We start from the raw sequence: 480,172 nt of genomic DNA on the forward strand, positions 1-480,172 counted from the left end.
TACAATGGAACCAGCATCTTAAAGGCATGAAGATGAGTCTTACTCCAACATCACATGATCTTCTAATTCTACTAGTTAACAAGAAATGTCCAGCCACAAGAGACACCAATGAACTTGGTGATAATCAGATCCTGTGCACAGGAAATGTTTTTGACATCTACATTCCTAGGAGCTTAAAAGGCTTCCCTTTAGTAGACCCGCTGGGCTTCAGTGCATCAGCCATGGACTCCAGTGGCCCCCTGTGGCCCCTGGCTATGCTAATTCTTTTTTTTTTTTTTTCTTTTTAGCTATGCTAATTCTTGAGTAGACAAGGGAGAAGGACCCTTCTAGCATCCGGAACTGTCTTTATGAGAACTGCTTTCAATCCTGTGGTCAAATCACTACCACATTCTTCAATGATGAGAACTGGGTTTAGCTTTAAGGCTTCAGATAAGTAGTTCTCAACTTCAGGATGTATCAGAATCATCTAATGAATTTAATTACCACTGTGCCACCCCCTCCCACCTCCCCCCCCCCCACCCCCCCCACCCCCCCCCCCCCCTCCCGACCATCATGAGATACCAGTTCGGTTAGAGAGGTATAGGGCTGAAGCCTGGATATTTTTTCAAAGCGCCCTAAGTCTATGAATTGACAAAACTACTTTGGGAAGCAGTTGTGGCAGTGTATTTGTTTCCTGTTGCTGCTGTAACAAATTGTCCAAACTTTCTGGCTGGAACAATATTTATTATCCTACATTTCTGGAAGTCTCATCAGGTGTTGGCAGGGCTACATGTCACTTCTGGAGAGGAGAAAATCTATTTCCTTGCCTTCCCCAAGTTCTAGAAGATGCACATCCTCTTGGCTCATTGCTGCCACTTTTCACCTTCAAAACCAGGGACATCAGGCCCTCCCAGCCTTCCTCACACTACCATTTCTCTAGTTCTCTCCATCCTGTTTCCCTCCTCCCCTTTTAAGTACTCTTGTGATTACACTGGCCACACCTGGACAATCCAAAATAATTATTTTAAATTTTTTTTTTTTAACATTTATTTATTTTTGAGACAGAGAGAGACAGAGCATGAACGGGGGAGGGTCAGAGAGAGGGAGACACAGAATCTGAAACAGGCTCCAGGCTCTGAGCTGTCAGCACAGAGCCCAACGCGGGGCTTGAACTCACGGACCGTGAGATCATGACCTGAGCTGAAGTCGGCAGCTTAACCTACTGAGCCACCCAGGCGCCCCCAAAATAATTATTTTAAAGTCAGCTGATGAGCAACCTTAATTTCCTTTTGCCAGGTAGCCCAAAATACAGATTCCAGGGATCAGGACATAGACATTTTGGGGGAGCCATTATTCTGCCTACCATAGTTCACATGTACCCAAACTGAATACATGCATGGCTTTAAACAGGCAATTCTACTCCTACATATATACCTACCTAGTAGAAATGCGTAATAGATTCCACAAAAAGACATTTACAGATTATGGCAGCATTGTTGATAATCGCCCCAAACTAGAAACTGCCCAAATGACCAAAAGTAGAGTTAACGATGACAACCAGATCCACTAGCTAAGCAATCAGATCTCCTTCATTTGTGGGATGGGGGGGGGGTCAACTGGATTGATGAATTTTCTTAGGGGCCAAACTAGAAAGTGACTCTAGGTCTAAGACTGGGGATGTGGCAAATGGAAGACAGGATGAATTTGAGGAGAAATGGTAAATTTATGGGTCTCCACTTAGCATGCAGTAAAACTCTTAACAGTGGGGAAAGCAGCGGCCTGGAAGGAGAAAGTTCTTGTTGCCTATCTGTTATTAACCAGCCTTATAACCCTTGGTCAAGTGTTGGGTTGAACAAAACATTTTAAAATTGACCTCAAAATTAGGAAGTGTGGCCTGGATTTCTGACTTGTGACTCTGGGGTTTCAGGCAGCCCTAATTGTTGCAGGATTTTTTTTTTTTTTTAACCTCAAAACCCAGGATTCGTTGTCTCGCTGCTTTGAAGAATGAAGAGGTGGACACGAAGTGAGCAGCAGGCAAAAGTTTATTGGAGTATAAGATCAGAAAGGAAGAATAGTATGAAAGAAAGCTCTCCTTACAGAGAGGGAGCATTCCAAAGTGAGTGCCCCCGGAAAATAGGCAAGGACCTTTGTTATATAAGATTCTGGTCACCCTCTCTTTCTCTTCCCCCTTGTTCCTTCTCAGGTTCTACCCTAACTGGCTTGATAGCTCTATGAGCTGGGTTATCCATTGCTGATTGGCTCATTTCCATTGTATGTCTATGACCATACCATTCCTTGCTGGTCATATGTTTCATGGTACTGATTTTTAGTTAGGTCTTTGATCTAATTCCTGAGGGAATCCTGAGGGGGAGTAGCTGGTGTCTGTTACATTCCAAAGAGGAACCTTATGCCTGAGGGAGTTTGCTAAGGTCAGACACTCCCAGCAATGTTCCAAAATAGGTGTTTTTCCTCACCCAGAGACCTCAGGTCCTGACCTTTCCCTCTTTGCCTATTGTATCCCATCTTTTCCCAATCATACAACTAGCCTAGCAGCAACATTTTTCCGGTCAGAATAATGGAGCTTGTTAACCCAACACAGGAGCCAGCAGGCATAGCCAGGCACTTTCTATCTGGAGACCGTTCCCTCAAATGAAAGGGCCATATTCAGGCGTGAAAGGCTGGGAGATCAACAACCTCTCTCCGGGCCTATGTGCAGTGTCCCCTTCCGCAAAAGAGGGACCATGAGGACCACCCTACTCTGAACGCTCGCCCGCGGCCCAACACATGCTAGGGACAAGTGCAGCTGCTTCTACGGAAACCAGGTGCCTGGGCACGAGTCCCATTCAAGATTCTACAATGGATGCGGCCAAAACGCAGGTGGGATCCTTTCCCGGGCTGCGCGCAGCAGCCCCGCCCGTCATTAGCTATGGTGCAGACGACCCGCACTACTGCGCCTGCGCCGCGCCGCGCCGAACTGGGCTGCGCCGGGGATGCTGCGACTGGCGGGAACGGAAGACGCTCGTAATCGGGGCGGTAGACGAGCGACGCTGAAGGCGGAAGTGGGCGAAAAAGACGCAGAGGACCTTGCTGGTGACTCGCTGGCGGAAATGATTGGAGGGTGGAACAGCCGTTTCAGTTCTTGCCTTCGTGTGGGGCGGGGACCTCGCGATTCCAGCCCAGCCCAAAGGAGGGGCGGTCTCGCGGGAGAACAGTTTCGCGCGCGCGGGAGCGGGGCACTGGCGGCCAGGGCGTTCCCGGCTGCGCGCGCGGTGCTTACCCGGGGGGAATTCTGAGCGAGTTCCCGCGCGGGCAGGCTCTGGTGGCGCCCACGGCCCCAAGTCGGAGGGTCCGGGCGGCCCCCGTAACCGTTTTAAAAACTCAGGTGACTCCTTGGCCAAGGTCGAAGCCTATGCGCTGTGCGAGGCCATTCTGAGCTGGAGCGCCGCGTGGCTCCCAGTGCCCGGGGTAACCTCGGGGTCGGTCAGTGCGAGAAGGGTCGTCAGCTTCCCCGCGCAGATCTGGGGTTGGAGAGGACGGACGCTACTTGAATTAGACTTCAAGTGACCCACGTGTGTGTGTGTGTGTGGGGGGGGGGGTTGTTGGGGGAGAGAGACCACCTCCCCGCAGGCGTCCACTCTGCAGAAGTGAGATGGGGTTTTGCTTGCAGAACAGGACCGGAGGGAGGCATCTCGTGAGGACTGGTACCGCCAGTTTCCGAGTATGAAGCTTTCTTTGCTGGAGGAACCTGGCTAGGTTCTTAACAGCTTTCAGCCTAGTTATCCCAATGCAGTTCTGAAGACAGGTTGTTCAGGTCACTTTGGACTCTACCAAATACCGGGGTTTCTTTCCTAAACCGTGTCTAACCGATGGCAGAGCTTACTTATTGAACGTGATTCATTTTTTTATCTGAGGGGTTTTTATTAACGGTTTTATTGGGATGTAGTTTACATAGCATAAAATTCACCTGTTTTAAGTGTGCAGTTAATGATTGTTAGCATATATACATAGTTGTGTAGCCGTCACCATAGTGGTATTAGACTCTGGCGATTTTTTCCCTAGTAATTGCCTTTATTCTCAAAAGTTTGCACAAGTGGACCTTTAAAGGTACAGTGTACTGTATATAAGAGACTCTGAAGATGTACACTCAAATCGTGTTATACCTGAGTAGATGAAATTAAGAGGAGACTCGAAGCATATTTTCCTAGGTGTTGCCAGTGGTGAAACTTGTGTATTGCAATCCAAAGAAATACTGTATCAACTGCTTCATTTGCTGAGGAATATGGCATAAACCCCATTTTACATGTGAACAAATCAACATTGAAGGATAAATTGCCTAAACATAGCTGTGCCCAGGCTAAACCCCAACCCTCGATGCCTTATCTCTAAATGTATTGCCTTTGCCACTTCATCAGCCTGCTTTTCAATTATATCTATGTATGACCTGTACCGTTCACTCATTTATTGAGCAAATAACTATTGAGTCACTACTATGCCAACAGCAACATAAAACTGCTCTAGATGCCGGAGATACCATAACGAACCAGCTAAATTCCTACCCTCGTCTAATATTCTGGCAGAGGAGACCATGAGCAATTAAAGAAACACCCTAATTTTAGATATTGAGACGTGGCATTAAAAACAAAACAATGTTTATTTAATTTTTGAGAGAGAGACTACAGGAGTTGGGGAGGGGCCGAGAGAGAGAGGGAGACACAGAATCCAAAGCAGGCTCCGGGCTCAGCTATCAGCACAGAGCCCGACGTGAGGCTCAAACCCATGAACTGCAAGATCAAGACCTGAGCTGAAGTTGGACGCTTAGCCAACTGAGCCACCCAGGTGCCCCAAGACATGGCATTTAAAGAAAAGAGGCAAACCAGGAGTATAGGGAACAGTGGTAGGAGGCAGGATCTGTCTTGAGCAGAAATCTGACAGAAGAGAGGAGTTGGGATGTAAGAGAAAAAGGATTTGGTTTGAGCAACTGGAAAGATGGAGTCGCAGTTTACGAAGTTAAAATAAGGTAATGCTGTGAAAGGATGAGGTTTTTGAGTTAAGCTTATGAATGCAGCTTTAGATGCTTTTTAGATGTCTCTTAGACATCTAGTTGGAGATGTGGTATTTCATTCTGTGAAGTTACATGTCATTTGACCAAGGGAATGGTCAAATTCAAGGAGATGAGGGGGAACCAGGAGGAAAGATCGAAAAGGGGAGTGTAGTGTGTTAGGAGGATAACCAGGAGAGCATATAGCCTCAGAAGATAAGTGAAGAAAGTGATTTGTGGAAGAGGGGACAATGTTAAATGTTAACAGATTGATCAGATAAAATGAAGACTGAGAATGGCCCATCTGTAAGAGAATAGAAATACAGGTAAATAACATGGGTTTGAACTGCATGGGTCCACGTGGATTTTTTAAAAATAAATACTGTACAGCACTGTAAATGTATTTTCTCTTCCTTGTGATTTCCTTAACATTTTCTTTTCTCTAGTTTTGTTGTAAAGATACAGTGTATAATACATATACAAAATGTGTTTAATCAACTGTTTATATTATCAGTAAGGCTTCTGGCCAATAGTGGGAGTCAAAGTTATTTTAAGAAGTCATGTGGACTTTTCAACTATGTAAAGGATCATTTCCCCACCCCACCTCCTTCAGTGGTCATCTGTATATAAAGTCTTTTGATATAAAATCTTTTGATATATATGTTTATACTGACAGCTACTACAGAAACAGTGTTTACCCTTTTTTGAGGAGGTGTACGTTTTTACAACCTTTCTGAAGTGATGTTATCTAAAATTTAAATCGTGCTTTTTTTGACCAAGTAATTTCACTTGTAGGCACATATAATTATCCTATAGAAATATTTATACATGCACACAAAGGTGTGTGTGTGTGTGTGTGTGTGTGTGTATATACACACACACACACACACACACACATATGATACAATATGAGTGTTAATCACAGCATTGTTTACAATTGGGGAAGAAAACAAATTTTCATCAAGATGGATATAGTTTTAAAGGAAAGATATTAGTGTATAGAGGGGCACATGAGTGGCTCACTTGGTTTAAGCATCCAACTCTTGATTTCACCTCAGGTCATGACCTCACAGTTTCTGAGTTCAAGCCCCACATTGGTCTTTGCACTGACACTGTGGGGCCTGCTTGGGATTCTCTCTCTCCCCTTTCTCTCTACCCCTACCCCACTTGCTCTCTCTCTCAAAATAAATAAACAAAAAAAAATTTAAATAAATAAAGGAAAGCTATTAGTGTATAGATATGAAAGACACCTGCTACAGCTTGAAACTTGACCTTCTAGAATTCAAGTATTGAGGACCTAACCCTAAGTGTGATGGTATTTGAAGGTGGAACCTTTGAGAGGTGATTAGGTTTAGATGAGGTCTCAAGGGTGGGATCCCCATGATGGGATTAGTGTTCTTATAAGAAGAGGGGGACCTGAGCTCTCTTCTCTCTGCCATGTAAGGACACTAAAGCCGTGAAGTAAGTGCTCGCCAGAACTGAATTGACTGGCACCTTGACAGAGTTCCCAGCCTCCAGAACTATGAGAAATAAATGTTTGCTGTTTAAGCTACCCAAACTATGGTATTTTGTTATTGCAGCCCTAGCTGGTTAAGACAGAGCCTTATTGAATGATAAAGTTGGATTCTCTATCAGAATGTATATGATCTCATTTATGTTAATATACCTGTGGGAGGCCTGTCTAATCACACGGTCAAAAATTACTCTATTTACCTTCCCTGATACTATTACTTACCCTTTTCTATCTGTAGCACTTATCACTATCTAAAATTAATTTTTATACTCATTTATTGTTTTGTCATAGTGGCAGGTAAGTTCTGTAAGATTTTTGCCTTTCTTGTTTATCTTTCTATCCCCAGTGCTGGGGTATATAACTTTTAAAAACATTATTTTAGGAAAAAAACCTTAACAGAGAGTATTCCTGCAGCAAATTAAACCACAAATTCTTTCATACTGTTTCCTTCAAAGGGTGGTGGCACATTTCCCTGCTTTTGAGTGTAGGACTTCGTGACTAGCTTTTAGTAAGTGGAATATGGCAGAAGTGGAGGGATGTCAATAGGCCATAAAAGGCACCATGACTTCCTCCTTGCTCCTTCTCTTGCATCATTCATTTGGGTAGACCAGCTGCCCTGTCATGAGGACATAGCAAGCAATGCTCTGGAGAGTCCTCTGGGCAAGAAACTGAGGCCTGCTCCCAATAGCCAGTGGGGAACTTAGGCCTCTAACAATTTCGGTCAGCCCCAGTCAAGACTTAAGATGACTGCATCTCCAGGTGACAGCTTGACAGCAAGGTCACAGGAGGGAGAGAAGGACTGGAAGCAGGTTCTCTGGAGTGGACTCTGGAGAAGATTCTGTACCAAGATTCTTAGGCCATGTCAGATTTCCAGGTCTTTTACCTGGCCTCTCCTTGCAGCGAGGGCTAAATTGACTGAGATTTTTAGACTCAGTAAGTTACTGAGAAAGGTGTGTTAAAATTGGCACTTAATTATTATGGGTTTTTCCCTGTATAGTTCTGTCAACATTTACTTTTTAATTGTGAAACAATTTGCACACAAATTTAAGATTTTTACTTTTCTGTTGAATTGCCCCTTTTTAATTTTTTTTTTTCAATGTTTATTTATTTTTGGGACAGAGAGAGACAGAGCATGAACAGGGGAGGGGCAGAGAGAGAGGGAGACACAGAATCGGAAACAGGCTCCAGGCTCTGAGCCATCAGCCCAGAGCCCGACGCGGGGCTCGAACTCACGGAGCGCGAGATCGTGACCTGGCTGAAGTCGGACGCTTAACCGACTGCGCCACCCAGGCGCCCCTGCCCCTTTTTATCATGAAATCTCACCCTTTATTTCATGTGATACTTCTTGTCTCACAGTGTCTCACACTTTTGATATTAAAAAAACCTTTTTTTTTTAATGTTTTATTTACTTTTGAGAGAGAGACAGACAGAGCATGAGCAGGGGAGGGGCAGAGAGAGGGAGATACTTTGATATTAGCGAAACCACATTTCTTTCAGTTGGTGTTTGCATGGCAATTTTTTTTTCCATTTTTTCTTCATTCTGTGTTGTTACATTTAAAGCTTATCTATTATGTAAACAGCACATAGTTGAGCTTTGTGTCTTTTAATCCAATCGTATAATCTTTGCTTTTAAATTGGAATGTTTAGACTATTGATGCTTAAAGTAAATTCTGATGAAGTTGGATTTAAGTCTACCATGCTGATGTTTATTGTCTATTTTCCCCATCTATTCTTTGTTCATATGATGGTTAATTTATGGGTCAGCTTGGCTGGGCCACAATGCCCAGATATTTGGTCAAATAGTATTTTTGATGTTTCTGTGAGAGTGTTTTTGGGTGAGATTAACATTTAAAGTGGTGGATTTTAAATAAAGCAGAATGCCCTCCATTATGTGGGTGGCCTCATTCAATAGTTGAAGTCCTATTCAAAACAAAAATTGACCTCCCCCGAGTAAGAGGGAATTCTGCCAGCAGATTGTCTTCAGACTTGAGTTGCACAACATTGGCTTTTCTCTGGGTCTCCAGCCTGCTGGTCTACCCTATAGATTTTAGACTTGCCAGGCTTCATAATTGCATGAACCAATTTCTTAAAATAAAATCTCTTTCTACATACGTACACACAGTCTATTCATTCTGTTCTCTGAAGAACCCTAACACAGTTTCTTAATTTTTCCTTTATCACTTTCTTTGAATTAAATATTTTAATTTTATTATTGTGTCTTTCTTTTGTGTTTTAATTATATACTTCTGTTATCTTTAGTGATTACCCTTGACTTACAGATTAAAAAATGCATATGTATTTGACTTATGATAACTTAAAATTAAAACTTTTATAATTTCTGCCCCAAATTAAGAAATTTATATTTTAACTCCATTTTAAACTACCCTATAGCCACTGTACTATTATCATGTACTTTTCCAAATGTAATAAATCCTACAAGACATTGTTGTCATTATTAACTGCTAGTACTTATTTCTGTTTCTCTACACATTTACCAATTCTATTGTTCTTTATTCCTTTCTACTATTCTGTGTTTCTAAAATGGGCTAATTTTCCATCAACTTGAAGAATTTCATTTAGTATTTCTTATAGTATAGTTCTTATAGCAGTAGGTCCCTTCAGTTTGTTTTTTTTTTTCCCTGAAAACTTCTTTATTTAATCTTAATTTTTGAATGGTATTTTCATTGGGCATAAAACCCTAGGATAACAGGGTTTTTTTCCCCAGCACATTGAAGATGTCATTCTATTATTTTCTGACTGCTTTAGTTAAAAGTCAGCCCTCAGTCTTCTTGTATCTTTGAAGGTAGTGTGTCTTTTTCTCCCCTCTGTGGTTGCATCTAAGTTTTTCTGTCTTTAATTGTAAACACTTTGACTATGATGTGCCTTGGTATGAGTTTATTATCTTTATCATGCCTAAGATTTGCAGTTTATTGAATCTGTGGGTTGATGTCTGTCATCAGGTTTGGCAATTTTTTTAGTCACCATTTCTTCAACCCTTTTGTTTCTCTTTTCTTATTTTGAAACTCCAATTACAAACGTGCTAGATCTGTTGAGTGTGTACCACATGTCTTGAATGTAATTGAAAAAATTTTTTTCTGTCTGTGCTTCAGTTGGGTTATTTATTTTGACTTCAAGGTCATCAATCCTGGTGGCTGTGCTTCTAAGACACAAACGAGAAAATATGGAAACAGGACTGAAACTGTAAATTAGGTTTAGAATAGGGAGATGTTACCATTCCCTAGCAACTGGTATTCAAAGCAACATGTGAGCATAATTAGCTGTGTATCTAAGCTCTTTATGTGTATGATGACAAAGCAAGTTTTTACAAATGTCATTTTCTATTGCAGTATAGTTATTTTCAATTCCTTTCTCCTTCAAATACAATTAATGAATCCCCTTTTGGGAGTTGTTGTGGTAGAAGTACTTTAGTCCATGTGTAATGTCCGGACCATCACAGTATTATATTAGTACAGTAAGACCTTGGTTTGCAAGCATAATTCATTCTAAAAACATGCTTGTAATCCAAAGCACTTACATATCAAAGTGGATTTCCCCATAAGAAATGATGGAAACTCAGATGATTCATTCCACAACCCCAAAATATTCATATATAATTGATTACAATACTGTAAAATGATACACAATAAATACAAAATAAAGAAAATGCAAAATATAAAGAAAATTAACCAATTAACCTCTACTTACCTTTGAAAATCTTTGTGACTGGGGTGAGGGAGACAAGAGAGAGGAGGGTTATTGTGTAGGACCACTTTCACTATCTCTAACGGAATCACTGCTATGTATTGGCTCAATGAAATCTTTTTCTACATGGGGGCCGTTGTACATGTTCACACAAATGTTGACTGTGGTACAGTATTAATAAACTTGTCATATAATGTATTTAATGTAACTGGAAATAAGGCAGGAGAGGAAAGGGTCTGTATCTGCAGGCCGCCTCACCTAGAGTGAAGGAAAGCATTCCCAAGTTTACTCTTGTATGGAAAAGCAAAGGACTGTCCATAGGCGCTTTGAAGTGACAAAAAATACAGTAGTGTCAGTTGTGGACACCTTCCAACGTTCTGAAAAATCACTGGGGCCTGAGACCCACAGTGAGAGAGAGAAAACTGTTGGCTCAGTTGTGATTATGTGATGTACAGCAGCATCATGTACCACTCGTATTGCAAGACATCGCTCGTTTATCAAGTTAAAATTTATGAGAAATGTTTGCTCATCTTGTGGGACACTCACAAAACAAGTTATTCGCAATCCAAGGATTTATCGTATTTAAGCAGATGCTTCTCCCAAATGTTCCCTTGAGGGGATGTTTTCTGAAATGGCATTCCTCATGGGAATATTTGTATGACTGAACAGCTATTTTTTCATTAGAAATCCATTGTCTGTCTGTCTCTCTATATATTTCTTTTTGTTATTTTTTTATTATTATAAATCCATTTCCTGTCTCTATATTTCTTTTTGTTATTTTTGTATTATGTTTCTTTTTAAGTGACATTCGAAAGTTAATTGATCAATTGTCTGTTGATACAGGGCACATCTGAAAGAGAAAAGGCAGAAACCACTTTAGATCTGTTGGCAGATATGAACAGATTCACCCCCTATATGAATACGAAGAGAAGATCCCATTGCAGCCTGTAGAAGCTGGAAAAGGCAAGAAAATAAATTCTCCTCTAGAACCTCTAGAGGGAATGCATCTGTGTCGACACCTTGATTTTAGTTTCGTAGACTTGTATAGGACCTCTAACCTATATAACTGTAAGATAATAAATTTATGTCATTTTAAGCAACTGAGTTTGTGGTAATTTGTTACAGCAGTGACAGGAAACCAATACGCTAGTCCTCCTCCATTTATTCCTGCAAATACACATATCATTTTCAGATTATAAGGACATGTATTTGTATATAATTTCCTGCCAGAATTGTTACTCAGAACCTCCTGAATGGTGTTGCCTGATTGTTTGATTTACCTTTTTGATTAAAAACAAAGATAACAGGTATTTAAAAGAGAGAGAGAGAGAGAGAAGAGGGGCCCTTGGCTGACTCAGTTGGTAGAGCATACTACTTTTTTTAAAATTCTCTTAAAATGTTTATTTATTTTGAGAGAGAGAGAGAGACAGACAGAGTGCAAATGGGGGAGGGGCAGAGAGGAAGACACAGAATCTGAAGCAGGCTCCAGGCTCTCAGCTGTCAACACAGAGTCTGACATGGGGCTCGGACCCACAAACCACGAGATCATGACCTGAGCTGAAGTCAGATGCTCAACTGACTGAGCCACTCAGGTACCCCTAGCATGCTACTTTTGATCTCGAGGTCATGAGTTCAGGCCTCATGCTGGATGTGTATAGCTTACTTAAATAAAATAAAGAAGAGAAGATACCACGAACATTTCATGATGAAGGTAAAAACAAATTTTGATTGATTTTTGAAGAAATAGGATTGTTATTAACCTTGCATTACTCCAGGAGATAATTGATAAATGTTGAGTAGTTTGTTTGGTTTCTCAATGAAGGATCAAAGGAAGCAGTACCGCATGGTCAACTGGAAGCCTTTCTGCCTCTGTGATGTATAGACAATACACAAGTAGAGTCTGAAGGTCTAGTGTGACGTTGAAGAGAAGGTATAGGGGAATAGGGCTGTGGGAGCTGAGAGTTGAGGTGGTGGTTAAAGAATGAAATATTCTAGTTTTATATTTCTGGTGTGGGACAATTCCGGCTGATGACCAAGTCCCGGGTTGTTTCTGAATCTGCATGAGAGAAGTTGAAGTGAGATAGAGGCAGTCATTACTGTTAGGGTCAGGCGTAAGGAAGGGTAAAGATAGGAGTCAGAGGCTAAAAAATTTTAGCAGTCAAAGGCTTTATTTGGGAACTAAGGTCTCGGGCGAGGTTCCGTGACTGGGGGGGGGGGGGGGGGGGAGAGAGAGAGAGAGGTCAGGGAAGTCGCCCCCAGGTGTGGTGTGGTGGGGTTTTTAAGCTGCAGGGGTTCCAGATTTAGGTCTGGGTGGGCCTTTTTCGCGTCAGGTCGTGCTGTCGCTCAGTGATTGGTTGACCTCCAATTTCGTTCTGGCACACTACTAGGGGCTTTTCATTGGGTTGCGCTGGCAAGATGGCCGTCCCCTTTACTGTGGTTCCAAGGACATCCTAACAATTACTGGTAACCTGGTCCTCAAAAATTAAAAAAATCCCTGATTTGTAGCATTTGTTGATTTTAATCATGTAAATACTGCCACCAAGGTGATTTCAAGTTACCAACATGTTACTGAGTGCAGAACTAGAAAGAGATGTGAACAATCAGCTCTCAAGAGCTGGAATGAACTGGCTTCGACAACACATCACTGAATCTAGGTGAAGGTCACTGGAATTAAATAGATACCCTAATCACAAAGCTATCCTGTTGGATGAGCCATGTACTGTGGCTATTGAAATCCAGGATTATGGCATGAATTTGGTATAGAAGCGTTTGAACAAGGTTCCCAAATCTTCCTTGAATAAAGAATTGGAGAGTGGTCATTTGGAAAGAATTCGTAAGAGTAGGTTTTATCAAAGCCTGGGGTTGGAGGGGCAGGGAGGGATATTGTCAAGGAAATTAGTGGAAGTGTTATTCAAATACCTTCAATTAACTCTCCTAGCTGATTTATGTAAAGTAAAACTCTGGTTTATGTTTATGTGAAGTAAAGCTCTACATGATTCAATATGTGTGGGGTTCCAGTTATAAAGGAATAATTCAATAACCAAAAGTAGTTGATGTAGAGGCTGCTTTGAGACAAACAGGTGGTTAAAAGGTTTGAGCAATGGAATACAGACAGGCCCATAAGGTGACCCACCTCAGAATATCCATAGGCCCTAACTAACCAATGGGCTGTTTACAACTCAGCACAGTTACCAAAAAAAAATTCCATACATCACCATCCTCAGCTTCCCCCTTGAAAGCAGCCCCCACCCACTGCCCCATGGCCGACAGTCTCTCCTCTGCTGTCCTGCCTGCCACTCCCAAATTTCTATCTCTTTTGTTCTGCCTCACTAGAATTCTTTTACCTCCTGCAGCCTGTGCCCCACCAGCTTCCACGGGATTGGCTGATCTAGAGACACCCCATTTAGACACCACAGTTGATAGTAATTCCAATCAAGCAACAAAGAAATCCGATATCCATAATTCACAGTAATAACTTCCATTTTTTACTCACTATATTTCTCACATTCTAAAACCCCTTACCCTCCTGTTAAAAGAAAAATGTCCATAATTTACTGATCTTCTGGCTTTTATTCAGCAGTTCATGAATCGGGCAGCATCCAATCTAGCAGATAGAAAAGGTCTCCCAGAAGCTGTATAAAATGAGAGACTTTCACAGGCACAAGGAAGCAGACACAGGGAAGTCATACTAGGTAGAAACAGATTGGTTACTGCAAGGTTACTTTCCTTACATGGAGCAAAGGGAAGTCTCAGAGCCAGGTTGGGGAACTTGTGTTGAACAGGGAAACACAGATTACTTGCCGAGGCCTTCCTTTTCTGGGAGAACCAAGCATAGAAATGTAGTTAAATTTTGGGTTACTGACATGAGTCTTAGCTCTATGTTGGGCCTAATCTGGTTGCTTTGACACTTTTTCACCCTACTCTCAACTCTCTTGGAAAACTTCCCATTTTTAATGGGAAATTTCCCATTTTTACCTGACAGAAGTTCAGAAACTGAACTTGCTAACTCAGAGCCCAGAGTTTACAAATGGGACATGAGATCCTGGATGTTATGGGGTGCAAACAGAAGATACTATTTTGTTTGTAACTGAGGGTTTCACAGGTGGTTAAAAATAATTGGTCAAGGGTAGACAAAGAGCTAGGATTCTCCTACATTGCTGGTAAAAGGTTAAATTTGTACGAGTTTGAAAATATGTTTGGAAGTACTCCTAAAACCAAATATATGCATACCCTGTGACTGACTCAGTGGTTCTTCTCCATCAACAGTAGAATGGATAAATTGTGGCTTATTCATTCAACGGGATACTCTACAGCGATGAGAATGAATGAACTATTGTTTTACATCCAAATGGATGAGTCTTACAACTATAATAAATAATATATGATGTAATGGCAAATAAAATAATTGGCAAAAGAAGTCTCAAAACGTTATGATTCCATTTATAAAGCTAAAAAAAAATGGCAAACCTAAACTACAGAGTTAGAAGTCAAGAGACTTGTTCCCTTTGCAGGAGGTAATAAAGGTGGTGAAGAAAAGAACCCTTGAGCTACTGATAATTGTTTCAGATACTAGTTATAGGAGGATAGATTTCTTGTGAACCTCTATCCAGCTGTACAGTTATGATTTGTTTGTTTTTCTTTATCTGATATGCTTCAAAACAAAGTTTTTAAAAAGTAGACTTCCTGTTTATAATAATGGCAGTCTGGGTTATTCTACAGGCTCTTTTGTTAAAAAGATCTAAATAATGAAAGGTTGATGCTTTTAAGGAGAAATTTTTACTATTTTATCTAAGAGTTGACAAAGGATTAAGGAATAGATTCAAAAATGAAGGGAAAATCTGGTCAGGCATTCTAGCAGAAAGCCATTTTTAAGCTACTTTGCCCTGAGGGCATTTGTCTAGCCCAAACAAAAAGAGCTTTGATTGCCTTATAGAAGAAAGATGACAGAAAAGAGGGCAGAGACCTTGTAAAAGCTGGAGTTTTTGCCAAAAGATCCTCCCCAAATTCAGCTTGCTCGGCCCAAAGTAGAGCTGCTTTATCTAGGATGCAGCCCAGGTTCTAAATGAAGTGTTAGGGAAAGGGGCAGGGTCTGACAGTGGAAGCAAAAGGGGAGCAGGAGGGGAGTAGACTTTTTGAGATGTTTGCCTCGAGTGGGGTAGATCTGGTCAAATGCACTGTTCTTCTGGGAAGCTCTTTTTCCTGGTCCTGTGGCTACAGAATGTGGGCTTTTCTTGGAGCATTTTGGTCTGTGCCCATTGGTGTTTCTGGATTAGGGAGCTCTCCTGTGCCCAGGCCTGGATATACTGGAGACAGACAAAATCCCAGGGAACTCAACACCCAAGGTCGATAGCCAGTTTGTCTTCTTTTCTTCACCTTTATGCCTTCTGTCAGTTGCGCTATGGATTTTTGTCGAGGTTTATTTGTTTGTTTGTTTCATTATTAGCAGGAGGACTAATAGGGTGGCATGTGCTTATTTCATCTTGACAGGACCAGAAACGATTCAATAAATTCTATATTGACTCCATATTCTATATTCCAATTTTGTCAGTTGTCCCAGTAATGTGTTTTATGGCATTATTTTGTTTCTGGTACAAGATCCAGTCCAGCATCATGAATTGCATTTAGTTTCCATGTCTAGTTTCCATCTATAATAATTTCTCAGTCTCTCACTTGTCTTTAAAGATACAAAAACTTGTGAAAAACAAAGGCCAGTTGTTTTGTAGAATGTCTCTCATTCGGGTTTGTCTGATATTGTTTCCTCATGATGAGATTCAGGTTATGAATGAAAAAAAAAAGTCTTTTTTAGAGAGAGTGTGTGCAAGTGGGAGAGAAGGGCAGAGGGAGAAGGAGGGAGGGAGGGAGGGAGAGAGAGAGAGAGAGAGAGAGAGAGAATCTTAAGCAGGCTCCATGATCAGCACAGAGCCCAATACGGAGCTCCATCCCATGAACCTGGGATCAAGACCTGAGCTGAAATAAAGAGTTAGATGCTTATCTGACTGAGCCACCCAGTCACCCCCAGGTTATGAATTTTTTGAGAGAAATACAACGTGAATGATGTTTGGGCCTTCTCAACTTATCATATCCAGAGGCACATGATACCTATTTGCTCCCCACCTTTTTTTTTTAATCTTTTGTTTTTTTTTTTTTTTTAGGTAAACTCTAGACCCAACACGGGGCTTGAACTCACAACCTTGACTGAGATCAAGAGCCGCATGCTCTTCCAGCTGAGCCATCCACACACCCCTGTTTGCTCCTTATTTTGATCACTTGCTTAACATGTTCTTCTATTCCTCCAGGGTATAATTGTTTTTCCTTTTGCAACTAATGCATACATTATGAAGAGAAACTTTGATAGTGATTAAATATTCTGTTTCTTATCAAACTTGACCTCGACCCCATGTGTGTAGCATCCGTAGATGATTTTTGCCTGAAAGAAATTTTATTATGATGGTTATAAAATGGGGATTTCCTGACTCCATCAGTACCTCTATATGCTGGCACTCTACTGCAAGAAAGAGCTCTTCCCTCTTTGAAACCAACTTTAGGAATGATCCCTTCTAGCTATGGCGGGAGATCTAGATAACACACTAGTCCTTCCTCTCCTTTCCCCCATCTTCCCAGTACAGTTATATTATTTTTAGTTCCTCCATTAATTATCATTTGTGACTTCAATTAATATACACGTTTTTCTTGTTCTGTCAAGTATCTATGATGTCTCTTGATCTTCGGGTTAGTGAAATGAGGGTCTTATTTTCCTTGCCCTGCCCTTTAGCTCTCTTCCCCCATTCTACTTCCCAACTTCTGTCATGTACACTTGCACGTTATTGAGGTCGTTGTTTACACGATGTTTTATAATCACTGTTACGTTACTGTGAGCTTATCCAGTTTCCCATCAACTTTCCACTTTCTCATCATTGATGATCTTTGCCTGACTTATTTCATTAGGAGAGGCAAAATACTGGTATTTAAAGTTACAGTATTTGCTCTGCATTAACTAGCTGCCAGACTCTATTTTTCCGACCGTTCTAATTGTTGTAAAGTACAATTTCAGTGTTTTCATTCATGCATCTCATGGCTGCCCACTGCTTCATGAATTAAGTTCCAATGCTTTCGTGTTATGGCCAGGCCTTTCATATTATGTTTCCTACCCTTTTTTATCTCCCTTATTCCTTTAGATACTCTATGATCCTGGGAAGAGTTTCTGTGTTCCTCAAAAGTTCCACCTCACCCTTGCTTCTTCATCTTTGTTCTTGCCTTTCTTCTATCTAGATTGTTCTCAGTCCTGTGGAAATTTTATCCAAAGTCCTCACAACGGCCTCAGAGTGGCCTACAAGGTCTTACACACTAGAGTTTCTATTTCCTGGGACCTCATCTCCAGTGCTTTCTCTCTCTCATTCTAGTCAGACTGTTTTTCCAAGACACCATTCACAAGCCACAAGCTTTGTGATGTCACAGAGACATCAGGTCTTTGCATTTGCTGTTCCCCCTTCCTAGGGCACTCCCTCCAGATACCAGCACGGTTCACAGTCATCAGCTTTTTAAAGTATTTGCTCAAGTGTCACTTTCTCGGTGAGGCCTTTTCTGACCTGTCTCTTTGAAACTGCAGCACCTCCCTCCCTTTCCCTGTACTCATTCTCCCCCTTCCCTCGTCTATTTTTCTCCATAGTACTTGTTCTGTCAAATGTGTATTATGTGATTTATAGATTTCATTTATTTTCTGTCCCATCATTACCCTCTGCTAAATAGAAATTCTGTAAGGATAGACTTAATCTATTTTGCTCACTGCTGAATCCTTACAGCTAGAACAATATTTGGAATTTAGTAGATATTTAACAAATATATTCAAGATATTTAAATGAATTTGTGGAATGAATGAATGAATGAATGAATGACAAGACCTGCACTGTGGTCAATTTGTTGGTTGTTGAATAAATGAATCCTCCTTTCAAGAGCCGTCTCAAATATCTCTTTTTGGAAATTTTTTGGGCACAAAGTTTTATTTCTCCCTTTGCAATATGTATTCATTTTATTTCCTTTTTTTGACTTGTTGCACTGGCTAGGTTTTTCAGCACTGTGTTGAATAAGAATGATGAGCATAGACATCCTCTACCCAATCTTCGAGGAAGAGCAGCTTAGTTTTTAACCATTAAATATAATGTTAGATGTAGATATTTGATATTTTTTTAAACCAAATTGAAGACGTTTCCTTGTATTCCTATTTTTGGAAATTTTTATCGTGAGTGGGTGTTGAATTTTGTCAAAAGCATTTTCTTTACATATTGATGTAATCATATGATTTTTCTTTTCTAGTCTGTTAATACAGTAGGTAATGCTGATTTTTGAATGCTGAACCAGTCTTGTATTCCTGAAATTAAGCCCACTTGGTCATGTATGTAATTCTTTTATATACTGCTGAATTTGATTTGCTAATTTTGTCAAGAATTTTTGCGTATATTCATGAAGTACGTTCATTGATTTGTAGTTATTATTATTATTTTTCATATTGTCTTTGTCTGGTTTTGGTGTCCAGGTAATACTAGTGTCATAAAGTGAATTGAGTCAAATCATTGTGTTGTACACCAAAACAATGGTATATGTCAGGTACATATCAAACTTAGGAAGTTAAAATTGAAAAATACCAAAAAAATGAATTGGGAAGTATACCCTCCTTTTCTGTTTTTTGGAAGATATTGTATGTAGAATTGTTGTTAACTCTTCTTTAAGTGTTTGGTAGAATTCTCCAGTAAAGTCATCTGGACCTGTAGATTTGGGAGGGGTGTTAACCAAAAGTTTAATTTCTTTAACAGCTGTAGGGACACTAAGAATAATTAATGTTAGATGAGTTGTGGTAGTTTTTGTTTTTCAAGGAATTGGTCCATCTAATCCAAGTTGTCAAGTTCATATGTGTGGAGTTGTTTGTAATTGCTGTCATCTGAATGTTTGCATATCCCCCCAAATCATATGTTGAAACCCTAATGCCCAATGGAATGGCATTGAGAGGTGGTGTCTTTGGGAGGCGATTGGGTTGTGACAGAAAAGGTTTCATGAATGAGGATAGTACCCGGATAAGAAGCTCTAGAAGCATCCACTGCCCTCTTCCACCATGTGAGGACACTGCCAGGACCTCCCAGCCTCCACAACTGTAAGAAATAAATTTATGTTGTTACCCAGTCTGTGGTATTTTGTTATAGCAGTTCAAATGAACCAAGCTGGTAATATTCCCTTTTTATTTTTTTAGATGTTGCATCTCTGGCCAGCTGACTTCATTTGCTCCAAGTCTGGGACATCTGAAACGTCAAAGAAAATCCAGGCAACTGGGCCACCGTGTTGTTGCTCAGATCCCTGGCTGGTCTGCTTTCTTCTTTCCACCTTTCAGTCTTATGTTTGTTTTATATACAGTGTCAGGGTTTTTATGGTACTTAAGTAGCAGGAGGAATAAGGCAAAGTTGATCTACTCTATATTCCTAGAGTGTAAGCCCCCATCTTTAGTTTTTGATGTTAGTGTGTGGCTTATGTCTTGCTAAGGTATTGCGTCCAAATCACTTTTTTGACAAGATAAAATCATTTCATGCATATTACTGTAAGACCATTGTTGTCCATTTGGCAAGTCTTACTTATATTCAGTGGCCTGAGATGCTTGGTGAATACAACTTCTGAATATGTGGAAATATTTTAAGATTGATTTAGAGCAGACTACTTCTATTATAGCAACAGATTTGCCCTCATTTTTATTTGTGAGTATTTATAAATAAAAGTTTATTTGACAAATAAAATATGGTAGTTTAATTCTTCGAAGGCAGTTTACAGACAGATCTGCTATAGGATAATTATAGGTGTTTCAAACCTGGATTTGATTCCATGGACAAATGTATAAGTAGAAGAGAAACATTGCCAGGAAGGAGCATAAATGTGCATTCAAATAACTTTAATCGTTAAATTATACTTTCAGTTCTTTCTGACAAGAATGTCAAATCCGTCTCTCACAGTTAAATTGATTGGCCCAGTAATCTGAAATAAATGGTCTGAGATTGTGAGTTTACGTTTTAAAATCCTTTCCATTTAGCCAGAGGGAGAGACCATATTACACACACACTTCTTCTATGAAAAAATATGACTATTCTGCCTGTTTTAATTTTGTTAATCAGTTTCCCCCTGTTATTCACATTACTTTATAGCGGTTTTCATAAACAATGCATTGGCCTACACCAAGGATTATTAGGTGTTTCAAAGCACAGGTGTGAGACTTCTTGACATCTCCAGTGTTAGTCATCATTGACTCAGTGATCCTTGTGCAATGGTGAGTAAAGCGAAGGGGAGGAATGTAGGCTTTTAAATTGTGAAGCAAAATCATCGTTCTGGGATTTTACTGGGAATCACACATTGGGTTATGAAATGTCAAGAGGCCCAAATATGAATTTAAGTTAGAGCTTTACAAAGTAACATTAAGTTATCCTCTTAATGCATTTTAATATAATTTCCTTTAGTATCCTTCAACATCCTCTAAGCCCATAGTGCTTCACAGTTATTTTAAAATCAATCCCTAAGTCAATATCCTTTCTTTGTAATTTTAGTATCCTCCAATCTCCTAAGAACAGCTGCAAGTTGAAATGATGTTGGAGAACTGTGGCAAAAATCTAATAAAAAAAAATGGCTTCATTTTGCAGGGAAAGGTGTATTAGGTAATTGACAGAGAATGACCAGGAACATGGATGTAGGGGTAGGTCAGACAGATTGAATTGTTAAGTATTTTCAACCCACTGTAAATGAAATTTTGAAATCAATATGCCATTTTTGTTGCATAAGCCTGTTAAGGACAGAAGCAAGATGGAAAGATGTAATACTGATTTGTTTAGCTGCTAAAGCAAGTGGAAGTGCTGTGTGTAAAAGTTCCAGGATCTCTTGAAAAAAGCAAGTTGCACTCTTACATAATTTTGCTTTAGAAAAGGGTATTTATAATTGTGTATGAGATAATTGTGCATTATATACTATTGCAATGCACATGATGCTAATTTTTCTTTTTCTTTTTTTTTTTTTTTAATTTTTTTTTTTCAACATTTATTTATTTTTGGGACAGAGAGAGACAGAGCATGAACAGGGGAGGGGCAGAGAGAGAGGGAGACACAGAATCGGAAACAGGCTCCAGGCTCTGAGCCATCAGCCCAGAGCCTGACGCGGGGCTCGAACTCACGGACCGCGAGATCGTGACCTGGCTGAAGTCGGACGCTTAACCGACTGTGCCACCCAGGCGCCCCGTGATGCTAATTTTTCATCTTGGAACATCTTATTGACTTTTTTTTTGTTTGTTTCTTTAGGGTTGCAGTGGGTTTTCCGTAACAGCTTTTTTCTTTTTTTAAGTTTATTTTTTAGTAATCTCTACACCCAATGTGTGCTTCAAACCCACAACCCCAAGATCAAGTCGAATTCTTTTCCAACTGAGCCAGCCAGGTGTCCCCCATAACAGTTCTAGGCTAGACACAGACTTACTGAGGTTTCTCTATGCTTTATCATGCTGCATGCAAATACAGGAATTCTAGGCAGCCGTGATGTCTCAAGTACATTTGGTTCCTTACCCAACAGCCATTTCCCTCTTTTTTTTTTTTTTCACTAGGCCTCCATATTTTTTGGGTTCCACTCATTCTTTGCAGTCCTGTGCTTAGAGAAGAGATAAATCCTGGTAAGGCCCTTTCTCCTAGCCAGTGATCAGTTTAGAGATGTGACTATCAACCAGTTTGGCCAAGGAAACATGGGAAATATGCTGGAGGAACTTCTGGGAAGATTTTCCCTGCTTTCAAAAACGACACAGGAGGGAGGGAATCATCTGTTCTTCTGAACATTGTGACTGAATGTGACCCTTGAACTACTCATGGATAAGCAGAAGATGGAAAGGACAGACCTGATGACAATACTGAGCTGCTGAATTTGGAATGAAATTGGGGGCTGCCCTACACCCAGACTTGTTGGGGAGATGTTACATCTCCCTCTTTTGAGGCCTTTTGGGTCAAGATTCTTTATTACTTGCAACTGAAAAGGTCCTGTTAAAATAGTATTATATTACAGCAGCCTTGGCTTACGTACGTCTTCCACTTAGATGACATATATAAGATTTGTGCTCCTAACTTGGGTGATTCTCTCTTATTAAGCATGATGCACTAATCACGAAGGATTAAGGAAAAAAAGGATAAGATCGAAATTGCTTTGTAGCTTTGGAAAACTGTCAGGACTTTCCATCCTCTTGAAAGCAGGCTTCTAAGGATGAGTTGCTCTTGTTTCCAAATGATGTGTGGTGGTGAGAGGGAGAAATGACAGTGATGGTGTCACACAGGGTGTCACACAGGGTGATGGTGCTTCTACGAAGCCTGGACGATGAGGCTGGAGTACTGGGGTTCTGTGGAATCATGCTATTGCTGCAGGTGAGCTTTTTAAGGATAAAAAATGAGGGGCGCCTGGGTGGCTCAGTCAGTTAAGTGGCTGACTTCGGCTCAGGTCATGATTTCACGGTCCGTGAATTCGAGCCCCTCGTCGGGCTCTGTGCTGACAGCTCAGAGCCTGGAGCCTGTTTCAGATTCTGTGTCTCCCTCTCTCTGACCCTCCCCTGTTCATGCTCTGTCTCTCTCTGTCTCAAAAATAAAATAAACGTTAAAAAAAAAATTTAAGGATAAAAAATGAGAGTTAGGGGAGAATCATGGAGGGAGGCGTCTAAATTAAATTTTCTCCTCAAAATAAAGCAAAGGGGGTTACAGGTTGGAGGGATAAGGGAGAGGTCCATAATTATACATAATGTTCCGGTTTTATTTTATTAAACGGTTTGTTTAATGTTTATTTTTGAGAGAGAGAGAGAGAGACAGAGCATGAGTAGGGAGGGGCGGAGAGAGAGGGAGACACAGAATCAGAAGCAGGCTGTAGGCTCCAGGCTCCAGGCTCCGAGCTCTCAGCACAGAGCCCAACGTGGGGCTTGAACTCACGAACTGTGAGATCAGGGCTCAAACTCATGAACTGTGAGATCACAACCTGAGCAGAAGTCAGACACTTAACTGACTGAGCCACCTAGGCGCCCCTGTAATATTCTGGTTTTAGATGAGACTGAGCCCATGGCAGGCTTTATGGCAGCGTATGTCTAGGCCTCAGGGACGATCTAGTCCAGATTTCCATTCAGAATTCTTCCTAAGAGAGAAACAGACTCTCAGCTCATGAATTTCATGAAGTAAACTGATTCTCTCATCAGTGTCTTTCGGGATAGCAATGTCAAGCACGCTAGATCCATTCAAGTTTCTGTTCAGGGTTCTGAAACAAATACTGGATCACAATACACCAGAAGTAGCTGAACGGCGATGTTTGTTTGTTTGTTTGTTTGTTTGTTTGTTTCTTCCTTTCTTTCTTTTTTGATGTATGTTTCTCAGTGTTGCCCATTTCCATCTTTATCTCCACAAAATATCCTGGGAATGGAGGTAGACTTGCAGATTCTAGCAATAGTGAGAGAAAAGGCCAGAAGCATCTGAAACCTCAGAAAGAAACTGGAAGTGAATGAAGTAAACCGATCAGAGAGAGAAGTGGCCCACAGCTCCCATTGCCTTCCCGAGGTACAGGTCAGAAGTAGCATGTCCCCAGAAGATTAAATTCTTCCTGTAGACACCAGCTTGAGTGCCTGAGAGTTCCAGTGCCTTTCCTGACCCCCCGTGGATTTCAGGCTTGTCGAGCTAAGCCCCATGATCGCATAAGCCAATTCCTTGCAACAGATCTCTTTATATAGATCTCCTACTGGTTCTGATTCTCTGCTTGAACCTTGATTGCTACACAGTCATGAAGAGGAACTCTTAAAAGCAGCTAGAAAAGAAAAAAAACATTATGCCCAGAGAAATAAAGAATGACAGCAGATTTCTCATTAAAACACGCAATTGAGGAGACAGTTGTACATCTTTAAAGTAACAACAAGAAAAAATTGCCACTTACATACTAGAATTTATATATTCCAACTTTTTTCACTTTGCAATTATAATTTTTTATTTTTTATTATAGGACATAAATTGTATAAAAATTCAATTATAACAAAATAATTGGTGACTTTCTTGAAGCAAAGGCAAGAGATGTAACTGCTATGGTCTCATTAGTCGAGTGTCCTCAAAATCCATAGATTGAAACCTAATGCCCAAGGTGATGGTGTTAGGAGGTGGGGCCTGTGGGAGGCCGTTAGGTCATGAGGGTGGAACCTCATGGAATGAGTGTCTTATAATAAAGATATCCGAGGGATCCCTCCCACCTTCCATGCAGCAAGTAGGCAGTTTGCAATCCAGAAAAGGACTTTCACCAGAACCTAACCATGTTGGCACCCTGGATTTCCAGCCTCCAGAACTGTGAGCATAAATTTCTGTTGCTTCTAAACCACCCAGTCTGTAGTATTTTGTTACAGCAGCCTGAATGGACTAAAACAATAGCTTTTAGGGAGCAATTGTGAATTCCGTATTTTTTCATGTTAGCACTCACTCAAATATTATTCATCCAAACAGTGTTGTCCTATCCACAAAGCCAGACATGCATGATAATAATTAAATTCAGTCATCTTTGATATTTTGCCACCTTTCAGTCCCAGCCAACCATAGCTTTATATACACTTTTCAATTTTTATCATTTCAAAGGTATATTTGCAAAATACATTTGTACAATAAAACCTTGTGTTTACCAGTTGGTTGGCTTATTTATTATGTTTAAAAATTTAAGTGTGTAATGGGTAAGCATTCATTTGTACCCTTCTCTGAGGCCCCCAAAATGTTAGGGCCCACAGGAGGGACTCTCTCAGGTCTTGCTCTGGTACTGTGCTATGGAAAGTCACCTGAGTGTGAACCGTCCCTAGCTAATTTCCTCTCCTTCCCTTCCTCTCTCTTGTTCTTGTTGTGGAAAACTGGGCACAGGGTGAAAAGAATCTCCTGGAGATCAGTTTACACACTTTCCCTTCCCAATAGAGAAATAAAACAGTTGAGGAGCCCTCCGTGTGACAGAAGAGGCATCTGTGAAGACCGTACTGTACTCAACAACCAGCAAAAAGACTGGTTGCCTTCCTAGCCCCTACCCAGTCCCCAGTGCTGGAGGATGCCTAGAATTCCACCCTTAGAACTTTATTTAAGGGGCACCTGGATGGCTCAATCAGTTAAGCGTCCAACTCTTGATCTCAGCTCAGGTCATGAGCTCATGGTTCGGTTGGTGAGATAGAGCCCCACGTCCTGTCATCGGGCTCTGCACTGACAGCAAGGAGCCTGCTTGGGTCAGTCCCACTCTTTCTCTCTGTCCCTCCCCCATTCACACTGTATCTCTCAAAACAAATAAAAAAAAAAAAACACCTTTATTTTAAGGTTGGAACCATTCTCTATCTTTGTGTGTTGGTAATTCAAGAGATTTGATTTGGGGAAAGGAGCAGAGAAGACCTGTGTTTCCAATGCAACAGGGCAGATGAACCGCTGGGAGGCTGAGGTAGAGATGAGGGGAGGTGGGAGGGAGATGAGGGGAGGTCGGGAATCTTGGCAATTTTTTTTTTTTTATCTCAGTGTATAGCAAATTTTCTCATTCTTTTTTGCCATTGTGTCATTCATAGCTTTATACCTCAATATCTGGTGCATAGTTAAGCAAATGATAAATATTGAATAAGTGAAATATTGAATGAATGAAAATAAAGGGACATTTTTGTGCTGCTCTTGGAAATTAGCTGAGCAAGTTATCATATACATGTTTCAACACGTAATATAGATAAATTATACAAAGCCTTCTGATTCAACAATTGAAATATTACTTGTCTTATTCTTTACCATCCATTAGAGGGAGACATGACTCTGTTGTGTAAAGCCAACACTTTGATCCTCTAACTGGAAAATCTGAACCAACTCTATAGCAGGTGGTCCTTTGTAGAATTTGAGCTCTTTAATAACTCTGTCTAGGACTGGATGTTCTAGGGATGATAAAGGATGTTAATTTCAGGAGGAGAAAATGTCTGGACCAAAGCACTTGGACCAGGAGTAAGGACACAGGTGAACTTGGCTCAGTTACTAACAGCAAGACTGACTACTTTTGTTAGGTGGGGTGCTAGTAAACTAACTCTTTAAAAAAAAGTCTTGTTCTGAATGTAGTACTTATGGATTCCCTAAAGAAAAAGACAATACAGTATTCACAGTGAGCCATGAACCAAAAACCAGAGAACAGCTGAGAAGTGTTCACATCAATCAATGTCCTCTGTTCTGAAGGAAACAACACTCTCGGGCCAAGAGAAATCCTTAGTGTATCTACTTACTATGGTCAATTTCAAGCTATGATTGGTTTAACAATTGAATTGCAAGTTCCTTGAGTAACAATCCGCAATCCGGAGCCAGTGTGAACAGACTTCTGCACACTGCTGAACTTTGTTGGGTCTCAGTTGCCTTTCCTGGAAAATGGGGATGGTAAATAACCCATTACACAGATTCCATTATATAGTGGGCATCTAAGCCCTTTGAACATTTTAAAGCAATGTTTTCCAAACTTCCCTGATCATAAAATCATCCAGTGGGTTGTGGAAAATGCACATTTCCAGGACCCACCCCAGAGCTCCTGGTTCAGAGTCTGCTGGGGAGGAGGTGCCTGGGAATCTATATGTTAAACCAGTGACTCGGGTGACCTGCGATCTAGGAATATGGAAAAACACTGCTTTAAATTAGTCTCACAACCGGGTTCTAGGTCAGTGGGTCCTTCTCTGACTCACTTCACAAGTGGGACTGCCTGAGGAGATACAGGCAGAACTCATCTATGCCGGACAGGGCACTTAATTCTCTTCTACCCCCTCCATCCTAGGAACCCAAACCTCTTTAACCACTAAACCTGCTGTTTGCCTTCTCTGAGGCCAAGTCTTCCCTACACCTGTGAAGCCCTTTGTTCTAAGGGCTGCTGGATTTTTTTTTTAATTTTTAAAAAATGTTTTATTTATTTTTGAGAGACCGAGAGAGACAGCATGAGTGGGAGAGGGCAGAGAGAGAGAGAGAGAGAGAGAGAGAGAGAGAGGGAGGCGCAGAATCTGAAGCAGGCTCCAGGCTCTGAGCTGTCAGCACAGAGCCCCCGACTCGGGGCTCAAACTCATGAGCCGTGAGATCATGACCTGAGCCGGTCAGACGCTCAACCGACTGAGCCACCCAGGTGCCCCTGGGCTGCTGGATTTTTTAAAGCCATCGTGTATGGAGAAACAGCCAGGTGTCAGGCAGGTTACAGCTCATCCCCACAGCCATCTCATGCAGTATATTCTTGTGCTCTTATTTTACAGAAGGTCAAAGAGGCCAGAAAAATGTTCAAGGGCATAAATGCGATAAGAGCCTGGGCTCCATCCTGCTGTGGGCTCTTCTAGGCTGCCTGCTCCTTTGGTGCCTGTGTGTTCTCCATCTTCTCTGTGGAAGCCCCGTGCTCTGAAAGCAGCTTCCAGTAGCTGGAGTGGAAGAATGAAGGATGCCGAGGGCTGGGCCTGGCACCTGCAGAATTCAGAGGAGCCACCCAACCTGGGGAGATCGGCACCTTCCACGTCTGAATGAAGTTCGGTCAGCTCAGGAAACAAGCGCCGGGAGGTGGGGGGAGAGGCTAATTTCTAAGAGGAACCCAAACATGCAGGGGATCCTCTGAATGTCCACAAAAACTCCCCATCTGTGCCCGCTATGTGTCTCTGATCATTTGTGACAGGCACTGTGGGTCATTTCTTAGGCATTGGTCTTCTCCCCTCCACTAGAGTACAAAGCCTTCAGGAGATCAGCAGTTAAAGAACCCAGAGAATGTTTTTGTTCTGTGCAATAGATCTGATCGGAACCCTCCACCTACTAGCTGTGTGATATCGGGCAAATTACTTAAATTTTCTGAGCCTTAGTCTTCTCGTTTGCTAAATGGGAACATAAATCGTGCCTCCCTGGTGAGACTGTTTTCAGGATTAAATGAAATAGTGCAGATAAAGTGTTTACAAGCAGTTGCTGAATGAATGATCTCCTCCTCCGCATCTGAGAACAAACACCTTCATGTTCTCTTGTGTCTTAGGCAGGGACTTAGGGCATTTTTGTTTTTCAGCATTAAGAGGGCATTCTCACACAGAGAGAAATGCATGAAGGCGAGAAGCCTTCCCAAAGAAGAATGTTTTGTGGAAGAATAAATGTAATGTCGAGTGTCAGAATAACTTGAAAGTAAACATAATAAAGAAGTTGTCAATGATTTTTCTCCCTTGAATGGTATTTTAGCTGGAGATAAGGTGGGAAGGGATGGGGCCAGGGGACACAAGGCCAAGGATACTCACAGTAGCAGTATGGCGAACACTCCGAGACCTTCCCAAGTGTTGGGGACACAGGAAATGAATTTCTCTCAGGGAGGCCAGAATGGATCTATGCAGAGTCAGATAACTAGGGTTTCTAGAACCATAAGTCTGGTGAACTCACTTAAGTTTCCTTACGTGCAAACTGGGAATAAGATCACCTTGACACAGTCGGTGTGAAAATGAAGCGCGGCATGGCTACGTAAGCGCTTTGTCAACTGTAAAAGCCACCATCGCCCTAAGAAAGCAGTTCTCTTAGTAAGTTGTGGCGGCCGGGTGGAAGAATATGGTGGATGAGAGCAGGCTGAGGAAGTATCTGGCCAGATGTGGGCAGAACCAGGAAGAAAAGATCAGTGAACAAACTGCCTGGACAGACAGGAAAAAAAAAAGAGATATAAAAAAGAAGCAAAAAAAGGGGAGAATGCTGGGATCCTAGGACACTGGACAACACCGGCGACTCCTCAGAAGCTATATAAGCTACTTGGAGAAGTTCGTCTGCTGGTCGTAATTCCCAGCAAAAGGGGAGATGGAATCATGGAACAGATCATTCCTCTCTCTGCTTAGACTCATCAGATCAAGCAATGACTTCTGTGCAAGAAGCAGCATCTCTCTGCACACAAGGGATGGGGTCTGTATTTTTATAAAAGCCGCTGATGCAATTCGCATCACTAGAGTGTTATTTGACACTCTGAGACATTTCTGGTAACTTTCCATGATATGAACAAAGAACTTGAAAATGTCAAATACATTTATGAGAAGTAGAAAAACTTCAACTTCTTTGAATTCTAAACTCTATGGAAGCAGACCGTCTTATTAGAATCTGTGGCTTCTTGAGCCATTTCTGTCTACATATGCTATTTTTTTTTGACCTCATATCTGGGACTATTACACTGTCTGACCTGTTATTAATATTATTTTATTCTGTGCCAGAAGATGCAAGGAAGCTGCATTTCCAGAATCGCATTTGAGTCATTTGTGAAATTGCATATTACAATTTGCCACCATTTCTAACAGTTCGCTAACATTTTCTTTCTCGACTGGGTGTTCACATTCCTGCCAGTGACCTCCAGGGGCTAGCTGCTTTGCTAGCTCAAGAGAGAATTGCTTCAATCAGAGTTGGGGCTCAGGACAGGAACGTGTCTTCTTCATGCTGTTTGTTTTCAAGTGGATAGAAAATCAGAAACAAATTATGCAAGGAATTTTTGTGGAGTTTAAGTACCTTCAAGGAGCAGTAGATAGGACAAAAACTTATTTTATCTGTACATTTGCAAATGTCAAAGACCAAGACGGAGACAGATGGAGGGTGTGTTATAAGGAGTTGGCTACGTAAGCTAGCTGCCCAGGTGGTTCATTTCAACTGCAGGTCAGAGTAACCGTGTCCTGTGGTCTGGGTGCTTAGATATCAGGTTAGGTCTACCTTGCTGCTTATGACCTAGGCCACCTTACTAAGGGCTCCGGTCAAAGCCATGTCAGTGAAGAACAAAGTTATATAAATATGCACACAGATGGTCATGCCTAGGCAAGAACTTGACAAGATTTCACTCAGCAATATCCAGGCTCTACAGGACACACAGGCTTCAGTTGACACAGCAAATCAGAAAAACGTCACAGTCGTAACAGAGGAGAAAGCAAGGGATTAACACGTAGGTAGAAAACCTTGGGGTGCAGCTTTCACTCTGCCATAGGCACGTGGGTGACCTTACAAAAGATACACCGTCTCTCTAAGGCTCTGTTTCCCCATCTGTAAAGCAGGGACAGCCAAAGGGAACTTATGAGGACTAAATTCAATAAAAATGAGCCAACCTTGGGCAAGCCTGCCTACTGCAGTGCTTGGGTGGGAAAGGTGCATACACGTTAGGTTCCTTTTGATTTCCACAAAAGACGTGATCCTAGAGAGCTCTACCCAAATCCAGTTTTCAAATATCCAATTTTATCTGACAAACCCTGATTCATAAGCAGTTGCAATAACCTGACGGGCGCGTCGCATTAGTAATCCCACCTTTCCAATTCATCACCTCCAAGTGAGGGTGTCATTGTAGGTGCCACATTCTTTCCCTTCTCTCTTGATAATTCCATAAGTTTAGGGGTACATCCCTCAAGTCCTCTTACAACACGCCAATATATGCTCACACATCATGAAGAAAGAGGCTGACCCTATCATACTCCGGAGCAGTCAAGAGCATCTGGGGACCTAAGTCCTCCCACTTGACCTCAGGCTAAGAAGAGAAAGAGAGCGACAGTCCAAAGCTGTCCCGGAGCCCGCAACGCTTTGCAGGAACCCTCCCCTCCACATCTGTTTTTGCTTTCTTGCCTTCAACAAGGTTTTCGTTGTTTGTTTTGCATCTTAATAGTTTCTCTACTACAGGAAATCTCTCGCCTTTTCCTCTGATTTTTCCACGTTGAAGCCGTCAGCAGGTACTTGTTGAAGGCTGGGTTGATCTAGGCGTGTGTTGAATGCTGTGGGTGCTGTGCTGCGGTGGGGGTGGCTAGAGAGCCAAGACGCGCACTGCACAATCACGGCGGCGCAGACAGAGCGCACAGGCAGGAGGGGCCCTGGGGGGGCAGGCAGCCTGCATGTTCCGCTGGGCTGTCTCCACCTCCACTTTACTCAGCCTCTCGGTTTTGGGCTGGGTACGACTTCACTAGACGGAAAGGGGGCAGGATGAAAAGAAGAGGAAGGGGGCACCTGGGTGGCTCATCTGGTTAGGTATCGGACTCTTGATCTCGGCTCAGGTCACGATCTCATGGTTCGTGAGTTTGAGCCCTGCGTCGGGCTGTGCGCCGGCAGTGGGGAACCTGCTTGGGATTCTCACTCTCCCTCTCTCTCTGCCCCTCCCCCGCTTGCCCTCGCACCTCTCTCTCTCAAAATAAATAAATAAATAAATATTAAAAAAAAAAAAAAGATGAGGAAGGTGCACCCCGATGGAGAGGCTTTCTTTCCTCCTGTAGCAAAATGTCCCGGTCGAATGCCAACCTCCTTTGCTTTCCTAGGTGACACTTAGCTCATCTTGGAAGCTCATCTCCTTAGTGTAATCATAAATGCTAGTAAATTAATATCACCCATCATATATATAGCATGATTGAATTTCAACAATTCAAAGCTGTAACCCCAAAGGATGACTGAACGGTGATGACTTTAGTCCCTGTTATAGAATATTTTGGGAAGAGGAAATACATGTCATACCATGTAGGTGGTTCCTTGGGGAGGTCATGAGTGAGGTACAAATCAGATGAGGAATCTCCTTTCTTTTTTTTTTTAATTAAAAAATTTTTTTAATGTTTTTATTATTTATTTTTGAGACAGAGACAGAGCATGAGCAGGGGAGGGGCAGAGAGAGAGGGAGACACAGAATCTGAAGCAGGCTCCAGGCTCTGAGCCATCAGCCCAGAGCCCGACGCGGGCCTCGAACTCACAGACTGCGAGATCGTGACCTGAGCTGAAGTCAGATGCTTAACTGACTGAGCCACCCAGGTGCCCCATCTTTTTTTTTTTTTTTTAATTTTAAAAGTTTTATTTTAGAGAGAGAGAGAGAGAGCATGAGCAGGGGAAAGAGGCAGAGGGGGAGAGAGAGAGAGAGAGGGAGAGCGGGGCTCAATCTCATGACCCTGGGATTGTGACAGGAGCTGAAATCAATAGTCGACGGTCAACTGACTGAGCCACCCAGGCACCTGATGTGGGGGTCTTCTGAATGGAGGCATGGTCCTTAATACTAGATTTCAGGGTGCTTTTCAGTCTAACCATTGGTATTAACTGAATCCCTTCTTAGTTTTGGTCGTGTGTTAGGAATAGTCAGAATAATTATCTTCCCTCTCGTTGCGTTAAACTAGGCAAAGTTTCCATCCCTAAGGTACCATTATCTTTCTCAATCCACAGGATGAATCAGAAGGGAATGTACTCACTCCCATTCATTCTTTTTGCTTAATATTTCCTGCAGTGAGGATTCCTTGCGTAACAAAACGCTTCTGTGGGTGTTTGAGGGTCTTTAAAAAGAGAACATGCTGTTCCCATGAGTGGAATGCCTTCTGAAGGAAGCATCGCAGCAAACACAGAGCTCTAGTTCTGGGGTGAGCTGATGCTTAACTCTCCGGTGGCAGGAGGCTTTGAGGTAGGGCTTGTGTGTGGGAGCTGTTGTGCCCCGACATTCAAGCCATCTTCATTTCTGATTGATTGCAGTCATGGCATGCAAGAAAGCAGTCTTAGGCTCTTGCCTGGGTTCAACTCTTTCTCGGCCACGGACTGGCCATTTTCTCAACTGTCAAACGGAGATACTTAATGATAGAATTTCCCTCATAGCCCTGTTGTATATAACTTTTTGTTAATGTTTATTTATTTTTGAGAGAGAGAGAGCTGGGGAAGGGACAGAGAGAGGGAGACACAGAATCTGAAGCAGGCTCCAGGCTCTGAGCTGTCTGCATGGAGCCCAACGTGGGGCTCGAACCCATGAACCATGAGATCATGACCTGAGCTGAAGTTGGACGCTTAACCGACTGAACCACCCAGGCGCCCCGTTCATAGCCCTGTTGCGTATAAAATGAGCTAACATGTAGGCAAGCAGGGCATGGCTGAATGCCTAGTAAGTGATAGCTGTCAACGAAAGCATTAATGCCACTTGTTCCTTTCTTACCACGTGTGGCTTTAGGTAGCCGAGGTAAGCTCTGCAAGCCTCAGTTTCCACATCTGAGGAGGAACTAGTGGATAGAACTGCCATGCGGAGTAAATGGGATGCTATGCAAGCACTTAGCGCACTCTCTGGCACCGTGTAGTTACCCGACAGGCGTCAGTTTTCTTCACCCTCACATTATTTTTGTCTGCCTGTCGGCTCATCCCTGAAATTCCCTCATAGTAATCTCCCTTCCAGAGGAAGGTATCTTGTTCACAAGTAAGTACTTCCAAATGGGAGTGATTTTTTTTGAAACCATCACTTAAAATTCTCTCCTGAAGGCGGCAAGGAGGAAGGAGCCTATGGGTGCTGGGGACGTGCAGGGACACCCAGGAGAGGGGACGAGGAAAGCTGGGATTGGTCGAGATCAGCATCGCGTCCCCTACAGTCCTACACCATGAATCCGGTCAGTTCCGCGTCCTCCTGTTCAAAGGAACTTCTCTACCTCGGGGAGCGGGAAACCTGGCCTTCCAACTTGAGAGGATCCAGGAGTCTTCGCTTTCACGAAAACTGAAGGGGGTGGCAGAGTAAAGATTTTTCATCACCATTGTTATCAAGTAGGTGGCCTTCCCGTGTTTGGAGTCTGCCTTCGCCACCTGTGGCCCTCACTCTCATAAATGCAGAGCACAGTAAAGTCTGTCTAGGCTGTTTTTGGCTAAACCCCTCAGCGCTTGAGCCTGGCGTGGTAAGTCTCCCTCCCGATGCCCTTTCGGTCTTTTTCTGTCAGGGATCTGGAGTCACAGCCCGATCAAGAACCATGTCCCTCGTGTCACGCGTCCGGATAGTCTGATGATTAATTAGACACAAATGTGGCCCTGGGGTCTCAGCATGGCCTATGGGACACCCGTAACTTGCCGTTCGACTTTCGCCAGCAGTGGCTGCCCTAAAGCCAGGTGCTTCTTAATGACTATCCTGAGATCCCAGTCCTCGCACTGTGTGCCACCGGAGGGTAGGTGAGGAGACCTTGGGGACCCTGCGGACCGGGGACCTGGAGCTGCCACCAGGGGGCGCGCGCCTGCGGAGAACCCGACGGAGGTGCTGCAGAGGGAGGAGGGGCGCAGCCGCCGCGGAGGCACAGATTTCCCCCCAGGTGCTTCTTCGCAGTAGGTGAGTTTGAGGAAGCCTCCTGGGATCTTTGCTCCAAAGCGAAAGGTCTTCCCAGCGAGCCGCTGAGAACCCACTCCCACCCTTCCCCCCGCCCCCAGCCCGCGCCCGCGTGGCGTGGCCTCTCCAGCGGCGCGTGGGTGAGGGTCTAGGGACGTGAGCCGCAAAGTGTGGTCCCCAGCCGGGCAGCATCAGTTGCAGCCGCACCCTGAACCTAGTTAGAAGTGCACGTTCTCAGGCCCCACCCCCCAGACTCCCTAAATCCAAGACGGGGGGGAAGGGCTCCAGGGGTGCTTTGCTCCCCCTGAGGGTGACTGTGAAGCGCTCGAGGGTGGCAGGCCTTTCCCTGGGGCTTCTCCCTACGTCCAGGTGAGTGTGGATGGCCGGGCAGGGGAGTCCGCGTCCTCCCGAGATTTCCTGGCAGCCGGCTGGGTGGTCACGTGGGCTCTTGGTCTTTCTTCCCCACCTCCTCCCCCCGGGTCTTTAAAAGGAAGGAGAGGCGCCTCGTTAAGTCGTCTGTGATCTTTGCAGTGTCTCTGGCTACTGGACCTGTTGAAACCCACTTCGCGTCCCTGCTGCTAGGCAGCTGGACGCGCCGAGGCTGCGAGAACCGCCGCTGCAAACTTGCGGGGTGGAGAGGGACCACCCTGGGCTGCGACAGGCGCCCCGTCTGCGGCGATCGAGGGCTGGGCTGCGCGAGGTGGGCTCTCTCTCCGCAGCTGGTGGCCGAGCGCCAGGTGCGAGCCAGGTGCGGGAGCCGCTACTCTGGGAAAAACACGTGTCCGCATTTTAGGGACCGCTAGGCCGGTGTTTCCCTGTAAGGTAAGTGTCCCTTGGCTCATAGTGTGATTTGTCTGCTTTTCTGTTTGAAATCCCGGGATGGGAAACCAGTAATATTGAGAATAAAAGACCAACTCCCCCCGCCCCGCCCCCACCCCCAAACCACTTGTCTTGAAAATTATAGGAAACAAATTTCATGCTCTGATAAGTATTTTCATTCAAGACGCGGACAAGTTCATTTACTTCATTAGTTTGTGCTTGTAAACTCCGGCTTCATGCGTGCCTATTAAAAGGAAAAACTCTGGGAGAGTGGACGGTGGATCAAGCAGGTGACCAGTGTTTTAAATGTATTAACTGGCATTCCTCAGTGATAACAAAAACAGATTTACTTCTGTCCCGGGCAAACTGAGCAGGATTAAGATCTGGTCTGTTGTGTTTGCAGAAGACGAACACAGCTGCCGCTCTCACCCCTTTGTATTACGGTTTGTGTCTCATTCATACTGGAAGCATGAACTTTAGTGGAGGGAATGGTATTTGTGGGAAAAACAAAACTTCGGGTTTGAGTGGATTTCTATTTAGGAAAACCAGGTTGACTCAATTTTACTAGCTTTTTAAAAAGCAACTTTGTGCTTTGGTGTGGTACACGGCACTTTGGAGGAAAGGGTTTTGCCTTGGTTGTTAGATTTTTAGCCTTCACATGGACATTCCATTGGGAATTTTTACTTTTAAGTTTCTGAACTCACAGTGGCTGTTGTCCTTCGTGTGTGGGGGAAGATGTTCGTTACTTAAGTGAACATGTGAAATCAAAGGTTTGTGCTGTATTGTCACAAGTCTGTGTGCTGTGACTATGACACTTATTTTTTGACTTTTATTTTTTTTCTGCAGAAAAATCTATATTTCTGTATATATCCAGGAAGAGGGAAAATGTAAGGGCCTGTTCAACAATAGGTGTTAAGGCATAATCTCAGGATCCATATGACATCCAAGCATTTTTTTTTTCTGTTGAATTACTGAAACATTTTCATTTCAAAAGTAGCCAGTGTCCTGTAACACTTACGACTTATCTCTGAAATCAATTAAAAACACATTTCATAGTGGTTCCGAGGGACTCGAATGAATCTAATGACTAATATTCCTCAATTTATAATATGGAAAAGGTAAAATTTAGTAGTAAATTCAATGCTTAAAAATATAATTAGCACTTATAGATATTGTTATGCCCATTTTTAAGGCACTGCAGTTTTCTATACATCCAGCTAATGATGCAAAATACATCTTGTGATCATTTTAGTTCACGTTTGAGTCATTTTGTAGAATACCTATAAAACATAATTCTATAAAATACTGAAGGCTGAACTTCAATCATTTATGGGTAAGTTTTTTAGTAATTACATCTGGAACACTTGAGAACTGTATACTTCATAATTCATTGCCTAGCACATGGATTTAGACATAATAGCCTTTTAAAAAAAAGGCAGGCTCTTGGCCATGTAATTTACATACAGTAAAATCTAGCCTCTTTAGGTGTATCACTCTGGGAATTCTGACAGTTGAACATTTATATAATCGCTTCTATAGTCAGGACCTAGAACAGTGCCATCACTCCCCAAAAGGCCCCCTTTGTGACTTCATACTTCACCCTCTCCACCCATCCCCAATGCCTGGAAATCACTGAGCTGTTCTCTGATTTTACCATTCTGCTCTTTGGTATGTTCTTACCTAGAAATAATGATCTTCCTTTGCTTTTCAAAAAAGAACCTCAGCCCCCCCCTCCCCCTTTTTGTTGGGATGAGTCAGGTTGTGGGTTGTGTACTTTTGTTTTAGTCCTATATACTTTGGAATAAATTGAGGCAACAAGAAGCAATTTTGCAAATAGGGCTACATGTTAACTTCCCATTAGACTAGTAGATTCCATTCTTAGCACATTTGGATTCTGTTGCGGGATAAGCTTTGGTAATGTACATCATTAATTATCCCAGATGAATTACATGGTTATTTACAAAACATTGGTTATTTAGGTAATATTGATAGAATGTATTGCATTTTTATAATCTGGGCACTTAAAAACACTTTTATTGTACTTGTAATCTCAAGTTACAAGAAAGTTACCTGAAATTACATATTATTAAATGGTGAGGAACAAAACAGTGGTTGAAAATGGCAGTTTGGAGACATTTAAAATATAAGACAGAAAAAAAAATAAGACAGAGTGATTGTGACTTAAGTTAGAATACATTCCTTTCTTCTTTTTTTTTAAGTTTATTTATTTATTTATTTTGAGAGAGACCACAAGTGGGGGTCAGGCAGAGAGAGAGAATTCCAAGCAGGCTCCACACCACCAGTGCAGAGCCTGACCCAGGGCCAGACGCCACGAACCGAACTGTGAGGTCATGACCTGAGCCAAAGTCAGACGTTCACCTGAGTGAGCCACCCAGGCTCCCCCAGATACTCTCCTTAATAGGCTATGAGGTCGGTGCCCAATTTATGTGTAGATGTCAGAGTTTTTTCATTTCTGTGCCCCTGCTTTGAAATTTAGATTCTCTTGCAGGACGTAGATGCAAAATCTTTTGTAAGCTAGTATTCTTTACGGCTTAATATGTAAAGCTATTATTTTGTAAAGCTAGTATTCTTTACGGCTTAATATGCTATTCAGTGAACAGTCAGGAGCCATTTCCTAAGAGTGGTACGTCTTCCCTGACAGTTGGAATTGGAAGGGGCAGAGACTTGCCGAAGACCATGAAGACTGATGGGCTCCCCCTCCCTGCCCCGCCTTAGCGTGTGATGACTTTGCGGCTGAGGCTCAGTCCTCTTCCCCATTCAAGCCCTCAAACTTCTGTTTGCCAGCCAGCTCAGTAAGGACCAGTGGGCTACTAGGGGAGTTAGGTTTTTCTCATTTCAGAAGATCTGTGTACACATTCCTAAGAGTTGCGTGTGTGGGCGCTTGGTAGTTCAGTTGGTCGAACATCCGACTCTTGATCTCGGCTCAGGTCTTGATCTCAGGGTTGTGAGTTCAAGCCCTGCATCGTTAGGCTCCGTGCTAGGCATGGAACCTACTTAAAAAAAAAAACAAAACAAAACAGTTGCATGTGAATCGGTTATTAATGATCAGTTCCATGGTGATTTTGGAGTGTTTTTTCCTTTCCAGTGAATACTAAGTTGATTGAGAGCTGTGTTTTGCTGTGGAAAATTTAAGGCCAAAGACTGGTAGACAGCCACAGACACACATGAAGGATGCTTGACAGTTAAATATTTTGTACCTTTTCCCCCAAATTCCTTCTGGTGTCTGCTTTGTGAATGTGCATCTATGACACATAATGCATGCATTTGTGACGTATGTTGCATGGGGCACACACACGAGGGGTACTTGAACTGAATGCTTGGGGAAGTGTGGCGGACAGGCTCGAGAACACAGCATGAGGAGAATGTGGCATTGGGTGCTCCACACGGTGCTAGCAGCCTACCAGTGGCCCAGCTGTTTGGACTGGTGTGATGGATTGTTAAGCAGAAGTTACCAAAGTACAACGAGGAGGCAGAAGTCTTCAGGGCGGTCAGAAGAGCCTTTTACCTCGCCTAGAAGTTCTGCCACCCACTATTGGCATGTCCAGGGGCATGTAATAGACTGACGTCAGCTTCCTGGACTGTGATAATCCCTCACAGGACGCTGTCACACACACATCATTTCACTTCATCCAAGTGCTGTGAAAAAACGCAGCCCACAGCAGGTGCCCGTTTCTGCTGAAGAAGCCGCAGAGGCTCAGGGAGTTGACGTGATTTGAGTGTCATCACCTGGCTTTCAGCAGAGTCAGGACTTGGACCCTGTGTGCTTCTCTGTCCACCGGGCCGGAATATACGTAATAACAGGCCCGGTGGCACCTGCCTTCTTATTGTTGAGCTAGATTTGATAGGTGCTTTGATAAGATCATTCTCTTAGTGGAGTGCCTTTCTACCATTTTCTAGGGCTTTTTTTTTCTTTTTTAAATATCTCCCAAGGAATCACTGTTCATATTTGGAATTTTTTTTTTTAATGTTTATTTCTGAGACAGAGAGAGACAGAGCATGAGTGGGGGAGGGGCAGAGAGAGAGGGGGACACAGAATCTGAAGCAGGCTCCAGGCTCTGAGCTATCAGCACAGAGCCTGACGCGGGGCTTGAACTCACAGACTGTGAGATCGTGACCTGAGCCGAAGCCGGACGCTCAACCGACTGAGCCACCCAGGCGCCCCCATATTTGGAATTTTAAAAACTTTTTTTCTGTTTAAGTTCTATAATGTGTTCCTGAGCCAGTGTGTTAGAACGCTGTGTACCATCACATGTGTGCAAAACGCTCTCCTGCTGAACACGGATGTGACCCGGAAGGGCTCACCACCGGCGTGTGAGCTGGAGGAGTGGGGCTGAGAAGCCTCTGCACAGAAGACCGGGGCTGTTCATCATGAGGGCTATGGGCCAACTCTTTGCTGTGGCGACTAATGAAAGAAAATTGACACGCAAAGGAATGTTTAATTCTTAGAATCAGGATGTCCGGGAACATGTTCTTTGGTTGGCCAGGTGAAGTTCGGTGCCTGCCAGGCCCAGCAATTAAGCTGTTGAGAGACTGTTTCTCCCTGTGGTACCTGGCATTGTGCTTGCTGAGTCAAAGCGTGCTTGTTCAGAGGAAAGTGTTGGGAAACTCCCACCCTACAATGAGATTCTTTCCCTCACCCATTTTGTCTCCCCAGTTTCTTTTTTTAATTTTTTTTCAACGTTTTTATTTATTTTTGGGACAGAGAGAGACAGAGCATGAACGGGGGAAGGGCAGAGAGAGAGGGAGACACAGAATCGGAAACAGGCTCCAGGCTCTGAGCCATCAGCCCAGAGCCTGATGCGGGGCTCGAACTCACGGACCGTGAGATTGTGACCTGGCTGAAGTCGGACGCTTAACCAACTGCGCCACCCAGGTGCCCCTGTCTCCCCAGTTTCAATAGGACCTGCTCACATAACCGGTACAGGTCTGCTCATGCACTTTTCTAGACGTCCAGTGAAGACGTCTGCTACTTGTTTGCTGTCCATCAGGCCTCTTGCTATGATTTAGGTTCATCACCCCTTGTGTCTTTGCTTCAGAGGAGAAACCCTTTGCGTTGGCTACCAAGTTCCTAATGATCTGAGGTCCCATGTCACATGACTCTGGATGCATCCAAAGGATATCCAACCAAAAGGCAACATGGTCTTTCAATCACTGTCCAGCAACCAGCGCTCTCACGTGAATTACTGTGCGAGGCATGTGTGGAAACTCTGGAGAAATTGATTGGTATAAGTATGTGAAATCCGTTTTCCTAAGCAAAGTCACCATGGCACCTGATTGATCGCCTGGATGAATCCTGGCATTTGCCATTTGGCGGTGTGTCTGACAGGTCATTTCAGCATTTCTGGGCTGAGAATGAACATTTCAGCTGTAGGTGAAAATGAGTTAATGGGGTTGATTCTGTGCTCCCGAGAGCTGTCATATTCATTTTAAATTGTGTGTTCACTTTCCACCTGGATAACAGCAAGTGTTATTTCAAGTTTATGAATTTCCGTGCTGCTGTTCGTCACTTTGTGTCAGTAGGAGCTTTGTGTTTGTAAGAGGCCTAAGGAAAGTAAAAGATTGCAGTGGTTTTCTGATAGGTGGCTGTGTTGGCTTTGCTGAATTCCTTATGCTAAGACGCTGAGTACCTTTCTTTGGGGCAATATAAAGTTGAGACAACGTGAAATCCAGTAAAACCTTGATTGACCAAAACGTTGAGAATGTTTTTTTGTTTAAACCATTCAACTGATTTTAGTATTAATTGTGTATTAACTTGAAGTCTTGCTCAAATTGTTACTCTAACATTCACTGCTGCCCTGCTTCATAATTTCCTGCATGCAATGTGTATACTCACCACAGTGACCACACTAGTTTTTGGATATACTTTTATTTATTAAATTGGGTAGGTCATACACACACACACACACACACACACACACACACACACACACACACACACACACATATGTTCCCCATATGTGGAGTTCCCCAACCTACTCCTCCTCCAGCCCCTGGCAACCACCATTCTCCTTTCTGTCTCTTATGGATTTGACTACTCAGTTCATATTGTCTCGTGTGTCAGAATTTCCTTCCTTTTTAAGGTGGAATAATATTCCATTGTGTTTATGCACCACATTGTGTGTGCGTGTGTGTGTGTGTGTGTGTATGTATATAGTCAAGAAATGCAAAATGTATTACCTCCAGGTTACATTTTACTATACATAAATACAATTTGTTAAGCATGCTACCTTCAGTATTTTCCTCTCCATTGTTATAATGTGTACTGTTTAAGTTATGTTGTTAAAGTACTTTAAATGTTTTTTGATTAAACATCTGGATGCACAAGATGTGCTGAGATCACATAGCAAAAACAATGTGCTAAAATACAGTCACCAAGGTACAATATAAGAAACATAAAGTACAGAGAACGAGCACACGTGTAGGTGGATTGAAATAGGAGAGGTGTTTTCAGGACAGATTGAGGGATAGATGGCTCATCACAATACTGATGGTCATGGAATTGCCATCTAAACATTACCAGTGAGCTAATTACCAATGCCTGTGTTTCTTCTAGATTCAACCACTTGCTCTAACCTAGGTTATTTCCGTGGACCTGTAAATGTTTTCAAGCATCTCTGTTTAAAACCCTTTTTGATTGGGGCACCTGGGCGGCTCCGTCGGTTAAGCATCGACTTTGGCTCAGATCATGATCTCATGGCTGGCGAGTTCAAGCCCTGCATTGGGCTCTGTGCTGACAGCTCAGAGCCTGGAGCCTGCTTTGGATTCTGTCTCCCTCCCTCTGCCCCTCCCCGACTTGTGCGCACGCGCTCTCTCTCTCTCTCTCCACCCCCCAAATATAAATAAACATTAAAAAAAAAATTAAACCCTTTCTTGATTAACAAAATGTGGTGCATAAACACAATGGAATATTATTCCACCTTAAAAAGGAAGGAAATTCTGACACACGAGACAATATGAATGAACCTTGAGGACATTGTGCTAAGTGAAATAAACCAGACACAGGAGGACAGATACCGTATGATTCCACTTATATGCAGTACTGAGTAGTCAAATCCATAAGAGATGGAAAGTAGAATGGTGGTTGCCAGGGGCTGGGGGAGGAGTAGGTTGGGGAACTCTTGTTTAACAGGTGGGGAGTTTAGTTGTGCAAGATGGAAAGAGTTCTGGAGATGCACAGTGCTGTGAACATATTTAACACTACTGAACGCACAGTTTAAAAGAGGTTAACATTGGGGCACCTGGGTGGCTCAGTCGGTTAAGTGTCTGACTTCAGCTCAGGTCATGATCTCACAGCTCGTGGGTTCGAGCCCAGTGTCGGGCTCTGTGCTGACAGCTCAGAGCCTGAAGCTTGCTTCAGATTCTGTGTCTCCCTCTCTCTCTGCCCCTCCCCTGCTCATGCTCTCTCTCTCTCTCTCAAAAATAAACAAACATTAAAAAAATAAGGGTGGCTGGGGCACCTGGGTGGCTCAGTCGGTTAAGCGGCCAACTCCAGCTCAGGTCATGATCTCGCGGTCCGTGAGTTCGAGCCCCGCGTTGGGCTCTGTGCTGACAGCTCGGAGCCTGGAGCCTGTTTCAGATTCTGTGTCTCCCTCTCTCTGACCCTTCCCTGTTCATGCTCTGTCTCTCCCTGTCTCAAAAATAAATAAAATGTTAAAAAAAATAAAAAAAATAAGGCTGGTTAACATATCATAAGCTTGATGTGTGATTCACCACCACTTAAAAAAAAGTTTGGAAACTGCTAGTTTTGACAATAGTTACTATTATATGGTTTATCCTGCATATTTTCTGTTAGGAATCAGGGATTGTATGTGTTGATTAGGAATCTAAGTAATGGATGTATGAAATTCTGTCATTAACACATGCACATTGATTTTTTGTGTGAAATGTATATAAAACATATATATATGTATAGGTACATATATATATATGTATAGGTAAATAAACTTTTTGGACACTATATTCTTCTCCAGTTACCATTCCCTCTCCTGTCTTTCATGGTCAGTCAATGTCGATTTTAAGTTGTAGCACATTTGTGCTCATGCCTTAGCATCTCGCCTGGTCTTTCCTGCCTCCTTTCCCTGGCACGATAGCCCTCTGCAGGCAGAGTGCGTGTGTCGGGACTCCTCGAGCTCTCTCCTGTCTCAGCACGGTACCATGCCTACCGACGGAGCCCTCATCTCTGGCTGACACCCCTGAGTGCCTGAAATCTTACATTTCCTCGTAGTCTTTCATAATAACAAATATTTATTGAGTTGTAGTGGAAGGTGAATAAAAATAGCTTGTGCCTTCAAGGAGCTTGAGTTCTAATCCTACTTCTGCCATTTACAAGGATGATTCAGTGCTGTTCTAATAAGGAGGATTACATTTGCAAGTAATTATAGAGGAGCTAAGAGTGAAAAAAGTGCTAAGGTATGAAATGCCAGCCACTCCACGATGCATTTTGCGTATTTCTTACGGACACGGCAGGTCTCCTGTAGGAAAACAGCAGATTAGGGTGGGATGGTGGGTTGGGGAAGCGGCATGGATTGCCTTGGATGTTGGAAGACTGTGACTGATTACACAGGCTGGTGGGAAGCAGAGGGCTGATCAGAGCTGGGTTTCAAGAATGTTAATCTGGCAGCTGTATGGACCTGGAGAAGGAGCTCACTGGAGACCAGGAGTGGTAAGGAGTCTATTACAGATGCACAGATAAGAAGTAATGAGAGCTTGCTCAGATGGTGGCAAAGACAGACCACGAGGAAAAGGCACTGGGAGGAAAAAAAAAAAAAAAAGGTCTGCCTTGGTGATTAAAGATAATTGGATGCAGGGGAGAAGTCAAAGCTAACTGTACTGGGCTTTGTCATTAACACAAATAGGAAATTAGGAGTGGTTTGGGGGAGGAAAATGATTAATTTTACCTTGGATATTGTATTAATTAGGGCTCTAACTTAATTAGAATTTAGCAGCTTAACTGACAAACATAATATCACACACATTTTCTGAGAGTCAGGAGTCCAGGAGTAGCTTAGGTGGATGGTTCTTGCTTAGCTCCTCTTAGGAGGCTGGAGTCAAGATGCTGGCCAGGGCTACAGTTCCTCTGAAGGCTTGCCTGGGGCTGGCAGGTTAGTTTCCAAAATATCTCACTCACAGAGCCATTGGCTGGAGGCTGTGGTTCCTTGCTGGCCATTGGCAGGGGGCCTCCATGATACTGCTTGAGTGTCCTCACACTATGGCGGCTAATTTCCCCTGGAATGAGTGATCCAAGGGAGCCAGCCAGGAAGAGACCTCAGTGCTTTTTATGACCTAGTCATGGAAGCTACATATCATCCCTTCTGCCATAATTTATTCATTAAAAACGAGTCATTGGGGTGCCTGGGTGGCTTGGTCACTTAAGCCTCTGGCTCTTGGTTTCCTCTCGGGTCACGATCTCTCAGTTCATGGGTTCGAGCCCCACATCGAGCTCCGTGCCGGCAGTGCAGAGCCTGCTTGGGATTCTCTCTCTCCCCCCGCCCCTCTCTGCCCCTCTCCCACTCACACTGTCTCTGTCTCTCTCAAGTAAATAAACTTTAAAAAAAAGAGTACAAATCTAGCACATACTCAAGGGGAGGTTAGACTCCACCTTTTGAAGGGAGGAATGTTGAAGAATTTGTGGACATTTTTTTTTTTAATTTTTTTTTCAACGTTTATTTATTTTTGGGACAGAGAGAGACAGAGCATGAACGGGGGAGGGGCAGAGAGAGAGGGAGACACAGAATCGGAAACAGGCTCCAGGCTCTGAGCCATCAGCCCAGAGCCCGACGCGGGGCTCGAACTCACGGACCGCGAGATCGTGACCTGGCTGAAGTCGGATGCTTAACCGACTGCGCCACCCAGGCGCCCCATGTGGACATGTTTTAAAACCACCATACGTATATTGTTTTGAGGACAAATGAAATGGGCATTCAAGTGAAAAGGTCAGGAGAAAGTAGATGGAGATGGAGAGATGGAGATGGAGAGCTTCCCAGGCAAGCTTGTTTACGTCACGATCTCTCTCAACCAGTCTAGTTATTAGTGGCCGTTGTTCCCCTTCCCAGATTATATTATTCCAATTATCCTAGTATTTTTTTAAAGTTTATTTTTATTTATTTTGAGAGAGACAGAGGGCAAGCGGTGGGGACAGAATCCCAAGCAGGCTCTGTGCATCAGCACAGTGTCCATGCGGGGCTCAAACTCACAAACGTGAGATCATGACCTGAGCTGAAGTTAAGAGTCGGATGCTTAAATGACTGAGCCACCCAGCACCCCCCCATTCTAAGCTTTTATTATTAAAGGTTTCCATTTGTAATTGTAATTTTTTGTGTCTTTCCTCCAAAGCTTCTTGTGAAAACTTTTGAACTTCAAGAAGAGGTGAAAGGCTGGTATAATGAATGTCCACCATCTAGACTCAGTAACTGTTAACGTTTTTACTTGGTTTCTATATCCGATTTAGCCATCCAAATATTTTATTTCTAAACTATTTAGTGGGTGGCATTCTCTTGTAAAGAAGAGCTTGCCCTCAACTGTGGCATAAACTATGGATCCTCTCAAAAAGGCAGGGTACAGGCTTAATTTCTTTCCCTTAATTACTACTTTTCAGAGTGAGGGACTGATGTAACAATCACTTGCAATGGTAGCCGATGATTCTTTTTTCCCTTTTTCTGGATTCATAGTCCAAAGGTAAAGCATGAGTTCTCTCTGTATAATGCCCGATATCCATGGAGGTTGTGCCATTTTGCATTCCCACCGACAACGTCAGAGAAAGTCTCTGTTTTTTCACAGCCTCGCCAGGGAGGGGAGGTCAAACATTGGAATTTTTGCCAAATGTGATAAGTGAGAAATGGTGTCTTGGTGTAGTTTTAATCTTTATGAATGGAATTGAGCATCTTTCTTTGCATTTGAAGGGCCATTTGCCTTCCCTTTTCTGTGTTCAGTGTCTTTTGCCTGTTTAAAGAATTTTTTTTTAGTCTTTTTTTCACTTTAAATTTCTCTATATACTAGGGAAATTAGCTCCCTATTTCTTTTAATTTTTTTAATGTTTATTCATTTTTGAGAGACAGAGAAAGTGCAAGCAGGGGAGGGGCAGAAAGAGAGGGAGACACAGAATCTGAAGGCTCCAGGCTCTGAGCTGTCAGCCCAGAGCCCGATGCAGGGCCCGAACCCATGAACTGCAAGATCATGACCTGTGACGAAGTCAGACACCTAACGCACTGAGCCACCCAGGCGCGCTGAGCCCCTTATTTCTGATAGAAGTTGAGAGTTTCCCCCCCCCCCCATTTGTCATTAGGCTTTTGGCTTTGCTTATGGTGTTTTTATGATGTACAAAGATTTACTTTTCTCTCCTGAATTTATTGGTCATCTTTTTATTGCCTGTGGATTTTAAGCCATAGTGAAGGTTTTTCCCACACCCATCTTATAAAGCAATTTTTCTGCGCTTGCCTCTAGCACCTGTGTGGTCCGCTCTCCTTCCCCTCACTCCTGGTTGCCTTTCTCTTTTAACATTTGGATCTCTGAACCCTTTGGAGTTGATTCTGGCATGTGTTCTTTTTCCAATGGCAATTCTACTGTCCAATGTTTTCTTTGTGATGTAAACTATCAGAGACCTTTACCATATGCCAACTTTCCAAAAACTTTGGAGTTTTTGAATTTTCTATTTTGGGATTTTCTATTCTGTTATGTAGCAGCCTGCGGCCCATCAGGGGGTTGAAACTATAGGTTTCAACAGAGGAGAATTTTTCTTTTAAACATTTTCTAACATTTAAAAAATTAAAAAAAAATTTTTTTTTTCAACGTTTATTTATTTTTGGGACAGAGAGAGACAGAGCATGAACGGGGGAGGGGCAGAGAGAGAGGGAGACACAGAATCGGAAACAGGCTCCAGGCTCTGAGCCATCAGCCCAGAGCCCGACGCGGGGCTCGAACTCACGGACCGCGAGATCGTGACCTGGCTGAAGTCGGACGCTTAACCGACTGCGCCACCCAGGCGCCCCCATTTAAAAATTTTTTGAGACACAGAGACAGAGCATGAGCAGGGGAGGGGCAGAGAGAGAGGGTGACGCAGCATCTGAAGCAGGCGTCAGGCCCTGAGCTGTCACCGCAGAGCCAGGTGCAGGGCTGGAACTCATGAACTGCGAGATCATGACCTGAGCCTAACGCGGGCGCTTAACCGACTGCGCCCCCAAGGCGCCCCCAACAGAGGAGGACTGATATAAAGAATAACTATGATAAGAGATTAAATATAATAAGTAACTCTATGCGGTTCCGTAGGGGTAAGGGAGAGCACCCAAGGAAGGACCAATTTGGAGGGGTTCAGATCTCTTCAGGAAGGGTGGGTGGGCCGCTAACCAGGGTGCAGTGGGGGGGCGGGGGGGGGGCAATCAGCAGCCCGTTGCGTGGTTGTGCCCTGGGAGTCTGGGTGGCTGCACAGGACAGAAGGCCTTTACAGCATGCAGGTAGCAGGAGGTGAGGAGGTTTGTACAAGGAACGACTTCTTTGTGACTCCTCAGGCCACAGTCTGGACAGGTGAGTGTGGAAAGGACCCGCCACAGGGCCAGTCTCCCCTGATTGTTCTCACCCTCATACTGCCGCCCTCTGCCGGTGTCAGAAGTCACAGCAGCTTCTTGCTCCTGCGGTGTCCGTGCAGCGCCCTCTACTGAGAAAGGTTAGCATTGTGCTCACTTTAAACAGGTTAAGCCACTCCAGCGCTTCCCATGGGCCATATACTGAACCTGAGAAGCGATAAATTATTAACTGACACGAGTGCAGTGGCCTGTCTGTTCCTTGTGTTTATTACTGGTGACTGATTCATTGTGTGTTTGAATATCTGTTAATGCTATCCAGGCCCATTGACCTGCTCTTTTGAGGTTTTCTTGGCAATTCTCATTTATTTTTCGAAAAGAATTTTTAAATAAACTTACCTAGTTCCAGAAGGGGGAAAAAAAAACCCCTTGGCATTTTAATTTAATCCTGCATTTTTTAATTTTAAGAAGTATTTTATAATAAATTCTTGTGGTTAAAAAAATTCTTGGAGCTAACAACAACAAAAGTGATAAAAAAGTGAATAAAGTAGCAAATGAGAGTTCCTGCCCCCTGAGGTTAGTATTTTTTTTGTCTGTCTTTCAGGATGTGTTTCTAAGCTGTGTGTGTGTAAGTAAGAAGTATGTGTGGACAGGGGCCCCTGGGTGGCGCAGTCGGTTAAGCGTCCGACTTCAGCCAGGTCACGATCTCGCGGTCCGTGAGTTCGAGCCCCGCGTCGGGCTCTGGGCTGATGGCTCAGAGCCTGGAGCCTGTTTCCGATTCTGTGTCTCCCTCTCTCTCTGCCCCTCCCCCGTTCATGCTCTGTCTCTCTCTGTCCCAAAAAATAAATAAACGTTGGAAAAAAAAATTAAAAAAAAAAAAGAAGTATGTGTGGACATTTTTAATAGTTAGGCCTATAGCTCTAATTTAGAAATGTCTTCTGTTTTTCTCTACAGCCCCCGAGTCTTTGAGAACCTTATAATGTCCCTTTGTGCCTCTTCTCACAAAGAGTTTCCTCAGCTGTTACCTATTCAAGACATGGATATCAAAAACTCACCATCTAGCCTTAACTCTCCTGCCTCCTACAACTGCAGTCAACCCATCCTACCCCTGGAGCATGGCCCCATATATATACCGTCCTCGTACGTGGAGAGCCGCCATGAATATTCAGCCATGACATTCTATAGCCCTACTGTGATGAATTACAGTATTCCCAGCAGTGCCAGTAACTCCGAAGGTGGACCTGGTCGACAGACCACAAGCCCAAATGTGTTGTGGCCAACCCCTGGACACCTCTCTCCCTTAGCGATCCATTGCCAGTCGTCGCTTCTGTATGCAGAACCTCAAAAGAGTCCTTGGTGTGAAGCAAGGTCGCTAGAACCCACCTTACCGGTACACAGGTAAGTCCAGTCTTTATTCTGAATTGTACTTTAGGGGCATTATTCAAATCACTTTATGATTTAGTGAGAAGAAAGATATGCATTACTCCAGGTCTTTCTTCATCACATAGATTGCTTAGAGCACCTGACACATATATTCTGAATTCTAGAATATCTATTCTGCTCTTCTAATCCTCATTTAAAAAGTAAGCTTGTAGATCTGAGTTCTGGGGAAAATTCACTATCATGACTACGGTTTTTAGACATTAGAGTTTGAAATAAAAAATTGCTTTTCTCTTGATGAAGTGACTTGGGTTTGAAAAAGAAATTTTTAGGGGTGTCTGGGGGGCTGTCGGTTAAACCTCTGACTCTTGATTTCGGCTCAGGTCACGATCTCACAGTTCCCGGGATCGAACCCTGCACGGGGCTCTGCTCTGACAGATCCTGCTTGGGATTTTCTCTCTCCCTCTCTCTCCCTCTGCCCCTCCCCTGTTTGCACACTCTCAAAAAAATAAAAAGTAAAAAAAAGAAATTTTTACTTTCTTTTCAAGTTAGATGCTTCTTATCTTGTAGTGAAATCACAGTTGAGTGTTCATGGCACATTGTGTCCAAGAGAAAAGCAACTGGGGAAGTGTTACTGCTTCAATGAAATGGACTGGACACATGAAGCCTGAAAAGACAGGAGATGATTGGCACAAGTTTTTGACAGTGAACTAAAATAGCATTTCATAAAGATTGATGGGAAACTAAATGTAGACTTTAGTTGAAATTTCTTGAAGTTTAAAAGAGTATCTGTACTCTTAAATGCAAGGTAACGTGGGTTATTTCCATTTAATTTGTAATGTATTTAATGATAATTACAGCTATGGAGGGAAGAGGTCGGGTAGGGAGAAGGATGAGGGGGAGATAAATTTCTAAAACAACCAAAGTATTAAGTTCTTGCATGTTGGGTATTGAAATTTGTTACTTTCAAATGCTGTCCTAACACTTTGAGAAAGCTATGTTACACTGTAATTTTATTTTTCTCCTTTTTAAAATCTTTGTGGGTAAAAGAGAATATAAACATTGTAGATAACTTTTTTTTTAATGTTTTTTTATTTCTGAGACAGAGGGAAACAGAGTGCGAGTGGGGGAGGGGCAGAGAGCGAGGGAGACACAGAATCCAAAGCGGGCTCCAGGCTCTGAGCTGTCAGCACAGAGCCCGACACGGGACTCGAACCCATGAACTGTGAAATCATGACCTGAGCCGAAGTCAGGAACTCAACCGACTGAGCCACCCAGGCGCCCCATGTAGACAACTCTTTTAAAGTCCTGTTTTTCACTCAGCCTTTAAGGGAAGAAATATTTTGTTTCTGATCATGAGATCTAATCAGAGTTCTAATATAGGGTAAATTAACCCGTAGTATAATCATCTTCGTTTATAAATCAATTATATCTCTGACATTTCCTTTCCAAAAGAAACATGGCTTAGCACGATTAGGAACTAGCCAGGTATGCTTTTAGTGTCCACTAATACTGCCTTCATGGGCTGTCCCTTCCTCTGTGGAAGCCACTGCCCTTCTCCCCAGCACTGCACACCTGCTTCCTTCAGAAACTTCTCTGAGCACCAGCGTGTGTGCACTTTCTCCCTCTCTCTTCTCCTTTCTCTCTTTTTCTTCTCCCCGCCTTTTCCTGTCCTTCCCTGCCCTTCCCGGCCCTTCTCCACCCTTCTCTACTCTTCCCTACCCCTTCTCTCTCTAAACCAGAGTATAGCGTTCACTTCGATGTCACTTAAAGTCTATCGGCTACTCCTCTTACAGTTGTTTTCACTCTAGACCTTCCTCTTAAATTGCAGAATGAAAGTTTTTGTTGCCCATTTAAATGGGAACTCTGAAGGGCTAGTTAGCACCACTGAGGAATGACTGATACTTGAAAATGGTTAGGTGAGATTAGGTCCATCCTTACAGTGTTGATGAATTAGCAATTATGGAAGGCCACTGCACACCCTGCTTGTAGTTCAGACCTGTGGGTAAGACTTGTTCTGGTCACTTATTACACTCAGAGATGTGCAATCTGATGGCTACAACCAGCCGTCTATAGTTACTAGTGACCCTCAGCATTGCATGGATGGGCATAGACTCACCTAACTACCTTCAAACATCAGTCATTCCCAACAGTGTGACTCTTTCTGGATCTCATGATATCAGCAACAAAGGTCGTGCTTGATCAGATTTCCTGGAATTTATTTATTGTGAGCTCTGGAGGGCAGGGGTAAATTAGACAGTGTTCGTGCTATATTTTTTTTCTAGAAAGTCCATCTTTTCCCCTTAATGCTGTGTTACAATGAATATTTTCTTTACCCCCAGAGAGACACTGAAAAGGAAGGTTAGTGGGAGCAGTTGTGCCAGCCCTGTTACTAGTCCAAGTTCAAAGAGAGATGCCCACTTCTGTGCGGTCTGCAGCGATTACGCATCTGGATATCACTATGGAGTCTGGTCGTGTGAAGGATGTAAGGCCTTTTTTAAAAGAAGCATTCAAGGTACAAGAGTATTGTTAGCTGCTTCTGTAGTTTTCTGCTTTTGCTTTCAAAGAACTCTGCAGATGACCTGGCAGAAGTTTCACCGTTGGCCTGTTTGGTACACAAAGTACAGCAGTTGAGAGGCTCGTGTGTGTTGGGGGATGGGGCGAATGGTGGAGTAGGTTGTTTTAAGCATAGAGCCCCTTATCTTTAATTCTGGATCTCTACCCCAGAGCCCCAGAACTTGAACGGATCTCTTCCCACCATCACCCATCACCATTTTCTTGGGAAGAGAGGCCTAGTTACAACTCTTATGTATCTGTTACTGGTTTTTGATCTGTGGTTACCATTAGGTTTGTATGTAACATCTTATGCATATGGTAGTGTATGTTAAGTTGATGGTCTCTCTTTTTTTTAATGTTTTTTAAAATGTCTTATTTATTCTTGAGAGACAGAGAGACGGGGCATGAGTGGGGGAGGGGCAGAGAGAGAGGGAGACCCAGAATCGGAAGCAGGCTCCAGGCTCTGAGCTGTCAGCACAGAGCCCGATGCGGAGCTTGGTCTCTCAAACTGTGAGATCGTGACCTGAGCTGAAAGTCGGACTCAGCTTAACCGACTGAGCCACCCAGGTGCCCCTTAAGTTGATGGTCTCTTAAGTTTGAACCCATTCTTTACTCCTCCCTCCACTCCCCTCCCCTGCTGTGTTTTAAATCTACTGTGTCATACTTTACATCCTTTTATTTTGTGAATTCCTTGACTGGTTTTTATAGATATATTTAATTTTACTGCTTTTGTGCTTCCCACTTTTCTTACCTCTGCTTATGGTCTTTCTTTTCCACTCAAAGAGTCCCCTTCAACATTTCTCATAGGGCTCTTTAGTAGTCCTGAATTCCTTTAACTTTTGTGTCTGGGAATCTCTCTCTAAGTTTATTTATTTTATTTTATTTTATTTTATTTTATTTTTTTGAGAGAGAAAGAGAGAGAGACGTCGAGAGAGAGAGAGTAGGGGAGGGGCAGAGAGAGAGGGAGAGAGAGAGAGAGAGTCCCAGGCAGCCTCAGTACTGTCAGTGCAGAGCCTGATGCAGGACTTGAACTCACAAACCATGAGATCATGACCTGAGCCGAGATCAAAAGTCAGCTGCTTAACTGATTGGGCCACCCAGGTGCCTCACTTTTTCTCCCTTTCTATTCTGAATGACAGCCTTGCTGGATAGAGTCTTCTTGGTTGCAGGGTTGTTGTTGTTTTTTTTTTTTTTTTTTTTTTTTTTTCTTTCAGCACTTTGAGTATATCATGCAGAGTTTCTGCTGAAAAATCAGTTAACAGCCTTATGGGGGTTTCTCTTTTATGTAACTGTTTTCTCTTGCTACTTTTAAAATTCTCTCTTTATCACTACTTTTTGCCATTTTAATTATTATGTGTCTTGGTGTGGCCCTCCTTGGGTTGATTTTGTTGGGGTCTCTGCGGGCCTCCTAGATCTGGATTTCTATTTCCTTCTCCAGATGGAGGAAGTTTTCAGCTATTATTTCTTCAAACAAAATTTCTGTCTCCTTTTCTCTCTCTTCCTTCTGGGATCCCTATAATTCAAATGTTATTATGCTTGATGGTGTTGTTCAGTTCACTAAATCTAGTTCCATTCTTTATTTTTTCTCTCTCCTATTCAGCTTGATTCCTCCCCATTACTCTGTCCTTCAGGTTGCTGATCCATTCTTCTGCTTCCTCTAGTCTGCTATTTATTCCCTCTAGTATGTGTGTGTGTGTGTGTGTGTGTGTGTTTTAAGTTTTTAATGTTTATTTATTTTTGAGAAAGAGAGAGAGGCAGAGAGAGAGAGAGGGAGACAGAATCCAAAGCAGGCTTCAGGCTCTGAGCTGTCAGCACGGAGCCCACATGGGGCTTGAACTTATGAACTGCGAGATCATGACCTGAGCTGAAGTTGGATGCCTAACAGACTGAGTCACCCAGGTGTCCCAGCCTCTAGTGTATTTTTAATTTTAGCTTTTGAATTTTTCATCTCTGATTGGTTCTTTTTTATGTTTTCTATTTCTTTGATAAGAGTTTTACTGAGGTCCTCTACTCTTTTCTCCAGTCCAGTTAGTATCTTTATGACCATTACTTTAAATTCTCTATCAGGCATGTTACTTATCTCTGTTTTATTTAGGTCTCTTGCTATGATTTTGTCCTCTTCTTTCATTTGAGACCTTATTCCTCTGTCTCCTCATTTTGTCTAACTCTCTGTGTATATTTCTATGTGTCAGGAAAGTCTATGTCTCCTGCTCTTGAAAGTAGTGGCTTCATGAAGAAGAGGTCCTGTAGTGCCCTGTGGTGCAATGTCTTCTGTTCACCACACCTGGGTCTTCAAGGATGTCACCTCTGTGTGTTGTGTGCACCCACTATATAGTGGCCAAGGTGCTTTGGCAGTCCTGTTGTCTGCAATGGCTCTCTTTGCCTATTGTGGGCTGAGTTGGGTCCCTTTGTTGTTAGTGAGCCAATCTGGGGCCACCTTGGCTTGAATTGAGTCAGACCAGGCATTTGCCAGAGATGTGGTAGCACTGAACTACAGGGCACTTTTCATGAGTTGTCCTTTGAGAAACTTTTGTTGGTGGGTGGGGCCAGGAGTTAAGACCAGATGTCTGCCTCCAACCCACTGCTGGGGCCACAATTGGACTGGTGTGGTGATCTTTCCCTCTCTCCAGGTCAGGAGTCACTTTGGAATGGTGCTGGCCCCTCTCAGGGCTACTCGTACACTGTCAGGCTTGTGACACCTCTTTGGATGGGCTCTGGCCAAGGGCATATTAGAGAGGGCAAGTCTGCAGGAGAACATGGGCCGTGGCAGGCCTGCTGTTAGCAAGTTATATAGAGGGTATTGGGACTGTGCTGGTTTTTGCAGGTGTCTGTGTGTCTAGGCTGGGGTGTGGGGGAGGGGAATGGCACCCACCAGCTCCTTTGTTCCTGGAGCAATCTCCCAATGATTCCTGCCACTCTAGCACACACTCTGAGAATAGTAAACAGTCTCCCTTTCATATACCCCAGGCATTTTTCAAATAGCTGCTTCTATGCTGTACTTCCATGGAGCTGTTTGTTGTGCTGTCTCTTTAAGGGCAGGGTCTCCAGTTCCTGTTGCCTTCCCAGCTCTCTCAGAGTCAAGTGCGCTGATTTTTAAAGTTCCACCTGTTAAGCCCCCCTGATTGTAAGAACTCATGAAATTACCCCCCTCTGGTTTTCAAAGCCAGATGTTAATGGGGATTTGTCTTACCTGTGTGCATTCCCCGTACTTGGGGTGCCTGGTATGATAGTCTGTTCTTCTCCCCATTCCCAGCCAGTGGGTCCTTTTTCTGCTGTGGACAGTCCCACAGGTCTGTTTAGCTCCTGACTACCATTCCACCCTTCCTACCCTCTTCATTGTGGCCTTTTCTCTACATTTATCTGTGGAGAGTCTGTTCTGACAGTCTTTGGGTCATTTTCTGTATTATTAACACTGATGTGGGTGTTATCTAGTTGTATCCTTGGGACAAGGTGAGCTTAGGATCCTCCTATTCCACCATCTACCCCAGAAATCCCTAGTTATAACCCTTGTGAAGAAAAAGCTTGGAAAAAATGTGCTTATTAGGAATTGCAAAGATTGTTTCTTCCTTTGACTTATGTTTAACATTTGGCATGTGTAAAAGTCATGATGGTAGGATGGCTCCTGATCAAATCTAGAGAGGGTGAAGGGTAGAATTTAGTAGTAAAGAGTTGCCTTCCTGTAGATCCCCTGAAATTCATCCTGCTGTATAGATGGCCACCTATTTGTCCTGACTCCTCCATTTAGTAGCTCTATGACTTTACCTTCTAGTCTGTTTCCTCCTCTGTGAAATGGAGATACTTACAAAGTTATTCTAAAAATGAAATGGAGTTAGTTATGTGAAAATATTTGGTCATGTATAAACATCATGCAAATTTAGGATATTCTAGTTGTTTCCTATCTCTTCTACATTGAGATATCATCCTTTACCTTTTCTTTGTATTTTTCTTCTAATCCTAATCTCATTTAAATCTACTTCCTTTAAAATCTTCATAGTTGGGTGGGGCACCTGGGTGGCTCAGTCTGTTAAGCGGCCGACTTCGGCTCAGGTCATGATCTCGTGGTCCGTGAGTTCGAGCCCCGTGTCGGGCTCTGTGCTGACAGCTCAGAGCCTGGAGCCTGTTTCAGATTCTGTGTGTCCCTCTCTCTGACCCTCCCCCGTTCATGCTCTGTCTCTCTCTGTCTCAAAAATAAATAAACGTTAAAAAAAATTAAAAAAAAAATCTTCATAGCTGGGTGGATGAGGGCCCTCTGCCATTTCCAAACTTAATTTTCTCATTAAAAGAAGAAAGCATCACAGATAAAGAAAGCATATGTCATCGAATTATCAAAACATAAATTGTATTGTTTGCTTATTTATAATTGCTTTTATACACCAAGCTTTTCATTCTGTATTTAATATATTTAGTGCTTAGATATTTTTATTTATGATAATTGCAGTAGTAGATTATAAGGCCAGGTCCACTTCCCTATTATATAGTAAAAAAAATTCAGATATCTAAAATTCAGAACTGAATTCTTGATATGATGACAATTCTCTATCTTGTTGAGATTCCAGAATGTTATTCCTTAAGGAAATCTTGACCTGATACAACTAACTATATCCTTTGAAAAAGATCCTTTTTATTTGCTGTTGGGAAAAAAAATCTCTACCTGAAATATCTTTGAACCCTTAGACTATGGCTGATTACAATGATAAGGGAGTTTCCTCTGCTTTCCATATATCATTCCTTCCTACCACATGGGTCAAGGAACTATTGGGAAAGGTGAAAGAAATGTCACATTCTAAGTGTGCAGAAGGGAAAGAGGTAGTGCTCTGTGCCCTTACAATTGCTTAATGTATAAATGATCATTTTTTTTGGACTCCATATTTTTCACATCCCCCTAATATAAAATGTGTTGCAGCAACCAAGAATGGACACTCAATTCTTTTTGTATATGGAATAAGAATGAAATGTATTTATCATATTATCATTATTCATGATAAACACTCTTAACAAAGGAGGTTTAGAGCATATCTCATCGTGATAAAGACCATATTGGAAAAACCCACAGTTAACATCATGCTTGGTGGTGAAAAACTGAGAGCTTTTCTTCTAAGATCAGGAACAAGATAAGGATGTCCACTCTCCCCATTTTTATTCAATATAGTACTGGAAGTCCTTGCTAAAGCAATCACACAAGAAAATAATAAAAAGCATCCAAATTGGTAAGGAAAAAATAAAACTTTCACTACTTGCAGATGACATGATATTATACATAGAAAACCCAAAAGTCTCCACCAAAAACCATTAGAACTGATAAATAAAATAAATTCAGTAAAGTTGGGGATACAAAATTAATATACAGAAATGTGTTGTTTTTCTATACACTACTAAATAGCAGAAAGAGAAATTAAGAAAACCATTCCATTTACAACTGCACCCAAAATAGTAAAATACCTAGGAATAAACTTAACCAAGAAGGTGAAAGACCTATACTCTGAAAACTATAAAACACTGATGAAAGAAATTGAAGATGACATGAACAAATGGAAAGAGATTCCATGCCAATGGACTGGAAGAACAAATATTGTTAAAGTGTCCATACTAACCAAAGTAATCAATCGATTCCCTATCAAAATACCAACAGCATTTTTCACAGAACTAGAACAAATAACACTGAAATTTGTATGAAAAATCCTGAATAACAAAAGCAATCTTGAGAAAGGAGACCAAAGCTGGAGGTATCACAATGCCCGATTTCAAAATACATACTACTTACCTATAGTAATCAAAACAGTGTGGTAATGGCACAAAAACAGACACACAGATTAATGGAACAGAATAGAGAACCCAGAAATAAACCCATGATTATAAGATCAATGAATCCTTGACAAAAGAGACAACAATGTACAACAGGGAGAGAACATTCTCCTCAATAAATGGTGCTGGGACAGCTGGACAGCTGCATGCAACAGAATGAAACTGGATCACTTGCTTACACCACATACAAAAATAAACTCAAAATGGATTAAAGACCTAATGTGTGTGAGACAGAAAACCATAAAACTCCTCGAAGAAAACATAGGTAGTAATCTGACATCAGCCTTAGCAACGTTTTTCTAGATATGTCTCCTGAGGCAAGGGAAACAAAAGCAAAAATAAACTATTGGGGCTAGACCCAAATAATAAGCCTGTGCACGGTAAAGGAAACCATCAACAAAAGAAAAAGTCAGTCTGCTGAATGGGAGAAGGTATTTGCAATGATATATCCAATAAGTGGTTAATATCCAAAACATATATAGAACTTCTACAACTCAACACAAAAATAATAGTAATCCAATTGAAAAATGGGCAGAGAACTTAAATAGAAATTTTTCCAAAGAAGACATACAAATGGTCAATACACACATGAAAAGATATTCAGCAGCACTAATCATCAGGGAAATACAAATCAAAATCACAATCAGATATGGCTGAAATAAGTCAGAATGGCTAAAATTAAAACACACACACACACACACAAGAAATAACAAGTGTAGAGAAAAGGGAACCATCATGTACTGTTGGTGAGAATATAAACTGGTGCAGCCATTGTGGAAAACAATATGGAGGTTCCTCAATACATTAAAAATAGAATTACCAAAAGATCTAATAATTCCACTATTGGATATTTAACCAAAGAAAACTAAAACTAATTCAAAAAGGGATAATGCACCCTGTGTTTATTGCAGCATTACGTACAATAGCCAAGATATGGTAGCAATCTAGATGTCCATCAATAGATGAATGGATGAAGAAGTTACACACACACACACACACACACACACACACACACACACACACACACACACAGTGAGAGAAAGAGAGAGAGAGAGAGGGGGAGAGAAATATTACTCAGCCATTAAAAAGGATGAGATCTTGCTATTTGTGACAACATGGATGGATCTAGAAGGTATAATGCTAAATGAAATAAGTCAGACATAGAAAGGCAAATACCATGTGATTTCACTTACATGTAGAATCTAAAAATAAAACAAATGAGCAAAGAAACAAAAAAACCAGACTTTCAAATACAGAGAACAAACTGGTGGTTACCAGAAGAGGGTGTAGTGGGGGATGGGTGAAATAAAGGGAATTAAGAGGTACAAACTTCCAGTTATAAAATAGTCACAGATGGGGCGCCTGGGTGACTCAGTTAAGCATCTGACTCTTGATCTCATGGTTCATGAGTTTGAGCCCCATGTCAGGCTCTGTGCTGGCAGTGTGGACCTGCTTGGGATCCTCTCTCTCCCCTCTCTCTCTGCCCCTCCCCTGCTCATGCTCTCTCTTTCTCTCTCTCTCAAAATAAAGAAACTTAAAAAAAAAGATCATTTTAAAATAAAGTAGTCACAGATGAAAAATATAGCATAGGGAATATAATTAATAATACTGTAATAATGTTGTAAGGTGACAGATGGTGACCACACTTACATGGTGGGCACTGAGTAATGTATAGAATTGTTGAATCAAAATGTTATACACTTGAGCTTTTGTTTCCCACCCGTGCCTGTGGTCTTACCACAGCTTGTTTGTTCTGGATTCTAATTCTCTTTTATTCCCAAATAAACCAATCTTCTGGTTGGAAAAAAAAAAAAGTTATACACCTGAAACTAATATAGCATTGTATGTTAATTATACTTCAATAAAATAAAGCTAAAAAAAGGAAAAAAATTAAATGTATTTATCTTAGTCAATTTTCTTCACATTGTTTTATTAAATAACTTTATTTTCATTGATTTTTTTAAATATGGGAGGTTATTTTTTAGTTGAATTTGAGATACAATTTACATATAATAAAATTCCCCTATTTTATTTGGATAGTTTTATGAATTTTGAAAATGCATGTGGTCATTTAGCCACCACCATAATTAAGATATGGGATGTTGCCATCAGCCCAAAAAGTTCCTTTAGGCCCATTGCGGCCAATTGTCCCCCAACCTCCCAAGGCCCTGTAACCATCGATCTATTTTCTGTCCCTATAGTTTTGCCTTTTGCTAGAATGCCCTATAATTGAATCGTAAAGTATATAATCATCTGTGTATCATTTCTTTCATTTATCATGATGCTTTTAGGATTTATCTGTGTTTCATGTACAGTAGTTCATTCCTCTTTGTTACTGGGGATTATTCCAGTATTTAGGTGTACCACAGGTTATGTATTCATCTGGGTTGTTTCCAGTATTAGGCTATTTTGAATGAAACTTCAGTGAATATTCATGCATCTTCCATTCTGTAGACCTAAGTTTTTGTTTCTCTTGGGTAAATACCTAGGAGTAGAATTGCTGCTTGTATGATGAGTGTATGTTTAATTTTATAAGAACCTAACAAACTGCTTTCCAAAGTGGTTGAAACATTTTGTATTCTCAACAACAGACTATGAGACTTCCAGTTGGTCTACATCCCTGTAAAAACTTGATATTGTCAACTATTGGGTATACAGTTGTGTCTCATTGTGGTTTTAATTTGTGTTTCCCTGATTAGTAATGATTTTGAGCATCTTTTCATGTGTTCACTGATTTTTTTTCTCTCTATATATGACCTATTAAGGTCTTTTATATACTAATGTTTTATTCTGTTCTATTGTCTAGTGCTTCATTCTTATAGAAGTACCACCACATTATTTTAACTATTATAGTTTTCTTTTTTTTTAGTATAATTTTATAATGCATTTTAATACAAGCCAGTATAAATATCTCCTGTTTTAAAAGTATTCTGGCTATTTTCCTTGGTTCTTCATACATAGGAATATTAAAATAATTTTTTTTATTATTATTTTTTTTTTTAATTTTTTTTTCAACGTTTATTTATTTTTGGGACAGAGAGAGACAGAGCATGAACGGGGGAGGGGCAGAGAGAGAGGGAGACACAGAATCGGAAACAGGCTCCAGGCTCTGAGCCATCTGCCCAGAGCCCGACGCGGGGCTCGAACTCACGGACCGCGAGATCGTGACCTGGCTGAAGTCGGACGCTTAACCAACTGCGCCACCCAGGCGCCCCTAAAATAATTTTATTAAGTGTCCTCCCATCCATAATGTTAAGAAAAGTGGAGACTTTGTTAAACCTAAGAATTATTATGGAATAAATCTTTTTAATAGTCTTCACATCAAGAATATGTCTCCATTTATTTAGGTCTTTTATATCTCGTATACAGTTTTGTTACACACACATATATATAATACATTTCTCAGAGGTATTTCTGTAAATTTCATTCTTTTGGGCTATTTCTTTTATGTCCATATATAATAGTAATACTATTCTATTCACTTTCATTTTGGTATTCATATGAACCTTTTATCATTGTCTTTTGAAAGTTAAAATCCTGGGGCACCTGGGTGGCTCAGTTGGTTAAGCGTCCGACTTCAGCTCAGGTCACGATGTCGCGGTCCGTGAGTTCGAGCCCCGCGTCGGGCTCTGGGCTGATGGCTCAGAGCCTGGAGCCTGCTTCCGATTCTGTGTCTCCCTCTCTCTCTGCCCCTCCCCCGTTCATGCTCTGTCTCTCTCTGTCTCAAAAATAAATAAACGTTAAAAAAAAAATTAAAAAAAAAAAAAAAAAGAAAGTTAAAATCTTTTTGAGTGCTGCTCAAAGATCTTTAATTCTTTGTTTCTTACAACTTTGGAGTCTGAGCTTTCTTTTTTAATTTTTTTTTTTTTCAACGTTTATTTATTTTTGGGACAGAGAGAGACAGAGCATGAACGGGGGGGGGGCAGAGAGAGAGGGAGACATAGAATCGGAAACAGGCTCCAGGCTCTGAGCCATCAGCCCAGAGCCTGACGCGGGGCTCAAACTCACGGACCGCGAGATCGTGACCTGGCTGGAGTCGGATGCTTAACCGACTGCGCCACCCAGGCGCCCCTGGAATCTGAGCTTTCAATGGGAAGCTCTGACAGCTGGTAGGTTATACAGCAGATTCCTTATCTTGGAGGCACATATTCCATTACTTGGGATTCATTTGGCCTTGAAGCCACAAAGGATGTCCTGAGGGAACAAAACACAAGGTTGATTCCTGCTGTTGAGGGATAAGCATGCCAGGGAGGGTGCGGATGATAAACATTGCTCTATCGTTGAAGTGACAAAATCGGGAAGCTGAACTGAGCTTAAACTCAGATCTTCTGATCTCAGTCCAGTGCTGTCTCTCCCCTCTGTGCTATGGATATGAATGATGACAGGTATTCAGACTCAATAATTTTGTAGAGTATACAGATAACCTTTTATCTGTATACAGATTACAAAAAGTACATTTTCCTATAAAGCTTTATATCTTTAAGAATTAGCTACCTATTTTGCTTTGAACTTTTCTGTCAGTTCTGTTAGTATGGAATAGCATGCCTCTCAGGTTGTTGCATGAAACAAGAAAACCATTTTATTTAATTTTGTTGGAGAGGGAGAGAGAACGTGAGTGGGGGAGACGGTTAGAGGGAAAGGGAGAGAGAGAATCTTAAGCAGGCTCCACACTCAGCACGGAGTCTGATGCAGGGCTCAATGTCACAACCGTGAGATCATGACCTGAGCTGAAATCAAGAGTTGGACGCTCAACCAACTGAGCCATCCAGGCGCCCTGAGAAAACCATTTTAATACGTGAGGTAGTTCGTATAGTTTAAGGACTTTTTTTCCCCTTTTTTGCCAGAAGTGAATTCAATTACCCTGGCCTTCTTGTATAAGACATTTTCTAGGCTATTTTTTTTTTTGAACGTTTTATTTATTTTTGAGACAGAGAGAGACAGAGCATGAATGGGGGAGGGGCAGAGAGAGAGGGAGACACAGAATCGGAAGCAGGCTCCAGGCTCTGAGCCATCAGCCCAGAGCCCGACGTGGGGCTCGAACTCACGGACCGCAAGATCGTGACCTGAGCCGAAGTCGGACGTTTAACCGACTGAGCCACCCAGGCGCCCCAAGGCTATTTTTATTTAGTGTGTTCATATTACTATGCTTTCTCATTGTTTTTAAGTAAAATGGTCTTTTAAAATGAGGTAAAAAAAGTGAACCTTTCATTGTCCCTTAAATGCTTATTGTTGTAAACCTCTATAAAACCAAAAAGGATGACATCATGTATTATTCTTTGAGTTTTTAGAAGGTCCTTAAAAGATTGATACCTCTATGGAAAGTACTGTGGGGTTACATTTACCTTCTAGCCATAAAAGATTATGTTTTAGCAGACAATTGAAAATTTCTAATTGGGAATGTATCTTGACTTTTAGCATATAATTTATTTTTGAATGTTTTAAGTGATCATAAAAGCAATAACAAGTAATTATCTGTTCCTTTAAAAAAGATTTATACCATACCTCATATTGCCTCCTACTCTTGCGTGTGTGTGGAACCTGTAAATATGAGAGTTGCTTCCTTGGTTAGGTTACCTGATATGGCAAGTGGTGATGGGGGAGTCTCGTGATTATGCTATAATTATGTAAGACTCCATCATACTGGAGTGGAGAGGCACATGGGAAGTCAGAGATGTGCCCCCCCTGGCCTGGAAGAAAGCAGACATCGTGCTGTGAACTGCTTTTGGACAGGGAACTGGTTCCTCTATGAGTTGGCAACAGCATCCTGCTGACAGCCAGCAAAAAAATGAGAACTTCAGCCCCACAGCTGCAAATGGCTGATTCTGCAAACACCTTATATGAGCTTGGAAGGGGGTGCTGAGCTTCATATGAAACCACAGCCCAGCCAACACCTTGATTGCAGCCTTTTGAAACCCTGACTAGAGTAAGCTGTGCCTGGATTCTTGACTCGTGGAAACGAGATAAGTGGGTTTTTTTTTTTTTTTTTTTAATTTTTTTTTTTTTCAACCTTTATTTATTTTTGGGACAGAGAGAGACAGAGCATGAACGGGGGAGGGGCAGAGAGAGAGGGAGACATAGAATCGGAAACAGGCTCCAGGCTCTGAGCCATCAGCCCAGAGCCTGACGCGGGGCTCGAACTCACAGACCGCGAGATCGTGACCTGGCTGAAGTCGGACGCTTAACCGACTGCGCCACCCAGGCGCCCCTGGGTTTGGTTTTAAGTGTGTAAGTTTGTAGAAATTTATTACGCATCACAGAATACTAAAACCATAACCTTAAGATGATTCGACTGAAGTTACATGTTTTCTTTTATAGAATGGGGATGATAGCTCTTTATAGGGAAGTTATGGGATTCAATGAAATGTTGATAAAGTATCTGGGAATCAGTACGTTGTCAGAATGTTGGTGAGCCAGGCTTCCTGTGTGTGGCCGGGATGAAGGTCGCTTGAGAGGGCGTTTGCATCTCTTCGAGAGCTGTAGTCTCTGCCATTGCTGCTACCCCAGGCTGGCTCAGGAAATGGTGGTAAAGCCACAGGCAACTGAATTTCAATTTGTGTTTGGTTGAACAAGTGTTACTGGAATCTACCTAAAATGGGAGAGAATTATAAAATTCGATTTTGGTGCAATCGTGGAACAATGTCTTTTTGCTCTAGGGGTCGGGTAGGGTGCATCTGTTTCACAAGGCTCAGCTCTGAACTCTGGGTGGAGTTCAGTCTGCACATTTCCTTATTCTCCTTGGACCAGCAACTACCTGAGGCATTTCCTTTTTTTCAAAGGGCCTCTTCTTGGCTCCAGCGGCCAAGCCAGACTGTTGGAATATCCCATCTACTTACATACTATTGGCTAAAGCAAGTTTCATGGCCACACTCAACGTCAGTTGGTAGGCGACCACACTTTGGCTGCTCTAGTGCACTGCAGGGTCACAGGGCTGCGGGAGGCAGTGGCAACTGAGAACAATAACCACAGCCAGCCTCAAGTGGCAGTTCTTTTGGTTCTTCAGTTTGCTAATTTCATTATCCCCTTAGTGATTAGTTTCGCTCTCTTATTTGACTATGAATTCCCATAAGGGGCGCCTGGGTGGCTCAGTGGGTTGAGCGGCTGACTTTGGCTCAGGTCATGATCTCACAGCTTGTGGGTTTGAGCTCTGGGTCTGGCTCTGTGTGAACAACTCAGAACCTGGAGCCTGCTTTGGATTCTGTGTCTCCCCCTCTCTCTCTGCCCCTCCCCCTCTCACACGCTGTCTCAAAAATAAATAAACATTTTAAAAAGTAAAAAAAAAAAAAAAATCATGTTAAATCCTAAAGAGGGATATGTATAAAAGAATGTAAGCAATTGAATTTGGTGACCTGATATACAAGTACTATCCTTGAGGTGTTCTGTGATTTGCAGAACCAATTTCAGACGACTGTCTTACTTTCCCTGTCCAAAGGAGAATATTTCAGCTTTGCGCAGTGGCAGAATTGTAGCCAATGAGGTTTATCCGAGGCACGATTATTGCTAATTGAAACCAAAGGAGAATATTTCTAATGTATCTCTTGAGAATTCTAAGAACATGCAGAGAATAGCCTGTTGGTCAAAGAGTAGGATATGGAGATATTCCTGGATTTTCTATACTCACTAATAAGGTGCTCATGACGCTGAACTTTGGCCTTTGTACCTATACCTATCGTTAAGAAGATGCCCCCTACCTCTCAGCCGGGTAGCATTATCAGTGTTGTTGACCAGGAAGACATGTAATCAAAATATTGTAACAATAGCCTGCCTTTTTTGTTTTGTTTTGTTTTGTTTTTTTCCTCCGTTGTAGGACATAACGATTATATTTGCCCAGCGACAAATCAGTGCACGATAGATAAGAACAGGCGCAAAAGCTGCCAGGCCTGCCGACTTCGGAAGTGCTATGAGGTCGGGATGGTGAAGTGTGGTGAGTGTTCGCTTCCTGTTTCATTTCATCGTATGGGGGGGCGTGCCGATGGCTCTTTCAAACAGGACAGGTGGGGGAACTGGGGACGTGTAGCCTGGATGGGAGGAGAGTTAGGACTTGGTAATTATCATCAAGTATTTGTACGCTGCCACATTGGAGGGGGCATTGATGTATTCCCTGTAGCTGCAGAGGACAGAGCTGAGGTGAACAGGAACGAGTCACAGGAGGCACATTTTGGCCCAATATAGGGAAGAACTTTCTACAGCTCAGGAGGTCTGACAACACAGTAGACTGCTGCTGGGTTTAGGGAGCTCTAGAAACCAAAGTGCTCAAATGGGCTGGATGACCATCTGTCTGAGGCCTTGCAAAGTCTAAGGGTGAAGTTCAGATAAATGTCCACAGTCAAAGCTGTGACAGAAAAGTAGAATATCTTGTGGGTTACTTGGAGAGCTATGGGAAAGATTCATGCCTAGCCCTGTATTAGCTTTCTAGAAAAGGTACATATAGGTGTCAGAAACATGATAGAACCATGGAAAGCACACAGAACGTAGATTCTGTTGTATGATATCTATGTATGCATATATGCGTATAAACATACGTATGTGTGTGTATGCACACATACATGTATACGTACACGAAGAAGAAAGAAAAATGGACACATTAGTATAACATCTGACAGTAATGCGTACCTCCTGCTCTCTCCACCTGGCTAACTTTTGATTCCCTGTCTGTACACACTTGCACGTATATGTACTCACAGCAGCTCTGCCCGAGTTTTCCTGTTATTCTCTAGTCAGTATTTTGCCTGTGGTTAGTTGTAATTTCTCTATTTAAAAAATTTTTTTTTTTTTTTTTTTAATTTTTTTTTTTCAATGTTTATTTATTTTTGGGACAGAGAGAGACAGATCATGAACGGGGGAGGGGCAGAGAGAGAGGGAGACACAGAATCGGAAACAGGCTCCAGGCTCTGAGCCATCAGCCCAGAGCCCGACGCGGGGCTCGAACTCACGGACCACGAGATCGTGACCTGGCTGAAGTCGGACGCTTAACCGACTGCGCCACCCAGGCGCCCCTATTTAAAAAATTTAAAACAAAAGTCTCCTTTCACCCTGACAGTCTCTTAGGAGCTCTGGCTTTTGAATATTCTCTCTTTTTTTGTATTTGCTATGATATAGAACCTTTAATTTCAATATTTATAATTTCTCATCTTTTACATAGACTTTTATATATATATAAATGTGTATATGTATATATACACATATGTATATATACACATTTATATATATGTATAAATATATATATACATATTTATATATACATGTATAAATGTATATGTGTGTGTGTGTGTGTATAAATTTATTGTTTAATTCACTTCCAAGTTAGTTAGCATATAGTGTGCAATAATGATTTCAGGAGTAGATTCCTTAATGCCCCTTACCCACTTAGCCCATTCCCCCCTACCACAACCCCTCCGGTAACCCTCTGTTCTCTATGTTTAAGAGTCTCTTATGTTTTGTCCCCCTCCCTGTTTTTATATTCTTTTTGCTTCCCTTCCCTTATGTTCATCTGCTTAGTATCTTAAATTCCTCATATGAGTGAAGTCATATGATATTTGTCCTTCTCTGACTAATTTCACAGCATAATACCCTTCAGTTCTATCCACATAGTTGCAAATGGCAAGATTTCATTCTTTCTGATTGCCAAATAATACTCCATTACGTGTGTGTACACACACACACACACACACACACACATATGTGTATATACCACATCTTCTTTATCTGTTCATCTGTCGATGGACATTTGGGCTCTTTCCATACTTTGGCTATTGCCAACAGTACTGCTACAAACATGGGGGTGCATGTGTCCCTTCGAAACAGCACACCTGTATCCCTTGGATAAATGCCTAGTAGTGCAATTGCTGGGTCATAGGGTAGTGCTATTTTTAATTTTTTGAGGAACCTCCATACTGTTTTCCAGAGTGGCTGTACCAGTTTGCATTCCCACCAGCAGTGCAAAAGAGATCTTCTTTCTCTGCATCCTTGCCAACATCTGTTGTTGCTTGAGTTGTTAATGTTAGCTATTCTGACAGGTATGAGGTGGTATCTCATTGTGGTTTTGATTTCTATTTCCCTGATGATGAGTGGTGTTGAGCATTTTATGTGTCTGTTCGCCATCTGGATGTCTTCTTTGGAGAAGTGTCTATTCATGTCTTTTGCCCATTTCTTCACTGGATTATTTGTTTTTTGGGTGTTGAGTTTGATAAGTTCTTTATAGATTTTGGATACTAACCCTTTATCTGATATGTCCTTTGCAAATATCTTCTTCCATTCCATTGTTGCCTTTTAGTTTTGCTGATTGTTTCCTTTGCTGTGCAGAAGCTTTTTATTTTGATGAGGTCCCAATAGTTCATTTTTGCTTTTGTTTCCCTTGCCTCTGGAGATATGTTGAGTAAGAAGTTGCTGCAGCTGAGGTCAAAGAGGTTTTTGCCTGCTTTCTCCCCTAGGATTTTGATGGCTTCCTGTCTTACATTGAGGTCTTTCATCCATTTTGAGTTTATTTTTGGGTATGGTATAAGAGAGTGGTCCAGGTTCATTCTTCTGCACGTCGCTGTCCAGTTTTCCCAGCACCATTTGCTGAAGAGACTGTCTTTATTCCATTGGATATTCTTTCCTGCTTTGTCAAAGATTAGTTGGTCATACGTTTGTGGATCCATTTCTGGCTTCTCTGTTCTGTTCCATTGATCTGAGTGTCTGTTTTTGTGTCAGTACCACACTGTCTTGATGATTACAGCTTTGTAATACATCCTGAAGTCTGGGAGTGTGATGCCTCCAGCTTCAGTTTTCTTTTTCAAGATTGCTTTGGCTATTCGGGGTCTCTTCTGGTTCCATACAAATTGAAGGATTGTTTGTTTTAGCTCTGTGAGGAATGCTGATATTATTTTGATAGGGATTGCTTTTTCTTTTTCTTTATGTATGTAACAGGTAAGGCACCTCATCTGGCTATATTATAGTATAGCAGAAGTCCTCTTATTTGATCACACTTCTCTGGCTTTATAATCACTGATGTTTCCTGTTTTCTTTGTGAAACACCCTGCCAATGCCCATGACCTCCCCGTGTGTATTGGTTACTCTTTAAAACATTCAAGCATTTCTGTTCCCACCACTTTAGTTATAGACTTATCAGTAACCAGTAGACTTTTTCCAAAACCTATTTCTACTCATTGTAACTGTCAAATTATGTAATTTAACTAGAATTTATACAAACATGAAATATGAGTAGGAAAAGATATCATTTCTGTGAAAGCTTTGAGTACAACTGTAAAGGAGGGACAGAGGGACACCAGGCTGGCTCAGATGGTAGAGCATGTGACTCTTGATCTCAGGGTCGTAAGTTCAAGCCCCACATTGGGTGTAGCACTTACAGTAAAACAACAACAACAACAACAACAACAACAACAACAACAACTGTAAAAGACTAGTAGCTATTGAGTTAGGTATGAATGAGATTGTGGCGGGGGGGATCATAAACCTAGAAAAATTCTGAATTTGGATTGCTTTATGACTGCCTAAGTTCTTGCTCCGTTGTAAAGAAGTGGAAATTGAAAATTCAGAGGCTGTGCATCGTGGGTATGGTTTATGTAGGAAAGTTACTTGTGATTTAATTGGCAGATGTGCTTAAGGAGAAAGATTTGGTCCTCTGACAAAAGATTACAAATTAAGTGTTTCATATTTTAAGTTAACATTTTAAGGTGAGTGTGTATTTTTTAAAAAGCTATTTACAATTTAGTCAGGATAAGAACACTTTTATTCTACTGCGATCTGTTGGACAGGTGTAGCCCTGGTGGTTTGGGACCAGGGCAGGAGCACATGATAATCCGCCTGCAGGGGGCGGTGTATGCGGTGGGAGAACAAGAGGACAGGACTCCCGAAGGTTGAATTTCCTTTTTTGTCTTATTTCTTGCTATCTGTGACTATGCTCAAACCTAATGTTTCTGGCCCTTGGTTTTCTTATCTCTGAAAAGAAGATATCTGCTTCACTGAGTTTTGTGAGGAATACATATGAAAAAAAAATATAAAGACCTAGCACAGTGTTTGGCACTAAATTTTAGTTTTCCTTCCTTTCCCCTCCCTCTTTGAAAAGCTCATATAAGTTATGAGGAGTTTTGATACAATACGGTCTTGCAAGGCAGAGTACAGAGATGTACTTTAAAACATTTTTCTGGGGCGCTTGGGTGGCTCAGTTGGTTAAGCGTTCAACTTGGGCTCAGGTCATGATCTCAGTTTGTGAGTTCGAGCCCTGTGTCAGGCTCTGCACTATGAAGCCCGCTTGGAATTCTCTCTCTGTCTCTCTCTCTCCCTCTCTCTCTCTGTTCCTCCTCAACTTGCGCTTTCTCTCTCTCACAAAATAAATAAACTTAAAAAAAATCTTTCATGATACCAACTCAAAAGATATCTGCAACCCCATGTCACAGCAGCATTACTTATTTGTTTATTTATTTATAAAATTTATATCCAAGTTAGCATATAGCAGCATTATTTATAATAGCCAAAGCATGGAAATAACCTAAGTGTCCATTGCCAGATGAATGGATAAAGAAGTTGGTGTGTGCGTGTGTGTGTGTGTGTGTGTGTGTGTGTGTGTGTGCGTGTGTGTGTGTGTGTATAAAAATGGAATAGCATCCAGCCATTAAAAAAAAGCCCACAAAGAAATCCTGCCATTTGTGACAACTTGGATGAACCTTGAGGGCACATGCTAAGCGAAGTAAGTTAGAGAAAGACAAATACTGTTTGATCTCACTTACATTGGAATCTAAAACAAAAACAAAAACAAAAACAAAACCCAAACTCATAGGAAAAGAGATCGGATTTGTGGTTACCAGAGGCAGGGTGTTGGGGGAGAGGGAATTAGAGAAAAGTGACCAAGGGTACAAACTTCCATTTACAAGATAAGTTTTCTGACATAATGTACAGCATGCTGTCATTAACACTGCTGTATGATAGATATGAAAGTTACTAAGAGAGTAAGTCCTAAGAGTTCTGAAAGAAAAAAGAAATCTTTTTCCTTTTTTCCTTTTTTTTCTTTTAACTTTCCCTCTTTATTGCATCTATATGAAATGATGGATGCTGACTAAACTCACTGGGGTGGTCATTTCACAATATACATAAGCCAAACCATTATGCTGCATACCTTAAACTTACACAGTGTTGTATGTCAATTATATTGCAATAAAATTGGAAAGAAAAATCTTTCATGGAAAGGAAAACCAGAGAAAAGGTCATTAAATTTGGCCAAAAAGAAATTGGGCAGGGCTCTCTAAGAGAAAACATTTTATCATCTTTGGAGATTGCATGATGAGATGGGTTGATGTGCAAACATCTGGATATATCGCCCTTTACTAACCACAGAGAAGGACCATTAGGAGTGAACTTTCTTAACTATGCTTCCCTTCTTTTCCGGCACTCTTCTTGTCTGTCCTCTCAATAAACCCTCCACCCATATTCTTCCTTCCTTCCAGTCTTGGAGGAGTAGGGACTCCACCTGCACCATTTCCCTTTTATTCAGAAATTTTGTCTTTTCTGTTATCACCGTTTTCTTCACCAATCTTGGGTTTTCTATTGAGGTTTTAATATGGTTGTTTAAATGGTGGGAAGATGCTCACCCAGACTTACTTCAGGGATGAGGCTTTGTTGTAAGCATATGCTGAAATGTAAATAGCCCAGAAAACAATCCAAAAGGCCATGCATTTGATCTCTAGAGATTCCTGTGTTGGGAGAATAAATCTGTATCTTTAGATGCCATCTCTCTATTCATCTGCTGTATATACACATGGCAGGGATTGGATAGGGATGTGGGACAAAGTAGTAAAACTGCCAGCTCTGGATTCAGACAGCTGCTTTCACTATTTTCTAGTTTTCTACCCTGGGCAAGTTATTTGAGCCTTCTTGTGCCTGGCTCCTCCCCTGTATCTTGGAGATGCTAATAGCCCCTGCCCTCTAGGGCAGTTTTCAGAATGAAATAATCTATATACATTGTACAACATCTGACACATAGAAGCTTCCAGTAGCTGTGAGCTGTCATTTTGATCATTTACCGTTATTATCATTGTTGTCATCGTCATCACCATTGTCATCAACATCTTTTCACTGGGGCTATTTACCACTTTCTATTTTTTTTACGTTTATTTATTTTGAGAAAGAGCACGCATGCATAAGTGGGGGAGGGGCAGAGAGAGAGGGAATAGAGAGAAAATCCCAAGCAAGCTTCCCACTGTCAGCACAGAGCCTGATGCAGGGCTCGATCTCATGAACCATGAGATCATGACCTGAGCTGAAATCAAGAGTCGGGCGCTTAGCTGACTGAGCCACACAGGCACCCATATTACCACTTTCTAATATGGAGCACTCCTGTTTGGTAGAGTTCTTTATCACGCTTCCTCAGAGGCACACTGAGTGACTGCCTAGATTCCAGTGTAAAAGCCGTGACACTAGAAATATCCTTGATAGAAAACACTGAGTTCCTGGTTGAAGACTTTATTTTATTGATCTGGAATCCCCAGGACTCCGTACAGAGCTCAGTATATAGGGCTTTGTCAGTGAAAGTTGATCAAATAAATTTGAGTGTGTGATTCAAAACCTTTCACTTTGTATGTTAACCTGTTTCCTCATATACTCTACAAAAAGGAGATGTGTGATCAGACAGGTGCTTTCTTAAACCAAACATGTTGTTCCTTTTTACCCTGGGGGTATAATTGATCTTAAATAATACCTATTGCTTTATGTCTGATTACTAACACAATGAGTTATATTTTAGGCTTTTAATTCTTTTAGTAAACAGTTTGATTTGGTTATCTCTAGATAGATAGAGGCCTTCCTTCTAGTTTGATTAGCCAAGGATAAGAAGAAATTCAGATAACTTTTCTTGGGAGCAAGTAATTTAAATGTACTCATACCTCTTAACTAATATTTCTTTTTAAAATATGGACAACTGAATTTAGTAAACAAACATAATGGTAGGAATATAGAAACTAGGCATTTTTCAGATATTTTAGTTTTTTTGTGTGTGGGGGAAAGTTGTACCCATGCTCATGACATCCTGACTTATAATATGTCTTTCTTAATTTTCGCTTTGTATTTTTGTCTTTAACCAATGGATTTCAAAATTTTTTTTAATGTTTATTTATTTCCGAGAGAGAGAAAGAGAGACAGAGCATGAGCAGGGGAAAGGCAGAGAAAGAGAGACACAGAATCCAAAGCAGGCTCCAGGCTCCAACCTGTCAGCACAGAGCCCGATGCGGGGCTTGAACCTACAAACTGCGAGGTTATGACCTGAGTTGAAGTCGGACGCTTAACCCACTGAGCCACCCAAGTGCTCCTAACCAGTGGGTTTTTAGAAATTCTTTTGTGCTAAACTTTATAGGGGCCTGGATTGTATTTTTGTTATTTCTTGTGATCAGAGAATATGATCTATATGACACCAATTTTAGTTAAAATTTTATTCATGAACTAGTATGTGATAATTTTTGTTCAAGTGAATTGTACAATCCAAATGTTCTGTATTCTGCCTTTCCCCTTATTGTTTACGCTGTCAGTTGCTGAGAAAGATACATCAAAATACCCAAATAGGGGTGCCTGGCTGGCTCAGTTGGTGGAGCATGAGACTCTTGGGGTTGTAGGTTTGAGCCCCATGTTGGGTGTAAGGATTACCTAAAAAACCTTAAAAAATAAAGTAAAATATCCATTATAATAATGTATTTGTCAATTTCTCTTTTTCTTGCAGTCGCTTTTTCACGTTACATTTATAGGTTGTGTTTTCTTATCGTTTTGATGAGATAAGAATTATCTAAGTTTAGAATTATTTATCTTCCTTTTATAATCTACTGATGAGGCTTTAATAATGATTTGTGCCTTACAGTTTACATTGTCTGATATTGATAGAGTAACTGATTTATTTCATTAATTTTTGCCTGTTATCTTTTTTTATCCCTTTGTTTTCAGTTTTCTGTGTGTTAGATATATCTCTTACAACCAGTCTATGTCTAGATAAAAAAAATATAATCTCAGAGTTGCTCTCCATTGATGAATTTAGTCTATTTATGTTTATTGTGATCACGATATTTGAATTCATTTCTATCATTTTATGCTTTAAAAAAATTCATCATATATTTTCTTTCTTTCCTTTTTGGAATTGACACCATTTTAAATTTTTTTTTTTTTCCAATGTTTATTTATTTTTGGGACAGAGAGAGACAGAGCATGAACAGGGGAGGGTCAGAGAGAGAGGGAGACACAGAATTGGAAACAGGCTCCAGGCTCTGAGCCATCAGCCCAGAGCCTGACGCGGGGCTCGAACTCAGGGACCGCAAGATCGTGACCTGGCTGAAGTCGGACGCTTAACCGACTGCGCCACCCAGGCGCCCCGACACCATTTTAGTGTTTTATTTTTCCTCTTCTAGTTTGGAAGTCATACATTCTGTTTCAATTCTTTTAGTGACAGTTCTATTTTTAGCATGCATTCATGAGAATTCAAGCCACTCTCTCTAATTGATGTTTCTCTTCCCAAATAAACAATCTTAGAAAGGTGTAGCCAAAATTATTCCTCTCTCATCTTATTTGTTATTATCCAGTATTTGGTGCTACCTTATTTCTATACCTCCAAAAATTAATTGTTATTATTTTATACATTCTATGTTTATTAGGTTTCCTCTCATGTTTAACAATTTAGTTTCTTACCATTGCACCTTGAATTTCATTGCTTTTCTTGGGTTCATGTTTCTCCATCCCAAAGAAACAGTAATTATTTCAAAGGGGCTATGAGTGATATATCTTTTTAACCTTTGACTAACTGAAATGGCTTTAATTTTTTTTTTAATTTTTTTTAACGTTTATTCATTTTTGAGACAGAGACAGAGCATGAACAGGGGAGGGTCAGTGAGAGGGAGACACAGAATCTGAAACAGGCTCCAGGCTCTGAGCTGTCAGCACAGAGCCTGACGCGGGGATCGAACTCACAGACCACGAGATCATGACCTGAGCCGAAGTTGGCCGCTCAACCAACTGAGCCACCCAGGCGCCCCTGAAATGGCTTTAATTTATCCTCACTCTTGAATGATAGTTTATCTGAGAATATAATTCTAAATTGAAGGTTTCTCCCTTCCCCCACCATCTTAAACACATTATCCCATTGTGTTTCTGACCCATAAACCTACAGTAACTGAAATATATTGAGACCAGCAGAGGAGTAAAAACATATATATACATATGTGAAACATATATGAAATAGAGGAGACAATCCAGAAAAAGAGACCTTTATACATATTTCTTAAATGACAAGGCATTTTATAAAAATCTGTGGAAAAAATTTATCCAATAAATGCTACTGGGAAAATTATACATCTGTTTGAAGAACATAATATGACATGATACAAACATACATAAACTTCCAAATAGATTTGAACCACAAAAGTGCTTAAAGAAGATATAAGAAAATATTGGTATAATCTTGATGTGAAACAAAAGACCGATTTGGCTGTGTACTAAAGCTTCTTATGACGAGAGATACCATGAGTAAAGTGAAAAGCTATATAACAAGGCAAATATGGTATATAAGAAAAGTTGTCTATAGTTACTAAATAAACTTCATAGGTTACTGGGGGTGGGGGGAAGAACAAAAGAAATAAATAGGCAATATACAAGTAAAAGAAATATAAAATATGGCAAATGTATTAGTCAACCTTGCTAGCAGTTTAAAAAAATACAAAGTGAAATGAGATTGGTTAGTCATTTGTCAGATTAGCAAAGATTAGAAATTATTTGTAATGTCCAATGGTGTTATGAGGAGATAGGAAGCCCCTTAAAGTATCATTTGGATTATACATTTTAAAATAGTTTTGGAGGGGGCATCTGAATGGTTCAGTTGGTTAAGTGTCCAACTATGACTCAGGTCATGATCTCGCAGTTTGTGGGATCGAGCCCTGCGTCAGGCTCTGTACTGACAGCTCAGAGCCTGGAGCCTGCTTTGTATTCTGGGTCTCCCTCTCTCTCTGCCCCTCCCCCAATCACACTCTGTTTCTCTCTCTCAAAAATAAATAAACATTAAAAAAAAATTTTTTTAACGTTTATTTATTTTTGAGAGACAGAGAGAGACAAAGCAGGAGACGAGGAGGGGCAGAGAGAGAGGGAGACACAGAATCCGAAACAGGCTCTAGGCTCTGAGCTGTCAGCACAGAGCCTGATGTGGGGCTTGAACTCATGAAGCATGAGATCATGACCTGAGCCGAAGTCAGACGCTTAACCGACTGAGCTACCCAGGTGCCCCCAAATAAATAAACATTTAAAAAATAAAACAATAAAATAGTTTTGGAGGGGGCCCCTGGCTGACTCAGTCTGTAGAGCATGTGACTCTTGATCTCAGGGTTGTGAGTTTAAGCCCCACGTAGAGATTATTTAAAAATAAAATCTTAGAATAGTTTTAGAGGGTAATCTATCAATAATCTTAAATGTGTATATGCCTTGGTTCAGCAACTTGACTTCTTTGAATTTATTTTAAGGATAAAATTTATTGGATACAGGTACTCATTTTCATTGTAATATGAATACTAGCAAAGAAATTAGAACCAACCTAGATTTCCATCAAGGGACACTTCAGATAAATAATGCTATATTCATAAAACAGAATGCTATATAGGTTTTTAAATTGTAAAATGACGCCTTTCTAATAAAAAGAAAAAGTTTCAAATAGTATATGCACACTGTGATCTAAATTTTGTATATGAAATATGCAAAAGTAAATAGCATTAAAAGAAAACTGAAAGAATTTATGCCAAAATTTGTGCTTTTCTATATTTTTCAGGATTTAAAAAAATTTATTACTTGAAATATATTTATTTGTGTAAATATATAAAAATGCATGTGTATATGTGTAAGCACACACAAGTTCATGTGACTATTTTCAGAATGTATTATAAAAGTGTATTATTTGATAACTGTTTGGAAACATCAGTGTTCATTCAGTTCCCAAGTTTTGCCTATCTTTTGTCTGAAGAAAACTCCTAATTCTGTGGTTTGAAATCTGAGGTTATGTCAGCACCCTTTTTTTTTTTTTTTAAGTTCTATTTATTTTGAGAGAGAGACAGAGATGAGCGAGCGCACGAATGAGCGAGGGAGGGGCAGAGAGAGACGACAGAGAGAGAGAGAGAGAGAGAGGGAGAGAGAGTCAGTTCCAAGCAGGCTTGGTGCTGTCAGTGTGGAGCCTAATGCAGGGCTCGATCCCATGAAACAGGAAATTATAACCAGAGCTAAAATCAAGTCAGACGCCGAACCCACTGAACCGTCTAGGCGCCCCGTCAACACTGTTTAAAAGAGAAATCGTTTTCGTCTCCATAGGTAATCTTGAAATAGGAGACCTTACGTTCATTTGGGCTACTGTCCCTGAAACGTCCCGTTTTGCTCTTGCTAATATAGTCACAAATGTACCCATCTCTGGTACACGCCCCACAGGTTCCAGGAAGTAAGTCAGGCTTCTGTTCTAAGACACGCTGTGGGGACAGGCGCGGGTCTTAACCACGGCGTCACGGCCTCACTCTTGCCCCGGCGACTCGGGCGCCTCGAACGCCGGGTTGGCGAAGCCACGGGAAAGCACTGTGTGATCTTCTCTCCGGTTTAGGCTCCCGGAGGGAAAGGTGTGGCTACCGTGTCGTGCGAAGGCAGAAGAGCTCCGAGGAGCAGCTGCGCTGCGCCAGCAAAGCCAAGAAAGCGGGGGGCCACGTGACCCGCGTGAAGGAGCTGCTGCTGAGCGCCCTGAGCCCCGAGCAGCTGGTGCTCACGCTCCTGGAGGCGGAGCCGCCGCACGTGCTGGTGAGCCGCCCCAGCACCCCCTTCACCGAGGCCTCCATGATGATGTCCCTGACCAAGCTGGCCGACAAGGAGCTGGTGCACATGATCGGTTGGGCCAAGAAAATCCCAGGTAGGGCTTTCTGGATCTCAGCTCAGTGCAGAGGACTTTAAAAAATATATAACTAAAAACGATCTGTTCCAGCTTTCTGTTCTTCCCTGGCATCTGTCCGGGGGGGGGGGGGGGGGGGTGGAGCTGTGAGCCCAGGTAACTGTCCTTTATAATCTTCGATGACGTGTATTAAGTCTGTAGAAGGAGTCCGAGGCCGGACGTTGTGAGTTGCACACGCAGAGTTCAGAGTTTCCTTCCTTAGGTCAGCGTGTAGCCGCAGCTTTAAAACGTTGGTTGTTTTCTCTGTGTCGTGGGTGTTTTTGTAGCTTGTGAAAACCTGCTCTTTTGTTTTCACAGACACTGGGAGCCGAGGAGGAGGGTGGGTGTTTCTCACGGCCTCTTGCTTTCCCCAGGTTTTGTGGAGCTCAGCCTGTATGACCAAGTGCGCCTCCTGGAGAGCTGCTGGATGGAGGTGCTGATGGTGGGGCTCATGTGGCGCTCCATTGACCACCCCGGCAAGCTCATCTTTGCTCCAGACCTCATTCTGGACAGGTGAGAGAAAAATGCATCCCGTTTCTCCTCCCGACTTGTCTGAGTCCCGGGCGCTGCCTCACACCTCACACCTGAAAGGTCAGTCAAGAGGATGATAATGTCATGAGCTCCCTCACCAGGTCAAGAGCCCAAGAAGGAGAGCATGGGTACTAGGATTCAGTGTCCTGTGACTTATCCTTACCCGCAGTGGGGTGGCATTTACAGGTCAGTCTATAAGAGCCCGTATCTTGCAGAATATGTGGCTAGTAAGTGTGCAGGTCAACTTAGATTTTTCAGCATTAAAAATTCCATTTTCAGTTTATAATTTTAAGTTGCCCTGCTGTTCTTTCCACTTGTGGGGACCATGCCTATCTCTTCCTGGACAGGTGATAAAATTCTTACAGATCTGCAGTTTATTTTAATGTGCTTTGACTGTAACTGTATGCTCTATAGCATTTTTGACAGTAGCAGTGGAAGGAATGGTTATTAAAGCCAAACGAAAGGTAATGGAAATTGGGGAATGATAGCGCCAATGCCGTCACTCGATTGTGCCTTGTTTTCTTTTAAAGATGGCGCAGAAAAGGAACCAATTTTTAATTGACTCAGGTGAACTGTTCATGGAGGAAAAATCAGAATATACAACACTAAAAATGTTAGTAGGAAAAGTGGGACACTTTCTTGGAATACATTTGAGCACAGGTTGAAAATCTCTCCATGGAAATGGATTTCCACGTTCCTTATTTTGAGAAAGTTCTAATGTAGAATGTTCAGTCACATTTGACTTGGTGCACAGTGTGGAAGGAGCCATTATATGAATGGAAAATGTCTGCCCCCAACTCTTGGAACCGCCTGTTTAGATCATCAGGAGACCCCCGTGCACATGTTACACAGATGAAAAGTGATACCCCTAAGTTGTTAGCACACACTCTCCCTCTTGTTCTGCATGACACTGTTGACAAAGCACTGTTTTAGTGGAGAACAGAACCTTTGGAAAGAGCAGGAGCAAGCCCTGGTGTTAAACCATAGAAGAAGGTAGGTTCTGGAAACCATAGAAGAAGGTAGGTTCTGGAAGCCGAGACCCTTCAGTAACAATCAAAACAGTCAACTTATTGGCTTGTATATATCAGTCCCCATCTTAAGCATTTGATGTGTTAACTCATTTTATCTTCACGGCCCTTTATGGGTAAGTGCCGTTATTATCCTTATCCTTCAGATATGGAAATGGGGGGGGGGGGTCAGGTAATTTGCCTGCGGTGACAGGGTGACAGGGTAGTAAGTGGTAGAGCTGGATGTAGGGGCTGGCTGTGAAGTCCATGCTCTTAACTCTGACAGTAGTTACCTGTACAATGGGTCATGCCCCTCAGAGGGACAGAGAACTGAAAAGGGAAAGAGGAGGAGGCTGAGAGGCAAAGTGACTTTCTACTTGATTCTTTTATCTTGGGACAACTCCATTCTACTCTCTGCCCACTTCAGAAACCTCCTCCTCTTCCTGTCACGGAGGACACCATCTGGCAAGGCAGGCTGGAAAGCCAAGCCCCCTGCTGAGCCGTCACTATCGTTCATTTACTCATTATGTTCCTCTTGGCGTTTAGATGAAGCCACACACACATGCACACACACACACTTCTCCTAGAAGTTAGCGCTAGGAAGAAGTTTCACGCCTTGAATCAATACATTTGCAGACACCGGGATTGGGTTGTGGTTGCCTTTTGTCCTGATTTCTACATTGATGCCGCATTTAATGTTTATGTGCAGTGACTGTTTCGTTCCTGGTTTTTAGTATAACCACCTCTCCTCTTTGTGTGAGTTCTTTGATTCCTGTGGATGGAATTTACTGTAAACTGACACGAATCCTGGACAAATTTTAGGCCTACCTTTCGGTTAAGTAATAGAAGGAAAACAAGAAGTAATTTTTGTTACAAATGATTTTTAATAGACTCACATTACTTTTTATAAATATTTGAAAGTATTGTGTTGCCCAGCACACAAATCTAGTATATTTGAGTAGAGGAGAGGTGCCTTTGGAATCGTAAATGCGTTCACAGTGAGCAAGCATTTTTTGTTTGTTTGTTTTTGTAGTGCCTGTGGTGGTTATTTTTTGTTGCAACCTCTAATATTGTTAACACATAAACTTTGTGAGGTCTAGAATTTCAAGTCTAAGATAAGATAGTTCAATTCTTTTGTGCGTCTATTATTACAGATATTGTTTTATGTGATGGGTATGTTTCTGGAGGAGTTGTCGCTTCAAATATGCTTGAAACGTTTTTTATTCAGAGTCAGAGGTGACGCGTCACAAAGAAGTTCTATTATGAGGTTTTTCTGCAACATGAATAAATAATTTGCACACCGCTTAAAAATCGCTCTCTTTTGGCAGACTGTCCTATCAGAGTGCCTTCACGTGGTGGTGTGACCATGAAAGCTGTGAATATAACTAAATTAACCCACTTGTGGAGACTGAGGCAACAATTCCTGTTTCCCTTTATTCTTGTTGAGGCTTCTGCAGTGAGAAAACTTAGACCTATTGAGGATGAGAGGAAGAGCCGGTTATCTCAGCTTATTTCTAACAAGGTAGTTCTCTTGGTAACTATAGAGTCACAAATTCATGTGAGGATCTACCACAGAATCTGAGCTTTTATTTGCTGGAAAAATCGTATCTGCTAAGACATGTCATGTCCTTGGCATCAACAGGAAATGGTCTAATGTTAAGTATTATTTAAAAATCAGGGGCGCCTGGGTGGCTCAGTCGGTTAAGCATCCGACTTCAGCTTAGGTCATGATCTGACGGTTCGTGAGTTCGAGCCCTGCGTCAGGCTCTGTGCTGACAGCTCAGAGCCTGGAACCTGCTTTAGATTCTGTGTCTCCCTCTCTCTGTCTGCCCCTCCTCTGCTTGCACTCTGTCTCTCTCTCAAAAATAAATAAACATGAAAAAATTTTTTTTAAAAATGGGAGGGAGTTTGGATCTGGGCACGTCCCTCATTGTGGATGTGTATGGATTTCCGTGCACTCGTATCATTGTGCGTGTACTGAGTCTGCATTCACATTAGTTTTTTGTATGTCGACTTTCTTTAAGATACCCAAAGAATCTTCACTTTAAAAATTTCATCTCCCTTTGGTACACACGTAATTTTCATTTCTGTTCAATATTTAAGTCTTCTCCATGTGTTCAGCTTTAAGCCCCCAGCCTGTTGCCCTGACACAGAAGTCAACTATGGTCACCAGATACGAACGTGGGTACAAAATGGTGCACCCAAAGCCAGGTCCACTCATTCAACATTTTGTCCTTGGGATCAAATAGAATCTTTTTCTTTTATAAAGGAGTGGTTATCACACAATAAGACATTCCACATGTAGTTACTAATTTTACCTTTACTTAGCCCTAGTTTATGGGCAAATGGTGTGCAAAAGTAAGTCTTTATGAGTGGGTTGGTTTGACTGATAGATTGTTTCAGTATTTTAACATTCAAATCATATGTTCTTTCTCTCTCTCTCTTTTTTTTTTTTTGAGAGAGAAAAAGCATGTAAGTGAGCAAGGGGTAAAGAGAGGGGGGGAGAGAGAGAAAATCCCACGAGGGGTAGAAGGAGGGGAGAGAGAGAGAGAGAGAGAGAGAGAGAGAGAGAGAGAGAGAGAAAAGCAGGGCTCCCTTGAATTGGGGCTTGTGTTCACCCAAAGTGGGGTTCGTGCTTACCTGAAGTGGGGCTCAAGCTTATCTGGTTCGGGACTCAGACTCACAAACTGAGTCATGACATGAGCTGAAGTCAGATGCTTAACTGACTGAGCCACCCGGGTGTCCTGTTCTCTCTTTTTAATTCAAATCTTTTAATCCCATCCTAATTTCTTTTTTTTGTTGTTTTTTAGACTTTTTTTTAACATTTATTCATTTTTGAGAGATGGAGAAAAACAGAGCGTGTGCAGGGGAGGGGCAGAGAGAGAAGGAGACACAGAATGAGAAGCAGGCTCCGGGCTCTGAGCTGTCTGCACAGAGCTTGATGCAGGTCTTGATCCCACAAATCGTGAGATCATGACCTGAGCCGAAGTCAGATGCCCAGCAGACTGAGCCACCCAGGTGTTCCCCATCCTAATTCCTTACCCCTAGTTCAGTTCATTCCATAATTATAAAATAAGAGTAATAGATCTCATTAACTTATTATTTAAAAGTCCTTCCTCTGTAAGACTCATTTTAAGGCGGAGCTTTAGTAGGGTGTCATTTATGAGGTGTTGTCTCATATTTCCTGTATTTCTCATTTATTGTCTACAAAAATTATCTGGTTTCTCCAGCCTGTGAAGTGAATACAAATATTCTAACTGTGCCACCCCTTGAATGAAATGGCTGGCTGTCACATCTATTTAATAAAAGCAATCAAACCTGATTCTTTAAAATTCATTCAGAGATTCACTTTTTCCATGAGGTATACATGTTCTGATTACAGTGAGTTATAGCATTTCTCAGGGTTTAGGATGCTCTAGAATATAAACTCTCCCTCCATTTTTTAAAAAAGTTTATTTATTTATTTTGAGAGAGAGAAAAAGAACATGAGTGGGAGAGGAGCAGAGAGAGAGGGAGAGAGAGAGAGAATCACAAGCAGGCTTCAAGCTGTCAGCATGGAGCCTGATGTGGGACTCGATCCCACAAACCCTGAGATCATGACCCAAGCTGAAATCAAGAGTAAGATGCTTAACTGACTGAGCCACCTAAGTGCCCCTCCCTCCATTTTTGAAATATGAGTTTGTGTTTAAAATGGCAAGCATTTTGGGATGCCTGAGTGGTTCAGTCAGTTAACCATCTTGGTTTCAGCTCAGGTCAGGATCTCACAGTTCATGAATTTGAGCCCCGCATTGGGACTGCTTGGCATCCTCTCTCTCTCCCCTTCTCTGCCCCTCCCCTGCTCGCTCGCTCTCTCTCTCTCTCTCTCTCTCTCTCGCTTTCTCACTCAAAATAAACTTTAAAAAAATGGCATGCATTTTAATGAGGAAATTATACTAGTTTCAATACTTAGGGATGTGTTTTTAGGTACACGTGGCAACCTCTGCACAAAATGGTTTTGATTTCAGATGAATGCTCTTATCATACTGTTTGGGGAGTGGTGTGAGTATGCATGCCTCTACATGTGCATGACCCCACCACTGACTGGGTCTCAAAGAGAAGAGCCAAACTGTTAATCAATGAAGGACTTGGGGGGCTTTTTGTTTTTGTCCCCAGAGATATTTTGTTTTGTTTATTTAGTTTGTTAGTTTCATTTTATTTTATTTTTTAATGTTTATTCATTTTTTGAGACAGAGACAGAGTGCAAGTCGGGGAGGGGCAGAGAGCGAGGGAGACCCAGGATCCAAAGCAGGATCCAGGCTCTGAGCTGTCAGTACAGAGCCCGACATGGGGCTTGAACCCACGAACTGCGATATCATGACCTGAGCCACAGCTGGTCACTTAATCGAATGAGCCACCCAGGTGCCCCTATTTATTTAGTTTTGTAAAGATTAAAAAAAATTTTTTTTTAATTTTTGATAGAGACAGAGCACAGTGGGGAGGGGCAGAGAGAGAAGGAGACACAGAATCTGAAGCAGGCTCCAGGCTCCAGGCTCTGAGCTGTCAGCACAGAGCCCAATGCAGGGCTCGAACTCACCAACCACGAGATCATGACCTGAGCCGAAGTCGGACCCTTAACTGACTGAGCCACCTAGGTGCCCCTGCAAAGATTTTTTTTTAAAGTAATATCTACACCCAAAGTGGGGCATGAACTTACAACCCTGATAGCAAGAGTCAAGTGCTCTGGGGCACCTGGGTGGCTTAGTCGGTGAGTCATCTTGATTTTGGCTCGGGTCATGATCTCGAGATTTGTTGAGTTTGAACCCCTTGTTGGGCTCTGCGCTGATAGTGCAGAGCCTGCTTGGTATTCTTTCTCTTTCCTTCTCATCCTCTGCCCCTCTCCCGTCAAAATAAATAAACTTTAAAAAAAAAAGTCACATGCTCAGGGCACCTGGGGGGCCCAGTCGGTTAAGTGTCCAACTCGTGATACCAGCTCAGGTTGTGATCTCAAGTTTATGAGATTGAGCCCCGCTTTGGGCTCCGTGCTGAAGGGGAGCCTGCTTGGGATTCTCTTTTTCCCTTTCTCTCTGCCTCTCTCCCACTCATGCACGTGCACTCTCCTTGTTAAAAATAAAGAAATGATCATTAAAATAGTCATTACAAATGTGTAACATGCTGTAAAGACTGAGCCAGCCAGGTGCCCCTGACCCCCCAAGACATTTTAGAACCAGTTTTATTCAGCATCAGCTCACCTCAAGCCCAACAATTAGGATTTCCAGTAATTGTCCCCAAGCATAGTGATTTGATTATGTGGCATGAGGGGCCTTCAGGGAATAGGTATTTCACTACGTGCAAAGCATGCATTGTCCTTACTGGACACTTGCAGCTGGCTGCCTGGGAAAGCCCAGAGCAGGGGAGGTGGGAGGAGGGGAGATTTGGAGGTTTCCTACCGGTTTGGGCACCCTTTGCCCAGGGCTGATTCTCCAAGGTGGCCTTTCCCTATGAGTGACTTCTAGGAGGCACTGGCGTTTTATCACTTAACCTGTGCATGTTCGAAAAGCCTCAGGTGGTTGCAGAAGTTACCATATTTGTTTGCAACTTGCAGTTGGCTTGCTTGCTTGTGGCTTTGTGCAGGTGAGTCTGCGAGGGTTTGGATGCTGTGGAATGCAGGATCCTGGCCAGCTGCTGTCCTCTCACAGAACCCAGTGGGAAAGACTCACCGCCATCGGTGCTCCATTTCGATTCCGCAGAGGCCCTTTCTCCAGCCATCGCCATCACTGGAAACGTCCTGGCTTGGGGTTGGGGGGAGGAGGAGAGGGAACAGTCAGTTCTCTGAAGATCTCAGGTTCCCTTCAGGGGCTGCGTGGGAGACTAAGGATGAAACCCGCAGACACCCACCTCTGCCAGGCTCCCCTTCATCATGCTCTGCAGGTGTTAAGAAGCAAATGAAGTTTCATGGGAAAATCATCTAACTGCTTGTCAAGGGCTTCCAATGACTATGGCTGATGATAATAGAAGATTTTGGGGGGAGCAGTGAGGCAGAATAATGTGTGTCTGGCTGGAGTGAACTGAAGCTGGTATTTTCCAGATACAGTTCAAGTAACTTCCTTCAAAAGTATGCATATAAAAATTCATTTCTATGAATGTTCAAAAGAATTTTGATTATATGGCTTGAAGTTTGTCTAAAACCTTTGCTTAAAAATAATCTTGGCAAGTCAAAAATGTGCATATTTCCATTTCTGCCTTCCTTTCCTGATTCTAATCTGTCTTCTCGCATTGTGATTTCTTTGGCTTTTTTTCAAGTTACGTTAAATGTCTCTTAGTTGCCCCACCAGTTTCTTACATGACCTCCAGGAAGTGAGTTAAGCCCTCCCATGTGAAGGATTGTTTCACTATCATTCAGTCTTCCTCATTAGCCCTTCAAAGTCTTCTGATGGGATCACGGAAGGTCTCATTTTAGCAACGTGTGTTGTAACTAGGGCTGGTTGGCCGAAATGGTCTAGGAAGGAAAATGATCAACAGAAACGGCAATCCGTTAAGGAAACATTTGGTGCGCAGGTAGAAGGAAAATGTATTTCTAATGCACACTTTTGTCTCAGTAGCATTCATTCAAATGTTTGCTGTCAGAATTTATAGAAGTTCCCTTTCCTCTCTATGTGAAGATTATTCTAGTAATTTTATACCACTGGATGTGCTTTCATTACCGGTTTGTCAGAGTTAAAGGGTGTTCAAGATGAAATTTGAGGTTAACAAGAAAATACTCATTGCTTTTGCTGGTTGCCTAGTGCTGCATGTTTCTTAAATTTCCAAACAAACTTTTGTAGGGATGAGGGGAAATGTGTAGAAGGAATTCTGGAAATCTTCGACATGCTCTTGGCAACGACTTCAAGGTTCCGTGAGTTAAAACTCCAACACAAAGAGTATCTCTGTGTCAAGGCCATGGTCCTCCTCAACTCCAGTAAGTAGCCACACAGCTGGGCTGTGTTTTATGGGGGAGAGATGCTGTTTCTAGAACTAGCCTGGTGGGAAGAACAGTATCAAACTTCTTATTTTACTTAAAAAGGGAAAAATGGCTTCCTTTCTGACTTCTCTGTTTCATTTTCTAGGGATTGAAACAGTAGTTAACTTTTGGTAACTTGAATATGAATTATTCACTGGCTGAATTACTGGCAGTAATTTAAAAAGTGGCTCAAGCTAGAAAAGAAAAAAAAAAGAACTTTAAAATACTTACTTTACAGCTTTGTTCATTGTTTATACAGGCATTTTACATGGTTGACCCGCATTTATATTTACTCTTTTGCTTTTACAGATTCATTCATTCATTGATTTCATTTATTCATTTGGTAAAGACATTGAAGATGTAGTCCTGCCTTCCAACAGCTCACAGTCTAGGGAGGGAGAGAGAGAAAACAAATTATGAAAAGCAGTGATCGGTGGTCTAATAGAGTAGGTACAGAGTGCTGTGGGAAACCAGGAGAGACACAGGAGTGGCTGCAGAAGGAAACACGGTTTGAGTGCGTCTTCAGGGACGGGCATACATTGGCGGGACAAGGGAAGCACTAGGAGAAATGAAAGGAGGGCCAGGAGCTGCAGGCTGTGCAGAGGAGCAGAGGGAGGTGCGTATGGTTGTGCAGGGTGGTACCGGAGATTACACTGCACGCCTTGGCCGAGAACTGCCCCTGGGGTGCTGAGCAGCCCTAGAAGAGGTCCAGGCAGGGCAGTATCACGGACAGAGAAGCGTTCCGTAGAGATCACTGTGGCTTCCACGTGGAGGACTGGCTGGAGAGGGGAGAGACAGAGGCCGGGGCCTACGCAGAGTCATCAGGGACGCTGAGAGCCTGAACGGACTTGCTGTGGATGGGCCAGGGAGGAAGGGCCTGACTTGAAGGAAACATCGGGGTTCGAAGTGAGAAATGAGAGAGGCACTGAAGGTACATGGGTGTGGTAGTGTTGCTGCTCTTTTCTTATTATATAAGTAAAACCTGGTTCTTGTAAACATTCAAACAAAAGAAAAACATACAAGGAAGAAAAAAATCACCAGGAATCTCCCCCCGCCCCTGGGCAAGATAACCACCATAAGTTTGGAGACCAATCTTTAACAGCTCTCTGTAGATAGATAGATAGATAGATAGATAGATAGATAGATAGATAGATAGACAGACAGACAGACAGCTCTCGATAGATGTAGGTAGGTACATAGGTAGAGATGGGTAGATAGGTAGATAGGTAGATAGATATACGCACACACACATACGTACACAGAGAGGGAGATACCCATGCACACACAGGCTTATATGTATAATTTTACATAAACAGCAGAGCATCTTATGTTAAAAATTATAAAGACTTTGAAAGAGGCCTACTTTCATCTAATTATTGGCTTGACCCTTCCAGCCCAACACCAACTAGCTAGTCTTAACAACCAGAGGATAGATTTTATACCTTCTTCTATGCTCTAATAATCTTTTAAAATAATACGTCCCCTCCAATATCCACATAGATAAGCTTTTTCCCCCTATTTAATCAAAGTTAGGGGGAACCTGGGTGGCTCAGCTGGTTGAGGGCCCAACTTTTGGTTTCGGCTTGGGTCATGATCCCAGGGTCATGGGATCGAGCCCCACATGGGGCCCTGTGCTGAGTGTGGAGCCTGCTTGGGATTCTCTCTCTTTCTCCCTCTGCCCCTGCCCCTCTCCCCGGCTCACACTATCTCTCTCTCTCTCTCTTTCTCTCTCTCTCTCTCTCTCTCTCAAATTAAAAACAAAAACAAAAAACCTCACTTTAAAAAATTAGCATAATTTTAAAAGTTGGGATACCTATATATACAAATACTTCTCTGTGTCTTGTGTTTTTACTTTCCAAAATGCTGTGAAATACCTCCAGGTCAGCTAGGAGAGGTGTAACTCATTCTTTGAGTGAGGACATTGTCTGAATTGTTCAACCATTTGTTTGATGGGCCTTAATTACAGCTTTTTTTTTTTTTTTTTGCCATTATAAACATTGCTGCAGTAAATACAGTTGTGCTATTTTGTACACATTTCTAAGTTTTTATGTAGTGTTGACACTGTTTAGTTTACCACCTACCTGGTGTTTGGCCCAGCTCCTGTCCCTGGTATTGCTTGCTTTGCTTAGCTATTTACTCTCGTTGGCTTATTTCTTTCTGAAATAATATGGGTATGCAAGTTTTTGTTGTTGTTGTTTTGTATATGCAAGTTTTAATCCTCCAACTGATGATGTACGGATAACTTCATTTGGGCATCATATGGGGCTTTGCTACCTAGATTTTATCCAATCTTACAACTTCATGCTGGAAACAATGGGAATCTCTGGGATCGTTTGATGCCACTTTATTTTAAATCATCCAAAGCAGCAGTTCCTGAAGCCAAAACTCAATGCAGACCCTGTGGCCACCTTCTGGGCACCTGCCCACTCCTTCTGTAACCTACACTTTCCTGCGTGTCTAACACCCCCACATACTGTTGGCCACTGGCACTAGATCTGATGAGAGGGAAAGGGAGACATACAGAGCAGTGCTTCTTGAGCCTTGGCATGGAGCATGGAGATAGAGGGCTGGATCTGGGCAGGGAGAGTCAGTCCTGAGGGAGGGGAAGGGGGCAAATGAAGAAGGAGATATAGAGACCCCGAAGACAACCTTTATGTACTTCCCAGTTGGGTTTCAATCTGGCCCTACCTGCCTAGCAGGGCATTTCCCCTACACCCAGTGCACTCTCCACCCCAGTTCCAGAAAACTGTGTGAATAGAAATGGTCAACTGTTGGACGAATGAAAATTGTAGAGAAAGCCAAAGAAGACTCCTAAATGCTCTGGCGCTTCTGGCACCTTCTTGACATTTGTACCATTCACCTTTTACAACATAGTACGAGGCTTACATCAGCGATTAAGGTGATGTGTGTATAGAGTACGTCCCACTGAGATCTTTGAAATTGATCGTGGAAGAAAATGGACTTTTCCTGATCTCTTTGAATCCACCTACAGACCTTACCTCACACGTGTGCTGCGATTTCTGTCTTTGTTGCTTGAAAAGTTCATTCCCATCTTGGCACAGGAGGATCATCAAGTGCTAGATTTTGGGGCTTCTCTTACTTTTGGAAATAATTTAGAACTCATTTCTGTGAAGCAAAGTGCTCCTTGCAAAGCCATGTGCTTCTTGTTACACCACTTTGCAGTAGAAAGCCTTCTGTTTGGCAAGGCTTCTTACTGTCAGTTTAGCCTCCGAGACATCATATTGTGTTGTTGTGAAAACTAGAAGTATCATCTGTGCAAATGGGAAAGACCAAGGCTACAGCGTCCCTCCTGCAGCGTCTGACAGAACTGCCATCATAAAATTACAGAAGGTGAGTCAGGCATGTGACGTAATCACCATTTGTGGTGGTAAATTGAGTAGAATTTGTTTACACTCAATTCTATATTTAGGAAATCTTCTTTTAACAAAGTTCCTTTCTCACTTGGTAGTCAAAACAGTTGTCAGATGCATTTAGGAAAACGGGATTCTGTTTCTCCTGGGAAATTTCCATTGTCAGGAGAGAGGGGTCTTTTGTGTGCTAGATTTTAAGCATTTGAAGGTATAGGCTTTTGCTGTTGTTGTTTTGGATTATTTGTAGCGTTACATTAAAAATAGGGACAGAATCTACTTTCCCACCTTAAATTTAAAAAAAGAAAAAGAAAAACTGGAGAATATACAAAATAGACCTTGGACATTGGACAACAGACCACACAGGACAGTGATCCCCAAGAGAAGGGACACAAATGAAATGAACTCTTGGATCACCCAGTTTACTATCTAGAGCCAACTACCAGGTTCCATAGGGAGAGGTAACCCAAATAGACACCAGTGGTCTCCCTGCACAGGGAGGACAGAGTCATGAATTTGAGGAGGTCAAGGCAGCTGGGATTTGCAGGGGAGGAGACTACTGGAGAGAAAGAGCTGGGTGCATAGGCTTTGGAGATCTGTAGCGGGTGCCCTTCAAGTTTTCGTCTGAGCATTAACCTCATGCTTATGAGGATACTAACCAAGGACAGGGAAAGAGCCATCAGAAAGGAGCAGACAGAAAATCCCTAGCATTTACACAGGGGCTGGAATAGTTCATGTGCTCACCACCCAGCAGGAAAACACTGTAATATACTGGACATTGGGTGTAGTATCCAAAAAGGTATTGCATCGGTAGCGAGGTGAACTTAGCCCTAGACTTAAAGGCTGCTCTGATCCTATCAAACAAAACTTAAAAGCACGCCTGAAGGATGAAATTTATTGTCAAGTAATGTAACTGCATCACAGAACAAAGTTCAAGAATATTTAAAAGAATCCAAGAATATCCAATACCCAACCAGGTAAAGTTCACAATGTCTTATAACCAGTCAAAAGTTAGCAAGCATGCAAAGAAGCAGAAAACATGACCCATAATAAGGAGAAAAACCAATAAACTGGAAAAGACCCCAAAATGATACAGATGATAGAATTCGTAGGCAAGAACATTAAAACAATAGTTTAGTAACAATAATTACTATAACTATTTTCCAAATGTCTAAGAGGTAGAGGAAAGCATGAGCAGATTTAGAGGAGACATGGAAAATATGAAATACATGCAAATTGAATTTCTAAATGTGAAATTTATAGCTATATGGGATTTATATCTGTGTTGGGAAGTGGAAGAGGGACAGTAAAATATCCTGCAGACTGAGAAAGCACTTTGAGACCAAACAAACAATGCAAACCACTCCACACTGTTTATATGGTTTTATTTAAAGATTAAACAAGTTTCTTTCACAATGGTAAATGGGTATATTTGTCAAGAAGACATAAAAATGCTAAACATTTATGCATTAAAAAGAGGATGTCAAAATATCTGAGCAAAATCTGATAGAACTGCAGGGAGAAATGGACAAATCTCTTGTTATAGTTGGAAATTTTAATGTCCCTCTGTTAGTTCTATCAATACAGAACAAGTAGACAGAAAATCAGTAAATATAGAGACTTGAACAATATCGTTAACCAACTTGACCTATTTGACATGTATAGAACCCTCTACCCAACAACAGTAGAAAATATGTTCTTTTCAAGTATTCATGAAATATTTACAAGGATAGACCATATTCTGAGTTATAATACAAGTCTCAATATGTTAAAAAGGATTTAAGTCATACAAAGGATTTTCTTTGATAGAGTGAAACTAAATTAGAAACCGCTAATAAAAAGGTCTTGGAAAATTTCCAAACATTTGGAAACCAGATAACATACATCTAAATAACCCATGGATCACAGGCAAAAATCACAAGCAATACTAGAAAATATTATGAACTAACTTACAATGAAAATACATTGTAGCAGAATTTGTGGGTTGCAGCTAAAGCCATAGTTTGAGGGAGATTTATAGCACTCAAGACGCATAGTAAAATAAAAGCAAGGTCTCAGATTAATGACCTTAGCTTCCAACCTTAAGCAACTAGGAAAAGCAAAGCAAATGAAACTCCAAGTAAGCCAAAGAAAACAAATGATAAGGATTAGAGTGGAAATCAATGGGACAGAAAAAAGGAAAGCAATCGATATCAAGGAAACCAAAAGCTGATTTTTTTGAGAACAATAAAATTGTTAAGCCTCTAGGCAGACTGATTAGAATAAAGGAAAGAAGGCACAAATTACCAATATCAGGAGCAAGAGCGGTGACATTACTGGTGACATTATTATTCTGCAGATATTAAAAAGAATAATGAGGTCATATTATGAACAACTTTATGCCAATACATTTGAATACTTAGATGAAATGGAAAAATTCCTTAAAAGACAGAAATTACTCAAGAAGAAATTTTAAAATGCTGAGTAGCCATATATTTATTAAGGAAGTTGAATTTGTAGTTAAAAACTTTCCCATAATGAAAACTCCAGGCCCAGATGGCTTTTCTGGGAGAATGCTACCAAACATTTAAGGAATTAATAATCCCAAATTTGTACACACTTTGTTTTTTACTTTTTTCATGTTTAATTTTTTTTTAAATTCCAGTATAGTTAACATACAATATTCTGTTAGTTTCAGGTGTACAATATACTGACTCAGCAATTCTGTACATTACTCAGTGTTCATCACTGAGCACTGAATGAACAAGTGAACTGATGACAAGTGAACTCCTTAGTCCCCATCACCTATTCCTCCACTCGCCTCCCCCATGGTAACCATCAGTTTTCTATATTTAAGAGTTGCTTCTTAGTTTCTCTCTCTTTTTCCTTTGTTCATTTGTTTTGTTTCTTAAATTCCATATATAAGTGAAACATATGCTATTCATCTTTCCTGACTGACTTATTTCACTTAGCATTATATTCTCTAGCTCCATTTATGTTATTGCACATGGCAAGATTTCATTCTTTTTATGGCTGAGTAATATTCCTGTGTGTGTGTGCACGCGTGCGTGCTTGCGCTTTATCCATTCATCTTTTGATGGACACATGGGCTTCTTCCATAATTTAGCTATTGTAAATACTGCAATAAACATAGGGGTGCATGTATCCCTTTGAATTAGTATTTTTGTATTCTTTGGGTAAATATTCAGTAGTGCAATTACTGGATCATGGGGTGGTTCTGTTTTTAACTTTTTCAGGAACTTCCCTATTGTTTTCTACAGTGGCTGCAACAGTTTACATTCTCACCAACAATGCCTAAGGGTTCCTTTTTCTTTACATCCTTGCCAGCACCTCTTGTTTCTTGTGTTGTTGATTTTAGCCATTCTGGCAGATGTGAGGTAGTATCTCATTGTAGTTTTGATTTGCATTTGCCTGCTGATAAGTGATGATGAGCATCTTTTCACAGTGTCTGTTGGCCATCTATATGTCTTCTTTGGAAAAAATTCTGCTCATGTCTTCTGCCCATTTTTAAATTAGATTGTTTGGTTTTTGCTGTTGAGTTGTATAAGTTCTTTATAGATTTTGGATATTAACCCTTTGCTCGGTATGTCGTTTGCAAATATCTTCTCTCATTCAATAGGTTGCCTTTTTAGTTTTGTTGATTATTTCCTTTGCTGTCAGAGGTTTTTATTTTGGTGTAGTCCCAATAGTTTACTTTTACTTTTGTTTCCATTGCTTCAGGAGACATATCTAGAAGGATGTTGCTACAGCCAATGTTAGAAAAATTACTGCCTGTGCTCTCTTCTAGGATTTTTATGGTTTCGTGTCTCACATTTAGGCCTTTAATCCATTTTGAGTTTATTTTTGTGTATGGTATAAGAAAATGGTCCAGTTTCATTCTTTTCCATGTAGTTGTCCAGTTTTCCCAACACTATTTATTGAAGAGAGTATCTTTTTCCCATTGTACATTCATTCCTCCTTTGTCAAAGATTAATTGACCATTTAACTGTGGATTTATTTCCAGGTTTTCTATTCTGTTCCATTGATCTATGTGTCTGTTTTTGTGCCAGTACCATACTGTTTTTGATTATTACAAATTTGTAATATAATGTAAAGTCTGGGATTGTGATACCTCTAGTTTTGTTCTTCTTTTTCTCTTTTTTTAATTTAAAAAAATTTTAATGTTTATTCACTTTTGAGAGACAGAGCATGAGCAGGGGAGGGGCAGTGAGAGAGAGAGAGAGAGAGGGAGAGAGGGAGACACAGAATCTAAGGCAGGCTCTAGGCTCTGAGCTGTCAGCACAGAGCCTGATGCGGGGCTCGAACCCACAAACTGCGAGATCATGACCCAAGCTGAAGTCGGACACTCAACCGATTGAGCCACCCAGGCGTCCCTTGTTCTTCTTTTTCAAGATTGCTTTGGCAGGGCACCTGGGTGGCTCTGTTGGTAAGATCCGACTTTGGCTTAGGTTGGAAAGATAACATGCTAATTGATGTAGACAATCCCAAGGGGTCTACAAAAAAAATGGGTTTATTAAGGTTGTAGGATAAAAGGATAATATATATAAATCAATTGTATTTCTACATAGTAGCAATTAACAAATGATAATTGAAATTAAAATCAATATTATTTATATAGCATTACAAATTATTAAACTTAGGGATAAATTTGACAGAAGGTTTGAGACTGAAAACTCAAAACATTTCTGAGAGAAATTAAATAAATTGTAAATAAATGGAGAGATATGTTAATGGCCTAGCAGATTCAATATTGTTAAGATGTCAGTGCTCCCCTCAAAATCATCTATAGATTCAATTTGGTCCCAATAAAAATCTCAGCAGGCTTTTTTTGGTAGAAATTGACAAACAGATTCTTAAATTCGTAGGGAAATGTAATGAACCTAGAACAGACAAAAGAACTTTGAAAAAGAACTAAGTTGGAAGACTCATACTACTGGACTTCGAGATTTATTCTAAAGCCACAGGAATGAAAACAACATGTATTGACATCAAAATAGATCACTGAAACAGAATAGAGTCCAGAAATAGACCTATACAACAAGGAATTTTTAACAAAGGTGTCAAGGTAAATAGGGAAAGAATGATCTTCCCACTAGATGGTGCTTGAACTAAAATAGGCAAATTTTGAATGGATACCTCATCAAAGATGATATGCTGCTGGCAAATAATTACATGCAATGGTGCTAAAATTATTCATCAGAGGGGCGCCTGGGTGGCGCAGTCGGTTAAGCGTCCGACTTCAGCCAGGTCACGATCTCGCGGTCCGTGAGTTCGAGCCCCGCGTCAGGCTCTGGGCTGATGGCTCAGAGCCTGGAGCCTGCTTCCGATTCTGTGTCTCCCTCTCTCTCTGCCCCTCCCCCGTTCATGCTCTGTCTCTCTCTGTCCCAAAAAAAAAAAAAAAAAAAAAAATTATTCATCAGAGAAATCTAAATTAAAACACAATGAGAAACCACTCCATACCCAATAGATTGGCTAAAATTAAAGAGACTGACCATATCAAGGGTTTGTGAGAATGTGGAATAAGAACTCTCACTGCACTACTGGGGAGGATATAAATTGGTACAACTACTTTTATTTACTTATTTTGGTGCAGATACTCTTGAAACCTGATTGGCATTTTCTTAAATAGTTAAGCATACATGTACCAGGTTACCCATTCATCCCACTTCTTGGTATTACCGAAGAGAGATGAAAGCATATGTTCATACAAAAACTTGTATGCAAATGTTTATAGCAACTTTATTTGTAATAACGCTAAACAGGTAACAACCCAAATGACCACCAACAGATGAAAGGATAACCAAATGTAATATATCCATAGAGTAGAATACTGCTCAGCAGTAAAAAGCATTGAACTACTGATAGATATATGCAGCATTATGAACCTTAAAATAATGGTGCTGAATGAAAGAAGATAGACAAAAAAGCATACATACTAGAAGACCTCATTTACATAAATTTCAGAAAAAGCAAGCTAATCTATAGTAGCAACAGATCTGTAGTTGCCGGGGGATGGGATGGGGGTTGGGGAAGGTGGAGGGATAGATTACTTAGGAACACGAGGGAACTTTTGAGGGTGATGAATGTGTTCATTATCTTGATTGTGGATTATGCTTTTAATGGTGTGTGTATGTGTGTGTGTGTATGTATATATATATGTACATATGTCAAGACTAATCAAATTGTACACAGTAAGTATGTGCAGGTTATTGCATATCAGTTATACTTCAACAAATCTGTAAACAATGTAATTAAAACAGAAAAAGAAAGACGAAGAGGACAAAAATTGTAGCCTGAATGGAAAAGACATACTGCGCAGCAGCGACTGTATCCAGTACAGGAGGGAGACCCTGGGGATGAGGGTCAGGAAAAGAGAAATGGAGTAGGTTTCTTAAAGTCCAAAGGCTGTGGATGTTCTGTGTCCCGTATTGGAAGAGCAGAGTCTCTGAGGGCTGCTACTTGTTGCTGTCAGCTTCCCTTGTGTGCTAGGTAAGCATTGGGCTGTCTGGAGGTAGTCTCCTGCGTAAGTGACGAGCTCAAGTTGGGATGACATCATTCAGTCAGGTCTGAATTGGTATCAGCATGCTAGGTGGCCAGGTCAGGGTTTGTTAGTAGTCATATGTATGTATACGTACGTATGTGTTTAGATCTGACTTTTTTACAGCCAAGACCATGTTTTTAACGGAACTATGAGGTACAATTAATATACAATAAACTGTACCTGCTTAAAGCATACAATTTTATGCATTTGGGCAATCATATACGCCCCTGAAAGCGTCACCACAGTTAAGATAGTGAACATATCTATTACACTCAGAAGTTTCCTTGTGCCCCTTCCTAATTTCCCCCTTCTTCATTTCTTCCCCCTGTCCAATCCCATGCAACCCCCCAATACAATTTCTGTCACTATAAAACATAGTCAACATAAAATGGCACAGATTAGTTTGCATCTTATAAAATTTTATATAAAATGTATTTGGGGGTGACCAACTATTTAGATTTACCTGAGACTGAGGAGTTTCCTGGATGCAGGATCCTCAGTCATGCTAACAGGTGTGTAATGGCATATATTTGTGGTTGCTTTGGTTTTTTCCTATAACTAATGATGTGAATTTTTTCGTATGCTGCTTTGTGATATCTGTATCTTCTTTGGGGAAGTATTTGTTAAAATAGTCCATTTTTAATGGGATATTTGTTTTCCTTTTTTTTTTTTTTTTTTGAGGTACAGTTGACATACAATATTAGTCTCAAAATTTTTTTAACATTCAGCTTTGAGAGACAGAGCAGAACTGTGAGTGGGGGAGGGGCAGAGAGAGAGGGAGACACAGAATCTGTAGCAGGCTCCAGGCTCTGAGCCGTCAGCACAGAGCCCCACGCAGGGCTTGAACTCATGAACCGTCAAATCATGACCTGAAGTCGGACACTTAACCGACTGAGCCCCCCAAGTGCCCCTGTATTAGTTTTGGATGTAGGTAGCTATGTTTTAAATAGCTGCATACTTCTGTGTTATTTATCTCTATTTATTTATTTATTTATTTATTTATTTATTTATTTACTTACTTACTTACTTACTTACTTTCTGGGTTATTTATCTCTTCTGATAATGGACATAATATAGAATGAATATTAACTTTATTATCCAATTCAATTTCAGTTTAGTAAATGTTTATTTGGTTTCAGGTATGTGCCAATGACTTCTAAATAGTAAAAATGTCAAAGTGAACTAGATACATGTGTTTGGTCTAGAATAGCGATATACACTGAAACAGGTAATCGGGGGTCTGGTCCTTGCTAGGCTTTAGTAGCAGAAGAGTATCGTCCTTGCTACAGGGAGAGAGATAGAGAAAGGACATCACCATTTTGATTCCTCTCTCACCACGTCCTCTTACACACAACCTAGGATGTGAGGGGCACTTGGCATAACTTTATTATTCTCAGCCTTTGATGCGGCTTCTGAAACTTGGCTTCTAAAATTTGGAGATCACAGAAAACACTGCATTTAACAGCCTGTTACAATGTTTGCTAAAATGTTTTAGAACTCAAAAGTGTTATACAAGTGTTGTAGTTAACATAACAACATATCCAAATTAAGAGTGGTGGGACCAGCCATCTTGTCATCCAGAAACCTGAAGACTGAATACGTTTTCCCCTGGATAGAATCAAGGGTACTGAATGTAGGACATGTAGTCGGATCAGTCTGCAAATAGTCCTTAAAAATATTTAAAATTAGGAAGAGGTCTGTGTTTTTAGATTTTTTTTAATGTTTGTTTTTGAGAGAGAGTGACAGAGCATGAGCAGGGGAGGGGCAGAGAAGAGAGGGAGCCTCGGAAGCACGCTCCGGGCTCTGAGCCGTCAGCACAGAGCCCATTGTGGGGCTTGAACCCACAAACCATGAGATCATGACCTGAGCTGAAGTCGAATGCTCAACCGACTGAGCCACCCAGGAGCCCCTGGAAGAGGTCCATTTGTTCAAGCAGTTTTAAGACTTAAAAAGGATGAAACTTTTTGTTCAATGAAAGAAATAGAGGGTTAGAACCAGGCAATGCCCTTTGCCATTAACAAGATGATGGAGACAACAACTCAAGCCCTGGTTCACTCTGAGTTTTGGGGAGAGCTCCCGTGAGGCAGGTGGGTGGAAGGCAGAGGCACAAAAGGATACACAGAAGGATGCTGAAGAGGCCAGACGGGGCCTTTTCTATTGACGGACTGTGGGAGCAAAGCATTGTGAACATCAGCCTGCTGGTTTCCTATCACGGGCCTTTCTCAAACACTGGCCTGTTGTCATGGTGCTGGGGTAGGAGGTGGTGATAAAGGGATGGGTCATGGCTAGAGCTTCCTTACCTTAAAGCAAAGAGGCAAACACCACATATACCTCCCCAAAGTACATTTTTCCTTTGGCTAGTATTCTGGGATTTTTATTAAACACTTAAGATTTTCTGATTTATTTGCCTTCAGTCAAGGAGAGCTTATATCTTCATCCTTTGAACATAGGATGTGGCAGATCTTGGGGAGTCTCCCCCCCCCCCCCCGCCCCTCCTCGGTGTACTGCTCAGAATGTCATCAGGTAGGTCAGTGAGAGCAACATACAGCTGTACCCAGGTGATAAAGAGGAGAGGAGATTATGTCTTTGTTTTTATTTTACTTTCTTTGGTATGTGTGGGGCATGGTGCCAAGATCTTGTCTTCTTTAGTTTCATGTAAAGTAATTGAACTGTGTTCTAAAATGAATCCTGACGTTTTTTAAATACTTTTTTTAAACAATTTTTTTTACTGATTTGTTTCACTCCTTTTTTTAAAACTTTTTTTTTTTTAGTGTTTATTTATTTTTGAGAGAGAGAGACACACACACAGAGTGCGAGCGGGCGAGGGGCAGAGAGAGAGGGAGACCCAGAATCTGAAGCAGGTTCCAGGCTCTGAGCTGTCAGTACAGAGCCCGACGTGGGGCTCGAACTCACGCACTGTGAGATCATGACCTGAGTCAAAGATGCGCAACTGGCTGAGCCACCCAGGCACCCCAACTGATGTTTTTACTTTTGGCTGGTAGAAGAGCTTAAGTTTTGTTCCCTGTGTGTCTGGGTGGTGAGCATCCCAGAGGTGAGGGCTTTGTGTCCCGTCTCCTGCCTCTGCCACAGCCTGCCAGTTAGCAATGACTCTGTAAGTACACGCTTGGTGAGCCCCGGGGTGTGTGAATGCCCAAGTGCAGGCTTGGCACTGCTGACCAACGAGGCAGCAAAATGGGTATTTTTCGGCTAAATTCCTTCCCAGGATGATCTTATATAGGTTAATCTTTCTGCATATAAAAACTTTCCCCGTATCTAAAATTGATACAGTCCTCACAAAACCTAACTGACTCCCGTCCCCAAACTCCTTGCTGGTGAGGACAGTGATGGCCCGGTAGGAAGCTGCACTGCCCCCACAGCCTCTAGAAGACCCAGGGCTTGCCTCTGGCAACGACTACTCCTTTGTGAAGAGGGATTCACCTACTAGACAATTCACCCATTTAAAGTATACAATTCAGTGGATTTTAGTGTGTCCATAGACTTATGCACCACCCATCATCACAACCAATTTTAGAACATTTTCATCACCCCAAAAGAAGGCCTGTACTCATTAGTCATCCCTCCCTAATTTCTCTTCCACCTTCACTCCTAGGCAGCCACCCCTGTGTATAGATATGCCTGTTCTGGACACGTCCTATAAATGGAACCATACAAATTGTGGTCCTTTGTAACTGGCTTCTTTCACTTGGCATAAGGTTTTCAAGGTTCATCCATGTTGTAGCATGAATGAGTCTTTTGTCCTTTTTTATGGCTGAGTAATACTCCATTGTATGGACACACCCCATTTTGTTTATCCATTTATTAATGGGCACTAGATTTGCTTCCACTTTTAGGCTCTCATGAGTAATGGTGCTGTGAATACTAAATGGTGCTATGTATACTTAGCTGAGGAGTTATTTTTATTTTTTCACTTTGTCACTTTGGACCAACACACATCCTTTTAGAATCCAAAAACATATTTCTGACAGCAGAAATCCATGGAGCACACATCCTGTAGAAGAATGGACTGAAGGGTAGTTTAGAGAAAGCACTTGTTAATGCAGCTGGGGTCAATTTTCGGGGAAGTAAGTTTAATGAGATTAATAATTTTCTGTGCGTTTCCCTAAAATATGCATTAACCTGCATTTTTATCATTTCAGTTATGATGGTGTGATTGACTAACCTGATGTAAAAATCTGAACCTATGTACATTCAGCTTAATTCTTCCCTTTATGCCTATTCATTCCATGCCAGTCTTTGCACTAGGTGATGAGGATATAATGATAAGCAGACAGGGTCTGTGCTCTCGAAGTGCTTATGTCCAGTGTCTCTGAGGATGGAAGGGTGGCCATGGGTGTGTATAAGGAAATCCAGGATGTGGGACAACATGGTGCTGTCTGCACTGTCAGAACTTCAGAGGAGAACCAGAGTAGACTTAGGGTGGGATAGTAGGGAGGTCAGGAGAGCATCCAGAAGGAAGTTCACAGCCAGGCTGGGATCTAAAGGAGGAGTGGATGTGAATAAGCAAAAGAGGGAGGGTGGAGAGGAGGAGAGGGAGAGCGAGCGAGTTCCTAAGCAGAAAGTTGGGCGTGTTCTTTGCATCACCTGCTCTGGAGTTAAAAGGGTTCAAGATGAGGTGCGGTGGGAGATGAGGGTGAAAAGAGCAGAGAGTGGCCTGGTACCCTTGAAAGCTGCGTCAGATGGTTTGGACTCTGACCCAAGAGCAGGGAAGTCATGAAAGGGAGCCACATGAGCGGGTCTGCATTTTGGTGGCTTGGAAGGGGCACGTTGGGCCAAGGGTGGGACTTGTTTCCCTTGCGGTGTGAGGGCAGGTCACCTGCTGTGGGGTTCAGTCAGAGTTTTGAGGATATGGGGGGATTCAGGAAGCGTCACTGTGGAGAATGAGGTGAGCCTGTGAGTTAGAGAAGCAGTTCTGGGTTACTGTAAAAAGATGAATATTTTAAGCCTACATCGTCAGACATTGTGGAGGGACAGGCCCCAGGGGTGTGGTGAAGCATTACACTTGCATAATTGTGGTTCAAGATGTCCCTTGCCTCCACTGAACTGTGTGGAACTGAGCTACCTTAATTGAACTAAAAATACCAATAAAAAAAAGAGAACGGAAAGTGCCCAAATTCCGTGGATGATGGTGTGCTGGTCCTCATTATCCTTCTAGCACACAGCCGGCAGGTCCCTGGTTGGTTCCATAGAGTTGCCATTTATTCTTACTTTGAAACCGAAAGCCTGGAAGAGAAGCTAATTATTTCCCTGCTTCCAGGGATGCAGGAGGCAGGATTGGTGGTGGGGTGTGGGGGCAAGAGGATTTACCTGAGCCGTTATTTTGCAAATACTGGGAGGCCACAGTATCTTAGATCCTAGAGTCAGAGGGGGATTAAACACCTGGCAGGGTAGGATGAGGTGGGGGGTGGGGAACAGCCTACTTCGAGGATGGCTTTGGGGATCTCAGGAGTCATGTGCCTGCAGGCTTTGCTCAATGAGGTGCTCAGGCCGGAAGCACTAGGAAACTGGTCTGGGGTCCAAGAACTAGAGATGGTCTTCCTGCCCCAGTGAGGTGGTGCCACCAGAGGTGTGATGCCAAGGGCCTGGACAGCGGGCCTGCCATGGCTGTCTGCATGTGGTGGACAGGGGAGGCTACGTCGCCGTGGTCATTCGTTTATGTTTGTTCAACTCCCCTTAGATGAGGGGGCCTCCTAGGGGCTGAGAGTAGAATTAATCTCACTCTCTGACCCTCTCTGTATGTAGCTGTTACTACAGCTGAGAAACACCATGTAATGGTTCAGGCCACCAGATGGGTTTACTGCTAGGAAAAGCCACGGTTGTGGGCCACGTGGCATTTTGAGAGACCAGTTAGTCCGCCCGCATTCAGCCAGGCTGGCTCTCGGGGGAAGGACACCATGGGCAGGTGAAGATTTTTTAAGACTTCACTATATGTGTAGATGCCAGAACAGCCCGGATCAATTTGGCCCCCTTTCTGGAGAATGTAGGCATTCTTAGCTGCTGGATACACGACTTCCATTCCCTCTCCTCAGAGCAATGACTCGTGGCTGTTGTTCTCCGTCCAGGTATGCACCCGTTAGCCGCAGCAAGCCAGGAGGCTGACAGCAGCCGGAAGCTGACTCACTTACTGAACGCTGTGACCGATGCTCTGGTCTGGGTGATTGCCAAGAGCGGGATTCCCTCCCAGCAGCAGCCAGTCCGCCTGGCTAACCTCCTGATGCTCCTTTCTCACGTCAGACACGCCAGGTACGATCCTGGGGTGGGGGTGGGAGGGCAGCTCCACTGAATGTGTGTGGGGGGGGGGGGTTGCACGCATGTGCTCTGAGAAGGGTGAAGAGCTTTGAGAAAGCGTTTGCAAGTTTGAGAGTAATAAGGTAGAATTTTTACCTCTAAAGGAAAATAACCCCCTGAAAGGGAATGGTGGTGGTGGTGGGGTCCCTTCATCGGTGCATGAGCCTGTGGCCAAAGATTGGCATAGTGGGCACTGACTAGATGTCATGTGACCCCTTATAGGATATTTATGGCATCCTTCATCTGTTTTTTAGTTGCTGGGGCTTTGGGCTTGTTCACGGAATTCTAAAAAGGGCAGTGTCTCTCCTAACGTGACGTGCCTCCCCTCCCTGCACCACTACTCTGAGGTCATTTTCTTGGGGAGGTTAGATCAACTCCTGAGGCTAGTGATCTGGGGAAGTACTGAAGCAGCAAATGCATTGCTCCTGGGGGAAATACAGGGTTAGGTTCCTGAGAGGCTCTGGTCACAACATTTTCATCCTCCAATTCATACATAACCTTGGTGTACCTGTGTTTGTGTTTAAAGAGTGGTTCTGTTCTTGTGACAGCATCAGGATATTAAGAATGAGACCAAAGGGAACTGGCGAGGCCAGCAGGTTTAGGAAGGTAGGGCCGTGAGTGGAGTGTATTCAGGGAACACGAATCATGTGTTCTGACGACGAGGGACTCCCCTGGTGTAGGATGGTAGCTCTGTGCTGGGATAGTGATGCTCAGTGCTAGATGGCTCCCGGGACGAGGGTCACCCTGCCCTGGAGCAGGAAGAGGGGAGATGAGGTTGGAAAGTAGTTGCTTCCCAAGGAGGACGAAAGTCTGGGGGCTGTGGGGAAGGACAGTACTCACCTCGAGGATTATTACAAGGGGGCGGAAATGAAAACAACCTTTGCCTTGTTTCCTCTTGAATGATTATTTGCCACCAGGATCATTTTCAGAACAGGTACCATCCATTCTCATTATTCACAGATTCTGTATTTGCAAAGGTGACTACGTTTACAAATTTATTTGTAACCCCTGAATCCATACTCTATGGCATTTTTCGTGCTCACTCAAGGACGTGTGCAGAGTGGCAAAAAATTTGAGTTGCCCACACGTACATTCCCAACTGAGGTCAAACAAGGTGACACTTGCATTCTTGTTTCGGCCCTCATACTGTGAAGAAATGTCCTTTACGTGGTCTCTGAAGTGCCATGTTTTTGCACTTTTTTGTGCTTTTTGTTGGGAGATTTCAGTGTCTAAACGTGGCCCCCAAGCACAGTACTGAAGCACTGTCAGTGTTCCTAAGTGCAAGAAGGCTGTGATGTGCCTTATGGAGAGAATATGCGAGTTAGATCAGCTTTTATTCATGCATGAGCTATGGTACCATAGACTGTGAGGTAAATGCTAATGAAGCGACAAGTTGTGTTAAACAAGGTGTCTTTAAACACAAACACAGGTACACCTAGGTTATGTATGAATTGGAGGATGAAAATGTTGTGACCAGAGCCTCTGTATTTTCCCCAGGAGCAGTGTATTTGCCGATTCAGTGTTGGTGGCAACTATATAGAACATAACTGGTATGAAAAATGAGAATTGCACTCTGTGCCATGTTCTGTCGGGCCACTGCGGGTGGGTGGTGGGACACTGAGGTGCTTGCCCTTCAGTGTAGATGATTGATGGAGCCAGATGGAAGGACCCTACCTAGAGCAAATGGCAAAGGGATTTGGGGTGTGGGGTGGACCGACTTTGTTGGCGAGAGTTGGGGAAGATTTTGAAGTTCCCACGGCTGCCTCACCGGAAGGACTCTCAGCATCTCTTTGTTCCCATAGTAACAAGGGCATGGAACACCTGCTCAACATGAAGTGCAAAAACGTGGTCCCAGTCTACGACCTGCTGCTGGAGATGCTGAATGCCCACACGCTTCGCGGGCACAAGTCCTTGGTCACAGGGTCCGAGTGCAGCCCGGCAGAGGAGAGTAAGAGCAAAGAGGGCTTCCAGAACCTCCAGTCTCCTCAGTGATGCCCATCCTGGGGCGAACAGACCACAGAGGAGGTCAGAGGCTGAAGTGTGAACCCCAAATGCAAACCGCGAGCTCCATCTGGAAGTAGGCGGGCTTCATCGTCTTTCTCCTGCGTGGTCCTTCATTGGGTCATGGTAGGCTCAGCCATGTGCTGTCCTTCACCTGACCTCTCCACTTCCCAGGAGTCAGGCTGAGAAAACTAGGGAGCATGTTTGAATGCAGAGTTTACCTCTCGCTTGGCCTCATAGAATCTCAGTGCGGTTCCTTTCTTACTTTCCATCTCCCTTCTGTTCCTCTGGGAAACATCCTGAAGGTTTTGGAATGAATGGTGGAAATCTGACGTGGAAGGTTTATAAGGTAGAGAGGGAGAGAATGAGGCACTTTAAAGTGGACTAACCTTTAAAGAAAATTTTTTTTAAATGTTTATTATTTTTTTTTGAGAGAGAGAGACAGTGAGAGCAGGGGAGGGGCAGAGAGAGAGGGAGACACAGAATCTGAAGCAGGTTCCAGGCTCTGAGCTGTCAGCACAGAGCCCTACGTGGGGCTGGAACTCACAAACCATGAGATCATGACCTGAGCCGAAGTCGGATGCTTACCCGACTGAGCCACCCAGGTGCCCCAAGAAGTGGACTAACCTTTATTGTGCCACCTAACCTGCCCTTAGATAGGCCTTTGTTTGCCCTCTTCCGGGCTACTTGATTATAGGATTGAAAACCAAACAATGAATGAATGAACTAGCTCTACAAACCTGCTTCACAAATCTGTGAGGACTAAGGCCATGTATCACTATTACCATTGAAGGCCAGAGGGATTGCAACCTGGGGAGCCGGTGGTCAGGCTGGGAAGTGAGCCACGTTCTCCACCCCCACGCCCCCCCCCCCCACCGCCACACTTGACCTTGCCGCCATCTTCATAGAGGTTCATTCCTCTTGGTTTGCATTCATAGAGCCTGCTAATTATTTGGGGTGCATGTGTGTTTGTGATCACTTTCATGGAGGATTGTAGACATTTAAATCTAACTGCCCCTGGAATTTTCCTTCCTCAAAACTCTTTTGTCCCAGGTGCCCAGTGTGCGGGAGAAAGGCCCAGTGTTTGCAGGAATGGGTTTCTCTTGTGGGTTTGGGTCACAGCCACAGTGCTTCCCTGGGACATCCACAATTATCACATCAGCCATCCATAGACAGGGACACGTCAGGCTGTGTGTGCAAGGCATGCTGTTCGTGGAAAGATGAATGGCTACAGACACACCGGTATGTCGGGTTCATGGCCACAGTGTAGATTTGGTGAGCATTACCACCTGAACAACCCTGGTCTGCAAACTCTACTTAAAAAAAAAAAAAAAAAAATATATATATATATATATATATATTTAGGGATATTTATAGCAAGAATTCTTTTACATCCTACGGCTCTTTTGAACTGTTTTCTTATCAGAACATTTCTATGGTGAGTGTGGGGGGGGGGAACTTTGTAAACTATTAGTTCCTATTTCAAGTGGAACATAAATAGGACGAGGTGATAAAGCACCTCTGAAATTACAATTTTAACTCACTTTTTCATAACGGAAACCTTCAGGAACATGGTGAATGCGTAAAATGAGTTACATCTGTACCTTGAAAGTGAGCAGTTAAATAATCATGTATGATTTTTTTGATGATGTTTTAAAAAAATTACCTTGTGAGAGGAGATTAAACTCATTCTTTTTTCGAAAATAGGTTTACTTTGCTAGCACACTCTGTATTTACTAAGTCATTAGGAAAATTAAATTCAATGTTGTAAAGGTTGGTTTCTGCTAGGGAGTCCTTGGATAATTCTTAATTTTGGTGCAGTTTTACTGAAAGTTGAGCAGAGCCGTTTCAGAAACACGTGGACACAGACCTAGAGAACATGCCATTGTCTGTAGTCTAAGGTGGCCTGAAATTATTCCTAGTGGCTCAGTGTTGCAGCCTAGGTGAGATTTGGTATAGATCACATGGACTGCCTTTTACAGGAACTGGGGAACCAGTGTCATCCAGAAGGTCAATTTTCTTTCTTTCTGGGCAGCCTAGAACCCTGAACGTTGAACAGAAGATAGCAGGTTGGGGAAACCGAAGTGGGAGGCAAAGGAGGCAGTCTTGAACAAGTATTTACTGATGAAGTTCTCTCTGTCTCTCTCTTTTTTCACGTTTGTTTATTTTGTGCGTGCGCATGCGAGAGAGAAAGAGCGCACGCGCGCAAACTGCGGAGGGGCAGAGAGTGAGAGAGACAGAAGATCTGAAGCAGGCTCCGCGCTGTCGCACAGAGCCCGATGCAGGGCTTGACCTCACGACACTGTGAGATCATGACTTGAGCTGAAGTCAGACGCTTAACTGACTGAGCCACCCAGGTGCCCCTGCTGATGAAATGTTCTTAATTGTACTTACAAAAGAGACTACCAGGTTCAAAAACAAAAACAAAACAGAATGAGGTCCAAGCCACTGCCACAGAAGCATGTAGTGACATTTTTTAGGTTGGATTTTGCTGCCCAAGGTAGAAACCAGATTTGTCTCAGGTGTCTAAGCACCTTTCCGTGCCAAACCCTGTGCTTGCCCGGAGGGTGCATGTGCTTGAGTAAACCCTTCCAGCACCCACTACGCATCCCCTCATTATTCCCACATGCTTCTTGAGGCTGCTTGCTTCACTGCATTTAGATTCAGCCACGAGGGGGATGTAACACGTTGGTAATTTCTTCTTGGCTCAGGTTGCCATTGGGGGGGGGGGGGGGTTGTGCTGCTGGTACAGGTTAGTCTAGCCTGGGGGGGCCTCCTCCGTGCAAGGCTGTCTCTTAGAACTGGGATCTGGGCCAAGTAGGCAGTTGAGATGACATGGCGTATAGTTGAAAAGAGTTCTTCATTTTGTTTAGAATATTTTAGGGCCCTTTCCCCCACTGCAGATGGAGTGTTTCGAATCTCTGTGCCCATCTGCTCCAAACGTGTCCTCTAAAGACACCAGTGTGCAGTTTTTATGTTTTTGGTAAACTCTCAGTATCCATTTTAAAGATGAATCATTTCTCTTTAATAGTGCTTTCTTTTAAATGTCATCTTTTTTTGGGGGGTATCCATACCCCTCAAAGTGATCTATAGACAACTTTAAATTCTGCCATAGCTAAGCCAGGATTTTGTTGTTTCCAAGATCAGTTTTCAAAAGGAATTAACTCGGGGAAATAGGACCTGATAAATGTAAACAGGAATTAACTTTTGAGTATCAGAGGGGGAAAAAAACCCCACCCAGCTACACTTTATGTATTATGGAAGAATGATCTTAGCTTTGCCTCACACTCGTGTGGCAAGATTCTTTTCTTCCATTTTGATCTGCAAGTTATTGTTTAATGTAAGAAGCTTATTTGTGGGAGACGAATGAGATTTGGGCTTAATTCCAAAAGCACGAGTGTCTCATACAGAATCATACGGCAAATGTTAATGAAATAATTAACATGGAATATTCTTAACACAGGGAACGTTAGAAGAGAGCATTCACTCGGAATCCCGGGAGGGAACTGGCAATTCCTAGAGAGGACGGTGTGGGCGAGCCTGGGGCTGCACAGTGAGTGTGCACACGTTGTCCTGTGTCCCCCACCCCTCCCCCGTCCCCTCTGTGTGGCCTCAGGCCTGTCACATTCATACTGTCTACTGGGACCATTACAGAGGATTCGACCCTAACATCATTTTGAGGAGATTTTTCTTAAACACTTGAGGTGGGAACGGAAGATTGTCAGCCTAATAACAAATCTAGAGGGTCTCAACTGTATTAAAACCAAAACAAGGCAAATCAACAAAAGTTCTGCAGTGAGACAATCTTTATCTGGATTATTTCACCTGCCGACTCAGCTAGAAGGCAATTATTCTAGAGTTCAGTAAAAAGACATGAGTTACCAGTTCTTGGCAGAGTGACTTATATAATCATATAAGTAAGCTAGGTTGAAGCAAATCTAGAATATTCTAGCATGTGAAAAGTTTGGTTTTTATTTAAATCAGCTAAGGAGCTTGCATATAGGGACACTTTTTCAAATTCAAGGTGCACCTTCAGTATATAGGTCTGTTTTGAAACAAAATGTTTTTTATTAAGATTTGACCCATTTCTTTAAGCTGCTGAAAGCCTTTTAGAAAACATAATAAAGGTTACGTGAAGGAAATGATAAAAATACATCATTTAGTACCTAAAAGTAACATTTGTGGAACACTTACTGTGTGCCATAGTTCTCCATGCCTCATACTTTTGCATTTACTCCTCATAATAATTACCGTTATCCTAATTTTCTGGCTCTGGAAAACAGAGGGTACAAGCAAACTTGCTCAAGGTCACACAGGGCAGTTAGTGACAGAGCTAAACACAAGTAAAGTTCCAAAGCTTAAAGTAATCATGCAGTTTAGTTAAAAACAAAACAAAACACACACCAAAAAAAAATACCCCAAAACACTAAAGAAATATTTTTAGACTGCAGAATCTATTCATCAATTGCGATCTGACACGCGTGGCTGCTCTGGTTTAAGTGGGACCTTCCCAATTTCCGCAATACCCTGTAGGCACAGTGACATCTTGCAAACTTGACATAGAGGTTGAGTCTCAGCTTTTATCCACACGTAAAATTAAAGCCCAGAGGGGTAAGCTGACCTGCTCAAAGTCATAAAACTACTTATGGTAAAGTTGGACAGGAATGGAAGTCTTCTGCCTGCCTGGCCAGCATTGCTCCTGCTGCTTGATGTGAATCTCAGTGTGTAACACACATTAGAGTTAGGGTTGCCTCTGGGCACCTGGGTGGCTCAGTCGTGAGCATCTGACTTCAGCTCAGGTCATGATCTCACAGTTCAGGAGCTCGTGTCCCACTTCTCTCTCTCTCTCTCTCTCTGTCTTTATGGGATTCTCTCTCTCCTCTCTCTTTCTCCCTGCCCCTTGCTCTTGTGCCCTCTCTCTCAAAAAAAAAAAAAAAAAAAAAAGTTACAGTTGCCCTCTGTTGTATCTTTAGGTCCTCCTACCTTTTTGGCTTAGATGGGGCCTGCAGAAAACTTTATACAGGTGGAACAGAAAATGAAGAGTTCTAGTGTTCCCTCACCCTGGGCTCCTAAGCCAATGGGTGGTATTCCTGTCACCTCCTATCTGCTATTGCTTTCCCCAGATGCACTGGAGTGGAGTACGGGGTTCCTTGGAAATTTACCCCTGTAAAATTCTCACACCTTTTAGGTACTTACTGATGCTTCCCCGTGGAGTTTGGTATACAATCGTGTGAAACACATGCCGTGTATTCTTTGTAGCTCTCAAAGTTCCTGGAATTTCGGCTCCAGTGACAGCTCGAAGATGTGCACTGTCTCTGCGATATGCAATCTTCTTATAACCCTTTTTGTTGCTTTGGAGTCAAGGATCCTTCTTTCCCCCGCTTTCTTTTATTTTTGGAGTTCCAAGGATCCTATCCACTTGTGAGGCCAGTGGCTGGCTGTTAATGTGTGGGAGGATTTCCTTCATGGGAAGGGCGAAGGCTTGTGAACGCTGGTCCTGAGCAGCTCCTATTAGCACGGTCTCCGCACGTTTGTTCTTCTGCGCTGGGTGTCTAACTGCCCGGACTCTTGGTGCTGTGGCTTTGTCATCTGGTGGTCCTGTGTACCTCAGAGCCTGTTGGCTGGCTATAGCTTGTCATTTTTTCAGGTGAATGCTTTGTACCATTAAGTAGCCTTGTACATTTGGGCCTTTTCACAAATGAATGTTGTGTGACAGCAAGTTTTGAGGTCTGCTTTCCGTTCTTCCCACGACTGCTTTTCCCCTCTGCTGTGTCCCCTTAATGTTTATGGAAAGAAGTTTAATGTGACATAAGCTAAATAAAGTGTTTTTCATAATTTTGGCTTTAAAAATGTATTTGTTGGGAATATAAGAACTTTCAATAATTAGGCTTAATTAGTCCGTGTTCCCATATCTGAATTCTATTCTATTTTAGGTTTGCAGCACCCTTTAAGAACTTGATGAAAACCATGGACAGTCTTCCCAGAAAAAGGTACATAAGCAACAAATGCTTGCCTACAATTTCAGGAGGGTTAGAATCTGTCTTAAGCTGTCAAAGACTTAAAAAAAAATTTTTTTTTAAAGTTTGAGAGAGACGGGAGTGCTAGTGGGGGAGGGGCTGAGAGAGAGGGAGACACAGAATCTGAAGCAGGCTCCAGGTTCTGAGCTGTCAGCAGAGCCCAACGTGGGGTTCGAACCACGAGATTGGACACTTGACTATGCCGCCCAGGCGCCCCTGTCAAAGACTTTTTAAATGGCAGCAATTTAATCTTTGGTCAACTAATCTCACCCTGGTGATTTATGACCACAGGCACTGTGTGTTCAAATAAAATGCAGCTCCCCCACGTAAGAGTCCTGGTTTGCCTGACATACAGACTCAAGACTCAAAGACCGTTATTTTGAGAATATATGTGTACAATTAGGCTTTAAAATGCAGACGCTTTTCTTTCACTGGAACTTTGACTTGCTCCAGGGTCATAGGTTTCTGGAGCCATCACCTCTTTTGGACTGGAAGAGAAGGAGGTCAAGATTCTGCAAAACTGGAGCAAGGACCTCCTTCTAACCAACTCAGTGGCTTAGAAAAAAAGTTTGGGTATCATTTTTCCCTTAAATGTTCCTCTGGAATTTTTGTAATCCATGAAAAGAAATGAATTATTTTAAAGCATCAAAAGACTTGGCGGTTAAAAAAAAAAAAAAAGTACAGTGGGGCACGTGGGTGGCTCAGTTGGTTAGGTGCCTGACTTGATCTTAGCTCAGGTCTTGATCTCAGGGTCATGAGTTCAAGCCCTACACTGGGCTCTGCACTGAGCATGAAGCCTACTTAAAAAAAAAATTTTTTTTTGAAGTGCCCGTTTCTCCCTATCAAACACTTTCGTCAATTGTTAAAGTGGAGACTGGTTTTCTTCCAACTGGTCCCTTAAGCGGCTTGGGAACTGCACATGTCCTGGGGATGTCTCACCTGCAGAAGGGGCCACTGGCGCTGAGAGTCTGGGCTTCACCCACAGATAAGCATCCTTGGCTTCCCCTGAGGTCTGTGCTCGGCAGAGAAGGAGAGAGGGCACTGACCGAGGTGACCATTAGGTCAGTGGTGTCTCCCGTGGGTCAAGAGCTGCAGGTTAGGAACAGTTAACCCAGGAACTGGTTCAGCGACTTCTAATCCCTGTAACATTTGTTAAAATCTGTTCGCTTTGGAGAGAGCTGGGAATAGAAAAATCTGGGTGAAATGATCTTTTCCTTTGTACCCACCTTCCCCACCATGCTGCCTTCATCACTCCCTACAGCACTAGGGGGACACACACTGGGTAATTTCTACATATGCAGGTTGTGGGAGTTTAGATCTCACAAGTTATTCTGTACAAAGTTAAATAATATAAAGCTTGGCTTGGAATTAAAACCAATAAATCCCCCCAAATATATATTTTTTAAAAGTTTATTTATTGGGGCGCCTGGGTGGCTCAGTCGGTTAAGCGTCTGACTTTGCCTCAGGTCATGATCTCCCGGTTTGTGAGTTTGAGCCCCGCTTCCGGCTCTGTGCTGACAGTGTAGCAGGTTTCTTGTACAGAGAGCCCTAACACCGCGGCTTTTCTTTCCAGGAAGCAACTTTATTCGTGCCAGCACGGGCTCAGTTGGGTTCCTACCGAAAAGTGAGCCCGGACGCCCGGGTGGTGTAGCCTTTTATGCATTTTCTGCTTGTCTCCCATATATGGGTAACGTATAGACATACAGTCTGATTGGATGGTCTCATGTTACAGGGTCATGAGGGATGTCACGTATGCACGCAGCCAGGTTGCCTTCCCTTATCTTGAGGGTTTGTTTTTTTACCACATTCCTTAGGGAGGGGACTCCCCCACCACAGCTTAGAGCCTGGGGCCTGCTTTGGATTCTGTTTCCCCCTCTCTCTGCCCCTCCCCCTCCCGCTCTCTTTCTCAAAAATAAAAGTTTATTTACTTTGAGAGAACAAGGTGGGGAGAGGCAGAAGAGGGGGACAGAGGATCTAAAGCAGGCTCTAGGCTGGCAGCAGAGAGCCCTATGTGGGGCTTGAACCCACAAACCCTGAGCTCATGACCTGAGCTGAAGTCAGATGTTTAACCGACTGAGCCACCCAGGTGCACCCTCCCCCCAGCAAATATTTTAGAAATAATTTTTGTTCTATAGAAGGTTATGCATAACACTTAACTTGTAATATAATCCAGTGCAACAAAAGTATGGGTATTTGTATGGTTGTTTTAATGAGAAACATTTGAATTGTACATACCACAAATAGCTTCAAGTTTCTGTAACAACCTCCCTCCCCCCCCCCATGGCCAAACAGCTAAACAAAACCTGAAGCATCACTTTAAATGTGAAAGTCTTATAAAATTAACTTACAAAAACATCCCTATCAAGTAGTTTGGCATTTACTGTACATTAGTCAAAAGGTCAAGCTAAAATCTGATTCTTTTAAAAAAATCAAAGTTTACATTATTCATACAGATCCAGCATTGTTAAAAAATATGCACAAATAACCACATCCATGCAATATAATTTCTTTAAAAATTTAAAGCAATATAAAAGAGCAGACCTAAGTACAGAACAGAACATTTTGGTTTATAACCTGTAGCTCAAGATTGCTAGCTGATTGGAGTAAAATTAATTCTAAATCTCTTAAATATGATTGTTTCAGTCAACCAGCTAAGGGTGCACGTGAGTTTCCGAACCATTTCTAAGGTGGAATCCGCTAGCGTGTTTCGGTAACGTGGGGTGAACGCTACTGTCCGTTGAGCAGAGTAGGTACATTTTAATAATGTCGTTTTTCAAATCGGAATTCGCGGAGAGCTCGGCTCTTCAGGCAGCTGCAGTTTCCAGAGATCCCAGACCCATCAAAGAGCTATGTCAAACTGCCTGGGGCGCCCGCTGCCCGGCTCCCTGCCCCCAGGGCAGAATGTCATTCGGAAGCCCTCTCCGGCCAGCCTGGAGGGCGGTGTCTGCGGCAAGATCCCAGCCCGGCCGCGGGGCGCCGCTGATGGGGCAGGGGCCGGGTCAGGCACCCGCGAAGCCGGGCGGTGGTGAGGTGCCGCAGGCCAGGCGGGGCCTCTAGGTGGGGGGCGGCCCGTTGGTGTACCTCAGCATGGGGTAAAAGGACCTGGCGAAGTTGTTGGCCTGCGTGCAGCTGTAGTCCTCTTCCGAGGAGGGCAGCAGGCAGGCCAGGAGCAGCAGCAGCAGCAGGAGCAGCTGCAGGGGCAGCGCCGCCCTGATCACCCGTGCCAGGAAGGAGCGCTGTGGCCGCGAGCTGCCGGGGCTGGGCACCCTGCCAACAGACCAGGTGAAGAGGTGAGCAGGAGGTTCCGGACGCCGCACCCCCTCGAGCTACCTGACCCCTGCCTGCGTTAGGTGAGACATACGGGGCCTGACGTGAAAGTGGGTGCCCACGACTGAGGTTCAGTTCTGGAAGAGCAGCCCAGCCCCTTTCCAGACTGAAGAAAACAAGTCAACTGGGTTCTTACAAACACCTGGAGCGTGGCATTGGCAAGACTGGTGAGGTGCGTGTGTGTGTGCGTGTGTGGAACAGAGGACTCATTTCTGTGACTGCATCCCCCCTACCTGCTGTCCGCCTTGTTCTGGTCTTTCGTCATCCTCCCTGCTCCAAACTGCTGGATAAAAACAACCCAGTTAGTAAGTGAAGACTGGTTAGTCCTGTCCATGATAAAACCTCCTTCCTTCTTAAATTATACACCTTCCTTAGCTCATCTTTCTGCCAAGCTTTTGAAACCAGACAAATACATTTGAGATTATACTCCAGGAGGTAAGAAATCATTGGGTTTGTTAAAGTAACAAGAGCTTCGCGGTCCAGTTTGTTGATCTGTTGTTAATGGGGAGAGATCACGAAGCCCCTTCGACAACACTAGAAGGGCTCCCATCTTTCACAGCCTACTGGGGGGCGGAGTCTCCAGTTCCTGTCATCTCAGTAACTTCAAAAAATAACCAGCGTGCTTCTCGGGGCAGAAAGGGGCTCTCACCTTGGCTTGGGAAGCTGGTGTGGCTGCAGCTGGAGGCTCGTCTCCAGAGTCTACCTCGTCCAAGCTGGGCAGAGATGGGTCTGGGTTCTGAAATCCACACCCCAAGGGTTCAGTTCAGGGAAACAGAGGTTCTGAGTAATCTCAAGAGCGCAAAACGTGCTTCATGCAGTTTCACTGCTCTGCTCACCCCTCCCCCAGCTCAAATCTTTCTGGAAGAGAGAGCCCTTTAACACAGACTTCTCCAGTCAGAAAGGAATGTAAACAAGGCAAGGCCAAGCACAGCATTAAAAACCCATAGCGCACATGGGGGGAGACCGAGTTTAGCTGCATCAAGGGTTGACAGCTTGCCAGATGTGCTGAAGGATCATGTGGCCATCAACACACTATAGCCTTGGCTGTACAGGTAGAAATGTCACTCTAGAATGGAGGGGTGGGCCTCCCTCAAGTCTGGTGAAGCCATGGTATGGGTATCCATTCGTTCTGAGTTGGAGCACATTTTAAAGACAAGAAAGTAGAAAAATGAGAGAGTGGGCAGCAGAGAGCGCCCTGGACGGTGAAGGAGTACTCTCAAGTCTACTCCGCATGAAGGAAAGACAGAAATGATAGAGGGATTAGACTGGTTTTTCACACGCCAGCCATACGAACAGGTAGGTACCATATTGTCTCTCTCGTAAAGGACAGAACTGTGTCAAAGAGTTTGTGTAACTTTTTAAGGCCGCCCAGGTAGAAGGGGCGGGACTCGAGGCGCCACTCGGACCACGTGCTTATAGCCTTTGCCCCACAGCGAGGCCTGCCATTCTGCTTTCCTGTTGGCATCTGATACCACACGTATTTAAAAGCCACAAGTGGACTCACCTGGCTGCCCTGCAAGGACATTAAGTCTTGGGACACTTGCTCAAGTAACTGTTTGAGTTTCTTCTCAATAACATGTACCTTCTCTTCAGCCTCAATGTAGTCTTCGCCATGCCCCTTAATAAGAAGGCTGTTTGAAAGCTCTTGTAAGGTGTTTACTTGAGGTTCACGTTCCACGAGCTCCTTTTTCAGTTGCTAAAAATAAAATGTGTGAAATACAAATAAAAATAGCCGCTGCTTACTGTGGCCAGATGGCGCTTGCTTAGTGCCAGGACAGTTCCGGGATGGATGATGGGTGGTGGTCAACTCCAGAACATTCTACTAGCTATGTACCTGGGTGTGTCTGCAAGTCTAGCATCATTTGGGCAGCAAGTAGGTGACACCTTGCCCCTATTTTCCACTCCTCATTCTGAAGACAGCTTGAGGCTGGAGGAGTTGGAAGAAGTGAGGGGAAGACTAGACCTTTGTCCACCACAGGAGCAAAGTCAAGGAAGAAATCTGAATTGGGTAAGTTGAGAAACAGCAGCTTAAGCATACTTTATAGGAATAGAGGCATGTGTCTGGTGAGTCAGCCTGTGTGGTCGATTACCTTGCTTGCTGTCCCTTTTGGTAGCCACTACACAACATGTGGCGATTTAAAATTACAATTCAGTCTCAGCCACAATAGCCACGTTTCAAGTGCTCAACAGCCACCTGTGGCTAGTAGCTATCAGACTGGACAGTGCAGATATAGAACATCTTCTTCACTGCAGAAAGGTTACTGGACGGCACTCTTCTTGAGAGTGGGGCTTTACAAGGATTTTAGCATAAAAATTTTTTTATTTTTATTTAAAGAATTTTTAATGTTTATTTTTGAAGAATGTGAGTGGGGGAGGGGCAGAAAGGGAGAGAGAGAAGCCAAAGCAGGCTCCAGGCTCTGAGCTGTCAGCACAGAGCCTTGATGTGGGGTTCGGTCCCACAAACCCCGTGGGATCATGACCTGAGCTGAAGTCAGCCGCTCAACTGACTGAGCCACCCGGGTACCCCTATAAACATGTTTTTTAAGGGGCACCTGGGTGCCTCAGTCAGTTGAGTGTCCAACTCTTGCTTTCAGCTCAGGTCGTGATCTCATGGTTCCTGGGACTGAGCCCTGCACTGGGCTCTGCACTGATGGTGCAGAACCTGCTTGGGATTCTCTCTCTCCCTCTCTTTCTCCCTCTCTCTCTAAGCAAACATTAAAAAAAAAAAGCTTTTAAAATAATGACCAGTACTTTAAGTTTAAACTGTTTATAACTGAATCACCTACAAACTTATGGCTAAGAAAGTCACCTGGTTAGTGAAAAAAATATATGAAAACACAACTGCCCTTCAAGAAATAAAGACTTTTCAATAGCAGATTTAGAAAACTCATATAGCTCATTGTGTCTGTGGAGTAATTGAGCATATTTTCCCCCAGGGAGTCCTGATATTCACAAAGGAGAAAATACTTCTAATCAAACGGCCTTATGTTTCTCAGGATATTGCTAAACCCCTACGTCCCCCGTTCCCGAGAGTCTTAAGGACTTCCTGCTTTTAGCCCTGGCCCTTCATCTCTGCAAGCCATCCTGCTTCAGAACTACTACCAACTGGAACACGAGAGCAAAATGTCACGCTGGTGTTGTTCCAAGAAACACGAGGGGCAGCTCCCTGAGTCCTCACCTGCCAGGGGCCAGCGGCAGTGCAGGACCCCTTAGGAGGAAACTTACCATCAGTTCTTCCTGACACTCCAGGAGCACCTGGGGGTCTGCCTCTGGGTCCGTGACACGAGCCTTCTGCCTCCGGCTCTCAGCACTCGCTAACCACAGTAGCAGATCTTGACTCAACTGGTGGAAGTCCTTTAAACACACACACACACACACACACACACACACACAACACGTCATAGTATTGCCCTTTCTCTGAGGGCAGGTGTGCTGAGAAGCAGCTTGATGTGTTGGGCCTTCATAGTATTTGCTCTGGTCTTTATCCGATGAATAAAAGGGCCAGATTTAAACTAAATGCCAGGGCCCCCCAACAAGGAAAAGGGAAAGCCACAAAGAGGATGCAGGTGGCACAGTCCCAGGAGGCGTGATGCATGTCAAGTGACGAGTGCTAGCAGAAAGGCCGGGCTTCACAACGCCACACCTGCTATGACACAGAAAGACCACACAAACGACTCCACAAATCTGGATTCAGCGGCAAAGGGAGACACCCCAACAGGACAGGCCGTGGCCCAGGGACACATGGGCACGGGGTCTTGCTGGTGGGGCTCGCGTTCCAGAGATGGGGTTAGAGCTCACACGGGATGAGCATTTACCATGTGCTGAGGGCTGGGCTAAGATTACCTTGTGAGGTAAGGACTAACATGATTCCCATTTTTCAGATGAGAAAACAGAGGTCTAGCCGGCACAGTGATTTGCTCAGAGTCGCACAACTACTAAAGCTCTAGGGTTGGGTTAAACCACTCCTTGTTCTGAGCCAGGTCTCTTAATCGCCCTGCTATACATACGGTCCTCCTGGCAAAAGGACAGAGATGGGGCAGCGTGGGGCGGCATTTCTGACCTACTGGAATGTTCGCTGGAACCCTTATGCTAAGAATGGGCCGGGGCAGCAGAGCAGGAGACACAGGGCAGGACAGCAGCTGAGCCTCTTGGAAACAAAACGATAAAGCACATGTTTCCTAACACAAGCTGTGTTTGTGTGCCAAAGCATCCTGACTAGGATAAAAATATCTGCCTCTCCCACCCATGTGGGCCGGGCCTGGGGGCCGGCGTACCTGGCACTGCACGAGGGCTCTCCGTAAGCCCGCTCTCCAGCTCTCCACCGCACCCTGTGCTGCATCCCAGTGCAGCGCCAGCTGGCCGACGCGACCTTGGAGCTCTTTGGACTCTGCGCTCTCAGTCTGCAGATATTCCTCGCTGCTCATGTTGACGGAGACCACTAGAGCCTTGTACGTGTCAAAGGCTTTTAGTATTTCCTACCGCAGAGGGAAAAGACTGGGTTAGGCATTCTGAAAATAGCGATGTGGGGTTCATTTGAACCTCAGCAGGGAACGGATCTGCCAAAGGCTTCTCTGAGCTGTGGCGGCAGAAGCAAGAGCCAACTTGCTTTCAACTGGCTGGGCGGTATCAGGTGAGGAGCTGCCTCACAAGGTCAGTGACCTTGGCTGGCCAGGCTGAGAGTAGAGGCCTGGCTCCTGGCTGGTCGACTCAGCCACAGGCATGAGTAGACCCTGCCGAGTCCTGGTTGGCTTATTTCTGGACCACATTAGAAGTCTTTCAGATAAAGTACATGTAGTTAACCTGCACGAATCCCTCGATATCACAGAAGTATTATTACTTAGGGTGAATAGTTAACCCAGATAACAGATGCACAAAGTAAAATACTAATACCCATGTGAAGACTGCCTGGGTACCCTAAACCCCTGCCCTGGGTTGTCTTAGGAGCTCAGGCTCAGGCCCCCCCCCGGCCAAAGCGCAGGGCTCCTATTGCCTCTCCCCTGCTCCCTGGCTAGTTCTAGTGGGGCAACGGCCGACTATGTGGGTGACAAATTCTAACTGGGTAACAGAGTAGCTACATCAGGCCACAGAATTCATCAGCAGGTGAGCTGATCCTCCCCCCGCCCCCATTCTCAATGCTCCCCCACCAGCCTGGATTGCACAGTTTGGAAGGGCGTTTTTCAGCTGCCTGGTGGTGCCCACTAGCACCTCCTTACGAGTCTAGAGGGGTCTCTGAAGTCAGATCTTTCCAGCACAGGGGATCTGAGATGCACCTCCCCAGCACCGCTGGGGGCTTTGGGATCATGTGCCGATGATCTTCTGCATGGAAACGAAAACCTACATCTGCGTCCTTGCCCGTTACAGAAGTGGAACGGGACAGACTGAGCACTACCCCTGCTTGCAGCCTGCCACCTACACCGCTGACAGGTGTAACCTGCTGGTCCTGCACAGCGAGCGTCCACTAGGCACGTTCTGGATCCCTCTTCCCTCCACACCTCCCCCTCACCTTGAGCTGCTTCACTCTGAGCTCCATTTCGTGGATATCAGAGGGAGGTTCTGCCATCTTTAACGTTTCCAGCTCTGCTTCCGTTTTTTTCAGCCAAGTGGTGATGTCGCTGATCTTGGAATTGAGCTGTTGCAAGTTTTGTTTCATCCTAAGTTGATTGTGAAGTTCTTGTGCTTGAATCAGCTCCCATCTGTCAAAGGCGCCTGGAATAAAAAGTCGCGGTAAAAAGAAGCAGTAGCCCCAACAGATTTCCCGGTCTCCAGCTAGTCCAGGGTCAGGATGGCAAAACCTGAAGGGGATGCTCCTTGCAGGAGGCTTGGCTTCAGGAGTCCTCGCCGTCCCCTTGCTGTGGTTCAAGGCCGGTGCCACCACCCTCCCACAGAGGCTGGGATGAGGTACGGAACGGGCTACGAGACCCAACATGGTGCCAACATGTACTGCAGTCCAATGTTCAGCAGTTTAGTTTATGCTGTTTTCTGGCACTTTCTCTTCTGGTTCATGAATGATCGGGTCAATTCTATCAGTTCGACTTTTGGCTTGGGAGAATAATTACTTTTATAATCATTGAACTGGTCTCAAGAGGAGCCACCTGACTGCTCTTTGGACATCATCTTCCTGTCTGATCTTTATATACAAGTGACATTAAAATATGCACTTCATATGAGGCTCATTGGTCAATATTTTTCTTTTTTAATTTTCTTTTTTAAAATTTACATTCAAATTAGTTAGCATATACTGAAACAGTGATTTCAGCAGTAGACTCCTTAATGCCCCTTACCCATTTAGCCCATCCCCCTTCCCACAACCCCCCTCATTGGTCAATATTTAAAGAATAGTTTTGAAGGACACCTGGGTGGCTCAGTTGGTTGAGCATCCAACTTCAGCTCAGGTCATGACCTTGTAGTTTGTGGGCTCGAGCCCTGCGTCAGGCTCTGTGCTGACAGCTCGGAGCCTGGAGCCTACTTTGGATTCTGTGTCTACCTCTCTGCCCCAACCCCGCCCACACTCTGTCTCGGTGTCTCTCTCTCAAAAATAAACATTAAAAAAAAAAAAAAAAGAATAGTTTTGCAAGTAAAAAGCCTAGGAATTTGTTCGTAAATACAAGTCAGCTGATTTCTGTTTTTGCTTTAAAACTTTATTTTTTTAAGTAATCTTCACACCCAACGTGGGGCTCAAACTCACAACCCCAAGATCAAGAATCGCACGTTCTACTGACTGAGCCAGCAAGGTGCCCTACAAGTCAGCTGATTCGAAAATAACAATGGCTGCTGTAGACTAAGTTTAGCCATTTTGGTGGATTACAGTTGGTCAATTCTTAATTAATGTTCTGTCGAGCAATGACTTAAATTTTTTTTTTTTTTTTTTAACGTTTTTATTTATTTTTGGGACAGAGAGAGACAGAGCATGAACGAGGGAGGTGCAGAGAGAGAGGGAGACACAGAATCAGAAACAGTCTCCAGGCTCCGAGCCATCAGCCCAGAGCCTGACGCGGGGCTCGAACTCACGGACCGCGAGATCGTGACCCGGCTGAAGTCGGACGCTTAACCGACTGCGCCACCCAGGCGCCCCTGTCGAGCAATGACTTAAATTAAATGCTCAGCTGACCCAAAATATAGCCTTGACCTGTCCTAATTTGACGGCCTAATTTATCTGTACCTGACTGCTGCCCGGTGAGAGCAGCAAGTCCCTCGTCTTCCTGCTGTGAGCTGCCATTCAAGGCTCTGGCACCTTCTTTGCCACCGTCAGTGCCTGGGGATAGCAGCAGCTTTACCTAGAATGAGCCGATTTTTATGTTACCACTTATAAATTTCAAAGGCTGTATGAAGAGTATCTTGGTTCATAGGAACAGGTAGGAAATGAAGATATGGGACCCCTTTCCTTTTAATATTAATATTACGCGATTAATAATTATTTTTAATATAATGATTATTAATATTAATATGGAGTTTCTTTATTGGGTGCATTTATAGCAGAGCTAACGGCAGAAATAAAGCCTTAGTAAAGACCAAGACTGCTGGGGGGGAGCAGGGGAGAGGTGAGTATTGGAAATAAAACGGCCTAATTCGGGGCTTCCTAACACTTCTCAAATGAAACATGCAAAAAAAAAAAAAAAAAAAGCTAAAAACCACCGCTGAGCTACCAGGCTGTTACTGTGTGCACACTTTCGCTTTTGCAGAGTGTTTTACAAAATTTAGTCATCCCTCCTCGTCACTCTGTGGAGCTGGTTGGCAGATTATCCCCAGAATTGGAAACACAGAGGACAAATCTGCCTCCGGGGGTCATTCATTACTGAGCATTTATCTTTCACTGCACATATTGACTCTTCTGTTAGTGCAGAGCTGACTGGCCTATTATCTCAGGACTTTCCAAAAATAAAGGTATCCTTTTTAGTAAAGCCATGCTTTCTTTGGTTTGTGTCCATATGGCCTACTTGCGTGGAATGAAAAAAATACTGCCCCCGCCCCCTCCCTTCAGATTTCTGGTGACACGCCTGGTTCCAGGCACACAGAAAAGGGTGGAGGCTTTTGAAACTGGCCAGGAGAGGAACACAAGCATCAATGCTGGGGGAGGCCAAACCATGTGGCCCTGGATACAAAGCAAAGGTGAGGTGCTGGGGTCCCTCCCTCTCCCCACGACTGTCAGGTCTTATTCTGCATCACAGAGGGGCAGATTAAAACTGACAGCTGCTTACTAAGCAAGAGGAAGAGCTGCTGAACTGGGCATGGCAGCCCGCTATCAAATGACTTGGGCCTGACCGTATACGGGCAGAAGCTTCTCCAATTATCTAGCACTATCCATTCTTAGACACAGTGGGCACTTGGCGGATTAATTCAGTGATGCCCACCACCGCTTCTGGTTTCTCTAGAAGAGGATGATTAAAAGTGCACAGAGACATTTGAATTTCAACTCGCTCCTCCCTAGTCCTCTGTGCTGAGGCTGATCTGGAGCCAACGTTAAATCCTAGGCTGGCGGCCCCCAACGGCTGCACAGCCAGAGCATACCAAGGACTCATGTTGCCCGAGGAAACCATAATGAAGAAGGAATGGTCACTGTTATAAACAACAACAACGAACCACATATGGTAGTAAAAATAGTAATAATCGTAACAGTGACCACTTCTAAGAGCCTTCTTTATACATTCTTACAAATCAACACAGACAACAATTAATGGAAAGTAGGTTTATCCTCAGGTGAGGAAGGCTTAAGGAGGCAAGGCAAAGTGCTGTGGCCCCAGAGCACTCTATTGGTGGGGTTAGGAATCAAACCTATGTCTACCACTGTACATGGTCAAATCTTCCTGAGTACGAAGTCACAATGTTTTGAATAGGACATGCAGTCAAAATGTAAACAGAACACAGTTTGGGAGCAGCTCAGGAAAGCCAGTATGTTGCTTCTCCATTACTTGCACGGATGACTGACTCAACAGTAATAATCACTGCCGCGTCATGTTCATGTACACAAAGATCGTTCTTGGCCAGAAACCAGTCTTTAACTCTAGTATGTTTTGCCAGGGTTCTAATGATGTATGGACGGCTCAGCAGAGATACTGTCACCATGGGAAAACCAGCTCAAAATCCCCCTTGAAAGTGAGCACACGCAGCATACACCAATCTCTCTCTCTCTCTCTCTTAAGAATTTCAACTACTAATGCACTTGGGTTATATTCTCAGTGCAGTCGAGACTTACATAGGCTGGTTTATAGGGAGTGCTGGAATCTGAGGGGATGGTTTGTACATTCCTATCACTTCCCATTTGTTTGTAGCGATGCTTGGGGCAGGAAGGGCTGTCAGGAACATGCCATGAGTGGTCCTCAGAAATGGATTTCCCTGAAACAAAACACAGCAAGTGACAGTCCATTCTCTCCAACCAAAGGATTCATACTTAGTTACACAAAAAAAGGTCATGGGTAACATGGCATCAGGTTATAGTATAATATGAGTTCTGCAGCTTTCCTTGCAAAGCATGCACATTTGCAAAATGTCAGTACGCCCCAGAAGGGAATGAAATGAGAGTCATGCAACTGAGCAGCATTGTGCCTTCACTAGATGGGTTCACGATGGAGCACAACAAACACAGGATTTTTTGAAGATGAATGGTGTTTTGGAGCCGGGCGTCTAGTGGCGGGGACACTGGCAGCGAGGCCAGGTCAAAGGGCCAGAAGGACTGAAGACCCCTCAGGAGTGGGGGAGAGTGAACGTCAGGATGGACCTGGGGGCCAGAGGGCCGCTCGTGGCACTACCCCACCACTGCACATGGCGATGGGGCAGGGAACATTGGTTAGAACTGCAAATCAAGGAAAGGAAGGTTTCTTCTCCTGTGGCTAATGCAACAGTACTTTTACCCCTGCCCACCCATCCTCTTCCCAGGAAGCACCGTAAGCAAGGAAGGAAGGGGTTGCAAACCAAGCCACCGTGAAGAAAGCTTGGTCTATGCCGAAGAACTTCAGTTAGATGGCGGGGGGTGGGGGGGGGATTAAAGTTTTAAAAGACACCATGAAGAATTCCCTTCTGCACAGGCCTGAGGGGCAGGAGAAGGACAGCATGGAGACTGCTCCTGTCTGGGCGGGGTTCTGTAAGGAGCACGCAGGTATGTGTGAGTACGGCAGTGTAAATACACCATGACACAAGGACCAAGGCGCATGGTGTCCACAGAAGGCAGAGGTCAGACATGACATGGGAGCGAGGTTTAGGATGCAGTGTTCGCCACAGGAGGCTGCCATGTTGAGACACATGCACGGTCAGGGGCCTACCAGAAGACGCTTTCAAAGTTTTTGTGGTCATTTTAAGATAGGCCTCAGGATTTTCAGGGATTTCTACATCTGAAAAAGAATAATGTCATTTTCCTCACCGCAGGCATCTGTAGATGAATGCCCAAGTATTAAGTTAAAACAGTAGAAACATTGTCAGCTGGGAGAAGAGTAACTACCTTGGATCTGTCTTATTAAAAAGGTTTAAAAAACCGAAAGGATTTTTTTCAGCCGACTCTTGACGGTTTGAAGCCGTTGTGGGAGAGGGGGGAGTCCACGGAAAAGAATGGAGACAATCTACCAATGCTCTGAAGAACTCAACTGAAAAGTTCACTGATGAGCCTCCCAGACAGCCAGAGCCATCAGAGAATAGCCTTAATGTCCCCAGGTGAATTTCGTTCCTTTTTCCCTTTCATTCCACCTGTCATAGGAATGAGCCACTCTCAGGGAAGTCAAAGTGGGCAGGACAGAACACAAGAAGCCACAGAGGTCTGGGTCAGCCATGAGCTGGACTCTGGGTCATCCAGAGATGGCCATGTTGCTACAGTGCTAAAAACATAACCAAGTGGGTCGATGTCAAGGGCTCTGGAAACAGGGGCTGTTACCTGATAGTGCACTGTAGTATGGGCCTTCCTCATCATCTTCGTGAGAGGAGGAGCCCCCCACGTCACCTGTGTGATCCCACTCCAGAGGGATGGAGTCCACGCTGACGGGGGTCTCACAGCCAGACCGCTCGGGCCCCGGCGCCGGGGGCACCAGATGACAAAGGGACTGAGGGGAAGAGGGTTCCTCGCTCTCTCTCCTTTTGCGCCAAGAGTCAGCCTGGATCTCTCTGGGGTCCTCCATGTCCGTTTCATTCTCGGAGGCCTCTTTTTCATCTTCCAAGCCCTAAAGTGGGGATGTCCAGTTTTCAGAATGAACCACATTAGAGGCTTGCAGCTGTGAGGTGCACAGGGAGTCTGCCTTGTCTGGCAGTTCCTGAAAATGGCCACTGCCCACATTTCTGTGGCCGCTTTAAAAAAGAATCGGGTTAGGTGCACCTGGGTGGTTCAGTTGGTTAAGCGTCAGAGTCTTGATTTTGGCTCAGGTCAGGATCTCATGGTTTGTGAGATGAAGCCCCGTGTCAGACTCTGCACTGGTAGCATGGGGCCTGCTTGGGATTCTCTCTCTCCCTCTCTCCCTCTGCCCCTCCCCTGGTCACTGTCTCAAAATAAGTAAACTTAAAAAAAATTTTTTTTAAAGAAAAAAGAATCAGGTTCCCAGGGCCTAGTTGTGATTATTCTAATTTAGACACTTTAGTGTGAGGCCCGGAATCTGTATTTTCGGCAAAGCCCAGCCTCTTTCCTAGGAGAAACCTGACATTTGATGGTCTAAGTTAAACAACTTTCCCTAGAAGAAAATGGAGGCCAACATTTTATTAGTGGTTAATGGTAGGTTTCTCCAAGAATCAGAAAATTTTAAATAAAAAAAAAAATGTAAGGCCATTAAGAGTATTCTGGCTAAGATTCACAACTTCATGACTATATGTACCAGATTCTTTCTTTCTTACCCCTCCATCTTATTGTTCAGGATGCAGAACCTTATTCTTCCTATGTTGTAATGCCTTGGTTTAAGAGAAATGCCTAGAAACTGATACATTTAGAAATGAGGAACCTATAGTGACTTTTAAGGCTATGTCTGATGAAGAAATAACCATCAAGTTAGCCAGTTGGAGACACAAAAAAGGAAAAAATGGCCAGTTGTGTTGCTCAATATGGTTATCATGAAAGCTTCTGGCACACAAAGGCAATGAACTTTGAATAGTGGCCTGAATGTCACCTCAACTTCCCAGAAGGTCCCTCTGCCAGGGAAACTTCACAGTTGCTATGGGAAACTGGTGCTTTTGTCACTTCACAGGTGAGAACAGGGGTGCCCGGGTGGCTCAGTGTCAGCTAAGCGTCCAATTCTTGATTTTGGCTCAGGTCATGATCTCATGGTTTGTGAGTTCGAGCCCTATGTTGGGCTCTGTGCTGACAGCTCGGAGCCTGGAGCCTGCGTCTCCCTCTCTCTCTCTCTGCCCCTCCCCCACTCACACTCAGTCTCTCTCTCTCTCTCTCTCTCTCTCAAAACGAACAACTTTTTAAGGCTCCCAGACACTAAGAGGAAAAGGCCAACACATTCCCAAATTAGTACCGTAAGCAAAACCAGAACATATATCCGCATATCCTACGGGTGCTGACACATGTGAGGAGAGCCCTGGGCTGAGGAACACACAGAAAACAGTTGAGGGGCGCAAAAACTTTCAGAAATGCCGTCCCTTCCATCGGGTAATGGGAGCCCCCAAGTTAAGTGTGACTCTGGGGTAATAAAAGCAGAAACAGAACGGTTTTGCTCTCCTTTTTACCATAAAATACGTCACAGCTGACCAGTACATAGGTTTCCAGCTCTGTAAAAATTTGGCCAGACGTCAAGTGTGCGGAGCCCAGTCGGTGAACCGTCAAGTTTGCGCAGCCCGGAGGCGCTCCGCACGAGCGTGCGCTCCCCTTACCGGAGCGCGGGAGGTCAGCCGGCGGTGGAACCGCGAGACGCGGCCGAAGACCTCCTGGCAGTAGCGGTGCAGCTCCTCCAGCTCGTCCTCGATCAGCACGGCGTCCAGGGGCTCGCTCTTCTGAATCAGCTGCTCCCCGAACACGATGAGCTGATCGATCTTGTTGGTATTTAATGTAATTTCCTGTTGGAAACCCTATTCAGAATAGGAGAGAGAGACGATTTCAAAGAAGGAAAGTTTCCCTGAGGATCCAGACGATGTCTACTTCGTTCTTTCACCCAGGACGCGAGCTTCATCGATTTTTTAACAAAGCGACAATAAAGATTTAGAGAATTTATTTTTTTTAAATTTTTTTTTTTTCAACGTTTTTTATTTATTTTTGGGACAGAGAGAGACAGAGCATGAACGGGGGAGGGGCAGAGAGAGAGGGAGACACAGAATCGGAAACAGGCTCCAGGCTCCGAGCCATCAGCCCAGAGCCTGACGCGGGGCTCGAACTCATGGACCGCGAGATCGTGACCTGGCTGAAGTCGGACGCTTAGCCGACTGTGCCACCCAGGCGCCCCAAGATTTAGATAATTTAAAATGACTGTAGGGGGGCGCCCGGGTGGCTCAGTGGGTTGAGGGTCCGACTTCGGCTCGGGTCATGATCTTGTGGGTTGTGGGTTCGACCCCTGCACTGGGCCCTCTGCTGTCAGCGCAGAGCCCGCCGCCTCCTTCGGATCCTCTGTCCCCCAATCTCTCTCTGCCCCTTCCCCGCATGCACTCTCTCTCTCAAAAATAAATAAACATGAAAAAAATAAATAAAACGATTGTGCGCATTTTTTCCCTCTCCCTTCTGGGCACTGACTTTTGCAATTAAAATAATTCTACACTTGATCTTAGCCAAAAGGCCAAGAAGCGGTTACAATTAAAATAATTCTAAAAGTTTGGCAAGGACAGACATCTACTGCCGCTGGGTGTGAGGGCCAAAACTTGTCTTACTGACACTGAGTGGAAACAAAATTTCTCATAATAAACCACCCGTGGGCATTTGGTCCTGCTGACCCAATAATCACCGCATTGGTGCCGTTACATTAAGGAAGGCAAGGGGCGCCTGGGTGGCTCAGTCGGGGTTAAGCGGCCGACTTCGGCTCAGGTCATGATCTCGCGGTCCGTGAGTTCGAGCCCCGCATCGGGCTCTGTGCTGACAGCTCAGAGCCTGGAGCCTGTTTCAGATTCTGTGTCTCCCTCTCTCTGACCCTCCCCCGTTCATGCTTTGTCTCTGTCTCAAAAATAAACATTTAAAAATAAATAAATAGGGGCGCCTGGGTGGCGCAGTCGGTTAAGCGTCCGACTTCAACCAGGTCACGATCTCACGGTCCGTGAGTTCGAGCCCCGCGTCGGGCTCTGGGCTGATGGCTCAGAGCCTGGAGCCTGTTTCCGATTCTGTGTCTCCCTCTCTCTCTGCCCCTCACCCGTTCATGTTCTGTCTCTCTCTGTCCCAAAAATAAATAAACGTTGGAAAAAAAAATAAATAAAAATAAATAAATAAATTAAAAAAAAAAAAAAAAAAAAAAAAAAAAAAAAAAAAAAAAGGAAGGCAAATTTCTATTTTTCAACTTCTTTTAAAAGCCCAGGAGGGAATTACAGTAAAATTAAAGCGAAATGCACATATTTGAGACAGCAGAAGAGGTCTGTTCATGAACCCACTCTTGATACATATGTTCTTCCTGCCACACCCCGCACGTTGCACTCCGACTCAAGAGCTGGGGATAAGAGCACCTTGTGAAGTTCTGTTTGGAACCCTGTGGATGATTATAAATGACAAAGAATACAGAGCCTCATGCCAGTGGCCCCTTGACTGTAAGGAACAGTATCCTCTCTCGTGACAACCCTGCGGGACACAGGTGGGGTCAGCCTGGCTGCTTTAACAATTCTGGAATGTGCTCTCAGGGTGTCAGGTGAAGTTTGTGCTTGGCCGGCTCTCCCCTGCAGAGGTGCATTCTCCCGAGAGGGGCCATGGGTGCAGGCCTTACATTCAACTGGCGCATCTTGTCGTCGGCGTCGCTCTCCGAGAAGTGCTCCACGTTGGTCAGCTGCAGGTCCATCTCCGTGAGCCACACGAGAACGCTCTCCCGGGTCCCCTCGAATTCTTCCCTCTGGTTGGTGAAATGCTGCAGAAGAGAACCGGGTGTTTGGGTGGATGGCAGAAGACAGTTCAGCAAGGTTACTTTTGGCCAAGACAAAAGGGTACCCCAGGAGACCCACAGGGCATCAGGGCCAGTGTGGGGTTGGGAGCCCGGGCTCTGCTCCTGGCTGTGGGATCACAAACAAGTGCCCCAACTTCTCTGAGCCTTCGCGTCTTTGTGGGCAAGTGAGGGTGTGGGACCGCGGACTGCGACGTTTCGGGTCCTTTCAGCAATTCTGTAATTCTCCGAGTCAGTGATTTTCCCAACCTGCCCTTTGAGGAACGCCCTCAAAGTCCGGGCCAGGCACCTTGCCTGTTTTTACCTGTTAGCCTTCTGTGGAAGCTTTTGCTTAACAGAAAGATTTAGTAGCTTCGAGATGGAAAAGTATGGATGTCAGGGTTAAGCCTGGCCTAGTGCCCCATTTGCCTTCACTGAGGTAATCCTGAATGTGTGCCCTCAGAGAAAGAAGACCCAGATTTATCACCTCCAATTAAGGATGCCTCTTGGGTTACCACCTTAGAGATGGGCAGCCGATTCTCAGACAGACAGCATTCAGTGCCAAATGACCATTCACAGTCAAATCGGTGGGAGATAAGGAAATTAATGCATGGGGGGTTGTCTGAAAAGCTAACCCACTCCTTCTTGAGGGTTAAAAAAAAAAAAAAAAAGCCCAGATTTTCATCATCTTAGAATGATTTCAAGAATGTTCTGCCCTGAGAACAGAAGCAGGGGTTAAAATTACTTGCCGCAGCCATAGACCACACTGGCCCGGTCAGTTTGCAACTAGACTCACAAAGGTTAACACCCCAAGCCTTCCACATTCCAGAAATCTCAGGTGAATGCCTATTAGATTTAAAAATCCAACCCAACCTCTGAGGTTAGGTCAATGTGCTCTGAAATTCGGAGGATAATCACTGTCCCCAAGCTCCACAATGCAGAGGGGGCTCTGTCTCCAGCTCTCACAGTGCAAGAACCAACGGGACACACAAAAACGGGCAGATGGGCAAGGCGGGGCCTCTTTCCAGGCGAAGAGGCACCTTTGCCACACCGGGTAATGGCAGCGGCCCAGGCTCTGGGCAGTCTGTGAGCCAACGTGCAGGCCTTCCGGGTATCCAGAATTGGAAAAATGATGCGCTTGTTACCACAACTCACATAACCAGGCCCCGCCTAAGAAGCCTATTCTTGGGCAAACAACCTCTTTAAAAAACATGAATGCTGGCAGCTTCGGCTTAAAGCAAAGGGAAGGCCGACTGGGAGAACGTTCAGGTAGCTGAGGCCGGAAATGAAGTCTACCCATGGCTTCGCTCTAAGCCCGATACCACACATCGCTTCTCCCCGAAAGGCTACAAGTAAGGCGGGTGATGTAAACAAGGTTACTCTGAGTCTCCGCAGGACGGCCGTGACCCGCTTCTGGAGGTTGTCCCAGCGCTGGTTGCCCTCGTGTACCATCTGCTTCAGCTTGCTGGCAGTGTCCGTGCGGTTCTCCCGGGCCAGCCGCCGGTACTGCTTGTTGATGAGCTCCAGCTGCGTGAGCCTCTCGTGGATCTGCCGCTGGAAGGCCTGCGACACACGGGCCGCGTCAGTGCCAAGGCACGCGGGGGGCCAGCCCGCCCCCTCCCCGGCCCCAGACGGCCCGCCTCGAGGGCTTACCCCCCTAGGATGAAGTGGCGGCGGAGAGCCTGCTTCACCTGCCCTGATGCTAAAGAACGGCCTCTCAAGTTCACCGCGTGCCGCGTCTTGCCCGGCAAAGCGGACTCAGCAGCTGCCGGCAGGCTGCGGACTGCGCCGCCCTGGCCAGAGGTGGGGGGAGCCGGCCCCTTAAGGGAGTCACCTGAATTGCCCAGAGGCTTGATTCCCAGGAGCAGCGGGCTGGAGGGGGGCCCTTACCTCGAACCTCTTCAGCTCTTCTTTGGCATTTGTGTACAACACCTCTGAGGAATTCGGGTAGGCTGCTGTCCTCTCGGCTGACTTGAGCCAGTCCTCAAAGCGGGAGTAATCATCTAGAAATTTCTGCCACAGACGCCACGTCTCTTCGATTCTGGTAGGAGGAAAGCACCTCAATATAAGCCAGCCATTTCAACAATGAGCTTCCATTTTTTTTTCCCCCTCCCTTGATGGGCCCAATTCCCGACACCCCTCGCACTGGCACTGTTTAGGGGAAGAGACCCTGATATCCCTCTTCTAAGAAATAACCAGAAACATCCCCTTCTCGGTCAGGACACCTTCTGTCTAGGACTGCCCTTCAGAGTTCCTGAAGTTCACAGAGGTTAGCAGGCAGGAGACAGAGCTCCCACTACTTTGTGGCTAGGGACACAGAGGCACAGTGGCCAGCGTGGTTACACCTCAAGGCCCAGGACTGCTGGGGAAAGCTGTTGCCCTGATTATATTTTTTTCTTGAATAATTCACTTCATGCGCACTGGTCACACCTACTGAGCCTTCTCTGCCAACAGCCTTGGAAGCGGAGTGAACAGAACACAGCTACTCTTCCTGAGATCAGAAGGACGCACGGAGTCTGGCTGACCATGTTCAAAACGTTTAGGGGCGGCTCATTTCTTACTTCATTCGCCGTTCCATTGACATGGCGCAGATGTTCCTCCAGCGTCTGTCCAGGCTTCTGGTGGTCTGCTGGATGGAGTCACACTCGGTCTCGTTGGCACAGGCATCGGAGTCGTGCAGTAGGACATCGCAGATGTTAAACACAGATTCCACCCCTGCGCTGTGTTGTTCGATGTCTCGCTGCAGGTCCTACGGTTTTAATAGAGCAAGGAGCGCCTTGGGGTGGTGGTGGAAAGATTGGCATCAGAGGATCTCCACTCCCCCGAGACCCTCTTCTAGCCCAGGGGGCACAGGCCTCATGCACGTCCACCTTGGGATCAGTAACGATGACTACGTCCCCCCCACCTCTGCACAACCCTTGTGCCGTAGCACCCGGCAAAGCTTCAACACTGGCAACAACGGGATTTATTTGTTGAACTGGCTAGAGGGGGTAGGAGATCAAAGGGTACCCTCTTCTGAGAGCCCACTGCCCCACAGACTCTGGGGAGGCATGGCATCCACCCAATATCACCGGACCACAAGGGCCTCCCATTTAGACATGGCTCCTGGGAGGTCTTCCTTGGGAATCTCTTCAGAAGGACCTAAAACTTCAGCAATAGAAACTCTTAACTTTTTATGGGTCACAGAATTCTCCAATCTACTGAGACCTCTGGTCCATCTTCACACACCCCCTTCCCCCCCCCCCCCCCCCCCGCCAATCATGCATGCAGCTGCATGCTGTCCACAGCCTCTCCATGAGCCCATCCTAGGGCTCCATAGCCCCAAAGGAAGAGTCTGGGAGTAGAGACCCCACTTCCCCAACGGATGGGGTCCAAATGAGGGGGCAGGGTCTCTCTGGAGTCTTGTGCCAAACACTGCTACAGTTCCTAGATTCAGCAGAAAGAGAATTCGTGAAGAGACAATGCATGGTTATGGGGAAAAATGGAAAACCTGTTTAAGAATAAACACAGCTTTGGGGTGCCTGGGTGGCTCAATCGGTTAAGAGTCTGACTCTTGGCCGTTGAGCATCCGACTTCAGCTCAGGTCATGTTCTCACGGCTCTTGAGACTGAGCCCCATGTTGGGCTCTGTGCTGACAGCTCAGAGCCTGGAGCCTGCTTGGGATTCTGTGTCTCCCCCTCTCTCTACCCCTCCCACACTCATGCTCTGTCTCTCTCTGTCTCAAAACTAAATAAACAACAACAACAACACATTAAAAAACAAAATGAGTCCGACTCTTGGTATCGGCACAGGTCACGATCTCGTGGTTTTGTGAATTCGAGCCCCACCTCGGGCTCTGTGCTGACAGTGTGGAGCCTGCTTGGGATTCTCTCCCTCCCACTGCCCGCCCCCCCTGCCCCTCCCCCGCTCATGCTGTCTCCGTCTCTCTCAAAAATAAATTAAAAAACTAAAACAAACAAACAAAACCTCTTAAAAAAAGGATAAACACATCATTTTCAGGTATTGCCCAGAGAATACTTCTGCACACCATGGGAGGGCTGGAGGAGGGAGAAAGGAGAAAGGAGGAGCCTGTTTATTTTGCATTCTGGATGAATCAGGCTTCTCCAGGTATCTAACTTCTGTGGTAAGTGAAAACAGACCACGCTGCTAATCTCAGTATCCAAAGGACATTATGAAGAAACAGCAAAGACAAAGCTAGATCAGCCACTGTTGGCGTAAGTTCCCCGGGTTAAACTGGAGAGATTATTTTATAAACTGCCTGCCACTGTCTACAGAAAGGCAACATAAAAGTTCATTCTGGGTCACCTCAATTATTTAATCGTTTTGGAAATTACTATTAGATAAGACTAGTATTTTCTTACTTTTCTTCTGATAAATGTACAATTTTGATCATTCTCTGCTCAGGCGGATATGAAAGAATAAAACGTTAATGCTCAAACCACATTTTAAATCAAACAGTTTAAAAAAAATTTTTTTTTTTTTTAAATTTGAGAGAGGGAGAGAGAGAGAGAGCACAAGCAGGGGAGAGGGGAAGAGGGAGAGAGAATCTTAAGCAGGTTCCACACTCAGCATGGAGCTCAACGTGGGGCTTGATCCCACACCCCTGGGATTGTGACCTGAACTGAAACCAAGAGTTAGTCGCTCAACCGACTAAGCCTCCCAGGCGCCCATAAATTAAACAGTTTTTAACAGGATCCTAACTGATTAAAAATGAGCACGATGAATTATATTAAGAAAATGTGTTTTCTAGAGGTGCCTGGCTGGCTGGGTTGGGGGAGCTTGTGACTCTTGGTACTGGGTCATGAGTTTCAGTCCCACGCTGGGTATAGGGATTACTAAAAGAAATAAACTTAAAAAAAAATAAATAAAAAGACAGCAGAGGGTGCCTGGGTGGCTCAATTGGTTAAGCATCCAAGTCCTGATTTTCGCTCAGGTCATGATTCCATGGTTTGTGAGATCAAGCCCCATGTTAGGCTCTGTGCCTGACAGTGGAGAGCCTGCCTGGGATTCTGTCTGTCTCTCTCTCAAAATAAATAAATAAACAAAACATTAAAGAACAAAAAAAGAAGAAGAAAGTGCATTTTCTAGTTTGTCACTCTATGTGTCCTATGAAGAGCCATGTACAGGGTGATTTTTTTTTTTTTTTTTAAGCTCTGCAGTCCAGGACAAGTGGCGGAAGTCTTGCTGGGGTCCATGCAAGTACCGGCTTTCAAATTACTAAAGTTTAAATAGAACTCAAGCTTTAAGAATTCTCGCCGGCTCGCAGAATTGTCATGGGCTTCCTAAAATGTATTAGCACTGGTAAATGTCTCTTTTGACTTCATTAAAATAATAAGGAATCCTAACATTGGTGTTATATGAGTAATAGTGGCAGTTTTATTTAAAAAAAAATTTTTTTTAACATTTATTTTTGAGACAGAAAGAGACACAGCACGAACAGGGGAGGGGCAGAGAGAGAGGGAGACACAGTATCTGAAGCAGGCTCCAGGCTCTGAGTGGTCAGCACAGAGCCCGATGCAGGGCTCGAACCCACGGACCGCGAGATCGTGACCTGAGCCGAAGTCGGACACGTAAGCGACTGAGCCACCCAGGCACCCCAATAGTGGCAATTTGAATTGAAAAATGGTACCTGCCCCTGACCTCAGCTGGTAGGGTCTGGTTGAAAATTACTGAAAAGGTCCAGTCTATGGATAAATATGAGGGCTGCATATTTTAATAGACTATTTGCAGTTTCTCTACCTTATTTGTTCAGCTTATATTGAATAAAATGGCGATAGAAAACTAACAGACAGGGTGAATGGGAGAGCAAGAAATGAGCTCTGTGATAGTTTATAGACGACTATCAACATTTTGGTTAACCAAATTGCAAAAATTTTCAAAATTTCCAAACCAGACATTTAAAAATTTTTTTTTTTTCAACGTTTATTTATTTTTTTGGGGGGACAGAGAGAGACAGAGCATGAATGGGGGAGGGGCAGAGAGAGAGGGAGACACAGAATCGGAAACAGGCTCCAGGCTCTGAGCCATCAAGCCCAGAGCCTGATGCGGGGCTCGAACTCACGGACCGTGAGATCGTGACCTGGCTGAAGTCGGACGCTTAACCGACTGCGCCACCCAGGCGCCCCTCCTAACCAGACATTTAAAACACAGCAGCATGATCTACGGATTATAATATGCACTAGTTACTTGGTAAAATATAGAGTAGTGAAGCATACTGAAAAAATGCGAACCATTTAAGTGCCAAACGAGGGACATGTTACGGACTAAACCGATCCCACCACTGATTCCCAGTGAGGCATGAGCATGCACAGTAAATTAGATTTCAAAAACTGCGTAAGTGCAATTTGAAGAAGGGGACTTAAGAAACAACACAAGACGATGTAAAAGACTTTTGCCGATGGTTCTGGAAACCGTTTGCGTTGTGTTTCTGTTCCTGAGCAGGTGACCAAGAGCACTGAAGCTGAGGAAGAGTGTAACAGGGGTGGGAGGAATGAGGAGGAAGATCCAAGGTAAGAGGTCGGGGAGAACACGACCAGGAAGGAGGAGAATACAAAAGGAACTAAAAAAATAAGATAAAGGGAGAAAAGAAGAAAGTCAGTCTCGGGGCGGGGGAGGGAGGTGGGGGGCAGAAAATCACGTGGGGTGGGGCTCCCATGGTGGCTCCAGATTGACTCTGGGGGGAGGGGCTTGGGTTGGCAAGCCAGTGGGGCAGGTGGTCGTGGCTTGTGGTTTATGGAGGTTGGTGTTTAGCTGAGTTGGCTTGCTGGGAAGGGGGCTACTGGTAATTACAGAATGGGGGATACCTAACAGCACCAGCTCCCCATGTTAGCATCTGGCACCCCACAGTGAACCAGGGAGCCAAAGAAAACAGGAGAGAAATGCCCAAGGCTTAATGAAAGTGGTTCATGTTAGAAGTGTCACAAAGGTTGCTACCACTTTCTCTGAAGATGATCTATGCCACAGAAATAACAACGCAACCCTTATTGCTTCAGGATTTCTGCATAAGAGAAACAAAAACGACCCTCATAAGGTTGACCTCTTACCCAGGGTGCTCCCCAGAACATTGCAATGAGGATCTGGGAAGCACTTTTGCGGGCTTGAGGGCTTCTGCAGAAGGCACTACTAGATGATCCCAAACTTTTAGGTCTTATTTCTGGAAACAATCATGCAACTTATTATACTTAGTGATAGAAACTCAAGTAAGGTTTTTTTAACAGCCCACATATAATTCTTTTGTGTGACACATTTCTGTTTTTCATGTTTTTCGTGAAGGCTTTAAGGTCTGGTTTTGGTATAATTTTTTTTTTAAACAAAAATACTAAAAGTTTGCTCAGGACATGGGTGGTAAGTGGAATTTTGAGTGCCCAAAGATAACCATGTCCTTGTCCCCAGAATCTGTGAATACGTTGGGCTACATGTCAAAGGAGAATTCAAGTTGCCAATTAGCTGACCTATTATCCAGGTGGCCTAGTGTGATTAGGGTCCTTAAAAGTGGCAGAGGGAGGTAGAAGGGTCAGTCAGAGGGAGGAGGGACTGTGAAGGAAAAGCACAGACAGATGCCATGTTGCTGGCTTTGCAGATGGAGGAAGTGGCCATGAGCCAAGCAATGTGGGCGGTCTCCAGAAGCTGGAAAGGGTAAAAAAAATGGGTTCTCCCCTGCGGCTGCCACAAAGAAATGCAGCCCATCTGACACCTTCATCTTAACCCGGGGTCACACTTCTGACCTCCAGAACTGTAAGATAATAAATTGGGGTCTAAGTTGCTAAATTTGTGGTAAATTTGTTAAAGCAATCATAGAAAACTCCTACAACATCTAACTTCCTTACAGTAACGGTAGTCCTAAACACCAACTCTTTGATTGGCTTTGGATTACTACGAGATAAGAACTCCTTGATGGTGATTCTGAGTTCTGTGAAGAGGGAAGCTTCAAATCAACCACAGTGAAATTATGGACCATTTCAATACAGGACCAAACCAGGCCCGGAGGATGGCAGCTGCTCCAAATTGTATCCTTTGGGGGATACAGTCCCTGCAATTTAATGTTTTGGCACACTCAGGTTTATAAAACATTGACACACATTATTGACTCCTGCCAAATTTTTCCTCTGAAAGGAAAAATATACTCCGCTTCTGTTTATCTGAAAAAACTCACCACTCAGGGTGAATTGCTATTTGCAAGACCTGTCTGTAAAGAGACTGCTCAGGGAATTTATCTTAGTGGATCAAACTTGCAAACAAAGCTGATAATGTCCAGTAGCTGTGACTCCACTGAGAAGGCCATTAAAATCCGTTCAATGTCCATTAACATGGTACTTCTATCAGTATTCATTTCTCCACAAAGCAAAGACAGCATTGAGATGGTCTCCATGAAAAAGACATACTTAAATTTCTGAGGCTAAGTATTTTTACTTAGTAGCATTGCTAAATCATACTAATTTGAAAGTCAGAGAATAGGCATTGTTTAAACAGGAAATAGTAATAGACCGAATAAAGATCTAAGTCAAGAGTAATGGCTCTATTTTATGGTAGCATGAGATGTCACTTATTCCCGTTAAAAAGACTGACTTGAACTCAAGGGAATTCGTCATCAATTTATCATCACTTCTGCCCTCGAATCTAAGAAGTTTCAGCCCTAGTTCTTTCTTTAAGAACAGCTGTTACCTGTGGGTGAATCTTCCTGGTGAGCTGACAGGTAGCAAACACTAAGACTTTGGAGATAATGTGAAGAAAACATGTATGAATCTGAGAACCTGATGACAACCATATTGCTTATATGGTCAAAACAGAATCTGCTCACAGGTCTGAGAAAAATCTATGAAGGTGAAGGAAAGCTACTGAAAGGATAATGTAAACTTAATTGTTTTTTAAGTAGGCTCCACACCCAGCATGGAGTGCAGTGCGGGGCTGGAACTCACAATACCGAGATCAAGACCTGAGCTGAGATAAAGAGTTGGACACTTGGGGCCCCTGGGTGGCTCAGTCAGTTGAGCGTCCGACTACGGCTCAGGTCATGATCTCGCTGTCTGTGAGTTTGAGCCCCACGTCGGGCTCTGTGCTGACAGCTTAGAGCCCAGAGCCTCCTTCGAATTCTGTGTCTCCCTCTCTCTCTGACCCTCACCTGCTCACGCTCTCTTTCTCAAAAATAAAAATGAACATTAAAAAAAAAAATTTTAAAAAAGAGTCAGATACTCAACCAACTGAGCCACCCAGGTGCCCCAATACAAACTTAATTTAATTTAATGTTTTTTTTAGAGTTTATTTATTTTGAGAGAGTGCAAGTGAGCGCTGAAGAGGGGCAGAGAGAGAGGGAGAGAGAATCCTAAGCAGGCTCCTCACTGTCAGCACAGAGCCTGATGCGGGGCTCAATCTCATGAACCTCAAGATAATGAGTTGGGTGCTTGGGGCACCTGGGTGGCTCAGTCATTTAAACATCCGACTTCGGCTCAGATCACGATCTCACGGTTCACGGGTTCGAGCCCCGCGTCAGGCTCTGTGCTGACAGCTCAGAGTCTGGAGCCTGTTTGGGATTCTGTGTCTCCCTCTCTCTCTGTGTCTCTGCCTCTTATAGTCTATCTGTCTCTCTCTCTCTCTCTCTCTCTCAAAAGTAAACATTAAAAAAAAACAAAAAAGAGTCGGACGCTTAACTGACTAAGCCACCCAGGCATCTTAAACTTAATTTTAAAAATATGGGGCGCCTAGGTGGCGCAGTCGGTTAAGCGTCCGACTTCAGCCAGGTCACGATCTCGTGGTCCGTGAGTTCGAGCCCCGCGTCAGGCTCTGGGCTGATGGCTCAGAGCCTGGAGCCTGTTTCCGATTCTGTGTCTCCCTCTCTCTCTGCCCCTCCCCCGTTCATGCTCTGTCTCTCTCTGTCCCAAAAATAAATAAATAAACGTTGAAAAAAAAATTAAAAAAAAAAAAATAAAGACAAGCTCCAGGCACTGCATAGGAGAATAAACTTGTGAATACGAGCCCATGGAAGTCAGGAAAGTGAACTTGATAAGTCAGTGACATCAATGAGCACCCACCAGGTTAGTGTGATGTTAACACTGGCAGGACTCAGTGGTTTCACACTGTGGAGTTTCCAGGGTTGGCGCTGAGGGTTATGTAACTGATGAGAGAAATGTACAGAGTACCAAAGGGGCTTCCTAAGCATTTTGTTTATCATACCTTTCCCCTCCTAGCATCAGTTGTATTGTCCAATGAAAACTTTTCCTGGTTAAAAAATTTATTTTTCTTTCAATTCATTGCCTCCCAAAACGATACGACCAAAAACAAAACAAAGATCCAAGTTTAAAAAAATACATAAGCAAAAAACCTTATTTACCGCTAAGACCTCTTTCTCAAACACTGATCTCACAAAGAGGTATGTGAACGTGGTGGCAGAGGGGCACTCAAGACATGTCATCTCACACATACAAGGACATGGACACTGGTCAGTTTTCTCTGGAAAAACACACCAATATTATGAAATGTGAACACGCTAAAAGACACAGCCACTACGGGGAAGGTCTGAGTTAGCAGATATCATAGGCACCTATATGCTGAAAAAAGTTTGTTTGCCCACCTGCTGCTCGGCGAGCCTCTTCTGGATCTCTTGATCGTCACAGACGTCATAAACAACAGGCTTAGAAAGCTCTGACTCAATTCGAGCCAACCAGGTGCGAAGGTTGCTCATGTTTTTGTCCAACTGCTGAATAAACGCAAAGGTCTCCTTCAGCTTCTTCACCCTAAACGTATTTGCAGGAAAAAAAGGAGGTTAAAAAAAAAAAAAAGCCCAACGTCGAGTGGTGAGAAAAAGAAGGTGTCACAGGATAAAAAGCAGCTTATGTTGGTTATTGATTTTATAGCAGGAACAGCTCTCACGTCACGGATAGGAGTTTTCACAGAATATGTGACACTTCACAAATTGCTGGTCTGGTTGATTTTCAAATGCACTATGAGTTAATCCACCCCTACAAATATGAAGTCCTATCTTTCCAGTAGGATCCCCTAAGACCCAGTACCTCTTTCTAGGGCTGCAGAGGAAAGAGGAGATGCTATCCCCGCTCTCTCTAGGTTAAAACAACCACGCTTGATTTCTGTCCAGTTTCTGTCTTGGGTATGCCTGAGATCGCGGCGGTCAGGGACATTCCCCGATGGTTTAAAGACGTTACGTGCCTGGCTCGCTTGGTGATTATCTGGCCCATGATGACGCTCGTGGAACCCTCCTCTTGAGCAAGCACAAAACATATGCTAAAGCCCACCGCATCCAATCTAAGGGGTTGAGGGTGCCACACACATATACCCAGCCCGTTACGGGGCCGCTGTGCCAGGCCAAAAAGGGAGGAGGGAGTGGGGAGGAGGGACAGGCCAGGATAATCTGCAAGCACCGTTCTAAATCCATCTGCCTCCTACTCCGGGTGGAGCGGATTTGAACGGACACACACGGCGTCAGTATAATTGGTGAGCTCCCTGGCGCCTCAAGGTACTGCCGGGGGGGAAACGGCTTGTTCTGGGGATCTGTGGATTCTCAGCGAATCTCAGCGACTTGAAGTAATAGCCGTGACGCCAAGTTCCCATTGACCAAGACTCAGGTTACAAGGTGCCTTCAGAACTCCATCCCACAGCACTACGGAAAGAAAAACTGAGGCTCCAACTCACCAGCAATGCACTGTATTCCCTGCCACCATCATTTCTTCCCAGGTTGCCTAGGACCAGTTCCCTGGCGCCCTCCTTGCCCTCCTCCTCCTCCCCACCTGTGGGTCTGCGGCCAGAGTGTACATTTGGGGTGGCATGGCCGATCCACGCATGCTCCGCTGCTTTCACAGTCCACGCCCCACCCTGTCGTGTCAGTTTAATCCCCTGACCTTTTCAAGTTGTCCAGCATGCAGTGGCCTCTCTGCCTCTTTCCCTGCACTCTGCAAAGTGGCTCCCCTTCCCTTCTCCTGGAGCCTCCAGCACGGCTCACCGAAGACACTGGGGGGCCCCTGGCCCACGTGCTCCCGCAGCACCTGGGACCTCCTGCCCTGTGTCGCGTCTGCGTCTCTCATTCGCTATCCACCCATCGCAACAGAGCCCGTGCTGGCCAGGCTGCACGGGGCTCCCTACCTCTGCCAGCCCAGTACCTCCCACACTGCCTGGTGGGCGGCGTTGACAAACATTTGTTGCATGAATAAATGCGTAAGGGCATCTCCACTACAAACGTAGACCACAGAATTGTGTGTTTTTTTTTAATTTTTTTAAATGTTTTCATTTATTTTTGAGAGACAGAGCACAAGTGGGGGAGGGGCAGAGAGAGAGAGAGGCAGACACAGACTCCGAAGCAGGCTCCAGGCTCTGAGCTGCCAGCACACAGCCTGACGTGGGGCTCAAACTCATGAACCGCGAGACCACGACCCTGAGCCTAAGTCGGATGTTTGACCGCCTGAGCCACCCAAGCGCCCCAGAATTGTGTGTTTTAATTTTTATTTATTTATTTTTGAATCCTACCATCAACCAAATCAACCCTGGGGACTGACGTCTAGCTCCAGCTCTCTTACCAGCTGGTTTTCTGATTTAGGAAAAATCCTTGTGTTTCAGCCTCCTCATCTCTAGTAGGCTTCTGAGGTCCCTCAAGGTCCAGGGAGGTGATAATATCTGGGTGAAGTTACGGCCAGAGTTCTGGAAGTGAGCAGACCTGGGTCTAAGTCCCATTGCACCATTTATGGGCTTTGCACACTGCAAGGAGCCCAACTGTCCTGATTCCCAGTTTCCTGGTCATCCACCTTGCAGGTGGTTCTGAGCCCCAAAACAAAAGGACGTGTGTCAAGTCTTTGGCACAGAGCGAGAACTCAATATTAGTTCTTATTGCCACTGGGATTACACGATGCTACAACACCACCTCATTTACACGACACCGGACCTCACAAAGTCCTTTCATAAATATTTATTCTCAACAGTGCCAGGAGGGAGGCCAGCTTAGGAGGCGGCCACGGAGTCTGGTGGTAAAGAGCACAGACTTTGTGGTGAGGGCCTCGGTTTGAATCCTAGCTCTGTTTAAGCTCATCTGAAAAACTGTCAACAGCAGTTAGTCCCTTCCTTCACTGGATGGCTGAGAGGGTTGAAGGAGATATAAATACATGAAATGCATTTGGCACTGTGCCTAACAGAGATAAATGCCCAGAAACCACGATCGAGAGGATTTTCATGGTGGTTAAGTTTTTCCAAATTACAATCTTACTGCAAATACCACAAGGAGTTCCTTTCAAAGCCTCAAGATGATTTATTAAAAAGGAAGAAACAGAATCTGGGACCAGGCTTGGATGCAGTTGTAACCTAGATCCTGCCTTCGTCCCTGTGGCTTTCGAGGGACACCCTCCTCCCCCCAGTATCTTGTCACCCTGACTGCCTAGGGATCAGAAAAGGACATGCCAGACAATGCCAGAGGAGCTGGGAAACCCAGGCCCTATTGGACAAGGAGTCTTCCATGCAGTTTGCAAGGGGCTGCCCTTCTGGAAGCTCTGGCTGGAGAGGCAGCCCAGCCCTGAGAGCTCCCTAGAATGGAGGGGAGAGGAGGGTCAGCAGCCTCCGCACAGCTCTCCTGCCTCCACCTCCATCCAGCACCTGACCCTATGCCATCCTCAGCATCCCAGCCTCTATTTTAAAAAGAAAAGCGCTAAAATGCAATTCTTTAAATGGGGGGGGGGGGGGGGGTGCGGCTAACAGACAAAAGAACCTGGATGTAAACAGAGACGAAGCGACCTTGAATCCTATTAATCCCAGGGTGAGACGTACAATAAGTGGGGGTGGGGCGTGGTAGGAGGCAGGTGGAAGAATAATTTACTTGGCTTCACCAGGACTGATACTCCAGGCCAGTGACGTCCAAAATGGAGCGCTCAAGACAATCCAATGGAGTATGGGAACAAAATATTAGACTTTCTAGTGCTATCCCATTCTTTTGAAGCGTCTGCACTGGGCACACTTTAGAATTCACAAACTTTACGACCACGTGGAACAACTACAGACCACGCTGACACGTACCTGTGCCAGGTCTGTCGCGCTTTATACACGGGCAACTCATTTAACCCTCCTGGCAATGCTAGGAGATCAGTACTATTAGCATCCCCATTTGACAGAGGAGGTAACTGTGGCACAGGGATCAAATAACTTGCCCCAGTCACATGACGATTAAATGGCAGAGGCAGGATTTCAACCTGGGCATGCTGTTCTTAGGCTCTTTCCTCATGGCAACTCATATAAACCTACATACGCTAACGTGCACGCACGAGCCCATGAGATAACGTTAGGCACGGGATGCCTTTTGTTGCTGTAGGGAACATGACTAGAAGTCCAGAGTCGTGGCTCTAGGATACGCTGCGGGGGTAGAAGCCCGTCCACCAAGTGCTATACTTCGGGTGCTCCCAGTTGCCCCTCCATGATTTCCTTTCAGTAAGCATTGAACCATGTGCTTTGTCTTGGATCCTGTGCAGATCCCAAGGATTCAGGAGACAACTGAAATACAGATCTTATTCCCGAAGAGCTGATAATCTAACTTAGATTGAATTTCGACATTATAATAACAATATAGGAGGCGTTTCATAAATATCTTTTGAACGAGTAAAGGAGGTTCACCCATACCTTCAAATTTGTCTTTTTCAGAAAACACATAGCTAGGTTCTATGTTAAAGGAAAGAGGGAAAGGTCAGAGCACCTCTAAGCCATCTTGCCACAGAACAATTTGCTGCCACACTGCAAGCCCTACATGCTCCTCTTCGTATTTTATTATTTTTTTTTTATTAAATTTTTTTTTTAACGTTTGTTTATTTTTGAGACAGAGAGAGACAGAGCATGAACGGGGGAGGGGCAGAGAGAGAGGGAGACACAGAATCCGAAAGAGGCCCCAGGCGCTGAGCTGTCAGCACAGAGCCCGACGCGGGGCTCGAACTCACAGACCATGAGATCATGACCTGAGCCGAAGTCGGACGCTTAACCGACCGAGCCACCCAGGCGCCCCTCCTCCTTGTATTTTAACTGCAGGTCCTTTAGCATGTAGAGAATAGTCCTGAAATGGAAATTATTCCATATAGATGAATTTGATATTAAAAGCCTCCATCACACATTGTAAGCCTTAGGTCTGAGACATAGAATGATGCTAGCCGGACTTGGTCTGGTTCCATACAGGGCAAGCGAAATATTGACAGGCCCACAAATCATACGTACACTTAGGTCAAATTAAAGAGAAAGAGAAGGTAGGAGGAAAAGAAAAGAAGAACGTTGCCAAGAAGCTATAAAAGATTCACCTAATCAGGATCCAACCTTACCCCTATGTCCCAACGTCCGACTGAGGATGTAATATCCAAAAGTGCATGGTGATTTAAATAAATGTTGTTGTTGTTGTTGTTTTTAGATAATCCCGTCACAACTTACTCTAGGAACCCTCACGTGTACTGTTGAGTTTGTAGCGTATTCTATGCAGATACTGTAATCTGATTATCACCTTTCCAGGGTCAAGAAGTATGGGTCATTTGCCAACCCAGGCAACCAACCTCCATGTTAGGCCTTGTTAATATCGCTCTTGGAAAAATTTAAATCTCGAGTTCATGTTGAGAAACAAGGAAACCCATTCAGAACCCAGACCGCTGGCACAGGGAAGCAACCACAATATTGCATCACATCAACCATGGAGGCAGTTTGTTTACGTGGCTCATCGTCTCTAACTTGCCCATGTTTCACCCAGGTGCACCACATATAGAAATCCTGTTTCTCTACAAACAATAAGTGTGATTTCCCAAGTCAAAGTCTAATTCTGAGGATTGGGAGAACAACATTTTTAGGTGCAAAGGGGAAGTTTCTCGCCTGTGTAGATTACTGGAAGACCTTTTTATATGAAATCAAACAAAAATAAGAATTTTTACTAAGAGTAGCTACAAATTAGGAGATCTTTTGCAGGGATTATGGGTAGAAATGCAGCAGATAATCAAGGTGAATAAAGTTTTATTTTAATAGTGATAGATCAGAATACAATACTTATGAGCCCCGTCTCCCTCTAAAACAAACAAAACCAAATCTGGTTAGTATCATTCTATGTAGCAGACCTAAGGCTTACAACATGTGATGGAGGTTTCTAGTATCAAATTCAACTATATGGAATAATTTACACTTCAGTCCTATTCTCTACATGCTAAAGGGTCTACAGCTAAAATACAAAGACCTTAGATCATCATCAATGAAAAAAATCCTATGCCAATGTGGACAGCATAACTTAAAAAATACTGAAAACCGAGATGGTCAAAATATCTGAATTTGTGCAGAAACAAACAGCTACTCAAACCTTGGGGGCAGCTGTCAGCTGCTAAAAACACCATACAGATTCTGTACAACTACATCTTTTTACGTGACTAAACAGCTTTATAGTAAGATAATCAATTACTCCAAGATCTTGAAGCCCTGATTTGAGACATTCGAGCTAATCGTCTCTTTGAAGCATTCATGTCGCCAGAGGACTTCCATTTTCCACACAGCATAATCACCCCTCTCCCTTGCTTGTCAAAAGCTGGGCGCAGATGCCACGCTCGCGAGCTGACACTGGGAGAGAACCCATCCCCCCCTCCCCATGGCTGAGCGCACACGCACACACACACACACACACACACACACACACACACACTCCACAGCCACCATCTCATCCATCGCTCCTATTGTAACCAAAATGAGGGAGCAAGAAAGGGAGACATACAGAGGCAGCAGCCACCCCTCGGCCATATGCTGGGCTGATGGCTGAAATGGCACTTACTGTTGATGAGAAAAAACCATTCCTTCTGTTTAGGGGAAGCTCCAAGTTCCCGGCTGCACCTCCACCTCCCGGGCCAAGGCAGCCCCTCCCCCGGCCACCCGCCAGTCCATCCCCTGGCTCAGCATCCAAGCGGCCGCCCTCCCGCAGGCTCGGGCCACAAAGCAGCGCCCCCAGGAAGGGAGCCGACCTGCCTCTCGGCTCACTGCAGTTTTAATCTCCGTTTTCTCCCTTCCAATAAACAAATATCTCCAGCTCCTTCCTCTCTCTCTCACACACACAGTCTTTGTTCTGACGCTACAGGATTGCAATGCTGGGGGAAGAAAGTCACAGTGTTATCTTGGCTGTGGGTTATTTATGAAGTGCTGTAAACAGTGGGAAGAGAAACATTTAGGTTTGGGGCACGGGAAAGAGGATTTCTGTCCTCCTCAAACCAAAATTTGGCTTCAGATTGGAAAGAACTGGTGAAACTGGAAACCCCTGAGTCCAACAGGGATACCCTCCTAGGGTCCTCCTGAGGAAGAAATTTCCAGGGAATGCGGGGGTGGGAGGTGGGTTTCTGCCCTGCCTTTTTAGCCCTGTGCATCCTGGTTTAGGAAAAGGCAGAGAGTTCACCAACTCCATTCCTCCGCCTTTTGCAAAAAAATTCTATGTTATAGCACAAATGGAGTTCAAGACTTTGCAGAGGAAGAAGATTTTGCAATTTTCCTTGTTAGCTCCTCCCAGGATTGACCATAATGTCTCTGAAAATTCCTCCATATCCTTAATCTGGGTTTCTCTAGGGTATCCCAAGTGGCTGTTTACCAGAGCACCCTTGGTTTGTGTCCAGCCCCTTTCAGACTTACTCTCAGCCTTATTTGAAGCCTCAACAATATCATTTCTCATGGGTCCCTAAAGCCCAACATACCGTAATTATTATATCCCCACCTTGAAACACAGCGAGCACATTCTAGACCCGTGAAATTAAGAGGACAGGTTTGGAAACCGTTCTCCCCAAATGCAACATCTAACTGGTGCCTACACGCTTAGCTGTCCCTGGGACCTGCTAAGTATGATCCCCCAAAGACTAGTACATTGGACCTGCTGATGCTGCCCGATGCTGTCCGTTCACTGACCCCCTGGTGGTTGCGGTCTTCTTGAGGAAACTCCCCAACCCTCAGGGCCCAGGAGCAGCAGCCCCATGCTCCGGAGGGGGAATGATCAGGCTGATGGGAAGGAAAATGGAGATGGGGAGGGTGACCTCACATCTGGCTTCTCCTGCACTAAAATCTCTAAATCCTTCCAGTTGTACTGGATCAGGCCAGAGCAAGTCAACTCTATGACTAGCAGCATTGTTTGGTCTTCCAAAATAACCTTGAGAAAATACAGATAAAAAGAGAGCAAGGAAAAACTTTATCAATTTAAAAAGGCACACATCTCCCTGCCCATTCTGCAAGGGATGGAAAACACTCCCAACACACGGTCGCCATGGTAATAACTGCCAGGTTTAAATGACAAAATTTTAATTGCTACTATTGTGAAACAGGTGGGGTTTTCACGTTTGGTAGGTGAAATGTGAAAATTATGCTTAGTTAAAAAGTTTCTTTTCGTGGACTTGATTCTTCTGATAGTGAGAACTATCTAGTCTAAACAGGGAGGGATCATATGGGAGCATGCCTGAGCAAGTCCCCCCTTGAAACACTGGCTTAAGGATATCAAGTCTGCTAATGACGTTGCCATCAAGAGAAATTAAATTTTTTTTTTTAAATCTGTATTTTTTAGAGAGACCATGAGCAGGGGAGGGGCAGAGAGAGAGAGGGAGACACAGAATCTGAAGCAAGCCCTAGGCTCTGAGCTGACAGCGCAGAGCCCAACGTGGGGCTCAAACTCACGGACAGTGAGATCATGACCTGGGCCAAAGTCAGAGGCTTAAGTGACTGAGCCACCCAGGCGCACCAACCATCAAGAGAAATTAAAGAGAAAGGTAAAAACATTGAGGACATTTTTTCTTAAGGAAAAGAAAAAATAAAGCCCCCGTGGTTCCTTTTTCCATAATGAACATTCAGAAAAAACAGATAAGCAAAAAGAAAACCGAAATCACTGATGATGCCAACACCAACAGATAACCAATGTAAACATTCTGGGGTATGTCTTTCCATCCAGTGGTCCCGTCTGTTTTAGGCACTGACAGCCTTGACCAGATCATTCACACATACTGCTAGCAAAAGTCTTTAAAAAGAGCCTCCTGGGGCGCCTGGGTGGCGCAGTCGGTTAAGCGTCCGACTTCAGCCAGGTCACGATCTCGCGGTCCGTGAGTTCGAGCCCCGCGTCGGGCTCTGGGCTGATGGCTCAGAGCCTGGAGCTTGTTTCTGTTTCTGTGTCTCCCTCTCTCTCTGCCCCTCCCCCGTTCATGCTCTGTCTCTCTCTGTCCCAAAAATAAATAAACGTTGAAAAAAAAAAAAATTTAAAAAAAAGAGCCTCCTTCTCCTCAGCTACTTCTCCCCAGGTCTCTGAAGAGGCTCCACAACCAGCCAAAGTGACTTACCAAAGACAGACTGACCAGTGGCCACAGGGCTCCTACTTCATAGGATGAAGCTAGGGGTTTACTGAATGCAATGGGGAGGGGTTTCTGGGAAACAAAAGTAGATGGGTTTTTAAGGAGTTCAACTGTTGGGTTTCTGAAATCCAGGTAGACACAGATGAGAAGTAGGACTGAATTTTCCTCTGGCATCAGTCCCACTGAAGGCAAGATGGTGGGGAGGTGGGGGGGGGCGGGCAGGACCCCCTTTTCAGAGCTTTGGTCTGTGCTGGCTGAAGCAAGCCAACTCTGTACCTTTTGTCCATCATCCAACATCCCATGCCTAAAGTGTTCCCACTAATAGGTAGCCGAGCTGCCTCTAAACAGGATCACACATATTGGTAGTTCTGAAAACTTCTCGTAATTTAGTTGTCTCTCCTGCACTGACATTTTGCTGGGTCAGTCCTCAAAGATATTACCTAAGAAAACATGAAGGGGGAGGAGCTAATAGCTACCATATTTTAAAACAGTTTTTTTAAAGATTTTATTTCTAAGTAATCTCTTCACTCGATGTGGGGCTCAAACTTACAACCCCGAGATCAAGAGTTGAATGGTCTACCGACCCAGTCAGCCAGGCGCCCTAATAACTGTAATTTAAAATTTTTTTTTTTCAACGTTTATTTATTTTTGGGACAGAGAGAGACACAGCATGAACGGGGGAGGGGCAGAGAGAGAGGGAGACACAGAATCGGAAACAGGCTCCAGGCTCTGAGCCATCAGCCCAGAGCCCGACGCGGGGCTCGAACTCCCGGACCGCGAGATCGTGACCTGGCTGAAGTCGGACGCTTAACCGACTGCGCCACCCAGGCGCCCCATGTAATTTTAAAAAAAGTTAACTCTTGGGGCGCCTGGGTGGCTCAGTCGGTTAGGCGTCCGGCTTCAGCTCAGGTCATGATCTTGTGCTCGCGAGTTCGAGCCCCGTGTCAGGCTCTGTGCCGACAGCTCAGAGCCTGGAGCCTGCTTCAGATTCTGTGTCTCCCTCTCTCTGACCCTCCCCCCGTTCATGCTCTGTTTCTCTCTGTCTGAAAAATAAATAAACATTAAAAAAACCCCAAAACATAAAAAAGTTAACTCTTCATTTAATCTGTCAAATAAGCATAGTAGTATAAAATTAACATTTCTTGTCATCAAGTCAGATTGAGTTCTAGAATAATCACACCATACACCAAAAAAAAAAAAAAAAAACAAAAACATAGTGCTTCAATGGCCTTTCTGTCGGTGAAATGAATAGCATGTTTTACATGAATTTAGATATCATTAAGGTAAGCAGCTGCCCAAGGGCCCATGACGATTGGGAAAATCTCCTGCAGCAATTCTGATGGAGAGCCACTTCTCGGAATTTTGATGTCTACACCCAAGGCCAATATAACCTTATGTGAGGTTAGGTTCCCCTGCTCCCTCCTTTGATTAGCTGGTAATTTGGGGAGATGTATCCTTCAGGTTCTCTGCTTTAATGATTTTACAGAAGCTGAAGAACAGCTTACAAGTAGAGAAAGAACAGTGGCTTGGGTCTAAGCCTGCTTTCTCCTCCTCATTACCATGTAACCACCCTGCACTGCGCCCCAGGCTAATAGTGTATGCGTGCAAACAGACCCACAGCTGTCCTGCTGCTCTCTCATCCAGGATCTTGTGCCTAGTTTATCAACCAAGACACTAAAGGTTCTGCTTGGCATTGTTCAAATCTAAATTCTGCAGCCTGTGCTCCCAACCCCTTTCCTCAGTGGTGACACCTTTGCGTAGTACCCAGCATGAAATCAGTGTCAGAGATCCGACAAGGAGTTAATTCCACATGAGGCTATGGCAGGTCTCAGCTTGCCTCAACTCACAAAGTCAACTGAAGGGTAAACCCCACTCAGAGCTTCTTAGGCTCTCAGCCATCTGTCTCACCTGGTCTTTGCTTTAAGAGAAGAGAAATTACTCTCTCCCAAGTCCTCTAGTTTTGAAGGGATTAGACTCTCATTCTGTTCTCTTCGCTACAAACCGCAAGAGTCTAGGGGAGCAGGGAGGCAACACCACTATGAGTGGAAATCCTGGCGCCTCACATGCTAGCTATGTAATTACAGGCAGGTTACTCATCTTCAACTTCTCAGTCTCCTTATCTGTAAAATGGGATAATGGTATCTACCTTTCAGAATACAATGACGATTAAGTGAAATCATGTGTAAAAAGCACATGGTCAAGAATATAGCTTGCAGGGGTACCTGGGTGGCTCAGTTGGTTGAGCATCTGACTCTGGATTTTTGGCTCAGGTCATGATCTCGAGTTTCATGAGGTCAAGCCTCAGGTGGGCTCTGTGCTGACAGGGCAGAGACTGCTTGGGCTTCTCTCTTCCTCTCTCTCTCTCTGTCCCTCCCCCCTCAAATAAATAAACATTAAAAAAGAAAAAAGAAAAAAAAAAAAAGAATGGACTGTCACTCTAGTCTTTGGGAAGCATAATCTAGACCTTGCTCCTAAATGATCCATAAACAGGTCTGATGTCATCATACCCTTGATTAGCGCCAGGTGCTCCAGAAGACTTAGGATATAAAGAGAATGTCAACAAAGACATACTAGACACAATTTACTTAACAGAAACGATCGCATTCTTAAGCACTGAAATGTTCACGTCAACCAATATCTGAGACGCTCTGTTGTTGTTGTTTTGTTTTTTAAAGAGAGGGAGAGACAGAGGGAGAGGCAGGGGGAGAAGGAGACAGAGAATCTTAAGCAGGCTCCATGCCCAGCTCAGAGCCTATGAGATCATGACCTGAGCCCAAATCAAGAGTGGGACGCTTAAGCAACCGAGCCACCCAGGTGCCTCTCTGAGGCACTGTTCTAAGCACTGGGAATTTAAGAGAGTCAAAGACACTGGTCTCCCGGAAGAAAGACCTCTTAGTATCAGACACAACTGAGGGAATCCTCTCCCATTTAATAAACATGCTACTTCGTCTTACAGTCTTCTTAGGGGAAAACAATGATAACAGCCACTCAGGGAATGCTGGCTCCTACAGGCTGGTCCTGTGCCACATGCGAGACACAAACCATTCATCCTCATAGCAGCCTCTGACGTAAGCAGTGCTATTGGACATAGTTTGCAGATTTGGAAACTGAGGCTTAGAAAGGTTAGATCTGGAGTGCTCGGGTGGCTCAGTTGGTTCAGTGTCCAGCTTCAGCTCAGGTCATGATCTCACAGTGTGAGTTCGAGCCCCGCGTCGGGCTGTGTGCTGACCGCTCAGAGCCTGGAGCCTGCTTTGGATTCTGTGTCTCCCACGCTCTCTGCCCCTCCTCCACTCACTCACACTCTGTTTCTGTGTCCCCAAAATAAATAAATGTTAAAAAAAATAATAATAAAATAAAGGTTAGATACCACTCAAGTTTCTACAGTAAGTGGGAAAGGCAGGATGTGCTCAAAACCTGTGCTCTTAATCCTTATTTGGGTTACCACCATGGATTTCTACAGATTTTTTTTTTTCAACTGGCAATACAGACAAGTTAAATTCAGCCCAGCCTAGGCTGCCAGCCAAATCACCCTAATACTTGTTTTGGCAAACCCTCCACTGCTAAAGAACCATGAATGACTCAGACTTTATTTAGCAAGCCAAATCTTCGGTTGAGATTGAAGGTCTTTTAAGCATTAGCCCTGATCTACCTCTCTAGCTTCATCTCCTACATTTGAGCCAATGGAGTTTCTTGTTATTTTCTGAAAGACTTCCAAGCTGCTCGATCCCTGTATCCTTTTGCTCACAACGTAACGGTCTCTGCCACCAGTAACCCTCGAGGATCTCAACCCATCACTCAGGACCATCTGGAAACACCACTCCTCTGAAAGCCTCCTCCTCATTCCTGCCCCCACTCCAGAAAGATGAGCTCTGAGCTCTCAAACCACTTGGCTTTACAGCTGCTCAGATGTCTGCTCCCATTAACGTAATTGACTAATCTTACTTCCTGTCTGTAATTCTCCTAGCCCTTAGCCTGGCGCCCTTGCTGATTGAATCAGGTTCACTTACGGTTTACAGTAAACAGTAAGGTCAAGGAAATAAATGCCAAATTATTAAGAGCATCTTATTTTCATTGCTCCCTAATTCCTCATTCTCCTTACAGGTCCTCCTGTATATTCTGCATCTCAGGCGTGTTCCAAATATCTGAGCACACTGCTACAGAAGAGACTTGCATGGCCGGTATAAATACAAAGCTACATGAGTGGTCCCAGAGCTGAGGGACCATTTTTTGCACGCCAGGTTGCACGTGAAAAACATTTCGGTTGGGGTCTGTCTTTGGAGAGAGAATTTGAAGACAAAAGACACTTAAAAGCTCTGGGTGGTGTCAGCTTCATTACTCTGTGAGGGGAGATAAAAATCACCAGTCTTATTTCTGATAAGGTTGCACTGAGAATATAGCTTTGATTTGTGGCCACCGACACGCCTCCTAAGGCCACATTGTAGGACCAGATGCCCACTGGGGCCTGCAGACCAGCATCTAGAAATCAGGCACATGTCCCGACCTACTTGCATTTGCCTACGTACAAGCAGGGACAGGCAGAGACGATTTCATCCGGGGGACACACAAGCACTGAAATAGAGTTGAAGTTTCTAAATACTTCGTCCAGGATCTCTTCTCAAATTAAACCTAACTTCACATGAAATTTTAAGCTAAAGAAAAAAACACTGAAGTCTCATATATGAAAATACAATCTTCCTAAAAGGTTGAAATAAGAATTTCAACCGAAGTTTGCCTTCCTAAGTTTATGAAACTGCTAGGCTGCTTTGGAGGCGACTAAGCTTAGTTTCTGGATGTGTGACGTCACCATGGTGCCTAGGAAATAAGAGTAACTTCTAGGCCATTTCTCACCTTGATCCAATGACATCAAAAAGATGCTGCCAGCGGTCATTGATTTTGTTGAGCTTGTCATCAATCTCAGCTGCTCTTGTCTTGTTGCTGGCCTTGATCAACTGGTCACCCATTTGCTTTAACTGTAACTTGTTTTCACTAAACAAGTTTATTTCTTCCATGCAGTCCTGGCAAAGGCACCAAAACACAAAAGCCTCAGTTACTACTGAAAATTCATTTCTTCGCCAGTCACAAACATACAGGCGCCTCTTGAAATTAAAGAAGAATTCAAAAACTTCTCTTACCTGTTAATGCAACTCTTCAGTGAGTAGCTAAAAAGTCAAACAACACCCACTTGGCTCATGTGTAATACGTAAGGCAGTAGTTAACTTTTTAAACAAAATTTTTTTTAATGTTTATTTACTTTTGAGATAGAGACAGAGTGTGAGTGGGGGAGGGGCAGAGAGAGAGGCAAACACAGAATCTGAAGCAGGCTCCAGGCTCTGAGCTGTCAGCACAGAGCCTGACGCAGGGCTCAAACTCGGGAATGGTGAGATCATGACCTGAGCCGAAATCGGACGCTTAACCAAGTCACCCAGGCGCCCCAGTAGTTATCTTTTTACTTTTTTATTTTTATTAAAAAAACTTTTTTTAAATGTTTATTTATTTTTGAGATGGAGAGAGACAGAGCATGAAGGGGGGAGGGTCAAAGAGAGAGGGAGACACAGAATCTGAAGCAGGCTCCAGGTTCTGAGCTGTCGGCACAGAGCTCGACGTGGGGCTCGAACTCAACAGACCGTGAGATCATGACCTGAGCCGAAGTCAGGTGCTCAACCGACTGAGCCACCCAGGCGCCCCACTTTCTTTCTAAGCAAATTTTTTAAAAAGTTATTTATTTTTGAGAGAGAGAGAGAGAGAGAGAGAGAGAGAGAGAGAGAGAGAGAGAGAAAGAGTGTGAGTCGGGGAGGGGCAGAGAGAGGGAGACACAAGATCTGAAGCAGGCTCTGCCGAATTGGGATGCTTAACCGACCGAGCCACTCAGAAGCCCCAGTAAGAGCTTTCTTGCAATAACCGAGTGGCATTTTGGGTGACCGTGGCAAGAAGCCTTTCCCTGTGGAGCCTGGTGGCCATTTCAAAAATTATGAGCCCCAGTTGCTGTTGGCGTCTCCCCTTTGGCGAGGAGAGCTCCCTCATAGCGACAACCAGAGAAGCCACAACCCCTGGCGTATGAACTGATGCTTAAGCTGACAAGAGCCCTGCTCTGGCCAGACTTCCTGAGAGTAGGCACAACAAGCCTCATGCCCTCCTATGATGGTCCCACATCTCCCCCATCACTTACCAACTTTTCTCTGCGAAGGAATAAAGACAGCAAGAAAGGCGTTCAAATTTCTGCAATGTTATTAGAAACATATCTAACAGGTTAGGCCACTGTGAGCCTGGGAATGAGGGCAGAGAATTCCGAGGCAGTCCTAACGGCAACCATCTGGATATTCCTGCTTACCTTCTGTAACTTTTCAATCATTTCTTCAATACTAAGATCTGCTGTCTGTAGAACTTTGTTTTCCATCTGCACCAGCCATGCACACAACTCTTTATTTTTTTCATTGAACACAATCCATGAATTGAGTCTGTCTTCAATCTCCTGTTTGCGTATAGCCACCTGGAAATGAAAATGAATTTGGCAGCTGAGTGTTGGCAGGAAGGAAACTATTTCCTTTCCCTTCCCCCCATTAAAAACACTATGAATTTCATTCATTTTAATCAGTAACCCTGTAGACTTAAATAACTTTACCCACTACCTAGGGTTCAACATCAACAGTTATACCTTTTTTTTTCTTTAAAAAAATTTTTTTCAAATGTTTGTTTATTTTTGACAGAGGTGGGGGGCGTGAGTGGGGGAGGGGAAGAGAGAGAGGGAGACACAGAGTTCAAAGCAGGCTCCAGGCTCTGAGCTGTTAGCACAGAGCCTGACGTGGGGCTCGAACTCACGGACTGTGAGATTGTGACCTGAGCTTGAAGTTGGATGCTCAACCGACTGAGCCACCCAGGTGCCCCAACAGTTACACCTTTTGAAAAATGCCATAAAAGCAACACAATAAAGATTATGTCTGAAGTGTAACTGACCGAAAGAATTCAGTTTTATTCAATGCATATCTACTATTACCAGGTCATATTAAAAATTAGATAGGAAAGATAAGCTAAAAAACAGTAAACATCACCCAAATTTCTTCTGATCCTTGTTCTTTCAATATACCTTTATCGATGGCTTGCTACATGCTAATTTACAGTTTTATGACCCAAATCTTTTACTTTTTTTTTTTTTAAAGCAGGTTCCACACCCAGCATGTAACATGGGGCTTGAACTCACGACCCTAATCAAGACCTGAGCTGAAATCAAGAGTTAGACACTTAAGCAACTAAGCCACCCAGATGCTCCCAAATCTTTTACCTTTTTAAAAATGACCAAGTCCTTATTTCTATTTAAGGCCAATGTCCTGCCTATTCAACTTAAAAACTATAAATCTAGATCAAAACATTAATTTAACGTTTATAATGCAAATGGACTAAAAATTAAAATTATTTCACCATTTTAGTGGTAGATTTCCAAAATAAAGCAAAGTAAAATTAAAAAACAAATGCACATTTCTCATTTAATCCACCTTCCCATTATGCCCTCTGGCTTTGGATGCAAAGTATGGAAATGGAACCACATACTGGTCTGTAGTGAGCAGGCTGACCCCACATACCCAATGCTCTATTATGCATTAGCAACCCCTAAGCTGACTTCCACAAAGGCTCTTCCTCCTTAAAGGGTTCAAATTTACAAGTTAAGTATAAAGAATGCAAATCAGACTTTCTAAATGTACAAAAGTATTCTCAGCTCTTAAAAATCTTTAGAATCTCAGGGTTAAAAGAAGTAGCTAAGAGTTCTTTTGATAAAGTTTTTTTTTTTTTTTTTTTAATGTTTATCTATTTTTGAGAGAGAGACAGAGAGACAGAGCATGAGCGGGGGAGGGGCAGAGAAGGAGACACAGAATCCAAAGCGGGCTCTAGGCTCTGAGCTGCCAGCACAGAGCCCCACGCGGGGCTCAAACTCACGGACAGCCGGTCGCTCAAACCACTGAGCCACCCAGGCGTCCCAGATAAAGTTTTAAATTTTTTTTTTTTCCAACGTTTTTTATTTATTTTTGGGACAGAGAGAGACAGAGCATGAACGGGGGAGGGGCAGAGAGAGAGGGAGACACAGAATCGGAAACAGGCTCCAGGCTCCGAGCCATCAGCCCAGAGCCCGACGCGGGGCTCGAACTCACGGACCGCGAGATCGTGACCTGGCTGAAGTCGGACGCTTAACCGACTGCGCCACCCAGGCGCCCCCCAGATAAAGTTTTAACACCCCACCTTGCAGATGGGGAAACTAAGGTAGAACTCCCAGAGATTTTCCTGCTATGTACAATGAAAACAAGTAATCTTCTCAGAGTGAGGCACAAAGACTTAATGCTTATACATTCACCCAGCCAAACGTGTTACGAAGGCTCAAAGAACTATCCCTAAAAAACAAGTTTTGTGTTTCCATTCCTGAGGGCATCTATTTATCTTAGCTTTTTAAAATCCTGGCATTTTGCACAGCGCCATTCTGATTGGTTTCCTAATGGTAACAATTAAAAGAACATCTGGGCCCCAGTCTCCCGCTTCTACCTTAAGTTTTAGAAGGCTTTTCACATACTCTAAATATTTTCTTTTATATAAAATATGAACAAAAATTCTAAGAGATCATTTAAAATTATGGTTCATTGTGAATGTTAAATACTAAAATCAAGAAGAAAAAATTATTTTACTTTATTCAAAGGCACTCAAAAGTGAATTTCATTTTTTAAATACACTTCTTCATTCACAAAAATGAGATTAAGGAATTTATTTTTCTTAGGATTATATGTTCTCAAAACAAAGTCCTTTTCGAACCCTTTCCATCCTGTCACAAACATGTACTATTATCATACTCTAACCACGATCCAATGTTTATTAAGGAGAAGTGATCCATGGAGGTACTACGTGTAGCTGTGGATGGTTTCTTTTAGAGAGTTTTAAAAAACCAGCTACTTGAAAGGAACATCGGATTGCATGTGAATACCGAGTTCTCAGATGAAATACCCCTGTGTCAGGCACTAAGTAAGACTGTTGCTGCTCACTGGGCCCAGAGAGATACTGCAGAGACATTGCTCTTAAGGCCGGACAAGACCTCTTTGCTGAAGTCCTGATTCTAATATACCAGTGGGTACTGGTCATCTGTGTAAGACAGAGAGCAGAAAGCTCACAGCTGCCGGTAACTGCAATTCCCCACCCCCCCACCCCATTTAAGGTGAGTTTTTAAAAAGCTTATTAAAAGTGTGCAAACCTCCAGCATTGAGCATTGGAGAAACAAAGGGTCAAATCTGTTAACCATGTTGCTGCCTTCTAAAGGCACAGCAGCCAGCCTGGGCTCCAATTGAAAAGGGCCTCCGGTTCAATGAAATTAAGCCCCTTTCTACTTTGTCTGGCCTTTGGAGACATTTCAATAAACTCCAGAACAGCCGTGCCCTGCAGTTAACTGACTTACTCTCAAGCAGAGGTCTTCCCATTGTCTGTGCAAATGCTCTGTTTGCTCCTCCAAAACCATCACGTCCTCCGCAAGAATGTGCTGGGTTAAGTCGGTCTTCAGAGTGTGAAGTTCTTTCAAGTTCTGGGTCCAGTTGGCCAAAGACTTCTCTAGTTCCTGCATTTAAACACAACAAGGGGGGAAAAAAAACAACCCTTCAACTCAAGCTGCTGTTGTTTCCAAACCTGTAGGCTAATCCTTTGATTGGTCTGGGGGAGGGGAGGCCAGGGAAGGGGGCGGGACCTTCGGAATGAGAAACAGCCCAGGGCAGCGGCTGCTGTTGTGGTTGGCCGGTTCTTCACCACCCTTTTCTCAAAGGAAAACTCCTTTCTACCTTATTTTCCTTTGCTCAGATAGTTCAGATTTTTATAGAATTAGTTCTATTTTAAAGTCATGTAGGTCTTTACCTTTATTGAGAAGAAATTATTTTTGGAGGCTGGCAACAATCTCTCTCTTACACGCGCGCGCGCGCGCGCGCGCGCGCGCGCACACACACACACACACTTTTAATTCTGAAACAATGTTACAGAAATGTCCTATCAAGTGTTATTTCCCATCTTAAAAAAAAAAAACACCTAAGAAATGTATTGTTGCTACCATGGCAATCATAACATCATAACAACGGCTTCTGTTCAACAGAATTATTTTGGTTAAGCTTCCCCCCAAAAATGAATATAATGGAAGAAAAAATAAATTCTTCCCTAATATTTCGCAGAAACTGGTTAGCACAAAATCTCTGGGCATGAAAACAATTATTTTTTAAAATGTGTCAAATTTAAACTTTCTGAATTCTAGGACTTACGAAAAGTGCTTTCACAACAGAGGGGGTAAAAGGAACCCAAGAATCCTCCAGATTTTTCTTTGGCACGTTTAAAGGGTCTTCATTTGTACCCGTCTATTGCAGTAGAAAGAAGAGATTATTTTACTTACATCAAAAATAATCTGAGGGGTGGCAACAATAGAAATGTGTTAATCCTGATTCATTTTCAGAGTTCTAAAAGCTACATCGGCATGATTGCATAACTTGCTGACAGAAATTTATATTTACTCAAATGGCCCACAGAACTCTTTTTAAAGGTTGCATGGAGGGGCGCCTGGGTGGCTCAGTTGGTTAGGTGTCCAACTTCAGCTCAGGTCATGATCTCACGGTTTGTGGGTTCCAGTCCAGCACTGGGTTCTGTGCTGACGGCTCAGAGCCTGCAGCCTGCTAGGGATTCTGTGCCTCCCTCTCTCTCAAAAATAAAGAAACATTAAAAAAATTTTTTTAGGGGCGCCTGGGTGGCTTGGTCGGTTAAGCGTCCGACTTCGGCTCAGGTTATGAGCTCACGGTGCGTGAGTTCGAGCCCCGCGTCGGGTTCTGTGCTGATAGCTCAGAGCCTGGACCCTGTTTCAGATTCTGTGTCTCCCTCTCTCTCTGCTCCTCCCCTGTTCATGCTCTGTCTCTGTCTGTCTCGAAAATAAATAAACGTTAAAAAAAAAAAAATTAAAAAAAAAATTTTTTTAAAGCATTAAAAAGAAAAGAAAAAAAGAAGAAAAATCTTTAAACTCTTGTTACCTACTTTTACCCTCATGATTCTAGTAAAGTGGATGAGAGCAGATTCTGTGTGGAACACTTTTGCTAGCTATAGGCTATAAAGGGAATGACTCATAAGTGGATGCGTACCACTCACTGACTTAAAACTAAAGACCCCAAGACTGTGAGCTACACAGAGTGTTTCTCAGTCTGGTGCCAGGAAGCTCAGCCTGTCCATGGCCCTGCTCAGAGGTGTGGGCTCAGATGCCTGCATGGTCAGGGAGGCATGTTTAGGCTTTCCACAGCCAGGTTTAAATTGATTTGATTTGGATGCTTGGTTTCCTTCTACAGTTGAAAGGATAACGAACAGGTGTAGAACTTTTGAATATGGACATTTTTATAATTCTTAATAAATACTGCCAAATTGCATTCTAAGAAGAATGGCTGTATCTTTCTTCACATACTTTGTGTTGTTATATATATATGTATATGTTGCATATATATATATGTTGTGTGTGTATATATACATATATATATCTATATGTATATATACACACACATATACATACATATATATGCACATATACATATGTACCTTTGGATAAATATGTATAAGTGGACAAGTTTAAAATTTGGACAAGTTTAATATGCCTAATGTTGGACAAGTTTAATACATATACTGGACAAATTTAATATGCATAATCATTAGTTATTATTTAAATTTGTATTTCTTCACTTAGTTGAGATGCTACCCACTCTTTCACCCTGATGCTTCCACAAATATATTTAGTTAATTCCCATTTATACTTTCAGATCTCAGACATAAGGGTGATTCCTCAGAGGAGCCTTCTCTGAGTCATCAGACAAGGTTGGGACCCCTGTTTTATTTACACTCTTGTAGTCCCCTGTCCTTTTCCTGTCTAACATTCACCATACTTATTCACGCGCGCGCGCACACACACACACACACACACACACACACACACACACACACAGACGAGTGAGGCTCTTTGGTTAGCATGTATCTCTCAAGTAGTCTAAACCGTCAGTTCCATTACCGGCCAGCAATGACCACACAGTTCACCAATCCATTGCTGAGCACCTACCGTGATGCCTTGTGTACTTAAGTCCTCAGATACACAAATGTATGATTGAGATACAGAAATGTATGACTGAAAGGAAAGCAATTTGTCAGGGTCTCAAGAACTTTAAAATGTTCATAAAGTAAGAAAAGCAAAGAATCATCAAAGAATATATAGAGCGAGGTCGACTGTGGAGGTTTATTACGGTTGATCACTATTTGTACAAACATTTCAAAAATCATGCTTCTGTCTTTAAATGAAAATACTCCAGACTTGCTACCAAATCATAACTGCAAAAGGGAACATGCCACTCAGGTAAGTGTTTTTTCTTAATTTAACCAGAGAAACTGTCTATATTGCCTGTAAGATTCCCATTGTTCATAGAACATGAGATGTAAAATTTCGTTCTTTGATTACATGAAATGAATGGGACTCTAACACAGCACAGCAGCATTAAAGCCTTTGCCTGTGGACTCACTTACCAGGGGGATTGTCAAGTCCCATTTTTCAACCTTACCATTTGGGTAAACACAGGACCAAAAAACGTGTATGTATATAAATACTGGCTGGTATATGCATAGAATATCTTTGGAAGAATACAGAACAACTTGGTAACACTGATTACCTCTGTTGAGAAAAACCAACAGGAGAAAAAATTTTCAGGGCACCTGGGTGGCTCAGTCAGTTGAACGTCCGACTTCCGTTCAGGCCATGGTCTCGTGGTTCGTGAGTTTGAGCCCCACATGGGCTGGCTGCTGTCAGCTCAGAGCCCACTTCAGATCCTCTGACTCCCTCTCTCTCTGCCCCTCCCCTGCTCACGCTCTCTCAAAATTAAATAAAACATTAAAACATTTTTCATGTATGCCTTTTGCACCTTCTGAATTTTGAGCCATGTTGACAATCTTACTCAAAAATTATTTTAAAAATAAAAACTGTCGGGGCGCCTGGGTGGCGCAGTCGGTTAGGCGTCCGACTTCAGCCAGGTCACGATCTCGTGGTCCGGGAGTTCGAGCCCCACGTCAGGCTCTGGGCTGATGGCTCAGAGCCTGGAGCCTGTTTCCGATTCTGTGTCTCCCTCTCTCTCTGCCCCTCCCCCGTTCATGCTCTGTCTCTCTCTATCCCAAAAATAAATAAACGTTGAAAAAAAAAATAAATAAAAATAAAAACTGTCCCCCAAACTCAATCATTTGACAAACTCAATCATTTGACAAAATTATTTTAAAAATAAAAACTGTCCCCCAAACTCAATCATTTGAACACAGATGTCCATAAAAGTGAAACGCTAGTATGTCACGAAGTGCTATTCCATGTGTCAGCTGAGATGTAATGACAATGTGATCTTCTGAGGAGGACAGCAAAGCCCAGACTGGTCAAGTGGTTAGTATATCTCTCTCCACTGATTTAGGGATGATAAGCAGTCTCCTAGACAGGCTTCAGGTTACTTGAGTTCGTTTTGGAATATGGTCATGGGATCGATGAACTCAATGCTTTTGGCCTCTCTTCCTGATTTTTACACTGAGAGGCAGAACATGGCGGCTGTGGAAACTGAAGAGTGTGACACTTGGGACACAATATGCCTTCTTATGAGTTTACAGTTCACATTCTGCCCTGGTTTCTAGACTTTATGGAAGGAAACGCTATGGGGATCAACTGAGAGAGTGACTCCAACTTCCTCTGTCCCCGAGATCTAGATCTACACTTAAAGATGTGGAGATAATAAAAAGGTTGAAAATTAGGGACAGATAGGAATTTTCTTAACCTAATAAAGCCATCACTAGCAAATACCATACTTAATGGTGAAATGTCAGAGTCATTCTCCTTAAAACCAGGAATGACGTGAAGCAGCCAGTTACCGATTCTTCTACTAAAAAATGTTCTGGAGGTACTGACCAGTGTAGAAAGTACAGGAAAAAAAAAAAAAATAAGTATGGAAATAAAAGGAAGAAATTAAAAAAAAAAAGTCATTTTTTACAGATGGTGACTGTCCCAAAAGATTATATAGACAAATTATTGGAATTAACAAAACAGTTTAACAAGATGGTTGAATATAATATGAATCAAAAATGATCATTTCTAGGCACAAGTGGTAAATAGAAAGTATAATTAGAAAAAGTATTTCAATAGTCTAAAAAATAACATGGAAAAAATAAATGTAACAAAAGATGCTCAATACTAAAGAAAATTATAAATTATTGAATACAACCAAAAGGAGAAACATGCCATATTCAAGAATAGGAGTACTCAATATCAAAAAGATGTTTATTTTCCCCAAATTTATCTATAGATCTGATACTATTCCATTTCTGCAAAGACCTAAAATATCCACAAATAATTGTCAGAGCTGTATCAACTAGGCAGAATATAGTTTGGAAGGTTTTATAAAAATGTGATACTTGAGGGGCGCCTGGGTAGCTCAGTCGATTGAGCGTCCGACTTTGGCCCAGGTCATGATCTCACAGTTCGTGAGTTCGAGCCCCGCGTCAGGCTCTGTGCTGACAGCTCCGGAGCCTGGAGCCTGCTTCGGATTCTGTGTCTCCTTCTCTCTCTGCCCCTCCCCCACTTGTGCTCTGTCTCTATCAAAAACAAATAAAATACTTAAAAAAATGTTTTTTTTTTTTTTAAATGTGAGATTTGAGCAAAAACTCCAACCCATTTATTGGCTGCTAAAAAAGGAATTCTTTAATAATACTTTACTCTCATTTCAAAGACAAGGTCATTTGTTAAGGAACAGGTTTCAGTGTAACGATTTCTGACTGAACATGGAAACACGGTTTCAACACAGGATAGAAAGGCAAACACTTCAACGTCTCTGAAAACCGCTAAGTGATTATCTGGAACGCGACTTTGCAGCTTTCAATACCTTAATCAGCTCTTTTTCTTTATGGAGGTCCTCATGAAGTTCTGGAAGAGGATCTCTACTTTGTGCCTTTAAAACTTGCAGCCTGCTTTTCAACTCCTTGATTTTCTTTTCACACTGGTCCCAGGTCTATTTGAAAACAGTATTAAAATTGGTAAGTGCTTTGCTTTTAAGAATGAATCGCAGAAACCAAACAACTCATTTAATCCATTCCATTAAATGTCTTTTTGTAAATCCCACAGAAACCCAGTTCCTCTTCTCAAGAAGACTAGTCTAAAAGCAGACAGAACACCAGTATGGTTCCATACCCCTATTGCAGCTTTATGTGTGGCTGATTTCAACGACTGAGTTGGTTGGCTTTTGCTTCAAAAGATTTCTTCTTCCTTCCCCATATCCTTGATCTAATCTTATTTTTATTTTAGTTTCCGGAAAGTGCACATTTAAAAGGCTACTGTAAGGATTAATTTTTAACACAGTCTTGGGCACACACATCATAAAGCAAAAGCACTCAACCACTTTTCTTGTCTTCTTTCTAATGTCCCTCTGCGCTCGCTCTCTCTCTTTCTGGAAATAGCGTGGCTTTAGTGACCCTTTCATAGTGAAGCTTCGCTCCACATTTCTCACCGCTGCTTTGACTGCCGCCTTCTGCTTAAAGCACTTTACAGTTCATAAAGCATTCTCAACTTCGTTATCTCACTGTAATTATGATAATTTTAGGAGACTGACAGGGTTTCGCATTTTAAAATGAGGCTCAGAGAAAAGTGACTGGCCAAGGATATGCGCTTACAAGCACACCAGTCAAAGGTCAGCCTAAGCCTGCAGTCTGCTTGCCCGCACCCCGTCACCTCTGCGATGCCTTCCTCTCTCTCACAGCATCTCTTTTCCTTTACCCTTATATCACTGAGAAAATAGTTGCCTGCATTTACAAGTTCAGAATGTTTACAATAAATTCACTGGAATAAGTTTCTACTCCCGAGGTTGCTAAAAGTAGACAAACGTAAAGTCAAACATTCCTCAGTACAACTGATACCTAAACACACTTGAGTTGCCCCTATTCTGCGGTAACATAGAATTCACATGAGGGGAGGCTGCTTGTCTGCAACATCAACTCTCTGGAACATAACCAAGAAGGAAGTGAAGAGAGAAATGAAACTGAGTCCTTATTTCTCCCCGCAAACCATTAACAAATACATTTACCACCGTGTTTTACAAACAGGGGAAGTGTTCAACAAATATTTGCTAGTTAATGAATTTCACATAGCCCATATACCAAATAAAACTCGGATATTTTATTCATAGGAGAGATGTTCAGGCCCTAACTCAGCACATATTTATTCTTTATTCAAAAACACTAACTCTGGGGGACCCTGGGGGGCTCAGTCGATTAAGCGTCCCACTTCAGTCAGGTCACAATCTCATGGCTTTTGAGTTCCAGCCCCACATCGGGCTCTGTGCTGACAGCTCAGAGCCTGGAGCCTGCTTTGGAGTCTGTGTCTCCCTCTCTCTCCTTGCCCCTCTCCTGCTTGCACTTTGGCTGTCTCTCTTTCAGAAATAAACATTCAAACAAAAAACAAACCATCTCTGATAAGCTTGGTTATCTGGTTTTGGTACACACACAATAGATTAGGAAGTGGGCTATAAGGAGCAGGTATACTCAGAGAAATAAAAATTAAACATAGACCACTTTAAATAATGTTTAGAGAAGAAAATATAAGAAAAATAATAAAAACCACAAAAAAAAAAAAAAAAAACCACAATAGTTGTGTTGGGCCATGGGATCAAAGCAGCTCAGAGTCCTTAAGAATACCTTGATATGTTTTAGTGTAACAAAATAATAATTATTTTCTAATAATGACTCAGAATAAAACATTTTGGTTCTTAAAAATATAATCATAAATTATCTGTGAAACTCTTATACGCACTTCTATGAAAAAGCACATTCTCGGACGACAGAACAAAGAGGAAGTATTACCGTGTTTATTTTCACATACCACACGCAACGTCAGACCATATGTGGAACATTAGCTTTCTGTGCAGAACTTCCATGGAACGTGAATGAGTTTCTTGTTTTGTAAAAGTGAATATAAAATAGAACCTCAAGTATGCATACATTTAACACTGAACTTTCTCAATGTTCGATTAGTATTTTGCAACAAATACCTAGTATGATTAGGACTCAAGGTCCCTCGGAAAACTTACAATATTGTGATTTCCTAAAATCATTCCCATTTTTGCACAGCAAACAAAAATTCTATGTACTGTACCTGAATATCAGGAAAAGTAAACGGTGAGTTTACCTCTATATTGCTCTGCAACTGGGTAATCATCTCTCCTACTTGGAGCTTTGTGTCCTTCCAGTTGTCCTGGAGTTGACTGATTTTCTTGTCAATCAACTCTTTTGTTTCCAGGCTAGCTGTGTTGAGTAACTTTTCCCCAGCTTCTAAGGTGAGTGCATAGGTGATGTGCCGTCTCTGAAAATGAATGTCTTTACTCTAGAAAACCAAAAAACACAAAAAAGTGATTTCCTTAAGCCTCTGCTATTATCCAACTGCGACCATATGTGTTTGTGAACATTTCCTTCGGAGCTTTTCCTGATGTTAAATTATACATAAATTAGACAGCTCTGATTAGAAAGTGTGCACACGCACACACACACATTCACATCTAAGGTTACGTTTTACACTACTATATACTACACCAAGTAATGTGATCTTAAAATAATTTCCAATTGTTAAGAGATAACATTCTTCGTGTAATGATCAGAGACATAAAGACATAAAAATATATACTTCAAAGACTAAGAGCCTACAAGATAAATAGACCTGAGAGTATTAAGCAAATGATCGGAGTATTAGACCTGAAATTAAGAGCAAATACTCACTACGACCATGGTAGAAGAGTCAGCTTACTCTTAACCCCTGAGAGTCAAATGTGCATATTATGCTACACAGATATAAAAGGAGAGAATAAAAAAGGCAAAATATAAAAAATATACACTTAAACTTATTATGGGCACTTAAACATATGCATCAGCGTATGCCCCAGAGGGACAGCTGTATGATGTTCCATTTAAGTATCGCGCAGGTTCTAAAAAAGAGCCTTTTAAAGAGAGTGAAAGTGGGGGAGAGGGGAAGAGGGAGAGGGAAGGAGAGACAGAGAAGGGGAGAGACAGAGAGGGGGAGAGACAGAGAGGGGGAGAGACAAAGAGAGGGGGAGAGAGAGAGGGGGAGAATCTTAAGCAGGCTCCACGCTCAGCACGGAGCCCCACACAGGGCTCGATCCCACAACCCAGGGATCATGACCTGAGCTGAAATCAAGAGTTGGATGCTCAACCAACTGAGCCACCCAGGCGCCTCCAGGCTCTTCTTTAAAGGGACTGAAAATATCTATTTTCACTATAAAAATGAAGTAAACACTTTTAAATTGACTCATACTCCCAAAAGCATTTGGTCTCAGGAAAAAAAAAAACAACTTAGTTTTCTTTCTTTTTTTTTTTCTGTTCTAAATATGATTTCCTTCATCTTCAAATTTTTCAAGGGAGGCATAATGTAGGCATTTTCTAGAATGGGAACTGATGTTTAAAAAAAATCAACAGAGTATTGATTTACAAAGGTATTTCTGGGAATACTTGATACAACCCAATACAAAGTAGGAAAGCGGACTGTCCTCTCAGGATCAGACACAAATAAGAGGAACCGTAACTCAGGGAGCATCCTGACACCCCACACTCGTCTTTCCAACGCATAGTATTGCTCGACATGGCCAAAGAGATAGACATCTATAGGCATTTTAGGCTTCTCAAAAGATGTGCTCCTCCTCCAATTTTCCCTGACTTGGTCAACAGCACACTATCCACCAAGATGCTCAAGCCAAAACCCTAGAGTCATCTTGACTTAGATTTTTATTTACCTGCCACATCCAAATGATTAGGAAGTCTTGTAAACTCTATTACAAACACATCCTTTTTCAATCTTCACCATGATCATCCTTTTCTTATCCATCATAACAGCTATCCAAGACTACAGAAATGGCCTTCTAACTGGTTATAGGAGACTGTATTTTTCACAAAATGCCCACAATATTCCTAGTCCTACATGCTCTTCCAGAACCTTGCCATCACTCCCCATCAAGCACTGGGGTCTCTGCCCCCTTCTGTTAATCCTGTGTGAGCATGTGTGATGGCCTTCATTAACAGAGGATGGTAGAAGTGACTTATGTGACTTCTGAGGCTAGGTCTAGAAGGCAGTACAGCGTCTCCCTGGATCTCTTTCTTGGGACGTGCACCTTTGAGTCCACTGAGGAGCCATGTAAAAAGTCTGGCTATAAGAAGCCTTCATGTGGAGAGACCACAGAGCATCATGCTGTCTGAGTCTTTCCCACTTAAGTGCTAGACATGGAAGTGAGGGAGCCCCCACCACCGTCTGACTGAAACTTCCTGGGAGACCCTAAGTAAGAACCACCCAATTGAGCCCTGTCGACCCCGAGTACTTTGAGAGCTAATAATCAATGACGGTTGTTATGCAGCAAGAGATAAGTAATACGCTGGGATTCCTGACTCTCCTTCGGCACCCCTATTACCTATCTTCCCTCAGAGCAGCTGGAGGGTCTTTAAAAAATCCAAATGGTATCAGGGCGTCTGGGTGGCTCAGTAGGTTAAGCATCCAACTCTTGATCTCAGCTCAGGTCTTGATCTCAGGGTCTCGAGTTCAATCCCCGCAACAGGCTCCATGCCGGGCGTGGAGACCGCATTGAAAACAACAACAACAACACAAAAACAACACAAATGGCACCATGTTGCCCCTGTTCCAACTGAGGCTTCCGATTACAGGAAGACTATAATCCAGCTACTACATCTCACCTACAAAGCGCTCCTCCCTACTTGCCTCTCAAATTCACTCCCTACCACTGCTGCCTTACTGGTTATACTCCGCTCACACTGGCCTTCTTCCTGTTCCTCTGCCCTGTCAAGTTTGTTCCCATCTTGCGGACTTTGGGGTAAGACATTCCTTCTGTCTGAAAGGTTCTTCCCCAGATTTTTGCATGGCTGGCTCCTTCTCGTCATTCAGGTTTCAGTTTACATGTCATATTCCCAGAGGTCACTCAGTGGAAAGAGGCCACCAGCCCCTTCGTTACTGGTCCTGTTTTTGTTTTAGTTGTCGACATATGCCTTATTGCAATCTGATTATCTTCTTATTTATTGATTTGTCCGACTTCCCACCACCAATCAGATGAATTAGCATTTCCTTGTTTATTAATTTGTCTGCTTGCCTGCCTGAGAGCAAGGCTCTTCTCTTTGCCCATAGCACATGCCCAGCATTTAAAACAGTGCCGGGCACAGAGCAGATATAAACAATTGGTGCCTGATAACTGGATAAATGAATGAAGAGAGTACAGGATTTCAAAAGGGTGGTGTTTCATTTAGCCGTGCCTCTACAGTGCAGAGTGGTTCTACAGCTAAACGGAACATGTTTTGGGGACTGCCCACTAACTACTCGAAACCTACGCTCGTTCAGCAACTCTCTGACTGAAAAGTTGGTTGCCCAAGAGCACACTTACCTTGATGAGCATTGAGTGATATGTGGGATTGCCGAGTCACTATACTGTGCACTGAAACTAATACAACACTGCATGTGAACTGGAATTAATACAAACTAATATGACACTGCATGGAACACCGGAATTAATATGAAACAGGAAAAAAAAAAAAAGAGAAAAAAAAGAGGAAAAAAAACGAGAAAAAAAAGAGGAAAAAAAGAGAAAAAAAGAGAAAAAAAGAAAAAAAGAGAAAAAAGAAAAAAAGAGGAAAAAAGAAAAAAAGAGAAAAAAAAGAGGAAAATAAAAAGAGAAAAAAAAAGAGAAAAAAGAGAGAGGAAAAAAAAAGAAAACTTGGTTGCCTAAATGAATTTGCCCTTCAAGAGTAAGCAAGAGTTCCACTGTAAATTATGGCACTGGTGGTCAAGTTATTCATCAGTCGGTGCCTTAAACCTTGGGTGGAAGGAATCTGTCACTGAGACTTGCCCCACTCTACCCACCCATCCCCAACTCCATCCCTACTCCCGCAGCCTGAGAGAGCCTCGCTATTTCTGGATGAACGGGTAAGATTGGGTTTCGGACGCCACAAGGCCGGGGACAAGGATGAACAGGGTCACGGTGACCCTGGATAGCTGATCCTCCCAGTACAGAGAGCACACCTGAATCGCAATATATTAAAAAAAAAAACCCACAAAACTTGAGGTGAATGAACACCTTCCCAACGAAGATCGCACTGTAGTCCTCGCGCTGCTACCCTGCCGGCATTACCTTCAGCTCACGGATCAGCCTCCTGGTTTGGGGGAGGCTGTGGCAATCCTGGCTCTTGGCGGCAGACAGCAGGGCGCCGGTGTTGGCGAGGAAGCGGAGCAAATCCTCCGCGGCCGTGGTGAAGTGCCGCCATCGCCCCACCAGCCCATCGATGTGGCTCTTCCTCTGCCGGAGGCTCTGGGCCGCACTCTGCCACCGCTCCTTCAGTTTCGTGAACTTTGAAACAAATTCCGGTCTTGGGAGAAACAAATGGTTAGAGGATCTTGTCACCGACACGTAGAAAAAAGAACTCCCAACGCACCGTAGAAGCTCAGATGTGCTGTTTATATGCATCATTTACAGGGGTGGGGGGTTGGGGGGGGAGAAAACCTTTTTAGAACGTGTGTACTCTTCAACTTAAAGGTGTTGGGAAATTTAGGGTTGGGGCAGGGGCAGCGTGGGGTTGGCAAAAGGCATTTAGCGGGAGATAGCTGCATGTGACCTGGTATTTTGCCAGCATGGAAAAACTGCATCCTTTAAACAAACGTAAGCTATTTTAACTTGCGTTATTCCAAATGCTGTGTGGAAAACTGAATACTGGACCGATGGGAAATGATGAATAGGTACTGTGTAACGTTCTCGATTACTTACTTGCACGCCGTACTTTACAAATTTCAGCAACAGAGAAGATGCTTTCTGCGACTACTCAACGAGTTCTTTTCCGGATAAATAATAACCCACCACGTGATAAGTAAGCCCTTTTATATATTATCGGAAAAGCCGTGCTTTGCTGCACGGATCAAAATCTAGTTTGTCATCCTGGGATGGGGCTGAAGTTATAACTTCAGAGCTAGAAGGAAATGGACTTTATACTTCTTAGCTATGCTCAAAGAAAATTCAGGTATATGGGTGTTAATGGGGAGGAAAAACAATACCAATCAGGACACTTAGAGAAGCATTTAAGAGGCTAGCCCATCTCAGGACTCTGTCTGCCATATGTACCAGCTCTGTGAGCAGGTTCATGTCGCCAGCCTGGCGTAAGGGGCTCTTCTCAGCCTGACTGGCACTGCCCAGTGATGCCAACACCGTGTACATAGCAGAGAGAGAAATCCCTTCTTTCACAACTATGTGCTATAGCTACCTGCTGGGAAGAGCAGCACTTTAAGAATTATTGTTATTATTTTTTATTTTTTCAGAGAGAGACAGAGAGAGAGACAGCAAGGGGGATGGGCAGAGGGAGAAGGAGAGCGAGAATCTTAAGCAGTCTCCACACCCAGGTAGAGCCTGACACGGGGCTCAATCTCACGACCGTGAGATCATGACCTGAGCCAAAATCAAGAATTGGACGCTTAACCCACTGAGCACCCAGGCGCCCCCAAAATTATTTTTCAAACAGCAAAATGTCATGAGGCTGCAGACAGAGAGGAAAACACTACAGAAGAATCCTTTGCAGCAAAAACTTAGTTAACTCCACTTGGTGAGTGGGTATTCGCATAGCACTAATGTAATGTTTGCTAATGCCACCCTTCTATCATACATAGAAGTGCGACTGACATTTCAACGGCCACGTAGCAAGTCCCCATCCTAATAAACAGTCAGAAGACTGGCCTCATGATGGTCTATCAACTGACATGGCTGCAGGTTACCAAAGTGGTCAAGATTCACGTGGTGGGAGGCCAGACCTCACACACACACACACACACACACACACACACACACACACACACACACACCCATCATAAACCCCAGACAGCTTACCTCTTCTCTATTTCTGTGGTGTCCAAGAGTTGTAAGGACTGGGTGACATAAGAATCAGCCACTGTCTGGTTTATAGAAACTTCAGCTTCTAACATCTGCATATGAGTTAAAATAGAAGATATCAGTAGATTCTTTTTATGAACCTGGAGCTTCTATTTCCTATTAAAATCTAAGCTCACAGAGGACATGGGAGACGATGAATTTTCAAATTATTTGAGCCTCATTGCAAAAAAGGCTCAACCATCATGTCACCATCACCTATGAATAGAATCTCAGAAGCAAACAGGCATAATAACAAGTACAACTAAAGCCCATTTATTGGGCATTTACTATTTGTGAGGCACTGTGTAAAACATGCATTGTCTCACTTATTCCTCAACCTTCAGACTTAAGTACTATTATCACACCCATTTAAAGATAAGGAAACTAAGACGGAAAGAGGGCTGGTAATTTAATCGAGGTCACTCATTCACGGTTTTTTGTTTTGGTTGTTCAATGAACTTCATTTTCATTGGAGGACCTTAATGTAACGATAAAGACTTAAATCATTTACATTAAAAATTACAGTGACTTAATCATGCACACTTTCAAAATGCAGTATTTGCCTATACCATCAAGAGTATTTCTGAATGCACATCAGTGTAAGCACAGGGAATAACCTCTGTCAAATTATTAAGGCTGCAATTATAATTATGCAATTCAATATTTTAGAGAATTATTCAGTGAATATGCAAAGATGAGTTGAAGTATTTTAGCCTGCTCTTGGTATGTTTGCATCCTATGGAAGCAAAGTTGTGCTAGAAGTTTCCCCTGTTGCAGAAAATCTAGTTCTCTCATTAATAAAATAGAGCACTAAAACAAAATGTTGAAATTTATAAAATGTGTGAGAGTTTTACAAATAATCAATTGGCAAATGAATCTGCTTAAAGTCCTATATTCGATTGTTAGGGACTGATCGATTTAAATAGATTGCAATGAGTGTCTTTCCTTGACTCCTGCCCCAGGGTGAATGTACAAAGCAGCGGAGAGCACAGGTTTACCTCGTATGTTTTCTGCTGTTCCAGGAGAGCTGGGAGGCTGTCAGCCATAGTCACCTTGAGTGTCTCTTCCGTCTTCTCCAGAAGCTGGACCCATTTTTCACAGCAATAAAGAAACTTTTCATTCAATCCTGTTGCCTGAAGCTCACTACAAAGGTTTATACACAGACAAAACAGAACCATAAAACAATGACATTACTGAGCTCAAGTCAATAATTTTAGCTTAACTGAAACAGAATGAAAGAGGTGGGATGCTCTGACCTGCAGCGTTCCAGGGCTGTTGCCGTGGCCCGAATCCATTGTCGGTTCACATTTTGTAACGTCTTTATGGCTATGTCACTAAGGGGGAGTTTGAGGCTTACTTCATTCAAATGTTCCACATCAGGTGACTGGGCTGTCAGTGCCAGCACATGGTTCTATTAAAAAAATTAAATTTCAGGTTTCTGGAGGCCAATAAGATATCTGGAAGATGAAAAGGACTCAGAGATCCTGCAGACCATCCTTATCTCAAAAATGAGGGAAAACTGGGAACCTCAATAGGTAGATGACTTACCCATGATCAAACAGCCAGTTAGTATTAGACTTGGACCTAAACCCTGGGCTCCTAATCCTGTGGCTTTTCTAGAATAAGTGCACACAGAATAAGTGCACACACGGTCAGCACCACAATGGCCCGGGAAATAGAAAATGATCTCAGATTTTGCCTTTGAGGGAGATGGAAATGAGATAGGAGTTTTGTCTTTTTTTTTTTTTACAGGACCCATTTTGGACTTCAAAAGTCCTATGTATTCTGCCAACTTGACCTTCAACAGATCACAAAGCCAATGAAAATTTAGTCCTTAAAATGACCCTAGTAAAGCATGGTCCTTAAACATCTATATTTTGAAAGAACATGAAATCACGTGAAAGAAAACGCATCAAAATTTTATTTTTAAAATATTCCAGGGACAGCATCTAGGTCAATGGTATTTTAAGCAAACATCCTCGACAATATCCGTGCTATCACTACAGAACTCTGCCATCGCAATCTAGGTCAGGGTCAGCAAACTTTTTCTGTAAAGGGCCAGCTCATGAATAATTTAGCTTTCATGGGCTGTATGATCTCTGTCATAATTATTCACCTCTGCCGCTGCAGCATGAAAATTCCCACAATTAATAAATCAAAGGGCATGACTGTGTGCCAGTAACAGTTTACACAAACTGGTGGAAGATGGGATTTGGATAGTGTGCCATAGTTGGCTGACTCTTGATCTAGGTTATGGATATCAGTCCTTAGGAGTTTGTACGACCCAGAATTCTTTAATTCTTCCATTCGTTGTTACTTATACTAAACTTACTAAGGTAATAAAGAAAAAAATACAGAATTAATGTAATAGGGTATTTTATTTTTGACCTTTAGCGAACCAGAAAAATTCAATTAATCACAACAGCCAATGCCTAGATTATTCTAGTTCACTGAAGCTAATTAGTAAAGACGTCAAAAACTTTTAAATCTACTAAATTTACTGTGGCATATTACTAAAATAGATCTCTATGTTGTCATACTTTTCTAGACCTTATGGAAAATAAGGCAAGAATGAATGGCATATATATGACCATGCTCAAGGGGCACCTGGGTGGCTCAGTCAGTTAAACGTCCACCTCTTGATTTTGGCTCAGGTCGTGATTTCATATAGATTCGAGCTCTGCATCAGGCTCTGCATTGGGAGTGTGGAGCCGGCTTGAGATTCTCTCTCTCTCTCCCTCTCTCTTGGCTCCTGCCCTCTTGCACGCTCTGTCTCTCTCAGAATACGTCAACTTTTTTTTTTTTAAATGACCATCCTCAAGAGTGAAGACATCAACAGATTCTGTAACTTAATAGTTATTAGCTTATCTTTTTATCCTATGGTGAGTCTAAGCCCTAAGGAAACACAAACATTGGCAATACCAGGAATAACTCAGGATTTTCTTCTTTTTCTTGATGGTAGAGTTTATCCAAATGCTCTTCTTCATGCGTAATGAGACCTTTTAAAGATTCCAGCCGTTCCCCAAAATCCTTGAACTGCGACAGGACAAACTAGAACAAGAGAGATTTTCATTAGAAATAATTTTCATGTGCATACACAACAAAATGAAACATAGTCTTGGGAGCTGATAAAAGCTCAAGGTGTTTTCGATGCCCAGCAGCTCATTATTATCTTGACTATTCAGAGGTGAATATTCAGAAGACTCCTGGTTTTTTTATTTTGTGCCTCTGGCAAAGCACTGAGCCTTCAGGGATGAATGGATTACCCTCTGGAGGGGGCATATAGAGGAGGGTTAGTGAGCACTCTGCTCCCTCAGTGTTGCTATTGATATTGAAAAGGGACATTGGAGCTCCATGGCCTTTTATGCAGGTTTTTGACAGCTCAGGCACTAAAGGCTTTTCAAAAAATGAATAAAGAATACAACAAATGGCTCTGGTTTAAGCAGCTACTTCTAGGACTCAAGTACCCCACTTGGAGACCCAAATAACTGTGAGATCTGAACAGAATAAGGAATATAATATCCTACTTCTTAAGCCAACATGTTCAATGAAGAAGAGATGCTTGCTTAAGATCTGCCCATTGCTCACTTAATTGAACAGTCACATCAGGGAATCTATGTTCAGGGCATCTTGATTGTGTAGTTTCCCCGAGGAGCAGCCCGGAAAGTACTAATAACTAGTACTTCATCAGATATAAGGAATTGAGGGTAGCTTGCAAATGTCCAAGACTACAAGTTGAATGGAAAAAGGACATGAACCTCAAATTCATTAGCTTTCACAAGCAGCATCTTTTCCAAGTAAGAAACCCTCTGGAGGGAGTGCAGTTGTGTAGAGAGGGGCACGTAGGTACTGGACTCTGTGAGCTGTGGAAGTCGATCCAGGAGAGCAGAATTCTGGAGAAAGGCTTCTTTCGTCTTCTGTACGTCATCCTGCAGTTCCTGGAGAAGCAACAGTGATCAGAAAACATTTCCTCCTCGTGTCACAACATAAATTCCTATCTCTGGGACTCCATCAACATCTAGGAGAATTTCTGCCCTAAAATTGTGGGCGTGGCTTTTTGTCATTGTTTATTTCAAACAGCTGAAAAAGCTAAGCTTTCGTTATATGACGCACATCACTGGCGCTCCTCTGAAATATGTCATTTCCGACCTAAAACTGACAACTAATCAACAGAGTTGGGGCTTCCAATGTGCAGAAACTGAAGACCACCCGGGTAGAGTCCTATGTTTTATGTTTCTAATCATCAAACACTATAACGATCCATTTAGGGCCATTTTAAGAATCAATGCAACTCTGTCCTCTGTCTGAGACTTTATGACATAAACGGATTCATTTGCAGAAACCATAGAACCTCATTAATCAAGCTGATGTTAGGGCTACTCTATAAATGTGGTGTATGCAAAATTTGTTGAAACAACAAATTAGGTAGAAGTTGATCAGAAATACAGATCACATTTGTTGCACTAAGTGGATTCATATTTTTTTATTTGACCTTTGGATTCAGAAGCTACAGAATGTATCTGGTCACCCAGTTTAAAACTAGAGAGTATTCACTTTCTGGGCACTCATTATAATAGGACAAGATTACAGAGGAAATTATACAACACTTAAATATAGTCTAAAAATGATCATACCCATAGAAAAGCCACATTAACATGGCATGAATCCATGATTATTTCTAAAGCAAGGGATTCAACATCTATTATTCTTAGATGATCATACTCAGTTGAGACACTTTTGCCTTTATTTGAGAGACCTTGTATGAGGCTTTTGCTTTAGAGTTTTACCTGCTAAAATGAAAGGGGAAACTTGGAACAAGGACCCTTGACCCAGCTACCTGTTGCCTAGACTTTGCTTCTGAGTCACCACTTGACCCTCCCAACCCTGCACATCACAGCATGTTCACGTCCTACATGGCCTGCTCATGCACCTGTCCTGACCCACTTCTTTGTCCCTGTGGTCTGTCTAGTCCCTGGGTCATGGCCCTCTCTGTTGGGCTGTCTTGGCCTTCGTTTTCCCAATGGGCTTGGCAACCACCTTTACATCCTGCAGGGCCCGGGTCAGGATCTCTGCCAGGTTGTTTCCAGACATGTTGATGTTTTCGAGCTGTTGGTACTTTGCTTCCTGCTGCTCCAGCCTTGCTGCAGCTTCGGTGTGAGCACTGTTATGGGTCTTCCAGAGCTGCAACAGACTCTGGGCCTTCTGCAACTGCTCTGCAATGTCTTGGTTTACCTGGGTCCACCTGTCAGAACAACATGAACAAAAGGGCCCTCATACCATCCTTCCCTTTGCAGCAAAAGCACACTGCACACATTCTACCGGTAAGTCAAGAGCAGATGGGTTGTTAAGGCACAAATGCCTTTTTTAACTAACGTATCACCATTATATAAACAAAAACAGCAGTCCATATTAAGATATTTACTTGACTTTATAATTATCAACAAAAACTACCAAATTTGTGATTGGCATGATCTATTGTATTACGAATGTCTGTTAGGCAAAGGTAGAGAAATTGATGAAAACTTCTCCACATGGGAGGGGTTTACATGGGGGGGGGGTCTTTAAATGGGCCTTATTTAAATTGAGTTTATGCCAAGTTTATTTTCTTTTTTTTAAATTTTTTTTTTCCAATGTTTATTTATTTTTGGGACAGAGAGAGACAGAGCATGAACGGGGGAGGGGCAGAGAGAGAGGGAGACACAGAATCGGAAACAGGCTCCAGGCTCTGAGCCATCAGCCCAGAGCCCGACGCGGGGCTCGAACTCACGGACCGTGAGATCGTGACCTGGCTGAAGTCGGACGCTTAACCGACTGCGCCACCCGGGCGCCCCGCCAAGTTTATTTTCTAATGATAAAAGCAACATGTTCCTTATATAACAGTAAAATAGAGGAAATTGTTTTTATTCCATATACAGACTGAATAACCTCTCTTTCCCATGTGACTTAAACATTTCCCATTATTAATAAAAAAAATCAGTCTAATTTTATTTGTTAAGTCAGTCTAATTTTAAATGGCTGTACACAACAGGCTTTAAGTGGTCTGTTTTTTAATTACCAAACTCAAGTTTAGTATGGGTATTGAAATAATTTTTAATTTGTGCTTTCAAATCTAATGCTCAGATACAACTTTGTTCCAAAGACCTTTTCCCACATGTCAAGATATTGGTCTTACACTAGATTTCTGAGAGAATTAATTTGGTCAAAGAACAAGAACGTGTAAACATTTTTAAGGTTATAGCTATATATATGGTCAAACTAGCTTTCTGGAAGCATTATAATATTTACATTTTACCTGAAACACATAAGAATGCTTGTTTCATGATAGCCTTGACTCTGCTCAATAGATGGAAAAGGTGAAAAATGGCACAGTTGCTTTATTTTTATGCATTTCAAAATCTTACCAGAATAATGCTTTTCCTAAACAGTATTTTCCCCAATTATAATAGAACGTGCACTCATCATGAAAGAAAACAAAATCCCACCAACCACGTATGTTTAAATCTATCTACCCCTATATCTGTACCTACATCATACCTCACCTTCCTACCTACCTCCTTGCCTACCTATCTATAAAGAGAAGGTTATAAAAAAACAAAAACCAAAAACACCCCCTGGCATCTCATTGATCTATAGATAACTACTGTTAGCATCTTGGTGCTGTCTTCTTCAACCTTTTTCAACAAGCCTTCTGATACATTCTTGTGGCGACAATTGAACGTGTACGTGTAGCAGCGACAACTGAATCCCTTCAATAGCAAACTGCACCGCCATGTTTTGAGGGCGGGCCCAATACTGTAAGTGGCATCACAGACATGTCTCTGCTCCTTACTCCCCCTCCTTCCCTTCTTCCAATAAGGACTGGATCATGAGCTGAGGATGTCACCGCAGCGTATGCCAATTTGATGCCTCTTGTTCACAACGCTTGTCCAAAGTGGATTTGACCAGAGAGGCTGAATCTACATGGAGGAAGGGTGGAGGACACTGAGGGTAGCTTAATCTCTTCATCGCTGGCTTAAAAATCAAATTCTCTTCACGCTGAATTTCATATCCCATTCGGCAAAATTAAAGGCTTGCAATTAACCAGGGCCACCCTCCTTAGAAGGAGCTTTCCACCATAAGCAGTTCATCAAAGAATTCCTTCCAATCTCACAAATCACGTCCCCTCAAGAGGGATAATAACATCCCCTTTCTTCCATCTTAGGTTTCCAGTGAAACACATTGTCCTTCTGAGCACCCCGTACTCTGTCTCAGCCTGGGAGTTTGGTATCCGTGAGGATCGCACTGGGCAGTTGGTCTATACCCTCTGAAAGCGGCTACCCAGGCTACGAGGGAAGTAATCGCCTTCAGAAAATCAAGTCTTACGTAAACGAGATGCTTCAAAGCAAAAGAACCACAGTAGCACAAAACCAGATTATCTCAGATGCCGAAGCTTTACAAAGCTGACGTCGCTTTGCAACTCCAGTGGCGCAATCAGCCCGCGGTACTTATACAAACAAAGCTGATGTCACTTCATTCACCACGTGTACTGAGATAAGGAAATCTATCTCCTCTGTTATCCCATCTGTATCTTAAAGCATACCTGGCATGAGTATTTTGGCATTTCTCTTCGATTATCTCAGCGACCGAGGGGCAGCGATCTTTGAGTTTTCGAATCACCTCCTGCAGTTTCTCCCAGCTTGCTTCACTGCTCTCAGCTTCATCTTGAAGAGACTGAGAAGAGCAGAGCAGAAACATTCACTTCAGAATGGCCTGGCCACATCCAAGGGAGGCAGCTGCTTTTCAGCACGTCTGCTACATCACAATAATATTAACGCTCAGGACTTAATAGGACTGGGGAAAATTACTAGAAATGTGAAGAGGAAACCCACTGAGGAGGCATCCTTTCATCTGAGGCTACAACATTAAAAAGTATGCTAACATGGGGAGCCTGGGTGGCTCAGTCGGTTACGCGCCCGACCCTTGATTTCGGCTCAGGTCACGATCTCATGGTTTGCGAGTTTGAGCCTTGCACTGGGCGCTGCGCTGACAGCATGGGGCCTGCTTGGGATTCGCTGTCTCCCCTCTCTCTGCCTCTACCTCCCTCACGCTCTCTCTGTCTCCAAATAAATAAATAAACTTAAAAAAAAAAACAAAAACATGCCAACACACACCCCCCAAAAGACCAAACTTTTAAACTGTGAGATAATATGGACATGAATAATAGAGAAAAATCCAATGTAAACTTTGGAGCCGCTCATCTGGCTCATTTTGGAATTCCATGTCCTCCTTTTGATGCTGCTATTTAAGACGCTGTTTTGCGCTTCTCTGTGGACAGCACAAAAGCAGCTGTGTCCATTTCCGCACCTGCCTCCACCGGAGGTCTTCTGCCAACCAGGCAGCACCGTGCCACGATCTGCTGAATTTACCTGGAGGTTCTGCACCTGGCATCCTAAGGCCTCTAATGACAAAAGCCCAGGCTTGCTGTGCTCCATGCAGTACCAGAATCGGATTGTCATCGTCGCCACCTCGTCATACAGGCTTTCGTAAATCTTCCACTCCTGCAAAACAGACTGCATGGAGGTCTTGAGCTCGTTGACCTATGTGAAAAGTGCAAAGATATTTAGAAACTCATTGAGAAGAGGCTCCCTCATCATTTTGTTCCCTTCTAAGGATTCTACCATGGTATCTAATTTAGGCATTTCAGCTTGTGAGTATGGGGGAAGGGGCTCCTGGGTGGCTTGATCTCGGCTCAGGTCCTGATCTCAGGGTTTGTTGAGTTCGAGCCGTCTATCAGCATAAAGCCTGCTTGGGATTCTGTCTCTCCCTTTCTCTGCCCCTCCCCCCACTCACTCTCTCTTGGTCTCTCTCTCTCTTTCAAAATAAATAAACTTAAAAAAGAGAGGGTATTGGGAGAGCTTCAGTGATTAACTGAGGTGGGAAGAGTAGTCAATAAACAAAAAAGATCAGAGAAGACTGAGTTTTAAAACAGGTGAATGCGGGGCGCCTGGGTGGCGCAGTCGGTTAAGCGTCCGACTTCAGCCAGGTCACGATCTCACGGTCTGTGAGTTCGAGCCCCGCGTCGGGCTCTGGGCTGTTGGCTCAGAGCCTGGAGCCTGTTTCCGATTCTGTGTCTCCCTCTCTCTCTGCCCCTCCCCTGTTCATGCTCTGTCTCTCTCTGTCCCAAAAATAAATAAAAAAAAAAAGTTGAAAAAAAATGAAAAAAAAATAATAAAAATAAAACAGGTGAATGAAAACGAGATCTGAAGCCAGAGGGACCAGCAGGGACAGAGTTCAGCCTACCGGGAGACAGCCGAAGGAGGGAATAATGGATGAGGAACAGAATCTGTGAGTACATATTTCAGCAACACCTAATTAGCTTTCTGATCATGGGCAAGTTATTGAACCCTTGAGTCGATTTCCCTACTCACAAAACAGATACAGTAAATAGAAACATAAATAAAATAGTGTCTGTGGAAATATTCTGCAAACTGTAAAGCACTGTAATTGTCAAATTACTGTTACTGGCACCTGAGTCCGCATAAATTGGAGAGGAATGTGCTCGGTCAAAATGATGAGCAAGTGAAAGTAGGAGGAAATGAGATGATCTCAGATACAATTGCGAATATGTAAGTATGTATATTTTTATATGTTGCATAAAGAACATTTACAACTCAACAGTAAAAAGACAAATAACCAAAGGATTAAATTGGGCGAAGGATTAGATATCTACTAAAGAACATCCACAGTCCTTAGAGAAACATAAATCTATACGACAATGAGATGCCATTTCACATCCACTAAGATGTCTATAAATCCAAGTTGGGTAATAATCAGTGTTGGCAAGACTGTGGAAAAACTGGAACGTTCATATATTGCTGGTGGAAACATAAAACCGTACAGCCTCTGTAGAAAACAGTTTGGCAGTTCCACAAAAGTTAAGTATAGAGTTACCATATGACCCACTAATTCCACTCTTAGGTATATACCCCAGAGAAATGGAAGCATATGCTCATATAAAAATCTGTACACAAATGTTCATAGCAGCAGATTCATAATAGCTTAAAAGTGGAAACAATCCTGGGGCGCCTGGGTGGCTCAGTCAGTTAAGCGTCTGACTTCAGCTCAGGTCATGATCTCGAGGTTCATGAGTTTGAGCCTTGCCTCGGGCTCTGCGCTGATAGCTCAGAGCCTGGAGTCTTTTGGATTCTGTGTCTCCCTCTCTCTCTGCCCCTCCTCCGCTCATTCTCATTCTCATTCTCTCTCTCCCTCCCTCAAAAATAGGTAAAACATTAAAAAAAAATTTTTTTTTAAAGTGGAAACAACCCCAATGTCCATCAACGAATAAACTGTGGAATACTATTCATCCATAAAGTTCTGAAACATACTATAATATTGATGTTGGAAACATGCTAAAACAGACAGATAAGACCACGTCGTATAATTCCACGCGTATGAAGTGTCCAGAACAGCATATACATAAGAGACAGCAAGTAGATTAGTGCTTCCAGGGATGAAAGGTAGGGAAGAATGAAAAGTGAGTAATGGGCGTTTCTTTTTGAGTTGACAAAAATGTCCCGGAATTAGAGAGTAGCGATGGTTGTGTATCTCTGTGAATATACTAAAAACCATTGGGTTATACACTCAAAAGGTAAGTTTATGGTATCATCTCAATTTAAAATAAGGATCTGAGTATAAATGGAGTGTGATCAGTATGTTGGCCCAGCTTTACTTATGATGTGATGTCAAGTTTTGGATGTAACTGTACAGGCCTGTATTCAGGCCCTCTGTTCTCTGCTTAACATCTACAGGGAGCTGCCTCAAACCCTGCCCAATAGAGATGGATAAAAAACAACCTGGGATGCCAAAACGTCAGTCTCACACTGGCAACTGCATAGCCCATATGTCTTTATATGGGCTGAAAAACAATCCACCATTAAGAAAGAATAAAAGACAGTAAGGGAAAAAAGGAGGCAGGACGGGAACTCCTTATAGATGTGCCTTTTATTTTTTTTCTTTTATTTTTCATATTTTGTTTATTTTTGAGAGAGAGAGAGAGAGAGAGAATGCAAGCAGGGGAGGGGCAGAGACAGGGGGAGACACAGAATCTGAAGCAGGCTCCAGGCTCGAAGCCGTCAGCACAGAGCCCAACGTGGGGCTCGAACCCATGAACTGTGAGATCATGACCTGAGCTGAAGTCGGACACTCAACTGACTAAGCCACCCAGGCGCCCCTAGATGTACCTTTTGGAAGCTTGGGGCCTATCTGGGTGGCAGGGATGATCCTGACACACAGGTGCCTATAGGCACATGGCTGCATAAGGCATTGTCATGGTCCAAGGACTTCATGGCTCCCACATACAAAGTTGGTGCAACTTCTGGTGCACTTAAGGGCAACCCTTAGAATATTACAGCTTCAGGGAAAAGAAATGGCACATGTGGTTTGGGGGAAAGGATAAGAAAACCATTAAGCAAAATTCACTACGCTAGAAACAAGAAGGAACATTTTCAGAATGTTAAAAGTACAATCAGCCAGTAGGGCAGCACTGAGTGTCATATAGGCATTGCTACAAATGTAGAAAGACGTAGGTATTATCATCCCTATTTCATAGACCAGGAAATTGAGGCTTAACGAGGTTAAGCACGTGCCCTAGGACGGAGATACAAAATGGGGCTGCTAAGATTTTTCTTTAGGCAGAGACTTAAAGCCCTTGTTTTTATTTTTTATTTTTTTTTGTTTTGTTTTTGTTTTGTTTTGTTTTGTTTTTAAGCCCTTGTTTTTAAAGACGAGGCTCTACTAACTCTGGAGAACTTATGGAAGGATGATGTAAGTTTTGTGTTTTCTACATTAAAAAAAAAAAAAAAAAAAAAGCTTTGGAGCACCTGGCTGGCTTAGTCGGTACAACATGTGACTCTCATCTTGGGGTCATGAGTTGGAGCCCCAAGTTGGGGCTAGAGATAACTTTAAAAAATAAAAAAAATAAGTAGGTTTATTGAGATATAACTCACAGTCCATACAATTCACCTATTTGAAGTCAAGTCACCAAAATCAGTGTTAGGACATTTGCATCACCATGAAAAGAAACCCCATACCCACTAGCAGTCACTCCTCATTCTTCTCTAACCCTTTCTCAGCCAAAGTCTACCTTTCGTCTTTAAAGAATTTGCCTATTAAGGACGTTTCATATAAATGGAATCATACAACATGTGGTTCTTTGGCAACTGCCTTCTTTCACTTAGCGTGATGTTTTCAAGACCATCAGTGTTGTAGCAAGTATCAGTACCTCATTCTTTCTTATGGCTGAATAATATCCCGTTGCACGGAAATACTATCTATCTATCTATCTATCTATCTATCTATCTATCTATCTATCTACCTATCTTACCTATCTGAGTAGGCTCCACACCCAGCGTGGTGCCCAATACAGGGCTTGAACTCACAACCCTGAGTTCGAGACCGGAGCTGAGACCAAGAGTTGGACTCTCAAGAGACTGAGCCACACAGGCACCCCTTGATATACCATTTACCTATCCATTTATAAACCGAGGGATGTTGGGATTGTTTCTACTTTTTGGCTATTATGAATCACCCTGCTGTGAACATTATTGTGTAAGTTTTTGGTGTGGACACATGTTCTCCTTTCTCTTGGGTACTTACGAGTAAAGTTGTTGAGTCCTAAGATAACTCTATGTTTAAATATTTTAGGACTTGCCACACTCTTTTCCAAAGCAGCTGCTCCATTTTGCATTCGCTGGCAGTGTATGTATGACAGTTTCAAGGTCTCCATATCCTTGCTAACATTTGTTATTTTCTGCCTTATTATCATCACTACGGAGGTGGGTATGGAGTATTTCATTGAAGTTTTGAATTATATTTCCTTTATTAATGATATTGGGCATCTTTTCATGTACTTATTGACCATTCATACCTTCTTTAGAGAAATATCTATTCAGATCACTTGCTCATGTTTTCCCTTTGGTTATGTCCTTTATATACTGTAGACACAAGCCCCTATGTATGTAAATATTTTCGTCCATTCTGTGGTTTGTCATTTCACTTTGTTGATGATATCCTTTGAAACACAAAAGTGTTTAGTGTTGATGAAATCCAGTTTTTTCTTGTGCTTTTGTTGTCATATCTAAGAAACTATTGCCTAATCCAGTCAGGAAGATTTCTGCCTCTGTTTTCTTCTAAGAGTTCTGTAGTTTTAGCGTTTACATCTTTGATCCATTTAATTTTTATATACGGTGTGAAGGTGGGGTCTAACTTCATTCTTTTGAATGTGGACATACAGCTGTTCTAGTACCGGTTTTGGAGAAGACTATCCCCCCCGCCTCCCACCCTGGATTTGTCTTGGCATCCTAGTCTAAAAATTAGTTGATTATAATGTGAGGGTTTATTTCTGGACTCTTAATTCTATTCCATTTATCTAGATGTCTATCTTTTACATTAGTACTATCTGCATGTTTTTACTTGCATTATCTCAATCTTCTCTATCCCAACATTTTTATCATAATTCACTGTGTGGTGGGGTGCTTGGGTGGCTCAGTTGGTTGAGGGTCCAACTTCAGCTCAGGTCATGATCTCATGGTTTGTGAGTTTGAGCCCCCGATTGGGCTCTCTGCTGTCAGCACCGATCTCGTTTCAGATCCTCTGTCCCCCCTCTCTCTGCACCTCCTTCACTTACACTCTCTCAAAAAATAAATAAACATTAAAAAAAATCACTGTGTTGTGATTATCTATTCAAGTATGTTTTCTCTGGTGGTCTGCGAGCCCTTTGACGGTAGGATCCATTTATTTTCTCGTTTATCTTTGTACTGTTGGCAGTGAACATAGTGACTCACAGAAGATATGTTCAACAAATGACTCACACAAGATATGGTAAGCTCATCTCTATCTTTCCTGCCCAAGTTCTGGGGGAAAAATGAGGCCGAGGGTCACCAATGAATTTCATTTATACAGGTTATTCCCAATTCCCTCTTGGAACAAATAGTCAAAAGCAGATTTTAGTAGATGACAAATAATCCACAATAAGGACTTCTGGGAAATATGGACACACCTACAATTGGCTAGTACTTAATTTTCTCCCTCCATTTGTGAGGAGCCAACAAGGTTGCAGTATGTAGAGATGCCTGCCTTTTCTCTTTTGGTGCTCTACTCCTGGAAGGGGTAAAGGCAGACTTTAACATATCTTTTCTAAGCTGACCAGACATCTTCCACACTCCTCCTCTTTACTTTCTCTTCCCCGCAAACTGTGTTCTCCTCACCTCTGGAATTCTCCATATGCTGACCATGCTTCTAGCTTAATAGAGGTTACAAGAGACGGGATCATTCCCTGCCCAAGGCACCTCCCTGGATGTGCTTTCTCATAGCTGCCCCTGTATATCTGCCCAGGAAACAGTGCCAGATGCTCTGTTGGGGCGGGGGGTGGAGACATTTTTGTCTGTGAGTACGTTAGACAAAACAAAGATAACCAAGTGGATTTCTAGCTTGCCAATGGTGTTGGAATTGGTGGCTACACCTCCATCCGGTGCCAAAAAAAAAAAAAGGGGGGGGGGGATTTGAAATGCCTTTCTCTATTTCACTTCAGTATTTCTCTAAGCAACTCTTCAGTTTTTGATATGGAGTGAGTTTCCGTGACTAAACACATCAACAAAAAGATGAAAGAAGGCTATATGAGGAGAAATAGTGTACTTCAAATGAAATGAGTTCTAGTACCTGGCTGATAACACTGCTTCTCTTTTGAAATAACCCATCAATTCTGGATGCTGTGTCTTCTAACAATGGCATGGTCCCACTCTCCGAAGTCAGGTAACATTGTCTCAACTCATCAAGGGCCTTGGATTTACTTGCCAGTTGATTTTCTATATCCTGGAAGGGCAAGAGGAAAAAGTTTGCATATGCACAACATTATGGAACAATAAGGTGTAAGTAAGAGACAGGAGTTTGGCCTTTTCGAGTAAAAATGGCATTACAATATGTAATTAAATAACATCACATCAAAGACATTTTAATAATACATTTGATTCCATTTTTGCACTTACTACAGTATGAATTTTTATGATAAGTTTAATTATTACATGTATCTAGAGTAAAAAAATTTAATATGTATTTTTGATAGAGAGACAGAGCGCAAGCAGGGGAGGCGCACAGAGAGAAGGAGACACACAATCCGAAGCAGGCTCCAGGTCCTGTGCTGTCAGCACAGAGCCCGACGCGGGGCTCGAACCCACAAACCACGAGATCATGACCCGAGCCAAAGTCGGATGCTCAACCGACTGAGCCACCCAGGCACCCCTAGATTTTAGAATAGTCTAGGTAATAAGTCCTCATCATCATGGTACAGTAGAACGAGTCCAGGAGATCCAGTCCCCATGCCATGTCTGTCCCATACTGGCTGTCTCACCTGACACTAAGTCATCAAACCTCCAAGCCTGTATTTTCTCATCTGGAAACTAGCAATGATAGCCCAGGCCGTGGACAGTTTAGAACTCAAGTGAAACCAGGGTGGCCTGTGGGGGGTGGCATGGCACGGACCTGTGGAGCGTAGGCTTCCCGTGAAGGTTACGTTGAATCTAAGGCTGCTGTAAGAATTCTAAATGGAATGGCTAGTGGGTAGTTAGAAGCAGGATATGACCACTTGCACAGATCTCTTATAATGGTGTTGCTGCTCACATCTCATGTCCAGGATGATTAACCTTCTCAGGACAACTGGGGTGTGACCTGACCTTCCCACCCCAGCAGGGAGGAGCCTGTGTCCTCAGGCAGTAGGTCCAGAAGCAGCAAACGTCTGCAGCTACAAGGGCAGCTGAAGTGTCTTCAATAGGCAGTGACACAATCAGGGCAGTACTTACGGAGGATTAATGTATGTGTGGGTGAGACTAAGTGACCTGGCAAATGACAACTGAACAAAAGGGGGCCAGGCCAATATCCTTAAGCTCAACTGTGATTTAGACTGTAGTTCCAAGGGATAACTGGTCCTTTCGGAACATATTACACAGAAGGTAAAAGAAAATCATTTTCCTCTGAAGACGCAGAATGAAATACTAAAACTAATGGAAACCTTAGAGTAATTGCATAAGTATTGGGTGAATTAATAAAAAACTGGGAAACATGAAATAAAAATTCCCTTTGAGCATTTTCTTTGAGGAGCCACATTCAAGTCTTAGGAACAATAACTGAAGATACCTTCTTCTGCTTCTCACACACACAAAAAATTGCATTTTGTAATTTTGTAAAACCCATGGATGATTATTATCTCCTTTGCATAATGAAGTAAGTACCTGGGGGTCTGGAGGGGTCCCTCGAAAGTGCAGCCACTTGCCCTCCTCCTTGGTGCCGAAGCAGCGACGGAACAGCCTGGCCACGCCGTGTGGACAGGCGCCGTGTGCCTTCTCACCTGACAATCCAGAAGCATCCTGTGCACGGAGATCACACTTCCAGGTTTTTGTAAAGTTTTCAGTCTCTCCTCTTGCGCCTCCATCCAGTTGTTCAAAATCTGTATTTTGTTTTCCGTCTCGGTGATACTTTCCAAGAGTTGTTCTAAATGTTGTATCTTTAAGGTATAAGTAAAATAAAAATTTCTCATTTTAAACCAGATGCTTTAAAATGTAAATGCCATGATGGTTATTTTTAACAAAATAATTTTGCTTCTTTGCAGATTCATCATACTTAGCACAAGATTTCCCAATAACTTTTGGAATAAAGATTCATATTAGGAAATATGAATTCAGTGTTTGAAAGCTAACCTGCTAAGCAAACTGGCTGTTTTGGAGTTTCATTAACACCTGTACAAATAAAATCATGTTGCTAACATTCAATAACATGTTGAATAACATTCAACTCAAATTCAACGCAATTTTTCATTGCATTATCGATTGATATACATAAAGCTTAAGAAAACTTTCTTTCCCTAGACTTTCTTCATTAGAGTCATTTAAAAATTAAGTCAATATCAAACATATCACAAATAATTTATCAACTTAATAAAATAGTGACTTTTTATTAAAAAATTTTTAAACATTTATTCATTTTTGAGAGACAGAGACAGAGTGCAAGTGGGGGGAGGGGCAGAGGGAGGGAGACACAGAATCCGAAGCAGGCTCCAGGCTCCAAGCTGTCAGCACAGAGCCTGGCGTGGGGCTCAAACCCACAAACTGTGAGATCATGCCCTGTGCCAAAGTCAGATGCTTAACCAACTGAGCCACCCAGGCGCCCCAATAATAACTGTTTTTAATGTCTGCAATTCTTGTCATTTCCAATGCTCACAATTTTTATTAGGTTATAATGACTGTATATGTAAAGTTTTTTTGAAAATTTGAAAGGCTGCCCAATCTTTTAAACGAATGGACACAGTATAATTCGATTAATTATTCCTCCATCGGTGGAAATTTAGGCATTTTACATTTTTCACCAGTATAAATAATGTGGAACACTTTATGTGCATAGTTTTCCTTTTCTGAAGGGCTATGTACTTAAGATAAACGTGAGAGGAGACACTGCTGAATTAGGAAACAAGATGATTATTCTAGTTCTTGAAATTTTCTGAATGCTTTCTAAAAGGGGATATAAGCCATGATCTGCATATGAATGTGATAGCTTTGGGCTCTTAGCTCTATCTTACTAAATTTTTCAAATTCAATAAATATATAACGTTACATAATGTTTATTCTGAATGCCTGATAACTGAAGTTGTAATCTTCTCAAGTTGGTTTGCTAATTACACATTTTTTTCTTTGGTGAACTGTCTGTTCGCGTTCTTTGTCCATTCCTGCACTTGAACCTTAATTGTCTAAATCCATTTGTATGCATTCTCTACACATAAAGAAATCAATCAGTTGTTAACCTCAATTATATATAAATATTAAATATGTCTCTAAGAATAAGTTTTCTTAATATTGTCAGAGTCATGGAATGAAAATCTACCAAAAGACCACATCCATTTTCCTGCCTTTTCATAATCTTTTCACGGCTGTAATAGCTTTGCCACTCTTGAACATTTACTTTCACGGAAAATGTCAAAATCTCCGACCATTTAGTAGTCTCACATAATACTTGGTATCTTCTCAAATAAAATTCCTCCTCTTCACTGGCCTAACTCAATTTCCCACTAGGAAGTCTCAAAGAAATGATAACTCTTTCTTCCTCTCTTGTACGCACCGATTGGAGAATGCCAGAACGTAGGCTTTACAAAAGGGTCATAGCTGAGAGAATTGTTAGTCTTAACCGTAAATTAACCATAGGAATAGCTCTTCACGTTTTTCAGAAAGTGGCATTTTGCAAAGGCCAAAATCATACAAACTGTGACACACGAGCACACCTTTCTATTCAGTGTTCCATGCATCCGGTGCCATTGGCGGTTCATCTCTCCCAGGTGTTCTGCAAACTCTGTTCTCTCATAGCGCTTACTTTCTACATCACAGGTGCTTAACTGAAGTAAGGACTGGTTAACAAAGTCCACTATCCATTGTTTATAGTCCATCTCCATTCTGAACTCCTAAAACAAACAAATAAACAAAAGTAAACTACCAAAGCCTGAACGGAAGTAGGTTGAACCGGATCCCGCCACGCTAGGGAGCCCCAAGCTCCCATTCGTTAAAGGGGCACCTGTCTAGAGTTGTAGTCCATCCTCCCCCCCCCCCCCCCCATCCCACCAAATGTCTGCTTTGAGTAGAGAGTGTTTTGGAGAATTCCACATCCCCACGAACAGAGACCCGTCGCTTTCAAGCAGGCTGAAAAGTCAAAGGCAGCATCGCGTATCATGGCTGCATCATCTCAACCAAAATCAGGACCCAGGGACTGACAAAGGGTTCCCGTGAGCGGCTTCCTGAGAGCCACACTGGAATTCAGAGCCCCCCTGCAGGCTCACGGAAATGAGAGGACGGGAAGTCTCAAGTTAAGACTCCCCCAGAAAACCCAGGACATAGGGGTGCCTGGGTGGCTCAGTCGGTTAAGCGGCTGACTTCGGCTCAGGTCATGATCTCGCGGTCCGTGAGTTCGAGCCCCGCGTCGGGCTCTGTGCTGACAGCTCAGAGCCTGGAGCCCGCTTCAGATTCTGTGTCGCCCTCTCTCTGACCCTCCCCTGTTCATGCTCTGTCTCTCCCTGTCTCAAAAATAAATAAAATGTAAAAAAAAAAAAAAAAAAAAAAAAAAAAAAGAAAACGCAGGACATTAAGGAACTTTGCCAGCTTAGGTAGCTTCTCTGTTCCGTAGCAAGCCTAAAAACACCCAGCGCCAAGCATGTTTCTGTCAAGCTGGATACTTATTAAGCTTATCCTCGTAAGTCCTAACACCCCGCTGGAGGCATCAGGGGAAAAACTATGTGGTATATGCTAGGTTACAAGAGTGTAGAAGAATACATGCATGTGGACCCTCCAAAGATTCTACTACTCCCCGAAGTTAGGATGTGCTAGTATATAAAAGTAAAATCCTTGCTAACATCATGCCTCGTGACCAAAGTATTTGTCCTCTGCCTACCAGAAGCTACATCCATCAGCCTGTGAGGTCTTTGAAAGCAAAGACCAGAGACTTCATTGATCTCCTGAGTTCCTAGTGGTGAACACATTACCTGGTACACAATAAATGTTTGTGTGTGGCTTATTAAGTGTGAGTTAAATCTATCTGAAGTCAAATATCACAGAGAAGGCCACATTTATATGTATTTGTAGAAGGGTATCAACTTTTCCTTCTGCATTCTCTTACGCAAAGGACATTGACTTAACACCTGTTGGATGCCAGGTCCTGGGCTAGGTGTGCTGTTTCAGGGAGGTGAAGGATTGGCCCTGCTCTCAAGAAGGAGACAGGCAAGGAAGCAAATAATTATCACACCCTGGAGACGCCTAATCCTAGAAAGTGAACTCGGCTGGCTGGGAGAGTCAGGAGTAGATTTCCAAATCAGGAGATACTTGAGGAGAGTTTTGAAAGATGAACTAAGAGCATTTCTACGGCCACAAGTGGGGCACTAGAATTCCAGGTTGAAGGTATAGCATGTACAAAAGCAGAAGCCAGGGTGCCTGGGTGGCTCAGTCGGTTAAGCCTCTGACTTTGGCTCAGGTCATGATCTCACGGGTCGTGAGTTCGAGCCCCGTGTCGGGCTCTGTGCTGACAGCTCAGAGCCTGGAACCTGTTTCAGATTCTGTGTCTCCCTCTCTCTCTCTCTGACCCTCCCCCATTCATGCTCTGTCTCTCTCTGTCTCAAAAATAAATAAATGTTAAAAAAAAAATTTTTCAAAAGCAGAAGCCGGGAGAACACCAGATGCAGCGGGTTCATTCAGGTCAGGCAGAGTCCAGGATCTATATCGGGGAACGAAAAGATGAGGCTGGAGAAGTAAAGAGGGGCCAGGGCAAGTTAAAAGCTTGGATTCTGTCCTGTGGTGATAGGAGCTCCCAAACGAAACGAGGCAGAATAGAAAAAGTATACTAACGTCTGTCTAGAATCATCCAATATCCCATTCCCCACGCCTAGAATCAGTTCTTCTAAAGCGCACCACACCGGTCTCTTTGGTATTTCCCTTCCAACTGACTTGCCTTCTTAGTTAACGAGCAAGCTTGTGGCTCTTTTCGTATAATTACCTTGTACTTCTGAAGAAGGTTTTTAACTTGAGATGCGGAACTCAGAGAATGCTCACAGTCTTCATCTGCGGTCTGATGTTCCACATCGTTCATCCAGCTAATCATTTCTGTGATTGCTTTACGAGATGGCAATTTCTCCATCTGGAGCTGCAAGGACAAAATGATTTCCATTTAATTACCTGCAGTTGACAAAATGAATCGGGGCATCACTAAAGACGGTATCTGGTTTGATAAAAGGTCTTGCTACATAATTATGCAGGTTGCTCACAAAAACAAACCCGGCATTCAAGCTTAGAATAAGTGACCCCAAAACAATGACGATGACCTTCACATAAAGGAACACAGTGATGCAGATAAACTGGGAAATAAAGTAATTAAGCCTGATTTCTCCGGTAAGAAAGATCCCACTGGAGGAGAGTCCAGTAATTAAGACCCATATTCAGTGGTGCCAGAGGAAAATAGATAGTGTCAATGAAAATTATTGAGTCAGAGAAATAATTTTAAAGGAGTTGTGAGCTAACAAGTGAATGCTAATTTAAATGCTGCGTCTTTAAATACCTACCTGGTGAAGTTTTTCTTGAATATCTGGAAGTTGAGTTATGAGCGTTGTCCATTTCTGTTCGAACTGCGCTAAAGAAGCTCTCAGGGTAGCCGTATCGGCTTCTTTCAGGTGAAGAAGCTGATTCCCAGTACTTATAACCGCAGTCTTCAAGGAGGACTTGTCATCTAGTTCCTTTGAAAACTCCTAGAGGAAACAGCGTGAAAATTTGGAAACATTAAAAATTTGCAAACAGCAAAGAATGACTAAGAGTCAGAATAACTGGTTAGAGTCCCGAACTAAGTACATGAACTCAATTCAAACTGCTAATGCTTGCGTGTGTATCTATAGGTGTGTATGTGTGTGCTCACGAGTGCGTGTGTGCACGCGTGCATGCACACACCCACACCCACACTTTTCCTACTAAGTGTCAGGCACTGTTCCAGGCATTAGGTAAATAGTGGGGAACAAAAGAGAAGGAATTCCTGACCCTTGAGTGGCTTATAATCTAATGGATTAATATTTTTTTTAAAAAAGACCAATCAGGGGCACTTGGGTGGCTCAGCGGGTTAAGCGTCTGACCTTGGCTCAGGTCATGATCTCCTGGTTTATGAGTTTGAGGCCCAAGACAGGCTCTGGGCTCACAGCTCAGAGCGTGGAGCCAGCTTCAGATTCTGTGTCTCCCTCTCTCTCTGCCCCTCCCCTGCTTACACTCCGTCTCACTCTCTCTCTCTCAAAAATAAATAAATATTTTTAAAAATTAAAAAAAAATCAAGTAATAAAATAAAAAAGACCTATCATTTCAACGTTAAGAGAAACAGAACACAAAGTTCCTATTAAATGAACTAAATGCAACTGATTTTTAACTAAAATATTTGAAAACTTTCCTTTGTATTTGTGGGGGTTTTCAAACATATTTTTAAATAATTACATTTTAATACCAAAGTGGGTGATCATTGCTATAAAATAAGAAAAACAGACAAGAAAAGAATACGGGAAAGGAATTTACGTTAGAAAGTTTTATAAATTTATATTACAGAAGTAATAGTTTCCTTTCTTCAAAAAAAAAAAGCTCAAAACAATAGAACATTTTAGTAGAAATGTCAGTTCTGTATATGACAATTTACAACCATGTATCTATTAACTTTAACATTTATGAATTAATAAGTCTGTTAAGTTTTGGGGGAAAAGCAGGGGAGTTATTTCCTGCATTTAAAAAGCATGCTTCATGTCAGAGAAAGTTTTACTTTTATATATATTTTATAGGTTCAAATAAAAGTCTACTTTATCATTGTTTTATTTTATTTTTAAATATTTACTTTGAGAGGGAGAGAGAGAGAGAGCATGCACACAGGGGAGAGGCAAAGAGAGAGCAGAGAGAGAGAGAATCCCAAGCAGGTTCCACTGTCAGCACAGAGCCTGATGCAGGGCTTGAACTCACAAATCATGAGATCACCACCTGAGCTGAAATCAAGAGCTGGATGTTTAACTGACTAAGCCAGCCAGGTGTCCCTATAGTAAATATATAAATGACCGCTATAAACAAATAGCTCTAAGTTTGAAGAATGATATTACCCTAAATTTTATCCCTTATCCACAAATGATTATGGAGACTATCACATTGACCCTGGTCATTTTCCCCTGATATTTATTTCTGGCAATAATTATCTGAGCATATTTTATCATAACTTACAAAAAAACTGTTTATGTTGCTTCTGATTGTATCCAAGTCCTGAGACACATTGAGGGATTGTTCTTTCCAGTAATTCAGAGTTTGCTGAGAAGATTCCAACCACTTGGTTAACTGATCTGAATCTCTGTTATAACTAACAGGAATGAAGTGAGAGAGAAAGAAAATTAGAAACGTACTCTATGGGTGATATGCATCGTTGGCAATTTTTTTCTCATTTTACTTTGTTTTCCTGTGTTGATCAGCTCTATTATTCAAAAAATCATGATGTTTTAAGAATTATACCCTGTTTTATCCCATGCCCCAAATCTGACACTCCTGGCATTTTGTAGGACTGTTATGACTATTCTAGAACAAATGAGCATTTTAAAGTCTAAAACATTTTCTTATTACAGCTACACAAAAACAAACCCATGGGTAAGGACAGCGATTATTTCTGTTCATTAAATGTTGACAGATTTGTTTATAGTAAAAATATAACCAGCATTTGTATAAGTTGCATAACAGTAAACTTATTGGCTAGATTCCAACATATTTACAGGAAACGAAGGAAAATATTGAGCAGAATGCTACCCCTCTTGTAACTCTTAAACTTCTCTAAGGTCCCTAAGAGGCACAGAGGAGGAGATTCAAACGTTCTATGCTCTCTACCTTCCTCAAGGAGTTCAAGATTAGATCCACTAAACAAACAAAATTCTCTGAAGAACTCTGAAGGCTTTTTCCAACTATTCTGTGAGCTAAGATTATTATTTTTTAATTTAAAACCTTTTTAGAGAGTAGGAAAGAGCAACACCGTGGTATAAAGGTCACATGTACAATTTCATAACATAATTCTTACTTTTCACTGAACTGATTACATGTCATCTTGAGTCTGGCAAACCAACCTCAGAGATCCTAGATCGCATCTGGCCCAGAAGAGGGACCCAAGTGCTTAAATTGTTGATGACAAACCTTACAGTAGAGAGACTGCAGGTAAAATCTGGTCGACTGCAGGATCCTCTGAGGTTTTTGTCCACCTGAAAATCTGACCTCAACCCATCCCTAAGAAAACATACCTGAGCAGATGCTTCAGAAGCGTTTGTAGTCTGTGCAGTTCATGGTCAATTTTTCTGTTTAGGGCCAACCACTGCTCTTCTAGTTTCGCAATCTGGCCCTCTAGTTCAGGACAGCTCACGGAGGCCACCAGCTCTCTGCCTTCATTCAGAGTCTGGTAAAGCCGGGCGTGCTTTTCATCAATGTTTCTTTTTATTTGCTACAAAAAGTCAGGTCACAGAATGAATTATTTAAAAATGAAGCCAGTCCATCTATTGACAAATACTTCAGTAGAGGCTACTGAAGAAACAAGAACACAGTCCTAACCCTCAAGACTCTTGCAGTCTGGCTGAAGAAACGTGATTCACGTTTTATTGATCACCTTTCATGATGAGACTGTCCAACTAATGCATTTCTACGGCACATTTCTTCAGTTCTATAGACTTACACATACCAACAGAAAACAAAATGTCACGGCTTTAGACTTGAGAATTCTCCGCCTACAAGTAAAAAACAAGCTGGCAGTCTACGGGGCACGTTCAACTTGTGGACAGGTTTTGTGTGACCTAAAGATTATTTTGAAAACCAGGATATTTTACATAGAAATCAGGATTTCCTGTGACTCGGAGAAAACCAGAAATCTAGCACCCTGGGTCTACACCTTGATGTGGCACAGATGGCCTGGAATTGGGCAGCCAGGCTTCCTTTAGAAGGGCTTGGTCTCTTTGACATTCTGCCACGACAGTCCCCACCACCCTCTGAACACAGAGCCAGTCAGCGTCCATATTTCTGTTCTCGTCTGGCCCCTGTTAGAACTTTACATTACAAATAGGTTTGAAGGGGATGAGAAAACATTTATCATCCCTTAGACCCGAATAGTAGAAAAAAAACTCATTTCTAGAGTCTTCTAAGTATAAGGATTCAACGGGGAGTAAGGAAGAGGACTTTAGAAGAATAAATTAGTACATCACTAATCCAACTTCATGAAAAGAAAATCTTTAGAACAGCAATACAACGACCCCTTGAAGAGAACTCTGTCTAAAGGCAATTACCTTCCACCACTGGGTTCAGCCACTGACACTTATCCTGACAGCTACTGAAATTTAATCTTCAAAAATAAATTATAATCAAAATATAATTTTTCCAACTAACTTAAGCCTTTTAAAAATCACTAAAGATTTCTACTTCCAATGCCCTTTCCACTGCTCTCATTTGTAATCCCCTCTTCTCATCTGAGTCGGCATGGGAAAATGTCCAACATCTGTTTAAAAAAAAAAAAACAAAAAACAGTTCTGGGGCACCTGGGTGGCTCTAAGTCGGTTAAGCATCTGACTCTTGATTTCTGCTCAGGTCATGATCTCACAGTTTGGTGGGTTGGAGCCCCGCGTCAGGCTCGGTGCTGACAGCTCAGAGCCTGGAGCCTGTTTCGGATGCTGCGTCCCCCTCTCTCTCTGCCCCTCCCCCACTGATGCTCTCTCTTTCAAAGATAAGTAAACATTAAAAAAAAAGCTCTAATTTCCCAAGCCTTCAGTGAAAGACCAAGACACTTCATCTTTAGATTATCCCTGAGAATTTTTTTTTTAATGTTTTTTATTTATTTTTGAGACAGAGAGAGACAGAGCATGAGCGGGGGGGCGGGCAGGCAGGGAGAGAGGGAGACACAGAATACAAAGCAGGCTCCAGGCTCTGAGCTGTCAGCACAGAGCCCGACGCGGGGCTCGAACTCACGGACTGCGAGATCATGACCTGAGCTGAAGTCGGACGCCCAACCGACTGAGCCACCCAGGCGCCCCTCCTGAGAATTTTTAATTACCCCATTTTATACACAGGAGTCAGACTGCAATGGTCACTCAGCCATGAGGTGCTGAGCCAGCATTTAAATGAGGTTTGCTCAACTGCAGAGGCCACACAAATGCTATGTTCCGTGGCCCACAGATGTCCACCGATCAAAATACATGCAAATCTCTCCATGACGCAGAACACGGAGAACGACCTGAAGAAGTCCATAAGTGAGATGGGCTTTACAAGGTATCTTTTTTTTTTTTTTTTTGAGAGAGAGAGAGAGAGAGAGAGAGAGAGAGAGAGAGAGAGAGAGAGAAACTGTGTGTGTGTGTGTGTGTGAGAGAGAGAGAGAGAGAGAGAGAGAGCCAGGAAGAGCGGCAGAGGGAGACAGAGAATCCCAAGGGGCTTGATCCCAAGACCCTGGGATCATGACCTGGGCTGAAATCAAGAGTCAGACGCTTGACCGACTGAGCCACCCAGGTGCCTCATATATCTCTCTTTTAGTTTGACAAATTTATTTAAGAGTTTTAGAACAATTATTTCAGTTTTTAAAAATCTCAAATTTAACAGATTCACAGGTTGCACTTTAAGGGACATGATCCCTTGTCCACCTGAGAGAGGTGGGCTAATACAAACAGTTCCTTAACATAATGAGGTTTAAAATGCCGTTTTCAACTGCCTTCTCTTAGCTCTTTGGACGTACTTCTGCATCCCCAGGCTAACAAAGAATTAAGCAGCAGCTTCCCACCCCCAGAAGATTCAGATTTATCTTAGGGGCGCCTGGGTGGCTCAGTCGGTTAAGCGGCCGACTTCAGCTCAGGTCATATCTCACGGTCCGTGAGTTCGAGCCCCGCGTCGGGCTCTGTGCTGACAGCTTGGAGCCTGGAGCCTGTTTTGGATTTTGTGTCTCCCTCTCTCTCTGACCCTCCCCCGTCCATGCTCTGTCTCTCTCTCTGTCTCAAAAATAAATAAATGTTAAAAAAAAAAATTAAAAAAAAAAAGATTCAGATTTATCTTAGAGTTAAGCTCAATTGGACAAGATGGCAAAGAGATCAATTATACCTCTCTAGGCGTCTAGATAGCAGGACTACAGTGTCCGTGTCTTTGCAAAATGTTCCTTATAGGAGCTTAAATGCTACTGAGGAATGCCAGGGTCCTGCCAAGGATTTCATTTTCCATCCGGTCTATTCAGGCAACAAACCTACTCTTGAAGTTTCGAAGTTGGCATTTGAGAACCACGCCCAGCATCACAACTCAGAGGCTGACAACACATTTGAAAGTTAAAACTAAATATTTCAAGTTTCTGTCGAGAAGACTTAAAACTCGTTTTCTCGTTGGTCATGATCTCAAGGCCACTTGAAAACTATTCTAGGGTTCCATCTTTTCCATGGCATCGAAGTTTGGGACACAGAGACTTGGATGATAACACTAAATGTTACACACAAAACATTTTGTCTGAAGTCTTTTTATAATGCTGGTGGCAGGTGACAGATTATCGCCTGTCTCAGAGGCTATGTCCAAACAGGGCTTCACCGAAGTAAGAAAACCACATATAGGTTTAGTGGCCCATGGTTTACAACGTTCTTTCTGTACTTTGGCTCATTTCTATATCTGCTGACATCCACTTCCTGAGATGGGTAGGAGAACTAGCGTGATTCCCTACAGTATACAAAGAAACTGAGACTTAGAGACAAAAAGTTGACATGCTTGACGGGTGAGAGCCAGGACTCGTACCCAGCACCTCGACCCCAAGCCTCAAGTATAATGAAAGACTCAAAATCAAATCCACGGGTTCCCTGAATATCAGTCTAATAGTGCATGGTGTGAGGAACAACACTTCAAATTCAAAGTCGAGCAATTTAGTCAAAACAAAAGAAAACGCAAAGTGCCACGGACGCTGCCTCTGACGGATTCAACGGTGCAAAATACCTGGTAAAATGAAATCCTTTCCACTAATCTTTCCTCTGTCTCTTCCACCAGACTCACAGAGGGCAACGTAGATACAAGAATTTCCAGATCCTTTTCAAGAGATGCATAGTTTTCATCAAATTCTTCCCATTTCTAGAGAATCAAGAACATAGTATCAGTGGGAGCCCTTTTCTAGATTCGTTCCAGCCAATGACAAAATCGATCATATGAAATAAAAACGAACTGAGACCATACGAACTTCAAGCACAGATTCCAGGGGTTTCTGAGAGATATAACCTACTCTCGTAAGAACTCAGGGTCCGATGGAAAACAGTTCCGTTGCCTTTGTGGAGAGGGTTTTGAAAAATCCAGTTGGCATTCGTGTTTTATGCTTGTCTCATCAAACTGAGTAAGGACCAAGATTAAGTGAGAGGGTTACACCTCTCAGCCTGCACCTCTGTGGAGACTTCAGAGTCAGAAGAGAGTCGTTCTCACACTTGGAAAGGAAGGGGCTAACTTTTAAAGCTTTTCTCAGCAGAGGCTCCGAGTAGGTTGCTTCTACCCTCTCTGCTCCAACCCCTAGCCCACTGAACATTACCCTGTGATGCTGCTAGAAGCAGAATTCCACTGTTGGAGGAATGTGGGCTTACACTTCATTAGGAGAGTACTATTTCCTTAGGCTGACTCTTGCCTTGTCCCAGTTCTATTTCTATAGAAGCCCACCACTAGGACCTCAGCACGCTACAGAGCTGACTTACGGACACTAAATATCACCTGCTGGAAAAAGAACCACCTTATTGATTCTCTTATCTACCGAAGTAGTGGGTCACGAGGCTGTGAGGGGCACTCTTTGGACTCGGGGCGGGGGGGGGGTCTCTTTTTTTAAATACCATGAAATATTACTAGAAATATCAATTTGACAAGCTAACCAGAAAATTGATTTCATTAGCCTAACATAACATGATCACATTACAAAGTTGAAGATTTCCTTGCTTTTGGGTTACTTCCTTTAAGTGCTAACATCCACGGTGTGTAAGAAGTTAAAGGTGAGAACTTTCAAACGGAGAAAGAACTTGATGCAAACTTAATTTTCTTCTTGGATTTAAGACTACCAGGAGTCCACTCCAGCAGCAGAACATCCGGACCTGCCCTCTTTGGGGAGCACGGTTTCTGAACCACCGTTTCATCCAAATGACCTCTTTCTGGATCTCAAAGTGCGCTTCCAATTTTGTTTATTTGCACACAAACCTAAAGGTGGAAAGACATGCCATCCCCTCGTTCCCGCGTGCGGAATCTCAGCAACTATTTCATTCCGGGAGCAGCAGTCAGGGCTAGAACAGGCTTCCATCTCCTCAGTGTTAGTTCCCATTTAACTACTGCTTAATGGTAACTCGACACCTCTGGACACCAGCAGGTGGTGGTCCAAGGTCCAGAATTCCAGGGTTAAGCACAACGTTTACGTATCTCAAGTACCTGCAATAAACTTTGCAGCTTTATTCCACGTTGGTGTGACTTTTCTTCCAGTAATTTAATTTCTTGTATTTGTTCTGCCCAAAATGTGTCTTTCTTTTGCAGTAAAGAAGGAGGCATTCTGTTGGAGTATGTTTGGATCAACAGCATGTCAGCAACAAGCTTCTGGAAAAAAAGCTGTAAAATGGACAAGACTTGTTATTTATTTCTACATCGTGAAACTTAAAAACTGAGTTACTTCAACTTTTTACACAGGTGTATTTACTTTTATTTATTTTTTTTAATTAAAAAAAATTTTTTTTTAATGTTTGTTTATTTTTGAGAGAGAGAGAGACAGACAGAGTGTGAGCTGGGGAGGGGCAGAGAGAGAGGGAGATACAGAACCCGAAGCTGGCTCCAGGCTCTGAGCTGTCAGCACAGAGCCTGACATGGGGCTCGAACTCATGAACCATGAGATCACGACCTGAGCTGAAGTCGGACACTTAAAACTGACTGGCCACCCAGGCACCCCCCCAGTTACTCTAAGTTTTAAGAAACTTTACAAAAAGGTCGATACTGACATGGCCGATTAATTTCAAGACACTAAATTGGATGGATAGATGAGTGAGCCCAAGGAGCCCACACATGGAACAGCCAGAGGTTCCTACACTCTGGCTTGATTTTCTACTCAATAACATGGCCAAGTACAAGAATTTGTTGACAGGGTCTGTTGGGATCCTGGTACGTAAAAGCTCCCAGAACAACACTTTAAGAACCTTTACACAAGAAGTCTTTAGCTTCACATGGTTCTCCTCCATTTGCATAGTCAGCTGTCCCTTCTAATTGTCTGTAGGAACTTCTTATGCGAATCCTTTCTCCTACTCCCTTGAAAAGGGTATGTAGAAGGTTTATAAAAGCATCCAGCACAAATCCTGACACACTGTAGATATCCATAATATTATTTTTTCCTTTCCCCCTCCAATCTTTATAGAATATTTACCTTTGGATTTCTTAGAACAAGGTCTCCTTATCACATGCCTAGACTTCAGCTTGTTGGAGGCAGAAATGGTCTTTCCCATTTTTTTTTTTTGCATCAGTACTTAAATTACTACATGTCTTTAGGTGGTGATCATGAGGCTGTTGTGTAATAAAATGAACGGACAACTAAAAGATTTATTGTAGCATTACACTAGATATACATTTATATATTGAGGTATAGATATTTTTTTGGCCTCAGTTCTCAGGAAAGCCTTCCCTAATCTCCTGAATTCAATTTCCCCTCTTAAATGCTCTGAAAGCATGTGTCTCAATTTTAATTTTAAATTTGTTTGGAATGACTTGCTCATAAATGTCTCTCTTTCAACCAAAAGCTCCGTGAACGTAAGGAACTATATCTGTTTTCCCTCACAATCACATCCTTAGAGGTCAGCGGAGTTCCTGATATCCAGTAAGCCGTCTAATTGATGTTAGTTCAAACAAAGAGTGAATGAATGAATGAATGAATGAACAATGTATATTTCACCAATGAATGAATGAATGAACAATGTATATTTCACCAAGGAAGAAAATGGATGCTCTATGGTTAAGTCAGAAAGACTTAAAGTCTATGAAAAGGTAATCTGACCCACGCGTCTTACCTTGTGATTCTGTATTTGAGCCTGTAAGGCATCTTTACTTTTGGGTTGTTTTAAGTGGTCATGAGCAAGCTTTTCCTTTCCAATAGCCATTAGTTCCACCATGCCTTGCAATAAGGCATCTTGCTGGCTCTCAGTGATGAAAGGGCTGCTGAGTTCTGTGTACCGAGCTCTCAAGATTCCCCACATACTGTCAAGCACATCCTGAAAAGAAAGAACGTTTTCATCCAACCACGAAAATAATCCAGATGGAGAACAAAGCTAAACTCTCTTTGGAGAACAAACCTGAACTCTCTTTCTGGAAGAACAAGAAAGTCTCACTCCCTTATAATCATAGCGATTCACTGACCGAATGTTTTCTGCTCACACATACCTCTAATTTGTAAACCTCTTGCAGTAACACGTAAGGTAAACGAAGCCTCTCCCCTTCGTCTCTTAGTTTTGCCACTCGGCTCTCGGAGTTCTGCAGCTCCACTGTATACACATCTGCTTTCTACGGTGAGAGACAATGCAAAAAAGCAAACCCTTTCAGAAGCCAGAGAAGTGCGCATATTCATTGTAAAAGAATGAAACCGTATAGAAAAAATTAAGGGAAAAATGAAAGTCCCACTTCTCCTCCCTCACCTCCAGCTTCTCCCGGAAAATTTGTCCCCAACACGTTTGTAGCACGGACCAGAAGTATATGTGCACATCCTTAAACTTAATGAACGCGCACATCACTCTGTTCTGCAGGCTGCCTCCTTACTTACCAGCTGCTCTGCAAGTCAGTACAAATACCGGACTCCTTGCAAATGGACACACACTGCTTTTCTAAGAGTCTGCTCTTAATGCCTTTTGGGCTATCAAAGCGTTTTTAGTTCAAGCAGTGCTGCTAGGGCCATCCTTGAGTATTTATATACACGTTTCTCTATGCCCTTGTCTTCCTTCCTTAGGATAAGTGCAACCCCTATAGCACTATCTGTCCACAGAAGGTCCTCAATTCATACTTGCTGAATAAATGAATGAAGTGAGCCTACTGTGGGTGGAAGCGCATTCACACGTAAAATTCTGATTTATAGCCAACCGATCCTGAGAAGCTGGACAAATTCTCCTCCCGAGAGAATGGGAGTCTCATTTCCTAATGCTCTCACTGACCCTGCACAAACTTCCATTTTTGCCTGGTTGATAGGTGACCATGGTGTTGTGTCGGTTTAATTTACTCTTCATAAGGTACTACTCATGAGATATTTTTAAAGGTCCACATAAAGAGTTCTCGTTTCTATTTGTTTACTCTAGCCTTGCCACTGCTCCCAAAGGAAAGTGCTTCAGAAACACAGCTTCTACACAAAACTCTTTGGTCCAAAGTCAGATCAGTGTAATTGTTTTGACTTGATTACCTGAAGCTGTTCATCAATACTCTGGCCACTAATTTCATTCAAAGACTGTTGTAAAGATGTTTTATTCTTAGTAAGTTGATCATACAATCGCTTTATTTCATTCTGTATAGGAAGATAAATGCAACAAACAGTAAGAATCTCATGCGGGCCCCTTTAATACCTTACAAAAAATTTAGCCGTCCTTTAATTTTTATGCTAACAGAAGTTCCAAACATATACCAAAATAGAGGAATTGCCTAGCTTTAACAATTATTGACTTGTGACTGGTCATCTCTGCTCTGTGCCCTCCCCTGAGCCTTCTTAACTATATCTAATCTCCTTCCCCTCAGAATATTTTGAAACAAATCACAGATATTTCACCACGGTAAGTTTCGGTATGTGTTTTTAAAAGATAAAGATTCCTCCCTTTAGAAACAGTACAAAATTGGGGTGCCTGAGTGGCTCAGTCAGTTAAGCGTCCAACTTCAGCTCAGGTCATGATCTCACAGCTTGGGAGTTTGAGCCCCACGTCGGGCTGTGCTGACAGCTCAGAGCCTGGAGCCTGCTTCGGATTCTGTGTCTCCCTCTCTCTCTGCCCCTCCCCTGCAAGCTTTCTGTCTCTCTCTCCCTCTCTCAAAAATAAACAAACGTTAAAAAAAATTTTTTTTAATATTACAAATCAACAACCATTCCCTAGTATCATTAGCTATAGGAAAGGGTTCACATTTCTCTAATTAGCTATAATTTTTCCTTTTGGTTTGTTTGAATTGGAATCTAAATGAGGTCCAACAGGTTGCAAGGGACTAATACAGGTGTTAAGTCTCTTGTGATCTGCAGGCTCCCCAACCATCTCTCTTGTTTATTCCTGGGGTTTTGGGTGGGATGGTGAAAACACAGGTCTTTTACTCTATACAGCTTCCCACGGTCTGGATTTGGCTGACCCCCCCCCCCCCCCCCCCCCCCCCCCCAGTGCTGCAATGCTCTTCTCTTGTGTCTATTTTGCGTGATCAGATTGAGGTTTGACTTTACGGGCAAGACTCCTTCATAAGTGGTGTTGTGTTTCATTTCTTTTTCTCTAGTTAGGAAACTACTAGAATTGTCTGTCTGCTTGCCTCAAGTCTGTCCTCTAATCCACAGTAGTTAACAACCAGGTGAATCTACCTGAAACATACACAAACTGTCCTTCTTTTGCTCAAAAACTTTAATGGTTGGGGCGCGTGGGTGGCTCAGTCGGTTAAGCGATCGACTTCGGCTCATGTCATGATCTCACGGCTTGTGACTTTGATCCCCGCGTCAGGCTCTGTGCTGACAGCTCAGAGCCTGGAGCCTGCTTCGGATTCTGTGTCTCCCTCTGTCTCTCTACCCCTCCCTTGCTCATGCTCTGTCTCTTTCTTCTCAAAAATAAATAAAAACATTTAAAAAATTAAAAAAAAAAAAACTTTAATGGCTCCCTGTTACTGAGAAATCCTCCCCTAGGACAATCATTAATGACTAAAGGTAACACAGGAAAGAAACGGTTCATTAGCCCGATCCAACAAATTCATACCACAACTTTGGGAAGGACCTTGCCTTCAAATGGTCTCCAAACACAGGCACCGAACTAATCTAAAGACCTTCACAGAAAGAACCTCTCACCACTTTCCTTAGCAATTCCTAATCATGACTGCCACCAGGAATAGGAATGAATAGAAATTAGCCAAAGTAGGCTGAGTGCCTAGCCCTGTACCTGATAACTGCGGTTATAGTCGAGGCCAGCTTTTAGGGACTTGCTCCTAGAGGCAGCTGTGGCCTGGGTGTGCTCCAGGTAGACTTGGAGGTTATTAAAACATTCATGGAACAAGTCGGCATTCTTCCCAGACCAAGTCATGGCTTTCAAAAGATCATCCTTCTTATCACCCATGGCTAAGTAAAGTTTTTTCAACTCAAGAGCCAGTGTCTGCGAAGAGGTGAGAAGGAAAGACACAGTGAATAGACTCTGACTTTAAGAGGCTTCAGCTCTGGCTTAAACAGCGTGACTTTAAGAGGCTTCAGCTCTGGCTTAAACAGCGGGCTGTTTGCAGCAACGGCCAACACATGGGCTTATTGGAAATTCCTTACCTCGTAGTGCACCTGCCGAGCACAGACATCCTCTCTGAAGAGCCCAGGTGTCTGCAGCATCTCCTCCACACTGGCAAGGCACTGACTGAGGGTCAGAAATAGTTCAAATAATTTTTTATCCAAATTTATGTATGTTTCTTCTGTCATGTTTTCCTGAATCAAGAGGAAAAAAGAAAAAAATAAATATTAGGATTCCTTGCCTTCCTGAGCCTCCATTTTCCCTGGTTTTGTTATGGTTTACAATTTACGTTATACTTTTTTATAATTGGTTGTTTTGAACACTTTGTGAATCAGGTAGAAGAATAAACAAATACAATTAAGATGTTAAGTCTGAGAAAAACAAGTTTAAGAAACTCAACGCTTGGTAGTGAGTAACCACTGAAATGGAATTAAAAGGTAAATAACAAAATGAAGGACTTCCTTAGCGGGGCCATCCATGTGGAAGTGTGGTCCCAAGGAAAGCATACTATCCCTCTTCCCACGGCTCCCTGCCTCCCACATTATAAGGTAGGAGAAAGTGGGTTAATGGAATCAAGTACAGCCTGGAGAAGGAGAAGAAGACATTTGAAAGGGATGATTGGGAAGAGGTACAGTATCTTAAAGATAGATGGTAGGCACGGCATGGTAACTACAGTTAATAAATGCTGTGTTACATATTTGAAAGTTGTCAAGAGAGTAGATCTTACAAGTTCTCATTTCAGGAAAAACATTTTTTGAAAATTGTCAAGAGAGTTGTCAAGAGAGTAGATCTTAAAAGTTCTCATTTCAGGAAAAACATTTTTATAACTGTATGTGGTGATGGATGTTAGATTCATTGTGGTGATCATTTCACAAAATATACAAATACTGAATCATTATGGTGGACACCTGAAGCTAATATGTCAGTTACATCTCAATAAAAAAAAGATATGGATGGGCTGTGGAGTGGGGGTGGAAATTAGAAGTGTTATATATGGGCTGATTGTGAGAATTAAGGCCATCCTTAGATGTACAACTTCAAGGGAGGCACCTAGGGTTGTGCGATTGTTTCCTAGTGAGTTTGGGAGCCACAAGGTCTCCTTATATTTTAGCATAAGCTGTTGGAGCCACCTCTTTTTCTTTACCAATGAACACCCTGAATTCTTGACCAGGCACAAGATATTTAGAAGCATGCGAAAGCTAGTAATCACCCCAATTTAGATTCTATTTCCTATGGTCTTCTCTGGTTTATACTTAACATTACCCAGCACACCGTTTCAGCATTCAGCTTAGTCAAGGTTGGAAATCTTGTCAATACTCCCCTCCTTCCTTACCCGTCCAATCACAGAGCACCACTGCAGACAGTACTAATCAACAACGATCCTCGTTCCTGCCGATCTTAGACTTGGGTTCAATGATCTTTGTACATGGTGGTCTCGGCAGGTGCTACCACAGTCATCAGAGTCGGCAAGAGATAAACTCTACTTGCAATTCTAGGACCCATTCCACCATGGATTCTACCATTTATTCAATTTAAAAAATGATGGCTAGTTTACAATGTCACATTTCCCTTCTTTTTTGATATTGCAGTGAGGAAAATATGTAATGTGAAGCTGCTACCTGGGTCTGAAGATTATTTGCTTCTTGACGCAGGTCTTCAAGCTGTGTGGTATATGTTTTCAGTTCTTCAGTTGTTGGGTATCTAAAGTTATACACACTCACACTGGGTAGAATACTCATATCTGTGGCAACCTATATGAAAAAAGAGAAACCTCATTACAATTTGAGATCCTGCTGCTGTTAACGTTAAACAGCAAAAATGCTTTTCCACGTGCTATCTTCCAAGTTACTTTCTTGGTAAATGTTTTTGTCTACCTTGTCACTTGTAAGAAAAAATTAAATTTTAAATATTGTGGACAGCTTTGAAAGGTCATGAAAAGCTTTACTTAGACACTTGAGGGTCTATTGAGATAACAAAATGAGACAAGATAAACCATAACTTGAAAATAGAGTAAAATCACTAATGTTTCAATTTGGTAGCAATGCCATTCACGTTATGAGGTTAGTGGTTTCTCTTCCCATTTATTGGTAGACCCCTGGTATAGAGCCAACTCTTAGAATTGTCCCCTCCAGGTACAGACTTGCATCTTGATCTGTTATTGGAAAGCTAAATAAGCATTAAAAATTAGCTGTGACTCTAGAAGACAGAAAGATTCAGAGTTAATTCCCTTTTCAAATTAGAAAACTAATAAATACAAAGAAACAGAGTGGGATGGTGTCAGATTCTGCCTGGGGAAAAGAACTGATGATGTTCTGCGGTTGGAAAGAGAACAATATACGTGTTACAGTGTGTATGATGAGGAGAAACCAAGACTAAAGCCAATGAGTTTAATTCAACATCAATAGGCCAGAAAAGGTTCTCGGCAGAATAGAACAGGAAAGTTCCCACCAGACTGGAGAACTGGGCAACAGGCGGTAACCTTTGCCCAGGCAGGTTGGGTGCAAAGTTAAAGGCAGAAGCTTGACAGCTGTGACCAACAGTGTTAATCTGCTCACGGGCTCCCTGCTCAGAGAGAAATCCAGCAGCAGCTGGCCCAGCATGATTAAGAACTGTGACGGGAGTAAGACAGTGTGTTTGTGGGACACAGGTACCTGGCACACTGTAGATTCCAAATCATCTTGATGAATGAATGACGCTAATATAGCATTGTGTCATTAAAACATTAAACAATTAAAACAGTTAACAATCAGGGCGCCTGGGTGGCGCAGTCGGTTAAGCGTCCGACTTCAGCCAGGTCACGATCTCGCGGTCCGTGGGTTCGAGCCCCGCGTCGGGCTCTGGGCTGATGGCTCAGAGCCTGGAGCCTGTTTCCGATTCTGTGTCTCCCTCTCTCTCTGCCCCTCCCCCATTCATGCTCTGTCTCTCTCTGTCCCAAAAATAAATAAAAAACGTTGAAAAAAAATATTATTCATTCCTTTATTCATTCAACATATTGAAACTGAGACTTCACAATGTTTCAGATACTGTGCCAGGCACTCAAATGTGAACCAGGCAGACATGGTCTTTTCTTCCTATACCACTTAATGGGGGAATACAGACAAATAAACAGGTACTCAGTATCGTAAGAGCTGTGATTAGGGAAGCTCAGAGTGCCACAAAAGCACAAAGGAGTGGCACTTCACGCAGACTTCCAGGGGGGGTGAAAAAGGGTCGGCCAGATGAAAAACCCACTTGGCATCTTCGCTTTCTGAAAACCAACGATTTTATTTCCGCCTAACGCGGAACACGTATACGGGTACTTAATGAATGCTTCTTGCATTTTCAAAGACAAATGTGTTTATTTATGATTTACACCGTGTGCGTCACATCCACTGACCTGAGGCTGCACAAGCTGAGGTAGCGGTAGCCCGATCTTTGATGACAGTTCGTGACGTAAATATTGCCACTTATCCCCACTTTGGCCCTGAGTTGACAAGACCGAGTCTGGAACATCCTTTGCGGGGCTAGATGCCTTAATGCTTTTAAAGGGAAATAAAAGGTGAAAAGAATAATCAACAGATAATTTTGGTTGCATTCGGTAAGAGTTTTAGAAGTGATTTAAGAAGAAATGCTCTGAATTCTCCCAACCATAGCTGAATGTCCAACTCTAAAAATGTCTTACCTCTCAGATGATTTCTGAGTTGTATCTTTATCAGGTTGGCAAAACTGGGGCCGTATTTTCTTAGCATTAAATTCTACGAATTTGATGAAATCTTTCTGTTCCGTTGGTTTTAACTCCGGGACCTATCATTGAATGAGATTCAAATGGTCCAGTCAAAGTTTTCCAATGACAGCCAACGGTTTCTTCTGTTGAGAGCATCTCATTTTGAACCATTTCCTCAATTATTATCTACTATTTCCCTTTCTTGCTTGCTTGTTCCCCTTAACTTTTATTTCTCAAAAACCTACTTCAAGTATTCACACAATGATCAAGTAAATATTACAATATATGCTACACACATGGAAAGTCCCCTAAAATATGCAAAACACGTTTAGAAACAATAGGGAAAGAGGTGTTATGGTTAGAGAGGTAAGTCCCCCTGAAGGTATTTACTTCATTTGAAATAAGATGCAAATCAATAAAATAGCAAAGTTAGAGTGTCCCCACCTGCAGAAGGCGAAAGCAAGGTGGGTGTTGCAGTAAATGCTTACCACTCACACACACCCTCCAGGAGCAGTTTGGTACTTAGTTCAAAGGGAAATTCCATACGGAAACCTTTATTCTTATCCTTGTATCTGTTAAAGGCTGCAATTACCTGTTGCTGCTGGAAATCTTTTTGTCTGCTGAATTGTGGCCTTTCACTTACAACAGGTTCAAGTTCAGAAAGGTTATCTGGTTGGAGATCATTTTGATGCTCTGAAGGTTTCTTTAGTGTGGCAGAATGCTGCAAAACATTTGATGATGGCAGACTATTTAAAAAATGACTCCCTTTATTTTAGTCCTACTAATGAGACCGCATAATAGGAAAGTTTTATATCAAGTGACTAGGTTTCATTATTTATTACAAGTATATACTATGATTTAAGGTAGTTGTTTCAAAACAACTTCAAAAAACCATTACATTTGATGAAGTGGTCATTTTATTTATTTTTAAAAATTTTTTTTTCAACATTTATTTATTTTTGGGACAGAGAGAGACAGAGCATGAATGGGGGAGGGGCAGAGAGAGAGGGAGACACAGAATCGGAAACAGGCTCCAGGCTCTGAGCCATCAGCCCAGAGCCCGACGCGGGGCTCGAACCCACGGACCGCGAGATCGTGACCTGGCTGAAGTCGGACGCTCAACCGACTGCGCCACCCAGGCGCCCCGTATTTTTTTAAATGTTTATTTTTGAGAGAGAGACAGAGTGCAAGCAGGGGAGGGGCAGAGAGAGAGGGAGACACAGAATCCGAAGCAGGCTCCAGGCTCTGAGCTGTCAGCACAGAGCCCGACGCGGGGCTTGAACTCACGGGGTGTGAGATCACGACCCGAGCCAAAGTCGGATGCTTGACCGACTGAGCCACCCAGGCGCCCCTGAAGTGGTCATTTAATTTTCTCAGTGTAATTCATCCAATGAATTACTAAAAACTAGGAAATGTATTGCTTCTCTGTTTTAAGAACAAAATAAAACACACACACACACCCCGAAAAGAGAAATAGTACTAATGCTTATAAATGCAAATTTCCCATAGGTCCAAAACATTTTTTCAAAAGAGAGGACATATGAGGATGAAAGGGGAACCACAGAGTCTGTGTATCTGCAGCCAATCTTATTTCTGTGAATGTAAGTCCGTTGAGTAGGAACCACCATCTCCTAAGTATAGATGCAAATCTCATATAGTAAGGTTCTACTCATAAGACATGCATTTGCATTTATACAGAATGCTTTTAAAAGTCACGAGAACAGTTCAACTGCATGACACTTCCATCAGTATATGTACTTGCAAATAACAGAACATATCCTGGAAACAGTTTTTCTATTTCTGATGTCTAACTTTAAGCTTCTCAAAAAAAAATTTTAATCTTCACTACTGGCGCTTCATTTTCCAGTCAAGTGGGGTGACACATTACCTTTAAACCTTATCTTTCTTTTACGAAGAGGGCCTACACCACACCTCATTACCAGTGAGAACCATCAAGCCAGTCAAACCAACCCAATCCAGACCAACGCCGTCCCTAACAAGAGCCTAGGTAGGAAAACTGCAGGGCAAAATGGAATCAGTAACACAAGTCAGTACAACCTTCCCTTACAGTTTGAAGGTGCTTCATTCTCTCTTACGTAGTAGAATTTCTTCTGTGGCTGTCTTATCACCTCTGCCAGAATTCCTTCCTGGTGGTTCTATCAGATCATCTACCCACTCACGTCTATACGTGGCCGTGTCTTACCTGGTCTTCATTGTATTTCTCCTGAAGCATGATCTGGACTTTTTCCAAATTGCACTTCACAGTCTTTAGCTTCAAGGAAAGAGCTTCAGCCTCCTGATGAGTGGCCCCACTGTCTCCCGGCCCCCGATCTTTGCAGCTCTCTAGCAGAGACGCAACCTTGTGCTCGATTTCTGTTAGCATGGCCTTGGAAACAAAATCGTTTCATCATTCAAGGTTTTGGTCTTGAACAAGTATTATACTCTACGATGAGTCAGATTCATTCTGTCTACCTACCGTACACAACAAGTCTCGGAAACACAGACTGGAAGGGACCTTGGGCAAACAACAAGGACGATTTCCACATAACTCCTGAGCTTTTGGACAGGGGTGCCACTGAGCCAACCCAACTTGCAGATGTCACTCCCCACAATAATCTAAGTGACTCCATAATCACTTTAGAAAATACAGCTGAATGTATCCAGCACAGCATAGTGGTTAAGAACACAGACCCTGGGGCGCCTGGCTGGCTCAGTTGGAAGAGCTCATGACTCTTGATCTTAAGGGTAGTGAGTTCGAGCCCTGTGGGTGTAGATTACTTAAGTAAACAAATAAACGTAAAAACAAAAAAAACACAGACACTGGAACTAGACTCTGTGAGGTCAGATCCCAGCCCTGCCACTTAGTAGCCGGCTAAACGTGGGCACCTTCCTTTGTACGAGTGTGCCTTCAGTCGTCTGTAAAATGGGGGTAATAACAGAACTTACCTCCTAAGGGTCCGTTGGAGGAGTTAAGAGTTAAAATCCATTCGCTCTGGCCAGTGCTCGACTAGTGTCATCTTCTCCCCACTATCCTAACCTTTTCCTGTTGCAATCCGAGTGTCGAGTAGTAATAATAATAAAAAGACAAAATTTGCACAGAAGCCTTTGAAAGTTCTTTCCCTTGATCTTTGCCTCCTCTTTTTCAAGTCAAATAAACTTCCAAAACATCCGAAGAAGATCACAGAAGAAATAATTTGGAACCTAAAACACTTAGTCATTGATACCGCTGGCCAATTTACACACAGATCTCAAAATAAATCAGCCAGATGAAGTAAGTTTCCCTGTAAGTCAATGTCACTGTATTCCTCCCGACAGATCAAGTTTGCTGTCTCCTGTGGCTCTGGAGCCCACGCGGTCACGTCAACTGACTGGCATACCATATGGCAGCAACATGCAAACTCACATTCTAGCCCCGCGATCACTGGGGCTAAAACTTGGCGTGTGCCTGAGAAGTTGTTCAGCTCTTTGAGAGAAACTTAGGAAAAACTGTCCTTAAAACAGATTTTCAAACAATCTATTCTGATAACTCCTCTATCCAAGCAAACTACTTGTATCCTGTACAGACTCTTGTAAGCATAAACAATATGTAATCACAGATTTTAGAGTGGCTACAAAGAGAATGTACTATAATTTTGTACTCTTTTCCTCCATTCAGCTCTTTTTTTTTTTTCTTAAAGCGAGAGCGAGAGAATGAGTGGAGCAGAGAGAGAGGGAGAGAGACAGAATCCTCAGCAGGCTCCCAACTGTCGGTGCAGAGCCCGATGCGGGGCTTGAATTCACAAACCACGAGATCATGACCTGAGCTGAAATCAAGAGTCGGACGCTTAACCAACTGAGCCACCCAGGTGCCCCACTATTTAGCTTTTTAAAAATGTTTGAGAGACGGAGAGCGAGCGAGCACGTGCACATGCTAGCATGAGCTGGGGAGGGGCAGAGAGAGAGAGAGGGAGGAGGGGGGGGGGGGAGAGAGAGAGAGAGAGAGAGAGAGAGAGAGAGAGAGAGAATCCCACGCAGGCTCCAGGCTGTCAGCACAGAGAGCAACACGGGGCTCAATCTCACAAACCGTGGCCAAACCAGGTGGGACACTTTATATGCTGACAGCTGACCCCAAAACATTGAGCCAATCAGACAGAATTATCAGACATTAGCGGATCCAGAGTTTTCCAGGATGACATAATTTTTGCCGGTATAACAGAGAAACAATAGCTATTTTGATTCACATGTTTTTAATAATCAAGGCTGAACATTTCTTCTCAAATATTAAATTACCAAATATAATTTGTTCTCGACTTATCCGTTTGTTCCTCTCCTGGGACCTTCTCCCACGGGGAACTTAATGTTTTTTACAGACTACTATAAGGCTTCTTATAGGTTTCAGTATTAAGTTGTACGTGCCATGGTGTTATATAAATGAGCCAAAGATGGCCCCTGCATATTGGTCCCTATGTTGCTTATTTTTTCACAGCAGGCCAGAACCATTAGTTCCAATCCTACTGGCACCAAACTCAAAGCGGGACCCTCCATCTGCCTGCCATTGTTAAGACAAACTCTGGGGCTCTAGAAGACCGTAGCCTCTCTTGCCCCCTGGAACTCTCTGACGTCACCTAGATACACGAGCCCCTCTGGATTCCTTGCTCCCCTGAGTGTCCCTTTGCCCTCCTCCCCTTCCAGGTCGGGGTCCCACCGTCATTCCAAGCCACAGCCTCTAAAAGGGCGCCTGAAGAGAGGGACTTTCCCATCCCTTAAGATCCTGCCCAAATGTTGCCCAAATAAAGCTTGCTGTGTGCTGCTGCCACCTTGTGGTTGTGTCCTTCCCTTAGCAGCCCCCACATACTTGAGCTCTCTACAAGTGGCCTCGGGAAGGGATTCTCTCGGGTGACCTAAGAATCCGCATGGGCTCTACCCAATTGGCATATCGATCCCAGATGGCTACAAGTGGCTGGGACTCAACGTCTCCAACACCTCAGGTTCAATTCAGCACAACGCTGCCTGGTGCGGTAGCACCTTTTCCAGACTCCCCTGTGCCTCGTCATCCAGGCCAAGCAGTGGTGTTAGTATTTAAGTGAACCCACCCCATCAAGAGCTGACTTTTGGGGTCATAGGTGGGGAACTAGCTGCCTGGGGAAGGAAGTCAGCCTGCCCACCTGGGTCCCCCACATGAGGCAGGCGCTGGATATTGTAAGACTATGGGCCTGAGCGGAGAAAGGAGGAACAAGGTTGGGCTCCCTCCGACCCCAAAACGGGCTCCAGTGGGAGGAGCTCCCTGTGGCCGGGCCAGTGTGATGGGGTACTCTCGGAGGAAGTCCTCATTCCTGGCGTCTGCTATGGCAGACACGTGAGCCAATCAGACATCAGGCCAAAGCTGGTCTCTGCACCCTCAGAGAAGACACCTCAGCCATCGTGACACTCCATTATGCTGCCGTGATGTCATCCTTCTGGCTTCTCTCTGGAGGGATACAGGGATCCCAACCTTCGGGCTGAGTCAGCAGCACTACTCAAAGTGACTAAAGGCAAGTTTATATTCCTGTCTCTTCCCCACGCCCCAGCCCCAAGAAAGAGTAGGAGCATTCACAGTAAAATGGCAGCAAAGCCCTTTTACACTGTACGTGCAATCTTGCAAACAACGATATTCGGTTTCCTTTCAGATGAACGAAAATTCAAAGGACTTATTATGAAAATAAATAACAGCATTTATTGAGCACTTTTTATATACTTGATACACTAGACACTGGTTCTTGTACCTTATCTCCTTTAACCCTGTCAAAGTCCTAGGAGATAACCTACCCCATGAGAAAAACGAGGTGAAAAGCCAACATCCTCAAGTTCACAGTTAACGTGAGGGGGGGCTGGACTTGGACTGTAGATTCTAGAGCTCTTACCACGACCGACCGTCTCTCCAAATGCCCTGATTATGTAAATCTCCTCAAAGAATTACCCAGAGGACAAAAAGTTGAGGCCAAGACAAACACAGGGGGCAGAGTAAACAGGAAGAGACACACTGCTGCTTTAAAGGAAATTCATCCATTCTTGGCAGGTGATTGGTGAAGAGGCAGGCCACCAACTCCGGCCCATCGGCCTTACCTGGCACCCTACCAGCTGCTGTTCCACCAACTGCTGCATGTCTGCGTTTAATGTTTCCGGCTCGAATGCCACGTTGGCTTGGTGCAGCCACAGCTCCAGCTCGGCCACCTGGGTCTTGCAAGCATGGAGGATGTCTGCAGGCTTCAGCCCGGGTTTCTCCACCGTGGACTCCAAGTCCCCGTGCTCGTCAGAAAAGCCCAGAGCTGCGGCCTTGAGAGGACGTGTGGCGCCCTAAGATAAACCCAAGGATAATCCAGCAGTGAAAAGCCACGGAGTCCAAAGTTTTCAGGGCTGAACTCGCAAGAACCTGTGAACTTCCAGCATTTCCCCAGTTAAAAGAAAACAAATAAGGGCAGAAGAAATAAGAAAGAGAAAAGAGAAATGCACCTCCACGCTCATGGCAACAATCACGTGACCCGGTGCCCCAGGTTTCCAAGGAGCTGATCTGCATGTACACAGGTAGTGTTCCCAGGCACGGAGGACGCAAATGGGCTCGCAGTTCGTTAAACAGCAAGTGGGCCCCAGGAGACAGGTGAGTGTGAGGGGAGAGGGTGTGCATGTGGGTGTGCGTGTCTGAAACTTTTCAGCGAATTGGCCAGCATTTGAATTTGTGTGACACATGATTAAGCAATGCTTACATTGCTGTGAGCTCTGATCTAACAGAAAAAAAGGGCTCTTGACACATGGGCTGGGATACAAGGTTACGTTAGAGTAGGTTAGAAATATTTTAGCGCTTCCCCTCCCCCCCCAACATACATGCTACTACACCTCTAAATTTCTCCCTATTAAAAGTAGCTTGAGTCAAATAAAGAGCTTCGGTGGGGTAATCTGGACATTTTTCTCCTATCCTTCAGAGAGAATACCTGAAACAAATTTTCACCATCTAGATACTCAAATATTATTAAGGACTAGATGCTTCTAGTAAAAGACAGCATGATGTAGGACATGTTCTGTTTACAGAGAATACCTGGGTTGCTTATCAGTCCAAAAGAAAAATGTCTTCCAGATACGAAGTCCAGGCATTCTATTAATAATATATTAGATATTTTCAATTTGGAAGTAAAAGATGATCTGATACAGAGACATATTTGCTTCCAACATCCTTTTCCAGAATATTGGAAGATTCTATCGACCGTTCTAGAGAAATGCCTCTAGGGATAAGGATCGGTGTTTTGCGCTAAAAATTATTGATCTCAATAAATATTTTATCAATTACGATTATGCTGAAATACGAAGTTTTCTATATAAGACTCTGCTAACATGAGCATCTAATAAGGCACAATGCTGGCCGCAAATTTCTAATGGGGATTGTTCACAAGTGTATACCCTCCTTCAACTCAAATGCACATTTCCCAGTGTCTGTAGAATTTTATTTAAACAGAGAGCTTTCAGTACAACAGAAGTAAACAAAATAGGCAGGTGGTAACAAAAACATGCAGGCTGTGAAAATACCCCTTTTTCACACACATGGGGAGTATCAGGAAAGCTGGCTTAGCAGAAGTTGTACTTGTTCCCCTTGACCATTAACTTCACGTATGTTTGCTCTTTTCTGCCAAAACGCACTTTCTCCCTTGCCTTCGTCAGTATTTTTTTTTTTTTTTTTTTTTCAGGAATCCCCTTCTTAAGGAGGTCTTCCCTTGCCCTGTGATTCTCGGCAGAGTCGGGTCTACACTTGGATTCAGCTGGTTTCAATTTTCTTTTTGAATTCTGGTTTTTTTAAGTGTTTATTTTGAGAGAGAGCGAGCAGGGGAGGGACAACGAGAAAGAGAGAGAGAGAGAGAGAGAGAGAGAGAGAGAGAGAGAGAGAGAGAGAATGAATCCCAAGTGGGCTCCACGCTGTCAGTGCGCAGCCCCACGTGGGGCTTGAACTCACGAACCATGAGATCATGACCTCACTCTTAACCCACTGAGCCACCCAGGTGCCCTTTAATTGATTTCTTTTAAAAAGCAACACCTGTGTGATTGTACGGCCAGACACCCAATTGCTAGTCATCTGATTGTTTTCTAGTTTTCAGGTATTGCTATAATTTAGTGGCAAAGCTTTTAGGATCCTCTTTTTTTTTTTGTCACCTGAGGTAACAATCAGTAATATTAATTAATTAGTCTGTAATAACAGATTTACCATCCACCTTCTTTATTTATTCAAAAACATGATCGGAGCACCTAATCGTATACCACACACATTTTTTAATGGCAATATTGAATTTCTTTGCTTTTTCACTCACTGAATCAGAAAACAAGGAAGCTGGATCACTAATCTGGGTTTTATTTGCTAGTTATTTAAAACCGAAAAGAATCCAAAGGTGAATGGGAGAAAAAAAGAACATTTGCAACCATAGAAACCGCAATAGCTAAAGGTGGCCTGGGAAACCTGCCAGTAACCAGTTCACCCACCTCTTTTCATAGTCAAAGAAACCCAAGTTCGTTTACCGCTTAAGCAATTCACACACCTCCCTTTTCACCACATTGCTTCTCAGAAGCTCAGGCCCAGACATAAGTTATTCGCCTGAGGTCACAAGGCTCTGCTGTCTTTTAGCCTAGAGTCTACAGTTTTTTCCACAATCACACCCCTGCTGAATATCTTCTCTAAATGATAGCCCCAAATTCTAAAAGCAGAAGTGATTTAAGTGGGTATTTTATGACTGTACATTTTGAGGGGCTAAAAAGTATTACCACCATTTCTTGTTAAAGAGAATCATGGCATTTCTACCACATAATTGTAAATTAAACTACCTAACTCTCTTTTGGGCTCTAGGGCCAGACCCCCATGCTAAGTGTGATACACAGATCCTCTCATTATCGCCCACCACAAGCCCTCATTATTTCCAGTGTACAGATGAGGAAATTGAGGCACAGAGAGGTGATTCAGATTGCCTGTGGTCACCCAACAAGTAAGCAGAAGCAGGATTCAATCCCTGATTTCCATTATGCCTTGGGGTCTCCAAGTCCACATTCTTCTCGTGACCTTGCCAATGCTCTCGTATCTAATTTGCCTCTCAGTTAGTGAATGTCCTACTGCTTGGTTTCCGCAGCAACAGGATTCCGTTAAAACGCAGGTGAATTTTCTGGCGGTGGCTGTATGTCATGCCAAAATACCAATCCTTTAAATTTACCCCTTAATATTTTACAGTCAATTCTACAAACGCCCGTAAGTCCAGCCCCCACCACCCCCACGAGCACCACAACACACACACACACACACACACACACACACGCACACACACACACACACACACACACACACACACGTTCTGAAAGGCAGGATTGCCTGGCTCAAGTGCAATACCCAAGTGCACCTGCACGAACACTAGCCATGCCGCTGGGATGGCGTGGTGGCGGTGTATTCTGAGGCCAAACCTACCCGGGTTTCACGTCTTTCAGTACTAAACGTTCAAATTAGGAAGGCAGTTGGGAATAGCCTAGGTTTGACTCCTCACTCCTCCATTCACCAGCTGTACCTCCACTCTTTAAATTTTGATTCCCTCATTTGTAAACTTATGGTAGCTACTAATCTACCGTATTTAATCTGAGGAATAAGCAGGAAGCCTAAATGCTTCTTATGGGATAGGCAGCTAATCAATATTAGCTCCCCTCCACCTCCGGGGCCCTCACCAGTTATGTCGACAGAAGAAAGAAATAGTTGTCAGTGGAAAGGCTTGTTCATCCTGACAAATAGGTAGCAAGCAGTAAATGATTCATCGCTCTGTGCCGTGCTTACTTTCGATGTCAACGTCGATGGCAAACCTTCCAGTTCGCCAGCTTCACGGCACACGTGAAAATGTTAAAGTTCACAAAGAACTCTTGGCTCGATACACCAAATATTGCAGAACACAGAAAGCTGGTCATCCCTGGGTGCTCGTCCAGGTGCCTGAGTAGTTTGCTTGTTACCCACAGGGACTTACCTCTTCTGTTTGGTTGGGACTCAGGGAAAATTCTGGGCCTTGCTCAGCGTTTATGGAGTCTGGCACAAGAACTTGTGCCATAGCATTCTCACATGGGCTTATTTTCTCAGTAGCCTCCTGTAAAGAAAAGAACCAGAGGTCCAGAAAATTTCCTGCCCTTGCTGCCAGGTGAGTTACTTTTCCTGCGCTAGCTCATTTTACGTTCTCGCATGGTTGCAGAAGTGTCCAGAAAAGTCAAGCACATGTAGAGAAACGTTTATTCGTTAGGAAAAAAACCAAAAAAACCAAAACAAAAAAACCCCCCAAAACCCAACTTCCTCAAGTTTGTCTTTACTTGAAAGATTTAAATTTTCCAAAGCTCCCTAGCAAATGAGGAGCATATAAGGAAATCTACAGAATTCTGTATTTAAGTGGATTAATATGAGAACTAAAATTAAATGAAATTATATGGTAAAGGCATTTCAAATAATAGGGGAAAAGATCAATTTACTAAATTTGGGAACTACTCAGGTATTTCACAAAAAGAATAACTGAATCCTTGTCTTACTTCTAATAATGGATTCTAATTGTATCTAAATTTAAATGTAAAAGTTATACTCTAAGAATTCTTGGAAAAAAAAGAGTGAATCTTTTCTAATCTAGGAGTGGGGAAGGACTTTGAAAGCATGAAAATAAAAGGAAAACACTCCTGGTATTAGCAGCCTAAGAAATAAAGTAACAGCATTACCACAAAAAGCATCATAACCGAAGTTAAAAATAAAACAACAAACTGGATAACAGCTTACAATGTGTTAATATCCTTAATATATTAGTTACTCTTACAAGTCAGTACGGAAAACATCCACCCTTTTGTAGAGAAAAAAGTCAAATGGCATGAACAAGCAGTTCAAAAAAGAAGGATACAAAAGTCAATAAACACTTAGTCAACCTTCTTAGAATATAAATGTAATTTAGACCACTGGAGAAGTTTGGCTAAAGTTGAAAATATCCAATATCAGCTTGAGGTCAAGAAAGAGGCATTTCCATGTACTCCTGGCAGGAATAAAATTGATACAGTCTTCCTAGAGGGCAGTTTAAGAATATGGGTTATATTTTAAATGGATATATACTCCGATCCAGCACTCCCATTTATTAGGTTAACCAAGGTTAAACAATGGGAAAATAGGATATATACACAAATAGTTAATATCACGTGGTGGGAAAGGTGTGGCTATTCTAATCGACCAATCTTGGACCAATCTTGCTCGTTCTACTTACAAGTTGCAGGATCTTAGACAAGACAACTGGAACTCTGAGCCTTTACTTTATCTTTAAAGTGGGAATATAACCTACCTCACTCATGCATGTGATTACCAAGCAAGATGACACATATAAAGCATCTAGCAGGTCCTAACAAAACATTACTTTTCGGCTTCTTGTACTGAAAACGATCGCTGCTATTAGAAAGGTAACGACCAAGAACTAAAGGGAAAGCTTAGATAAATTGGAAAGGGAGGACAGGATCATGAAGAATCTGGGATGCCAGGCTAAGAAGAATGCATTTTAGTAGATAATCAGAATCCATGAAAGATTTCAGCATAGCAGTAATAGTTTTAGGAAAAGTCACCAGTGACTATTGTAGAAGATGTATATTTTATTTTAGGAAAAATAACTAGAGGCAGTAAACCCAAATAGAAGGCTACTCCAACAAAAGTCCAGGGCAGAAGTCACAATTGCCTGGAATAGGATGATGGCAACATCAGGGGAGGAGAAGAATGTAAAGATTGAATGGACATCACCTGGCCACTGATTAGATATGAAAGTGAGGTATCTAAGAGGACTCTGAAGTTTGTCTTAGACTCTGAGGGAACAGTGGTGCTATAAACAGACGTCGAAAAATTAGGAGGAACTAGTTTTGAAGGAAACTTGACAAAATGGGTTTGAGATGAAACAAAATACATGCAAAAAGAGAAATCCATCAGGAAGGTAGAAATGTAAACCAGAATTAAAGGAAAGGTCAAGACAAGAGATTTGATGGGATCACTGGCAGAGGGAGGACCAAACCTGTGGGAGGAGATAAAACTGCCCTGAGGGAAAGAGAAGGAAGAGAACAGAACCCTGGATGGGGCAAGTGAAGGGGATGGGGGAGGGGCTGCAGGTAGGTGAGACAAGAAAGTGCAGAATTAAGAAAGTCAAAGGGTCCCTCATTTCAGGAAGAGATGTTGCTACTGTCTAATGCTGAAGAGATCAATAAAGATGAGGACAAACAAAAGGGCACTAAACTGATGTTCCAGAAGGTCAATGGCAGTTTGAATAGAGCCAGGGGCAAAAACTTGATTACAAAAGGGGCCAAAGGTGAGGAGGCCAAGTAAAGATTTTGAGAGGTGAATGAGAAGCAGCACAGTAATTGACTGACCCGGAAGCAGGATCAAGAAAGTCAATGCATTAAAGTACCACGCTGAGCCCAGTACAGGACAGAAACACGTAAAACATGACGTTCTTGCCATTCACCAGACCGTGTCAGGTGTACGCATAAAAATGTGGTAAGTCATAAGTGAGGTTCAGCATGCTATCAGAATGAAGGGAGACAGCAGAGGTTTTTGGAGGAAGTCAAAGTTGAGACGGCCTTTGTGGATGAGGAGGAAGTCTACCTCCTGGGGAGGGGGAGACCGAATACTTCTCAGACTGAAAGGGAAGGAACCAGTCAAGAGGCAGAGACTGGAGCTACAGGTCTAGGCAGAACCCTGTGTGGAGGTGTCACGAAACAAGTGGCCTGGGGGCTAGGGCAGAGGGTAGCCCTGGACAGGAGACGGGAACAGGAGGCATTATGGATCACAATGATGCTGGGATGTTTCAGGCACAAGGGGAAAACATCACTTTCACGTTAATTTCTGATGATTTTCTAAGTTGAGGGCATTTGCCCTCTAGTTTGAGAGGTTGGAGAAGATTTAGAAGGTCATAGAGCAAAACAGACATGAATACGCATTATGCACTACTCTGTTCAAAAAGAGGATTATGGGGAGACCCCTAGCCAACAATGACTTCCAAAAGAGAGGCGTGTTAGATGCTTTGAAACACTACAGTGAACCTTTTGAAGGGGGGCTCCTTTGAGTTATCTGTTTTGTTAGTCTCAATTCTCACATATGGAGTGCTCAGAAAATACTCTCCTGTTATCACCAAGCACCCAATAGAACTGCAAATAATAAGCAAGTACTTGGCTGTTTTTGAATTTATGAAGACATAATGGTGAGAAACTTAAAAAAATTCAGCCCAGAGAGCTTCCCTCCCTAAGCAATGTTTCAAACAAGAAATTCTTCGGACTTACTTCCCTTACTATCCCTGCCAGCTCCCAACCACCGAGTGTATTCTACTCAAAACTACCTGAATGATCGTTCCAGAGGACGAGGATGCTCTGTCTTCCTCCATGTCCTGGTCGTGCTTGCAGAGTAAAGACCAAGATCCGGAAGATCGCTCTGCCGTCTTCTCTCCATTCTAACACAGTAACCAACTGATTAGCAAAGAAGTAATTTCCTACCATCCTAAGAGCATCCTACTCCTCTCTCACACAAAACTCAGTTCACCAGGCAGTACGACTGTAGCCCTTAATTCCCCCTCTCCCTCCATTTGTCATCTCCTTCTCTGGCTAACTAAATCGTAGGGGTCCAAATGGGCTTGCTCTTCCCGAAGCCTAAAAAATACTCTGAAAAGTTGGAAGGCAGCTCACAGCACTCAAAAAAGGATCTTTAAAACCGTGCTTTAGGAATTTAATCTGCTTTGGTAAATGTAACCTTAAACGCCATCTTTAAAACAACAGCCTGATAAACGTGTATTCTTGCTACTGTCAGAGACAGACAATGGTTATGGTAAATAGATCAGCTCAGAGGCAAAGGCAGGTCTTAAATTAGAACCACGCTGCCTCCACTCTCCTCTCGCCCCGGAGCCTCCTCGGTTCTCACAATTGCCTCTGCCGTGGGGGGACATAATCAGATTACGAAGTTGTCTGATGGACTGAGCTGCAGTAAGCCTGTACTCTCCCTTGCCCTATCTACTCGGTTCCAGTGGCCTCGTCTTTAGGAAAGCAGGTGGTTCTGTGTGACAATGGTTCTGTGTAATTCCTAGCGATTACACGTGGGATAGAGAGACGATAAATTGGTGCAATTTTCTTCTCTTCGGCACAAGAGCCACTATAACTTTTGTCTTTAGGGTATGAAATGGAAATTGATACCAGGTAAGACAATTGTAAATTGTCTCATTCAATCAGCTCTAATGAAGCGGTAAGGATCAGTCGAAGCGTAAGTTGCTAACGCAACTCTTCATATCCTTGGCAATGCTGTCTCAGACGAAAAAAGAAACCTGGAAGAATAAAGTTCTAAAGAGCACACTAGAAGCGCCCACCAGACAACATACTCTCACAATTTCAGAGAATGTACTCGGAAGTCAGGATATGACCGAGAACTTCATTTTCTCCCATATGCCAACAAGTGTGTGTGGTTTACATTTATCCCACTCAGGCATGAAGTAGATTCAGATGCACTTAACGTTAATAATGTAAGAGAACAGCTTCAATCACCCTTATCAAACATCGGCATTCAATTTAAAAATCCTCGTGTTCCTATTCATTGTAAACTCTTCCCATTGACCTTCTTTTAGAGATTTCGGTTCTAACGAAACTTGATGAGAAAATCAGGTTCCTTACTTCACTCTTCAGGGAGCTCTCTTCCGCCTCTTCCTTGAGCGCCGGCAGGAAAGACATGGAACTTTTGTTCAACTGAAAGGCACAGCACAAATATTTGCAGCCAGGTTGCGGTTCAACATCATCAGGATCCTGGCCTGGCTGTGCTTTTATGCAGCTAATTTTTTACTCGCTTGATTCAAGAGGCCCACCCACCCAAGCAGCCTCCGGGTGAAGCAACTTTCAGCTAATCCCGCCACGTATCATGACTCGGTCAAATCTTTGATTATTTTCACCTGCATTGCCCTCTCTGGCCCCTCATCCATCAGTTGAGAACGTGATCCCCTGGTGTGGACTCAGGGGGCTTAGAGTGGTGCTGGATCCATTTCTGAGTTTGCACTGGGCTGATTGGTGAGGACAAAGACACTTCACGGGCGACTCCCACCCACCTGCCCGTGGAATTTCATACACACCTCCTTCACTAACTCAGGCATAAAAATTCCGGGTTGAGTCCAGAACAGACACACCCCAAGGGTTTATATTCCCTAGCGAGCAATCTCAGGCACAGTATCTCCACTTTAAAAAATTCCTGTAGGCCATCGACATAGATGCCACAGGTTTTTCAGCTGAAAAAATAACCCCAATTTAATACTCTCGTGAAAAAGCGGGACCAGCATTAGCCTAAAGTCTTACCCACCTTCCACTCAGAGCCCTCCCTCTCAGCCACTCCTTCTTCTTCTGAGGTTCCAGTTGATGGCATTTCTTGTTCTAATTCTTGCTGGTCCCGCTGTAAATGCTGGTGAAGGTTTAGTATGGCAGCCTTCAGGTCCACCAACAGGTCCTCTTTCTTCTGGTTCAAACTCAGAATCTGCTGTTCCATACCTTCAATTTCTCCCTGTGCGGAGAGAGAGTTTGCATTGCATTGGGCGGTCTGAGGCCTGTGCATGCCCCCGGGAGCTGTGTCGCTCAGTAGAAGGCAGGACGAGTTTCCTATGCTGTTTGGCAGGCAGCACCAGGAGCGAGTGTCTGCCTGGGCACAGGTCCTCCCCATCCTGGCAGCGTTTCCAAGTGACCTGGTGAGCACTTATGAGCTCACTTATAGGATGACTTAGGCTCACCTGACACTTGGGTCTATCAATTCTCTGGGAGGAGGGTCAAGCCAAAGCTCAGAGATTTGTAACAAGCTTCATGGGGGGCCTGGCATATGCAGTCACCGATCTAGTGGCAACAGGACTGACTACCCGAATTCACAGGCTCAGGGCCTGGGAAGCTTCTCAGGAGATCTGTAAGCAGACTAACATTCAGGAACCACTGAGAGAAAACAGGGTGAGAAATCTCAGGCTTCCGTCATTGCTTCCGAAGCGTTCTTTCGTATTACAGAATTCATTTACTTTTTCCTCACAAAGTTTCCTACCAAATGGGAATAAACAAGCAAATAAAGGTAGTGTGAAGTGTCACTTACCATGGGAATGATGGACAGATGATTTCAAGCTTTATAACGTGACTTTAAAAATTTGTACGATTGGGGGCCCCTGCCTGGCTCAGTTGGCTAAGCGTCTGACTTCGGCTCAGGTCGTGATCTCGCGGTTTGTGAGTTTGAGCCCCACACGGGGCTCTCTGCTGTCAGTACAAAGCCTGCTTCGGATCCTCTGTCCCCCACCTCTCTCTGTCCCTTCCCTGCTCTCGCATATGTGCTCTGTCTCTCTCTCAAAAATGAATAAACAAAAAAAACTTTTTTTTTTTTTTTAAATTTTTTTTTCAACGTTTATTTATTTTTGGGACAGAGAGAGACAGAGCATGAATGGGCGAGGGGCAGAGAGAGAGGGAGACACAGAATCGGAAACAGGCTCCAGGCTCTGAGCCATCAGCCCAGAGCCCGACGCGGGGCTCGAACTCACGGACCGCGAGATCGTGACCTGGCTGAAGTCGGACGCTTAACCGACTGCGCCACCCAGGCGCCCCCAAAAAAAACTTTTAAAATTTCTTGTATGATTGATGTGTGGGAATAAAATGTCTTGTATGTGGGTAGAAGTACAGTTTGTCCGTCTAAGACAAATATAGAATATCAGAATCGTAGATTTGGAGGAGAGAGCAGGTGTCGGATCTAGCATCCTCCTCTCTAGCACCCCTGAAAGGCATCATTCCATCTCTGCATGAGCCTTGCAGCGAACGCTGCATCAGAAAGACAACCTGCTCCTTATCAGCAAAGCCTCACGTATTGGAGTTCTGTTCCTAACACAGTCCTTAAACTCCTGTTCATTTGTTTCCTCCTTCCTCCTTTCTTTCCATCTATCGATCCATCCATCCTACACACATTCATAGAATCATTACTTTTTTTTTTTTTTTTTTACAGCGAAACTTACTATGTCTCCAAGTATAAGTGAGGGTTCTGAAGTCCAGAGAGGTGATTTTTCCAGGGCTGCAGCTAGCCAGTGACAGAGCACAGACCTGGACTTCCTGACATCCCACCTCCACGGTCTCCTGCTCCTGCCTACATTTGGACACCAATAACCCTCGTCTGTCTGAAGTTAAACTTCTTGTGATTGCTTTGGGAAACGATAACTGAATTAAAAAGGAGTTGGCAGTGCTGTGTGCGTGTGTCCATTTTCAATAAACACTAATCTTCAGAGGTATAGTGCCTCCCAGCAGACATAATACTATAGCCATTGGAAGAATCCTAAGTGAAAAAAAAAGAACAGTCTGCATACCACAATTATGGATGCACAGTAGGGCACAGAGCAGCCATTCTCAAAGTGGCATCTGCAGACTGCTGGGGGTTCACATTCTATGAGGTCAAGGTCATTTTCAAAATAATACTAAAACGTTATTTGCCCTTTTCACTCTGTTGACATTTTTCACTATATGCTATGACAAAAGCGGTGGTGGGTACAACCACTGACACTTTATACGGATCAAGGCAGGGACATCAACCATATGAGTTACTAGATTATTCACTTTCATGTGCTTAACTGTAAAAAACAAAGAAAAAGCCAGTTCACTTAAGAATACCCTAGAGAAAGAACATGCATTTCTAATATTCTGTGGGACACAACAGAAAGCACGCATAAAGCTCTTTCCCTGTGTGCCCAAGTATGATGGCTGAGAAAAAGCTCTGTGTGATTATTTACGTTTTGCGCTGAACTACATTTTCATACAATGCTATTTTTACTTGGAAAAAAACAGCTACTAAGCTATACATATACATAAATACTAACAGATTTTTCTGAAGAGATAAATGTTAATATTAATAAATGTGAATTTTTAACACTGACTACTGAAATGTGGACATATTTGGAGTATCTATGTAACTAGCAAAACGGTATTTTTCTTTTTTTTTTTAAATTTTTTTTTAACGTTTATTTATTTTTAAGACAGAGAGAGACAGAGCAGAGCATGAATGGGGGAGGGTCAGAGAGAGGGAGACACAGAATCCGAAACAGGCTCCAGGCTCTGAGCTGTCAGCACAGAGCCCGACGCGGGGCTCGAACTCACGGACCGCGAGATCATGACCTGAGCCGAAGTCGGCCGCTTAACCGACTGAGCCACCCAGGCGCCCCAAAACGGTATTTTTCTAATGATCAAGCATGACGTCATAAAGCCATGCATGGCTGGGAGATCCATTCAAAGTACAAAGAGACCAAAGGATCTTAATATAAGAGTGTGAAAAGTTCATTGACAGGACTTGGGATTCCATTTAGCAGCAAACCTGTGAGTAACTTCTACTTGTTGGAGCTTAGTGTAGTTTCAAAGAATGTTCACAATTATTCAGAAGGGTTATGAAAACATTCCTTTCTTTTCAAGTACATGTTGTTGAGAGGTTGGACTGTTTTTACACACTTCAAACTAAACTACATACCTCAACAGATGGAATGTAGAAGCGATGAGAATCTAGCTGTCTTCTACCAAGGCAGACATTTCAGAGATTTGCAAAAATGTAAAACAACGTCACTCTTCTCACTACGTTTTCTTTTGGAAAATGTGATTTCTTCCACAAAAGATACGTTATTTCTATCAGTATGTACTAGGTTTGTTATTGTCATTTAAAAAAAAATTTTTTTTCAACGTTTATTTATTTTTGGGACAGAGAGAGACAGAGCATGAACGGGGGAGGGGCAGAGAGAGAGGGAGACACAGAATCGGAAACAGGCTCCAGGCTCTGAGCCATCAGCCCAGAGCCCGACGCGGGGCTCGAACTCACGGACCGCGAGATCGTGACCTGGCTGAAGTCGGACGCTTAACCGACTGCGCCACCCGGGCGCCCCGTTATTGTCATTTTAAAATAAACTAAATTATTCTTACATTTCTGAGTTTTCATTTCTTTCTATCTCAGTAGAGATGATTCATATAAACAAAAGCTCGCTGGGGCCTTAAAATTTTTTAACATAATGGGAAATCGGACATATTTACAATACTGAGTCTTTTTTTTTTTTTTTTTTTCAACATTTACTTATTTTTGGGACAGAGAGAGACAGAGCATGAACGGGGGAGGGGCAGAGAGAGAGGGAGACACAGAATCGGAAACAGGCTCCAGGCTCTGAGCCATCAGCCCAGAGCCCGACGCAGGGCTCGAACTCCCGGACCGCGAGATCGTGACCTGGCTGAAGTCGGACGCTCAACCGACTGCGCCACCCAGGCGCCCCTACAATACTGAGTCTTTACTGTTGAGTCCGCCTTACTGAGTCCAAAACCTAATAGGTGTGTGAGTCACCTTGGACCCCTCCGTAAGTCACTTGCCTTAGGTCTCACAGCTAGCAAGTGTTGCAACGTGGCTTTGAATACCATAGCAATCGCCTGCCCAAACCAACCTGATGGTAGGATAGAAGCAGCTCTTTACAATCCTTGGCATACCATCAGGATGTTTTTTATAGAAGCACTAATTCGAAAACAAAGACTGAGAAAAAAAAAATCTCTAGCGATAGAGGGTTAACCTACACACCACTGTAACTGGGCCCCACAGGATACTGTTAATTGTGACACATGGAAATGCTAGTTAGTGTATGAAACTCTTCATTACAACAGTGGTCAGGGTCTTTACCTGTGAAGCCCAGCCTGCCCACACTGCCTGCCCCCTATCTCAGAAAGCTAGACGTAAAGTCAGGTTGCCCAAATTTCCTGTGTTCCATCAGCTTCTTCAGTAGCAGAGCAAATTCAGACCCCAATGCACCTATTTTATGAAATAGGAACGTATAAAGTCAATGCATACATAATATACCTTCAACCGGAAGAGAGAAGTAGGAAATACACCGGATCATCACGAAGGCTTCTAGACACCGATGGCTTAGTAAGTGATCATTGAAGGAACAGCAGGGCAAATAAATTAAAGAAACATACCTGTACCTGTGGCAGGTTGGCAGTTTGGTCTGGTGATATATGTTCATGGGAGAACTCGGCTGAATAATTATTTAAGATCTGCTTCAAATTTTCTATTTCCTCGTTGCATTCATTAGTCTGTTTTATGACTATCTATAAAATAACCCCCCCAAAAGAAGAATCTTTGTCATAACCTAAGGACTAGATTAATGGGTTACTTCCAATGTCCAACCCCACCACAAGTTTCAATTAATGACAGCAAATACAAACCCATATAGATTGCAATAGAAAATGGTAGCCTAAATACAGAGAGGGATGTTTGTAAAGCTGGCACCTGACTTTCTTGCTCTACTAGATGCCAGGACACCTTGGGCAGTGCTTGGAGTACAAGCATAATAAGACACACCTTTGCTCTTAGTATTTCCAGTCTAGTGGGCTTATTCTGGGAAGCATTTTTTATGGCATGTTAACATCCAAGTGCCAAGTTCTATGAAATTACTGCTATGTCATAACATGCTATTTTTTTTTTTAACGTTTATTTATTTTGGGGACAGAGAGAGACAGAGCATGAACGGGGGAGGGGCAGAGAGAGAGGGAGACACAGAATCGGAAACAGGCTCCAGGCTCTGAGCCATCAGCCCAGAGCCCGACGCGGGGCTCGAACTCACGGACCGCGAGATCGTGACCTGGCTGAAGTCGGACGCTTAACCGACTGCGCCACCCAGGCACCCCATAACATGCTATTTTAATGCACACTCCATGTGATGCTTTCTATACTAGAAGGGTGATATTACTGATTCAGAGTGGAAAGGGCATCTGATTTGAAAGATGATGAATTTTCCCATTCCCGTCATATCCTCACCTGGTATCCCTTGGGGATCTGTGATGTACGTTTTATGAGTAAGAGGTACAGGGTTCAAGAGCAGTCTGAGTTTGCAGGAAAAGGCAAAATTAACCAGAACAATACACTGAATCTAGTGTTAAGGAAGTAGTGAAGCTCACACCTATTTGTGTACTAAATTGTATGATCAAAGTATGACGGAAAGATAAAGTATAGATGTTTCCTTGGTATGCTACACAATGAAGCAAATGCCTTTTAAAACTGCAAAGTTTCGGGCCAACACAAAATTCTTCCTTGTAGGGCACCTGGGTGGCTCAGTAGATTGGGTGGCTGACTTCAGCTCAGGTCGTGATCTCACAGCTCAAGAGTTCGACCACGCGTCGGGCTCTGTGCTGACAGCTTGGAGCCTGGAGCCTGCTTTGGATTCTGGGTCTCCCTGTCTCTCTGCCCCTCCCCCGCTCACATTCTGTCTGTCTCTCAAAAATAAACATTAAAAAAAAAACCTTTCTGAAAATTTTCTTTGTATTTTCTTTAATATTTAACCATAATTTTGGCTGTGAGCTGGAAATAAATAACTACGTTCGCTGCACACACCTGTTACCCCACCCTCGATAATGAGCTACATCCTATTACCCACCCCACCCCCCAAATAACTTGTCTTGTTTTCCACGGTGAGGGCACTTAAAATATCCAAAGTAGGACTTGAAAGAAATGTACCAGATTCTAATGATTTTCATCACCAGTGTCTTACTTAATTTTGAAATATATGAGATGACACTTGATTTCCACGAGCACAATAACGTGGAAAATTTTAGCAGCACAGTCTGATACCTTACTTGGCACAAAATATAATTTCCTCTTCTATTTTCCCCTTCTCATCCTGTGAAGAAACCCCTTAAAAGTATAGTTACAACTGTTATTTTCTTTTCCTGACCAGGAAACCAATAAAGCACAAAAAAAGCTTAAAAATAATAGATCAAACTGTCTATTTCTTTCTGTTTTCTTCTCTTTATAATATCAAAAAGGAGTACACAGAGTGCCAGATCTTTTTTCCTCCCTGTGGGTGCTAGACATCAGCTGATGAGCCAGGACAGAGAGATTTTATGAGCTAAGACTCAAACCAGAGATTACAGTATTCTCCAATCTTAGGAGAACACAGAGTAGCCAGCTAAATGGCAATGAAATTGAAGAGGGAGAAAGAGACAGCGGCTTTCTCCCTACAATCAGGTGGTGGTCAGGAAGGAGGGAAAATAACCTTTTCTCCTACCCCAACCTATCTAATCAGGAAAAGCAGGTGGAGGGGGGGAGGGTGTGGGATCTGCCAACAGAGTTGAAAAGTCTGTGGGATTTAAGGCTGTTTCAGCAACTTTCTCTTCTTGTGAAAGTGGTTGTTAACTTAGAAATGCAAATCAAAGAAAAATGTAATTTCTATCTAATAACGACTCCTGACTTGAGCCTGGAGATCAGTCAAAACATAAGAATTAACCCTCTGGGGAGATGCTGAAAGATGTCATCATTTAAAAGGAAGAGACCTTGATATGAAGAACGAATGATACCAGGAGTCTAGAAACACAGATTTTTGTCCTGTTTGTACACAAATGAATCTGCACACGAGTTAACTCGGTGGTCCTTCAGCAAGTGATCTAATAAGCTTCTGACTCCTGTCTCCTTATATATAAAAATACAGGTCGGGGCGCCTGGGTGGCGCAGTCGGTTGAGCGTCCGACTTCAGCCAGGTCACGATCTCGCGGTCTGGGAGTTCGAGCCCCGCGTCAGGCTCTGGGCTGATGGCTCAGAGCCTGGAGCCTGTTTCCGATTCTGTGTCTCCCTCTCTCTCTGCCCCTCCCCCGTTCATGCTCTGTCTCTCTCTGTCCCAAAAATAAATAAACGTTGAAAAAAAAAATTTTTTTTATAAAAATACAGGTGGCAAAGTGCCCCTTCTATCTGTATCCCATGTTTGAATAGAAAATAAGATGATTAATGGGAAAGTGACCAAGAGTATAAAGAGATTATTATGGTGCTGGTTACTGTAAGGGTCTCACGAGGTTTGCAAATACACTGCTCAGGTTTAAACCTTTCTCCACAGCATTTACCCACGTGTGTTTTCAATAACTGCAGGACAGAATTAAACCGATCATAGTTACGCTTTAATGCCTTCAACTAAAGAAGAATAAGAACTGGGGAAATCACCTTAGCCTCATTTAAGCAGTAAGACACTCTCCTTTAGCCCATGTCACATCCTGGATAACAATACCAGAAGAGACCAAAAAGAATCAACAGAGGCAGCATCTTGTGGTCACGGGAATCTCACCAACCCAACCATTAAAATTGAAAAGAAAACCAGCTTTTGCTGAACATTTTCAGCCAATAAAGTTGGCTATTATCACACACTGCTCACCTTTAATAACTCATTTTGTTCCTGAGTCACATTTTCCAACAATTTTACATCTTGTAAAAGCTGATTCGTCCGCTGAAACACAGGGAGAGGCTTCATTCCTGTCTGGGGCAACCTCAGTTCTACTTGGTAAGACACTATTTCAGCAATGGTTTTCTTCATGGGACGTATGTTTTCAAGTATGACCTTAATTGTATCAGAGAAGCATGGTACGTAAATGAAAAGAAATGGCCACTGCTGAATCTGTTCAAAATTAAAATACTGTATGATTTAGTCTTTAATCTATAGTTTTGATTTTTTTTAAGTTTTTAATTTTTATTTTATTTTTTTATTTTTTAGAGAGAGAGAGAGAGAGAACAAGCTGGGATGGGGGCAGAGAGAGAGGAAGAGAGAGAGAATCACAAGCAGGCTCTGCACTGTCAGTGCAGAGCCTGATGTGGGGCTCGAACCCACAGACCGTGGGATCATGACCTGAGTTGAAATCAAGAGTCTGATGCTTAACCAAACGAGCCACCCAGATGCCCCTAAATTGTGATTATTTATTTATTTATTTATTTATTTATTTATTTTTTTTCAACGTTTATTTATTTTTGGGACAGAGAGAGACAGAGCATGAACGGGGGAGGGGCAGAGAGAGAGGGAGACACAGAATCGGAAACAGGCTCCAGGCTCTGAGCCATCAGCCCACAGCCCGACGCGGGGCTCGAACTCACGAACCGCGAGATCGTGACCTGGCTGAAGTCGGACGCTTAACCGACTGCGCCACCCAGGCGCCCCCTAAATTGTGATTTTTAAAGCATTTCCTTGGGGGGTGCCTGGGTGGCTTGGTCGGTTAAGCGTCCGACTTTGGCTCAGGTCATGATCTCAAGGTCCGTGAGTTCGAGCCCTGCATCAGGCTCTGTGCTGACAGCTCAGAGCCTGGAGCCTGTTTCAGATTCTGTGTCTCCCTCTCTCTGACCCTCCCCCATTCATGCTCTGTCTCTCTCTGTATCAAAAATAAATAAACGTTAAAAAAAAAATTAAAAAAAAAAAAGCATTTCCTTGGCTCAGGCTGAAAAGAACTCTTAGATCACTTGTGCCCCGATAGTGAAAGGTCTCTGGAAAGAATGCCTGGGGCAAGGGTAAACCCGCAGCACCAAGTTCTGCGTTTGGACCACCCTTGCCTTCCTTCTCTCCCTCCCTGACTCTCTGAAGAACTGTTGCTTTGCTTTGTGCCACCAGGCAGTGAGCTGTGCAAGGGCAGTTTCTGCCTCTTTCTGCCTCTTACTCACTTTCATAGCAATTGCACGTAGCATGGGGCTTCCCACAGCGCAGGCCCTCAAAAGGTGCTTATTGAATTGTCCTGCCAAATTCCCTAAGTCCCAAAAGTATAATTATATTTCGCTTCAATGACATCGGTTCCATAAAAACCCGGACTTACATAATCTATAAATGCGAAGAGATTGTTCCCTTTACTAAGAACTTCCTATCTATCACTGTCTTTAACCGTCACAACAACCCTGGGAGGTAGGTATCAGAACCGCCATTTCACAATAAGGAAACTGGGTTCACAGAAGTTAGAAGACCCCGGGGAGGTCAGGCTATAAGAGGTAGGGCTGGGAGTTGAAGCCAGGCCTGCCTGATTCCCAAGCACACGCTGCTGACTGCTAGGCGGAGAGGAAATCTGTGTCTGTGTGCTGTTTAATATGCCCCGGGTCCTATGCTAGAGGCTCTGTATCCACTGTAATCATCCAAGTACCCTCGCCACAATACCGATGCGCAGTAGGAGAATTCCAGAAATGTTAACTAATTGCTGAAAGTCACAGAGCCTGTAAGCAGTGTAGTTGGGTCTAAAACCCAGTTCTCCTGACTTCGAGGCTGAAACCCTTGAACTATTAAACACCGGGATTTGACTTGATGGTAAAACTTCCAAACTTTGAAGTTTTCAGAAGAAATTCAGGGAAAAGTAACCAATGGAAAAGTTCTTTTTATACAGATAATACTGTATGATTTAAAACATGATATGTGTCATTCATATCTAGTTTTCAACTTTATTTTGCTATTACTCTGGCAGGATTAAGTACTTTTTAGTCAGATCACATTATTATATATTTTAAATTTTTTTTTTTTCAACGTTTATTTATTTTTGGGACAGAGAGAGACAGAGCATGAACGGGGGAGGAGCAGAGAGAGAGGGAGACACAGAATCGGAAACAGGCTCCAGGCTCTGAGCCATCAGCCCAGAGCCTGACGCGGGGCTCGAACTCACGGACCGCGAGACCGTGACCTGGCTGAAGTCGGATGCTTAACTGACTGCGCCACCCAGGCGCCCCTATATTTTAAAACATAATAAATAATAGGGGCACCTGGGTGGCTCCGTCGGTTAAGCATCCGACTTCGGCTTGGGTCATGATGCCACGGCTCATGAGTTCAAGCCCTGTGTCAGGCACTGCTGACAGCACAAATCCTGTGTCCCTCTCTCGCTCTGCCCCTCTCCCACTCATGCTCATTATTCTCTCTCTCTCTCTCTCTCTCTCTCTCTCAAGAATAAAACTTAAAAAAAATAATAAACATGTTTAAAGCATAAACATAATAAGTATTATGAGAGAATATTTCTAATAATGATCCATGCATACTTACCTCCCCATGCTTAAGATGTTCTTCAGGCGAAAAATCAAATATTTCTTTGGATAAGAGGATAGCTTTGATTTTTGAAACCTTTTTGTCCATTGATTTTACTTCAGTTTCAATAGCAACCACATCCTAGAATTTCAGAAACAAGAAAACATTCATGTAGTATATGTTGTATGTTAATAACCTATAAAACACAATTTATTGCCTCGTATTCTGTTCTCCAATTTAGGCAAAAATGTTTGCCACGTACACCTCTTAAAAATTAACCAAGTGAGAGGCACCTGGCTGTTTCAGCTGGAAGAGCACGCAACTCTTGATCTCAGGGTTGTGAGTTTGAGCCCCACATGGGGTGTAGAGATTACTTAAACAAATAAAACTAAAAAAAAATAAAAATAAAAATAAAAAAAATAACCAAGTGTATCTTCAACAAATGATGTTGAAGATACTGGACAGCTACATGCAAAGAATGAAACTGGACCACTTTCTTTTTTATTTTTTTTTTATTTTAGAAAGAGAATGAGAACAGCAAGGGAGAGGCAGAAGAGGAGAAGGAGGAGGGGAGAGAATCCTAAGCAGAATCCATGCTGTAAGTGCAGCCAATGTGCGGCTCGATCTCCCAAACCATGAAATGATGAGCTGAGCCGAAATCAAGAATCAAGAGTTGGACGCTTAATCGGCTGAGCCACTCAGGCGCCCTGAAACTGAATCACTTTCTTACACCATACACAAAAATAAATTCAAAACACATTAAAGACCTAAATATGAGACCTGAAACCATAAAAGTCCTAGACGAGAACATAGGCAGCAACCACTTTGGCATCAGCCTTTACGATATCTTTCTAGATATGACTCCTAAGGCAAGGGAAACAAAAGCAAAAATAAACTATTGCATCTATGTCAAAATAAAAAGCTTCTGCATAGCAGAAGAAACAATCAACAAAACTAAAAGACAACCTATTGAATGGGAGAAGATACTTGCAAATGACATATCCAATACAAGATTAGTACCCAAAATTACAACTCAACACACACAAAAACCAATAATCCAATTTAAAAATGGGCAGGGGTGGTGCCTGGGTGGCTGAGCTCGTTAAGCAGCAACTCTTGATTTTGGCTCAGGTCCTGATCCCATGGTTCATGAGTTTGAGCTCCCGCTGTCAGCTCTGAACCTGCTTAGGATCCTCTTGCCCCTCCACTCTCTGCCTCTCCCCCCGTGTGTGTGCATGCACACATGCTCTCACTCTCTTAAAAAATAAATTATTTATTATAAATAAAACAAAAAAATATTTAAAATAAAATAAAAATGGGCAGAGGATGTGAACAGCCATTTCTCCAAAGAAGGCATCCAGATGGCCAACAGACACATGAAAAGATGCTCAACATCACTCATCATCAGGGAAATACAAATCCAAACCACAAAGAGATATCACCTCACACCTGTCAGAATGGCTGAAATAAAAAACACAAGACACAACAAGTGTTGGTGAGGCTGTGGAGAGAAAAGAATCCTTGTGCAAACCGGTGGGAATGCAAACTGGTGCAGCCGCTGTGGAAAACCGTAGAGGTTCCTCAAAAAATTAAAAATAGAATTACCATATGATCCTGTAATTCCAGTACCAGTAACAAATACAAAGACACGAATTTAAAAGATATAGCACTCCTATATTTATTGGAGCATTATTTACAATAGCCAAATTATGGAAACAACCCAAGTGCCCATGGATAGATGAATGCATAAAGAAGATGTGGTACATATACAATGGAGTATTACTCAACCATTAAAAAGAATGAAGACCTGCCATTGGCAACCACATGGATGGATCACACAATGCCAAGTGAAATCAGCCAGTCAGAGAAAGAAAATACCATATGAACAAGGTATGGTACAAAACAAATGAACAAGGAAAAAGAGACAAACCAAGAAACAGCCTCTTAAGTATAGAGAACAAACTGATGGTTACCAGAGAAAAGGTGGAAAGAGGGATAGGTGAAATATGTGATAGAGATTTAGAGTATACTCATTGTGATGGACACTGAGGAATGTACAGAACTGCTGAATCACTATATTGTACACCTGAAACTAATATGACACTATGTTAACTGTATTAGAATTAAAAAAAAAAAAAAAAAGCCTAACAAAGTGTATGTAGATGTTAACTGCTTTCAATAAAAAAGTCATTCCTTTATTAGCATACCACACTACAAAGCACTGCTTATACCTTGCTGAGTTAAAACTCCTCATAAGGCCAACTTTCAATTTCTTAAACTATGAGAACAAAAGTATTATGCATTTGAAGAAATTTTATTAAGTTTATTTTTTTAGTAATCTCTGTGGTCAATGTGGGGCTCAAACTCATGACCCCAAAACCAAGAGTTGCACACATTTCTGACTGAGCCAGCCAGGCACCCATGAATCAATTAAAAAAAAATTTTTTTTTAATGTTTATTTATTTCTGAGACAGAGCATGAGTCGGGGAGGGGCAGAGAGAGAGGGAGACACAGAATCCGAAGCAGGCTCTAGGCTCTGAGCTGTCAGCACAGAGCCCGACGTGGGGCTCGAACTCACAAACCATGGAGATCATGACCTGAGCCGAAGTCGGTCGGTCACTCAACCGGCTGAGACACCCAGGCGCCCCTTCAATTTTTAATTCTCAATATCTATGAACTCTTTAGATTTATCTTTGGAATGTGTTTAAACACTTGAATACAAGTGGGTCTACAATTTAAAAATTTCTACCACTTCAAGTAAAATGACAAAGTCACCCTTGGAAAACGAACACAAAAGAAGCTGGAAAAATTGACAGGATTTTCTTGCCAATCCCCTAATGAACTATTGTCATGCAGAGTCACCAAATTAACTTTATAACATACTCATATTAATTTAAGCAAACAGATCATTTGTCTGGTGGTTATTCTCTCATCAGTGTCAACCTCTAGGACTCGGCCAAGAACCTAGAACAGTGAAAAGGCTGCAGCACGTGTAATAAACCTACATATGGAAGAACACGTGATACAAAACCATAAATGCATGAGTACATGCTACAAACCCTACATATTGAAATCCACTTGCACTGTAAGAAGGCCTTTAGACCTTTACTTAAAGAGAGCTAAATGCAGACACACTGTAACAACCAAAAGGTACAGCTCATAATGAAGGGGATAGGAAACTACACGGGAATAGACTGAGGGTTTCAGGGGCACCTCAGTGGTTCAGTTGGTCCAACTCTTGATTTCAGCACAGGTCACGATCTCATGGTTTATGAGCTCGAGCCCCGGCGATGGGCTCTGCGTTCATAGCCAGGAGCCTGTTAGGGATTGTCTGTCTCCCTCTCTCTCTGCCCCTCCCCTGCTTGGGTGCACGCACGTACATGCACTCTCTCGCTCTCTTTTAAAAATAAATAGAACTTAAAAAGTAAAAACGAAATAGACTGAGGGTTTCAAATTAAAACAGTCTGGAGCCATTTAATATCAGATAAGCGTAACTTTACAAGCAAATGAAGTAATGAATACAGCAACTTCCTAGTGATATCTTCAAGTTACAAAGAAAAGTTAAATTATATTGAAATTATTTTTTGCATCTTATATTGAAAAGGGTATAAGAAAATAAACCCTATCTCTTAGGGTAATTTCTATCAAAAGTTATAGAAGCATTTAAAAACCTTGGAATAAGCTTCAATAACCAAGAATGTTTAGCAATCATTATCCTGAAGTTACATAAGTGTGGCATAGGCAATGTAACAGAAACAAAAAGTAAATAATTAATTGTACCTGCCTTTGCTATATGACTTGATTCTTAAATAAATGCCTCACACGTTTCAAGCTGAAATAAATGAAATTATTTCAAAATCTGGTGGCTGCCATACAGCAGCCCCTCAGCAAATATTTGTTATTGGTCAATGAAGACTTGGGAGGTTATCTGTTCAAGTCCCACTTTGCTAATTTGTGTGTTTATATCAACAATTATCGTCTCTCTGACAAAGAGAAAACAGTGAGCTTACTTGATGAGGATTCTTTCCTTTAAATAGACCACTTCTGGACCAAAAATGGGGATATGCACTACACAATAAAAGTTGCAAATTAAAGTAAAATTGGGGCCCCTGGGTGGCTCAGTCAGTTAAGCATCCAACTCTTGATTTTGGCTCAGGTCCTGATCTCACTGTTGGTGAATTCAAGCCCTAAGTCGGGCTCTGTGCTGACAGCGTGGAGCCTGCTTGGGATTCTCTGTCTCCCTCTTTCTCTGCCCCTGCCCCACTCACACTCTCTCTCTCTCTCAAAATAAATAAACAAAAAAATTAAAGTAAAATACAATTCAAGAAATAAGAACATAAGTGAAATATGTACCAGATCAGTATGTCTTCATATAGTTAAGAGTTGATTAGTGGTATAACTCTAATTTACTAAATGAAATATAAATTAAAAATAAGAAATCACATCTTTGTAGTGTCAACTTACATCAGCCATCCGTTGAATCTGTGGAAGGCTCTCCATGATTTTTTGTTGTAAAGCTGCCACTTGACGACTTAACTCTTGTACAGATTGTGCTAAATCATCAGTTTCAAAAATTATTGACAAGTCTTCTAGATCCGTGAACACTGAATGTAAAAGATTGTGTTTCTGTTCTGAATCTTCCAAAGCCATCTACACAATGGAAAACAAGGAAAAAAGAGAGAGAACATCAAGATACTAAAAGAGGTTGATTAATATCGAAATTGGAGAAAATTTTCTAACTGTATATAGTGTGGCGTATTAACTAGACTTACTGTGGTGATCATTTTGCAATACATGCAAATATCAAATCATTTCACTGCACACCTGAAACTCTTATAATGTGTGTCAATTGCACCTTAGTAAGAAAATTTTAAATCCAAGAATTTTAAAACTGCCTCAGCATTTCAAACTCCTATTCATTTCATTTCATAATAAGACACTGGGGGTGGTTCAGTCAGTTAAGCATCGGACTCTTGATTTGGGCTCAGGTCATGATCTCAAGGTTGTGAGATCAGGCTCCACACTGGGCATGGAGCCTGCTTGAGATTCTCTCTCTCTCTCTCTCTCTCTCTCTCTCTCTCTCTCTCTGCCCCACCCCTCTCTCTCTCTCCCTCTGCCCTTCTCCTGCTCACACTCTTGCTCTCAAAAAAAACCCCACTTTAATCATAATAAAATACTAAACACTATATTGTAAACAGCATTGGGTGACTTTGGAGTGTCTACCCCATTTTGGTGGGCTCCTACCATGCAACCCTGCTCCTCCAGCCATCAGTAAAAGAACCAGGAACACCTGACCTGCGGTCCATCCCTCTCCTCTGTCATCTGAAATCCGGGCCAAGAAAGCCATTCAGGCTCTCTCTAATTGGCTGGACTTGTAACTTTGGGAATGTGAATTCGAGAGAAAGAGGTACACGAAGTGAGGATTGGGAATGAAGAGGCAATCCTGTGGCTTGTCAGTCCTGGTGCCGATGTCCTCGCGTGGCCTTACCACATGATGCCACCGACTTCCATGAGGCATCCCTACGGTTTGAGTTGACCTGAATAACCTGACACCAAAGGGACTCTATCTGATAAAACCAAATGAAAGAGAAAAACATCCATTTTTACAGTTTCGTAGACATTCCTCCTTATAATTTTTTTCTTTCTTCTTTTAACAATGATAATGTATTAACTAACTTTCAAACTTAAGATTTCAAGATATCTCAGCCACCAACTGGAAATGTTTAACCTAGCGTAGTCTTCAGGTGATTCCATGAAACAGAATATGGTATGAGAAAGAACATTTACTTAATTCAATTAGAATTCTGGTCTCTAAAATTTTTTAGGTTATTCAGAATTTTATGTTGTCCTTATTTGAAATCCTAGAAGGAGAAAACTTTATGGAAAACAAAATTAAAACCAATGCTTTTTGGTTTTTTTTTTTTTTAACCAATAATACCATTTTACAATAGCATCAAAAATATAAAATACTTAGGGATAAATTCAACAATTTACATGTAAGACCTATACACTAAAGATTATGAAACACCACTGAGAGAAATTAAAAAGGACCAAAATAAAGAGATCTGTCGTGTTGCTGGATTGGAACAGTCAATACGGTTAAGATGTCAATTCTCGCCAAACTGATCTACAGATTTAATGTAATCCACTCAAAATTCCAACAGTCCTCTGTATATTGACAAGCTGATGCCAAAACTTACGCTGAATTGCAAAAGACCCAGATTAGTCAAAAGAAACTTGAAAAAGAACTAGTTGTAGAAATTATGCTACCTGATTTCAAGACTTACTATACGGCTATAGTAATCCAGACTGGGTCACATCAGTGAAAGAACAGACACATAAATCAGCAGAAAGAAACAGAGAGTCTAGAAATAGACCCACATCTACAACATGGCAACTGATTTTAAATAAGGCACCAAAGTAATTCATTGGTGAGTCTTTTCACCAAATGGTGTGGGAACACTCAGATATCCCCACAGAAAAAAGTGAACCTTCATACAACGTACAAAAACAAACCTGAAATGGATTGAGGACTTAAAAGTAAGAATTAAAACTATACAGGGGCGCCTGGGTGGCTCAGTCGGTTAAGCCACCGACTTCAGCTCAGGTCACGATCTTACGATTTGTGAGTTCGAGCCCCACGTTGGGCTCTGCGCTGACAACTCAGAGCCTGAAGCCTGCTTCCGATTCTGTGTCTCCCTCTCTCTCTCTGCCTGCTCCCTGCTCACACTCTGTCTCTCTCTCAAAAATAAATAAACATTAAAAAAATAAAAATAAAAAAGAATTAAAACTATACAATTTCTAGAAGAAAAGACAGGAGACCATCGTAGCCCTGGGTTAGGTAAAGATTTCTTACATACAACACAAAAGGATAACCCATGAAAGAAAAATATTAAAAATTGGATTCCATCAAATTACCAACATATGCTCTCTGAAAGACAATATTGGGAGAATGAAAAGCCACAGACTGAGAGAGCATGTGTAAATCATATATGTGTTAAAGGACTGCTTTTAAAACATTCTATAGGGGCGCCTGGGTGGCGCAGTCGGTTAAGCGTCCGACTTCAGCCAGGTCACGATCTCGCAGTCCGTGAGTTCGAGCCCCGCGTCAGGCTCTGGGCTGATGGCTCAGAGCCTGGAGCCTGTTTCCGATTCTGTGTCTCTCTCTCTCTCGGCCCCTCCCCCGTTCATGCTCTGTCTCTCTCTGTCCCAAAAAATAAATAAACGTTGAAAAAAAAAAATTTTTTTAAACATTCTATAAATAATACAATTCAATAATAGAAAGACAACCCAATTAAAAACTTCAATAGACATTTCACAAAGGAAGCATACAAATTACAAACACATAAATGTTCAAATAAATTATTAGTCATAAAGAAAGGCCATTTATTTTTTTTAATTAATTAATTTTTTTAACGCTTATTTATTTTTGAGACAGAGAGAGACACAGCATGAACAGGGGAGGGTCAGAGAGAGAGGGAGACACAGAATCTGAAACAGGCTCCAGGCTCTGAGCTGTCAGCACAGAGCCCGACGCGGGGCTCGAACTCAAGGACCGTGAGATCATGACCTGAGCCGAAGTCAGACGCTTAACCGACTGAGCCACCCAGGCGCCCCAAAAAAGGCCATTTAAACCACAATGAGATACCACTACATGTCACTGGAATGGCTAAAATTTACAAAATGATATCAAGTGCAGGTGAGAATATGGAGCCATTAGAACTCATATGGCCAGTTGGACTGAAAAATAGGAGTTTAGCCATTTTGGAAAACAATGTGACCATTTCTTATCCATTTAAAGACCTACCATAAAAGCCAACAATCATACTCCTAGGCATCTACCAAATGAAATGAAATGAAGACATACATCCACACAAAGATTTGTATAGGACCATTCACAGCTCTGCTTACAGTAGCCTGTAAGACCCCCTGATCCCCACCTCCTGATACTCAGGCCCTTATAATCAACTCCTTTGAAATGTAGGTTGGGCTTACTAATTTACTTGCTGATTTACTACTGGCTCTACTGATTCCTTACTGAGATGTCACTTCCAAGATTAGGTTATAAAAAGGCTGTTTCTGTCTTGGGGGCTCTCTTTTTTAGATCGTTCATGGTGAGGAAAGTCAGCTACCAGGCCATGAGGCAGTTTTGGGGGGGGGGGGCACAGGTCTGTATATAGAAATAGATCTTCTGAGGCCTGCCAATAGCCAAGTGAATGACCTTGGAAGTGCATCCTGTCTTCTCCCTCACCCACAGCAAGGCGTGACTGCATTCTTACAAGAGACCTTGAGCCAGAGGCACTCAGCTAAGTCGCGCCTGAATTCCCGACCCACAGAAACTGAGATAATAAATGTCTGTTGTTTTAAGCTGCTAACCTAGCATAGTCCAAAACTTGAAATAAGCCAATGTCCATTAACTGGTGAAGGGATAAACATGCTGCATATTTCCACGAATGGAACACTACTCAACAATCAAAAGAATGATCTATAAACATTAACAATCCGGATGAATCTTGAAAACGTTACACCAAGTAAGTCAGGTAAAAAAGGCTGTATACTATACGATTCTCTTACAGGACATTGTGGAAAGAGGCAGAGGAAACTCTGAGGTGATGGAGATGTGCTTTATATTGACGGTGGTGGTGGTTGTTACACAATTGTATCCCTTTATCAAAACTCATCAGTTGCACACTTAAAATAGACGTATCTGGGGGCACCTGGCTGGCTCAGTTGGTAGAGCATGCAACTCTTTGTAATGTCATGTCATGTCATGTCATGTCATGTCATGTCATGTCATGTCATGTCAAATGTAATCTTATTCTATTCTATTTCAGAGAGAGAGAGCGAGAGAGAGAGCACATATAAGCAGGGCAGAGGGGCAAAGGGAGAGAGAGAATTCTGAAGCAGGCTCCACATTCAATTCAAAGGCCAAGGTAGGGCTTGATCCCATGCCCCTGGGATCATAACCTGAGCCACCAAGGCGCCCCAGTAGAGCATGCAACTCTTGACTGTGGGGTCATGAGTTCAAGCCCCACGTTGGGCGTGGAGCTTATTAAAAAACGCATGGGGGGGCGCCTGGGTGGCTCAGTCGGTTAAGCGTCCGACTTCGGCTCAGGTCACGATCTCACGGTCCGTGAGTTCGAGCCCCGCGTCAGGCTCTGTGCTGACAGCTCAGAGCCTGGAGCCTGTTTCAGATTCTGTGTCTCCCTCTCTCTGACCCTCCCCCGTTCATGCTCTGTCTCTCTCTGTCTCAAAAATAAATAAACGTTAAAAAATTTAAAAAAAAAAAAAAAAAAAAACCACATAGGGGCGCCTAGGTGGCTCAGTTGGTTAAGCATCCGACCCTTGATTTCAGCTTAGGTCATGATCTTATGGGTTCATGAGTTCAAGCCCTGCATCAGGCTCTGTGCAGACACTGCAGAGCCAGCTTGGGACTCTCTCTCTCCCTCTCTCTACTGCTCCCCTGCACTCTCTCTCAAAAATAAAATAAACAGTAAAAAAAAAAAAAAAAATGCATATGTGTGTATTTTACTATATGTAAATTATACCTCAATGAAATTGAGTAAAAAAACAATTTGTCTATTTTTACAAAGAAAATTTATGTTTCAATAATTCTTAACTACAACAGCAGTATTTCTGGAATCATCTTTGGGTTACAAAAAGATTTTAACAAATACAATCCAGGTAGAAGCTTAGTTGGGAGTTTTGATACTTCTTCAAGAGACATTTTTAAATTTTTTTTTTTTTTCAACGTTTATTCATTTTTTTGGGACAGAGAGAGACAGAGCATGAACGGGGGAGGGGCAGAGAGAGAGGGAAACACAGAATCGGAAACAGGCTCCAGGCTCTGAGCCATCAGCCCAGAGCCTGACGCAGGGCTCGAACTCACGGACCGCGAGATCGTGACCTGGCCGAAGTTGGACGCTTAACCGACTGCGCCACCCAGGCGCCCCAAGAGACATTTTTAAATATCAATGCCTGGTAATGTTAAAAAAGTAGAAAAGGGTATCTTAAAAGTAGAACAACTATTTTCAAAATAGGGACAAAATGTGATATTCACATATGACTAGTTGTTTGAGACTTACTTCCCGTTGGAGGATTTATGAGGATACCTTCTATAGTAAATCAGCCTTCTCTTGTGCCTACTTCCTCTGGCTCAGAAAGTAGAGTTAGACTAAGTTCTAGTTCATACACTAAGGTCAGCAAATTAGAATGTCCTCATGACTGAGATTCTTTCACACGTCACATTTGGGTCAGTAGAAGACAGCAAAATTAGAGATGCTTTTGCCTGAACTCACTCTTGTAAATTTGTTTTAAACTCGTAACAAGCATTTGAGGAAAAGAGTATCATTCCTTTCTTCTGTCTTTGCAAACTCCTTGCAACTGGTGGAAAATACAGGCAATTTAAAATAAAAGACGACAGGGGCACCTGGGTGGCTCAGTGAAGCATCCAGCTTTGGCTCAGGTCATGATCTCGTGGTCCGTGGGTTTGAGCCCCGCATCGGGCTCTGTGCTGACAGCTCAGAGCCTGGAGCCTGTTTCAGATTCTGTGTCTCCCTCTCTCTCTGCCCCTCCCCTGCTCACATTCTCTCTCTCAAAAATGAATAAACATTAAAAAAATTTTTTTTAAATAAAAGAGGACAGGGGTGCCCGGGTGGCTCAGTTGGTTAAGCGTCCAACTCTTGATCTCAGCTCAGGTCATGATCTCATGGTTTGTGAGACCGAGCCCCACACTGGGCTCTACGCTGACAGTGTAGAGTATGCTTGGGATTCTCTCTCCCTCTCCTCTGCCTCTCTCTCAAAATAAATAAATAAATAAAACATTTTATAAGCAAAGAAATTTCATTAATAAAATAAAGGACAGGCTATAGGGATGTGGAAAGCCAACCCGAGAGCTGGGGGCAGAAATCACAGGCAAGGGGAAGAAAAGAAACAAATGGGTGAAAGGCAGCATCGTTACAACTGTTACCATGGGGGGAAATGTGCCAACAAATCTCAAACATCTGGGAGGTATAAAGTAAGCTGTCTCCTTGGGAATACACGGTGCTATTCTAAAGATATAAAGGAGCTGGATCAACGTTGAGGTCTGATTACTCGAAGAACTGTTGTAGAATAAACCTTTTCCTAAGAGATTCCTTCTTGTGGTTTAAATAATATGAGAGAAGAAAATATGCCTTCACAATAAAACTTAAGCCAATACTTGGCATCTGGAAGATCTCTTGCAGTCATGGCTCTGGGTAGGAAAATACTCTCATTTGTTTTGTCTTTGTAAGCTAGCATGGAGACATCAGGCAACAAAATGGACAGGGCATTTGGCAACATGGCATGCTTGAACCAGAAGGAACTACGGACTCGTTTTCTAATGTTGTGCAACTAATTACCACAAACTTTGCAGCTTAAAATAAAACAAATTGATTATCTCATAGTTTTCATGGCTCCAGAGTACAGGCATAGCTTAGGAAGGTCCTTGGCTATTACAAGGCCATCACAAGCCTACTATTAAGGTGCCATCTGGAGCACAGTTTCTCTTCCAAGTTCATTTAGGTTGTTGGGAGAATTCAGCCAGTTTTCCTGCTGGCTGTTGGCTGGGGGGTCACGCTCTGCTTCTAAAGGCTGCCCAAGGGTCCTAGCCCCACGGGCCTCTCCTAATATCACAGCTCACTTCATGAAGCCAGCTGGAGAATCTCTCTAGTCTGCTATTAGGGAGTCTTATAATCTATAAACATGATTAATCATGTATTCATGGGATTGACTATCCCATTACCTTAGCCATATACTATAACCTAGTTAATAGAGTGGCTATCTCATCACACACTCTCATATTCCTGCCCACACTCAAGGAGAGGGGGTTATATAGGTTGTGTACACCAGGGGCAGGAATATTGGGAGCCTTCTTAGAATTCTATTGACCAAAACCATCCCTATTCACTGCAACACCCTCACTTCACAGATGGGGGGAAACCAAGGCCCATGGAGGAAAACGATAAATTATCCGAAAAGTCATATAGGAGTTATCAGGACAGAAAGAACTAGACCCTGGCCTCCAAAATCCCTGTCTAGAGCCTGCCACTGTCCCAACCTTCCTTCTGCCATTTGGCGTGACTGAAGATAAGGTTGTTCTTCAGGAGAACAGGGGGGCAGCACCACGAAGGGGAGCTATACCACTCATCATTGTGTAGCTTCCATACGTAGGAAGAAATGAAAGAACACTTACCTGAAGGGTGCTAGCGTGCTGACTCAGCATCTTTGAAGAGTCATAGTCAGCAGGATTAGCCAGCAAACGGCTGGTATTTTCTGTCCAAGCCTCAGTACTCTTCAAAAGGTCATGATATGCCTCCATCTTAAGTATGGCCTGTGAAAGAAAGGCACGAGCAAATAGTCTGACTCCTTCCACTTGACTCAAGTGATTCTTCAATGGAGAATTTGTTACCGTAAATCAGGCCCTGCAGGGTTCCACTCCCTGTGGCTGGGGCAACTCGCCCACCCCCTCCAGGTTTTTTCACATTTCTAACTTTTAAGACTAACCCCGACCATAGGTAGAAAGGATTTAAGAAGTTGTACCCTAATGCTATGGGTCTCAGGAACAGTTCCCAGTTAGCCTTGCAACTAGTCTGGTTCCCATTTTATGCTTCATTCTGAAAACTGGATTCGTATTTTGTCTTCCCATACAGGGCCTTGTCTTAGTATATCCCAGTTCCTCTGGGACTAGGCTCCTGCCTCGTTCTTGCTAGATTACATGTACAACTCACCCACCACGACCCCTATTTGGAAGGGAGGGAGAAAGTGTCTTGTTCCTGAATGACATTCTTTCTTGTTGCTGGCTCCCTGCAGGGACTCTTGAAATTGTTTGTTGGAAATGCCCATTGCCTATTGGGAAACCCAACGCTCTCCTGGACTCCTGCTGCGGTCCGACTTTGGGACACCTGCTTCTGCTTGCCCAGACTTCCTGCTGATGACAGCAGTTAAATCTGTCCTCCCGGCGCCCACCTGACCCTATCATCTGGCTCTAGCTTCAAAACCCGAAACTGGCAATTCAAAGGAAAATGGCTGCCTCAGAGTATATATTTTAGTTTTGTTTTAAAGCCCTTTCAATACAAGCTAAGCGTAGTTATCACGTGTTACTGTCATACCTTATTTAACTGTGAGGTTCTAGATTCTGCTCTCTGTGACACTTGCTGATACTGCTGGAAAGGAATCATCAAGTTATCCATCCATTCTTGAGCCTGTCCTGGATCCTGTTCAACAATGTCCTGCACTTCAGAATCCAGCTCATTTAGCTGGGAATGCCAGAGATCTAGCTCGTCCCACATTTTCTGGAGAAGGAAATCATGAGTCACTTTGAATGCAGAGGTCCTGGTTCATTGTGTTAATTCCTAGTCTTTGCACTGTATTTGCACCTGTAAGTGCTACCAAAACAACATCACAGGCACACTTATTCACTTATGCCCCCAAACCACTTGTGACCTAAATTGAAAAACACCATTTCTGAGGTCTCTTAGTCTACCTATATTTGTTTCACGAACAGAATTGGCTGTAAGGGAACAGAAAGACCTAGACATTTCCAGAGACAAATGACACCGAACAAGGTCAATATAACCTTAGTCTTTCAAGAGTGATGAGGTAACATTATGTTTAAAAGGGGCTTCAGTTAATCACACACACAGACACACACACACACACGCATCCTCATGCGCGCCTGTGTGTGTGTATTTAATCTAGAAGACAATTTTTTAAAATTTTATTTTAGAGAGAGTGAGTGTGTGCGATTGGGGGAGGGGAGCACAGGGAGAGAGAGATAATCTCAAGCAGGCTCCACACTCAGTGCGGAGCCCGACATGGGGCTCAATCCCACTTCCCTGGGATCATGACCTGAACGGAAATCAGAGTTGGACGCTCAACCGACTGAGTCATACAGGTACCCCAAGAAGACGATTTTTACTAAGTGTAAAAACAAAGCTAACAGAAAATATCTGTTTTGGTTTAGGATTAATGCAGTGGCAGAAAATTCTAGCAAATAGATTGGATTCAAGCCTGACCTTGTATTGTCAATGGAATTCTCAAAGGTAAAATATTTAATTTGTACTTAATATTTGCTTAAGAACCCAATTTTTAGAAATGGGAAAAGTAGACTGGTTAACTTAGCTTCCTCTACTTATTAAGGGTCAAGATTTTGTCCAAAGGTGAGCCATATTTTGACCTATTTTTAAAAGTCTCCATTCATATTAGAATAATTCCTTAAAACATAGATTAGAATAAGAATGCTTTTCCACATGCAGGAGTTTACTTGGGGAATTAAGTGGTAGAAAATCATGCTTATGTACAGTTTTACCTAAGACTTTATTTCTCAAGATATTTTACAAGGCAAATAAATTTGGGATTTCTATTTTCCTGCTTTGCCTTGTAGTCTAAAGAAAAGTTGTTAATTCCACTCAAATCCTATTGAAATATATTTTTTAATCAAATAAGTTTCAGAAATATTCCATATCATATTCCCCATGTTAATTCACGTTAGAAAACAAAAACTCCGAGAATTGCTCATAGAAACATGCTAGCTTTAAAAAAAAAAATTAATATTTATAATGCTTCTTATATCAGTCTTTCCAGGATAAGGTCCTTACTCTCCTTTACTTGTGAAAAGGCTAGTTCACAATCACAGGCTCTCAGGGGTTCAGGCATATTCCCACCATGGAAAAACTGAGAACGATTCTTAAATGCAATCTTCTCTACTAACCCTCTGCAGGTGACATGAAGTAAGGGGGCCCTATAGGCTCTGGGTGAGCATCTCTGTGCTTCAGATTCATCCAAAGAGCACACCCTGATGACTGAGGAACATGAGGAATGCTAAATGCTGAAGGAAATTAAAGGACGGATATTACCTTTTGAATCTCCTGAGCTTTCTCGATATTTTTGCTTTTCTGCTGCAACATCTTTTCCACATTGTGAAGCCCTTTGTTAATCTCGTCTATTTTTCTACTCATCGTATATGATGGTGAACTTTTCAAAACTTCACTGCTAATCTGTTATAACGAGAGAAAGATACGTTTGGCTTACAGATGTGCTCCATACTCTATTCACAGGTCCAGGTGATAGAAGAGATAGGTACACTGTTACGTGATTTTACTTACAAAAATCCTGTAAAGGCTAGGGGGGACATCCCAAACCATTATTAGCTAATATATTAATGAGAGGGTAGACTAGCAGACTAGGAAGTAGGAGCTGTGCTGACCTGACCTTTTAAGTCCAATCTAAAAAAAGGAGAAGAAAATCAATCAACAAGAATTTGTTGTAATCTACAGATTGTACTACAGGTCTGTGCTGAGTTGGGCAAAGCTACTGAGTGTACGATCTGAGACAGAGCCCAATGGAGCAAAGGATATGAAAAAATCCAAGGGAGGTAAATAATTTATTATACAGTCTCTCATTTTGTGACAAAGACCTCTGCATAGGACTGTTCTCAATAAAACCCAGCTTATTCTCAAGCTGACTTGAAACTAACGTAATTCTCACCATAATATTCATTTGGGTGAAATAACCCTCTAAAACTCACGATTTCTTGAGGAGGCACAAAGCTCAGTTTTTCTCTGCGTGAATGTTTATAGTGTATGTTTTCACAGCAATCTGAAATCTAGTAGCTGAACAGTGTAACTTTTTTATCTGAATGATTTTCTGAAGAAAATAACTTGGGCTAGGAAAGATAACAAATGAATGTGGAATGTGTCATTTTTCAAATACCTGATTAGTTCCTGTTCTTGGTTTTTTGGTTGGTTTTTTTGGTTTGTTTTAGGCCATGTTGTTGATAAGGCTTTCTCCCAGCAGCCACTAAATAACCAAATAATACTTTACGCTTCTGTATAATCCTTTAACCCTTTTAAAAACAACTATATCTGTATAACTATTACGACTAAAACCTTCCAATGCAGATGGTACACAGAGAGAAACTAAACACAGGTTAAATGACTTGCTTATGGTTACACATCAGGGGAGACCGTGAACTTGTCCTGAGAAGCCCCAAGTCACTCTGGAGTCCCAGGCTCTTTTTCACATTTCAGGATGTTGATACTCTTGTAAGATGTTTTTATTCCACAGACCATAATGCAGTTGAGATTTTTAGGGGAAAAATTTAACCCTATGTTAGCTTTTAAACTGCTGTAATAGCTATTTATTGCTATGTAACAATTTTTCTGATATTCGGGACAGTTATTCTCTTGACCAAAAGGCATATAACTTAGGTACGTTAGGAGAGACCAAGATTTAGGAAAAGTAAGCAGCCCTTCAAATTATACAGTATGGTTCTGAGTCTGCCTGGATCCTTCACACACCAAACAAGCAAAATCAGTTGCAATCTGTTACAAATATACAAGTTACAGCTGACACTCTCAACCCTAGATTTAAGAGTGATTCTGATTATTTATTTTGTTGGGGATTTTCACATGAAAAGAAGAAAAGATTTTCACATGAAGTATTCACAGAAACAAATTTAGTTGCTCTCAAAACACTATTTTCTTAAAATAAATCAATAGTGCTTGATTCTTGAGAAGGTATCTCATGGAAGTATCTTATTTTCTGCTGTGTTAAATCAACAACATTTGTCATAAATGTATATTAGGAGTATATATGTTTTTTCACGGGTCAGATTTTCCTAAGAAAACCACCAAAGAAGTTACCTGGTTTGAAATGTGATTTCCTGTGTATGTGCTTGATATCTATTTTATTAAGTTAGGGGTATTCCAGATTTCAAAAAAGAACACAAAAATCTTTCTGTGGATGCCGGACCAAACAGAATTTTGTTCTGCTGGATGGATGTAGGCTGCCTTTCTAGGATCTAATAAATCTGTCTTGCTAACGTCTTGGGTCTCCAGTACTAGGAAACATTTCCCACTTGTTCTTCTAACTTTCAGATTCATCCATTCGGGGATGAAGATTTGCTCAGATGTGTTTTGTGAGGACACCGTGTCTTAGATGCTATTCCTGGTGAGTTGTGAAATTCGTATTCTAATTGCCCTTAGTAGCAATTTTAAAACACTCACAGGGAGGGAATACATTTTACAGCAAAGTATTATTCATGTCCAAAATTTTAAAGTGATTCTCCGTTAAAAAAAAAAAAAAGCCAAGTAAAAGCTAACGGACAATTCTATTTTTAAATGCAAGAGAAGAAAAAAACTAAACATCCTGACAACTAAAAATAAACACATTGTCTAATTCTGTTATCTGTCACTTATTTAGAGCAATTTCACCTCAGTATTCAATACACAAAATTATCACTTATCTAAACCCTATAAAAACAGTCATAGTTGAAATCAGGGCAAATGAAAATGTGACATTACGTCGTCTTTTCTTTATATCTCTTCAACTCGTAAATAATAACACTAGTACAAACATTATTATTACCTTCTCGTCTATGTCTTCTAATGCTTTTCTGCATTCTTCCACCTGGGATTCAATCTCTGCAGGGACTAGGGTATACATTTCAGAATACTTGATTCGCAGTTTTTCCATAATATTCTCAAAAGTCAGCTTCCCTTTCTTAAAAATGCTTTGAAGCTCCTAAAAACATCAAGAGAGTTTCAAATACTCACAGGACAGGGAAAAAGTGTAACTCTCAAAGTAAAAGCAGCTTCCCAGCACATCCTTATGATTTAAATGAGCACACTTTGCATGACAAAGCCTCACTACTGATACAAGCCGATTAAGCCGGAGAGATACTCTGCTTGGTCAGATGATGCTTTCTAGTTTGTAAGAATTAAACTTGATATCTCTTCATGGTGTCAAACCATTGTCCTAACAAGACATTACAACATCTGCTTCTAAAATACCTCTAGGATCTGACTGTATCTCCCTTGCAGTCTTGATCTAGAAAGCCACAAGTAGCAAAAAAGTTTCAAAGAAGTTTTTTTTGTTGTTGTTGTTATTAACTTGTTGCCATTTCTGCTTCTTCCTACATTATCATCACAATGATTCAAGGCCACTAAAAGCCCTACGCTTGAAGCAAAAGTGTCTGCTTTCATGTAATTAGACAGCCCAGCAGAGCTCAACTTCTTTCAAAAGGGAGGGTTCCAGTTCCCTGCAAAGAATGTGGGCTTTAAAAGATAAAAGAAACCTGAACAAATAGTCTATTGGTGGTGGCCTAGAAACAAAATCTGATCTACGTTCTCCTGCACTAATTATAAAGGAGAAACTCATTTGTTTGGGAAAGTCTCCCAAAGATCCAGTGGAAAAATCCTTCTTGACTTTACTGTGGCTTTTGGGGGGTTTGTTTTGTTTTAACAGTAACTGTTCAGTAGCATTATTTGTGTTAATAGGCTGAGTCACCGCACTGAAGAATGATTAGTTTTGAATGACTCCGTGATGTGTCACTGTTTTCCTTTTCTTTACCCTCAGCAGAGAACAAATCCAGAGGCAGAAAGTTAGAGAACAACGCCATTCAGACAAAGGTGGGGTTTGAAGTACAGTGCCGTCCGGTTTTATCTAGACCTAGTCAGAGAATATAGAGCTACACTTGGATGGGTTCTCCATGAAGACTGAGGGAGAGTAAATTCCCTCTATCAACACTGAGCAATGGTTAACAACCACACGTGATTTTTGAGTAAACTTCCAAATGTCTGTTTCGCTTGTTACCATTGGACTGGAGTCATTCTAAAAGACATGAGGTCCCAAATGACACGGGGGCGTGTGCACAGCCCTTAGGATACTGTGATTTAAGAGAGACAGTTCGTCTTCAGCCCTGGTTCCTGAGCAGTTTCTAAGGCCCTTGGGATTTCTGGGATAGGAGTAAAGGAGTGCGTTTTGTTATTCTTAACAAGCCCTTTTCAACTATACCTGGGTTTATGCTAATAAGTGACTTCTGGGTGCTCCCCCAGATAGATTCTCGATGGGGGGCGGGGCTGGTTGCCCGAGGAACCAATCAAGTGAACTTCCAGCCCCATTTCCCAACCCCCTAGGGTGGGGCCAGGTGCTAGAGATTGAGTTAATCATCAATGGCCAGCGATTTAACCAATCGTGCCTGCATAATGGGACCACCATAAAAAACCCTAATCGATGAGGTCTGGAGAGTCTGGAGTTGGTGCTGGGAGAGCGGCACACTCAGAGAGGGCTTGGAGGCTCTTCGCCCTTACCTCGGTCTATGCATCTCTTATCGACGGATCCTGAGTTGCATCCTTTATAACAAACCAGTAATAGTAAAGTGCTTTCCTGACTTCTGCAAGCCATTCTAGTAAATCATTAACCCCGAGGAAGCGGTCCTGGGAACCCCTGATTGATAGCCAGTCTGTCAGAAGTACAGGAGGGCCAGAACTTGTGATTAGCATCTGAAGTGGGGGGCGGTCTTGTGGGAGTGAGCCTTTAATCTGCGTGGTCTGTGCTAACTCCTGCTAGTTAATGTTAGAATTGAATTGAATTGAATTGAATTGAATTGAATTGAATCATTGCTTTCCAGAGACTTGGGGAAGAAACTCCACACACTTGGTATCAAAAGTGTTGTGAGTAAATACAGTGGCACCTATATCAGAGGTAAGTAGTACATCCTACTAAAGGCAGTAGTCTAACACCCTACTCAATAAATGCTCTGAGACCCCTGTTCACCAAACACGCCTGAAAAGGGGTTGAAGCAGGGCTGCTTGGTCCAGACCGGCCTACCTCCCTGCTCTCTACTGTGATAGGAAAAGACAAGATTCAGTAGGCCGAGAGGGAAAGGTTAGGACCCGAGGTCCCAGGGTGGGGGAAAATGCACATTTTGGAACAATGCTGGGAGTGTCTGACCACAGCAAACCCCCTGGGGCACAAGGTTCCTCTTGAGAATGTAACAGGTACCACCTATTCCCCTCCCCCTCGGGTTTCCCTCAGGAATTTGACAAAAGACCTAACTGAAAGTAAGTAGTAGACCTATAAACCATTTGACCCACAAGAAATGATATGGCCAGAGATCTCCCCTCATACAATGGAATTGGGCCAATCAGGAATGGACAACCCAAGCACCTAGAGCATCAAGCCAATAAGGACAGACACTGAGAAGGAACAAGGGGAAGAAAAGAGGGGAGAGTCCAGAACGTTATAAAACAAAGGCCCTCGCCTACAGTCGGGAGCATTCACCTTCAAATGCCCCTTCCCTGTAAAGAGAGCTTTTATACTATTCTTACTTTCTAATCTTATACCCTAATAAACTTTTGCCTGCTGTTCATTCTGTGTCCACCTCTTCGTTCTTCAAAGCGGCGAGACGATGAATCCCAGGTATTGAGGTGAAAAATCCTGCAACGCTTCTCTGCACTCCAACCACACTGATCTTCCCCTGGGGCTTGGCCCCACCATGCCACGGGGCCTTTGCTGGTGCTTTCCTCTCTCCTGGGCCACTCCCTCCACTCCAGTCACAGAGTTACCCCTGCCCCAAGGAATTTGCATTCGAGACTGCAGACCTGTATCAGCCACATTCACTGGTTCCTCACTTCATTCCTCACTCACCTCGAACTGTTCTGCCTTTTCTGGGTGGTCGTGTAATTCCATATTTTGGAAAGAAGTTGCGGTCTGCTGAAAGAAATTCTTCAAAGTACTTATTTCTTTTGTGAAGGAATGTCTTTCTTGGGTTTCATTCTCCACCAATTCCTTATTTTCTTGAGCTTTCTGAAAAAGCCTAACATAACATCAAAATAAAATTGTTCTTATCCTGCTGTCTTGTGAAATAATTTTTATTTCAACAATTAACACAATGTCAGCATAGTTCGCAAAAGAAGATTATTTTTCCTGAGAGAAAAGTACCAATTTTCAGTGGTTTATGTACTACATATACAAACATATACCAAATTCCATCACTCAGTCAAAAGCCTCTCCTAACTTTCATCTCAAAATATCCTCTTTTTGGGGTTCCTGGGTGGTTCAGTTGGTTAAGCATCTGATTCTGGATTTAGGCTCAGGTCGTGGTCTCACAGTTTGTGAGTTTGAGCCCCGCATCAGGCTCTGCGCTGACAGTGCAGAACCTGTTTGGGATTCTCTCTCTCTGTCTCTCTCTGCCCCTCCCCCGCTCCTGCTCTTATTTCTCTCTCTCTCTCTAAGTCAATAAACTTTAAAAAAAATCCTCTTTTCACACTTTACATTCCAACTGCTGTCTCCATCTGACTTTTTTCCACATGATCTGTCAGTTCAACTGAATATGACTTAAGAGGTGAGAATGGAGTCATGCATGGGTGGGCTCTTGGGGACAGATGACCCCATTTGCTGTGGATGTAACTACCATATTACTAGAGGAATTTAAGAGGGTACAGTCTTTCCTGAGAGCTATTTGGTAAGTACTTCTAGCCATAAACATATTATATCCTCTGACCCACTGATTCTGCTTCTTGGTGTCTTTCTCAAAGAATTAATCACAGATGCAGAGACTCTGGCATAAGAATATTCACTACAGTGGTTTCTTTTTAATGTTTACTTATTTTTCAGAGAGAGAGAGAGAGAGAGACAGAGACAGAGACAGAGCACAAGCAAGGGAGGGGCAGAGAGAGAGGGAGACACAGAATTTGAACCAGGCTCCAGGCTCTGAGTTGTCAGCATAGAGCCCGACGCGGGGCTCGAGCTCGGAATGGCAAGATCATGACCTGAGCCGAAGTCGGATGCTTAACCGACTGAGCCACCCAGGAGCCCCCTCACGACCATGTTTTTATAAAAGTGAAAACCATGTATAACTTAAAGATTCTATAATAGGAGTTTGGTTAAATAAAATATGGTATATTCACATGGTGAAATATTACATAATTATGTTTTAAGGAACATTTAATGGCATAGGAAAACTAACATGATATGCCGATAAATGATTTAGCACACAACGAAACAATATAGTACTATCATAATTTGTTTAAAAATAGAATTATAACAAAAAAAGGTAAGTGATTGGCAGTGATTGTTGTTGAATGATAAAATTAAAGAGGGAGGTTATATTAACCTTTATAATTTTCCACATTCCCCGAACCGCCTATAATGAATATGTGTTACAAAAATAGAAAAAAAAAAAACAAAAAAACAAAAAACCAATCATGAGTAAAAAAATTCAACGGCTATTCATCCTCAATAATACTGGGATACAGAATATGGACTGGTTTTCATCATTGTTACTGATCTTTTCCATCCGCACCCCCCCTTCTTTGAGTATAGTTGACACGCAATGTTACATTAGTTTCAGGTGTACAACTTAGTGATTTGACAGGTTTATACATTATTCTACACTCATCCCAACTATCCTGTTACATCACTGTTACAATATTGACTACATTCCTTATGCTCTGCTTTTTATTCCCAGACTTACCGATTCCATAACTAAAGGCCTGTACCTCCCACTCCCCTTCACTCATTTTGCCCACCCCCCACCCACCTCCCCTCTGGTTCTGCTTTGTGTTCATTTGTACTTTTTTTTTTTTTTTAAGATTCCATTTATGAGTGGAATCACATTTGTCTTTCTCAGTATTTGTCTTTCTCAGGCTGACTTATTTCACTTAGCCTAATACCCTCTAGGTCCATCCATGTTGTCTCAAATGGCCCAATCTCATCCTTCTTTAAGGCTGTGTAATATTCTCTTGCACACATATACCACATTTTCCTTATCTATTCGTCTACTGACGGACACTTAGGTTGCTTCCACGTCTTGGCTACTGTAAATAATGCTGCAATAAACATAGAGGTGCATGTATCTTTTAGAGATAGTGTTTTCATTTTCCCTGGGTAGATACTTAATAGTGGAGTTACTGGATCCTGGGGTAATTCTATTTTGAATCTTCTGAAGAACCGTCGTAATAGTTTCCACAGTGGATATACATTGCCAACACTGTATACTTTTCTGTGTTAACGCAATTCCATCATACCATTTGTCATTATTCTATATTTTTATATTTTCAATAGCCAACATTCTCTAAATTTTAAGCCTGAGTCAGCAAGCACGTTGTCTTAATAGTTTTTCATAAGACTTACTTGTTGCATCGTTCTTGCATCGATGTAATCTCTTGAAATGCTGGACCAGTTTCTACAGCCTGTAAGCTTTGGGGAGCATTCTGGATACTTCTTAGGCGCTGAAGAAGTAAGGTCAGTAATAGCTGCTGCTTCTCCACATTTTCTTGGTAACGGCATAAACAGTCTAGCAGCTCACAGAGCTCCTCTGTGGTGGCCGCCTCTTTTGTTTTAGAAATTTCAGGGAGGTCTTCTTGAAGGTTATCTAAAATAATTGCTTCTCGTTCAATCTAATTCAATAAACAAAAAAAAAAAAAAAAAAAGAGAGAGAGAGAGAGAACTAAAATAACTAAACTGTACTTGGATCACCTCAGGAGCTGAAGCATACCTTGGGAACCATAATTTTTGTGCACTGGCCCTTCAAAGGGTTCCTGATGCCATATCCTCACTCGAAGTAGCATCCATCTTCCTATAGCTGGGAATATTATTCCTCTGCTTTTGGAATCCCATAGCTCCCAGCGATCGATCATGTAGATATGTGATTACTATGAAATACTGCTATTGTGAGCTGAAGGAAACACTGTTGAGTATTTTCATAAATAATTTTTCTCTGTTTCAGATTTCCATTGCACAAAGCAGTTATCTCTTCTGAAACACCTATAAGGCAGTTCGAATGAGCTTCACCAAATTGCAACTACTAAGAGGTTGGGTGACTGCTGGATAATTTTTCTACAGGTGACTTTTCTTTCACATCCCATTCCTACATGCCCAAAAAAGTAAGTCTGGTACTTCCTCATGCCCCTAACACCCATGCCAAAGGGAAAGCAGCCCTGACTAATCATGTATTTATCAACATGGCTATGTGCAGAACCCAGAACTACATAACCTAATACATCACATGTCTGCAAAATGGAGTCCCGTCATCCTTGAACTCAGAATGAAGACACAGAAAATCAGATCCCTCCACGCACCTCTTCAGACCCTGTGGTCCTCGCCTCAGCTGTACCCCACAGTCACCACATTCTGCCCCAGCAGTATTGTTAACTCTCCCGCCCTGACATTCAAACTCAAGTCAGGCACCTTGCAATCTGGACAGTACAGAGTAGCACTCTGGTCAACTACCTTTCCGATATCACGCTCCCTGAAATGATAAACGAAAACCTGCCAAAGGGGTCGAACGTAAAGCCTGTGAGAATTTAGCAATTCCAGCATAAATTAAGTTTCCAGGAGCTCAGTGGTTGAGCGCCTGCCAGAATTCCATGGCATAAAGCTCAAGCTGTTCCGTCTTATGTCTCTACCACTAAGAAAGCACTGGATTTGCCCACTGAGATTTTGGAGGCAGCATATGCTATACTTGAGAATATTGCTCAGCTCCATTTATCAGAATGCTGCCAAGCTTGAGGGGGGTCTGGGCAAAAAGAGGCACTGCTCTAGGGTCAGACTATGGGATAAACTGCCCTGCCACTTGGGTCATATGACCCAGTTGAGTCCCCGGGTCACTGCAGGGTGTAGGTATAGGCTGGCCTCTCAAAAGACCCAGTTATGGAATGTATGCTTTCCATCACCTCCAACCTGAATTCAGTTGCATCAGAAGTGCTGGTTCTCAGGCAGGCAGCCACACTTCCACCAGGGAATGAGAGAGAAGGATTCCACTGGGATGTCTGGCAACCTCCCTGCCAGGGAACCAGCAGGCAAAGAAAGGACGTGCTGTAGTGTCAGAGATAATGGTTATCTAGGGTCTCGAATACACATCAGGGTGGAAAGAAGTAGGTCTGTAATCTAGAACTTAATGGAGCATCTCTTGGTGCTTCCATGAAGAGCAACAACAGCAACCATGACCTAATAAGAGTAAAGCAACTGAAGGCCTGACCTTCCCAGTTCCAGTTCCCCTCGTCCCCCACACCTGTTCCTGGAGATCACTTTCCAAAATAAACCACCTGCCTGCAAGCCCCATCTCAGGCTCTGCCGTCCACTGTAAGTTGGTAAGTGATTAAGGAGGGAAATCATTTTTATTGGGGCAATAATTGTACTCAAAAGCCAGGCCATTCTTCAACTTGTGATGGATAATCAAACTGTCATACATGCACCCAACCCAGTATTACTCAGGAAGAAAAAGAAATGAACTATTGATACAAGCAGCAATATGAATGCATCTCCCATGCATTATGCTCAGCGAAAAAATGCCACACTCAAAAGGCACAAACTATCCCAGTCCATTTATATGACATTCTGGAAATGGCAAGACAGATTAATGGTTGCCAGGGGCTGAAGGTGACAGAAGGGACTGATTACAGAGGTGCACAAGGGAACTATCTGGAGTGATGAGAATGTTCTATATCTTCATTTTGTTGGTGATCATGTGCCTGTGTGCATCAAAATTCAACAGACTTTATGCGAAAAAGGATAAAGACAGCTCCCAAATCAGTAAAATAGTTGTCACAAAAATTATGTATTCATTCTTCCACCTGAATGATTTCCCTTGGACACAGAATTCTAATAATATCGGTTATAAAACTTTTAGATTCACAGTCAATTATAGAGTCCAGAAAGGGAGAAGGAGCCGTAGTTGCACCATAAGTAAACAGAGTGAAAGAGACTGAAATACTCATAACCAGGAGATGTAGGAACCAGTAACAGTCTTTTGGACTTTGGGTTCATGGGGAAGAAGCCAGCCTTCTACCTTCAATTATCTTTCGAGACAGGACTTTAGCACATTACGATCACCAAAGCAAAAATGATGACTGAATAACCAGAAACGAATAATTAAATCAAGCAGATTCTGTTTAAGAGAACAGGAAGGTAAAGTTTTAGGGGGAAAAAAGGTAAATCAAAATTTAAATTTATTTTTCAAAATATACAATTAAACAGAGTTTTAAGTTTTTGAAAATCTGCTTATACAAAACCTTTATGCCATACAGATACGGGATTACCGTAATGTCTTAAAAAAAGAAATTCATTCTGTCACACACAAAAGCACCAACCATGCCAATAGAACCTTGCGTGTACAAGTGTTTAGATGATACAATTTTTATTGAATGGATACAAGCTATTTTAGGTTTTCATTTTTATTTTGAGAAAGAGAGTGAACACAGTGGGGGAGGGGCAGGGAGGGAGGGAGAGAGAGAATCCCAAGCAGGCTCTGTACTGTCAGCGGACAGCCCAGTTAGGGGCTTGATCCCACAAACCGTGAGATCATGACCTGAGCCAAAAATCAAGAGTCAGACACTTAACCGACTGAGCCACCCCGGTGCCCCTGGATACAAGCAATTTTAAAATCCTACATCAATTTGGTGTGCGTAAATATCATTTAAGCTGATGGTTTTGTGGTTAAATACCAGAGTGTAAGTTTGAAACATTTTTTTAACGTTTACTTATTTATTTTGAGAGAGTGAGGGCACGAGCAGAGGAGAGGCAGAGAGACAGGGGGAAAGAGAGAGAATCCCAAACAGGCTCAGCATGGAGCCCAAGGTAGGGCTTGATCTCATGAAGCATGAGATCACAGCCTGGGCCAAAATCCAGAGTCGGACACTTGACCAATTGAGCCACCCAGGTGCCCCTAACCAGAGCGTAAGTTTGAATCCTCTTCTACCATTCACTCGTGAATTTGGGCAAGTTACTCCATCTGACTGTGTCTCACTTTCCTCGTCTACAAAATGAGGATAAAATAAAAGTAATTACCTCATAGGATTCTTGTGAGGGTAAATGATAATACATATAACGTGCTTAGAACTGTGCCCAACACACGCTCCGTACCAGCCCATCATGTGTTGGAGTGGTTGTTCCTATTACTACATGAGGGCATATTTTGTTGGTGATGCTCTGAAAAACACATTCTGCCAGCAAATATTGTCAAATGCTTCGATGAATAATTACAAAGCTCTAAGTGAATGGGGTCTGAATTAATACAATATAATTGCAAATGGGCGCACAGCGATAGAAAGACAATGTAGTAAAATAGAAAGAGTAAAAGCTCAGGATTACCCTAGACCTGGGTTTGAATAAGAGCTGTCGCTCAAGAAATGTTTACTAACTGCCCACTAAGTGCAAGGCCCCGGTCAGATTCTAAAGTGACAGCAGTGAGCGCAACAGCTGTGGCCCCAGTCCCGCAGCCCCAGCTCCATCGCCACCTGGGAGGTCTCATGTCATCAGAAATCTCTAGGCGCCTCCGTAACCCCATCAACGACATCGCAATAATATTTAACTCTGGAGAGCAATGCAAGGATTTGGTGGCACACAGCCTCCTGTAGGAACCCAAGAAACAGTGCCAGTACGGACGGGAAAGATGGGGGCTAGCAGCTCGGCTAAAAAGTGAAATTTACAAAGTTTCTTAGAGTTGTAACATTCAAGAGTCTATGTACTAACCACACCCTACCAGCACTACCAAAGTATTATTCATTTCCAGAATATCAAGTATTTAGGGGCGGCTGGGTGGCTCAGTCGGTTAAGGGTCCGACTTCAGCTCAGGTCATGATCTGGAGGTCTGTGAGTTCAGGCCCTGTGTCCGACTCTGGGCTGACAGCTCAGAGCCTGGAGCCTGCTTCGGATTCTGTGTGTCCCTCTCTCTCTCTCTGCCCCTCCCCGACTTGTCCTCTCTCTCTCTCAAAAAATAAACATTGAAAAAATTAAAAAAAGAAAAAAGAATATCAAGTTTTTTTCTTTTTTCTTTTCTTTATATTATTTTATTATTCTGCAGTAAGGTAGGTATCTTGGATGACTCATTTAAGGAAGTTCACTTAATCCACCTTGACGAAGCCTATATCCTCTCCACACAGACGGAAACACTGGTGGCAATTATTTACTAGGCAATTATTACTGAGGCCATTATTTCTGGATCAGACTGTGCCAATTTGAGCAGACAGGGCAAGAATGAAGACCCTGGCCGAATTTTCTCCCACGGCTTCAGAAGAGCTGCTGGTGACCTATAGTGCTCTCTCGGATACAATGAGGCAAAAGGCAGGAAGATCAAGTTTTAAGCAGGAAAATATGCCAGTGCTAAACATTTCTATCCCAAATCAAGTACTGATTCATTATATTTCTCTCTTAAGTAAAGTTAGCAGGAATTTTGACATGAATAAGAGAGAAAGGTTTTCATTTAATGTTCTGATTTGTACTTCATTTATACCTGATAGATTAAGGAACACCCGAAGATAATTTTATACTATTTTTAAATTTCCTTTCTAAATATATGTGATGGCCTAAATCCTGAATCATGCTTAAATTAACATCTGTGATTGATATATATTATGGAGGGCTTTTTTTTTTTTTTTTTTAGTTTATTTATTTATTTTGAGAGAGAAAGAGAGAGAAGGCAAGCAGGGAAGGGGCAGAGAGAGAGAGGGAAAGAGAGAGACTCCCAAGCAAGCTCTGTGCTGTCATCGTGGAGCCGTACATGAGGCTCAATTCCGTGACCCCAAGATCATGACCTGAGCCAAAATCAAGAGTCAGACGTTTAACTGAGCCATCCTGGCACCCCTATTATGGAGATTTTCTTTAAGGGCATTTTCAGAAAGAGTGTCATACATATTTTTAAGTCCATACTTTAACCATTAGAATTAATTTCCATAGCTAATAAACAGTTAAATTCAAAATTAGTTGGTTATTGTGAATATCACCTAATTCTAACCTTTGGTGTTGTGTAGAGACAATTTTTTTTTTTTTTTTTTGAGAGAGAGAGACTGTGAGAGAGCAAGCATGAGCAGGGGAGGGACAGAGAGAGAGAGAAAGGAAAAAGAGCGAGAGATAGAGAGAGAATCTCAAGTGGTCTCCATGTCCAGCAGTGAGCTGAAGCAGGATTCGATCTCACAACCCTAAGATCATCATCTGAGCCAAAAACAAGCATCAGATGCTTAACCGACTCAGCCACCCAGGCACGCCAAGACAGTTATCTTTAAGAGGGGTTAACTTATAGGTACAATAAAGATTTTAAAGCTCAAACGAGCAAATACTTATTTATAAGTATTACCTGATGCCAAAAACATTGGTACTTCTAAGAAGGAATTTGAACCATTTCTTGGAGATGATTTTACTAGGACCTGACCTCTATGAACATTTATGTGCTACGTGCCTGTGGTATGAACAAAGGGTACCGGTTGAGGACTTGTTTTATATAAAAACAAACTGCCAAGTAGCACAACAATGTAGATGACAATTGTTAGGAAACTGGTTATAATGTTGAAAATGAAGCACTTACTTCTTCACTGACAAATTTCCACTCCCGCTTTAGTTCTTCACACCAAATCTCCCACTCTTTGGCAGCCTCTAGCAAACTCAACCATTTGTCCCACAGAGCTGACGTGGTTCTGAGCAGACACATGTCGTCGCTGTCTGTGCACATGGGTCTTATGTGTCTGTGGACCCGGCGTAGTTTCATTAACTCTTCTTTGGTTGATGTAAGATTTGACCCCAAGGCCTTAGGAAAGAAAAGGAAGAGGGGGAATATAATGTCTATTGATCTTTCTGAAACTTATGAACTTCTTACAATCTTGAGGAATTGATTCTCAATCATCCCCAAGTGTTATCTGATCTATTTGTTGGTCCTTTTGGAAGCCAATTTAAGACAGATTAGAACTGCCTTAAGTATTACTGGGTTGCACACGAATTTGGAACTATGGTGACAAAAAGAAAGTGTTTTGAAAGGTAGATTTCTTAAAAGATCATTGTTATTTTAACGTTAGTCTCATATTTTACTAGGTAGTTAATCTGAACAATACTTATCAACCACCAATGTATTATTTCGGGTTTTTGTATATGTATTTGTTTGTTTGTTGATATGTGGTAGGTATTAAGCACAGATGACTCAGAATGCTTTCATGCAAAACCTAATAACGTAATACCATAGCTTTTAACAGATGAAAAGAAACAAAAACAAAAATTGCACAGTAATAATAAGAAGTAGCCAGAGTTTAGACTTAACGATAGTTGCATTAAATTCTCTGTCACTGATCCAGCAACATCCAACAAAATAACAAGAAAGGTAAAGCTTCAGAAAGAATGATCACTAAGAACAATCTGCTACGAGTTTGCTACAGTCCTGTGAATCCAACCCATGAAATCTCTCAGAACCACTGTTTCATGGTTCCCCGCGGCTTTTGGTTTGGGGTGTTTTGAGTGTCCAATTCAGGTGGGAGATTTCTGTGGGTCATAACAGAGCCACATTCCCTGCTGCCGCCACCTGTTCTTCCTGCCAATTTTCTGCATCAAATCTTACTGGAGATTTGCAAATACTATTACCTTGCTCTGTTCCAAGCGCTCTAAAGCTTCCTTGTAAGACACCGGCAACGGGAACACGGACTGCCCAAGAACTGTCTCCATTTGACTGAGGTGAGTGCAAATTTTCTCTTTAATTTTCCTGTAGCATTTGTAATTCTCAAGACACCTATAAAGCACCGTTAGGAAAAAAGAAAGGATATTAAATTTTATTTAGTATAATCTGGATTACCCACAATGAATTCTGAACACTTAATAAAAAACAGAATGTAATTCTCTTTTTCTTATTCAGCGTATTACACCGAATTTTTATTGATTACCTCTTCTTCACAGGGACCTGCATAAGACTTTTAATGCAAACTTGAACGGGCAGATAAGACTTTCCTCAAAACACGCAAATTGTTGGGGCGCCTGGGTGGCGCAGTCGGTTAAGCGTCCGACTTCAGCCAGGTCACGATCTCGCGGCGGTCCGGGAGTTCGAGCCCCGCGTCAGGCTCTGGGCTGATGGCTCAGAGCCTGGAGCCTGTTTCCGATTCTGTGTCTCCCTCTCTCTCTGCCCCTCCCCCGTTCATGCTCTGTGTCTCTCTGCCCCAAAAATAAATAAACGTTGAAAAAAAAAATTTAAAAAAAAAACACGTAAATTGTAAAACCGCACTCTCAAACACTGCAAATGAGATATAAATTGGTACAATTCTTATAAAAACCACTTCGTCTTAAAAACGCTCATATCTTTTGAGCCATTAATCCAACTTCTGCAATTTATCTTAAGGAACTAATCCTCACAGTAGGAATTTATTCTAAACCTGAAAAAACCTTTTACATAGTAAAATCTTTTTTTTTTTTTTTTTTTTTTAATTTTTTTTTTTCAACGTTTTATTCATTTTTGGGACAGAGAGAGACAGAGCATGAACGGGCGAGGGGTAGAGAGAGAGGGAGACACAGAATCGGAAACAGGCTCCAGGCTCCGAGCCATCAGCCCAGAGCCCGACGCGGGGCTCGAACTCACGGACCGTGAGATCATGACCTGGTTGAAGTCGGACGCTTAACCGACTGCGCCACCCAGGCGCCCCCATAGTAAAATCTTTTTACTTATTAAACTGTTAATTAAAACAGCAGGGGTGCCTGGGTGGCTCAGTCAGTTAAGCGCACAACTCTTGATTTCTACTCAGGTCATGATCTCAGGGTTGTAAGACTGAGCCCCACATCGGGCTCCGTGCTGAGTGGGGAGCCTGCTTAAGATTCTCTCTCTCCTTCTCTCTCTGCCCCTCCCCTACTCACAAGCATGCTCTCTCTCAAAACCAAATAAATAATTAAAAAATTAAAAATGTCAAAAATCGGAACATACCTTATATGTAACAAAAGATATAGCTAAGTAAATTACAACCATCCATTTTGTAAAATATTTACAATTACTTTTGTGAAGTTTTGTTACAATAAGGAAAAGAGCACATGTTTTAAAGTAAAGGATAAGCAGCATCTTTTTATGTAGGGTAGTGTTCTGATGTATTAAAAAACTATGAATACAGTTATGTGTCTAAAATTGATACAGTCTCAGTCTCTCACTGAAAACAATGAAAACTTTAGTATCAAATATATATTTTAAAAATTATTAAAATATATGGGGCGCCTGGGTGGCGCAGTCGGTTAAGCGTCCGACTTCAGCCAGGTCACGATCTCGCGGTCCGTGAGTTCGAGCCCTGCGTCGGGCTCTGGGCTGATGGCTCAGAGCCTGGAGCCTGTTTCCGGTTCTGTGTCTCCCTCTCTCTCTGCCCCTCCCCCGTTCATGCTCTGTCTCTCTCTGTCCCAAAAATAAATAAACGTTGAAAAAAAAATTAAAAAAAAAATAAATAAATAAAAATTATTAAAATATAATAATGAACTAGAAAGGAAGAAATATTCAGAGGCTCCCAAACTATATGGATGTGGAAATACAGAGAAACAAGCTGAGCTTTAGGGACAAAGATTTTGAGGGCATTTGCTGAGTTTCAGTTTTATTAACCTTTTCCTGGAACGCTGAGGGGACAGAGGATAAAGCCTCAACCCAGGATAGGTTTTAAATAGGAAACTTTCTCTGTCAAGATGTTTATAATATATATATATATAACCACAAAGGACCAGCCTGCAAAATACAGCATACATCTCTACAAATTAATAAGAAAAAGTATGGGCAACCCAATAAAAATCAGGCAATGGCTTGGACAGGCATCTTTCCGAAGATGAAATACGAATGACCAAGAAATATTCAATAAAGAGGCTCAAACACATTAATATAATAGAGACGCAAATTAAAACCATAATGAAATACCACTTTTCATCCATCAGACTGGCAAAACTTAAATCTCCCAACATCGAGTACTGGCGAAGATACGAAACAGTTGGAATAGACTATGTTGTCGAAACACTAGTCTGAGTAGAAGTAGGTAAAATTATTTGGAATTTAAAATGTGAGGTGTGCCTACCTTTTGACTCAACACCAGAATCCTCAGTAACTATTCAAGTGAACCTCTCGCATTTAAAAATGTTCCTATTGGCACTAGTTGTGAAGGCAAAGAGTAGAAAAACTCAAATGTCTGTCAATAGCTAGGTAACTGAATTTTGCTATAGACAAGAACATGAATAAACTTCAGCATCAAAATGATGAGTTTGAAAAAAATGAGGTGACAGAGGAACACACATATATGAAAATGAAGCATAAACACATAGAAAAAAATATTTTAAAAAGGAAAGAAAGTGGTAAATAAAATATTGGGGATAACGATTAATTCTGAGGAGAAGAAAGGACCGCACAAGAGAATTCAAAAGTCATGATGTTTACCTTTGAACCTTTAGGGACAAAGCTGTTTAATTTTATTATTATCCTTTATATCATATGCAGACTTTTATAAGCATTCTGTTGTATGTATTCAACATTTAATAAGGAAAAAGGTAAAATAAATACAATAAACTATTTGCTATGGTTTTCTATAGATAGTGATTTAAAAAGAAAATTTTTTTAACGTTTATTCATTCTTGAGAGACAGAGAGACAGAGCATGAGCAGGGGAGGGGCAGAGAGAGAGGGAATCCAAAGCAGGCCCCAAGCTCCGAGCTGTCAGCACAGAGCCGGATGCCGGGCTCGAACCATGAACCGTTAGATCAGGACCTCAGCCGAAGTCGGACACCCAACAGACTGAGCCACCCAGGCGCCCCATGCAGGTAGTGATTTTTAAAGTTTTCCATATTTTCCAAATTATTCCCAATTGGTAAATGTTAACTATAAAGAAAAATAAACCTTAATTTTGTTCTTAAAGCATTACCTTTAGAAAGAAGTACCTACCCTTCTATTTCAGCCTCCTTTATTTTGGCTGCCTCCCTCACGGCTGAGTCCTTCAAAACTAACCCATGTATAGTACACTGGAGTTGTTGTTTGGCTTCAGGGCTGGATACAATCCCCAATTTCTCAGTAAGGTCCTGGATGTCTGCTATTGTGGACTGCAACTCCTCTTGTTTCCAGTGAGATATCTCCAGCGATTCTTCCGGATCAGCAAGGTCTATTCTATGGGATGCAATAATGGCTTCACGGGCAGTAAGGATCCCCATCGCCCTAGTGACTGCCTCGTTATAGCGTGTCATACTTTCATAAGCATCATTCAAGACATCCTGGTGAACAGGAGATGAAACACTGTGACAAAGCTGGCAAACTCTGGGGATTTTTATCATTCTTGAATTTTTGTAGTGCATTCATAATATGTCTGGGTCTTACAAGGGTTAGTGTCTCCTACTTAGTTTGGCAACATTATGCTAGCACATAAAGACCAATAACTTTCTGTTTGCATAAAGAAAAACTGCTTCCAAATTTGCTAAATCTACTCTAAATTCAAAAATACATCTCAGGCATCATGTCTAATGATACGCATTCCTGTTCTAGAACTCTTATATTAGACTATGAACTAAATAAAGCAATCGCATATATTTAATGTGTGTAGCTTTAACCAATATTTGTTGGGGGCATAAAAAGAAAACACACCCTCGCCAAGATTTCTTGTGTTTTCAAATAAATGGCTCTGCCACAAATTTTAGTTTTGAACACATCACTTAACGTATCCAGACCATAGTCTTCTTGCTGAAATAACAAATAGTTCATGTAAATAACTTTAAAGGTCCCTTCCTGTCCAGCTCTAATCCTATTATTTTAGAGATTTATGTCATTGTTCCTGGAAACTGTATTAAAATCAAATAAAGAAGTACTGAATTTACTCAACATTTGTTAAGTATCAATTTAAACATATTAGGATTCACAGTATGACCTTACATTTCTATAGCGTTTATACCTATCAAATATTGAAATATTATCTAATAACTCTTTAAATTAGTGCAGGGAGTTCATTTCCCCATTCTATAAGTTTAATGTGACAATTCTGAAAACACAGTGAAAGGCATTATATTAAGTACAAGTGTTCCAGCAATGCCTAAGCTATCTCTCCTAATTATTGTGGAAAAGGAGGCAGTATGTTGGACTCATTCTACAACACCAGAGGTCAGCAAACTTTTCTTGTAGAGGGCCAGACTAAATATTTTAGGCTTTGCCCGCCATCTGGACTATCACAACTACTCAACCCTGCTGGTGTAGCAAGAAAGCAGCCATAGACATTCTCTAAAGAAATGAGCATGGCCATGATACAATAAAACTTTATTTACAAAATCAGGCACCATGGGCAGATTTGGCCCATGAACCTTCATTTGATGACCCAAGCTCTAAAATCAGACAGACCTTGACTCGAATCCTGTTCTGTTCCTGATGCAGGAGCCTGAGAAAACTGTTGATGTTCTTGAACTTAAATTTCCTTATTTTGAAATACAGCTAATGATAGCACCCCCCCTCACAGAGTTGCTATGAGGATTAAAAACACAGTTATTCAGCACGGTTCCCAGACACCGTAAGTTCTAAATGGATGCGGAGTTATTACTTTATGTTATTTTCTCTACACTATATTTCTTCCACTATGCTTCACTATTTCTAAAAACACAAACAAACCAAAACCAAACTCTGTCTGAACTCAACAGGGGTTGCCAGGGGTATAGAAGTAAAGGCTTCACATTCCTCTTTCCTGTCTATAAAGCACTGTATTTAGATGTCAATTGAGGTGGGATTGTAAACTGGTCCACCGCAAGTTTCTTTTAAATGGCTATTCTATGGAGAATGTTCATGTAGAACCTATAACTGCTTAAGAAGCACAGATATTACCTAGAGTAAAAGCTAAAACCATGCAATAAAAAGAAATGCATTAACCACCTAATTGAAAAAAAAACCTACTGTGCGCAAATCAAGGCTTGTAGCAAGCTGCATGTGAAGATCTTCAATGTCACGTAATTTTGCCTCCACATCATTAGCTCCAGAAGAATTTTCTTCTCTTTGCTTCTCAATGATGGTCACAGCTTTCACGCTATCCATTTCTGCCTGAACTTGCTCTTGAAATGCTTCACAATTATCCTTCTCATTTTGAATATGTTCAATGTCCAAATTTATAAGCAAAGGCTGCTCTAACTGAGATTTTATCTGCTTCAAAACATGTAAGGAATTTTCCAGTTTGTCCTGAAAATTCTGTTCATTCACTTCTTTGGGTTGGGATTTTAGTATGCTGTTTTGGAGAACCTTGCGTAACTTGTCATTTTCTTCTGCATACAGCTTTATCCGTGGCATTTCTTTCTCTTTGAAGGTGTCATCAAAGGCCTTACTTTCATTCAATTTCTTTAGTATCTCTTGACACAAGCACATGGCTTTCTCAATTCTCCGATTCAAAATCTGAGCATCGAGCAAACTGCTTTCTGGTGAGGTCTGGGGCATTTCTAGCACTGCTTCGGCTCTTTTCTTAATTTGCAAATCCATAGCCCTCAATTTACTTAGTGATGCCTGATATCTGCCATGGTCTGCGACATGGTCTGCCAACTGCTTAATTTTTTCCTCGAGTTCCTTTTCTTTCTCAACTACTTGGGTGTGTAATTGGTCAAGTTGGGAACCATCCCAGCTTAGTCCTATACACTCAAACACTTCTTTGAGTTTCCGTACCTGTAGGATACTAGACTGAATACCAGTGAGTCGGTCTTTAAGGCCACAGAGCTCCTTTTCAACATCTTGATTTATTTCTTGATTTAGCAGCAGTTCGTTGTGCCGTATATGGTCAACCTCCTTCTGAAGCACAGATGTTTTTTCATGAAATTCTCTGTAAAAATGGATCTTGCGTTCCACTTCATTACATTTACTTTGAATTAATCTTTGCGTTCTATGGGCTCTAGTCTTAAGGTTTTTCAACTGGTCATCCAGAAATAATCTTTCAAACACATTTAGATCCTTACAGATGTTTGTTTGTTCCTGAAGGTGGGTCAAGATCACACTCTCCGCTTCTTGCAACTCCTTCTGAGAACTCATCAAAGTGACACGCTCATGTTCTAGTTCAGTTTCTGTGGAGGCTGTTTTCATCTTGGGATTTATCAGTGCTTCATTTTCCTGAAGTGAAAGTTGAACCTTCTCTATTACGGCAAAAAATCTGCTCCTTTCTTCCAATTTAAATTCTAATTGCTGTGATCTTTCCGTTGACTTTAAAACTAGCATTTGGTACTGATTCTGTAAGTCCTGTAGGAGGTGATTTAAATCATTGCTCTCATCTGCTGGAAGATTAGGAGTATTATCTTTGACCTCTTCAACCAAGGACTCCACAGCTTGGTGCTTATCCAGAATGCCATCATGTGTCATCTTGCACTTTCTGATCTGTGAAAGAATGTCATCTGGGAGAAGGCAAATGGTAGGAGCGAGTTCACCTAGCAGATTCTTGACCCACAGGATAATCTCTCTCATCCTGGTCCTTGTTTCACACATCTTGATCTGATTTTCCACCTCTGTGTTTAATGGCTCCGAGGCTTCCAATCGCTTCTGCAAATTATTCATTGCATCTTCCAAAGTGTTCTTTTCTTTTTCTCCCCAAATCCTCTCCATCTGAGATTCAGCTTGCCCCTTCAAAGCCAAAAATCTCTGCTTGATAGCCAGGAGTTCAGTGGCCAAGGCAACTGTGCCTGGGCTCCCCTCCTGTTCTGGAGAGTTCAGCCCGAACTGCTGCTGTTGCTGCAGAGAAACGTCAAGGTCTTGGATCTTACGCATGAAAAGTATAAATTCATCATTTTCTGCTACTTGCTGAGAATACTTCTTTCGAGCCAACTGTTCTACTTGTTCGCAACTACGTGCAAGTTGCCGGATCTGGCTTTCCGAAACCTTCTTATCCATGTCAGTCACACACTTTGATAAATTTTCCCATTCCATTTTCATCTTGCTTAAAGAATCTTTCTCTTTTTCTATCGATGCCAGGTAGTTTTTAATTTTGTCCAGATAGGCTGCACTGTCCAGTGGTCCCCTAGAGAAAGAAAAAAAATGGAGCTTGTTAATACACATCAACACGAGGTTAGAGTTCATGAAAAGAAATTAATTCCGCTCTGAATTCACAGAAGAGAAGATTAGGTTGTCTATAAAGCATTCTGTCTTTAAAATCAAAATCAGGACCTTGTTTAGTGTGGCTTTCAGTTAGTGTGTAACAATACAGAAAACTCACCTATAAAATAAGTATCGTAAAAATGCAGAACCACAGGAAGGGAGTGAAGAGGGAAGGGAACGATACATATGCAAAAGGACTTGGTAACTGTAAAGTACTCGCACAAAGGTGAGTCTAAGCCTAAGAAATTATCACAATGTCCAACCACTTCGTTACCATTTTACCGACAATAATGAATAAGAAAGTATAATCAGTCTCGTCTTTTGAATATAAAATTGTTTCCTCAAAGGGATATCACCGAAAGTAAACCCCATTTAGGCAAAAGTACAAAATCAAACTTTTTACTTTAAAAAAAAAAATTTTTTTTTAAGTTATTCCTACAGCCAATGTGAGGCTTGAACTCATAACCCCGAGATCAACAGTTGTTTGCTCCACTGACTGACTCAGCCAGGTGCCCGCCTCAACCTTTTTAATAATGACAAGGTATTTACACAGTAAGACTGTATCTACAAACCATTTGCTATTATCTTCAGAGCCAAAAAGAGTATATATATGTGAAAAGAAATCATTAGAATGGATATGTATTCAGTAGGTTCTGAACTATTTCAACCAATTATGCTGATACTGAACAAGTGTATACATAGAATATTTCTCTCCACCCCCATAGTTCAGAATAAAGTCTTGACAAAAAGAGTGCTGAATTCCATAAAATTTAAATCCATTTGGAAGATACTTATAGTGTGAATTAATTGTTTAAGAAATTAATTTGTAAAACATAATTTAATTATAAAATTAATATAAATAATATAAAATTTACTGCATGAAACAACAGTTTTCTTCAATGGCTTCCGTATGTAATTAATTTCCATATTGTACTGTTAAAATCATAATATCGTCTCATAGTATAAACTCTTAAAACCCTGGGCCTGTCCAAGGTAGTGCAGCCTATCTGTGCTTGAATAAAAAGAATGCAAGACCTAAATTGTTTCTTTTTTTTTTTAATGTTTATTTTTGAGTGAGTGAGTGAGAGAGAGAGAGAGAGACAGAGAGAGAGAGAGAGAGAGAGAGAGAATGAGCGGGGGAAGAGCAGAGTCAGAGGGAGACACAGAATCCCAAGCAGGCTCCAGGCTCTGAGCTGTCAGCACTGAGCCCCACGCGGGACCTGAACCCACCAACTGTGAAATCACGAACTGAGCTGAAGTCGGACCCTTAACTGACTGAGCCACCCAGGTGCCCCGAGTCCTAAATTCTTATACTTACACTTTTAGACTTTCCTTTTCTGTCAACAAGGCTTTCACTGAGGATTCAATGGCAGCAAGGCGATCCTGAAAATCCTTAAGGAAACAATATTGGCTTTCTTTATTTTTCTTCAAAGTAATAAGTGCCTGAAGCAGATTGTCCAAATAGTTCACTGAATACCCTGCGTTGTGAAGAACCAAGGCACTTGTATCTGCTTTATTGAGACACTCAGTTTGTTCCAGTGGTTCAATGGCTGATTTCTTTGCGTCCAACTGGGCATATAATTCCTAAAAACAAGTCATGGAAGTCAGTAAATATAAATTCAGTCCCTCACTCATTCATTAATTTCCTTCCTTCCAGTAACATTATATCCCAAGAATATGTTTTAAAAATTTCATTTGCATACAGAGAAACTAAGGTGCTGAAAGATTGAAAGACTTTTTTTTTCCACTGGAATCATGTTAAAATCTAGACTGAAATTGACAGTTGTCTTAGCATTTAATAGCAATTAGATCTTCCTATTGTGTTAAAAGGTTCTGTAGTGTCTAAAGGAAGATTTCTCTCTTTTTGTTCCAAGATTTCTCTCTTTTTGTTCCAGGTTGTTCTACATTTGCAGACACTCTGTTTATATACATCCTTTATATATGATACTTTTTTTTTTTTTTAATTCACATACATCACCCTTCTTTCCTGTTTGAAATACACGTTTATAGTCATGTAAACTTAGCTAAAATTGTAGGGGTCATTTTTTTTTTTTTAAACATGGCCATGTATTGGATTTTTAGACTATATACCTATAAGTACATAAATATATAAACATAGCTAGGTAAACACCGCTGTAAAAAAAAACAAAGAAGTACCCCGTAATGTTGATAATTAGGAAAAATAAAAGAAATTTATCAGAATCTGAAGAATACATACAACTAAGAACAGAAGTGAGAAGTCAGACTCTCCAAATAGTGTTACTGAATAAGTTTTTAGGAACTTCGTGAAAAAGACTAATGCTCATTAAACTCTTCCACTTTTTAAATGGAAAGATTTATACAACTTTACTGATTAGTACATAATTATATAGTTACCAAATTGATCATCAGGCAAAGGTTAAATAAGACTTTTCATTCTGTACAAGCAAGTTTCTGGTAATTAAAATATATTGTATTGCACTGGATAAATGATGCAATCATGTTGTCAATGTTTTTCTTGTTTCCATACCTCTATCTCCTTTAATTGTTCATTTCTTAACACGACATCTAATTCTAAAGGTTGATTTTGCAGCTCATTGACTTTATGCTCATCGTCAGTGTTTTTCATGCTTTCTTGAACATTGAGAGAAAGTTGTTTTGACAAAACCATTTCCACAGCTGAATTCTGAAAACATAAAAAGATTAATTGCCGAATGGCCTACCTTCCAAATAAATAATTTTTCCTTTTCTTGGTGAAAACATTCTAGTTCCTTCTATTTACTCAGATTAACGGCTTTCAAAAAGTACATTTGGGGCACTATCAAAGATGATTTTCTTCATGCAATATTTAATGCCGACATTGATATCCCAAGGAAAAAGTTTTTTGAAAAGATAGGATAGGATCTATAATTATATCACAAGGCAAAATCTAGTCTTAAAGAAAACAGATACGGAAAAAACAAAAATTCTAAAATCTATACTTAGTATTCACTGTGATGCCAGAGGGCAGGACAAGTAACAGGCATTCAGTGTTACCTATGGGTAGCTGAACATGGTAAGTGGATAGATGGCAGGAACACCCAGATTGCATGATATTAACAACGGATTATGGCTTAAACAAATGAATAGTAAGAATTCCAACCTGGGTAAGGCAGAACGGGTTATACAGGTAGTAATTTGAAAGCTGTACCAACTGGATTTTCTCATAGGATTCACAGAGATGGCATCTGCATTCATTTATTTGTTCTTTTCACAAATATTTGTTGAGTATTTACGCGTACCAGGTACCATGACCGTCATTTTAAGAGATTTCCATTATTTTGCTAGGGTATTAGTTTTTATTTTCAGGTTACTTTATAAATGAAGTTCCATTTGATTGTGCCGTATACTTTCACGTCAGTAAGGTCTGCATTAGTAAGTCTGTGAAGAGAATGTGTCCACATCCCCAAACAAGGTAGAAATTGCTATTGTAAAAGTACCGCCTAGATAGCAATATAAAATGTTAAGCGAAAGGGAAACTGGGTAAGAGATCTACGAAACCTTTCTGTACCCTCTCTGCAACATTTCCATCAATGTAAGACGGTTGTAAAGTTAAAAGATTATTTAAATAAAACAGATGCTTTATGTGTCCGGAGCTTCACCAAAACTAACTGGTAAGAAAATTCAGCTGACCAGGTGACTGGTTTTGATTAGTTGGCACTTAGCACCAGTTACTTCTTTCAAGAGGCTAACAAATGATTACAATGATTCCGAAAACTTCCTCCATTCCCAACAATTTATTCATGCAAACTACAGTTAAAAACCTACAGGGAAGACAGCATCTCAGGAGGAAAGATTCAGGAAGGCTACGAGAGGGAAAGAGAAAGGTGCCATACCACAGGTTCCATCAGCCCATGGGCACTCCTTGCCGTGAGCCACAACCACGGGAGGTGGACGCCTGCCTCCCGCCTGTTACTCCCACAAGTCCACCCAGAACAAGAGCGTCTGAGGTAAAGGCTGAGATATTAGACCCTAGGAAAACTTTACGTATTATTAACCATCTACTAAGAATTCAGAGCTCTTGGTCTGTCTTACCTCATAAACCAGTGACTTGAGGACTAGAAACAATCAGCCATTTGTAATCTATCTTTGGTGGCCAGAGAGAGCATTCTGAAAAACCTGAAATCACCCCTAAACACCATTTGTCTACTAACCCCAAAAGCCATGTTTTGACCTTGGCAGAACATCCAACGGAATCCCTCAAATGGACGTTTCAGATTTAAAAGGTAACATTCTCTTGCTCATGCCCAGAGAGGTTGGAACACAGACTCAAGGTCCTGATTGGCTCATGGGAAGATTCTTTTGGAATCAGTCATCTCTGCTCATCACCCTTTACTGTATTTTATTTTGATTTGGCAGGCTCACTTGAACAACTTTCTTTTAAATAGAAGATATTTCAAACATAGTTAGAAGAACAAAATATGACCTACAGTCATTAATCGTGATACAGATATAAGTAATGTAATCTTCCATACCACAAATACAATCAAATATAATTGAAAGCCCAGTCCTCATCCTTCTTTCATCTCTTCCTTCCCAGAGGTAACCACTATTTTGAAATATACACATACATTTTCAAAAGTATGTATTTATTTAAGTCATCTCTCTGTCCAACGTGGGGCTCTAACTCATGACCCTGAGATCAAGAGTCACGTGCTCTATGAACGGAGCCAACCAGGCATCCACACACACACATTTTTACACTTTTATTATATATGTCATTCATACAGTATTGTCTTATGTATTTTAATTCCTATAAAACTGGAATTATGTATTATCATTTTATAGCTTTTCCATTCAACAGTATGCTTGGGGATGTATTCATGGTGACAGAAAAATCTAATACAGTCATTTTACCTTTTATACTGTTCTACTGTCTGCATGAACATGACTTATTTATCTGTCAGGCTACTGTGAACATAATATTGTTTCCAGTTTTTCTTATTACAGATATATTGCTCTGACACACACTTTTGTGTCAGTCTTCTTGCACATTTGTGTGACTTTCTTTGGGATGTTTTCCTAGGACTAAAATTACTCCTTTTAAGTAATAGATAGCTATTGATTTGTTCTCCAAACTGAATTATAGTTTTGATTCCCACCAGCATGGTAAAAGAATTCGTATTTTCCCTAATCCTCTCTGATATTTGATGCTAACAGACTTTAATTTCTGCCAATATAATGCATGTGAAATTGATATCATTATTGTTTTAATGGATTTCTCTGATGGCTAATAAGACAGAGCTACTCTCTGGGCACCCCAGTGGTTCAGTCGGTCGAGTGTCCAACCGACTGGAGTTTGAGCCCCGCATTCATTCTGTGCGGACAGCTCAGATCCTGCTTCGGATCCTCTGTCTCCCTCTCTCTCTGCTCCTCCCCTACTTGCTCTCTCTCTCTCTCTCTCTCAAAACTAAATATACATTTAAAAAAAAAAAAAAAAGACTACTCTCCTAGAAGAAAACATGAGCAGTAAGCTCTTTGACATCAGTCTTAGCAATATTTTATTGGATTAGTCTTCTGAGGCAAAGGCAAAAACACTAAAATAAACAAATGGGACTACATCAAACTAAAAGGCTTTTGCACAGGGGCACCTGAGTGGCTCAGTCAGTCGAACAGGTCATGATCTCGCGGTTTGTGCGAGCTCGAGTCCCATGTCAGACGCTGTGCTGGCAGCTCAGAGCCTGGAGCCTGCTTCAGAGTCTGTGTCTCCTCCTCTCTCTGTCCCTCCCCTGCTCATGCTCTGTCTCTCTCTGTCTCTCAATAATAAATAAACATGACAAAAAATAATAAAATAAAATAATTAAAAAATAAAAGGCTTTTGCACAGCGAATGAAACCATCAACAAAGCAAAAAGGTAACCTACCAAAAGGAAGAAGATATTTGCAAGTCGTACACTCGTTAATGGGTTAACAGCCAAAACATACAAAGAATTTATACAATTTATTAAAAAAAAAAACCAATCTGATTAAAAAAATGGGCAGAGGACATGAACACACATTTTTGTCCAAAGAAGACATCCAGGAGGCCAACAGGCACATGAAAGATGCTCAACGTCACTTACCACCAGGGAAATGCAAATCAAAACCACAATGAGATACCACCTCACACCTGTCAGACCGGCTATTACTAAAAAGGCAAAACATTACAAGTGTTGGTGAGAACGTGGAGAAAAGGGAACCCTCAAAAGCTACTGAGAGGAATGTAAGTTGGTTCAGTCACTATGGAAAACATTACGAAGATTCTTCAAAAAATTTAAAGTAAATGTATCATATGTTCCAGCGATCCCACTTCTGGGTATTTATCTGAAGAGAACAAAAACACAAATTTGAAGAGCTATGTGTAGCCTTAGGCTCGCTACAGCATAATTTACAACAGCCAAGATGTGGGAGCTGCTTAAGTGTCCCTCAGCAGATACATGGATAAAGAAAGCGTAGTGTACCTATGTAAGGAGTATCGCTCAGTCATAAAGAAGAATAAAATCTTTATAAAAGCTTCCTAAAGATAAGCATCCATCATCACCACTAGAGACAAAATGAAAGGCATATCAACACAGTCTCAGGGGCTGCCTCCTCCTGTTAGCATGATGTCCACAATGTTAACATGACCCGTAAGGCACTTGTGACTCGGACAGCCTCGCCTACCTCTCAGGCCTCACCTGTGTCGCTCTCCTCTTTCCTCCACCCTCTCGTTCATCCTTTCTAACTCCTCATGCTCTCTCTCCCGTCACAAGAGGAAATTCTACTTCCTCTTTCAAAAATGCTCCCAACATCCAGCCCTGAGCTCTGTTAATTCCAAGCCACCCTTCGGGTCTCAGTTCAAATGTTGTTTCCTTACGCAAGCTCTGACTACAGTTCGCGTCAGAATCCTTTATTATAGACGATCATGGAAATGGGTTCCTCCATTTAGTTCCTGTAATTAGGCTCTCATTAGTTACTTGATGGATGTGTGTCTCCTCCTCTAGACTAGAAGCTCAATGAGAAGAGAGACTATGTCTATTTTTGTTCACCTCTGAACCCTCACTGTCTGCTCAATAAATTTTGACTGAGTGGACGTAGAGACGAATTAATATTAGACAAAAAATAAGAGAGTTTTGTTTAGTCTTTGCTTGTTAAGATGAACCATCTGTGGATTATACAGCAGATTACACAGCAATTGAGGATCCGCCGAACTAGGTCTGCCAATCTAGCTGTCGTTGATCTGCTATCTCCTAGGAATGACAGAAACAGGATTTGGTGGGTTTACCGAGAGTAGAGAAAGTTCAAAATAGGCACAAGAACACAGTAAGGGGTCCACTGAGGTCAGACAGCACATTAGCATATTAGACCTCAATTAACAACCCACATAACACAGTCAATAAAATGGTGGGGTAAGCCACCAAGCATCAGGCTGGGTAGAGGACAGCTGTGTTCTAGTCCCAGCACTGCCAGAATACGAATTTGGCCAATTAACATCTCTCACTTCCCTCACCTAAAACACAAGAGTTAGGCTAGAGAGTTTCTAAGGTCCCTCAGCCTAAGATTTCAGGACTTCAGAACATGCTCTCAAACACATGCTGCTCAGAGATGTCAACACCATGTACCCTATGTAGGTTACTTGGTGTCCTGTAAAGGAACAAATCTTAGGTTATAAAAAATACCTCTAGAGTAAGAAGCAAGATTTACATACGGGCCAAAAAGAGGCAAAGTAATACGCTTTGAAGACAGAGCCGGCATATAGCCCAACTATGTGTTCCATTTCAAAATTTTTTTTTACTGTGTTATCAGGATAAACAATACCCCAAATAGACATCATTTACCCCAGGATTGAAAACTGTTTATCCAGTGAGTGGTTTTCCTTCTCACTCTAGTACGGACTCCACTGTATTTCTGGGGGCTCACCCACAGCGGGATACCTTTGTCTGTATCTGTGACCATCTACTTTCCAGAATTTCTCTGGATGCTTCTTAAACACTGAAATTATAAATGCTCAGAAATTTTTGAAAAGAACAAAAAACCAACTCAGACATACTGACAATTATACCTAATGACAAGGAATTTAAAGAAGTAATTATAGACAAAAAGTTTTTTGAGGGAGCAATTATGTCATGCAGGTTGACATGTGGAAGGGAGGGGGCAGGGAAGAACACTTAATACCAGTTAATATGTAATGTTACTTTATGAGTTTTTAGAATAATAACAAACCCAGAATGTATTACTTTCCTGTTTTTCCTCTTTATCATTTCCCTTTATGGACATCTAAAATCTTAAAAGATTAGTCAGTCTTCACTTTTTATCATACCCTGATTTGTTACTTTACTTCACCTACATGGGGCGGCGGGGGGGGGGGGGGGGGGGATAGAAGGCAGTTTTGCCTTTTCATATTCAAAAACTCTTAGAAATTCATCTCTATAAAAATATCCAGTAAGATATTTGATCATAAGCACCCCTACCCTTCAGTCTGTATAATTTCTCTTGCCTCCAGCTTTGCCTTAATATTTTAACTTTTTTTTGATGTTTATTTTTGAGAGAGAGACAGAGCGTGAGTGGGGGAGGCACAGAGAGAGAGGGAGACACAGAATCTGAAGCAGGCTCCAGGCTCTGAGCTGTCAGCACAGAGCCCAATGGGGGGCTCGAACTCACAACCTTTGAAATCATGACCTGAGCCGAAGTCAGATGCTTAACCGACTGAGCCACTCAGGCGCCCCAATTAATATTTTTAGATATTAAAGAAAAAGTTAGCCAAAGGTCCAGATCTAAGTTATCCTCTAAATTTCACCTAAAATGAAATTCTTAGCAATGCATGCGGTAATGGCAATTTTTGAAAAGTGCAATCATACTTTCTAAATTTTTTTTTTCAACATTTATTTATTTTTGAGACAGAGAGAGAGAGCATGAACAGGGGAGGGTCAGAGAAAGAGGGAGACACAGAATCTGAAACAGGCTCCAGGCTCTGAGCTGTCAGCACAGAGCCTGATGCGGGGCTCGAACTCGCGGACCGCGAGATCATGACCTGAGCCAAAGTCGGCCGCTTAACCGACTGAGCCACCCAGGCGCCCCTGAAAAGTGCAATCATACTTTCAACAAAACTCTAAGATCACATGAAATTTACTAAAGAAAAAAGTAGAAGAAAATAAAAACTTCCTAAAAATTCTTCTGGAGACGATTTTAAATAATCTGATAAAAGCCCTTCCAAATTCCAAAAAGGCATGTGAAGTGAGCATTAATTAGATATTTAATTAGTGTTATATTTTAAGCTGTGACAACTGTATGCCCATATTCTAGCAGAATGACTAGTACAAAAGAGGCCTCAATGGATGTTTTTAATGAATTAAGTGCTTGTTTTCACTACCACAAGAGTTTCTGATTAATTACATTTATAATTCAGTAAATTGTGCTTTTATGTGCTCTATGCACTCAGTATATAGAGATTCCTGCTTAAGTAATTTACCCTCATCTTATATGTGTCTATACATGTTTTGATCACTTTTACTAGCTGTTCAATGTTAAAATTGTTCTGGGTCTTACATAGTCTAATGTTACACAGAAAAAAGTAAATACAGCCAGTACGTAGAGTGGAGAAAATAAGAAGCACACATTCAGAGGGGGAAAAAAAAAAAAAGATTCATGTTACAAAAGAGTAAAAAGTAATCATGATAAAATATTACTAGAGAATTAAAACCAGTTTCCTCTATCCTAGACCTGTGAAAATTATTTGAAAACTTAAGTACCTCTATAATGGTTTTAACTTTAAAAATAGCTTATCTTGGGGAGCCTGGGTGACTCAGTCAGGTAAGCGTCTGACTTCAGCTCAGGTCATGACCTCGTGGTTTGCAAGTTCGAGTCCCGCATGGGGCTCTCTGCTGTCAGCACAGAGCCCTCTTTGGATTTTCTGTCCTCTCTCTCTGCCCCTCCCTCACTTGCTCATGTGCACACACTCTCTCTCTCTCCCTCTCTGTCTCTCTCTCTTTCAAAAATAAATAAACATTAAAAAAATAGCTTATTTCCTCCTTCACAAACACATGAATCTTCTGACCATATGCAAGACATCACAAATAAAAATTTATATTAGAATATATTTGTCTTACATGATTCAATGGAAAAAAACCTTAATGAAGCATCATAAATTATAAATAACTCATCATTCAAGATTAAGTAAAAGCTTAATAAACTATAAAAGTTCTGATTATTGGATTATGATCTTTAGTTTTCAATACTCTACTGAATTTTGGGTGCTCACAGCCAAAATGGGTCTGAGAAGCTAATTTTAAAAGTTATTAAGCAATTCCCTTTAGCAACATCATGCATTAGGATAGAAAACACTCAGCTATATATATTTTTTTACTTATCTACTGCTCTTTAAATACCGTTAAGAGTTTCTTTTATACATACAACTCAAGAGTCGCATGCACGGGCCCTTCATTCTTTAAGACATTTTCCTTAACCGTGTCTGACATGACAAGTGGGATTTAGTAAGTCCTCCTCATGGCCAGAGAGATGCTCTATTGGCATTTAACCTTGTTTTACACATTTCTAGAGATTGCTCTCTGGTTCCTATAATCTTCCATGCATTTCTGTTTTAAGAAGACAACAGAAGGGGCGCCTGGGTGGCTCTGTTGGTTAATAGTCCGACTTTGGCTCAGGTCGTGACCTCACGGCTCGTGAGTTCGAGCCCTGCGTTGGGCTCTGTGCTGACCGCTTACAGCCTGGAGCCTGCTTCAGATTCTATGTCTCCCTTTCTCTCTGCCCTCTCCCCCATTCACGCTCTGTCTTTGGTCTCTCAAAAATAAATAAACGTTAAAAAAAAAAATTTAAGAAGACAACAGAAGCGTACGCTCTTTTCATCGCTGTTGATCGCGTACTCCGTAAAAGGCCGATGAGGACTCAAGCCTGAATGGTCTGATCTTTGCTATGGTCCCACTGGACCCTGGATTGTGAGAGGCTGCCTAACAGGAAGACGCTTTCAAATACAGTATACTGGATGGTTCTTTGTGCCTTTTCCATTTCAATCTCTAACCTATGAGAAAGAACTTTAAGAGCCACAGGAAAATGTACCCATTTGGTTTAGAAAGAAAACAAAACAACATTCTTCTTTCTTCTCCCCCGGGGAAATTAGGAGGCTGAATGTTGATGTTCTCACACCAAACGATCTGACAACATTTAAAAATGCATTTGCAGTAGAGGGTTAACATGAGAAGAAAAAGAAAGGAACCTATCCTTTCAAACAGTCTCTGATTTCATTATAAAATCAACCAAAAAAAAAAAAAAAAAAAATGGGGCTCTTGGATTTTTTTTTTCCCTCAGAAAATGGGTAGAACACATTTTCTTTTCTTTTGCCTTTTCTAATTTGCCTTTGTGCTCTTGACCCAAGAAACGGTATCTGATTACATATCAGAGAGAATAATCAACCCAAGTTGATGACTGACATTTTAACAGACTAAACAGTAATATTGCACCACCGAAAAGCTGAACAGTTTTCTAAGGGCTCTTTTCACAAGTGGGCATCATAAATAGCCAGCACATTGAGGGTTTAATTATGAAATCAGAAGGCTTGATTCACTACCCTCTTTTCAGAGCCCAACACCTCTTCTTTCTCAGACGCGATGTCTTAGAGAGGCAATCACAAGCCCTTACCTTGTTTATTTCCCAATCTTGCTCCAATTTTTCCAGTACAGCTGAGTCCTGAGTGGACTCCTGCACATCACAAGTGACCTCCTCCTCTCTGCCTGGCAGACTAAACTTTTCTTTCTGTTCTGTTGAGCGTTTTGATTGGAGAATGCTATGAAGACAATTTTCTGTCTCCTGCTTAGCAGATTCAAGTCGGTTTTCCAAATCCTTTTGTTTACACTTAAGTGATTTTATATCATCTTTAATAATCTTCTGTCCCACTGAAGATGTATTTTTCTTGATGGATTTTGCTAAAGCTAAAATCTTCTCCAATGTGCCATCTTGTAAACTGAGTCTATTCTCTAGTTCCTGTAAGTGGAAAAAAGATGATCACACAAAGTATTTCCATTGTCACAAGAGTTCATTGACTTTTGGAAATCACAGAGTATTCTTCTCTAGCAGTGCAAAGTATAATAAATTTACCAATTCATATCACAAAGAAAAACTTTGGGCAAGATTTAAATCACTGTAGCATCCCAGATCAAAACCTCCAACAGACTGTATAAGATACTAAAAGTCTATAAGAAGTAACAAAGAAAATTTCATAACACAGTTCCCAGAACGTTGGAGGCAGTCAACATATATTTGTTAAGTATGTATTTTGTTCAAGATACAGCCTTTTTACACAAAATACTAAATAATAAGGGCTTACTTTGTGCAAAGCATTGAAAAAAATAGAAGAATCATTTAGAATGTGCCCACATGAATCTAGTGTTAATATTTAAAATTCAGAGCAAAACTTTAATCAATCTATCCAATGCAATATCTTAAATATAGCAGGAACCCAAATAATATTTACTAAATGCATGAACAAATCAGGCTAATTTGAGAACTCAAGACTCAAATGGCATTTGAGGTACTATAGCAGTTACTGATGTTACTATTGAAATAGAGTTAAGACTTAAAGTTGCTACGTGAACTAGATAGTATTTATTAGTCACTATCCTAATAGACTACACAGTATTTACTCATTCATTCATTTATTCATTCATTCATTCAACCAGCCTATCATGGTAGGCTTTTTAAAAAGACTACACAGTATTCACTCATTCATTCATTTATTCATTCATTCATTCAACCAGCCTATCATGGTAGGCTTTTTAAAAATTGTCCTTTATGTTTTAAGTAATGTCTACACCCAATGTGGGGCTCAAACTCACAACCCTGAGATCAAGAGTTGCACACTCTACCAACCAAGCCAGCCAGGCGCCCCTATCATGATAGGTTTTGAAGTTGCATAGATGAGTAAAATTCAGTCCCATCAGGTTCCTATAATCTAGTGAGAGACACAGAAGTAAACAGACAATTATATTAGAATGTGAAAAGATCTATGCTAACAAATACACACAGGTCCAGATTGCATTTTAGAAAGATCTGGCGCGGCCAAGGGGATGTTGCAATAGAGAGGGTGACAAGTGCAGGCAGAGAGCCCACCCACAAGTCGAATGCAGGGGTCTGTTTGCTGAGGGTCTGCCCTAAGGAGGCAATAACGGGGGTCTTGGGGAAGTAACAAACTTTACAGATATTCCAGAGATGAAAGAGACAACATTTGGTGTCTGACTAGATTGAGGGATCTGGGAAAGCGTGGATAACCAGGATTCTGACTTGAACCTTGGAGAGATGGGAGAAATATTCACAGTCAGAGAATACGGAAGAAAAAGCAGGCCTATTGGTTGGGAGCTGGGAGACAGAGAAAGGAAAGTTGCTGTGTTATTTTCTGGACCTGCTGAACCACAGATAACTGCACGATATCCCAGTGGAGTTTGTCCACTGGGGTCAGAAGACCTGAATTGTAGCCCCTACTCTGTCATTTAACCTGATGACCCTGGAAGTCCCTCATCTCTCCAGAACCCAGCTTATCACGTGTAAAGTGTGGGGTCTGAACTTGATGGCCTCTGAGATTCCTTCTGTCTATATCAGAGGTTCTATGTTAATTTTGTAGCAGGAGCCTGACATATATTTGTTAAGTATGACATATATTTGTTAAAAAGGGAAGCAGCCCTGTCACACTATCAGGCCATGGAGGAGAAGGCTTGTGTGATTCCCAGATCCCTGAAAGAAAGAGATGAGGAATTCCGACACTCAGGCCACCAGCGCTGTTCTGAGACTCACCCCACGAAATCTCCAGTTAAGGAGCTGTTAAAGAAAGAGCCGCTTTACTTTGTGACAAGAAGTCACCTTGCAGGCCTGCTTGTTGGCAAAGCAGAGAGTGAGAATCCAAGGAACATGTTTTGAGGACGTGGGTAAAGCACGTGTGATCCTCACCGTATGAGGCTAGGTGCTGTTGGACTTTGGGAGGGGATTTTGGAAGCCTTACATCTGGAGACTGCTCTAATTTACAGCGTGAGTATATAGGTTAATAAGGCACAAATTCTGTAACTCCCATCTGCCCCTGATAAAGAATGCGAAACTGAAGCATTTCCCTCCTGGTCTTGCTGCATACTACGCATCCTTTGACTAGTCAGTATCTGCTGGGGTCACATGCGGGCTCTAAAACAAAGATCTCCGGGAGGTACAGACTGGTCACGGGTGGAACTGTCTCTGAGGCTCCAGAGTGCAGGGAAATGTTTAAGTCAAATTATAAATGGATTTGGTCACTAAAGAAGAACATCCCGGGGGCGCCTGGGTGGCTCAGTCAATTGAGCATCCGACTTCGGCTTAAGTCATAATCTCGCAACTTGTGAGTTCGAGCCCCGCATTGGGCTCTGTGCTGATGGCTCGGAGCCTGGAGCCTGCTTCGGATTCTGTGTCTCCTTCTCTCTCTGCCCCTCCCCCGCTTGTGCTCTGTCTTTCTCTATCAAAAATAAATAAAATATTAAAAAAAAAAAAAAAAAGAAGAATATCCCCATTTTCTATGACTGGCCAGAACTTTAATTTATTACTTTTAATTATCTGAATAACAACTGGATTTCTGACCAAAGACACTGATTTGTTCATCGTAATTAATATTGATTTTGTTTTCATGTCCATCGTGTCTGGACACTGTTTAATACCTGCAGTGTCTGCAGTTTTTCCTCAGTTGCTATTTGATCCAAAGGCTTATCAGAAAAACTGGCAAGTTCCTTGGAGAGATTGTCCAATGTAGTATTCAGGTCTGCGACGCAAACCTGGTATGAGTGGTGTTCTTGAACGTGACCTTCCAATTTTTGCACGGAACCCTAAAAATAAAACCACTGACAATTCACCAATTATGTCTCTGAATTTCCTCCCTCAGAAAATAATTAAATTGTTCATACACACTTGCTTTATGAAGTTTCATCTGGAAACAGGAATAGGGCCATATAAATTGTCCAGAGTTCTTAAGTAAAGTTTTAGTATTTGAGATATTTCCATGTAAAATCTCCTCCTCCCCACCCCCCACAAATGGCTTTTTGAAATCACATGCTTCGTGGCCTTCCTTTCATTCCTAAGGACAATTTACTTCTCAAGAGGTTTACAAAATGTAAAGCCTTCAAATTATATCATCAAATCACAAACATCCATAATAAAGCAGCTCCCTTAATTATCCTTCTTAGTAAAATCAAATACCCACAGTTGTAAATGAGACTATATGAGATCAGCCTAACCTCAGATTCCTTTCCTAAGAATTCAAGTCCAACATTGTGTCTTAGGAAAAAGGAATCCTAACTCGAGAACAAACTCATCTTCAGGTCTGCTTCCTGGAATAAAAAAATAAGGCGGCCACACCTCATCAGAAAAGTAGCAATTATTAAACTAAATAATTTATAGCCAAGTAGGTATCTCTTTACCCCTGCACACGTCCTGCAATCTGTATAAGCAAGACTTCTTACCCACATAATCCTTATATTGATCTAACTTCCCATATGCAAAGAATTACACACAATTCTCTTATGAGAATACATTCCCTTGTGACAAGCTGACATTTATCTCTTAACTCTTTTACTGCAGACCACTCAAGGGAGGGAAACTGATAAGGTTTATACAGAATAATGAATACATAGCTGACCTTAAACAACATGAATTTGAACTATATGGATCCACTTATCACAGAGCTTGTACAGTACTGTAAATGTATTTCCTCTTATGATTTTCTTAATAACATTTTCTTTTCCCTAACTTACTATAAGTAATATATGTTTTAGGTAGTATATAATATACATGTCATATATTAATATAGATATATAATACATATACAAAATATGTGTTAATCAACTGTTTATGTTATCTGTAAGGCTTCCTGTCAACAGTAGGCTATTAGCAGTTAAGTTTGGCGGGAGTAAAAAGTTATACGCAAATATTCAACTGTGGGGGGGGCTCAGCATCCCTAGCCCCCCACTTTGTTCATGGGTCACCTGTACACTATTCCAATGAATAGATGATGGATGAATGGACGGATAGGTGGATGCATGGATAACTTCAACACCATCACCTTCAGAGAGATACTTAAATCTTAACCCTTCTGGCCCTTGAAAATAGGAACATGGATGAGAAAAAAATAACATAATAATCAAATAATGGCCACTGGATTTCTCTAGCAAAACTGACTGGATTGAGCTCTCTACCCTTACAGAGTCAGTATTTGTATCTAAAAAGGATAAATTAAATGTTAAAAGTTTTTGATTTACCAGAAGAACAAAAAATGGTTCCATATACAAATATGACATACTTGTGCATAATTATGACAATCATTAAAAAACTTATTTTGACCATTTCACCTGTAGTTGCTGTAGAAGACTTTCGTGTAGATGCTTTATCTCCAGCCAAGGCTCTTCACTGAAGTTGGGATTTTTAGTGCATTCTAAGAGGTAACTTCCTTGAGATTTTAACTCTTTTAGCAAGGATGTCAAATCTTGCGCTTTCTGGAGGAATTTCTTATAAATTTTTAACTGAGCTTTCTTCTCCTGCAAACCGTGTTGCAGAGCAAAGCCCACTTCTTGTTTCTTTTTCAGTTCTGTGAGCATTAATCTCAGATCCTCCTTACTTTGCAAATACTTCTCTCCTTCTAGTAGAAGCTTTTCTTGATGGCTAAGTTGTACAAAATATTTTAGAAATGACACTTAGGAAATTGGAATGCTTTTTGCATATTATAGTATAACATACATTACAATAAAAAGCATTAAAATAACACTAATATAAATTATTCCCAATGACTCTTTTGGCAATATAGCATTCTAAATAGCACTAAGGTTAGCTCAGAAACCAAATCAGAAATTATTTGCAGCATTCCTAAAAAAATAGATTTTTGTCACATAATTTGACCTGAGAACAAACACTTAATAATTTAGATTCTAAACCATTCCAGTTTTTGCAGCCGCTCTGGAAAACAGTGTGGAGGTTCCTCAAAAAATTAAAAATGGACCTACCCTATGACCAGCAGTAGCACTGCTAGGAATTTACCCAAGGGATACAGGAGTACTGATGCATAGGGGCACTTGTACCCCAATGTTTATAGCAGCACTCTCAACAATAGCCAAATTATGGAAAGAGCCTAAATGTCCATCAACTGATGAATGGATAAAGAAATTGTGGCTTATATACACAATGGAATACTACGTGGCAATGAGAAAAAATGAAATATGGCCCTTTGTAGCAACGTGGATGGAACTGGAGAGTGTGATGCTAAGTGAAATAAGCCATACAGAGAAAGACAGATACCATATGGTTTCACTCTTATGTGGATCCTGAGAAACTTAACAGAAACCCATGGGGGAGGGGAAGGAAAAAAAAAAAAAAAAGAGGTTAGAGTGGGAGAGAGCCAAAGCATAAGAGACTCTTAAAACCTGAGAACAAACTGAGGGCTGATGGGGGGTGGGAGGGAGGGGAGGGGAGGGTGGGTGACGGGTATTGAAGAGGGGATCTTTTGGGATGAGCACTGGGTGTTGTATGGAAACCAATTTGACAATAAATTTCATATATTAAAAAAAGAAATAAACCATTCCAGTTTTTATTGTGCTTAAATATAATTTTGTTATATTTTTCTTGCTCATATAAGTGAAACAAATAATCATTCAGTATATTAACCAACTAACTAGTTTATGCTTAAATTTAGTTTTGATCTGCTTGTCTTCCTAGAAAAGATCTAAAATTCACATCTCCACTAAAGAGTAAACATATTATTTAACATGTGATATGAATTAAGAATTTTCATCAGAATTACATCCACTGAATTCGGACATTTATAATGTTTACACACTTAAGACTCTCTTGGAATATATATATTTAAAGGCGTAATTATTCTACAGTAATACCATGCTGACTCTGAAATTGCCTGGGGGAAGGGGGTTTTGGTAAGAAGCAGAGCGTTGAAAGTAGAATGGGAGACAATGCTAATTTGTTACCGAGAGCTCCATGGGTTGATGAACCAGCCAAAGTAAACACTGTCACAGAGTTATGACAGCATGTGCTTCCTATCTGATCCCGAGAACTATTCATCTTCATTTCTGCCTCTGACATTGTGAATGCCCCTGACATTACTGCCTTTCTCTCCAACAGATATTATATCCAAACCCAGGAGGCAGACAAAACATACTTGTTATGGCTTCACCGGGCAATGAAAAGGCGTGAAAGTGAAGGCATGTCCTTTACCTTAGATACGTGTTGGCTAAATGGAGTGTGTTGTCCCACTGGTTCTTGATATCAGTAAGGGTCTTTGGAGCCAATGGAGCCTTGCTGCTCTCAGCCTGACTCATGATGGTCTGTATTTTAGCGTCCCCTTCAGGCTTTAGTAAAATGATTTCCTGAAGTAAATAAAGATCTTAGAATCTCATTTGCATTACTTAGAAGAAGTACATATGATACCTTTTTATTTATAAGCATTCTATGTAGATTCCAATTGCAGAGTAGATTTCAGAAATACCTTTTCATTTTTTACGTTGCCCAAAAGATAATGATACCTCCTTACATTATACAGAATCGGTTCTCCGTAAGTATTTGTCAGATTGCTCTTGCTGCATTCCTGCTCTCCTCTTGATTTTCAACTGCCTTCAAATAAGTTATATGCCCAAAAGACCCTGGAAAATCCTTCTTTCTATCCACTCAATTATTTAAGGAAACAACCTGAACAAGACATTTTTATACACCCAAAATGAGACTTAGGGCTTCCCACAGGAAAAAGCAGTGCCCCATGTCAACTCTTGTCTCTCCACTACAACATAATTCATTCCCATTACCTGGTCTTCTCTTTCCCTCCTTTGCTCTAACAATCATCTTCCTCCCTTCTTGGAAATACTACTCCAGATTCACCTCCCCTGGAAAATCTTTCACGTACAATCCCAAATGATTCCAATTACTTCAGTAAGCCTTACCAACTCTTACAGCTCACTATTCAGAACCATTTCTTCCTGTAATAATGCTTCGATTGTGATTTCAATCCTTCTGGGTTCCTTTTAAGCACATGGGCTCCTGTCCCCTGCATTTGTAACTACCAAAGCCTATTGAATCTCTCCTTAGATAAAAAGTGGGCTTAGAGGAGCTTGGGAGTTCCTTGCCCTCTGCAACCCCCTCGGCATGTCATAACCTTTATAAACTACGCAATGTACTCGATATCTAATAACCTTTTGAACCATACATATTTGCTCTGAAGAAGAGTTCCTCTCCAGCCCCGCCTTCACATTGCGGATATGTTTGTACTGACATAAATTCTTTTTATATCCTAGCAAACTCCCACCTGCCACAGCTCCATACGTACTGCCCTTAGAAAGAGAGAATACACCTTCTCTCTTCTGTCTGCCTTAAAATAATTTTAGATCCATCACAGCTCTTCTCTCTTGTAAGCTCAGTCATCTGAATGCCCTCAGCCATTCCACAGTAATCCTATTTTCCATTAAGAAACAAATCTTTGCAGTTTTCCTGTAAATATTTTAAAAATTAGAGTTCATTCTGACCTCTGAAATTTAGTTTCCACAGTTATACCTTTATTTTTTGGATTCTTTCCTCAAGCGGCATTTTGCCTTCAGATGAATTCAAAACCATAAGGGACTCTTTAATCCCTGCTATCCAATGAATTACATCATGTGCAAGATCATTAAAGCTCTGGTCCTCTGTAGGAGGTAACTTATCCTCTTCATCAATTTCACATAATTGTCTCAAAAATGTCTGGTATCTATCAATCAAATGTGTTGATTCCATTATTATTTCTTCTTCTTCAGTAAGCCCATATTCCTTCAAAGAATTGTTCAGCTGGGCCATAGATTCAAATTGTTCCCTGAAAATTCCAAACATCATCGAAAGTTTAGAGGAACCACAATACCATGTAAGAAACCATGTTGGCAGAAAATATATTCATACAGGATTAGCTATACCTTTTTCTAGCTACAGCTTCGCAAAATAGCTCAGTTTTCTCTCCTGGTTTTTCCAGTTCTTTCCATTTCTCTTCTTGACTGGTCAACCATGTGCTCAGATTTCTGTGGTCATCCTGGAGACTAACAGAAGATTACATACGTTAGAATATAAAATAAGCAAAAAGTGTTTCTATGAAGAGAAGGTTGGCATGGATTTTGTAAACCAATCAGGCTTTTACTACATTTTTTTTTTATTCTTTGGTGAAGAATTAATTCGCAACATTAAAATCTGAACAACAGTAGCCTGTATTATAGAATTCTATAGGGGCGCCTGGGTGGCTCAGTCGGTTGAACGTCCGACTTCGGCTCAGGTCATGATCTCATGGTCCATGAGTTCGAGCCCCGCGTCGGGCTCTGTGCTGACAGCTCAGAGCCTGGAGCCTGTTTCGGATTCTGTGTCTCCCTCTCTCTCTGACCCTCCCCCGTTCTTGCTCTGTCTCTGTCTCAAAAATAAATAAATGTTAAAAAAATATATATAGTAGGATTCTATAAAGCAACGAGCTACGCAAACATATCACAAAGAACAGGAAACAAAACATTTTTTGGACTCTCCCCTGAACTACTGCCATATTAGATAATTTGAAGAATTCTCTCAACTTCTATCTTCCTAGGGTCAAACTTAGATTTGAAAACGTATATTTTATTTGTGAAATTTGTGTGTATTGTACATCCCCATGCTAGCTGTACTGATGCACAAAACGTGTAAAGAGATCATTAGAAACATGTTATTTAGCTATCACCTTTACTTCCTACCTTAGTAGCTGTTGCAAGCAGGCATTCAGCTCCTTTGTTCGTGCCTGGCAAATGGACTCCATTTTTTCTAATTCAATTTCTTGATTTATAATCCAACTGTGAAGCTCCTTAACATGTGCTTTGGGCAGATGCTTCTTCACATGACTTAGTACAGTTCCCACCTGCTGTGTTTTACTGCCTCTTCCTTCAAGAGTTAAGAAATCCTTAAGGAAGACAGAAAGTCAGTGATGCTCTACTGGCAAGCTGAAGTGTGGTCTCTACCCCCCCTGTAGCACTTTTCCAAGCTGGTACGTAGACATGTCACCTTTCTAACATCCTATACGAAAGAAAAGCTACGGAGATATGGCTAGCGCCAATGGCAAATGACCAAAAGATAATTTACATTAGTTGTCGAATGTGTGTCTGCATCTGACTTGCTGGATATGACATCAAGCAAAATAATGCTTGTTCATGAAAGTCAGTAGGAGTAAGACTGGGGAAGCTGCATTTTTCTTTCCCGACTCTGCTCAGCTTCTAAATACTTGCTCCCCTCGGGTAATCAACATGTAAAACTACACAGACTATTCTCTATTTAACTCTGTCCAAATAAGAATTTTATTTCAATGTTTGTGTTTCAAGGTTTGAGCATCATTTGTTAAGGCCATGCGACAGACAAAGTTAAAGGCAACAACAACGACAAAAAAGTCAGGACTTAAACTAAAAAAGAAGAAAGGCAATTCTACCAATAAAGAACAGTATCAGCAAAGTAAAGAATCAAACAAGGAATACTTAGTGCCACTCATAAGCTTGAGAGCATGACTCATCATCAAACTACAGTACTAGACAGTCTTCAGTCAGAGAAAGACAAATATCATACGATTTCACTCATATGTGGAATTTAAGACAAAAAACAGACGCACATAAAGGAAGGGAAGGAAAAATAATATAAAAACAGGGAGTTAAACCATAAGAGACTCTTAAATACAGAGAACAAACTGAAGGTTGCTGGAGGGGTGTTGTGTGGGGGGATGGGCTAAATGGGTGGTGGGCCATTAAGGAGGACACTTGTTGGGATGAGCACAGGGTGTTATAAGTTAAGTGATGAATCACTAAATCCTACTCCTGAAATCATTATTATAGCATATGTTAGTTAACTTGGATTTAAATTAAAAGAATAAAAATAAATAAAATCATACAAATAGTGCTTAAAAAACAAAAGGCTAACCCTCCCTAAAAGTACTAGACAATCTAGCCTAAAGTGATGAAGATTTAAGGTGCCATATGCATTTTAAATGCTTGCTTGCACATTACCTTTTATTCCAAGCTGCCCTCCACTACCCTCCGACCAGCTACATGAAAGTCCAAATGAGACTGTTAAAAGAAATGTTACTCAGAAAAAACTTAACAGAAAGTCAAGAGACCTCTCTCAAGAAAGTAAAGAGACTTTGGGGCTCCTGGGTGGCTCAGTTGGTTAAGCGTTCGACTCTTGATTTGGGCTCATGATCTCGCGGTTTGTGAGTTTGAGTGCAGCATTGGGCTTTGAGCTGACAGTGGGAAGCCTACTTGAGAGTCTGAGTCTCTCTCTCTCTCTCCCAACCCCAAAATAAATAAGTAAATACTACAAAAAAAAAAAAAAAAAAAAAAAAAAGGAAAACCAACACTTAAAAAACAAAAGGAAAAGTAAAGGGACATCCAAGTCCACATTAGGCAAAGCCTTTATTTTGTATGAAATATGATTTTACCAAAACCGGATTCACCAGTACACCCTGTTAAACAGCATCTTAGAACAGGTGTGAAAACAGAAATTGCTTAAGTGCCTTGCACCCTGACCCCGTAAATATGGAGTTTCAAAAATTTGGGAAAAAGTCGGTTATTTGGAAACATTATCTCTATGTAGAGAAATGAGCAAGTCAAAGTAATTATTATTTTATCTAGTTAAATACAGTTCTATGCCTCTAGTATGTTAGCTTTGATAAATTTTGATTAAAATTTACATATATCTTACAGAAAGTTTTTGCAGCTTTTGCTCCACACTCTTTTTTGTTTCTGATGATTCAAAACACTCCTTAAGGTTCATTTTAATGTTGCCAAACCAGTCATTAAAGTTCTTGCACTGATCTGTAGGAAAAAACAAAAGAAGCTATATCCATTCAAGGAAGACTTTAGACCCCTTGTTAAAGTGAGAGGCTTTGAAACTCGCTTCACATAACGTGGGTACAACAAGTCATTGTGTAAGGTGGTAATAAGTTGAAGCCCAATTTTGAGGTTAATAGATTTCTCAAAAGTAATTATGGTATATTTTCTATACCCGACCTCCTTTCCAAGCACACAGTACCCCCACAGACACTCGTAGGGACAGCATGCTCACAGGCACATCACCAGACTCACTCACCACAGTGAGTGAGCAGGTCGAATGTGAGGATGTTGGTGACCTTCCTTCATGAAATAAAGATTTGGGACTTGAAAGAAATAGATGTCATATGATAGGCGTATAGATCAGTGAGTGCTTCCCCCAAAAGATTTATGTGAGTAAATCCTAAATAAATAAGTACATAAATAAATCCTTTTCCTTAAATAGAATCTCTGCAACCATCTCTCAGTGAAGTTTAGATAAGCCTTCATGTTCGCAATATTTATTCATACTTCAAGATTCCCAGAAAAAACAGTAATGCGCTCACCATTCAATAACTCACTATTCAATAACTTACCATTCAATAACTTAGAAAAGTGATCTTGCAAAACACTTTTTTTGGTATTAAATAAATCACTGACACTTTCATATTGCTTTTTTAATTCAGAGAGTTCAGGAGTCAGACAACCTATTTGATTCTCCAGTAACATCATACTGTGCTTTTGCTGTAGGATTTGCTGTTGTATCTCCTAAATACATAAACAAACAACCATTAAATCTCAAAATGCGTTCAATTTATACATAGTAGAATAGATCTCCATTGTTTTTGTAAAACTCTAGATGATTATTCTATTGAGTGGATTCGCTTTATCTTAGCCGGTAAATGTATACTGCAACACAAATTAACATCAAATAATTACTGCCCTCAAAGCAATTCAACTAAATAAACACAAATCGTTTTTCTGAGGTTTTTCCCCCAACTTTCATTTTTTTGAATAGTTACTACTTTTCATTAACTTCAAGAGGCCAAAGTCATCAGAAATAAGCGTGAAAATAAATCTGAACCACAGAAGACAAGCAGCTGGGACATACCTCTAGTTTAGTAAAGATCTCTAAGCTGTCAGAAGGAGACAGGGCTTTTAACAGGGACTCAGTCATTCCGATCTGAGTCTTGGCTTGGTCGAGATCCTCCCTTAGCTCAGCTGTATGGCCACTGAGCGCAGAGCAGGTGGATTCTCCTGTTAAATGCATTTTTACATTTTCTATCTTGTTTAAAACAGAGGACTCCATGACCTGAAATCATGATATATATGAAGTCAAATTAACAAATTTATTTCACTAGATTTTAAGACAACTGCATTGCTAGAGAATGAGTTGAGATGTTGAATTAATTCCTCATTGTTCTACATCACTGATACAATTTAAATTGTTTCAAAAAGAATAACATGAAAAACTGAGATTGACATTCTGTCTTTGTTCTAAAAAACTAATTTGTGCGCTGGGTGGGGGGGGGGGGGGGCGGTGTTGGGGGTGGGGCGGGAATGTGCCTGGATGGCTCAGTCGGTTAAGCGTCTGACTCTTGATTTCGGCTCAGGTCATGATCTCACGGTTCATGAGTTCAAGCCCCAAGTGGGGATACACTCTCCCTCACTCTGCCCCTCCCTCGCTTGCTCTCTGTCTCTCAAATAAATAAATAAACTTTAAAAATAAACTAATTTGAAAATCCTACCCCCCCCCAAAGCAAGTTTTATCTAGCATAACAATTGAGGTACCATCTCATGGCACTCATTTGAAAATGTATTAAAACATACAGAAAAATTGGGACGCCTGGATGACTCAGTAGGTTGAGCGTCTGACTTCGGCTCAGGTCATGATCTCACGGTTTGTAGTTCGGGTCCCACGTCAGGCTCTGTGCTGACGGCTCAGAGACTGGAACCTGCTTCCGATTCCATGTCTCCCTCTCTCTCTGCCCCTCCCCTGCTCATGCTCTGTCTCACTCTCTCTCTCTCAAAAATAAATAAACATTTAAAAAACTACAGAAAAGTAAATAGCCAGCATTTATTGAGCATTTATTATGTACACAACAGCATTGTGGTAAGCACTTGATGGACAAAATTCAGGCTTTAGAATGTTAACTAACTTGACTTGCCCAAGATCATAAAGCTAGCTGATGACAGAGCTGGGACCTCACCCAGAAAGTCTGACTCCAGAGCTCATACTCAGCCACCATATGCTCTACCTAAATAAAAATTGTAACAAATCTCTTCACACAACAGAAAATCACACTTTGGTCCATCTCCCTGCTTCCTCCATCTAGCCATTAATAAACATAGAATCACACGAGTCATATTCTCCTTCTTATGGCCAAAGGACACTCAAGAGGAAACCCTTTCCTTCAAACAGAAGCATGACAACATCTCCAGCTCCACACAAGAGGCCTGGAAATAAGTTAATAAAACAATAAAAAAATATATACTTACTCTAAACAAACATAATGAACTATGCCAAGTATTAAAAATTCAGTTGGACTTAATATAGGAATTGAATAAAGATGAACTAAATAATGATCCTAATTTTATTTAAAAAAAATTTTTTTTAATGTTTATTTGTTTTTGAGAGAGAGAGACAGAGAGACAGAGTGCAAGTGGGGGAGGGGCAGAGACAAAGGAGACACAGGATCTGAAGCAGCTCCAGGCTCTGAGCTGTCAGCACACAGCCCAACCCAGGGCTTGAACCCACAAGCCATTAGATCATGACCTGAGCCGAAGTTGGACGCTTAACTGACTGAGCCACCCAGGCGCCCCCTAATTTTACTTTAGGTTTAAGATTTAGAATTCTGGTTTATGGACATGAGTTACTTCAGAGTGCTTTGATTGCAACTGTTAAATAAAAATTCTCTTACCTGCAATTCAAGAGGCGTTTCGCTGCTTTGAAGCAGAAACTGTATTTTAGCCACTCTTTTAGAAAACTCTGAAGATTTTTGTTCGTGGACTTGTAACTCTTCCTAAAACATAATATTAGTGGATAATACCTTTTTATCTTATACCTTATTTTCTGGTACTCATGATTATGATTATTAATATATAGAAACCGAGAGAAACTTTGGATTTCCCCAAATCCCTTGTTTTTTGAATGAGTCCTGGGAGTCACAAACCCAAGTGGCTTTATGAGTCAGGAAAATGTTATAATTGAGCAAAGCATTCCAGCTAGAAGACGACAGAGAGGGGCCAGGCTTGTGCTATATCAGAATGCAGTGCCTGCATCACATGTCATACATCTGTACACATAAACTGTGCCCGCATGTGCACGTGCACATGTGCAAGCACTACACACACACACACACACACACACACACACACACACACACACACACACACACACACACTGTTGGCAGAATTTGGCTCACAGGCTGGTAGTTTACAGTCCTTAACTTCAAAGTTTTAAACAACGCATTTCAAGGCATTTTTAAGGAACTTGTTCATTTACACCTAGAAAATCATAATTTCTATCATCATATACACAGGAAACTCGTAAATCTCTACACTTTCTGGAAACCTTTTCCAAGTGTATAAAAGTGGATATGTGAATTTAAGAATGAATAAAATAACAAAGATTTGAGGAAAAAAAATGAGACGGGAAGCATTAGACCTGGCATATTGTAAAGGCTTCATGTGCACATACATACATTTTTCTGTTACATTGGACCACATATAATTGCCAATATTTGAATGTTTTCTGATCTACAAAGGTAGAGATTTTATATGATCCAAATGAATAATATATAAACAATTAGAAAAAATTCTTCCTAGTGTTAAAATAGACAAATTCTTTCCAAATGGCAAAACCTGAGATTACTGTTTTTTAAAAACTATCCTTTTTTGAAGACAGATACCATATGTTTTCACTCTTAATGTGGATCCTCAGAAACTTAACAGAAGACCACGGGGGAGGGGAAGGAAAAAAAAAAAAGGCTAGAGAAGGAGGGAGCCAAAACATAAGAGACTCCTAAAAACTGACAACAAACTGAGGGTTGATGGGGGGTGGGAGGGAGGGGTGGGTGGGTGATGGGTGTTGAGGAGGGCACCTGTTGGGATGAGCACTGGGTGTTATAGGGAAACCAATTTGACAATAAATTTCATAAAAAAAAAAAAAAAAAAGAAGAAGCTCTATAAAGATTCTGATACTCGGTCTGGTATTTTTTTCTAATCTTTCGGAGGGAGAGACTGCTTGATTCAAATTATGAAGGTTCATAATCATGATCTAGATCAGGGGTTAATAGTCTAAGGGCTGGTAGTCTGTTTTTATAAATAAAGTTTTATGGGAACCCAGTTACTTTCAAGCATTTATGTACCGTCTATGACTGAGTGCTTTTATGCTACAACAGCAGCATTAATCAATTGTGACAACTGTGACCAAATGATCTACAAGCTTAAAATATTTACAATTTGGCCCCTTAAAAAAAAAATCTGCCAACCCCTGAGACAGGGGTTCCCACTTGGGAACAATTATGCATTTGGTGGGGTGTCTTCCAGGAGTTATTAATGTTGCTTATACCATACAATGCTTCTGATAGTCTGGTGAATCCTGTGGACCCTTTGCATAATAATATTTTATTATTTATTTATTTATTTATTTATTTATTTATTTTTGAATGCATAATAATATTTTAAAAACAAAAGATAAATTATGTAGAAATATAAAGGAAAACAATTATATTGACTTACAGTTATCAAAGTATTAAAAATAACTTGTGCTATAGTAATATGTATGTTTCTATATTAATACCTTAAATAATAAGATCTAGCAGTGAGTCTACTAACAGCCATAATTTCAAAGTAGTGAAAAGGGTAACAGTTACAACTAGATAATGACCCCCAAATACCTGTGACTTTCTTGATAACAAAGTCACATACAACGTTCATCCTGCTATGTTTGTTGACTATATTCATAACTGAAACACATTATATTTTGGTTAGATGCAAGGTAAAGATGCAATTTTCCCCATATAAGGTCATTTTATCCACTAACCACTCGGGTGTCTGGGAACCCCAGATTAATAATACCTGCTAACATCTTCCTACATATCAAAGGAAACAAGAGAATTGCGGTCCCACTCAAGGGATAATGAAAGAAATAAAACATTTCTTGGTGATTTCTCTATGCTGCTTCAAGAAAGCAAGCTCAATATTCAATGTCAACTGTGTACAAAAAGAGCATACATTTTATCTGTTCAATTACCTTCAGCTTTTCTCTTTCTTCTTCAGTCAGTTGATGTAATTCCACTTTTCGAAGGACCTTTTCAGTCCACTCATCAATGACATTTTTTAAGTTAAAAAGCTTGTCCCATAAAGCTAGAGCTCGACCAAGATTTTCATAGTAGTCTTCGGTTTTTTCATTTATCTGCCATAATTAAAAAACAGAAATAACACATTTAGTGGTAAAAAAAAAAAAAAAGTATGAAAACCATTGTTTCAGTCACACATTATTTTAAAATAAAAATTTGCCTTTGCTTGTTGAACAATTTGCTTTATTTATCAACAACAAAAAAAATGTGCTTTAACACATAACATAGTTCTTTCTTCCACAAAAAAAAAAAAAACCAACTTTGCTGCCACTTACAGGCAACTGAAAGCAATCATCTTCCTAATTTCTAACACGCAATAAATTAAAGGTGTTTTTAAAAACTCAGATGAAAATATAACACAAATTCTTAATTTGTAATTCATAACAATATAAGTATTACTCAACCAAAACTGTATTAAATACATAGTTGAGCATGAATATCCTGCATGAATGGTTAATATATTAACTACTTTATTTTAAATAAGTTGTGTATGTGCTTTTATATCTGCGTGTATAGACCCATTTGTTAGTAGCGTCTAACTCTGCAGGTAAAATTAATAATTCCTAAGTCATAAATTTTATATTATTTGAACATTTTTACAATGAACCCTTTTGAACTTTGTAATTAGATAAAAATACTAAAGATACAACAGAGAAGATCGATTTGTTATCAAAGAGGATAGTTAATGAATTAAATTGTCACTCACATCAAGCCATCTATCCACAATAATATTAGCTTCTTTCTCAAAAGGAGGCTCTTCAAAACTTCTCATTTTATTTAGATGAAATTGTAGGTTTCTACAGACCTGGTTAATCTTGTCTACAACTTCTAAATGTTCATTAAATTCTTCTTTGACAATTTCAATCTGTAAAAAAAGTTAGGTTAACACATTTTTGATAGATTTACATAGAAAAATTAGTAAGAACCAAAATTCTATTATTGGCTATTCAGCTTAAAAACAATATAGGGACACCTGGTGGCTCAGTTGGTTAAACATTGGACTCCTGGTTTTGGCTCATGGCAGAATCTCTTGCAGTTTGTGAGTTTGAGCCCTGCATTGGGCTCTGTGCTGACAATGCAGAGGCTACTTAGGATTCTCTCTCCCCCTCTCTCTCTGCCTCTCCTCCCCTCACCTCAAATAGATAAATAAACTTAAAAAAAAAAATCCACAACATCGTAACAGAGGATACTCCGTATTAATACTTTACATTAATACTTTAATATGTACTTTGTACATTATCTTTTCTAAAGCAGGCTGTTATTTTCCCACTTTCTCAATAAAAAGTTTTTAGAATCCTAACCATCTCATTTACCAGTAATCCTACACCAAAATTTCTTCCCACGCTGCATGATGAAATAATTGTAACAATCTAAAGCCATGTTTCCTGTCCAGGTGAAATAACAGTCTACAAAAAAACAAAACAGAACAAAAACCTTCATTCAATAGTATAAAAAAAGGCAGTTCCTAGATTCCTCTAACAGTAATCATCTGTGGAAGTTGAAGAACCATGCTCATCTGAATAAAACAGAACTCTAATGTATCTTTAATACATCATTTCTCGCTTTCTTTCTTTATTTGAGAGAGAGACAGAAAGAGAGAGAACAAGACGGGGAGGGTCAGAGAGAAGAGAAAGAATCCCAAGCAGTCTCTGCAACATCAGTACAGAGCCCGAGGTGGGGGCTTGAACCCATGAATTGTCAGATCATGACATGAGCCGAGATCAAGAGTTGGACACCTAACTGATTGAGCCACCCAGGTGCCCCCCAATATCATTTTCTTCAATATATGAAATTTATTGTCAAATTGGTTTCCATACAACACCCAGTGCTCATCCCAAAAGGTGCCCTCCTCAATACCCATCACCCACCCTCCCCTCCCTCCCACCCCCCATCAGCCCTCAGTTTGTTCTCAGGTTTTAAGAGTCTCTTATGCTTTGGCTCTCTCCCACTCTAACCTCTTTTTTTTTTTTTTTTTCTCCTTCCCCTCCCCCATGGGTTTCTGTTAAGTTTCTCAGGATCCACATAAGAGTGAAACCATATGGTATCTGTCTTTCTCTGTATGGCTTATTTCACTTAGCATCACACTCTCCAGTTCCATCCACGTTGCTACGAAGGGCCATATTTCATTCTTTCTCATTGCCACGTAGTACTCCATTGTGTGTATAAACCACAATTTCTTTATCCATTCATCAGTTGATGGACATTTAGGCTCTTTCCATAATTTGGCTATTGTTGAGAGTGCTGCTATAAACATTGGGGTACAAGTGCCCCTATGCATCAGTACTCCTGTATCCCTTGGGTAAATTCCTAGCAGTGCTACTGCTGGTCATAGGGTAGGTCTATTTTTAATTTTTTGAGGAACCTCCAACACTGTTTTCCAGAGTGGCTGCACCAATTTGCATTCCCACCAACAGTGCGAGAGGGTTCCCGTTTCTCCACATCCTCTCCAGCATCTATAGTCTCCTGATTTGTTCATTTTGGCCACTCTGACTGGCGTGAGGTGATATCTGAGTGTGGTTCTGATTTGTATTTCCCTGATGAGGAGCAACGTTGAGCATCTTTTCATGTGCCTGTTGGCCATCCGGACGTCTTCTTTAGAGAAGTGTCTATTCATGTTTTCTGCCCATTTCTTCACTGGACTATTTGTTTTTCAGGTGTGGAGTTTGGTGAGCTCTTTATAGATTTTGGATACTAGCCCTTTGTCCGATATGTCATTTGCAAATATCTTTTCCCATTCCGTTGGTTGCCTTTTAGTTTTGTTGATTGTTTCCTTTGCTGTGCAGAAGCTTTTTATCTTCATGAGGTCCCAATAGTTCATTTTTGCTTTTAATTCCCTTGCCTTTGGGGATGTGTCAAGTAAGAAATTACTGTGGCTGAGGTCAGAGAGGTCTTTTCTTGCTTTCTCCTCTAGGGTTTTGATGGTTTCCTGTCTCACATTCAGGTCCTCTATCCATTTTGAGTTTATTTTTGTGAATGGTGTGAGAAAGTGGTCTAGTTTCCACCTTCTGCATGTTGCTGTCCAGTTCTCCCAGCACCATTTGTTAACCCCCAATATCATTTCTAACTTGGAAGGTAAAATACTGTATTATCAAAAGGCCGATGGTCTTAAACTACAAAATAAAATTTGAGTGTTGACGAATGTAATGTTTCACTCAGCTTTCCAGTCTTACCTGAGCATTTTTAACAACAATATAAAATTTGAAAATAGATTTCTCATAGGCAAACACCTAAAAAAGTATACACTGCAGGGGACTTCCATTTCTGGAAATATGGAGTAGACATAATTTTCCCTATTCTTCCCATTAAGTACAACTAAAATCCCTGGATATCATATAAGAAACAAACTTAGTAAGAATGAAAAGTGGAGAGTTCAAGAAGTGGAGAGTTCAAGACCAGCTCCTGAACACCAATTTGGTGGTAAGTTCCCTGAATTTTCTTTTTCCCTTAGACAGATAGATAGATAGATAAAATTTATATGGCATGCTGAACAAACTAGAGGACCTAAAACATTTGAAAAAGAAGAAGAAAGTAGGAACAATCGGTCTACCTGATTTTAAGACTTATCATAGAGGTACAGTAATAAAGATAATGTGGTCTTGGCAAAGAGATAGACACATAGATCAATGGAAAAGAACAGTGAACTGGAAGGGGACCCAAAGAGTTTGCCCAACTGATTTTTGACAAAGTGCAAAAGCAATTCAATGGAGGAAAGAGAGCCTTTTCAATATATGGCATTGGAGCAACTAGACATCTATAGACCTAAGTCTCATACCTTATATAGAAACTTACTCTAAATGGATGACGGGCTTAAGTGTAAATCATAACACTATAAAACTTCTAGGAAAAAAAATATGAGAAAATCTTCAGGATCTTGAGCTACACGAAGACTCTTAGATTTTAACACCAAAAGTACAATGCATGAAAGCAGAAAACGATAAATAGTACTTTACTGAAATGAAAACCTTTTGCTTTGCAAAAGACCCTGTTATGAGGATGAAAAGACAAGCTCCAGTTTAGGAGAAAGTATTTGCAAATCGCCTAACAAAGGGTTAGTATCTAGAACAGAAGAAGAATGCTCAAAACGCAACAGTAACAAAACAAAACAAATCTAATTAGTGTAAATAAGCAAAAGATATGAAGAGATAATTCCCCCAAGATGACATACAGATGGCCAACAAGCACGAGAAAAGATTATCAATACCATTAGCAATTAGGAAGATGCAAATTAAAACCATAATGTGATACCACTACATACCTACCAGCATGAGTTAAAAAAAAAAAATTGAGACAGCATCTAATGCTGGCAACAATGCAGAGAAACTGGATCATTCCACAATGCTGGTGGGAGTAGTTGGGCAGTTTCTCTAAAAACTAAATACACGATTAACATACAGGCCAGCAACTGCACTCCTACACAGTTAACCCTGAGAAATAAAAACTTACATTCACATAAAGACCCCTATATGAATGTGTTTATAGCAGCTTTACTTGCAATAGCCCGAAATTATAAACAACCCAGATGCCCTTCAGCGGCGAGTAATGGAACAAACTGTGGTTACATCCATACCATGGAAAACTACACAGCAAGAAAAGGGAACAAACTACCAACACATGCAAGAATCTGAGTGAATCTCCAGAGAATTATGCTGAGTGTGAAATAGCCAATTCCCAAGTTACATACTGTATGTGTATGTACAGGAGGAAAAGGAGTAGGGCTATAAAAGGACAGCATGAGGGATCCTCGTGGTGATGGAAGCATTCTTGATCTTGACTGTATCAATGGCAGTGTCCTGACTGCAATATTGTACTACGTCGTTTTATAAGATTTAACATTGGGGAAACTTACAGTAAAGGGTCCTCAGGATTTCTCTGTATAATTTCTTACAACCGCATGTGAATCTATAATTATCTCAAAATAAAAATTTAATTAAAATAATAAAAACTGAGGAGTATTACTCAGCGATCAAAAAGAATGAAATCTTGCCATTTGCAACTACGTGGATGGAACTAGAGGGTATTATGCTAAGGGAAATTAGAGAAAGACAAATATCATATGACTTCACTCATATGAGGACTTGAAGATAGAAAACAGACGAACATAAGGGAAGGGAAGCAAAAAGAATATAAAAACAGGGAGGGGGACGAAACATAAGAGAGTCTTAAATATGGAGAACAAACACAGGGTTACTGGAGGGGTTGTGGGGGGGGGGAAGGGCTAAATGGGCAAGGGGCATTAAGGTATCTACTCCTGAAATCATTGTTGCACTATTTGCTAACTAACTTGGATGTAAATTATAAAAAATAAATAAATTATAGAAAGAAAAAGAAAGATAAAATAATAATAATAATAACTGAATAAAAATTCTAAAATAGAAAAAAAATTACTGGGGGGGTTTCTGTCTCCTGACTGGATGCTGAATGATACATCTTCAAAGCTGATTGCAAACTCCAGTGTTTTTCCTCCTGGCACAAGCCTCTGCAATGGACATAATACATTTTTGTTCAATCAAATGGAAAAAGAATTTGTTCAATTATATGGCGTAATTTTCAATACATTCAAAGACCTCTGTTGTTACATTGACATATGCCGCCACTGGGTGAAGAAAAAAGAAAAAGCAGGAGAGGGTATCTTTAGCACTGACGGGAACTGTGGGTTTTGTTCCACAATACATTGAAAGGGTAGAATAAAGGAAAGTAGGCTCACTCTGTCTTTTCCCAAACTTGAACGGTCCCCTGACATTCTAGCCTTTAGTCTTACTCTTGCACTTCTGTCTTTCATTAAAGAGAGTGGAAATCTGGCCCCATATCCTAGATAAACATCCAGGTTTCTATGGTTTGAAAGACAAAAGTTCTCAGTGATATCATATTTCAGCCACTGGTGCAAAGCATCACACTACAAATACATACTACAGAAATGGACTGTTTCTGAAGACGGTATGTAATTCATCACAAAATATAATTTTACATCACAAAGTAACGTATTATTCCAGCAAATATGTAAACTGCTCATATGCCAGACACCATACGAAAAGATTCTCAATATAATATATAAATGCTTAGGCTCTTATACATTTCATAAAGGGAACTCGTGATTTTATTAATTTTTAAAATGCCTTTGTGACCAAACCTCTACAGATGAGAAAGGGGGAAGAGACAACGCAAAGTTAATTTTTATTTCCGCCATATATGTATTTCAAACATTTACAGAGAAGGCAATATTATGATGATTGAAACATGACTTTGTAGTCACACAGCTCTGGGATTAAATCATGATTATGCCATTTATCAGCCATATAATCTTGAGAAAGTCACTTAACCTCTATCCTCACTTTTTGCCTTGGTTACAGAGGAAGATGCTAATCTGTCCAAATTCCAAGACATAAATTAGACGTTACTGGTAAGCAGGATCAGCGTGCCTGAGAAATACAATATGTGGATATGGTTCTTTTTTCTGCTTCTTATCATTTAACAGGTAAGATCCTTGAGACCAGCATTATGAACCTATCTTGACATAAGATGAAGAACCCAGGTCCCTGTATCCATATCTGAGCTACTCTGTGATAAGATTCTAAGACTTGGATTTCGATCTGGAGGACAAAAAGGCCTTGTAAGCATTTAGGCTGGCCTGATGCTTGAACCACATCTTCCCAGAGAACCTGCTGGGGTATTGGGCCCTCACGCAACTTACAATAAAGCAATACTATTTGTTCTTATTTTTTGAGTATGTATCTCCTTTGACAATCCCACAAGAAATCGGGAAAACTGACAGGGCAGGGTGAGGAATTCCTTTGTTCTTCATTCTTAACACCGTGTAAATAACATTACAAACCCTACAGTTACTTCTAAAATTCTCTAAACCTTGGTTTTCTCATCAATATAACAGGGTTAATACTTAACCCTTGAAGGATTATTTGGGAATGAAACCATACAATAATGTGTGAAGAACTTGGCACATGATGGCCAAGCCATCAATGGCCGAAGCTTTTACTGTCATCACCGTTATCATTTTTAGTAGTGGTAGCAGTGTTACTTAAAACCTCAAAGCCACAGGGCGCCTGGGTGGCGCAGTCGGTTAAGCGTCCGACTTCAGCCAGGTCACGATCTCACGGTCTGTGAGTTCGAGCCCCGTGTCGGGCTCTGGGCTGATGGCTCAGAGCCTGGAGCCTGTTTCCGATTCTGTGTCTCCCTCTCTCTCTGCCCCTCCCCCGTTCATGCTCTGTCTCTCTCTGTCCCAAAAATAAATAAATGTTGGGGGAAAAAAAACAAAAAACAAAAAAACCTCAAAGCCACATGATACTCTTATTTGCAAATAAAACCAATTTTGCTGGCCTCAGGATTTTCCAGCTTCTGAGGCAAGTCAGTCATTGGAGTGGAGGGGGATATGGTTTGGCCAGTGAAGAAAGAAGGAAATTAGTACATTTTAAAGTGCTGCAAGGAATGTCTTTGGTATTAAGAATCTTCCATATTTAAGATTAATCCTAGAAGTAAAATATTTGGTCAAATGGGAGGCGTATTTTCAAGGATCTTGAATAATACTGTCAAAATGTTTTCCAAAAGAGTAGTGTCAATATGCTCTCTGACCAGCAACATAAAGAGCAGACATCTCATTGACTATCAAAAGGCCAACAGAGGTATTTTGGAGTAGCTTTGGTTTCCTTTGACTACTCATGAGGTTCAACTATGTCTCTTTTTTTTCACAATTGCCAATTTGTTTCCTGTGTACAAATATCCACTTGGATCTCAGTGGTTTACTCACTAATTTCTAAGAGTTCTCTGTACGTTACTGTAAACCTTACTCGCTCACATTTATGAAAACTCTTTTCCACCCTACAGCATTATTTAAAATAATAAAAAATTAAACTTTATTATACTAGCTTCCATTTATGAGGACGTGTTTAAATGAACTATATTATTACTATATATTTTGCATATGTGAAATCATATGCACAGGAATAATTTATTAAAAGTCCTCATTCTTTGATCTATCCATGGTTAAAATTGCTGTTGCTCTGTCCTTATCCATACCAGCCTATTTTCATAATAAACTTTGTTGTGACAGGCAAAACAAAGTTAGAAGTTAAAAAATGAAATAAAATTGCTGTTGAAATAAGAAACTATGAATTTTTATGTTAGTTAATAAGAAACCATAGAGGCTGTTGTTCTAAACCCCATAGTGATGGTATTTGGAGGTGGGTCCTTTGGCAGGGCATGAGGTCATGAGGGTGAAACCCTCATACATAGAATTAGTGCCCTTATAAAAGAGACCCTAGAGAGTTCTCTTGCCCTTTCCTCCATCTAAGGACACAGCAAGAAGACAGCCATCTATGAACCAGGAAGCAAGGCCCCACCAGACCCCAAATCTGCAGGGACCTTGCTTTTGTACTTCTCAACTTCCAGAACTGTGAGAAATAAATTTCTGTTGTTTATTTTATTAAAAAAAATTTTTTAATGTTTATTTATTTTTGAGAAAGACAGAGAGACAGACTGCAAGCTGGGGAGGGGCAGAGAGATGGAGACACAGAATCTGAAGCAGGCTCCAGGCTCTGAGCCGTCAGCACAGAGCCTGACGCGGGGCTCGAACTCATGAACCATGAGATCATGACCTGAGCTGAAGTCAGACGCTTGACCAACTGAGCTACCCAGGCGCCCCAAATTATTGTTGTTTATAAGCCATCCAACGTATGGTATTTTTTTTCATTACAGCCTGAAGAGAGTAGGACAGAAATTGGTACAGAGCAGTGGGGTACTGCTGTAATAAATACCAAAAAATGTAGAAGAGGCTTTAGAACTGGGTTATGGGTAGAGGCTGGAAGACTTTTGAGAAGTCTGCTAGAAAAAGCCAGTATTGCCCTGAAATGATGGTTAAGGGCGATTCTGGTGAGGGCTCAGAAAGAAAAGAGGAGAGCTGAGAGAAAGTCTCAATCTTCTTACAGAATAACTAAGTAATGATGAACAGAATGTAGATACTAAAGGAATATAGACACTAAAGGAATGTAGATACTAAAGGCCATTTCGATGAGGTTGCAGACAGAAATGAGGAACATGATGTTGGATCTGGAGAAAAGGAGATACTTGTTATCAAGTGGCAAAGAACTGGACTGAACTGTGTTTGTGTTCTTGTGTTTTTGTGGAAGGTAGAACGAGCTAGCAATGAAATTGAATATTTAGCTGAAGTTATGTCTTTGGCAAAGTGCTGAAGATGTGACCTGGCTCCTCCTTGACTGCTTACAGCAAAAGGTAAGAAAACATAAATGATTCAAAGATGGAATTGCTAAGTAAAAGGGAAGCAGAACTGAAAAATCTGGAAAATTCTCAGTCTATCCATATTCATACCATATTGCCAAAAAATGAGAACACTAACACAATGGCCAAAAGACCCTTTCATAAGGAGATTGGTATAGACCAGCCATCTCAACAGAAGGCACGCATTAGTCTTCAAGACAGGAGAAGAATGACCCAAAAGTGACTCAGAGACCATCAGGCTGCCCCTCCCATCATAGGCCCAGAGCAAACTGGCCCAGGGAACAACATGGCTGCCTCTGCCCAGCATTCAAAGGATGGGGTCAACCTGGCAGATCCACAAGTATGGCACCCCAGCCCAACAGTGCTTCTGGGTGATGAAGTAAGTTTTATTCATCAGATAAATAACTTATCCAGAAAGTACAGTTCACAGTTATAGGTGGCAGGAGGAATGCTCATATACCCGAGAAGAGAGAGTGTTCACAGCCATACACAGGGTGGGTCATTAGGACTAACACTCATTTAGGTGCTGATGAAGTCCTAGGCACTTTACAGTTGTTACTTCACCTGATCAGGAAAGGAAAGACTTTCTATTGGTAATGGGATTCCACTTAACGAGACAAAGGCAGGGATTCCAGAACTGAGGAGGATTAGCACAAATCAAGAATAGTTGCAAGTCAAGAGAGACTAGATATCTGTTCAGTATACAAGGTAGGGACTCAGGATCTGTGAATAAGGCAGATTTTGATCCTGACACAATAGTACACGTTGGGAAACTGGTATCAGGGCCATAGCAGAAGAGTAGCTATGTAAATTGGGACACAAGGTTGAGGTCAATCTTGTAAGGTTGGTCATGTTGAATTTACTGGGAATGAAGAAAACCCACAGCTCTTTAAATCCCCTGGGATGATGACAGGATCCTTCTAGATCCCAAGACCACCAAAACCCAAAGCTACCTCTGCTGGATGGAAGCAGACAGGTTGCTTCTGAGCACTGTCTGCTCATGGTTTTGGTGGCCTTCCTCATTTAAATCTCATAGGAAACCAGTTACACAGTCACATATTGTACAACTGGTGTCCAAACAAGGCTCTCTGTGATTGATCAGTTCCAAGAAACTGAGTCTGAGAAAGCGAGTCTCAGACTAAGGCTATTCCTCATCTATAGCTCTGGTCATGTGTCTGCACCCTGCACCTTCGGCTTCAGGGATAAGAGTTCTAGATAAAGACTAAATTGTCTGCAGGCATCTGGTTGATTCTCTCTCATCAAACCATAAAGCCGCTAGGAAAAGCAACTTCCTGGTGTGCAGTCACATCGTGTAGCAGGCAGTGTCCTTCAACGATTCCATTCTTCTGCCATTCTGGTTGATAACCACATAAAATCGCAGAAAATAATGACACCTAGTGTCCAAAAGTGTTACTCTTCTTCGAATATGCTGTGATTGCTTAGGCTATGAATACAGATGGAACAACATGGACATACACTCACACACCTTTACAGAAAGCCAATAAATAAAAACATAATTATTCCTTTGTCTGCTAATAACAGAGGGGTTTTCCCACTACCTTCATTCTCTCAAGCCTAAAATGAAGCCTCAGTTTCCTTTTGGGTAGAAGGTCAATGCAAAGACTGTCGAAACTGTACAGAGGTAGGAGCAGGGGTGACCCCAGACTCCAGCAGAACCACACCAACAGTATCAAGAACCAAACAGAAGCAACCTAGCGTTAACTAGGGGACTGGGATTTTTTCAAGCCCTAGTAATAAATTTAGTAAGGTCTTAGATATCTAGTAAAACAGTCACCGTTCTTGTAAGCCGAGTTTCAAAAATGACTCCATTTATAATATCCTCTTTATTGTTGAGGCCACGGTGTAGAGTTCCCTTTGGAATCTGGACTCACCTCTGCTATCCTTTTCTTCAGGTTCTCTTTTCCCATGTAGGAAGCCTGAAGGGAGATGACATTCTCTTCTTTTTGAATCAAAGTTGTCAAGACACTTTTAAAATTCTGATACTGTTTTAAGAGCTCCAAGACTCTTTCACATTGGTCAAGGCTATGGAAAAAAAAAAAAGAAGAAAAAAGTAAAACAGGTAAATCTCTAAGAATAGGGAAACCATTCTCTCTCTTTGTAAGTATCCTACAATAACGACTAATACGTTACAGAAGGATTTTTCCTCTTGACATGGTTCCGCATATTGTTTTACCAATTTAACCTAAGAATGATGGCATACATACTTATCTGGCAAAGGGATGGTCTAAAAAAGCACTGGATTATGATTTTCACTACTTCAATACCAAAAAAAAAAAAAAAAAAAAAAAAAAAATTACCAGATGTAGCTCTAGGAAGAAACACAGGATTCATAATCTTAAGGAATCGGCATCTCAGTTTCATCATTAACCAAACTATATCTTGGAAAACAGGGCCTCCCTAGCACTATTCTTGGAGATTGTTTCCATACTAATTCAGCAAGTCACAGTTTGTTTATGTCTATTTGCTCATTCTAGAGTTAGCCCTTTGAAAAAAGTAAAGTAATACAAATAATGAAGCAGTTAGGAGACCTGATTTCTAGTTACGGCTGGCACTAATCAGTCATGTGACTTTAGCCTCTTTGGACCTCAATTTCGTTCCTGTGCAAAATCAAAGGGTACAGTAGATTGAATACCACAGACAGGCTTTATCTTAACTTCTGTACATTCAGGTTCCAGTAGAAAACAGGAGGTGCCCTCAGACAGAGTTCTGTGTAAAAGGACCACTGATGCGGGCAGAGTTAAGGGAAACTTTCAGGGAGCCGAGACACGAACTAGAGAAAAACAGATACACCACTCGGCCTCAGGGGAAAGGGGGAAGTGCCCTGAGCCAGAGAGGAGGCTGCCAGTAGGGGCTGCCAGAACCACCTGCTGGAAAGGGAGGGGGTTAAGATCGCCTTGACCTCTCTCTCTCTGCTTGTCTTCAAATCTCCTGCTAGTAACTTCCTGTCCTAACTGGACCCCTTGGCTTGGCTGGTACAGTCAGCTAGGGATCAGCCCTCCTGACCACTTCTACCTCCAGACAGAGAGTTAGGGAAAGAAGGCATGGATGGAGAACATTCAGCAGAATCACCAACCGGTGTGATTAAGTTAAGGATTAACTTAAAATAGGAATATCACCATGAATTATCTGCGTGGGTGCAATATCATCACAAGGCCCCTTATAAGAGGGTGACAGGAGGGTCAGAGTGACAACAGAAAAAGAAATGAGAGGAGGGGAGAAAGAGCCAGATTAAGATTTGAAGAGACCACATGGCTAGCTTTAAAGATGAAGAAGGGTGGCTCAGTTGGTTGAGCGTCCAACTTTGGCTCAGGTCATGATCTCACAATTCGTGAGTTTGAGCCCCACGTCAGGCTTGCTGCTATCAGCACAGAGCCCGCTTCGGATTCCTTCCCTGCCGTCTCTGTGCCTCCCCACCTTGCATGCTCTATCTCTCAAAAATTAACATTTAGAAAGAAAAAAAAAAAAAAAAAGAGGGAGGAAGGGGACATACAGCAAGGAAAGTAGTAGGAGTCAGGAGGCCTCTAGAAGGCAAGGAAACGGATTCTGTCCTAGAGCCTCCAAGAAAGGAAGGCAGCTTGATTTCAGAATTTCCAGCCTCCAGACTGTAAGATAAATTTGTGTTGTTTTTAAGCCACTAAACTGCTGGTAACTAGTTACAGACCAGCAATAGAAAACGAATACAGGTGGAGAAATAATAATAATAATAAATACACTGGTTATTTGTTATTCCTCTTAGATAAACCTCTTAAATTCATTGGGCAATATAATCTAGGATTCCAGATCTTGCCCCAGACATTGGTCTCATGAGCTTCCAGTATGAAATGCTTACGCTTGTTCCTCCGTTAGGTCCATGGGGATGTGTTTTCAACATAGTTCAAAAAGTTGATTGTGCTACACACACTTTTTCAGATTTGGGAGGGATTTTTTTCCTTACCATTCAGTGACCGAAGCTTTTGTATTCTCCCACAAAAGTGCCGTATTTTGGCACTGTTGATTCAGCAATTTTTCTCGGCCGTCTCTGAACTGCGGAAGAGAATTGACCATTTCTTGCAAGCATTTCTTCTCTTCTTCATATTCATCTAGATCCTTATCCAGTTTCATTAGTGCTTTTTTCCTTGATTACGAAAGAGAAAAGTTTGATAACCGATGATTGGCCACTCTGATTCAACACAAATAAGGGCAATTTGGGGGAGGCACTCTCACTGTAATTTGCCCTCAAACTATTATGCCAAAATTACGCACTCTTATTAGAGAGTTCGCAGGCTCTTTGCATTTCCAGAATACTAATTCGGTATTTTAAACATAATAAATATACAAAACCATAAGCAGTGACATTTTTCTGTGGTGAACACACTTGTAAAGAAGGTAGATATGCACCTGAGAGAAACCAGACAAAGAATATGAGTGGGTGCGAACGGGAAAGAGAGTGTGACATGGAGAAAGGACAAGAGACAGGTGAACGTGCCCTGCAAGCTCCTAAGGAAGAGCAGAGGAAGCCGAGGAGAAAGGAACGTGCAAGGAAATGTTGCATTTCTACCTTGTGTACAAAAAGCTCTTCCCCATCAAAAAGGATTCATTTGACCTAAGGGTTTTAATCTGCAAACTAACCCTGGAAGGGTTAACTCCATTCACCCAGGTCTAAATTGCTTTTCTCAGGTACTCACTTCTCTACCTCCTTTCTTCCAATTCTCTCTGGAATCCACTCCCATAAGGATTTCACTCTCCACCCACTCCTCCAAAACTGCTTGCCAAGATCTTGGGTAACCTCCATGTTGCTAAACCCATGTTCCATTCTCAACCTTTGCTTCCTTCACGGGTCAGCAGCATTTGACACAGCTGACCACTTCTCCTTGTTGAAAGGTCTTCTCACTTGACCCCAGGACTCTCTTGATTTCCCTTCTCCTATACTGGCCACTCTTTCTTGGTTTCGTTCCCTGGTTCCTCCTCATCTCCCTGATCTCTTAACATGGAGTGCCTGGAGTAAACAGCTTGGACCTCTTCCCTTGTCTGTCTGACCTCCCTCCGCGGGCAATGTCACCCATCTCACGACTCTACACGACATTCTAAATGCTCAGCCCCCTCTCCTGACTCCATCTGTCGTTAAGAGTCTTGTTGATATTCGTATTTGAACGTCAAATAAGTATTTTGAACCTATCATTTCTAAAACTGAGCACACTTGATCAGTACCTGATAAACTTCATTCTTTCTCATCTCAGTTAATGGTAACTCCATTCTTCTAGTTGCTCAAGTCAAAGCTTGGAATCATTCTCAACTCCAATCTTTCTTATAAGCTATGTACGATGTGTACATATAACCTATATAACTGTGGACTCTATCTTAAGAATTTATCCAGAATCTTAGCCCTTTTTGCCACCTCACCACTGGTCCATGCTACCATCATCCCTCACCTGGATCACTACCATAGGTGAACCTAGACTTCCTGTATCTTCCCTTGACTCTTACACCGTTCTCAACACTTGGGCCAGAGAGAGCCTGTTACAGTGAAAACCAAATCATTTCCATTTGCTCGGACCCCTCCAATGACTTCCCATGTTACTCAAAGAAAAAGCCAAAGCTATCTCATGGCCCACAGGTTACCTGAGCTAAGCCCCATCCCACCCGTTCTGATCCCCTTTCATACTTCTTCCCCTCACTGTTGACCTTCCCAACTCCTTGCCTCTCCTCAAACATGCCAGGCTCATTCTCACACCTACTGCTCCCTCGGCCTGGAAGGCTCTTCCTCCCAGGAGTCACCGGGCCAGCTCTCTCATCCATCCCATCTGACTCAAAAGTTACTTTCTCAGTAAAACTCTTGATGACCCTTTTTGAATTACAACCCCCTCCGCCGTCCTTGTTCGATTTTTCTTCATAGCTTTTATCACTATCAAACATATTGAATATCTTACTCCTCTCACTAGATAAGACTCCATCAGGAACAAGAGCTTTTGTCTTTTGTGCTAACTCCTCTATCCGCAGTACCTAAAATAGTACCCGGCACACAACACGTATTTGTTGTATTGGTAGCTAAATTAAAAATTAAAGCAATTTGGGGCGCCTGGGTGGCTCAGTCGGTTGAGCGTCCGACTTCGGCTCAGGTCATGATCTCGCGGCTTGTGGGTTCGAGCCCCGCGTCGGGCTCTGTGCTGACAGCTCAGAGCCTGGAGCCTGTTTCGGGTTCTGTGTCTCCCTCTGTCTCTCTGACCCTCCCCCGTTCATCCTCTGTCTCTCTCTGTCTCAAAAGTAAATAAACGTTAAAAAAAAAAAATTAAAAAAAAAATTAAAGCAATTTATTGTTTATCGATGTATAGTTTTTCATGTATAAATTAACATGGAACTTATTTATTACTTATTATTTATGAATAAAGAATAAATATTTATTAACAATAAATAACACATTAGTAATTAGTTCAACACCTCACTAAGAACTGGGCACTGTAGGAATAAAAGTCTCATTGAGACCGTTAGCACAGGACAGTTTCAGAGGGAAGAGCTTGGTCAACTGAAGAGTCTCAAGAGAGCACTGAGCCTGAGGGACTTGGTGGGCAGAGGAGACAGGATGTGGGAAAGATTTAGAAAGGGGCGGAGACTGCCACAGAAGTAACCTGCTAGCATTATCACTTGCGGGACCTGGAGGCTGGCTCGGAACACGAGAGTTAAAATCACAGCACTCGTACAAAGCCTGCCTGCCTCAGTTTACCAGGCAATTCTGCTCAGTCTCCAGAATCAAAACTAACCTTGGCTGACCTCTTGCATCCAGTCCCATGCCGTCCCACTCTGTCCCCATCCCCATCCTGCTGGGAGGAGAGCAGGAGACCAAATAATTCAGCAACAAGTAGAGACACGGTGTAGCATGCGTATCCTTTACCACTTCTATCTTTCTTTAGTACCCCGTGTGTGGAGTTTTTTAGGTCTTCTCTCCTCATGAGAACCCCGTAATAAAGACCAGAGCGCTAAAGGGACTTTGAAGGAACTCAAGTACTTTACATGCATCTTATTTCATTACTCCTTTGTCCATGAAATGTACACTTTAGGGAGAAAAAAAGTCATATAACATTTTGTAAAGGCACACTGTCAACAAAAGGGAAGCTTGTTTGAAGTGCCTACAGAAAAGCATGCTGAACACTGAATAGAGCAGGATGGAACAGAAGTAGAAAGACACAGAAAGAATTTCCTTCACCTAAGACATACTGAAAATACAGAGGAGTATCATCCCGCATGGGGACATCGACGGACATGAGACTTACCGTTGTTTCACAGCTGGAGCAGTGGGATCCTTAAGACTGATTTTACTGATTTGATTGCACACATCTTGAATATTTTTCAGGAGGTCATTATTTTTGAAAGTACAAATCTCTAGTAACTTGTCTTCAGTGAACTCCTCCTGCACGCCATAGCCATGTGTCTCAAATAACTTTTTGGACAAAGCATCAACAAGTTTTTCACAGGTGTCGTCACCCCATTCAGCATCTTTAAAGCTTATACCAAGCATCTTCAAACGTTCATCCAAATGTCTGGCCTTGTCCTTCATCAGATTGGTTTCTCCTTCTTTATTTTCTATTGTCAAAGTGTTTTCTGGTACCACCTGTGTATCTGAGGCTGACAGGTCTGTAACAAGCTCAAAAGGGAGTTCAGCTGTTTTCAGAGAAGCCAGAAAGTCCTCCAGAGCTTTGAGGGCATCTTTACAACTCTGTACCTTGTGGTTCGTTTCATCAAGTTGTGTTCTGTGTTTCAGTATAATATTCTTTGTTGCATGGAGATCCAGTGGGTGTAATTCTTTCAATGCAAAGTCGCCCCACTGTTCCAAATTATTACATATTTCAATCTGTTTTATGATGGAATCTTGGATATTCTAAAATAAAGTAAGAAATGCCCAAAAGACTGAGGCAGAGAAAAAGAGAGACTGCCCATCAGCAATGCACCTAAACTCCCAATGACTAGATTGCATCTGGAAAACCACTTCCTGGGTCTGCCAAGTCGGACAGCGTCCACAGAAGGAAACATTTTAATCACAAACAATCAGAGCCCATCTGTTTCATGATCTGATAACCTTTCTGATGTTTCAATCCCCAAAAGAAAACAAGTATATAAATCTACGGCTCCAGTGAAAATAGAGATTAAACTGTAGCGACATCTGTTTATAATCTGAAACATCAAACTTAAATATTTTTTATTTCAAATGAGGCCTGGAATAAGTAAACTGTAGAAAATGCACATGAGTCTAATACAATACTTAGGATTTCAGTCATTGGAGAACATATTCATAAGCAGACCTTCATTTTGAATTCAAAGAAAATACCTAATTACTAACTTCACTGTACCTATTTTCAAATTTGTGAGGAATAAAGAGATGAGAAATAAATCAGTCTAAATTATTGAAGACTTTCTGCCATTACTTATCGTCTAACTATATACTATTGACGTATAATTAAAAATCTCTGAAGAATTGATTTATTCTATGAGTGCCTGGGAAAACTTATATTTACCCTCAGGTTTTGATAAATGCCATCAGCATCAATGAGATGAAATTCTTGAATGGCCATTTCATGGAGGAGCAGGTCTGAGCCACAGAGGAGAAGTGATTCCTTCTCCACAGGTAACACAATCTTCAGCGCAGTCTCCAAAGATTCCATTCTGGGTGAAAAATAAACCCAGACATAATGGAAAAAGGCACCATAAATGTAGTCTATAAAACATATTAATGCCATTGTTTAACTACAAACAAAAAATAATTACCCAATAAGAATACATACAATGATATGTGCAGATTATCACATTAAAACCCAAACCCAGGAAAAACAACAAAAAACACACAAAAAAACCCAAATCCAGCGATCCAAAATGCCAAAGAATGAGTTGTTTGCTATATCCACATATTCATAATAGCTTAACAGAAACCACACTGAATGGAAAATTGTTGTAAAACATACTGAGCCTTTCCTAACCTTTTGAAGTGCAAAATGGTGAATGTAATTTAACTTTGCCTTGGATGACAAAGAAATGTCATTATAAACACTAATTATTTTATTAGTGAAAATATAACAGAATTCAAAGAAATGGGCTCTACTAATGTGGGAATGAAATGTGTGACCTTTGACGAATAACATGACTGTGAACCTCAGTTTTCTCCTATGTAAAAGTGGGGATATGTCCTGGGGAAACACATCCTATGTATAGGGGATAATAACAGCACTCTCACTTTGGAAATGGGAAAATCAAGATTCAGAGAAGTTATGTGACATGGCCAAATTCATGCCCAAGGGCAGATCAGGGGGAAGAGCACGGCCTTTGGAACTCAACAGAGTGCAAATTCCACCTAAATGTCTGGCCAGTGGGGAGGCTTGGTTAGGTTATGTAACCTCCCTGAGTATCAGTTTCCTCATCAGTAAAATGGCCCTCAAGTTAGCAACCAAATAAAATACTTAATATAGTACTAGCCTAGCTTAAAATAGCATTAAAATTTCATAAATTTAGTAAATGCAGCGTTAACAGATCTCAGAATTATACCTGGTATTAAGAGTCATCTGAAACTCTCTTTCTTTTTCTTTTAATCTGTCTCTTGCCTCGCGTATAAAGGGCTTCTTTACGTCACTCTCAAGCTCTTCTAACCTCAGTGAAGTGATTTCAAACTCCTTCCAGCAGGAATCAGTTTCATTTTCTAAGACCTAGATGAAACACATAAAGTAATCTATCAACTAGGGGGTTAACAGGCACGATTATTTTGTTCTAACAAAATGAGGCATTCGCCAACTATGAACACGAAGTTTCATATGAAAATACACTAAAATTATTTTTGTATCTAATTTCATTAATGAAATTAATTAATTAATTTTAATTTTAAATAAGTCTTACAAATATTTTTCAACCATCTACGAGTAAAGTATCCTTCAGGGAACAATGATCTTAACTGTGCTCTCAGTTAGAAGACCCATTCAGTGAAGTCAAGGGAGTCAACAATGAAGGAACCCACACTTCCTTCCCATAAGTCAGTGCAGAGAATACAATTCAGAAAGATAAGATACATGTAGGGTCGCCTGGGTGGCTGAGGCGGTTAAGCGTTGGACTCTTGATTTCGGCTCAGGTCATGATTTCATGGGATCAAGTCCCTACTCAAGATTCTCTCTCTCTCTCTCTCTGCCTCTCCCTCACTTATGATTGCTCTCTCTCAAAACAAATAAACTTAAAAAAAGGAAAGATACATGTAATATAAGAACAGATATTCTAGTTCCTCTAGATAATAAATCTTTGTTTCTCCCTAAACTAAAAACTAGAGTGAATTAAACTGTTTCTATCAAATAAGAAGCGAATGAAATTATAATTTATAATTAAACATGTAAAAATTCTATTCTATTCCAGCTCCTTACCTTGTTAGGTTTTTTTTTTTTTTTTTTTTTTTAAGGCACTACCACACAATTTTACTGAGTGCTGATCATTATAATTTGTTCACTTTCCCCAAGGATTAGTATAGCTTTTATGACCAACTCATTATTCAGTTACTGGAGTAAGGTCTCAAGACAGTTTCTTAATTGTGATGAAAACGTGCTAAATCACTTGAACAACAGAGATTTTAACATATTCATTCTGCTTACTCAGATGGAAAATAGAGAAAAGCCAGATGGTAGAGTGTGACTCAGAAACTGGCATTATAAAAGGAAGATAACTATAAAATATGGGAGGGCGCTGTAGGCTCTCCCATGGCCCTTTTCTCCACCTGATGGGTTTTCTGTGAGGGTTCGTTCTAATGTACGTCCAAGTATACAACAGTGTTGCCCTGCATTGCACAGATCGTCTTCAAAGTAAGGAAGATCTTCATTGGTAGGGCCTACAACTTGTGTGCCCAACATTAGACAGTTTTTTTCTCTGTAGCTCCTGAGCCAAATGCAATACTTCTTCTGATGGCTCTCCACAAGAGTATCCATCAGAGTGAAAGATCCTTCCACTGCCTGCCCCTTTGTTATTGCCCAGCATGAGACACACAAGGTGACAATTTGTCAGGATGACTGGTTTTTCACGTATTGTTAATTTTATAGCCGCACAGTTGGGCTGTTGGGTGAAACTGCCTTCAAACATAGTGCTTGGACCAATTCTTTTGAAGTCCTCATTCCTATCCTATACACAACCCAAAACTCTGCAAGCCACCGTATCTGGAGTACCAAATCAGAGCAGGAGCAATAAATTAGGACCCTGAACCAAAGTCTTTCCTGGGTTTGGTACTTGAAGGCAAATCACTTTCTAGAATAGAATGACATTGGAAATGTAATCCAACAAAGAGAGTTCTTCGGAAACATCTAGCGTACGTGACCTCAGCAAAGGTAGTGAATTCTATACTCACGGTGGTATTGTTTTCTAATAAAACATAAAACTCCTCTAATAATATTTTTAGTAAATTACCTGTAGATCTGTCAGTTTAGCCTGAAGACATGCACTACTCCTTACTATGTCACTGGAGAAATCAGAAATAATTCTGAATTTGTTGTTTTGCAGGCACAGCTCAAGATTTTCTCTGTGTGTATCATACCTGGGAAAAAATTAAATGCGATGCTACTTAACTTTAATAAGAAGACAGTTGTTTTTTTTTTAAATTACTGTCAATTATACGTGAGGAAATCTCAGGAATTTCTGCTTAAGTTACTGGACTACATGCAAAAATTATGACTAATGGGTTATACACATGTATTAAAGTATAACATGTTTGTATTAATGAAAGATTTTGGGTGGATCTTCCAGTTATTTAAAAGTTACCTCTCTTGTAAACTACGGACAGATGCATCGTGACCCTTCTCATACTTCTCCATAACGCTTTCTTCCTGTTGAGGCTTTAACTCGGATTCCAGGCTAAAATTCTTAATTGATCCCACTGCCTAAGCAAATATGCAAAATAGCAAACATAATATCTTCAATATACTTAATTGCCTGGAAAAGATAAACATTTTATAGTACAAAGGGATATCACTAATTCTTTATACCCTCACCCAGGAGATAATAAAATTTATTTGAAGCTTCTCAGGTCAGAGAAAGGCCTTCCCCTAGGACAGAAGAGATTTATTACACGGAGTCTCACCTTCTAATCGGTATATCAGCACAGAAAAGGTGTTCTCCCAGCCCCTAAACCCCTAAATACTGTCTCTGCCTACGACCGCATAGCCATAGTCAAAAGCCTTCGGAAGCCTAGCGTGCAGGCCAGACCTCTGATTTCAAATACACCTGGTTCCTTCCCCACAGCTTCAGACTAGCAGGCTGGGCTATGACCCACAGTCCACGGCCACTTACCTAAAATTCAAGAATTCAGAAAATTCAATCCCCAAGGGGAGCAAACGACAACGTACTGAGAAAAAGGCAAATAATAAGTGAACTAGCTCATCTCCATGCAGCTGAGGCATCCGTACAGCTGAAACTCAACCTCTCGTACCCCTGAATAGGAACGTGCACAGACTACGTGTAATCGTAATGTCTGCAAATGATCTCTTTCTGAAAGAACTGTTGTATCCTCAGGAGAAGAAAACGTTACGCTCGCTATAGCTTTGGTTCACTGTGTTGTAATTCTCTGAAAGGGAGTCTTTCTTGCATTACTTCCTCAGCTGATGAAAATAATGAGATAATTAAAGCTAGCAATTAATGAGAAGCGGATTGTTGTGCGCTTGGCTTTTTTCACTGGGTTTACTTCTAAAATACATTATCCGCATGTGACACCTGTTCAGCTGATGGCTGATTATCTGAGTTTGCAGATGGCACCTCGCTGTGGGCATTCCTTCCTCCATTCTCAGATGTGCTCATGGGATCCCTAGGAAGGAATCAAAATTGCACGTTAAAACAGAGGCAGAAACAGGAAGTCTAAAAGAGAATAAATAACACTCCTTGTCATTCGATCTTGCAAGGGGCTTTCTCTTGTTTTCCCCTGATGTGTAGTTAATCTTATGAAGCACTCACTTGTTTTTCGACACGCCTCCCACCGCGGGCTGCAGCGCCCCATGAATCTCGGAAGCACATTTCCGAAGTCTTTCTATCTTCTGTTCATAATCTTTGAGGGCCCTCCTTACTTCTTGTTGACTCTTCTGTGAAGTCAGCTCTTCACACAGCTCCCGCAGGACGTCCATGTGGTGATGGAGCTGGTACAGACCGCCTTCCTCAGAAAAGCAGGCCTGATTGAGGAAATAAAGCAGGCAATGTGTTTCAAAGGAGTTTGCGTGATTAGTCCGTAAGGATTAGAAACTAACAGATGTGTGTGACTTTAACAACATAATCTTTTATAGGCCATCCGCTGTGCGCCCGGTGTGGTAATGGGCACTGGAGAAACAAAGATGAGGAAGTCAGCCTGAAAGGGATTCACCACAGTCTAGTAATGCAGTGAATGAAACCAGAATATGTCACCCCAAAATATGCCTCCTTTTTTTTAAAGTCATCTCTACACCCAACGTGGGACTCAAACTCACGACCTCGAGATCAAGAGGCACACGCTCTACTGAGCCAGCCAGACGCCGCCAAAAATATGCCTCTTTGGTGCAAAAATTATTTTGAGCTAAAGGCAATTAAGAAGCAGCAAACACAGAAAAAGCTCCCTGCTTTCTGCCTACAGGCAGGAAATAAAGTCTCTTTTTATTAGCGATAGACTCTCATCAGCCCAGAGACAGTACCGGAGAAATCTGCAAACAAACCTTGTTAAACTAACCCTTATCTTTGCCTTGCCAATTCTTCACAAATGTATGGCTTCGTTGTCTACAAGGTATAAAAAAATTCCTTCTCTGGTCACTTCTTTGGGTCTTTACTCTTGTGAAGGCTCCCACGTGCATGTAAAAATTCAATAAAATATGTACGCTTTTCTCCTGTTCATCTGCCTTTGTCGGTTTCATTTTCAGGGACCCTCAGGAGTCAAAAAAATAATAACTTTTTTTCCTCCCCTCCAGTGGTCATACAAATAATGTGCGCATAGTGTGACAAGTGTTATGACAGGGTCACTGCCTGCCTTAAGGACTCCGAGAAAACCCACTCCACATGTGGGAGCCATCTGAGGGAGATGCGGCCAGAACAAGTCTGACTGCTCCGAGTCAGAGCCGAGAGAGGTCACTCCTACTAGAAGGAACAGCCAAGGGGAAGAAAGCTCCAGATGTTCTGAAAGAACAGCAGTCTAGTGTGGCTGGAGGGCACAGCGCGGGAGAAGGGACGCTGAAGTCACGTCTTGAGGCCAGACTGTGGCCCACCTGCGTGGTGTTCTAAGGGGCTTAGAGATATTCTGGGAGTAACAGTGAGGCAGTGACATAGGATTTGTGGTTCAAAGGGGTCTCTCCGTTGATGGGTCTGGAAGATGATGTGGCCATCATCGCATGGGGAAAATACCCCAGGTCAAGGGCAATGGCAACACCGTGGAAAAGAAGGAGAGGAAGCAGGTGTCCTGGAGAGTAACCCATGAGGCCTGGCAACTGACTCCATCACAGCTGAGCAGGAAGGAAAGGGGATGGGGAGGAAGGGAGTTCTCAGGCTGCAATGGCTTCATGACCAACAGATACAAAAGGGAGCAAAGTTTGAGGGAAGATATTATGGGCTAGTGTTGGACACGCTGAACTGGAGGTTTCTGAAGAACACTGGGACATGTACCACTCAGAAACAGAATCTGGACCTCAGAGGAAAGGACTCAGGTGGTGATAAAGATTTAGGCACTATCACTGCAGAGAGGGTTTTATCATTAAAGCCGCAAAGGGCAGAAAACCCCCTAGGGCAGGCATGAAACCAGCCAAAAATGGAGACTCTCAAAACTAAAACATTCAGATAACACAAGGGAAACAGAGAAATTTGTGGGGCCCCTGCCTGGCTCAGTTGGTAGACTGTGCGACTGTTGATCTCGGGTCATGAGTTCCAGCCCCACGTTGGGTATAAAGATTACTTTAAAAACGAGAGAGAAATTTGTGAATGACGCTAAAAAGTTCCCCACTCCCCAAAAAATAATCAAATAAAGAAAAGCAAGAGAGGTTGATATTGGGAGAGCCACGGCAGTAAACAGTTTAAAGGAAAGAAGAAGAGTCAATACTGTCAAATAAATAGAAGCAATCATATAGGATGGGGGCCGGATGGAGCATGAGATTTGCCCCAGATGCTTATATCCTGATTTGCTATCTTTTCCAAAAGCAGCACTTCTGAGGACACCGTGTCCCCTCAAAATCAACTGTGGGTACTTGAGCAACAGGTGACACATTTGCAACCACAGTCTCAAGGGACAGGGGCCACTGAGCCATGGCAAGGGAAATCATGAAATAATAACTTGACGCTGAATTTTTCTCATGTCCCAAAAGCAAGAAACACAGGCTGCAGTTAGAACTCGAACCACGTAAGGGATAATCCCCAGGAAACGGACAAGAGGACTGACGTAATTTTCAGAGCAGGTTTAATCCGAGGTGAAGGACATACACAACCATGTAAGAGAAACTCCAAAATGATGACAACATATAAATGGAAAACAGGTGGTTTACCTCATGTTCCTTGATGAGACCCTTGGTCCTTCCTCTGCGAATTAGTTTCTTTTCTTTATTTATTTGTTTTTCAAGTTTTGAAATACTGTCACTGAGTTTTCCTTTTTCAATGTCTATTTTCAGTTGTTGAATATACAAAGACATCTCATGATGAAGAGACTGCAAAAAAAAAAAAAAAAAAAAAACAAAAGCCCACAAAGGCACATGTATTAGCTAACTATGGGAAAAGAATACATTGAAAAGATTTTCATCAAAAACCCAATAAGAATATTTGTAGTAACACAGGGTCGAAAGAGAGTTTAAACGACATTCTGATTCGTCTTTATGTCACTGGGAAGGATGTTTTAAAATATACCAGACCCAGAAACATATTTTCTTTTTCTTTCTAACAACTAAAACCATGTATTAGCTGTGAAAGATACCATTAAGAGAATGGAAAAGACAAGGCTGGAGACTAGAGAAAACATATACAAAACACATTCCAAGCCTATGGAGAAATAACACGGAACTAAAATGTACGTCCTGGATGGGACTCTGAAATAGAAAAAAAATGAGAGGAGGGAAACACGGTGGAAACATGCATAAAGTATAAACGTAAGGAAATAACGTACCATCGTTGGGCCATTAAGTGTGACAAAGATACCGTATTAATGTAAGATGATAATAATAAGGGATAATAATACTGGGCATGGGGTACACTGGAACTCTCTGTACTATCTTTGTAATAATTCAGTAAATCTAAAATTGCTCTAAAATTATAAATAAATAAATAAATAAATAAATAAATAAATAAATAAAATTGTTCTAAAATTTAGAAATTTATTTAACTTTTCATTTAATTTATTTATTTTAAATAAACGTCTATTTAAAAGCATGTTTTAAGGGGCGCCTGGGTGGCTCCGTCAGGTGAGCATCCAACTCTTGATTTCAGCTCAGGTCATGATCCCAGGGTCATGGGATCGAGCCCCACATCAGCCTCCACAATGGATGTGGAGCCTGCTTGAGATTCTCTCTCTCTCCCTCTGACCCTCTCCCCCACTCACACGCTCTCTCTCTCTAAAATAAAAAAAAAAAAAAAGTTAAATAAAATACGTTTTAAGTGCCTTTAACAGTAGACATTCAATTATATTACCTTATTCTCTCTCTCCAGACACACACGCTGAATACAAATCACCGCTTATTGAACACAATCTCTGTGGTGGGGCTTTAGATAAATCCTTGCGATAATCCTGCCAAGTGGTTGCACACATCCCCATTTTATCAGATACGTTCCTAGAGGGTGAAACAACTTACCCAAGGTCATAGCTGCTGAATCGAGGTCTGTCTGCCATCAAAGTCTATGCCTATTTCACTAGGAAACTCTACATGTGCATATGTGTCTATATGTTGTCTCAGTCAGGATCCAACTAGGGACCCAGGAAACATTAAATATTTAACTCAGAGGGAATTAAATGCAGGGAACTAGTTACACACGAGATGAAAGATCAGAAAAGCCAAAAGGAGGACAGTAAGGCAATCCGGAGATGAACACTGGCAGAAGGCTGCTATACTGCTGGGCTGGAGGCTTCAGAGGAGCCCAGACAGAAGGGTCATCAGAATCTGGAACCATGGAACCCACAGCCACCAAAGACACTGTCCAAGAGAGGGACTTTGGACTCTCCCCTTTCCCCCCTCCAATCACCCGCTAATCTCCAAGCCGTGTTGTCATTGGCTGAACACAGAACCTGACTGGGCCCTGGGAATCTCACAGGATCAGCCCCCACTGTGATACCAAGTACACGGGGGATGGCCAGGAATGACTGATGACAAATGGGCCCAGGGTCAGATCTACAAGCAGAATCCCAGATACATGTGCATGTTCTTACCTCCCACTTGGCACAGACACGTCTACTCTCTTCTTCCAAAGACAGCTTTACACCCTCAGTTACATCATTTTTCAGTTCCTCAACAGCTTTCAAATACTTGACCAGACTTTTAGAATTTAGAATTATTAGTGCTTCCTAAAAAAGAGAACGTAAATGAGAACATGAAAGCCTCATTCTAGGGGTGCCTGGCTGGCTCAGTCAGCGGAGGGTGCGACTCTCGGGTCTTGGGGTTCTGCGTTTGGGCCCCCCACGTTGGGTATACAGATTGCTTAAGAAACAAAATCTTTAAAAAAAAAAAAAAGTCTCATTCTACTGCCAAGTCCTCAAAGCTAATTTTGGTAGGTCTTTCGGACGCAGAACTGGGAAAAGACTTTTTGGGGACTATGAAGATTTAGGGGAGACTTTTTGTAAAGTAAGGTTGATATCCCTTTTGCATCTCTTGAATAACTTTGAAAAGAACTGCAAAATATTTATTAATCAAATGTAGTCAGACATTTGAGCACCAGATAAAGACTTGCTTAGGATATTCAAAAGGACTTTTGTTACCCCTCTGATAAATCATTGAAAGGATTATTGTGCAGGGGAATGAGCCACTGGCACTGTTTCCTCTAAAGTTCCTAAGTACTAGTGAATAGAGGACCATCCTTCATTAACAATACAATACGAAGAATATACTAGCATGTATTAGAGATTAGTGTTGTAAGAAGACACAATTTATAGTAGGATTAATAGGCCAATATTTAATATTGTGCATAAGCATTTTTAGGCTGCAACAAATCAACATTACCTTATCATCAACTTCAAAGTTTTGCCCAGGGCCAACCACACTGGCAGTCCTGCCCCAGAGAGGGAGTAGCAGTGGACAGAGACGCGTCTGCTCCTTATCTCATGCTTACCTGCTCTTATAGACCTGGCAATTACCTGGCAGAAACCTAGTTTAATTAATTAGGAAATGACAGAACACAGAATAGTTTGGTGCTTGTGAAAGAGACAGAAAACCTACAGGAGACAGAAGACAAAAGTAACTTTAGGGAATAAGGCACTTAAGCACAGTGGGAATTCATTCATGCGCTCACGACATATTTATTACGGGCCTACTGTGGAAAAGGTACAAGGCTGAGCCCCAGGGCCTTCCTCCAAGCCTCTGTGAGGATTGCTGGATTTATTACCTGGGGAGACTCTCTAACCCTACATGCTGGCAGATGGCTCCCACCTCATGGGCCCCTGGAGTCCCAGGGGTCTCAGGGCAGGACGTGGCAGGGCAGAGATCTTGCTTCTACCATGAAAATGGCTCTACTTTACTAAATGCCAGAGATAAAAGGGGGGAAGTCTGTGGCCTCAGATTCCAAAACATAGACCCTCAGCGGGAGGAAAATGGCGCCAGACTGACCCCTCTAACCCCTCTCTCTGGGAGAGAAGGGGCCTTGAGCCTCCGTTTTGTCTCTTCCTTCTCTCTTTCCTGAGCTGACCATATCAGCACCAGGAAATCCAGCCTGGTGATTATTCATAAGAACCACTGACTCTTTAAGGTCAGTTCAGCACTCTCAGCAACCTAGGAATACAAGAGACAATAAAAGGCCGAGGGAGGGGCGCCTGGGTGGCTCAGTCGGTTGAGCATCCGACTTCGCTCAGGTCACGATCTCACGGTCCGTGAGTTCGAGCCCCGCATCAGGCTCTGTGCTGACAGCTCAGAGCCTGGAGCCTGCTTCAGATTCTGTGTCTCCCTCTCTCTCTGGCCCTCCCCCCGTTCATGCTCTGTCTCTCTCTGTCTCAAAAATAAACAAATGTTAAAAAAAAAAATTTAAAAAAAAAAAAAAAAAGGCCGAGGGAACTGGTCAAAGATGGTGGCTAGCAACATGCAAACAGAAATCGATCACGCAGGGGAGGTCTTTGGGGTCCTGGGAAAAGCAGTGTTGAGACGGCTGATAACAGGGCCGTGGTTGGGTTCACAATCCAGAAAGCCAGATGAGGACTGAGGCCCAGAAAAGAGAAGGAGGCCATGATGAGAATAAACAGGCTCCTTCTTCTAGAAGAGTGGGGCGGTCCCCCCAGAAGTCTAGCTCATGTTAAATGTCCAATAAGTGTGTGAAATATTGAATAAAGGAACGAAAGGACACATATCACTCTACCTCTCCAATGTGTCCAATGGTAGAGACCTTATCGTACTTTTACTTCATAGACCACCCAAGTGCCTCCCATCATGTTAATTAATAATGACTCTCGGGTTTGCACACATCTTGAGTCGTCTATCAAACCGGCAAAAGCAACCTGAAACTATCGCCACACAAAACAACATCACTGGATCTTTACCCATAAAATCACATATAACTTCTATCAAAGCATTTTAATGACAAAAGTGTGATTTTATATTCAGAGAACTTTACCTATTCCAGGGGCCTTCATGTGCCTTTTTTTAATTTAACGTCTCACAACAAATTTGGCAGCTGGAATTATGCCCATTTTACTAATTTAAAAAGCAAGAAAAATTAAACTCATGCTGAATATCGTACAATCAGTTGTGCTCGTGACACTATACCACTGAGTCCATTCGGCAGATCTATACTAAAGTTTAAATTGAAAAAATTCCTCACATTCATGTATATTTTTAATAGTTTCTGGGAACAACATATAAAACTGGGAAATTCTTTAAAGTTACAGTAACTTTGTGCATGATTACGGTGACGGAATTATCTCGATTTCACATGAGGTAGGTAGCTGATAATAAATAGCCTACATTTGGGGGTGCCTGGGTGGCTCGGTGGGTTAAGTGTCCGACTTTGGCCCAGGTCATGATCTCACGGTCTGTGGGTTTGAGCCCCGCGTCAGGCTCTGTGCTGACGGCTCAGAGCCTGGAGCCTGCTTCAGATTCTGTGTCTCCCTCTCTCTCTGCACTTGCCCTACTCATGTCTCTGTCTCTTAAAAATGAATAAATGTTAAAAAAAACAAGAAGAGCCTACATTTGACGGTTGAGAGTCCCACCTTGTATTTTGAAATTAGTCCACTCCGGCTCTCTCTTTGTCCAAGTAATTGCTCAGCCCTTGTCATGTATGATTCAAGTTCCCTCTGGGACTCCTCCACTTTCAGCCTGACATCCAGATCTGGGGAAGCATCAGCTGAGTTTTTCAACACGGAAGCTAATTTCACCATACTGATCTGCAAAGACAAAAAATTCTCAACAGCTGGCCCAGCTTTTCGGTAAGTCACAAATTAACAAATACAGTCTTTGAGGAGTGACTCTTATTTTCCCACTAGACATAAGAATATCCTACTTATTATGTTGATATTTTTCAATGTGCTCTAAGTTGTTAAAATATACACATAAAACACAAAGGTAATATTTTAGAAAACGTTTCCAACTTAGAGGGCAATCCCTCCCTCTCTTCCCCATCCTCCTACTGACCACTCAGTTTTAAAGACTGGATTCACTTAATAGGAAATATTAAAGAGAGACCTGAACTTTCTCTTTAGCTTCTTGAATCTTTGTCTGAAGCCCAACTGTGAGAACATGTTGAAGGGACTCCTGGCTGGAAATATTCTGCACATCCATTTGTAAGGTATCTTCAATTCTAGACACAAGCTCTTCATACATAGAGCCTTTGGCAATAAGATGCTATGAAAACAAAGTGAGACCACAATAAATATTCAGGTTATATGTTAAACATTAACCTTAATCTGGTCAGGAAATCATGAAAAGTTAATTATTATTAATCCAAAGCGAGGTACATTTGTACTCTAAAAATGTTATTTTCGGGGCGCCTGGGTGGCGCAGTCGGTTAAGCGTCCGACTTCAGCCAGGTCACGATCTCGCGGTCCGTGAGTTCGAGCCCCGCGTCGGGCTCTGGGCTGATGGCTCAGAGCCTGGAGCCTGTTTCCGATTCTGTGTCTCCCTCTCTCTCTGCCCCTCCCCCGTTCATGCTCTGTCTCTCTCTCTGTCCCAAAAATAAATAAACGTTGAAAAAAAAAAAAAAATTTAAAAATGTTATTTTTAAACTTCATTAAAAAATTTTTATGTTAGTACAATGAGATTCTGAGAAACATAGTCTGTCATAGATTCTTTACACAGTAAGCACTTCAATAAAATAAAGCCTAGAAGTAATACAATGCCAGTAGTCAAATAAGTTGAGAGAGTAGTAATAAATCTTAAAGTGAAGTTGTTCTCTTTTTTTTAAATGTTTATTTATTTTGAGAGAGGGGGAGAGAGCACAAGCATGCGCACACACGCAAGGGCAGGGAGGGGCAGACAGAGAAGGAGACACAGAATCCAAAGCAGGTTCCAAAGCTGTCAAAGCAGAATCCAAAGCTGTCAGCACAGAGCCCGATGCAGGACTCGAACTCAAGAACTGCGAGATCATAACCTGAGGTGAAGTCGGACGCCCAACCGACTGAGCCATGCAGGCCCCCCAAAATGAAGTTGTTCTAAGTCAAATCGCTTGGAAGGAGATTCACTAAATGTTATTGGAGAAAAATGGCTATTGGAAAAGAAATTTATAACCATGCTTTACACAACACACTAAAAATAAATTTCAGTGGATCAGAAAGTTACATATAAAATAGAAAACTACAAAAAGAAATTATCCATGAAAAGTGATCTACCCTCTGGGTGTGAAGGGGCCTTTTTAGGGATAAGAGCAGGAACATCAATATAAAAATTTTCCATGTAAAATAAAATAAACAACTTAAAAAGTCAACAACTTGGTAAAAATATCTGCCACACAAATGAAAATGCATCGTGATTCAAAGAGCTCATAAATTCAATAAGAAAAGTACTAAGGTTCTTGGGGCGCTTGGGTGGCTCAGTTCGTTAAGTGTCCAACTTCGGCTCAGGTCATGATCTCGCAGTGAGTGAGTTCGAGCCCTGCGTCGGGCTCTGTGCTGACAGCTCAGAGCCTGGGGCCTGTTTCAGATTCGGTGTCTCCCTCTCTTTCTGACCCTCCCCTGCTCATGCTCTGTCTCTCTCTGTCTCAAAAATAAATAAACGTTAAAAAAAAAAAGAAAGAAAAGTACTAAGGTCCCGAAGAAAATTCAGAAAACGCAAGAACAGATAATTCACAAAAACAAATGGCCGATAAATACATGAAAGACGGTTCAACCTTACATGTAATTAAATAAGTACAAATTAAAATAATAATGAGGTACCACTTTTCAGTTATCAAATCAGCACAAAAAATTTTAATTACAACTCAAGGGTAGCAAAAGTATGATAAAATAGAAGTTCCACTGCTTGATATTAACTATATAAATGTTGACTGTATTTATCTTAGAGCAGTGGAATCATCGTGCTCTTACTCTTTATGCTTTTGTACATTATTTAAATGTTCTACAGTTAGCACATTCATTTATATTTTCATTTTTTTCTCTTTTAAATTATAAAAGTAACAATATTTGGTTACTTGGTTTACATGTATGAGGCATCTGGAAATGTGCCAAGACTGGGGCCTAATGCACGATCAAGATAACAGTTAGTTATTTGTATATCCTTACGCACAGTTTTCTATGGATATAAACCCATTTACTATAAAAAAGCAATTGTTTTAAAAAAAGACTAAAAAAAAAAAAAATCACATCACTGGTACTGTTCACCAATTTGCATTTCTTACTTCACCATATATCTTGCTCTAATAAAGATCTACTTAATTCCTTGTTAATATAAGTATATCCTTATATAAGCATGTTTGTATTTTCATTGTTTATAAGAGGGATCATTGCCATCGTTTTGAAATATTTTTAAAATATTGAATTTCTCCTTCCTACTCATTTCTTTCATCAAACGAATTCCAGATACAGCAAATAAATAAATATAAAAATAAAACAAAAGTAAAAAGTGCTGGCAGATGGCACAGTACGTTTACACAATATTTTCAAAATGATAAAAAATGCGATTCGTACAAACCATGAAAATACAAAATGTTACCTATACACCTTTCAGAAATCTGCATTTCAAAGAATTACGTGAATATCCCTTCATTCCAGGAACTTTCCATCTTGTTGTAATTTATGACATGCTCCGTAAGTTTTATAGCTGAGCTGGAACTCAGTAAAAACCTCAGTCGTAACTCCTTCCCCAGGAGAACCGAATGATGTTAAAACACACTCTTGCCTCAGTGCTTTTCAACGAGTCAACTGCCCGAGAATAAAGACAGAAAGGTTTTAACAACATCCGTCACCCTCCCTGCATCAAGGAAGGAAGGGTAGGTGGCTTAATCAACGGGTGAGCTTTCAAAGCAAAAATTGTATAATCTCTTATACTCTCGCTGAACTGACCTACCTATCTGACACATCCTGACTCATCTCCTCATTGCTCTCTGAAACCAGAGAATATTTTAATCTCCATTAGGTGGCTGGGAAAATCAGTTCAGGAATTGAGACTTGTAAGGTATCATTAGTGGTCTCCTAATCTATCCTCTGTCCTCAGGCAAAATCTCAGCAAATGATCCAGGAATGACAGTCCATGCAATTTTTACAACACTCAGCAAAGAAAGTTCAAACAGCAGTCTTATTACTATTTACCTTAAAACCTTGTATTTGTCTTAGTACATAAGTCCACAACCACGAAAGCTATGTTCTTAATACTTTTGCACTCCTACCTGCAAAGATTCTTCCACTGAGGCGTCTACCCCCTCATGACATCTCAAAAGCTCCAGAAGAGATTCAGTTTCTGCCTCCCAGATTTCCACTTGTTCAATCAGTTTTTCAACATCTTCAGCCACTTTGAGTTGCCCTGTGAATTCATTTTCTTTTTCATGTCCTTCCCCAGCCTACAACATTCAAAATTACTGCTAAGAAAATGGCAACATCACTTATAAAATACTTTTTTAAGTGTATTTATTTTGAGAGACAGAGAGCACAAATGGGTGAGGGGCCGAGAGAGAGGGAGAGAGAGGATCCCAAGCAGGTTCAGCAGTCAGTGCAGAGCCTCGACATGGGGCTCGAACTCACGAAACTGTGAGATCGTGACTTGAGCTGAAACCAAGAGTCAGACACCCAACTGACGTGAGCCACCCAGGCACCCCTAAAATAATTTTCAATTAGAAAAAGTTAGATCTCTTTTCTTCCTGAAGACTGCTAATGCAACATACTTTAGTAACTTAAAACCTACTTTTTGGATAATGATAATCACACTCTATGATTGCATTTATCACTTTAAAAAGTAAAAAATTTGTTCATGTTTTCTTTTTTTTCTTTCTTTCTTACTTGTTTTTTTTGTTTTGTTTTTTTTTTTGAGAGAGAGAGAGAGAGCAAGCACGAGCAGGGGAAAGGTGCAGAGGAGGGAGAGAGAGAGAGAAAGAGAGAGAGAATCTTAAGCAGGCTCCATGCTCAGCACAGAGCCCAATGGGGGGTTGATCCCACCACCTGGGATCATGACCTGAGCCCAAATTGAGAGTTGGATGCTTAAATGACTGAGCCACCCAGATGCCCTTCACATTATGTTTTCTTAATGAGGGTATCATTCCTATCATTTAGTTATTATCATCTTCATTTTATAGATAAGAAGATTAAAGCTTAGAAAATTAGGGTAGTAACTCCACAGATACATTTCTAAAACTCACGTACAATTTTAGTAAATACAACTATGAGTGACAGTAGTCATGAAACATCACCAAGAAGAGACTCAGAATCCAATTTCAACAAAATTAAGCCTTTTCCCATTGATAACCTCTCAATATCCTATAGGTTATGCTATAGCTCTGCATGACAGGTGCATCCTTAAAGCTGTTAATCAGATATCTTAAATGTACTAGAGAAAGATAGTGTTCCACATCCTTCTCCTCTATAAACGTATTGCACAACTTCAGATCTTTCAAGACTTTGATCAGGTCTCCTTATGGTGCCAAACACTAGCACTCCATCCCAGCAACTGGCCAAAGTCAGTCTAAACTTAATTTAAGTGAAATTGGATATGTTATTATTCGGAAGGAGGCACATTTCCAAAATCACTGGTATTATCTTACATGTGTATAAACTCTTTGTTCCTTTTCCATAGTCTTCCCTATAATCTAAAATCGTCCTCTAGGGGCGCCTGGGTGGCGCAGTCGGTTAAGCGTCCGACTTCAGCCAGGTCACGATCTCGCGGTCCGTGAGTTCGAGCCCCGCGTCAGGCTCTGGGCTGATGGCTCAGAGCCTGGAGCCTGTTTCCGATTCTGTGTCTCCCTCTCTCTCTGCCCCTCCCCCGTTCATGCTCTGTCTCTCTCTGTCCCAAAAATAAATAAAAAAACGTTGAAAAAAAAATAAAAATAAAATCGTCCTCTAAACTAAACAACAAAGCAAGAAATAAAGATTATATTGTCCCCTACTGTACAGAAAGGAAGTAAGACATGGGCCAAGGGCTAGACCAAAGCTAGACAATCCCTGAGCAAGAGGCAGAAGTCATCTGAAGAAAATATCAACTCAGTGTCCACAGCTCAGAAGTCATGACGGCTTCTGCACGTCTGCGGAATTCCTGAGTGAGGGAGAGACACAGACTTGAATGCTGAAGCCTCCTTCATGAGGGATCCTAGTGGAACATTCTAGTGGAAAATGACCACATTTTAAGTGTTATCCGGGGTGCCTGGGTGGCTCAGTCGGTTAAGTGTCCGACTTCAGCTCAGGTCATGATCTCGCGGTCCGTGAGTTCGAGCCCCACGTCAGGCTCTGTGCTGACAGCTCGGAGCCTGGAGCCTGTTTCAGATTCTGTGTCTCCCTCTCTCTCTGACCCTCCCCCATTCATACTCTGTCTCTCCCGGTCTCAAAAATAAATAAACGTTAAAAAAATTTTTTTTTAAGTGTTATCCAATAATCACATTTACCACTGTTTCAACAATATAGGTTTAACAAAAGAAAAATAGCCACGGTATAGCTATATACAAGTGAAATACATAAAGTATGACTATTTTACCTTTACATGCTGATTATGACTTTCAGGAAGTTCTATTGACATATCCATTGAAAAATCAACAGTTGGTTTTTCTTCTTCATGTAGCTGAGTATTTGCATAATTGTCAAAAATGGGCTGATCCTGTTTTTTTCTAAGTGGCAGTTTCATTTCCTATAAAAATTGTCATAAAATTTACAGTCCATTTTAAAAAGTTACTTATTGACTTCTTTTGAGAGATAGAGAGTGAGGGGAGGGGGGAAGGGGCAGAAAGAGAGGGAGAGAATTCCAAGCAGGCTCCTCACTGTCAGCACAAGGCATTATGCAGGCCTTGAGCTCACGAGCCGTGAGATCGTGACCTGAGCCAAAATCAAGAGTCAGTTGCTCAACCAACTGAGCCACCCAGGTACCCTGAAGCCCATATTTTTATGTGAAGATACATTGTTACTAACAATAACTGGACATAATATATTCAACATATTTTGGGGATTTATCACATAATAACAATGTTATAAAGTAGGAGCATTTCCCCAAAAAACAAAAAACCCCCCTCAGTCTAAAATTATTAAAAATAAGAAATAGAATAATTTAAGGTCAAAAATTATTTATTAAAGGTCTGCTTTTATAAGGTGCCATGCTAAATAAAAAGCCATATAAAGTTCCGTGTATGTTCTTAAGGAGGTTGAAATCTGTATGCAAAAATGCTTATGTTGTTCTATAATGGTAAATGAATTTCAGCTACAAAACTGTATTATTACATGTCCACACAAAATCTTGTCCATAAGGGATGACTGACTTAGTCAGTTAAGCGTCCGACTCTTGATTTCAGCTTGGGTATGATTTTCATGATTCGTGAGTTGGAGCTCCGTGTGGGGCTCTGCACTGACAGTGTGGAGCCTGCTTGGGATTCTCTCTCCTTCTCTCTCTGCCCCTCCCCTGCTTGCTTTCTATTTCTCTCTCTTTCTCTCTCAAAATAAATAAACATTTAAAAAAAAAAAACAAAAAACTTGGACATAAATGTTCACAGCAACACTATTCATAATAGTCAAAAGGGTGGAAAGAAGCCAATGTGCATAAACTGATCAATCAATAAATGAAATGCTGGGTATCCATACAATAGACTATTATTTTCCATAAGAAGTAAATGAAGTACTGACACGTTACAACACAGACGAACCTTGAAAACATTATGCTAAGTTTAAAAGGCGAGAAACAAAAGACCAGATACTATTTGATTCCATCTGTGTGAAATATCCAGAACAGGCAAATCTACAGAGACATAAAAGTAGATCAGTGGCCACTGGGGAGGCTGGGAGAGAGTAGAGAGTGACTGCTAATGGAGTCAGAGTTTCTTTAGGAGATGACAAAAATGTTCTAGAATTTATGATGGTGGTGGCTGCACGACTCTGAATATACTAAATATACTAAGTTATACACTTTCAATGAGTGAATTGTATGGTATGGGAATTATATCTCAATGAAGCGGTTACCAAAAACAAAAACACTTACAAGTTGAGTTTTTGTAATAAATTTTCTCCATCTTTTATTCAGCCTTCTCAGTTCTTTAGAAATAGATGATCCAACTTCATCATTACTGACTTGAATTAGGAAATTTCCCACTTCATTTAAAGTAGTATGTTCTACACTCCACTGGGATATTGTCTCAAAGGGAATCTACACAACATAGAAGCAACACATTTTAATGACACAACACTTGTCTTTCTGTTATGCGTAATAGATCTTTACCAAGTGATTCTAAGCAAAAGTGAGTATGAGGTTCTTGCAGACACTCTGACCCTCCCCTCAGAGGATTCCCCATCCCTGCTGGACTAGCTCTTCATCCCTAATCACTAACTGCCAGGCACCAGCTGTCATTGCTCTTGGTGCTGAACTTTAAGGAAGCAGCTGATGTTCCGCCTTTCTAAGTGGCTAATGAGCTTAGAGCAAAGGCTCTCAAACATTTATCGGTTCATGGTGCCCTTAATGTTTCGGTAACTTTTTTCATAAATTCCCTATGTCAGGAGATTCATCTAACGGTTCTCATTTTCAAGTAGTCGGGTCCAAACCACTTGGTAGTTATTTGCTGTATGGTGTCCCACAGGCTGATGTTGCTGTGTCCCTCAAAATTTAAATTATCTTTAAAGTCCTCTGGAAGCTCAGGGCACCTCAGCACAGAGTTTGGGAAGTGCAAGGCTTATAGTGTTTTTTTTTTTCTCATTTATGTGAATCTTAATAAAATATCTTTAATGGATGAAGCCAGCGAGTATTATGATAAGCAAAATAACTCAGAGGAAGACAAATACCATATGATTTCACTCATATGTGGAATGTAAGAAACAGAACAGACGAGCAAAGGGGGGAAAAAAGGAAAGAGAGAGGCAAACAAGAAACAGACTATTAACCAGAGAACAAACTGATGATTACCAGAGGGGAGGTGGGTGGGGGATGGGTAAAATAGATGATGGGGATTCAGAAGTGCCCTTGTGATGAGCACTGGATGTTGCATGAAAAGTGTTGAATCACTTTATTGTACATCTGACACTACTATTATACTGTAGGTTAACTACTAGAATTAAAATCAGAATTTAAAAAAAGGTTTTTAAACACAGAAGAATCGTTGAAAGCCAAAGATTTGAATTTTTATCACTATAGGTGACAGGGAGAATGACTCACCAACCCCTCAAATATTCTTTACGTGCTCCTACACTTATCACAAATTTTACTGTCATATAAACAGCCCATTTTCAGCTGAGGAACTTTAGTGTCTATTTGGAAAATGTTTCATCTGAGACTTTTCATCAAAATTATTTTCAAGCAGATAACCATTTGCAACAGAGGAAAAGAAATGAAAGAAAGAAAAACTATCCCAGAGAAGAATCATAAAACAGATTATGACATGACTAGCAAGTGAAAACACTGATGAATTACGTTGAAATTTCTTCCACACCTCTCCACATAAGTCTAAGGTATTCTGCATTTCCTTCCTCTGGAAATACAGGAAGATTTTAGAGCTGAAAGGTATTCACCCAAATGGAAAAATAAAACTTTTTAAAATATCAAGTTATTTTAAATGTGTCTATAAGCTATTGAATATTCCAAGCCTTTTCTTTTCCTTCCAAAGAACTTAAGCAATATATCGTTCAAAAGCTACTGTGTGTGTGTGTGTGTGTGTGTGTGTGTGTGTGTGTGTGTGTGTAAAACCTACAATGAGGAGAAAACTTCCTTTTGGCAATTGTATTAGAAAGAAACTAAACTCTTTCCAATACTTTGAGGAATATTTCCAAGAGTCATGTTCACTCTTCCCTGGCCTCTCATTTTTGGATTGAAAACGAGGATCTCCAAACAAAACGAAAAAAAAAAAGAAAAGAAAATTGAGGAGGTAACATTAGACTGAAAATACCTCTTTAATCTGTTCCTTCTTTGTCTCCTCAAAACAAGACTTTAGTAAGCGAAGTTTTTCCAGATAAGTAGCCCAACATGTCAAAACTTTCTGAAGAGTGGACTTGACATTATATACATTTTTTCTATACATACAAATATCATATTCCACTGCCATATATTGTTTGCTAATATCCTGATATTCTCCATCTATAATGTTAACAAAACAAGAAAGTAATCTTAGAAAACAGTTTTTTATTAATAAAATAATACCAAGAAAAATATTTGCATATTAATTGTCAATGGTCAAGTAAATATGTACTGTGATAATATTAAAAGTGAACGCAAGAATTTTCCAAAGAAAACACATGTTAAACCAATTCCTAAAACGTTAAGGTATAAAGAAAGTGAAACAGATAAAATGCTATTTTTTTTAACGTTTATTTATTTTTGAGACAGAAAGAGAGAGGACAAGCAGAGGAGGGGCAGAGAGAGAGAGGGAGACACAGAATCCAAAGCGGGCTCCAGGCTCTGAGCCATCAGCACAGAGCCCGACACAGAGCTCAAACCCACAACCTGCAAGATCATAACCTGAGCCGAAGTCAGACACACAACCGACTGAGCCACCCAGGTACCCGCGTGCTATTTTTAAGTGATCATTTCATCAAAAAGTAACTGTATAGCTTTACCTAAATTCTTATGTATTTCTTCACACTTTTGCAAGGAAGTTTCAAGTTGAGCTAGGAACTCTTTTTCTTCAATAAATTTCTGGGGGGGGAAAGGAAAAAAATATAGTGACAGCTTTTTACCATTAAAAATGTGTCAAGAAATCCAGAGAGAAACATAAATATTGATGAAGCACTCGGGCCCCAAAATTTCCTTAAGGCTTTACTACTATATATTTGGGTAGAAAAGAAGAGTAGTTGATGAAGAAAGTCGGTTAAGATCTAGGAAACAGAAGTATGAACACTATGTAGGTACGAGACCTAACAAAGTGCATCATTGCCGTGATATGGTTCCACAACGGTTTTTCTCCTGTGGGAAAAGGTAAGTTACATATACCATTTTCAAAAGCTCCTACTTCACATATTTATTAATATTGCTAAATTTATGCCAGTTTCTCTTTTTTCACAACTTTTATTAATATTGAATAATTTTTGTTAGATATATGAGAGTATGTTGTCAATAGATAACATCCATCCCACAAAAACATCTGAGTAACTACCATTAGTCAAATTATGATGTGTCCTAAGCAAGCAAATTCTGCTGTTGAAAAATACAGTTAATTAAAAGCTCGTATTTACTGTACACTTATTAAATTCCAATGGTATGATTACTTAAATGGAAAAATGAAAAATCAAAGTAGGAAATACATTCAAAACCTAGTCAAATTGAGAATGATGTCTCCTATTCAGGAATGTACGGTGTTTAAATCATAAATTATTAAATAAATCTGTCTTGATTGTGTTGTTCAATTTTTGCACTGAAATTTACAATCTTGGATTTTTCTTTTTTGCCACTCATTCCAAAAAAAGGGAAACAGAAAGAATGATATTAATTCCTAACTGTAGAAATGACATTTCTAGGATGCTTTTAATTTACAAAAGAACATATTTATATTTAAATCATTTGCAACATTTTTTCCCATTAATTTCAAGAGCCAACCCCTTTCTCCAAAAATAAGCCCCAAGACAAAATGTACTGTCTTTCCCACTCTTACAACTCGAAAGGCTAAGATTAAAATGTTCTAAAAAAAAAATTACTTTTTGAATGAAACCATGAATCTGAGTGGGAAAAATTCTTAAACAAGACATCCAGTAAGTGAATGCTGAAATTTTTAATAACCTGAAACTTTTTGTAACTATTATGTTAATTAGCCTGGTTAACAGAGTCTTCCCTGTTGTGGTAAATAATGTGGTTTTCTCTTTCTTACTCCTCCCAATGTCTGTTATTTGGCTACCTAAAATTCTGTTCTCTAGGTAATTTTAAGCTAATGAAAACTACCAAGAAAACTCATCTCAAAACCTGGAAAGGTAAAGGGAAACTGTCTTAAGGAAAAATGGAAACTTAGCACCCAGACATGGAGAACGGTTGTCAAAGACACAAAATAAAACAGCTTACATGCCAGTCTTCCAGCAACAATTCCACAGATTCTTTGTTCCCATATTTGACGTTCCAAACATCCAATTTTGATTTTACTTCATCTAGCAGACCAAGAACTGTGCACTTATAGTAATGAAATTCTAGAAGTGGAATGAATTTTTCCCCCGAAATGTTGTTGATTCTGGAAAATATTTCAGGTTTTAGAATTTAACTTCATATTACTGCCCAAATGCGAGATAATCTGTTTGGCATTTCTAAAAATATTGGGCCTTTGGCTTTTTATTTTAAACACATGGAACTCAGATGTATCCTCAAATTTTTTTTTTTTTCTTTTAAAGTAAGATGTACTACCCCCAACGTGGGGCTTGAACTCACAATCCTGAGATCAGGAGTCACATTGCTCTACCAACTGAACCAGCCAGGTGCCCCCCAATTTTTTTTTTTAACAGAGTAAAACAAATATTGTGGCTAAGAATAAAACAACTATTTCTGAGAGGAAAACATCTAATAGAACATTATCTGAAGAAACTATTCCCCTGTAGAAAAAGAATCCTATACTAAATGTTAATCTCCAAAATATTTTACTAAGTTTGTAAACTTTTGTATACCCGAATGCAACTATAATTTCAACATTTACATATTAAAACGGCTTTCATTATTATTTCAAATAATAAAACCCTCTTATTATCATTGTAATAAGTTGTGCATGAATAACGAGAAAAGAGAGGATGAGGTGGACAACCATCAGTTAAATAATCTCTATATTTACAGTATTTTAGAGTTTACGAAGTACTTTCAGATACCTCCTCCTGTCTCACCCAGTATCCTTGTGAGACACGAACAGGGTGGCTATCATTATTCTGTATTTACAAATGAGGATACATGCTCCAAAAGACAGTAACTTGGCCAAAACTCAGACACGGAGCTCGGTTTCTGACGCCATTTCTAGAACTTACCCCACCACCATATCCTACCATCCAATGAAAAAGGACGTATGTTAGTATGATGTGATGTTACTGTTACAAAAAATGTGAAGGTACTGTGAATCAAGATTTAAAGAATCCTTGTCAGAAGTTATCTAAAAATCTATACTTTTCTGGTCCGTATAGCATCCTGTTAGTGCTCAAACACGAGTGGCATCGGCAGTGGTGAAACGGTAGTGTTACAAACCGTGCTTTCATTTCCTCCAATTTCTTAGGTGATACGAGTGGCAAATTTTTTTCATCTCTATTTTCAAACGCCAGAAGAGTATGCGAACAACAATCAAATTTATCCATCAGATTCTGAAAAGAAATTCAGCATGACATCAACCAGACTTTTTGCCAAACACTGTAACTGGGGGTTCGTTAATCTCATTTGCTCTGCGTATGAGCTGCATCTTTTGTCCAAAAACTCATAAAGCCCTTACTTTTTTTTCACTAAAGCTTCGCCAGTGCGTAATTTCATCATAAATGCTTTACGCTGGAACATTTTACAGAGAGACAGACTGTAGTTTCTTTGGTAAAAGCATTATCCAAACCTTTTGTTTTGGGATTTATTTGTAATTCCTTTGTGAGTTCGCATGCCATAAATGTCGTCTATCAAATTCCTTCATACCATTTTGATGAGAACCCACTCTCTCACATTTTACGCCAGTCTCTTTCCTCCTTTTTGGTCAGGCTTTACGGCTGCTTTAAAACTGACTGGACTCTATTCTTATTGTTTCCACCTTGAACTAGCACAATGCCCATAAGGAAGTGAAAGTATCTTCTGGCTCCCCAAAATCCCCAAGGGAATCATTCCAAACCACCCTCAAAGAGGCACTGTATTTCCTTCCCTTCTCTCTAGGACAACGTCTTCCTCAAGAAGAAGTCCCTAACAAAGCACAGATTTTCCCATGTTTATTTGTTATTTTCCAACCTTGATTAAAGTCATTTTCTCTTGTATTAGAGCCACGGCTTCACAGTAATCCTGGGAAGCTGGCAAATCTTCATCGATAAGCTCCTCTACCTCCTGGAGCCAGGCTTCGATTTGATGCAGCGGCGAGGGCAAGGCATCATTCAGCTCCCTTTTCCACACATTAATCTGAAAAAACAAACATCAGCGCTTCACTAAACATTCTTCTGAAGTTTATTTCTTTGCACGCAGTTTGTTTAATACTTCAAAGTTTCTCTGATCCATTAGTCAGGGAAGTCTTTCTCAAACGGGCAAACTTCTCAGTTCTGTACATTTGCTTACCTGCTGATAGAGAAGATCATTTGTTTAAGAGCAATAGAAGGGGGCACACGAGGGGTGTCTGGGTGGCTCAGCTGGTTAAGCATCTGATTCTTGATTTCCTCTCAGGTCATGATCTCACAGTTCATGGGTTTGAGCCTCGTATCGGGCTGTGTGCTGACAGCCTGCTTGGGGTTTTCTCTCTCTCTCTGTCTCTCTGACCCCCCCCCAAAATATGTAAATACACTTAAAAAATAGATATAAAAGGGAGCACAAGGATAAGAATGAATATTTTGATAAATCCATAATCAGTTATGAGAGGGAAATTAGAACTATTTAAAGCACCCCTCAGGGCGCCTGGGTGGCTTAGTTGGTTAAATACCTGATTCTTTTTTTTTTTAATTTTTTAAATATTTATTTACTTGTTGAGAGACAGAGAGAGCGTGAGTGGGACTGGGGCAGAGAGAGAGAGGGAGATACAGAATCCAAAGCAGGTTCCAGGCTCTGAGCTGTCAGCACAGAGTCCGATGTGGGGCTCGAACCCACCAACCGTGAGATCGTGACCTGAGCCGAAGTTAGATGCCCAACTGACTGAGCCACCCAGGTGCCCAAGCATCCGATTCTTGACTTCGGCTCAGGTCATGATCTCATGGTTCGTGAGTTTGAGCCTCACACAGGGAGAGCTCTGCACTGACAGCACATAGACTGCTTGGGATTCTCTCTCTCCTCTGTGCCCCTCACCCGCTCTCTCTGTCTCGGTCTATCTGCCTGTCTCTCAAAATGAGTAAACGTTTAAAAAAAGCACCCCTTTAAGCAAGGGTAGACTGTTATACAGAAGGACCATCACCTGAAATGTTGTATGGCCTTGTGTTCTCTGACTTTACAACGACACCTCACGCTCAGATTTATAGATTATTTTTCTCACTAGTACTAATCATATATTCACATTACATATCTCTACCGTACCTCCTGAATATCTGTCCCTCACCGAAGCCCCCCCACAATCCAGGAAACCTCTTCCTTCCTCAGCCCTCCCTGCATGCACACAAATGCCAACTGCCTCTTTCCCCAAACACCGACTGCACTCCCAAGGTGTTCGCACTCCCTGGCCCTTCTACCTGGATGCTTTCCCCATTAATTCATTCATTCATTCAGCAAACACTTATAACCTATTGTGCTAAGAGCTGAGCATAGAGATACACAAGGCTTCTGGAATGGAGAGGGGACAGGTAGTGGTTGTACCACAAAGTACTGTGCAATGAGCACTGAGACCCCAATGAGATGTACACACGTGTGAACACTGGAGCATTTTAAATATGTGTGCTCAAAAATTTAAGCAAGAAACAGAATAACACATAACACCGATTTGCACAACTTAATGATACACAAGCACATAAATACGTTATGTATTTGGCAAGAACATATGAAACGAAAAGGCCTAAGGAGACGGGGAAATGAAGGAGGGCATGGGTTTAGAAAGAAATAAACACAAATCGGGGCGCCTGGGTGGCGCAGTCGGTTGAGCGTCCGACTTCAGCCAGGTCACGATCTCGCGGTCCGGGAGTTCGAGCCCCGCGTCGGGCTCTGGGCTGATGGCTCGGAGCCTGGAGCCTGTTTCCGATTCTGTGTCTCCCTCTCTCTCTGCCCCTCCCCCGTTCATGCTCTGTCTCTCTCTGTCCCAAAAATAAATAAACGTTGAAAAAAAATTTTTTTTTAAGAAATAAACACAAATTAAACAAGTAAATAAAAGTAAGAGTAGGGCCTTGCCTAGACTCATATGCCATGAAGGGAAGAGTGAGTTTAACACAACTCTCTACATCTGACGGTCAACCAGATAAAAACAAACAAACAAACAAACAAACAAAAACCCACAGGTCTTGCCTGAACCATCTAGTGGGAAGCAAAGTACATGGTTACAGTGAAATGTAGTCAGCAAGATAACAGAGCCAGGCAGAGGGGCCCAGGGAAGATCATGGAAGAACACTGATTCCACACCAATGCCCAGACTTCTTTTTGTTAATTTTTAATTTTTAATTTCTTTTTTTGTTTCAAGTTTTTATTTAAATTCCAGTTTGTTAACAGTGTAACATTAGTCTCAAGTGTAGAATTTAGTGATTCATCACTTACATAGAAAACACAGTGCTCACCACAACAAGTGCCCTCCTTAATCCCCATCACCCATTTAACCCATCCCCTGCCCACTTCCCCTCCAGTTACCCTCAGTCTGTTCTCTCTAGGTAAGGGTCTGTTTCCTGGTTTGCCTCTCTCTCTCTTTCTCTCTCTTTCACCTATGTTCATCTTTTTTTATCTTTTAAATTCCTGAGGCAAGGGAAACACAAGCAAAAATAAACTACTGGGATTTCATCAAGATAAAAAGCTTTGGCACAGCAAAGGAAACAATCAACAGAACTGAATGGCAGCCTTCAGAATGAGAGAAGATATTTGCAAATGACATATTTGACAAAGTGTTAGTATCCAATATCTATAAAGAACTTATAAAACTGAACATGCAAAAAACAAATAATCCGGTTTAAAAAATGGGCAGAAGACCTGAATAGACACTTTTCCAAAGAAGACATCCAGATGGCTAACAGACACGTGAAAAACAAGCTCAACATCACTCATCGTCAGGGAAATACAAATCAAAACTACAATGAGGTATCACCTCACGCCAGTCAGAACGGCTAACATTAATAACTCAGGCCACACTAGATGTCGGCAAGGATGCGGAGAAAGGCGAACCCTCTTTACATTGTTGGTGGGAATGCAAACTGGTGCAGCCACTCTGGAAAACAGTATGGAAGTTCCTCAATAAGTTACAAATAGAACTACCCTATGATCCAGCAACTGCACTACTCGGTATTTACCCAAAGGATACAAAAATACTGATTTGAAAGGACATATGCACCCCAATGTTTATAGCAGCACTCTCAACAATAGCCAAAGTGTGGAGAGAGCCCAAATGTCCATCAATGGATGAGTGGATAAAGAAAATGAGGTGTGTGTGTGTGTGTGTGTGTGTGTGTGTGTGTATGTGTGTGTATACATACACACACAAACGGAACATTAGCCATAGAAAAGAATGAAATCTTGCCATTTGCAACGATGTGGATGGAACTAGAGAATAACGAGCTAAGCCAAGTAAGTCGGACAAAGACAAATACCATACGATTTCACTCATATTTGGAATTTAAGAAACAAAACACATGAGCACAGATGCCAAGAATTCCTAAGCAAGATAAAAATCCAGCTCCTAGGCCACGTCCTTTCCTGAGGACCCCATTTAAGAATGTGGTTTTTGATCTGAACCCACATGGCTCTATTGTGGATTTTTTGGCATTCTTACTCTAAAGACCACCCCCCCCCATGAAGATCATGCACAAATTAAAATGTGTTTCAGTCAAATGGCTTCCTCTATTGAAAATAGGAGTTTTAAATCTGTGTTTCTCTTTCTCTTATAGTTCTACTAAATGAACTGCCACTGCTCTTTAACTTAAATTGATTTTAAATAAAGAATAAGCAAAATTACATTTTTTAAAAGAAAAGGGTTATTTGATTCATCATTAAGTGATTAAAAAACATTTACTGGGTGCCACCATGTGTAAGATAAATATCAAAAAGAAACATTCAAGCAAATGCCCAAGTGTAAAGATTTTTTTAAAGTGTATTTACTTATTTTGAGAGACAGAGAGAGGAAGAAGAGAGAGAGAGAGAATCCCAAGCTGACAACACAGAGCCTAACACGGGGCTTGATTCCACAAACCATGAGATCGTGACCTGATCCCAGATCAAGAGTTGGACACTTAACCAACTCAGCCACCCAGGCTCCCTGGAAGATGTTACGTGAGTAAAAAGCTAGGCTTTAAGGCAGTCAAGTGGAACTATTCATAAGCTAGAAGCATTAAACATTATAGTTTTCACATTATTTTTGTTTGTTTGTTTGTTTTTAGGTCTATTGAGGCCTAATTGACAACATAGTAAGATATTTAAAGTGCACATCATGGTGATATGATACACCTACACATTGTGGAAGGATTCCTAGTATCTAATTAACACACCCTCACTTCACGTATTTACCTCTTTTTTTCCTTTCTTGGTGAGAACATTTCAATTCAACTCTCTTAACAAACTTAATGATACAATACAGTGTTATGAAGTGTAGCCACTGTGTTTTACATTAGATCCTCAGACCTTACTCAACTGACAGCTGAAAGTTCGCACCCTTTTACCAACTTCAATCCCTCCTTTCCTCCATCCTGACCACCGCTTTTATCCTCTCTGTTTCTGTGAGTTTGACTTTTTTTTTTTTAAAGCTTCCAGACATAAGGAATACTATATAGTACTTTGTTTTGCTTTAGGTGCTTCAACTTTATCTTCTCAAACGACGTAGGACAAAAGATAGCTCCGTAATCTTGAACCATTAAGTATACGCCATTAAGCCTCCAGTTGGAAAATCATGAAAAAAACTGTTTTCATCATTATGAATTTTTAATACGCGCTTTCAGTATATCCAAATAATTTGTACATTTGCCAAAATAAAATAAAATAAGCCAGAAAGTTGATGAGTGAGTTAAAGAGAGCCTAAGAACAGTATCTTTAATCCAACTGATATTCTTTTCGCAACTGAAAGAAAGCTGAGTATGTTCTGAATGAAAAGGAACATGTGCTTTCTGCCTGAGGGCTGTACTCTTGTTTAGGTAACGGTCAGAAGGGGAAAGATAGAAGGCGATAATTACCTTTTACTACTCTTCTTTTTCACTTACCATAGAAAACTGGCTCCATACTTTTCTTTTTTAGTTTTGGAACTTATTTTTGAATTTAGTTGAAAATTTATATCTGATCTGAGCTGATCTTGTCAGGTCAAAATAACATAATGTTGGAGCGCCTGGGTGGCTCAGTCAGTTCAGTGATCGACTTCGGCTCAGGTCATGATCTCGTGATTTGTGGGTTTAAGCCCCGTGTCGGGCTCTGTGCTGACAGCTCAGAGCCTGGAGCCTGCTTCAGATTCTGTGTGTGTCTCTCTCTGTCCCTCCCCTGCTCATGTTCTGTCTCTCTTTCTCTCTCAAAAAAATAAACATTAAAAAAAAATTTTTTTTTCAACGTTTATTTATTTTTGGGACAGAGAGAGACAGAGCACGAACGGGGGAGGGGCAGAGAGAGAGGGAGACACAGAATCAGAAACAGGCTCCAGGCTCTGAGCCGTCAGCCCAGAGCCCGACGCGGGGCTCGAATTCACGGACCACGAGATCGTGACCTGGCTGAAGTCGGACGCCCAACCGACTGCGCCACCCAGGAGCCCCCCAAAAAATTTTTTAATTAAAAAAAAAAAACCATAATATTGCTATTTTGCATAGCTGGCTTAAAATGAAACCATTTACTGTGATGCCTTGAGGTAACTGTGTGCTCAAACAACTGAACCAGAAATTGTCTAGATGGTATTGACTTTTCTGTACCTGAAGGCTGTAAAATTAATATGTCTCATTTGCCACACCAAGACAAGGAGCTGTATTATAACGAAAGAATGGATTTTCAAGCTACTATCAATTTGTGGCACTGAACTCTTGCAAAATAGTGGTTTTTTTTTTTTTTTTTTAATGGTTTTTCTCATTATGTTGGGTACTTTTTCCCAATCACGTTCAATAAAATTAGGCCAGGTGTTTGTGGCCTGGAACACCGTGAACTCTACAGACAAGATCTTCTTCCTCTCGTGTTTTGTTGAGGCCGTGTAACCAGGAGCTCCTGTCCTTCTCAAGGGTCAGTTTCAAAGTCGCGATGAGAACACGAGCAGGGGACACAATGAGCCGGGCCACTTGATGGGAAGGTTTCCGGAGCTGCGCTAGTTGTCCCAAATTAGGTACTTGGAGATGGTGGCTCTTTTAAGTTACTGGACCTATTTACCACCCTTCATAAAGGATGTGAAAAATGTATTCTGAAAACAGGCTGGCGCTGTTGACAGCCGAGAGAGCAGGGGCCAACAGGGATCAACAAACTTTTCCAGGGCCAGAGAGAATTTTTGACTGGCAGATCATAAAAATCTCTGTTGCAACCCTGTAAATCCACCAGAAATCACTTAATTATCCACTTAAAATGCGTGAAGGGTATGGTATGTAAATTATACCTCAATAAATACGTTTAAAAAAAGGATGAAGGCAAAATAAAGACATTTAGAAATCAAAGAAAACTAACAGAATTTACCACCCACAGACCTGCATTGTGAATTTAAAAAAGTGTTTCAGGCTGAGGCAAATAAATTCGGATGGAAACTCAAATCTCTCCAGGAAAGAATGAAGAACATTGGAAATGGTAAATATCTAGATAATTATAAAAGACATTTTTTTCTGTTAATTTCTTTAAAACGTATGATTGTTTTTAGCAAAAATTGGTAACATGGTCTTGGGGACTTTAAAACATTTGTTTGTGGCATAAATATATTTATATGTAAAGCAACTATAGCACAAAGAATGACAAATAAATGAATCAATTTAACTGCAAGATTTCTTTTTTTTTTTTTTTTTTTTTAATTTTTTTTTTCAACGTTTATTTACTTTTGGGACAGAGAGAGACAGAGCATGAACGGGGGAGGGGCAGAGAGAGAGGGAGACACAGAATCGGAAACAGGCTCCAGGCTCTGAGCCATCAGCCCAGAGCCCGACTCGGGGCTCGAACTCCCGGACCGCGAGATCGTGACCTGGCTGAAGTCGGACGCTTAACCGACTGCGCCACCCAGGCGCCCCTAACTGCAAGATTTCTACATAAGAAGTTGTATGATAACTTAGAAGTTGTGTAAGTAGACTGCAAAAAAAGTTGTTTTAAGTTTATATATTTATTTTGAGAGAGAGAGAGAGAGACAGTTTGAATGAGCAGGGGAGGGGCAGAGAGAGAGAGAGAGAGAGAGAGAGAGACAGTTCGAATGAGCAGGGGAGGGGCAGAGAGAGAGAGAGAGAGAGAGAGAGAGACAGTTTGAATGAGCAGGGGAGGGGCAGAGAGAGAGAGAGAGACAGTTTGAATGAGCAGGGGAGGGGCAGAGAGAGAGAGAGAGAGAGAATCCCAAGCAGGGTCTGTACTGTCAGCGCAGAGCCCGACACAGGGCTTAAACCCATAAACCGTGAGATCACGACCTCAGCCGAAATCAAGAGTTGGACACTTAACTGACTGAGCCACCCAGGAGCCCCAGAGTATAAAAAAATGTCAATGTATATTGTAGGCTGACTAAAAACCTGATAGAAAGCAATAGAGCCAAAAAGCCTATTGGGGCACCTGGGTGGCTCAGTCAGGTGAGCATAGAACTTTGGTTCAAGTCATGATCTGGCAGTTCATGAGTTCAAGCCCCACATCAGGCTCACTGCTATCAGTGCAGAGCCCGCTTTGAATCTTCTGTCCCCCTCTCTCTGCCCCTCCCCCACGTGCTCTCTCTCTACAACAAATAAACATTTAAAAATTAATCAGTTAAATGTTTAAAAAAAGGTCAATAGATAAAATGAAATTCTAAAAATATCAACATAATCCAGGGCGCCTGGGTGGCTCAGTCAGTTGAGCATCTGACTTCAGCTCAGGTCATGATCTCGCGGTTTGTGGGTTCAAGCCCCACATCAGGCTCTGGGCTGACAGCTCAGAGCCTGGAGCTGCTTCAGATTCTGCATCTCCCTCTCTGCCTCTCCCCTGCTCGTGCTCTGTCTCTCTCGCTCAAAAACAAACATTAAAAAAAACTTTTTTTCTTTTTTTTTTAACGTTTATTTTTGAGACAGAGAGAGACAGAACATGAATGGGGGAGGGGCACAGAGAGAGGGAGACACAGAATCGGAAGCAGGCTCCAGGCTCTGAGCCATCAGCCCAGAGCCGGACACGGGGCTCGAACTCACGGACCGTGAGATCGTGACCTGAGCCGAAGTCGGACGCTTAACCGACTGAGCCACCCAGGCGCCCCAAAAAAACTCTTTTTTAAAGACATAGATAATCTGACACGATCAACCACCTTATCTTAACTGATATCTATAGAATGCTGTGTCAAATAACTACAGAATACATGTTCATTTTAAGTGCAAATGGTATTACACCAACATGCTCTATGTCTCGGGTCATAACACAAATCTTAATAAACCGAAAACAATTGAAATCATACAGATATATTCAGACACACATACACATGCATCTTCACACGTTCTCTCTAGGCTCATCCCTAACCCCCTCCGAGAACCTACTGATGGCTACACAGGACACTGGTCCACGGAAAAGGTGAGGCTGGTCAGTCAGAATATGGATAATCTACTCTAGCAAGGCAATCATTGATAGCAAATATAAAAACTTTGGACAAGCAGCTTTTCCAAGCAGAATGCTCTAAATTCCTATTTAAAGATCAATTACTACCCACGCGAGACCCTGGAGAAAAGAAAAGAATACTCTCCCAAGTTTCTGATGAAGCATCTACTCTTTTACAGCATTCCCCATGGAAGTCTAATCATCCAACAAACAAAGCTGCCCCACGAAAATGTTCTAATCAACATAACACGGTAACCTGGTAGTTGAGGCCATCCCAGACTTCTCTCAACTGTAACTGATCTTCATTCAGCTCATCCAAGTTCTTTTCTATTGGCAGGATGTCCAAAAAGGGCTCTTTTCCTTCATTGAAGGACTCCAAAAAGGACAGCAGGCTCTACCATCAGAAGAATATTTTAAAGACAGAAATTTTAAATCAGTTAATATAAGGTAATCCGCTATTTTAAGGTCTATCACTGAAGGTTATGTTTAAATTTTTACTTAAAGGGAGGTACGATTCCCTGGATTCAGGGTCCTCTACACTGATCTGGTACCTTTCTTCAGTGCACCCTGATCACTTGAGTGCCCTCATGGTAACACAAGTCACAGCTTGTGTCTCGTCAGCACTGTTGGATTTCTAAGGGAATGGAGCGGCAAGGTCACCCAGCTCTAGAGGACAAATCACGACGCCACACGGAAAATGGGAGTTTCTCTGTCCTCCCTGGATATGTGTTCACAACAAAATAAGCATGAGCGGAAGTGAGAACTATCCAGCAGCGGTCATCACGGACAAACGTGTCTATGATTAACTGTGCTCGAGCCGTTGCTTCCCAAGTTGTTTTTTACAGACTTGAGAAAATATGTTGTCCCTCGAAAATTTAATAAATTAAGCCTTTCTGGGCTCGTATTAGTGTGAAGTTCGTGTTTAAGAGTCACCAATTCCATAAATATTGTTTCAGCCCTTATTCATAATAATTGGCAGATTTTATCTTATTTTATTTTATTTCATTTCATTTTGGCTGAAGATTTAGGAGCTGGGGTGCCCAGCTGGCTCAGTCGATAGAGCATGTGACTCTTGATCTTGGGGTCGTGCGTTCAAGCCCCATGGTGGACGCAGAGCTTACCTTAAAAAGTAAATAAATAAATAGAATTTGGGGAAAGATTAAGTTTTATGAGCAAACCAAGGGATAATTACTGTAATTCTTTCTCACCCCTAATAACTCCCTAAGGCCTTTTATTCAAGAAAGCGGAATCTGTGGTGCCTTACTAAATCAAAGAGGTAGGTGAGAGTAAAGCACTTCCGGGGACGCTGGGCCTCTTGTCAATGAAAAACATATCAGGCCAAAGATGGAAGCAGCACAAAAACCTGTACAATCCAGATGGAAGGAAGACAAGAACATCCCATCCCTTTCTGCCCTGATGCCTCTAAACCAAAAAGGATGCTGTTGCCAGTAAGCCACACAATCCGCTGAATGTTGGCGTGGGACAGGCTGGATTCATCCAACTCGCCCACTCAGCCTGCAGGTGCTAAGTGTGGAGCAAGCACGTGACCGTACCCCTGCTCTATTCCCAGTGGAAATCCGATGGGGAGCAGAGCTGCAGGGACCGTGTGGGTTCTAAGGAACAGGGCTGAAAAATCCTCATCTCGGCTCCTGTTAGGCTCCTTCAAGATGGTACAGGTTCTCCTGGTCACCCAGGAGGAACCCCACGAAATAGAGAGCTGGGTCTTCGAGGCTAGACTTCACACGAACCCGCCTCTCCCTGGCAGTAGCTGTGTAACCTCAGGTGTCGTGGAATAACACCACCAAGTTCAGCAAGATGCTGTGATGCATAAAACGCTCGTCAGCAAGGTGCCTGGTACACTGCAGATATTCAAATGTGGTGACAGTCATAGTTGTCGTTCTTCCTCAAAGGGTGCCTCGGTTGAGGCCCTACACTTGGGGGTTATAACTTGGGGTTGGCTTCATTTTTTACTTCCTGATCTTTTTTTTTCATTCCATATAACCTAGTTCTGCTCTAGACTCTGGACTGGAAAACTTTTACTGTAAGAGGCAAGATAGTAAATGCCTAGGCTTGAGGGCCATACGGCCTCTATTGCCACTATTTGACTCTGGCGTTGCAGTGCAAAGGCAGCCACAGACCGTACCTTCATGGGCATGGCTGTGTTCCAGGAGTACCTAATTTACCAAATTGGTGGGGCCCACAGACCAGTTTGCCACGCCCTGCTATAAAATTTACTATTCAAGGTACCTTAAGGACCAAGTATTAGCAACACCTGGAAGCTTGCTGGAAATGCAGAATCTCAGGCCCCTCCCCAGGTCTACTGAATTAGAATCTGCATCTTAGGGGCACCTGGGTGGCTCAGTCAGTTAAGCACCTTCTTCTCGGTTCAGGTCACGATCTCACGATTCGTGAGATTGAGCCCTGCATTGGGCTCTGTGCTAACAGCGCACAGGCTGCTTGGGATTCTCTCCCTCTATCTCTCTGCCCCTCCCCTGCTCATGCTCTCCCTCTCTCTCTCTCTCAAAGTAAATAAATAAACTTAAAAAAAAAAAATCCGCATTTTAACAAGATTCCCCAGGGAGTTCACGTGCACATTAAAACTTGAGAAGCGCTCCTAGAACGTGATGCTAAAATTTGAAGTTAGTTTAGCATTTATGTAATTAACTCTGCAAGACTTTTTTTTCCCAAAAACATCCTACTCCTCCCTAAGAGTAAGCTGCAAACAAATTGCTGTTTAAAGTCATACTTACATCATACTTTTTAGAGCAGGTCTCATTTTCTGAATCCTTTAGCACTTTCTGTAGTTTTTTCTCTTGTAGAGTCAACCAGACCAGAGCATCTTTCACCTTTCCCTATAATTCACACACACATTTAACACTCTATCCTAAACAGACTTGGAGATTTTTCTTTTTAACAATAAAATTAGCAACTTCAAATGTCAGTGAAATAATGCAAGCATTACACACCAATGACTCCTTGTGCCGAAGAGGAAGTCTGCTTTTTCACCTAACACCTTGAATTTTAAAATGGATTGAAACTAGCACCTGAACATAATGTGCTAAAGAAACAGGGCATGCCAGCCCGATTTTTTTCTTTTTTTTGGCTTAGCCACTCCCATTATTCCGCAATTCTGAAGAACATTATTCTAAACTACTTACCCATAGTAAGCATTTCAGAATACTGCTTTCCGATACATCTAAATAGGGTTAATAAAGAGATGCTGACACCCAAATACACGGGCATCAAAAATATCTTAGGCAGGGGCACCTGGGTGGCTCAGTCGATTTGAGCATCAGACGTCGGCTCAGGTCATGATCTCACAGTTCATGGGTTCGAGCCCCATGTCGGGCTCTGTGCCGACAGTTCAGAGCCTGCAGGGTGCTTCGGATTCTGTGTCTCCCTCTTTCTCTCTCCCTCTCCCCCTCCCAGACTCACGCTTTGTCTCGCTCGCTCTCTCTCAAATATAAACATTAAAAAAAATTTTTTTAATATCTTAAGCATTTTAAAGACCCTAAAAATAACTACTAAAGGTTTTGTTTCTATCATAAGGATGTGAGTAACAATTCTTTTTTCCTAGATTCTTGCTTGCTTACATTCGAAAGTTAATTTCACTGCCAGAGAATAAAGCAAAAGACATTACATCTTATTTTCATTTCCTTTAAACTTCATTTACTTTTTCTCTATTAAGTAGGAGTGTTTTCTATATATTTTTGCATCTGATTTCATGGACAGTTTAATTTTTCATTTTATTTTTTAATAAGAAAATTACTTAGAAAAGAGTAGCTCCTCAGCAGGTCAGGAATAAGTGAACTGAACTGTAGGCCTCAGTCTCAGCTTGAGTCTCTGTTCCAGAGTCAGCAACAATCTAGCACAGCGCCTCAAACATAATGGTTGGAAAAACCTAGGCCCAAGTTTGTCACATACAATGTGATAATATGACCGCTTGTAAACATGTCTGAGGAAGCAGTCTAAATAAATATTAAAATAATATTCAGGGGCACCTGGGTGGCTCAGTTGGTTAAGCATCTGACTTCGCTCGGGTCGTGATCTCACGGTTCGTGAGTTAGAGCCCTGCATCGGGCTCTACGCTGACAGCTCAGAGCCGGGAACCTAGTTCTGATTCTGTGTCTCCTTCTCTCTCTGCCCCTCACCTGCTCACACTCTGTTTCTGTCTCTCTCTCTCTCAAAAATAAATAAACATTTAAAAAATTAAAAATAATAATATTCAAAAAGTTTACTAAATTCACAGCACTCATTTATCTTCAAAGCAGCAGAGAATAATTGTTTATTTTCATTTCTGCTCAGTGATTTTTATGAAATTTCCACCCACAATATTTCATGTACCTGACTGAAAGTCAAAGGAAAAAACTGAATAATCAAATGGCAAACTGATAGTGATTCAAGAGTACCTCAACAAACAAAGATCAAGAGTAGAACACACTGCTTCCATTTTTATAAATTATATGATCCCAGGGGTGCCTGGGTGGCTCAGTCAGTTAAGCATCTGACTCTGGATCTTGGCTCAGGCCTTGATCTCACAGTTCATGAGTTCGAGTCCCATGTTGGGTTCTGTGCTAACGGCACGGAGCCTGTTTGGGATTCTCTCTCTCCCCCTCTCTCTCTGCCCCTCCCACAATCTCTTGCTCTCTCTCAAAATAAATAAACATAAACAAACATAAATAAATAATATGATCCCAGGTATATGTAGCTAAAATTAGATTGTGGTGATAGTTGCACAAGTAAGTAAATATGCCAAAAACCACTGAATTGTAAACTTTAATTTTTTGTAATGTTTACTTATTTTTGAGAGAGACAGAGAGATACAGACAGAGCACGAGAAGGGGAGAGGCAGAGAGAAGGAGAAACAGAATCTGAAGCAGGCTCCAGGCTCGACGTGGGGCTCGAACTCATGAGCTGTGAGATCATGACCTGGGCGGAAGTCAGATGCTTACCTGACTGAGCCACCCAGGCAACCCTGAATTGTAAACTTTAAATGGTTTATTTTATGATATGTGGATTAAATCTTTAAAAAGCTGTGAAAATCAAAATAGACAAAAATGAGGTAGCTCTAGAACTTTTCAAGTTCCAGTGCTAAACGTAATTTGTCCTATACGGCGTCTATGTAAAAGTTATTTTTGATAAGTCAGCAAAGTTTAATAAATTACCACTTTTAACTTAAAAATGAAAAAAAAGGGGCGCCTGGGTGGCGCAGTCGGTTAAGCGTCCGACTTCAGCCAGGTCACGATCTCGCGGTCCGTGAGTTCCAGCCCCGCGTCGGGCTCTGGGCTGATGGCTCGGAGCCTGGAGCCTGTTTCCGATTCTGTGTCTCCCTCTCTCTCTGCCCCTCCCCCGTTCATGCTCTGTCTCTCTCTGTCCCAAAAATAAATAAAAACGTTGGAAAAAAAAAAATTAAAAAAAAAAATTAAAAAAAAAAAAAACAGGTGAAACAAATCTACAGTGAAAGAAACTGGAACACTGGTTGCCTGGGGTGTGGAGTACAGACAGGAAAGAGGAACACTGGAACATTCTGGGTAGGAGAAACGTGTTACATCATGATTGTTATATGGGTTACCTGCGTGTATGCATTTGTCAAAATTCATAGAACTGCACATTTCAGCTCTAGGTGCAAATTATACCTCAACTTTTAGAATGAAGCCATTGGTAGCATACAACAAAAATGAGCTTGAGACATACTTATGAGGACATACCTGAGCTTCAGCTCCAGTCCCAGATGCATCCTTCGAATACCGTAGAAATTGTGCCACATAAGTCATGATTGACTTTTCATCAGGATTAACAACGTCCACATCTGCAAGATGTGCCACAGGATCAATGAGCTATAGATGTGATTTCCTACAATTACTACCCAAGAACAGGCCATGCCATGAGATAGCCTTGGAATAAACCAAAGCAGCTAATAACCAGCCGTGCAAATCTCTGTGGTCAGTCGCCCTTGCTCCAAGGCTGTGCATTGGCTAAGAGTTTAGATCCAGAGTCAGAGCTGAGTTGAACCCTGGCAGTAGTAAGTGCACAGCCTCAATTTCCACTACGCCTGTTGTAGGCAGAAGAGCGTAAGTAGAGCGGGAGAGTGGAGCAGAGAAAATACAGCTTTTCAGAGACACAGTATGGAAACTCCTCCAGGAGTGTAGAGTGTAGGAATGTACAGCAACTAGAACCCATTCCTGTCACACCAGTCTCAGGAAGTGCGCAGTAGAGCATTTCCAAAAGCATAGGTTCTATGGAAGACTTATTCAAGACATCCACAAGATTTTATTTGTTCGTTTGTGGAACAAATGTAATTACTCAGAGCCTTCTGTGGGCCGGTCTTTGTACTGCATTAACAGAGTCCGTGGTGAAAAAACATTGGAAAATGCTGAATTTAAACAAAGTAAAAAATATTATAAATTCCATAAGCGCAGACGTTCTCCAGACAGAAAACAAATTAGATCACAAAATCCAAAGGGAGCACAATATGTTACAGACAAAATGAACACATAATTTTGGGCTATCTTTTGATATGTTGCCAAAACAACTATGAAGATATTGAAAAGGAAATCATTTGTGTTTATTTATTTTTAATTTTTTTAATGTTTATTTATTTTTGAGAGAGAGAGAGAGAGCAAGAGTGGGGGAGGGCAGAGAAAGAGGAAGACACAGAATCCAAAGCAGGCTCCAGGCTCTGAGCTGTCAGCACAGAGCCCAACACAGGGCTCGAACCCACAAAACGTGAGATCATGACTTGAGCTGAAGTTGGACGCTTAACCGACTGAGCCACCCAGGCGCTCCTTTTGTGATTATTAATTCAGTTAAAATAAACTCATCAAATATTTATAGAGAGTCAAGAAATGCAGGTCACAAGCAAGATATGTAAGGCTCATTCTTGTCCTTATTCATTCAACAAGTGGATGCAAGACACTTGAGTAAATGCTAGATGCCTGAGGACATTATCTGCCCCTCAAGGAGCTTACTGTTAGGAGAAAAACAAACAACAAAGAAATATAATACACTATGCATGCTTCAGCAAATGTGTTTACTAGACCCAATGACTATTCTAAGTAGGCTGACAGAGAACATGAATCTAATCTATATCCAAATTAAAAGATTCAACACAGTAGACATATAAAAGGTATCTATAAAAAGTTAGGGGTGGAGTTTCAATAAAGGAAGGATCCCTAAGAGCAGAGTTATTCTTTTACTGAAAAAAAGTGTAAGTAAAAAAAAGTAAAAGTACATCAAGAGATACATAAAATAATTATACTGGCTTAACTAGATGTTTCTTTTCAAAAACTTTATTGCATGAAAAAATTAAAAATAAATAAAAACTTTATTGTGTATGAAGTCATGCACAGTGATTAAATGTTTTAATAAAATTGTCAAAAGATAATTCGCTTATTCAAGTATGACAACAGCATTTAGTTTGCAGAAATAATGACGTATTTCACATTTTGAGCTATTGTTTAAGCTATTTAAAGTGAATTATGGGCAACCATTTATACAGTGGAAATTTGGCTTTTTTATACTGTCACATTATTTGCTGAATTACTTTTACATATTTTACACTGATATTTAGAGAATCACAACATGAAAGGAGCATTAAAAAAACAAATAGTAATCAGACAAGGGGATAAAACAAAACATGAGGAAACACAAAGAAAAGAAAAAAAGATAGTGAAAAGCCAAAAAGGAAAGAGAAAAGACAAAGAATGGGAGAAAAGGAAGAAAGAAAGAAAAGGGAGGCGAGAACAAATAAGGAAGGGAGAGTTAACAAGAATTATCAACAAGCAACATAAACCAGAGCAATGACAAACCTAATACACAAACACATGAAACCATTAGGCTAACTCTTAACTTAGAAATGCCACCTAATTCAACTGAGGTCCAAGAAGGCTAAGACCCCACATAGCTAGTGCCCAGATCTTAGCTTCTAATCCTATTCTCCAGTAAAAGAAACCGGTACTCCCTGGGGAGACGGTTGATCCCACTGGGGTAGGAAACATCCAAGATGAGCCTGGAGCATCTTGCAGCGCCAGGAAATAGGGATGTGCTCAAAAGCAAACAAGGAAACGCCACATGGAGGGCAGTATGTCAAAGGGGCAAAGGAGCTAGCTAAAATAGCTCCTAATGGCTGAATCTTTGAGTTAAAAAAATGTTTTTTAATTTGAGCAGTTAAATACACAAAACAGTATTAGGTTACAACCCAAAGTAGAAAATGAAATGTCCATAAGCCCATACTGATATAAATGGTTGGAGGGGCGCCTGGGGGGCTCAGTCGGTTAAGTGCCACCTTCGGCTCAGGTCGTGATCTCACGGCTGGTGGGTTCGAGCCCCACATCAGGTTCTGTGCTGACGGCTCAGAGCCTGGAGCCTGCTTCAGATTCTGTGTCTCCCTCTCTCTCGTTCTCTCTGCCCCTCCCCCTCCTAAGTGTCGGCTACGCATAACGACTTCCCAAAGAGTACAACACAGGAAGAGGGAAACAAAAAAAAAAAATCGCTTCACGGGGAAGCAACCTGGCAAACACTACCTCAGCCAGGTGATTTTTTTTTAATTAAAAAAAATTAAATTATATACATGAACAATCAAATAAAACATATTAAAACAAATGTAATAAACACTCAAAACTCACCACTTCCCAACTATTTTACCACATTTTACTATTACCGGTGCTCTTGAGGTTACTTACCTCTGTTGCACCTGTAAGATAGAAAACTACATTAAAAAAAAAAAAGAAAGAAAAAGAAAACTACATAATGGTGCGTTAGGGTTGCACATCTTTTCCCTACTCCATGTTCAGTGACTTCACACCGGAATCGGCCGTGGTGGCAACGTTCAAACCACACACAACCACAAAAATCAGCAAATGAGGGCTTGATTTCTTGTATATTGATTACAAAGAAAGGGATGGAGAAAATGTTAATAACGCACGTTAAGCTTAAAAGTACGTCCTGTCAAGGGGCACCTGGGTGGCTCAGTCGGTTAAGCATCGGACTCTTGATCTGGGCTCAGGTCATGATCTCACCGTTCGTGAGATAGAGCCCCAAGTCGGGCTCTGCACTGACAGTGTGGAACTTGCTTCGGATTCTCTCCCTCTCTCCCTTTCTCTCTGCCTCTACCCCGCTTGCGTGCTCTCTCTCCCTCTCTCACAATAAGTAAACTCTGAAAGACAAAAAAAAAAAAAAAAAAAAAAAAAAAGCATGTCCTATCTAGAGCTGTGAAATTGCACAAAAAAATGAGGAAATATTCTTCCAATATTAGGTTCAGCAAAAAAAGTCATTCACATGTTGAAGAACAAGTCAAGTTCCAACAAACATCTCTATTGTCGTACTTACTCACGAACGTAAAGACAATTATTTGCCAACATTCATGTCAGGACTCCACATGTCCAGCGACCGCAACCATAAGTTGGCTGCAGGTGGATACAAGCGTTTGGTGAAAATCAACAAAAACATCTGGGGCTATATGGAATTCATAATAAATGTATCACATATTTTCTTATCATTTGTAAACTGTGTACTACGTGTGCCTTATATTAGTAATATTTGTGATAGACGTGTGTACGTATCCACACACGCTCAGGCACACACACGCATTGCTCTGGAGACCCAGTCACACATTACCTACACACCCCTGGTTGTACAGCTGAGACTAGAATGTGTACTTAATTTGTCAGTGCATTGAAATCTTCGCGAATCCTACACACCCCTTTTATGAGCTTACTGGGATTTTTAATAAGCGTTGGTACATTAAGAAACAATACAACCCACAGCAAAGTGCTTTTCCAAAGAATTAAATCATCTTAATCTTAATTTTGTGAAGTTAACATAATCATCTCTTTGAACAAAACCCGTATTTAGGATTTTGCTGTGGTCGTTAACCATACCACACAATGTGTCGAGCATAATCACGGCAAAGCCTAGCCAGCCACAGAGGGCGAAACAAACAAACAAACAAGAGTTTCTGTCCTCAAAGAAGTTCAGCTTTACCTAGGGGGAAAGAGTGGAGAGGAGCAATACGTTAACCCAAAGAACGGTCTTACCAGGGAGCTTTTAGAACAGAATAACAGAATCAAGGGAACACAACGTAGAACACAATGAAAGAAAACTAAGACAAAGACTCAAATTATTTCCAATAATAGCATTGCTTGCTTTCAGCTGTCTTGTCATCCTGGCAATTACTGAAGTTAATGAATTGGTAGGAATTCTTAGTGTCATGAAATTTAATAAAGAGTTTAAGTTATTAAACCCTCCGGGGCGATAATACCGTTATGTTTATTTATGTAGAGGTCCTGTTTACATTTCCCAGCCAACTTCACACTGGACAGCGTTTTAAAAAGAAAGAAGCTTCTTTACCTTCTGGTTCTAGCAACTTGGGGATTTTAAATTCCCGTTCGGCAATTCCAAAGGCCTCTTTCAGATTGTCTTTGTTGGATCTATGCTTCACTGTCTTCATGTCAATTAGGTCTGGTCGCAAGGCATGAATGACAGCCAAAAAAGCCATCCCATTTCTCCAGCTTGACTTAAAATCTGTCACACTGACAGACTCACACCTATCACAAAAGGACAAAAACATGATAAATACTATTTAAAAGAATACGTCAAAGCACATCCACCATATTCAATAGTAATGAAAACAGATTTCAGTGGATCAAATACATCACATATTCTAGAAAAACATTTTATTTTAATCTTGTGGGCATATTAAAGTGAAATGCCAGCTTTGATGAGGCTCATGGTACCGCAGAACATTGGTGCTCAAAGTGTGGCCCTTGGACCAGCAGCATCAGCGTCACCTGGGCTGCAAGTGCTAGAAATACAAATTCTCAGTCGGACGCAACCCCAAACCTACTGCATTAAACTCCGGAGGTAGGTCTGAAATCTGTGTCTCCAAAAGCCCTCCAAGTGACAACAGCCACGCAAGTTTAATGCTCTTCATTCAGGAATCTGTTGGCTCGGCACTGGCTTTAGACTTCTACGTGTAATTAAGTCCGTTTCACTAGTGGAAACAATTTCTTTCTCGTTAGAACAAATTATATGACACATTGTGCCACTTTAATGGTCAGTAGCTTATCACTCCTCTGCTTAAAACTAGTCATCACAGATGAATGGATAAACAGAATGTGATGTATTGATATAGTGGAATATTATTCGGCCCTAAAAAAGAAAGACGTTCTGACCCATCTTACAACATGGAAGAACCTTGACGGTATTATGCAGAGTATAAGAAACTGGTTACCAAAGAGCAAATCCTGTATGATTTCACCCATGTAAGGCACCTTGAGTAATGAAATTCATAGATAAAGAAAAGCAGACCACTGGCTACGGGAGGGAAGGCTGGGAGAGTTTTAGTTTCATAAGATGAGAAAAGTTCTGGAGATGGATAGTGGTGATGGTTACATCACAGTATGAATGTACTTAATGCCACCGAACTGGACATTTAAAAATGTTAAAATGGTTGAATTTTATGTTCTATATGTTTTACTACAATAAAATTTTTTTTTTTCAAAAACAAAAACCCTGTCGGGGCCCTTGGGTGGCTCAGTCGGTTAAGTAGCCAACTCTTGATTTCAGCTCGGGTTGTGATCTCACCATCATGACATTCAGCCCTGAGTTGGGCATGCTTAAAATTCTCTCTCTCTCTCTCTCTCTCTCTCCCCCTCCCTCTCTGCTCCTCTCCCACCTATGCTCTCTCTCTCTCTCTCTCTCTCTGTCTCTCTCTCTCACAAACAAAACCCTGCCATAGCTTATCGGAATAACATCTCTCAGTCTGGCCCACGAGGCCTAACATAGTTTGTCCCCTGCCTACAACTTCCACCCTTGTATCTCCCTCTCTTACAATGCTGTAGCCACTCTGGCTTCGTTCCTTTCTCAACACCGTGCTCTTTTTTAAGTTTTATTTTAGAGAGAGAGTGCAAGTGGGGGTGAGGGACAGGGGGAGAGGGGAAGAGAGAAAGACAGAAAGAGAGAGAGAGAGTGAGACAGAGTATAAAGCAGGCTCAATGCCCAGCACAGAGCCCAACACGGGACTCACGGGACTCGATCCCACAACCTTGGGGTCATGACCTGAGCCAAAAACAAGAGTGGGATGCTCAACTGACTGCGCCACCCAGGCACCCCCACGCTCCTTTTAATCCCTCTGCGCGGATGCTCTTTCTCCCAGATCTTCATACACCTGAAGCCTTCTCCTTCAGTCCTCACTCAAAGGTCTCTTTCTCAGAAAGGTGCTCCATGGTCGCCTCAGATAAAAGCCACCCTCCCACCTTTGACATTCTCACTCATCGTAAGTCCTTCCTGACTTTACTGCCAACTGTAGTTATGACATTGATCCATCTGCTGTGGGCCAAGCCCCTGGAAAGCAAGGGCCTTGTCCTCCTTGTCTCCTACAGTAGACTCATCCCCAAATGGTATCTGGCATATAAATGTGCTTAATATATATATTTCAAATCATTCCATCAATCACAACTCTGCATTTGACAAGGGATCAGTGAAGATGGTTTTTTTTTTAATTTTTTTTTTAACGTTTTATTTATTTTTGAGACAGGGAGAGACAGAGCATGAACAGGGGAGGGTCAGAGAGAGGGAGACACAGAATCTGAAACAGGCTCCAGGCTCTGAGCTGTCAGCACAGAGCCCGACGCGGGGTCGAACTCACGGAACGCGAGATCGTGACCTGAGCCGAAGTCGGAGGCTTAACCGACTGAGCCACCCAGGCGCCCCCAGTGAAGATGTTTTAAGAGCACAGTTGCCTATGTGGGAAATAATCCAGGACAACTGTATTTTCCTTTAATATGTCATAAAAAATATGAGGAAATTCAATGGACCCATTTAAGGTATCAATCAAATGATAAAAACCACTCGAGATATAGTCAACTTCTGATGACCTGGGCTTTCCTGAACCTCTTAGGAAAAAACGCCTAAAATATGACTGTGATAAAACTACATGGTATTCGGTGATTTTTGTCTTGCTTAACAAATCTTTATGTGGTCCACACTTTGTTCAGAAACTGTTCTAAATACTTAAAAAATAATTTTTATAATATACCTAATAACGCTATGAAGTGTTAGTATTGTCCACAGTTTTATGATTGAGGAAACTCCAACGCAAAGAGATTCAGTAGCTGAAGTCACCAGTTAGAAACTGCTGGGAGCCACGACTCGAACGCAGGCTCCGGGCTTCAGAACACTAAGCACAACTGGCTAAAGGGATGGCTGGGGCCAAGGGCAGGGCAGAGCGGGGATCAGAACCGGCTAAGTGCTGACTGGCAGGCGCTGCCCTCAATAAAGCCCCAGGCTGTGAGATGGGCTCTGCACTGATGAGTGGACGCCAATCCCACAGAGAACAAGCTGCTGCCAGGTGTTAGAGAGGGCGGGTTAGGGCTCCAGAGTGACTGGCAGGACCTCAGCTCATTTAGAAGTTGCAAACCGGGTCCCCGCTTCATCTCCTTCAGAAACGAGAGAACACGACACATTTCTTACAACATAGTCTCCCCATAGTCTGGATCTCGGATGAGTTCCAGGGACACATAGACTATCGAAGTAAGCCCCCTAAAAATGCCACCAATGAGGGCCCAAACTAGAATAAACTCCTGATGAGTTACTTCAGAAGGATTCACTACATCTTGACAAGTTTAGCACAGCTCATAGTTGGAAAGTAGGGAAAGACATGGAGAAAAGGTAAACTGTGGCAAAACATTTGGACTTCCAAGTGGTTTGAAATTTATTTACAGATAAATGAAACAAGTCTGAATATGATTTGATAATGCTCTTCACACATTATTATTTTCGATTAAAAAATATGGAATTATTATTATTATTTATTTTGGATTCCTTTGGATTAAAAAATATAGAAAACGGAAGTAAAACCATCTCTAGAAGATTCAAGAAAAAGTCCATTTGCTGTATGTAAAACCTTGTAAGATCTGTATGTCTTTTTGTCCTTCACGAAATACAGAGGATGCATGACAACTAAAGAAAGGCCGGAGGCAGAAGTTAACATCCTAGCCTACTACTGGGAAGAAGTTACTCAGAAGCCCACCATTTGTGAGGTCTTAGCGACACAGTGATGCCTCTATTTATGCAGACCATGCTACGATGGGAGAAGAAAGGCCATTTGAACTCTACAGCTCATCTCATGGGGAGTTCTGCATCCTAACTCCTTATTTTTCCTAAATCCCATCCCAGCAAGTGTTTAAAATGAAAAAGTAAATGTCTGCCAAGAGCAAACCTTTTTCTTTATAAAACAGAATTTCTGGACACTAACTTCCTATCATCATCCCCACTTAAAAAAACAAAAAAAAAAACAAAAAACTCCTATTTTCTGGCTTCTGTTCCTTGACTGAGCTACAAATTTCTAAACAATGGGGACTGTGGTGTTTTAATGTAGTCCTATACAGTTCCAAAGGATAATTTTATGTGTTGATTCCTTATTCCTTCATTTGTTCATTTATTCATTCAATACGCATTTATGGGGCGCCTACCAGGAACTTACATTGTGCTAGCTTCTGGGGATACACAGTCAAGAAAAATGTAGTCCTGACTTTTAAAAAGCTCCTAGTGTGGCTGAGTTCACGAACCTCTACATTTGGAAGATTCACTCCAAAAGAAAGGAGGATAGTAAACATTTTCCTTTTAGGAGAGGGAAGTGTTCCGACGTATGTTATATACCCAGTCAGCCTTATTTTCAGACCTGGAGTCAGTAAGGTTGTGTTAGCGGGTAAAGTCACCCTGTGTGTCTCCCGTGGTCAGAGCAAACTACTTACGGGGCACATTGCTCCTGAGCCCACAAGAGAAGAGCCTTCTTTGCAGACATCTGCCATCTTTCTTGGGCTTTGGAGCATTTCTTGGCTGGAGGACTTGAGGTAGGAGATGAGTCAGCCACACTCACACTGTCCAAGGAAGGTTGATTGTAATTGCAAGAAAGAGTCCGGGCAAGCTCTTCGATCTAAGGAACACATAATAGTCGACACATACAAATCAGAAGTTAAAAGCATTGAGGCTAAACCTTCAGCCAAAACAAGACCTGAAAAGAATCAGGTAGCAGTGAGAGCCTACTCATGGTGGAAAAAGCACTGGACAAATCCTTGAATAACAGCATTTGGAATCTCGGGCTACGCTTAGGCTTTCTTTCAGTGGACTTGGGTTGCTCCTGCCCTTGTTCAGGCATTTCGTTCCACCGAGGGCAAGCCTCTATTCATCCCCCCAACACGCTTACAGAGCACTTCTCAGGTGCTCAACACCTGTCACTCTCAACTGAATTGACCTAAGCTGAGATCCTACTCTAGAGTGCCTTCCAAGAGACTGGGCCAGTTAGAACGCATCCTTGATTACAAACCAATAGGAAACAAAAACACATACAGAACAAAAGGAAACAAAAACACATACAGAACAAAATAGTCAAATATATGAGTCCCAAAAAAGAAAAAAAAATTGCCATCAAGTATGTAAAAAATCACCTCGTTAGTCATTTAAGAAAGCAAAATGTATACAGCAAGAGGGACAGTTCCTTCATTTATAACACAGGCAAAAAATTTTAAAAGATAACATCTAGTGATGTTATCATCTAGTGAGAATGTGAGAAACTGGATTTTTCCATGTTGCTGGTAAACACAAAAATTCGTTCCGATTTTTTGGAGGCAGTAAGATAACACCTATGGAAAACTTTAAAAGACAAACCTACAAACATAGTAACATGTATTATTGAGAGAAGTGCACTTCTCTTAATAATTAATAGATTCTCCAGACAACCAGTAACAGTAGATGTGACCAATACAATTAATAAACCTGATCTGATTGGCATACTCCATTGTACCTCAAATGGCAGAATCAACATTCTTTTCAAAACCATATAAAATATTTACGAAAATTGAGCCATAAAACAAGTTTCAGCAGTTTTGAAGAACCGAAACCATTCAGATGGTTATTCTCTGACCACACTGAAATTAAGCTAGAAATCAATAACAAAAATATAACAAACAAAATCCCCAACTATTTGGATATTCAGCGATAGAATGTTAGAGAACCCATAGGTCAAATAAGAAATCATAGTGAACATGAAATATTTTGGACAGAGCAATAATAAAAATACTGGATTCATAGATTAAACAATGCAAATTTTACCAATGCCAACTTTTTCCAACTTATACATTCAACGCAATCCTCATTAAAATTCCAACAGATTGTATGTAAATGAACAGGTTATTTATAAAACTCATATGAATAACAAATCAACATGCCGTGTACCTTAAACTTACACAATGGCAAATGCCAATTACATCTCAATTTAAAAAATTATATGAAAATGCAAATAGCAAGGAATAACCAAGATGATCCCAAAGAACAAGTTGGACACTATCAGATATCAAGACTTTTCTATATAGCTATAGAAACAGACATACTATAGCATTGGTCAGCAGGGATAAACAATGGAACAGAACTGACAATCTAACAATGGAGCCACACATATATGGTTACTTAGTTTTTGAAGTTACTGACACTACAGGACAGTAGGAAAATGATGGTCTTTTCAATACATGATGTTGGGTCAACTGGACAGCCACATGCAAAGAAAATTATCTTGACTGCTTTAACCTAACGTGCTCAAAAAAAAATTCATTCTCGAAAGATTGTAGCTCTAAATGTAAAAATGCGAAACAATTAAGCTTTCAGAACTGTGCTGTCCAATACGATAGTCACTAGCCACATGTGGCTATTATTTAAGTTAAATAAATAACATTTAAAATTTAGTTCCTCAGTCATACTAGCCACATTTCAAGTGTTCAAAAGCCACAAGAGACCAGTGGCTACTGTTCTGTACAGTGCAGCTACAGATCATTACCATCATTGCAGAAACTCCCATTGGACAGAACTACTCAAGAAAAGAGTGTAAGAGAATATCTCCAAGATGCTAGCAAAGGAAAAGATTTCTTTACAGGACATAGAACGTACTAGCCACCAAAAAAGGAAGTTGATAAAGTTGAACTACATTAAAATCATGAATGTCTATTCATTGAAAGATTGAGAAGGCAAGCCACAGAATCAGAGAAGGTATCTGCAATTCATATACACTCAACAAAGGACTTGTATTGCATCCAGATATAGATATAGATAGATATAGATATAGATACACACACACACATATATATAGCATTTATTTTTGAGAGACAGAGCGGGAGCATGTGAAGGGCAGAGAGAGAGAGAGAGAGAGAGAGAGAGAGAGAGAGAATCTGAAGCAGGCTCCAAGCTCTGAGCTGTCAGCACAGAGCCAGATGCAGGGTTCAAACCCACGAATTACGAGATTGTGACCCGGGACAAAGTCAGACACAACCGACCGAGCCACCCAGGCGCCCCCATAATATATTGTCAAATTTCTATAAATCGTTACACGCGATAGCACAGCTAAAATAAAAAAATTTTTAAATTTTTTTTTCAACGTTTATTTATTTTTTTGGGGACAGCGAGAGACAGAGCATGAATGGGGAAGGGGCAGAGAGAGAGGGAGACACAGAATCGGAAACAGGCTCCAGGCTCTGAGCCATCAGCCCAGAGCCTGACGCAGGGCTCGAACTCACGGACCGTGAGATCGTGACCTGGCTGAAGTCGGACGCTTAACCGACTGTGCCACCCAGGCGCCCCTAAAATAAAAAAATTTTAACGTCAAGTATTTGCAGGGATTGGAGAAGGGATCTCCAAACTCTGTAACAGGGTAAATCAGGGCAACCATTTTGAAAAACTCACTGGCACTACCTACCAAAGCTGAAGATCACACGCCTTATGACCGAGCAAATCCACTCCTAGATATATATAAGAGAGAAATGAGGGCTTGTACCACCAAAGGCAAATATACAAGAATGGGGCTAGTGGCTTTATTTGTAACAGCTGAAAACTGGCAACAAGAGAAATGCCCATCAATAGTAGAATAGTAAGTAAGCTCTGGCATAGTCATGCAGTGATACAGTCACACACGACAAGGAAAAAGAAAGAAATCCAGTCAATGATATTATAACTGTGACGTAACAGGACAGATGGACGGTAGTTACACTTGTGGTGAACACAGCAAAATGCATAAACTTGTCAAACCACAAAGTTCTACACCTGAAACTAAAATAACTAATTGTGCGTCAACTATACTCAACAACAACAACAACAACAACGAAAGACCTACCGATGCAATGCACACTTCAACAAGTTGAAACTCATAGATGATGTTAAGTGAAAGAAATCTAACACAAAAGAGTATACAGCATATGTAAGTCACTTCAGTTATAATCTCTTCATATGGAGGTAAAGATGCTAAGCTAAACAGCGATAGAGATCAAAGTGGTGGTTTCTTCAGGGAAGGGGGGTAAGGACTGGGAGAAATACATGGGAACTCTGGGATTCAGGCAATGTTTTCTATTTATATCTTGGGGGATGGTTACGTGGATGTATTTAATTTACAAGAATACATCCAGCTCTACACGTAAGATCTCTACCTTTCTCTCTACGTATGTTATACTTCAACAAAAGTTTATTTACATCAGTAAAGCGAGGCCAAAAAAAGCAAAACTTAAGGCCCAACAATTTTACTTCTAAGAATTTGGCCCATGGAACTAATGAAGATTGTACGTAAAAATTTTACCCTGAGCGTAGTCTTTTTGGAATTGCTTATAATCATAAAACTATGAGCATTCTGCCTGTCCATTAATAAGATATAGCACTTTACAAGAGAACACCATGCCTCCATTAAAACACACATATAAATTCAGAAAGATGTTCATTAGAACAGGTTGAAAAGTTTGGATAGGAGGACCATTCTGTTTAGGACATACAAACATAAACAAATACATATGTTCATTCCTACTGCATGTATCATGGAGACTGCACAGCAAATTATTTAGTGGTTATCACAGAGTGGTAGAATTATAGGTGATTCTATTTGCCTTTTATTACCTGTATTAAAATTTTTAATTATACTTCAAATATCCTGGAAAGTATGCAGGAAAAAAATATAACAAATACCTACGAATTGTCAAATTTTAACATTTTACCACATTTGGTTCATATTTTTTTAAAAAAATAAAACACTGATACAGTTTAAGCCTTCTGTCTTCCCCTCTGTGATTCCATTTCCTTCCTCTCCCAGAGGCAAAAAACACAATTCTAAACTTGGTTTTCATCATCCTCACGCATTTTATTTTACTAGAACTTCAAACGTAGGTATCCAGAAATCATACACAGTTCTTATCTTACATGGTTTAAATCTTACACAAAGTACTTCTGTTATTTTCTGGTTTTCATAAAATAACATTTGTTTCCCACATTATTTAAATTATTTTCAAAGTAATTATGGAGAGATACAACATGCAACTTTTTAGGTAACTGCAGAAAACCTGCACGAATTCGGAATCCCGGGTCTGGAAGAATATATTTATCAATCGTAAGTATCAGAAGGTCAGGACCAACAGTGTCTTTGTTGTTGTTTTCTTGGTGTCCTGGCACAAAAGCTAGAACGTAATAGGTGTTTAAATTATTTGTGGAGTGAAATTCATCAAGGAGTCAGTCTGGGGACAGGACGAAATGCTGTGGGATTACTAGATTGAACAAGGGTCCTCGAAACTAGGAGATTCTACAAAGTTTAGTGGGTTGGTTCTCACAAATTGACTCCGGAAGTTTCCTCTCTTCTGCCAAAGTAAGTAAACAATAATACACAAAATTTGATCACGGCAGGTTCTAGTGACAGTGGTGCTGACACTGCAGATCATTCAAGATACCATAATTCCGCATTCAATTTGCAACTGCAAAATAACATCAGTGGCAAAGGTCCACCCGTCAAGGGTTAGAGTGTCCTTTTTCTGGAAGAAACTCAGGACTGAATCTTCTTGCATAACACTTATTTCATTCTGCAGTAATCAGAACAGAAATAACTTCCACACCACCACACTACTTACATGAAAGTGCAGTATAATTGTCCAAATTAGGCCAAGAATGATGGATGGGTTTCCGTCTATAATATCAGTGACATGAATATTTATTAGCTTGATCTGGAAAAGAAGAAACACGGGTTAAAAGGAGAAAATATTTCATTGCATCAATTTCTCCTGTGAATCTTCCGATGAAATTCATACTCACTGATCGGTTTTTTAGGAATGTCAGGGCATGTTCTATATTGATTCTACACTGAAAGGTATTAGATCCTTTGTCTCGAGGCTATGAAATTCAAGCAAAATATATCACTTAGAAATATGAAAAAAAAAATTTTAATCAATAAAAGGCTTTTAATGTCACTTAAAAAGCTCACCAACTGTTGTCCTGAGAGTACTTCTAGCAGGTCCAGGAGGACATGCCCCTTTTTAATGTCCGCAAATAGGTCTGACACAACCGAGGGAGGAGTGTGCTACAAAAGGTCACAAGAAAAACATTCATTCAAACTTTGGTCCAAAAACATAATACCTTTAGGATTCTCATCAATAAATGCGCTTTGTGTTTTCACAAAAGCTCAAATTCGGTAGTGATTTTTAAGTAACAGAATGAGAGAGAACACACAAAGTTCTATGTCAAAGCACGGTAAGAAAAGTAGTGAATTTCATTTATCTCATGGCAAATTTCCAGTAGCACCACACTCTGGTACCTTCGCTGAGAGCTGAAAACCTGTGCATAGAGGCGGCATTAAAGACATTCAAAAACGCCAATAGTGACCCATTTGGGGAGTAGATTACATTTATGGAGTAATCTGTTTATGAACTTACCCTTTTCAGAACTGCATCGTGCAGGGATGGGGAGCCTGTGAGAAGAGGCTTATTCATTTTATATCTAGGTTATTCTGGGCACTTGGCATCACCGAGAGGCAGGATGGCACAGTGATTAACAAGGCCTTGGGGCGCCTGGGTGGCTCAGTCAGTTAAGCATCCGACTCTTGATCTCAGCTCAGGTCATGATCTCACAGTTCATGAGTTCGAGGCCCTCACTGGGCTCTGCGCTAACAGCACACAGCCTGCTTGGGCTTCTGTCTCCCTCTGTCTCTGCCCACCCCCCCTCAAAATAAATAAATAAACTTTTTTTAAAAATAAGAAAAAAAGGCCTCTGGGTCCACACTGCTGGGTTTGTATCCCAGCACTATCACTTATAAGTGGTGTGACAGTGCAACATTAGGCAAGTCACAGAACTTCTTTTTCCTTAGTTTCCTTGTTCTTTAAATAGGAATAATAGTCTCATGAGGGTGTTGTAAAGTCATGTAAATGTGATGCAAATTCATTATATTTACCGAGCTTAGGACACTGTTTAACACATAACCCTCCATACATAGGTACGAATCATTATTACTATTATTATTACATTTGATAAAAGAGACGTTGCTGCTTTCCCTTATCTCCCATATCCTTAGCAAAAGTGTCTCCTTTTTGTGTTGGGAAAGAATGACAAATACATCTAAACAAGATCACGGTGACTTCAGCACATTCTTTCAACCTTTTTGACGCCTCCCCAGTACCATTTGGGGGACCCAAAGGGAGGGAGTAGGAGAAATAATTTAAATATATTTATAGCTTTATTTGTTCTTTTTTTCCTCACCTTTGCCAACTGTGAGTTTATCCAGCAGGTGAAGGTTTTCTTCTGAGTGTCTTCCTGCTCAGCTATTGAAAAGAGACAACGGCAGTTATAAAATGAGAAGCCTCAGAAACCCTTTTAAACTTATCAAAACCTCAAAGGTCTAACCCTCTGGGGATGTGTGTGTATTCCACAGTTTTACCAGCTTTCTAGGACTTGGTCTAGCTTTCGGATGTTTGCTCAAGAAGTGGTTTGGAAATAGCATGTTGATTATATATATATATATGTATATATATATATATTTTTTTTTAATCACCGCAGGTTAGCTGACAAGAGACAATGATTTTTAATACTTTTTACTGACAAAAGAATTAAGTCTTCACATGGCCTTGACGGTGTTGTACAAGGAATTGTGAGGAGAGAGACTTCCCAACCCAAAGGCACTCTCAGTCTAAGCCAAAGCCATATGTATTTAAAGACAAACCCCATTCAAGAAAAAAAGAAAAAAGAAAAAGAAGGAGGTGCCTGGGTGGCCCAGTCTCTTCATTTCGGCTCCGGTCATGATCTCATGGTTGTGGGATCCAGCCCTGCGTCAGGCTCTGTGCTGACAGTGGAGACTGCTTAGGATTTTCTCTCTCTCTCTCTCTCTCAAAATAAATAAACTTTTTTTTAAATAAATAAATAAACAGGGGCACCTGGGTGGCTCAGTCAGTTGAGTGTCCAACTTCGACTCAGGTCACGATCTCACAGCTCGTGAGTTTGAGCCCCGCATAGGGCTCTGTGCTGACAGCTCAGAGCCTGGAGCCTGCTTCGGACTCTGTGTCTCCCTCTCTCTCTGCCCCTAACCCACTCACATTCTGTCTCTGTCTCTCTCAAAAATAAACAAACATTAAAAACAAAAAAAGAATCCTTTAAAAATAAATAAATAAATAAATAAATAAATAAATAAGTAAGTAAGTAAGTAAGTAAGTAAGGGCGCCTGGGTGCCTCAGTTGGTTAAGCGTCTAACTCTGGGTTTCAGCTCAGGACATGATCTCACTGTCCATGAGTTCGAGCCTGCATCAGGCTCTGCACTGACAGTGTGAAGCCTGCTTGGGACTCTCTCTCTCTCTATCTCTCTCTCTCAAACTAAACAAAAATAAACGTAGCAAACAAACAAACAAATAAATAAAGGTTCATAAAGTCGTGAGCAGTTTAGTCTTGACACTGAAAGTATTTATCATGGGGGATATATAGCCACTGAATTAACTGTAAATGAGCTGCAGTTAGAGTCAGAGACACCTGGGCTCAAGTCCTGCCTCTGTTACTAAGCGGCTGTGTGACACCAGTAATTTCCTTTGGGAATAAGGTAACAAGCACTCACCTCCAGAGACTGTTAAGGATTCACTTGAGAAGTGCCCACTTTTATTAGCAGGACAGGAGTCAAGGGCAAGATCTGAAACACTCAGGGTACGTCTTCCTCTCCTCGCAGGGGCAGGGGTGGGCCCTACACCAACTCCAAGCTCCCCACTAGCCTTCTACCCCCTCAGCTCCTGCGGACATGTCAACTCCGCACTCAAGGGTTAGCCCTGCACACCAGGACTGAGCTTCCATTTCCCCGGATGTCCTCACCCGGCTGGACAGGGACAAGTGTCAGCCCAGGCACTCACTCCTCCCTGGGCCCAATGTTCACAGCCCTGACACCACCATCTACCTTGAGGTCACCAGCTCTCATCCCAGGATGCCTCTTTCCCTGCTATGTCCATCAGCGCGTGCACACACTCACACACACACACACACACACACACACACACACACACGCTTGCACACATACATACTGCACACACTCTCCAGGCTGTCAGGTTCCCTTCCATTCTCTCACTCTGATGTCCTTAAGACTCTGCACACGCCCCAGTTTTTCTCATCACCCACCTCTTCTTAACACGGGAGGCCCTTCCACTGGTGATGAACCTGTAGAACACCGTCAGCAAAGTCGCCAGTGTCCAAACCCTCTCTGACAGGTGTCTTCTCTCTGCTCTTGCTGAAATCTGACCCCCTCAAGTGCTGGCTCTGCTCTCTCTTATACCCCTTGCACCACTGGGTCCTTGCTCCTCACTTCCAGATCATTCTCCACTCTCTCTGTCCCCAAAGTGCTCCAGTCTTGACTCTCATGTCATCAGACCATCTCCACGGCCACAGTCATCTACTGACCTCTGTCATTCCTCGCCATTCCTCATTTAATTCCTTCCCCGCTGTCCTCTCTCCAACACAATTTCTCTTTCTTGGCAATTTCAGCATACAACTGAGGAAGCTCCTGGCCTCTCCATTTCTTCCGTTCTTCTTCTGCAACAAACTTGTCTTCTGCTCTGCTTCAACCACTCGCTGTCACGGTCAAACCCCAGACCTCATCATTACTAATAACTGCAACTCCTGGAGGTCTCAATTTCAGGCATCTCATTTCTGAACAACAGCCCTTATCTTTTCAGTTCATTCTAGCGCCATTGATTCTGCCAGCTTTTCACTGTCCCTCGCTCCCACTGATATCCTACCTTTCATCCTCTTCCATTTTCAATTCCGTGATCGCTTCTTACAAACACTTCCTTGTGCCTTCTTGTGTGTTCCTGGCTCTTTATCACTACACTCCGCTCGCTCATACCAACACTCATCCTACTGAATGTGGCTGGAAGAAGATCTGTCCCTGTGCTGACTGGTCTCACCGTGACGCCCAAGTAGGGCGTCTCTTCCTCGAACTTCCAACACCTCCTCTCCCATCCTCACTCTTCAGCTGAGACCCTGCTCCCAGAGCACATCCATTCCCTGTCCAATCCACCTATCAAAATGTCCCTGCCTCCAGCCTGTTAGCACGCCATGCCCTGGCCTTTTCAGACCTAAAGCTGATCCCTTCACTCGTTCCCCAGATCCCATCCCTTTATGCCTGCTCGAGGACATTGCCTCCTTTCTCTCCTGTATCATCCCCTTCTCCCCCTCTCCCTTAGACCATTCCCATCAGTGTAGATCCAGGCTGTTAATTCACCACAAAAACAAAACCAAACCTCTCTGACCCCAGTTCCCACAAACTACTGCTTTACTTATCTGCCGCCCTTTATGACAAAACTCCTCAGACAGGAGGAGTTCTCCAGGTCGCCTGTGTTCTCCAGGTCCCCTCCTCCTCATTCTCTCTTAACCGAACCCACACCAATCAGACCACGGCCATTCCTCCAAAACTGCTCCCTCATCAAGGGCACCATGAATTCAGGTCATCAATAACCACCTTCCAGTAGAACCAACGGTCGATTCTCAGCCTTCACCTTTCTGGACCCTACACTCTTGGTTTTCCTCCTCCATCACAAGTCGGCTTCTCTCTTTCTCTCACACTTCATATCCAATGCCTCGGAGAATCCTCTTTGGTCTCCCTTCAGAATGTATTCAGGATATTACCGTTCTCACCACCTCTACCTGGAAGCCTGCACTAAATCCCTAGCAGGTCTCCCTCCTTCCAGCCTTGCCCTCTAAGTACCATTCTCAATGCAGCAGCCAGAGTGGTGCTACTAAAATGTTAACTCAGACTCCTTTGCTCACAATCCTTAAGGGCTTCTCACTTCACTCCTGAAGATGGATGCAAGGCTTGGGGCGCCTGGGTGGCTCAGTCAGTCCAGCATCCAACTCTTGATTTAAGCTCAGGTCATGGTCTCACAGTTCATGAGTTCAAGCCCCACTGGCAGCATGGAGCCTACTTGGGATTCTCTCCCTCTCCCTCTCTCTCTCTGACCCTCCTCTGCTCGCTTGCTCTCTCTCTCTCTCAAAATAAATAAATTAATTAAAAAAAAAAAAGATGGGGTGCCTGGGTGGCTCAGTCGGTAAAGCATCTGACTTCGGCTCAGGTCATGATCTCACACTCTGTGAGTTCCAGCCCCGCATCGGGCTGTGTGCTGACAGCTCAGAGCCTGGATCCTACTTCAGATTCTATATCTCCCTCTCTCTCTGCCCCTCCTCTACTCACGCTCTGTCTCTCTTACTCTCAAAAATAAATAAACATTAAAAAAAAAATTTTTTTTTTGAAGATGGCCGCAAGGCTGACCCCCACCCCCTCTGCTCATCCCTTTTTTTAAAAAAAAAAAAAATTTTTTTTAAGTTTATTTCTTTTTGACAGAGACAGAGTGTGAGCCTGAGACACAGAATCCGAAGCGGGCTTCAGGCTCCAAGCTGTCAGCACAGAGCCCGATGCGTGGCTTGAACTCACAAACTGTGAGATCATGACCTGGGTCGAAGTCGGACGCTCAACCGACTGAGCCACCCAGGCGCCCCTCTTGCTCATTCCACTCCAGACTCTCTTGGCCTCCCCGTTTTTCTCGAACTCCCTAGAAACGATCCTACATTAGGGCTTCACCCTAACTGTCCTTTCTTCCAGGAGTGCTCTTACTACACATATCCCCGCAAGCCTACTTCCCATCCTATTTGAGGCTGTAACACCTCCAGTCCTGCTTCCCTTTGTTTGCTCTGTTTTTTTCTAGCACTTTCCACCTTTAAACATCCTACCTAAGTTACATATGTAGTGTGTTTCTTGTTTAACGTCTTGCTCTTCTCCCACCAGAAGCAAAGCACCACATAGACAAAGATGTTTTGTCTGTGACCTATTCCAGGTGCCTAGAGGAACCTGGCCCAGAAGGACTCTAAAGAAAACATTTGCTAAGAGAATAATAGTATAACAATAACAATAACTTAATTAGTGATAGTAAACCGATTAAAATTAATTAATAATAAAACTAAATCACAATTAAATTTAAATGAATAAAAAATAAGTTTTCTAATCATTTTACTGTTATATTTGATTTACTATATTGACAAGGTCAAATGTACCGTTATGCGTTTATATTCCTTTTCTAAAAAATTACCTGATCTATCTTCTAATACACTGCTTTTCTTTTTTTTTTTTTTTTTTTAATTTTTTTTTTTTTTTCAACGTTTATTTATTTTTGGGACAGAGAGAGACAGAGCATGAACGGGGGAGGGGCAGAGAGAGAGGGAGACACAGAATCGGAAACAGGCTCCAGGCTCTGAGCCATCAGCCCAGAGCCTGATGCGGGGCTCGAACTCCCGGACCGCGAGATCGTGACCTGGCTGAAGTCGGACGCTTAACCGACTGCGCCACCCAGGCGCCCCTAATACACTGTTTTTCTTTGACTCCTTCCACTCTGCTTAATTAATCTCTAGTCACCACAGTTATATCAGACTGAAACTGTTGACATGACATCTAATTAGAATTCCTAAAAATATTTTAATCTAGGGGCCCCTGGGTGGCTCAGTCGGTTAAGCATCTGACTTTGGCTTAGGTCATGATCTCTTGGTTCATGAGTTCAAGCCCCATGACGGGCTCTGTGCCCCTCTTGCAGCTCAGAGCCTGGAGCCTGCTTCAGATTCTGTGTCTCCCTCTCTCTCTGTCCCTCCTGGCTCACACTCTCTCTCACTCTCTCAAAAATAAATAAACATTAAAAAAATTTTTAATAAAGGAATTAAGAAAAATTTTTAATCTGATGAGAGTTCAGGTTGAGGAACTGAAGAGAATCTGAGTAAATGTATCTTCAGGCGTTTATAAGCACGGCTGATTAGAGATTAAAGATGCACTTAGCCTGGCTGGATTTTTTTCTTATCTTTTTTAATCCATTTCATTTTTCTGTATTACCAACTTAAATTAGGTATAGCCCAGTGATTTACAAAGTACAGGGTGCTTAGTAATTGTTAGCTGAAATGAACTGAGTCCTGGCAAGCCAAGTGGATAGTTTAGGCTTTTGAGAGTTATTTGTTTCGTATAAATTTCACTTAGCAAAAGGATTACAAAGAACCATAATTTTGTCCTATAATTCAAAATGTTATGCAATCTTCTAGAGTCTTTGATACGTTTTCATTGCTTTTTCTCCTAGTATAAGTAGATGATACAACAATATTTTTAAACATAGATATTAAACACTTTAAACATGTATTGAAGAGTATCAGTAGATGCTAGGACTATATTTTTAAACATATAAAAAATTTCTAAACATATGTTTGAACATTAAACATTCAAACAAAAATTGTATTGGAGGCTAATTTTGCTCAACAGAAAAAAACTAGAGAACAGCTTTTTATGATTCCAGGATCAAGTTACCTGCACACAATGCACATTAATCAAGGTCACGGATAAAAGCGGGGAGGGACCTATCCGTTATTATAACAATAAAGCAGAAACCCAATTCAAAACCAAAACAAACAAAAAAACCAAAGGTGACTCTCTTCCTATCCTTAAGGGACCAAGAGAGATCTTTCTTTCTAGGTGATAAAGTGTGAAAAAGAAACTAATCAGGCATGCTGGTAGGTGCAGGAGATAAGAGTCCGCACTTCCTTCAGGAGAGTTACATGGCGGAGAAGGACAAGGACATTTCTGGAAGGCAGATAAAATAATCTTGGAAGGGGTGAACCTCTGGCACAAAGCTGAGTGCAGAAAGAACTTGATATTCCCGAAGAGTTTTAGTATTCCACATCCACCTGGAAACCTCAGTCATTCCCAACTCCTTCCAGGTTAATAGAAGAGGGTCATTTCATCTGCGTGTGATATTGGGCAAAAAGGGTCTTGGTACTAAGCGAACTGAGGAATGAATTTTCCTAGGCTGAGAAAAGAGGCGGTGAAACCACGGCTCTAACTGTATCATTCAAATTGGGAGCACTTCATCTAATCCGAGGTTGGACTGACACATATCCCGAAAGGGACATAAACTGAAAATAATCAAAATGTTTCCAATGAAAACCCTAAGTTATTCCTGTCCTAATTTGATAAAATCTAATCGAAACCTGGGGGGAAACAATAAGAGAAGCAGTCAGAACAAATCCCCACCGGTCCTCTCCAGTTAGCAAAGGAAACGGAGCACAAATGAGATCTTCAGAAAAGGATTTAGAAAAGAAACTTCATGGCTTTTAACTAACTCATTGTCCAAATTTACAGAACACCTCGTCATCCTAGAAACCAGAACCCTTCAAATGCAACAAGGACCCTTTGCTTAACAGCAAACAAAGATGTCCCGAGGACAATTAAACACCTTTGTAATGGCTGAATTAAATGGTTTAGTACGTGCCATTTTATTTATCCCTTGACACACTTTTCTCACATTTTCTTACTGCCTTATCCCTGAAAAGCGGTATTAATTCAGCAGGAACCAGAGCCAAATAACTCACCCTATGGCAGGATAACTAGTCATTTGTTCTTTTCAAAGGCTGACCCATTGGGAAAAAAATAATTGAGAACCAACTGCTTTAAAGCAACTTAATTTGAGTGAGATTTTTTTTTTTTTTTTTTTTTTTTTTGGCTGCTGGATTTTATTTTGTAATTTCTGGGGAGAACTTTCTAATAAAACAATAAGACTCTTCTCAAAACGGCACGTAGAAGAATAGAATCAGCCAATGTTAGGGATAAAAAAGGGAAAGAATTAAAGAGAATAAGAAAATCTATTGTAATGATGGATTTCTCTGTAAAATGCCAAGAGAGAATGGAGAATGAGAAGTTCTCCATCCTGATTTTTAAGGCAAAGAAGAAATATGTATAACGTAGGAAAACGCAGTCAGTGAATTTTACTCAGGCCCATACAGATATCCTTATCATTCTTGGAAAATATCTGACCGAATTTGAGAAGCAAGACCTAGGAGGCAAAGGTTTCCTCTAGATGGTCATTACCATAAAAATACATTTAATCCCTGAGTTTGTTCTTATTCAATCTGCCATTTGTGAGCTGGCAGCACATATCCTTAGCTGGAAGGGAATTTACATGAAAACAAATGGAGTTGAGCATAATGAAAGAGTATGGATTTTAAGTTCATTATAAAGCTCCTTGTAAAACTACCACAGCTACTAGACCAGCTGCACCCGAATTCATCCAAAATGTTGACTCCAAATTGATTAATTGATTAATTAATTAAAATGTTGACTCCAGCAGCTCTGCCCTGCGGTAAGAGTTCAAATACGAGAATTCTCAGATATGAGAATCACTGATGGACATTTTCACTTAAACACAGAGCCACGCGTTATCACAGTGTGGCTCATCCAAGAATGTCCTCTCTACTGCAGGAGTTCACTGAGGAAGCTCTGCAATCTCCTATCCAGGAACTTCTTCCCCGTCTATTATTGGCTTGCTGCTACCAGGTTTATGGCACTTGGCTCCGGATTCCCTCCTTTGATCTGCCACTCTCCCCATTAAAATCTCTTGATCCTTCCTCAATTCCTTAGAGAATAAACTCTAAATTCTTAGCCTAACACTCTAGGTCGTTCACAGTTTGGCTCCAATCTGCTTTTTTCCTGACTCGTCTCCCATGACTTCTCTGCTCGTACCCTGCTTTCCCAGCAAACTAGAATATCTACAATTCCCCAGGTAAGTTTCATTCAAAAAAAAAGTCTCACTCTTTTCTGCATTCCCATGCTGTGTACCCTCTGGAATGGCCAATCCTCCCATGTCCCTCCGCATTCATAACAACCCCAGCACTCAGCACAGTAGACGTGCTGGGCATTCTTCAAGCCACATCTGCTAAAAGAAGACATACTCTGTTCAAATGCCCCCTTGGCTAAAGAGAAACAGATATAATCTCTTCTGGGTCTAGTCTTCCACAATACTTCACTGGGTTTTTTTTCTTATTGTGATTAGAAAGTACTATATAATACTCATAAAACATTTTTCAAGCGGGACTCAAAAGTTAATCTTAACTTCCCATTTTCCTTTCCCAGAGACAACATTAATTAACCGTTCCCTGTGCATCCTTCTAGATAGATTAAATATTTTAAAAAAACATAAATTCTAAAAGGGCAAGGATTTGTTTGATTGGTCACTGGGCCGCTAGCTTGTAGAATACCTCGCAAGTAGAAGGCACTCAGTCAATATTTGTTGAATGAACGTATGCATATGTAAATTAAAGGAATGAACATGACACAACTTCATGTTTTAAGTTGGCAATTAAAAAAGCAGAGATTTAGGGGCGTGTGGGTGGCTCAGTCGGTTGAGCGTCCGACTTCGGCTCAGGTCATGATCTCGCGGTTCATGGGTTCGAGCCCCGTGTTGGGCTCTGTGCTGACAGCTCAGAGCCTGGAGCCTGCTTCAGATTCTGTATCTCCCTCTCTCTCTGCCCCTCCTTGCTCACACTCTGTCTCTTTCTCTCTCTCTCAGAAACATTTAAAAAATTAGAAAGAAAGAAAGAAAGAAAGAAAGAAAGAAAGAAAGAAAGAAAGAAAGAAAGAAAGAAAGAGTTAGTATTAATGAAGGATCAAACTATCTTACTGTATGGAGAAGAAGAATTTACTGGCAGCAGTTACTAGGCCTATGTGTTACCCTAGTCCTTGTGTTAATAACACCTGGACAATTTCTTTCTTCAACAAATAAAATGCCTCGAACAAAAGTGCATGTACTGTAACGAGACCCAACTCACTGTTCACTGGGACGCAAGTGGTAAGGATAACTACATTCAGAAAATAATGCAACACATTTTGGCCGTCTCAAAGAATCTTAATCAAGCTGCTCTGGATGGAAAGGGGACTAAAAATAACAAGGCCACCTCTTTTATTGTTCATGGAGATGACAACAAACAGAAATAAATAAAGAAGCAAATTAAGGGAATAAAAATACACAGGCACGCGCAACCAAAACAAGAAAAGCCTAAAATATTTGAAGAATAAACAGGAAAAGGATGTTACTCACCTATAAAAGGGGAAACTATTAACTAACAAAAAAAGCAGGGGGGCATTTTACTACACATTTTCTTGCAACCAACTATAAGCAAACAAACAAGCCAGTAAGGCAAGTAGGACCAAGACTGAGATCTCGCCCATTGAAGGAGAAAAGCGGGGTTTAAAAGCTAACTCCTGACTAACGTAACTCATAATACAGTATGCAACCATCGACAGCATTCTTTTACTTCACTTTTCCTCCCCTGGAGAACCTGTGTCCTCCCTACGGAAAACACAGCACTTGCCCATCAAACTCCGGATCTCAGGACTAAAATCGCACTCTTCCTCTCTCCCTCTCCCCAGAACTGTCCTCACTGGAGTTTCCATCTCATAGATTTGACAGCGCCATCCTTCGCCATCTCCAAGGACAGCCTGCCATAAACCAGGTGAAATCTGCCCCCACGTAGCTCTGGTACCCGCTCCCTTCCTACCCCCCTCCCTTGGCTCCCCCAGCCCTCCTGCCCTATCCGCCATCCTCCATGGTTGCTCCTCCCATGGCCAACCAGGTCTGCTCTGCCCCCTTCGACCCATCCTCTGCTTCAGCTGGTCCATCTTACTGGGTTACCCTTTCCACACTTTGACGGTTTCTCTCCCCTCTGAGGTTAAGGAGCGACGTTGGTCACAGCCACAGAGATGCTGTGTGGTCCACCCCGGGGCATCTCTCCAGCCTCAACGCACACAGCTCTCCTCCTTTCCCAGCACCCAGGGTTCCAGCCATTCTGTCTTCTTCCTGGACTTTTACGAGCTACGTTCCCTCCTGCTCATCAGCCCTTTGTACCAACACGCCTCCCCTCACCTAGTCAACCTCAGGTCACAGCTCCATGGCTCATCCTGAAGGAAACCTAAGTCAAATCTCCCTTTTGTTATTTGCTCTCATGGAGTCATACTTGTACCCCTGCCCCATTTAGCACTTTGCCTCAACTTGTAATCACTGACCAGTTGAGGGCACTGGCTCTAGAGCCAGACTACCTGAGTTCCCCTACACACCACGTGTTATCTGTGTGCCTCTGTCTTCACAACTGTAAAATGGGGCTATGAGTACCTACCTCCAGAGTTGTTAGGAGGATTAAGTATTTAGACTGACATAAACCAGAGGTCAACAAATCATAACCTGAAGGTCAGATCTGATCCACAGCCTGTTTTGGTAAGTAAGTTTTACTGGAACACAGACACGATCATTTGTTTTCCTACTGCCTGTAGATATTTTCATGCTAAAATGGCAAGGCTGAATAGTTGCGACAGAGACCATATAGACCTCAAAGACTAAAATATTTGCTACCTGGCCCTTTATGGAAAATGTTTGCCAATCCCTGGCGTAGACTATGATTAGTCTAACACAAATAGATATTGGCTATCATATAAAAGAAACATGAAATCATTATGCTAAGTGAAAGAAGCCAATCACAAAAGACCACATATTCTATGAAATGTCCCAGGAAGGAAATCCATAGAAGCAGAGAGAAGACTCGTGGCTGCCTAGGTCTGGGGGGAAGGAGGGTGGAGGGTTTAGGGGATGACAGCTAAAGGGTATGGGGTTTCTTTATAGGGTAACGAAAATGTTGTAAAATGAAACACGATAATGGTTGCACAACTCTGTGACTATACTAAAAACTCCTGGATTGTACATATTAAATGGGGGAGTTGCATGGTACATGACTCACATCCCACATTACATCTCAATAAAGCTGTCCCCCCCCCGCCCCGCCAAAATATTAGCTACTACTGTGAGATTATTTGATTACTATCTGTCTCCTCATTCGCCTACTGGCTCCACGAGAGCATTTTCTGACTCTGTTCCTCATTTTGCCGGCAACACCTACCACATGTTGAAAGAATCCAGAGAACGCTTGTTGAATGAATAGCTGAATGACTGGAGGAGAAAGGAGTGGGGTTCTCTTTCTATTTTTCGCCCAGCCAATGTGGAGATTTAAACACCGGGTTTATTGGGGAAACAGATGACATACAACAAATGATTTATAGTTTGAGCCTTGGCATGTGGCACCCAGCGACTTCGTGTTGCCACATGAGTGAACCACACCCTTGTGCAACACCTGAGATTTTCCACACTGAGGCTTTTGTCTCCAGCCTCACTGGAACATAGCTCCCGGCTCCTGCGTAAGCAAATCTCGTATTTCTAGCAGAAGAGCCCAGGGTACAGATAAAATGCCTAGATCTTGGGGTGCTATTTGTCTCTCCTCTTTCTCACCCTCTTCTGACTCATCTGAGTTGCTCAATAAATATCCGCGGAATGAACAGATCAAAGAAATGACTACATTTCTTTTAACACCTATTTCTTACTCCTTACTGCCTCTTATCTGCCACATAAAACTGTGAGTGCTTTTCTCCTGAAGATCACGACGTGTGAGCCTGAGCTCTGACCAGACCACACTCAAGCCATCCGTGCTGTGATTACAAACCTAGGATTCTTACTGAACCCAGGATTCAGGGCCACTGTTTAAGTTCAGAGTTCTGTGTCCCACCTCCCTGAGATTCTGATTCAAGGGGTCCACACAGCTCACTTTGAGAAACATCTCTGTAACTGGACTGATTCATGTGGGTGACTTATTCTTGAGCCAACACAAGGGAACGGGAAGGGCCTAGCAACAATAGTAATGAAATAACAAACTCTGAGATATTAATATAGTGTAACTCAATATAAATCCTAAGACACACTTGGAGGGGCTCAGAAGGTTTACTGAAACAACTCGTGTCAAAGAATAAGTAGGAATTCACGGTAAGGAACGACGGCACCATTTCATTCAAGCCTTCCAATGAAGTGGTCAGGTAGGCATTTGGTGGAGGAGAAAAATGTAGCTCCCAGAAGATGAAGGATTTTATTTATTTATTTATTTTGAAAGAGAGAGAGACAGAGCGCGCACGCATGAGCAGGGAAGAGGGGCAGAGAGAGAGAATCTTAAGCAGGCTCTACACTCAGCGTGGAGCCTGACACAGGGCTTGATCCCATGACCCTGGGATCGTGACCTGAACCATAATCAAGAGTCGTACGCTCTACCGACTAAGCCCCCCAGGCGCCCCGAAGATGAAGGATTTTTAATGACTCATTCATTAAACATTTATTGAAAGTGCACTGTGTCCTATACACTGTGCTCTAGATCTCACATCTGGTAGAGGAGAGTCAAATCCAGATGTGTCTGATACCAAAAACCATGTTCTTTTTGTCATGACTAAAAATCAGCCAAAATGTCAGATCCATGGCCGCTCCAGCTTACCACCCGATGTCTCTCCCCCGCTTTAAACCCAAACTTTTTGAAAATATGATCTACACTGGCTGTCCTCATGTCCTTACCTACCACTCACTTCTCAAGTCACTAAAAGCTGACTTCTACCCCAACCATTCCAGTTAATTCTGAGCAAGGCTACCTGTAATATTCCCATTGCTAAACCCTGTGGATACTTCTCAGACTTGGATACCTTGAACCTTCCGATGCTGTTTACTACCCTTTCCATCTTGGAACATTCTTCTTTGTTGGCTTCCATGTCACTTGCCTGGTTTTCTTCCTACTTCTAGGGGCACACCTTCCCAGACTCTGTTATAAGCTTCTTTTGCTTTTTTTTTTCTATCTCTGTAATATCCTGCCTTCTCTTTTTCTAGATATGTTCATCTACTCCATAAGAACAAATTACTACTTACATACTAATGAGCTTCCGAAACTTTATCTTCAGCCCAAGTGTCTGCTTCTCCTGAGTTTCGTGTTTATATATCCCATTTTCTTCTGGGTATCCCCACTTAGTTATTCCCAGACCCTTCAAACTCAACATTGCCAGAAGGGAGTCATCATCTCTAACCAACCCCCTCCCCAGCAAAGTTGCTCTGCATTTTTTTTCAGTGACTGGTTCCATCATCCACTCCTCTGCCTAAGAACAAGCCTGAGTCACCTTTGATACTTCCCTCTCCTCACTTTCCCATACCCAGTCATTCAAAAAGCCCTAATGCTTACCTCAATAAAGCTAAAAATAAGAAGATTTTAAAGATTTAAAGTCCTGAAAATTGTACCGATTAGATATCTCTTGATACCTATTTCTCTCCATCCTCACTGGCACCTCCTTGATCGGGATGCCATTATCTCTCGGCTGGACCACCCTAACTGACTTCAATTGGCCTTTCCGTCTCCACATTCACTCCCTCAAGACCACACCCCACACTGCAGTCTAGGTGATTTCTAAACCCAGTTCTGATTACGTCTCTACTCACAACCCTTCAATTGCTTCTTTCTGGTCTTAGGAAAAAATTCAAACCCCTGTATATTTACGTGACCCTCTATAGCTTCATCTCTTCATATTCTTCTTCAAACTGTAATACTCAGTCTCACTGAACATCCGTTTCCAAGAATGTGCCACGTATGGCCCCCCCTTCTGGCTTGAATATGCTGTTACCATTGCCTGAAGCGCTCTTCTCATTTCCACCCCTTTCATGTGCTAACATACTTTAGGTCTAAGCTTAGAAATCACTTCTTCTGGGAAGCCTTCCTTGCCCCACAAGACTGGTAGGTGCTCCTACTCTGTACTTCTAGAAAACCACACCTTCTCTCTCTTGCGGCACAGCCATATCATCCTGTAATAGTCTATGTACCTGTCCCCCTGTAATCAGAATGTGCATTTTAGGACAGCACCCTCTATGTGTCATCCCCCGTGTTCAGTAGTGTCTTGTACACCACACGTGTTCAGAAGCACTTGTCAAATAATGAATGAACACATAAATGAATGGGGAATCTAAGGAAATTAACCTACGCTTAGAAAAAGCATAACCAGTAATGGAGTAGTATCTCTTACCTTAAAAAGTCCTACCTTTCTCTTCAGCAAGTACCTGATATCTCTGTTCCCCTTCACAGCAAAATTTCTTCCAGGTATTGATTAATTCACCATCTCTGCTTCCTCACTGCCCATTCTTTCCTCAACCCACTCCAGTCACTCCACCATTTGAGTGTGGCGAACCCTGTTAGAGCCACCAACTAATTCTATGAGCCCAATCCAGTGGCCATTTCCCTTCAATACAATTGACTTTACCCCTTTCTTGAAATACCTTCATCTGGTTATCAGACTTGCCTGGTTTTCCTTCTTTGGCTTTGGCTACTGCTTCTCAGTGTGCTTTACGTTTCCTCCTCTTCCGCTTCACCTCTAAACACTGAAAGATCCAAAAGTTCTGCTCTAGCTACACATTTTCCACAGGTGATCTCTTCCGGGCCATGGTTTTCATCGTAAATGTGCCAGCCACATGTTATGGCTCCCAGATCTGTAACTCTCCCTAGAATTCTGGATCCTTACATCTAACTGTCTACTTGCCATGTCCATTTGGTATCCAATAAGCATCTCATATCTATCATGGCAAAAATAAACTCTCGATCTCCCCACAACTTTGTCTGTGAGTCTTCTTCATCGCAATAAATTCCATAACCGACAATTCAATCGCTCTAAGCAAAAATTGACAAGTTATCCTTGATCTCTCTTATTACTCACTCCGGAAGTCTCAACACTCACAAATATCCCTTTAAAAATCCATGATTCTTTATCTCGTTGCTATCACACTACTACTATCCAAACTTCTGTGATATTTTACCCGGACTACAACAAAAGCATCCTAACTGGCTTTGCTGCTTCCCCTCCCTCCTCCCAGATAATCCCCTCCCCACCCAGCAGCCGGAGTGATATTTCGGAACACGTAAATCAGATCGAGTTACTCTCCTGACTAAAACCTTCCAATGGTTTCCCATCCACACACCTTACCTGAGAGCTGACGAATCCCTGCCTGATCCAGCTCTGCCTCGCCTCGCTCTCCAGCATCATCTCATGCCCATATATTCCAGCCACACCAGGCTCCATGAATTCACCCAGCTTGTTTCTATCTTTGAGCTTTTCCTTGAGCTACTGCTTCAGACTGAAATGCTCTTCCTTTGTTCTTTTTCGGCAGCTCCTTTGTGTTGCAATTCCTCCTTAAATGTCTCCTCCTCAAAGACCTTCACTGACCACCTCAGACTCTACACGGTTTCATTCACTCGCCATCACAAAGCAAACGGAATTTCTCCTAGAAACACAATACTAAGACACTATTGAACCCACAAACACCATATACATACCTCACTGCCTCATGTCTGACGAGATCCATATTTCCATCCTCTCTGAGTTTCCTAAACATTTCACCAGGAAGTCATCGCATAAACCCATTTTTAATCCTCTCCATAGCACCTATCATGTGTTGGTATTTTTCATTATTTACTCTTTGTCTCTCTAACTGAAATACAAGCACTGTGCGCATATGAAGCTCGTTGGAGTTGTTCACCTCAGTCTTCTCTTAACCCAAAATAGTGCTTGAAACAGAGTAGCGTGTCAGGAAACATGCTGCATGAACATGTCAGTGAACAGATTTGCCCGTATTCATAAAAACCTAACTGTGTGATAAAGTGCTAAGTGTGAATTCACCTATACTTTTGAAACATTTTGTTTTGAAGACATCAAACCACACCAGAAGTTCTGCCGAGTAGACGTTCAGACGGAGGCAGACAGGGACACACAGCAGAACTCGTTCCCACTACATAATAATCCTACGCAACTGAAGACAGGGCCAACAATACCAATGTTCGGGAATGATCTTAAATATGACTCAAACTTGATAAAGACTGTGTTCTGATTTGAGCCAAGTGCCCTTCATCTTATAATATTTAGCTGTTGATGTAATTGGTACACGCTGTGCAGTAAAGACAGAAAAGACCAAGGCATGACCAGTGAGTGCTGCCCCGCCCCGGAAGGCAGAGAGCAAGCGTGTGTGGCCATTCTGCTGCCATCTTCTCTCTATGCTCACTCAGCACGCATCACCGCACAGTCAATGACCAGGAGAGAGTATTTACCCAGAATCTCATGTCTCTCTTCCAAAAATATACACATTTAGAACGTTGAACATTTCATTTCTCTGATAAATCATTCATATCCTTTTATCTACTATTTTTAACTGATTCTAAAAATACCTGGTGGTAGTAATCTTCAGTTCTCATACATATTGAGAACAACAAACACAGTTACCTTCTACCAAAACTTCCGTGAATGTTTTAGAAAAACACAGCCATCACAGAAATTGTAATCACCAACACTGAAATCAGACGAGGGAAGTAATCTCTTGAAGAGGCACATTTAGAATAACCTCTAATTTTTAGAGGGTAAAATCACACACTAAACCCACCAAATGGTTATAAATTAATCTCTTATACTGACTTCTTACTTCCCCATTTTCAAGGGGAAATTATTTTGAGTTTTATTTTTCCTGATATACTACTTCAAGCTCTGAATAATTACACTCCCTCCCGACACATACACATACACAAAAGCTCAGTAAAATCTTGTATCTCCCAAGGGGCTAATTAAAAAGGATTTTGATTTCTATAAGGAATGAATGAGATCTTTGTTAACCTACTTTAACAGGACTCTAAATGACCCTGGATTTATCTTGCCCTAGTTTTCAAAATGTAACTGACCCAGAATAAAGTAAGCTTATCCCCACACTCCTGGCAAAAACAAAACCAAAGTTCCCAGAAGCCAAAACTGTACATACACAATCCAAGGGAAAAAATTATTTTTCTGTCTTAGACTATATAGTGCAAATGCCACTGCTTGCAGAGCTGTTTTATTTTCCACTTAATTGGAATATTTTAAGATTATAAAGCCTTACAATATCAAACTAATAATCTTCCAAGAAAATAGAGCAAAAGAGATCATCAGCTACTATGATATCAGGAACTTCCTAGAAACTTTTGTGTTGGGACAAGTATAATAGCATTAATATCGAGTGAAGAACCATAATTTAATTATTTTCTCTGGGTGTAACCATCACCTAATTGCTAAAAAAAAAAAAAAAAAAAAAAAGACCCCAGAGATGATTTGCTTTTATTCCTAATAACTAAGCGGTCTGAATTTGTCAGAGAAACAGAGTTACTGCCGGATAATGCGTGTACTTTTCTTATTCTTCATTCACCATTTCCATCAAAATTCCACACTGGGGACTTGGCTATAAAAGGGTAGAAATCCCATTCAGAAGCTTTTTTAGTAATCTCATTCCTCTTTCTCAGACTTTACATGGTTTCATTCACTCACCATCATAAAGTAAGCAGAATTTCTCTTAGAAACACAATACTAAAACACTATGGAGCCCGCAAACACCATATACACGCCTCCCTCTAGAGAGAGCCATTATTTCCATCCTCTCTGGCTGATTTCCCTGAACACTGAGCAATTCTTCTAATTCAGGGTACTGCATGTGTTTTTTTTATATTGGAAATGACCACTCATTCATTCGTTCATGACCAACTCAAACAGTTGTTTACTGAGCGCCTAAAATATGTCAGAAACATCGTTTGGCCATAAAGATGCCAAGAGCACCCTACGCAGAGCACCTAACACACACTTGGAGGAACTCAGAAGGCTCATTAAAGCAGGCAATGCCCAAGGATGAGAGGGAACTCAAGGATTAAAAAAAAAAAAAAAAAATCACAAGAAAGGCGGTTGGGTGGCTCAGTGGGTTGAGCATCCGACTCTTGGTTTCGGCTCAGGTCATGATCTCACAGCGCGTGGGATCGAGCCCCAAGTTGGGGCTGTGCTGTCAGCACAGAGCTTGCTTGGGATTCTCTCTCCGCCTCTCCCCCTCATGCTCATGCTCTCTCTCAAAAATAAACAAACAAACATTAAAAAAAAAAAATTACCAGAGGTTCAGCAAGGAGACACCTGACTCCAGGGAAGTTCCTACCAAAATGTTTGATTTTTACAGTCAAACGGAACAGATAACTCACTTTGCAAATAATATTCTAGAGAACACACTCTCATTCTTCACCTCCCTACAACTGAAATGGGAAGAGATACTCGAGACAGCATATTCAGTCATATTGTGGTTGGATTTTCGGTTGGACACCCAAATCAGGAGCAGGCCCCTGTGTAGTTAAGGACTTCAACTCATTTCATGAGAAGGATGAAATCTGCATCCCACGTCGCTTTCTTTCACGTGATACCAGCAAGGAGAAGCACAGTGCACCACATGCTTCTTCAAGGCGCTCAATCTATTCAACCTTTGTCCCCGTAACAACAAGCCTGCTACACGTGGTCAGCACTCAGTGTTTACTGAACAGATGAATAAAAGTAAACATTACATCACATCACTACGCTTGTCATCTAACCCACTGAACATGAATAATGTCTAAAAAGATCCCATAAAATGAAAGCCTCCGTTGGATGGATACTCAGTAAATAATAAAGTTCGATGTTGTAACAGCCTAACTACAGGGACCCGTGTTTCCCTATCAAGCCCTCCACCAAGTAATGTCTATCCAGAAGGCATAGAGGGTTTTTTAATCTTTTAAAAGACATCATCTGGAAGATAACACTAAACAAAACGTGCGAGCATTGTTTGAAATGACACAGTAACTGGGCTGAACATGGTTTTACACGGCTTCGCACAGATGGTTAACCATTCACCAGCATTTTGGCAGGACTGCGTGAAAGTTAACTCCTCGTGTGGTGGCAAAGGTAATAGAACACACACTCCTTCCTAGTTCTTTGTCTAATTAATGATAACATTCTGTATTCAAATGCCATTTTCCTAAAGCATTGGCCTACGTTGTTTTCAAAAGCAAAGTAATTTGCTCTTGTTACAGAAATGTATCACGCCCTCTTATGGTCCACAAATTATATTCACGTGTTATAAAGAAATAACTGAAATCTGAAATATATAAAGAAAATATCCAAAATAGTTCCAGATTACCATAGCTGTGCTTAAAATATCACGAGGTGAGTCATCGTAGGCTCGCAATTCACTCATGATTAATTTGACTTTTAAATGGGCCCTCTACCTGTGCTGTACTTCCCATGACATGAAGTTCTCAAGAAAAGAGTTTCTTTGTGAACAGCATATTATATCTACAATTTACCATAAGTACATCGATATATGGCCTTATTATCCGTTGCTATTAATACTTAATGAAAACACACTAAATAAAAAGAGAGTTAATAACGTGGACATTATAGCTGCTACCACTATTACCCCAATCAGCTCAGCTTCTAGACCTTGGAGCCGCTCTATTATCATCCAGATTCAGTAGTTTCAGAGCCGTGCTGAGCGTTTCACCTCGATGGTGTTCACACCCGTCCCATACTTTCATATTCACTGTTTAATTCTAATCCAGGCCAACATTACCCAACACCCAGCTAATTGCAAACCTTTCTAACTGGTTTCCCCAGCTCCACTTTCTGGCTCCTTTCAAGTCTTCCTACACCCCAAGCCAGACTGATCTCCTAAAGTACACTTTGACCTCCAGCCATGTACTCTCACCCTCAAGACTCAATAGCCACTCACAGCCTAAAGGCAAAATCCCCAAACTTCTTGGGTTTGAATTCAGCCCGCTTAGGGATCTCAGTCTCAGAAATACTACTAAAGAAATTCCTACTTTGGTCTTAAATTAAATGAAGAACAAAGAAAGTCCCTTCCAACTTGAAAATTCTGTGATACTCATCCAACTTACCCCTTATTGCTTCCATAATCATATCTATCCAGTACTCCAAAGATTTCTTCCCCAAACACACCTTTCCCACCTGAAGAGCTTGGCACAGGTGGCATTTCATACAAAACATATATTTAGTATTTTCTTAGGATAAAAGGAAAGGAAGCACCTGTTATTTTGCCAGATAAGAAAACCAGTGGAAAGATTTAAAGAAATTCTGTAACAGACACCTTGGTAAAGCAAATAATTTTTAAAGATAGCTGTTTATTTATTATTTTCGTAGCCTGAACTTTCACATATCATTTTATTTAAAATGTGGACCGTCCAACGTAGTACAAAATGCACTAGCCTAAAATAAATTCCATTTTACATTAATCTGCTCAAATTCACATTCGCAAACGGCATTTCTTTCCCTTCCCAACAATCCATTTCAACATCATGCTCCTCATTAGACTAAGAGAACATAAATATCTCCCTACAAAAAGGGCCTTCATGAGGACATTTACTCAAACACCACACGAAAGACGAACAAGAAGAAAGATGAAGTTGCTTGTTTGTTGTCCTGCTCTATGAGTTTCAGCAAAGCACTGCCTCATTTCCTGGGCCTGATTCATTGCAGGCCCTGCACACGTGGGAAAAATGTTTTCATAGCCTATCTACAATGAGTTACTACATTTCAACACAGACATCTTACTTAATTTTTTCTCAAGCCGATTACTCTAAGTCAGGGTATAATTGTCTCATCTGAGATACATTTGGCTAAAGTAAAGCAGCCATTGTAAGTTAAGTAGGTCTCTGTCTCTAAAAAATGTTCTGAAATCAGAAGAAAAAAACTTCCTTATGAGCAGTGGCCCTGAGCTTCTCATATTACATAAAATCTCTTTTCTCATATTACTCCAAGGATCATTACGCACACATGAATTTTGTGAAATACAAGTCTGATAACATAATGTACAAAGCCAAATACTTTTAAGACTGTTGTCAACAGCTTGCCATTCAGTCATAGTTAACTAAGGTACATAAAATCATCTGTTGATTTTTGTCTAAATAGCTAATAATTCTGCTTTGAAACCAAAGTTATCTTTAGAAATATATAAAAGCCCCAATGTTTATAGCAGCACTATCAACAATAGCCAAAGTATGGAAAGAGCCCAAATGTCCACTGATGGATGAATGGATAAAGAAGATGTGGAATATATATACAATGGAGTATTACTTAGCAATCAAAAAGAATGAAATCTTGCCATTTGCAACTATGTGGATGGAACTAGAGGGTAGTATGCTAAGCGAAATTAGTCAGAGAAAGACAAATATCATATGACTTCACTCATATGAGGACTTTAAGACACAGAACAGATGAACACAAGGGAAGGGAAGCAAAAATAATATAAAAACAGGGAGGGGGACAAAACAGAAGAGACTCTTAAATATGCAGAACAAACAGAGGGTTACTGGAAGGGTTGTGGGAGGGGGGGATGGGCTAAATGGGTAAGGGGCATTAAGGAATCTACTCCTGAAATCATTGTTGCGGTATATGCTAACTAATTTAGATGTAAATTAAAAAAACAGAATTACAAAAATTACCCCAAAAAAAGAATAAAAAAAAAGAAATACATAAAAGTTCCTTCTTCCCTCCCTCCCTCTTTTCTCCCTTCACCCTTCCTTCCTTCCTTTCTCCCTCTTTCTTTCTTTGTTTCTTTCTTTCTTTCAACTCAAGGAACTTCAGCCAGATGAACTATAAACCTACTAATAATAATGTAGAACTTAACCGTGAGAAATGTATTCATGTCACAGTTAAGCTTTCATTCTACAGTCACGGGAACCTCTCGGTTGATATCCCTGAGTGTGCCTCGCTAATGTAAGCACCCCTTGCCCAGTATAAATCTGATTACATTACAGTATTGGCTTTCCTCCTCTCCCCCTACAGAGCAATGCATCTAGTACTACATTCCCCTAAATGGATCATAAAGAAAAATCATTCACACTGGCAGTGCATGTATATTACATTCCCGTTGCCAAACAGCCTGTATTTATCTCTTATTGTAAAGCAGACTTTATTAGCCTAGTATAATTCAAAACATGCTATGAGAAACCACTCAATTCTTAGTAACTTGCTAATTATTTTGAGCTATTTGTGAACCTGAGATCATTAATGTTACTTGAAGATGCCCATCCATATTCTGGATGTGTAAGTTTACTATGGATTAACTAGAATAAGGTTAAGATTTAAGTAGATTTTCCAAAGAGAATGTTAGGGAAATTCCTTCCTTCAAATATGTCTACACATGTTGACATGCGAGGGGGTGTGTGGTGCAGTAGAAAGAAAACAATCCTCCAGGTCAAGGCCCAGCTCTGCCTCTCACTGTGTGACTCTGGGAAAGTAATTCGATCTTCCTGAGCCACAGCGATCCTCTCTGTACCTTGAAGATAAAAACATCTACCTCACAACGTGGTTGTGAGGACTGAATGTGCACAAGAGTGCTGTGCATGCTACAGCCTATGATATAGAAGTCTTAGAACGCACTGCAGTGGGGAAGAAAACATTATGAGATATAATCATTGTAATACTATCAGCGCTAAAATAAGTTCTGCGGGAGAACAGAGGAGGAAGTGTGAATCTCAAGCCAAAGAGAGAGCACGGCTAAGGAGGAGGCTGAGTCCAGCTGATTTGGGGATGGATGAGGGATCCACGAGGGATAGGTGAGCTGGATTGCTTCCGCAAGAAGAGGAGAGGGGGGTTACAGCAGGACAGCCTGCACGAAAGCACACAGGCAGGGGGAGTACAGACCCTCAGGCAGCCATACAGCCGGAGCACAGGGTGCTTATGGGGGTGAAATGGGAGACGAGGGCAGAGAGAAAGGAGCACCAGACCGGAAGAGCCTGTGAGCCACACCAAGAGGTCTAGACTATCCCACATGTGATGGGAAGCCACTGAATAGGAAAATGTCAAAACAAAACCAAAAACCAGTAAAAACCAGACTCTGGTTTATAATTTTTTTCTATACACTAAGCAGTTTCTACTCTAGCTGTGTGCTCATAGACAAGAAGTCTTTGGGGACAAAGATTTTGACTGTAAATATATAAAAAGAAGTTACAGGGGCACCTGGGAGGCTCAGTCGGTCAAGCATCCAACTCTCAATCTCAGCTCAGGGCATGATCTCACAGTTCGTGAGTTCGAGTCCCATGTCAGGCGCTGCACTGACAGTAGGAGCCTGCTTGGGATTCTCTCTCCCTTTCTCTGCCTCTCTCTCTCTCTCTCTCTCAAAATAAATAAATAAACTTTAAAAAAAAAATTTTTTTTAACGTTTACTGATTTTTGAGATGGAGAGAGACAGAGCATGAACAGGGGTGGGTCAGAGAGAGAGAGGGAGACACAGAATCTGAAACAGGCTCCAGGCTCTGAGCTGTCAGCACAGAGCCTGACATGGGGCTCAAACTCACGGACCGTGAGATCATGACCTGAGCCGAAGTCGGACGCTTAACCAACTGAGCCACCCAGGCGCCCCTCAAAATAAATAAATAAACTTTAAAAATAAAAAATAAATAAAAAATGAAAAGAAGTTACAATGCCTTTATTAAACTCATACTCTGTGTCAGGTACTGAGCTAAGCCCTTTGAATGCGTTATGTATCATTGTTCACCTTCAAAACACAGAAGCAACACAGGCATCACCATCCGTATCTTAAGTGTGGGGAAACTGAGATTCAAAAAAGATAAAGCCTTTTGTCCAAGTTCAAAGAACTAGCAAGTGCCAGAGCTAGAAACAGAAATTAGATTTATGTTACTATTTAGTGATGCACTCTCTTCCTGATATGTTTCAGGCTACATGAGCTCCTACTCACCTGCCACCAAAACTTCAGAGAAAAACAAGAAAACATCAGGGCTTTTTTTTTTTTTTTCCAGTTGAATGAAATTTTTTTAATTTAACTTAAAATTCCAGCGTAGTTAACATACAGTGTCATATAGTGGTTCAATAGTTCTGTACATCACCCAGTGCTCATCACAAGTACGATCTTTAATCCCCATCATCTATTCTACCCAGCCCCCCCACACTTATTCCAGCTACTTATGGATATTGTATGACACTATAAAAAATATACTTACTGAAAATCTTTACAATTCTTACTTCAAGTACTACCTCAACATATTATGTTTCTTAGCCTACACAAATTACATTACAGTTATTTTTAAAAGACTGATACAGGGGCGCCTGGGTGGCTCACTCGGTTAAGCGTCCGACTTCGGCTCAGGCCACAATCTCGCGGTATGCGAGTTCGAGCCCCGCGTCGGGCTCTGTGCTGACCGTGCCTGGAGCCTGTTTCAGATTCTGTGTCTTCCTCTCTCTCTGCCCCTCCCCTGTTCATGCTCTCTCTCTGTCTCAAAAATAAATAAATGTTAAAAAAAATAAATAAAAATAAATAAAAATAAAAGCCTGACACATATAGGCACAGTCTAGTGCAATAGGCATCTGACCCCCAAATCAAGAAGCTAATCATTCAAATCATGTTTTTCTAATTAAAAATAAAATATCAGAAAGTCATTTGGGGAGTCACGAATGACTCAAATAGAAGTAATGTACAGCATAGCAGCTATAGTTAATAATACCGTATAGTATATTTGAAAATCGCTAAGAGAGGCGTGCCTGGGTGGCTCAGTCAGTTGGGCATCTGACTTCGGCTCAGGTCATGATCTTGCAGTTCATGGATTCAAGCCGCACATCGGGCTCTGTGCTGACAGCTCAGAGCGTGGAGCCTGCTTCAGATTCTGTGTCTCCCTCTCTCTCTCTCTGCCCCTCCCCTGCTCGTGCTCTCTCTCTCTCTCTCTCTCTCTCTCAAAAATAAAAACATTAAAATAGAAAAGGAAAGAAAATTGCTAAGGGAGCAAATCTAAACAGTTCTCGTGATAAGCAAAAAAAATCTGTAATTATATATGATGATATTAACCAAACTTACTGTGGTGATGATTTCACAGTACACATAAATATCAAATCATTATGTTGTACACCCGAAACTAGTAAGATGTTGTAGGTCAATTATACCTCAATAAAAAATAAAGTACAGGGGGCCCGTGTGGCTCAGTCAGTTAAGCGTCCGACTTCAGCTCAGGTCATGATTTCACAGTCTGTGAGTTCAAGCCACACATCGGGCTCTGTGCTGACAGCTCAGAGCTTGGAGCCTGCTTCAGATTCTGTGTCCCCCTCTCTCTCTGCCCTTCGTCCGCTCACTCTGTCTGTCTCTCTCTCAAAAATGAATAAACATTAAACATTTTTTTAAAAAAAATAAAAAAGCACAAAATAAAATGACTCAAAATCTATGGCTTCTAAGTAACATTCGAAGAATTTTGTATAATGCACTACATAATCTTAAAGATTACTTTAAAATAACATAGTCTCATAAATATTTTCAAAGGCTTACCATAGCTTTATTTCTTCTGCACTAGCTAACTTTACTCAGCTCCAAGATTTGTTTTATCAACAAGGGTGAAAAGTCTAATGAATTTTCAAAGTGCAAAACAAATATTGCCAGACTCCACAAGAAGCACTAAAAAAAACACAGTCAGTACTGGGTCTGCATAAATGCACACACGATTCATATGATTGAAAGGTCATTCACTTATAATACTACTACTATTCTTTTCTATTTGGACCAAATAAGGATGTACATTTAAAAGAGGCGATGCAAAATGAGTGCAAACGATTCCAAGCAAACCATGGTTAACTATTTTCACTACAAATGAAATGCATATACTCAAGAATGAGAAACCAAGATACCCAATTCCTTCCAGGTATTTCTTACTCTCTTAGACTGCTGAGGTAGCAATAAAGACATGTACACATACTGCAAGGTTCTACAATTGGAAAAATACTGAAGAGAGGCAGAAAGCGGTAGGATTTGAGACCAGATGAGGGTAAGGTTTCCACAGTTGCGATGGGTGTCACCCCACCCAACCGTAATTACCTTGCAGTGTAATATGGCGACCATCGATGCCCAAGGAAACCTGTTCATCCTCGGTGGGAAGCACAGGACTAGACGCCATCCTTTGACTCACTGGAGATTATATCATGTCCATCTCAGTTAAAGAAGTGAACTAAAAGTAAAAGGGATAAATGCTCATTAGTGACTCTGCAACTCTGCATCTCTAATAGACATGACCCCCCGAAAGCAACAGCAAACGAAAGCTGCCCTCCCACAAGAAGCAGTTTTCTAGTGAGTGTTTCCTTAGTTCATGAGGAAAAGAAGACTACGCCTTCTTTTTTGAATCATAATCAAGATTTTGCCCTGTGACCTATTCCAGTTGCTGGCAGGACTCCCAAAGAGCTAGCAGGGTGGATTCTATACCAGTGGGGAAAAGAAAAGCTACCCAATTAGATTCCGGAACTTGTTTAGGGGACGGAAAGTTGACACAAACGGACATCTCAGGTGCTTGTGTGTACTTTATTGTGAACTTGAACCTGCAAGAATTTTCTTTATAACTTTTTATAAAGTTTATAAAGTTTTTCATAAAGTTATTAAAGTCTATGAAGTTTTAGTTCCTCTTCTGCTCCGTAAATGTTGCCATTTACTGGAAACAAAAACAACTGAGCTTGAGCTTGCAAAGTGAAACTAAAAAACAAACTATATGAAAAAGAACGTTTTGATGAAGCTACCTATTATATTGAATTATTTTCCCAAGTACTTACTTTTCCACACATTTCTTTCTCTATCCCCACTCTGATCCTTAAAGAATCCTGCCAGTAAGAGGAGTTCTAACAGTGCAATTCTTTATTGCTTCAGGTATGTATATGGCACTATTAGCATCTTAGGGGCTGAAAAACTTGACTTTTCCCATACGGATGACTTTCTTATCAAATAAACCTAACCAAATATATAAAAATATAAAATGTATTAGGGAATGGATAGAAAAATGGGTAAATACACAGATACTTGATCAAGCAAGTAGAGCAAAACATTAGTGGTAGAATCTATGTGTTCAGCATATCAAAGATGTTCACTGTAAAATCCTTTTCCATTCGTGTATATTAGAAATTCTTTATAATAAAATATCGGGAAGGAGACAACCAAAAATAAATATACCTGAGGCCAACAGCTAGATAAAATCAATCATATCCAACAGATCACTTTACACAAAGAATAAAAATCATTCGATTTTGAAAAATCAGTCAATGCAACAGACAGTCTTCAAAAATCTTTTGGCTCCAGGGCAAGGGGGCTGTGGCATCGTCGGGTGCCAGGAGTTTCCAGCTCCAGACAGGATGGTCGAGGTTGTTTGTAATGACCAGCTGGGGAAGAAGTTCCCCGCTACACTGATAATATCCATCAGGGACCTTAAGAAGCTGATCACACCCCAAAATGGCACCCATTGTAACAAGATCATCCTGAAGAAGTGGTACACAATTTTTAAGGACCACGTATCTGGGGAATAAGAAATCCACGGTAGGATGAACCTGGAGCTTTAGTATCAATAGAGCACAATTCCTTCCCCCTGTCTTGCTCTGCCCTGCCCTCCGCTCTTCTCCCATCCTCACTCCCACATTGGTGTGGATGCTTGTTTTTAAAAACTTATGTTAAGGGCGCCTGGGTGGCTCAGTCAGTTAGACATCCTACTTCAGCTCGGGTTATGATCTCATGGTTTATGAGTTCGACCCCCTACGTCGGGCTCTGTGCTGACAGCTCGAGCCTGGAGCCTGCTTCAGACTCTGTGACTTCCTCTCTCTCTGCCCCTCCCCTGCTCACATTCTGTCTCTCTATCTCTCAAAAATAAATAAACGTTAAAAAATATTTAAAAACTCATGTTAATGGGGCGCCTGTGTGGCTCAGTTGGTTAAGGGTCTGACTCTTGATTTCAGCTCAGGTCATGATCTCACGGTTCATGAGATGGGGCCAGGTGTGGGTTCTGCACTGACAGTGCAGAGGCTGCTTGGGATTCTCTCTCTTTACACTTTCTCCCTTCTGCACTTACGCGCGGGCGCTCTCTCTCTTTCTCTCTCAAAATAAACTTAAAAAAACCCATTTTAATAAAATCTTAGAAATTGCCAAAAAAAAACCCAACCCAAAAACCCAACAACTTTCAATTGCATCTTCCCCACTCCTGTTTATCATCCAAAATTCCCTTATTATCTCTCCCACGGATCACTGTTGTTAAAGATTTTACACACCGAATAAACTATCCTTGTCAATTAACAGCTAATTTGTTTTATCCTCGGCATTAAGATGAATCAGAGACCGCTTGAGTTAACGGTGCTACAATACTTCGCCGATATGCTCCTAACCAAAATGAAAAGCTGTTTGCCAGCTCAAGTGAGCCCGTGCAGCCTGACAACTGACGAAGGTACCAGTGTTCTCCACTTTTGATGTAAGAAGACCGCCACTACCCCTTCCCATACCTAATGGCTCCTGAACCCCAAGTGAAGACAAAGCACTTCTTCATGATGACAGGAGAAAAACTGAATTCTAGAATGAATTTCCTAAGGGCATCCACTATTCCCCGCCAGGACTCTTTTCTTAAGGGGGGGTTAATAACAATAGTAACAAACACTTACATAGCACTTAACATATACAGGCACTGTTCTAAGCACTTTGCACATACAGCCTCATTTAATCTGTAACACCTGTAAGGGTCGGGTAGTCTAATTACCCCCATATTTGAAAAACCAAAACAAGGGGCGCCTGGCTCAGTCGGTTGGGCGGCCGACTTCGGCTCAGGTCATGATCTCGACGTCCATGAGTTCGACCCCGCGTCGGGCTCTGTGCTGACCGCTCAGAGCCTGGAGCCTGTTTCAGATTCTGTGTCTCCCTCTCTCGGACCCTCCCCGTTCATGCTCTGTCTCGGTCTCAAAAATAAATAAACGTTTAAAAAAAAAAATGTCACATACAGCTGTCTATGGACACATAGCTAATAAATGATGGAACGAAGCTTTGAATCCAAGGGGTTCTGGCTTCAGAGTCTATACTCTTTACCAAAACATTCTGATGTCTCATCGAGCTAGCTGAAACTGCCATATTTTGTTTATTCTTTCTTTCGTGCATTTACTCAGCAACTGTTTATATGTGCTAGTTCCTGCTCTCAAGGAATTCAATCTCCTGGGGATGACAAATGAACATAATATTGAGTGAGATCCTCGAAGGAATGTATGTAGAAGGCACCGTACAAGCAAAGGAAGAGACCCATCCCACACTCAAAGCTAGAGATAGATGGGGCCGTCAGGAGTGCACTTATCACAAAACAGCATTTCACTCCAAATGGTCCCATTAACATTATTTGAACAAGACCTTGAAGTTAATAAGAATGTACCTGAGAATCACTCATGGTCATTCACTATCAATCAACCATAAAGTATTAAATGAAGGGGAAAGAATTTAAACTAAAAACAGAACAGAGAACAAATTGATAACCAGAGAATCAAGTGTTCCTGTGCTAAACTGGTCTGTGAGATTCACTATATCGCATATTAAAGTTGAAGGAAAAAAACTGTATTCATTAAAAAAAAAAAAAAAAAAGGGCTAGACCTTAAAACAACTACAGTTGACACAGGTTTGAACTGTGCAGGCCCACTTACACAGAGATTGTTTACAGTGCAGCACTGGAAATACATTTTCTCTTCTTTATATTTTTCTTAACATTTCCTTTTTCTCTAGCTGACTTTATTGCAAGAATATAGTATATATTAACACAGCATATAGAATATGTGTTAATCAACTGGTTATGTTATCAGTAAGGCTTCCAGTCAACAGTAGGGGATTAGTAGTTACGTTTGGGGAAAGTCAAAAGATATACATGTATTTTCAACTGCGGGGGGGGGGGGTGGGGGGGGCGGGCGGGGATCAGCGCCCCTGACCCCCATATTGTTCAAGGGTTAACTGGATTTGCCTGAGAGGTTTCTGTTTTTAATAGGATAAACTTAACAGGATACTTTTTTTTTTATTTACTGAAAAATGTCTTCGAGTTTCTAAAATATGTCCACCAAAAGTAAAACCAGGGGTGCCTGGGTGGCTCAGTCGGTTAAGCTTCCAAGTTTGGCTCAGGTCACGATGTCACAGTTCGTGGCTTCAAGCCTCGCATCGGGCTCTGTGCCGACAGCTCAGAGCCTGGAGCCTGCTTTGGATTGTGACTCCCTCTCTCTGCCTCTCCCCAACTTGTGCACGCAAACGCTCTCTCTCAAAAATAAATAAACATTAAAAAAAAAAAAAAAGGTAAAACCAAACTTTAAAGACTGACTCAGGGGCGCCTGGGTGCGCAGTCGGTTAAGCGTCCGACTTCAGCCAGGTCACGATCTCGGGGTCCGTGAGTTCGAGCCCCGCGTCAGGCTCTGGGCTGATGGCTCGGAGCCTGGAGCCTGTTTCCGATTCTGTGTCTCCCTCTCTCTCTGCCCCTCCCCCGTTCATGCTCTGTCTCTCTCTGTCCCCAAAATAAATAAAAAACGTTGAAAAAAAAAAAATTAAAGACTGACTCAGTTGAAAGCGGTAGATTATTAACCCAAATATTGTCTTAATACAACTATTAAGACAGAGTAAGAAGGGCGTGGCCGTGGGCTCACAGGACTCGCAGGGTCTCCGGCCCAACTCCCATCTCATTGTGTTCCGTCTTCTCTGTACAGCTAGAATCAGCACAGAAGAGCCCTTCCCAAGGGCTCCTTGTGGCTTTCCAGGGGCTCCTTTCCTTTTCAAAGAAAAGATACACACAATTATGTGACAAAGCCAGGGATTAGAATGAAAATAACAGACCAGCTTCAGGCACACAGCCAAAGACTGGGTAAAAAATTAATGCACTGGCAGTAAAGATTCTAAAATCAAGTGGAATGGTGTGGAATTATGTTTTTAAAATTCAGATAAACTAATAGGCACACTTCTATAAATGGCATAGCTATTTTGAAATGACTGTGGCTTGCTTAGGCAAGATATATTTTTTGAAAACTTTTTTTAATGTTTTTATTTTATTTTTGCGAGAGAGAGAGCACGATTGGGGGAGCGGCAGAGAGAGAGAGGGAGACACAGAATCTGAAGCAGGCCCCAGGCTCCAAGCTATCAGCACAGAGCCTGATTTGGGGCTTGAACTCACAAACTGTGAGATCATGACCTGAGCTGAAGTCAGCCACTCAACCGACTGAGCCACACAGGCGCCCCTAGGCAATATATCTTAACATTCTTCTGGTGTCTCTAAAACTTCAAACACTAGAGAATTTCCCTTTTTTAAAGAAATCTTGGCATTTACTTTGTATTATTATACTTAGGATGTTTTTCAATTCAAAAATAAAATTTGAATGGAGATTATCTCTCATGACGGAATTATGGGTGATTTTTATTTCCTTCCTTTTGCTTACTCTGCATTTTTAAAAAAATTTTTTTTAATGTTTATTTATTTTTGAGACAGAGAGAGACAGAGCATGAATAGGGGAGGGTCGGAGAGAGAGGGAGACACAGAATTAGAAGCAGGCTCCAGGCTCTGAGCTGTCAGCACAGAGCCCGACGTGGGGCTCGAACTCACGGACCGTGAGATCATGACCTGAGCTGAAGTCGGACACTTAACCGACTGAGCCACCCAGGCGCCCCTAATCTGCATTTTTAAAATTTCAAATGGTGAATGCATCTTTCTGCTGCAATAAGGGAAACATTTTTGCTTTTATTTTAATGATATGACAACAAAATGGGGAATAAGGTATTATTTAGTTCAAGGTCAAGTCTCCAATTGATTTGCTATGAAACATGTATATCTGTATCTTCAAAATGAGAAAAATACTCTCTTGACACAAATAAAATTTTAGAAAACTTTTCTGGCTTTGTCTTCTAGAAAACAGTTATTCTAGAAATTTCTAGAAGAGATTCCGGAAAACCTTTTTGGTACCGCAACAGGTCTCTTATTTCCTCATTATTAGATAGTTTGCTAATGAGTCCTGGCAGTCTGACAGCACTGGAAAAATTACTGTGTCGTACGAGGAAAGGGACATCTATCTCATCTTCAGAGGCTGATCAGAAAGTCTACCATGGAAGGACGTAGGAAGTATACTCAGGTAACTCTTCAACAGAGTGATTTATTTTTTTTTTTTTTAATTTTTTTTTTTCAACTTTTATTTATTTTTTTGGGGACAGAGAGAGACAGAGCATGAATGGGGGAGGGGCAGAGAGAGAGAGGGAGACACAGAATCGGAAACAGGCTCCAGGCTCTGAGCCATCAGCCCAGAGCCTGACGCGGGGCTCGAACTCACGGACTGAGAGATCGTGACCTGGCTGAAGTCGGACGCTTAACCGACTGCGCCACCCAGGCGCCCCCAACAGAGTGATTTAAATGTCACCACTTGTTGCCATCATTTTTTCCTAGTCTTCATCTACACCACATTATTTACGATCCACCTAGCAGTTCTTTTTTTTTTTTTTTTTAATTTTTTTTTTTTTCAAAGTTTATTTATTTTTGGGACAGAGAGAGACAGAGCATGAACGGGGGAGGGGCAGAGAGAGAGGGAGACACAGAATCGGAAACAGGCTCCAGGCTCTGAGCCATCAGCCCAGAGCCCGACACGGGGCTCGAACTCCCGGACCGCGAGATCGTGACCTGGCTGAAGTCGGACGCTTAACCGACTGCGCCACCCAGGCGCCCTCACCTAGCAGTTCTGAAGGAGGTCGCTTTCTCAGATGAGTTGCAGCGCTATTCCTAGCCACGGGCCGTTATTAGCGGTGATCTGCTTACAAGCTCCCAGCAGAAAGGTGGTGACACAAATGCAGTAAGTTTCTTCAACTTTTTCCTGCTAACTTTTCCTAACTCCACTATCACCTCTCCTGTCATCACCGCTTAACCAGAAGCTATGGTACAAATTCAGACCAGGTGATTTCTTTTTTAACTGAAGTACAGTTGACACACAACGTTACACTTGTCTCAGTTGTACAACACAGTGGTCCCACAAGTGCACACATTATGCTGTGCTCACCACAAGCGTGGCTACTGTCACCACGCAACGCTATCACAACACTGTTGACTACACTCCCTACGCTGTACCTTTTATCCCTGTGACTTATTCTTTCCGTAACTGGAAGCCTGTATCTCTCACGGCCCTTTACCCATTTTGTGCAGCCTCCCACAGCCCTCCCATCAAACAACCATCAGTTTGTTCTCTGCATCTAACGGTCTGTTTCTGCTTTTTGTTTGTTTAGATTCTACAAGTAAGTGAAATCATAAGGTATTTGTCCTTCTCTGACTTATTTTACCTGGCATCATACCCTCAGGGTCCATCCATTTTGTCTCAAATGGCAAGATTTCATCTTTTTTATCACTGTATAACTTTCCATTGTGTGTACATGACACATCTTCTTTATCCATTCACCTACTGACGGACACTTGGGTTGCTTCCGTATCTTGGCTATTGTAAATAACGCTGTAATACACATAGGGGTGCATGTATCTTTTGGAATCAGTATTTTTGTTTTCTTTAGGTAAATACCCAGTAGTGGAATTACTGAGTCATACGGTGCTTCTATTTCTAATGTTTTGGTTTTTTTTTAATTTTTTTTTTCAACGTTTATGTATTTTTGGGACAGAGAGAGACAGAGCATGAACGGGGGAGGGGCAGAGAGAGAGGGAGACACAGAATCGGAAACAGGCTCCAGGCTCTGAGCCATCAGCCCAGAGCCTGACGTGGGGCTCGAACTCACAGACCGCGAGATCGTGACCTGGCTGAAGTCGGATGCTTAACCGACTGCGCCACCCAGGCGCCCCTCTATTTCTAATGTTTTGAGGAAGATCCATACAGTTTTCCACAGTGGCTGCACCAGTTTGCATTCCCACCAACAGTACACAAGTGTTCCTTTTTCTCCACATCTTCGCCAACACTTGTGATTTCTTGTCTTTTTGATTCGAGCCATTTTGACAGGTGTGACGTGATGTCTCACTGTGGTTTTGATTTGCATTTCCCTGATGATGAGGGATGTTGAGCATCTTTCTATGTGTCTGCTGGCCATCCGGATGTCTTCTCTGGAAAGATCAGACCAGGTAACTTTTAAGTTCCACTCTACTATCTCTTTCCAGGCACTTCATTTTCCTAATGACCACCTCAAAATGCCAGAAATCAATTTTAACCAGTCATTATACTTTTGGAAAACAAATATGTAGCAGTTCTCTGGATAGAATGCTGCTCACAGCAAAGCAGGGTCACTCACCAGCCAATACCAACTGGGCCGGTGAAACACCCACTCCAACCACGATAACAGCATTCTGAGTGAACACAGCCACTTCCCTAAAAGAGCCCGTGTTGACCTTGACCAAGTCTCAAATGCTCTGAACTGTAGCATCCACTGACTGCTACAGAATGGGAATGATAGTATGTATCTTACAGGGTGGTTGTTGGAATTCAATAAAAAAGCACATGCAACTTAAAAACTACAGTAACAACTAACATTTATTGAGTGCTTACTGTGGTAGATGCACTACAGTATACAAATGGTATTTATTATAATCTGTGAAATGAATTTATCAAGATTCTCCCTTTGGTTTGGTTTTGTTTTTAAGAGACAGACCACAAGCGAGGGACTCATCACAATACTAAAATGAAGAGTAAAAAAACTTAAGGACAAAAACTTCCAAAGTTATGAAAGCTGATATGTTCAATTATCACAGATCTAGAAAGCCTGCACTTAGGAAGTAGTTATTTTGAATTTCCATCAGTACATTTTAACCTTAAAATTCTGCTCTCCTACCCTACACTCAAATTTTCTAAAGATCATAATTCCCCCAACAAAAGTTTCCTGCCTTTGCTACCACCAGGTCACCAATCTCCCAAAAATCCTGGATATGTCTTTAACCCAATGTCTTCTCTTCCATATATATATATATATATATATATATGTATATATATATATATCTTCATTCCTTTTGTCATCATCTCTACCCATGACCTCATTATTTTTTATTTTTATTTACTTACATACTTATTTATTTATTTATGTAGGTTTCATGCCCAGTGCAGAGCCCAATGCAGGGCTTGAACTCATGACCCTGAGATCAAGACCTGAGCTGATATCAAGAGTCAGACACTCAACTGACTGAGCCACTCAGGCATCCCGTCCAGTCGCCATCTTGATCTATAGGCAAAATATGTATCTATGTATCTGAGTGGCTTCTTTCCTCTGGCACCGTGAGACACAAGGATAGCTTTCTTGGAAAGAAACCCAGTCATGGCTATCCTGGCTTCTTCCCTCCTTAGGACCCCTGGCCTCAATAATCATACTCCTAATTATTGGCCCCCTCTTTTTAATCTTTGTTAAATTTGTCTCTTTTAGAATCCAACAAATCCTTGTATGAATGATGGCTCAACAAGGATTCCAAGACACTCCCCTTGTTCAGCATGAAGCATCTACTGAAAAGGAGACCTCCACACAAATACCAAAGATTTGTCATTGTCAATCTGACAGGGGGGAATGTAGAAGCTGCCATTAGGCAACAGGCTTAAGCAACAGAAACCTGAAAAAGGTAAAACGGTCCCACAGTGACCACCAGGCTGAATGCAAACAGACCCATTAGGTGACCTACCTCAAAATATCCATAAGCCCTAGCTGACCAGCGGGCTACTTACAAACGGGTACCAAAAAATGAAAATTTCATACATTCCCATACCCCCTCACTTGCTCCCCCTAAACTACAGATCCCCACCACTGCCTCTTGGCAGACAGTATCTCCTTTGCTGTTCTGCCCACTGTTCTCTCGCAGTGTATTCAATAAACGCCTATCTCCTTTAAAAAAAATACCCAAAGTCATATTCTATTAGAATTAACTTTAGAGAGCCCTTATGAGATCAGACTTACTCTTGTTTATAAACATCCACACCCACACACATGCTGAAATGAAGAGCAAAATACAAGAAAACTACCTTGGCAGGTATAAATGTTTAAATCTTTTAACCATAGCCCTTTGGAACAGCAGTGCAGTTTATTTTATCTCCTCCAAAGACAAAAGTCAATTTCACCCTTAGTGATGCCAGTGCACAGAAGCTCAGTATGAATTCACAATTCGGCTGGAATCTGTAAGTGACCAAAGCAATCTTCCCTCTTGGGATCATAAAAACTATAGACTTCGCAGTGAAATGAGCCACCCAGGCACCCCATCAACTTTGTTTTATACTTGAGGATTTTCATAATAAAATGTTTGGAGGAAAACGTTATTAAAGTAATCCAGATGATGCTAGCTGGGACCAGGGCTGCAGGAGTAGGAGTGGCAATCAGTGGTCAAATGCCGAATATATTTTGAAGATGGCACCAACAGGATCTTCTGACCGATTTGATACCACATGTGAGAAAGAGAAGAAGAAAAAATGACCAAAATTTTTGGCTTAGGCATCAGGAAGGATGAGGCAGAGACAGGTGCAGGTGGAAGAGGTTTGGAAAGTAGGCGTTCAGTTTTGAAATTTGAGATGTACATCAGACATCATGACTTCAGTTCCAAAGGGCAGATTCCTGCTCTATTTTGAGTTCAGGTAATGTAGGCATATTCCTTCCCCCCCCCTCCCCAAAGTAAATGCTTCATGCCCTATGGGAAACTAAACAAAGAACATCAAGTCAGAACCAAGAAGAGGGAGCTGGCCAAGATAGTAAGACAGGAACAGGGTATTATGGGGAAAAAAATATGCTCTATGTTTATGTCCTATTTTAAAAGATCAATAAAGGGGCACCTGGGTGTCTCAGTCGGTTAAGCATCCGACTTCTGCTCAGGTCATGATCTCACGGTTCATGAGTTCGAGCCCTGCATAGGGCTCTGTGCTGACGGCTCAGAATCTGGAGCCTGCTTTGGATTCTGTGTCTCCCTTTCCCTCTGCTCCTCCCCCCACTCTCTCTCTCTCTCTCTCAAAAATAAATAAACATAAAAAAAATTTTAAAAGATCAATAAAAACGCTAGAACATAAAATAAGGACATCCCCCATAAACAAAAAAGAGAAAAATGGAAAAGAAATATAAAGCTTAAAAGACCAATCACCCCTGCCAAAAAAAAAAAAAAAAAAAAACAATCCAGTGGATCTAACATCCAAGGGAGAACACAGAGAAGGAAATAATCAAAGAAGTAACACAAGAAGATTTTCCAGAACTGAAGGACAAGTATTTCCATAATATAAGAGCATAATAAGTGCCCCTCCCAAAATAGTTTTTTTTTTTTAAAAAGACTCTCAGCAAAACATGTTATTGGAAAATTTCAGAATAGCTGGAATAAACAATCTCCCAGAGAGACAAAAAAAAAGATCGCACACCAAGAAAAAAGAATCAGAACGGCATCAGACTTTTGTATAGCCATACTGGACAACAGAAGACAGAGAGGAATGCATTAAAAGTTCTGAGAAAACCTAAACATAAAGCTAAAACTATAAAACTCTTAGAAGAAAACAAAAAGCAAAAGCTTCATGACATTGGATTTGGAAATAACCTCTGCGATATGATTCCAAAAGCACAGTCAACAAATGAAAAAATAAATTGGACTACATTAAGACAAAATTCCAATGCTAGGGCTGAGAAGCTTAAAAAAAATTATACCTTTATTCATTTCATAAAGAATTTGTGGTTTGCAAAGTCATGTTTACTGTCCTTCTGGGTGGAAATGCTGAGAAGTTTGGGAGAGAGGGATTTAGGAAGCTCTGATCAGATGACCTCATTTTCTAGGGAAAATAAGAAGTGAGGTCATCACTTGGGAGCAGGGAGAGCAAGGGTGGGGTAGGGTCCTTGAGAAATGAATGGTGCTTGGAACAGTCCACAGCCAAGAACCTGAACAAACTGACTAGAGACATACAAGAAGCTAGAGGGCAGTAAAGGAACATGGAGGCCAGAATAGCATTGGCCCAAACAGCATTTTGGGTCCAAGGTTCTCCCTCCTGGGAGAACCCAGAAGGACTCAGCATCTGACTGATACTCAAGTAGGAGCAGCAAATGTTGGTGACTTCAATTTCTGCCAACCAGAAAATGCTCTGAAATTGCACAGAGAGGCACTGAGCTGGCTCAGTCAGTTGAGCATGTGACTCTTGATCTTGGGGTTGTGAGTTCGAGCCCCACTTTGGATGTAGAGATTACTTAAAAATAAAATCTAGGTGTGCCTGGGTGGCTCAGTTGGTTGAGTGTCTGACTTTGGCTCAAATCATGATCTCGCGGTTCGTGAGTTCCAGCCCTGTGTCAGACTGTCTGCTGACAGCATGGAGCCTGCTTTGGATTCTCTCTCCCTCCCTCTCTGCCCCTCCAACACTCTCACTACGTCTCTCTCTGTCTCTCAAAAATACATAAGTGTTAAAAATTTCTTTAATTAAATCTAAAACAAAAAATTGCACAAAGACACAGGAGACATATTCAAGAATGTTCATGGCAGAACCATTTGTAACAGAAAAAAGTGCAAATAATCGAACCCCATCAGTAGAATGGATAAACTGTGGTTGATTCATGCAAGGAAGATTATGCCACAGCTAAAATGAATGACTGACCAGTACCAGCATGGCTATATATTAAAACTATAATGAGGGTTGGGCGGGAAGCAAGTGCAAAAGGACTGATACACTATGAAGTCATTTACGTACTTCATGTAAATTTTAAACACACACACACATATATGGTAAAAGAACAGAAACATGGTTGGGAATGACACTCACCAACTGCAGAGTGAGTGCAAAGGAATGGAGGGTGGGACTTCAGCTCCACAGTTAGCGTCTTCTTTTGCCCCAAAGTTTAACATCTAAGTAGGGATTACATTATGATGTTTAAAATATCGTCCTTGGGGCGCTTGGGCGGCTCAGTTAGGTGTCCGACTTCGGCTCAGGTCATGATCTCATGGTTCGTGGGTTAGAGCCCCGCGTCAGGCTCTGTGCTGACAGCTCAGAGCCTGGAGCCTGTTTCCGATTCTGTGTCTCCCTCTCTCTCTGCCCCTCCCCCACTTGTACTCCGACTCAATCTCTCTCTCTCAAAAATAAATAAACACTAAAAAAAATTTTTCTTAATATTCATTCTTTAAATTTTTTTTTAACGTTTATTTATTTTTGAGACAGAGAGAGACAGAGCATGAGCAGGGGAGGGGCAGAGAGAGAGGGAGACACAGAATCTGAAGCAGGCTCCAGGCTCTGAGCGGTCAGCACAGAGCCCGACGCGGGGCTCAAACTCATGGACTGCAAGATCATGACCTGAGCCGAAGTCGGCCGCCTAACCAACTGAGCCACCCAGGCGCCCCAATATTCATTCTTAACATTTTAAAATTCTAATCGAATTCTACTTAAGCTAGAGAACAGAGGGGCGCCTGGGTGGCTCAGTCGGTTGAGCGCCCGACTTCAGCTCAGGTCACGATCTCGCGGTGTGTGAGTTCGAGCCCCGCGTCGGGCTCTGTGCTGACAGCTCAGAGCCTGGAGCCTGCTTCGGATTCTGTGTCTACCTCTCTCTCTGCCCCTCCCCTGCTCATGCTCTGTCTCTCTCTGTCTCAAAAATAAATAAAAACATTAAAAAAAAAATTTTAAGCTAGAAAACAGAGACCAATTACTTGAAAGAGCCCTGGATTCAGAATCAGAAGAATCTGGCGTTAGCCCCGGCTCTGCCACTGACCACACAGCCTCGGATAATCATCTGCTTCTCCCAGGTCCCGTTTCTCCGTCTGTGAAATGAGGGCAGTGAGTCTGTCTGAGCGACCTCATAGTCTTTCAGGTTCTTGCCAAAGAACCTAACCCGAGTTCTCCGCTGCCTGTTGAAAAACACTGGATTACAAGAAACAACAGTCACGGTGGACCGCCTGCGAGGCCTCAGAGTCCACCCATTCCTGGATGTTGTCTTTGGATCCCATCCAGCCTCAAGGAACTGGGAACATGCACTGCATTGTTAGAGCCCCTCAGAGAACCACTTTTATTAAAACCCATTCTGGTATAATCCCGTAAACCTTACCCAGCCGGATATCATACGAAACGGTCCAGAGAAACCTACCATTGCACTTCTTACACAGAAGTTCAGGAGTACAGTGCATAAGACACGGTGTTCCTTTTCTGAGAACTCACTGTGGAACATTCTCTCAGGTCTCAGGACCAAGAAAAACTGTGACCCTGAGCATTTTTTCTTTTAATCTAATGACCACGTTGTTTTTATAAACAAAGTTTCCCTCTCTTTTTTTTGGCTGGGATAGCCCAGCTCTAGCAACTACAAAATGACTTTATGGAAACAAGTTGCTTTACTCAACTACTCTTGTTTTTCCTTCACTGCAAGGCCCTCCTCTAGTTTTATTATTATTATTGTTATTATTATTATTATTATTATTATTATCCAATTGAGTTCTATGTTTTCCTACAAATTGCTTCCAACTTTGTCTGGAATGGGAGAAAGTAAAAATAAGTGAGTTAAATCGACTCAGACTTTCTAAAAGGACAAGATAAAACATGTTGAAAATTACAAAATGAGATACAAATGGAAACTGTTCTTCATTGGTGAAAAAGAAAAACTTACTGTGGAAAATGAAGCTGTATGTGTTTTCGGTAAGTGAGATTTTCTAAACATTTCTCAATGCCAAGTCACTTGAAGACATCCATATTCCAGTTCTAAACTCTGGGAAGTTCACATCAGCTGTAGCCTCAGTACCCCAAGACCCCAAATCAATGGAGAGTCTTGGCGAAAAGCAATGAATTAACAATGCTTCCTGTTGGGTGTGGAACAGTGAAAAAGAGAAAAACAAGGTACTGAGGGGCATAATAAATCGGCTTATCATTATTCACAAGAAAAATCTTTTCCTGTGAATTCTTGGCACTCAAGAATATTTTTATTCTTTGGTCTTTTTATTTTATTTTAGGGAGAGAGTGAGAGTAGGGCAGGGCAGATGGGGAAAGAGAGAGGTGGGAGAGAGAGAGAGAGAGAGAGACTCTGACATGGGACTCAATCAAGTCAATGCTCAACCAACTGAGCCACCTAGGCGACCCAAGAAGACATATATTTTAATGATTATACTCTTCATGAATGTATTCTTACTCTGCCTCTTCCCCGTGTCCCCATTCCCTGCCCCTCCATCCTCTCTCTCAGCCCAGGCCCTGCAGGGTGTTTTTATCTCTGCCCCAGCTCCCTCCCACTACAGCAAGGCAAACGCAAACTGAATATCCCATAAATTGCCAGCACGCTAACGTGAAAAGAGGCCACCTGAAACATCACACACTCAAAAAGCTGTTTTGGGTTTTTTTTTTTTTTTTTTAATGTTTTTTATTTATTTTTGAGACAGAGAGAGACAGAGCATGAGCAGGGGAGGGGCAGAGAGAGAGGGAGACACAGAATCGGAAGCAGGCTCCAAGCTCTGAGCTGTCAGCACAGAGCCCGACGCGGGGCTCGAGCTCCCAGACTGTAAGATCATGACCTAAGCTGAAGTCGGACGCTTAACCAACTGAGCCACCCAGGCGCCCCTCAAAAAGCTGTTAAAATCATCATAGCTTATAAGAATTGCTTAAACTTTCCAGACAGTGAAAAAAACCAAGTATTTAGGTTCCTTTGCCACTGAATAGACTGGCTCTAGGGGAACTGGCCTTCTTCCCCAAAGAAGTCGCTGTGTAACTAACAGATCACTTCTCTCTGTCCCCACTCCAGGAACATCCTCAGTCCTTCTGGACTCCCTTATTCAGTTCTTAGCAGCCCCCTCCTGGCATCTCATGCTGGAGTGTGCTGCAAGCATCCTGGCATCGATTGAGAGGCCGTAGGTTCCTAAACATCAACCTGACATGCCAACTAACCGGAGAAACCCTTCCCTCTGAAGATCCACCGGTGAGCCTACCCATCCCTTGTAGCCCTGTATCCTCTGCAGATTCTAGATGGTGAGCCCGGAGAAGAGACTCTGTCTTGTTTACTGTTTATCTCTCCTCTAGCCCTGTGAATGGCATATAGCGGGCACATGAGAAATGTTTGAGGAAAGGTTAACGGAACGAGCAAGGGGCACCTGGGTGCCTCGGCTGGTTAAGCGTCCAGCTCTTGATTTCGGCTCAGGTCATGATCTCTCGGGTTCATGAGATTGGGCCCCACGTGTGGCTCTGTGCTGACCGTGCAGAACTTGCTTGGGATTCTCTCTCAATCTCTCTCTCTCTCTCCCTCTCTCTCTCTCTCCTATCCCCCTCTGTCTCTCTCTGTCTCTCTCTCTCTCAAAGAAAAAAGAAAAATAACTTTTTTAAAAAATAAAAAATAAAAATAAAAGAGTCAACAAATGAATGAACAAACTGGCATGAGGCAGCTGGGGAAACTTAACTTTCAGACTGCTCCCCCCATTAAAATTTCCTTTTTCCTTCCTTTTTTTTTTTTTTTTTTTTTAAAGAATTTAGCATTAGGAGCGGGGGGCGTGAGTGGCTCTGTTGATAAAGCCTCAGACCCTTGATTTGGGTTCAGGTCATGACCTCACAGTTCACGAAATCAAGCATCGCATCAGGTCTATGCTAACCATGCAGAGCCTGCTTGGGATTCTCTCACTTCCTCTCTATTTCTCTCTTTCTCAAAATAAATAAACTTAAAACGGTTTAAAACAAAAAAGGATTTAGTGCTAAAAAATACTCCACTTCCTTGGAGGAACAAGTTGGATTCTTCTTGGTGCTGTTTTCTATTATTTTTGTTGCTGTTTTCTCTCTCATGTTCCTTTTTTCATTTCATTTGGGCTGTCCAGAAACACAGAACTCACTCTGAGGTCAAACTGTAGTAATTATGTAGGCCCTCTTTATGTCTGTTTTTCCCTGGCCTTTGTCTTCTTTTTCATTTTTACTTTTTAAAAAAATTTTTTAATGTTTATTTATATTTGAGAGAAAGAGACAGTGTGGGAACAGGGGAGGGTCAGAGACAGACTGAGACACAGAATCCCAAGCAGGCTCCAGGCTCCGAGCTGTCAGCACGGAGCCCAACGTGGGGCTAGAACTCATGAGCACAAGACCATGACCTGAGCTGAAGTTGAAAGCATAACCAACTGAGCCACGCAGGCGCCCCTGGTTTTTACTTTTAATTGACATGTGTTACCTTATTATATATATATTTATATATATATATTTTTATATATATTATATATATTTTTTATATTTTTTATAAATATATTATATATATTTATAATATATTTTTAATATATATATATATTCGTTATGGTCATCTTAAATCCTTCATGAATAAGGTAATGAACGAATTAAAAAACTAAATGAACAGGGGCGCCTGGGTGACTCAGTCGGTTAAGCGTCCGACTTTGGCTCAGGTCACAATCTCACGGTCCGTGAGTTCGAGCCCCGCGTCGGGCTGTGGGCTGACGGCTCAGAGCCTGGCGCCTGCTTCTGATTCTGTGTCTCCCTCTCTCTTTGCCCCTCCCCCGTTCATGCTCCGTCTCTCTCTGTCTCAAAAATAAATAAACGTTAAAAAAAAAAAAAAGCTAAATGAACAAATAAGCAAACAAAAACTCAGAAAATATACTTTATAAGAATTTTTTTAGACACACTCAAAAATAAAAATAATTTTGAAATTCAGGTCTTTGTCCCAAGTCACAGAATTTTTTTTAAGTTCCAACTTCCTCCTTCAGTAATCTCCACTTGAATTTGTTCTCCTTCCTTTCATTTTTGACAAGATTTTTTTTTTCTCACCAAAAGGCCAGAATTCTTGGCCAGAGGAAACTAACTCACCCTCAAATGTCTTCTTGGATGTATTTTAAGGTAAAATGCCTATTTCTACTTGTAATGATTTGTTCCTTGGATTTTCAAGGTTTCAGGGGAACTTTAGTCCCCAACTATTCTGGGGGGAAATGGGGGCTGAGGGACTGGAGAAATTCTGTTAAGCTTATAAAGTTGAACCAGTCCTACCGAATGTGGTCAAAAGGCTGCATGTATGCTGGTAAAATTCTCAGAACAGAAATGACTGAACCTTTTGGGAAAATCTGTGCAGGGTCTGACTGTGATTATAAAGGCATTTTTGTCAAATGTTTCAAGTAATATAACTGTACATGCATTTTTACACATGTTTCTGTTGGGTAGCATTTCCCCCGTGATGAAGGATTTGTTGTCTTTAAAATTCCAAACACTAGTCTTTCCAAGATACTTAAAAGAAATATTTCTCAATTTGAAATGTTTGCCAGCAAACACAACAGCCAAAAATATGTTGGCTGTGGAAATGAGAAGTTGGTTTCTGAAATGTACTATTTCTTCAGAAAAATATTTATCAATTTTAGTGGCAGCTGCAAAGCTGCTTTTACACTCAGAAATTAATTTACTATTACAAATGGGCAAAGGCAGAGTGATTGGATTTTTCCTTTTGGCCTGTGTGCTACTACAACCGACCCGAATTACACACGGCTTTAATCAACAGATGCACCAGCTGCCACTTGGTCAGGGACCTGTTCTTTCTCTTTAACTGTGTTCACTTACAGAGGAAATCAACAAAACCAGACAATGGCCCAATTTGTCTTATAATGGCCAAGCCCCACTAGCATTCCCCATCACATGCCCATGGTTGCTAAGGTTTGTTTCTTTTTTTTTAATTCATTGAGAAGCTTTCTGATCCAATTTTCTTCTTACACTCAGGCTTTAAGATAAATATCATGAAAACATGCACCAAAGTCACGGGAAGTTGAGACTTCCAGATGAGATCGTCTTCATTCATTCATTTAACAAATAGTGGTTGCGTGCTTTCTGTCTGCCAGGCACTGTATCAGGCACTGGGGCTGCAAAGAGGAGTGAGTGTGAAAGACTTTCCAGAGACAGGAAGGGCGTGTTTGAGGAGTATAAACACCAGCAGGAACTAACTGCCCGGAGGAATCCAAAAAAGCAAGGCTTGTCATAACAGGCATAAACAGAAAGGGACCAATTTCTAGCATCCCACCCCTAAGACTTCCCTGCTAAAGCAGGTAGGACCCAGCAAGTATAGACAGGTGGATGAGAAGGCTGGCCAGGACAAGTGAATCTATTCACATTATAAATCACTAATGAGTGCAAAACTAAGTTTATTCTTCCAGTCCACCACCACAACAGAACTAAGAGTTACGAAACAGACACAGGTATTTTTAGAGGGTGGAAAAAACCCTTTAAATCTAAATTTTGTTTGCCATAAGCATAAAAAAGTCAAACTGTAGTTTAAATTTATTTTCTACAGAATGGAATATACATTTTATTCACTTTTTTTAATGTTTATTTATTTATTTTGAGAGAAAAAGAAAGCGTGAGTAGGGAAGGGGCAGAGAGAGAGGGAGAAAAAGTCCTAAGCAGGATCCGTGCTGTCAGTGCAGAGCCCGACACAGGGCTCGAACCCACAAACTACGAGATCAGGACCTGAGCTGAAATCAAGAGTCGTCCACTTAACCGACAGAGCCACCAAGTCGCCCTCATTTTATTCACTTTTAAGAGGATTTTTTTTGTATTATGTAAGTCCTATGTGTTAAGTGATTTTTTAATAATACAGAAAAAAAATGAATAAAATCGATCCATAGATGTTTAGAGTATTTTTATCTCCAGCATAGGTTTTTTTACTCTGTTTTTACAAAGTTGCAGTTACACCACAAATTTGTTTTATTCTACTAAATATTAGGCATCAGCATCTCCCTGTCATTAGTCTCCCTAAATGTCATTATAATGTAACGCCTACATTGTATCTTGATGGTATAGAAGAACTTGAACCGGAAAAGAACAGCAAGGGTTAGTCTCCTAAACTTCTCAAGAAGACAAAAAAATAAAAAATAAAAAACTAAAAACTAAACAACAACAAAAACTACCGTTTTCATTTAGCTTCTGTTCATTTATCATTACTCAGGAAATTACCCAAAAAGTATTAATGTCCAGCTTGCATGTTTCGGCTACTATGCTAGGTGGTTAGCAATATAATCAGTCCTTAAGAATATGGACTCCCCAAGACAAGAGGAAACATACTCCTTCGCCTTACCTGATTCTTTGCTATGGGTACCACTGTGCTTCAGCTCTGTTCTATGCAGATTAAATCAAATAATTACGTGAGTTATACTATGAGGCTAATTTCCAGTAGGGCAGGAGCAGTGAATGGGCAGCAGTAACAAGGACCCCGGCTCATTTGAGCTACAGTATAACTAAATCTGGCCTCAATATCCCTGCCCAGGGTGAGAGAAACAAGAGCCAGGGCACATCAGCTGCTTGCTGGCTTCCAGGTGAGGGACAGTGCTTCCCAGGCAGGCCTGGGACACCGCAGCTACCTTGGGTCTAGTCTGGGAAGCTGAATGGTCTTGTGAGGGGGTAATGCCATGGAATTATGGGGGTAATTCTGTGGAATTATTCCTGGACTAGTGGTTTAGCAGACCTGAGCTCTAGTCCTCTTTTTGGCCCAAGCGTAGAGAATGCATTTAACACACCGGAACCCTAGTGTGTTCACCCATTACACAAGGGTGGAGCTAGACATTCTCTAAGAGCCCTTCCAGCTAGATAAATCTGTGATTTTATGATGTTATAAAAAGCAGGACTCACAGTCCCCGAAAGTACCAAACCCGACCATCTTACCACCTTCTCAAGCATGATTTCAAACACCAGGAATGAAGAAAAACCAGTTCCTTGCTGCTCTAGAAGTTGTGTATCTTCCAGTTCAGTTACTGAGCTATTCTGAGCTGTGATCAATCTTCAGTCTGGCTGGCAATGCCAATGAGGCCGGGGTTGGGGGGTGGGAGGCTGAGACTGGATCTTCCTGAGGGACAACCAGTTGTGTTCTCTCCTATAGCCACAGGCTGACCACCTTCCCCAAAGACCCACAGAGGTTAGGGAGGGTCTGATCGGTTCAAATCTGCCTTTCAAACAGAGGAGTTCAAAGTATCTTTCTTTTTTTTTTAGTTTATTTATTTTGAGAGAGAGAGCACACGCAGGGCAAGGGCAGAGAGAGAGAGAGAGAGAGAGAGAGAGAGAGAGAGAGAGAGAGACAGAATCCCAAGCAGACTCCCAACTGGAAGCACAGAGCCCGATGTAGGACTCGAACCCACAAACCATGAGATCATGACCTGAGCCGAAATCAAGAGTCGGATGCTTAACGGACTGAGCCACCCAGGAACCCCATAAATGACTGAAGGTGATTACACACTTTCATTATATTATATTCTCTGACAGTATGAAAACAAGAAGATCAATTCTTTTATTATTAAAATTTTCATTATTTTCTCAAAATGATTGGAGAAGAATAATAATTTTTTAATAATTAGAGAATAGCTCATGCCATTTAAAGACTACTACCCCAATAAGTACAAACTATCCTATCAAACAATTTAGACACCTATTTATGAGATATAAAATTGATATACATCCAATAAACAAACTTTGCACTTAATAATTGATTTGCACCTAATAATCACAATATATTCTTAAAATTACCTCTATTCTACTTACCTCTTGAAATCAAAGTCTATGATTTAAATTTTTTATTTTTTTTTAATGTTTATTTGAAGAGACAGAGTATGAGAGGGGGAGGGCATAGAGAGAGGGAGACACAGAATCCGAAGCAGGCTCCAGGCTCTGAGCTGTCAGCACAGAGCCTGACATGCAGCTGGAATCCATGAACCGTGGGATCATGACCTGAGCCACCCAGGCACCCCAAAGTCTATGATTTAAAAAGAAAAAAAGGGGGTACCTGAGTGGCTCAGTCAGTTGAGTGTCCAACTCTCAGTTTGGGCTTAGGTCATGATCCCAGGATCATGGGATAGAGCCCTGCATCAGGCTCCATGCTGAGCAAGGAGACTGCTTAAGACTCTCTCTCTCTCTCTCTCTCTCTCTCTCTCTCTCTCTCTCGATCTCCCCCTCTGCCTCTCTCCCCTACTCATACTGTCTCTCTCTCTCTAAAAAAATATACATAGGGGCGCCTGGGTGGCGCAGTCGGTTAAGCGTCCAACTTCAGCCAGGTCACGATCTCGCGGTCCGTGAGTTCGAGCCCCGCGTCAGGCTCTGGGCTGATGGCTCGGAGCCTGGAGCCTGTTTCCAATTCTGTGTCTCCCTCTCTCTCTGCCCCTCCCCCGTTCATGCTCTGTCTCTCTCTGTCCCAAAAATAAATAAACGTTGAAAAAAAATTTAAAAAAAAAATAAATAAATAAAAATAAAAAAATATACATAAATAAATAATTTAAAAAGAAAAAAAGGAAGAGGGGCGCCTGCGTGGCTCAGTTGGTTGAGCATCTGACTTCGGCTCAGGTCATGATCTCACAGTCCATGAGTTCGAGCCGCGCTTCAGGCTCTGTGCTGACAGCTCAGAGCCTGGAGCCTGCTTCGGATTCTATGTCTACCTCTCTTTCTGCCCCTCCCCTGCTTGTGCTCTGTCTCTCTCTGTCTCAAAAATAAGTAAAAACATTAAAAAAAAAATTTTTTTTAAAGAAAGAAAAAAACAAAGAATATTCCATATAATGAACAAGTGGACAACAGAGTATGCATTCCACCCTGCCTTATAGGAATTATAGTCAATTATTCTTAACTAATAATAATAATAATAATAATAATAATAATTACTTATCTGAAGGTGATAAAGCCAAAAAGAAAACAAAGGGACCATCCACTCTCAATTACCCAAGCACACATATTCCTTTTTTAAAGCAATTCTTTTTTTTTTTTTTTTTTTTCAACGTTTATTTATTTTTGGGATAGAGAGAGACAGAGCATGAACGGGGGAGGGGCAGAGAGAGAGGGAGACACAGAATTGGAAACAGGCTCCAGGCTCTGAGCCATCAGCCCAGAGCCTGACGCGGGGCTCGAACTCACGGACCGCGAGATCGTGACCTGGCTGAAGTCGGACACTTAACCGACTGCGCCACCCAGGCGCCCCCACACATATTCCTTTTGATGCATTAGTCAGAGTCCCATCCTTGGGCCAAGGACATTAAACAGACGTGGTACGTTTGTGTGTCCGCCAGTATGCATGCTTTTGTAGGCAGTGAGCCCACCCACAAGTGCACTTGGAATTTTGTTCGAGATGGGAGGCAGGGGGAGTGTTAAAACTGCTTTCAGCCCGTGAAATGGCATCATCACCTATCTGTGCTAGTGCAAGGCAAGTGGTTATAGGGCTCAGTCACTTGACTATAAAGCAACAGGATCCCATCTGTGTTGACACAGGGAAGGGGTGGGGCAGGTACAATGAAGAAAATCAGCATCCAATCAACTTGCTGTTTCTAGGAACGTCATCCCTCAGCTTCAATTGAGTGTTCAATAGACGTTAAGCTGAATATCCCAAGTAAATGCATAGCTAGCTGCTACTGAACAGTTCCACTTCAATGACACGCTGTTCAACATATTCAGAAAAGGACAGGTGACCCCACTGATGGCCACGAGGAGTTACAGGGTCCAGAATTAACTTTCTGCTGGAAGGGATTTTTCAATATGGGAAACAATTATTTTGAGACCGCAACAGCAGGGCAAGAGTGTCCCCCTCCTGAGAAAAGAAACAAGCAAGGGGAGCCTCGTGAGTGCCAGGGTTTTCTAGCTGGAGACACGTACAGACCTTAGCACTCCGAGGGGAACACCAAATAATAGAGCCCGGGGAACAGCAAATAGAGCCCAGCAACCTCACTGAGGGTAGCATTCAGCAAGGCGCAGGTGGCTGGCTAGAGCAGAGATGGAAGCGGAGTTGGGGAGAGAAAGAAGATGAGCCTCCCCCAACCCCACCGTGAGCTCTGCGGGTTGAATGGCCCTTCAGAGCTGTATAAGCTGGGCCTGGATGGTCTTCAGGGTCCCACCTCATCAGTCACTGGATGTGAAACCTCCCCCGCCCCACCCCCACCCGGCCAAATTGGTAAGTGCTATATATACATTCCAGAACCACCATACGCTGAAACTAACGCCTGACACATCTAACGCTAAAAGGGTCCAATGGCGAAAACATGTCTTTCCCATCTCTTTCCCTAGAAGGTACAAGTGAAGAATGAAATTGACAAAGGCAACAGATTTGAAAACAAACAAGAATACAAATATCTACGAAACTAAGTAGCCAATTCTTGAATAAAATGGGTTATAATCCCTCCTATATTACACATGTTCAAATAAATTTTGCCCTTTTCTGTGTTTATTGAAACTGAATTTAGCTATGATAATGATTCAGATCATTATTATAAAATGGAATAAAATAGCCACACAAAGCAAAGCTCATTCCAAATATCAAAGGCCAAAAACTGCTCACAAAGATTCATGTATAAATGGAATTCATGGAATGCAGATAATTCCTGAAGCTTGACTCATAAGACTAAACATGGTTGAAAAGACAAGGTCACAATAAATGTCTACCCACAGTCAATATAGTTACTCCCTGTATAAATTTACTCACTGCATATAATTCTGTTTAAAAAAAAAAATAGAAGGCTATATAAAAGAAGTGATAATCAGAATTATGTTCAGACCAATTGTTTCTTATTTGTAACATTTATGCTGTAATAAAAATTAGAGTGAAGAAGTGCATGCTTGGCACTGAATTTTTAAAAATAAAAGAAGGGGCACCAGGGGCACCTGGGCAGCTCAGTCGGGTAAGTGTCCGACTTTGGCTCAGGTCATGATCTCACAGCTTTGAGTTCGAGCTCCGCGACGGGCTCTGTGCTGACAGCTCAGAGCCTGGAGCCTGCTTTGGATTCTGTGTTTCCTGCTCTCTCTGCCCCTCCCTTACTCATGCTCTTCTCTCTTTAAAAATGAATAATATTAAAAAAAATTTTTTTTTTAAAAGAAGGGGCACCTGGGTGGCTCAGTTGGTTAAGCATCTGACTCGGTTTTGACTCAGGTCATGACTCAGTTTCATGAGTTCGAGCCCCACATCAAGCTCTATGCTGACGGTGCAGAGGCTGCTTGGGATTCTCTGGCTCCCTTTCTCCCTGCCCCTCCCCCACTCACACTGTCTCTGTCCTCAAAATAAATAAATAAACTTTAAACATTTCTTTAAGAATAGGGGTGCCTAGGGGCACCTGGGTGGCGCAGTCGGTTCAGCGTCCGACTTCAGCCAGGTCACGATCTCGCGGTCCGTGAGTTCGAGCCCCGCGTCAGGCTCTGGGCTGATGGCTCAGAGCCTGGAGCCTGTTTCCGATTCTGTGTCTCCCTCTCTCTCTGCCCCTCCCCCGTTCATGCTCTGTCTCTCTCTGTCCCAAAAATAAATAAACGTTGAAAAAAAAAAATTAAAAAAAAAAAAAAAAGAATAGGGGTGCCTAGGTGGCTCAATCGGTTAGGCGTCTGACTTCGGCACAGGTCACGATCTCACGGTTCATGAGTTCAAGCCCCACACAGGGCTTGCTGCTGTCAACACAGAGCCCGCTTTGGATCCTCCGTCCCTCTCCCTCTCTCTGTCGTTCCCCAGCTCACTGTTTCTCTCTCAAAATAAATAGACTTTAAAAAAAGACTTTAAAAGTAAGATAATAAAGAAAAACTAAGCATATTTACCAATAAATAATACCTAATTCATGACAAAATACAGGGCTTACAATGCAGTATGCATCTTATGTACACATGTCATTTAAACATCATGAAACATCTCTGACACGGATACTAATATCTCAGTTTCCAGATGACGAGGGCTCCCTGCCCAAGTGGCTCAGCCTGTGTGCTGGGTCTCAGAGCCACATCTATCTCACTCCTGGATCCACATTGCCAATCTCTATTTCATATAATCCCAAAATAAGATAGTCAGTATAAATAAACACCTCAAGTAATTATATAATTTACTCTTTTAATAACATTTGTTTTTCATCAGTGGTGATGGAAATTCCTTGACCCGCTAAATACAGTATCTGGAAATATGATTTAGGTTTTCTTTGGTAACTTAAATCATCATTTTTTATTTATTTTTTTTCATGTTTATTTATTCTTGAGACAGAGACAGAGAGTGAGCAAGGGAGGGGCAGAGAGAGAAAGGGAGACACAGAATCCGAAGCAGGCTCCAGGCTCTGAGCTGTCAGCACAGACCCCGACCCAGGGCTCGAACTCACAAACCGTGAGATCACGAGCTGAGCCAAAGTCGGACACTTCACTGACTGAGCCACCAGGCGCCCCAATCATCATTGTTAATTACTGTCCTTATCTCTAATTAAAACCATGTACGGGATTTTTTGTCGCTCCTCACTGAATTCATCCCAAGGAGGACATTATTCAAGCTGACACTTTTCAGGATGCACAAAGAGCTAACAGCTTCTTGTCCCGGCTCTGCCACAAACCCAGGCCATGACCATGAGCAGCCCCCTGACACTCCCCGAGCTTCCTTCCTCTGCTCTAACACAGGGACCCACGGCTCCACCTGCCTCCCAGAGCTCGCTAAACAGCTCAAATGAAAGAAGACAAACACAATCGAGAAACTGAAAACCGCAACAGGATTGCAGGCTTTATTATTTCCCTTCAAAGAAATGCTTGGATTTGAAACTCTTCCTCTCAGGTGTTATTTTAAAGAGGAATGAAATTCACATACAGCTAAGGTCTCCACCATTCAACAGCAGTTTGTCAGACTGGCCAGTCAGAAGCACGTTACAGTCTCCAACGACAAACATCAGGAATCGTGCCTTTTGTTCTGATGGCTTCCGCAAGGCCACAGCACTGAAAGCTGTGACAAGTTTGTGTTTCCCGGAGTGGTGTGAATAGGCAGGATCTTCACCACTGGACAATTCTGCACAAAACACCACAACAGGCTCTGGGATGTGGTAGATTAAATTCATTAAGAGAGGAATTAACCTGGATGGACTTTTTCCATTCGTTTAGAAGAAGTAATTTGTGTTCTATCTCTGACGCAAAGGATCAACTTCTTCTACAGCAATATCCCACAAAGTAACCCAAGACAAGAAACAATCCCGTGAATAGCTTCAAAGGTAACTGGAAGATATCCAGTTTCCTCTAAAAAACAAACCAAGTTCTGACACATATGAACAGACAGTTCACATAAGAGGAAATTCAAAGACTAAATAAACACATGCAAAAAGTCCACCTTCCCTAGCAGACAAAGAAATTGATCTACGTCTACACTATACACACAATAACCATTTTGGAAGTCAATTTGGTAACATATAGCTTGAGTCATAAAAATGCTCACGCAATTTGACTCAGTAATCTCACTCCTGGGAATTTATCTTAAGAAGTAATTAGTGGGGTGCCTGGGTGGCTAAATCAGTTAAGCGTCCTACTTTGGCTCAGGTCATGATCTCATGGTTCGTGAGTTCGAGTCCCTCATCAGGCTCTGTGCTGACAGCTCAGAGCCTGGAGCCTGCTTTGGATTCTGTGTCTCCCTGTCTCTGTCTCTCAAAAAAGGAATAAATGTTTAAAAAAAAAAAAATTCTCCCTCTTCCTCTGCCCCTCCCCTGGTTGCTTGTGCACACACTCTCTCTCAAAAGAAATTTTTTTAAAAAAGTAGTAACTAGTTAGAAACAACAAAGAGATATACAAATGTGAATACACATATACATAGAGATCCTCAACATCGAAATGCTTTGCAAAATTCGGCATATCAATGTAAAAATGTTTTTAATCAAAACAAAAGCAATCATTATAAAGCCTATGAAAACTATTAAATAAGAAAATGCTAAGATAAACAGAATACAATTGTTTAATAGGAGTATAACCATACAAATGTGTATACATGTGGATAAAAAGGAAAAGTGCAAAAATAAAAATTGTTGTGTTAAAGTGATTATCACTTAAAAAGTTCTCATTCAAGAGGCAACTGGGTGGCTCAGTCAGTTGAGCATCCAACTCTTGATTTTGACTTAGGTCATGATCTTGATACTGCAGTAGTGAAATGGAGCCCTATGTCAGGATCTGTGCTGGGGATAGAGCTTGCTTACTATTCTCTCTCTCTCTCTCTCTCTCTCTCTCTCAATAAATAAAGAAATAAATGCTCATTCAAAATCTTTAAGTGGGATGCCTAACAGGCTCAGTCAGTGGAGCATGCGACTCTTGATCTGGGGGTCGTGAGTTCGAGCCCCACATGGGGCTCTTTTTAAAATCTTTTTTAAAATATTTAAGCATTATTAAGCTATCTTGCCTTCTAAAAGAAAAATATGGGGACGCCTGGGTAGCTCAGTCAGTTAAGCATCCAACTTTGACTCAGGTCATGATCTCACGGTTTGTGGGTTCGAGCCCCGCATCAGGCTCTGTGCGGACAGCTCAGAGCCTGGAGCCTACTTTGGATTCTGTGACTCCGTCTCTCTGCCCCTCCCTGGCTCATGTTCTGCCTGTCTCTGTCTCTCAAAAATAAATACACATTTAAAAATTTTTAAAAATAAATAAAAAATATGTAACTCACGTCATTATTTTAAAACCACTTAAAGTCAACCTTTACCATATGCCTTCCATCAACTGAAATAAAATACATAAAATTTAGAAGGTTATCTATAAAGTAAGAAACAATCAGAAAATAGCCCCTTCAGATGTGATTTGTGGTTAATAAAAAAAATAGTAATAAGTCTAAATCCTTTCAGTGCCCCTGTGATGTCCATCACAGAATCCCCATAATAACTTTTGTTAGTTTGAATTCTCTTTGCTTTTTCAGACTTACTGAAGAATTTAATTTTGTGATCCTTGTAAAATATATTATCTGCGGTGTACTAAAGGGAAAACACGGAAATATTTGTATCTTCTGTTGCTTATTTATCCGAATACATTTCAAGTTTCTCCTTTGTCTCAGGCTCTGGAAGATGAACTTGGGAAGCCCCTTCGTTTCTGAGTGGCTACATATTACCACTCTCCCTTTTCTCCCTGAATGCAATTAACAGTCTATGTCAAATTGGCTTTTCCACCTTCCCAGCTTCCTAAGATACACTAGCTCCCTGGGGAGCCTTTCTTGGAAGAAGTGAAAACTGACAGACTATTCACGATAACCATAAGAATTCAGGGCAGGGAAGGACCCTTTGAGGGCTCCAGCTGCCCCTCACAAGGATTTGCAGCCTAGATCTGGGGGCTCTACTGGTCTCCTTCCTCTACTCATCAGCATTTGCTGGGGCTAACTCTGGGGCAGGTGGCCTCTCAACTGCAGACGTTAATTTTTAGGGTTGCTGGGTCTCCTTTCCCTGCCTAACCGAGGACACGTATTTGCAACAAAGAACAGATTTTGAAGTTAATCTTCTGACGAAACTAACATGAAGGGAAGCTTCTTGATCACTTTTATTATTGAGACAAATTAACCCTACCTCCGTTTTTCTCGTTACACTCTTCTTGGTTTATGAGGCAATAGGACTCTTTAAACTCCCTTAGCGTTTTGCTGGTACAGAGAACAGACTTCTCTGACATACATTCCTTCCCTTGATGGAAAGACAAGGTCATTCTTTCTCCCACTTTATTACTTCTATATATCAAAGATCCAAGGGTTCCCTTGGAAGACTCTCAAACTCCCTGGTCTGAAATCAGGGGCTTCTGTTGCTCCTGGATGTAACAGCGCCCTCCATAGCCTATTCACCAGCCCTCCTACCTATTCCTTGTCTGTAGACAAAAGGCCTTCTTTCTTAGGTACATTACCCCCAAATCAAGGGTTCAGTTATTATCTGCATATTATCACCTTCATGAATCCATCAATTCCCTCTGTCCCTATGAAAAGAAGATTCCCCAAGGATTTGAGGTGTTTTACGCTATTAAAAGAACCAGCAACGTGTGCTGAGCAAATGAAATAAACTGTATTTTTAAGTGCTTGGGACAGGGTTATGACTAAACGTTCTTGAATGCTGCTTTAAAAAAAAAAAAAAAAAAAGAGCTTCAGGGGTGCCTGGGTGGCCCAGTGGGTTAAGCGTCCGACTCTTGATTTCAGCTCAGGTCATGACCTCACAGGATTGTGAGTTCGAGCCCCACAATGGGCTCCACACTGACAGTGCAGAGTGTTTGAGATTCATTCTCTCTCTCTCCCTCTCTTTCTGCCCCTCCCCTGCTCATGTTCTCTCTTTCTTGCTCAAAATAAGTAGACTCAAAAAAAAAGGAGCTTGCAGCAGAAGTTGAAAGGACAGAAATCCAGAGAGAACAGGTATCAGCAAATCATTATCTTGATTCCTGTGTGGCCCCAAATATAAGAGGTGTTAACCAACCTTCCCCCCCACCTCCCCACCTCGGGAGGTAAGGACATGCACCGCAGGCCTGTTACTGGGGCGCAGGACTGTTACTGGGGCCGCTGGCCTCACTGGGTGGTGTGGAGGGTATCAGGTGCAGACCAATGAGATCCAGACACACCAGCCCCACAGGGCAGAGTCGCACTCAAGTTCCCACATGTGCCCCTTCATTTTCAGCCACCCACTCACCACCCAGAGAAGACCATGTATGCCAAATCAGATGGCCCAGCCTGTAAACTGCAAAAAAAAAAAAAAAAAACAACCCATGCCGTGAGACACTCAGTCATAAAATGACATGAGAAACAGGGGTGGGGGAAAGGCAGGGGAGGGTCAGGAGGGGGTAGACACAGAGCATAAGAAAACAAAGGAATAAACACACAGGAAAACGTGGATACATTCATTATGAAAAATAAAACGGCCTCTATGATCCCAAACACCGTTGGTAAATATCCAGCTGTACGTACTGGCTTTTTGACCATCCCGTGATCAGCCCAGAAAATCAGAGCTGTGATAGAATGAGGGTAGATCTTCCAAAGAGTTCTGTAGTTCTATTTCAATTACAATATTCAAATATGAAAATTACAACGGTTCTTCTTCTTTCTACTCCCATGGTTTCCTTAGTCTCTATTAAGGCAAAATGTGAATGCAGTCTACCAAACCCACAGCTTCTCGGCAAGATTGGAAACTCTCAGAAACCTCCTGCTTATGCAAATCCTTCCCCCCCAAAATCCTCCTGCTAAACTTTTGACCTATTGTGTCTAACCTTCCCAATTTTTGGCCGTGAGTGGTAATAAACTTAAAAAGTGAGGTTTCGATCACGAATCATAGTTCCTATTGTGACTGAAGTTTAAGTTATAGACTTCCCAGTTTTTTTTTTTTCTTTTTCAAGTGGCAAGGGCCTGCTATTTTTACATATGAAAACAGTGATGTGCCTCTTTTCTCTCCCTGAGGGCTTCCCATCATCTATTTATAGGACTGGAAGTTTTCCAAGCCCAGACATAATTCACTGTGCCATTTTCGGTGACTGGCAATTTTGGTTTTGTTTTTCTCTTATCCCAAGGGAAAATCAATTGCCCAGCAAATTCATGTATCCCGCACCCTTTCACCCTTAGAGATCAGCGATCAGAACTGATTTTGGTGTCAAAGCGATGGATTTCTGGCTCTGAGCTGATGTTTATCCTCGATAACAGGTTTGTTGGACAAGTAACGGACGGGCCATCCGGAGGCAGCGGTTCGACCCCGTTTATGATAAAGCTTCCACTCACTCACTGGGAGGCCCTGAACTGTATTATCTCGCTCTCTCTGACCATAAAAAACAACTACCAAAGCAGCCGACAGAAACGTATTTTGTTGGTGTTTGAAAATAAGAAGTAATTCAAATATAATGGTATCCACGACTGCAATTACATTAGCTTTAAGCAACCGACCGGATCCATAGCCACCAAATGCATACCTGTCCCCTCATAAAACACAGCCCCAGCATACACTGGAATTAGGAACCAACAAAAGAACACGTTGTAGGGGAACTGCCATTGAGGTGCATTTCCCTGAAGCCCCATAATCAGTACACAAGCAAGGGCGGCCAGATCCTCTTGAGAACCAACAGCACAAGGACTTGGGGAAATCTCTTATCCAGGTTCCCAGCAGGGTCCTCAGGACTCCAAGAGGATCCTGGCATCGAGGCTGTGGGAAGAACCCCAGAGATTTGAATGAAATCAGGCCTTGCTCTACTCTAAGTCCTTAGGGGCTCAGGATCTACCCAAAAGGTACCCACACTTGGAGAACTGGGAAAGTCCAGACCCCTGTGTGAACCCTTATCAAATCTTACTGGAGAAAAGGAAGAAAGGACACTCAAAAAATGAGATGTCTTTTTTTTTTTTTTTTTTTTAAGTAGGCTTCATGTCCAGTGTGGAGCCCAATGCAGCGCTTGAACTCACAACCCTGAGATCAAGACTTGAGCTGAGATCAACAGTCGAAAACTTGGGGTGCGTGGGCAGCTCAGTCAGTTAAGCGTCTGACTTTGGCTCAGGTTATGATCTCGCTGTTTGTGAGAGTTTGAGTGCCACGTGGGGCTCTGTGCTGACAACTCAGAACCTGGAGCCTGCCTTGGATTCTGTGTGTGTCTCCCTCTCTCTCTGCCCCTCCCTCACTCTCTCTCTCTCTCTCTCAAAAATAAACATTAAAAAAAAAAAGTCAAACACTTAACCAATTAAGCCACCCAGGTGTCCCCCCCCAAAATGAGATATTTTAGATTTCTAAGGCCAACCTGTAGCAAATTCTTGGGATCAGCTTAAGAAAAATACAGGACCCTCAGGTCCATCATAGTCTGAACCAGAATCATCAGGATGATCCTGGTCCACAGACCTCCCTGCGTCACAGCAAAGTCAAACAGAGAGATCTTCTAAGATACACCCCTTGCGACAGGCACTTTGGCCAGAAGTCCTCTTCCGTCCCGAGGCTTCTGGTGCAGTCTGGGAGCTGTGGAACCCTGGAGAGGCTATCAGCCATCTCTTCCACCTCAGCAGCCAAGCATCACCTTGGCGACACACTGTTAGCTCCTCAAACACACCTGCTTAAAGATTCATGCCAAAAAAACCCAGAAAAAACTATTTACTGTAAATGTTAATATTTTGAAAGTTTTGTTTGCTAGTGTTTAAAATGTGAGGTTTCGGGGCACCTGGGTGGCTCAGTCGGCCGAGCGTCCAACTTCGGCTCAGGTCATGATCTCATGGTCTGTGAGTTCGAGCCCTGCGTCGGGCTCTGTGCTGACAGCTCAGAGCCTGGAGCCTGTTTCGGATTCTGTGTCTCCTTCTCTCTCTGACCCTCCCCCGTTCACGCTCTGTCTCTGTCTCAAAAAAATAAATAAACATTAAAAAAAAATTTTTTTTTTTTAATGCGAGATTTCCCCCGCCCCCTCCCACCATGTTCTGGCTGCAATTGCTAAGTATTTCTTAACTCACTCAATTTTTTTTTTTCTATTCTGTTAGTCTAAATCAATCAAAGTACTTTCACTTCACCAATCCCTTTGTGCAACGTCCCATAAAGGTCTGTGATTCCACAAAAGCGGGCAACAGCTTGAGTGCACTGGTCCAGTAACATCAGTGTACCTCCTCCGTTTCAAGCTCAACTTCCCATTAGAAAAAGGAAGTGATAGGGTTGGAAGACAGCCCTAAAATGCTGTCATTGTTATTGTGCACCTTTAAATAGACCTTTGTATCTGTAAAGGGTTTTGGTTCTTGTAGGATCTTGTAGGAAGGTCTGTGCCATTAGGCCCATCTTTGATTTTTATCTACATCGCACGCGACGTTGTTACTACAAACTGGGACTAATAAAGTGAAAACTAGCCCCCCAAAAGGAAATCATAATTCTTTCAAAATCAAAGCCTTGAAAAGGTTCTTTCTATTCCTGTGTTCATGAAGATAAAAATTAACCCAGATGACACCGTCGGGAGAACTCTGCCTGTCGGCCAATTTTAACACCATGACCTTTGTACTAACAATGTTTCTTTAAACACTGTTCTCCTTTGACATTTTTTTTATCTTCTATTTCATTACATCAATTTTATATGACAAGACCTGCAAGGAAGAGGAAATTTTCAGAACAACTATGGTAATTAAGCAATATTTTGCTTAATTTTGACCAAGCAAATAGAGAAAGCTGAAACTAGAACACAGCTTGTTTTCAAAATGTTCATATATCGCTAATTCTTTCAGCAAGATTTTTGTTTTCACTTTGGGATTACCCGCTTCAAGTCCATGGTTTTTGTTTCTTAAAAAAGCAGTTACGGAAAATGGGCTGAAAATATTTTCTGCCTCTAAAAATAGACATCTTTGTTTTGAACAACATTCTGAACTTCAAAGTTCCGGCTATTCCCAAAACAGAAGAGACAGTTAATCAGCAATTTTTAAGAGAAGAGAGCTCAGGCAGTTAACAGAAATTCTTCCAGGAACCCCCTGGCCGCCTGTCCTCTGTCCACAACATCCAGCAAATTACAGTACTTTGTTAGCTCGAGACAACAAAAGAGACGTACAGCAGGGAGGGTGGGAGTGAGGCGGTGCAGAGGTGGAGGGCGGAGCTTATGGGGGATCTGTTCTACTAATAAGGCGGGGGAGCTACGTGATGCTCCAGGAAAAGGCAACCTCTATTACTAAGTACTTTTACATGTTTATGTCCTTTTGTGCAACAAAAAGTAGGTTAAAAAAAAACTGAAATGAACAAAATGTTAGATGCTCCGAAGGATGGCAGGTGATGTGTAAGTAAAAAGAAATAAGGAAGGGAGGAAACCAAGTAAGCCAGGAAAGCAGAATGAACAGGAAGATTATACTTCCCAAGCCAAGGAAAGGTTTAACTGTCCTAATCCAAGTGCTTAAGATCCTTGAAAACAATAACCTTCCAGAGAGCAGATAGAAGTAGTCGACAAAAGAACAGAGGGCCGAGCATGTCAAGTCGGCACCATTCACTGGGGGACAAAAGAGAGAGAGAGAACCAAAATCATGAACAACCCAGATAGTTTAAATAGATAACGTTCTAGAAATAAATTCCTAAACTATGGCCTCAATCCCCCCAATTCACTTTATAGTTTCCTTTATATTCTGTGGCCCCTCTGTGGTTCACTAAGTGAACTAAGTGGTGCCATCCATTATCCTGCTTTATTTAGTAAAGGAAAAAATAAGAATTTTATCCTTTCTCATGAAGGCTTTCCTCCCACATTTTAGAGTATAATGAGGTTCACCTGCATGACCATGTAAATGTGGGGAAATAAAATCAATCGTCATAATCAAGAATGTTAAGACTGTGCCAAATCCATTTCACATAAAGGAATATGTTCATTATCTACAAACACAGGCATATTAACACTCAGACAATTCCATGGGTGTACTTGACATCAATCTGATAAGGGGATATTGAAAAACCCTTTTCAAATGTGAATAGCTGTATATAGGTCCAATAATATTGGAAAGGCAAAGCTATGCTAGGTTTTATGTAGCTTAAGGAGAGACGTTAATGTTATCTGTTTATTAAATAATAGTTTCCAAAAAAATATTATACTCACAAAACAATAAGGAAAAGACAAACAACCTAACAGGAAAATAAGCAAATGATAGGAACGGTGAGTCCTGAAAAAGGATTTTAAAAAACTACATATCCAAAAATAAGTGAATGGATAAGTAAACCGTGACATATTCATGCAACAGAATATTAAACAATGGAAATGAATAAGTCAGAATTACACATATCAATATGGACATAGCCCACAAACGTAAAGTTGAGGGGGAAAAAAGCAACTTGCGGGAGAATGCATACAGAATGGTGCCACCTATATGCGATCTCAAAAAAATATTGCTTAGGAGGGACGCCTGGCTGGTTCCATGGGTAGAGCATGTGACTTTTGATCAGGGTCCTGAGTTCAAGCCCCACATTGGGTGAGCTTCCATTCAAAAAACAAAAATGCTTAGGAGCCCATGATATTTAGCCAGTACACTTTGGCAGGGCTGATCTGTGGTTTATGGCCAGCATCCAACACGAGTGGCAATGTCCACACACTATCGGTTGTGAAATACTTTGAAAATCACCCTTAACATTCGTAGGCAGCAAAATTGTAACGAAATGAATCCCAAACTCACCTCTGAGGAGGAAGGGGTCACAACCAGGTTAGCAATATTTTGTCTCTCTCCTAAGTAAGATGCTAAAGCACGTAAATACTTACCGTCAGATGATTGATAGCACTTCATAGGTCTTAAATAATATATAACAATGTAAATATACATACGTCTACATAGGACAGCAAGAGCTTGGAGCCAGACATCTGGAGACAGCAGTTTTATTCCTGTTCTATCAATTACCTGTGGGACCGTGCTGTCCCTGAATCTTGGCTCCCCTTCAGTGAAATGAGAGGACTGGGTAGCAATTCAGCTCTAAAATGCTAAACTGAATTCAACACGATGGCTGTGGATGTCTCTGCACTCTAACAAAACAGCCCACACTACTGCCTCTGTGCAAGTGGTATAAATTATGAGACAAGACTTAACTCCTTATGGATGGCACATACACATTTTAAAGTTACCGCAGGAATGATTTTTTAACATTTATTTATTTTTGAAAGACAGAGAGAGGCAGAGCACGAGCAGGGGAGGGGGAGGGGGAGGGGGAGAGAGAGAGACAGACAGAATCCGAAGGAGGTTCCAGGCTCTGAGCTGTTTGTTAGCACAGAGCCCGACTCGGGGCCGAACTCACGAACCGCAAGACCATGATCTGAGCCGGTCAGACACTCAACCAACTGAGCCACCCAGGCGCCCCACTGCAGGAATGATTCTTAATCCCATCACCCTCTGTCCTTTGCTGTCGTTCGTGACGATCGTAGACCCCTAAGAGCTGGCTGGCTAGGTCTAGGAGGGGAAAGCAAGGATTATCCGTAAAGATCGATCCAGAATAAAACATACTTTGTATCTGGTTGTGCTTATAGGTTATTTTACATGATCATGATACTCCTAAGGTGGGGAAAACTGAGACCCTTAGCGTTAATGATTTATTCAAGGATATACAACTGTCAGGGATAAACCCAGGATTAGAATTCATAATTGGTATCTTAGAAATGATATTGTTTTCACTCAATTTTTGATCTCTCCTATGACAGACCATTATTTCATATACCACCAAGACTCATCGTAAAGGGTTCCCCTGTAGTTCCTACAGTCCAACTATATTTAATAATTTACCAAGACTTGCACAGTGACAAAGCAAATAAATGAGCAAATCCTTAAATCACTTGGTAAAACATTGTAGATTTTTTTACATTTTTTTTAATGTTTATTTATTTTTGAAAGAAAGAGAGAGTGGGAACAGGGGAGGGGCAGAGAGCAAGAGGGAGACACAGAATCCAAAGCAGGCTCCAGGCTCTGAGCTGTCAGCACAGAGCCTGACACGGGGCTCAAACCCACGAACTGTGAGATCATGACCTGAGCCAAAGTCAGACGCTTAACTGACTGAGCCACTCAGGCGCCCCAAACATTGTAGATTTCAATAAGTAGATCACAGATTCTAGTATATAAAATTTTAAGAAAGCGCTATGACTTTTAAAAAATGACATTTCTTCTAACCACTTTAGATTATGATTTTCATACTAGAATTTTGAGGAAATTGTCCTAGGGGAATTTTTAACAAATTCAAACCTCCCCCAAAATAGAGCTCCTTTATCTTCTTTTTGAGTTCGTGTTTCTCCTTAACTCTTCACTTCCAAAGAGCCCTTCATTACTGGGCAATTGTGCTGATAAACAGGGAGTTCTAACTAAATACTTGACACCCAATCTTACCCAACCAATAAGTCTTAGCATTCTTTTTTTTTTTTTTAATTTTTTTTTCAACGTTTTTATTTATTTTTGGGACAGAGAGAGACAGAGCATGAACGGGGGAGGGGCAGAGAGAGAGGGAGACACAGAATCGGAAACAGGCTCCAGGCTCCGAGCCATCAGCCCAGAGCCTGACGCGGGGCTCGAACTCACGGACTGCAAGATCGTGACCTGGCTGAAGTCGGACGCTTAACCAACTGCGCCACCCAGGCGCCCCAAGTCTTAGCATTCTGACTGGCTAGTGGTAAAGTAGCCATGGGAAAAACAAAAACAAAAAACAACACACACACACACACACACACACACACACACACACACACACACCACACAGCTGAAAATTAACAGCTGTGTGATTTAGAAGTTGTTTTTTCTAGGGTGCCAGCCAGCAGTGCAACTCTTTAGCAGGTATTCATTGGTTAAAAAGTTGCTGAAGCAAGCAACTAAGGAAACAGAGGGTGTCTCTGAAAAACAGATTTGGTTTCTGAAATAGCAGAACTTCAAACTGTGAGACCCCTCCCTCCTCCAAGCTTCCCTTGTGACTTGCTAGAGAGCTTGCAAACTAGTTTCCTTTTCATTTCTAAACATTTCAGAAGTTTCTCACCTGTAGAGAAACAACCAGATTTGAGTTTTCCCTAAAGATACATATTTGCCAATTTTGTGGACACAATTTTCCAATCTGATCTGAGGTCACATCATTTCAAGGAAAGAACAGAATGAACTTCTGTGTATACTAAATTATCTTTGTTGTTACTTATAACATGTGCGATGATGCTATTAGAAATTTGTCCAGCTTTAAAAAACAAAACAAAGCAAAATGAAACTTGGGGCACCAAGGTGGCTCAGTCGGTTAAGCATTAGACTTGATCAGCTCTGGTCTTGATCTCAGAGTCTTGAGTTCAAGCCCTGCTCTGGGCTCCACACTGGCCATGGAGCCTACTTAAACAAACACCCTAATTCTAGTTCTGAGATCACTTTTTCTTTTTCTTTTTTTAAGATTTTATTTTTAAGTAATCTCTACACCCTATGTGGAGCCTGAATTTACAACCCCAAGATCAAGAGTCACATGCTCTACTCACTGAGCCAGCCAGGTGCCCCTGAGATCACATTTTCTTTAGTATATCTTTTAATTCATTAAAATATTTAGAAATTATGTATTTCTCTGTGAAAATAAATTTGCTAAAACATAAATAATCCTTCTGACCCTTTACCTCCATAACTTGGATTATTAAAATTACAAAATTTTCTTTTCATGGGATTTCAGGTTACATTTTGAGATTTCTAAGAAATATTTTTTTGTTCTCTCCAAGCCTTCTCCATGGAAATATCCCTGACCTGTTCCTCTAAAACACACAGAACATAAAACACCCTCAAAAAGAAACACCATCTAAGTCGTTTCCTCCTCATCGGTGAACAATTAGAACACTCCCCCCAAAATGTTTCTTATCTTTCTAATGATATTTTCTTGGGTGTACCACAACTGGAAATACCAACAGATCTTGAGAAGACCACTAAGGCAATAAATACAAAAGTCTCTGTGTAATCCTTCGGTGGAAGCTTCTCCAATTTCCTTAGTTGGGAAGCTGACCACCTAAGAGAGGCACTGAGATTTCTACCTGTTTGAAAAGATATCTCAATCTCACTATTTGCCCATTCCTGCTGACAATTTTCAGTGCTATAAAAGTGAAATAGCAGTGGGGTCCCTGGGTGGCTCAGTCATTTGAGGGTCTGACTCTTGATTTCGTTTCAGGTCACGATCTCACAGTTCATGAGTTTGAGCCCCGTGTCAAGCTCTGGGCTGTTAGCACCGAGATGGACTATTCTCGCTCTCTCTCTCTCTCTCTCTCTCTCGCTCTCGCTCTTTCCCCCTCCTACTCTGCCTCCCTCTCTCTGACTCTCCCCCCACTGGTGCTCAATGTCTCTCTCAAAATAAATAAATAAACTTAAAAGGAAAAAAAAAACAAAAAACATGAGCAGAGCCTTCCCCTTTGTTATAGCTTGAAAGTAAGACCAAGTGAATTCTTACACAGGCGGCCAAAATTGTAGATTCTCTTTTTGGTACTAACGGTAAAACAGTAATAATAGTTAATATTTATTTAGTACTTAATTTATGGCAGATACATGTACCATCTCTTTAATCCTCACAAGTCCATAAGACAAACACGATCTACCCCACTTAGGAAAACAGAGAAGGAAAGTAACTTGCTCAAGATCATCAGCAAGCCGCTGGCCAGGCTTGCTGCGGGATCCAAACTCAGTGTCCTTAAAAGAAACTTCCTAACGGGCAAGATATAGCTAACGTACTCACTTATCCCATGATTCTGTTAGAGAAATTTGCCAGAGCGCATCTGAGAATTCAACAGAGGAAGTAATTAACAGATCAATCCAGTGACAGAACTAAAATGGACCTTTGCTGGTTTCAATTCTCAGCTCTTCCTGCCCTTTCTCCTCTTTAAAATAAATAAATAAGACGAAGCATGTTTTTTTGCCCACTGTTGCAGCTAACTGGCAAACTTGTGTAATAAATTAACTAACAGAACTGGTTTAGCAACAAATGAGATCAAGGTCTCTAAATTCCAATCATAGGTACATCACTGATTTGAAAGAGGATCCACTAGCATTTAACTTAAGTTAAATTTCATGACAAAAGGCTTTCAGAACACAGTATAAAGAACTCCTATTTATGAAATCTCAGTAATAAACCCTGATACCAAATACTGAAGTGACAAAGGAAAAGCACAAACTCTAGCAACTCTGCTTAATCACTGCCAGGGTTCCGAGGGCTCAGAAAGACTCAAATGGTATAAACATAAGATTGTCCACAGTGGTGATCTCTCGGGACAGGGACTGCAGGAATGGAAAGTGAAAATAGCATGAGGAAGAGCTTTTGCTTTTTAATATTTGTGTTGTTGGATTTTTGTTAAGAACACAGACACACACACAAAACATGTAAAGAAACGCACAAAGTCTTACCAGACTTAATGTTTAATCTGCATCCACGAGCCTGACACTGAGAGAACACATTTCATCACCTGACACAGGGGATAACGTTAAGACTATCATTCTCTCTGCTCCTCTCCAACCCAACTAAAACAAGACTCGTTTTATAAAGTGTTCATTCACCCTTTCCTACCCAAATGTTTCCATTTCATCAGAAGCAAGAGGGAAAAAAATCTTGAAGGACTTCAACCTTCAAGCAGCTCTAAAGGAAACAAGTAACAGACCTTGCGAGAGAAGATTGGGAGTGGAACTCCCCCGACATTCTTCAAGTAACAAAGGGAAATCTCCCAGTGAGAGGGTTATTCTCTCCTATTCTCTCCGCAAGGTAGAGACTATGTAATGGGAGGCTGAATGTGGAAATGATGAACAGTGCCACAGAGAGAGCAGTCTTCAGTGCTCACACACCTCATTCTTTCCAGCCCTGGTTTGCCTCTTGCTCCAAAAAGCCTGACGAGGAAGATAAAAGTGAGAAGTGCTTTAAATGCAAGTGAATGTTCAAATAACATCAGACTTCTTCTGAACTATTTCTTCATCAATGAAAATACTATTTGCCTCCCATAATGATTTTTGGAGATGCTTAGCATAAAATCTGAGACATAGTGCACAACGCTAGCTTCTTTCTTGAAGAATTAAATTCCTAACTGCCAGCTAGGTGGGGCACACTACCCCACCCTACCACCAAGACCAGCCGTTGTCTCCCACCTGCTCCTCCTGTGTTTTCTCTCTCTCTCAACTAATGGCACCAACATTCTCTGCAGCACCTTGTTTATTTGTTTGTTTGTTTGTTTAAGAAATGAATTGTATTTATTTTTTTTTTAATGTTTTTATTTTTGAGAGAGAGACAGAGTGTGAGTGGGGGAGGGACAGAGAGAGAGAGAGGGAGACACAGAATCCCAAGCAGGCTCCAGGCTCCCAGCTGTCAGCATGGAGCCCGATGCGGGCCTCGAACTCGTGAACCGTGAGATCATGACGTGAGCTGAAGTCAGATGCTGAACTGACTGGGCCACCCAGAAGCCCCAGGCACCTAATTCAGAACTCTCTCTCTTCCACCTCCTTTCAATACCTTCTGACTCTGTCCTCCGAATTTCTTCATCACTCAACTGGATTTCTCAAAACGCCTTGTAATTGGACTCCCTGCCTCTCCAATACGTCTTTCAGAACATTATCCTGAAACAGAGTTCACACCAAGCTTGGTTCCCTACTGACAAGAATATAGTCTATTTATGTGTTCAAACGTCCCCAAGATCTAACGAGGAAGCATCTATCGAGACCTCTCCCCCCGCATCTTGCCGTGAGCCCTGTGCTTTATTTTATGCTCTTCTTCAGCCTCCAATCTACTCTCCTCCATTCTCCACCCACAAAAGCCCTACTCTACATTCTAGACCTGGCTATCCACCCAAATCTAATGTCAATGTTCTACAAGACTAGTGCTAACTTCCCCCAAAGTAGGCATTGATTACCACTGACTTAATGCACCTACAGCCCTTGGCCTGCCCTTCTTTCATTCTGGATCATACTAGAGTAATTCATTGACAAGGCCATCTCCCCCAGCTCCTAAAGGACAGGGGCCATATCTGCTCGCTTCTGATTGCCCCCTAAACACCTGACACTCAGATCCTGTTCACTGCACCCTTGAACTGAATGTAACTAGCATTTATTACAGTGTGTTCTGTAGTATTCAGCAACAGTGTACTATCCATTATGTGTATTACCTCAGTAACATTCACAACACTCCTTTAAGGTAAGGGGTATTTTGGCCTCCATTTTACAGACGAGGAAACTCTACTCAGAGAGGTTATAGAATTTGTCCAAAGTGATACGGCTAGTGTATGGCAAAGCCAGGATCTGAACCAAAGTCAGTCTGACCTCAGAAGCCACGCTCTTAACCATTACATTATACCACAGCCATTTCCAAAAATCCCTCGTTCTTTTAGTACTTATACACGTGGGACTATTCCCCAAGACCAGGACTCCAGTAAATTATATTTTATCCTATCAGCACATAGAGGCCATTTTGGCTCTGCTCTCGTCCGGGGTCATAAACAAGCATATCGACAGTCTCCCAGATTCACTTTTCTCTTTTCCTACCCCCACCCCCAAACCCCTGAAAAGCAAATCAGAAAAAAAAAATAATAATATGGAAGACAGGGACAGGCAGACCATCAAATCTTCCCTTCTTCACGGAACATATAACATTAAGTCAGTTTATAAAGGTTTAACAGGCATGTATAACCTAAAGAATATGTTGGATCATTCCAAAACCTACTTGTCCTGCTCAAACCTGAAATCAGCAGCAGTAACTAAGAAAACACATAGCCAACTGGGAGACAACATGATGACTCATGAAAGGGGCAAGCTTACTTTCCAAGTCTCAGAAAGCATCACCAACAGAGTCTTGTAACCAAATCATCAACCTGTGGTTATAAACATTCTGGAGTTTCTTTTCATCTGGCCTAGAAGGAATCATAACCAGTTCTGGACTAAACACTACCTATAAAATTAATGATTACACAACTAAGTTAAAGCTTCCCATAATGAAAGAAAGTACAAAGACTACAAAGGTGACAGACTTTCTTTTAAACAAAAGTCTATTAACAAAGGAAAAATTCTTACTCAGTGTCATGAGATGATTAGAAAGGATATTCAAGAGAACACTTGTGACCCATTTTTCCTGTCAACATACAAGTGTAAATAATAAATTTTTTTTTTTTTTTCAACATTTATTTATATTTGGGACAGAGAGAGACAGAGCATGAACCGGGGAGGGGCAGAGAGAGAGGGAGACACAGAATCGGAAACAGGCTCCAGGCTCTGAGCCATCAGCCCAGAGCCTGATGCAGGGCTCGAACTCACGGACCGCGAGATCGTGACCTGGCTGAAGTCGGATGCCTAACCGACTGCGCCACCCAGGCGCCCCTCAAGTGTAAATAATAAAACACACCTTTAACAGTTTTAAAACCAGAATTTACAGTAGGCATTCCTTTATTTTTTTTTTCTTTCTGAATCACTAGTTCAAAATTTTGAACTAAAAGCTGTAGCATGCATTATTCTAGCAAACGATCTCATCAATCACTTCTCCGCCTTTTGGCTAAGATCAAGTGTAGCAAATGATCCCATCGTATGTTGGCTGTAACCTACCATAGTACTAACAGCTTCCATGCATTTAAGTTGTAGGGGGATTTTTCCTTTGTTATTTGTCTTGGGGGCATGGGAAGCAGTCTATTTATTTTGTTTCTTTTGCTTCAATTTATACTTAAGATAAAAATTACTTCTGAGTAATTAAATCTTTTTTATTTTTTTTAATTTCCTTTTATTTTGATTTATCTTGAGAAAGAGAGAGACAGTGAGCAGGGGAGGGGGCAGAAAGAGAGAGGGGGGGAGAGTGATTCTCAAGCAGGTTCTGCGCTGTGAGTGCAGAGCCCGATGAAAGGGTTGCAACTCACAAACCCTGAGATCACCACCTGAGCCAAAGTTGGACGCTTAACTGACCGAGCCGCCCAGACGCCCCTAACGAAATTGTTTTTTAAACAAAACTTAGCCACTTTCTACGGTAGCCAAACCTGAAGATCTCAGCTGTAATACAATCATCTTTTCCTCAAGGTACCCCAACTTGTACCGCAAAGCCAGAGCAGGAGGAAACAGGTGGTCTGTCTGCATGGATTAACTCTGCACACACACCTCCCCCGACCCCAAACATGAAGTGTCCTGCAGCCTGAGCTCTAACGAAATTGAGCTCTAGTGTCAATGAAAAGACTGTGCGTGGCACACGGACTAAGGTGAGTGGATTTTTGTTAAGATGTATTGTTCATCCGTAAATGTTAAATAGCTTTTCCTTTCTTTTCTTTTTTAAGAAATTTTTAATGTTTATTTATTTTTTGAGAGAGAGCGCGAGCGAGCGAGCACGGGGAGGGGGAGGGACAAAGAGAGAAGGGGACAGAGAATCCAAAACGGGGCTCCAGGCTCCGAGCTGTCAGCACAGAGCCCTACGAGGGGCTCTAACTGGTGAACCACGAGATCATGACCCGAGCCGAAGTCAGACCTTAACAAGACTGAGCCATGCAGACGCCCCAATACCTTTTCAAAAAAAGCAACAGAATTGCTAAAAATGAATAGTGAGAATTTTTAATTTAAATACACTAAAAATCTGCCTAGAGATCTACAAACTTTCTTCTGATACCTCCCTCCCCCAAAACATGCCTTTCAAATTAAAGGTTCCCCTTCAAGCAAAATATTTCAATTTTGGCAGTATGTGGGTTTGTATTCTTTCTTACTCTTCTGGAATATTATCTATAAGTATCATGTATATGTTGCTATCATGATAATGAAGGTTTATAAAATATTCAGATAGAATGTACTCACTAATGGGGTGCCTGGGTGGCTCAGTCAGTTAAGCGTCAACTCTTGAATTCGGCTCAGTTCATGATCCCAGAGTCGTGAGGTCGAGCCCAGTGTCAGGCTCTAAGCTGAGAGTGGAGCCTGTTTAAGACTCTCTCTCTCTCTCTCTCTCTCTCTCTCTCTCTCAAATTAAAAAAAAAAAAAGAATGTATTCACTGATATAGCCAGTATATTTATTTTTAGTAAATTTTGATAGGAATCTATGTACATGTCTCCACACAACTGTTCTGTTTTACCTTTTGTGTAAGTGAACTCCAGATAAACTGGATCTATAATTTAATGTGTAACCATGAAATGCCTATTTGTGATTCAGTTTCATATTTCTCTCTAGCATCTTAACAGCTCAAATAATTTAAAATCTAATTACTTACGGATGAAATAATATATGTGGAATTTACTTCAAAATAATCCAGCATGGGGGGGGGGGGTAGGTGAAGGTACATACAGGTAGGACCACATTGGCAGGATTTAATAATTACTGATATTGAGTACTATTGACACAGGAGTTCATTTCACTATGATCTCTGCCAGTTAACGGGGCACCTGGGTGGTTCAGTTAGTATAGCACCCGACTCTTGATTTCCACACAGGTCACAATCTCACAGTTTGTGGGTTCGAGCTCCATGCTGACAGCACAGAGCCTGCTTGGGATTGTCCCTCTGACCCTCCCCCCCACGTGCTCTCAGTCTCTCTCTTTCTCAAAATAAATAAATATTTTAAAACTAAATAAATAAAAATAAAATCCAATTTACTACTGCTCGTGTCAGACATAACTTCACAATTTTGAGTTTCTGTTTTACCCACATAGCAATTAATGTTTTACATGACACTTCATCAGTGCCAACACTCCTTTTATTATTTTTTTTTCAATGTTTATTTATTTTTGAGAGACATAGCATGACGCGGGGCTCGAACTCACGAACCGTGAGGTCATGACCTGAGCTGAAGTCAGACGCTTAACTGACTGAGCCACCCGGGCGCCCCTACCCAACGCTGTGAGGCGTTGGGGCTCCTGGGTGGCTCAGCTGAGTGTCTGACTCTTGGTTTCTGCTCGGGTCATGATCTTGCAGTTTTGTGGGTTTGAACCCCGCACTGGGCTGCGGAGCCTGCTTGGGACTCTCTCTCCCTCTCGCTCTGCCCCTTCCCGATTCACGTTGTCTCTTCCTCTCTCAAATAAACTCTTATGAAAGAAACAAACACACAAACGGTGGGGCAATAAATGCCTTGGACATCCCTGGCTACAAAACTCTCAGATGTGGCTTAGCCTTGGAAACCGTCAACTCACATTGGCGAACATGACACTACGTAGGAAAGCAATGGTGCCCACTGGGAAATACGTGGAGACACATACAACCCCGTATACCCAAAGCACTTCACAATGGCTCCTAATCTAAATGATATGGGAGAAAACCCTTAATTAGCAGTGAGCTAACTTTAGTAAGGAAGGACTTGGTATTTTATGGACTGATATTCCGTGGCACAAGTGCTGTTCTTTGTAGGCTGGCTGTCATCTATAAGGAGGCAAAGACGTGAGGAAACATAATGAGGAATCATTGACACCAATACCGTACTTCATAATGAATAATGGATACAAGAGGGGAAACCGAGTAATAAAAACACACATTGGAACTAAGGTGATGCACTTCATAAATTGTTAGAGCATAAGGGGGGGTGGGCAGGGAAGGACAATGGAGTAAATATCACATTTCTAAATCATACTCCTAGAATTTTGGAGCTGTGAAAAAAATCTCAGAGATCATCTAATCCTCTATGCCAGTGGTTCACAAACTTGAGAGCGTACATCAGAATCCCTTGGATGGCTTGTTAAACAAAGACTGCCGCCGCCCCCCATCCCCGCCCCCTCAAGGTTTCCAATTCAGTAGAATGGATGCTGCTGGTCCCCAGAACACAATCAGGCAAGCACTGTGTTAAGCTCACTCCCATTGCCCTGTTTGTGTCTCCTTTGCAGGGTCACCAGTTACCACACTGGATTCCATGCTCCTCTGCGTGTGGGCCTTGCCCCTATTGGACAATTGCCTTTCTAAGAGCAAGGGACATAAATTTTCAGAAATGTTCCAGAGCCCAGATTCAATAAATATTTACAAGATAAATTAACTTGTTGAGTGAATGGAGTTTTCCCACTCATTTAGAGTCAAGTGTTTGCCAGTGTGTTAATATTCAGAATAGGGACACATTTGCATACCCGGATAGACAGAAGCTACTCAGTGACGACCAACAGCAAACACTGGCGATACTCAAAGCAAGACCAAAAGTCAGCTGGAACCAGAGCAACAAGTAGATGGCAAATTCTAGAGAGATCCAAGAGCTGCATCTCGGACTAGAGTTTTCTTTTTTTCTTTTTAGTTTATTTATTTACTTTGAGAGGAGGGGTGGGGGAGCAGAGAGAGGAAGAAAGAGAGAACCCTAAGCAGGCTCCATGCTGCCAGCACAGGACTCAATCTCAGGAACTGAGAGGTCATGACCTAAGCCAAAATCAAGAGTCAGACGCTTAACTGACTGAGCCACCCAGGCATCCCTCAGACTGGAGTTTTCAATCCAATATGGACTCTGACAAGCAGAAACTTGAGGTTCACTTTTGTCAAATGCGTTACTTTGACCTGAGGAGCTATAACCGAGTACTTTTCATCTCACACGCCATCCAAAGAAAGGAATGCTTCCAAACTCATGTTTTGAAGTTTCTCAGAGCCTGGAAAATATCAGCACAGGTGGACTGATTCCTTTTCCCCATCCACCTTCTTCCTCCTAATATTTCCCAGAGGAAAGAAAAGAAGCACAACACGCTCTGCAGTGCCTGTCTGGAGAGTTCTCCAAGTCCGGGTGTTCTGAATGTTCTAATACCCTCCAGTTTCCTGAAGTATCTTTGCATCATAGCAATGATCTGCTCCATGGCAAGTCAGCAGATTTAGTGTAAGAAAACGAACTATGCTGGGGCGTCTAAGCAATTCAGTCGGTTAAGCGCTGACTTCGGCTAAGGTCATGATCTCACGGTTCACAAGTTTGAGCCCCACATCGGGCTCCGTGCCGACAGCTCAGAGCCTGAAGCCTGTTTCAGATTCTATGTTTCCATCTCTCTCTGCCCCTCCCCTGCTCACGTTCTGTCTCTCTCTCTCAAAAATACATAAACATTAAAAAATAATTTTTTTTAATTTTTTTAATGTTTATTTTTGGGACAGAGAGAGACAGAGCATGAGCAGGGGAGAGGCAGAGAGAGAGGGAGACATAGAATCCGAAGCAGGCTCCAAGCTGTGAGCACAGAGCCCAATGTGGGGCTTGAACCCACACACTGTGAGATCATGACCTGAGCTGAAGTCAGACGCTTAACCGACTGAGCAACCCAGGTGCCCCTAAAAAAAAAAATTTTTTTTAAAGAAAATGAACTCTGTTCTGATTTCTGAATTTCACTACTTCTTTAAATATATGACAATAACACAAAGGTCAAGAGGAGAGTAATGGAAATATACTATTACAAACAGGGTTTTTCATCCATACACGAGATGGGATGATAACACTTGAAGGTAAACTGTGTAAGTTAAAGGTGTATACTAGGGGCGCCTGGGTGGCTCAGTCGGTTAAGCGTCCGACTTCAGCTCAGGTCACGATCTCACAGTCCGTGAGTTTGAGCCCTGCATCAGGCTCTGGGCTGATGGCTCAGGGCCTGGAGCCTGCTTCCGATTCTGTGTCTCCCTCTCTCTCTGCCCCTCCCCAGTTCATGCTCTGTCTCTCTCTGTCCCAAAAATAAATAAACGTTAAAAAAAAAAAAGTGTATACTATAAACCCTAAAGCAGCCACTAAAGTAACAAAATAGAGAATGATAGCTAATAAGCCAAAAAAGGATATCTTTACTATATACAAAAATTTTCTATCCTTTACTATATACAAAAATAGTAAAAAAAGAAAAAAAAAAAAAAAACAAAGACCAAAAAGGAGAAAAAAGGAATAAAGAACAGATGAAAAAAGCAGAAAACATATAGGAAGGTTCTAGATCTAAACCTAACCATATTCATAATCACTTAAAATATAAATGGTCTAAACAACCCAATTAACAGACAGAGTTCATCACACTGGATAAAAAAGTAACACTCTTCAAGGCAGTGAAGCATAACTCTCCACTCTTTAAGCATGAGCTGCACATAGTGACTCCCTTACCAAAAAGTACGTACAGAAGGGGGAGAAAAAAAGTGACTTTACAGGGGAGAACCCTGACAAATAGTACCTCAGCCAGGTGATCAAGGTTAACCTGAACAGGGATAAGTCCTGTTTATATTCCTCTGACATGGTGCAATTAGAATACACACTCTGTTCAAGTGCACATGAGACATTTACTTAAAGAAATTATATTCTGGGCTATAAAATAATTCTCCATAAACGTAAAAGGATTTGAGCCACACAAAGTACGGCTCTTTGACAACAATGGAATTGAATTAGAAATCAGCAGCAGAAAGATCTCTGGAAAATCCACAAATATTTGGAAACCAAGCAATATACTGCTGGGTAACTCAGGGTCCGAGAACATAACAACAACAACAACAACAACAAAGTTTTAAAGTATTTTGAACTGAATAAAAATAGAATCACACCGTATCGAAATTTGTGAGATGTCACTAAAACAGTACCCGGGAGGAAATGTACAGCACTAAACATCTATACAGCAAAAGAAAAACAGTCACAAAATCAGTGACCTAAAGAAACTAGAATAAGAAGAGCAAATTACACCCAAAGGAAGCAGAAGAAAGGCAATAACAAGGATCAGAATGAAAAGTCAATTAAATAGAAAACAGAAAAACAAAAGAGAATATCAATAAAACCAATAGCTGGTTCATCGAAAAGGTCAATTAAAGTGACAGACTTCTAAACCTTGGCGCTACTGACGTTTTGTCGCAATGGTTTTTTGTTTAGAGGATCTCTCCTGTTCACCGTAGGTTCCTGAACAGCATCCCTGGTCTTGACCCACTAGATGCCAACAGCAAATGCCGCCCACCCCCCAACCCCTAACACACACAAGACATCGCCGCCATACATTACCTGTCTCTAGAAATCGCCAAGGGTTCCCAGCAGCAGTAGGGTAAACTTCAGCCCACATTTCCCTCTGTAAAAAATATTAACTCAAAGTAAACTGACCTAAATGTAAAATGAAAAGTTTATAGGTTTACATTCTTTGATAGAGCTTTCCTAAGAGTTTTATAACTCTTAGAAAAAAATCTTTGTCACCTTGAGTTAGGCAAAAATTTCTCAAGGTACCATATCAAAAGTACAGTTCATAAAAGAATAAATTGATAAATTGGACTTCATTACAATTTAAAACTTCTGATCTTCAAAGATACTGTTAAGAGAACATAAGACGAGGAATAGACTGAAAGTAACTCTTGCAAATAACGTATCTGATAAAGAACTTGTTTCTAGAAAATATAAAGAATCCGTGGGGGGACACCTGGGTGGCTCAGTTGGTTAAGCATCTGGCTTCAGCCCAGATCTGATCTCCAGGTTCATGAGTTCAAGCCCTACATCAGGTTCTCTGCTGTCAGCATGGAGCCTGTGTCAGATCCTTTGTCACCCTCTCTCTCTCTCAAAAATAATTTGTAAAAAATTAAAAAAAAAAAAAAAAAAAAAAGTGGGGCTCCTGAGCAGCTCGGTTGGTTAAGTTTCTGACTTCCAGTCAGGTCGTAATCTCACGGTTTGGTTCGTGAGTTCAAGCCCTGCATTGGGCTCTGTGCTAACAGCTCAGAGCCTGGAGCCTACTTCAGATCCTGTGTCTTCCTCTTTCTCTCTGCCCCTCCCCTGCCTTGCTTGTGTGCACGCTCTCTCTCTCTTTCTTAAAAATAAATAAGTATATATATGTATACATATATAAAGAATTCTCAAAACTCAATAATAAGGAAACAACCAACCCAATAAAAAAAATGGGCAAAAAATATACACAGAAACCTCAGTAATGAAGATATATGGGTGGGAAATAAGCATATCATTAGTCATCAGGGAAATGCAAATTTAAACCACACTGAGAATACCACTACATCTCTAGTAGAAGTCTATGAAAAGCCTGACCATACCAAGTGTTGGCAAGGATGTAGAAGTCTCGCACACAACTTTGGGAATGTACAATGGTATAACCACTCCAAAACATAGATTTACCATGTGATCCAGCCATTCCACTCCTAAACACTTACCTTGGGGAAATAAAAGCAGATGCCTACACAAGACTGTATAATGTTCACAGTAGCTTTATTTTTAATAGTCAAAAACTGGAAGAAAAAAAAAAAAGCCAAATGCCAATCAATGGGTATATGGACGAACGAACTGGGGCATATCCATACAGTGGAATACCATTCGGCAACAAAAAGGAATGACTCATTGATACACGCAATATGGGGGAATCTCAAAATAATTATGCTAAGTGAAAGAAGCCAGACAAAAAAGAGACCCTGCTATATGATCCCATTTACGTAAAATTCTAAAAATACCAACTAATCCATAGAGTCAGAAAGCTATCTTTGGCTGTCTGGGGTAGGAGAATGCAGGTGTAGGGAGGGGCTGAAAGGAGAGATGGTTTCATAAATCTACACAGAAGTTAAAAACATGGCGAATTTCACACTCTAAACGTGTGGCTTACCATGTGTCAATTATACTCACCAGAGCCAGTGTAAGAATTATCACACTAGGGGTGCCTGAGTGGCTCAGTCAGCTAAGCATCCGGCTGTCAGTTTCAGCTCAGGTCATGATCTCACGGTTTTGTGAGTTCGAGCCCCGAGTCAGGCTCTGCGCTCACAGTGCGGAGCCTGCTTGGGATTCTCTCTCTCTCCCTCTATCTCTACCCCTCCCCCACTCACACTGTCTCTGTCTCTCTGAAAATAAATAAATAAACTTAAACTAAAAAAAAAAAAAAGAATTATCACACTAAACCACAAAGTGCAGACAGTGTAAGATAACCACCAAAAAAGAGCATAACCTGCAATTCAGTGAAGAATTACAGGCTTTAAACCTAAGGGATTCTACACTATTCCAGACCCACTCCTTTACTTGGTAAAAGTAGGAAAGGGGGGTGTATGACACAGGTCATTGGTCGATGTGAAAGCAAGGATAAAAAGTGAACGCACAGTGAAACCCTGAACAACAGGCTGTCGCATTTAACATTAACGTGATTTCTTAATTAAGATGTAGCCAATGGGAAATAGTTCATAATAAGCAAAAAAAGGAAAAATGCTTTAGGGTTTCCAGTTTGGCCTGTTCCACGCCCGGGAAGAACAGGTGCCTTCCTCCCACCACAGTCCCGAAGAACACATCTTTTCCAGCACTGTCACGTATATATTGCCACGGCTCGTCCATCGAGACAGGGCCTCTGTCTTTTGATGTTGGCATTATGGTCAAATGTAAGTGTTTTGAGGTCAGAGAGCCTGGTTTCCTATCCTAGGCTCTGCCATTCACCTACCAGGTAACCTCAGAAGGTTACCTGATGCCCAGTTTTAGAGCCTATAAGCCGGGGCTCATAGGCTATATGAGGATTCAATGGGAATTTATCCACACCTTGGCCTACAAGGAAGGCCCTGCTCCATCCTTCCCCTGATTACCGCCGTTGTCTTCACTTAGTCCTTTCCCACCAGCTGACAGTGTTCAGGCCCAACCAGCTTCTCCCAGTTCCAACAAATCCACACGCCACCCAGCTCACTCCTGACCCAATGCTATTTCCACTGCTGATCTTCTTCCAAGTCTCTATCCTCCCCACCATCTCCCGCCCCAACAACATGGCCGGCGCCTTCTCATCAAAGACACAGCTTAACTGTCAGCTCCACAAAGAAGCCGTCTCACTAGTAACACAGAAGCCCCTGGTCTCGGTCTCAGCATCCCATGGTCTCCTTCCTTCTATTCAATGTTCACTCAACAAATAGTTCCCAAGGCCCTACCGCATGCCAGGCACCGTTCCAGGGTCTGAGGCTACAACAGTGGCCACAACAGCATGGATGGAGTGCAATCCAGTGGGGGAAGACGGACCATTCACAAGTGAGTGAAAAACAGAGTATGTTAGTTCCACCGTCATAAGGGCAACAGAGAGCTCTGTGCTGTCAGCTTGGGGCCTGGAGCCTGCTTTGGATTCTGGGCGTCTCTCTCCATCTCTGCCCCTCCCCTGCTCACATTCTGTCTCTCTCCCTCAAAACTTAAAAAATAAATAAGTGCCATGGAGAAAAATAAATTGTGAACAGGGGAAAAGGAACGGGGGTTGCAAGAGGGGCTGTGATTTTAAATCTGGGGTTTTGCCAAGGCTCACTGAGAACACAATTTTTTTTTTTAAGTTTCTTGATTTTGAGAGAGAGCGCATGCATGGGAGGGGCAGAGAGAGAGAGAGAGAGAGAGAGAGAGAGAATCTCAAGCAGGCCCGTGCTGTCAGCGCAGAGCCCTGACATGAACCCACGTGTCATGAACTGTGAGATCATGTCCTGAGCTGAAATCAAGAGTTGGCCGCTCAACCCACTGAGCCACCCAGGTGCCCTTCTGAAAACACAATAATGAGGAAAGAAGTGAAGGCGGTCAGGGAGGGAGCCAGACAGAAATGAGGGCTGGGCCGGGGGCATTCCAGGCAGAGGCAACAGCAAGTCCAAAGGTAACCTCAAACAGCAAGGAAACTGGTTTGGCTGCAGAAGTATGAGCAAGAAGAAGTACAGCAAAAAGGTGTAGGACTGGGGAAGGAGGAGGACCAGACGTGGGTAAGCTCTGGGCCCGCAGTCAGGTCTGCCTTCCACTCAGGGATGGGAAACCACTGAAGGGCTTTCAACAGGGAAGTGTGCGATCTGATGGACATTTTAAAATCTGCAATTAGTTTGCTAATGTTTTTCACGTTCTGTGGATCTTCCCCAGATCTTCCCCGCTGCTGGCAGGAACCACAGCAGTCCCCGTGCTGTTAACTCCGGCACCTACCACAATACACTGTAGGCACTCAATAAATATGTATTAGGTGAATGAGGTAATCTATGCAAAGCATTTACTGGTACAGAATAAGCACTCCATAAATGGTAACTATTTTTGTTTGCAACTCCAGATTTCAGCACAGTGGCCGACATATGGTAAAAGCTTATTTGAGTAAATGAATAATTTCATGAAGTTATTAAAAATCTATATTAAAAACATATGATGAGTAATGACAAATTAATCAATTGCTTTTCACCCTGTTCCTTACTTATCAAGGCATGGCTGATTCTATTTTTGAGCTTTACTTTAAATTGTTAAGCTACCATAGGGGCACCTGGGTGGCTCAGTGGGTTAAGCATCTGACTTCGGTTCAGGTCATGATCTCATGGTCTGTGGGTTCAAGGCCCGGGTCAGGCTCTGTGCTAACAGATCAGAGCCTGAAGCCTGCTTCGGATTCTGGGTCCCCCTCTCTCTCTGCCCCTCCCCCACTCATACTCTGTCTCTTTCTCAAAAATAAACATTAAAAATAAATAAACTGTTAAACTACTGAGGGCACTACCTAGAATAATCCCATTGTGACTCAGTTCTCTAAACATACTGCAGTATCCCGCAAACACAATCAGCACCAATGCACTGAAATGTCTGTAAAATTTCTAATTGGGTGAACTTACTCACATGATCTTTTTTTTTTTTTTTTTTTTTAGTAATCTTAATGTACAAGGTTAAGCTGACCCAAACTGGTTTGATTTTTATTTTTACTGAATTCAAATAAGGCTCAGTGAACTGAAACAGGTGAACAAAGAACTAAGAATTTCCACTTTTTATTTATTTTGACATCTCCAGAGTCTTTATCACCAAAAAAAAAAAAAAAACTTAATGAGGATTACACCTGCTCCCTTCTCCCTCGTGGTGCTTTGGGGCAGGGGGCCATAATGGCGGGGCTAAGACCGTTTAGTAATTATCTCGGGAAAAGCCTCTGGAAGTCTCAACAGTTTTCCAGAAATAAAACTAAAGAAGGAGTCATGCATTCAGGTACAAAAACACGCCAAATATTCCATCTCATAAAAGGTGAACACCCTCTCCTGGCGATATTTACAAGGTCTCAATGGCAGGGACCCAGAGCGGCAAAGGGCCAGGTATGGTTCAGATGTTTAATTGTAACCCCCAACCCTAAACGCGGCCGAACTCATCCTAGCACAACCATATAATATCTGCAAGGAGGACTTCGGAGCTATGGAAACTTTCAAAACAGCAGATGAAAGTTGCTTGAAATCAAACGAACTTCTAAAAAGAAAGAGATGCAGAAGTATAGAGCGGCTACAAAGAAGCCTCTCGGTTTGGCTCTGACTTGCTGGTGCTTGTACACAATCGTGCCTGCTAGCATCCAGCTCAGACGCTCCCTTCCATTAGGGGAGGGGAAAATAATAACTTTCGGAAATAACAAGCGTCCACAAAGGCAAATGTTACACGGGACTTCTCAAGCTCCATCTAATAAGGTGGCTCACGTAGTTTCGAGCAGCACCGATTCCACACAACTCTCCCCGCCCCCTGCTTTTTTTTTTTTTTTTTTAACATTAGGAAAATAACCTAAGGGGGAAAAGGTGCTACCGTCAGACCCTCAAGGCAATTTCAGACAACAAAGACCCCAAACAATCAAAATGGAATTATAATCCGAGCAGTCCGAGCGGCCCCTGGCGCGGGGGCGCTTGGCTGCCGCGCCCGCCGCGGTTCCTGGAGCGCAGGGGCTGGCGGGTCCCCGCGCCCTCTCCAGCCCGGGTGCGCCCCGGCCCGCGGGTTCTCGGGGACTCGGGGCGAGCCTCGCGCCGCCCACGATTTGGCAATCTGTGAGCCGCTGCTCTCCACGTTCTATCTCACGCGGGGTTCAAAATCTTTCCCGCCCAGGCTTGACGCGAGGAAAGAAAACAATCAGTGGATCCCGAGCGCTGGGGCCTGGGCCGGGAGGGGGCGGCAGGGGGGATCAGGGCCGAGCCCCTAGCGCAGCCCCTTTCTGAGCCGGGCGGACCGGCGGGCTGGGGCCCGGAGGTGACACAAAGAAGCCGGAGAGACAAACGCCACCCGCTGGCGCTCGCTCCAATCCCCGGAGCGCCCCGCCCGCTGACAAGTTTGCGGCGCCCTCCACGCACCCCGCTCTCCCCACCTGGGCAAAGTTTCCGGTGGCCTGGCTCGGACCCCGACATCGGGTCGGTTCTCGTGCCTGCTGTCCCCCGCACTCTGCTCGGGGACCTTTCCCTCCCTCGCCCCCGCCCCTTCCCCTCCCTCCCGCTCTCCCTCCCTCCCGCTCTCCCTCCCCGCCACAGCCCGCTCTCTCCGGGGCGCACCGGGGTGCTGGGGGCCCGCGGCCGCGCTCACCCGCCGCTGGCCTGGCGAGGGGCGAGGGCGCGGGCTGGGGCGGGCCCGGGTCGGCGCCCTGCTTGCCTTGCTCCCTCGATCGCGCCTTTTACTCGTCCTCCCGTCCGCTTTTTCGGTCCAGAAGGCTCGGGGCTCAGCAGAGCGCGCTCCGCTCCTTGGCGCTCGGAAAGCTGAAAACCACGCCCCGCGCCTTCCCCGCCCGCCGCCTGCCGCTGAGTCCCGCGCTCGCCGCTCCGCGGCCAGTGTGGAGCTAGCCCGAGAGCACCGGAGGCGGGGCCGCCCGCCTCCCACCTCGCAGGCCCCGCGGCCGCCGTGGCCTGGCAACTTTCTTCCCAGGTTTTGGGACGTCAGAGAGGGGGGCGGGGAGATGCTAACTCAGAAAGCAGGTTAACGACCGGGGGTAGAAAGAATGTCACAAACTCCCAAAAAAGCGTTTCTGCCGGATTTCATCTAGGAACTTCTCTAACCTTCCTGGACTCCTGGTTCTTTGAGTAAGAGAGCAGATGTGCAAATTAGCTACCAAACCTTGATCGAGTCATCTAACCTTTCTGGACCCTTTGTAAAATAAGGATTTGAGATTAGATGACCTTTACCATCTGGGTCAGTATTTCTAATAGCGTGGTCTAGACTTCAGGATCACCTGGAAGGTAGGGAAGGCCCTTGTTAAAATACAGAAGGCCTGCACAAGAACGGCCTCAGTCTTTTTTTTTTTTTTTTTTAAGTTTATTTATTTATTGAGAGAGAGAGAGGGAGAGAGAGACAGTGCAAGTGGGGGAAGGGCAGAGAGAGAAGGAGACAGAGAATCCCAAGCAGGCTCTGAGCTGACAGCATGGAGCCCTTATGGGGCTCTAATTCCAGAACCATGAGATCATGACCTGAGCAGAAATAAAAAATGAGGTGCTTACCCAGCTGAGCCACCCAGGCACCCCCAAGAACCACCTCAATCTTAAGATACTATATACATCTTCCAGATCTGAAATTCACTGGAAGCTAAATCCTTGGGAATCCATCCTGCAGATGCCAGTTTGATATCCCAGCAAATTACTCAATGCCTTTGGACTCGGGATGATGTCAGTTGACTCCCACTTACCCCCTGTATTGCTGCTGCAGCATTGCTAAGGCAGTCAAAATCCTAAATGAATGGTATTGTATCAACTCACTATTATTATGTAAAGAAGGGACTTTAAAATATTTCTCTAGTGTGTTTGTATTGCAATCAAATCACCTTCTTATAAATCCAAGCTCACCTATGTTGTATGGCTACAAAATCTTGCCTGGATTACCTAGTTAAATATGGTGCTTGTGATCCAAACCAAATGGTAAGGAGCAGACATTAGAGTTTTCATAATGCATGCAGTTAACACATGTTAATGAAAAAATAATCATTGTAAATTTTACCCACAACTAGGAACAATTATTTCAAAAACTTGTACCTCTATGAGTACCAGCATGATTCAGTTATTTGAAAAGCACATTTTACTGATGGTCAATGGCTCAACTCAACAAAACAGCACAGTATCAGTCTATGTGTCATTCCTTGAATTCCAAGATGATCATTCTGATAGTATCGCTTCTCTTCTTAGACTACCTAGGTTTACATTATTTAGTACTAATGGCTTGGATCTCAACAAAGGTCTATAAAGTAAGAAGATCCTTCTGGTCCTAGGGTGTCTTTTCATAGAACCGTTTTGCCTGATACAATACATACAAATCCAAGAGCCAATTTGGGGAAAGTTTGGGCTCTCGGGTGTATGGAGCTGCTCTAACAAAGCATTGTCTGTTATTTTCCTTTTCTGTTCTATTCATGCTATTCATTTCCATTTTACATCGGTTGCTTCCTTTAGAGTAAATGCTGCGAAATCATCATGGCAACAGTCTCTAGAGAAAATATTATGAATCATTTCTTAATTATTGTTCCCTTGTAGGCATCTATGCCACTAGTCCGCAAAATGAAAGGACTATTGTTCCGTATTGTGTCTAGTGCGCTCAAGAGAGTCCAGAATAAAGTGTCTCAAAATGTTTTCAGATGTCCCCAATTAGAGTCTTGTAATGATCTATGGTGTCTCCTAGACATGTCAGTTTGGATATAAAAGTAGTACCTACTTTCCAAACCAGCAAATTCGACCGATGGCAGGAGTACTGAAACAGATCCTCCACACTTTGAAATGAAAATAAAATGTAATGCTAAGCCAAACAGAGGCACACCCGGTTCTTTTGAAACACAACACTGAGCATGGGAACGGATGGCTCATGTGCTTCCAATCTCTGACTGTCAGGGTAAGGTTGCCATGAACCCAGCCCCGCCCACATTCTCCCATGCACCAAAAAACAGAGAGAGTACAACAACACAGTATGATGTCATGTTATGCCTCTCAGCTATTATTTACAACCAGCCTCTGTATTTATAGCAAAAGATCCCATTGGGCCCCACAGCCCACCTGAGGGACTTTGTCAGCTCCAGTTGTGCTAAAAACACACAAGTTTTGCAAATTGATCCAACTGAAAGCACATCCGTGGCTTGGTACACAAGCATGCTGTGGCATATGGTGAGTACTACCGAAGCAGACATTCAATACGGAATCGCACATGGCACTGAGCGGGACAAATAACATGGTCTGAGGCATTCAAGCAGGCTGGACATCCTCATGCCATTAAAGGAATTCAATTGACCACTCTTTGGGTGCCTGGGTGTTTCAGTTGCTTTAGCATCTGACTTCAGCTCAGGTCACGATCTCACAGTTCGTGAGCTTGAGCCCCGCATCGGGTGTGCACGAACCCCTCACAGAGTGAACACAAGCCCCGCTTCTCTCTCTCTCTCTCTCTCTCTCTCTCTCTCTCTCTCTCTCTCTCTGCCCCTCACTCACTTGCGCCCTCTCTAAATAAATAAATAAATTCTTCTAAAAAAACAATTGACCACTCTTTTTAAATTTTTTTTTTTTATTTTTAACATGAAATTTATTGTCAAATTGCTTTCCATACAACACCCAGTGCTCATCCCAACAGGTGCCCTCCTCCATGCCCATCACCTCTTTTCCCCTCCTTCCCGCCCCCCCATGACCACTCTTAAATTAAGCCGCAACTTCTCTCTGTCAAAGCATGGATTGCTCAGAACTAGAATCGTTGTTTACATTCCTGTATCCCACACTAGACTTGCCCAGATCCTCGTCTTGGCATCCACAGAGCCTAAATAAGAATGGCAACGGATTTTATACCAGGAGCAAATCCTAGTCTTGAATTTGGGTGCTGTATTGAGAAGGATTGTAGCGCTTCATCTAAATTTAGCAAGAAAGGATACAAATTGAATAGTAACTAAGTCTCTGCCAGGGGCACAGAAGGAGGAGGAATTGACACTAGTATCATATATTTATCAACCCTGATGATAATAGAAAATAATAATGTTAAATGATTGGCCAGATGGATAAGTGAGTTTAAAGAACAACACAAAGTATCTTTAGCTGAAGGGGAGGCTATTATGTTACTTAATCTGAGGCAGGATGAGACCATCTTATTACTTACTTCTATTTTTTTTTTAATGTTTATTTTTGAGAAAGCACAAGTGGGGAAGGGGCAGAGAGAAGGGGACAGAGGATCAGAAGCAGGCTTTGCACTGACAGCAGTGAGCCCGATGTCAGGCTCAAACTCGTGAGCCGCAAGATTATGACCTGAGTGGAAGTCAGAGGCTCAACCCACTGAGCCACCCAGGCACCTTGCTACCAACCCACTGAGCCACCCAGGCGCCCAGCTACTTGCTTCTATTTTATGCCGGGATGCCTGGGTGGTGGCTCAGTGGGTTAAGCATCTGACTTGAATTGGGCTCAGGTCAGGATCTCCCAGTTCCTGAGATAGGGACCCACATTGGGCTCTGTGCTGATGGTGAGGAGCCTGTTTGGGGTTCTCTCTCAAAATAAATAAATAAACTTTAAACAACAACAACAACAACAACACCAAAGTTAGTATAAATACAAAAGGAGATTGGCTTAGAGCTAAACACTCCCTGTTAGGATGCTAGGTCTGCTGATCTCAAGGGACAATCTTTCACCACAATATTTTTTACCATATTGGGAGCAGTTGTTTAAGCCCGGGATGAAAATAGCTGGCCAGGAAAATGGCTCTGTTCCTCTTTGTCCAAAAGTCCAATCACACCCTGTAAAGGTCTGAGCTCTTATCTCATTCTGCTCTTGTTTCCTGCCAAACCTGGAAAAGTAACAGGAATAAACGTTGGCTAATTGCTCCCTTGACCAAAATGATCTCTCTGGCCATTGTCCTGATTCGAGTAGAAAGTTGGGTCCAGCAACCTGTCATGCTCTGCCAATTTATGTAGTAGATGGTCTCCTAAAATACTGAGCCAATCAGTCAAGTTTCTGCCAGTTGAATCAGAGAGGCCAACATTCTAGAGTTGGAAGAAAAACTAAAACGAGTATGTCACGATTCAGGTCAAACATATATGTAAAATGCTAAGCATGGAGGCTGGCAGGCAGTAAGCACTCAACAAATAATAGCTGTTACTGCAATACTTTTAGTCAGCAACAGTGGGTATTATTTCAAAAGCACTTTTATTGCACTGGTAAATTATAGTATTGAATTAAAGAAATATCCCATAGCACACCTTATTTTACACAGAAGACAGACAGGCTAGAGAAAATATTTGCCTAATGGCATAAAACTAGTACTGGCAGTCCCTGGATGAGAATTTAGAGAAGTTTTTAGCAGAAATAAATGTATCATTTAGAAGAATCCTGTTGTATATGTCTTGTTGTTTGTTTTACTCTCAAACGCAAATCACTGAATTAACCATACTATTCAACTTACAATACAAAACAATAAAGGGGCACCTGGGTGGCTCAGTCAGAGGAGTGTCCAACTCTTAATTTTGGCTCAGGTCATGATCTCTCAGTTCCTGAGATCGAGCCCTACTTCTGGCTCTGTGCCAACAGCACAGAGCCTTCTTGGGATTCTCTCTCCCTCTCTCTCTAAAGCTCTGCCACTCATGTGCATTCTCTCTCTCAAAATAAATAAACAAACTTAAAAAAATAACAATAAAAATAAGAGACATCAACATCTCTCTAAAGCCAATGCAGGTCTAAAGGATCATTTTAGAGGTACAAAAAATCTAAACAACATAAAAAGTAGATCTCATGGATATATTCACATGTATAACTCAAAAATAGAGTATCCTTTCTTCCTGAGCACATATGGACTCAGTCATGAAAACTGACTTTGTACTGTGTTACTCCTCAATGATAGAATAAACTATGAATAATGCAAATAGTATTTTAATTAAATAATAATAGTAATAAACACTATAATAAAACTAAAAGTTAATAACAAAATCAGAAAACAAACAATCCTTTTCACCTAGAAAGTTTAAAGTGTGCTATTAAATGAGTATTGGATGAGATGAAATCTAGTATACAAAGTGAAGTCATAATTTCTAAAAACTAACAAATAATGGAAATAATATATATCTACATAAAAATATAATCTATAAAAAATCAGTGATTGGGGAAAACATGTAGCCTTCAAGTATTTATACAACAAAAATAAAAGAATGACTATAAATGAATTCTATTTCTAATTCAAAAAGCTAAACCATAGTCAACTCATCTTCAACAAAGCAGGAAAGAATATCCAATAGAAAAAAGACAGTCTCTTCAACAAATGGTGTTGGGAAAACTGGACAGCAACATACAAAAAAATAAAATTGGACCACTTTCTTACACCATATACAAAAATAAACTGAAAATGGATGAAAGACCTAAATGTGAGACAGAAAACAATCAAAGTCCTGGAGGAGAACATAGGCAGTAGCCTTTTTTTTTTTTTTTTTAAATTTTTTTTTCCACGTTTATTCATTTTTGGGACAGAGAGAGACAGAGCATGAACGGGGGAGGGGCAGAGAGAGAGGGAGACACAGAATCGGAAACAGGCTCCAGGCTCCGAGCCATCAGCCCAGAGCCTGACGCGGGGCTCGAACTCACGGAGCGCGAGATCGTGACCTGGCTGAAGTCGGACGCTTAACCGACTGCGCCACCCAGGCGCCCCGGCAGTAGCCTTTTTGACCTCGGCCGCAGCAACTTCTTACTAGACATGTCGCCAGAGGCAAGGGAAACAAAGGCAAAAATAAACTATTGGGACTTCATCAAAATAAAAAGCTTCTGCACAGCAAAGGAAACAGTCAACAAAACTAAAAGGCAGTCTATGTAATGGGAGACGATATTTTCAAATGACATATCTGATAAAGGGTTAGCAACCAAAATCTATAAAGAATTTAGCAAACTCAACACCCAAAAAACAAATAATCCAGTGACGAAATGGGCAAAAGCCATGAATAGATGCTTCTCCAAAGAAGACATCTATTTGGCTAAGACACATGACAAGATGCTCAACATCACTCATCATCAGGGAAATACAAATTAAAACCACAATGAGCTATTACCTCACACCTGTCAGAATGGCTAAAATTAACAACACAGGAAACATCAGGTGTTAGCAAGGATTCGGAGATAAGGGGAACCCTCTTACATTGTTGGTGGGAATGCAAACTGGTGCAGCCACTCTGGAAAACAGTATGGAGCTTCCTCAGAAAGTTAAAAATAGAACTACCCTATGATCCAGCAATTGCACTACTAGGTATCTACCCAAAGGATACAAAAATACAGGTTCGCAAGGGTACATGCACCCTGATGTTTATAGCAGCATTATCAACAATAGCCAAGCTATGGAGAGGGCCCAAATATCCATCGACTGATGAATGAATAAAGGAAATGTGGTATATATATCATATATACATATATATAATATATATGTATATATTATGGATTATTACTCAGCCTTCAAAAGAACAAAATCTTGCCATTTGCAATGATGTGGATGGAGCTAGAGTGTATCATGCTAAATGAAATGAGTCAGTCAGAGAAAGACAAATACCACATGATTTCACTCACATGTGGAATTTAAGAAACAAAACAGATAAACATATGGGGGGGGAGGTAAGAGAGAGGGAAACAAACCATGAGAGACTCTTAAAAATAGAGAACTAACGGTTAATGGAGGGAGGAAGTGGGGGTGGTAGGTTAGATGGGTGATTGGTATTAAGGAGGGCACCTGTTATGATGAGCACAACGTATTGTATGTAATTAGTGAATCACTGAATTCTCCTGAAACCAATAGTGCACTGTATATTAACTAACTAGAACTTAAATTAAAATTTGGGGGAAAAAGAGCTAAACTAAAGAAAAGCAGAAGGAATAAAATAAAGATAAAAACAGAAATCAATGAAGTTGAATACATAAAACCAATAAAACTAATAAATAAAATAAATCTGCTGACTTTTGAAGAAAAAAAAGATTTCAATGACAGACCACTAAGGAACCTAATCCAGAAAAAAAAGGAAAAAAGCATAAACATTCAAAATAAGAAATGATGAGAGCTGGCCATTGAAATAGAAAGTGACATGGCATTATGTAATTATTTTCATAGTATTATGAAAATACATTTGAAAACCTAGACTACAAAATGCCCAAATTATTCCCACTAAATATAGAAAGTCTTGAAAAACCAATTTTATTAGAAGAAATAAAGATATCCAAGAACAATCCATACAAAAAAACTATCAGGCCAAATGATTTCACAAAGAAATTCTTCTAAATCCTCAAAGATCTGATACCTAGATGATACACACATTGTTTCAGAGCATTTCAAAAGAAGAAAGCCTTCCAAATTGGTTTTATTTTTGAAGCCAGTATAACATCATTTCAAAATATGACAAATATTGCACAACTCTCATTGACAGATATGGATATAAAAAATTCTAAATCAAATATTAGAATCGGAATCCAAAAGCATATCTAAAAAAATTACGCAGGGCGCCTGGTGAGCCCCACATCAGGCTCCACACTGACAGTGCAGAGCATGCTTGGGGTTCTCTCCCTCCCTCTCTCTCCATGCCTCCTTCCTTTTGTCTCCCTCCCTCACTCTTTTTTCTCTCTCAAAATAAATAAATAAACATTTTCAAAAATTATGCAATCCTACTGCTTAGTATTTACTCAAATGAGCTGAAAACTTCTATCCATACATAAACCTGTATGGATGTTTGTAGCAGTTGTATTCATAATGGCCAAAACTTGGAAGCAACTAATATATCCTTCAGTAGATGATAAATAAATTGTGGTTCATCCAGGCAATGGAATATCATTCAGTGCTAAAAAGAAATGAGCTATCAAGCCATGAAAAGGCACAGAAGAAACTTAAATGCATGTTACTAAGTGAAAGAAGCTTATCTGAAAACACTACACACTGTATGACTCCAAAAATATGACACTCTAAAAAAGGCAGAACTGTGGGGACAATACAATGGTCAGTGGTTTCCAGGGAGTCGGGGGAAAGAAGGATGAATAAGTGGGCCACAAATGACTTTTAGGGCAGCAAAACTATTCTGCATGATAATATAATGGTGGATACATGTCATTACACAATTGTCCAAACCCGTAGAATATACAACACCAAGAGCAAACCCTAATGTAAACTATAGACTTTGAGTGAAAATGATTTCTCAATATAGGTTCATCAGTTATAACAAATGTACTACCCTGATGGAGGATGTTGATAGAGGGAGAGGCTTTGTGTGTAGAGGGCAGGAGGTATATGGAAACTCTCTGTACCTTCTTCTTAATTTTTGTGTAAACCTAAAACTGCTAAAAAAAAAAAAAAAAGTCTAATAAAACTTTAAAAAACAAAACAGCAGGGGTGCCTGGGTGGCTCAGTCGGGTAAACATCCCACTTCGGCTCAGGTCATGATCTCATAGTTCATGAGTTCGAGCCTCATGTTGGGCTCTGTGCCAGCAGCTCAGAGCCTGGACCCTGCTTCAGATTCTTTGTCTCCCTCTCTCTCTGCCCCTTCTCACTGGTGCTGTCTCTCTCTCACTCTGTGTCTCTCAAAAATAAACATTAAAAAATAATAATAATAAATAAATAAACAAACAAACAAACAACAAACAGCAACAACAACAAAAAATCTTTATGACCAAGATGGATTTATTCTGAGAATATAAGGATGGTTTCACACTAAGAACACCATTAATATAATTTACCCAGTGATATAATATATACAAGGAGGAAATGATAAGATTAGTTCCATAGTGCTGAAAAGATCTTTGACACAAGTCAATATCTATTTCTGTTTTTTTGTTTGTTGGTTTGTCCGGTTGGTTTGTTTGTTTTTAAGTAGGCTCCACATCCAGTGTGGAGCCCAACATGGGTCTTGAACTCACAACCATGAGATCAAGACCTGAACTGAGATCAAGAGTCGGCTGCTAAACCGACTGAACCACCCAGGTACTCCTCTATTTCTGTTTTTAAAAATTCAATAAAATAGAAATTGATAGATATTTCATAACGTAATAAAATATACCTCAGCATCTTACTTACAGGGAAACATTAGTGGCATTCCTACCAAGGTCAGGAACAAAGCAAGAATGCTCACTATCTCCACGGTACTTTTTTTTTTTTTTTTTTAATTTTTTTTTTTTTCCAAGCGTTTTTTATTTATTTTTGGGACAGAGAGAGACAGAGCATGAACGGGGGAGGGGCAGAGAGAGAGGGAGACACAGAATCGGAAACAGGCTCCAGGCTCTGAGCCATCAGCCCAGAGCCCGACGCAGGGCTCGAACTCACGGACCGCGAGATCGTGACCTGGCCGAAGTCGGATGCTTAACCGACTGCGCCACCCAGGCGCCCCACTTTTTTTTTTTTTTTTTTTTTAAGTAAGCTTCACATCCAGTGCAGAGCCTAACACAAGGCTTGAATTCATGACTCTGAGATCAAGACCTGAGCTGAGATCATGAGTCAGATACTTAACCCACCTACCTAACTGAGCCACCCAGGCACCCCAATAACTTATTATTTTAATGGAGATTAGCCAATGTAATAAGACAAAACAATTCAATTTAAAGGCATAAAGTTGAAAATAAGTGAAATTACATTGCTGATGTTATGAAAATACACTTAGAAAACTCCAAAAATAAATACTAAAGCTAACACAGACACTAAAGAATTTAGTAACATTGCTAGGTTTAAAATTAACATACAGGGATGCCTGGGTGGCTCAGTCAGTTAAGCCTCTGACTTCGGCTCAGGTCATGATCTCATAGTGAGTTTAAGCCCCCCTCCATCGGGCTCTGTGCTGACAGCTCAGAGCCTGGAGTCTGTTTCAGATTCTGTGTCTCCTTCTCTCTCTGCCCCTCCCCTGCTTGCACTCTGTCTCAATCTCTCTCTCTCTCTCTCTCAAAAAAAAGCATTAAAAATAATAATAAAAGTAAATTAAATTAACATACAAAAACAACACCCTTCATATATATCAAACAATAAAAGATTTAATGTAAAACTAAATCATGTTTACAAAAGCAACAAAAAATAAAACACTTAAAGGTAAATTTAACAAGAAACATGCAAATTTATATGAAAAAAATCTTTAAATACTCTTCAAAGACACAATACTTGCCTTGAACAAATGAAAAACAAAGGATTTCATGCTCTTGGATAAAGGAAATAAAATTAAAAAGATGTCAATTTTATTCAGAATTAACATATAAATGTAAGGCAATCCCATAATGGTACTCACATGATTTTTTTTTCCCTCTGGAGTTAAGTAAGTTGATAAGCAAAGTCAAAAGACTGCCAAATTGGGAAGAGGTATTGCTATTTAATTGGCAAAGGGCTAATTACCATAATGTATGTTTAAAAATGAGTAGAGGGGCGCCTGGGTGGCGCAGTCGGTTAAGCGTCTGACTTCAGCCAGGTCACAATCTCGCGGTCCGTGAGTTCGAGCCCTGCGTCGGACTCTGGGGTGATGGCTCAGAGCCTGGAGCCTGCTTCTGATTCTGTGTCTCCCTCTGTCTCTGCCCCTCCCCTGTTCATGCTCTGTCTCTCTCTGTCCCAAAAATAAATAAAAACGTTGAAAAAAAATTAAAAAAAAAATGAGTAGAATCATCAAAATCCAATAGAAAAAATGGGAAAAAGACATGAACAGGCAATTCACAGAAAAAGATATATAAATAGATATAGAAGATAAATAAACAGGGGTGCCTGGGTGGCTCAGTCAGTTGAACATCCAACTTCAGCTCAGATCATGATCTCATGGTTCGTGGGTTCAAGTCCCACATTGGGCTCTTTGCTGACAGCTCAGAGCCTGGAGCCTGCTTGAAGTTCTGTGTCCCCCCCCCCTCCCCTGCTCACACTGTCTCTCTCTCTCTCTCTCTCTCTCTCTCTCAAAAATAAATAAAACATGAATATATAAATAGATATATAAACAGATCTCAAACATATCTATCTCAACTTCATAAAAGAAATCCAAATTAAAACTACACTGAAATCTCATCTAATACCTATTAGTCTGGCAAAAAATTTAAAGGTCTGACAATGCACTCTGTTCATGTGGCTCTGTGGAAAAACACTCTCATATGTTGTTGCTGAATGCAAAATTGTTCAATGCCATATAGAGAAAAAAATTGGCAATATCTAGCAAAGCTACATATAATCCCACTAAGAATTTGCCTTGAGGACATAGTTGCAGAAAAACAAAACAAAATATGCACAAGGTTTTCCACTGCAGCACTGTTTGTTCCCCTGCCAGATGATTTCTCTTGGGTTTTGACAATGGGAGACCAAGATAGGAAGGCAGAAGGGGAGAAGACACTTGCTTCCTGCTTCTAGTTCCAGTCAGATCCCTCCAGCAGCATGAAGACAGCTATACCTCTAGCCTCTGCTGCTGTTGGCACTCACTGTGTCAATTGCTTGGCACCTTCCTCCCAGGAGTTCCACTACCAATCTCAGAATGCTCCTCCAAACATCTGAGGGCTAGCTGTGATGCACCTGAGCACCAGGCCAATGGTGCCCACCAGAAATTACAGGTGGGCCAGTGGTTGCAGGCAACAAAGCACAGCCTGTGGGAGCCCTTCCTCCAAGTCCCTAGATTCTATACATGCTAGCTCTTCCATTTTGTTCCCTAGCCCTAGGAGTCTGGTCTTCTTCCTACAGCTATTAATTAAAGAAGGCCTAAATAGGTGGAAGGATATATCTTATTCATGTAATGGCAATGAACAAACTACACTTGGCAGAGACATCATCAAAATTGGGGTCTCTGAAGGATCCCAGAAAGCAAAACCAGTATCCAGGTTAAACTGCTTACTTTGGTGCTGTTACTTGAAAGAGAAAAATGTCTATATTTTTTAAGCCCTCTATTTTGGGTTCTTTTTTCCATAACAAGCTTAGCCTTACCCACACTAAGATACTGGATTAAAGATTTAGATGTAGGGGCACCTGGGTGGCCCAGTTGTTTGAGCAACTGACTCTTGATCTTGGCTCAGATCATGATTCCAGGGTGGTGGGATGGAGCCCTGTATCGGGCTCCATGCTGAGCATGGAGCCTGTTTAAGATTCTCTCTCTCTCTCCCTCTGCCCTCTCCCCTGCTCAAGTGCTCTCTCTCTCTCTCTCTCTCTCTCAGAAAAAGGTGGAGGGAGAGCTGAAAAGACAAATCACAGGAAGGAGATATTTTTGGCACACATAATAAACAAAGATCTAGAATCCAGAATATATTGTGAAAATTAAGGGAAACTTCACTAAAATGGAGTGAGCAGGTTCAGTAGGGGGAGCTCTCATGCCCTACTACTTGTTAATTGCAGACCCAACAGGAAGAGAGGCACCTTGCAGGTGGATGCTACTTTATTATCTTAGAAGAGGAAGAAAGGATACCTCCTCCCCTGGCAACAGCCCAGCCAATGAGAAACTGTCAGACTGTCATAACTCAGCCAATGAAAAGCTACTATACCTCCAACTCCCAATTTATGCCAATGGACTTTTTTGTTTATAACAGCTTTTCCAACATCCCCCTTTCCTCTATAAAGGAGTGTAGCTCTCCTTTGTTTGTTGGACTTGCCTATAGACTTTGCCAAAGCTAGCTTTCCCAAATTGCAATTCCTTGCTATTGCTGAAAAAAACTCATCTTTTGCTAATAAAATAACTGAGAAGTTTCATTTTCAAGGTTAACAACATGTAGAACTTGTACAAAATAGATTGGAAATAGCAGACAAATAGAATACTCGAACTGCCACTTTAAAGAGAAAATCTCAAGGGTCAATAAGTGGGAAAAGATGTTCCACCTTATTACTAATCAGCAAAGTTAGAATAAGACCCTAGTGAGGTAACATTTTACACACTAGCTACTGGATAAATGAAGAAATCAGAAAGTATCAAGTGCTAATGAAGACATAGATCTACAGGAACTCTTAGACACTGCTAGTGCGAGTGTAAGTTGGTAAAATTGTCTTGAAGATCAACTCGCGTTATCTTGTAAAACTAAAAATTTGCAAAGCCTGAGATGGAAGAGTTCCACTTTTAGGTATACACTATGTCTATCTGGGACCAGCACAAAATGTACATGTATGTGATATACCCAAAAATGTATATGTATAAAAATGACTCAGGTATATGTTTCTAGTAGTATTATATTTAAAATAAACTTGTTTGAGGAATAATCTAATTAGAATAAAATGCACAGATTTCAGTTCGATGAGTTTTGGTGAACATATATACCCATGCTACCATTTCCACAATCAAAATGTAGAACATTTACATAACTCCAGAAATCTCTCCTGTGCCTCTTTATAGTCAATTCCTTCCTCCAGGCAACCATAGATTGGTTTTACCTGCTCTAGACTTTATATAAATGAAATTATACAGTACAAATTATTTTGTGTGGGCTTTTTTCTCTTAAAAGAATGTTTTTGAGATTTGTTGTGGGGGAAGAAATTTCCGTTACCCCCCTAAGGTCTTTCTAGTTGGACTAAGAATCAAATCGACATGAGACAGATTAACAGGAGAAAATCAAATTTACCTTTATAGGTATACAGAATCCACATAGATATGGAATTTCAGAGACAGGCAACATCAGGCTTATCTGAGGTAAAGAGAAGGGTAGAGTTAGGGGTATACAAAGAAAAGGAGGACCATTAGCAGGAAGGTGAGAGGAGATGTTTGGAAAACAAAGGTTGCTCTGCTCTGCAGACAAGTTTCTTAGATAAGGAGGAATCTCTGTGAATAGCTCTCTTCCTGGTACAAGTAGGTAGTTGAGGGGGCATGTAAAGAGCTTTTCCTGAGTCTACTAGATTTTGATTGCTTTTAACTCAAGATAATCTTCCTGCCAAAGTGGTCTATCTTGGGTCAGCCTGCCCTTGCCCCTACAGATTCATTTGTGTTTTCGTATGTAACAGCAGTTTGTTCATTTTTATTGCTAGCTAATATCATACTCACTGATGGCTACTGGATCGTTTCCAGTTGGGATTATTATAGATAAGTCTGCTGTAAATATTCTGTACAAATCATATTATAGGCATATGTTTCCATTTCTCTTGGGTAAATACCTAGGAGTGCAATTGCTATGAAACTGAGTGGATGTATGCTTAATTTTATATAAAATTGTGAAATTGTTTTTCAAAGTGATAGGACCGTTTTACACTTCCACGGGCAATGTACAATATTTCCAATTACCACACTTGGTATCATCAGTCTTTTTAATGTTAATCATTCCAATGGATGTGAAGAGGTATGTCAATGTGGTTTTGATATGCATTTCCTTAATGATTAGTGATATTGAGCATCTTTCCATTTGCTGATTAGACTTTAATATATGTATGTGCCTACATAGACATTTATGTGTGTATATCTTCTTTTGTGAAGTGTCTGTTGAAATATTTTGTCCATTTTAATTGAACTATTCGTTTTTATATTGTTGTTAGAATTCTTTATACAAGCATCATATTTATGTACTAGCTTGCAAACATTTTCTCCCAGCCTGTGATTTGACTTTTTATTTGTTTTTTAAAGTTTATTTCTTTATTTGGTGCATGTGCATGCGCATGTGCTCACGCACAAGAGAGAGCGAGCAGGGGAAGAGCACAGAGGGAGAGGGAGAGGGAGAGAGAATCCCAAGCAGGCTCCACACTGTTAGCACAGAGACCAACTCGGGGCTCAAACTCGCCAACTGTGAGATCATGACCTGATCTGAGATCAAGAGTCCAACACTTAACCAACTGAGCCATCCAGGCACCCCCTTACTTTTCACTTTCTTATAAGTATCTTTGGAAAACCACAGATTTGGCTTTTGTTGTTATTGTTTGAATTTGAATATATAAAATATCAACACACAGGTATTTAGTTCATAAATGAAGAAAGTAATGCTCACTATAGGTCATTTGCTAAGGCCTCTCAATCGAATAAGTCTTTAATTGTGGATTATGTGGTAGCAATATGTTTAAAACTTTTTGAAGAACAGTCAGATATTTTTCCAAAGTGCACCATTTTACAATCCCACCAGCAATGCACGATGGTTCCAATTTTTCCATATTCTCACCAACACTTAATTATTGTCTGTCTTTTTCATTTTAGCTGTTCTACTATGTGTCAAGTAGTATCTCATTGTGGTTTTCATTTGCATGTTGAACATCTTTTATGCACTTACTGGCTATTTACATATCTTCTTTGGAGAAATGTCTATTCAGATGCTTTGCTCATTTTAAAAATGAGGTTGTTTGTGTTTTTATTTTTGAGTTGTAAGAGTTCTTTACTCATTCTGAATATAAGTCCCTTTTCTGATATATGATTTGCAAATATTTTCTCTCCCATTCTGTGTATTGGTTTTTCATTTCTTGATGATTTCCTTTAAAGTACAAAAGGTAATAATAATGATAATAATAACGTACAGAAGGTTTTAATTCGGGCAAAGTCCAATTTACCTATTTTTCCTTTTGTTACTATGTTTTTTGAGAAACCATCACCTAACCTAAAGCCATGAAGATACACACCTAAGTTTTCTTCTACGAGTTTTATGGTTTTAGTTCTTACCTTTAGGTCAATGATGCATTTGGAGTTAATTTTCACATATAGTGTGATGTGGGAATCCAGCTTCATTCGTTTCCATGTGAATATCCAATTTTCATGTGTCCCAACACCATTCACTGAAAAAACTATTTTCCCCATCAGATTTCTTGGCACCCATGTTGAAAACAATTGACCATAAATGTAAGAGTTATTTATTCCTTCCTGTACTTCTGAATTTACATCTTATATCATTGCCTACATCTTTAAGAATTCCCCTTAGCATTTCTTTTTTTTTTTTTTTTTAATTTTTTTTTCAACGTTTATTTATTTTTGGGACAGAGAGAGACAGAGCATGAACAGGGGAGGGGCAGAGAGAGAGGGAGACACAGAATTGGAAACAGGCTCCAGGCTCTGAGCCATCAGCCCAGAGCCCGACGCGGGGCTCGAACTCACGGACTGTGAGATCGTGACCTGGCTGAAGTCGGACGCTTAACCGACTGCGCCACCCAGGCGCCCCTCTTTTTTTTTTTTTAAATGTATTTATTTTGAGAGAGAGAGCGATAGCAGGGGAGGGTCAGAGAGAGCGAGACAGAGGATCTGAAGCAGGCTCCACACCAACAGCGGTGAACCAGATGGGGGGCTCAAACCCACAAACCGTGAGATCATGACCTGAGCCAGTCAGACGCTTAACCGACTGAGCCACCCAGGTGCCCCTCCCTTAGCATTTCTTGTGTCAGCATTATTTATAATAGCAAAACAAATTAAAGGCCCCAAATGTCCACAGATAAAAGAGTGGATTAGAAAAAATGAGTTATTTTCTTACTAGAGAATATCATCTAACAGTGAAAATGAATCTACAACAACTATTTACAAAAACAGACAACTCATAGAAATAGAATATTAAGAACTCTGCTTTTATTCTGTATGAGAATTCCTTGTAGTGATTTGAGCAGAGGAAGAATATTATTGGACTGATATTTTAACAGGATTCTTTTGGGTGCTGTGTTGAGAACCCACTACGGGTGGGGAAGAGGGCAAGGGCAGAAGTTGTCAGATCCACTGTGAGGCTATTGTAATAATTCAGGCAACAAATGATGGTGTCTTGGGCCAAGATGGTGGCTGTGGAATGATGAGAAGTGGTAGAATTCAGGATATACTTTGAAGGTACATTTGACATAATACGGGAGGTATTGGTAAAGGAGAGAAATCAAGTAGGTTCAGAATGAAAGGAAAATTAATCAATGTTCAAGTATTGTTTCAAACAATAGCATAGTTGATATAATGATATTGCAGAAAATTGTGAAGCATAGTAAGTGAAAGGAGTCAGTGATCCCAATGTTTTTAGTCTGAACACATGGAAGAATAAAGTCTTATGTTATTATCTGCACTTTTCTATATGTTGGAAATATTTTTTTAATGTTTGTTTATTTTTGAGAGAGAGAGACAGAGAGAGAGGCAGAGCGTGAGCAGGGGAGGGACAGAGAGAGGGAGACACAGAATCCCAAGCAGGCTCCAGGCTCCAAGCTGTCAGCACAGAGCCCAACACGAGGCTCAAACCCATAAACCGTCAGATCATGACTTGAGCCAAAGTCATGACGCTTAACCAACTGAGCCATCTAGGTGCCCCTGAAAATACTTTATTATACACAAATGCTGAGAATATTTTTAATAATTATTATAAATATGAATTAAAATATTAATTAAAACTTTGGAGATTTTCAAAATTAGGTTACTATTTAAGGAATGAGATACTAAAAAAACACTAGTGGAAGCATCTCAAAAACAAATGTGTCTTTTAAAACTTTTCCATAAAACTTTGTATTATACTAATTATTATGTATGCATGACAACAGTGGTTTACCTATTTTTTTTTAACAGTTTTTTATTGATGTATCTTTAGCACCAAGAAAAAGGGCAGCAGCCATTTGTTGAATAAATGAGCAAAGAAAGCCTTATTTATTCTCCCGATCCAATTCTTCCCTTTACTTATTATTTAAGCTCCACAGATGCTGTGGTTGATTTACACTGTCCTGCATGTTAAAAAGTAAGAGACAGCAATATATTTGTGTCATTATTATTAGAGTAAATGTCAGTAATTATTAAATCTGAAGAAATTGAAAGAAAAACTCAGAGATAAATGTTTAAGAGATATTTTCATCTGTGAAATATATGAACAAGTTAAATTAAGAAACTCAGATTTCCTTATATATTCTTCATTATGCATATCTTGGAAGGTGTCTACTTACAAGAGATTACAAAAAATAAGACTACCTTTTGAGATAGAAGATAGAGCTGCTTATGTTCTGTAGGGCAGGATTCTATGTTGGTACATTTATCATTCTTGCTGGGTGATAGCAAAGCTGACTCGATTAACATCGTGGTTATTTAAGTGTGGTTAGCATACCACTGAGCGCTCATGTGGTTATTTTAGTTGAGGATACCCATGCATACAGTTTTTGAAAAGTAAATCTGTGATTCTATAGATATCAGTGTTTAGGACTAGGTTAAAGTAGGTATTACAATGAAAGGAATCAGAGTTAAAATTATTTTTAAAATAATAGCACACTTGGCATGATGATATTGCAAAAATTGTGACGATAGTAAGTGAAAGACAGTAAGTTTTAGAAACATTGGTTTAAGGAATAAGGAAGGCGACAGAGCACATTGTATGCCATTAATAATGAGTTATTAATCTGATGGGCTTTGAAAGATCTGAATAGATATTATTTCTCCTTCCTTTATTATTTTTTTTAAGATTGTATTTTCAAGTGATCGTCGCCCAATGTGGGAGTTGAACTTACAACCCCGAGATCAAGAATTCCACACTCCACCAGCTGAGCCAGCAAAGGCACCCCTGGGCAGATACTATTTCTAAATGATCCATGGGCAATTAATCAAAAACAAAGGATAAACAAATTATCTTAAAGAAAAGATGCTAGTACTTAGCTGTGGTGTTATCGTATACAAAGATATGTAGCACTTGTGTCCATCAGTGGTCAGCTCACTGAGTGTCTATTGGTCTGTTTTATGTCTCTCTTCACATACATTATCTAACTGAGAAAGAGAAGTACAAGAAGACTGGGGCTATATCTGTGTGTTTTACCTCCTTTGGTATTGGCAGAGCAGAACATATATGTGGATATTTAGTAAATATTTTAATATTAATGAAATAATAGTATAAAACATGATTTGATTCAAAAACAACTATTTCTTAAAGAATAATATGTGTACAGGAAAAAACCATATATTATAACTACATAGTTCAGTGAATTTCTACAAACCGAATGAACTCATACAACTTCATTTACCTTTTGTTTTTAAAGCGTCTGCATTGCCTGAACTTATTCAAGTTTACCTGAATGAAATAGAGACCACTCATCAGTATTTCATGCCATGTCATATCTTAGAACTTCATAACTGTTGATGCTTTTCATTTTTAAAATCTACATGAGCTTATTTTTTGTATTTTTTTTTCTTCCGCCTCAATTTTGGTGGGGGGGGGGGAGTTACCATTAAGACATTATCTCTGGAGTGCCGTATAGAATCGTATTTATTTTAAACACCTTGAAATTCCAACAGCAGTGGGCTTTATTCCCTTTGTAAGGAATAAGAGTAGCCCCTTCACCTTTGCTCAAGTAGAAGTCCAAAGAGACACAACATATTCATTGTTATTTAACAATAAAGCTTTCTTGCTTTGGTATATTTTAAGTTGCTAAGCTCTAACTTATTGACAATTATAGCTTTCTTCTGGTCATTTCTCTTCTATGACAATAATTAAACACAAAAGAAATGGAAAATCCTCCGAATCTTACCCCTGCCACCGTGATAATTGTGTTTCTGGACTCCTCAGCTGCACCTACAATAATAATTTTTCCTTGGTGAATTATTATGATGGTCACATTCAGAAGAGAACTTCAGAAGGATTAGAGGAAATCACCAAGTTAGAATTTTGGCTAGCATTTTAATTACAATTTCAAATAGTTTTGATAATGAGCAGTTATATGTTTTAAATGTCACTGGCTGATACAGTGAAACATAATAAATTTTTACACTTAGACTTTAAAAGCTACTGATCATCTTTCTTTGGTCTTTTCCTTTTTTCTCTTTCTTGCTTTTTTTTCCTTGTTCTTCTTTGTATGTCTAGTTCCATTGTATTTTTCTCTTACGTCGAGTCCTTTGTAACTAAAGGGCTTCCTCCTCTTCCTTGGCGCATGTGTGCTTGTGTCCTTTCCTCTGAATCTTTATCCGCTTGTCTTTTTTTGTTTATCCACTAATTCCTCTCAAATGTTTATTTATTTATTTTGAGAGAGAAAGACAGCAGGGGAGGGGCAGAGAGAAAGGGAGAGAGAATCCCAAGTAGGCTCCACACTGTCAGTGTATAGCCCGACACGGGGCTAGAACTCACAAACTGAGCTGAAATCAAGAGCTGGACACTTAACTGACTTAGCCACCCAGACACCCCTGTCCACTAATCTTTATGTGTTCTGTCTCTCCATCTCTGTTTCTCTTCCTTCCTGGATTCTTTCCTCTCTCCCTTCTATTCCTGCTCTTTTTTCTCTTGGCTGACCAAGAAAATTTATCTCAAGAGCTCAGAGCCATGTATACCTCATTAATTTAAAAACCATAATTTATTAGCTTTGTTTTCTTTTTAATCTATTATGTTTATTTTGAACATTTATTCATAAATCTCTTTGCCAATAACAGGCCATTACAAATCAAAATAATGATAATCACATATAATAATAAATTAATAATAGATAATAAAATAAAAAAATGAGCACAGCCCCATAAAGATGTGGTTTCATAAATATAACAATTTTCAAAAACATCTATTTTCTAATTAATTTTTATAAAATAATGAGGGGGACCTGGGTGGCTCAGTCGATTAAGCATCCGACTTCAGCTCAGGTCACCATCTCGTGGTCCATGAGTTCAAGCACCCCATTGGGCTCTGTGCTGACAGCTCTGAGCCTGAAACCTGCTTGGGATTCTGTGTCTCCCTCTCTCTCTGCCCTTCCTGAGCCACCCAGCTGCCCCGTATTTATTTATTTATTTATTTATTTATTTTTAATTTTTTTTCAATGTTTATTTATTTTTGGGACAGAGAGAGACAGAGCATGAATGGGGGAGGGGCAGAGAGAGAGGGAGACACAGAATCGGAAACAGGCTCCAGGCTCTGAGCCGTCAGCCCAGAGCCTGACGCGGGGCTCGAACTCACGGACCGCGAGATCGTGACCTGGCTGAAGTCGGACGCTTAACCGACTGCGCCACCCAGGCGCCCCATATTTATTTTTAAAGTTTATTCATTTATTATTTCTGAGACAGAGAGAGCACAAGCAGGGGAGGGACAGAGAGAGAGGGAGACACAGAATCCAAAGCAGGCTCCAGGCTCAAAGCTGTCAGCACAGAGCCCGACATGGGGCTCAAACTCACACGAATGGTGACATCATGACCTGAGCCGAAGTAGGATGCTCAACTGCCTGAACCACCCAGGCGCCCCTCTCTTAGTGTTTTTCTTTTTTTTTTTCAATAGTGCGTTTTTTTTTTTTAATTTTTTAACATTTATTTATTATTGAGAGACAGACACACAGTGTGAGCAGGGAAGGGGCAGAGAGAGGGGGAGACACAGAATCTGAAGTAGGCTCCAGGCTCTGAGCTGTCAGCACAGACCCCAACGCGGGGCTCGAACCCACGAACTGTGAGATCATGACCTGAGCTGAAGTCAGTTGCCCAACCAACTGAGCCACCCAGGCGCCCCTCTTAGTGTTTTTCTAAGGCTCATCTGTTTTGTAGCATGTATCAGCACTTCATTCTGCCAAATGATATTCCATACAGATGTACCACATTCATTAATTGATGGGCATTTGCTTTTTCCCATCTTTTGGTCATTACAAATAAGGCTGCTGTGATATTTTGTGTGTAAATTTTTGTGTGAATATATGTGTCCACTTCTCTAGGAGTGGTGAATCGTATGATAGCTCTGTATTTACCATTTGAAGGACTGGCAAACTTTTTTTCAAAGTGGCTGTGCCATTTAATATCCTCACCAGCAACTGATGAGTGTTTTAACTTGTACATATAACTAGCCAATACTTACTGTTATTTTGATTATTATCCTATTATTTTGATTACAGTCATCCTAGTGTGAAGGGGTATCTCATTGTGGTTTGATTTGCATTTCTCTAATGACTGATAATGTAAAGCATTTTCCATGTGCTCGTTTTGTTTTTTTTTAAGTCATGACTATTCAAACATTTTGCACTTCTCTCAATTGAGTTGTCTTTTGTTGTTGTTAAGAGTTCTTTATATATTCTGGGTCCTAGATGTTTATTAGATATATAACTTGCAAATATTTTCCCTCATTCAGTGGGTTGTCTTCACTTTCTTGATGAAATTCTTTGAAGCTCGTAAGTTTTTGATTTCGATGAAGTTCAATGATCTATTTTTTTCTTTTATGCTTTCTGCTTTGGGCATCATATTTAAGAAAACATTGCTTCACTCAAGGTCACAAAGGTATTCACCTAGGTTTTCTTCTAAGAGTTTCTTTATAGTTTTAGCTCTTACATTTAAGTTGATGTTCCTTTTTTGGTTAATTTTTATAAATGATGTGAGATTCAACTTGATTTTTGTGGATGGTAGGAGTTCAACTTCATCCTTTTACTTGTGGATATCCAGTTATTCCCAGCACCACTCGTTAAAAAGCTATGATTTTCCTATTCAATTTTCTTAGCACCCTTGTCAAAGACCATGAGTGTGAGGATTTATTTCTGGATTCTCAATGCTATTCCATTGATCTATATCCTTATGCCACCAACCAACTATTTTGATTACTATAGCTTTTAGTAAGTTTTGAAATTGGGGAGTGTTGACTCCTCCAAATCTGTCATTCTTTTTCAAGATTGTTTGGCTATTGGGGCGCCTGGGTGGTTCAGTCGGTTGAGCGTCCGACCTCCACTCAGGTCATGATCTCACAGTTCGTGGGTTCAAGCCTCACATCGGGCTCTGTGCTGACAGCTCTGCTTTGGATTCTGTGTCTCCCTCCCTCTCTACCTCTCCCCTGCTTTGTCTCTCTCTCTCTCTCTCTTTCAAAAATAAATAAATAAACATTAAAAAATTTTAAAACAAAAGATCGTTTGGCTATTCGAAATCTCCATATGAGTTTCCATATGAGTTTTTGGATCAGCTTGCTTAATCCTGCAAAAAATGGCAGCTGAGATTTTTTATAGGGATTGCATCTAATCTGTAGCTCAATTAAAGGCATATTCCCAGCTGCACAATATTAAATATTCCATCCATTAGTATGGCTTGTGTTTCCATTTGTTTAGGTCTTCTTTCTTTCAATGATGCGTTGTAGTTTCATTGTATAAGTCTTACACTTCTTTTTAAAATTTTATTCCTAGGGCATCTGGGTGGCTCAGTTGGTTAAGCCATCAGACTGTGGCTCAGGTCATGATCTTGTGGTTTGTGAGTCTGGGCTCTGTGCTGACAGCTCAGAGCCTGGAGCCTGCTTTGGATTCTGTCTCTCTCTCTCTCTGTCCCCTCCCACACACACTCTCTCTCTCAAAGATAAACATGAAAAAAAAAATTTAAATAAATAAATAAAAATTTATTCCTAAGTATGTTATGCTTTTTGGTACCGTTGTGAATGGCATTTTTAAACCGCAATTTCTGAGTTTTTACCGACAGTATATAGAAATGCAATTGATTTTTGTGTATTGATCTTGTATCCTACAACCTTGCTAAACACATTTATTAGTTCTAGTATTCTTTTGTAGGTACAATAGGATCTTCTGCATAAAAGTCATGTCATCTACATTAAAGAAATTTTAATTTCTTCCTGTCCAATCTTGATGACTTTATTTATTTATTTATTTATTTATTTATTTATTTATTGATGGTCTTATTGCACTGGATAGAAACTTGAGGGCAATGTTGGATAGATGTAATGAGAATAGGTATCCATGTTTTGTGCCTGAAATTAGAGGGAAAGTATTTAGTTTTTTACCAGTAAGTGCATTGTTAGCTATAGTTTTCTTCATCAATGTCATATATCAGGTTGAGAAAGTTTCCTTCTTTCCTTAATCTTCTGAGAGCTTTTATCAGGAATGTTGGATTTTGGGGGTTGGTTGGCTGGCTCAGTCAGTAAAGCATGGAACTCTTGATCTCAGGGTTATAACTTTGAGCCCCATGTTGGGTGTAGAGAATACTTAAAAATGAAATTTAAAAATTTATTTATTTATTATTTTTTAAATTTACATCCAAGTTAGTTAGCATATAGTGCAATAATGATTTAAGGAGTAGATTCCAGTGATTCATCATCTATGTATAACACCCAGTGCTCATCCCAACAAGTGTCTTCCTTAATGCCCCTTATCCATTTAGCCCATCTCCCCTCACACACAACCCATCCAGTGACCCTCAGTTTGTTCTCTGTATTTAGGAGTCTCTTATGTTTTATCCTCCTCCTTGTTTTTATATTATTTTTCCTTCCCTTCCCTTATGTTCATCTGTTTTGTATCTTAAATTCTACATATGAGTGAAGTCATATGGTATGCTGGATTTTATCAAATTATCTTTTGTATCTATTGAGATGATCACATTTTAATCTTTTTTTTAAGTTTAATGTTTTTATTTATTTTTGAGACAGAGAGAGACAAAGCATGAACAGAGGAGGGTCAGAGAGAGAGGGAGGCACGGAATCTGAAACACACTCCAGGCTCTGAGCCGTCAGCACAGAGCCTGACGTGGGGCTAGAACTCACGGAGTGTGAGATCAAGACCTGAGCTGAAGTCGGACACTTAACTGACTGAGCCACCTGGGCGCCCCTTTTTATCCTTTATTGTGTTAATGTTTCATTACATTGGTGATTTTTGTATGCTAGACAAAACATGCCTTCCTGGGAAAAATCTCATTTGGTTATAGCATATAGTCTTTTACCATATTGCTGAGTTTGACTGGTGAGTATTTTCTTGAGAATTTTTGCATCTATATTAATAAAAAATGTTGGCCTATAGTTTTCTTTCCTTGTGGTGTCTTTGTCTGATCTTGATGTTAGAGCAATATTAGCTTCATAATATGAGTTAGGAAGTGTTCCCTCCTCTTATATTTTTTGGAAGACTTTGTGAAAGATAGATATTAATTTTTCTTTAATGGTTTGGTAGAATTCAGCATTGAAGACATCCAGGCCTGGACTTTTATTTGTGGGAAGTTTTTTTTTTTTTTATGTTTGTTTGTTTTTGAGAGAGAGAGAGTGCAAGTGGGGGAGAGGGAGAGAGGGGCAGAGAGAGAGAGAGAATCCCAAAAAGGCTGCCATTAGCACAGAGCCCAACGAGCTGTGATATGATGAACTGAGCCAAAACCAAGAGTCAAATACTTAACCAACTGGGCCACCCAGAGGCCCCTATGGGAAGTTTTTTTTTATTACTAATAGGATCTCTCTGATGGTATTTTTTTTTTTTTTAAATTTTTTTAACGTTTTATTTATTTTTGAGACAGAGA

General features: G+C 41.8%; 2 protein-coding genes, 3 long non-coding RNA genes and 4 pseudogenes across 19 annotated transcripts; 7 read left to right on the forward strand and 2 right to left on the reverse strand.

Moving 5' to 3' along the window:
• The window catches only part of LOC147579910 (cytochrome c oxidase assembly protein COX20, mitochondrial pseudogene), a 351-nt pseudogene extending 128 nt beyond the window's left edge, over positions 1 to 223 (reverse strand).
• A 2,492-nt stretch (positions 224 to 2,715) lies between these two features.
• On the forward strand, positions 2,716 to 11,332 carry LOC147579911 (uncharacterized). The gene is made up of 2 exons (XR_015252307.1): positions 2,716 to 3,097; positions 11,076 to 11,332. It is a non-coding gene; the product is annotated as an uncharacterized LOC147579911 (long non-coding RNA).
• Positions 11,333 to 16,367: 5,035 nt separating this feature from the next.
• LOC147579912 (uncharacterized) lies at positions 16,368 to 22,306 on the forward strand. Of its 2 annotated transcripts, XR_015252309.1 has the most exons (5): positions 16,368 to 17,801; positions 19,100 to 19,374; positions 19,471 to 19,581; positions 20,408 to 20,529; positions 21,841 to 22,306. It is a non-coding gene; the product is annotated as an uncharacterized LOC147579912 (long non-coding RNA). The 2 variants fall into 2 exon arrangements; XR_015252308.1 differs by lacking the exon at positions 16,368 to 17,801 and having other exon boundaries at positions 18,407 to 19,374.
• A 12,509-nt stretch (positions 22,307 to 34,815) lies between these two features.
• ESR2 (estrogen receptor 2) lies at positions 34,816 to 108,417 on the forward strand. Its single transcript, XM_025918677.2, has 9 exons — positions 34,816 to 35,108; positions 48,593 to 49,036; positions 51,361 to 51,533; positions 65,181 to 65,297; positions 76,962 to 77,261; positions 77,654 to 77,792; positions 85,618 to 85,751; positions 101,783 to 101,963; positions 103,811 to 108,417. The coding sequence occupies exons 2-9, from the start codon at positions 48,618 to 48,620 to the stop codon at positions 103,998 to 104,000; spliced, it is 1,653 nt and encodes a 550-aa protein (XP_025774462.1). The 5' UTR covers positions 34,816 to 35,108; positions 48,593 to 48,617; the 3' UTR covers positions 104,001 to 108,417.
• Positions 64,817 to 65,004, forward strand: LOC112856769 (U4 spliceosomal RNA; annotated as a pseudogene).
• Positions 108,418 to 112,210: 3,793 nt separating the features above from the next.
• Positions 112,211 to 455,026, reverse strand: SYNE2 (spectrin repeat containing nuclear envelope protein 2). Of its 14 annotated transcripts, none has more exons than XM_086709562.1 (116): positions 454,870 to 455,026; positions 398,827 to 398,956; positions 372,692 to 372,753; positions 371,424 to 371,519; positions 371,255 to 371,332; positions 371,074 to 371,166; positions 365,908 to 366,089; positions 361,502 to 361,698; positions 356,863 to 356,963; positions 353,905 to 354,006; positions 351,411 to 351,548; positions 342,605 to 342,769; positions 341,876 to 341,988; positions 340,724 to 340,886; positions 339,292 to 339,370; positions 338,625 to 338,812; positions 336,734 to 336,898; positions 335,249 to 335,398; positions 332,961 to 333,131; positions 329,828 to 329,986; positions 329,356 to 329,529; positions 326,377 to 326,511; positions 324,512 to 324,670; positions 321,981 to 322,192; positions 321,744 to 321,834; positions 320,796 to 320,914; positions 320,445 to 320,571; positions 318,561 to 318,718; positions 317,540 to 317,687; positions 316,301 to 316,905; positions 312,991 to 313,170; positions 310,928 to 311,078; positions 300,499 to 300,657; positions 299,687 to 299,848; positions 297,351 to 297,452; positions 295,541 to 295,741; positions 295,026 to 295,197; positions 294,323 to 294,435; positions 292,339 to 292,541; positions 291,547 to 291,666; positions 291,158 to 291,449; positions 289,832 to 289,983; positions 287,962 to 288,271; positions 286,279 to 286,443; positions 283,253 to 283,594; positions 274,135 to 274,290; positions 272,944 to 273,209; positions 269,460 to 271,548; positions 267,483 to 267,805; positions 264,192 to 264,336; positions 263,152 to 263,370; positions 256,986 to 257,251; positions 254,499 to 254,667; positions 251,436 to 251,591; positions 248,924 to 249,064; positions 247,178 to 247,360; positions 246,262 to 246,399; positions 238,512 to 238,697; positions 234,066 to 234,188; positions 231,450 to 231,632; positions 228,232 to 228,363; positions 223,598 to 223,795; positions 222,925 to 222,996; positions 221,610 to 221,720; positions 218,250 to 218,366; positions 214,348 to 214,578; positions 210,470 to 210,652; positions 208,859 to 208,987; positions 208,225 to 208,346; positions 207,940 to 208,081; positions 206,183 to 206,314; positions 204,605 to 204,757; positions 204,234 to 204,443; positions 202,529 to 202,630; positions 201,526 to 201,645; positions 201,156 to 201,356; positions 199,543 to 199,716; positions 198,091 to 198,222; positions 194,403 to 194,599; positions 193,351 to 193,483; positions 191,682 to 191,864; positions 191,120 to 191,266; positions 188,868 to 189,044; positions 186,948 to 187,103; positions 185,267 to 185,419; positions 178,978 to 179,148; positions 178,152 to 178,282; positions 175,610 to 175,814; positions 174,331 to 174,510; positions 173,495 to 173,623; positions 171,829 to 171,983; positions 171,571 to 171,715; positions 170,531 to 170,625; positions 168,794 to 169,028; positions 164,791 to 164,985; positions 162,497 to 162,622; positions 157,003 to 157,158; positions 153,910 to 154,068; positions 152,430 to 152,596; positions 138,863 to 139,025; positions 130,860 to 131,047; positions 130,189 to 130,339; positions 129,679 to 129,861; positions 128,149 to 128,286; positions 126,131 to 126,325; positions 124,209 to 124,491; positions 123,607 to 123,675; positions 122,544 to 122,683; positions 120,513 to 120,627; positions 118,857 to 119,059; positions 117,628 to 117,828; positions 116,579 to 116,707; positions 114,858 to 115,049; positions 114,003 to 114,089; positions 113,587 to 113,636; positions 112,211 to 113,293 (listed from the first exon to the last, which is right to left on the reverse strand). In XM_086709562.1, the coding sequence occupies exons 2-116, from the start codon at positions 398,903 to 398,905 to the stop codon at positions 113,080 to 113,082; spliced, it is 20,733 nt and encodes a 6,910-aa protein (XP_086565688.1). In that variant the 5' UTR covers positions 398,906 to 398,956; positions 454,870 to 455,026; the 3' UTR covers positions 112,211 to 113,079. The 14 variants fall into 14 exon arrangements, with proteins under 14 accessions (XP_086565688.1, XP_086565693.1, XP_086565698.1 ...); XM_086709567.1 differs by having other exon boundaries at positions 228,238 to 228,363; positions 454,804 to 455,020; XM_086709572.1 differs by having other exon boundaries at positions 113,587 to 113,633; positions 114,936 to 115,049; positions 454,804 to 455,020.
• LOC147579913 (uncharacterized) lies at positions 214,261 to 225,486 on the forward strand. Its single transcript, XR_015252310.1, has 3 exons — positions 214,261 to 214,879; positions 218,360 to 218,417; positions 225,254 to 225,486. It is a non-coding gene; the product is annotated as an uncharacterized LOC147579913 (long non-coding RNA).
• On the forward strand, positions 400,122 to 400,334 carry LOC112856380 (ubiquitin-like protein 5 pseudogene; annotated as a pseudogene).
• Positions 442,191 to 442,412, forward strand: LOC112856755 (U2 spliceosomal RNA; annotated as a pseudogene).
• Positions 455,027 to 480,172: the final 25,146 nt, after the last annotated feature.

Source organism: Puma concolor, chromosome B3 (assembly GCF_028749965.1).
Source record: "Puma concolor isolate L17-30 chromosome B3, mPumCon1.1.hap2, whole genome shotgun sequence".
Classification (NCBI taxonomy): Eukaryota; Metazoa; Chordata; class Mammalia; order Carnivora; family Felidae; genus Puma; species Puma concolor.

Coding starts and splice junctions, on each gene's coding strand:
- ESR2 (XM_025918677.2), top strand. CDS start 48,618: ATGTCCCTTTGTGCCTCTTCTCACAAAGAGTTTCCTCAGCTGTTACCT. Junction 51,534..65,180: donor TTTTAAAAGAAGCATTCAAG/GTACAAGAGTAT, acceptor CCTCCGTTGTAG/GACATAACGATTATATTTGC. Junction 77,793..85,617: donor CCAGACCTCATTCTGGACAG/GTGAGAGAAAAA, acceptor AAACTTTTGTAG/GGATGAGGGGAAATGTGTAG.
- SYNE2 (XM_086709562.1), bottom strand. CDS start 398,905: ATGGCGTCTAGTCCTGTGCTTCCCACCGAGGATGAACAGGTTTCCTTG. Junction 340,887..341,875: donor TTGGAGGAAATGAAAGCACG/GTTTGTAACACT, acceptor AATATTTTCCAG/AATCAACAACATTTCGGGGG. Junction 238,698..246,261: donor AGCACGCTAGCACCCTTCAG/GTAAGTGTTCTT, acceptor TCCATTGTGTAG/ATGGCTTTGGAAGATTCAGA.